At 40.9% G+C, this 515,780-nt stretch overlaps 8 protein-coding genes, 1 long non-coding RNA gene and 3 other non-coding genes across 28 annotated transcripts; 9 read left to right on the top strand and 3 right to left on the bottom strand.

Moving 5' to 3' along the window:
* The first annotated feature begins 31,967 nt into the window (after positions 1–31,967).
* On the top strand, positions 31,968–75,752 carry dclk2a (doublecortin-like kinase 2a). Of its 6 annotated transcripts, none has more exons than XM_026171375.1 (18): positions 31,969–33,010; positions 36,868–37,205; positions 54,337–54,466; positions 56,325–56,423; positions 56,752–56,802; positions 59,803–59,882; positions 61,944–62,031; positions 62,450–62,555; positions 63,259–63,316; positions 63,640–63,759; positions 63,853–63,999; positions 64,089–64,222; positions 64,522–64,599; positions 65,408–65,504; positions 67,341–67,421; positions 67,513–67,626; positions 72,011–72,023; positions 72,536–72,616. In XM_026171375.1, the coding sequence occupies exons 1-18, from the start codon at positions 32,605–32,607 to the stop codon at positions 72,550–72,552; spliced, it is 2,157 nt and encodes a 718-aa protein (XP_026027160.1). In that variant the 5' UTR covers positions 31,969–32,604; the 3' UTR covers positions 72,553–72,616. The 6 variants fall into 6 exon arrangements, with proteins under 6 accessions (XP_026027162.1, XP_026027160.1, XP_026027163.1 ...); XM_026171373.1 differs by lacking the exon at positions 72,011–72,023 and having other exon boundaries at positions 31,972–32,453; positions 32,560–33,010; positions 72,536–75,752; XM_026171377.1 differs by lacking the exons at positions 72,011–72,023; positions 72,536–72,616 and adding an exon at positions 68,082–68,297 and having other exon boundaries at positions 31,968–33,010.
* An 80-nt stretch (positions 75,753–75,832) lies between these two features.
* On the bottom strand, positions 75,833–252,634 carry lrba (LPS-responsive vesicle trafficking, beach and anchor containing). 8 transcript variants are annotated; one of them, XM_026171363.1, is made up of 57 exons: positions 251,677–252,634; positions 226,204–226,435; positions 224,661–224,761; positions 222,672–222,767; positions 220,847–220,968; positions 220,012–220,138; positions 219,203–219,322; positions 218,147–218,293; positions 216,469–216,666; positions 215,252–215,385; positions 214,636–214,744; positions 214,182–214,334; positions 213,733–213,901; positions 213,412–213,491; positions 212,998–213,060; positions 212,327–212,424; positions 212,034–212,126; positions 210,787–210,895; positions 210,393–210,474; positions 208,357–208,480; positions 208,052–208,244; positions 200,221–201,516; positions 199,857–200,053; positions 198,876–199,029; positions 198,172–198,352; positions 196,423–196,556; positions 195,749–195,856; positions 195,464–195,602; positions 194,421–194,760; positions 188,938–189,107; positions 187,003–187,087; positions 186,588–186,721; positions 185,834–185,895; positions 176,887–176,951; positions 174,628–174,736; positions 164,285–164,451; positions 150,609–150,733; positions 150,253–150,267; positions 145,780–145,923; positions 143,869–144,005; positions 125,706–125,823; positions 125,410–125,512; positions 123,805–123,920; positions 123,550–123,662; positions 117,826–117,966; positions 116,525–116,644; positions 112,878–113,030; positions 100,013–100,180; positions 94,568–94,657; positions 92,223–92,415; positions 90,853–90,918; positions 88,972–89,127; positions 86,955–87,122; positions 81,777–81,878; positions 81,188–81,384; positions 78,276–78,427; positions 75,833–77,135 (listed from the first exon to the last, which is right to left on the bottom strand). In XM_026171363.1, exons 1-57 carry the CDS (start codon positions 251,860–251,862, stop codon positions 77,045–77,047), a joined length of 8,745 nt encoding a protein of 2,914 aa, XP_026027148.1. In that variant the 5' UTR covers positions 251,863–252,634; the 3' UTR covers positions 75,833–77,044. The 8 variants fall into 8 exon arrangements, with proteins under 8 accessions (XP_026027148.1, XP_026027147.1, XP_026027146.1 ...); XM_026171362.1 differs by having other exon boundaries at positions 81,777–81,875; positions 195,464–195,605; XM_026171361.1 differs by having other exon boundaries at positions 195,464–195,605.
* On the top strand, positions 81,344–164,207 carry LOC113024369 (uncharacterized). The gene is made up of 3 exons (XR_003272650.1): positions 81,344–81,406; positions 128,488–128,550; positions 163,123–164,207. It is a non-coding gene; the product is annotated as an uncharacterized LOC113024369 (long non-coding RNA).
* mab21l2 (mab-21-like 2) lies at positions 140,889–142,649 on the top strand. The gene has a single exon (XM_026171379.1). The coding sequence runs from the start codon at positions 141,329–141,331 to the stop codon at positions 142,406–142,408; it is 1,080 nt and encodes a 359-aa protein (XP_026027164.1). The 5' UTR covers positions 140,889–141,328; the 3' UTR covers positions 142,409–142,649.
* A 4,367-nt stretch (positions 252,635–257,001) lies between the features above and the next one.
* On the top strand, positions 257,002–260,825 carry rps3a (ribosomal protein S3A). The gene is made up of 6 exons (XM_026171380.1): positions 257,002–257,099; positions 257,676–257,779; positions 258,137–258,324; positions 259,926–260,134; positions 260,276–260,385; positions 260,657–260,825. The coding sequence occupies exons 1-6, from the start codon at positions 257,038–257,040 to the stop codon at positions 260,782–260,784; spliced, it is 801 nt and encodes a 266-aa protein (XP_026027165.1). The 5' UTR covers positions 257,002–257,037; the 3' UTR covers positions 260,785–260,825.
* On the top strand, positions 257,985–258,058 carry LOC113024874 (small nucleolar RNA SNORD73). Its single transcript, XR_003272736.1, has one exon. It is a non-coding gene; the product is annotated as a small nucleolar RNA SNORD73 (small nucleolar RNA).
* LOC113024875 (small nucleolar RNA SNORD73) lies at positions 260,432–260,498 on the top strand. Its single transcript, XR_003272737.1, has one exon. It is a non-coding gene; the product is annotated as a small nucleolar RNA SNORD73 (small nucleolar RNA).
* Positions 260,826–261,277: 452 nt separating the features above from the next.
* Positions 261,278–276,905, bottom strand: sh3d19 (SH3 domain containing 19). 2 transcript variants are annotated; one of them, XM_026171371.1, is made up of 21 exons: positions 276,662–276,905; positions 270,779–270,821; positions 268,989–269,029; positions 268,743–268,779; positions 268,376–268,481; positions 267,928–268,084; positions 266,807–267,844; positions 266,116–266,229; positions 265,828–265,934; positions 265,648–265,688; positions 265,348–265,558; positions 265,188–265,256; positions 264,954–265,091; positions 264,783–264,834; positions 263,665–263,795; positions 263,515–263,579; positions 263,205–263,428; positions 262,385–262,437; positions 262,050–262,236; positions 261,650–261,753; positions 261,278–261,568 (listed from the first exon to the last, which is right to left on the bottom strand). In XM_026171371.1, the coding sequence occupies exons 1-21, from the start codon at positions 276,723–276,725 to the stop codon at positions 261,458–261,460; spliced, it is 3,093 nt and encodes a 1,030-aa protein (XP_026027156.1). In that variant the 5' UTR covers positions 276,726–276,905; the 3' UTR covers positions 261,278–261,457. The 2 variants fall into 2 exon arrangements, with proteins under 2 accessions (XP_026027156.1, XP_026027155.1); XM_026171370.1 differs by lacking the exon at positions 276,662–276,905 and adding an exon at positions 272,374–272,622.
* A 1,361-nt stretch (positions 276,906–278,266) lies between these two features.
* Positions 278,267–308,621, top strand: fhip1aa (FHF complex subunit HOOK interacting protein 1Aa). Of its 4 annotated transcripts, none has more exons than XM_026171381.1 (14): positions 278,267–278,575; positions 292,534–292,594; positions 293,105–293,169; positions 294,417–294,637; positions 299,083–299,763; positions 301,265–301,423; positions 301,552–301,638; positions 302,218–302,385; positions 302,637–302,716; positions 302,904–303,106; positions 304,403–305,407; positions 305,503–305,681; positions 305,833–305,953; positions 306,617–308,621. In XM_026171381.1, exons 4-14 carry the CDS (start codon positions 294,512–294,514, stop codon positions 306,814–306,816), a joined length of 3,009 nt encoding a protein of 1,002 aa, XP_026027166.1. In that variant the 5' UTR covers positions 278,267–278,575; positions 292,534–292,594; positions 293,105–293,169; positions 294,417–294,511; the 3' UTR covers positions 306,817–308,621. The 4 variants fall into 4 exon arrangements, with proteins under 4 accessions (XP_026027166.1, XP_026027168.1, XP_026027167.1 ...); XM_026171383.1 differs by having other exon boundaries at positions 278,267–278,551; XM_026171385.1 differs by lacking the exon at positions 278,267–278,575 and adding an exon at positions 286,729–286,761.
* A 438-nt stretch (positions 308,622–309,059) lies between these two features.
* gatb (glutamyl-tRNA(Gln) amidotransferase, subunit B) lies at positions 309,060–329,125 on the bottom strand. Its single transcript, XM_026171386.1, has 13 exons — positions 328,911–329,125; positions 325,398–325,551; positions 325,199–325,312; positions 320,477–320,675; positions 319,792–319,914; positions 319,567–319,680; positions 316,601–316,685; positions 316,044–316,088; positions 315,567–315,759; positions 315,229–315,362; positions 309,738–309,816; positions 309,477–309,611; positions 309,060–309,392 (listed from the first exon to the last, which is right to left on the bottom strand). Exons 1-13 carry the CDS (start codon positions 329,054–329,056, stop codon positions 309,267–309,269), a joined length of 1,647 nt encoding a protein of 548 aa, XP_026027171.1. The 5' UTR covers positions 329,057–329,125; the 3' UTR covers positions 309,060–309,266.
* trnam-cau (transfer RNA methionine (anticodon CAU)) lies at positions 328,488–328,559 on the top strand. The gene has a single exon. It is a non-coding gene; the product is annotated as a tRNA-Met (tRNA).
* A 66-nt stretch (positions 329,126–329,191) lies between the features above and the next one.
* dctpp1 (dCTP pyrophosphatase 1) lies at positions 329,192–330,505 on the top strand. Its single transcript, XM_026171387.1, has one exon. It carries the CDS (start codon positions 329,290–329,292, stop codon positions 329,773–329,775), a length of 486 nt encoding a protein of 161 aa, XP_026027172.1. The 5' UTR covers positions 329,192–329,289; the 3' UTR covers positions 329,776–330,505.
* The last annotated feature ends 185,275 nt before the right edge of the window (positions 330,506–515,780 follow it).

Raw genomic sequence — 515,780 nt, forward strand, 5'->3', positions numbered from 1 at the left:
GAACTGAAATAGTACCTTGAGCTCCTATCAACTGCTTGCTATAATCCAGTGTCAAAGGCTATGAAGGTGTTGTGAGTAAATTTTGTGATCATTTTAATCTAAGTACTATAGAAAATTAGGTTTTGCAGTCTTTAGTTCCTAGACACCTTCAAGGAGTCTGACCGAGTGAATAATTGGCAGGTGTTTTACTGACTATTGTTACAGTGTACCTCTTTTTGTTGCCTGTAGATGACTTTATTAGTTCAGACTCCAGACGTTTTTTGGGTATAGTGGAGTAATAAGTGAAATTCATATATTTTTCACCAATTAGGGTCAATTGGTGTGGGGCAAGCTAGCAATCTGTCACCTTTTTGGTTGCATTCAAGTGAGTCAGGAGTCACCATCACCCTCCTTCCTGATGCCTTTATTTAAAAAATGCTGTGGCAGACTTCCAGCACATTTATGACCAAATATAAGATGGACTCAGGTACACTGTGCCATTGGTAAAACAGGCCATTTAAGGTTTGAACGTCTCAACTCTTTAAATGTTAACAGCAATGGCTGTAAACCATTGCAAACTGTTGCCACAATACTTGTTGACATTTAGCATTTGATTTTATTGGTCTGAGGTTACTAAGATGGACAAGGAAATGCCTCCTTTTGAGACTGCCTGAGAAAACTGCTTGGCAAGTGGCCTGACATATGATACCTTATTTGTCAGTGAGGAAAAAAAAAGGAGCATACATAAGTCATGATTCAACTAAATCAAATGCCAACAAGGAGAGATCATTTGGCTGAACTGAGCATGATTTACTGATGTGCAGAATTTGATTAATAAGCTATCTGTTAATTAGACTAGGGGTAAAGTACACAGTATAGAGACTGATTGGCTTTCAGAAGGTGGGCAAGAGAATGACTGGACTGAGTTAATAATATTAATGATGTCAGTATTCAGATTTTTAGTGCGGAAAAGCAGACGTGATGTTTAAAGAATATATTGGTAATCTGAACACCCAGGATATCAGGCAGATGAATGATTTCAGATCTTCCTATTGAACTTACACCTAAGTTTCATTTGAATGTAAAAGCACTTTTAGCTACTGGCCCAATTTACTTTAATGTGTTAGGTAAAGTGGGCCACATTTCTGATGGATCCTCATATTAGAAATAATTGATATCGCTAATATATTTTATTATTGCGTGCTTTATTATTGCCTTCCTCATATTTTCTCTTCTAAGTATGTTTGCATATGGTGTGTGTTTGTGTGTGCTTAACTACATTTGTATGTGCATTGTATATATTCATGTTCAAAAACATTAAAAACAACCCTTTTTATTACTAAGAACACAGTTTTGTGTCTTGTATTTACCCCAGGATAAAGATTTTAATGCCTTTAAATCAAAGCAATTTAAAACATTTGTGTAACAAAATCCTACAGTTGATAGATATCTATAATTTAGCACATCTTTATACTAATAATGATAATAATCCACAAAAAAACCTCTCACAAGAAGTCCTGTTAACATTGAATATTTTATGCTGCGCAGGGATTTGATATTTTCAATTGATCAAACATTTGCATGTTTACATCTGGTACTGTCTTCATTATAAAGCCGTCATCTTCACTGTGTTGTGCATCCTCTGTCCCACTTTGACCTACAGGAGCATATTGCTACATGAATTATCTCTTTGATTGCCTGAGTAGGAGGAACATTTACAGTAACGAGGACCACGGGAACAGGATTTACCGTTCCATTTGCCCTCCAATGACATTACTTCAAGTAATGATGATGACAGACATAAAGTGGTCATGGTGGCACACAACAGATGAAACCGGCATGGATTTTGTGTTGTTCGCTGCTGCCCAACCAGGCCTTGCTTAACAAACCATTTAATCGCTTTCAATTAGACCATTACTATGTGACTCCTGTGATAAAATATTACAGCAAATTGCGTCAAACGCCTGCAACGCCGATTTAAATTGTATCCACAGTTTGCACTTCCTTGCTGAAATATTTGGGAGGAATATTCTTGGGAATGTCCCCCTCTGTACTATGTTGTTTTCAGCCTGTCACTCTCCATCTCCCGTGGAGGCATCATTCCTCATCTACTCTGTCATCCCAGCACATGTTCCATTTACCATGCATTAATCTCACTCAGCTTCACATTGCTCTCACTTGCCTGGTCCCTTGGGATACAACAACAGACAAGCATGCTCTGCTTGCCAAAATGCAATGCAGTTGCAGCACTGAACGTTAAACTAAGCAGGAACTTACTGCAGCAATCAGGATTTCATATCACTTCTAAATGGCATCCAAAAGTCAGTGCTACAATGTACTCTGTGTCCTGTGTAGCAGTGTCCCAGCAAAACCTTTATAGACTTGTCTCAGTGCTCCTGAGCTAACCTTTTGATAAGCCCTTGAGACAGTGTAAATTAAAGGCATTAAATCATGATTTGGTGTTGTGTGAGGGTGCTGATGGAGACATCCCCTTCACAGTCTAGTGGTCAAGGGGGGAGGTGTGCGGTGGTCAGTGCAGACAGGTCATCCCATAGCGGTGACTGATGGCTTTCATCAAGGGGCCCATGGGCTCACTGGGGAAAAGAACATGGAGAACGCTGCCAAAAGAGCTGATATTCATCTACCGGCAGCCCCACGGGGCAGGGAGAGGGAAGTCAGTAAAGACACAAGAACAAATCTGCATGCACTGTACAAACTAGTAGTGCCAGGCAAATGAAATGTGGAAATCAGGGCTAATCCTAAGTGTGATTTCAGCTGAGAAACATGTATTCCTACAACATGCCTCACAGCACTCCCTCACTGCTCTAATTCAATAGCAAATGGAGACATCCTCAGATTGAAATGAAGCCAATTAGCAGAGGCACAGCTGATTTTAAAGCACTGATTAGGGGAGATGTGTCGTGCTGGTTCTGGGATCTATTCCCTCACTGCGGACCTGCTTCAGCTTGGGCTACCATTAATATCCCATGAGGCACTGGGGCACGCTCCTGGCCAGCAGCCAGATTCCCAGTTATCTGTTTAAACAATTTTGCAGGCTATTTCAGGAAGAGGAAACTCGCTGCCCATGCCTCTCGGCGTTGTTATGGCAACAGCCCATTTAATCTTAAACGTAACATGGGGAGGTGACCCAGTACCCAAAGCTTGAGAAGTTGGATAATGTACGTTTAATAACATTTTACAATATTGCGTTAAGCTCATGACAGCAATGACATATAACCCCAAAACATGCGTTGCATATAGCTGGTTGTGGAAGATAGATTGTATTTTACAATACATGGCACCATGAGTAGCCAGCTACATGATCAAACTGTGGTCCAAGGTCATTTTTATTCATCGCAAATTACACTAATGCAAGTATTTTGCTGGCAGTCTGATAAAATAGAATTATATGGTCATTATGACAGAGCCCTGCTTGAGAGACTCTAATTTGAATTTGTTCGGTGCTGAAAATAATTGCTTATCTCTGTAACTGCTCCTAAATATAGGATCCCTTAATCCTTGGTAACTGCGTAATTGTCGCAGGATTGGAAATGCAGGCGGCACAGTATAGAAATGCATATGCATATTGTGATGTTAATGAATGGCACCTAGGTTAATAAGACTTTTCAAGCTCTGCAGCTCACAGCAGTATAAAAGTTACAGCAGTGAGAGGCTGGCTGTTATTGTTCATTATGTACACCCAACGTACTTCTGTAATTTTAATAAAAGAGAGTTGTTGTTGCTCTTCTGTAAATCTTGGATTTATAAGTATTGTTTTACATGAATCACGGGTCCCCCATTTCTGAAAATATGAGACTTTGCGCATGTTTGGTACTCCATCTGTACGTTTTCCTGCACGCCCACACTGAGTTTAGCATGTAGCTTACATGCCAGATGACATGCTTTGAATTTGAGCCTACAGTTGTCCTTGGGCACAGACGTGAAAGCCATGAATTGGCTTTGGCAGCTACATGCTGACACGGTCACAAGATCAACATCTGAACTATGCCGTACAGAAGTGTCATTAGTTTTGCTGCCGTTTTGTTCATAAACCAAAATCATGGTCTGGCTTGTGATCGGTGCAAGATGAAAGGACGACAAAATAAGCAGAATTCGTACAATCTGAGGGTATTATTTAACAGTTAGATTTCTCTAACTGTTAAAAAAACATTTCAGTTAAATCCAGAAATGTCAACCTCATGGTGATAGACCAAAGTCATTAGGCTGCACCCTCTGGAGTCCATAAATATTCAAAGCCAATCAACCAGATGTTGGAATTTTTCCAATCTCCACCAAACTGTACCACCGAGAGCACCTAAAATATTCGTACTGATAAGTAAACAGTTTAGAAAAACGAGGCACAACTGAAACGAACACATCAAACTAATAATGTCATGACGTGGCGCCCGTCTCTTGTTTCCTGTGAACATTTACAGGCACGCGCCGTTCTTCTCTGCTAGCGCATTTTGTCGTGTGATAATTGAGACCCCTGCTGCTGTAAATACTTTTGCGGTTGTCGTAATTGATGTGCATTTGATTTGTAGTCTCTTTGACCACTTTAGAGCTCCATTAGTTGCTTCACGCTGCTCAGAGAAGTCACATAAAAGTGGCATTTGTTAGACCTCTTTTAAAGGTGACCCATAATGCTAATCTTAAAATGACACACCGCTGCTGCTTGCTTTGCTTACGTGCTTGGCGATTGGGATTCAAAGTCCTTTTGCATTTGCTGCTGTCAATATTTGGTCCGGTCAATCCATCTAATTTAGGCTATCATGAATATTTCATGACAAGAGCTGAAAATTAAGACGCACAGTCGATAAATAAGAGGTAACTAAAGGCAAGCATCTTTTTCATATTCACTTAAAGATGTAGTTTAAAAGTGTCACGACGATACTGAGACTGACTGAAGAGGAAGATAGGTCTTTCAGATCATTTCAGTTTAATAGTCTGCACTGTGCCGGGACCTGAGGCGCTGCTTAGAGCTGTATACGTTCTAGGCTTTTGTCTGCAACTCATGTGAACACTCACACCTTACAAAAGCTATTAAAATGAACATGTCACTAATTAGCTCCCAGTGATTCACAACCTGCACACAACCACAGTTCAAACTTCTCAGTAATCAGCAAATATCTTTTAAAGCATCTTTTTTTTCCCTTTTTATAATGTAACAAAAGAATTTTGCATATTTAGACACTAATAGGTACTAATATTTACAATCGGATTTGGTAGGTTACTCATTTGAAACAGTATTGTGCTCTCTTCACCTTCAGCTGAGACACAACTTCACACAGCACCCTGCCGACAGGCACACGGGCCTTCCCCTCACTAGCGGCTGAACTACTAGAAGTTCACAGCTCGAATCGACACTTTTCATTTTGAGAGGTCAAAGAAGTGGAAAAAGTTGAGGGAATAAAGTCCTGGTATATTTTTTCCCACCTGGATACACCACAAGGTAATTAACATGTAATTACCACTCACAACCATAAGTGCTGGCAACAATCTGGGCCACTTACATAGGTGACATTATAGGCTCTACAAAGATTCAGCACAGAAATAAGCAAGTATACTGCTAGTGTCAATCACAAGCTTAGATAATTGCAAAGGCAAATCAAACTCTCAGATTCATCTGCTGTGGCACCTCCTATGGAAATAAGGGAACAGTGGAAAGCATCTTTATCCAGTAGTCACATTTTCTGTCTATTAAGTTATCATTAAAACAGTGGCTAGTGGCTATAATAATAAAAGTATAACATTAATATTTGGGCTAGGCAGCAAACGTTATCAGCCCTGCATCTGTAATTGTCTAAAACGTTTCATTAATTTAACAAGATTACACAATTATTTGTGTTTAAAAAATGTTTGTGTGTCTCTTAGAGTCTCAGATTGAAGCTGAGAAAAGCATACCAGCAACTAGACAAAAACAGTGGCAGCCTACTTTACCAACTCTGGTTGATTAGCAAAGAAAATATGATGCCAGGTCACCAGATGCACACCACTACCTCAGTTAACCTGAGAATATTGTTGACTTTTTTTGTTTTTTTGACACTACAGTCTTAACATTTTGGCATATATATATATGCCTTACAGTTATCGCTATCTATCTATCTATAAAAACTCTTTATTTGTTTACTTTTTACTGACACTATTGTTTGTATTCACAAGGGATCACCATAACTCCACATATTTATGTATATATGGGCAGAGTTTTACAGCAGATGCAAAGCCGAAGGGATTTGTATCTCCTCGCAAGATTGGATGAAGGATCATTTACTTATTAGGCAAATGTGTAACCCACCCCTATATTTTTTGCCCCACAGTATAAAAAAGTATTTTGCATTTTCCTGATTTCTGGTATCAAGCTTGTATTGTGATAACCCTGCTTCTAGCACAGCGTGATCTCTCCTGTTTACCATGACCCTGGCAGCTTTATTGCTTCACATTCGATGATCAACTTTTTTTCAAAATGTGTTGGTTAGATTTTTTTTTTTTTACATTTAATTAACATTAAATGTAATGTGGCGCTGAATATTATAGCAAACAAAATGAAAATGCGGAGACATTACAGTGCCAGAAATCTGAATCCATGCAGCTACCCAGATAGTACCAAGGAGTTTGAATTTCACTCTCACTAAAACTGATTACCAGCTGCCCACACATGCAGAGAAATACAGTAGCAGTAATACACACAACCACACACACACACAACGCACACATCCACGCGGGTATTGGGAACAAGAAGCTACCTTAGACGGAGGAATAGACAGAAAAACCTGGTGCATTTTTCATTTTTGAAACCAAATTCAAAATAAAGATTGGATTCAGAGGAGGTTTTAGTATTTCCTTTTTCTTATTTGCACTTTTCTTTTCCAAAGAAAAAGACAGTAATATAATCCTCAAAGGTTTGTTTTTTTTAAGGTGAACTAAGGCAAAAACAATGATCATAATCATGCATGCTTTAAGGGAAAGTGTTTGAGTCAATGCAATGTCATGTCCATGTTTCATGTGTGCATATACATACTGGGCTTCATGTGTTGGTTTGTGGGAACTGCATGCGTCTGTGCTGGTGGGCGGCAAATTCTTCATTTAAAGCCAGGAAGTCTGTGTGCCCACTAACATGATCGCTTCACAGGACATGCAAATCATACCTCCAAAGAGGCTTCTGAATCTCCATTTTGTCGTTTTTGTTTTTTTCTCCCCTTCCCTCCACTAATTGTGTCATTTTCGTCAAAATGCTAAGGTCACATTTTCAGTCCAACTACATTTTCAATAACTCAAAGCTTTTTGCACACTGGCAGCTGTTCAGTATTTGAAGCATGGTAATTTCTTCAGCTCCATTTTATTTTATGTGTTTTTTTTCCCCTCTTTGGATATGTTGGACAATTAAAAATAGGTTTGTACAAATAGAGGAAGGCAGTGAAGCTTTCTTGAGTACACCTACGATCTGCCGTTGTGTTTGGTAAAGTTTCCTTTTCCTAATGGAAATTATTCCTTCTTTCTTCCTCCATGCTCTCTGTGCTCCTACAGCTTCACTTGGGGGAGGGGAAAATATGTTTTTTTTTCTCCTGTGTTTTAATTTAGGCAGTGAGTTCAGCTTGGCTTTGCTTGATACTAAAGGGAACAGCTCTGCAAATTGACTCTTCCTTCACCTTCTCCTTGAAATCCCTCCCCTCTTGCCTGGGTGAGGACCTTTGTGTCTGTCCACACCAGTGAGCTGACTCATTCGTTTGGCATCGTGATGTGAAACTTTCTCAATTAAAAAACAACAACAATGCGTTTAATGAGCACCACGGGAGGACTAACAATTAGCCAATCGTAGCTGCAGGTGGGATTAATGCCATGGTCAAGGTGCGTTCTGCAAGTGGGGTGTTTGAAACAGACAGTCTCCTCCTGTTCCCAAGCACCCTCAAAGCATAGCTGCTGAATGACAAACAGAGGAACATGCTGAACTGTTTTTGTTGTTCCACTATTAAAACCCAGATAAAACCACTACGTTGGCATGGCTACTCATCGGTGTTGAATTAAACTGATTCAGGCGCATGTGGGCATATAGATCTAGTTAGATGGGGACTACTGAAACTGCTCTCTGCTGGAAATCTGTGTTGGAGTGGATCAAGTGTCAGAGTGAAGATGGAAGTGAATGCAATGACTTGACACTTTTGTCTCATATCGGGTTGCCTCCCTTGGGGCTATATCACTTGTCTAATCGGTACTTGTCATGCAATATGAGGGAAAAAAATCTGCATGAGGCTGTAGTCAAAACTAATTATTACATTTTCTTAACCTACTAATTTTGCACTACAGCACAAAGATAAGGTTCTGTTTTTCACATCACATGTGGATTTATAATGCCCTAGTTTGTGTCTGTAACATTAACATTTGCCTCTTTTAGCACATTTTCACTACAGGAATGAAAAAACAAAACAGGAAACAATGGTGAATCTAGCTGAGTAATGCCATTACACAAATAGCTCAAACACAGCAGCGTGTAGATGTAAAATCTGTGTGGTGTCAGACACCTCTCTGATCGTCTCCCTCATTTGATGATCAACTCTTATGTGTTACCCCTCGCCATCTGAGCGAGACCTTGAACCAACTCTCCCAATGACAGGAGGCCATCTCCATAATTACAGCACAGAGGACCTGCTACGCATCAAACTCACAGCACTTAGATTGTTAAAGCACATATGTCAGCTGTTGAATCTGACTCAGATCCAAGGCTTGCCAGTAATGAAATAGGGGGATGAGGGGTGAGTCAGCCACTGGCCTTTGTTAATTGCATGTCTCACATCATCCTGGCCAGGACAGTTAATTGGAAAAGATCAAGGGGATTTGCTGTGTTAATGAGCTTCCCGTGAACCCAAGTCATACTTTGGATACCAAAGGAGCCTTTACAACTTTTCATTTCTGGAGCAACGTGGTCATAGTCGACTACTGCCTCATCTCCTGTGTTTGGTAGCGTCAGCTCAGAGGGGAATAGATGGTCTATTATAAGCACAGCACCATTTAAGCAGATGTAATCAGTCATCCATTTCTATGTCCATGTCACTTTGCATTCAGCATGCATTACACTGTGCGCTTTCTTCTGCTGCATATTCATGTAAGCCTACTGAATGCAATACCAAAATAGAACAATTTTAAAAAGCAGGAAGAATATATGATCCACCACATCCTAATAATTCAGTATGCATATTCCTGTTGAATTAAGTAAAAAATACAGTTAGCCACACTGTGCAGTAAATTTCCTGCTAACAATGCTTTTACCATTAGTCTGTGCAGTTTTTGATCATGCCTCTGTCTCAATCTGCCTGCTCTGATATAGAAACCGCATAATAGATAATGATCTGTATGATTTTTGAGAAAGAAAAATGCTTACCTGGACCTAAATCATTATTTTTGCCATTTATTCTTGGCGTTGCCTGACGAGCAAAATGAGTCGTGCTACAAAACTTTTAGCAAAAAACAGATTATAGAAAAAATTCTAGTTCTAGATACCCAATGACTGTGTGTATATGCACTCACTGGGCACTTCATTAGTAATGCCAGATTGGACTCCTTTTCACTTTCAGAGCTGCCTTAATTCTTTGAGGCATAGATTCAAACAAGGTGCCGGAAACATTGCTCAGAGATTTTGGTTCACGTTGACATGATAGCAGCACAGAACCAGAGTTCAAGAAACCAGTAGGACCCAAACGCAGGACTTGGAAACAAAAGGGATAAACAAAAGAAGCAGCTCTATTAGCTGTAACACGCTTAAACATAAACATACAAGAATACAGAAACTGGGAACTAGGAACTAGAATTGAGGGAAAAGGTGATAATTAGGAGTAGCGAGGGAAACAAGGAGCTCAGGGAAACGCACAGCAAACGGGAAACCGCGACAAGGAACACAGGGACTTAATACACACACAGGATGATGAGAGGATGGGCAACAGGTGGGAACACAGCTGGAGGTAACACAGCCTAAAGAGACAGGAAGCAAAACTGAACACAATGCACACAGGACAAGAGACTGCCAAAATAAAACAACCGAGGCGCAGAATAACACACGTGGACTTGACACTAGGACAGGGAGAGGAGAGGGAAAGGGAACATTAAACAGAGACCAGAGACAAACATGGGGAGAAGAGTAAAAAAGCATGGGACGAGGATCACAGGGAGGCATTTTAACAGAAACCTAAAGAGTAGGTAACATAAGACCAGAAAATACACAAAATAATTAAACGTACCAAACCTAGAATATTACATAAGCCAGAACCAAAATTACAAAACAAATCTCCTTAGATACTAAGAAACCCAAAGTGTGCCAAAAAAAAAAAAATCCCCCACACCATTAAACCAGCAGCAGCCTGAATGGTTGATACATAACAAGATTCATGCTTTTATTTTGTTAACACCAAATTCTGGCCCAACCAGTTGTTGCAGCAGTAAAGCTGAGATTCATCACAGGAAGCACTTTTATTCTATTTTCTAATTTTTTGGTGAGCCTGTGTGAATTGTAGCCTCTGTTTCCTGTACGTAGCTGACAGGAGTGGCACTTTGTGCGGTCTTAAAGGATGCACATGATACTCTGCCTACTCTGGCTGTAGTGAGACGTTATCCGGGCTCAAGAACTGCTGCCCACTGGATATTTTCTTTTTCAGACCATCTTCTGTGAACCCTAGAGATGTTGGTGTGGGAAAATCCCAATAGGGCAGCAGTTTTAGAAATACTCACACCAGCTGGATGCTGGAAAACTTTCAAAGACTTTAATTTACACTTTTTAATTCATGACCTTTAGCAATTGAACTTTTCAGGATGTTACTGATGTTGATATTCAAACAGTGGTCTTGTAGGCTCAAGTTTAGTTACCACAGGCTGGTAAGTGTTCACTGTTCCCACTGGTCGCAGGCACAGGTCTGTTGTGGTTATTTTTTACAAGTGGAATTTGCAGGTAAGACTTCTCTGTTTTCCACAAACGTATATACTGGGAATGATTCACTTTTTCTCCACAGGCTCTGGTTTGTGAGTGAGAGTGGGTCAGGCAGGTTTGGCCAGAAGCAGGGAAGACAGGCACACCAGGACTGAATATGTGACAAAGAAGAACAGGTCAGGAAAGTACAGAGCACAAGTTCACAGGTTAGCAAGCAAACGAGGTATCAAACCCAGAAGACTCAAGTGCTCTGCCACACTGAATAATTTAACGAGGGGTATGTGAGAACCAGGAGGAGGAGAACCGGGGTTATATACAGCTGGAGATGATAGATGAAGATCAGGTGTGCCGGTGGGAACTAGGGCAGCCACACCTATGAGTTAATACTCATGCCCACACACATGCATATGACAAATGAGAGATCAGACGGAGGAGAACAGAAAGAAGGAAGGTCAGAACCGGGGGGGGGGGGCGTGTTGCTGAGTAGTGAAATATTCACAGAAAAACAAAAGTGAAGGATTGATAAAGTATTTCTGATTCTGATTCTCAGATCTCTGATAAAATAATTTGTATTAAGTAACCGTTAAGTAATTCTTCTTTATTACCTTGTAAATCATGCATGTACTTCATTTAAATCTTTTTAGTGTTTTTAGGCGACTCTTCACCTTCTTGTGCATTGCAAATACACATTTTAATAGTTTGGAGTTTAAATTTGTTTTTTGGTTTGTTAGCATCAGCTATATTTTTGACTATTTTGCTTCTTTTCCTCCCTTGTTTGATTCTTGCACCATCAGTGCAGGTTGTGTTTCCCTGTACACCACTGACTGTTAAGTTTTTTAGGAACGTTTCTTTGCACAAAAACGCAAAAAAAGTTGTAAAACTCGTCGTCAGGTAACTCAACCTCTGAATCCTCGTATAACACCTTTTGTGATAGAGGCTTATAGGGTGAGAAAATGTGTCAAGCGACAGCGCCAGATTTTAATAGTTATGTCTAATAAAATAATGTTTTATTATGGGAAGTCTTGTCTGGAGCACGACTCGTATTGCAGGCTATAAGTCAGGGTGTGTTTTAACCATTAGGATCAAGTCTCCAAACTTTTTCAAATAGTTCTAAAATACTGATCGAGTGTTTTTTACTCTACTCCACTGAGAGCTATTCATTTAAGACTACAGAGTTAAAACTCATCAATACAATATTTCTTTAAGTTTGTATTTTAGTGTTTATGATGGAGTTTAGTAATAAAACTCTACAGGTTTTCATCATTGCTCAGTGAAGAGCCAACATTACAGCGATGGTGAAGGCTGTATAACGTAAAAATAAATTATTCTTCAGTACTTTATTTGACTGTAACAGTTTTCTAACAATATCACTGGCAGATTTAAGTTAAACTAGCTAACCAAACTAAACCTGCTTATCGGTCTTTTAAAAAACTGCTGAATGTGATTAAAATGCAGCGAGCATCTTTGAGACAAGGTTTTACAACTCTAACCTCACTGAAGCGAGCCTAAAGCCTTCATGATGAGATGCAGGCTGTCTCTCTCTCACATATACACATGCACAAGATGACACATTATGAGCGTGAGCATCTTGCCATTGGCAGTGACAAAGAAGGTAGGTCTACAGTAAGAATCATGAAAGCTAGAATTCAATGTGATCTGAACGACTGATGAATATTCATAAGAAGGCTTTGCAGACTTTTTATTATGTGGTGCATTAAAATTGAAATGTCTATACTATGTAATCAGCCAAGCACATGGCAGAAACTCAACGTGTTTTGGCAAGAGAACCTGCTGAAGTTCAAATGAGCATTAGGACCACTTTAAGAAAAAAAAATATTATTGATCATTTTGAAAATAAAGGTGAAATTTCAAGATTAAAGTCGAAATTCTATTTTTGAGAAAAACGGTTGAAATGTGGCGACAACAGCTGTTGTTCCAAGGCAAACTGCCATGTTTGCTATACCCTCTACAAAGTGCCTCATGTAGATGAGCTAGTGAAACAAATTGATCACCCGTCTCGTGACACGATATACATCCTCTTTATTGCACGAGGGTGTAACCATCGATAACATCGCACCTGCCAACGATCTGTCTGTCCAGCAGCCATCTTTTCAGTGTCCTTCTACTCATCACCACATTGTGTTTATGAGCTAAAAGAGAAATCATTTCCTTCCTTTCATATCACTAACTCAGAGAGCACAGCAACCAAGCCAGACAGTCTTGAAACAACTGTAATCTTCACATCAGCTGATTTCCCCCTACACATCCAGCTGGTAGGTCTCATATAGGGTGTGTGTGAGTTATTCATCTTTTAGCTTTCTCACATCTGCTGTGCATTTACAGGATGCTTTGCAACCCACCTGCACCCTACCACTTCATTTTTCATGCTGTCTGATTGAATTACTGTCATATATGTTGTTATTGATTGTTGCTCTCCTGGGTCTTACTGCTTGCTTTCCACAAAATACAATTATTGCAGCTAGAGATAGAAAAATCTGTTTCTGACTGTAGTGGTTCTTGCTGACGTACGGTAAAGGTCAGAATATGAAGCTTGAGTGATTTCATGTGTGTACGGTGTTCAGCTTTTTGTGAAGCTCTGTCCATAAGTGAGCAAAAAAATAATGAGGGCCAATTCAAGACACCAAGGAATAGACAGTGGTCTGCAATACATATATACTACTACCATAGTATATTTAAAGTAATTTTAACAAATAATAACATTAGAGGTAAGAATGGCCTTTCACTTATGTTATTATTTAACCAGAATAAAATATAAAAAAGGCACCTAACTTAAGAATGTGTGTCAAGAAGCCATTCCTAAGGAAGGGAAATAGGAGGAAAACCCTGAGCTATGCCAAAGTACACAAGAATTTGACTGAAAATTACTGGCAACAGGTCTGATTTGAAAATTTGGTTAAACTGTGGTCATTATATGCGCTCAGTAGAGAGGTACAACTGTGAGTGTCAGACGTTTGTAAAACACAGTGGAGGCTCTGTCATGGTTTGGGGCTGTATTTCAGCCAGTGGTGTTGGAGACTAAATTATGGAAATCTGCAAAATTCTGTGAAAAATACCATCTGGAGGGAGTGTAATTGCTAAGAGCTTCATATTTCGGTGATCTCAAACACACACAGTGGAACATCACCAGTCATGGATTGGTCTTCCCAGAGCCCGGACCTCAAAATTGTTGAAGCAGTGCGGGATCATTTTGGCAGAGAACAGAAGAAAAGGCAGAAATATCTGAAGAAGAGCTTTGAAGGATCTCTAAGAAGCCCTGAGAGCTATTCCTGAAGACTGCTTAAAGAAATGTGATTCAACTCTTCCCACAGTAAACTTGCCCATAGACAGTCAGCAGCCACTGAGGAAAGACTGCTGGCGCAGATTGCGAACACAGTACTGTATTCCACTTGGTTCGGCAGCCCTGGGGGACGGTTGTAGTGGGGAACACAACACTAATGGAGCGCAGCACACAGGCTTGGACTCAGTCACACCATTCAGCCTCTCTGATTTGAAATATTCAAGCCGGCGCTCTTGTCTGTCTATTAATATTTACTTCAACAACTACTACATGCACTCTGCTCATGGGGCTTTGGGGAAGCATGCGACTTTTACTGTTGCTGGCTCGATTAAAAATGATTGAATAAATATACACATTAAATGCAATTCGTTTTTTATAGAGACGAGCCTTGAACAGTTTTGACTGTAATCTGCATGTTAACATTATTGCCAATCAATCACAATTACCCGGAGCCCAAAGAGCCAGCTTCATTTTTTTCAGCCAGTAGACCAGGGGTGTCAAACTCAAATACACAGTGGGCCAAAATTCAAAACTGGAACAAAGTTGCGGGCTAATGTTAATATTTATTGAAATATATTTATTCCTCCAGATATAAGAATGAATCTTTTCTTATGGACTCAAACACGTTTTGCTGAAAAACTGAATATGGAACAAGCAAAGCTTAATACTAAACAATATATATATTAGCTGTATAATACCAGTAGGCCAGCTCTGATAGTAATTTGGTATGGCTTTGCGGGCCAAATGTAATTAGGCTGCGGGCCAAATTTGGCCCACGGGCCAGAGTTTGACACCTATGCAGTAGACCAAGGCCACAAAATAATTTCTAAAAAACGGACAAGATGGAGCTTCACGTTGATCACGTCCATGTCAGTCGTTTCACGTCTACTTGTCAGCGACTTATTAGTAGAACTGTGACTTTGGAGCATCACAAATATGGTCTGACTTGCTAAAAATCATAAGACCACAGTTTTAAGCTGTTTTAACTCAGCCACTGTGAAAAATGGAGGCCACGGGTTACCTGGCAGCATTTTCGGACTGCCTTTTTCACTCCCATTATGCTGACATGGGTGACAGATGCCAGCTCTCCTGCCAAAGGCCGCATCATTCCTTGCACCCCCACCGCCTCCATTGCCTGCCATCTAGCCATTACTGCTGCTGAAAATGCAGCATACATGAATCACACTGCAGCTGTCACAGCTCTCTGGCCCCAGCCTAATTAAACAATTAGGGCATTTGGTTAACAATCAGTCATCGTCAAAGGACAAATGTAGGCTAAATGGAGTCAGTCATACGGCTGTGCAGAGAGTGAAAGGAAACAGGTATAGATGTATGACTGTAGGAAAAAAGAGGTCAGATGTGGGGGATTTTTTTTTCTTTTTTTAAAGAATCTGGCAAATTGAGTGATGCTTCTGCAGAGATCAAACTTAATGGCTGAGATTGAACAGGATATAAGCAATGTCAGGACTAAATCTTGAAGTATATGCCCACCACTGCTGCACCAGCAAGTTGCAAAAAAAATGAACAAGGTAACGCTGGACGGCAGGTTTTTTGCTTCGATGTGTTCATCTGTCTGTACAGCACCTACACTACATAAAAAAAAAAAAACATTTTCAAGTTGTTTAAAAGAGAAACTTATGAGAGCACTCAGAGGGCACATCTACACCAATGGCAATCTCCCCAGTTAGCCTGTGTTTTCAGTCACTGAAGCATTGCCAAAGTAAGCTAACTATGGTCTAATGGTGGTATTAATAGAAAGGTCATGAGGTGGCTAAAACCACTAGATTTCCCCCCTGTTAGGAGCACAAAGATAAAAACCAGACACAGACAGTTGCAACCATAAATAGTCCATGCTCCTTGGTAGAAGTGGTGAATAAATCCAATAGTGCCAACCTGCCATTTGACATTAAAAAAAACAAACCTGTTTACAGTTACTTGGTGTGACTGCAGTTAAAAACGGTTTACAAGAGTTTTGACCAGACTGTTGTTGTGAATACACAGCCTTGAATTCAGTGACCTGTGTCTCCCTCTGTGTAGGTCACCAGAGGTAGGGAGTGGGAGAGAATGAGAATGATGAGGGAGGCAGAGGCAAATATGAGGGTGTGGGAGGAAGGGGACCTGGAGAAAGAGAAGGAGAGAGATTTTTTACTGCAAACAGGCCGGAGGGATTTAATCACAGTAAAAGACGGAACTCTTATTGGGGGTATCAAAATTTTTTACAAGAGCAGCTGTGCCAAACTGTAGCACCACAACAGTGTCCCAGTCCAAAATAAATCTGCAGCCTGCTCTATATCAGCTTATGTCTCAAAAAAAGGTATTTCCTCATCATCAAGGTCAAAAATCACAATCTTTACATTTAAAGGTACCTTCGATCTTAAATGCTGGTTTGGGATATGGAGTACTCTGCCCGTGTCATTTACATGTAGCCTGTACACACTCGTTAAAATGTGGTGGTAAAAAGATCTGCAGTGATACATTTTGAAAGCTACACAGCCACCTCTGCACCATGACGACCTGGGAAGAAGACAGGCCACACATACAAAACACAAAACTCAAGGACACCATTCGCACAGTGGGAGAAGATGAAACCCTGCACATGAGGGAAGAAACTTACAGGCAGTGATGCCAAAGGTGCTGCAGGAAACTATATCCAAAAGGTGAGGAATAACTAAGTGAGGGACGGAGAAATCCTCACCTCATCATACTTTGGATAGTCGACAGATCACACGTTAAACAATTTTAAACAATTTTGGATTTTCGGCTAAAGAAACACAAAACTTTTCAGAGCATATTCTGGAGATGATCCATTAGGCCAATTTCTAAAAAGAGGTGATGTGACAAATTTTTTGCACCCTGTTTTTTGTTGTTGAGAGCTGGGAGGACCACAAATGAAATGACATGTTACACTATGTGATTATTTATTTAACAAAAACGGAACCAAAATTCAAAAGTAGTTGGTGGAAAATTAAGCACGTCCCCGTGATTCAGCAGCTCGTAGAGCAACGTTTAGGAGCAATAACTTGGAGTAATCATTTTTTGTATGACTTTATCAGTTTGTCACATCATTGTGGAGGAGTTTTGGCCCACTTTCCTTTATACTGTTGAGGTGTGTGGCCATTCTTTTATCCACAGCTCTCTTAAGGTCCCAGCATTTCAGTCAAGTTGAATCAGCCTTGCTGATATATTCATTTTAGAGACAAGAGGCATCCCTTCCAACTAGCCACACTTGTTCATTCGCTTTCTAATTGTACTTTCTCATTGAACTCACTAACATTTAACATGCTAACTGAAGTCTGCACAGTCTGACATGTGGCTGTTAGTTGGGTTTTTTGGGGGGTTTTTTTAGTTTCTTTGAGCATTGCACGGTCTGATCTTGGAGCGGATTTGCTGGGACCTCTACTCCTGCAAAGATTGGCATCTGTCTCAAATGTTTTCCTTTTGTGAATAATCTTTCTGATAGACTTCAAAATGTTTGGAAATGGTCTTGTAACCCTTCCCAGATGGGCAGCAACACTTTCTTCTCTAAGGTTATTGTGGATGTCTTTCTTCCTTGGCATTCTGCTAACCAAAAAACTCCCAGTAAGCAGAGACTTGTGCTTTTACAGAGGTGGTCACACTTGCTGATCATCAGTTCATGTGGAGCATTTGATTAGCAGGCCCTGGCTTCTAATACCCCTTAATTTCTTTGGAAGCAGTAAGGCTGTATGTAGTTTTTCATACACTGCTTCTGCATTTTGGCTCAGTTTTTTTTATTAAATACACACAGTGCAATATGTCATTTTTGTAGTTCATCTGAGGTTGTATTCATGTACAAATCTGCTAAGGATCATATTATTTTTCATTATGTCCTCATATGAAAAACCGCAGAATTAAAAGTGTAGTGGATCTACCACTACAGCTGACTCGGGTGAACAAACTCTGCAAATTGTGGTGTTATGGTCGTGTCATTTGAGCAACGTTAAATTGCACGGTACTTTCTGAAATGGTGTTATTGCTTCACAATTCCCATATTATGGCAAGCCACATTTTTAATAGTTAATTCAAACACTAACCCGAAGCTTCAAAACATGTGAGGTTCCAGGGCCAAAATGCAATGGACAGATATGAAATGAGCAACAGATGGCTGGAACCGATGAGGAGAGGAAAACAACACTATTGAGCTGAGCCGGAGAGGCATTTGGGCAGATTTCAGTGCTGCCGTCTCCATCATCATAAACCATTCATTTGTCTTGAAGAGAAGGGCTCCTCAAAAACAAGTGCCAATAACTGCTCATTACACAGAGATTTACCATGGATTATATATCCCCATACACTTGTACACTTCACAAACAATAAGGACCTCTTCTGACTTTGTTCAGCAGAGGATTTGATGCGGTGCTGTTCAACTGCACTCTATTATTTTTCCTGATTTCCTAAAAGAGGAAATCATATAAGCAGCAGCAGCAGAAGTAACTAACTTAGTCTTTCATTAAAAATAAAGGAAAGTAAATTTACAGACAGAAACTAGTCAGCGTAGCTGGAAGTAGCAACACCCCAAAGGAATTATCACCTGACTCTTTATTTCTCTTCATTTTCTCAGTATTCATTCGTGTATATAAGAAAATGATTGGGCCTCGGGTTCTGTATAGTGAAGTAAATTAAACTGAAGTGAATTAAACGCGCAGTCTCTTTAATGGACAGCACAGTCATTAAAAAGACTCTTTGTAAAAAAGAATTGTAATTGAAGTTTGTGGGGAAATGATCCTACGTTGCATCATATTTACGACAAAAGCAAACATTTACCTCATGGGTTCAAAGTTTCAATTGTTAGTTTCAAGTCTTCTCTAATGTCTAAAAATCATTTTAGAGTAAAACAGATAAGAATTATTATGGAGGTGATTTCTCAGTGAGATCCACCCTTCATTTGTTCAGCATTCAGATGTAGTAAAACACACTTTAAGAAGTCAGCTGTCAGTTTTCTGGTAAATATATTTTTTAATTCTCCAGGAAATCAGGTCAAGTTAGTCTGCTGACTTCTTCAGATTTTTTTTTTTTGTGTGTGTTAATCACAACAAAAACAAACATAGCCAATGGCTATGCAATGTGTTTCAACAAATGCCATTCCTCTTTTGCTTTCCACACAAACTACCACCTACCACCAAAGCTTGCTCAAGCGTAATTGGTCAATAGTACTTGAACCACGAGTGGACTGCAAACAGAAACTAAAAATCTTGCTTCTTGCCTGCACATTCGACTTATGCATATGCTGCTTAAAGAGATTCGTTTTCTCTGCCATCCCAGTTAATATCACCATATATGACAAATGCTCCTTGCCAGCTTGTTAGATAGAGAGCCAGTGCTAATCGTGTTGCCTTCCTATGTAACTGAGGTCACGTTTGGATTCAAATAACCAAGATGGAGACTGGATCATCCCTAGTATGGCCATCGTTTACATGCAGCTAACTAATTCGTTCATCATTAGTTGTTTCCAATCATCATCCAATCAGACAAGGTTAGCCAGTAAGTGGGGAACATGCACTGTTTCAGCAGTTGGTGGTGATCATCATAAGAGAAAAGAAATGCTTCAAATAAATACAAATTTGATGGTTAAAACACTCCCCATCAGCTTTGTAAAGTGATATGAGTAGCTGTGAAGAAGAAATGAAGAAATGGGAACTGATCCAATGCCAACTGGCCTAGCAAAGTTTCTGCAGTGAGTCACTTTAATATAAGAGAGGATCCTACTATGAAAAGCAAAGTTGTTTCAATTATTGTCCCAGTCAGCTGTTAACATTTACCAGGACACCGAAGTTGAAAGCAAGACGTGATATTTATTTTAAAAATCTGTCCTTTTCCTGCTGTGACCATTCTGAAAAAAGAGGGGGGGAGGATACATCCTGTGAGTATTGATGTTAAACTTCACCTATAGCAGAGGCGCACACGCAGAGCATATCTACTTCTACTGTAGTCCACTACTGTCATGTAAGGAGTGATTCACTGAGCAAAGCTTGCTTCGCTGGGAGCTTACGGTACAGACTATGAGGAGACCCGTTACCTAGCAACCACGCTGATTGTCTCATGCTCCAGGTGTAACTTCCACGAAGAAGGTAGCTCGATGTGAACCAAGTGGCTGCTATGCTATTTGAAACCCTGTTATTCGTGTGATTGAAGAAACAAAAGGAAACTGAACACACATTGTGTTTGTGCTCTTGAGGTTTCCAAAAAAAGAAAGAAAGAAAAAGAAAGAATGAGCTGGTGAGCTTCAAGGTTTAAGAGAGAATCTCATGAGCTGAGGCGGTTTTCCCTGTCACACTGACTCATCAATCAAGCTTCAGCCTTTCTCTCTCCCTCCACACTTTTCCGTTCTGTGATCAGTGTTATAATTAATCAAACAACACCACGCAGCACTCTAATTAATCTCACCGCTTACTGCAAGTCTTAAACCAGACGTCTTTGCAGCTGTCAATCATCTGCAGGTAGATCAACTTCAGGGGGCACCAGTGGAAATGATTTCATTTTTAATATGCTTCTGCAGGTTTGTCTGAAAGCATCAGTTTAATTGCACTCACAAGTCAAAGTCCCTGATTTATTTATTTTTAAACTCACAGACATAAAGACATTTTTTTAAATTTTTCATTCAGACAAGAAAAAAAATTGTCTCACAAATCATTTAGTTGGCTCCTCCATCTCCTTCTCTCCTCAACCGTTGCACATCCCAACTTGTATTTTAACAATATTTCTCCCTAAGTTACACAAATCAACATTTGTTCATCCTGCTGCCTTTCTTACCTTTTCTAAACAGGCTTTTGAAAACCTTTAATGATTGGCTGTGGCAGCAGACCCGTGCTACTTGTTGACGTCTCTGAATGATCAGCACGATAAAAAGTGACCGTGACTCTTCCAGGTGAAAAAGCAATTTAAGTCAGGATGGTAGCTATATATACCTGCCCATGCACATGCCATTCCAACAAAGCTGTGAACTGTTTGAAAATACTGCATGTAAAAATATATTGGACCATGCAGAGAATATCACTGGCATGTCTGCACTGACTTATAACACTTTTATAATCACAGCATAAACGCATGTTATTGCCTATAAATCTCCTTGATCTTTATATAACTTTCATTTTGTGTGTGTGTGTGTGAGACCAAGATCATCCATCTCAACCAAAACTGTTATCCAATCCTCAGTTATATATTTTGATACAATGAGTGCAGCGATGTTTTTGATTCAGTGGTTGATATTGCTTGAAATGGCTCCAGGTATGCTTTGGCCAAGAGTCTGTTCAACATTTTAGAGAAGTGGGTTCTAGACAGAACAACTCCAGGCTCCCAGGAGAGGTGAGAGAGAGAGAGAGAGAGAGAGAAATGGAGAGAGCTGTGCAGCAGTGAGGACGGTAGAGAGGCCGAGGCCTGGGAAACAGTGCCATCTATTGAATGTACTTCTCCTACCATATATGTTATAGCAGGAATGGTAAATCATTTGGAGCTGACAGCAAAGGTTTAATAGAGACGTTTCTTTCTCCGCTGAACATCTATATTTCCCTGCATGTCACCGATGCCAAGCACATAGTCAACTCAGTATTCAAAGACAAGCAATACTAAGAAGATGCACCTATTAAATCATATATATATCCTGCAAATATATAGACATTTAATCTATAGGAAAAACATCCATGTAGATGCCTTTTTAGGGTGATGCATTGTTAATTTTCAGGTTTTTTTGTGTTTTCTGAGGAGAATAATTGCCATTCATTCAATGATATATTAAACCTTTAAGGACATTAAGGGTATGTTCTCTTCTAGGCAGTATATATGGGTGTAGTGTATACAGTTTAGAACTATTCCACTATATTTAAAGACTGGTAAAATCTCTGTACACATCAGAGTGAAAGCCTGGCTCTGACCACAAAAAGTGTTTGACAGCTGAGAAATGTATGTTTTTTTATGCTGTTTAACACGGTGTATGTTTTTATAACATATTCTAACATATTCAGAATTTTTAATACTAAATTTAAATGTTTTTTATGCAAAATAAATATTTTGTATGATTGGATCTTTGTCTCAAAATCCCATCATCTGTTATGTACTTATGCACTGGTTTCTACTAATGGGTAACTAATAACAGGTGAAAGTACTATATATTCAAACCTCCTTGTACTTGTATAGTTATATGTAGTTTTCAGGTATAGTTATGCAATGGTTTTAGACTTAAAATGGTCCTTAAGGTGACTTTAAGTGTTATTTATTTGTCCAGAACAACAAAAATCTAGAGTATCAGCTAACCCCAGTTGCAACAATCACTGAGATGTAACCACCACTGAAGCAACACTGTATTAATATTTGATCATATTCAAATGTTGATTTGTAAATGAGTAATTTTAGGCTCTAAAAGAGTTAAATGGTGGTAAGAGTAGCAACAATGTGTAATAAGCACTCACCACACGCTGAAGTGAGTGGACCTTGTAAATTATCATTATGACACTTTATTCACCAACAGCTACTACTGCCTACTGTATTGTAAGCTTTACCAGGATCCTTTTAGCCCGACGAATGTATTTAACAGCAGTCATGCTCATGATAGCGTGAACCTACAGACTGGCTCTGACATCATAGAGGTCTGTAGGAGTTTGTGACAAGATCAGATGAGAAAGGACTTATTCACCAGCGCCGTGGTTGATATTCACAGTGAAAGACAACCGTCAATGCCCAACTGCTCACAATGCTAATTTCTGACACATCTCTGTGAATTTTATGCAAGATCTGTGGTGACATGCAGTGACCAGCGAAACCGCATCATAGTTCACGTTGGGTAATTGTTGCACGGAGGGTGGTAATAGCGGAGTTAATACTTGCGATGGAGTCATCTGTTTGTAACAGTTCACACACACTTATACGGTAGTTAAATGTACTATTTAAAGCTGTACGAATTATGACAGTTTTTTTCGTCATCCTGTGAAAAGCATCCGTGAGACTGGTCCTAGTTGTGTAGCATTTGAAACTGCAGACTGAAAAGATGATAAGAAACTGGGGTTTTTTTTCCATAGATATCAGCATTTATGCCTTTTATTGTTGCCAAATACAAAGCTTAAGAAATTTCACAAGTGTAGACATTTCTGCCTCCGTAGCTGCTTTAACACAAACATGGGGTATAATAAAGCTGATTGGCCAGTATGACAGATCAGTGCCGGTGTTTATAGTCCTTATGTCTTTGGAATGGTCCATGCAGCTTTTCACAATAGTGAGGCCAGAGGCCCGGTGATTTCTCTGGGGAGGAGCAGGATGTCTTGGATGAGATCAGGCCGGAGCAATGCCTCGCTCTGACATGTGTCAGCCTCGATTAGTTTTGACTGTTCAATGTGATGACCCCTTCAGCTGTAATCTACCAGTACCGGCTCTGACAGATTAACAGTGCTATTAATGTCTAGATGTTTTTTGCTCCTGCTGAGGATCTATTGATCAGAGGTGTGTTTTTCTTCAGTGGGAAACACTCAATGAGAGGGGAGTGTGTCATGTTAGGTCAAGGCCAGAACATGCAGTGGCACATAGTAGCATAGCAGTGTGGGGGTTTGAAGGTGGGCTGTTTTTTTTTTTAAATAGAATATTGTGTGGGTGAATATATACAGAGAGATGAGGAATACCTTCCTTGATACTTCAGCTCAATTATTGAGATTTTACTCCTTTAAATAAAGTGATAATTTTACAAATCAGGTCCAGTTTCCCTGCAGGGACTCGACTCTTTTCCATTCTGTTTTTTCCCCTCGTGGTAGAGATTTTTTCCCCCTCCTCCAGATACTCTCCGCTCTTGCTTAGAGCCTGAAAACTCATCTCTTCTACCTCATGTTGCTCTCACCTAACTGAATCATATCCCTTTTCTCTGAAACATATTATCTTCCTTCTCTACACCCTTGCAAATAAGATCCTTCTGCAGTCTCATTTGGTATTATTTTTATTTCAATTATCATTGCTTCTGTGTAAGAAAAAGAAAAAGAAAGAAGAAGAGCCATGGGAGAAATCTACCCTGACTCAAAAATTTCTAGTTGATGGCAGGTGTATGAATATGTTGCCCATTATTCTGATGTATCCATCAAAATCGTTCTCTGTCATCTTTTATAACATGAAATATAAGAAGGATATCATTGCAATGCTGAAAAAAGAGAGGTACAATGGAAGGTGTAAGACCCCCATCTTGTGGTCAGACCTATAAACTGCTGCCATAAAGAGAAAGTCTCCAAATACCATGTACATTTCTATTATACACTTTATTAACCATACCACATAAAAAATATCTGTTCTCTGGCCCGATGAGTCTTGATTTCTGCTGCAACATTCAGATGGTGGGTTCAGAATTTGATCTAAACAACATAAAAGCGTGAGTCTACCCTGCCTTGTATCAATGGCTCACGCTGCTGCTGTTGGTGCAAGGGTGTGGAGGATATTTTCGTGACACATTTGTGTCCCTTAGCACCAACTGAGCATTGTGTGAATGCTACAGACTACATGAGTGTTGTTGCTGACCATGTCCATCCCTTTATGATGACATCTACCTGTGATTGCTTCCAGCGGGATAACACACCACCTCTCAAACATCATATCATCTCAACTCAGTTTCTTGAACATGACAATGAGTTCAGAGTGTTCAAATGGCCTCCACAGCTGACAAATCTGCAGCAACTGTGTGAAGCTATCATGTCAATATGGATCAGAATGTCTGAGGAATGTCTCCAGCACCTTGTTGAATCTATGCTATAAAAAATTAAAGATGTTCTGAAGGCAAAATTGGGGGTGGGTGGGGGGGGTGGGGGTGTATTTTCACGTTGGCTTTTGGGATGCATGTTTCTTATTATATGATGTCTCTCACAGTTTTTTTTATAATTTCTTCTACTTTAATAAAATGTCATTGACGTTTCACGTTGGTAAAACATTTCACAGATCTTTATTTTAAGTTGGATTTTAAACAAAACGGCACCACAATGGTTTTGCCTTAATGTCTTGTATGACGATTGTGTCCTTCAGAATGACAATCACGGTATATCTGTAAGCGTGATTACACCTTGCAATCAAGTATCTACACTGTCTTATCAACTGCTCCTGCGCCCAGACACAGGCATCTAGCTGCTGCTCACTTACAGCAACAGCTGACCTGGCAGCAGTACTGTGTGTCTTACCTTTAACAGAATGTGAGAGAATTGGGTCATTGTGGGAAAACATGGGCCCTCAGAGTCACTGCTGCCAAATGGTGTAAAACCTGACGTGACCTGAGATAACTGAATTTGTTTTGGCTGCAAAAGAAGTGCTGGGTGCATTTCAGACAGTTACCAAAAACAGACCTGTAGCTGACCAATATTGTCCTTGTTTTCATGATGGGCTCTGTGTGTGTGTGTGAGTGTGAAAGCTGTGGTGTGGGCAAATTACCAGATAAATAAAAAGCCACTTGTCCTTTTACACCAGGAGATTAACTTGGTGAAATTACAGAAATAATTTATGACTCTCACATTTATTGTCCCCATAAAAACCTCCATGTGTCAAGGCTGAATTTTTTATTTCATGCTTGTGGCCCAAAGTGTGGACTTCGCATTAAGGTGACAGTTGTGGTTTTTACGACGCTGCTCATTAGCATGCAAATGTGGTATATGCTGCTTCATTTATTGTTCCACCACATGTCTACATTTTCAATAATATGGCAAACAATAAATGGAAATGTCTCATAGAAATGTGGATTTTGCAAGTTTTAATAGAATTTCACACTCATCCTTAACATCATCAATTTCTTTCTTTTTTCCTGTAAAATAAGACTAAACTGGCAAAACTGCTTATTGTAGCATAAGGTACGGCATGCCTGGGTATCGCTGGTAGCTGTGTTGTCACAGGCATCACCTCTTTGCAGGGTCTCCCGAGGCCCGTGGTCTTAGGTGAGGTTGAAAATAAGAACAATGTCTTGGAAAACTTATGCTAGACATGCCAATCACCTGCTACTAAAGTCAGGCATACCACAGTATGAAGGTGAGGTCATGATGCTACCACTGCATAGATGCACAGAAATGCACGGCCACTCCTTGTTTCTTAGGGAGGGATGGATACATGGAGTCCCAACCGGCCAGAGATTTTCTGGTGCTGGTCAAAGCTCTAATCCAGATTCCCACTAATCTACAACACTGATGAAAGAGCTAATCAAGCTAGCCTGGAGCTCTGCCAATTCAATGCCTTGTCACCAATTTTATTTGTGAATTTCACAAGCAGATCCTCTGGGTGCAGCGGAGAAGTAGGGTATGCCTGATTGGGTAACTTGAGACCCCTGGTTTGCCAGTGATCTCGTCCGTGACCTCGGCTTGGCTGAAGTCTAAAGTCCAATGCAAAACTGGTGCAGTTTGCAGCCAAGCGTGAGGAAACTGAAATTAGAGTCAGCACCCTCTGAATCCCTGATACTCTGCCACTGCCTTTGGTTTAGGAGGTCAGGCATAGAATTTCACATTCTTGTTCACAAGAGAGTGTCACGGGTGTGTGAGATCAGTAAGCGCTGGCAGGGATGGTCATATAGTTGAGGAGCGAAGAGGAGCTGCATGAAATCAGGATTTAATGAAACTCTGTTGGCTGTTCTCTCTTTTTTGAACATTTATATATGCTTATACATAATATACTGTATGCTGGTCACTTCAATTCACCGTGTCACTAATGTTCATTCACCAACATGATGATTACATCATGCTTAAAAGTCGTTCCGAGGTAAAACTGTTTGTATGACATATTTCCTGTGATTTTTTTATGCACAATTTATTCAGTAAAAAGTCATCAAAGCAAAATACACACAATATACAAAGTTGTCATTAAATGTTCAGTGTTGAACACTAGAGGGTGACAGAGTTATTTTCTCCTTCAGCTTCACTAGACTGGAATGGAAATCCTTTAACCTTCACATGATATTTTGGGTCAGGGTTTCCTGTTTTTAACTTTTCACATCAACATTTGACCTGAATTTTAACATGTTCAGTGTGTCTAAAGTTGTGATGTATAGTCTGACCCATATGTTTCACAGATCTGCCTCTCTCTCCATTAACCTTTGGCCCCAAAACCAAAACCGTTTTTATTGGCACATCAATCTGAAATTGTGTGAGTGTTGTAGCAGCTGCAGTGTAAATAACGCACAGAGTGCGGGTGAGTTTCCACATGGCTTTGATACAGTTGCTGTCATGATGTGGGCTCCCCAGGACCTATAGCACTTAAGAAATGTCACTGTGCTGAATTCAGTGTCAGTACAGTGTTACAGCCAAAGCGCCTTCATCTCTCTAAATGAATAGCTCTCAGTATGTTTATATGGCTTGTGGTTTGAACCTGAAACCAGAAGCGCTTTGTAACTGATCACACGCTTTGCTTTGCATTGTTTTGTTAAGACTGGATTGGTTTGCTAAGTGATTTTCATACAAATCCCTGTGTGAGAAATATCCCCCAAATCCCTTATAAACTTCACTGTATTAGCAGCTGGCCAGAAAGTATCGAAAGAACCGGTCAGGGGAGGATTAAGCTTTATTGTCAACCTAATTGTTATTTATATTTTAGATAAAGGGATTTTTGTCATTGAGGGATTTTATGCTTTGTCATTCTGTACAGGATTTCCCTCTGCCGGGTTGGTTCCTGCTTAACAACTTCCTCCAGAAAGGCTGCTCAAACAATGCATATCCAAAGCTGGCTTCTTATCTGAGATCTCACTAAAGTCCACGCATACTGGATGTATTTCAAGTTTTCATTCTTCGCATTCTTTTCCATCTTCATATTTGATGTGCTTTTCTGACTTCATGTGTCAAATAATTGTTGAGAAGTTGTTCATCAGCCTTAAGTTGACTTATACCAAAAGTTAGACTCATTCGTTTCTGTGGCACTGGCTTCAGGAATGAGGCTACAGTGTTTCAAAAGTGGGTTAACTGATCCCCAGCCTGTCCGTTGCAGCTCTGGTTGGCCTGGTTTTTTTTGACAAGCTGCACTGACAGTGTTTCCCAGGTCTGCGCTCTGCCAGGTTATGACGCAGGTGAGTGAGAGCCTGGATGGAAACGGTGGTGAGTTTCTCAGGAACCCACCAGGTGGTGAGTAAACCTGGCATTGCCAAGCGTAATCCAAGGTCACTATTTGGCAGGAATCAAAAGTCCAGCTTAGTATTTGGGACATTCTCCAACATAAACATCTATATGCCTGGCACACATATCCGTGTATTTTTTATGCATATGCGCCATATATATATATATATATATATATATATATATATATATATATATATATATATCCATCCATTCGCTTCCGCTTATCCTTTTCAGGGTCGCGGGGGGCGCTGGAGCCTATCCCAGCTGTCATAGGCCGAGAGGCAGGGTACACCCTGGACAGGTCGCCAGTCTGTCGCAGGGCCAACACACAGGGACAGACAACCATTTGCACTCACATTCATTCCCACATTCACACCTAGTGACAATTTGGATTATCCAATTAACCTATCCCCACAAGCTGCATGTCTTTGGACAATATATATATATATATATATATATATATATATATATATATATATATATATATATATATATATATATATATTAGGGGTGCAACGATACACAAAATTCGCGGTTCGGTTCGGTTCGATACTTTGGTGTCACGGTTCGATATTTTTTCGATACAAAAAAATGTTCATGCATTTTTAATTGGTCATTTATTAAAATTATAAATATATATTTTAACTCAAAAGTACAGTTTTTAAATTTAACCCTAACCCTTGTGCGTGTTTTTTATTTTGACAGCGAATGCGCACCTGCGGACCACTTATGTGCAGCCCTGGTTATTTAGCTCGTCATATTGCAGCCACAGAAATTCTTTTGTCCATGAAACCATAAAGCTGCACTTTCTTTTTGCCTTATAGTCTGATTTGTCATAACTTCTCCGTTTTGTGGTAAGCTTTTCTTTGGCTGTCACTTCTTCACCCTGACCTGTCTTATTTGGCTCAGCAGAACTAAAATATATATCCTGCTGCTTTTACACACGCACTCACATAAGCTCAGCGATTCTCTGCGCGATCAACCTCTCACATGTTTAAGCTGCGGGAGATTTCACTTGTCATGTTTGCATAGTAAGCTAACGATTAATAAGACGATGTCAGAGGAATTGGTGCACAAATTATCATCACTCACAGATCAGTGCTGTCGCTCTCTATACACAGTTCACACGATTGCAAAGTGAAAGCAAAAAAACAAGCGCAAATTCAATATGTCACATATTGACAGTGGCTCACCGATGCCAATGACATAATTACCCAGCTACATTTCCGAAAGAATGCAAAAGCATTGACATATATTTTTCCTACAATAGCCCGACGGGCAGGGAAGAGATAGATTTTGGTAGCTCGACTGAAAAAATCGCTAGCTCCGGGACGTCGGGCTAGCGATATTGCAAGCCCTGTATCTGATTGAGGAATCACTCATCTTTGGAAAAGAGAGTTTATTACAGAGAAATGGCTCTTTCCAAAATAAAAGCTATAATATCCGCTTCTTCTGGGCTATATTCTCAGCAGCATAAGGAGAATCATGTGCTAACAGCTGTCTAAATAACTCGGCTAAAGTTAGTAGCATGCTTGCTTTTTTTTGTCTGCTTCCACTTGTCTTTGCACTAGGATGATGTCGGCGTAAATGTGCAGTCATATTCGTTGTGTTCCCACTAGTGCTTTCAGGTTAATCTCGTTGAAATGACCTTAACGCCACAACACAGCAAATCTCCGTTAACGAGCTACCGCCGATCGCTCCGTGCATGGGGCTAGACGGCCAACACGTTAACGAGCTAACTGCGCTAACACACTAGTTCCCACCCATGTAATTGAGCATTGCATGGCACATTCAACATACTGTTTTACTTTAGTCCATGACTCGCTTACCTTCAGGGTCATACGTCACATGAAAACCAAAATAATTCCAAACGCCAGATCTGAATGAGAGTGGGGGAGGTCCATGTTAAAAGGAGAGCTTAACTTCTGTCTTGCTAGCTTGCCCTGCGCTCTTCCTTCTGACTATGCTGTCCGTGTTGAGCGCTCAGTGGATCTGGCTCGACAGTGCAGCCTAGGCGGAGTAGTCGAACACAGATTCACTGAGCGCTCAACACAGACAGCATCGTCAGAAGGAAAATTGATAAAATAAATTACAAATGTTGTATTGTTCGATACATATGCATACCGAACCGAAAGCACTGTATCGAACGGTTCAATATCGATACGAATATCGTTGCACCCCTAATATATATATATATATATATATATATATATATATTGTTTGTTTGTTTTTTGTTTTTTGTTTTTTTCCCTAAAGCAACATGACACATGTTTGAGTTGACTCATTTAGCAAATCTTCCTCTGTGAAACAGCTGCATTCAATCCACAAACTTCTCTTTGATATCCTCTTTTTTACATTCTGTAAATGTTAAAATGGCCAAATTCAACAAATGTTTGAATAAGAAGAATTCATTTTACATCATAGGGCTTTTCTCTGCTGTGGTTGGTAGAAGTTTCTAGTCTAATGTAGACTTAGAAGACTTTATTAGTCACACATTTGTCATACCAGGTTAGATCACCCTTTGCCCTCAGAACTGCCTTAATCCTTTTTAATGTAGATTCACCAAGGTGCTGGAAACATTCTTGTGCCAAGAAAACAGGGGTAGGGTTAGCGCCCCCCACCCCCACCCCAAAAAAAACAAAAAAACAAAACAAGGTAGGATAGATCCATGTGCTTATGTTACTCACACCAAATTCTAACCCTACCATCCAAATGTCACAAAAAGAAATAGACACTCATCGTATCACATTTTTCAAATCTTTGAATCTTTGAATGTTTTTTTTGTTTTGTTTTTTTATGTAGAGAATAATCTCACAACTTACAGAAACACCATTACAATACTAATGCCACACACAAAGTAGCTAAAGCAGGGCTGGGTGGAATCAGTGCTATTGTGCATTAACCAACAAGCTAAGTTTAGTGCCAAAAAGTGATTTGTGATATTTCTGTGTGTGTGTGTTTTTTTTTTATCTGCTTCTACTGGTCAACAGGATTTAAGAAGGGATTATATATACATTTATAATGAAGAAATTACCAGTTTTGCATTATTGCAGCTACTTTATAACCAATCCAGTCCTTTTTGGTCACTTAAAATATCTTTACAGAAGTATAATATTATGTTTCTTGCTATTTCTGCTCATGGCCAGATCTATCTTGAAAAAGACATTTTTTTTATACCAGATAAAAAAGCTGTGTAAAAGTCACTTTACAAAAAACAAACAAACAAACAAACAAACAAAAAACAACTGGTAGGAGCATCTACCTTGTGATAGTAATGTTCTTTGTGGCTCAATATCATATAATTCATGAAAGATCACTTTTTGGCACAACCGTATGCCATAACGACACAGCTCATGAGCGCTCCCTGTAAATGGTTTAATCGCTGTTATGTATCTAAGATAAAGCTTAGAAACCCCAAGTTTCTTCTTGAAAAAGAAAGAAAGAAAGAAATTATATTATATTATATTATATTATGCTATTGATTTCAGCCTTTAATAAAGTGTGTCAAACACATAATGAGCGAGAATGAGCAAATGTTAATTAATGGTATCATCTGATATATATGCTGCAATTTAAATACACAAGGTTGATATATGTCTTTGGGGTTAATTGTAAATTAAAGGTAATATATAAAATACATAACTGGCGATATGTTTTTGGTAGCTGTGCTGTACTGATCTCAGGCCAGCTAAGAATGTACTTTCTCGCTCTCCGGGGGAGGGCGTGTATCATTCTTACGGTTCCTCAGTCTGAGGTCATCTGGCCGGAATGTAAAACCTCAACTTCATTGTTCGGGTCTTGAATGCATGAACGGAACAATAGACAGCATTAGGACCCGGAGATGCGGAAGGCGTCCTCCTCCTCCGTCTCATTATCCATTGATTTGACAGCCTGCGCCGACGACCAGTTAGAGGAAAGGATGCGAGGAGGAGGCGGCTTCAGTGCGGCGTGCCGAACTTTTCTAACATTTCGTGGCTGTTTGTGAGATAACAGAGATCCACTACGATGTCTGTCAAGCACAGCTGCCGGTTTTTTGACACATTTTCAACCGGATATCTCATCTCGAGCTGACGTCTGGATTATTACTCCTGCTGTGTTTTGTTGACGGTTGATGAATCAGTTTAACGGATCGATCTGATAAGATTCAGCGGACTGAGAGGTCACATCCTGACTTTCTCTTTTTTCCCCTCTCATTTTGAAACTGTTGGTGCTGCTTAAGGTAGGCATAGCAGGCTTAAAGTGGAGACTGGAGACGCACACGTGTAGGCTGCCTTCTTCATTTGGCTCATCGATCCCTCATCTCTTTCTCTCTCTCTGTATAAAAGTTGGTTTCCTGTTTGGAGCAGCGTTCAGATAAAGTGAGAGACGACATGTCGCTAAGCAGAAGTATTGAATTTGAACACTTTGAGGAACGAGACAAGCCTCACCGGCCACCGAGGACCAATTCGGGCTCCGGGTCTCAATGTGGTTCTAGAGGTAACGGGCTGGTGCCAAGCCCCGCGCACAGTGCGCATTGTAGTTTCTACCGCACACGCACTCTCCAGTCCCTCACCTCCGAGAAAAAGGCCAGGAAGGTGCGCTTTTATCGCAATGGTGACAAGTATTTCAAAGGTTTGGTGTACGCCGTGTCTAACGACCGATTCAGATCCCTGGATGCCCTGCTCATGGAGCTCACACGGTCCCTGTCAGACAACGTCAACCTTCCGCAAGGAGTCCGGACGTTGTACACGCTGGATGGGGGCAGGAAGATCACCAGCCTGGATGAGTTAGTAGAGGGTAAGATCGATGATGGATGAAGCCTTCAACAATCACTTTGCGTGACCGCAAATGATGACAGGAGCTCAGTACTTGAGATTAGATCAACGGTGGCCTAATGTGCATCGACTCAGACATGCTGTTTATCGTTTAAAAGCTACTTTTTTTTTTGTCTTGAATATTGATTAAGTTGCCTGAAAACTTACAAAGCAAATTATATTTAGAGAGTTGGCTCCTTGCCCTGCTTTTACAACATAATTGGGAAAGTTCTGACTCTGTTCCAAATATCTGCTGCACTTAAACCCATTGGATGCAGTGCAGCGATATAGATTATCGCTGTATATGCACTGACGTAACCGCCCTAACATGTTTGACCCAGTGCCATACATGCACTCAAGCATACAGACCCCTCCTCAGTAATGCTCTGTTCTGCAAAATGTGCATCGCTGCCCACTGATCTCAGCTGGACTCAAGCTCCCAGCTAACGCCTACTTTATTTGTGAGCTTTTGTGGGCGTGAAAGTGCCCTGTGTTTCACTAAATACACCCCTGCCTGGAAATGAATGAATGGATAAGTGAGTAAGTGAGTGAACGTATGTATTTTGTTGGCTTCACTGGCATTTAAAATCTTTTGCAGTTGATTGAGCTCAGCCTTGGGGCTTGTAGGATAAAATTGCCCTCCCCCATCCCCTGTCTGTCCATTTTTTTCATAAGATAAACGTGAATACTACTACAAAAAGTGGTAACAACTGTTCCTGTAATCCTTCTATATGGAGAACTGTACTCATCTTGTCAAAGAGCCCCTAGACAAATTTGGTCACTCACTGCAGAAACGAATAGAATATACTCTCCTACCTACTCCTTCTTCCCTGTGCTGTTTACTCTGCAGGGAGAGTGGCCTCTCAGTAATAAGTTAATCTTCATGTTCACTGTCTGCACTGTGACCTGACTGCAGTCCTCTATTACTGCTCCTCACACTCACTTAGGATCCACTGACCTCTTACTGAAGTTATTAATCCTATTTTCATCTCACATCTTCCTAAATTTCAGTCTGTGCTGCACTCATTTGCTTTACTCTGTCCCTCCAGAGACTGGGGAAGATTTAGGCCAGTGCCTGATCTAAATTCTGTAGCAACAGTAGTTTAACAAACTGCACCAAGGTTGTTTTGGTGCACTGACTTCACCCCTCAGTGCTACTTCAGTAGCTCACATAACCAGTGATTTTATTTCAATGGGCAGTTCATCCAAAATGACTGTTCTGGTGGTGTATGCAGAAGAATTTTGGTATTAGGACAAGTGTTTGAATGTACGAGTGCCCACATAGTGGGGAAAATAAAGCAGGTCCTTTTGTGTTGTTTTTGCTGTAGTCAACCTTGTTATTACGGTTAAATAACCCCAAAATGAATACTTAAAGAATACTTCGTTCCATTTGGCCTCCATTGATTTGATTGTATTGCTTTTCTGTCTTTTTTTTTTCCTAATCTCACCAAATAGGGCCTATTATTCCAATAGGAACAAATATTCCATTTATGATTTGGTTTGAAGAGACAGGCCCTTTAAGGTGGGAATTTCAGGATATGATAATGCCCTGGGTCAATGGTAAGCATGTTTGTTGACTGCTTAATTTCTCCTTGAGCCGCTCAGATTGCAGGTGGGCCATATTGTCGATTTTTACACACCCATCTAATGGACAAAGAGAGCAAACATTACTGCACAGCTCAGCAGTCTGCATCCATTGATTGAGGCTTGCTGGGGCTCTTTTGTGTGAAAACCCAATCAGGCGCCATTCACATGTGCACCTCGTATGACTAGATGGGATTACAGAGCCAACCAGTCGACTCGAACTGCTGTGCTTGTGGAAAACAACCGCTATAGCCAATCCTGAAATGGGTTTAGAAGGAGCTTTGCAGGTTACAGTGGGTCTCCGTAGCATGCTGACAAAGGGAATTCTAGTCGGGGCAATAACAAGTTTGGGCACCAGAGGGTCTTTATTTGAACCTCATGGGGAAATTAAACCTTTTAATGGTCGGTGTTCAAATTGGCTTGTGATACTAAAGCATTTGAGCCTTAGGGAAAATATTTTGTATTTTACAGCAGAGAGAAATGGCTGAAAGAGTTTTAAATCATGACTTAGAAACAGTTCTTTACTGATAATACACACCTCTCATGACAGACGTGTGCTACATGTTTCTGTAAAATGTGACAATATGAACCCTTTAGGATGATAGAAACAATGTAAATGTAAAATGTAAAAACTCAAATTGACAGTTGAAATTCAAGTGTGAAGTAAAGGCCACAGTCTGATAAGGTTAAAGAAAGTTGATCTTTCTTTGTAACATTGTGAGTATAAATCGGAGAACCATGACCTCATACTTTTTGCAGTTATTATATCACTTTATTTCTTTGTGACAGCAACTCTGTTATCACAGTAATAACAGTGGCTGTTTATTGACGTCATGCTGGACTGGTGTCACCTCGTAAAAGTTGCTGGGCTGGTTAAACAGTCCGTCAGGCCTGTCCTCATCTGTTGTTCACACGAGGACAGCAGCCAGCGGCGGGTGGCTGGGGCTCCGATCACATCCCCGTGGGACGTCGGGGAATAGACCTGTCACCGCGCACCGTCTGAGGGCATGTCAGCGTTCTGTCATTTCCCTGCAGATGAACGGCAGCCTCGGTTATATATTTTGTTTCGGTGCTCAACCACAGCTCAGTCCCCTCCAGCTGTGGCCTAGCCTTTTAATTAGCCTTTGGTTAATTGCAGGCTTAATAAAACCTGGTATCCTGGGACGCGGTGTCTCAGTTGGCCTTTTTACGCTGAAGTTCAATTTGCTTGTTCTGACACAAATCCAGTAACCAAAATGTCAGTGTTGGGATTGATTTCTTATCAGCAGATGAACTGGTGAGAAAAATATGCTGAACATATCCTACAAATAAAAGTTTTCCTTTAAGTTTTGAACAAATACGTTTTTGTGGTATGTAAAGGATTACTCTTCCTGCTACTTAACTGGGATTCCCTGGACAGAGCCAGCCACTGTGGTTCTTATATTCATACACAGATGCAGCCATGAGTAATAATCTATTTCTCGGTTTCTTAGTATGTACATGCTGATTCCTAGTAACCCTGTAATTATCTAGTTTCCTAGAACAAGATTTCTTTCAAATAAAGCCGAATATCTCTCGTGAAGTTGAGCATGCAGTAAGTTGCTTCTGAGAGAGGCTTTGGTACTTGCAGACACTATTTGTCACTTTCCAGCTCTTACTCATATTTGGAACAGACCGGCAGCAGGGAAGCACAAATCCAGCACTTTCAAAACAATCTCCAGACATTCTTGATGTGGTTTTTGTTCACCCACCAAGCTCCCGTACTTATCACGACTTTCTTGTTAAGGAGAAACAGTTGCGTGCTGGGTGTTTAAACTGGAATGCTGGCTGATAAAGCAAAACGCTTTGCTTTGGAGGAAGGCCAATAAAGCAGCCCTGCAGCTGGAAGGGAGAGAGAAGAACAGCGTCACACTGTCAGTTCCTTGTTATTCACCATATGGGAGCAGTGTTTAGTAAGGCATGCTATGGTCGATGTTGTGCAACGTATGTGTCCTTTAGTGTGCAATTAATAGCAAAATAACCTCAGCCATTCTCTTTGGTAAATGTACACACAGATGTTTTTTTCCTTAAAGGTATGTGTTGATCCTAGCAAGAGCTTGCCACAGTTTCCTTATAATCCCAGAGTGATGCAGTAATGTTAATGTCAGGGTAATGATGAGGCCATCTCACCTGTTGCAGGACTTCCTCCCACTGATGACTTGAGTTCTTTACGTGGCTATTTGAGCTTTATGCGCCAGTGTTTAGCTTCTCTTTACAGCACCTCATTTCTTCCTGCAGGAGAGAGTTACGTGTGCGCCTCCAATGAACCCTTCCGACGTGTCGACTACACCAAGAACGTGAACCCCAACTGGTCAGTGGGCAGCAAGACCAGCACATCGCGCTCCCTCCCGTCTCTCTTCCCGCTGAAGAGTGAGCTGCAGAGGGAATCTAAGGACTTCATCAAACCCAAGTTAGTCACAGTCATCCGCAGCGGCGTCAAGCCCCGCAAGGCCGTTCGGATACTGCTCAATAAGAAAACTGCACACTCCTTCGAGCAGGTGCTCACCGACATCACAGACGCTATCAAGTTGGACTCTGGCGCAGTGAGGAGACTGTACACACTGGAAGGCAAGCAGGTAGGTCTGATGAATATCTATTTAACTTGCGCTACATCATGTTAAACTGCCTTTAACTGTGTGGACACCAGCTCCAGTAATTACTACACAAACTATGACCTGTTCTTGTTTTAGTTTGTGTGGTGATTTTATTTGCTACAGTTGCATAACTTAACAGCCAGAGCTAGTTAAACATATTGTTTTCAATGAGATGAAACTGGCTAATGTGCTTACGGGAACCAGATGGAGCAAAGCTGAGCTTATCTCTAAAAACCGCCGCGATTTATAGGTTTCAGCTGTGTCAGCAGTCCAGATAATTAAAGTCAGTTTAATCACCCATACATAATTCTACGCCCATATATTATTTCAACAAAGCAGTAATGGATACACTTTGGCTTTAAGGCCTTGTGCCATATCCATCAGTATGGTATCCCCACCTTGTGCTCTGGTTGTACCACATGAGACTATTTATGCTATAATGCTATCCATCTGGGGCACATGTTGAAATTCTGGTGTTCAGACATGAGGTGAGCTACAACACATGGTGGCCCCCGTGTAAAATATTTACGCTGACATCTCATCTGACCATGAACAAACTGTCATTCTCACAGAAAATATAAAAAGTACTAAATATAAAAAGTATTTGCAAGTTAACGGGGTAAGATAACGAGGTAACAAATGAGGCAATGCTAGGCAGAGGAGTATGATAAGAGTATTACACAGTGAATTTACCAATAATGAGAATATTGCACAGAGTTTCTGATCATTTGAAATATTGTACATGGCTGTGATTATTACACAGATTATTCATTGTTGTTATGATGCTGGACAAGAAGTTGTTCCCGAGTCTGTTCTTGTGATGTTTGTATTTTGTGATGCATGTTGGAAGAGTTCGTGTGAAATGTGCTCAGAGAACTAAGTCAAAGTATGTTTGTCACATGTAAGATGTTACATACATTTATAGAACACTCATCTTGTTGCATGATTCAGTGGATTTCAGGGTTGAAGTTAAGACAGAGAACCAGTCTTTGTACCTGACAATTTTCAGAGGAATGTGTTTGCTTGTAGTCTTTGTTAAGCCAGTTGACACTGACCTATGAAGCGCTATGATGTTGTTTGAAGAAGGACAGTGAGTATCTTCAGCATCTGTAAAGCACAGTGGAGAGACTCCGTCATGGTTTGGGGTTGCATTTCAGCTAGGGGTGTTGGAGAAAGGTACCATCAGATTTTGATCCACCATGCAGTACCATCTGGAAAGTGTTTAATTGGCAAGAGCTTCGTTTTTTAGTATCACAATGATTCCAAACAATCTGGCCGTCCAGTAAAAGCTTACGTGGATAGAAAAACACACAATGGAACACCAACAGTCATGGATCAGCCTCCTTCAGCCTGGAGCTCAACATTAATAAAGAACTGTGGGATCGTATTGATACAGAATAAAAGGCAGCTAACATCCAAAGACGAGCTTTGAATGTCCTTCAAGAAGCCTGGAGAACTATTCCTAAAAATTAAAGGATAGCTTGCTAAAAAAGTTCAGGGTGTGTTGCAGAATAAAGGTGTTCACACCAAATGTTGACTTTCAAGTTACTCACAATTGTACAAATTCTGTTTTTGCTATATATACTGTATTTCTCTTGTACTTACTGCACTTTTCCCCCATTTTCCTAGCAAAATTAAAAAAAAATTAGGAGGATAAAGATTTTTGTGAAATCCTGTATTTGGCCTATACTGGAATAGATTGATGCACATTTTAATCTAACAAATAATGTATCAACTCATGGTTTCATAAAATTAGTTTACTGGAATTAAGCATTTAGAAAGTGAAACCTTAATTACTGTAACTACTGAACTGATAGAGCTCTAGGAGTTTTGCATTTTTAGTGAAGCTAAACTGCATTTTATTTATTTTTAACGATCAGCTCCACTCACACAGGGATGTTGATTACAGAATTATGTCAAAGACTACAAAAATGTCAGCATGCTTTGTCCATTTTAGTACAAAATCACTAAATGAATTTCTTTGGTAACAGTTTAAGTTAAATTGAGCTTTAAAAGTGTTGGTGAGTGGGGAAAAAGAAAAATTTAACTGGGACTGAAAGTGTGACAACCAAACCAGCTGATGTTTGTTTTCTGTGAGCTGATGGGAATCTTTCTGGGCTGGACAGTCTGGACAAATTGACTCATGAGAATTGTGATCCTTATCACCTTTGACAGAGCAAGCAAAGCATCCTTTCTGTTAGGCCAGCACTGCACAGAAACACTGACTCGACAAGATTATATAATAGCATCCAGAACATTGCTGTATTTATTTACATTATTTTAGACTGAAGCCTCGCCTACCAAGCGAAAGCTCCCCAGTTTGACTCAGAGAGGAGCCACGTATCCCTTTGGGGTTGCATCAGGAAGGGGCATAAAAATCTTCCAAATCAGACATGCAGAGCTCCCTGTAGCGGATGCTCTCCAACTTAAATTCGAAGTTTCCCTCTTTAACAATGAAAAGTTTTTACAGGGATTTTTTTAAAAAAAGGGAAAAAAGCTTCTTCATATTTGAAAACTACTTTAAAGAATTCGGTTAGCAGACTTCCCACCTAACACAGATTCCATATGTGTGACATAAAGCCTTGATATGTCTACTTCCATCCCTTGAGAGATTCCAAGTAGACCAGCCATGCAAACCAGCTGTTTATTCCAGGCTTTTTAAGCTCCAGATCAGGAGAAGCAGATATGGAGCTTTATGGAGCTTCATTTGTGCACTTTAGAACTCATGATCAGTGTTGAGAGCTAATGCTTTCACCAATCATTTGAAATCACAAGAGGTGGGCAGAGTGTTCAAATGATTGCTCTACCCCAAACCATGCTGATACAGTTTGCCAGAATGAGGCACTGTGTTAAAGTCCACAATGTCTGTGTAAATGTAACTTGTGGTGGAAGTGGGTGAAACTGAAATTGCCGATGTCAGTGTTGTGGGAATGGCCCGTGTGTTCAGTGGTGCTTTAAACTGAACCGTAATGTCCCAATCTATATTTATTCTAAAGGAAAACATCAAAAACAGCACCCGCAAACACTGTCTGTACCAGCAAAACCTTTACTGGGTGGACAGAGATGATGATGGCGCTGTCACAGCTTGCACAGACTATACTTACTCAAAGGTGTTTTCAAGCCTGACATTTTAGTCATGCCCACAAGTGCACTGAATATGTCATGTGGTCAAAAGTAAAAATAACAATATAATTTAGCGTTGCTCTCACTCCGAGGGGAAAAAACCAAACGACACGTCAGTCGAATATATTATTTTATCAAACTGAAGATCAGTCGCAGCCCAACATTCACGGCAGTGATTCTAATAAATCACCGATTGGCTGACTGACTAGAAAAATCTTGTTTCCCCTTTAGGTTTTTATGTTTTTCAACCATAAATAAATCATTTGTAATAGTGACTCACAACATGTACTCTGTAAGTGTTTTGAGGTTATCCATTACAGATGACACATTACACAATTTATGTTGACAAGTGTGTCGTTTAGCTTCCTTAGATATTCACCGCAGGCGTCTTAATGATCACATTGCACCAGCCTGTGGATGCAGTAGTCTTTTTATTTAGCTTCCTTTAACAGATGGTTTCTGCTCTTTGGTGGAGTATAAATCCATCCATCTGGCAAGCGCTATATATAGACGAGTTAGGTCTTTTATTAAAAGTAATGTTGGTCAATTCAAAGTATTAAAACCTCCAAAGTTTGTGAGGTGCAAATATGCTATTTAGCTAATAAAATGTGGTGTTTCAGTCCCATTTATTAGTGGAAACACTGGAAATGTGTTTGTGCTGGAGCATTTGATTCTGTTTTAAAGTCATTGTTTCTTTAGTCTCTTTAAGGTTTTTCCATTGCTGTTCATTTTACTGCTGGTCTTAGTTCAGTTTTCTGACACACTGACTGTATGCAGTGAGTTGATTGCTCTAACCAGAATATTATCCAGATCATGTTGGTAATACTTGCTAGTTGGGTTTTCATAGTATTTCTCCTGGTCCTTGTGATTTCTTAGTTAACAGCTTTTATGATGATTTTCTGATAATGCCTACATCTCTCCTGGTTTGTGTACCACACAGCCTTTAAAGATTTGAATCGTCCTTGATCTGAGACTTTACAGTGGCCATTTCTTTTACACTATCTATCTATTGAAAGCCACATATCTAAAACTTCATCAGTAGAAGCTGTATTTGATTACTCTAAAGATGCATTCCAAAATGCCCAGTCCCATAAGTGTGATGGACGGATTAAAGAGTTATATTATTTTAATGCAGTCCAATTCAAGAGCATTGTAAGATACAGGCTTCTCGTGAATCCACAGTAGAAGGGTCACGGCTCTCACACAGAAACAGAAACTGAACAGTAGAACTCCCATAAAAGTTGGATTTACTGCAGCACCGTTTTAGGTTCAGTTCAGTTTAATTCAGTTTTATTTATATAGCATCAAATCCCTCGAGGCGCTTTATATCGTAAGGGAAAAACCCTACAATAATATGCGGTTGCCTAATAAACTGGCAACTGAATGTATATTAGTAGTTCATGTGAATATCTTTCTAGTCTGAACCCCATAGCCTCTATAAAAAGCACTTCTAAGGCTCCTTCCTCAGTCACTCACACACCCATAAACACACGCAAACACTCCGAATGCCTTCCAGCAGCAGCCGACCATCTGCTCCTCCAAAATCAAATCGGGGGTACCAGCCACCCGGTCTGCAGACTCCCACCCGCTGATGGACTCACACTCGCACAGAGCCCCCGCCCTGGCCACAACCGAATGATTAGACCTACAAGCTGGAAGGAAGGGTTACAGTGCAGCTGTCAGGTGTGTTTGAGGGCGTTTGTGTTCACGGATGTTTTTTCGTGAGTAAGGGGCCTTTCACAAAATGTCTCTGTCCACTCTCCCTCCTCGAGTCAAAGCTCCTCTTCAGACTGAATGTTAATTGTAGATCATGGTTATCAGGGCCAACAGAATCAGCTGCTGCTTTTGAAAGAAAACCCTGTTTTACATCTCAAAGCTGACCGGGCAGGCAGAAAATAAGATTTTCCTATTTTAATTGTCTAAACTGTCGAATCGATGCATTCATTAATTTTGGGCACAGTCCTGCAGTCCCTGAGTTTGCTTTTGTTGCGTGTAAATCATAGAGAACGTATTCAAGGGAGTTGTAGAAGAAGTAGCAAAGACAAATAAAAGTCCCTGTGACAAAATGAATGAATTGTAAACTAGAGCCTGATGCTGGACATCTTTGGGCTGATACACATTTTTAGGACTCAAACGTTGATAGATTCAGTATTCTTCATGTTCCTGAAGTATATATTGCATGTTTTGTGAGCTGTATTAAAAAGGAAAACACGATGGAGCGGTTAAATAAAGTGAAAGTTTTGTGCTTTTTGTTATTTATATGCATATATATGCCAATCATGGTTGCTCATATTATAGCCAAAGATTGAAATATAAAACAGAATTAGAAGCACAGGGCTTCGACTGTTCAAAATACTTTTCTTTCAACAGTCTCTACTACCTCTGGAGCTATGTGATGCAAGAAAGGACTGAGACGTGGTCATCTCAGGCACGCAGATCTTTAACTTTCCTGCCATGTTTTAACAAATTCGGCAGCAGCTTACTGCAAAGATGCCACTCAGCTCCACACCATCTGCTCAACTGGGATGCATACTTTGCTACATATCCTGCAGACAGAGTTTTTAAATAGCAGTAGTAGCCAAATTACTCCAAACCCCAAAGTTTTCATATCAGGACTAAGGACAAACACTATGCTGGGAGCCAACAGGAATGATTTAATTAATAGGCACTCTGCTGTCTCATGTGACGCTGGTTGCTAGTTTCTTTGTAATTTAACGGTAAAGGCAGAGAAGAAGACGACTGAATCGAAAGGCAAACGTGACCTGACCTGATCGCAGGCAGCAGACACAGCTGACCTGCACACAGAGAGCCGGTCACCTTTATGAGCTACACACAGAGAGCCAATCATGGGATGAAGTAAGTGTAAATATTAGCATTGCCAAAAACTAATACAGACCTCTTGTTGTACAGAGTTATGCTTACAGGCAGAAACTATTAAGGTAACTTCAGTCTGTTGCTGAGAAAGAGCTCAGAAAGGTAAGAAAAAGGGCTCATTATGCTGAGATGGTGTTAACCGCTGGCTGTCTTGGCTATACCCATTTCAAATGCTAAACTGTGAATAGTTAATGGAGCACAGAATGCTGTCTGATGTTATCGGCGCTATTGTGATTTTGAAAATCTAGGTCCAGTCCAGAGTTTCCCTGCCTTTCCCCGATGTAGCCTTAAACCCTTTGTGATCCTGACACATGATAAGTGAGGAAAGGCTGCCAGGGTGTGGTACAGCTATTAAAGCATTAGTGATCAATAGGTGAGAAATCCAATTTTTCCACAGGGGGAAAAAATCTTCTTTTGTTGTGAGCGAACAATCGATTACATTTTCTCTGTCATTTGCAAAGTTTCAGGGCAGATTCGGTGCCAGATTAGATTTTTTAAAAACAGAGGAGTGTGAAGTCACGACCATCTATTTTTAAAAGGTCTTAGTTCTTAAATTTGTTCAACATATTCTGAGATTTTCTTGACCACGCAAAATTCATTCTGTTATATCCAAACTATAATGTTCAAGCTGTATCTCTAAATGGCTAAGCAGATGGGCGACGGCAGCAGAAGACCACACTAGGTGCCATTCTTGTCAGCTAAGAAAGGGAAATTGAGGCTACAGTTCACACAGGTTAACCAAAACCTTGAGCCCCTTAATACCAGCCGAGCGTTATTTAAACACCACAGCCTACCTGAGTGTTGTTGCTGACCATGTCCATCCCTTTATGGCCACATGGCTGCTTCCAGCAGGGTAACGCACCATGTCACAAAGGTCAAATCATCTCAAACTGGTTTATTGAACATGACAGTGTTTCAATCCAATAACGCACATTTGGGTTGTGGTTGAACAGGAGACTCACATTATGGATGTCCAGCTGATAAACCTGCAGAATTGGTCTGATGCTTCTTAACATGGTACCAGCAAAGTGTACCTAATAAAGTGATCAGTGAGTGTATATCATTGAAATAGCCGTTGTGCTCTTGGTCTTACTGAAAGCAATATGTATGAAATTTTAATGAACAGTAATAAAAATAGCAATTTTATTTATATAGCACGTTTCATTGCATGTTGGCTCACGGTGCTTAACAAAGAAGACAAAATCAGATCAGCAGTGCCTAATGAGTGCAAGCCTGGGTGACTAAAGAGGTTCTGAGTCTGATTTTGAATACACACGCAGTTGATCTCAGATCAGCAGGCAGCTTGTTCCAGACCACAAAGACCACTTGGATCTGATTCTGGGTTAACAGTTAAAAGATTTGAACCTGATGACCTGTGAGGTCTGTCTGGGATATAGACGATGAGCAGGTTTGTCAACTAACAAAAAGGACTTTTTGTTTTGTACCTGGAGTCAATGATGTGATTTCAATCAGTGGAAAGATAACTGGAATCTGTGTTCTGTAATGATATATATGTATATATTTCCCTTTTCCATAATTCTCTGCCCGTGCACATGATAGAAATCCTAAAATGCATTTGCCTTTAATACTTCTTTTAATGATGTTTGTAGGATAACGGTTTGTCTGCTCGCTATTGAGAGACTGAAAACAGAACCTGACCTTTAGACTACTCAAATGCTCGTCTCTCTAAAATCTTTAAAGCTCCTGTCAGTCAGTACACACAGTAACCTGAGGAGCGGGGGGGAAATGGGAGCACTAGTAACTGGACAGTCTTATTTTCTTTACATGTTTGCACTAACTAATGGGATACAGAGGATCCCGAATCCATCCATAATAATCTAAAGATGCAGAAGATGGCTGATAGTTTTAAAAATCTATAAGAGCAACCACGAAGCAGAAATTCTATAAATTGATGGGTAAAAACTGGCTTCCTTAACTGTTAAGTGCATTAGGGCTCCAGCATTTTTCCAGCAGTGTGCATGACAACAACTGAAGGTCACTTGTAGCCCTTCAACTCCGCTGCAGTTTATCAGGGCACAAAGAATTTGATGTGATGCTGTGCAAGAGCAGCAGGCTCACAGTCTGGGACGTCTCCCAGCAGACTAAAACAAATCATGCACAACAGTTTTGTTTTTTTATCCCTACTGCACTCTTTCTTTCTTTTTAAATAACCGATGATGCCCTATGAGAAGGGAGTATACAGAAAAACTTCATTCCAACATCTGTTTCTGTATTTAACATTTGAAAGGATATTTCCCTGTTTATGTCAACAAAACACAAATCTGTGTATTTTTGTCAGTAAACAGACACGAATGATGCACAATTATTAATTTGTAATTCATAAATCTACAAAGGTGCAAAGTGTATGGGGGGAAAATAGAGCTATGCAAGAGGAGACACAAATTACTGTAATAAAAAAAGTAAACTAATCCAGCGTTATTGCTGCAGCTGTGCATTCAATTCATGCCAGTGCAACTTAATTTCTACACCCAGGAGCAATTATTAGTAAATGCAGTTCAGTACATTAGGAAGCAAAGGCAAAAAAAACAAAAAACTGGGGGAAATAAAATTAATAAAGTAAGAGGCGGTAAATAGGGGACAAATACTATGATGATTACTTTTTCCCAACAGGCAGATTCTACTGATATCTTGAAGGCAGCAATGAAAATGTACTTTTCCTTTCAGGCCCATTTCCCCCTTTATATCTTTCCAGAGCTTTGACAACAAAGATCGGGTTTCTGGTAACCAGCTGTTTTGGACATAAAAAGAAATATAGTTTCTCAACTGCAGCGCACTGCATAAAAATGTCAGTGTTGTCCTCAATATTGAGTTAAGAGTTCTTCCTTTGCGAAAATTGCTCACAACTTTCCAAGTAGTTGCTCCGTTTGTGCCACATATAGAAAGAGTGCATTCATGCACTGCTGTGTTTTTGGTGCATATACATATATGTGGTTACTGTGACACTGATGCACTTTGGCATCATCTCCAATGACATGGTCTTAATGATGATGGCCTCCTGTCCCCATTATCCCAGCAGCCCAGGTCTTGCCGTGCGGCACTACTATCTTGTGCCAGCAGTTAAAGGGTTTGCATTCATTAAGCTGTCCGAATTCTTCTCACCCTGTTGTCACATTGAAGGTGCTGATATCTTGTTGTTTGCACATTCTCCTTGCAAGACGGTGAAACTTGCTGCGGTTAGAGATAGATTAATAAGACTGCCTCCATCTCTGACTAGCTAGAGGCAAGGCCACACAAGGGTTTCATCTGGTTGTCAGGCTTGAGCTGTTGTCAGCACACAGTCTGGATTAAACACCGTCATTTGGGTCAACAGCCATGAAATTTGCATGCCCACCCATTGTTCTGTACTGTCATTAGCATACAGCACCATCTGACGCCAGTGCACTGACACCATCCAACCAGGAGTGCTCTCTGCTAGGCTCGACAATATGTTATTATTTGAATTATCCTTTTATTTGCCAAATCCTTACTAGAAAATCAGGCTATTCAAACTATATTGCTAGTAAATCTGATTTTTTTTTTTTTTTTGTCAGTTTAGTGGATTGCAGTCCTTTCATTGTGGAAGAGGGATACTTGTTCAGTTTGCTTTTTCAAAGTTGAATTTAAAGCAGTTTCCCCTCACAGAGTACAGACTATAGATTATTGGCACACTGAAAGCAGGCAGCTTCTTAATAAAACAGCATTTCAGTGGTTTTTCTGTGCATTTTGTTATGCTGCACTTGTGTTGTCTTCTAATTGACGATGTCTTAGCTGTTTGAATGTGTTTAGTTTCTCCGTGTGCGTCTTTAGTGGCCGTGCATTTTTGGTGTAAACCACACTAAGATGAGGATTCATTAAAATGTGCTCCAGTTTTTCATTTGGGGATTCATGTGCCAAGAATTGTATCGGCTTTCCTGTTTGCGAGTAGATTTGACTTGACTTTGAGTAAACAAAGCTGGCACTGATAGACAAGCACGAAGCTTTGGCAATAACTTAACAATAGTTTGGATACTTGGAATCAATCTTTGTTCCCAGCTTTCGTGACAACTTGTAGCACGGTCACTGCAGTTATGACACCAGAGTACCTGTTCTATGTTTCACGAGGACCGACTGAACAAGCGGGAAGACAAAAGGCTGCCAGACGACAGAGAGCCGGGGTGCTGGGTGGGGGTGGCGGGCGGGCTGTCAGCTGTGCAAAGCGTGTGGAGGCCATAGAGGGGGAGTGCATCCATTGTGTGTTGTGCGATTTCAACTGCTTGTTTTTGTTTTATTTGTGAAGCCTGGCCCTCGTCCATTCTTTGCAGCGGGCCGTTCGCTCCCCCAGCAGGAGCTGACATCATGATATGGTTAGGCATCATCACAAATCACAGTACACACTGTTTGTCTGCTCGAGTTTAATCACGCAAGGAGAGTCACAGCAAGTTTTAGCTGAGTTTAGCTGAGGACAGATCAGTTGTCCAAGTCAACCAGGCGACGGAAGTCTGTGCTTGTTCTTGATGTTCAAGTCTTTTCTTTCACTGGCTTAAGAGCGCTTGGAGCTTTTGGTGTTGTTAATATTTTGGGCCGGTCTAAATGTAGCACTCTTACTGATTTATTAAAACTCAGGATATGTTAACTGGCAACCAGCATCTCTTAGCCCCTCAGCAATTCTGAAGGGTAATCAGGAGGGGCTCCTTTGAACCTTTGTATTTGGATGTTTGTACAATGTTTCCATTTTACTTGCACAGCTCTTTTTGCATATAGAGAGTGGAGCACTAAGGTACATTTAGACAGCCTGAAGTTATGTGATTATGAGTCTCTTTGTGCAAATATCTCTTGGAAGAGAGGAAGACAGTAAGCCAGACAGCTGTGTAATGTGTGATAGGGCGAAATGTTGCAGGCTGCTGGAGTTCCTCTGATCTGCTCTACAAATGACTTCAGTGGGTACTGTGCTGCTTTTGTCTTTAAGTGTGAAATCTCTGCACACCTGAATGAGCGAAAAAGACTTCATAAAAACAATTAAGCACAACTCCCACACACTGTCTTTCTTTCTGCCTGTATATTTATTATGCTAGTACATGCCTATGTAAATATTAACAGGGTCAGATGAATAGATGAAATTTTGCTGCCAGTGGTTTTGATCTACTTGTTCTTTTTGAGGAATGATCATTGCAAATCAATACAAATGCATTCTGTGTGATTTAAATGCATTAAAGCTGTTCTGGCAGCATGTAGTGGCCCAACTCCTTAATACTTCACTTTGGTTTGGTTTCTTTTAACTTTCATTTGTCACCCAGCTGTATCACTTTTGGCGTGAGTTAATGATGGGCTTAGATTTCTCATCGCTCATTTCCACGCTGCTTGTGCTGCCTGTTACACGTGTCTGAGATTCACTGCTCTAATCCAGAGGAATTAAACTGTCTCAGGGAGCTGCCTCTGTCTGAGAGTTCAGTGTTAATAACCAGGCTGGCTTTAGCTCAGACATCCCCCTGACAAACTTAATGGGCATCTACTTATCAGCAAATTCTTAAGTAAGTAACACTCTAAGTGAGAATTTAAGCAAGGTCTGTGGGTAAATGAGGTTTACATATACGGATGGAGTAATTCTAGCTGTCGTTTTCCCTTTTTATGCTTTTTTTGCGTGTGTGTTTTGTTCATTGCTGATTTTCTATTTCAGTTGTTTTTGTTCTGTAAAAACAAGAGAAGACAATTCTCCCTCCTTGCTTTAAAACCCTTTTGAATGCCTTGAAAATCAAGACTGTTCGCTTGTTATTGTATTTGAATTATCCAAACATGTTAAGCCCTTGGCACGTATTTGTGCTGTTGCTGAGCTTACCCGGGCAGAAAATACAGCAGACAGGACGGAGGACAGACTGATGGTGAGGGTAAGAGAAGGTCAGACATTTGGGAGGAGGGGGAGTGTCCCATCTTGGAGGGTAAACCAAGTTTACCCTCAAGTCATGTCACCCAGCCAATACCGAACCCTGCAAACAGTTCACTTCACTGATTGGCCAAGACAGGCCCTACAGGACAGTGCTGGCAGTAGACGGCCATTGGCTGTTTATCCTGGCAGTGGCTGACAGGAGCAAAGGCAAACATGGTCGATGTAGTCTGACGTTTATGCTCTCCATTTCATGATTCCAACGTTTTCCTTGTGTTTGAGGAAATAATCCCATGTGTAAACATACTCAGCTTGTGAGTCCTGCTTTATAATGTGATATGAAATGTATTTAAGCTTTAATATTTAGCACTTTCACATTTCAGTGAGAAATTTCATTTATAAGAAACTTAAAAAATTCAACAGATAAGTAATGCTGACATCAGGCACTGCAGGAGACTCAGGCAGAGGAGGGAGCAGCTGATTGGATTAGTATGACTGTTTTTTTACTGTTGTCAGTAAATTGCCTGCTTTTCTGTCTCATCTTCAGGCCACTCTGTGCAGTTCTTTCATATGATTTATAACACCTGGGTCTTCTTAGAAGTGTGCTTTGGTAACGACATCCCGCTGTGATGTTACAGCATACGCACATCCTCATATCAGCCTCTGCATCACTGAAGCAAGCTGCTGGTTGACTTTAGTTTAAGCAATTTTGTGTTACTTTTGCTTCTAGTGGTCCCTTCTGTTAAACTGTGGAGATGTCCTGTAATTTTACATTTGTACACCACCACAGAGGACTTTAAAAACAATGAGTCAATATGCAGTCAATGTGCAGGTTGAATTAAATTTAAGGAGTTTATTAAATGTACTGCATTAACTGTTCAGAAATTAGGACCACTCGGACCACTCCCCCAAATCTGGACATGACCAAACACTTTCCTGCTTTGAGATGCTCTTCTAGGCGTTTACTGCCGCCACCTTCAGTTCTTGTGTCTTTGTGAGTCTTTGTGCGTTCAGTTTTGTCTTCATGCATGCTATGTTGGGTTGAGATCAGGTGAATGGCTTTACCATTGAAGAATATCACATTTCTTTGCCTTAAGAAGCTCTTAGGTTGCTTTTGCAGTATGCTTTGGGTTATCATCCATTTGCACTGTCAGATCAGTTTTGCAGTGTTTGGCTGAATCTGAGCAGAGAGTATGGCCTTGTGCACATCACAGTTCATCCTGGTACTTCTATCTAAATCTAGTGCCCTGGTTCCACTGGCAGTTATACGTGCCGTAACATTGCCTCTGCCATTTTTCACAGATGATGTGGTATGTTTCAGGTCATGAGCTGTTTCTCTCCCTCTCCATACTTTTCCTTCCCATCATGCTAGTAAAAGTTAATCTTGGTTTCACCTTTTCCAGAACTGTGCTGGGCTTTTTAAATGTTTTTGGACGAATGCTAATCTGGCCTTAACAACCTTGCAGTAAACCCTCTTTATTTCCATTCATGAAGGCGTTTCTTGATTGTAGGCTTTGAAAGTGATATTCCCTCAAGAGCATTGACTTAGCGAAGGAATTTAACTTTGCGAAGGAATTTTTGTTAACCAAGGAAATAATTCTTCAATCATCCACTTTAGCTGTCTTCTGGGATCTTCCAGGTCTCTGAATTCGCCAGTGCATGGCTTCTGTTTAAGCATGTTTTAGATTGTAGATCTGACCACTTCCTAAAGTTTTTGCTATCTCTCTGATTGGTTGATTTTGGTTTTTCAGCCTAATGATGGCCTCCTTTACTCGCAGTGACGTCTCTTTGGACCTCATAGTGAGAGTTCCATTAAAAACCACCAGATTGACGTTCAGCACTTCGAGTCAACTTCAGGTCTTTCATCTGCTTAGTTTATCATGGCACATTACAAGGGAACAGTTTTTCAGTGAATTGTCCAGTTACTTATGAACAACTGGTAATGGGAGGCAATGTATAAAAAAATACCTGTAAGTCCTAGAATACTTTTGTAAAACCTTGATATAAATCTAAAAGCCTGTATTTCAATCACTGTGCTGAAGAAAGATGATGGTGTGAAAGTAAAGTCAATGCAGGACTGCCTTAAACTTAAACTGGTTGAAAAAAAAAGAAGTTATTTTGAAGTCTGTGAGGAAAATTAACGGAGTTTTCAGTTAGTAAACATTCCTAATCTGATCTAATATGACTTCATTTTATAAATTATGGTCTGATTTATAATACACTAAGTGATATTATAGGTTGGCGTTGTGTAGTTTCTGACTCACATCATACAACGATGCACTGTCCAAATATTAAATAAACTGTTCTTTAATTGACTTTTCATGGTCTTTTATTTCATATAAAGTCAGTCACTTTTTAATAAATTGCAAATAAATAATAAATTTCTAAACTGCTTTCAATTTAAAAAAGAAAATCAATACAAACACAGAACACAACCTCCGTTGCTCTTTAACTTAAGTTCTTAACCACTTGACCTCTTCTTTTTTTTTTATGCCTGTTTAAAATGTATCCATACAGCCACAATTTGTCTCAATTCCCTTGCATTCCCCCCGGGCGTCACAGAGCAGCTGAAAAGTACTTTATCATAGGCCCCAGCAGTGCTAGCCTTGCAGAGTGCGTAGGGGTGAAAGCAAATGAGTGTGCAGCCACGAGCCTTTTCAACAGTGATGTATAATATTCCAGTCTGCCTTCTTCATAAATAAGCCCACTGCCTCAGAGGGCACATGGGACAAGTAGGTCTTGGGGCATTAAGGCACAGATTTCAATTTTAGATTGAAATTTTTAGGTTATTGTGATGTAATTTATCATCCACTCTCTTTGCACAAGTGAAAAAGAGGCATCATGTAATGTGAGGCTGTAGTTCTATATTGTGAAATGTGCTTATTGTTTGCATGCATGACATTTAAATGAGAACATTTATCTGTACCTCGTGTGTTTGAAGCTGCAGCCAGGAGATGGTTAGCTCCTGTCCACCAAGTAGAACCGCTGATTTTAATTGGCCAGTCTCAGTGAGCTGCCAACACGGAGCGAGGCAGCTATTTTACATCCGAAGTGCTGCAGTCACACAGCTGTACTACATAGTAAATGAAAATCACAATTTTATTATAACATGGTACAAAAGCTAGCCTTGTTTTGTTTTTTTATTATATTAGCTTGATGCAAGATGTTTATATTAATAAATATCACTCCAGCCACTCTCCTTACTCCGTTAAAGTTAAACTCTAAGACAATATTTAAATAATATCACAAGCTTCCAAGGGCACTGACATGTGTATCTTGTTTGCTTATGATATAACACGTGAATTAGTGAGGTAGAACAATTCTGTCAAGGTCATTTTAAGCTGAATAGCCTGTGATTAAAGAGTTTACTGGACTGTGCAACAGGTTTGAGTATGGTGAGAAAATTCACATGAACTGAGTCTCCACCACAGCGTTTCACAAAATGACAAACTGTTGTTATAAGCGGTCACTAAAGCCCTCTCGCTGCTGATGTCATCCCAGTTCGTGGCTCCCCTGCCAGAGGACGGTGCTCGCTGCTCACCTCAGCAGTCTGTGCTTTGCTGTCTCACGTTGTCCTTAAACAAATGACACAGCAAAAATGCAGCAAAGTGTCATCACTCATGATGTCTGCACACCGAAGGAAACAGCAGGGCATGAGGATCAAGGTCAGAGGTCAAGTGGAAACGTTATCCAATATCCTCATGCAGCAGAAGCGTGAGAGTTCGTAGTTCACCACAGTCCATTTTTGACACGCATCGGACGCTCCCTGGGGCGGGTGTTAACACCTGTGCTTACACTGCAGCACTGCTCCTCAGTTTTGCCAGTAAAAGAGGTCGTTGGTTGTCATAAAAGTTGAAAAGAAATTGCATTCACTATAAGAAAGTCACAGATACTGAATTTTTCATTCTGAACTCAGACTGTCTGATTGCAGACACGTTGTGCGTCTCACTTATTGCTAATACACGAGTAACTGAGTTTATGAATTTATGTCAAACACTATACTTTTCATCATTGTAAGTTTTTACTCCTCCTCCACTTCTAACTTATTTTATGTCAGCTTCCATCTCTGCTTTTTAAAAAAAAAAAAAATTTAACCCTCTTCAGTGGCCATTCTGCTTTTCTGCACCACCTGTTCCTCTGTCGGCCATCACACACACAAATACACTTTCCCCGCTGTGTCAACCCCTAATCTCCTCTAGAGGATCCATCTGCCCACAGTCTTTAGCCATGCAGTACCCCACCTCTTATTTGCAAAAGTGTGTGTCTGTGTGTGTGTGGACACAACTCACATGACTGCCAGCGAGTGGGCACACATGCATGCAGTGGTGGGAGGGATAATGAAGGGATATTTTGCTCCTTTATCTTCCTACTTGTCCACCTACAGCAACAGAGGGATTGTGTGTGTGTGTGTGTGTGTGTGTGTATGGGCACGACTCAGTGTAGCTTAAAAGTAGCTTCTGTTTCCGTCTCCAGGGGTGGGTGGTGGTGGGTGTAAAACAAAAAGTGCTCTGAGCTGCAGAGAAAATGACGACCACGGTGTGAGACAGAATAGAAGAAGGAAGAGAAATTACCCTGCGGCACAACCTCGAACTGTACTGCTTCCCTCTCAAGACTCTGCATTAACTCTGCAGTATTCTGGGTGTCAGGAGAGGTTCTGACCTTGTCGTGCTTGTTGGCCTGTTTTATTTAGCTGATTGCACAGTGTGTAGATCTAAAAGCACTGCAGTTAAACGTGTAGCTAAAACCTGTTCTGGTTTACTACTAAATTACTAAATACAATTACTACTAAACTTAGAGCTAATGAAGTTTCTGGAAATGGCACATTTGGCAGGATGAATTGGGAAATCCAGCTTGTTTTAAAAGGCATCTTGTATCTTTTACTGTAATAAATGTAATAAATCATTACTCATAACAGTTCTTAACTTCTTCTAGATTTGGATGAGTTCAGTTGATGCAAGACACAAACATTGTTCAGTCAGGGTCACGGCATTCAAAAGAGCGCTGTTATTTCCATCTGCTATTTATAATTGGCCTGTAGTTGTGTATATCTGGAAAGTGGCAGCAAGATCCATACAGAACAGAAAAGGTATTTAATACTCAGGCATAGTGTGAAAATGTGGGTTGCATAGTGGTTTGCAGTGGCGCAGGCTAAAGCAGATTAAATGGTGTGGAAATCAATACTTCAATGAGGATTTAGATCTGAAAAATGTGATATCCGCATTTTTCATCACTCCTTAATATTTACTGTTTTGTCTCCAGATTACTTGCCTGCAGGACTTCTTCGGAGATGATGATGTCTTCATAGCGTGCGGACCAGAGAAGTTTCGCTATGCCCAAGACGACTTTGTGCTGGATCACAGTGGTAAGGCTTCCACAGCCTTTACAACTGGTAGGCCTGACTAACACTAACCAAACATATGTCTGTATATATGTGTGTGTCATGTGTGTGCATGACATTCTTAACCCATTATTTGTTCTCCTGCACCTGCATGAAACACTCCTTCCTTTTGAAAAGTTGACATCAAGATATGCTGTGTGTTTTCCCGTGCAATGCCATATGTGATTTCTTGTTGATTGGAATTTTGAACATGGAAAACATATCAAATGAGAAAATGTATCATTTTAAGAAATGTAATGTCAAATGTTTTCAACTGGGGAAAGATCTGGACTGCAGGAGGCTGATTCAGCACCCCGGACTCTTCTACTATGAAGCTATGCTGTTGTAATAAATTAGCATTCGTTTTAGAATTATCTTGCTTAAATATGCAAGGTCCCTGAAAAAGGCATCATCTGGATGGGAGTGTTTGTTCATCTAAAAACTGTATATGACTTTTAACATGTTCAAGATACTAATTCCATAGGCCAGCAGTCAGGTTTTTGAACGGAGTCCTAAAAACAAGCTCGATGATTTCGTTCGCCTTTAAGCCAGAGGATGCAACATCCATGTTTTCAAAAAGAATTTCACATTTCAATTCATTGAACTGCTGAAAAGTTTACCACTTTGTCCAAGTCCATTTTAAATAAGCTTTGGCTGCTCTTTCACTTTTTACTTCTTCAGCATCCGGAGCATTTTTTCATGAAAATGTAAAATGTCTTAGTTTAAATATTTGGTATGCTTTCTATGTTCTGTTGTGAATAAAATATGGAGTTCAGAGATTTACAAATCATCACGTTCTGTTTTTTTTTTTTTTAAATTTACATGTTATACAGCCTCCCAGCTTTTGTCAAACTGGGTTTTCAATAAATTGAAAATGGTGTTGCATATTTTAAACACACATCCTTTTTGTCAAAAAGGGAAGAAGGTTGCATTCTTGTTTTTTATTTTATTTTATTTTAATTTTTGAATGGCATGTCCAGTCCATGTGTTTGTAAAAGTCCCACTTTAATGTTCTGTACTGTATGTGTTGTACATAAGTTAGGCACGTCTTGCATATTTCTGTATTTTATTATGCAGAAAGCTTTAGAGGATATGACCTGTATAATCAGCTCATGCATTCACTGTCATAGCTGCACATAACTTCAGCCAAGACTGAACAACCTCATGGGAAGAAGAGGAAGTTTAATTTAGTTGCAGTCCAAAATACTGACATCCTGTTTGATATTTGTGTTGTTTGGTCAGGTTGGCTTAACAACAGGGAGGCATATCCTGACACACTACACGTTAACTGATGGTGGTTTGCCTGTATGCAGTTATAGTTCAGAGCTTTTGTCCCACTTAGACTGCTGTGCTCCACTTGTAAGAATTAGGTCTTTGAAGGTACATAAAAAGGCACACTGCACTCTGCTGAGAGTACAGAAGATAGGTCCAGGACACACCATGTGACTGAGGAGAGGAAAGTGGGTAATCGGATGTAAGCAGGTTAGCTTTTAAGTCATGAAGCACAAATCAGTTTGGAAACTATATTTGTTGGTCCTGGAAAAAGATTTTGTTTAATATTTTATTTCATAGCTAGAACTGCTTTATTCCTCCAGGTTCTGCATCTGCTGATATACATTATGGGTCACACTGCACTCTGGATGATTTGAATGTATGTGTTGGACTGCAATAGAAATAGAGTGTACAAAATGATTATCTATTACTGCAGTCAGTTATGAAAGGCTGGTGTATAGCAGGTACTGATATGCACAAATCTGTAAACCTGTGCAGTTTTTCATGAACAAACAAGTTCTGTCCTGGTTCACAGACTCCAGGGAGTATCATTAGTGGTTTGAATGCTGTGGTGACTTTAACTGCGTTGTTTTCCCAGAATGCAGAGTGCTAAAGTCGTCATACAGCCGCTCTGCTACTCCAAACCGGACGGCTAAAAGCCCTGGAGTTTCACGGCGCAGCAAGTCCCCCAGTGCAGGTAGGAGGCACGTGTTGCACAATCATTTTAAAAATAATAGTCTATAAAAATGTGTGGTGATTCCCACCTCATACGTCTGCCATGCAGGCAAAGTCAGTTCTTGGCTTGCAAATTATTACAGCATATAGTATGTATGAAAATATTTCACACGTAAAAAAAAAAAAAATCCCATTCGACTAAAGCCAACATAAGACTGTAACAGGTTAGGCAATGATTATTTAGCAGCTTAAATGTAAACTGGCCATAGTTTCTGAGCAGATTGTGTGCAGTGTTGAGAGATGTTACATTAAGCTGAATGCTCTGCATTGTATTTTTTTCTGTTATGTAGCAAGGCGACCTGCCCACTTCTCCACCACGCAGTCCCCAGTCAAGTCCCCAGGTGAGCCTTAACATGCTGTGCTGTGAAATCTGTTGTGCTCACGTCTATGTTATAAAATGATTTTTGTTAGTTTGACATTTTATATAATTAGCAGTGACTCCAAATCTGCTGTCCCAACGTTTTCAGGGGTAATCTTCATATTTGTACAATAATATTTAACTTTTAAACCATTTTGATAACCATTTGGAGCTTTTACCGCAAAAGTGAAATGTCAAAGAGTAAAACACCTGATGTAGAATCTACCTGTTGAGTCGAAATTTATTAGAAAAAAGCTAAGCTTGATTCCCCCATAAATGATCCAGGATCATCCTGAGTGTTGCTCACAACTGCTTCATGTTTTATTACTCTGTTAGCAAGTGTTTTGTTGGCAGGTGAATAAACCCCAAGATCTGCTATGGTACTGTAGGAAGCATATCATAAAAAAATAAATGGATTAAAAAAACACCAAAATACAACAATCTGCAGATTTTTACTGACACCTCAGGTAGGTTTGTTTTCTTTGTGGACAAGCTGTGTTCAGCCGACCTGTAGCTCTGGGGTTAGTTACATCATTAGTTACACTTTGCTACTACTCTATTGGACCCTCTTTTGACTTCAGAGCTGCCTTAATTCTTTGTGGCATAGTTTCAATAAGTTGCTGGAAACATTCCTCAGAGATTTTGCTCCAGATTGACACGATAGCATCACATGGTTGCTACAGATTTGTTGGCTGTACCTACATGATGCCAATCTCTCATTCCACCACATTCCAAAGATGCTGTATTGAATTAAGGCTGCGGAGGTCATGTGACTACAGTGACTTCATTGTCGCGCTCAGGAAAACAGATTGAGATGATTTGAGTGTTGAGACATGGTGTGTTATCCTGCTAGAATCAGTATACCCTTTGAAAGAGGAGTACATTGTGCTGATAAAGGGGTGGACATGATCAGCAACAATACTCAGGTATGCTGTGGCATTTAAACAATGCTCAGTTGGTTCTAAGGGACCCACAGTGTGCCAAGAAAATATCCCCCACACTATTACACACCACCACAACCATGATGTATTTATACAGGTCAGGATCCATCACTGCATCCAAATGTTACAGCGGAAATCAAGATTCATCAGACCGGGCAATGTTTTTCCAACCTTTTATTGACCAATTTTGGTGAACAAGAGTGAATTGTAGCTTCACTTTCCTGTTCTTAGCTGACAGGCGTGGCACCCTGTATAATTCGGAATTACATAATCTGAATAATTACTGATTACTGAAGCTTCACCTTTACTCTATTCTTAAAATTGTCTACTCTTAGCATCACCCCATACTTGACATTCATATATGTTTTAATTTTACCTGTGAATGATGGTTAATGATAAACTAATCATTAGCAGCTTAACCATAGCATATGAATGGGGAGCCAAATCCAATATGACAACACATTTACAACCAAATGCAAAGACTGCAGTTATGTTAGGAAAAAATCAAACTGAGAATTCAAACTAGGGAGCAAACACAAAATTTTCTAAACTTAACAGACTTGACTGTTTTAGCTACTATTAGCTACTTTAGCTTGCTAAAACCAAGTCTATGAAATAAAGCAGTTTTCTTAACATTCAGTCTTCCACTAATTGGTCCTCTAGTGTTAAATGAAAATCAGAGCCAAAAATAGGAACACTGGTTTGTATTTCTTTCTATTTTTAGCACTGTTAGCTGTTTCCTCTGTAGCTCCTCAGATCTCAGATCAGTGTATTTAAACAAGACACATTTCTGTACTTTGACCCTCTTTCTCTCCCTCATTCTTCTGAGGCCAATGAGATGCATTGAACTCTACTCAACTACCTGTTAGAGAGCCAGCTGCTGCAGAGCCATGAACTGATAATACCGTGTCTGCACAGAAAGCTAAACATGAGTAGCACATTAGCACAGATACCCTACTACTCTCTTGACTGCTAGAAATGAACAACTGAAGAATGCTTCTGAAAGGAAACAGTTCTCGTCTGTGATAATTCAATTATAATCTAACTGAATAGCTGCAGATGAGATGCTGAGAAAATAGCTTGTTATCTACAGGCTAATGTCATGTTGTGTAAACTGCCTTCTGAGGCATTGATTTTGAAGTACCTTTAGGAAAAAACACTTTGAGTTTATAATTAAATTAAAAAGTTAAACTCTGAAATGTGAGTGCAAAGATGCAGCCTGTAGGCAGTGTGAAATGATTTTCCTCAGCTCGTCTGGGTTTATGCAGATGAATGACTGTGAGTTAAAGTTTGACGCATTATGGCTCTGTATTTGTGCCAGCAGCCGATAGAGAGCGAAGCAGAAATAGACTGTTCTTGAGAGAATGAATCACTCAAACAATAGAGGATTTCGTCCCTGCTGTGTGCTCTTGTTTTAAAGAGTGATAAAGTATATGCAAACGTGTGAAATCTAATGATAATTTTCAGGCAAATTTACAAAAAACTCACTTTTATGATCAATCAATACATTTTTTTTAATGTATTGTGTCTACATAAACCAAAGTGAACAGTAATAGGGGCATCAGCCTAGACTGCAATCTGCAATTCTGCAATCATTCGGCCTCGTTACCTGTAGTGAGAGTGCTTTCAGTGAAAGAATAATGGTATTTTTGTAGGTACTAAAAGTGTACCTACAAAAATGACCACACACCTCCCCCTCATGGGGAGAATCTGCAACCTGCTAAAAAAGAACTTGCAAATTTGTGAGTGAGTCACAGGGGGGGCTGTTTGACGATTCACTTTATTACCAAGTGCATAGTATGCTAGTGTGATACAGTTTGCATTGGATAACCACGGGTTATCTTTTAGCACTGGTATCACTGGCAGTTTTAAACATCTCAAAAGTATATATTGCTGCAAACATGTTTATTAAGTCACTGCCTGACTTATTGATGGATTCTCCTCAAAGCTGTGCATTACTCCTGAACTACAACTACTACGCTCTGAATGATGAACTCATAATCCCACTGACTCTTGCCCTGTTTTTCCTTCTCTCTGCACAGTAAATGGTATTTCAGCCCACAAGTCCACCAAGTCCTCTACTCCATCCCCTACCAGCCCTCGAACCACCCCCAGTTTTAAGGTAAGACTGTGTATCCAATGCATTTTATACAGTAACAAGATACCCACAGCTTGCTGCTGCACCAGAACCCACAGAGTCTCAGCGATTCTCTTTATACAGTGTACTGTGAATATATGCATGGGCTCACACTGACAGTCACTCGAGACACACACAATACTGCAAAAGAACACTGACAGACTTTGTTAAAGTTTAGTTCATAATGCTGCAGAATTTCTGGGCGTGTGTCACATTTGTGTTGACACTGACTCCTTCACTTCATCCTGGTTGAGACCAAACAAGCGCCTTTAGTGAAACTGTCTAGATAAGATGCAGATAAGCACAAATTTAAAACTGCTTTAAAGGTAAAGAAATGTTTACATCCAGTATATAATTTTATATATTTTTACAGCACTAACTCAAAATGTTGGTGATGCCTTGTAAAATGTAAATAATGCTAAAACACAAACCTCATAAACCCATATTACCATTAAAATAATAAAAAATTAGGTCACTTTAAATCTCAAAAAGAGTTGGGATAAGCCCTCTTCTTCTAACAGCAGGCGTAAAAATCTGTGATCTGAGGAGACCAGCTGCTGGACTGTTAGGAGAGGAATGTTTCCTTACAGGATTACATGTTTTCCAAAATGAACTTCAGATTTTGATTCACCTGACCCCAGAACAGTTTTCCAGGTCGCCCCAGTCCATTTTACATAAACTTTAGCCCAGAGAAAACAGCAGTGTTTCTGAGTCATATTCAGATATGGTGTCTCCTTTGCATGATAGAGCTTTAACTTGTGTTTGTGGATGGCACGGTGAACAGTTTCTCAGATGCTTTTTTCATTACCAGTCATGTGACTTACAGTAACCTAATTAGTTACAAAATGTTGCTTCCAGCCTTTTGTCGCCTCTGATCGAACTTTTTTCCAGACATGTTTATGCCATCAATTTCAAAATGAGTCACTATTTTTCGTGAAAGAGCAAAAAGTCTTAGTTTTTTCGCTTTCTTCGTTCTATTGAGAATACGATATCAGTTTATGGGGATTTTAAAATGATTGCATTCTGCTTTTATTTACATTTTACCTAAAAAATTTTAAATCTCTATATTCCAGCTGCATTTGCTAACATATAGCCGTCTTTCCTGCATTTTTCTGGCTCACTGGTACCCGTTAACCAGTGGATTAGCTTGAATACACTGATTTCAGTGTAGCTCTGCCTCTGAGACTTTAAATCCAAATTAGTGCTGCTAGTGGCGTTATTGCAAAGCTAGGGATAAGGCAAGGATGTACAACCTACATACCCTGAAATAGAATAAATCAGCATCAAATGAATTTATCAAGCCACTGACTGTCAGTCATGTTGTATGACTTGCAGGGTATGTCGTAGCTGCCTGATGTGTTTTCACTAGATTTTAAGATAATAATCTGCTTTATTGATGGATTCTCCTGTAAATCTGTGTTAGTCCCAGACTGTCATTTCTGAATGATCCAGCCAGCTGGCTAACCTCCTCCACCTTTGCACAGTTCCTCTGTGAGCCCAGAGTTATCCATCCACATTAGTTTGGCACCACTAAGTCAGATAAAGTCATTTATCAAAGTAAAAAGCTTTTTTATGTATCTACCTATAAAAGGGACCTTGACACTGTCCCACGTTCAACTTTGCTTCAGAGGGCTACCTAAAAATAGATCCTCACTGTAAGGTAATGCACATTATGGCTCAGTGCGGTATGTAAGCACTGCTGTGCATGATGGGGAGTGAACTTTTTCTGATCTTTAGTGCTGGTGGCATGCATTTATTGCTGACATTTCAGAAATGTAGACATAAGCTGCTGAAATGACTCTCTTAACAAATGAATGATTCATTTAAGTGGTCAAACTCAGACATCTGAAATCGTCTACATCTGAAAGAATATGAAAATGAATATGTCTCCTTTTATTGTAATCAAAGTCACTAACAAGCCAGTAATACATCAGCAGCGTTTTAACGACGATCATTATGTTTGTCGACACTGTTTGTTATTTTGCTGCCAGTTTGAGTATTGATGAGGCCGAGCTCTTATCTCTGTTGTTGTTTGTTGTCGCACAGATCCCTCCGTCACATCACCACTCTTCCCCAAATATAAATGGCTCGTTGAACAATCATCAGGAGCAAACCAATCAGCTGAGTCCAGAAGGTATGATCAGAGTAATTTTACACAGAGACTCTGCTGCTTAACTCAGTGTGACACCTGCTGGAGTTGCAACTACTAGAGTTTAGATTAGAAAATTAATCAGTTACACTTATAGACTATTTGAAGCCTGTAATTTAGAATGATTAAAATTTAACCCGGCAACACACTAAAGCAATCTTCCTTTAATTTTCCTAGATGACACCAAAACTGTTTTTGTGAGTAGACAAAGCCTTAAACAGAAAGTCTGTGCAAATAAAGAAAACTGATAACCACCAGCATGATACCTGTTACCTTTGACTTGGATTTGACTTTTTTTCAAGCCAGCTGAGGCAAAGAAAGCCTGGCTATGCTGCTAGATTTCAGCGTAGTTTTGTGTGCCTTTAAGACTTGCTTGTTTATAACCTTTGTCTCTCCTCGGCAGTTAATGGGAACCAGCACTCGCATGCCTCAAGCATCTGTGAAAAATACAAGATTGGCAAAGTCATCGGAGATGGCAACTTTGCTGTGGTCAAAGATTGTGTGGAGAGGTAAGTGAAACCCGTTCGATCAGACTGGAAATGTTGGCAGAAATCTGCAGTGAACGCACAGCAGTGTCCCTCCTCCCCGTGTGCAGCTTATTGAAGTATGTGTCACATTATGGTCACTGCCCAGTCAGGCCGTTTGAGTCCTGATGACAGGCATTGTGCAGACAGAAATATGTCATGGATTAAACCCAGGAGTGATTTCACTTCATTAGCCTTTTTAATCTCAGTCAACACACAGACAGGGAGGTTTAGGTGACAAAGAGGGGCCTGTTGAGTGTGTGTGTGTGTGTGTGTGTGTGTGTGTGTGTGTGTGTGTGTGTGTGTGTGTGTGTGTGTGTGTGTGTGTGTGTGTGTGTGTGTGTGTGTGTGTGCGTGTGTGCGCGCAAGATGTCTTGCACCTTTCTAGAAAGTACTTATGTGAACACACTGTAAACAAACAGTTTAGATTCTCAGTTTCTTACCAAAATACAGTGTATATGTCATTGAATAAACATTTGCCTGCGCCTGCACGGTTTCACAGCTCACACTCTGCATAACAAAGTTTATTTGCTACATCTAGAATTCCTCCCCTGTAACGATGTGACGCAGCGCTCCTGCAAAACCATAACCGAGCGTCTCCAGCGAGCACTTCATTTAAATTACAGACACTGCTGTAGCTTCACTGCTGCGTTCAGTGTTATCCCCTAATTGCACTGTTTCTGTTCAGGTCCACGGGGAAAGAGTTTGCCCTGAAGATTATCGACAAGACAAAGTGCAGCGGAAAGGTTTCACTTCTGTTCCTCTCTGCCTCCTCCTTTTATTCCTCCCTTTGCATGTGTCACTTTCAGTCAGACGTAAGCAGGCATCATATGTTGGTGCACTGCACGGTCACACCTGTGTGCCTCTGATGCTCAAAGCTCGATTAAGTGATATTGTTTATTCACACCCTTGTTCGCATTACCCTCATACTTTCACACACTTACACAATGACACACCAGGATTCGCTCATGTTTAACGCACAACTCAGATCTTTTATTATTAGCGCAACAACTGAGCGTAGACACCGGGGCGCTAGCCAACTCTGAGTGAGTGTGTGTGTGTTTCCTAGGAGCACCTCATAGAAAATGAAGTCGCTGTGCTCCGGAAGGTGAAACATCCCAACATCATCATGTTGATCGAGGAGGTGGACACTCCCTCTGAACTATACCTGGTTATGGAGCTGGTGAAGGTGCAGTAGAGGCTGAGGGGGGAGTGGGTGGCTGAGGGGAGAGGGGTCATTTCTCGTTTTGCTGTGTAAAACACAGTTGTCATATTTTCGCAGGGAGGCGATTTATTTGACGCCATCACCTCCTCGGCCAAATACACAGAGAGAGACGCCAGTATCATGGTGTACAACCTCGCCAGAGCGCTGAAGTACTTACACAGCTTGAACATCGTCCACAGAGACATTAAACCAGAGAATCTACTGGTATGCATTTACAAACATGCTGTGTTTTGGGGTGGGTCTTACAACAAATCCAGATCCTCTGTGGGCTTTAAATGAGTATTTCATTCTAGGTTTTTGAGTACCCAGATGGCACCAAATCACTGAAACTTGGAGACTTTGGCCTAGCTACAGTAGTCGAGGGCCCCTTGTATACTGTATGTGGCACTCCTACATATGTGGCTCCAGAAATCATCGCTGAGTCAGGGTAAGCTGGACGCTTTGACGCAATATGCTTTAGTATTGTGCTGTTGTAATCAGCTGACTGAAGATTAAAAAGAAAACTGTATTTTATACCAGTGTACAATACAGCATGACAAACTACGCATACAGTATGTGGCAGCAGGCACGTTTATGTGGTAATATGTACTGTTGTACCGTTACAGCAGATTAGAAACTTTCATTTGTCAAATGTCAAAATGTTTTTTCTGTATTTTTATGTCCAGAAAGAGTTTGCTTTAAACGATTTAGTCTTTTTCTGGCTCTGTTCTTACCCTCATTTCACAGTTATGGCCTGAAGGTGGATATCTGGGCCGCAGGTGTCATCACCTACATCCTCCTGTGTGGATTCCCTCCTTTTAGAAGGTACTCGGTTCACATAGTTCAGTAAACAAACATGTAGAGGGACGTGGTTTTCAGTTTTAAAGGTAGATACTATATCACAGGTGGATAACAGGTGATGCCATATATTGCTACCATACTTTTTTGCCTAGATTTAATGAGCGAGGATGCTGTTCAAGTTCATTTGGTGTCAATATATCAATGACAAGCTAGCCATGCCCTAAAATATGCTTTACTTTGTATTTACTTTTTATATGACACCCCAGCTTATTAAACTGAGATAGTGCAGTATTAAACTAGAAAGTGGAGATATAGATTGAGTCTATAAATTAAATAGGTCATAACCAGGCCAGAAGTCAGATTTTTCTATCTTCTTATTTTTCCACCCACAGGAGTCACCCCCTGCTGGCCATTAAAACGAGTGCAGCTTAACTTTGCAGTCCTGAAGGCTATGCCAGTCATTAATATACAGTCTATGACTTTGAGCAAAAAATTCAATCTTTTCTAAATTGTCAGCAGAAATTCAGCAACGTTGTCAGTTTGACTTTCATCACTGTCAGTTTGCTACATCTGTACGCTGTCGCTGATATTAGTCACTGTGCTAAGGATTTTGTAATTTGATTTACGTTAATGTGACCCATATGTCATCTCTAGCACTTCATGTTTATGGCAGTAGCCACAAATTGAAATTCAAAATGAAAGGATTTTATTATGCAAAGTACAATACAGATGGTTCAGTTTTTTCACAGTTTAGATGTATGTCACGTTTGCTGAGTAATGCATTATAAATTCTGAGTTGTTTTTCTGAGTGTGTGTTTCTCCTTCAATATAGTGAGAATAACCAGCAAGAGGACTTATTTGACCAAATCCTTCAAGGGCGACTGGACTTTCCCAGTCCTTACTGGGACAACATCACTGACTCAGCTAAGGTCAGGACCACTGATTTACAAAATTCATATATATTCATTAGATGACATTACTCTGGAGGGTTACGCTACCCACTCTGTTGTTTAATCCTTACCCTTCTCTCTACATTGGCTGCAAAAAGCCTGAAACAAGCCTCCAGCTTTTTTAGTTCAAGTATACAAGAGTAGAGACTCCTGTAATAGCTGCTTTCTGCTGAAGGACGCAGAAACCCCCTCAATTCTCTAAGTTAATGTCAAGTATTAAGGTGGCAGCCGGCACTCAGCGTGCAAGACCTAACTGCTAATTAAACACACTTGTGTTACAGTGGCTTTGTCGCTGTAGACATGAGCACAGTTATTGATGCCACACCATGAGGCAGCGTGGCGTAATGAAGCTGTAGATCTAAGAGAGCACGATTTCTCTGGAAACAATATATGCATACGTGACTTCCTGAGTGCACATGTGCACAAATGGTCATTATTTATATTTTAAAAAGTGGTTCTTTTAGGAACATGTTTATAATTTATTGCAATGCAGAAACCAGCTTTGCCAGGAATATACATTTCCAGTTTTTTTGTTGAGATAATAGTTTTTTTTTTCCTCCCAATAAAGCAGTTAAAACAGATAAACTGCTCCAGAAACAAATAGCATAAAGCTGTCAGTTATCACCATGCTTGGTTAGCATGGTGTATCCATAAATTGTATAAATGCATGAGACCGGTACAAATATATGCTAATAGTACATAAAATCCTGTAATTTACTTCTTGCACAGTATTTTAGTACAATTATCAGCACTCTAAGCAATATTAGTTGTCAAATAATGACAGAAAAATACTCAAAAGGCTACTAGCAAGAAGCTAACTAGCAGTCATCTAGGGTCAGCTGCCAACCCTTACTAACACTTAATTTTAAGATTTAAAAGTGTTTAAAGTGTGAGTAATATCAAGCACAGTTACTATGAAGGGGTAAAATAACTAGAGTGACCAAAACTGCTCTTTGCAACATGCTGTAGATCATGTTTCTGTTTGCTGTAAAGTTGCATATTTTGACATAGGAGTTTATGGAGATCGGTTCACTTTTTGAGCTAGCATCAAGGAGCTGTAGTTTATACTTGTTCCACACTTTAATTTTCAATTTAACTCAAAATCCACTTGATTAGTTCAAGCATACACCCACCTGATTCTGTGCATTGGTATTTATCAGATGGACTGAAATGCGACTATACATGGATGATTTTGGCCTGCAGGTAGTCAGTGTTGCCAACTCCTCAGTAAGGAAAATCGCTATTGGCTGTCCTAAAAGTCGCTAGAAGTCGCTACATGACGCCATCGCCTAATTTGCATAATTGGTCATGCTAATGTAATTGTAACCTATGTTGTAGGCGAGAAAAATAACATTGTGGAAGAGACATAAAGTGAGTAAAAAACGTCCTAAATGCATTTAGAATTTATTTAGAACTACAAATTAAATTTCTTTGACCCGAAATAGGCACTCTGGGGGAGTTGCTTTGTGTGTGTGTGTGTTTATAAGTAGTTTTAAACCTTGTGATCCCCAAAACAACATAACAATAAAAGAAGAACTGACTGCGTTACAGTCATGCGCGATTCATTTGCTAGTCGCTTTTTAGAAAAAAAGACGCTAAGGGGGTCTGAAAACTCGCTAAACATAGCGATAAAGTCGCTAAGTTGGCAACACTGCCCACGGGTTTGCTAGAACATCTTCATCGGTCACATATCAATTTGGCACTTATTTCTTGTTACACCGCCGCCTGGTGGCCAAAAACCCCCCGAAAAGACTTTAAGTCTAAAGGAAATTTATCTTTAAAGCTGAACTAATCTAGTGTTGTGAAATGTTGCAGGAGCTGATTGGAAAGATGCTGCAGGTCAACGCTGAGGCTCGATACACAGCACAAGATGTTCTCTCACATCCATGGGTCACGGTACTCTAACACAATCTGTATTAACACAGCCCGAGACTGTGGTTATTTGTTTCTGTGTGGATTTCAATATTGTGTGTTTGTGTGTGCCAAGGATGATGCAATCATGGAGAATAACATGAAGATGGAGGTGACAGGTAAACTGAAGACGCACTTCAACACCGCGCCAAAGCACAGCACCACCACAGCCGGGGTGTCAGTCATCATGGTAAGCACCTGGAACGAGACATGATTTGTTACATATTTCTGGAGGGTTTTTTTTTTCAATCCTGTAACTGTAATGAGATTACCTTTCAACGATCTCCTAAATCTAAATCAGCAATACTGATGTCTTGGTGTGGGTTTAGTTGTAAGTGACCCGGAGCCTGCAGTGGGATGAACATGTCAGGCCCTTTTCCAAGCATTTACTGCGTGATTGTGAATGTTTGACCCAAATACACAAGATTGCGCTCCTAACCAAACAAAGGTTTAGTTGACCACTGGGCCAAGAATTTCTGATCTCGTGTTCATCCAGGAAGACACGGATGAAGCCATAAGTCTTAAGACTTCAGAGACAGAAATACACAATTTATTCCCGTAGTATGGGCAGCTCTTCATCTTGTCTCTTTCAAGCCTCATTTACATCACTTCCTGTTGTACAGTTTGACTTCCTCTCCTCATCAGGTCACACCACCCATGAGCTGAGCACAGTCTCTTCAGTCTGTCTAAAGTGAAAGCAGGATGGTGGGGGTGGAGGAAGGAGAAGATGTCTTTGATTAGAAATTTGATTTGGCACTCCAAGCCTCATTCTGTTGTAAATCTCATTTGACAGTTTGAGGTGTAATTGCGGGCCCTGGCCTCGGCTCCTCCTCTTCCTCCTCCTCTCCACGCTCTTCCTCCACCCTCATCCTCACCCCTCCCTCACACCTGACCCAGGACCACAGGGGACGCCTGGAGCTGAGAGCTGGGTACACACTTCTTACCACCGCCCCTCTTAACTCCCGTCATCCTCTCCAGCTATCACCCTTCCGCTCGCACTCTTACTCCATCTACAACAACTCCCATCCCCACCCCCCAGTCTCCCTCCTCACCCTCCCGTCTCACCCTCCCTTTCCCTTCCTTCCTGCTTCATTCTCCGACCCCCTGTTCCACTTCTTGGGCTGCCAGCTGCAGTGACTGCACTCACTAACACTGTGTCCTGGATTTAACCCCCTGACTCTCTGCACATGTGTCACTCTGCTCCTTTTACTCACATTCAGCTCCTTTTGTGCTGGTCACAACGTTTATATAATATGATTAAAAAGAAAATGTTGGTTTGTCTTGGGGGTTTTTTTTGGAGGGGGGGGGGGTGTTGGATCATACTGTCACTGAGGTTTTAAAAGCATGTTTACACTGCTAGCGCAATGCAGTTTGCCTCCTTCTCTGTATTTATTATGTCAGTCATCACATTTGTCTTAAAGTCAACTTTCTGTAACTGCTGATCTAATAAATCAATGATTGGCTGCTTAGCAGTCATTCCCATTTTTGATAGTCTGGCGCCACCTTGAGGAAAAGCTTTGGAAGCACAAAGTTGTAGTTGCAGAGAAGGATTCAAAGTGTCTTTATGGCTTGGATGTAAGACTCCATTTGCGCATTTTAAAGAAATAGGGCCAGATTGTTCTGTGATGTCTTTGTTGTCTACAAATCCAACTTTTTAAAAACACCCAGTGATGTCTTATTAAATGGACGAGCACTTCTTTTAGCAAAGCTGCCGCAGAGAGGGACAATGATGCATTTGTTTAAAAGAAAAAGGGAATATTAACATTTTGCTATAGCATGGTAACTAATTATAGCATCCATGTTTAGAATAACACAAGTGTAGAATACGTTTGGCCCACTTGAATAAGTCGTCATTAGTTATACAGTTGTGTATATCATAATCATCTGGTCCCAGTCACATTACTGACCTCATGCAAATGAACCTAGTTAGTTCTAAAAGGCTCCTCTAGCTGTTTCTGTTTAGTAGCACTTACTTCTACAGGATTTTGTTACTACAATCTCAACTGTTTTCAGACACGTTGCTGGTAGAGCAGGGCGATATGGCCAAAAATATTTATCACGATATATATTTGAAAATTTGCGATAACGATATAACCGACGATATAATTGATGCGAGACAAAATACAACTCCACAACATTACTAGCGCAAAAAGACAACCTTCCATTTATTTTCACTTAAACAGGAAGCTGGTTTTTATGTACATTAAAGCTTTATAAAAATGTAACAGTGCAAATGCAAATTCCTTGCTGAAAGTTTAACCAAAAGGCATTTCCAGTAGAAATGGGCTGACATATCCTGAGCATAACCATGTATAATATCCACTGAAGTTAAAAAGAGGTGCTTTGCAACATTAAACTGCAGTGTGCAGTACGCATTTTTCGGACCATAAGGTGCACAGGATTATAAGGCACATTAAGCGAAACAAAGCAGTCAGATAAATCAAACTTTATTAAACTCATTCTTCTTGCTTCCTCCACTTCTGTACCATTGATTCATTAATGTTGAATTCTCTGGCAGCTGCTCTATTCCCATGTTGCTGCAGTATATTAATGACTAACCTCGTATTGTGGATGGATTATCTCAGTTGTTCTCCTGACTGAAGTTTGGTCCGTTTACAGCATCCTGCCATGCGATTGCATTTGTCTCTAACCATGAAGAACCTTCACGTTAACTTTTATAAGTGGAAAAGTGTTAGTGTTCGTCCTCCAGCTTCACTGTTTATGTTATGCTAACATAGCTGTGTCGCTAGCGATCACGTAGCACATCATTATATACCAGCTAGCCCAACTTCAGTAACCCTACAAACGCCACTGCTGTTTAGTTTCCTGTCTTCATTTATGTTGGAAGTGATAGCAGAGCTGTACGTTTGATTTTTTTCAGAAATCTCTCAGTCAGAACATGCAATATCATGCTTAGGTAACTAGCGAAACTAGCGAGCTAACTTCCGCTAGCTTCCTGCTAACTTCTAACTCCGTTAAATGTAATAACTTTTGTTTTCATGGATGCCTGGAAGTTAAACTTTATAGTTACACCTGGTAAAGCAGCAATGCTGATCGTTTTATTAAAGATGAAAGAATTTAGACAGTTTTTAACTCTAAGTGATGCTGCAGTGTTCGTTTGACCTGAAGTATACGGAGTTTAGGACCCAGATTACTCCCAGATTTAAGAGCATCTTAGTCCGACAAATACGACAATAACAACGGCCGCTTGCATGTTCTGCAAAAAAATGTGCTTTGTTGTGTATCTGACGGACAAACACCAAACCAGTTCCACATCACGGAAGTTGCATCATTTTTACAAACCAATTCTGGTTCATCTGTTTCACTCAACAATCGGCCATGTGCGTATGAAAACAAAGGCACTGCGCATGCGCGTTTTACTCCCATTCTATCGCGATATGTCATTTTCCTATCGTTGCCTAACATTATACCGGTATTACCGTGAACGGTATAATATGGCCCAGCCCTAGTTGCTGGCGTAAAATGCACGGAACGAGCAAAGTGTCTCAGTTTAAACATTTTTGTGTTCTCTTATGAGATTTGTAGGATTACATTATAATTTATGTTTTACATACCAACCCAACTTTTGAGGAATTGGGGTCATACAATATGCGCTGTTCCCTGCAAGTCTTTTTCCTAGTTTGATCTGGAACGTACGTCACAGCACGCCACGGTCAAAGTTCAACACTAAGCCAAAGTTGTAGAGCGGCGTGGAGCCGTCGTCACGTTGTATGTGAAGGGGCGTTTTATGCAAGCAGATATCTTTTTGAAATAATCCACTGTATCCGCCATTAAAAAACAAACAATAACAAAACTCACCTGCAAACTATATCCATCGTTTATATACAGTCTCTGTATGTACTCTTATTAAACTGCCTAATAGTGTTTTTATTAATCCGAACACTTAACTTCCAGCAATGCCTTTGGCCAAACGATTGACCGTTTATTTTCTCCAAAGGATTTAGTTTTCTATTTTGTACAGTTTCACTTGTTTGTCCAGATTATTCACTAAAAATCAAGCTATTTAATAATCATCAATTATTAACTCTTCTGTCACAATTTATCTATTATAACTTCCTGCTCAGAAAACTGTGCTCAGTTCTTTAACTTCCACATTTCACTCTGAGGTATGTGAGGTATGGGAGTCAGTGATCTCTCACCCACCAACAGACCTTAAACAACAGTTTATTGATTGAGTTATTTCACTGGGATTTGTTGACAGTGATAATAATTTAAAAAAAAGTCTGGAGTGATTACAGGCTTTTCTTTTAAAACTAAATCCACATTTAATCCACTCAGTCCTCTGATTGTTATGCAGCACTCGCTGACACTAACCCTTTTACAGAAGGTTTCACAGTTTGTTCCACGTCAGTCCTCTGAAGGAGCCTTTTGGTTGGGAGTAGTTTGACTTGAAACGGCGCAGCAGCACTGAGCTGGAACAACTGTCCACCGGCTGTCATGCTTGTTGTGTTGACTTTTCTTTGTGAAGCTGTGAGTAAGACTAGTCTCTGTCCCTTTTTTGCTTCTTCCCCACCTCCCCCGCCACCTTCCTGCTTTTCGTCCCTCTGATTTAGCTCCAAGGCAATGGTATGTACTAACACGATGCTACGCCTCGTCTGTTCTGCTGCTGAGATTCAGCAAAAGGGCAAGTGAGGAACGTTACATTTACTAGTTTTTGTCTTCAAAGTATTCTCAAGTATGTGTTATTTTGGTTGATTTATGTAAAAGTGAACCATTAGGCATCCGTACAAAGTAAAAGTTCCCTTTCTCATTTGCCCTTCGTCTGTACATAGAGTAGCACTTTGATGTGGTTTTCTTCCCGTTTGGGTCAGTCTTCTGTGCAAAGCGTACTTTCTTTTGGTGAACATCTTTCAGTTTTTTTGTGTCCATTTATTTCCATTAGCTTCTTTATTCATTCATTTTGTTTACTCACTAAAAGCTGGGTCAGTAGTTCTGAAAAAAAGAAAAACAAACACAGAAGGATTATTTATGCTAAATGAATATGATTTCCTGAGATCAACCCGCAGTATCTCTTTCTGTTCTGACTGATGTTGCTGGATGCACGCGCATCAAGCTGATGGTTTGTTTTGTTCCTCCAGAACACAGCGCTAGATAAGGAGACCCTTCAGCTCACGGCCCGTTGTTGTCCAGGGCCACAAGCGGTGCCATGTTCGCCCCTGTTGCATGGCACTGAAGTCCCATCTGCTCTTCCGGACCAGTCGGCGTCACCATTTGCCAAAGTACCCGAATCTAACGAGCTGGCTTCAACAGAAACCGCTAGGCCTGATACTACGTCCAAATCTGCACCTCCCCACTCCGATTCTCCGAATGACAGCCACACATTAGCTGCTAAGCTTGACCTGCCCACCTCTAATCTTTTAAGTTCACTTCAGTTTTCTCCTTCACCCTCTGTTGAAACTTGTCCCATCAACTCTTTGCTCATTTCTTCTCCACCACAAATAGAAACCTCCCCAACTGCTGCCCCCTGTTCGTCTTTAGAGTCTACCTCACCCTCGTGTCCTCCTGCTGTTCTCACATGCATAGCTCCCTCTGCACCCATCTCCCGTCCTTCCCCGGCATCTCTGATCGAGCTGACCACAAATGCTCCCTCTGCTTGTCCTACCAAACAAGCAGCATCTCAGCCTTCCTCACCCACTGTCTCCCCGATCCAGCCCGTTGTGTTATTCCCTCTCTCATCCCCAACAAAATGTGAGCCTTCCTCCCCCTCACCTATCCATCCAACCCTGTTTCCCTCTCCTCCTTCCACACCTCTGAGATCCACCACCCCGCCCTCTCCTTTTTGCCCTCCTTCTCCTATCCCTTTAACAGCCGAAGAACTTATGGAGAAGCTCTAAACACTCTTATCCCCACAAACAGAAACAGAAACCATAGGATGAAACATCTCAATTAGCATTTCCTGGTAGATGTAAACTGAGCCAGTGACCGCTGTGACCATGCCTTTTCCCCTCATATTCTTTTCCCGCTCATTTTATTAGACAAAGGATATGAGGCATTTTCTGTACTCTGTTGATTGTATATATGTTTTTATTTATTAATTGAGGATGTTGAAAGGGAATGAACTGAATATCGTTCTTCTGAGTGGTTTGTCTTTTGAATTCATACACTGCTTAGTCAGATTTCTTGTTTTAGCTTCCCATTTGGAATCCCCGGGGCCCCTTTTTAAAGGGTTGTTCAGTACAAACGCATAGCAAACTCCTAGAGAGGCTACTGTGTGTGATTCTGTATGCGTTTTTCAATCACTTCACCATATCGAAGTCCCAAATTTGCTAGACTGTCTACCTGTAGTAAAGTCATCCTGATGATAGTGGCCAATTGACAATTTCATGCATTGTGTCGACAAAGTAAAGGTGGTATCTGCCAAAGTAGCCCATGGCTAAGGAGTCAGAGAGTGTTTCAAACAGCTTTAGCTCCACGTATGTGTTTGAGTGTAAAATTGGGAATCATCAGATCTGTTAAATTTGAAAGAAATGGCTGTTCACACGCAATTTTGAAGCTACGTCTACAGTAACATCCAAATGACCTCTAGTGCAGCAGTTCCCCAAATATTGTGTTCTGCAATTCTTCCAAAAGTGAGAAATGCTGCAAAAATAGTCTTAGGAAAATTGCTGTTTTAAGATCAAAAGTTTCCTCTTCTGCTCATCTATCCTCTTTATCATTTTTCAACTCCTTAGATTTATTAGCCAATGTTAGTTATAAACAGAGTGCTGGTTACAATGTTTCTACTCACAGCAGCACCCTGGAACTGGAACTGTTTGGAAAAAGAAGCATAAAATCTAATTTGGGTTTTTTTTTGTGAGCACAAAGTATAATTCTACCCTTCATGATGGACTGGAGACAGACGTGTGATGGACATCTAAAAACAACTAGCTAAAGGTCATTGCATGTCCAGGCACTACTGAAGGAAAGTAATGTACTCCGTACGTGTATTTGAGTCATTAAAGTCTCTTTGTTTGAGTAGCCGACTGCAACTTTCACTCATACGCTTTATTTGTATGTATTGTGCTGAACTACAGCTGTGAGCACATGTAAAGAGAAGAAAGAGCCAACAGATGTTAAACCGAACTGCACGGTAACTTTTATTTAACCGAAACTCTCAATACAGACGTGACTGGTACTGTACAGGAAAAACATACTTGCTGGTATATTCTCTCCGGTCACCACATGTCATGAGCTATGCACACTCAATGGCCACTTTGTTAGGTACACCTGTTAAACTGCTGCAATTGACACTTTGTCAGGTTTGAGTCTTGATTTTCCAATGTAAACAACATGGCATGGATCCATCCTGCCCCGTGTGGTGGCGTAATGGTGTGGGGCTTTATAGTTTTATTATAGTTAACTAAAATTTTGAAAATTAATTCAAACAAAATTATATAGAAGGGATCTTTAGATTTAGTATTTGTTAGTCTGGTTAAAAAAAAATGTTATTACATCTTGCCTGATGTGGTATTAATGGACATATTTGAGACTCTGGATGCGAGTCAGCAGCTTAAAAATTATTATTATTTTTTTTTTTAAATGACGAGAAAAATATGCCCTCCATACTGAACAATAATAATTTAAAAAACTAAAACTAACACTGAAACTCATCAAAACTAAAGTAAAATGAAACATTTTCAAATGATAAAAGCTAAACTGAAGGTGGCGCAGTGGTTAGCACTGTTGCCTCACAGCAAGAAGGTCCCAAGTTTGATTCCAAAGGGCCCGGGCCTTTCTGTGTCTGTGGGGGATCTCTCCCAGTCCTCTGGCTTCCTCCCACAGTCCAAAGACATGCAGTTAGTGGTGTTAGGTTAATGATTCTTAAATTGGTGCCTGCAGGTGTGAATGTCCAACTAGTAAGGTGTACCTAAAAAAGTGTCCAGTGAGAGTAAAACCACAGGAATGATTATCCTGTTATGATTATTGAGTTTGGACTCGATCACAGGCCAACAGCTTACAGATTACCTTCATCAAAACCAGATCTCACTCTCTGCAGCGTAAAAACAAATAAAGTGACCTGTTTTGTCCTCGTTCTTAACTCCACAGCTGTTGTCAGCAGAGCCAAATCCTCCGCTGGTTTAGCAGTTTTTTCACTGCATGAATACCTTCTGTTCACAAATTCAAGTTGCTACATGGCCTAATTTTTCTCCTATGTACTGTATATGTAGTCAAAGTAGATTTTCATGCTTTAACAGTTTGTAAAGCAAAAACTGTATGAGAAGAGCAAATGTATCAGTGGTTTTTATGAGGCGCTGAGTGGTTGCTTTTAATGTCCCACTATTTTAGAGTGGTTCAGCAATAAAGACTTGAAATTAGTATTTGTTTTTGTGTTGGATGTGTGGGTTACCACTAGGGGGGGCTGAGTCACACCTTATAAAAGATACACCAAAGGACAATTCAGGTTATAAAATTCCATTTTATTGTCAGAACTCATCACACAAAAACACTCCAAACTGATTGGAAGAAAAAGATAAAAGTAGCTCCCGTGTTGCTGGAGATTCAAACCATTTTAGAAATGCAACTTTAAAGAAAGGAATGCTTCCTGAAAATCAAAGATATAAGAGGACGACTGTCTAAAGATCAAAAGAATGTGTGTGATTAGCATTTAAGTATTGAATCACATTGATCAATCATTCTGTGATGAAAAGAGAGGAAAAAAATGGAAATGGTAAGTCCCTCCCCCTCGCTGCTCCAGCTTTCACTGCTCATCTCACTGCTTTGGAGACTAGACTCAAAGTGGACTGTGCTGAGGTGGTATGAGCTGAATCCTCAGCTCTTGATTTTAGCAGGGGGGAAAATAAAACAAGATTCACTGCTTACTCAGTCATAAAGGATATAAATCTTAAAAGGAGCTGAAAGCAGATTTTAACATTACAGAGTAAGTTTTATGTTTTTGATGTTCAAAGTATTAAATAACGCAAAGAGGTTGCACTGATGTTTTATGAGTAGTGAGCCATGCACACAAACGTAATCTCTTAGCAAGTACGGAGGTACAGAGGGAGTAAAAATTTTAAATATGGAGGACTACATTTAAACATTTTATATATAGTTATTTATATAAATGTATATTCCCTCTTCAATATCTTCCTGTGCTTCATCTACTCAAACACTTTATATCTATGTGCTGTGTTGCCAAAACAGGAAAAGCATGTTAAAATGAATGACAGCTTCATATTTATTCACCACATACACGCCTACAGAAAAAAAATCATTCACCCTAAAGTACACAAATATTTGGATTTTTACGTCACAGAGAAATGATTCTCACCAACTTCCCACAAATCCCTCGTTTCTTATTTTGAGAAGAAAATAGACTCTTACAGCTAAAAATAGATTTGTTTTTAACCGTAAAGTAACGTAACCCCCACCCTAAGACTGGTATGAAAATTTTCTATCTGATCTACAAAATATAGCAATGCCCTTTTTAAAAATAGTTTGATTCTTTTGCAATAACAGGACATGTTGGGTTTTTTCCTTCTTTCGTTACATTCAGGATATCAGGATATAGACAGAATAGTGCTTTTGATAAGAGTTCACACTTGCAACAGTTTGGATTTCCCCCGCCCTCCCCTCAACTCTTGTCAGTCAAGTCGCTGCTGATTTCACCCTCAGTATCTGGTCTGGTACTCGTGATGCCACCTGTTGAAGTCGTTGTAGAAGAGGACGATGCTTCCCGACGCCATGCCGGTTATGATGCACCTGAGGAATGTTAGGGGGGAACATCATGAGGCCGTGAAGGTGAGCTTAATGGTTTGCCTGCTCTCTTGAAGTGGAGGAAATTTTAATTTTGTAAGTTTGCTCACTTCCAAAAACACACTTTCTAACTTTTTTAATGTTAATGAAGAGGAACAGAAAATCAACCAAAAATCTAGAAAGAGACGTTACACAAAAGTTATACATCATATTGAGTGAAATAAGTATTTGATCCTCTACAAACTAACCAGAACTCTGGTTCCTACAAATTACAATCAAGCCATCAATTACACATACTCCTGACTTTAACTAGTTATGTGTATGAAGCACACCTGTCCACAGAATCAATTTCTTCCATTAAAACCTCTCCACCACTGTGGGTGAGACCAAAGAGCTGTCAAAGGACGTCAGGGGCAAGATTGTAGACCTGCACAAGGCTACGTGGGCTACAAGACGCTTGGTGAGTAGGGGACAACGACTTGAAAACAGAAGAAATATGAAAACTCATGTGGAGTACAGCCCAAAGAACACCATCCTCACAGTTCAGCACAGAGGTGGACCCATAATGCTTTGGGGCTTAACAACTACTTCACTGTACTAAGGGACGACTGGATGGGGCCATGTACCATAAAATGTTTTAATCTCCTTCCCTCAGCCAGAACACTTCATGATGGGTTGTGAATGGGTCGTCCAGCATGACAATGCTAAACATATCGCTAAGACAACCAAGGAGTGGCTAAAGAAGAAACACATCAGGGTCATGGAGTAGTCAGCTGATTTTCAGACTTCAGTCCTTTAGAAAATCTCTGGAAGGATTTGAAACTTTGAGCTGCTAAGCAACAACAAAGAAACCCCCAAGAGACGTGTGACCAACCACAAGAAACATCCGACTGCTGCGATTGCCACCAAGAGGTTCTCCACTAAGTACTGAGTCATGTTTTGCTTGGAGATCAAATAGTTATTTTACTCAATGACATGCAAATCAATTTATAACTCTTATGCGATGTGTCTTTTCTAAAGTTTTGGTTAGTATTCTGTCTCTCTCCATTAAAACTAGAGACTGTTCGTTATTGTCCAAGTGAGCAAACTTCAAATAAATATAGCCACTGTTGTACATATGCATGATCTTTTGTTTGAGCGCGTTACCTTTGGTCATGTGACATGGCCATGGAGCGGATTCCTGCGTCACAGCCCGGATAGGTGAACAGCTGTTTGAGGTTGTGGACCTGCCAAACAGATACTACACCTCCATCGCCGCCTGTCAGCAGGTATTGGCCATCACGGCTGAGGAGCACAGCCTGTGAAAGATGATCAGAGAACTTCCTTCTTAACTCTTCGCTTCCATCATGCAAAATCAATTATTTACCAGCGTCATCTGTTAAGTGTCCCACAAAGGTCAAACTCAAAGGTTTTCAACTTGGTAGCGTGTGCATAAATTGCCTCTGAATAAGCCGCTGATCTGGGGGCAGTTTGTCTCTACCGTCAAAGCAAAGCTCGTACCGCGAGGTCGAGCGATCCGACAAAAAAAAATCTCAGGTCAGCGCCGCCATCCTGAGGGGTTTTTCTGCACACAGACCCCGACCCGCAACAAAGATGGCTCCCCACAGCGAGGCCCGGAGATTTACTAGTCTCATCTGCTTTTCCTGCAAACTGTAGCGGCCGAACGGGTCCCGCGGGATTCACATGTACACAAATCAAGTCGTGTGCTGGAGTCTATTAAGAGCGCAGCGCATAGTGGAAGCTGAAACTGAACGAGTCGGGAGCATCAATCAGCAAGTAACCGTAGCCGATGAAATGACGAGGCAGAATGTTAAGTTCTAAAAGCAGCAAATGACACTAATTTAGAGCTTTTTGTCCTCTGCGGTTTTTGTGACATGCTTTGCGGCGATTCAGCGGGAGACGCTTCAATCAGCAGCCGCATGTGTGTTGAATTGGGCTCGCATTAAACGGAAAACTGAAACCTAAACTTGAAGTTGGAACAAGTCATTTTCAGGAACTTGATTCGGTAAGGAAAACATAAATAACCCTTCAAGACCTGCAGCCTAATTAAGCAAAAATGTTTTGTATGTAAAGAGGGGGGGGGGGGGGAAAGCTTATTTCTCATTCAGGCACAAACTTGGATGTGAAGGCGCTCCCACACACAGCTACACAAAGCGTTGCGCAGTGATGCCCTGGATTCTCAGCTGGCCTTGAGAATCAATCCAAACTAATTGTCACGTTAGATCATCGTCATCGTGGCGCACGAGCGAGCGCAGCTCCGGGTTGATTTGTGTGCTGTGGGTCTGCTTTGTGTCCACAGCAATTGTCTTGTGTGTCAACATTCGGAGTTAATCTGACAGCGGCGATAAAGACGAGCGCTCATTTCAGTCTGAGCCATCAACCAAACCACCACCAACACAATAACAGGTACAGTGAGATGAAAGAGAGCAAAGTGCTCGGCGCAGTTTAGCCAAGTTGCCTAAAAGTTTGTGACCACAAGCAACATAATAACGTTCAACAGAGCAGCAGTAAAAGTAAAACTATTTATCAGTTCTTATGCTGTATTAATGCACTTGTGTATCTACTAATGGAGTCCATGACCTTACTGGAGCCCAGCAGGAGGCAGGGGAGCTGGCAGACATGTCAGCCTGGCCAGGTAGGAGGCTGCAGACAGACATTATAAATCAGTCCTTTGCCACTGGGCGGCCAAACAAGATGGCCGATGGCTCTGTGGGGGCTAAGATGGCTACCCGGGCTCGGATGACTAAAAAATGACTCCAGCAGAAACACATGCACTTTTAATGCCCATATTTCCTACTTCTTTCAAGGAACAGTGGGTGGATTCTGGGGCTGGAGAAGGTAAAAAGTTTAATTTATGGTGCCGTTAATCCTCCTGTTACACGGACGCAGGCAGCGAAAGAACTGCTGGAATGGTTACACTGCCTGAGTTATACTAGTACTTAAAAGAATGTAATCCATTCAGTATGGCTCCTGTCACCCGATTCTGCTATTAGACTAGGATGCCGACTGTTAGCCTGTCATCTAACCTCTGACTCCAGACCCCTATAAATTCACAGTGCATACACTCTCTCTCACAGTCTTCCTCTCCGTTTCTGAGTGTGTACTGCAGGCCAGGACAAACACTTATTTATACTGGAGCCCTACTGTGCAGACGCTCCAAGGGCTGAGAAGATTGATTCTGGTATGTACCAGAGTGTACAAAATACTGTTGGAGTCTCAGACCAGGAGGGTGAAGCAGAGAGGGTGAGGCAGGCGGAAGGGAGGGAGGGAGTTGAGACTCTTACAGCCTCACTCCAAGATATTAGGATTCTCCTAATGCCATCTGACACGACTGGAATTTACAGCAGCAGAGGAGAGCCGACAAGAACGCCAGTAGCTTGAACTGTTCCCAAGTTTCATCTTCAGAAAGAAACCAAAAAACTGAAGCTCAAAAACTGTCTGAAGGACGCTGTTAGTTTCTCTTAAAGACACAAAGATCCAGCATTAGTTTCACAGGGATTGTAATGCACTCCGTCAGTATTTGAGTATATTTGTGGCTTTGTGTGGGAGCGGGGCTGGTTGGCAGGTTAGGAGCCTGGGCACAAGAGCTTTCTTAATAGGAAACAGGCACGCGGCTGCCTGTCAGGGCTAGCTTACATTTCCCAGGCCAAACCGGACACATCGGGTCGGGAAACCAAAGGCAGTAGTCGCTATCTTATGTCACCCGAGCCACGAGGGAGGAAATGTGGGAAATGGGGAATGTGTCGTCCCGCGCTGCAGGGTAGTTAATGGTGTTGGTGTCCAGAGCTGACCACTCCTCTGGAATGTTTTCCGCCAGCGTCGCCAACGCAATTTGACCTGACAACAGAGCTCCGGATCAAAAGAGGCCTTTCCTCTGGTGTAATGCGGGTGAAAAGGAAAGAACAGATGTGAGGCTGTAAGTTTGTCCCGAGGCACAGCGACCTTTACCTCGCTCGCATCTAAAACCAAGACCGAGCTTTTAATCAGGGAGAGGACTTTCTATACTGATGCAGTGCAGACGCACACGTGCAGGCGCATGTGTGTGATCGTGTCCTCACCTTGACGCCGTCTTCCACTTCCATGTGCCTCAGCAGTTTGCCGTTGACACTGAAGAGGCAAAACTGTCCCTTGTCATAATAGATAACGCAGTGTCCCTCGGCGGAGGACTGGATGAGGCGAGGCCGGAGACAGCGCTCTGGTCCCTCCAGGGTCCGCAGCAGGTCCCCATTCATGGAATGGATCAGACAAGGACCCTCTATATACAGATGAGACAAGAGGTTAGAACAAATTAATCCGTAGCTTGATTTAAGCATAAATGACTTTTTAAAGTTTGTTTTTAGCTTATTCTTTTAATCTTCGGTGCAGCTGTACACCTATAGTAGAAATACTTATATCTTCTCTTTTCCGTCAGTTATTTAGAAAAAAATGACCTTCATATCTTGTTTATATAATTGCTGTTATTCCCATACATGTCTGTGCATCATCTCTGAAAAAACATCTGCTCATACACAGCTCACATACTCTGCAGGTGTTCCTAATATAGTGGCCACTGAGATTTGTCCTTTGTCTGCTCCTGTGCATTGTTAGTTTTAAATAGCAAGCAGCACAAGTGTAGCCTTACATTTTTACAGGGACAAACAGTCTCACCTTTGCAGCCGCTGATGACGAGACCCAACTCAGCACACACACTTGCACAAGTCACCTCGCAGTCGTGGCCTGTAAGGATGGCCCTCGGTGTGGTAAAGTCTGCTGGCAAAACACAAACAAAGCGAAGACAATCCTGGTATTACCATATGCAGTACTGCTTTATGGCCACTAGAAGGAGGTAAAGAAAAAATTTAAATTCTCCTTGATTGGTTTAGTCTTCTAACTGCAGTCACAGCTGAAGCTACAAAAATTTTCACTCCAAACTATTAAAAAATTTCTTTTTTAAAAAAGAGGCGGGCTTTCAAAAATAACCAAAAATAAAATTGCTAATTTCATCATCCTGGAGGGTGTTTTACATGTTATTTTATACGGATGCGCTGGGACTTGTTGCACAGTCTTTAAGCCTGCTTCTCCCCTCATTCACTCTCCCTTTCAAGCACTTGTCACCAAGGGCCTCCTCTTATGTTTAAAACCTTCTCCCCCTCGCTGCCTTCACTCGATCCAGATGTTTCTGCATTTGACAGAGAGAATGAGAGCCAGAAGGAAAAAAAGAGTGCGTTATGAAGTTTGTGTGATTTTGTTTTGGTTTGAGCTGTCAGGGTGAGCGACAAAACAAAATCGGCTGTTACTTCTCCATCTGTCTTCTGTCTGTAAGCACACGCATTGGCATAAATACGCTCATACGCACAGTTGCATCTTTGGACTGCATTTTTAAATATTGAGAGGTGGTCTTTCGCAACCTCAGCTCAAAAAGACAAGGACACTCACACACGCTTGAATTCCTAATAAAACTTTTCCAAAACTGTGCGCGCCAAAGCAATCGAGTATCAATTTAGCAACACAGAAAAGTGTAAGACAACATACCCATGTAGTAAATTATACTGAACATGCCTATTATTCACTTTTACTTTTAGTTATCAAATGCAATGTCATTTAAGACCTTTCCTTTGAAAAGTTGTTTCACACTGTAAGAAATTAATTGGAAACAACTACAACTAAAACTGAATGAATATAGGAGTTAATGTTAAAATGATATTTTGATCCAACTACAAGGTCACTTTGTTATCCCAGAAGATTTGTCTTCATATTTGACAAAAATAATTAAATTGTTTTCTAAGCTAAAAACGAAAATTAGGAAAAAACATTTTAGCAAACTGACACAAAAACACAAACTGAAATGTAAAAGTAACTGAAATGAAACTTTTCACTTTAAAAACTGACAAAAATACAAGTAAATAAAAAAAACACAGGCCAAATGTGTCAGTACATTAAACACGAGAAGGTGTTAGTGTGTGTGTTTGAGACATCTACATATGCTGTGGGCCAAGTGCTTGTATTGTAATACCAAATCTGAACTTCTTGATTGTGCCCCTGAGTAACAACCCTATATTCAAACTATTAAGAGATTACAAATAAATTAAAATAAACAATTATTCTAAAAAAAAAAAAACAACTGTTTCTGTTGAGATAATAACTGTTTTTGACTCCATTTTATTCTATTTTGTTCCTTATTTTAACTTGGTTTTGTATTGTCATGAACTATATTTTAATTTTTGTATAACTTGGTTTTATTTTATTGTATTTATTCATTTGATTCACAATGAAATAAAATAAAGACCAATTATAAAAGCAGAAAACTAAACCCATTAGTAAGGAAAGTTCAGCTGCATGCCGACACTGTGTTTGATTGATTAAGTTAGTGTGTTGTAGGGCTGGGCCATATTATACCGTTCACGGTAATACCGGTATAATGTTAGGCAACGATAGGAAAATGAAATATCGCAATAGAATGGGAGTAAAACGCGCATGCGCAGTGCCTTTGTTTTCATACGCACATGGCCGATTGTTGAGTGAAGCAGATGAACCAGAATTGGTTTGTAAAAATGGTGCAACTTCAGTGATGTGGAACTTATTTGGTGTTTGTCCGTCAGATACACGACAAAGCACATTTTTTTGCAGAACATGCAAGCGGCCGTCGTTATTGTCGTATTTGTCGGACTAAGATGCTCTTAAATCTGGGAGTAATCTGGGTCCTAAACTCCGTATGCTTCAGGTCAAACAACACTGCAGCATCACTGAGCGTTAAAAACTGTCTAAATTCTTTCATCTTTAATAAAACGATCAGCATTGCTGCTTTACCAGGTGTAACTATAAAGTTTAACTTCCAGGCATCCATGAAAACAAAAGTTATTACATTTAACGGAGTTAGAAGTTAGCAGGAAGCTAGCGGAAGTTAGCTCGCTAGTTTTGCTAGTTACCTAAGCATGATATTGCATGTTCTGACTGAGAGATTTCTGAAAAAAATCAAACGTACAGCTCTGCTATCACTTCCAACATAAATGAAGACAGGAAACTAAACAGCAGTGACGTTTGTAGGGTTACTGAAGTTGGGCTAGCTGGTATATAATGATGTGCTACGTGATCGCTAGCGACACAGCTATATTAGCATAACATAAACAGTGAAGCTGGAGGACGAACACTAACACTTTTCCACTTATAAAAGTTAACGTTAAGGTTCTTCATGGTTAGAGACAAATGCAATCGCATGGCAGGATGCTGTAAACGGACCAAACTTCAGTCAGGAGAACAACTGAGATAATCCATCCACAATACGAGGTTAGTCATTAATATACTGCAACATGGGAATAGAGCAGCTGCCAGAGAATTCAACATTAATGAATCAATGGTACAGAAGTGGAGGAAGCAAGAAGAATGAGTTTAATCAAGTTTGATTTATCTGACTGCTTTGTTTCACTTAATGTGCCTTATAATCCCGTGCACCTTATGGTCCGAAAAATGCGTACTGCACACTGCAGTTTAATGTTGCAAAGCACCTCTTTTTAACTTCAGTGGATATTATACATGGTTATGCTCAGGATATGTCAGCCCATTTCTACTGGAAATGCCTTTTGGTTAAACTTTCAGCAAGGAATTTGCATTTGCACTGTTACATTTTTATAAAGCTTTAATGTACATAAAAACCAGCTTCTTGTTTAAGTGAAAATAAATGGAAGGTTGTCTTTTTGCGCTAGTAATGTTGTGGAGTTGTATTTTGTCTCGCATCAATTATATCGTCGGTTATATCGTTATCGCAAATTTTCAAATATATATCGTGATAAATATTTTTGGCCATATCGCCCTGCTCTAGTGTGTTGTGTGTATAAATGAATGTAGACCAGGAAAAATAACTGAGGAAGTATTTAAAGCACTTAAAATGAAAAGGTGAAAGCCAGATTTGGCACAAATTACATAATACAAATATATAAACCAAATTAAACCACACTGCATTTGGATGCTAGTCGGATTTACACATGAGCCACGTGATCAACAGCTAAGAGTTTTTTAGAAGTAGGGACAGCTGGTTTTGCATTTATTGGCTCTATAGCATCTCTTACGGAGTAACAGTTCACGCCCAGAATATGAAATGTTGAAATGTTATGCGTCTTCAAGCAGTCTGTGTTTGTCTCATTAGATTCCTCGGAAAGATGGAATAAAGGGATGAGTATTCTTCCTCCTTCTATATCAATCATGGCACTGTAGAGGTTTTAAGGGTGGACGCACCCCCTTAGCTTGTCGTCCCCTCAGATTATGCACCTCAATACTTGGAGGAGCAAAAGCTATCTACCGCGGTGATCACAGTCTCATGATCCCTCACTTCAATAAGATTTAATATCTCTTTTCATATGTTTGTTTAAAATGAGGTGGATAAAATGCCAGTTCATGAAGTCTAATTAAAAATAATTTATGATGTAATTATTACACTGGCAGCTTCTTTGTTTCTTTGTGTTCAGTGTTTAAAAAGAAATTAATTTTTGGGCCTTAGGAGTGGCAGAAGTGAACCTACGTACATTTATTCTCTCATATGGTGCGTTCAAAACAAGAGGAAAAAACAGAAATACTGTAGTTACTGAGTAAATACCACACTCAGATGATTGCTGTTAGGTGCCCAGCAGATGGCGATAGCGTCTGTAAAATCTTTGCTGTGCACAACATGTGGCTGCAGCAGGAACAAAGTGGGGATAGGTCATTGTGTGCATGTGCATATCAGCCATTCAGATGTATTTGTGTCAAGCTTATGAAGTGAGTGGGATGCCCACAGAACATTATGCATGCAAAGGAATGTGTGTGTGTGTGCAGGCTTTAGCTTTAACGTGTGTCTGTGGGAGAGGAATAAAGAAAGGTCTGCTGTCTGTATGCATTTTGTTAGTACATGTATGTGTGTATGCGTGCGTGTGTGTGCAGCAGAAGTTCATGTCTGGGAGAGCTTTCTGCGGTCTGGGGCAATGGAGCATCACATTGTGGTGGTGATGGGATGAGATGACGACTGCTTTGTCTGTTCCTCTAGCTTCAGCTTGGTAACCAGGAGTTTAGACTGACACACAAGCACTTGCAAGGACATGTACAGCACATGCATGGAAACATATTCATATATTTGTTATTTGTAGAAAATGTGCAGCTAAAGCAGTATTTTAAACCACTGGTTATCCACTAAATATGTTTAAAAAAAAATCTTGTGTATTTCTGCTCTAAAATCCCGTGTATGGATGTGTTAGATGACCATCATCTGCACGATCATAAACCAATATGGCTTATTAACCAAATCGCAATTTGTCATAAATTTCATCCCACTTGTAATGGATCACTTATCAACATGTCCGCCAATCTAAGCTGACCAAATTAGCACCGAGGGGGCTAAGGACCGAGCAATGTGTGCGCCGTGCTTTGATCATGGCTAATGCCATATGTTATGGTAACGTAAGGGAGGCCCATGACATTTTTCACTTTTATCGACTAACGTGACCCCGTGGCCCTCGGATGGTGGTGAACTTTCATGCGCTGCCCGACGACCCCCAACATCACATTTAACGTCTCTAAGTGGCCCTCACTTTCACTCACATTAAAGACAGATTCTCACACACACTACACACCATATCTGGCTTCACAGAAATACACACGCACGCACGCAATCTCAGACACATTACCGAAAGCTGTTCCTGGTGCGACAGGGCTGCGAAATCCAATCTGTATGCAGGAGGCCTAGCTTGGTCAGACGAAACTAGTTGTTACTTTACAGAGGGAGGCCGTAAATCACACAGTCACATCTGTCTGCGAGAGAGAGAGCTCGGTGAAGAGCTGTGTGCGTGTGTGTGTGTGCACGCTCTCAGAAGGTGCACTTACTGCCTGGGCTCTCTCCAATGCTGCTATGCTTTCCGTTCCAGTACCACAGCAGCAGGGTGGCATCTCGCGAGCCCGACAGGACGTAGCAGTCGCCTCCGATGTACGACTCTGAGCGTGCCAGACACGTCACCACATCCCGATGTCCAAACACTATCTGGGTCAGTTTGCCTGCAAAAAGCGCACAAATTTTCAGGGATGTTCTTAGTAAATCAAAATTCATTCTTCTGTAAACATCAAAGGAATGAACTACTTAAAAATAGATTAAAACATCTCAACAATAAGGGAGATAGGGTTTTTTTGCATTGCAGTAGTCCTTTTGAACTTCCCACCATGCGTTTGTTGATCATCTGTCTGCTCAGTTAGTTGATCCACACAAGATCAGACTTCTACTAATTCCCAGACAAGAATAAATATTTGCTTCAGCTTTGTGTGTGCGCCTGTGCACATCCAGGGTGCTCTGTGTGTATATATAAAGAGGCTAATTGCTGTCAGATTCCCAGACCACAGCCCCACTGTCTAGCTGTCTAATACTCATTACGCTCCTCATAGTGTGACCTCTGCAGTCAAACAGTGGGTAGTTTGCAGCACATGACATTTCTGTCTGGGTGTCAGAATCGCTACCCGCGGGATAATTAAGTTGTATCTTGCTGAAAACGACGAGGATTATTATGAAACTTTCAAAGAAGAACAGAGACATCAAAGATGTAAAATGTTTGACATTTTTATAAACGCTGAAAATAAGTAATGACGGGTGCTGCAATAATGGCTACCACGCACCTCGTATTAAACTCTCACTCTCATGCTCACACGCATGTGTGCACACCGACAAATTAAACTCGGTGTGTGTGTGTGTGTCACTGTTTGAGGCTACGGGTTTTGTGGATGTGTACCAATCAATTCTTGTAATTGATAAAATCCCTCAGTTCTTTAACCTGGGGGATTTAGGGACCTCGGTGGCAGCTGTTGAGCGTGTGCGATTAAACTGTGTTCACGTTCCAGTCGCACACCCCGGTGGCAGTCGCACAATAGAGCTATCTCTGTGCTCCCATCCCTCCTTCCCTCCCTCCTCCATCAAAAGACACAGAGGGCCTGGCCTGTAGAAATTGAATCGCATGCCCGTTGTATAGATGTGTGTAGAGTACTGAATGAGGCTGAGGGTGTGGGGGGGAGCATTGAGGAGCGGGGTACAGAGATGAAGCTTCAGACAGTTTCATTTAGGACCCCTGACCTGATGGCATTTGTGTGTGCACGAGAGCGAGTGTATTGGATGTGTGTATGCAAGTAGCACTCAGGCTTTAGGTGGAAAAACAGTAAGTTAACCAGCAAAGCAGAAGCAAAAAACAAAAAACAATCAAAATCACACTGAATCAAAGAAACCTAAAAAAAAAAGCCATTTTTGTGCTGTATAATGCATTTTAGTGGTAAAAAAGGCTTTGACACTGCTGACGACACACAAAGTTTGAACTTGTGCAAAAGAATTAAAAAGGAAATGAAAAGAGCCCCACTGTGGCAAGAAGGAGTCTAAATGTATAGCAACCAAACGTAGGACACTTGCCACAACTACATGAAAGCAGATCACTGGGTCAGTGGCAAAATACATGCATGCCGTTTTATTTATTAGGTAATACTTGAATTCTAACAACTAATAGTAGTATTTCTATTGTGTTACATAACCTAATAGTTTTGAGGAAAACCACTAGTATTGAATTCATTGGTCTTTTCCGGACCACTAGTATGCCCAACCTGATGATGGTGCTAGAGGAAAGCCAAAGGAGTGTTATTCATTTTAAATTTCAATTTCATATGGCTTAATTTGTATCTAAATATGCTGTGAGCTTCCATACTGCCAAAAATATATATACACAAGAAGCTTAGTTAAAGCAAAAACATTACAGTGAGGATCTGATGTCAAAAAACAGCAAATGTGTGAAAGTCTTGGAGAGATTACAGGTATTTTAGTTTAGATACATTCACATTAGGCCAGTTGGATATTTGGTCTATTGTGGTGAAACGATACCTGTGTCAGTGGAGTAGACCCGGAAGCTCTTGTCCCAGAAACCACATAGAAGGATGAAGCGGTTCTCAGCCGTGATAACAAAACACTGCGAGCTGATCTGAATGCTCTGATCTAGCAGATCTGTGATCTGCCGACGGTGAAGACCCACGTTACTGGCTGGAAGGAGATGAGAGGAGATCAAAATAAACGGAGCAAAATAAAGATGTTTACATGTTGAAAATGCACAGATGTCCAGAGAAGTATGAAACCTGGAACGTGATCCGAGAAACCCTTTACTGTTTTATATCAACTACTTTCAAAGAGCTCACACTTCAGCGCACCTCCACTAAGGTTTCAGCGCTGGGGTGCAAAGAAGATTTGTGAGGGAAAACATAAAACATCCTAGGGGTTAAGTTTATAGGGACTTCACATTTTCTATGAGAGTCTAAGAGGCTGAGTAATATAGAGCGTGCAGTCTTCACAAAATATGTACCCCACTCAAGTACGAACAGACCCAGAAAATTCATCTTGGCTGTGTAATTAAGCCAAGTTGGTTAGAAGCAAATTTACCGACATTCTCATTTCCACGAGAGGCGTCTTTTTTCTTCTCTAGAAATATGTTCGGTGTGAAGGGTTTCTTATTTGATGGGGTCAAAAGCAATGGAGAACAGGTGTCAGAGAAGACTGTCTAGAGTGGAAATTGAGAAAGTCCAGTATATCTGCTATGAATAATATTTCAACCGATTTTTAACATTCCCCAAAGCCACAGATGGCTCCACGCTCATCCTCAATTTACTGTGTTTAGCTCAGGCTCCTCCTGGAATGCAAACAGTGTAAATATATTACTGACATGAAAAATCCCAGCTACCTCCCCTAAAACACACACGCACACTCCCAGCAACACCAAAATTCATTATTTAGCACATTATTTATTCTTTAGTGTTAGAAATGAGATATACAGTAAACACTTTGGAGGATAAATATACTCCAAAACCTGTGCATTCAGTGACAAATCACACATCTGCTGAAGCACAGAACAGCAACATGCACTGAATGTGTAAATACTGATGCACAGATAAGATTTCTTTTATTCTGCCTCTACAGAGGGAGCATTGAAGCAGAGAAATACAGCACAGTGCGTGCAGATAAAGATGAATATCTGGGGTTCAACCCTGGTTATTTTCAGTAGTCTTTGGAAGGGGAAAAAAAAAAAAAAAAAAAAAAAAAAAGAGTGTGAATATGGTCTGATGAGACTCAGAGAGACCACAACACCCAGAGAGAAAAAACAGCCCCCCTCGCAGATGTGTATGAGATTGCAGGAGGCTGCAGGAAAGTAACAGAGCTGGGAGCAGATAGAGGTGGCTCGTCTCTCCCTGCTCTCTGCCAGCGCATCCCATACATCACTGCAGCTCGGCACTCTTCTCCTGCTCATCAACAAGTCGTGAAGGATGAGAGGCGCCCATATTGTCCTGACAGCCGTCCGCCGTGCATTCTCAATCACACATTATTACCACATTCATATTCATTTCCATTGACACGCGTCCTTTCCCTCCGCTCAAATTAAACCAAAGAGGATGCAGAAAGGGAGGGAGGAAAGGGGACGATGGAGAGGGAGAAAGAGGGGGAGTTGATGATGAAATGCCGGCCTAGGCCACAGCTCATTGCATTCCAATTTGCATGCAAATGGTTTAGTGTGAGAGCAGGGCCTATATCATCACGAGTGAACTAGGGCAGAGGCTGAGAAACAACTCTAATCTACTGTCCAGGGACACAGCCCAACAGACTGCCATGAGTCACCAAGCAGCGCGATTTAGGCACAAATCCACACAAAACCCCATTTCATGCCCACACGAAGCCAACTCCCGTGTGTGGATTCTCTACCGGTCGTAAAGGACAGCGTACCTATTAGAGGGTCAATTTCCACAGGAAGTTGGTACTGCTGGTCCTGCACCGTTGAGCCCTGATGACCTGACAGAAGAAGAAGACAGAGTGGATTAATATTGCAATTGTCTGGCCTTGCGGAGTAGGTGCTGGGTTTGAGGTCATTATAACACGCTGAAAACTATAACCATAAAGTCAGAGGCTCAAGAGTCGCTCCACAAATTAGACATCAGTGCTGTCAAAAAGCTATCGAGGCCATTCGGAGCACAAAGTATTACAAAACTAATTAATTATCCTGACAAAGTCAACTATAACATATTCACAGCAAGTGATATTTAGTCTAATTAACTCATTTTAAACTGGATTAAGTCGTCATGCATATACCCATTATGTTTAGAAAACTTAGATTGTAGAGTGAGGTAACAATTTTACCCTTTTACCACAAGTTTAGCAAGTAATCTCTCACGATAGAGCTTTTTATGTATTGTTTTAGTGATTTCAATTATGTTTAGCTGATATAATCATTCATTTACTTTTAACCTGTGTATTTTTTGGGCAGTTTATCCTTTACATTTAGTTAAACTTTTTCAGGTTCACTCTATCCATTAATTAATTGTAATAGTTTAGCTAATTTATTCACCAATAACCTGATTTTGATTTTTTTTTAAGATTCACATGTAATTATCAGTATGAGTATTGTACACTTGTGTCACATCGGCTCTGAAATTAAAAAATAAAAGTAAAAAATGAAATGTGATACGATAGTGTGCACTGCTTTCAACACACTCATAATTTGTCATTTTATTTCATGCGTTTATTCTGAGATTTTAAAAGCAGTTTTGGCAACTTTGCTCTGCACATCATTTATTAAACAGACTCCAGTGGGTCCCTACAATTAATCCACTATTTCCAAGCAGGAAAAATTGCCCAATATGGCCAGCCTGTGGTATGCATGGATGATGTCTAATTCCAGTGAAATCTGATCAGTGTTCATCCTCGTAAACTTAGATATCAAATTTAATATTTCTTCTAGGGCAGGATGGACGTTGAGTAAATAAGGTTTTGTGTAGTAAGCGGCTGATGTATGGAGGTGGACGTGGGACCTAATGCTGGCTGCTACATGTGTCACATTTGATACTGCTATCTAGTAGACACAGTCAACTGTCTCCCAAATCAACGTCCATCCTACAGAGACGAGGCAGGTTGATCTTCTGATAAATTAGAAGCTAACGTATGGAGGAGAAATGAACAGAAGCAGCATGAAAATAATTATGTGAAAGCAAACTCAGTTCAATAACAAGGATCGTTTCTGTCTGCCTGAGATTTTATTTTTAGTCATCGCTTCAGCTCATTCGTTTCAATGCACATGTTCGTGGCTTCAAGTCTCTCACCTGTCAGGCCCTGCCACTTGTTGACCGCAAAGAGGCGGTTGGCGGTGACAGTGATGATGGCAGGTGACGTCAGACCTGCCTGGGTGTTGGCCGCTACGTGTGTCACAGGAGAGTTGGATGGGAACTTCAGTACCATGATAACATCCTGCTGCATCTGCTCCGTAAACATCAGAGGCGTCTGCAGGAGAAGATACTGTTCAGGGCCCCGGGACAGACGACGCGATGAAGGGGAGAGACGGGGAAATAGCCGAGGTGTGGCGCGACGGACGAAGAGCGAAACGCAAAGATGAAGGAAGCAGTTGGTGAAAACGGGGAGGAAAACAAAAACAGAGGGAGACGGAGGAAAGAGAAGGCCAGAGAGAACGTTAGGAGGCTTGAGGAGGATAGTGGTAAGCAGCAGCTAAGCAGCACAAAAAAGCTAGCAAAGAGTTCAGAAGAAGGCAAGAGTCTGCATTTGAAACAACGCTACAGTAAATGAGGAGAGAATCTCAGAACAACATTTAAGTTTTAACAGAGAAACTGAAGCAGCCGAAACAAATGTCTGTTGATTAATATTTCCCCTTCAGTGTGCACAGTAATGATATTATACATCATATATTAGACATTTTATAGAAGAAGGCAAAGACGCCATAGATTTCACAGGCTGACTACAGTGTGATGTCCAGTTTGTATTTGTGTTCTAAACTTTTCTTTTAAATGAGGAAGACTGAGCAGATGTAAAAGAAGAATTATTGTAAGAAAACACCAGATTATTAAAAAAAGAAAAGATCCTTGTGCATGTCGGCAGGGTAGAGAAGGATTCTTAAGTAAACTGCTATACTGTACATGCAGTGTGTGTATATATGCATGCACTGCATGTCTATACAGCATCTGTGTAAATGTTTTACTTTTTTTTTTTTTTAAGATTGCAACTGATCTGCATGCTTATCAACCAATCTGATGAACATAAGTCATTACATAGACTTTAAAATATATATGTCTAATAAAGAAACACCAAATTTCTCTGAGTTCAGGTTGTTGTTTTTTTTGTTTGTTTGGCTTCATTAAAAGCCCCCAAAATATGTTGAATTTACAGTAATAATAAAAAGAATATCCTTGCAAACAAGTAACTAATTTTAAAAACTTGTACTATCAGCTGACTAACAGACTATACAAAGACAGAAAATGACAGCAACTTGCTAGGTTGCACTAGATTTATTCTTGTAAAAGCTGAGCAAACGGCAGGAGAGACCATCTCTAAAACAGTCATAACAAAAAAGTAATTTCATTGACCTATCAGACTGTTTCCTCTGCTTAGACAGGCTCTACAGCCATTTATAGAGTGTTTGTACTAAGCAGCTCTAACAGAAAGCTATTTTCCTCCTTGTGTGTAAAGAAGAGGAACATCAGTGTTTAACATCAAGAACAGACCTGAGTAAATCCGGTGTGTCTGACAGCTAACCAGAAGCACTGACAGTATCATTACCACCAGCATGGGCAGATGCCGACACTCTGACAACACGCTCGCACGAAAGAGGATGGAGAGAAAGTAGAGAGCAAGATCCGTAAAAAGCAAAGAGAACAGCGTGTTCTGGAGCAATATGGAGCTGCGGGGAGGGAATTAAAGTGTTTGAAAAATGGTGCCTGAATATTATGTTTGAAAACTATGGTGCGGCGGTGTAAAAATAAAAACATTACACAGGAATTCACCCGTACAGTCGGGCGCTGGATTCAAAGCAATCGTCTGCATTCGTGTCTGTGTGCACGCGCACGCTGGGTGGTGGTCTACAGCCAGCTGTCAGCACCACAGGGACACCGCGCTAATAGGGACTCGTGGGGCCTCGGTCCATCACAGGCAGGCATGCTGACTAAACTCCTTGGCCCTTAAAGGGCCGTCACATCAAAACTTCCATTTGTTGTTGATCATCTTTTTTTTTTCTTTTTTTTTTCAGCTCAGGTGGAAAATCTGGCTCAGACCCAGGTTTCCAGCACGAAGCTGTGCTTTTCTCCAGAAATCTCTTTCTAAACGCACATGCACACAAATATTTGTGATCTCTCCCTTTCACACACACCTCACTAATGATGAGTGAGGGGATGCTTTCAAAACCAAGGCTATTTTCCCACAGTGGTAGATGGAGAAAGCGGACACAAGGTAAAGGAAACATGAAAAGAGGAAAATTAAACAGAACAGTTCGGGGGGCAGAAAGGTTTTTGCCGAGTGCTGACCAGAAATCAAAGACAAGAACTGGACAGGTAGAAGAACTGATGATCAGCTGTTTTCTGACCCACCAGAGCTTAACCTGGAGAATTAAAAGATACTGGAGTATATGCATTCATTTTTGAGATGATTGTCAGTGTCTACTCACCACTTGCATGGCCGAGCTTCGGGGCGGGTGTGGCTCGATTAGCAACTGGCAGGGGGTTTGTCCGAAACTCCTAATCTGAGACTCCACAGCCTGAGTGGGGAGGAATAAAAACACAGAAATGAAGAGAGATGTTAGAGGTTTTCCTCTCACTCAAACTATTCTTTGATAATTGTGTCCTGCGATCTATTTCAATGAAACAATAACGGCTCAGTTTCTAAGTGAAAAATGGTTATATTCCACTCCGCTGTGTGTGAAGGTCATATTATTATCTGATAAATGCTACAACAATCTAAGATTAATGTCTAAAAGAAAACAAAACAAAGAGGAACACAAAAGCCCATAGAGCTAGGGAAAAATGCGTGCACTTGTGCTCAAGCACACATGGACACGGTCTACATATAAACACACTTTTTCACAGTCTGACACTCACTCTCTCTCGCACACACATTTACACACAAACACCAATTTCTCCTCCGCAACCACACAGAATCAGAGGAGGGCTGGGCAGGCGGGCTTGTAGGCTTGGTTAGGTGGTGTTAATGAAGAGGTATAGGACCATAAATGTCACAGCAGACGCCGGCTGAGCAGCCTCTGGACATCATCACACAGCTCACTGTCAGGCCAGCTAGCACGAAGTGGGAACACGCCCACAGCACGGTATGGACAGATGAGGCTACGCTAAAGTGCTGCAACACATTTGCCCACGATACCGTTCTGTAGGTTGAAAAAAGCCAAACATTTTAATTATTGTTACATTTATTAGCCTTGTTATTAACCAAATTATTGCTTAAATGTATAATAATGTCCCCTCCCCAAGAGTTATCGCCACAGACGTTTACTGAACAACAAGGAGAAAACCTGGGGAAATTTCAGAAAATGAAACCAGCAAATGCTGCTTCATGCACGACTATAGGAAGATGGTTAAAACTGTAGATGGCGCATTTGTGTTAATTAATCTTATTAAGGGTCGCAAGTGCCTCATTTAGGAAACATTTTGAAAAGCAATCACAGCCAGATAACACACGCAAGCATTCAAAATTTGCATGTGCACAAAATCCTCTTAAAAAACAGAAAATGATGCAATTCAGTCTCAGCAGAAATGTATATAACAATAAGAAGCAGACAATAGTAAGCAAAAGCAGTCCTGTGAGACAAACTCGGTGTGATGGATAGTTTGTAACAGGGACAGGAAGAGGGAAAATGACCAACACAAAATTGTGACAGACCCGTCAGTATGTTGGTGTGCTCTGTGACTGGCTGTGTAGGAGTGACAGCTTGTGTGTGTAGGCTGAGACGTTTGAGTCGACTTGGCGCAGCCTGAGAATGAGCTCATGGTTGAGGCCTGCGTATGGTATTTCCATGAGAAAAAAAAACCAAAAAAAAGTTGGGAAATGAGTCTGCTCATACCCATTGTCTGAAACTAACCAGAAACCAGAGAGGCAAGTAGTGATTGTAACTGTCTATTACAAGGTTTCATCAGCCTCTTTAAGACCAAGAATCCAGCAACAAAAGCTCTACATCATGTTATTTTTATGTGAACACTGGTCTTTATACTTTTGTGCACTTTTAAGAAGCAATAAAATCTCAGGTTTCCTTCTTTTTTAGTCTACTTTTATACATTTACATCTGAATAAGAAGAAATTTACTCCAAAGCCTCTGAATAAGATGGTAATAATCCAGCGCTAGCTCATAAAATCCTTCGGCACAAACGCATGAGCAGTACTTCTTATGGGAGGCTAATTAAAATAGAAAAGAATTCATGGTTTTATTCATAAATTGCACAACAATGGTTGTGCTTGTTCATGAGACTGGAAGGGACAGTGTCCGTGTTAGAACAAGTGTCTGCGGTTTTGTGTTCAGGCCACAAGTGCATTTTCTACATGTGTGCAAGCATGCCAGATGTAAAAGGCGATGCTCCTGTTATGCAGTGATGTGTGATGTGCATTTATTAGCACTGGTCTGTAAGACTGGATTTAAAGGTCCGTCACAGTAAACTGATCAACACTGTGTAACACTATCATGACATTTCCCACCTCATCCACAGTTAGCCTCTTGGTGGGAGGACATGTGACATAACTGCATTATTCAAGGTCAAAATGCTGCCCATCTCTTTGACTACACAGGAAAGCATTTTGCGTAAGCTCAAAGCCACTCAACCTATCTTCATTAAGTGCGTATTTGACATTTATGAGGCTGTGGAAGGCTGGAAAGTGGCTGAGTCTAGGTCAGCATGTCCTATCCTGTATGCCAATGCAATGCTCAGGTGATTATATGAGGGGCCTTCCACAAGGCCAATCTCTTTTGGGAGCATTGGCCCATGTCTGATGAAGGTTTTCTGTATTCTATACATTTAAATGGCCGAGACGCCCTCGGCTCAGATGTCTCAGCCTGTCCTTTGATTTACTCAGTCGCTTGACACGATAGATCTCCATGTAAAACATGCTGCTTTATGCAAATCAACCCCCTCCTCCAAGGGAAAGAAAAAAAAGACCAATAGTTTTGTATTTCTCACAAGCAGGAAACTGGACAGATTGTATCATTGGTTTTAAACGTCCACCTTAAAATACTGAGACAACTCTATGCAGAGGAGGTCACATTGTCCAGTGAAAATAAACCAGCAGGTTTTATGCTTAGTGAGTGACTTTGGCTTACTGTCGAAGCAGGTTGACTCACGTGGGCATATATTTCTGCCGAATTACGCAAACGGCAAACAACTCAAGCGGGGCTCTGTGTTTTGTCGCTCGTGTGAGAGGTGGTGGGATTTTCCATAATCACATGCGAAAGAGGGGAAGCCCTGTACAACGATGAGAAGGCTACACAGGGCGCGTTTCTCTTTATACACCGAGAGGCAACACAGATGTGCATGCAAGCCATCTATGTGCACACGCGCACACACAGATGAAATTTGGGGTGGGAGAGGGGAAGCAGGAGGTAGTGCAGGAAGTAATCATGGTTTTGAAAAACACAGCACTGGTCTCCACAGCACTCACTAATCTGTGCTGAGATATTCCAAACTTTCTCCCGGAACAGAAAAGCACACATAAACACACAACCGTGTGCATTTATGCTGATGAGCACACATAAATATACAAAGGTATACACATACCAATGAATGAATGTATACATATGCATGCATATGTAGAAACACATCAAGGTATGAGCCACACAAATCTTGTACGTGTGTATTTGTGTGTGGGCTACAGGGAGAGTTAGCCTCTGTGAAGCAGCATGGCAGGAATACAGAAATCAGCGAAGCAAAAATACAGAACCCTCCAGCCCGGTCTACTGCATTTTCCCACCTAAATATACACACACAAAAACGTACATGCACACACATCTGTGAACCGCCCCCCTGACACTGAGCAGCCCCGGGGCCTGTCCTAATGCGGGCTTGTCTGGCCGAGACCACAGCTCAGACTGAAACAGTTGTCACTCAGTAATGGCATACTCTAGGGACACTTTCAGACCCCAAACCCTCAGTCCCAAAGCTCCTGCAGCCCTCAGCCACCCCCAGCGCCCAGCCATGACGAGCCCCAGGCCTGGAACTGTGTTTCCACCTTCTGCATAGACAGGGCACGTTTCCTTCCGCACAAACACAGTTGAAGGAGAGCCTTGGATTAGCTCACTGGGGTAATGCTTGTTTGGTTTATTTAACTAATTAAAGTGCTCAGGGAGTTTTCTCCCAGCAAACTGCAATCAAAGCATCAGCGAGAGAGCCCGCGAGGACGAAACAACAAGAAACTTTTTTTTCTCCCTCCTCGAGGCAGGCTAACTTTACAGCATTACAGATATGATGACTACTGACTTTTAACATGAGCTTCTGTACTACGCTGCCACTGTAGTCTTTCAAAACATCAATTAATAATTTTAATTAAACTACACCAATATTCATGACTACACCCTGTATTTTCCAGACATTTCACACAAAAGTTTGACCCAGTGCACCAATACAGAACACTTCAAGCTAGAGACAGTTACACTAATTTGTTTATAGTAAAATGCTAAATGTGGTACCAAAGCCACAGACAAATAAAAACCTCATTCAGAAGCATACAAATCCTAAGTATGCATCCTTAAAGTCAGCAGTCGAAGATGCTTTTTCAATGCCACTCAAATCACAAGCACCTCCCTCTGAGGCCTGTGTGTGTGTGTGTATGTTGGTAGATTATCAATCCCATTGTCACTGGAACAGCTTGGCAGAAATAGTGGAGGCACCAGTGATCCAATTTTCTGCTGTGTGTGTGTGTGTGTGTGTTAAACAGAAGAATGGGTAATGGGCTGAGAGTGGAAATGACCGGTGAACCCAGATAATGAATCTGCATGTCTGTGTATGTGTATGTGTGTGAGAGAGAGAGTGAATAAAGGCCAAAGCACATCTGGATGGGAATTGGGGTGAATGAGGTGATAAATCAAGGATCTACCCCTGGTGCCTGCGATGCTCCAGTCACTGAGCATGAAGGGCAGCAGTACAGTGGAGGCAAAGGGTGTTTGCCTGCTTAGTGTGTTCTGAACTTATCACCATTTATACGTTAGCACCATGGTGAGTCTCTCTTAAAAGTGAAAACGTGGCCTTTTCTTGACTGTTCTGTTCTTGTATTTAGGTGGGGCACCAAACAAACAAACAACGACAAAACTGTGAAGATGATCTGTTTGAACTTTAACTGAGATCCGCCTGCTCATTTTGTTTGCCCTTGTATTGGAGTTTTCTGTATGGATGTTTCCAGATCTCAGAAGTTGCCTACAAACAGCCACAACAACCAGTAATAAACACGAATAATCACTTAAAAGAAAGCCAACGCCTGGTTACTTTACTCTGGAGAGAAAAGAAATAGAATATGCACCCCTCTTGGCACTAAAATGCAGATGTCAAAAAGGCTGATGGGAGCAGGGTCAATTGACCCGCTGCTGGCTAGCTGCCTTTTACAGCAGATTGGTGAAGTTGTCAGGCTTGTTTGGCTGTGGGCAAGCTAGCTGTGTTTTTCTTTTCAACACTGTGTTTTGTCTGGTTGCTTTCGGGCAGGACAGTGTTGCTTGTGTGTGCAGCAGTACAAAGTGAGTGAACTGAATAATGAATGAAAGCCAAGGAGGCGGCTTAAAGGCGTTAAAGTGGAACACTTGGTGGAGTGCTTTCAAAAGGTATCACACAAAGGAAAAGGCTTCGCTCAGCAATACTGTGTGGCAGATTGTTAGCTTAGCTCTCCCATGCCACTCTACAAGCACTTTAACATGGCTAATGGCATCAAAACCTTCCTGACATACAGATGCAGAGGGTGGACATGTGCTTTTATAATATAGCCAGATTAAGCGTCCATCTGAGAGCACTGCTGCTCAGGAGTACTTACCTCTAATATGGAATTTTTCTCCTTACTCAGCATGGTCTGCGAAGGCAGTTAAATCAGCTACGTGTATTAAAATGTGTGTGTGTTGATGCACGCACTGTATCACCTCTCTGAGCATGGGGTCGTTGATCGAGCTGAGGTTGACTGCGCCTTCATAGGTCAGATAATAGAAAACATTGAGGGCTCTGGCGGCTTCGGGTCCCTGCTGCTTGTAGCCGAAGATCAAATCGATCCACTGGTGAAGCTGGCAGGACACAAACTCGCTCTCCAGTGCCTTTAAAAAGAGGTGAAGCCGGAGAGTTAGGTTTATCTAGGATGTCAACAGATGCAACAAAAGGCAACTCCCCTAACATCCCATTACTGAACAGCAGTTATTACTAATACCCCTCAAAGGTGAATTTCTCAGAGAAAGCGGAATATTCTTCTAATTGTTCCTCTGACAGAATCTGCCAATGATTTCTATAATGAGCAAAAAGCACAGTAAATCCATATCTGATCATAAGAGAGCATCAAGACATTAGAGGACTCTTGTAGTTCATTAGGGAGCCATTTCAGCTTCTGTCTTTGTTCTTTTCTCTGCTGGTCGTGAGCGGATAAGAGCACCGTGTTGCTCTCCTGCAGACGTCGTCATAACGCCACACATACAAGCCGTTTTCTCTCCTCATTAGCGGGCAAAGGAGGGAAAAAGCATTTATGGTTTCCTCATAAAAACCGACAATTGTGTTAATTTGTGTAAAGCTGCTGGCTCACAAAAGCCCTCTAAACACAACCAAATTAGAATGAGGCAGCCCTTGATTGTCATTGCTGCCTTGTGTCACATTAATTTGTGACAAAACATTAGCCTGCGCTACACTTAAATGGCAATTTATATCATTTAAATTTTTACTGCGGAGACCAGTGCATCCCTCACTTAAATGTGACTTTCTGACAGCTCATTCTGCATCTAATTCCTCCCCACTCTGTTAATTACGACTTTCAATCAGGGAGCCGAGCACACGTCTGAAGAGGAGAGTGTGCGCTTTAGGTGTGATGCTGGTTTTTAACGCTGCAGCTTGACTGACTAAATTTGTGATGCTGTCACGAATCTCATCATCCCAGCTGATGAGAACCTTAACAGTGAAACTGCATTTCGGTTCCCGGAGATGAAAAAAAAAAAAAAGATCAATAAACAAAGATATAAAATGTTTTTATGGCTTAATGCTGCAATAATCAAACGTAAGCAAAGTCTGATCATCGTGTGTTTTCATTTGATTTAGCATTGCGCACAGATTGTGTGACTGTATACATTTGTAAGCGACACATTACTGCCCCTGTATTCCCCAGATGCATTATGTATGTTTTATTTAAAATGTCCCTGTATATACAGTAACTTATGAACACATAACAGTTTTAAAATGTTTATTACCCTGTGAGTAAGATGGATAACCACGGAGGCAATCAATCACAACTCAAATACAATAAATTTGTACGAATCCTTCGATGCAACAAAGAGCTTAATGGGAGTTTGACTGATTTTGTCCTTATAAATAAATCTCTGGTTTATAGCTAAGGTGTATCCAGCTACAGCAATGAGAGCAAAAGTTAGAAAAAGCTGATTTGGCACAGGATATCTGATGAAATTCAAATTCCTGCTAAGTTGGTCTTTGAGGCTCAAAATGTTTCAAACAATACCCGACCCTACTTTAAAAAGTGCCGTCTCGTGCACAGCTTGTCACTGATGTAGCATTAAGCAGCATGTTCTGTAGCATTATGTATTTTTTTATTATTTATTTATTATTTTCACATGTGAGAACTGTTCTGAAAGCTGCAGATTCAACAGAACTAGCAGGCAGAGGGATCTGTGTATTCCCTACTGTCTATGATCACACTCAAAAAACAAATCTAACCGTTAGTCTTAAGATAAAACAGAACACCCCTGGTCTAGACTCCATGTCTGTCTGCCTCTCTGGCATCGCCATAGTCACATTATGTCATAGGGCAGCCCTTTTTATTAATGTTACATGATAAGCCAGAAAAATCCTCTTTATTCAAACTCCCTTTAATAGCAGAGGTTGAGTCGTGCGTGTATCGTGTGTGTGTTTGTGTGCGTGTGTGTGAGGGAGAGATCAGTTCATTATGCACTAGGATTGACCTTTGACAGGCCCTGCTCCCCTGTTTCTAAAACTAAAGCTGGGGCTGATGGGCATTTAATGTGCACCGCAATCAACTGTCATTCAGCAAAGGGAAACAAAGAGCAGCCGTGTTATTGCAGCTCCCTCTCCTGAGGCCCACCTTTATGGAAATCATTTGCATGATCCATTTGGAGAGGGTGAAACAGAGTAAGTGAGAATTTGTGTGCGCTCTGCTGGAATTGGAAGTGTGTATCTGTTTTTGTATTTGTTTGGTTTGTCAATGTCTCCCTGACTCAAGTCTGGATGTAGGAACTTAACCTCAGCAGATCAAGCTTAGAGATTCAAAGAGTATCTGCCTGCAGTAGAAAAGCCACGATCGTATCACGTCAAAGGTGTCGGGTGTGTAAATTGTACGCAATAGCAGTGGTATCAGGCAGATTAGGATTCAACTACTTTAATCTGCCCCTTTATCTAAACTCGGGATTTTACATCATGAGCCGACGTCAGAGAAAACATCTTAATAGAAGAAGCTTAGGGAAAGGTGCCATTGATCAGACTCCACTGAACAGAATGAAACCAACAACAAACTCATCCAACACTTAATAGTACAGCTATAGTACAGGGAGCCACACACACACACACACACACACACACACACGAAAAACACATGATAATTACACAAAGATCTAAATACAAAAGCAATCAAAATTTCTAAACCTCAGCACCAATAAAGCCTAAAATATTGAGTCATATTGAATTCAGTTGCAACAAATCAAATTCACAAATTCAGATCAGATTCACATCTGCCAAAAACACAAATGCTAAACCTTTAAACTCTAGAAACCAGTCAGTGACATCATCCTTAACATTCAATCTGCGAGGCACACCACTGCATTAGGCGACACTATGATTGACATGAGCCCAGTGCTTTATTTTGTTTTGGTTTTCTTGCTCTTCCTATAAAAACTTACACTCTGAGATCGAGAAGTCCCCATCACTGACATTGCTTAACTGTGTCACATTTAACAATGACAACTACTGCCAGCTACTTCAGTTAACCTTTTTCAAAATGTCATATTGGTGACTCATTTATTCACATTTTCGGATGGGAGGAGGGGAAGCAACAGAGTAAATACAATTTTTTCCCATTTGCCTTTTCACAATAATAAAATTATATACTCAGAAAATACCACACAATACTATGCAGGTACTCAATAAACCTAATTTCGATTTATAACGAGAAGATTACACCTAAGGAACATATTTATAATCCATCAAAGAAACCTAAGTGAAGTACAGAAATTAGGCATGTTCTGATAACTCATTAACAATGTGTCATGTGAGCAGCTGTGGAGACGTTTCCACATGTGGTGCCACACTGTGGAAACAGTTGAGCAGAAGGTTGAGGCAGATAGTAGATTCCTGAGGTGGGATCTGGTGCCACTTTAGGAGAACCAGGCAGGATTATTGATGGGCCAATTAGCAGCCAGTGTGTGTGTCATCCCCATCCACAGGGGACTCTCTGATAATTAATGAATAATTTAGCATGCCTTTATGTAAATGCTAGAAGGGGGTAGAAGTAACTGGAATCCCACATTCCTATTGTTACAGATTTGACAAAGTACACCTTCGAAGCACAGGGGAGGGTGGGGTGGGGGCAAGGGGGTCCCTTTTGTTGTGTGCTCTGATTTGTTTCCAACAGCAACAATAATTTGGAATATTCTCCTAAGGAGAAGAATGATACATTTACCCAAATCATTTTTCCCCATCAAAGCCGCCATGTATTCAAATGCATATAATTATATAGTCTTTGTGAACTGCATGCTTATTTTGCTTGTGTTCCAGCATGCCGCGCTGTGATGTGGATTCCAATGAAAATGTATCATAATGAACAAGTCTCGTCTGCGTGCAAGGCTCGGGTTACTTTAATCCCTTCCTTTGTGAAACATCTGTAGCTGGAGTGTAGACTTTAAGTTTAGAAAGAAAACCCAAAACGCTCAAAAAGAATGACAGTTTGACTACATGTCTGTCAATATGTTACTCTTTAGAGGGACCTGTACTCTAGACTGAGGATTTAAAGACATACAATCCTAATTTAAGACATCAGACAAGAAACACCAAGTGATTGCAATTAACCAGCTGGTGGACATTAAACTGGGGTTGCTTTGAGTCCTGAGAAGCAAAACTGAAAGCGTCTGATCTCGAGTCAGTAACCGGCCCACAGCCTCATCTTGAAAAGCTTTTTCTGCTCGCAGGTGGGAAATTTATTATCTTTATTTTAACCTCATGTGGGACCTCTTGTAGTGATTATCTTTGCTCTGCTTAAAAGGAAAACTGCGTGTCCATACTACAGGTTTACGCTGGGCCTATCTGTGAAGGTTCTGTGCCTCGCAGTGGTTTGCGGTTAGCTTTATGGTCTGGATTGAGCTGGATTTCACTTCAGTCTTAACGAGGTGACAGTGAACGCTTTCCTCCTTGCCTCACTGGTCCTTAAAAACCCTTTTAAGGACTTATGGAGAGCTGTCCGTAAGGATGTTAAAACATCACTTAACAAATCAATGCGCTCATTTGCATGCCAACGGTGATGCAAGTGTATGTTGCACGTGCGTGTGTCGCCGATGGTGTGGGTGTGTAATTAAAGGCACATGTTGTGTGCAGAGCTGTTGTCAGCGGCAGACTGTTTTCGTTCGTATTGATTACGGATGTATAAAACAAACACTTGTCAGATTTGGATACATTAAAATGACTGTTTCAGAACAAGCTGATTAAAAACATCCTGAAAACCACATTCAGTACGCTTGACAGTCAAACATCGTGTTTTCACGTTTAAAAATGATGATCCAAGGACACTGAATCGGTAGTCGGGACCAAGTTTTGTTTAGTCATATTCTTTTTGGGCATTTTATTAAATCAAATCATAAATCCGCCCATCAAATTTATATTTTAGACGACATCTCTAATGGAAACTGGCCTAGTAGTTTTACCTTAGTACAGCTTTATTATCTCACTTTTTGATTCTCTTTTCCTTCTCCAAGTTCAGCAGCCTGATTTCCTTCTCCCTCCCTTCTATTTGTTCTCCCACTTACCCCTTTCTTTTCCTCTACCAGTCATTTGATCCTAAGGATCAACTCCTCTGGAGTTTCCTTGCCCTGAGGTTGACAAGCACTCTGATTAAAGGGCTTATTAGCTTGCAGAAAATGAGAAGCTAATTGTCATTGTGAAGCACGCAGAGGAAGCCTGTAAACAGCTAGAAGAGAGGGGGCCCCCAACATAGAAAGGCAAGGGGGGCGTATGACGTAAGGAATGAGATCCTTAAAGCAGCCATGCAGCTAACGAACCATTTCCTTTATTCTCATATTCACACACACCAAGAAAAACCCAGATGGGCCGCGTGTGTTACTTCAGTCCAAAACCCCACCTCCTTTCCGGCTCAGCTAATTAGACAGGTCGCAACTGTGAGAGTTCTGGATATGGTTCAGTGGAGGAGGCACTCGTCGGCAAGTGGAACCTGAAACTCTAACCCTAATTCTCGGCTGCTCTCTCCTCCCATCCTTCTCATTATCTCCCGACCACTTAAAAAGCAAGAATATCATGTTAAGGGGTGAAAAGAAGCAGAATGAGTAGTGATTGGGAAAGTCGCCACAAAACAAACACATCATGGTGGATTTGATCCAACTTACAGCCCAGACAATGGAGTAAACACTACTGATTGGGTGGCACTGAATCCAAGTTAGATAACAATAAAACTGTGGTGTCTGCATCCATTTAGATTTAAGTTCATGCATGACTGTAAAAATGCAAACTAAACAATGATGCCTTAAAAAAATACATTATTATTACAATTGTTATTAAAACAACTGCTAACATTATTAGCATTATTATTATTATTACTACTACAACTGGCAAGAACCAAGAGAAGCTAAATCTTAAACACTGTTCACAAGCACCTGCGAAGGACATAACCATCTGTCCACCTCCACTCCAAAAGCCTAACAAGCTAGCAAATACTTCACCGGTGCCACAACGCAATGGGATCAAGTGAGCAAAAGCTAAGTCAACAGTAAGAGCTGATTACACACAGAAACGCTGAAGAGGGCTTCTGCTTCTGGATGAAAGAATATTTGGATAGCTGTTGAGAGAGGCATTATTGTCTCAGATGATTACAGAGTTGGCTGCAGGACTGTGTGGAGGTGTGGAGGCTTCTCAGCACAGATTGGAGATGATTAGGATGAATGGCTCAACTGATCAGCTTGAGTGTAGTTAGCCTTCAAGCAGAGGTTATTAGGGTGTGGGGTTATGTGGAGCTGCAGCTTGTTAGTGCGAGACTGTCTGCGTATGTACGTGACTAGCAGCTCCAAACCATAAATACATCCTCAAGGAAACCCATGGACTATGCTCATGAAATGTAGAAGGAATATGCATGAATTCAATGTGACACATTTTGCTTCATTTTCAGAAATATACCGTTACAAAACTAAATAAACACTCAGAAAATACCACAAGAACAAGAGTATACAGCAAAGCATCCCTGCTTTGCGCTAAATTCTAACAAAGTGTCCTAAAAAAAAACACCCTAAAATAAGATTGCATCCAATTTCCATCACACAATTTTATTCATGCAAGCCTTTGTTTTTGAATATGTCAGTCATCTTCTGGGGTCTTTGAATGTTTACACGGCATTTCCTGGGAACCTATACAACAGCTGTATGGCTATTTCCTTCTCGTATGGATAATATAAGTATGACAAAAACGTCTTAAAGAATTTATCTGCGTTCATGCTCCAAGAAACACACCCTTTGCCCCAACTCAAACGAATAAGTACAAGTGTTTCTTTAAATAAAGCCAGGATTACAAACACGGATATTCAGGAGTCTGAGATGCAGCACAGAATAATGCTGCAAAAAAAGTGCCTCAGTACACTTTGGCAGAAGTAAAATGAAAGCATGGAGGAGTGCAGGAAAGGGAGAAAGACAACATTAGTGAGTGAGTATGTCAGCAGGAGTAGATCATCCCATTTCTCAGGCTCTCATCGGGTCCGCCATTACGTCATCGAAAGGGAGGATAAACGAGGGGAGGGGGAGATGAGCAGGCAAGAGAGGGAGGCGAAGAAGAAGGGGGGACAGCTCGTAAAACACCGAGCACACAGTAAACATGTCTGCCCTTATGCATGACAATACCCCTTCAGTGAGCGCTGCCTGATATTAGCCAGATAACCTCCCTCTACCCCACGTGCTAGTTCCCATCCAGCAACAAGGCTTTCAGTGGAGACGCCAGGGGAATAGATTAGCACTAGGCTAACATGGCAAACTGTCTTCTATTACCGGGGGCCACTCTGGGATAGACGACGTTAAGGTTTTCACTCACTCAGTCATTCACAAGTGCACAAGTATTTCTTAGTGGTTAGTGGCTGGTCGCTGCAGTGGTTTACCTCAGCTCATGCATGGGTTCCTGTGGGGTTACTGTGAGAATAAGATGTGGAGGCTGGTGGGAACGGCATTATGCGAGTCCCAGCGGGTGTCTGATCAGAGAGTGCAGTACGGATGAGAGGTGAATGTAAACAGTCGTGATCTTTGACTTTGTGTAGCTGGTGGTCTGAGCTGGGGAGCGATCATGTCTGGCTGTGTGACTTGTGGGAAAAAATGCAAGACACATTTTTGTCTTCTGAGTCTACTCGCTTACATTTCGGATAGTTCCTACACAAATCACGCTTTACAGTAAACTTCCTAAAATCTTTATCCAAGTCTTTCAAACTATGTTGTCAACTTAAAAAAAAATCTTATGTATAAGATTTTCATGTCTTAATGTAATAACATGCCTGCTGAATAACGGGTTTCTTGATTGCATAGTTTTTTGCAAAGTGTTAATGGCTGTCAGCACATAAAGCTGACAAACTTCAGATTTCAAACAAGTTGAGAGTGCAAGGCTTGGGGGGTAAAGGTGATATGTCTCAAATAAATATGACATTTGTCTTTTAGCAGCCATGTAGATGTACCTCTGCGGGCAGGATTACTGTGATGACATCACAATAACAGCTGTATGGCCGAATGACAAAGTATGAAACACACTCACATCGCTGTCCACTGCAAACATCATAATTATGATTATATCAATATTTTCATTTTAACTGCAACAGAAGCAAAGCTAGAGTTATCCAGTGCTTGTAGAGGTTCATCTACCTGAGTCTAAATGCTGGAGCTTTTAAATGCACTGACATGGGAACAAAGGTCTTAAAATAAAAGCAAAGACATCACTGATAAACTCTTCAGTAATGGATAACAGAGTCACTCAAAGCTTGTTAGCACAATCTGACTGGACCATATACACACACTATATGTGCAACTGGTTAGCAACAGAGCTAAGCTCCAGAGGTTACTCTCAGACATCAGCAAACATTTATAATTCAAGAGAGCTAAGATGTATACTAGCAGCCGCAGACTAATGTGTGCGGCATGTGAGGATGACTTAGGTCATAATAATCCAACATTACAGGAATAATGCACTATTCTGCCTGGCAATGCAGAGAGAAGCCTCTTGACTTCAGATGTTTTCAGTTTAGCAAGTTTGCACTGAAATGATGATTATGTGTTTTGCATGAATGATTGATAGCATGTGTTTCAGTGCCCTGAGCACTCTAATGTGCTAGGGTCATATAATTACAACTTGTGGCTATAGAAGCTACTCTTTAGCAAAGCTTGCAAAGTGTTCCTTGAGATCTAAAGCAGCATATAGTACATAATGCGTTGTAGTGACATCACAGTCACACTGAAAATCCGAGTAGTTTCTTATATTATAGCACAGGAATAAACCGTGCACAGAAATTCAACAACATGACAGTTTCAGAGTTTCTGCATAGAGTAAGTAAATCAATGGGAGGCATAATGGTCGTCTTTGATGAGTTACACAAGGTTCTTTGGCATCCAACACCCACAGTGTCTTCTTGTGGCCAGCATTCTCTGTGGCATTGCTTCTGACCAATCACTCAGCTGCCTTTTCCCATTCACAAAGACGAAAGGCTCCCTCTTTCTGTGAGGCCAGTATAGCTGATGCCTCTGTCACTCCTTTGAGCGAGTTGACACTTTATAAGACGGAAAAGGCCAAAAGTAAAGCATGCCCGTCTCTCCCATGTGTGAGGTTTGCAGGTCTGTCAGCAGCGCAGCAAGAGCACAGATGAGTGAAAGAAGCCAAACAGCTGAAGCAGGGAGCAGCAAATAAGCACTGGAGAGTTTGGTTAAATGGCAACACGAGAAAAAAGTAACAAGAAGCCTCGGCAAGTGCATGTAATGGCAACCATGGAGTTAAATATGTCTGATTAGACAGCTTCACTTTTTTTTAATAATGAAACTATTATTGTGATTGTAACCATATTACATTTTAGGCACAAGCTGATTGGTGATTATAAAGATTTCATCCAACACCAATCTCTGTCTGCATTCGTATATTAGTTTAACATTGATCTATGCACAATAAAATAAAAAAACAGCAGTGTTTAGCTCAGTCTAGCATCACGATATACCCACAGCAGATGGCTGCTCTAACAGACTGTGGTTTAGCCCGCCCCATCTCAGTAGCTCCAGTGAAACTTGGAGCCATGACAGCAAAGGTAAACACTGATATGGAGACAAATAACAGTCAAATTTACACGAGCATGCACACAAGATCACCTGCTATCGCTCTAATGGTTAGCAGGCCTGAAAAGCGAGGTATGGTCGTACATAGTGGAATGTCAGAGCGGCTGACAGTGCCCAGAGAAATGTAGTTATCTGGTGGAGGAGGGATCAAGTTCTTAACCTCTCCTTCGACCCCCTGGTAAAAACAACAAGCAGCCCCTGATCTCCGTGGCATGCTGCCTCAAGACCCCTGTGTCTCCACAGGGATGCATGTGTGGATGTGTGATGGACCACGAAAAAGGGAGTGTGCCTTTACAAGAAAGCATTTAAGTATACTGTGTAGGCACTTCCCTTAAGCCGCGGAGGTGCTGCTCCGCCTCCTCCCCCAAAAATCCAACTATTCTTCAGACCTGTGGTTTTCAAGTGGAGCCTTCAGTGTTGTGTAAGACATTTGTTGAACAATAAACTGTCTAGGCATAAACTTGCAGTTAATCTGTTGCCATGCAACACACTTCCTGCTAAACATTAGCGATAACTTATGACACTTCTAAAGGAAAGCATTATGAACCCGGCTACAGTTTGATGGTAGGCTTATATCATCTTTTTTTTTTTTTTTACCCCCCCAACCAACCATGAAACTCTGAACAACAAAAACAAGCTGCCGATTTGCGGAGCAGCACAATCCTTTACTGTGAGAGGCTTTTAATGGCCTTTCCAGATTGGGCCCTAATTAGCTGTTAATCATCTAAGGCTCATAACCAGAGTGGAGACAGCAGGCCTGTGTGTGTTTGTAAGCGAGTGTGCATTTGCGTGTGTTTGCGTGTTCTCTCCTGCTGTCTATCCCTGTGTTGCAAAGCCATTAGCAGCAGACAAGCTAAAGAGAGCCAAACAGCCCATTAACTCCTTCACTCTTCCTCTCTCCTCTCTACCACGCTCATCTCTTTCCCAACAGTACCACAGTTGCCAGCTGACACCCTCTAATGCCAGCTATCTGTCATGACCAGAGACCTGTCCACCCACACATCCCTCCCTGAACCTTGGTGCTGTTTCTATGTGATCTGTAGCATACGACTGGGCCTCTTAAAATGGTAAAACTACAAAGACAAACTGCACTTCCACACTCACAATCCCAGCTTTTTTTATTATTTTAAGCGAAACCAACAGATTCCAGGAAGTGATTCAGTCCAAATAAATTAGAAAATTATACTTAAACTGACATTTGATAGCAAAGCTTTTATTCACAGTCCCTCTGGGATGAAACCTATTTTCCTAAGCTTATGTTTCTGTGCACCTACACCTGCCTGCTGGTTGTACATTGGATCAATATCTCAGTTTGGAGAAGGAGAGAGAGAAAAAGCAGAGCGAAATTTTACCAGTTTGAAAGCAGCATTACTAGTATGGCTGCAGACAAAATAGAGTCCAAATTGCATCTGCAGTGCCAAATGGAGCACAAAGGACAGAAGCAAGGGGGAAAAATGAAGAAGTAGAGGAGACCAGACTGGCACCGGTCCATGAGTCATTTGGTACCAGGCCGTGCGAGTGAGAGAGGGTGTGAAGTTCATGATTTTCAGGGTTTTCATTGGTTTTTAGCATTATTTTTTTTATCATTTTTATCGTTATCTCTGTTTCCCTAGATCTTTTCCCATGTGTTATGAATAAATCTTTTTTTTTTTTCCTCGTACCAGTACTTGCTTTATTTTATTTATCTGCGACTCCATGAAAATACTGTCGGACATAAAACTTTGCCAACTGTGGCGCAAAAAAGGTTGGGGACCGCTGTTGTAAGGCATGTATCTTGTAAGGCGCTACTACAGCACTGTGAACAAGCATTAGGCAACAGTGGTGAGGAAAAACTCCCTTTTAACAGGAAGTAACGTCTGACAGAACCTTTTAATTTAAGAAACTAAATAAAAACAATCCAAAACTTTTTAAACTTCACGCCATTAAAAAAAACAAACAGTTGGACTAGTGGTTCTGTTTTTTGTTTGTTTGTTTGTTTTTTTAATGCATAACAATTTCCCAAATATCTGTCAAATATAATCCTCATTTAGCACAAATGAAAACTCAACTTTTCCTCCCCGTGAGTATAAAACACTGCACAACAGCCTGCAACGCTGCCGCCACAACAAGCGTCCCTCTAGTACATCCACAGCGGGCTGCATGCTGACAGCCAAAAAGAGGGAAGTGTGTGATTAATGATAGCAGCATGGTCATATCAGCAGGCTAGCTAACAGACCCCCACCATAAGACTGCACAGGTCACAGAGCACACCCAGCATCATCAGCACCCATTACTACTGTGGGCACACATCACACATGGAGCTGCCACTGCTTTTACCCCAAATATGTAACTGAGAGCGAAAAGTGGCCTGCGCTAGGCTCCAGATTACATTGCGTTATAACCCACAGTTTAGTTTTCTTCTGTAATTGTGTTTATGCAGACAGACAGACAAAATTATGAATAAGCTTTATTTGTAAGGGGACAGCTGTCCTTTCACTGTCAGTATGAAGTTAAAATGTTTTAAAGATAAAAGGGCTAAAAGCATAAATGATAAGCAATTTCAGCAAAGCAGAAGAGAAAATGTTAACCCCCCATCTGAGGCTCCTAGATCTTCTAGCGCTGAGAAATCTGATCCAAAGTGTTACCTTAGTCTCCCAACAGTGTGTGTGCATGTTGTGTAAAGCACAGAAGAGAACATCTAGAGTATAATGAAAACACGGCAGCCACTCTGACAACATCTGACGTGAATATACACACAGAATATTTCTGCCTTTGGCCAGGCGGACCGGAAAGGGAGATCAGAAAGTGGATACTGCATAATTATTCTGCACAAAAACACAGTTGCAGTTGCACACACCGGCATGTTCCAGATGTGTATGAACAGAGCAGAGAGAGGGACCGTGAGGCTGCATGGGGATATTAGATGGGGCAGAGCTGGATCAATTTGCCGGCAAAGCAATCTGAAAGTTGGGACACGTGAGAGGAGGGGAGGCTCAGGTAACAGGAAGAACTGTGTGAAGGTCAGGAAATAACACTGTCTCTTTAAATTAGCATTTCCAGCTAAGCTTGGGGCTCAGATGGCCTGCGCCATGTGCCATATGAGGAAGAAAGAAAACAAGGCTATACATGAATGACGACACAAAAACTTTTTTTTCTTGCCTAGACTCTATGATGGCTTCAGTATATTTTTAATGCACACTTGCTTTAACCTGGATTATACATGGGACACAGCATTCAGGTGTACTTTTCTTACCAGTCGATTAATGCGCACAAACTCTTCTGGGGTTTTGGCCCAAGGTGGCAGATCAACATCAGAGACTACAGTGCCATCCTCCATCACTCCCAGGCTGTAATTGCTGGCGTTAACAAACATCTCAGGCAGATAGTAGAACTCTGGGATCAGCTCCTGAAAGGGTAAAGCACAGACACATAAATGAACACACACTGGTTATCGGGAGAAAAGGGGGGAGAAAAAAAAGCAGTTTGAGAATCTGCAACAGTTATCGGACATGATGCTGCAGCTGTAGAAAGCTCTGCATAATCACCAATGGAAATTTAGAATAACGGCAATGCTAGATCTGAACATGATGTCCAAGAAGATAAAGGGTATGTTCACCCCTGGGTCTGTGCCTCACAAAAGGTGGCCCTGAACCAGTTCAAATAATCAAGGTACCGCCCTCACATGTGAAACAGTGCTGTGTGGGTGTGAAAGGAAAGAAAGCAACTGGGCTGGTGCTTCTACAGATGTCAGGGAGTAAATAAGTAGAAGCTTTACCTCCCCCCCCAAAAAAAAGAGTGTAAAGTCCTGTGAGTCTTGATCAGCATAAATTTGATGAGTGTGGTTTTGCAGACTCCAAGTCAAACTGTGGGCTAAGGGAGGTGGACGGCCTCCCCAAATTAAAGCACATTATGTTACAACTCAAAAAGCCCTTTTGAAGTGTTGAGTAACTCTTTAAGAAGAACAAGAGCAGGGAAAATAAACACAACGAAGCAGCACTGCTTTTGTATATAGATAGAATTGCTGTATTGTTTTCTGAATGGCAGAATTATTTGTGGAAATTACATGACGCTGGTCTGTTGTAAAAAGCCTCTGAGTGCACTCGGCTGTGGTTTCTCCCTATTCTGATGCAATGATCATATTCTTTGTGTCTAAGAAAAGAAAAAAAAAAGGTTCACTTCTGATTTTCCCCTCTCTTCCACAACAACAAAGAAAAGTCAGCTAAATTCTCGTCTTACTATGATGATTTTATTTGGCTGTCACAAACAACACAGCATGTTTTCAATCTGCACGAGAGTGAAGAGAAATGCAAGTATGACAGGAGATGTAACCCTATATGTTTAGCCATTTGTCATTCTAAACAAAGCAGAACTTGCCACAGTGAGTATAAACATTAAGATTGTGTTTGAGCTTAAAAACATGTAGATAAATCAACAACGCTTCCCAGGCTTTAGCTGTTGTGTTATTGTTGTGGGTACGTCTCACAAACTTCGACACAATCAGGACACGGGAAGGTTCAGTTCTTGGCTGTGTCATGCAAATAAGGAAAGGAAAGTGGAGCGTGAAATATATGGTATTTTGCATTTTTCCCCAATAGACTGAAAAAAATGAAGGGAAAGCAAAGTGCCTTAAAGTGCATTCTGTCTTATGGTCAGCAGGGGGCAGTTGCAAAAAAAGTCAGATTATAAAGCATCTATGGAAAAATTACCCTTCATCCTATTTGACTGGGGAAAGCAGTAAACAGTTGACACATGCATTTATACTTTCAATCACTAATTTATATTCTTAGTGAATAAAACAGGATGATCATTTCCATATTACAGTCCTCATTAGAGTCCAAAAAGATGCTGTAAGATGAGTGTGATGATGGGCAAATTCTGATCTCAAGCCAATAAGACAGGACTTCACAAACCAGTGGGTGATGACTTGGTCCTAATTCAAATTTTTAATATACAGTCCATGTGCTCTATGAAGACTTGACAGGTTTTGTGTAACAAAATACATAATTATATGAACTATAACTATCTATAACTACATTCACCTGCATATACAGAAAACACTATAAAGAATCAATTATGGGCATTTCTAAGGGAATTTGGTGACAAACATGTTAATAACCTAGCATTAGAAATGAATGGCCTACCTTCAAAACTAAGTGGGGATTGGCTGACAGCTAACACTCAAAGCAAAAAAAACCAAAAAACTAAACTCGGAAGTCAAGAAGCATTTTGAAAAGATTCAATTCTTAGCATATGTAACATGATCTTTACAAATACAAGCAAATAATAACATTCCTCTTATCAAATTAGCTGCACAATATCTCCCCCTCTCATTAATGGGGTGAAAAGATCCAATCAAATGAGCAAGCAAACACACAGCTTTAAAACAACACGGCACTTCCTCACTTCTGAAATCTCTTCACTCCACAAAAGCTGACCTAAAACTAAAGGTCACCTTCTTAACGAGGCCTCCTGCTCACCCGGGTTCACCGGCTACAGCCTGCTGTAAATTTGAGCAGGAGAGAGCGGCACCCGTGCACGCACGCATGCACATACCCCAATGAAACCTTGAGGGCTTCGCTCCCCAACACTCAAGCCTGCCTTACATGGACCATTATGTGCAGTGGCCCTTTTGCTCCAGCCTGGTCAGAGGCCAGCCCCTCTGATCCCCAATCCTGTCCTGTCATGGGTCACTGGAAGGGGCTTTGGCCTCTGGGCTCTCCAGCTACACTTCCACTGTTGCTACTTCTAACCCCTCTTCTCTTGTGTCTCCCCCTTCTGATGCCTGTGGGCTGAGGCTAGGGGTCAGGGGATTGGGGGTGGCAGGTCATTCTAGCGTCACCCAGGCTAGAGACACATTGAATCTAGGTGTTGTAGCCCATTATCACCCCTTCTTTAACAGTGGCGTATGAAAACACAGGGGCTTTTTGCCCTCTGGCAGAGACAGAGGGTTGCCATCAATGGTCCCAATACTAAAGCTAAATGGTGTACTTACCCTACTGAATTGATACATCTCACTCCTAATTCCTCTACTGCTTAAAAGAGGAATTAAGCAATATGGATGCGACTGGACTGCATCCAGTTGGTTGCACACATTCATATTTTGAGCAAAAACAGAAAAAGGAGCATGAATGTGTGCATCCAACTGGATAAAGTCGACAGATTTTCATTCAAAATATGCTAAAAATTCAAGCTGAACATGGAAACAAACTGACGACGTCCAGATTTCCTCTTTGTTTTGATCTGAAGTTGAGCTCTCACAGTTTGATCCACATTGACAGGTTGAGACTAAGAGAGCAAACTAAGGCTGTTGTTGGGCTTTTGCAATCAAGCATTGGCCAGCTACACAGTAACACAATCCACATGTTTTATCAGAGGGATGCGGGAGGGGGGTAAACGCAATCAAGCGTCAAAACCCCCAACACCACTGCTGTTCCCCCATCCAGTGACCCAGTGCCGGGAGAGCAAGCAAAACTCAGCTTTGACAGAGAATGTCTGAGTGTAGTTGTAAATGTTTTAGGAGAGCAGTTAAAGTGTGCGCTGGGGGTTCGAAGGCGCTCGGTATGAGAATGACCTGTGCCGTTTCAGGGTAGATCCGTCGGCGCAGCAGAGTTTGGGGGCCCAGTGGGCAGGGATTCAAGTCCATGTTATAGCTGACTGAATCTGAGACAGACGGCTGGGACAGATGAGGATTAAACCAACGCTTTGATCAGAAGAGCAGGAAGCTATCATTGTGTAGGGACAATGATTGGTAGTGACTGGACATTACTCTTTTGAAACCCTCTCTTTTTTATGTGTGTTGGACTTGGATTTATTCTCCTGCAGCGCTCGGGACTTTATCGTCCAACTTCTATTATTTTTGTCCCCAGATCCATTGTGAGCATGCATAAGTATGAATGGTACCTTAACATCAGATGTGTCTCTCTGGCAGTTCCTCCAAGCCCTGGATACTGAGGAGAAGGTGCGGTCAGCATGGTCAAACTTTCCTCCTTGGAAGTTAAGGAAGAACGTGGTGAAGGGTTCCTGGAAATTATAAAGGTTATGGTTAAGAATATAAACTGGGGAGTCTACTCCTATAACTGAAACCACCCAATTGCTTTTTCTGCAATGAAAACATGGTTGTCAACATGTCTACAGTTTGAATACACTCTGTCAATATATTTGACCTAGAATTGACCCTTTCTGCACACCCTGTAACAAACTTAAAGCCAAAAATGAACAAGTAAAACAACAATATTCCCAGTGTGCTACTAAAATCAATGCACATGTGCTGCTGATGCATTTCTAATCACGTATAATCTTGTTAGGGCAGATCAATAGCCATCTCTCTGATGCACGGGCACACTGTGCTGTACCACAGCTATAAACTAATACTGTAAATAGATAATTAAGTCCAGCCTGAAATGACGCAAGCCTCATTTATTTAATCTTTTTAAATGCTGGGACAGTGAGCAAATTGATCTTGTAGTTTATACATCAGTGTAAAATCTTACAAAATACACAGTTACTACACAAACCCATTTTCATTTCATATTTAAGGTTAAGTTTGATCTTTAAGCGAGAGTTATAAATGAGTGCTTCTGGTAAAGTGGCTTTAGAGTAAGCTGGCTAATGATGTGCAGAGATCAATGAGGTAACTCTACTGGGAGTTACAGAGACAGTGAGCTACTGGGACAATAACAGCAGAAAACTGCACGTTGGAGAAACTTAGTAACCTCCCTCTCCCCAGAGTGTAGTATGGAAAGATTGATGGCATCCATTCAACAAAGGTACTACAAGAGAGCACTCTAGTGCAAAATATACACCACTAATGTGCTTCAAAAACAAACAAAATCACATTTCAGTACCTGTTATTAAAAAGAAAAACCTTGAGAATTTGCATCAAGGTGAAGGTCAGACCTTTAGGTGCACTGCTTTTGCTTTTCATTTATTATCACCCCATGCATGCATGCTATGCAATATTTAGCATGCATATACTCTTAATTTGATAAAATCCTAGGTCTAATTAAGAATACATTCATGACCTCTACATCATGAATGTACTGTTCATTAAAAAGAAGAATCCAATTTAAATACTGCGCTTAACTACACTTTTAAAGAGCAAGGTGAAATTCTTGCACAAGCATAATTATTTCATTATTTTCCAGAATTTATATTAAAAGTCACGAATGCTCCTAAACACTCCAAACGTGCACTGCACTTACAATACGTAGCAGCCACATCAGGGTGAAGCTCGAGGTGGAGTAGTGGGTGCCATAATGGAACTTCGGCACCTGATCATCCTCCCAGGTCTCATATCGTTCTGAAAAGAACGCTGCCCTCTTGGGGTTAAGAGCACCGATGGGCTATAAATATAAACAAACAAAAAATAGGTCAAACATGTTAAACAGCTAAACTGAAAAATAAATAAATACGACAAAACAGATATTAGGACACGATAGATGCGTGAAAGTAAAAAAAACACAAACCAAAAGCAGGGAGGCAGTACTGAATTTTACTGTGAATACAGGGACCACTCACTGCTGCATAATAGTTGCAAGGCGAATGAAGCTAATAACCATTGTGCTATCTCAAATGAATATTAGATGATGTTTTCCTTCAGACAGATCAATCCTTTCCCACAGAGTGCTTTTTAGAGGCTGTGAAACCGAGCCCCTGCAGCTGTAGTCTGTCAGAGAAAACTAATGTGCTCCAATGAAAGAGTGCCTACTCAGAATATCAATAGCAAGGCTGTGGGTTCCTTTAATTTTTACTTTTATTAATCTGTAACTAATACACTGGTCACCAGCCCTATTTATAGTCCAGGAAAAAAATGGTTAAATTGCATTAATTTTCCATTGCTCTTAAAAAAAAAAAAAAAGCCAATAACCCTGTGCAGCTCGCCTATTATTTAAATACTCATTTATAGAAATCACTTTCAGGCTGGTTCAATTTTTATTAGTCTTCTGCAGGCTGTGCCTCATTCCCTCGAACCGCTCCATCATCTTGCTCCCCCCCCCCCCCCACACACACACACACACACACACACACACAGCAGATCAATGGTAATGGAATGATGCCCTTTTGAGAATGGGGGCCTAGTAGGGTGTGGATCAATTGGATCTCTTTCATATCATAGGGTGCATGTCACAGCAAGACACATACAGGGCAGGTCTATGATATTGATCTGTGCAATGGCTACTGTTTTATGTGGGTGTAATGGTGCATGCTTGTGTACCTGTGTGTGTGTGTACTGGGAGTGATGCACACGGTCCTGCAGTTATTGCTGCTTTTTTTTTTTTGTTCAATGCATGCATTTTTTTGGTTATTTTGTAAATAGTGCTCCTGTGCGTATGTGCATTTACACAGCGAATTGCCTTGTGCCACAACACTGTGCAGATCTATGTTGACAGTGATACACTGTGGGCTTCCTCAGGGCCACTGGGGTGGGTGAGTACACACAGTGAATTATACATCACACCCATTGGCCTGATTTATAGCCCTAATAACAGTCGGCTCATTAAAAAAAGAAAAGGGAGAGGAGGCATATAAAAAAAAAAAAGAAAAGACTGAAAGTGCCACAGTGACAGGGAGAGAGGGAGAATTGTGTGTGAGGGCACGTGGGGGCTGTTGGTTTGCTCGAGCCCGACATTGTTTACTGCTGTAAATTACTGTGGGGCTAGCGCTCTCAGCTTACAGTAGCTACAACAAAGCGGCAGCGACGGTGCCGTACATCAGAGCAGAGCGGCCGGCGGTGCGCTGATGGAGCGCCTGCTGCTGCCCCATCACAGATTGACCCAATACGTCGTGGCAAAGAATAGCACTCTGATGAGCTCTCAGACAAATGAACCGATCACATACTTTTAACTAAAGGGTACACTACAGAAGAAAACTGAGCCAGAGTTTTCAGTAAAGATGGGGAAAATAATGCTGAATTAGTCTTAATCTGTTCTAAATCAAGAAGGCAGCTGCAGATGGTGTAACAGTGACATTTTAAAACTGCTATGGTGAGATGCATTTAAAAAAAAAAAAAATATATATATATATATATATATATATATATATATATATATATATATATATATATATATATATATATATATATATATATATATATATATATATATATATATATTATGTATGTTATCCTGCCTAAACTCTCCTCCTTACCCAAATAATCAGAGGTTTGGGAACTCAAATATTTAAAAAGTAATTTTTTATATGTAGGCATACCAAGCGAAAAACACTCCCTCAAGGAACAATAAGCACCTTCCTGAGAAACTATTATAAGAACATTACCTAGTGCTACGTTGCTTTTAAAACACTAATGGGTCACCGGTGATGAAGTATAATGGCTCACCGACGATTTGAGCATCAGTAGGGCTTTGAGTCATAAATCACAAGAGCCTTTTGAAGAGAGTGTTTATGTATAATGTCCTATTTAAACAGTGAAAATGGTGTGGAGGGCCTGGGGGGATAAACATATGGGGCGAGTACGATGAGATCAATACACCATTAGCTCATGTGTCTGTGAGCAGCACGTTATAGCACAAAGGTACACAAGATGCTCAGTAAGTCCTATTTTCTTGCTATGTAAATGCAGAGTACATATTAGATTAACAATTGTTTGAATTATTTGTTTCATTAAAAGCACAGTAAGAGTGGATTTATTTATTTACATATTTTTGCCTTTTATGAATAGATGAAGGCGTGCCTTTGCTGTAAGGACACCTTGTACGAACACTCAAGAAGTTCAAACAGATCAAATAACAATTTTCTTTTGTAAAAATCGCCCCAAAGATTAATTTTATCTGTTAAAATGTCAAATTTAGGTTTGGTTTTGTTATATAAAGCATCTTTATGAAGAACAAGTGGATTTTTGTGGGGAGATGTGCGACAGTATGCAGAGCTGGGGTGCAAAAAGGGGTGGAGGAATAAAAAAGAGGTGTTAAAACACTTGCAGTCAGATCAAGCGAGAGCTTATCGTGACTACAATGTTATCTCGGGGGTCGGCGTTTGATGTCAGGTTGAGGTTAGAGTTTATGATAAGAAAGTCCCTGGGGTCAGAATGGCTCTGGTAGCAAGGAACATAAATTCTGTGTGGCCTCTGTTGTGCTGGGAATGATGACAGTGTGTGACAAACACACACACACACACACACACGTTCATAGCAATTTGGCTTCTCAATGTCACTGGAGGCTTCGCAGATGACCTGTTTCTACAAGAGACAACCACCAACGTGACATTAGAGGGGGACAAGAGAGATTTGAAGGGTGAGGAAGAAAGAGAGCACGAGAGGAAAACAGAAGGAGACAAGAAAGAAAAACAATAGAGCGCAAACAAAAGAGGGGAAAATGGGAAAGTAAGCACAGTTTTGAATGGTGCACACACACACACACACACACACACACACACACACACACACACACACACACAGAGTGCAGAACTAGCTGAAGGTCACCAAATATTAGGTTGCAAAGAAAAGAAACGGGGAGCACAAATGATTGTAGGTGCAACATCGTGTGGTGGGGGTTTGATTTGAAGGGCTGCACAGAGCTGCTTTGCCCTTTTCCAGACACCGCAGTCTGGCACGGTCCAGTAGTCATACATTAATATCACACGCGTGTCAACAACATGAATAAAACAGATGTAATAAAGATTGGCTCTGCTCCCTCCCCTCCTTCTTGCTCTCTCTGCTTCCATTCTGTTCTTTAAAAAGAAAAAGGGTTAAAGGGATGGGAAATAATGTTGTTCTCCCTTTCTCACACTCTCTCCTCCTCTTTCTTTTGCTTTCTGATCGTCTTTCTGTTTCTCCTCCTTTTACCCAACTCTCCCATTCATTCAAGTCCCCGGGGTGGCGAGGCTTGACTGAGCACAGAGGCTGAGCTGTCCAAACTCCATGGCAGTGCAAAGGAGAAGAGAAGGAAGCAGAAATGAGCTAAGAAACCACGCGGGAAGGCTGCGTGGTTTTTGTGCCTGTGTGTGTATTGGTGGGGCAAATACAACTGTCACATTTCACCCTGTTGGGCAACATCAAGCAGGATAAACATAAGAATTATGCAGCTGCTTACAGTGGATAAAAACTACACTGGGAGGGATAAAAGCCGAGGACGGAGACACAGAGGAGCAGATTGAAAGTGAAAGCAGGACTGGAGAGAACCTAAGGGACAAGATGTTTGAATCTATGTGACAGGGAAGTGTGAAGGAATGAAAGTGTGAGGAGATGGTTCACTTGTGTTTCATAACTGTGGTATTTGTGCAGGACAATAGCGTTGCATCTGGATTATATTCTGCAGATATTTGTTCTTCCTTTCATTTCCAATGGTTGATGGCAGTTGATGGACTTTAATGAATGCTTGCATAAAGAAACAGCAATACTAGGCTTGCTGTCCCCTAAATAAATAAATAAATTTAAAATTGCTGCCATTACAGAATTTTCTTGCAAAACTAAACTAAATCTGCATTGTCCTTTTGAACATAACATGCAAAATGCCAGCAAGTCAAGTTGATGGTGGCTCAAAAAGTAGAGCCAGAAGGTCACTGGCTCTTCCTTTCTGTACCCAGCCAACACAGTGAACCCTAATTTCCACCCATGGATCCATCTGTGTATTAGTAACATATAACATGACGGTATAACATGTATACCGTCATGTTTGAACAGGACTGAGCGAAAATTATGAAGAGTTTTTGGAGAGTCTCCAAGAAATGCTAAAACACATTATTAGGGAAACTGGACTTCCTAGATCGTCTAATCTCACCCGAACCAATGCAGACTCTAATTTACTTACTTATCGTTTTATTCAAAGAGCGATATCTTTGAAAGAAGACCAATATGTTCCACTTTGTCTCATTAAAGGACTACCTCCACGTCTGCACCTGAACAAATGACCTCCAGCATACCTCTAAAAAGCATTTGCTCCAACAGATCCCCTGTCCATTAACACATGCTTTCTTTTGCTTCCATGGCTGATTTATTCAGTCATTTTCCTACCAGGAGCTTGACACTCGCTCAATCTTCCCACTCTAAAACTAATCCTGAGTCCTCCCACCGCTGGACTGTTCATCCACCGACGTTAGCTGACAAGCTAAGGGGTGTGCTCTTTTATTTTTTTGCCTTTTTCCATCTGAGTATGTACGTGTAAAAGCGAGGGAGTTAATGGGAGTAAATAATTGCGTGACTACCTACAATTATGGGGGAGAATCCTTTAGCGATGCGAGTGTGTGTATTTATGTGCCAGGGAGCATTTCAGGGCAGGTTTCATTGTTTTAAGCCCAATCACTCGATGCCTGGAGCTACCAGGGAGTATTACTTCACTTCCTGCTGTGTTGTGGAAGGTCAAACTTGAAAGAATTCAATTAGGAAACTTTGATTTATGGTCAGAAAATGATAGCTAAGCCACAAATTAGGAGCTGCAGACTGAGAAGATGAGGGGCTTACATATGTTTTAAATGCAGCAGGTCAAGATTGCCTGAACTAGCAAAAGTCAACAACTAATCATACAGATTAGATGTAATGAATACCACTTGCAGTTTTGGGAAATTTGTCACATTGTTACTCAAATTTCATATATCTGTGAGCTGATGAAAACTGTGCAAATCACTGCATATAGAATCACTTCATCAACATAGATAGCATGACGCTAGTAACATAAAAAGTTTCAAACTGCACTATTCTATCAATTCTTCTCAGACATCTGAAATACTTGGGTCGTTACATGGGAAAAATGCTCTGCACGTGTGGAATCCTAGCAATCAGCCACCGGTGATTAAAGAGCAGGTTCACTAAACTATGATCAATGGCAATTACAAAGCAACAAAATTGACTTTAGGAAGAATGCACACACAGTTATCTGTGTGTTAATGCCCCCCCCTACTTTTTCAGGGAATTAAGAAGAAAAAAGATCCATTATAGTGAAAACAGGGGAGAGGAGTCGTCTCCACGCTCTTACCTTAGACAGATCTCTAAAGTTGCTGGGCAGAGTGAGGTCAAGCTCCTCTGATTCATAGTTGGTGATGACCCATGGAAAGACTGGGTACTGGTTTAGGTCATTATAGGTACGGCCTGGAGGGGAGACAGCACGGGGGAGAGGGGCGACAAATATTGTTAAAAAAAAAAGTTAGCATCATAGACTGTTAAAATGTGCACAGCACCTCTGTGTTACACCCTGCAATAACATCACACAGGTGCTGAGCGGTGTCCTCACCAGAGATGGTGTTCAGAAACATCAGGTACTCAAAGTTGGATATTTCACGGCGCTGCCAGCGCTGAGTCATGTTGGATGCCTTGAACAGCTGCTTAGGTGTGGCCAGAGAGATGCGTCTATAAAAAGAAATGGAAAGCTCGATATTAAAATCTTTTGTAGCCGTTCAAATCACAAGAACAGCAGACTGCAAGAATAAAAAGCCCCAGGCTTTATTAGACTTTTGCAATCCAAATGTCATTTTATGAAAAATCTACCGAACTTACAGTCTTGCTAATTAAGAAGACAAATGCGCAATAAATTGGGTTGAATACACATATTTACGTGCATGTGTACACACACACAGGAGGCCCCAAAGAATGATGTATGCTGCAGGACAAAAACGAATGACCTCCAATCCAATTAAAACAAAAGAAAATGATGAAATTAATCAATGTCAATGTGTGAGATTATGGTCATTAGGCCTTGCCAAAGAAAAGAAAAGAAAAAGAATGTGAAAACATGACTTCCCAAACACAAGTGTACTTTGACACATTTTTTATATTGTCACCAAGCAATTCTGTACATCCTTTGAACTGCTTTAAATGACATTATAAATAAATATGGAGAAGTAAAGGAGAGAAAAGAAGGAATGCAAAACTGGAAAAATGGTTGAAAACAGAGGGATTAGATTAAATTATGAACATATATTGGACTTTTGCTTTAATTTGTGCATCTGTGTGTGTGCATAACTCTGGACATGAAGCTAAATTGTGCTGTGCTGGCTGTATGAGCTGACGTGCACCGGGTTGCCCTGAGCAGCCGTCCTCAGGTCGTAGAGGCAAGGTGGCCGGCAAACTAGTATGATTAATGAGCCGAGCACACACATTCACCTGCCCTAACCCTGTGTGTTATACACACAAACTCTCCTACACCCACACTAACTCATTACTGGATGCACTTCCTCACTCTACTTATCACACAGCCCTCACTGTTATGTTGCCACATGTCAAATTCTGTGATGCTTAATACCAAAAAGTTACAAAAAAATTAAAAATATCATCTTCTCAAAATACAACTCAAAAATCCCATCAGACGGGCTCTGGCACACCTCAGATTAAAAGAGCCAATCACAAATCTTTAATCTTATCCACATTTTTTCCCCTCAGATTGAATTTTTACCATCACCAAAGCGTCTTGAAAACTCTGTCTTGCTGTGAATTTTGTGCAAGATTTGTGCAAAACCAACACCATCGGCTCCAGCAATGCGTGCACACAGAGTGGGCATGATGTGAGAGAGGGCTGGGGGAAGGTGTGTGCCCTGCAGGCTTACAAGCAAGTATTTGCTTCACTCTGGTGGAAATAAATAAATGAACTGGACTATGTTTGTGTGAAGCCAATTATATCTGGGGGGAGCGGGGTAAGGAGTGGGAGGGAGATTAGTGGCCAACCCCATGTGTACATTTTTGAGAGAAACAAGAATAAAAACTATTTGAAATTTTAAAATATTTGCATAACACCACCATAGATGTTCCATAATCCTCTTCTGCTCCCCAGTTACCATTTTTAACCCCATGAGATTGTACTGCAACAGCAACAAACACAACAAAGCAATCGCGCACGTCTAACCTGGTCTGTGGAAGGCCAAAGTTCGTGCCCACGCCAACACGAGGAAGACTGTGAACCACCTTCTTTACCGTGGCTGCATCTGGGAAGTTGAACATGACTGCCGCTGCAGAGAGGCACAAAGCAACAAACAGTTATCAAGGATTATTTCTTAAAGATTAGAAATCACAATAATGACAACTTTTGATTGCCATTTCTCCACAATTATTCATTAAAAAAAAAAAAAAAAAAAAAAGTGTGTGTGTACTCAATAAGAAGGTGAAATGGTTAGGCATAGACAATTATGGGGGATGCCTTACTCCTGTTGGCCATGAAGACTTCCAAAGCAGTATTCTGCAGGAGGTAGCGTCTGGAAAAGACTGCACGAATCTCCGAGAACAGCCATTTTCCATGAAGACCTTCTGTGTAGGCTAGAATCTGGAAAACACGAAAGAGAAACCAGAGAGATGTGGATTCCAGTTAAATAATGAAAACAGAGCGTGCAATGGAAATTAAAATTAAAAATTAAAAGAAAAGGAAAAAAGAAGAAGAGAAGGGAAGAAGGAAGGCGAACAGACCAGAGGGCCGGGTTAGTTCATTTTTCACAGTGATGGCGTGACGGCTCGAAGAGCACGATTAATGTCTTATATTGATCAGCCTCAATGAAAAAGAGATTCCTTTAGCGAGAGAATGGGCGCTATTCAGCCGGACGCTGTGAGGGAAATGTTCTGTTCACTAAAAGATCATCTATTAAGCGACAGTTTGCTGTGACAAGAAGCTATTTTATGCAAAACATCTGATTACAACTGGTCTCTGCATTTCCTAGGAGGTAACTGACACGGAGGTCAGACGATATTATGTTACTAAGCTCCACATTTAAAAATGCTTCGATGAACTGAGCTTAATCTGTCCCCATGGAGACCGCGGTGGCTGTCAGAGTGACTTGTTCTGACGGCTGTCACAGCTCCTGACAGACCCGCATGCTTAGCCCTGCCCCTGTGATTTGTCCTCATACTAATCCAGCACTTAGGTTGGCTACTAACCTACTTAGCACTGCTTTGTTAACTAGGTTTTTATTTCAACCTCTGCTTTTGGTTTCAAAGGTGCCCGCTGTTATAAGGCAGAAAGGTAAAATGAGCACTTCATGTTGTTAAGATATGATTTTGCAGCATCTTATTAATCAAAGGTATTCAAATTTGAGCCGGCACGCTGGGCTTAGTGTTAAGCTGAAGGAGCTCATTAAAGGCAAGGGGACAGAGAAGAGGACCAGCTGAGGCCTTCAGCTAAGGAGCGCTTCCCTCGCTGTCTCTCTGAGGAATAAGACCTGCCTGCATCACAGACTCACTTCAAAGTCTCTGGAGTTCAATTAAATGTGGATTAGTGGCCTGGAGAAGCTAGCCAGCACCGCATCCTCCTGCCTCCCATCTCTCTCAAGGCAGCTTCAGATGATTTAACCAGTCACAGCCAGCCTAAAGCCAAACCCATTTCCAAGACTTTGTTTGTTTGTTGTAAATACAGTGTAACACAATATTAGCTCTTAAGTTCAATAACATCTTGATGATAAATTTTATAAAGAATTTTTTTTAAATCTTCAACATATTTAATTCAAAAAATAATTTTTTGGCATTGGGGAAAAAAAAATATGCTTTTTTCCCTATTTGTAAACTAACCAGCCTTACAAAATGAGCTGTCCTTACACTTTGGCTTTGATATTTATTATTATTATAAAGACAAACCATTGTATTCAGTCAGCTCTAGAGATGTTGGGCACAGATTTCATTACTTCCACCAACATTAAGTTTATTGTGCACCAGGTACAACGAACCAAAGAAGGAATGGCATGGTTTTAAAAATAAGCAGGAGCAGACAAAGAAAAGGGTAGCACCAAGGTTCAATCCCCAAAGAAAAAAACCTAAACATTTATTTTATTATCAAATTAGCACAAAGATAAGCTCAACGGAATCTTTAATGCATTTAAAACAGTGGATATACTATGCGTGCAGTATTCTCTGAGGCATGCTCATATTAAATCCAGGTCAACAATTGCACTTTCAGATTTGTTGGCTACTAATTCATCAGCAAAATGGGGACATAAGTTGTGATCACTTTTGCTAGCTGAGATGTTTAAATTTTGATGACAAACAAAATCTACTGGTTTTCATCGTTTCCTCTATTTACAAACGTGACAATAAGCTGATCATGTCGAAACACTACAGAAGGAAAGACATTTTTTTCTGTTCTTCCATCAGATCGGAAAAGAGAATCCAGTCTTCAGGTGTTTAATAAGTGAAAGCTTGAAGTATAACTATTCACAACTAAAGAGTGGTTTTACATAGATGCCCAGTGATAAACTAATGAAGCTGCCAACTCTCAGCTGATAGAAAGATATGACACAAGTGAAAGCACCCAGATATATTTCACTAGACTTATGGATCTCCTGGAACTCAGCTGTAAACAGCGTGCTGCTCTCCAAGATCATCATCCCGATCGGCAGCGCCCTCTCCCTTACAGATGAAAAAGCAGAGTGTGTGACAATGAGTATGACGAACTATCTGTGTCGTAATGCTCGAGCTGTTCTGGCCACATCTGGACAAATTACATTAGTGTGGAGGTTATTGTCCATGCTGGAGTTATGGGTGCATCAGCTTCATCTGTAATATATAGTAGTGGAAGCTTTAAAGAGACGGGAATGCTACAGTTACAGCACAAGGGAAAATAATAGAGATTTCAGACTATTGCAGTCTTGAATCGCAATTTAATTACACCATCTCTGGTTTACCATCTATTGAATGTCTGGTTTTAAAGTGATAATATTAATAATGAAACAATATATTATTATTGCGGCAGCAGCAAATTGATCGGGAGCTGATCGTTGACAGAAGCTGTTTCTTTGAGGTTTCATTTCAAGTGGAACGATATCCACGGGCACAGGTTTGGAGCACTCCGAGATCAATTTCACAGCGTCACGCGAGAGGACACAGCCAAACAGAAAACAAAAGAACCGGTCTTGATTGCATTGCCTTCTCTCCATCTTCCTTGTTCAACCTGTTTGTGCAGCGGGCTGCGGCTCATTTCTGAAGCACTGTCGTTTGTCTTTGTCAGATGCCCAAAAGACTGCGGAATGAAGAGGGACACATGAAGAGGGGTCGGGTGACTGTGGCTATGGTGTGTAACCCCACACACACACACACACACACACACACACACACACACAAAAAAAAAGCTGTCACCACTGAATCTCACAGACAGTCTGTGCCAGTGAATCCTCTTCATCACCCCTCACATCCACCCCTCTTACCAACCAGAGCATCTTTAGAAACAGAGGTAAAGCCAAACACAGGGATGCTATTGGGTTAAATTGAAACTGTACTGGATTAAAGAAGAGTTAAGAGAGCAGAGGAGCAACTATCAGCAACGTGGTTCAAGATAGATGAGGCTCTCAGCTGCCTTTGCAGTCAGGCCGGCTGAGTGGGTGTGTGTTTTTGGGCTGATAAGACCCTAGAGTTGAAGAGGAGAGAAGCCACTGCCAGCAACCAATGATCCTTATTTGTCATAACATGTGAAAAAATACAAATAAAATATCATTTGAATATCAATTGTGGTGTTTTAGGAAATAAAGGTTTCAGAATTGCACATAAACAGTGTTTGATGAATGGCGGAAGCATATTTGCATGTTCGGTTTAATCTACTATACATCCTCAAAGGGGAAAAAAGAGGTGATTGAAGTTCAATTTGTTGCCTCTTATTAAGTATTTCCACATGGGTGCCTCAGTTAAAGGATAATGGATGAGGGATTTATTATTACCTTTTGGTCAAATGAAGTGGTGTGGGAGATAAGGTGATGAAATTAATGAGCGGGAGGAAGAGAGGTGATCCATCAACATCAAAACGCAGACGAGGGACAAGCAATACTGCAAGAACTTGAATAGAATTCATAAAAAATGAAGAAAAAAATGTGCATGCAAACAAGGGAGGCTACAGATTCCTTAGATGTCTTAAAAAGACTTCCAAGTCCCATGCTGTTTGTGACTGTTTCCACTCGACTGACCACAGAATCAAGCAATCTGCAATAAACAGTTTCAGTGAACCGAGTCACTTGCAGCGAGTTTTTATTTATTTTTTCACTGCTGCATCAAATAAGAAAGAAAATGAAGAGAAACATAAATCGGCATTTGATGGCTTTTCCATACTCGTAGTATTTCTGCGTATGCACCTTGTAAGTTCAGTTATATTCCCCTCTACTCGGTTCTTTACCCTCCCTGTTCGCTTTAACCCCCGCCCCCTCCGACCAACACACACACACCTTTCTCTGTTCCACACTGGTAAACGAGGCCGTGTCACCCCCCATCAGTAAATGAGTTCATCGGACTAACGAGCAAGCAAAGGGCCCCGACACACTAACAAGGGTCTGTTGGCTGCATGTGCCTCTGGACCAATCAGGACCCTCATCAGCATTGACACAAAGCCTCCCCGAGCCCTCTGGAGCCAATTAAGACAGATTTTGCTTTTGAGATTGAGTGATAGCAAAAAAAAAAAAAAAAAAAAAAAAAAAGAGGAAGGGAGACTGATGGACCGAGAGTACCACAATGGAAAAAGAAAGAGCCACACAGATCCGCACAGTTTGAGTGTAAGGCTTCACGAAAACATGCACAAGCTTTAGTCGTGACTCACTGCAGGTTAAAACTGTGTTTTGCTTTGTTTTTGGCGAGTAGGTGTTTGCAGGTTGCATTTGGAATAAAGTAGGCAAAGCTTTTAAGAGGAAAGCAATGCTCAACACAGGAACGCTCGATCATGTGACCTTAAGAGCAGCCACATGACTCCTCTTTCACACTCCAGCAGTTGTCCTCAAGCCTTTGTGGCTTTGAAAGCAAGTGCCTTAACAAAATGCAAAAAACATGACTCTACCTCAACTTATCCATGTTCTCCACAGAATTTAAGAGAAAGTGCATCTGAATATGCAAATAATATAGAACACTTAGCTACTGAAGTAATCAAGAGTCAGTTTAACGAAACTAATGTTTCTTTGGGTTAAATTAATAGTATTATTTGACTGATTTCTATTCTTCGTATTTACCACAGAGGACAGAGTGGTATCAATCTTCCCATCTAAGCAAGTTAAGAGAATCCACATTTTTTCCACAAACTTAATAGGTATATTTAAAAAGGAGCAAATATATTATCCATTAAAACTAGAGAGCATCTAAAAGAAAGAGTGATATGAAAGTCAGTGTTGAATATTAGACATCCTGTCATCATGCTGCAGGAACAGCTAGCCCAAAACGAACTGATAATCCCAGTTGTTCTACAGCTGTGTAACTAGTGTAATGTGTAATCACTGGTCACACATAACGTTCTATTTGCCTTGAGGGGAGTAAAACAAACTACAAGGTCAGAAAAAAAATAAACACAGCTAAGAAGCTGTGCTGGAAAGTGAGAACTGAAGCAAAATAAACAGGCCCAGCTTGCAGCATGTGTAGGGTTATGAAGCCTAAAGACTCAAAGTATTCAACTCCAAACGTCACCCAGCAAGAGTTTGTGCTCCCTGAAAGAAAGTCCCCTTTGAAAGGATCTTTGGGGCCACTTAGTCTGAATTTAGCCTAATAAGGATTAACTCCCCCCTTTTTTCTGCCCTTTTCACTGTTTGCTAACAGGTTAGCCTTTTTTCTATCTTCGCCTGCTTGGCCTTTTTGAAGTGGGAGACAAAAAAAAAAAAAAAAAAAAAAAGAGTCTTGTGTAGATTTAGGGAAATGCTGCAGTGGTCTTGGGGTTAATTGGTGGTGAATTAAAGACTTCAGTGCATTAAATCATTAAAAATTCTACCTTGGGCATAAGCTATGAGGACAAAAGCCTTAGAAGTGCCCCAACATATAATAAGATACCAAAGTGGTATTAATTATCACTTACTGGCAGTAGCAGGTATATACATAACACAAGCCCCAACAGAAACTATAAGTCAAAGCCTTAGTAAATGACATATAAAGCCTTTAACACCAGGATTTTAGTAAATTACAGTTTTCCTTTAAGAATGGCAAAGAACATAAAATGGAAATTTTATGCTGATATATTGAACATCAGTGCTTCCTTTTCACTCCATCGCAGGCTGGACTGAGGCCACAAAGGGCTCAAAGGTGATGGGTAACAAAGGATGGATAAGTGAAGAGAAAAGGGCTGTGAAACTGGGTGCAACAAATACAGAATCTCTAGAGCATGTTATGAAAAAAGTCAAAGAAAATTAAGATAATTTACTAGAATTGTGTAACAAAGAAGTTCATATAGAATGCACACCTGCACTATGGCTAAATGTAAGGCCTTTCTGATATTGCTGAGCACCTGTTGACATGGACGGGACATGAAAGAGCTTCTATACACACCTGGATTTGTCAAGCCCATCAGTAAATGCTAGCACATCAGGGAAAGCTGGAAAAGAATGTATACGCTTTTCACTGACACTTGGAAAAATCAGGGAGACAGCCCGGAGCCTCCGCTAAAGCACAGGAGCTCTTTAGGACTAAATGCTGCTGGACCTCTGCTCTCCTATAAGCTGCCATAGCAAACATCAGACAGGTTAAGATCACCGACCGGCTCCCATCGCATTCTCCCCGCTTTCCTTCAGTCTCCCATTTTGCCATTTAATGAAGGATAGGCTTTTTTGGGGGTATGTGTGAGGCTTTGCTGAATAAATTCTTCTCTAATCCAGCTATTGTCAGCAGCTTAAGTGGGTGTAGGGTGAAAAGTACACCCCTCTTGGGGAATTTTGGGTGGGTTGTCCGAAAGGATAGATGAAGAAGAGAAAAGGCCTTTTTAGTGGAGAAAGAAAAATGTTGTGGAGAGTTAAAATATTTGTACGTGACTCAATTGGTGCTCCAAATTTATCAGTGACAAGCACTTTCAGCTACACTTGGAATGACAGAAACTGAATCAACAACCGTCTTCAATTACGTGTGCACACGGGGTGTTATCCCATTGCTGACTCAGAACACAGGGCATTAGACGCTAGTTTAAATACTGAAACTTGACTGTTCTAAGCCAACGCTTAAGCTAAGGTTTCTTCTTTGCATAACGAGCTCACAGGGTATCATAAGCTTCAATTACGAATAATACTCCAAGCACCTGATAAGCATAAAAAGCAGTTTCTGATCTGATCTGCATGCAGCGTGTTAATGGGCAGGTAGAGTAGAGCTAGGTCTGCAAGAGAACTGCTGAAAATGCATGTTAGCTTCATCTGCAAATAATGCACATATGAGCAGTAGCATCAAACAAAGGGGTGACCAGCAAAATAGCAACAAAGAGGAGAACCCCCCCCCCCAAAAAAAAAGTATAAGCGTTGCACAAACAAACTGACCCACTTAATCTACAAATATTAAGTCATGGTCCTTGAAGTTTCATACGTACAAGTTCAATTTTAAGTTAGCTTCAGCTTTTTATTCTACCATGGAGGCTGAAAAACGACGGGGATTGCTGATCTAACATGAACCACTGAAAAAAATCAAAGATCTGTGGTGTAAAACAAACATGTTTATTGATGAAGATGTCAAGTTAAAACCAAATCTGATTCACGATTAGGGTTTGATTTTATTCAACACTGTGTTTGAATTGTTTTGTATTGTTGCTATATTATATTCCACAAATCCACTTTACTCTTCCACTAGAAATGGAGTCTTGGATGAGTGAGTAATCTCCAGAGCATCCCTCTGGTTGTGCCGTTTAAACCACACTGAATAGGTCATTAACCATGATGAGAATAGAAGTACAAGAATTTAACATTCTGCTCTCTGGCACGCAAGATGTCTTTACACAGATTGTGCATCAGTGTTATGAGGTCGCACATATAAAGCAACCTGTTCTTGACTTTTTCGAAAATTAAAAACATGCGTTATGTTGATGTCAAGCAATTTTACCTTTGCATTTGTAAGGTAACCAAAAAAAATGGAGACTTAACATAAATAGCTACTTGCTTCTATGATCCATGGATCTCGTTTTAACTTTTGATATGCAGCAGAGAGCTTTCTGACAAACCGAGAGCACATTTACAATGCCAATTTCCAATCAGCATGGCTGGACATCGATCTTTCAATCAAAGCCGCGTGCCTCTCTGACCTCAACTGAATAGCAGAGGCTCGTGAGAACAGCAGGTACACAGGTGCTGATTGTAATATCAGTAGCCTACCAGGCAGACTGGCATCCATAAACAGGCCTATCCATCAGGCTGGTGCGTTGCCTTTGACGTGTGTGTCAGAGGCAGACGAAGGGAATAAATGATGGAGAGAGGGGATCAATCAAAGGAGGGGAGGGGGAGGCACCTGCCCCCTGACTGGTCCAGTCAAGCCCAGAGATGGAGCATGATGGAGGGGCTAGGCTCAGGTGCAAAAAAAAGGAGGGGGTAGCTCTTTGTCTGGAGATGCTTGGTTAAGTGTGAGCCAGGTCAAAATGGCCACAGTGGTCTGTGGATGTGTTAAGGTCCAAAGTCAGGTCACAAACAGAGAGAGGCTGAGCGTGTTTGTGAAGGAGGTTGTTTAGAGCGCCTGCCTGTGTGTGTGTGTGTGTACGTGTGTGCGTGTAAGCGCAAGGAGGCATTAGTCATCATTATGTGGTGAGATGAGACTGTCTAATGGTTCTTTACGTGATTACCTATGTGGCAATTGTCTTTCCCTGACCTGTCCTACCTGGTTACCATTTGCAGCACAGATGCATCGTCGGCCTGTTTTTCACAGGAGTCACGCTTTACATCGCATTGCAAGGGTTACAACAAAAACAACACAAAAATGCTTTGACTGTACTAAAGAAATTCAAAAAGCAAGCTGAATGATAAATAATTATTATGTGCAATATACCTGGATGTTTTAATTGGATTATAACACTGGTAGAAAAACGCTGAAAACAAGACTACAAATCTAGAAGCCACACAAGCTGCTCTGAAAAGGTTTTTTAGCAAAGCAGTGTTTAATTCTAATGTAAACATGCTAAAAACTATCATTTTAGTATGATGAGCATATAATGAGCGTAATTTAGCAATGAATGCTACTCTCACTACTCTCAAACCGACGTTTTGGACAGATTTTGGAGAGAAAGGGAAGCACACATTCTGATTGTGGCTCTGAGATTTCAAGTGCAGTTTCAAGTGCATTTTACCTGTCAACCTCAGAAACCACCAGCAAATAGAAAAACACTGCAAGAGCACAGAAAACACAGCAGAAGCTGAATAAAACAATGAAAGAAAAATAGTTTAACCTCCTAGGACCTGGCGTCCACATATGTGGACATCACATTTTGGGTTATGTAGACTAAAATACTCAATTTTGCTCTACCTGGGCCTGATATCCACTTACGAGGACATTATACTGCTACTGTTCTATCAAAATTTTAAACAAATATCCTCATATGTGGCTCTTATTTTTCTTAAAAATGCATGTCGTGGAAGAGTTCGGGTGTTAGGAGGTTAAAACTTAAAACTTTAAGTTATAAATATAAATGGTAAATGGCCTGTATTTATATAGCGCTTTACTAGTCCCTAAGAACCCCAAAGCGCTTTATAACATGAAAAATAAATCAAAGGAACAGGTTGGTGACACTAAAGGAAAGTCGAAGCATCACCAGAGTCATGAGGTTTAAACCTGATATGAATGTTTGTAAAATAAACAACACAAAAACCTGATGAGATATTTCAGTCTGGACCAGTGTTGGGCCAACAGTAAAATCAATACATCTAACAAAAGAAACAATAATCAGATAATGGCCAAAATCTCAAAGATGTCTAATAATAATTGCAGGTTTAATATATGCAAAGGGTCAGATTCTGAATGAAGGGTCGATGTCTCGATATGTCTACTGAAGACTTCAAGTTCATTAATCATCAGTGACATAGCCTTATTCAGCTGGATGTGAGGGACTGTACACAACAGTCCATGTGGTTGGAGACCCAGTATCAGCATGCAAGGGTGCTTCACCTCCTACTGGGCAAACAGAAATACAGTTCAGAAACCTTAATTTGGTGTTATCTCCTATAGTTGGCTTAAATAATTCCAGATTTCCCACATATGTATTTTTGTTGACAAGTTCCCAAATCTGTGCGGTAACTTGACTTAAATTGAGCATTTAGATTATTGGATTCCCCAATGATTGGATGATCCAAAGTGGGCTGGGAAGAAGGAGCCTGATTCTTGACAGTAAACTGGCCGTGGATGTTGGGAATTTAAAGACAGAGAAAATCATTTCACGCTTGTGAAATCTGTCTTTGTTAAGGAAACACTTCATGCCTTCCACCTACTGTAATTACTGCACCTGAGAACCGGGCAGAATGCAAAAGAGTGAAGGAAAGTGAAGGACTAGAAAGAGAAAGGTCAGCCTAACCCTTCGCTCTACTAGTCGTTGCCATAGTGTGGCTGAGCGATTTATTGACAATCTCAGGATGTGCTCCAACCAATAGAGTGGAACAGTATGAAGGAGAGACAGTGAGAGGCCAATATGAATGAGTGAAAGGATCTCTTTCCTTGGACTCATTGATAATGACATACCTGCTTGGGCTGTCCGTTAGTCCTATAGCACACACTACTTAGGCTCTAACTGGAAAATCAATAGGCTCCTCTCTCAGAGACCTCTGGCTGCCATGGCTCTTTGTGATTGGCAGCTCCAGCCAAAGGTCGTCCCTGGCGACCACGAGGGTTTGGTGGAGCAAGCAGCCGAGGGGGTGGAGGGGGGGTGATCCCTGCAGTCTGACACTTTGGGAGAGCTTAACGATATGGGACTGGTTGCTACATAACACACCAGGGTGGTTTTCCTTGACTGAATGGTCCTTCATTCAACTGCTTGAACCAACCCTGGGTAGCCGTCACCACCCCACTAATTAGAGTTACCAATGTCTTCTCAGTGGGGATTTTATTATTGCGTAGCGCAAGGCTGGACACTGACAAAACTATTGACAATCTTTCAAATGTTTTCCCATCTCTGTTTTTGTTTTTCTTTTGGAAGAAATATTTTGGAGACTTTGTGTGAAAATTTTAGGGGTATTTTTGTAGCAGTTTGCGTACAGATAAACTGATGACTTCATATGAGGCATATAAACCAAATGAATTCGAGTGAAGGTATTTTGACGTTTAATAATGTGCAATACTTTGTAAATCTGTCTGGTCCAGCGAGGGATTAATCGTTTACATCTCTGCCATCAATTTCTTTACAAATGCTGTGTCACAGTTCTGATTTCGTAAATATACCAAGTCACAGTACACAAGTTGATAACAATCCTCAATCTGGAAAAAATTTAAATTAAAATAAAAACAAAATCTCATCTTCAAGCACTTTAATGATCAATGGAAAGCATAAACATATTTCAATGTTTGCAGCTCCTGCAACGCCCCCTTCAGTATTTTCACCCTTTACTTTATTCAGCTGTTAACACTGCAAACTCCAAACACAGTACGATAGCATGGAGCACGCTCAAACTGCACTAGGAAGGGTTACAAACGCCATCCAATCAAGCTTTTGCAGATATTCCCTTTAACCAATCAGCTGGGGGGCAGAGCGGATTTCACTTCCTCATACATGCGATATTAGCAGTCTCCAGGAGAGGCTCTGCAACAATAACTCTGCATGCAATATTGATGGCTGGTGTCTAAACGCAGAGAGGGTGCTGTTAAACACACACATACACAGGCAAACGCACATCTGCTCTGCTCCGTGACTTCATCAGTTCTGCTATCTGCCGAGCAGATGCAGAGGCCTGCCAGGCAATTAGATGCCTGCGATGATTTTCTTTGAGCTCTCTATGGAGCTAGCAGCTGGCTCCATATGGGTACGGGAGACGGCAACAAAACGTGTGAACAAGAACATCAAAATTTACTCTCTCGGTTCACACGTGTGCGGATGTTACTCATGTGCAGTGTGTGTGTGTGTGTGTGTGTGTGTGTGTGTGTGTGTGTGTGTGTGTGTGTGTGTGTGTGTGTGTGTGTTGGGAGGCAATGAGTCACTTTCCCTGGACCTATCATGTTTCCAGAGAAATAAAGAGCAGAAAAAAAGGAATTACCTAAAACTGGCAGCAGTGCTACTACACCCCTCACTTCAAAGTACAAAGCAAGAAAGGAGATCAGTGTTAATGAGTGCAACTCGACTCTCAGTTTACTTTAGTACTGATTATTGAGACTAACTATTAAACAAGTAGATGAACCAAATAACCCAACTCTCACCTGATAAGGAACCAAATGTATCTTTGAGGCTTTGATACCAATTTTAAACTAAGGTATACAAATATTGTAGTTTATGCTATCTGGAAAGAGCCGATAATTGTGTGAAAATGGCAAACTCAAAGCAAGAACAGAGAGGGGGGGGATGCGTGTTTTTGTCTAGTTACTCATCAGCTGGCAGATATTTGTGCAGTCAGTTTTGCGCTTACTGTGGAGTCGCGCAGGCTTGGATCAAAGAGCTCTTTGACAGGATCTTCTCTACACTCAGAAATGAGAAAACCTTCAAGGAACACTGAATGTTTTCCAGAGATGTACAGAAAAACGTATGAGTGACTGAGTGGGGTAAATGAGGTACAAACAGTCGGCATTTGCCGTTCATATATATAACAGTATATATGAAAGAAACTATGAGGAGTGTTAAAAAAGCAAAGAAAATTCTAAAATCTCTGCTCCAACGTGTGCTGACTGCGTTTCTGTTTTCCAAACTTCGATGGACATGTAGTAAGCTGAAATATAATGACGCCCCTATTCTGACATATGGCTGACCTTTGCACTTTGGCTGAAAAAACGATTTTATTAATCCGACACGAGGTATCCATTCTATAATAAAAATGAACACAGTGGCTCAGGAACGCGTGGTGTGATAAGTGGGCCCGCAAAGATCCCTAGCGTCTATATAAAACTGTACGTTTGTGTCACCGTATATTTCATTAAACTAGGCTTAGCATCTCCTTCATAATATTTGGACACTTGCTCTCCAAGTAGAGCCGATTAATCTCTCCGGAGCTGCGAGCTTGATAATAAACAGTCATCCTGAAATCACACAGCCAGACATTTTTTCTCACTTATTTCATCTTTTACTAAATTCCAAAGCCACATTAGGATAACGGCTGCTTGAGGGAAGACCTGGCGAATATCAGTTTAGTATTTTTATCAGCAGTATTTCACAATAAATCTATGTTTGGAAGCCAAAATAAAATGTCACGACGCACCAGCAACACTTCCCCTTGAATGTTTTCTTGGTGAGGAAAGTTAATCCGACACTAAAACTCTGTGCTATTATCTATGGGGGTCGGGGTGGGGGGGTGGGTCCTGCTAGGTTATTATTAATAAAGATAAAAACTCACTCATAGAATTTAATGAAATTAAATGTAGGGGGGTTTTTAGCACTTATTGCTACACCTACATGAAGCAAAATGTGCTGTTTGCACAGGAGGCAAAAGCAGTATATCGTGTGTGTGTGTGTGTGTGTGTGTGTGTGTGTGTGTGTGTGTGTGTGTGTGTGTGTGTGTGTGTGTTTTAAACACATCTAGTTTGAGCTCAAATACTAAAAAAGGTCTCAAACATCTTTTACAATATAGCTAAAAAAAAATTACACATCATGACTAACTTCACACTTCTCAGAATTATCACCACTTGTGGGAAAACACAACATGATAAAGTCCAGAAAATGTGGCAACTGTGAAGGTTGGCTCATTAATCTGAGGCTTTTCTGAAATGTTTATGTCTTATTTCAGTATCATTTGCATAGTTTGGCCACTTCATATCAGCGGATGGCTCCTGGGAATCATTAATGAAGCAATATTCTGCCTTATCTATAATTTAGTAACAAGTGTCAAAAGTTTCCTTTATTTTTCTTATTTTTGTTTTTTACATTTCATTTGCAGGAAGCTTGGAGCAAACTCCATATTTGACTCTTTGAACAAAAATACAGCAACCTTGTTTTCTCTGCAGCCTTCAGGTTGCAGATGAAACGCACGACAGATTCTCTATTAATCGGTGGCAGCCACAGCAGAAGGCCTATTTGCCTCCTACCAACATTCACTCCGAGAAACACCTTCCACACGAAGCTTCAAAAACGATGCCTGATCGCCGCTTATTATTGATTTTATTTCAAGAAAATGAGGTTACAATAATCGACAGCAGTCTTTCAAAATTCTAGGCCTAATCTGAGATGCTTTGATCAAAATATATGTTTGCATAAAATTAATCCAAATATTTAAACTCATTTTTTAAAAGACCTGAAAGTCTCATCAAATGTTTCATTAAAATCTAATTTAAGACGCACTATTATCGCAATGTCGTTCTCTGGACGCGTGACGGGATAGAAAAGGACTAAATATTACATGTTGCTTAAACATGCCCTCACACCCCAGCCTCTCGTCTGTGAGAGGATGTAATGGCTTCTTTAGTTCTCCAACACGCGGTGACAAAGGGATGTCTACGCAAAGACCTCTAGTTAAATTATTCAGTATATGGTCAGGGTTCACGGCGATCAAGCCACGGGCGGTGTGTGAGGGAAGTGTGTTAGGGAAGACGCGCGCGCGCGCACACACACACACACACACACACACACGCTGAATAAGTTATTTAACTAGACACAATGTTGTGTACTGGCTGTGTAAAAGATGCTAAACCAATCCCAAAAATACATCACTTGATTAGTTAAACAGCTCATCAGGTTTAGGAAAAGTCGTTGGGGCCGTTTTGGTTTCGTTCGCGTCACTAAAGAGCTTCAGAGGGGAAGCTGCAGGTGCATTGGACACATTTATCCCAGCAAACAATACACCGACAAAACTGTGTCGATCGGAGATTAATCAGCAAGAAGAAAAACACACATAATAATTAATTAAAAGAAAATGACCCATGGATGTGATATTAAAAAAATCGATTTTCACAAAGTAAGGAGAATTGGGATTGATTTCAGATGAAGAGGGAATAAAAGAATTTTCACTTTTATTTCATAAAATAATACCAGCAGATCATACCTGGTGTTAGGTGTCTAATTCAAAACATGGAGAATACGCCCAAAATCCGCAAAACCCCGAGTATAAAAAAAAATTAAGTCAGCGATGATCAAGAGTTTTTTATGAAGAAAGTGGCGCAAAAGCCTATAGACGTTGCGATTACTGAGCCTTGGAAGTCGGAGTGGCATTTTTATTTTTTTAAGATAGAGAAAGAAACTTGTTAAATTAAACACTAGGAGAAATAGCGAGGCACTTATCTGCAGAATGCAAGTAGCTGTTAAGTTAAAGATTCAAAATCTCAATCCTCAAAATGCAGGAGAAGCTGCGCGTAAAGGAGCAGCACTTGTCGTGGAAAAAAAATGTTTTACTGTCGGCGCGGAGAGTTTACACCGGCATATGAAGTATAAACCTAAAGGTTTGTGTTTTCCTGTGTCGACTTGGGGAGCGCTGGACTGCATGCACCATGTGCCCAGATGCTGTCGAAGCGAACTGGAGCTCTCCTGCAGGACCGTCTGCCTCTGGCAGCTCTGATTGGCTGCCTGCACTGACAGCTCTGCACATGATTGCAGGAGGAGAAGCCCGACCCCCTTCACTCTTCTAAAGGAACCATTCATAAAGTACACAAATCCAGCTCAAAGCTGAGTGTGGACGAAAAGTGAGCGGGGGCACAGAGGAGAGAATAAGAGCAAGAAGAGATGAGTGGTCATACGCGGCGTTTTAGCCTTTAGCGTCTACAGTCCGGGAAACGGATGGTGACCTACAACCTGAATATGAATCTTCTTAGCTGTGCTGGAAGTGCTCATGTCTTGGACTGATATTTAGTAAGCTATTACGTTGCATCCCTATCCGTTTCCTCCTCCTCACACTGACGTCCATCCGCTGCAAAAGCAAGGAGAAAAAAAAAAAACTTTGATTACACATTTTTCCTGCACGGTGAGCGTTTGCCTCTGGCTTTACCGGTAAGCATTGGATCCGTCAAATTACTGCGACTCTCCGGTGTACAGCCCGGACCTCTGCCCGAACATGATTGCGACGCAGGCAAAGCTGGTTTACCAGCTTAACAAATATTACAACGACAGATGCCAAGCTCGCAAAGCGGCCATTGCGAAGACTATAAGGGAGGTTTGTAAAGTGGTGTCCGATGTCCTGAAAGAGGTGGAAGTGCAGGAACCCCGCTTCATCAGCTCCCTCAGTGAAATAGATGCGCGCTACGAGGGGATGGAGGTCATCTCCCCCAATGAGTTTGAGGTGGTGCTTTACCTTAACCAGATGGGGGTGTTCAACTTTGTGGATGACGGCTCCTTGCCCGGCTGCGCGGTGCTGAAGCTGAGCGATGGCCGCAAAAGGAGCATGTCGCTGTGGGTCGAGTTCATCACAGCCTCGGGCTACCTATCAGCCAGAAAGATCCGCTCAAGATTTCAGACTCTGGTGGCACAGGCCGTGGATAAATGCAGCTACCGTGACGTGGTAAAGATGGTCGCCGACACCAGCGAGGTCAAACTACGGATCAGGGAGAGGTACGTGGTGCAAATCACCCCCGCATTCAAGTGCACTGGGATTTGGCCTAGAAGTGCAGCTCAGTGGCCCATGCCCCACATCCCCTGGCCCGGCCCTAACAGGGTAGCAGAAGTGAAAGCCGAGGGCTTTAACCTGCTCTCCAAAGAGTGCTACTCGTTAACGGGGAAGCAGAGCTCCGCAGAGAGCGACGCCTGGGTCCTCCAGTTCAGCGAGGCCGAGAACAGGCTGCTAATGGGAGGCTGCAGGAAGAAGTGTCTGTCCATCCTCAAGACTCTGAGGGACCGTCACCTGGAGCTGCCGGGACAGCCCCTCAACAACTACCACATGAAGACCCTGCTGCTGTACGAGTGCGAGAAACACCCGAGAGAGACCGACTGGGACGAGTCTTGCCTCGGAGACCGACTCAATGGTATCCTGCTGCAACTCATATCCTGTCTGCAATGCCGCAGATGTCCCCACTACTTCTTGCCAAACTTGGACTTGTTTCAGGGAAAGCCTCACTCAGCCCTGGAGGTTGCTGCTAAGCAGACATGGAGACTAGCGAGGGAAATCCTCACCAACGCTAAAAGTTTGGACAAATTATAAACTGGTTGTCAAGACTGCAGCGAAGGACATTTTTGGGATAAAATTCAAAGACTATTCTTCAACCGAGTCTCCAAGAAATGTGAAAAGAAAATCAGCAAGAAAATAATGAAGCGAACAAACAAAACCCCCACTTTTGTTGAATAATAAATGGAGCAATTGGGCCCCTGCCGAGAGAAAGTGAAGGTACAGTTTCAAATAAATGTAATAAATTTTAGTTGTCTTCTTTAAATGTTTTCACAAAGTGAAGAAACTTTTATTTAAATATATGCACAAAACTCGTTAAGTGAAAGAAGAAAATGTAGCGTGCCAAGTTCATTTTTTTTCCATTATGTGACTTAAAGAAGAAATGTTAATAAAATGTTGCAAATTAAATTACAACTTGGCCTCGTGTTTGGACGTCTTTGGACAGCTGAGATGGCAACTTTGCAAATCTGTTTCACTTTAGCTTAAAAAAATAAATAAATCACAGGACAAAATTTAAGTTGATGAAACACAGGCAGAAAAAAGATTAATATGATTTAGCAATTTATTTATTTTTTTTACGTTTTTATTTTTAAAAGGCCCATTTTAGGCCATAAGTTATTGTAAGAGTGCCAAGCTCAACGGGATTGGATTTTTTTGGATTGTTGTTTTTTAAATGAATGTAAATCCAGGCTCTGGTGTTAATGTGTAGGTCTGGGAGCATCTGTGCTCTGTTTGGACAGTGGTACAAGCACAGGGCCTACAGCAGAGTGAGAAAAAAAAATCTAGTAATGAACTGATTTTACTATTTGAAACCTTTATTGCCATATTTATGGCATTCTCCATGTTTTCATCCACATATTTCTGATATAAAACAACACCCAACTAAATGTGGATTTTATTAAAATAACACTTAAATAAATATGATAATTTTACAGAGTCTTAGCCAACACCCACCATACACTGACAACAAACAGCCACCTGTAGGTCAGCACTCCTCTTACTGACCAATATTACTAAAACAAATTTAAATCATTTTTATTTTCAACTCAGAGCATAATTTAATGCAATTTCAACTTGTGTTTTTCTTATAGTGATGAAACAAATGCTGCACACTTACATGATACAATTGCTAAATTAGCTGTTATAACAATGTTCTACCAATAAAGATTATTTTTTAAATTAAACTTAAAAAACTTTCATGGGAAAATAAAATGAGTTTCATAGAATCCAGAAACCACTGTAAAGAGAAAATAAAACACAGACGCAGTTGGAATCCAACCTTATGGTAACTTCAACCGCGTCTCCTCTTTAGCAAATGTTTAGAAAAGCTTACAAATTAACTAAAAAAATATTTTATTAATTTTAAAACAAAGCGGACATAAAAACACACAAGCTTCTGTGTGACATTTAGATGCCAGCAGGGCCTATCGGAAATCCAAGCATATCTTCTGTAAGTGACCGTGAGAAACATGATCAATGGAGCTTGAGTCCCTTACCTTTGGATCGATGCTCTTGAAGCTGGGCTCCTCTTCATCCACCTCGAAGTAGAGCTCGGAGGCGGTGATGGACAGGGTGCCTTTTACCACCACAGCCGGAGCCACGAGCTGAGCGCTGGTGCTCATGTTTACTGGGCCTGGAGGACGGACAGAGACACAGGCCGGTCACAAAACGAGAACGTCAAACTGGGGGACCACTGAGCGCTAATGCGAAGCTGTAAAAAGGAAAATCAAAAGAATCCAACCTGATGGAAAAGTTAAAAACAAACCAGGGATCTGGTTAATTCGTGAAAGTTAATCATGGTAAACGGTAAAGATAACCTTAACGTCTGACCACTTTTAAAGCTGACGCACAATCGCGCAGTAACCAACTTCCACGGTATTACTTTTACAATAAAGCTGCCATGTTTTTAAAAAACAAAATGCTTCGGTTGTTTAAAATAATCAGCGTTTTATTGGCAAATTTAAGACAAAACCAACACACACGAAACAATAGAAGTTCACCAACACGTGTTTTTACTTTATGTAATAAAACGGTGTGGGGCAAAAAAAAAGCCGAAAACACTCAAAAAAATGACTGATTAAAATACTACTTTGCGTCACAACTGTCAAAACTGACTGTTCATCAGGATCCATTGATCGGTGGCTTCTGGGAGAAGCTGTATTTCATCTCTCATCAATCTTAATTTATGCCAGTATGACAATGAGAGCCTGGCTCAGGGGAGCTGTGGGTGGAAGCTCTGCCCGGCTCTGCGCATATGAGCCATTGTATTTGCAGATGTGCGCCGCGGAGCTGCGGGCTTGATTTCCCCGAGCACCCTCGCGCTCTCGCACACGGATGGAATAAACAGATATGTATATAGTCATCCCTTTGCCTGTCGTGAACCCCGTGAGTACTGACATGTTATCCGTGGGTTGAAATAACATTTTTTGTTCCGTTCACTCAAAGACATTCAATTACACCTGGAGCAGACAGCTGCTTAAGAGCACAGCTAAACCTCTCCCGACAACTTCTACGCACTTCTCGCGGGATAAATCACACGATTAGACAGGATTCAGTGTTTAATCCCATTGTCATCCAGATGCATTATTTTTATAGCACTCTAAGCCCAATTACTGCAGCTTAGTCTGCTGAGCGCTGTCGCTGCGCATAATATGCGGATTACACGGCAATAGGCCTATTAAATGAAGATTATTTAAATAACAGACATTAAAAAAAAAGGAGGTGGGGCAACATCGTGAACTGGAATCTCATTCTCATTCTGCAGCTGCAATAGCTGACCAGGCTCACATGGAGGGAATTTGAAGTTTTATCAAAAGGAAAAACTACCCTCCTTCAATCAGATAATACCTCATTTGAAAAGAGCTATCCTGGGGTAAGCTGCTACTGCCAGATAAAAAAATGTTTAGAGTTGCTGCTTGGGCCGGTGTGTGTGCCTGTGTGTGTACAGTATGTTTGTAAAGCAGACCTCCATTGGCAGAGGCAGGAAAGTTAAGATGCCATGGTGGCACTAGCACTCCAGTGTGCTATGAGAAAGTGATGTATGCTCATTAAAAAGCTGGTTTTCCTTTGTTTATAAAGGAGCTGTACACACAAATTACTCAAGTATGAATGTAAAAAGAAGCACAGCAATATAATAAAACACCAAGGTCATATTGGAAAATCACAGCCTGCTTTGGAAGATAAGGAAGACACTGTTTGGATTTGTTTCGTGTATAGATTCCTCGTATTCAATGCAGTAAATCAGAGTTGCACATGTAGCAAAAACTCAAACTACAGTGCCGCCATTTCTTTATTTGGTCTGAACTGCAGGGGGGAAAATTACAACACAGACACAAACACAAGCAGGGAGGTGGGGGAATGACCGAGGAGCAGGTATGGGAGGTGGCGAACACGAGCTGCTTCTTTACCTGTGACGTTCTCCAGGTCCTTGTCCTCTAGTGACGACAGAGTGTCATCATCTCCGTCGAGGGATGCCTCGCTCTCTGAGTTTTGATTTCCCAGAGCCTGGCTCCTGATGGACTGCTTGCCTTTGAGAATATCGTCCTCGGATGCTAGAGTGGGAAGCAGGAGGGGGAAAGAGCCATCTTATTTTGCATTTGAAGTAATTACAGCATAAAAGTCAAGGTTGTATTTCATACTGTAGATTGACACGACACGAATGCATCCGACTTTATTTTATGAGAGTTTAAGGACACAAAAGCTTTCACATCAAGTCGATTTAAAAAAAAAAAGAAAAAAAAAGAAATTGATGCACATTTTTAAAAAAGAAAAGAAAAGAAAAAACAGCTCTTATAAGCAATCCCCTTACACACAGTAAAAATAACAGTGGACTAGTTATTTGTATCCATTATCACACAGTGAAAATAAAAGTGTTTGTTTCTTTGTTAAAATCAATTAAAATCAATTGTCAACAGTCTTCTTCAAGATTCAACTCCAAGTAAAATCTTATATTTCATTTTCAGAACATAATTAATTTATGTTTTACAAAATGAAGAACAATCTGAGGCCTTTTAGTAAGATAAGGCAAGTTTTTTAATATGATCTGGATGTTATGTTTTTTGCTTTTTTTTCACTGAAGTGAGCATATGGTGTGTTTACCCTAATGCAACTATTTGCATTTGAGTCTTTACCTCGATGCAGCGGTTCAGTGCAGCGCTCACGTGCACTGCATTTTCAGACAGTCACAGCTACGAACAACACGAGACAAAACCCAAATGCAAACACAACCCTAACTGGATTTTTCCCCCATTTACCATGAAGCATAACAAACACAACTTCACACTCAGGCTTTTCAGACACATTTAAACAAAATGATGGTCACACACTTCCCGTTTTGATTTTAGCCGACACAACTTGAGATTCCAAATACATTATTTAAAAAGACAAAAAAATCTGCAAATCTGCAAACATTTACAGAGCCCCGTACTTCCCCAGCGGTGCATGGTAAAGATCCACAGACACAAGTTCACAACACAAAGACTGGCTGGCAAGTCTTCTACATTTGTAAACATAGCTGGCAATACAGAGAGTGCTTTCACTGCTTCTGTGCACGACTTTGTGTTCCAATCCAGCACTCAGCTGCAAGTAACCACGTTCAGTCCGGCGAGTCGCTGAACGCATATCCAGGGGATTTTTTGTCATCACCACCTGGGATTGCGGTGGAGATCAATTGCACTTCCTAAAAATGCACAGCCGTGCCGTGTAGCCGTACACTTTGAAACCGCTAGACGAGCGCGGCTAAAAAATCTCTTGTCATGGAAAATATGCAGCTCACTGATATTTAGAATGGCCTTCCTGTAATTAAGCCTCCCTGGAGGATTCTTTAGTTAGCAGCACTGAAATTACTACCAGCTCCCCTAATACGTACCACATGCCATTGTATTCGCACCAAGCAAGTGGACAGGGGACTTGTCAGAGGAGCTTAAAAACAGAAATGTATTTGAACTTCTATGCATTGCATGCTCAGCAATTATCCTCCCCCTCATATTAAGACGGCACTAGCGCACAGTATCAAGCCATGAAAACCTCAAACAGCTTATAAATAGCTCTTTAGTCTATTCGCTGAAGTACATGCAACACAAATAATGACAACTCAGCATATTGTGGGTGTGTGTGAGTCCATTAGGAGCTATTTTGGCTAAAGTTACATCACTTATCACCAGATACATAAAAGTGGACATAAGTGACAAGCTGTGTGCCAGCCTCCCAGTTCTTAAAGTAGGTAACCTTTTCTCTTTTTTGAATATGACGTGTGTGTGTGTGTGTGTGTGTGTGTGTGTGTGTGTGTGTGTGTGTGTGTGTGTGTGTGTGAGTGTGACAACAATATGAAATTAACTAAAATGAACTACAACTGTTCTAATACTTATGAAACAACTTCTCCACCCCCCCCCCCCCCCCACACACACACACACTTTCTTTTTTTAAGAACTTTAAGAAAAAGAAAAAAAAGAAAAGGGAATTAAAAAAAAAAAAAAAAGGAAAAGAAAAGGAATTAAAATAACACAACTTTAGCTTTAACATCACGGCTTTTACCATCTTGTTAATCACTGTAATGCTTTTAAATTATGCCGTGATTACAAGCTATGCGTGGAGCGGGAGTGCCACATTAAGAAAAAAATCCACGGCACTTCAACCTCATCACTCATCACGCAGGGAGCAGAAATGTACATAAATCCCAACTGGTTACACTCTTTCCAGGACCCCTTTTCCCTCGCTGAGAGGTTCAACTACCTGCTTATACAACACAAGGCATGCATGGTCGTGGCAATTAAATTGTCAGAATTAACAAATTTGTTTTTAACGGGAGCGTAGCCAGGAGTGTGGTCATGAGGCGAGTATTGATTACCAGAACAGAGACATTAGTCTTCAGGTATTTACTCTGCCACCTCTGGTACACGGGCCCGGGACCAGACCAAATCAATCCCTAGAAAAGATGGTTCTTTCCAGCTGTAAATACATAACAGCCTACTCAAGCCCTACTGGCAGCCACACACTCTCCTGTGGAAATCATCTTGGCACTGTATGAATGATAACAGTTGTCTATATCTTTAACACAGAAATGCTTTTTTTTTTTTGCACATATTTCCCCAATCTTAAGAGCAAAGCATGATTAATGGAAAATAAAATGCTTTTAGAATATATCAACAAGTAAAAACTGCATTTTTCCCCCTCGTTGCTTCCAATTTTCTGATTATGTGAGAGATGTGAAAAGCACTGCCACAGGTAGCTAGCAAATGAGGGTAAATTCAGGCTTGATCTTATGCTAAATATTTTCTTAGGGAGCGAGACTGCATTTTCCCTTCTGCATCTGATGAATATAATTACAGCCAGATATGACCTTTGTGCTCTGTTTGAAAACTCAGCCCTGCGTTCTCATCCCGAGCTGCACTTCCGTAACAAATGTCGGGTCGACTAAAACAAGACAAAAGGTTACATCAGAAAATGTATGCCGTCAGGCTTCACTGTCAAAGAGTTATTTTAATGATATATTCCCATAGTTTATCCAGGTAGTATACTCTCAGGAGGCAGCGCAGTCTTTCCAAAACTGGCCGCTGGCTATTTTTACACAGGCTTGACTTTGAAACTAAATATTGTTTGCAGGAATTTGTCTTCTTCCACCAGTGATGGATGTATAGAGCACATGAGCTGAAATTATTTTAGATATAGCAGAATACCAGACCGAATACCTGAATAACCAAAACATAAGGAACTCCTTCCATGTGAATGTCTTTTCCTCTACTAAAAAATGTTTTTTAAAAAGGCAACGATAGAGCATGAGTATGTCTGTTCTCTGCCGTTACTTAGCTGAAGGGAAAACACTGAGGAATTCAAACAGAAAGTAAAAATTTGGAGCATTGCTGCAGAGGAACAGCAACCAGCTGGACTCTGGCCTCGTTCCCCAGCTGCCTCCACACTGCAGCCATTACTGCAGAGCAGAGGTCTCCCAGGATCCGGGGTTCCCAAACATTTATTGCTTTTAGATCGTATTCTTATTGAATCCTGTCACACCTGCCATTTGTCTTTAAGAATGATAACGCATTTAAAGGGTAGTTTTGCAGGTGACACACCGAGGACATTTTTGGCTCGGAAATGTCCATCTTTCTATTCTTTTATTTTATTCTTTTTAGGAGAAGGCAATTGATTGTGCTGGTTAATCTTGATGTAAACGCCAGGGATGAGCTGGATACTTGCAAAAAATGAAGGATTATATGCACTTTTTCCTGCAGGAATGTGTGACTTAGACTCTGCTGTTAGCTGATAACTAATCTTGTAATCAGACAAAGATATGGGGGGGGGGGGTCTACATTATAGTGGTAAAGGAAAAAAGAAGTCAGTGTTGTTGGTGTTCACTGTCAGAACTGATTATCCCAGACCATGTAAAATTATCAGTAACTGAGGCCTTTCTTCAACTCCAATTTGCGTTTTTGCTAGCATTCTAATAAACTTGAAGGACCGGCACAATGTTTACTGTTAAATAATATTAGACATGACTTACACATATTAGTGACAAATTAATAGCAAAAGCCAAAGTCTTAGCACAGGAGGTTCTATTATATTTGGGGGGGTTTGCTGGCATTGCTGGGGTCTGTGTTCTCCTTTAGTGGGTTGAGTGATTGGACACAAAGTTGTTCTGACCGATCACCTTCATCCTGTGATCAAACACTTCTATCTTAATGGGTGTGGCTTCTTTTAAGGCTAGCAAAAAAAACAAACACCAAAACAAACAAGGACCTAATGGATGGTTTGATTAATATGAAAAATTATATACATTTAATTTCAACTCTAAAAATCTTCCTGAAATGAAAAGTTCAAATCCGACAGTGATCCTTCATTCGAAAGGTGAAAAAAAGAAAATATGAGGCTGAGTGAATGTTACTTACCACTTATATCAGCCACTGTTATGCAGCCAAGAAAAAAAAAGAATAAATAAAATTCAATACGTCATGTTATCCACAACATCTCAGTTAAACATGTTCTGAATAAAGCAAGCCAATACGAAGGCGGTAGTTCGGTTTTGCATAATGGGTGGCTGTGTATGAAATTACCTGTGTGTGAAATTCAAATGTGGGTGTTTTTCTTCTCCTCCGTTTTGTGGTACAATAAATCGTTTATTGCAGTGTGAGGACTAATTTTTATTGCCTTGTAGCTGGTGCTACCACCAAATGAGTAAGAAAGGCTGTGCTATGAACAGGCGGGGGAGTGGGGGGGGCACAAAAACCTGGTGGATGAGACTGACCATGTTCAGCCACAGCTTTGAGCGTAGCTTCTGAGTGACTGGATCCAAAGGGGTTCCTGACGCAACGACGTCGCCGTCTTAAATCGTCCTCCCAGTAGTCTAGGCGCCAGAAGTCCCTCGGCCTGCTGCAACGAGACAGAGGTAGCACATGTGTTAGCAATTACCAGCCAGCATGGTATAGCAACCCAGCATTAGCACTTGGTCCGAGCAAGCATACATAAAGCCAGCATTGTGTTTGGAGGGCTCCCCCCCACCAAACTCTTAGAATTTGTCTTTAAAAACATTCACTTACACACAAGCTGAAATCCCACATTATTGTATCCCTGCCCCTGACAATGAGGCTCTCCATCCCAGAAGCAAAGGTGCTCTCTTTTTTTAGTTTTATCCCCCTCTTTTGATTCGCTCTTTGGGAAGAGGAGCTGAGTAAGTGTGCGCCATCACAGTTCAAAGAGTAAACGACAGTGCGATCATTTTGCACACACTGTTGTGGCACGCACTTTCATTCCAGGCTCATCCCAAGCCCAGCAGGACACCTCTTGTCAGAGTTATAGCTAGCATGATACGGAAAGGCCATTACAAAAACTAGGATGGTTAGCATTACCAATATTAATCAATGTCTATGAGTTCAATATTTGTCCCCGAAGTACATCATCCTTTACCAGAACTGATCAGTAATTATTCTGCTCTCAAGGAAAGGAAAGTGTTAACTTTTAATGAGGACTGTGACGCAGGCTATATAAGAACTTCTATTTTTATTATTTAAAATATTAGTAAAATCAAGAGACTGAAGGCACAACAAAGCGTCGCAGCAGTCGTTTTGTTCTGTTTAGGTGCTTTTATTTCTCTTCTTTTTATTAGGAAATCAGTTCCTTTGGTAACTAGGCAGCAAGAAAAACTGTAACTGTTTAAATGTAATGATGAAAAACTCAGACTGGAGGAAAAAATAACATGTTGTTGGCTATTTAGTGAAACTAAATCCTAACTGACTCAAGTCAAATAGTCCTTTTTCTTGAACTAAATGTTTCAAAGGGGAAAAATTAGGAAGTATAGAAATTCTCATCTGGCATTACGCTGATGTCACTGAACTGAGTTTAGAGAGCTGCTTCGCCGTTAGTGAGGTAATGTAAATGTTTTCTCTGGTGTGTGAAAAATACGTCTTATTAATCAGCAGAATCCATCTGCTCTCATTACATTTACATGTTACATCTTTGACTATGTTGATCCTAGAAGCCAGTAAAACCAAGTCTACTTTAAGTCATCAGTGATGACAAAAAGCAATCCTTAAACATTACGAAGTAAAAATTTATAAAAACCTTTTGCTCATAAGAGGCTGAAGTGAATTGTGCGAAGGTTAAAGTTGTAGGAAGACACGGTTTATGGTTTGGCTACGACGGGAGAACCCCAGCATGCTTTATGCGATCTACTACTGAACGCCGCTCCGGCCGGGAGCTCCTCACAAATCTTCAGTCCAACACCAATGATCACACAGGGGCCTCTAAAAGGGAAAAGAGCTATACGCAAGAAAATAAATACAATTTCCAAGCAGGTCCTTTAAAACCCTGCACGCCCTAGCTAATGAAAACCACTGATTATTTGATTTATCTAGATTTTTTTTAAAAAGGGGAGGAAAAAAATCAGTCTCAAACGGCTGACAAGTGGACAGTGGCAGCTGTTCGGCATATATTTATAGTAGAGTAGATAGAAATAATGCATGAAAATGTTTAGCCATGAAACCAAAAACTGGAGAAAATGAATATTGATGTTGTATATTCAGAGCTGTGAATTGAAAGCGAGCGTGTGTGTGCTGAATGCAAGCTAGACCGACGCTGGGGACAGAGATCTGTGCAGGACCAGATTTCTCAGTGGTGACAAAGCCTGTGCTCTATGTTTGCATGTGATAGCCCCCGCACGCAAATGGCCACTTCATCATCCCGCCTGCAATTTCATTCATCTATGGAAATAATTATCAAGGTTGTGCAAGCGCCTCTGAATCGGGATGGGCTCGTCTCTCATCTCATGGAAGGTGGGGATCTGTCCAGTTCACACAATACACATTAATCCATCAGGAGGGGGAACCATTGCCTGGAGTAATTAGTTACGGCATGGAGCGGACTGCGTTTGCCACTCATATTCATCCAGGGCAGAGGCGACAGTGGAAGCCCTAATGATAGGCTGCTAGAAGAGGTGGACGTACGATGAAAGATACCTCGTCATCAATCCCCAATACGAGCGCCGCTATAACAAGAATGGAGATGTACAGCACTATGCAATCCCCCCCCCAACACAAGCTGAGTGTGTTTCCACAAAGATAATAAATTATTCAGGGCTCATCCATCCTCCTCTGGTATCCTTGGCAGAATTTACTGAAGCACCATTCTTCAAAATAACAACAATTAAAATAACAAAAGGGCTCACGTTGTGCTGTGGCTCGCGCCAACCACTTGTGTAATTAGTAATTAGTTCGGTCATAAAAAGGTGTCTGGAAGGCCCGCTCGTTAAGCCGGAAGTGAGCACCAGCAGCTGATCAAAGTGGGGGAGAATCAGAGGCCGTCTGCGTGCATGATTTCAAGTATGAGCAGTACTTTCATGCTGTATACACCAGTGCTTTCAAGCCGTACATGGGGCTGTGTGTTTGTGCGTTATGGAGGAAACGTTGAGCCATGCTAAGCTTTTCTAATGTGGACCACATTGGCTACTGCACAAGAATTTTATGCGAGGCTGTAAATTCTATTTACCTTCTTTTCTTTCTTTTTTCCTTTTTTTAAAAACATCTTTGGATGGAAGTTTACCAACACACAGAACAAATGGAGTGCAAGTTTCTCCTTTTGTGTAGCCCCGATTTTTCTCTCTAATCTGTAACAGAACAGCTACCCCTCCAATTTAATCAACTCAACACAAACCATCAACGCCACTGCGAGGAAATATTTTACTAGTTGGGCTCTTTAAGATTTCAGTTGTGCTACTTCTAATTCTCCATTTACATCAAAACAAAGGACGAGTCCAAGTAGATCTGGCACGGTTAGGTGACATAATAAATAAATGCTTTAATTGTGAGACGTATTCAGTCAGTATGAAGAGGTTGCATCAGGATTAATGAAATGCTTATTTGTGGGGGGGAAGTTTAGAAAAGTGGAGGGCTAAGTGAATTATATTACCTCTTCTACTATTAACTGTTCCCATGTATACACACACAAGTGGCGTCTACCCAAATAAAAATCAAGAATCAAAGTTATTTAAGGATCTCGATATGATGGCTGTTGAGTGAAATTACAATATTTAAACATGTTTTGAAAGAATTTGTCCATAAAAGGTCTATAACACTTATTCCCAGCTCAAATATTGTGATTTCAACCAAATACAAAGTGTTTTTTTCCCTTTTTATACATAACTTAACCCTTTAAGTCTGGATATCTTTTGTTTACTTTGTTTTATTGACTATTACACATGCATGCTTCACTAACCCATAATCCCCTTAGTGAGTAGGCAGAGTTTAATTAGGCAACATACAGTAACACACACACACACACACACACATATATATTTATATTTTTATACTGTTTATTTATTAGAAATTCTCTTCTTAAAAATTTTGCCCATGGAAAAAAAGTTTAATAAGATGTGCTGACACTTTCTGAATAGGACTGCATATGACTTTATGGTCCTTTTGATTTTATTGTACCAAAATCAAAATAAAGATTTAGATTTTGAATAATGCCCTCTCTATTAATAATCATAAACTACTGATATTTCTGGGTTTCTAAGTACCTATTTACTATTAATAAATGTGGCATTTAAACATGTTAATAGATTCTGTCTGCGAGTCCTTAAAGTCTGATAGTACAGTTAGCTCTGTGCCAGCATTCAGGATTTAAAGACAAGGAGAAATGAGGACTATTTTGGGGCTTTTTTGGGCTGCTATTTTCAGTTTTTGTTGTTGTTTTTTATTTTATTTTAAAATATGAAAATACAAAAAAAATAAATAATAATCATCCAACTGCCTTCCTGACGCTATTATGTTTTGCTTGATTTTAGCATTTTCTACATTTTAGGGGTGAACATGAATAAAGAGGCAGGAGAAATCTAGGTTCGCACAGGTTTCTATTAAAAACGGTATGTAAATGATAAAATGACCTTTACCACAGCGTGTGTGACACGCAGAGTGAATCTACTTTCATATATCACCACAAGCGACTGCACTTTGCCACAAACAGTCATTCATAACCTTTCTGCTAAATTCATTTGGATACAGTCAATGAGACCTGCATATGCACCGGAGATTTTCCTCCCTTGCTTATTTTATATTAATGCCAGTTCCTATTGGCAGCCCTCAAATTGCTCAAACATTGCTGCTATCCCCAAGATCATTTTGCTTTGATTTGCATAAACCATGTGTTTAGAAGAAACGGGAGAGAGCGAAGAAGATTGAGGATTTGTCATGTTGAGGACTGGTTGCTGGAGGACTGGCTCTTTGTCAAACGGTGGCAGCGATCGCCTCGACGGGCTCTCCAGACTCAAATTAAAATGAAACGGGGCCAAATACCTTCCCGCTGAAATTGTTTGGCATGATTAAGTCTTGCCGGAGTGATTTTCTACATGTGCATCAATGCCTATCCTTCCCGCTACAATGAGGTGTACAGGACACCATCTACATGTGTGGATGTTAATTTACCTCTGCTAATGTTGTTTACCAGATTCACCAGAGGTGATACCAGGGTCACAGACACAACGACATTTCCATCTCATCCCCTTAAATGACAGTGCACATGTAATCTTGCCTATCCTTACTATTAATCACAGTATAAAGTCATTTAATTTGTCTTTTTTTAATATAAGCTTAACCCAACATTACACGAGGGCCGTAATGAGAAAATTATTAAAACGTATCTAATTAAAGAATATTAATATGTTTAGAGAGGGAAAAAAAGAGGTAAAAGCCTTCAATGTGGGTGAATTCCTTACCTAACATCTATGAAAAGTCCCTGTATGTTCACTTGCTTTGCTTTTATCACCCTAGGGTTCACTCCCTAGCACACCAGAGCGCTCAAGCTCTCATTACTGGCACAACGTAAGCCGCTACCACTCCTTCCAATTAACTCCAATTCATCCAAGAGCTTTCAAAAAGTGATCTGATAAAAGAGAGCATGATATTGCATCTCTGCAACATCACCAGCTTGTGAGGATCAAAGCACTCCCATGGGTGGATGGCAAAAGGCTGCAGACTCCCCACAATGCAGTGCAGCCAAATGAAATAATGCAAATCAAGCCCTAATTACCATCAGCTTACTGTGAGGCTTCCAATTAGCAGCAATTACACTCAGAGTAAATTCACCAACAAAGGCTAGATGATTACACACTAATTATATCAGATTTCATGGGACGTAAAAGGAAAAGTGCTGGATTAGTAAAGCGGTAAATATTGACCAAAGACAGGATCGTTTACCGTGCTGTGAAAACATTTAAAGGAAACCCGTCCAGCTTCTGCTCCCAGCTTCAGCTCCTTTTTTTTTGCTGATAAGTATCATCTAAATATCAAATACATACTAAATAGCATCCGCAGACTTCCACTGTGACAGCAATGAAGTGGTACCATCTGTATTTTTGATGAAGAGTCACATTTTTCCTGCCATTTTGACAACATGCATTTAAGGCCATTTATCATCAGTACTGCTAGGTAATGAGGGCATCCACTGGACCGGAGTTGCATAATTCTGCCATTACTGTCCCATTGTAATAATCTTCTGACCTCTAGCTTTCAGAGCTGATCTTGAATGCTGTGACAAATCTGAACACGTACCCACATTTCTAACACCCGCTCCCCCAAAGAAAAACATAGGGGAGAAGCTCAAGGTCAGCTGAGATAGGAAGTCTGAGGAAAAGGGCTTTCCCCCCCCCAAAGGAGTCTGAAGGTCCCCATTCATAACACAAACTTGGGGTCATGTTTAACCTCGCACCTTGAACGATAAAACTAACTCAGGAGCCTGACATTAAAATAAAAAGCAGAGGACATTTGTGAAATATCAGTTTTAAAACTTTTCCTTTTAAAGCAACAAAACAAGGCAGGTGATTTCAAATTCTACAGGACAAAAAAGGAAAATTCTAAAATAATACATCAGTTTATTACGTTTAAATTACACCAAATTACAAACAATCTTTTGGGAAACTTAGTAGCAAATGTTCTCCTCTCTTTTCCACTCTATGTAGACAGTAGGTCTATTATGCTTTTTCCTTCAGTGCCCCAAAGAACCACTACAACACTCGACAACCTCATGTAGTGCTGTCGCCTATTCACGAGCACCTCCTCCCCTCTCTCCATCATATGGCTGCGTGCATTACACCACTGATAATCCAGAGTGTGTGCATGTGTGTGTCAAGTGCAGCAGTAACTATAATGACCCTGTTAGTTATCTCGATTTGGAGAAGGGAAAAAAATGCAATTAACATCAGCACGTGCACACATAAATTTACCCTTTACAAATACATATTTTATCATTTTTATCATATTGCAAAATAACAATTTATGGAAGAATTACAGTTTTAAATTAGATTATACAGGTTTATCAAAGTGGACTGAAGTGTTTGAGCCTGAATATGCTTCAGTAATAAGAAGTCCCTGAAGATACGGTTAGAGTCTTGTTTTTATTTTTTAACCACTGTTTTAAAAATTCAGCCCATTAATATTAGTATCAGCATTAATAACTAGAATTAACTCTAAACGTCGCCGAGCTTACCCGTCAAACTTATCCGGATTGAACTTGAACTCAGACACAGGGGCTGTGAAGTAAATCTACAAGTAAAGGCAATCCTTCGTCTTCACAATACTACCCTTTCTATAGGAGGGAACCTTGTTGTTTTATGTGTCGTTTTCTTCTCCTATAGCTGCACGACAAAGTGCTGGATTCTAAAGATAAAGGCAATTTTTTTTGGATGGGGGGGGGGAATGTTGAAAGTAGCAAAATAAATGACCTGCTGGTCCCATGGTGTAATTACAGTGGCTGGAAGCATACCAATCTATCAAGAGGAAGAAGGGGGGCTGACACGCTGCAAAGGGGTTAGTCAAAGGAGATAGCCTTTGACTAACTACTGGCCCCGGAACAATCGATACTCTGCAGATATTGCATCCAGGGAGAAAGGAGGGGAAAAGCCCTAAAAACTTCCCAAATGGCTTTTCATTCAGATATTGATCAGCACCCTTTTATCGTGACCTTGCTCCACCAAGGCCATATACTTTCTTAAGGTATATGAAACTCATAAATCTGATAGTTGCTACTGAATCCTGCCTGGCTGTGAGCAGCGAGGCAGGAAGCTAGGGGTGGTGTAATTGTTCTTTCTGGTATCGTGACCTTCTGTCATACTTCCAACTGGCAGTCCCGAACATTTCTAAGATACCGGGAAGTTAGAGAAAAGCAAGGACTTGAAGATAAAGTGATAAAGTGATGAAATTAGAGCGTGACATTGTGTCTGATGTCTGTGTATTTTATTGCAGAAATAGCTACTAAAGTTAGCATGCTAATTACCTTGCCTCGAGCAGTCTGATCTTATGATGCGACCAGAGTGGGTGACTGTAGCAGGCAGAGAAGCAGCAATGCTGCGCTGATAAACTGTATATAAAAGATGGGTCTGAAAAGTGAAATAAATATGGAAGTGCCTTAAACGTGAATACTTTTTCATGGCTAGCAAGGGGAGAGTTCAAAAGCTAGATTCAAGCAGTAAATATTACTTAGCTTTAAAGCGTCACTGGAAAAAAAGTGATGTTCATTGTTTAAATAAATACCTGATCCCCATTTGAGTTGAACCACAGATAAAGCATGCTTTACTGTGTGACTGAAAAGCTGATATCCTATATGGATCCTGGATGTGGCGAGCAAGATCTTCCCCCAAATTCTTCACATTAGTTTCAAAATAAAAGGAAGAAAACTGTGAAAAGGCTCCGATTCAGGCTTTGCAAACCAACACGTGACACCACAATGGCTACTTCCATCTTTTACATACAGCCTGTAGCAGAAATGCCTCTGGTGATGCGTCCCACTGCTGGAAATGCCTTGAAGTTTGAACTTGCAGCCTGCCTTTTATTATGTAGCCAACTGGATAGAAACAGTGTTAATATTTTTTTTCTAAGTTAGCCATTTGTGATAGGACATGAAGGACATGAAGGACATGTTTATTGCTTCTTTTTTTTTTAGCATTCATGGGCTGCACTGCGATTGTATTACCCACACACAACTTCAAGTGAGGTGCAAAGTTAATTGGTGTGTACAGGTGTACCTCTTATTCTCTCTCACCTGCACATTAAATGACATGCTAAGGAAAGCTGTGTCATAGGTGCATATACAGTATGCGGCCAGCTCAGACATGATGTGTAACCGCTACACTACATTTTTAAAAAAATAAATAAAACAATAATAATAAAAATAATTTAAATGATAATGATTAAAAATACCCATTTCGACCTAACCAATATCCTATTGTTGTCATTTTAAGTGATCTAAGTGTAGTTTTTTGAGCCTCGGTCTATACCGCCTCACTTAACCATGGTAACATATGGACATCATCAGCTGTTAATATGTTTCACCATGACATGTTGTTACTATTCCTTACAGGCCCAGCCACTGTAGTGTATATACAGTAGAGGTAAATGTTATCATTAAGGCTATATTCTAATTCATATCTATGAGCCAGACTGCATGGTAGGGCCTTCGTGGCACGTTATTTTATGTAACTGATGGAACGCATGTCTGTCAAACTTGAACAGCTTCCCCAGAGATTTAAGGAACATCATTTTTGTCCAAGTGCCAGACGCACGTCGCAGTCAGTGATTAATGAATTGGAGGTTTTTATGTTAAACCCGTTTAAGGACTTGGGTGCTGGAGACCGTCTGTGCGCTACAGAGCGTCTCGTTTACAGAGATGAACATAGCTGAAGGCAGCCTTGTATTGCTTCGCGTAGTATGTTTATGCTATATGTTTATGGCTGTATGAAGGCAGATGGATGACCACAACTCGAGCCCCAACTAATTGGTTTTGAAGGAGTCAGGACCTGGACTAAAGGAAACAACTGTCTCTGCCTCAGACGACATGGAAGCTACGCACCGCTACAGCTGCCAAAGCTCAGTACATTGGGTCATGTTTGTGTTTAGACTCCCGAGTATTTATAAGCAAACCAAAAGGCCATTAGCAGTTAAAAATTAGTAGCTAATTCTACACAAGGAAACGGTTTTTCCCTATATAAATCAACGCAGTCGTATTTTAGGGCTTATCCCATTTTAAATGAAATGTTAAAGCCAACCCGTTTTGGCTTTGGATTTAATAATAAATTTGGATTGCAAAACGTAATCCAACTGGAAATAGTTTTTAAAAATCACTCAATAAAGAATGATCTGTTTATTCTTTATCCAAACACAAAGCAAATCGGGGTGTCTGATAGATACACAGCTATGTACTCGCTCAACATTTAACATTCAGATTTGCAAAATCGATCATCTAAATGGCTCTGTGAAAGGATGGAAGGATGGTGTAGAGAAATGCCACCATCTTGTCTTTGTCTCCATCTAAACTTTTGATCCTCCTGTAACAGATCTCTCTCTCTCTCCAGTGCTTTGTTTCATCCTTCTCCTCATCTCGCTCTCTCTCCCCGTCTTCCTGCCCCTCTCGTGTCACGCATTTCCGAGAGTCAGTGTATTCTAAACTGTTATGCTCTTGTTTCCTATGGTTATAATCTCCAATGACATGCCAGAGTCCCATTTCCTTTTTCAGCCCTGCATCCACAGTACCAGTGCAGCCTTAATGTACAGTGTGTCCATAAAGCGAGCACGCAACGCAGTGCAGACACTGTGCAGACCTCAGCTTTAACACATGCATTACATTCAGTATTATGTATCATAATTGTGATTTAAGTCTGGAATGAAAGCGTACGAGTGGAGATTAATCTGGCTGTCGCAGCTTCTCATGCGGTCGTTTACTGAAATAAACAAATAAATAAAATGTGAACGTGAACGTTCTCACCGTAGTAACAGTAACTATGTGTCATAAGAATTTATTGTAATTCAGAGATTTGTATTCGGCATCTTATTTCAGTGCTTCTCAAGTAGACACTGCCAAAACAAACAAACAAAAAACACTGGTTATTCTGATTTCTCAGTTTTCCATTCTGACAACGTGACAAAAAGCATTCATCACATGTGGTGATTTTTGATTGGGCTACAGGAAATTTTGACCATCATCTGTGCTCAGAAAGTTAGTTAATTCAATCTAAAACTAGTTCGATCTCATTAAATTTAAAAAACAAGCAGCAGAGGTTTGTGGTCGTGAATGAAGGAGGACGACTAAATACTGTGCCTGTGCTCAAACAGCATTAACATAAGACACAATACTACTGCCCATACCATAACAGCTGAAGCAAAGCAAAACTGGAATAAATCCAATCATTTAACAACTGAAGTGGCATGCCAGTGTCTCCACGGCATTTTGTGCGTCTCATGTCATGATGTATCACTGCCTAAAAAGGAGGGAAAAAAGCTTTTCTGGGAATGTTAAGCTCCGGCCTCTTTCCCCTCAACAGTGCACTGGTGAAATGACGTAGCACAAGATAAAATAGTAATGCTAATATCAATAGTTTGTCCATTACAGGTCAGCTAACTGTCCACTGGAACAGTTACAAAGCTGTTGGTTTTCGATCTCACAAGGCCGATCAATACGGGGGCATACTGTTTCAATTTTGCCGGCATTGATTTTCTCTATAACACTCCAACCCTAAAGCATTCATCTTTCTGAAGGAAGGAAGATTTGATTTACTGAAGAAAAATTGGAGTGCACATCACAAAGATTTTTTGCCGGGCGGGAGTGTGACATGCCAAAAGATGGATGTCCCTTGGCTGGGAAGCCTCTAGCCTAAGGGCGTCCATTAGAGCAGCGGTGCTGCAGAAAATGAGCTGCTTATATGAGGAAGGAGGAGCAGAGGGAGAGGAGTCGGTGCTCAAGGTGTGTGTGTGTGTGTGTGTGTGTGTGTGTGTGTGTGTGTGTGTGTGTGTGTGTGTGTGTGTGTGTGTGTGTGTGTGTGTGTGTGTCTGGAGGGGCTCGCTGTAGGTGAGGATTTTTGAAGTAAAGTGGAAATAAAAGGATACCATTGCAAGCTTGCACGTGCAACTTGAATAATGTTTGCATTTGTCTCAGAGAGACTGGTGACATCAATAAACAACTGCTCTGGTTAAAAAAAAAAAAGTATGCACACTTCTTCTACATCACACAATCTTTTTCCAGCTGCAGCCACCTTCCTTTTACTTTCCCTGCTTCCAGCATCCAGAGTGAATTTCCATGGTACATTAGTCAGCCTATTAGAATGCAATAAAGAGAAGGTATGAGAGGGGAAAAAGAGGAGAGTAGTGTCTGTCCCCAGAGACCGCGAGTTGGCGTTCTCCATCATCTGCCCTCATCTCCCCTCTGTCTGTCGACTTTGTCTAGGTGTCATATACATGAAAGATGATTCCTGACCCAAATAAACACCACAGCAGGCTTGATGCTCGGTGGACCCAAGCTCCAAAAAGGAGGGGAAAAGTGGAGTGAGCAAAAAAAAGAAAAAAAAAGAAGGATATCTGACAGTTGTTTCATTTGTGATCATCTTGCTAGCTATTCATTTACTTTTTCCTCTCTTAAAAAGACAGCAGGCTGACATGTTGTACACCTGAGTCTCAAGGTGCTGGGACACAAATGCATGGATGAACAGGTAGTCAACCTATCTGTCTGACCGTGGATCTGTCTGTGTCTTGAAACTAGATGACAGACAAGGGCATAAAAAAAAGATAGACACCCTTTGTCTGGTGAAAGGATTCCTCCTCGGACACTCAGTGATACAACTGAAGTGGGTGTGAAACTAGAAAGAGCAAAAGGACAAAGAGTGAGGGAAAAGGGGACAAGGAACTACATGTGGTGAAAGACTGACAGAAAGACAGAACTGCAGACAGAGAAGAAGCAGAGGGGAATGGAAAAAGGAAAATCACCTAACACCTCTTTTCTCCAGAGGCCAGGGCGGCTGTAAGCTGGATATTAAGACACAAATTGCATTCAGGCAGGTCACACTGTGTCACAAGATATTAGATGCCTGCCGTGAGGAAACAACAATTCCCATCAGCTTGTGAGAAAATAATATTTTCATTTTCAGACCCTTTATTGAATGGAAACTTTGGGGAATACGGTTTTATGGCATGTGAGCAGGCAGCCTACAGTTTTTAACACCCATGCAACAAAAAGGACGCAATCATAGCTGCGTATTGTCTTTGTGTTCCTGGATTTCATTTTCACAGCTGGAAAAGAGGTTGCGGGTTTCACTGGGTGAATCCATCCTCCCCCCTTCCTTATTTACCATCAGGAATGATGCTGCACCACATGCTTTGTGTGTATATATGAAATTAAAAATAAAGAAGAAGAAAATCTTTTATTAGGAAGCCTGCAGGTATACAGGTGTGCAGAAGGGGTTTTTTGTTTGTTTTTCCCACATTCATCGTTTCCTTTTTTCTTTTTTTCAGAGATTTGCAGCACCAGATGTTTCTCCTATGCCCACATACCATCGGCTCTGGTGCGAAGCTGCACCACCTGACCTTCACAGTAATTGACCAAAAATATTGATGTAATGGCACAAGACTGATTGTGATTTATTAAAAGAGCGCTGCACTCCAAGGCTCAGTGCCAATGGCTCCCTGCGCCCATCGGCAGCCATTAGGAAAACCATCAATAGTACAGCGGCATAAAGCAGCGGTAATGGGGGACTTTTCTAGCCAGAGCTCGTAGAACACAATATCCATATTAAATGGCGCAGCCTTGTGTGAGTACACATAGAGACAAACAGAGAGAAAGAGAGAGAGAGCGCGATGGAAGGAGGGGAGAGAGGGAGATTGGATCAAGGCAGGAAAAATATGACAAATAATACACCATAACCTGATGCCGATATGAAACAGAAACAAATAGAAAAGGAAAACAAAGGCAGCGAGAGATAGACTCCTGATCCAACGGCAAACTAACCCTCGCCAGACGAGTCCCTGGAGACTTAGTGCAGCCTAACAAGCGTGAGCCAGCAGCCGTCTCTGGAGCTCGCCATTACACACTACCTGCACAAACAGCCATCATTAGGGAATAGCTGCATTGGACTGTGCTGCCTATTTGGCGAAACAAACACAGAGGATAAGGTTCCCTCTGTTCTTAATGGGAACTGAGCTGTTCAAATGGCTTTCATCTCTCCCCCCGAATCAATGCATCATTCAACCCGCGGCTGACATTTTCACCTTTGCAAATCTAATTTAATCAAAGTCATGAGTACTGGTGGCTGAGATTAAAGATAATGAGATTAAAACCATAATGGCGATTTGAATAATTTTCAAGCCCGACAACTGGATGCAATTGAAGGCATTTCTATGAAATTAAAGTAATAAGGTTGCTTCTTGATTCTTACGATTATACGGGCTTATCAAAAAGAAAACATAATGATGAGACAAAAAACACGTTCACGCACACACACACACTAAATAAAATAATGGATTAATAATGGACTAGCTAAAGCATACTGTGTGAATATAAGCGTGAGGGAGGGGGGAAATAAATAAAAACATTTTTATAATACGTCTAATCTGATCTTATTTGAAAGCGGAGCACAGCTCTGTTTGAGTCTTTACACAACCACAGTTTTTGTTTTACCTTATGGAAGAGCCGCCCCAGGCTCCATGTTTGTCAGTCAGGATGTTGACTATCTTCTGGATGAGCTGCGTGGCTGTCACATGGTCGCGGTACTTGGCCGCACGGATTAAGTGGTCGCACAGTTTCTCCTCATCACGTTTGTCTGCTGCGTACTGAGCACAGCTAGACTGGAAAAGAGAGGGAAAACAAACACACATACATTAATAACGATGCCCTAGCATAATCTATAAAGTGCACATCGCCAAAAAACCCCAAAACAAAACAAAAATCACACATGCATGTGCCACACATTACACCGTGCTCTTGTGTGTAAATAACACAAACAAAAACCACACAGATATGAGCACAATGGTGTTTTCACATACAGAAACTCTACTCTGACTAGAACCAAATGAAAAGCACAGGGGGTCATTTCTGCCCTCGTGTCATGTTGATTAATAACAGTGGACATGTATTTTCTAATGCCCTCCAGCACACCAAATCACACGATACCTACAATGCACAGGGAGGACATTTTTCTCTGTCTGAATTTGTTATCAGAACGGGCCTTTGAACTCGGCAGCGATGCTGAAACTAAAACACCTTCTGACAATAGGGGCTATAATTTGAAACAGTGTTTGGAGCTTTCGTAACCAATTTTTACAGCGTATTCAGGCTGCAATCGTGACTTACTGTGGCATGCATATTGATGATGAGAAGTCAAAAAACAAAGAAGAAGAAGAACATGGGCTTTGTATTGCATGATTAATCGCATAGTCTGGGTATGATATAGGACTGTTTATTATCGACCACCTTTAGATTAGCGTTAAACTGACTGACTAGTGCAGCAGTCATACAGTAACTATTAAACTCAAAAGCATGGCTGAACAAATACAACAAGCCCTCTCAAAGTTAAGGGTAAAGCGCTTTATAATGGGCCCTCCTCTTCAATTTCAAGCACAACATTTCATATCTGACAGAAAATCTATAGGTATAAATCACAGAGGGGCTTTTCTGTGGGCTGCTTAATTATCAATCTAAGTCTCTTTATGTGGAATTAAAGGGGGCCCTGACCTTCCTAGAACGATGACCTAGTCACTATACTTCATACAGAAAAGGGTGCCTTAAATCTGGGACAATCTGTGAGTCCCCAAATTTTCTACTTAGTTATATGCATTAAGCTCCTTGCAGGTTTCCATCATTTATACAGATAGCAAGTAGCAGGCCTGCAACGAGTCTACTTCTATCTGCTCCTGTGTGAGACATGTAAAGTCTGCAGTACTAATCAGCGGTGCTGGGTTCAAACTCATAACCATAAACAAACACTTCATCACCTGTGTGTTGAGCCTGCCCAAACACCCAAACCCTCCATGCTGTAATGGGCTTTGCTTCTATCCGAAGCCAAAGTCTGTGGGAGAACAGGCCAAGTTCACAGACTCGACCTTAAAATAACAACCAAAATTTTTTTTTAAAAAAAAGCTCAGCATGTAAGTAGCGCCATTAAAACCCAAACTTTGGTTTGCTTCTAAGTGGAAAAGACAAGTCACAGTTAATTCCAGGGGTCATACCGTTGATGTGAAGTCAGAGAATATGCCGGGGTATTATGAAGGACTTATTATGTTATGCTATTATGAAGGTTGGAGCGAATAAGTAAATCTCCCTGCTGGCACCACCTTGCTTTCCCTCGCATACAGGTCGCACTGACAGGATAGAGGACAGAAACTGAAGAGAGGCATTCAGAGGCATTTTAAAAACAGACTGTTCTTTCATTCCTTTCAAGGAATGCCAAAGAAACATAAGAAATAAATTAAAACTTTCTGTTTCCACTTTAGTTCATATCATGCCTCTTTGTGAGCCACTAAAGCAGTCAGTGTGATTATTTTTGATAAGAAAACACACTTTAAAAAAAAGAGAGAGGGAGACGAGGACATCCGAGTTAAAAATGCTCAGCTGGGGTTGAAATATGGGAGACTCTTCTCCGTTTGCCTGCTACTCAGACAGCCACCAGGGCACAACTTGCTGCCAGTGAGAGCGTTATGACTTGCGACATTGTAATCATGGGCAGCACCTTCCATTACACGGCCTGGCTGACAGGGTCGGGCCAACGTGGGTGCTGGCTCTGCCGGAGGGAGACAGCTTGGTTGAAGACGAAATGATAATGGCTGGCATTAATCGAGTCAATTACGCTGAGTCGTGTCTCCCGCAATTCATCTACAGTTCAAATAAATAACTAGGGATGTGTGTTGGAGTTTTGGGGAAGGAAATGGCCTAGCCAGACGTGACTGGAGGGTGAAAAGAACAACAATCATCTCTAAAAATCACACAATGGTGGAAAATAAGCAAGACGCACCTGCAGAGATGAAGCGTGAGAAAGAAAAAACAAAACAAAATCACATGAGTTTTAATCACAGCTGAAGCCGCGTTTATAACGAGAGAAAAACAAACACGCAAGCTTTCTGTGGCTGCTAAATGTTACAGAGGCTGCCAACAGATTGTGTTTGTGCCGTGTTGACTACAAATAATAAGCGGAGGTGGGGGGGGGGTGTTAGAAAACGAGGAGTAGACTTTCACATCTACACAGCAGCGTTGTACTAGTGTCAGCTTTATCTAAATGCTGTAGTTGTTAGATGATGCCTTGGCTCCCCTCCTTCTCTCCCTCTGTGGGTTGAGAGGGTTAACCAGTATAATAGGCCGGAGAATGGAGGCTCATTACAAGATATCAGCCCTATGTTTATCAATTAGAGTGACAGAGAAAGGTCTAGTGGTGTTGCCGTGCCACGGCGAGCCTTCAACACGCCGTCTGACAAAGCCAGGGTCTCGAGGTTCTGACGGAGAACAGGAGGAAGGAACAAAACCAGCAGAGATATTATTAAAGCGCTTGATTTGCAATCTCTTGACATTGGTGGCACGTCAGGGATACAAGTGCGCCAAGGCTGGGCCTATTGCTCTACGAGATTCTCCAATTTCTCACATCCGTCGACAAGCACTCCCAGAGGGTTTCATTTACGAACGGGCAGAGAAACTGTCCAGAGGAAGGCGAGACATCAGGCTTGTCCTTGTCTGGCATCAGAGAATGCAAATATACTACAAATAAATTCCTCCTGGAACACAATGGAGGTCTAGTGAGACAAGGGGATGAAATGAGAAAGGAGGGAGGGAGGGAGGGGGGCGGTTGCTAAACAAAAGTAGATGGCGAATCGGTCCACCACCACCACCAATTGGTTGCAGAGAGATTCTCTTGCACTTGATCTCTTGCCCTCGAGTTTTCAAATTGCAACATAAAATGTCACCAGGGGAATTCAGACAATAGGCAGGGGAAGAAACGAGTGAAAGGACGAGGAGGGGGAGAAAAATGAGGGCTTAAAAGTACAATGGCGAACAAAAGTCACCAAATGACAATGCCTGACAGCCACTTCAATTCTGAAATGATGCTCCTGTCATGCTGTGCTCCCAAGTATTGATTTTTTTGCTTCTTCTCTTGGAGCGCCAGAGGGAGAGAAAAAAAAAAAAAATCTAATCCAGTCGAAACAGATCCCTGCTACTGGCATCAGCCCACTGCTATAGCCACCATCAAGATTAACGCAGGCACAACACTTATCAAAGTATCTCTCTCCTCCTTTCTCCTCCCCCGGCTCCTCCCCTCACACTGATCTTTAATGGACTGGTCACCATGCTTGGCTGGCAGCCTCTTCATCTTTTCTTACCCAGAAACCACTTGTCTCTGCAAAAACCTCGCCCTCCTTTTGCCACATCAGTCTGCACGGCTGCCATCTCCTTGCGCGATAACTCCGGCACAGCTTCAAGGTCGTGCCACGTGAAAAATCATTCGTGTTAAAATGTCATCTGGAGATGAAAAATAGTCAAATGAAGGCAGGACGCAACCGGATGAAAAATTTGGTTGCACCTCTCCTGAATTTGCTGTTGCCCAGAAGTCAGGAAGGCAAGGTTTTAGTGGCACGGTGCTCAAGCTGCATGTAAAAGCAAATCTCCACCAAAAAAAACATAAAAATAAAAATAAAAATAAAAAAGAATTAAAGCAGCAAACAGACTCATTGTGAATAAAAACATCTAAAAAGCATACAGCAGTGACAGCGATGTGCTTTTATCCAGCATTACAAGCTCACCTTCAGCCATTAATAGGAACAAAAATATATATATAAATATCAGGAGAACATTCCTCCAGTGACTAAAGGGATGGTGTCGGAGTGAAACAAAGGAAAATGTGGAGTAAAGTCATATTTCGGGGTGAGGTGGTCAGTAATAATGATGGGAGCTGCGGAGGAGGTACCTGGGGACTTCATTATGTTGACAAGACAGCAGGACTGAGACTACTGTTCTCCTCTCTGTAACCCACTTCTCCTTTTCCATTTCTTGGCGTCTTAAGTGAAACAGTCAATGCTGTACTGTGTGTGTGTGTGTGTGTGTGTGTGTGTGTGTGTGTGTGTGTGTGTGTGTGTGTGTGTGGGACCAGAAGAAACACTAAAGTTTGTCAAGGTGTTGCGTGTTTTGACAATAACGTGATTATATGTTAGGAGCCTGCTGTCCAGGCTGGAGAGCTAGGTGCAGTTTCTCACTTTTCTTTTTAAAAATGTGCCCCTGTTCTCATGGTGGTGCGATACTATCGCACAAAGACACTTGTTTTGTTTTATTGGGTCCCCCCCCTCATTCTCTTTATAACAGATTTGCCTGTAATGAGACGCTCGGTAAACCAGCCCTGCTGACATACTACATTACAGCAGCGACAACTACATGACAGCAGGCTACAGTTGGTGGCAGCTATCAGTTTGAGTGCTGCGAATGTGGTGGTGAAAACAGCCTTTGGGAGTTACGGTTTCTGACTTTTTCCCCTGCGTGTGTGGTGGAGTATCCCCCACTCCCCACAGTGACGATTTATTAGGTATATGAGAAATAGAAAAATAAGGAAACTGCATTAGCACTCACTCTCGCCGGGCATTACTTGTATCACTCATAAGAAAACAGTAAAGTATTTTGCTCATTTTGTTTTGTTTGTACTTCTTAAATTTACTTCTAGAAATTTGCATTTCAGTAAAAACTAGAGCAAAGTGGCTTTTGTTATTTCTCCTGTTGAAGCCCATTTTAATAGACTTGACATAATTGTGTGTATAATTATTTTATTACTTTTTATTCATGTGGAAACGGAACATAAGTAATTATTTAGTAAAATTATTTTAAATGAGTAATGAAAAATATCAAGGGGGGAAAGTTTTTGATCACAGGTTGGTTTTGCTTCTCAAACAAAATACATACTTATTCATGAAGATGGCACATGTATTCAAATTGTTATGCCATTTAATTAATATATAACCTCACATTATATATAGCTCATTATTATCTCTTAGACATTCAGATCAATCTATTGGCCTTGAAAGGGAGGTCAAAGGTCAAATATGACATACTTTATATCTTTATGTGTTACTTTCTATAAGTTGGCAATAAACACCACTATAGTAAGAATAATAGTTTCTACATTTTAAGGCTTTTTTTGTCCATTTTCAACCAAAGAATTATTAAATGAACATTACAGACCTTGGTGAACGTGAGCCAAATTTTAATGGATTGTTAAGTCCGCTGACTCCAGTCTACATCTCTACAAAGTTTTTATCAGAATTCATTCAAAACCTTTCTGTTTACAGACAGAATGTCTCACATGCGAAAACTACCAAAAATATAACCACCTCAGCAGAGGTAGTAATAATCTAGGTTTGGCTTGATTTATTTCTTCTATCTTTTCAGATAACTAGCACCAGACAGGTATTGCAGACAAGTTTGTTCATTAGTTCATCAAGTAACCTCAAATTAAAAGTAAAGAATGACACAAAATCACCAGTTATGACAGCTAAGATTGTCTGAACAGTAAATCTGTTGACAGCTAACGTCAAGAGACATCGTTTAAGATACAGTCTTGAAACTTTGCAGGTGCTTGATTGGAAAGTCAGGGTCAAGTTTATTCTCCATTGATGGAGAAAACCAGCCATGCTGACATGACTCCCTCAACAAGGTTGTCTCTAAATAAAGAAGTTATAATTCTCATGCACTATAGAGTGGGAGAAAGACTTCTGCTAAAGCATTGCAATAGCCTTGCAAGAAAATTATATTGGCAGTCAATAAAATTTAGAGAAAGCAGAGATATCATTTCACTGTAAAATATTATTCCGGTCACAGATATTAAATCACTGGAGTGTAAAAGAAAACATAATTCATCAGACCAAGTCACATTCTTCCATTGCTATGTGGTCCACTTCTGATGCTAACGTTCCCAATGTGGGGCTTTCTGTGTTGGACAGGGGTCAGCACGAGCACTGACTGGTCTCCTGCTATGCAGCCCCATAAACAAGAACCTGATGCACTGTGATTTCTGACATCTGTCTGTCAGAACCAGCATCAACTTCCTCTTCAATTTGAGACACAGTAGCTCGTATGCTGGATCAAACCACACAGGCATCCTTCGCTCCCCACATGGATCAATCAGCCTTGGCTGCCCATGACCCTGTCAGTGGTTCCTCACCATTTCTTCCTTGGACCACTTTTGACAGATAATGACTGGTGCAGACTGGGAACACCCAACAAGAGCTGGAGTTTTAGCTATCACAGTTCGACCCTTGTGATGGTCAAACCCACAATTTTGTGCATATTGCCTGTTTTTAACATATCAGCACTGAAGACAAATGTTCACTTGCTTCCTAATATATATCTTACCCACCAGATAACCAGTGTCATTTACTTCACATGTTAGTTATATTAATGTTATGCCTGATCGGTGTATACTACATTAAAAAAAATTAACCTCGGTGATTCAGACTATTTTAACAGATGTTATCTGTAAAATGCATCCTTAGCCAGAGTTTCTCTGAGATGCTCAGCACAGTCTGACAGTTTGTGGTAAACGCTCATCCACAGACTACAGGTTTATGATAACAGAACATAATGAGCATCAGTTCAATGTTAATGTCATTAACATGGAGAGAAGGGCCAGATCGTTTTACAAGCTCAGCAGAGGGAAGACAGTGACACCAAGCACTAATTAGGCGCTATCGTCTGGCTTTCACTGGATCTCTCAAACAGTAAAATCAATTACTCCAGAGAGCAGCAGAGGATGAATCAAGAGGCTATATGTGGGGAAAAGGCAAGAAGCAAGAAGGAAGAGTAAGAATAGAAATGACTTGGGTGTTGCTCACTCTTCCCTATCTGAGCCTTCTTATCTGCCCTTCTGCCCCTGAGCCCACCACATTTCATCCCTAATGAACAGCCCCATAAAAAGAGGGAGTTCGATTTCTCGCTCTCCTTCTTTCCATCTCTCGGGCTTCCTCTCCTCCCAGCTCCCGTGGAAGATATCGGAGTCTATCATTTGCTGTGCTGGGCGGCAGCATCCGATCTGCAGATCTCCTTCACATTAAGGATCCTATTAGATAGAGAACCCTAAAAGGTAATTGGATTTCCCCCCTAGTTATCTTCATCTCTGTTTCACCCTAAGCCCGCTGTAATAACTTACTCTCAGGGCCAAAGATAACTCAATTCTGTCCCACAGAGAGCCAGAGAGAGTGTGAGTGAGAAAGAAAGAGGGACAGTGAGAGAGAAAAAGCATATGTTACGTCTCTGAGGCAAACGGGTATCTAAATCAAAACGCTCCTCTATCACTGCCTTCTCAACGATATGCAATCTGACAAGGAGTAAACATAAATTTGTGTTTTTATGGATCGAATTAATCTCATTGCTGGTGCCTTGGTTGAGATTTGCTGCTGCTGTTTAAAACAGAATTTCTCAGATGTAGCAGAGGATGGGGAGGGAATTGCTCTCTTTTTTTCCCCCTTCAGAAAACCTTATTTTGATACCTCAAATGACGCGCTGTGGGGGCCCATTTGGAGGTTTATTTCCTCACAAAACAATAACCAATCTGAAGTGTCACCGCAACACAATGCAGAGAAACAACCCTTTAAAAATCTGGGACATAACTGAAAATTATTTCACAACCCCCACCCCCCCCAAAAGGGTGGGGGTGGAGGGCCTTTCATTGGCCTGTTATTTTTATTGTGGCAGTGCAAAATGAAACCATTGGCTCCAGCAGGCTCAAGTAGAGCTTGTATAGAGGCAAAAATCAATACAGCAATATCAGAGCAAGACTTATCAGGGTTCGCTTCTTCTCAGAGGTCACCGTGGAGCAACTGCATTTAAGTGGGGAATTCAATTGTGAAGCATAGTTTGGGACAAGCTTTGCTGGGTATCTGATTAAGGACAGCTGGGAGGTTGCAAGGGAAGGTAAAGTTACAAATGACAACCCCAAAACACAGCTAGCTTTGCAGAGGGACCTACGTTTTCTTTGTTGCACGTAATATGGAAACAAAATCTATGAAAGTGAATGCTGACAAACCCACAATGCCCTAAAATGCAGAAAGAATTCAGTCTCCATACACGTAGCTACCCCTCACAGAAGCGTCTTGATAAACTCTGTCATAAAATCCATCATAGACTATTTAGTTTGTGTAGGTAACTACACAAATGACTTTATATTTATTAAGGCTTGAACTCAGTTCAACTGTTTATTCTTGCAATACTCCCTATTTCAGTACACATTTTAAAGGTTTTCAAAGCCCAGAAGCCTCAGCTGGAAGAGATGTAGAAATACAGAAAGAGAAAATAACAAGAAAACACAGCAAAAAAAAAAAAAAAAAAAAAAAAAAAAGAAAGATATTAGATTTGCAGACCCGAGGACAGCGAGTCTGTTCTTTGCTCAACATGCCAGGCTAGCAATCAGGACCTGTATGCTGGAGAAATGTAGAAGGGATAGGACATGGTTACAATAAGAGTACGTGGCCCACGGCCACAGCAGAAGGCTGAGGCAGCGCAGGATCATTTGGGGCCATCGTGTGCAAACTGACTGCCTGGTCTGTCGATTGGCCAGTCTAGCAACCTACTGTAAGATGCTTTTACTTGCCAAATGCCCAAACCTGCATAGACTGGAATAAAAACAAAAACTGCCGGTATTACCCTTGCAGAACTTAATCATACTCTAAGAGTCAGTGCTGATGATGATAAGGTCAAATCATGTCAAACAATACTGTGCAAATGACTGACACTTGGCACTGTATGAGCAGTACGGGTTCAGCCGAATAACATGACAATCACACAGGAAAGCAGTCTAGCCTGTGATTGCCATGTTTTGCTCTCTTCACTGTATAAATGCTCAAGTGCACGTGCTGTGCCTCCGCCCCTGTGATTGACTTTCTGCAGTCTTAAGGGATTCTACTTTACCCAAATGTAAGAAAGACCCTTCCTTGAACCTTAAAAAAAAAAAAAAAAAAAGAAAGCATCACATTTTACTGCCAAGTGGGGGCCAAGGCTTACACACAGTGAGCCCTTCAGGCCAGCACCTCTCAGGTCTGTCTGCAGCTTTTAGTGCTGGCAGGTTCCTGAGAAATGATGGTGGGAGGGATGGAAGAGAGGGGAGGATGCCATATTCCTGTCATTGGCAAAATACACCCCCAGTGGGAATATAATGGACAGGATCTCAGCAGGACAGGAAATGATTTTGGTGAGATCTAGAAAGAAGAGTCGGGGGAGTGAAGTGGAGTTGGACTCGCGAAGGGGCAGCGAGAGGTGCCTACGGGTCAGGACAGAGTTGGCCCGGCGGCTACATGTGAATGGCAACGTTTGTCCTGAGAGCTAGAAGGAGGAATAGGAGAAGTTAAGACACAGAGGCAAGTCCACCGTTACACTGAGATGTACAGGGATAAATTAACACTAAGCTGGGGCTAGCCAAACTGTATGTGCAAAGCAGTTAACACGTGCCTGAAACTACATCTGTATGTGTCTCTATGTTCCCAATTAGCCAGGGTTATGTTTGAAAAGTAAACATTTGTCTTCTAGATTTACTGTGACAGATTCTACAACTTTATGGTTTAAAGTAGCCACTGGATCAGCACCTTTCCCACCACTTTTACCGCTTGTTTGTTTTTATTCAACATATACACAGTCAGAGCATACCAATAACAAGTCAAGAATTCTTATCAAAGCAGTCAAAGCTGCTGAAATGGATAAAGTTGCCATGGGTCACACAGGGGGAAAGCCAGACTGATTTTGCAAACATCCTTCATCCTTATTAAAATATAATTAATGATATATTTTTGATTCCAATTCACTGAAAAAGCTGTCCTTGCATCTTTAAGATAAATTGTGGCAAACGATTTTAGTGTCTATGAAAACTTCCTGCGCCAGGCTGGTGAAAATCACAGTTTATATACATTTTCGTATTTTTTTTTTTATACTTTTTTTCTTCCGTAATAAAAATATTTTCAATGGGCATTTTGTGTTCATGCTTGTGTGTTTGCCTAAACTGCGCAGCATCTTACCTCAAATTCTGCATGTTTATGAATGTCTTCGGCCCTCTGTCGGCTGAGGATGAATTCAGCTTCGTTAGCCACACGAACCAGGTGGTCCTTCATGGTGTGACTCAGAAGCCTGAGGGCAGATGGGAGAGTGGCCATCAGTACACTGCAATACTGTGTAAGATTTATTCCTTCATTAACATAACAGCTTATAAGTCATTTAGCCTCAGACGCTTCGAAATTTCACAAAATCGAGAGCATCACTGTATTTAAAGCTTGTTTAAACCTACAGATAAACCCGCCATGTAATATCCATGAAATATTGAAAAGGAACCGTGCGAAATAAGCAGAAAATCTAATTTGAAAACCAACCCAAAGCACATTTGTCTTCTACCTGGGGTGCAGGTGTTAATTGATCTGTTAATGATATGCATCTGACAAGAGGGAGGATCTCTGCTTGTGTTGCTACATATGTAGTCTACCTCCTTCTTCTTATCAGTGTTGATGAAACATGCATGTTATGTGTGTGCGCGGGTCACAGAAACCTCTCCGCAGCCCCACAGGTCAGGACTGTGCAAAGTGGAACAATAACAGACCGGTGGACAGAGAGGAGAGGTGGGGGCAGGCTGGGACTGGCAGCGGGATGGCTGTAACCTAAGCCTCCAGTTTCAGCACAGTGCAGCAGGGGAGCGGAGGCACTGGGGCCTCTGTAACCTCCGAGTCCTTATTCCGGCCCCACTATCAATAACCTAACCACTGGCCCTTCTTTATACCGCACCAAGTTAATGATTGCACATGTGGTCAAATCCTGTTAAAATAGGGTTGTAAAATTCAATCGTATTAAGCACGTGCCACTTTAGAAGAACTTTTAAAATCTTGTTGGAAAGAAAATTCGGGAAAAAAGCAGTTTGGATGGACTGGTCATACCTGCATACCAGAAAATCCAGCAGAGCTGCACCAAATTATTTTCTTTACTGACAGAAAATGGTGTAAATCTTATAGGCAACTAGAATTAGGGGCTAACAAGTCAGGTTTTTACAGAAAAAAGATACATTTACTTACATTAACTGTTGTAAGTAGTGAAAACCAAACAATATACATCTCCATCTCATATAGTAACTGTACTTTTCAGGGTGTGAGCTGTATTATATATTAACCATGTCCAACTTCTGGGTGTTTTACATGAAAGGAGATACAAACTACACTGTAAGTAATTGACAGCTGAATAATAGAAAATCCATCATGTACATTGACATAATGAATATTAATTAATTATGCAAAAAAATTAGGATGTTAAAAGGAAAGATTAATCCACATCATAATATAGCCCGATCCCTGAAAAGTACAGCATACTCACAACGTAGGATGGTTTTCCACTTCTGAATCTATTTTCCCAAAGAAAAGTGTCACATACTTAAAACTTGGATGGATGGATACATAGATAACGTATTAAGAATATCAAGTATATTAAGCTTAAAATTATTATATGTCACAAACGCCAAAGTTGTTAATAGCTGAAGTACTTTTTGGGTTGACTGCGATTTGAGTGTATTTCTTATTTGTTTATCCTCCTATGAGTCTGTAATAAATAAAGATTGATTGAAAAATTATATTATATATTACATGTATCATAACAGCAAAGTCTGGAAAGTAATTTTCTAACACTTTCTTAGACAAACACGTCAAATGATAACATTGCTATCTCATTTGTGTTACTTGGGATTACCCTCTGCCAATTCTAAAAGCTGAGGATCAATAATAGAAAGTGTTGCTCTACCAACCTGAAACTGAGTGTGAATACTACAAAGGAGCCAGAGTAAGAAGGGCGACCTCTTATTAGCAAAATGAAGCTTCATATGTGGGAATAATTGAAAAACAGAGATGGTAGCCGACAGATAAAGGCTCAGGCAGAAAGGCCCGAGTGGCAAATTAAGAGCGATTTCCCAAGTGTTGCAGAGGAACCAGCACTCAGAGCTCCTATCACCTTCTACCTAAACCCTCTTTCTCTCCCCAAGTCCCACTGGGATAAGCAGGTATTGAATGGAGCCTTGAACGCAGCGGTCCTCCATCCTCACTCCCCTAAGTCCCTCTGCGCTTTTCAACCATTGATTGTTGTCTTGAACAGCCACCATATTGCACGGGCCTTGAGGATCTCGGGTGCCCGAGTGGAGGAGGGGTACGATGCGATCCGAGGAAGGTGAAATTGGAAAGTGGCTGATGAATGGAGGTTGGAGAGATAATTTAGTGCTGCTGCAAGAAGAGAGGCAGGTCGGAGTTACCTACCTGCCTTCGTTTACCAGCTCGATAAAGGCTAAGCCGGCATTCTTCTGGATGGAGTTCTGCCATTCCTGCAACACAAACATCAACATGTTACTGATGCAACTTTTTACAATAGTACAGAACTCTGTTGCTATACATTAGCAGCAGCAAGAGGCAAAAATGATACGTTTACAAGATAAGTGAGTTTTTCTTAGTCTGGGTCAAAGTGAATTTAGTTTGAACAAAAACAGTAGCTCCATGTAAAGCTTTTAATCCCTCTGACTTAGCTACTTCTTTACAGGCCCCTAATATCACATAAAACATGATCCAAAAAGGATTAAGAATTGCTTGGATTAGCGCCGGCTGCATAATATGCGAGCCCACCATTGCGCAGCAGTGAAAGAGCCGTGTTGAGAGTGCATTTATCACAAGTAAATACACACATTTCTTCCTCTCTTTGACTAGCGTTATGGTTCGAGGTGTCAGTCTAAACAATCCAACCGCAGCCGTGTGCGCCTTATATCCTCAACTTCGAAGGGACAACGAGAGAAGGGAAACTCGGCCGGTCATCGTCTCTCATGTTCTGTTCCACATTTCAACACCTTCAACGCAACCGTCAAAAGAATAATAAAGCAACAAGGTCACGGGGGGCTGTCTGAAGCTCACAGCGTTTCCCCCCCTTCTTCCTCTCAGGGGAGCTGGAGAAAAATGCACAAAAAAAATTCTCAGGTTGGAGACCTAAACCACCAAACTACTCTTACAAAAATCATTATTCAAAGCTTGGACTTCTTTTTTTCTTTGCATTCTTAATATTTTTGTTAACCAACATTAAAACTTGCCATCAGTTGACAAATGTTTAACAGTTACTACTGTGAGAATAACTGTGATCCACAATTTATTCAGACTTGGAGACACTTTTATTCCAAAGTAATCAAAACCACTAATTTTTATCATTTCCATTTAATCGTTTCACAGAGACACAGAACAGCTATGAAGTGAAAAACTTGCGTATAAGCCTAAACTCGGCTGTCATCATCTCTGGAGCTGATAGAGGAAATCGTGTGTTTACACAGAGACTAGCTTTTCAGTAACCCTTAGAGAGCCCGCAGGGACGTGAATATCAGCGCTGCGAGGAGGAAGGAAAGATCAGTTTACGAGAATTTCTAATACACATCCACACATATCTGTGGGTGCGTCGAGATTTTCTCACCTGTGCAATTTTTAAGCACAAGCCCATCAAAACTAATCACATGCCAGTCAAGAGTACCGTTCTTCTGAAACGCCTGTGCACCATCACTCTGTGCCCAAGTGCACGTCATATACAAAACAACCTTACACTTAACCTCAGTTCATAACTGCTTTTTGTCCTGCAGGACCATATTGGCATTGACCGTGTTTACAATACATTCCAAATACAAGAGGGCACAGAGGGAATACGAGTCTGGGCGAGGGAGTGGAAACAGCATTTCTGGGAGAGGGTTTTGTGGCTGAGGACTGCTTTGGAGGAAGCATGTCAGAGTAGCCTTGGGGCCTTCTAGCTGAAGCATTGACTGTAGTTGAAGGACATTAACCATGAGTGTTAGCCTGTGGCTGTGTGGATATTCTAAACTGATCCAGACTGTGCGAGCTGGATTTCAAATAAACACCACAGGAAGCAGGGCTGTAAATAGAGTCGTGCTCTGGAGAACCAGAAAAGCGGTGACATAAAATTTCCTTTATGCCTTTAAAGCCTTAAAGATTTTGATGCCAGACTCTAGAAAGTAAAAGATTATCCTGAAGTAATAAAGATTGGATCTGAATCTGTGGCCGGGATAAGCTCTGCGTCTAAATTAGGCTCGATGAAAAGCGTAGAGACCATTGGCATTTTGGGGGACATGGACAAAGGTGATAGCAAGACTAATGGTGTCATTATGGGCAAGAAATGGCTCCTCTAGTTGAATTAAAAAAGCAGTGACCCTGATCTGAGGGACATCTCCCAGTGACAAAAAGGAAACAGGGACAGGTCAGTGATAGAATATTGGATATTGGCTGCCCTGGTCAGCAGTGTCGCAGCTTTTATGGCTGCGATAGAGGCCGTGACCACATCGCTCCTGATGAGAGGATACAAGCAGCCATTTGTGACCTCTCACCTTTAACCTGACCTCCTAACAGATGATAGGACGCGCGAGAGAGGCAGCCGATCTTTGATCCCGACTTTAAAGCGATCGAAAGAGAGAGATCGTGCACACGTTTAATGCACTTTACCGGCATTTATGTTTTGCTATGCATGAATCTGTTCATGAAAATGCCTAATGTCTAAATCTCAAGTCAATAAGACAGCTCTGTTTGCTCTGCGTTCCATGATGATGGCATTGAGTCTAAACACACATGCCATGCACTTCCGTCATTACAGCTGATTATCCATAATCAACTTCTAAATATACCACTACCACTGGTGAGAAAACACAGACCTCCTGAGCAAAATCGCCTTTCAAACATCAGACTCGCCACAACACAAGGAAAACATTTTCCAACACCGAAGAAAGAACCGTCTCGGCTCTGTCGAAATAATAAATAAGTCAGTTGTGCTTTTCGGTGGCATCACTCATAATCACAAGTATTTGTTGATCTGAAAGGCTCGGGGAATACAACTTTAGATGAGACGGCAAGAGCATAAATCTGCATGTCATAAGTGGCAGAGCAGCAGAAGCTAAATTAAAGAGGCTAAAAGCTACTGATTTTTCCTCTCCCCCCTTTTACTCAAACGCCTCACTGTTTAATGTCTTTTTTTGCCACATTAACTGAACAGTGAGAGAAAAAAGTCAACCGATGCAAATAAAATGCACGCATTCAAAGAAAAAAACCCAAAAAAAACCAAAAACGTTTTGATCACTGGCATGCCGCTTGCAGGTGGCGGCAGCCAACTTTGTCACTCTGATTTGGACATTTGTGCGGAGAAAAAAAAAAAAAAAAGGGGGTGGGGGAGAGACAAGGAAACAAACTGAGATCTAAATGTTTATGAGAAGTGACCTGATGTTAACAATGACCAAAAGAAAGAGCCTGTGGATGCAGAAGTCAAAGCAAAAGAAAAAAGAAAAAAAGGCTCTAAAAATATACTGCTCTTTAACCTGATTAATACGGAAGCTCGGTAGTTTGTTATTAATGCTGCGTCTGCTGCGCTTGTGTGTATGAATAACTTAACACTGGTGTACATTTTCAACAATCCACATCTGCATGTTCAGATGCTATCTGCTTAAAGAAAAACAGACACTCGTGTTGGTGTTTGCGTGATCAAATTCACAACCCAAGGAATATTTACTGATGTCCAAATATTTATACTGCTCGGTCTCCGAGAGCTTCATGGGATCACACTGTCATGGCTATACTAACACAGAGTGAGAAAGCTAAGCCTAAAGCCCCCATACCCCAAACAGACAAATCAAAACATATGTTACAACCACTTGAACTCTGCACGAAAAGTAAATGTAAGGGGAATACATAAATATATACAGAGCATTTTATAAGCCAGTGGTATGTTATTTAAAAACTGACTTTTTCCTCTTTTTTCTTTTAAACTTATTCTGTAATATGATATGCAGTTCAGCTGGTGGATTTTAATGGTGTGAGGAGAAAAGGAATATTTAAAAACACCATATGCAGCCGTTTCAGGTCCAAATCAAACACATGTTGAAATGAAATCATCACCTCGTCCAAATGTAATTTTTATGACATTTCAGTGCAGTAACGCACAACATTTGTATAAATTTTCCAGAAAACAAAACATTAAAAAAGTTTTTTTCTAACTGACAATTTTGAGCAATCATTACAGGTTTATTCTTAACTACACTGACTGAAAAAGGGTTGTTTTTTATTCCCCAAAATGCTGGCTCCAAGCTGCTCTAACTGCAGCATAATCTAGGAGAAAATGAACAAAATGGCAATTCTTGGGCCTTTTATATGCCCCACTTCTTCTGAGGAAGCTCTGCGGTGTTGCAGGAAATGTTTTGTGGGATAGTACAGTAGCAGTTCACGGCCCATTGCACAAGGACTGCAGGATCAACCGGGACTGGCAATGGCAAACCAAGGACCGAAAAAGACACACATAAACAAAACACTGTTCCCCAAACAAACTTTGTTTCTGCACCACTAATTATTCAGGAAGCTAAATGCACAAAATAAATGGTAAATAAAGCTATAAAAAGAACTTTGTACGCACAAGGCGATTTGTGCGATCTCCAAGTTAAGGATTTGGGAATAACACAAGGTAAAGATTCCCACTTTAAAGCTAAATCATGCCAAATATTTGAACCTCTCCCGTCCCAGATCATAAACGAGGGCGAGTGAATTCCTACTGAAAATGTGCGCGAAGACGACGGGTCGTGATTTTAACAACCGGTTAGCTGAGAGAGGATAGCGAGGGGAAAAACAGAAGCGCATTCCAAGGTCTTATAACAAGGGACCTGACAGGTAAGAAAACACTGCATTAGGAGTGCCTGTCGGGAGGGGAGGGAAATTCATTTATATGAAAGAAAATTATGTTGCGTATAAATAACCGGCCATTCGTGCGACTTGAAGCCCAGTTCACAGTAAAATCCGCCTGGGAGCCAAATTAAAAGCCACTCAATATTTTTAGGAGTCTCCTGTCTGATTTTCTCCTCTCAGCTAGACTTCACTTCCTGTCAGGAAGCCCTCCTTGACCCTAAGCTCCTCCAACACAACGCACCCCGCTGCCCCCTTTGCGGCTGCATAGTTGGCAACGATGGGGAGTCTGCAGGATTAAGTGCCAGTTGGCGTTACTGTGTTTTCTCTAAGCCTCAAAGGTCGGTGAAACTTTCAAAGAATATGCAGCATGATATTGTCCTATGAACTAGAGAGCAATGGCAGGGACAGTGAGCCTCGTGGCACAGCTGTAAAGGGGCACTGGAGCAAAGCGTGGAGCGAGGGCCAGCAGAGAGGGAGGGAAAAAAATAACACTTTGATTTTCACTGATCTTGAACCTTGCGTGCCTCTTTAACAGCACGATGGGGTGCGGGTCTGACTGTGCCGAAAAACGATGGAGAAAGTATTTTTTTGTCCCTTGGTTTCATCACATTCCTCACTTTTCTCTCAGCTCCCCAAGTGGTTCATTCAACACGGCCTGCGTTTGATCCATCGCTTATGGGAGAGAAGAAGAAACAATGTTCACTGACAGAAATAAATGACTATTTGAGCAACTCAAACATGGGACCGGCTTTCACAAGCGTAACTTTTAAAACAAACCTGTTACATAAAATATAAAGTGGACAAAAGTAACCGTCAAGGCTTCAACTTCCCCGTTCCCTCGTTTCTCACATTATGCTATTGATTTTCATGAGCGTACACTCTCGAACTGTTCCCCGACTCCGTGGGTTTAAACTTCTGCGCCCAAGTAGCTCTCCACTTCTAACCTGGAGGTCAGAGGGTCAGAGGTCAGGAGCAGCCAAGTGTTTGGGGAAGTCAATGTCTTTCTCCCTGCAGACTGAAGGAGAGGTGCCCATCTGTTAAACAGGTTAACTTTGGTGAGACGGACTGGGAACATATGATGATGCACAGTCATTGGATTAGCGGGTTAACACCGATGTTATTGAATTACAATTTAAGGATTATCTGCATCAGCGGCCACGACGAAACGCTTTACTTAAATCAGAGATTGACAGGCGTCCGAGAAGTGTCAATCGGGACCAAAGTAGTGGATCAAATAACAAGAGTATAGAGGTGGTGGCTGCTAGCATGGCTAACCATATATATATCACAGATATATAGCTTTTGAAAGAATTTTGGATTCAGGAAATGGGACTTACAAAATCTAAAATCCATCATACGGGACATTTTTCAGTGTGTTTTTTCTTTTTCCCCACTGACACTGTTAAAGCTGCTTTTTCAGTGCTTTGTAAATTAGGCCCAGACCTCTGACAGCATAGCAGAGCCACCTGATGACCTCGTTTCAGTATTCAGTTTTCCCCTCTTTCTCCCTCTTCTGCACCCAGTCTTGACCATCATGAAAACGACACTCCACGAGCCCACAGCACACTCACTCTCCCTCCCTCTCTTCTTTCCACTCCATGTACAGGATGCATTTCTGATAAATGGCAAAAGGATGGATGGTCTGACAGAGGTGCCGGACAATAATGGCTGATCTACAGGACACAAATGCAGCTACTGAGAAGATTAATGAGCCCCTGCTCATCGTAGACTGTCCAGTATCCAATGAGATGATTTCTCAAAGCTCTCGACGGATGGCAGCAAGCACAAGGAAAAGCTCTCTCTCTCGTCCCAGTGCATTATTTATTAATCAGATATCTTTGGTAGAAGCGAGTTCAAAAACTGCACCGGGGAAGCGAAACGTTGACTGTGAGTACGACAAAAACGGGAAGACGAAAAAGTGCAAGACCTCGTGCTTAGTGTCTAGTATCAGTTAAGATTCATAGGTAATATATGTGAATTGTACCTATAAAGTTTCTGGATGCAGCTCACAAACAGCTGATAACTTCTGGCTATATTTAGTCACAATTATGATTTTAACTAAAGGCTTCAACATGGAAGTCCACAAGCCAATCGTTTGTGGTACAATGTTATATACATCTTTTATATACAGTTAGTTAAACAAAAACTAAGAGTGTAAAACAAAACAAAAAAAAAAATCTGACTCACTATTCGACTTTTTATACGTCAAAAATTAATCTCCCATATCCTCCCAAATACACAATAATGGGAAAGTGTCAGCTGTAAGCCTTTAAAGACAATAAATACTGAATAAATAAGAACACAATTGACAGTCAGCCTTTTTTTTTCCCTATATTGAGTAGTCCTCAGTAGTGGTTAAAGCCAGAGTTTATGATCATTAATCCTCACTTTGTATATTCAGCAGTGTGTGAAGATCAATATTACAGCTGAGAACAAGGGCAGTATGCCACCCCAACAGTTAATGTCTTATCAAAATGGTCCTTTAATTGGGAGCGCTGTTGTACTCGTCTCGAAAAGGGGTACCATCAAACAGCGGTTTACAATCCCCTCCTCAATGCCAAGCTGATGTGGCCGCCAATGCAACTTTCATAGGATCCCTGATTAAAAACTGCTCTGCAGTCCCCAGCCTCCTGACCCTTCACCCTGGCTCCACTCCATCTCAAAGCTTGGGAAATTAATTAAAATTTCACAGAGACGGTATCGCGTCACATCTCTGATGAAGGCATGGGGGTTGAGAGGGGAAAGAAAGAAAGAAAAAAAATCAATCAAAATCATCTCCATCTACTCGCTCCACTGGTTGACTCGAAGGCGGGGGGGGGGGGGGGGGGGGGGGGGGGGGGGGGGGTCACAAGATGGCCACAGAGGCACTTCCTGTAAAGACAATTGAGCGCTTCCTGTGCCAGAGGGCCCAACAAACTTTGCTAAATAACGTCATCAATCACGGCACTGGCCCACTCTCCCTGCCCCACAAGGGGAACCAACACACACATAATTATACATTGTAATTTAGCCCAGAGGAAAGTCTGTCCCTCTTTTCCTCTTTTCCCTTGTGAGAGGCAGTGCATTGGCCCTACCTTTCTAGGCCCCCCTCCTCTTCCCCTTTACACAACAATAAAATTACATTTGCATTAGCTGTAAGAGAATTTGGTTGGATGATTTATTGATGCAATCAACACTATGCTGTCCAATCCCTGGTCCTCCGACTGAAACAGTGTGTGTGTGTGTGTTTTGGAAATTGGGTGGGATAGCTTGGAGCTCAGAGAAAAAGAAGAAATAGCCTGGGCTAGGGACCAAAGAGGGGGAAGCGTGGCATGAGCTGTGCAGTGGAACAATCACCAAGATTCTGCCTTTGATTAGATTAGCATTAAACAACACCCTGACAGATATGACAAATAGGTGCATTAGAGCCTGTCATTCTTCTCTCTTTGGTTTTCTATCTAGCTTTCATTCCCGCTATTCCATCGTCCCTGGACATTACGGGGCTCACATTCCCTCCCTGAGTCCCACTAGCCCCAATTTATGCATGGCCACTGACATCCACACAGATGTGTGATCTGACTGTATTAGCTTTTTTTTTTTTTTTTTTTTTGAGAAGAAGTAAAGTGAACTATAGGAACTAAACAAACGTATGGAGGTTAAAGGGTGCAGGAACGAAACGACAGGAGCTATTTCTTTAGGAAATGAAGCTGATAAAAAAAAAAATACAGGCGAGTGGAGCAGTGAGAGGGGTGTCATTAATCAGATGTGCTTTTGTATTATTGGAAACCTTGTTTTTTTGTGTGCGTGTCGTTTTTTTTTATGAGGTTCTTTAAAAACGATAAAGATGCACACAAACACGGCCTGGGATGAGTTATTATCTGCTGTCCTTGTCACTGGCTGTGCATGTGAGGGCAACTTCTTGTTTATTTATTTCTGATGTACTATGAACATAAGTGTTTTTCAAGCAAAATACACAGACTAAATTCACCCTAAATGTAAAGCTCACCGTGTGCTGCATTTATGGTCTGCACATGGTAAAGCCCTTCAGTAGCTTTCTGTCTCTAAATACTAATCAGCTGTCCTGAAGTGATGTATTGACAACCCCGATCATTGATCTGCCCACGCCTGCTTATGATCCCTAAATTAGTATTCATGAATCCAGCAGCAGCTAAATAAACTTGGCAACAAAACACCCACAAGACAACAGAGAAGAGAGGGATAATCAATGCAAAGCACCATCAAATCTACATTATCCCTCCTCATCAGTTTGGCCCAGGCCACAAGGGCCCCGCTCAGGTCAAAAGGTGATGCGGACAGGTCGCCCACCCTTGACCCTCCAACCAATATTTGCGGCCAAATATACCTTCGCTCTGCCCTCACGAGGGGAAGGGTGAATATGGAAAGGTAGACAAGGTAGGGTGGGGGAGAGATAAGGCTCTGTGAATTTACTGCACTCAAGGTGAGGCTGATAAATCAGCCTGCTGGAAAAGCAGAGCGCAGGCCTGAGGAAAGATAAAGATGCCAGACTTGCCTGGGAACACAGAAGCATGACAAGCTCCACCACTGAGCTGCTGGACTTCATGCACACCAGACCTGGAGAAATATAAAGTAAAGGGAGTCAGACATAATGGCATATGAAACAAGAAAAAGTTTTGTGTTTGATTTTAAACAGCTTTCTGGATTTCTGTGACAGCACACGCTAACCATCAGGGATTACCTAACCTTGTGCCATCTGCAAGGGAGCGGATAGTATTGATGGGCCTAATGAGCCGACATGATGTTACTGTAAACTAATACATATTTGGGCCTTGTATTACAGGCCTGGCGTGGCTAGCATATGTCCCATTGATCCCTAATGGCAAGCCCTGGGCTTTTAGAGGGCAGGGGGCCGCTAGAGTGTCCAGAGTGCGCTTCAGCGGATGTTTCATGTGTCTCCGTGTTTCACAGAGACACATGTAACATCACATTCGTGCAAACACACATGCATGCACATACAGCCCCACCCTATTTTTTCCAGCCCCCCCTTACAGCTATCAATCAACTTTCCATTTTGTTTGGTGGCAGCAGACATCCCAAACACTGCTATTAGTGGCCTGGCCTCTGCCCTGGCCCCCTGGAAACCTTCAGCACGGCTACCGGCGCAGCGCGACTCATCACAATATTGGATTAACAATAGCCTGGACATATTGTTGCAATTAAATAAGAATCCCTGCATGGTTGAGGTTTGTGAGATGATCTAAAATGATGATGTGACTTCTAAGGAATTTCCATAATTTTCTACTCACTGGTGCCCTCAATAAGGAGCTCTTGTCCATGGCTGCCCAGCAGAGTGCGAGAGAGGAAAGGGGCAAAGTCCACAAAGATCTCCCTCAGTAGGGGAGCTGCCTTTTCAAGGGCATGCTCCAAACGCTCCGAGATACTAAAAAAAAACAAAACAGACAGCGGACGGAGTAATTTAACAGTAATTGGCCAAAAGGCTAAACAAACTCTTTGAAAACTCACAAAAGATGCTTTTAAAAATACACCGTCAGCAAAAATGTGTTTTTAATATGATGAAAAAAAATATGGAATAAAGACAAAAACAATAATCAGAGCATATGCATAAATAACTGATTGTGTAAGCGCATGTACATAAACAGCTGATTGTGCATGTGTGTGAGAAAAAGAGAGCGAGAGAAAGAGAGAGAGAAGATGAATCACCTCATATTGGGGGCTGTGTTCTGGGTCACAGGGGAGAGTGGGGGGACAGATGGCAGGCTAGTGCTGGCTGGAACCTGGCCGCCTGCTGCAGGGAGAAACCAAAGAACTCTGTTATTAGTCTGGATGTTGGACAAGAATGGGACACACACACACACACACACACACGCGCGCACAGCAATACATTATATGACCAAGGTCGCACCATAAACCTGTGAAGAAACATGCCTCTTATGAAATAATACAGAGGTCTCCATTCAAATGTATAGAATAGGTGGATTTATGGTTGAGTATGTGGGGGTACAAGTATCATTTTATAGTTAGATAGTGGATGATGTACTCTGAGCACAATACATCTCCCATAACAGTGTATAATTCATTGGGTTTGATGAGAAAAATCTTTCTATGTGAAAGGATGACAACACTTTATCTTCTGCTTCAGTTACACTTTAAAGATGAATTATTCGTAGATGGAAACAATATATGTTAGACAAAGGCTTAAATATGAAAGAAGTAACTCCATTCATTGTTATTATTCTATTTTCATGTTTTCTTGTTTCCCCTCATTAAGTCATTACATACCAATTTACCCCTCAGGGCTGCTTTTCTGACCGTTTCATTATACAACTAAAAGGTGCTTTACGACTTCATTCTGGAGACAGAGGCACATGAGGTACAAAGTCCGCGTGTGATTGATCTTGCAGTAAATTCACTTCCCTGTGGCTCATAAATAAGCTAATGCCCAGCTGAATATGGAGGAGGGGGATTCCTCTGGTGTTTCAGTGGGCTTGTTTTTCCAGCCAGGACAGTCTCCGTGCAGGGATAACTCTTCAGGAATGACACAGTGTAATGTGCACTGGAATGTGTGTTTGTGTGTGTGTGTGTGTGTGTGTGTGTGTGTGTGTGTTTGTGTGTGTGTGTGTGTGTGTGTGTGTGTGTGTAAGGTGTTAAACAGCGCCATGTGGATCTGGTGAGAGTATCCCTCTCAAGCTGAAGTAGCTCCTTCAAACAAAGAGGAGTAAATGAACGTCTCCATTAGTCCTCCCACTGCCCCACTAACACACACACACACACGCGCACACACACAGCATATTTACTCAACACTTCTCAGTGCCATCAAGCAGTCTGTGCATACAGCTAAGCTATAATTATTTACTAGCACACACACGCACCCAAAAGTCCTAAAACATAATCCACATACTCATGTCAAACCCTCCTCTCTTAAACACACAGACAAAAAAAAAACATTACACTTTTACACAGAAAGGGGACAAAAACTGCTGATTTATGTCACTTATGAATCAACTAAGATAGGTATGACTTTAATATATTGTTTTATTCAGTCACCATTCACCTTATTCCTTCTCCTACTGGAATTATTGTAATACTGGGATGTCCCAGTAGCCTGTTAGTTAAGACAAATGCCAAATAACTAATGTCTACGTTTGATTCCCCCCACTTGAATGGTCCCTTGATACATGAAACCCACCCTTTCCAAATGCACTCTATTGCATCTCTGTTACAGTTATGCATGTTCCAGTGTGATTAGTACAGTTTGTTTTCGGTTGTTTCTGCGTAATCCTGATGACTAACCCATTACATTTTTGTGTAGACTCGCATCATTTTCTGTGTAATTGCACGATGGGCCCTGGCACTGGCAGAGCACCGCCCTAAAATTGTCTCAAATGTTTTTATTTTTTTTCACATTCGATACTGCTTTAGCTTTTTAAATAATTGAATCAGTGTTACTCATGCTGTCCTCCAGCCTGAAGAAACTGGATTACACTGTGCAAACACCATTATTCCATCAGACATACAGAGAAGCACGATCTCTAAATAAATATTGACTTTCTCCTCAGCACACTCATCCACCCTGTGACTTAGCTGCCCTCGCTGCTCTGCCAATACTGCAGTCCGGTTTTGTGTTTGTGTGCTTACAGGCTGCAGAGTCTGCAGAGGTGCTCTGGGAGGCGTCGCTAGAAGATACCACAGAGACGCTATCGATAGGTGTCCCACCAGACACGGAGCCGGAGGCGGTTGCCAGGACGGGGGTGGAAGTGCCTGGAGATGGCATCACTCCTGCTTTCTTTGGTGCAACGATGACGCTTCTGTAGAGAGAAGAAAAAGCGCTTATTATCAAGACTCATAGATCAACTGGAAGAAAAAGCTGATGCTGCCAATTCACAGAACCCTTCATAAGATTTTTGCACACAGCATGACTAGAACAACACCACAACCTTCACTGACACAGAGTAGAGGAGTAATTATGAGCAATTTAAATAAGCAGAATAGTAGCCCACTGAATCTTACCATAAAACAGGACACCTGATGTAATGTCTCCATTTAAAAAACTGTTTTATTTGGACATTTCTACTTTTAATTAAATACATTTTTCTTTAGTCAACAATACTACTTTGAGAAAACTTGAAGAAACTACAGTTTGGCTACACTGAAATCAAGCTTCATCTAAAACATCCTTAAGTGTGCCGAAGTGCTTTCTATCTAACGTTCACCCTCTGATGAATGCACTGGGGTTAAGTATGTGAATACTACTGAATAGTTTTGCAGACTCTAACAGCCAGGAATCAAACCATCGACCCTCCAATTAGCAGATGATCTCTACCCCCTAAGCCATAGCCACCCGTTTTATTAGATGTCATCTTCTGCTTTATCACATAACACCAGCTGCATGTTATCTGATATTAATGCAACTTCTACTATGATGCCTGATATTTAGTCTACCAAAGCAGTACATTTATAATAATATACTTCTATAATATCTCAGTTATTCTAGAAAACCTTCTAAAAAAAAAATACAAATAAGTGATCTTTTTTTTTTTTTTTGCTCAAATTCAGGTTATTTCAAGGAAAGAAAAAAACATTTTGAAATGAAAAATGTCCTGATAGACTTGGCTCTTACATTGGCTTTGCCTTAAATAAGGTTTGCGTCCACACTTGATTTTAAAAATGACAACTTTAAGTTGTTTGTTCTAAAAATGTAAAACAATCAATGTATCCTTAGACACAAATCCTGACATTAATAAAAAACAACTGCCAAGCATCACAAAAAACACCTCACTGACAGCTAGATTAAATATGTACATTGAGTTTCTCTGTAACAATGATGCTGCCTGTTGAGAGGTCCCTCCTGTGGAGTAACAGGAAATGTTTCTCATAGTGATGTGGTACGAGTAAGTGGAGTTCAATTCTCATCCGGCGAACAGCAGATGCGAGGAGAGCAGCATGTAGATAAGCTGTCAGTTTAGACCAGGGCTCTGACAGACCAGCGGCCATATCAAAGAGAGCCTGGCCCTGCTTATCAGTGCTGACATAGGAGAAGCAGGGTCTAATCCCTGGCTACTGCTCCCCTCTCAGAAACACGACCCAATGCAGGTTTTAACAAGACATGCAAGAATACGTCAAATTTGAATATGCAATAAAAAGAAGAGGCCCAAACACAAGAGCTTGCAAACATTCCTGCACGTCCCCAGTTTCAGAGTGTGTATGTGCATTCTTTCCTGCACACACACCCACGAGGATAGTTGGCTCTCTGTACTGCAGACAGATACCTGGCTGCTGTGTCAAAGCATGCGCTCAGCTGATTTAAGGCAGCTGATCAGATCTATTGTTACTAAAAGTTACTGTAGCTGTTAAATCTTAACAGCTTTGAGGGAAAATAATAATAATAACTGTGTCAGGAATGCTCGACAGATGGAAGGTCCACTCAAGGTCCACGTGTTGCATAAAACCCGAAGTAGTGACAGAAGAGAATGAAATCAGTATTGATAGGCAAGAAGAGTGGAGATAAAAGTATCTGGTCATTTTTTTTCTGTTCAGATAGTGAGTGGACTGGACGGTGGTATCAAGAAGCAAGGGTGGCGCTGACATGAAGCACCCTGGGTGTCAAAAGCAGCAGAGACAGAAGGAGAGACACCCCTGCTGAGTGAAGGCTGAAAGTGTGCGTGGATGTTTTCAGAAATATTTTAATGCACACACATGAGTGTCCAAATAAATGCTCGAGTGCACGAGTGTGAAGAAGTCTGCCAGTGAGCATGTCTGCATATGTGTTTGGCCTTCCATCTGTTCCTCAGCAAAGGCTCAGTGAATTATTCAGCAGGTCATTAGCCACACTTATCATGAGTGGGCCGCCCCAGTCGATTAATCAGCCGTCAGCGGCCCCACTCAACCCGCAAACAGGAGCCCAGGGCAGAAAGTGTGTGTGTGTGTGTGTGGCTGAATTATTTAGAAGGTCTAACCTACTATGGCTAAGTGCAGCTATGACTCCAGTAAACTCTGCTATTTCAGGTAAAACAAGTGTGAGACCGAATAACAAATTGTCTCAAGTTGCATGTACATAAAAATACTCTTCTCTGGAGACTTTACCTCAGACTGACACGATGGAGAGAAGAGTGCACCCCAGCAAAGCTTTGATCATAGCTTTCACTATGTAACAACAACACTGACCGTACGCACACAAACACATTTGTACACATCTTCACCCTATGGAGCTGCGGCTGGCGGGAGTCGGTACCTTGATGTTATCTGTGATCTGTAAGTGTGAACAACATCAACTAAAGTGCCCACAAAAACAACTGCCTCATTAAACCAATGGAAGACACTGGTTTAAAAGGGGGTAAACCGTTCTTTGTTAATTATCCAAAACAGAGTGAAAGACACATGTTTACACACAGTAACCAAGGAAGCATAAAAAGCTATTATTAGCCGTAATAGGACCGCCGCTCACAAAGCCCATATCTTAACATCTTCAAGTAATCCTGGGTTTAAAGACAGAAGACCCGGGGAACTCCCTTGTCCTTTGTTTATATTATCAACTGAGTTTCTCTTGTGTTACTTGATGTTAAATAATCTATTAAAAATGGAGATGATCGAGAGCAACCATCTAAAACTACGGTATTAAATAGGAGCAAAAGAGCTCAGTCTTTATGTTTGTCAAACAAATATTAAAATAAAACATTAACAAATCTCAGTTGTGGTAACCAGACTGCATATTAGACCTCACTTTATCAATTTCAAGGTGTTATATACTTGCAGTTTTCATTGGTGGCTCAATTCTTTAGTAAATGATATATGAAAAATCTTTTCCCAGTTTAATTTCTACTGTCTTGTAATCACAACAATATTTGACAATTTTGTTAAAGCAATGTACTAAAAACAATGGCAGATATTTATCATTATGTCCTGATTCGGATATAATATGGATCTTTGCAATTAACACTAGCACATAAATGTGTGATTTTTATTATACCAGCTAAAGTGGGTTCAAGCTTCCTCAAGGTACATCACTGCAGGTGAACTCCAATGCAAAGCGACAACGTCTTTATTAACTGACTTTTCTAAAAAGGTAGGCCTTGACTGAGAGCTGCGCTCATGTCTGACACGCTTACCGCCAGCAGTACATTAACAACATTTAATCATCAACAAAACTCATCTGTACATCAGCTCTCACATGCATGCAAAGCCTGCTGCCAGGAATGCAAACAACCGCACCATGTATATCCCACTGTCTAACACTCACATATTCTGCCGAACCATGAAGTCTAAATCACAGACTCGTACAATGACACTGTTTAGTTCTGGTTAGTATCAGCAAATATTTGCAGACTGGCTGTCATAACAGGGGCATGGCTGAGAAATGCATGGGAGAAATCCAGCACGTCTCCACTAGTAAATAAATCTGCAGGGATACTTCACCCTCTGACCCGCCTCCAGTTTTTATCTGGGAGATCCCGGCTTTTTTCATACATTGGTCTCATAAATCCAACCCTCTGGGCAAGCAGAAAGTTGCCATGTTTTGGCAGGAGATGTCAGTGCAGAATGTCAGCTCTGGCTTGTACTCGTGTCCCTGGAAGACTTAGTGGTTAGCGGGAGATGCCGAGCAGTGATAAAGTCATTGCAACAGATAATAAACACCATTGGAACATATCTACATGTGTCGAGAGGTAATTGGTAAGGGTTGAGAGACAGCGGGGTGATAAAAAGCAGTAAACCGAGAATAAATATAGGCTTAAAACCAGAGGATGACATGAATGGGAGGGGTAGTTTTGACTCGGAGGCATCAAAATAACTTGGCACACTGACAGACAGTAGTGTGTGCAGGACACACTAAAAGCTGAAGTGACTGATCAATCAATAAAGCCAAACATTTGGTGGTATCCACTTTTTTAAAATTCTCTTCAGTCCCAATTAATTGTTATTGTTAATAATAATAATACTATCTAATATATAATCATACAATATAGACCAAAGAGTTCATTGATTTTTTTTCTGCTTAAAGAATAATTCTGGTGATTGAATATTGTGTGAATAATATGAATAAGATGCTGGTTTTCAGTTTAAAATAATATAAAAGTCTGGACTTGTTAACCTCCACCTGGATTTGATATTAATTTTTTTGTGCAGATGTGCAAGTGATTAATAAAAAGGTAACTGGGGTAAAGTCTACTGTCAGCGTGCCCTGCATGCAGAGGCTCCCATAACCAGCAAGTGAGCTGTTAGTCTACGTTCTCCAGCTCTCCTGACGTCCTCTCTTCCTACTGAGTGTGCTCAGCGGACAGGAGCCAGTCTAATCCCCCTGATATGAGGAGCGCCCTGAGACCTGACAAAGCATTCCTCAGATAAAGACACGCGATCACAGAGATGCCGTGGAATTCCCACAGTTGGGGGGCAGGCAGACTGACTGAGTGTGAGCGTGTTTGTGAGTGACAAAGAGAAAAATGTAGAAATGTTTTCTTTGGTGCGTGAGAACTTTTGACTTGACACGCTTCCCCGTGACGGCTTCCTTCTCCCACTTCTCCCATCTCTGTGCCTCTCCCTCTTTACCCTCCCCACCCCCGCCAAAATCGACCCGTTTGTAAAAGTCTATGTGCGAAACAGCGCTCCAAATGCAAACCAGACCAGTAACCATCCTCCCTCACCTGAGCCCGTCTGTGACTTCAGTACCCTGCTCTGCTTTTGAAGCCTTACTCCTGACTGTTCACCCCATACTGCTGGAGATAACGCAAATTATACACTTTTTTTTTTTTTTACTTTAAGAAAGGAGGGAACCCCTGATAACTGTTAAACAGGGACAGACAAAAGCTTTCCTCAAAGCTTTTTCTCCGTCTTAAAACAGTTCTTTGAAAGGAGGAAGTCTGCATGAGGTGAGGACCTTAGTAAAGAGAGAAGTCGTCACCAACAAAGACTCCTAGTCCAAAGGGGCTTTTGTTACTAAATGCTTTTCAAGATCCTCTAAAGCCCCCTCTAAGGAAATAAAACAAAGATGCATTCAAGGTTTAACTTTCAAAGGTCTCCCGCAGTCATGTTGGGAGTAAAATCCTGTGGAACTGTCAAATGCAAACGTTGAGACTATAAACACCATATGTGCTTTTTAAGTGTATGTCAATCCATGTTCACACCCTCACCTATCAAAAGAGCGGAACTGTGGCGATGGTTCTCTGGCCGCATCGCTCACACTTCCCAGGAACGCTGGCGGCAACAGGCTTGGATCCACCACGATATCATCAGTTGGAGCGCTCACCAGGCTGCGCAGAATGTCCTTCACATTTTTACCCTTTGAGTCAGCAGACATAGCAGGTCTGACCTCAGACGACAGCGTGGACAAGGCCTCTGAAATGGCATCGGGAGCGTGAGTTCCACCGGAGGATGACAGATCTGCGTCGCTTGCGGCAGTTGAGGTGTGGTCATCTCCGATGCCGGAATCATAGCGGCGCAGAGAGAAGCCGTTCTCTCCTTCTGTGCTACCTGAAACAGCAACACTATCTGTGAGGACATAAATAATAACAAATAAGAGTATCCAATTCCATCAGGGAAACCTGATTTACATATTTTTCTTCTGGACTGTCGTCTAGATTTGACCTGTTACTGAGATATTGGCTGCACAGCAGAAATGTCTCTTTTCTTAAAATTGACTGAGTTACATGGCACTTGTCTAATAATGCTTAATGTATCAAAAACAGAGGGCGGGGACAGAGGAATTATCATGGAACTATTTTTTTCTTTGTGGCATACACCCTGCTCAGGAGGTAGAGCACGTCATCTACAAATCAGAAGGTTGGGGATTCAATCCCTGCTTGGGCAAGATACTGAACTTCAGGTTCCTCCTGATGAATCAGTGTGAATGTGTGTGAGATTAGGTGATTTATTTACATGGCAAGTTACAATCACAATCAGGAGAAACGCACACCAAAACAATCTGCAGGTCAAATAAAAATACACAAACTTTAACAATTTTTCTTAAGATGATTAGCAGCTGTTTGTTTGTTTGTTTTATAGTCGAACACTATGCAGTACATGAACCCACTTATTAAAAAAAAAAAGAAAAAAAAGAAAAAAGGAAAAAGTCAGGATTCATAGATCCTTTTCAAGTTGTTGAAAACAACAACTTGCTTCATTCTGATGCACATAAATGCGTCAGATGATTTTTTTTCTTGAAGGTTCTGTATACCTGTACTCCTTGCAGACTGGGAGCGTTGAGGGTGTTTCTTGTCATTGTGGGGCTCCAGGATGTCACGGTACTTGGACACCATGAGGACTGAGATGAAGTAGACGACGGCAAGAGCCAGAAACTGAGCCTGCTTACCGTCCTCCTGAAACAAACAACACACTAAACAATCTGTACGTGCGTCCTCTTTGAAAAGCACCAGAGGTTAGAGGAGGCTAGAAAAGGTGATTTCATACACGTTATGAGTGCTGTGTACAGGCATGCGAACGTGTCTGCTGGACAACTCACAATGTCTCTGAAGACGACAGCCCTGAGGCGGTTTATGTCCATGTCCTGAAGCAGTCGGTCTAAATCTCTCACTGGAGACATGCCACCTGTCACAGCATCAACAGGACTCTGCATGCACGCATTAAAAATCAAGCAATTATCATGTGAAATGTATTATTATCTGCAAGGGAAGTGTAAACCGCACGTGCACGTTTACACCGTTCTGGGTGTTTATTAATCCTTCAAGGAGCAGGGTAAGGTTTAACAGCTTAGGGAAGCTATCCCTCCTGAGACCGTGTCCTTAACATAATGGCTTTTCTATAGAGCCACTGCATTATAAATGAGGTTTAACACCCGGTTCAGGGAAGAACAACATGACTTTTACTGGAAGTCACTGTATCAAATCAAAGGGGCAATGACAAAGGGCTTAGTCTAGTGTAACAAATAGCAACCTGTGTGGTAACATAATAAGATATGAGCTAATGCAATAACACTTGTGAACAGGACAAAGGGCAAAGCGCCTTCTGGTTGCCTACTGAGGACAGGAGAAGGACAAAAATGTGCGTTATACAAAAGATAATCAGCACAAACGTGGGAACCGGTCACTGAAAAGTATGATGTTATTTTGCGTTTGATGGTAGAGGAATTTAAAACAGCAGAAAATGTAAGTTAAGGTGATCATTTCAAGTACTTGCCTGCGCAGATGCAGACTTGGCTGTTCCAAGCAAAGTGCCTTGCATGGCTGTGTAGCTGCGGGCTGAGCTGTCTGCGCCGTTCTTAAACTGGGCTTGCTGACACTCCAGACAGTTTCTCACTGCAATAGCACACACTAGGGAGGGACGGAGAAAGAGATCTTATGTGACATCATACAAATAAAATCATTGTCGGGGGGATGTGAACACAAAATTTTAAGTCTTTGTATTTACAAGCCTCCGAACACAACAAAAGAGCGCGTAAAACTGAGCCGCGAGCGGAGCGAGCAGAGACAAAAACAGCAGAGAAAAAGCGGGGCCGTGACAAGGTCAGTGCTCTGGCCAACTCTGGCAGCATCGTTCACTCTTCCCTGCTCCACCTCTCCTCCCAAGGTCATAGTGCAAGGGTGTGCTCTTGAATCACATCCACTGTGTGCAGCTCCCATAACAAATGACACTGCCGGGTGTGCACATGCTGAGTAGGCAGCGCGATACACCCTTCAACGGACAAAAAAAAGACGAAAAAAAAGGAAAGAAAACCTCGTTGTCCGACAACTTTAGGTGGGTTGAGAACTGGCACACTTAACATTTGTAATTTAATGTATTGCTCCTCTTTGGACCCCTCCCAACCCCCACTGCTCAGAGCGTGACAACTGACAAATGTTAACTCTGAGGCATTTAGATTACGAAGGAGGGAATTATTCCGTCTGGAAATGGGCTCGCTTTTTCCATTAGGACCACTCTTTCATACGACCATTTATAAAAGGAAGAAAAAAAGAGAGGAGAGGGAGGGGCGGAGACGCTAAAACCTTGTTACAGTTTTCCAAAATCAGATTAGGTGCCAGCAATGGGGAGCGCATACCTCATCAAATATTCATTTCATAGCGGCTGCTTTCTAAAACTGAACCTGTGCTATGGTGGCATCGTTTTCCTGTAAAACACACACAGCAGCAGCAGCGACATCAGAGGGAACAAGCGTTTTTAGATAACAAGTCGGCCTCTTGACAGCCGTTTTGTTTGTGGGCTGGACTGTGTTTAAAAGCAGAAACAGATACCTGAATGTGCAGCATTAAATATCCAAAGAAAATTCAATAATTTTTTTATAGCTTAAGTACAAAGTATACTGTACTACTTTCATTTTTAATCTGTGCATGCTGCGTTGATAAGGTGTGCTGCAAAAGAAAAAAAAATTAAATGAATAATGTAAGATTTTCAATATCTTTTATTCAGTGATTGTGAGGCTGGGCTTTTGATGCTGTCAGGGGAAACTTTAATAGCCTGGAACAGAAGGCAGACAAAGGCCTCGGGCTACGCAGCAGTACAGTACAGCCAAGGCCATTATGAACAATTCACTATATCATGCGAGCAGCCATTTTAAAGTGTTGCCATGCAGGAGGGTTATAATAACAAGATAAGAGAGGGCTGATATGAGCGGGGTGAACGAGGCGAGGGGGATCCGAGTGGGAGCTGGAGCTGAAGATTGAGAGGAAGAATACAGAAGAGAGGGTCAAAAACACTGTAGGGAGCCATGACTGGGGCTAATACAGCAGGCTGCTGCCAGCTGATGTAAGGTGGATCAATGAGCGGGAGGGGGATGAGGGGTGGGGTTAGTAAAAGGATGAAACAGAAGTGGGAAATTCACTTGAAAGCCAGCTACACATGTAAAAACTCAGCAAGACAGAAAAAAAGCAGAGGACCAAACAAGAGAAATAAAGCTAGTTAGAAGCTCAGGAATAATGACAAGGTGCATACCGAGGCGAAGGCACTGTCGGAGGATGCCTCCTGATGACATGTTTTTCTCAGCTTCTATCTCTGTGAAGTTGAGCGAGCTGGCAAAAATAAGAACATCCACAAGGTTGACGAGGCGCTGCAAGAAGGTGACCGAAGCCTCCACTGACAAGCCATGGGAGGGCTCGATGTTTTCTAGCTCATGCTGAAAGTCGAGAGAGAAAGAGGAAAAAATATATAAATAATAAAAGTAATAATGAGGAAACCTCTCTAAACATTTTCTCTCAAAAGTAACATTACAGTCAGGTTTTACCCTGGTCAGAAGCCTCGACTTATGTTGAATAACCAGTGATTTATCACAGTTAGTAAGTTGTTACATACGTAACGTGTGCAGCACTGAAAATACATCAAGGCATGTGAAAATGCAATTTTTCACATTCAGGTTGAAATCTGGTTACAGAGCGCACACAACTGAATGTAAATCAATTATAATGGAAGTGAACCCGCTCCTTAGACCGGTCAGGTCATTGGCAGAAGCAAAGAATGGTGCAAGAGAGCGGCTGTCACTGAGGTCAGACAGGACTAAAACAAACTAACGTTGTTAGGAAGCAGCTAACTGTAGTCTAATGTGATTGGGGAAAGGTCAATGTGGATGGATAACTTCCTGTGACCGGAGCCACAGCCACACAAATACAAACGTAAAATCACACGTGCAGCAAAGGACTCACGGAGGAAGATGTAGCAGCTGAGAGCAGAGGTAAAATGCCTCCGCAAGCCATGACGAGATTGTCCACCACCTGGGATATGAGGTGTATGCTGTTGTGGACAAACACCACATTCTCGCTGCTGTTTACAAAGTCCAGAATCGTCTTTGTGGAGTGACTAAAAGGCAAAAGACAAGAAGATGGTTTTAGTTATTGCAATGAAGTATTAACCTCCTAGGACCTGCCGTCCACATATGTGGACATCACATTTTGGGTTATTTAGACCAAAATACTCAATTTTGCTCTACATGGGCCTGATATCCACTTACGAGGACATTATACTGCCACTGTTCTATCAAAGTTTTAAACAAATGTTGCTCACATTTTTCTTAAAAAAAAAAAAAAAGGTAAAAAAAAAAAAAAAAAAAAATCTGGTAATTCTTTGTTTTTACATTCATCGGGCCCCAATGTGACCAAATATCAAAGAGAAATTAAAAATGCATGTCGTGGAAGAGTTCGGGTCTTAGGACGTTAAGGCTCCTCTAAATTCACCTCAAGCCACACTCACACAGCGTAAAGCTATGTGGCTTCTTCTTCTTTTATTTAGACACTTACTTTAATATCTGGTCCCATTGCACAGTTCTAATGCACTTTTCTAGCTCAGGATCTGTTACAAACCAATTTCGACAAAGAATGACTGAAAAACTCACTTATTTGCTCAACAATTTGATAAGATTACACCATTCTGACAATTACAGATTTAGAGTTACATTGTTTTTAAAAGCCTGCTAACTCGTAATTTTCTGAACAAGACAGTAAACCAGCATTTTTTGCACTTTCCAGTCTTTATGCTAAATTGAGTCAATCACAACCTAACCAAACAAAAAAAAAACAAAAAAACCCATAAAACTTCTGCATGTTCCTCAAAAAATCTTTAGTTGATAAATCCGTGTTTCTGTTTATTGAAGCATTAATAAAATCAGAGCCCGCGGACTGTCGTCCTACCTTCTCCACATCTGGACATCTGTCTCAATCGAGAAGAGCAGGTCAGCGAGGAGACGCTGGTGCATGTGGGACCAGCGGAATTCTGGGATGCGAAACATGGTGGAGCGAGGTGCAGGGGTGCTGCTGTCTGTTGGCTGGCCTGAAGAACTTCCTGTGGCTGTTGATGCAGCAGCTGCTGACTGACCTTGGCTTGTTTCCTACAGAAATATGGAAGCCAAACGTCATACGTTTTAATGTGACACGAACCTTTGAGAAAACACTTTGAAACTTAAACGCTCAATTTTGTGTAACACCTAAACTATAATAAACTATTATAACAACTGAGTAACACATAAGCGCTAAAAAAAGGGGGTGGATTGCATACTGTTGCAGAGGTCTCCTTCAGTTCAAGTTTCTCGGTGTCTAAGGCCACATTGGATACGTCCAGTCTGGCAATTTTGATTTCTTTGGTTTTGCTGACAGACTCTGCACCCTTCTGAGTGTCGGAGCTGGTAGAGGTGGTGGTGGTGCTACTGTCAGCGGCACCAGATGGGGTTTCTTCTCCAGTGGCACCGCTGGTCTCTGATGGCTGGACATCTGCAGTGGAGTCTGATGCCGCTGTAACCTCCTGGGCTGTAGATGGCGGTGTGGTGTCTGAGGGCTGCTGGCTTGTAGTTTCAGCTATGGAGGAAGACTGTTCATCATCAGCTTTTTCTTTAGGTGCTTCTGTGACACTTTTCTCAGGTATTTCAGCTGGAGGAGTCTGGCTTTCCACACAAGGCGTCTGTTTCACTTCACTTTCCTGTGTCTCAACTTTTTCTTCTTCCTTATTCAGCTCCTGTTCTTCACCCCCATCTCTTCGTTCGTCTTCGTCCTTCTTCACTTCCCCACCTTCCTCTCCGGTGGCAGCAGAAGCATAAGAGGACTCCTCTTGGCTGTCATCAGCATCGCTAGGATGGACCTGGTCGCTAACAGATGACACGTCAACCAGGTCCTCATTGAGGACCGAAGCTCCACCGAGCACGCTGTTTTCTCGCTCTGAAGCTGCTGGCGGTTCAGCCTCTGCTTCATTTAAAGAGTCTTCTGTCATTGACTTTGACGAGTCACCTTTGTTCTGTTCACTTTCAGATTTTTCATCATCTGTTACAGGTGCCTGTGCATCATCGCTACCAGATGGTGCAGAGACTTTACCCTCGTCCACCGCTTTTGTGTCAGCCGTTTCATGTTGTGCAGTTTTTCCAGTAGAAGTCTGTGCTTTCTCTTTGTTGACGTCTTCACTCGACTGCTCTGTAGCACCTTTTTGTGTCTCCTCTCTGACACCCGAGTTATCTCTGGTAGACTCCTCCACCAGCTGCTGTTGCTCTTGTTCTTCGTCTTTGGCCCCGGCCAGGATGTTGGACACAGTGATGGATGCCTGTCCCCTTTCATCATCAACCTCCAGCAGACTGGAAGTAATGGTGGAACTGGATGCTGAATCAGGGGATTTCTGGGACAGCTTGTCCACAGTCAGCTCAATGACAGTGGAGGGAGCGGTTTCCTCTGCAGGTGGCCCATTAACACATTCCATAGTCTCAGAGCTTTGGCTGACACCAGAGATGGAGCGAATCGTGCCGGTGGACTCTTGATGCTGGTACTGACGGAACATACGGGACAGATTCTCTTTGTGTTGCTCAAAGGTGACCTGCAAACACAAAACATGTGATGTTAGAAAAACTAATGTCGTACTGTTCACACACTTTATCAGTCTGCTCCGTTTGCCTAGTTTGATGATAAAAACTGGTTCATTGGCTTATTACAGTCCATCCACTGATGATTCTGTGTGAATAAGGAAATAAGCAGGCCAATATAACACACACTAAAATGTTTAAAGCAAAATATGTATTAATATGCACATGTCAGTGATGCCATTACTAATAAGAATGATGATGAGCCTATTTAGCACTGAAATTATCCAGTGAGATCTGTTCCTCAATAAGCAACCAAAAACTGCAGGTCATCAGATATTCATGTCTAGCTAGCCACAAAGAGAGCCAATCCCCACTCTGCTAAAACAACAACTACTTAGTTTGTCTTGATGCATGGTCAATCATCCAGGTAAGTAAATCTCCAAAGATGGAGAAACCTTTGGAGTCAGCTGAGACTGAAGAAGTCACTGATGAGTAACGAAACATTTCTCCCACAGAAAACGCTACGTCCAGATGAACAGTATCAACTTTTGGAGAACAACTACTTAGTTTTTTTGACAAATAAAAAAAAAGTTACTTTACTTTACACCTCATAGTTATCTCACACACAGCATGGCTTGCACCAAAGTTAACTGTACAAATGAGCCCCATGTAAGAAATGCGCTCCAGTCCAGGTGATTGAAACTGCAGTATTTTATTTGCATCGTACTTCTCACTAATTAGCAGCTAACCTGATATCACTTCCCTTTCACCCAAATATGCTAAATGAACTGGGCCTCATTATATTGCTTTTCTATTCTACTTGAGCACTCAGAGCACTTTATACAACATGTTTCATTCACACAAGCTCTTTTTGTGCATTTAACATTCACACTCAGATGAAGCCATTGGGAGCAAACTGGGGTTCTGTATCTTGCCCAAGGATACTCTGGCATATAGACTGTAGCAGCCAGAGATCAAATCACCGGCCTTCCGATTAGTCGATAATGTGCTTCTGAGCCACAGCCACACTTTTAGTTACCTAAATTTGGTTGCTTTTAGCCCAAAAACGCCAACACAGCTGCAGCCAAAGTGTTTGGAGACTTCAAATCAGGCATTTTACATGGATTTAAACATTTTATTTATTTATTTTTTTTAAAAAGGGAGGGGGGGATACTTCTGTAAAAGAATTTAGAAACATCTGTCCTATAGGAAATCTAAACATCTCAGTAAGTCTGGAAAAAAACGTAAATTAACATAAAAACCATCCAGCCACTTATCCACTGTATCCATTTTCTGCTTATTTCCTCGTGTCCCAACAAACAGCAAACCCCAAAATTATGGAAGCACGATATCCTCAAACTGCCTGTTTGTTGTGTGCTTCTTATAATATTTGAAAACTGGGACCATTTGTGGCTAACTGTGGCATATTTAAAACTTTCTCTCTCCCTCTCTTACATGCAGCTGCCCACGGCCTATTAACCTCTATCAGTCTTCTTACCATCTGATATAGGTATACTAGACTGCTAGTCTATAACGACAATAGTCTGCAGTGGCATTTGAGGAAGAGCCCATCCATGTAAGCAGTCATAGATTAGCGGTAGACACTATTAGTGTGTGTCTCCTAGCTGCGCTGAGTGCGTGTCCAGCATCGGCAAATCCTCCCACGCCTAATTTAAGACCCTGCATTAATCACTGGGATTGGAGGACAGAAAGTCAAAGATGGGTTGTAGGTGGAGGGGGGGGTCTGCTGTGTGAGTGAAACTAGACCCACTTTGCTGCTTTTTTACCTGAGGCTATTTGGATAGGAGGAGAGAGAAAGAGAGAGAGTGAGATCTAAACAAAGAAAATGGGAACGCTGGAGATGAAAAGGAAGGAAAAAAAATAAGAAATTGCAAAAGGAGAAAGAGAGTCATTGAGAGTGGAAGAAAGGGAAGGGGGAGAAAGAAGCTGATTATTTGTAATTAATTAGGCGTTATTGTTCTAAATTAGCCTGCTACATGGGTGCTCATTAATCTTCTGTAGTGGGAAGCAGTGATTGGTAATCCATAGCTGTTTTCTGAGTGCACAGCCTGTTCTAAATGCACCAGCAGTCTGCCTTTCTTTCTTCCTTCCTCCCGCTTTCCCACTGATCACACAGCAAGACCTTCTACCCCATTAGTTTGAGCTTAATTTGACATTTAGCATTTTTAGCAATTAAAAGGCTGCATTCAGAGTGCACCGCTATGGAAATTATGTAGGCAAGCAGCTCAGCACATAACGTCATAGATTCAGGATGCAGTCTGTACATTAAGATGATGTATGCCGGCCTTAAATGGGGCTCTGTAACAGATCCAGTTACCATTAGACAGAGGTAGTATATGTCTCTGTGGTTTTTGAAAGAGCGTTTAGCTTCGCTACAAAATATAGAAACTGCCTTGGGTGGCTAGGACATCAGCGCTGATCTAATCTAATTTCATTCTATTCCAAGACTCGGTCTGGCCTCAGTGGGTTATGGAAAAATGCTATGGTAATGTACAAAAACATGGTGGGCTTTTCTAATGTGACAGGTAACATGGAATTAAGTGGATGCAGCACAGCCAGATCCTAGAAAAAGATCTGAAATGCCTCAAGACTCGAACACAAACAAAACCCAACTTGGACAACTTTGTGTTTTTTGTACACAATAATACTTGGACATTTTCTTTATTATTACTATTTAAATATTATTAACTGCACTTCTAAAAAAGAAAGGAAATTTTTGCAGTTTTCACAAGTTCTGAATAAAAACGACAACCTGTTACAGTAATAGAGCGGCGCAAAGCGCTGATCTTGAGAGGACCCCCATGGTAGGAGCTTGGGAGTCCCCATTTAGATTGGCGATAGATAGATAGTGACCACAAAACAAGGGGGAAATGGAGAGGGCAGCGTGGCTGTAATCCGATTTGCTAAATGCAATTCCTTCTCCAAAATCAATGTCATCTGCTACTGCAAGTCTCCATGCAGTTTTTCTCCTATTCACAGTACTTTCTTTTCTCACTTCTTGTTAAAACTTTTCTTAGTTTTGTCCTGCCTTGCTGATCGAGGCTAATGCAGATAGGCTTCATTTTTATTTTTTATTACAACCATAAAAAGACAAGCTTGTAGAAAGATCCTTCCATAGCGTGCACTAACTTGCACTAAAAGTCAGAAAAACACTTTGGATCTCCACCATTTGGTTATCATTAATTTCATACAATATATATCTTGTAATATGTAATATTTTAAATATATGAATGCTGGAAATGTGCAAAATGTTAACTATGATAACCTCGACAACACTTGATGCGCAGCTCTTTATCTAGCATTGGATCCTCACTTTCTTCCTTTGTCCAGTCGTCACTGGATCGCTCTCTAAACTCTTTGCCAAGAACAACAGCTTGAGTCAAGTGTGTGTGTGTCTTAATAATCTTAATAATCCCAGAAGGCAAAGACTGTTTTGCTGAACTACTATTCCTGTGATGTTTAGCACCCCATGACAAACTCAAACAGACTAAATTATTACACTTGGGGTTTGAGCGAAGAATTTTAATACCTTAATGTGTATTAAATTATGTCAGAGATATCTTTGCTCCTCTCTGCTTATCGCCATCTTTGTGGTGAAAAGTCTGGCAGGTGATGACGATAGCCAGCAGTGGAAGTGTGAAGGGCATCGGGACCTTCACGCCCCGATCTCTCCCTTTCGGAGAACTCCTCGTTCTCAAACTGATTTGTGTGCAGAGACGGACGAGGGGCACCTTGGGTGGGTTATGTGGGCAGAGAGTGGGAGGGCTGTTGTGTCACCGTGCCCACCTGCAGAAACATCTGTCTACTTAGAGACACTCGTGCAGATACACTAATGATTGATGTGAATAAATGCACATATGAACACACAAACACACATGTGTGTGTGGGGAAACTATACACACAGCAACTTAATGCAAATAGTTTTTTCTTATATCGTCTCCTCAAACTCTAAATATGAAAATTAGAATATCAGCAGGTATACAATATTTGTAGCTACCTTTGTTAGTAAGCATTGTATCTCTAATGTCTGCAAATAAAAGGGGAATGTATATACTACTGCTAAATAAGGTAACACAAAGTCATCTCTTTGACTTCCTATGGAGCAGCTGTGCTGTCGGCAAACTCGCCAATATGTCAAAAGTAGCCATAAGTCATTAAATGTCTATTGAAACCATCAAGAAAAAGAATATTAATAAGCAGCACTGGCACAAATAGCACAGTAACAATATCTGTCCCTAGTGATGAGGTGTCTAGCATGTAAATGAATGATATCACAAAAAAAGACAATTTATTTTATCTACAAACCACCTTTTATTTTTTTTTAACTGCATAAAAGAATTTTTGGTGTCCTACAAACTGGTTCTAGACAGCCCCAAAGGAACCTCATGTTTATCATTTTATCGTGCAGCCAAAAGAGTGACAAGATATGTGTAAAAATTCAACAGACTCTGTGCTTTTACTGTACACAGTGATCATTCACCCAAACACCCACTCTGAGCCAGGAAAAACCCACAAATTTAACACAAGAACAAAAAAGGTAAAAAGCAGACATGCTGCTGCTCATCCCACTCCATCAGCCAGAAATCTGAACAGCCAACACTCAGATCACAGATACGACACTTACATTAAAAAAATAATTTTTAAAAACAAAACTTTTATAGCTAGACAGAAATTCCTGTGTATTAGAGCCTGTAAACGATAATAAAACTCTGTGTGTAATGTCTAATATTTTTTAAAGCCATCCTGCATCAATAGAAAAAGTAGTTTCAGTGCGAGTCACAGACAACTTTTCAGACCGTGCTCAGCTTCAAGTACAGCATCACTCTACAAATCAAACTGATAATTTTACCGTGTTTTACACAAGGCAAACTCAATCATAAAAAGTCTTTGTAAAGAGGAGGTGTGCAAGTATGTGTGAATGCATATATGCGCTTATCAAGAGGCTCCCGGTGGGCTGGTTGTATTTATGAGGCCTTGTTTCTCTGATTGTTCACGCGCAGCTCCCATGAATATTCAATGTGATCAGAGAGAAGGGCTTGCTAGAACTCGAGAGAGAAGGAGGGCAAAAAGAAAATGTGCCTGGTAACTCACAACAGACGCACGCGTGTGCACGGACGCACGCACAAACGCACTACAATCGCGCGTGCAAACACAGCCCTGCAGCAGTGGGAGGAGATAGCAACAGTGACAAACAGCTTTGGTGCTACAAAGGTGGCAGGAAATCTATCAAACGGGACAATAAAATTGCAATTGAGTTTCTTTAGCTTTTTTTATAGCAGATGCATGCATCTTGGTGGGACCTGCTGCAAGTTCGATTCAGAGGCAGTCCCCGGCCCTCTGTGTATTTGTGTGTGTGTGTGTCACATTGTGTGTGTGTGTGTCACATTGTACAAGTGCATGGGTTTATTCACGCACTGTAAGGGTGAAATTCAGCAGGAACAACTGTAACTTCAGTCAAGAAGAAACAGCATTAATCTTGCTGCAATTACACCACATTGTGGGGGGAAGAAAAAAAATAGAGTTTATCCCTATTGTACAAAAAAACAAAACAGCTAAAATAATAGCATTAGTATTTTTCACGCTCCCCAGCAGTCTATTTCTTTTTGAAATATCTCAAGACACTCAAGCTTGCAGCAGCATCTGCTGTTGTGCATACGCGTGTTACCTTTTCAGAATTTCACTGACACTCTTCTACAATATGCTGACCAATATTTTCTTCTTCTTGAGTCCTTATCATTGTGCTTCAGTGTTCAGATGTGTGGGAGTTTTAAAACACCCCACATCCAACACACACAGCAGCCTACATGCCGCTGATCTCCCTGGCAGTCTTTCTGTGCCCCCTGTTGGATGAAACCTGTCACGGCACTCAAGGCTACAGTGAAGCGTCTCATATCACGAGCACTTCTTTAACTCAACTTTCAATCTGCCAGGCTTAAAAACCCCCCAGACCACAATCTGACACCAGCCTCAATTACTTCACTGCTCTGGAACAGAGGAGCGCAATATGATATCAACACTGAATTTCTAAAGCAGTATTTTGAATTCAGGTTTTGGAAATAAAACGTGCCAGAAGTTTATTTTTATCTGTGTGATGTGAAAGAAAGAGACGCTATACATAAACACAGAGAGGGAAGGCTGAAGGGATTCTTTCCAATTGGTTTATACTGAAACTAGCTTTTAAATTACAATCACTATATAGCTTCCATAGCTTTATCTGATGGGCACCGGGACGCAAGGTTCAATTACCCCACTCGCCTCTGCTGAAAGTAACCGGGCGAGATGATAATGCTGCGTGATCATTGCTTTCTGTTTGGCAGGAATTGAAAAGGAGGAAGAGGCTTGTGGTTACAGTCATGTTGTGAGTGTTCAAGGCTGACGATACTTCAGCAAGACGGTGAGTGTGTTTGCTACAGAAAGATAATGGTAAGATGTTAAAAAGAAAAACAGACGAGGAAATGGAAGAAGTTTGTAGAGAAGGATAAACAAAGCTGTGTGTGAGCTCTGTGTGCGGGGATATAATGAGCTGACCTTGGAGTGCGTGATGGACAGGGTGTCCACCCAGACTCGCCAGCCGCCCCACTCATACTTGATGGCGTGGTAGAGCAGGATGCGGAAGATGGCGTACACCATCTCTGTGATTTTCTGCTCCTCGTTGTTTTGCGGGTTGATGAAGCACAGAGAGAGCATCCACTCCTGCCACACCGAGCACTGCAGCAGGCTCCTGAAAACAAACGGCAGCAAATGAGGAGGTGGCGAATCCCACGGGCGCCTAAACGCAGCGTGCACTGACGTGTGATGTACTTCTCTATCCTTTGAATCGGTCCGATTCTTACCTGCGGTTCTCTCGGCTGTTATTGAACAGTTTGATCATGTCTGACAGAAAGACCCTGCGCACCTCCATGCTCTCTTGAGAGGGGGGAGAGTTCTTCAGCAGAGCAGCTATTACCTTCAGAATCTCTGGAAGAGGGAAAAAAACCCACTCTGTTTACAGTCTGAGATAAAAATGCTTTATGGAGTTAAAGAAAAAAAAAAAAGGCACCAGTGCTGGAAAATATCAAAAATACTGCATCTGCTTTGTGCATTTTGTAATGTAATACATAACAGCCAAGCAGTATTTTCAAGGCTTATAAAATAACATTTGAATTTGGAAACAGCCAGCATCGTGTTTGGATATACAAAAAGGATTGGTCGCAGGAGGGGAAACCGAGCAAATCAACAGCTATATCATACATTGGTTTCAACATGTGCAAATCATTGTGTCACAAACTATCTGAACTTGCAGCTGTGCACACCTGAAAATCTGCGCCCGTGGTAAGAAAAACAGAACAGAGGAGAATAAAAAGCCCAGAGCCATTGATCTTTATCATACTGTAATGGCTTTGGTATTGTTTCAAATGAGAGCGCCAGAGTCACAGGCCCTTCTGAAATGCTTGGCTTCGGTTAAACCAAAGAGACTGACTGTTTAGATGAATTATCTAGACAATGTCAGTGTCCATTTGCTCTGAGTAGAGAGACGGTAGGGCTTGGATTTCACTCGTCTCTTCAGACCTTGGCGCTAACCGATGCCCCCTTGCCCCGGCAGACAGTTGTGTTGTTTCTACGCCTTAGTCACTCAAATTATGAGTCGCTGAACCTTTACCGCCAGAAAATTACCCCAGCATGTACCGGGAATGAGGATGGAGGGATGGCGTGTTCCTTTCTTTCTTTTTTTTTCCTTCTTTTTTCCATTTGCTCTTGGTTCTTTTCCCTCGAGTTAATTTGAGGGAAACGGTACTTCCTCGGTTTGTTTGATTGGCTCTGACGTTACTAAAGACTGCAATCAGGGGGCCATTTTGGGAGTTTGTCACAGATTAAATCAAGAGAATACACGGCAAAGGAGAAACAGACCACCAGTCTATGTTCCATACAATATGCTCGCAAACCCATACAAGGTTCCTATGATATATACCGCCTGTCCGGGATGGTTGGGCAGGAGAGATTTTAACGCAATAAAGGCCTGGGATAATCAATGTGTGACTACACAAAGACCTTGTCAGATTAAGTCTGGCTGGATGTAAACCTTGCTTGTGTTTGGACTTCAGACTGATTAAAGCTTCTTTTTTTTAGCTGCATATGCATCTATGAAAGCACCAGTATGAAAGAGAGTGGGATGTTTTCTTTTCTTGCTTGAAATGAACACTTAAGATTTCAACAGAGGGAAAGATTTGGTGAGTTGACGTAAAATTCGAGGTAAGTAACAGCCTAAAGAAAATAATAATAAAAGTGACCAAAGCCACCATCCTGGGCTGTGTTTATCCCACCTATAATTAAATATACAAATGTGAAGCAAACAGAAAATGGCCAAGTAATAATAGTTATCAGCTATGCAAATATTTTTCATTTTAACATTCATTGAAAATAGCAAAAATTATATAAAAGTTAATTATTGTACAATTAAAGAAAACAAGAAAAATTTAATTTAAGAAAAAAAAACATTAAAAATCCAAACTCACCATTAATTAAACCTAAATGCATTAAAAAAAACAATTATAACCTGAATAAATTATTATCATGTCACTACATTTATCTTTCCTTTATATGTAAAATAATCCCCGTGAAAAACAACGCCGAGGCTCAATAAAACCAGCAGACGAGTGTATATTTGTCACAAAGTGTTTGCACCATCCTCGTGTAAGGTTTACATCTGAGGTTCAGGAGTCTGAAAATACGCTCCGGCTGCAAAATTTATGTCGTTCATTTGTTTGACGGTATATAGCGATCGCACGGTTCCACGGGGAATATCCTCCTGCGGCACAGAGCCGTAGGTATGTAGAGGGTATGCTGCGGCAGATGATTTAAGGGAGCGGTGCGGCGCGGAGGAGGCACTTACGTGGGTTGAGAATCTTCACAGTGGAGTCGGGGTCCGGATGCTGTTTATGGATCACTTGAGTGCAGATCTGCTCCGTAAGAATCTATCGGGGGATTCAAGTCATAAATGTCCACATAAGTCTTAAGGATAACAGAGAAACAAAGCACAGGGATATCTGCATGCTTCTAAATTATTTCACAAATCAAATTTCTGTTTGTGGTCAACCTAATGTGTTATTGCATTTTCAAGTACAAACAACTGAGACAGATTAGATAATAAGGCACAAATTCAGCATATTGGGGGGGAAAAAATGGGCCATGTGGCTGAACACAGAGGTTATTAGTGTGTGTTTTGTTAATAGAAAGCTTTCACTCTGCAAGCACGAGCCTCGAGGGTGAATGGGCAGCATACAGACCTCAAAAAGCACATTGTACATTGTCATGGTGAAGTGGCTGGAGTGAAGCATCAGGCGTTCGGTGAGCAGGGAGAACAGGCCATGACTTAGCATGACCTCTGCTTTCCTCCTGATTGAAATGATAAAGAGGTCAAAGGTCGGTCAGCAGTCGTCAGTATTTGCTTAAACAATTGTTATTTTGGAAAACATGATAAACCAAACCTATATCTGTTTGCAGAAACACACAAGCAGAATCTCAATTTTAAAATCAATATTAAAATCAATGGTGAACAAAACTCTTTACACTATAAGGAATAACAAAAGCAAATCTGGAGTGTGTGATAGCTCAAATGTTAATAAAAAAAAAAAAAACGGAGCCGTGTTAAGATAAAAAAAATCTTTACACGCCTCTGTTTGAAATCTGCAGCGGTACAAATCAGCTGTGCTCTTGCTAACATTTGACAAGGAGGAAATGAAAAAGAGAATCCCCGCTGACGAAGCCTGGGTTTTTGCTTTCTTTGTTGCTTTCATCTCTAATCATTCATCAGCCCCACTTTTACTTTTGTATCATAGCCTCGAAAACTGAACTACTTGCAGATGTGCACATGTGGATTTCAAGGCTTAAAACTGCTGCAAAGACGATGGTTAGAGTTGTTTCTCTAACTCCTATATCAATACAAGCTGCACAGTATCAATGGTGATTATTAGCCAAAACATTAGAATTTCATTAAGTAAATTTATATTAAGTATCATCACCCAAAATGGCAATACTGACATGCTAAATTCTTATTTTACTAAGTTATTTTAGTGTGTTCTGTCAGCATGTGGGCTAATACAAATTAAATGTTAACAAGAATCCTTTTAAAAATGAGTTTTAGCTATAATACAGTTAAAATCAGGATAATGAGAAAATGCACTGAATTTTTAGAATATAAAGAACTAACAAAACTGTTAAGAAAATATCCAGTAAGCATCTAAATAAAACTCTTAAATTAACAAAGTTAAGGACTTTTTTCCTCTCGTTTGCAAAATTTTTGAAGAGCCCTTTTCCCCCCTTTTTATTTTACAGTGCAGTGCAGAGAAAAACAGCACGTGGTTAGAGACAGCAGATCCAGCTTGTATGCAGTGATAGTGCAGAGTCTACTCTATTAAAAAAAAAAAAAAAAAAAAAAAAAAAAATTCTGCCAGTGTTGGCTTTCTGTTGTTTCGTCACTTAAAAGTAAAAAATGTGTTCTTGTATGAACAAAGACTTCTAATAAAGTACTTACTTTGGTGACAAGTGTTTCAGAAAGTAGCCCAAAACTTTGAGTGCTTGGACTCTTATTCCCTCATTTTTGGCAGCCAAAAGCTTGTAAATCACACTGTGGGACGAAAAACAGAAAACAGTTAACAGTTAAGCGTTAACAAAAAGAAACGCATATTTATACATTAAAAGCTTTTTTAATGAATACATGCATATTCAATTCTTATATCTTAGGGCTGAAACTAAGAAATTCAACTGGAACCATTCACACCGTTTGTAAAGGAGCTCATGAATATGGATATAAAAGTCGATCTTTACCGAATCCCATTCCGCTGGTCAAAGGCCTGAATCATGGATCCAGGATGCTCAGACATGAGAGCGACCAGCAGCTGCAGCACATCCATGAGATTGTCGTCCTGAGGAACATAAAGGAAGGAGACTGAAGCTATTGTAGTATTAAAAAAGGACAGTGGGAAACGAGCCAGCTTTATCAATGATATCTAAATTATGAGGGGCTTACAGTGAACTGTGTATTTTAATCTAAGCTAAAAGCAAATATATGTCTAGTCACTAATTGATATTTATATTTCTGCCTTGTACAGCAGTGGCAGTAGCAGCAATAATACATGGAATACATCACAAGCGTCTGAACTAAAGAATTACAACATACAGGCTGTGCAATGTATGGCTGCTGCATGATGGTGGCTTTTCCAGACAGTGCTGTAAACACCACTTAGGTTCACTGCGTTACTGACTGATCTGAATGATTCATTTGCTATGCATCACTTCACTGTAAACAACCCCACTTCTGTCAGGACCTCAAACTGGCAGACTTGGAAGAATAACAAGAACCAGTAATGCAGCGTTTAGAAGCAGGAAGTGTTTGCTCATGCTCTCCACATCACATGGTGAGACACACTAAATGCAGTGTAGCGGTACTGTGTTGCCATCTGGTGGTGAGGTCTCTCTCTCTGTCGGTCTATGCCTACCTCATGCATGGTTAGGAGGTAGCTGAGGATACTCTGTAGCTCATCTTCCTTCACTCCATGATCCTAAAATGCAAAATGCGCAGATTGTTTTAACAACGCAAAACTGGAAAAAGAGGTGACTAAGAAACAACATTTTTAACCCCGTAAACCCTAAAAATGCAAAGCACAGATTATAATGATGAAACCTTTAATGATATCGAAATCCCACATACTGTAATAAAATATTTGAACCCTGCAAAGCCAAGTGTAATGTATGCATTACAATATAATGAAAAAAAAAAAGTCCGATATAGCAAATATAATACATTTATTTACCAACAGACAGATCAAAGGTTAAAGGTTCTAATCATCCTAAGGACAAGAGAAGTGCATGCTGAGTTACAACACATGCCTGAGGAAGAGGCATGAGCTTACCTTCATTATGAGCTGCTTGACAAACAGCAGCAGAAAGGCTCGCAAAGAGAGTATCTCCTTCTGATTTGGCCTTGGACCTTCTGAAAACCCAAAGAGTTCAATGGCTGTTTAGCGTGGTTAACAAAAGAAAGGCATGAAACTACAAGATGATCCATTTTATTTTGTAAAAGTTCTATATCACTTGAAAGGACTTGCATACAGTGTGAGTGTGCTTGTATGTGTGAATCTGTGTTTTTGTGCACATGTGCATGTGAAAGTTTAATCAGGGGTGTGATTATGTCGTAATTGCTGCATATTTTTGCATTTTGTGTGTAGGCTCACCTAGGCCTTTGGGTACGATTCCACTGCGGTCCTGAGGGTTGACAACCCAGTAGTAGAATTTTAGTGTATGCATGATCTGAAGCACAGTGCCCACCCTGCGAACAGCGTTGTAAATGGTCACTGTGCTGATGAACTCTGTTGCCAGGTAGGTGTAGAGTGTCAACTGCACCTGCACAGGTTATAAAAGCAAATGAAATTTAAATGTGCATGGACTCAGGGCTGAGTCCTGTTTTACTGTGTCCTTGCTTTTTGTTCCTTTGAGAGGCAGCTGGATGCTTGGAAAGCTACTAAGGGTTTAACTGAGACATTCTGGTTTTAATGGCAGTTACAGGTGGAGGGATAACCTTGAACTAGGGCAAAAGCACAGAGGGGCAAATTTGTGTGCAGTACAAATTCATTTCTACATCTTTTTAAACATAACCAAAAAATAATGTAGCCCTGTGTGTTACCTTGGCAGGGGCATGGATCCAGATGGCAGGGTTGAACAGAATGTGGTCACACAGCTGCTTGAGCAGCAAGATCCCATTCTGCAAGTTGCTAAGGTATCTGGAAAAGGCCAGTACAATGTCCAGGACAGGCCTCGTCACATGCACCTTGGAAGACTGGCGCAGAGAGAGAGACAAGAAGGCACAAAGTGACACAAATGGAGGTGAGGGAGGAAAAAAAATCCATAAGAAGTACAACAGTAAAGAGACGGCAAAGTGATGAAGGGAAATAGTCTGCCTAACAGACTCATAAGAGTGACTTCCAAGCAAAGCCAAAGGAAGAGTATAGTAAGTGTAAATGTGTGCCTGTGTTAGTGTATTAGCATTGGAGATGAATGAATATTAGGGTTACAGCTGTGCTGGGATCATTACCAGGACAGGAAAACTGTCTTCTTGTCAGTTAAGCCAGTTTACTCACCTTTTCCAAAGTATAGCCAATGACGAGGAAGCCTTTGCAGGCCAAGACCTGCTCTTGCATAGCCACTGAGTTCTTCAAGAGCTCCATCACAAAGGACAGCAAAGTGCAGCTAAGAGCCACAGACAGAAAGACAAACAGTGACAAAGAGAAGGACAGACTACAAGTCAGACAGTGACAGTCTATGTAAGCTGCTGACAAAGCCCAGACTGTCAAGAACACATCATACAGGAAATGTGATTGAATGAGGTTGTGTGTCTCCTTTGTGCTGGGGTAACAGTTTCAACCTAGCATCACCTTGAGGACTGCAAAAACATCCACAATGCAATTTAGAAGTAATAAACAAAGCAACGCATGTATTGAACTAAACATTTAGTAAGGATGAAATAATCTGAGAGTAAACTTTTAATTTAACAAGCAGCGTACACTATTTAGACCATTCAATTCTAGAGTCGTTGAGAAATAATAGTACAAATTGATTCACTGTTACTCTGCACGTAACAGCCCTAATAAAACACCATATGTGTTACAACCTGAGTGGTCTTAATGACAAATGAACAAAAGCCTGCTGATTATTCACTGCTCGGCTTACTACTGTAGTGCACGTAAGTGGAGTTACCAGACAGAGGTGTCCAGCTCGTTGCTGGAAGGCTGGCAGTAATCCAGCTGTGCAAACAGTGGGAAGAGGACCTGCACACCACCGATAGAGTGTATGCCGCTCTGGACTGAGTGAGTCACCACAGCTTTCACATCCTACAGAAACACACACACATATAGCCACGTTACACATGTAATCAGAATCGCACAGGGTCACACAGATGTTCTTTTCTTCTGATAATTACAGGGATATGTAACTACTTTGGGGGTTTTATTGCCACAGCATAACATAAGAGCCCTCATTTGAATCTTTGACTGTTGCTGCCTGCTTATCTCCTAACCTCAAACCATAGTTTTGATATTTCCTCTTATTTACTGTAATGTTTTATAATATTTCCCCCAAAATTTATATGGATGTTGCTCAGTGTTTGAGAGGGTAGACACAACTAGTGGATGAGAAAAACAAACTGAAAAAAGTGAGAATTTTTCCCGCCTTCTTCTATAGGATTGGAATTTTTGAGCATGGAATACCAAAGCTGCAAATATAGGTCACACATTCGTTCATATTTCACACAGAGTGTGTTTGTGTGGTGGAGGGAGCGTATGTTTATGTGGCGGCAAAGGCCTCCCCCACAGAGGAAACAAAGTACTTTCTTTGATGAGAGGGCATGAGAGAAAAACTCAATTAGCGCCCGAGAGGAGAAAACTCAACATGATTGAAGAAACAGTTTTACACGTGTGGTGCACATTTCTCTGAGCATATTTGTGGGTACGTACATGACTATGGCAGAATTTGGAAAATGTCCATGCACTAACACCATATACAGCTACAGAAGAAAAATGCACAACTACTCAAATGTAGTTCCAAGCTAAATCTCCCAGAGAAAGCCAATTTTATAATTAGAGCACCAGGATGGCATTTTTCAGCAGCTGCAGCAGTCTGTCTGGCTGGCTCAACACATTCGCTCCTCTGCCCTAATGAGGCTATTAAAATGAAAAGATGCCAACTGGGCCACTTTCATTACCGTGTGGGAAGAAAGAGAGTAAAGAGTGGTACATATGGAACAGTGGGAGGGAAGGAGCAGGTGTACAGGTGCTGAATGAATTTAGGCAGTGAAACTGCTTTAATGTTGGTGCTGTATGGTGGCTTAAGGTTAAAGCAATGCTATAAATACCAACTCCAATGGATGGCTCTAATATGATAGACGCACTAAGTGTTAACTGTGAGGGTGTAATTACCTGCAGCATGAGCGCATGGGGTGAGTGGACGAAAATGGAGACATTGTCCTTTGGGGAGGACTCGAGGCAGAGCTGGGCGTCTGTGGCTCGGGGATTGTAAGTGAAGGCAATACTAGAAGACAGCTTGCCGTCATACAGTAAGGTCTTATGATGCTCAGCGAACAACAAGTCACTCTCAGCCTTGTACTTGAATGTGCCCTGAGCAAGAAGACAAAGAAAAGGGCAAAAAGTGTTTAGTAAAAAATTACATTAGACAGTCTCTGCATCGTTCTCTTAAGTGTCTTTCTGCAACCCTGGTAACCAAACAAAAAGGCCAGTTACAAATACTGAGTCAATTCAATCATCTGCAAATGAAACAATACTTCAAACACAAGACATTGCATGTTTAAACAGAGAGATCTTGCTTTTGAAAGACTATATGCCTATTTTTAATTTGATCCCAGTTGTGGAGTCTTAAAAACAGACCTGTTGGAGCATGAACTAATTAGGTTCATTAGTAAAGACTGAGACAGATCCACTGCTCAAAGATTGCAAGGACAACAAGACGCACTCAGAGCACAAACATCCATGAGCAGCTCACTCACTGGTCAGCTCTTACTTTTAAGGGAATAATACTGTAGTTTGTATTCATTCAGCTACCTTCTTTCTTCTTTTTAAAACATACTTTATGTCCAGGTAGTACATTTGACGTGATATTTTAAATCTTTATACATACATGCATACTGCAAGACATACCACACTGAGGATAATAGTAAGAACCATTGTTTATAAGTTTTAAGGCTTTTAGTCCATTTTCAACCAATAAATTATTTAATTGACCTTGAAGACCTTAGTGAATGTAAGCCAAACTGTAATGAATTATTGACATGACCTCACTCTACACCCCGATAAAATTTTATCAGACTATTATTTAAATCTTTTCGAGCTATCGTGTTTACAGACACATGCATGTAACCCCTACCAAAAGCATAACCTCCCAGAGGTAACTAGCTCATCAATATAAATGAATGTTTCTTAACTTGTATACCAAAGTATTTTTAGATTACAACACATTAAAGGACTTTGATAATATATTGAAATCTCTGTAAGCATCTATGATTACTGGCTATGATCCAAAAAACACCACTGCTGTTCATTTAATATGGACTTGGATGATTTTTCTAAATGTGAAATTCTTCTTGGAAACCATGGATGTTGCGCCCTGTTGTGGCCACCCAGCTTGTTATCATTATGCAGTTAAAAAGCAAGCATAGCTCCAAAAATAAGATTTCAGGTGTTGCCTCCAGTGCAGAGCTGCCACCCACTGAAAACATTTTACACACGAGGAAATGAAAAACATGACGCAGGGATGTCATAGAATCCAAGAAAGTAAAGTAAACAACCTGCAAAGGTACTAAAATTGCCCTTCTTAATTCCTGAATGTTTAAAATGTTGACAAAAGCAGAGAAGTCATGCCAGTATATATTTTTTCCTCTCTAAGATGCTCATTATTATAACCAATCATGTTACTGAACTTTTTACAATTAATCTAATTAGTAGCAAAAATGTTCCTCTAGAGTTGCACATGTCCAAACTTTTTTGAGATTTTTCAAAAAAATAGTAACACGTGTCAGTTTAAACATTTGATATTCTTTTCTATGTTCTGCTGTAAATAAAATACAGTTTCATGCTTTCCAACCTGGTAGCCCGGACCCAGCTGATAGATAGCAAGGATCTGAGCAGCGCTGAGAGCTTCTCCAAACAGGTACACTGCCCCCATCTGTCCGCAGAACACACGGTTGATATCTGCCGTCTCAGACGATCCCAGGAAACACTTGTCAAATGTCTGCAAAGGGAGGAAGCAGGAAGGGAGGAAGGAATTACGAGAGCACCAAAAGGAAAAAACAAAAATAGACAAAAGGAGAAAAACAAAAGGGGTACGATGCGAGGAAGGAAATAAGGGGTGATGACAGATGGGGGTGGGTAAACAAAACCAAAAAGGGAAAGAAAAAAAAAAATCAAGAGAGAACAGCAGGGAAAGACACACTGATGTTAACGCTAGCTTTAAAGCAGAAATATTAAGAATGATAAGATCACGTCTCCTTCAAGAAGCCAATTTGCTTTCTGCCACAGCTACAGGATTACATTACACTGTGATGGCACAATAATTCCAAACATAATGTAATGTTACAATCTTTTATCTCAGCATGACAGAAAGCAATCCTGTGGACTGTGACAGAGTTCTGAAGTGTGAAGTGAACACGGCCATCATTTAATCATTTTACACTGCATTTTCCATGCTTCACAGATGGAGGGCAAGGAAAGCCCTCTGAAAGCAAGGACTGTGAATGGATGTGCGTAAAATCAGGCAAGATAGTCGGGGTGTTATTTGTTTGGTTTTGAGTGACAAAACTGATATTTAAACAGAAAACCTGTTAGAGCGCCTATATGTCTAACCCCCACATGCTACAATCAATGCCTACATTTTACCAAAGGGTTCATGTAATAAGTAATAATGATTTGCAAACACAGAAATGGCTTATTTAAGTGAATACTTAAATGCATTTTAGCAAAAAACTAAATAGCACTACATGAAAAGCAAAACATTTCTCCCCAAATCTCACACTCTTCCTTTAATTCTCTGTGAATCTGTGCAGACATTAAATATTACAGGAGCTGTTAGTAGCACCAACTCCTGTCCTGTTTTTGAGAAAAAGAGAAAAAACAAACATACTATTAAACTGTTGCTACTTACGTCACTGGTGTTGACAAACCAGGCAATGTCTCCAAAGGAAGCCAGTTCACCGTTCACAAAGCAGGCGATTTCACTGTTTTTCCAGCGGTTGTAGATATGAACTAGAGTCACCATGTACCACTGCAACGACCAGAACAAGCACACTTTCACACAATGGAAGTGCATCAATCAGACCAACACACGCACACACACATGTTATCAGCAAGTCGGTGTCCTCTATCACTGTAATTCAGTCACGTTTCATGACTCACTGCCCTCAGCTATGATCCCACCTTCTGCTTAATGTTTGCTTCTAGTTTTACTTCAGCTTTGCAACCAGTGAAATAATAATAAATAGTTCATTATGTGAGAGAACAAGCATTATAACCATGTAAAAATCAACTAAAATGAGTCCTCTTGGGGTTTGGTGAAGTAAGAGGACTCCTTCAAGCTCCAGGGGGAAAAAAACAAAAAACACCAGAAACTTTCAAATTGCTCGCAGACTGCGGTTTCTGAAACTAACAGTTTTCAATGCATGCTTTGTGTGGAAGGAACAGAGCCCTGGATAATCCTTCTCTCCCACTGCCCTCCTTCCTCCATCTTCTAGTTTTGCTTCTCCCCAGAGTCAGGTAAGATGTGGCAGCTCATTTTTAAAGGAAGGGCTAGATTTATCGTGTGTGCAAATATGTATTTGGGTGTATAGAGGTGACTGATTATGTGTGCGCTGACATATGATTTCTGTGATCTATTTACAAGGATTTGCCTTTTCATGTGTTTGAATATTTGGGTACAAAACACTGTATTTAGCTTCGTTTTCGTTCCTTTCGTACCTTCTGCGGTTTGAAGTCATACTTTACACAGTGCTGGAATCCTTTCCCCTTCGATTTTAATGAGGTCACTATCAAACAGCCGCCCACAAAGTGTGCCGAGTAACCCATGCCTTTGCTGGTACGGAAACTGAAACAAAACGAAGGGGAAATACAAACATGTAACTTTACTTTGGAAATGATGCTGCACAGTTTCATACCAACTACTGTACCTTTTAGTGGCAGCGTGAATTACAGTTTTAAAAAAACATTAAAAAAACATTTTCAAGGGAATTTTTAAAGCATAAAAAAAAACAATCATTTCTGATCCTCACTAAGTCTTCCCATCCTTCTCAGTGTCCCAGAGAGATGGGGCCCCTTCATGTGATTTAGTGAATATCTCTCTTGTTAAAAGGGCACCAGACTGAAGGGGGGAGTTTTTATTAAGGATTCTCTCAAACAGCTCGTTGGCTGCCCGGTTTGCTTACCGTTTTCACAGCGGCTTAAGCAGACCCCTGCTGAATAAATGAGATTTTGGCAGAAATGAATGTTGGTTGAAAATAAAATGTTCAGAGGGTTTGTTTTACTTGTTCCTCAGAGATTAAACAAAGTATGATGACACGGGGAAAAACAACCTTTGAGGCTGGAGGGAGTGGGTTTCAAAATAAATCATCTTGGTGGGAAAATTGACACGCTCACCTTTCGTGCAGTTTTCTTTGTGTCTAAACTATGTCCTAAAGGCGAAGTTGGCACTCCTGCGTTCCATTTGTGCCACGTTCAAACAAAATTAACATTTAAATGGCAAAGAGCAAAGGTTTATGTTCACTCCTTAATGTTTCGAAAATTCTCGTGTACCTACCAGTACAGGTAAGGCTTGTCTTTGTCTACATTGATGTTGTTGAGTGGATCCATGCGGATCCACGTGTGGAATGTAAACCCATTCTGATATGGCCATTTTGCTATGGGGGGCAGAGCTATTGCCTGTTATGGGAAAACAAACAGAAGAAAAAACAAAAAGCATCAGACACTGTGATGTAGGATCCCAACTGTGGAATGAAATGAGCCTTCAAATATTAATTAACACTGTTCAGTAGTGCAGTAGGTCAGTCTGAAACCCCACAAAAACAAAACAAGAGTGAAGAACAGCTGGAAAACATTTACTCTAAATCACATTCCTGTCTTACTGTTTCATTAGCAGAGGTATGTGCACTGTACACAGCACGCTGTAGAAAAGCACAGACACGTAATAGCAGCATTTAGGTGAAAAAGAAAAAAATGAAACCACAGCTCACAAGGCGGCGTGCTGCATCTGTACATGTGTCATCATCTCAGCAGAGGGTTACACACACACAAGCAGGAAACCACACACAAACATGCAGTATGTTAAAGGTGTGAGTAGACTAATGAAGTACCGAGGAACAGATTTAAACACATCTATGTGCATTAGACATAATGAAAGGTTCGTTTAGCTTCATGTTTTAATTTAGCCTGCGTCCATGTATTTAAAAACACTGATTATGACGCATTTAGCTCCAAAGTTTAGTAGCGATTATCAATCGAGGAACAACTGTGACATATTCAAATATGAGAGAGAGAAAAAACTCCCAAGGTGATCGCATTGACGTGCCACAAAATATCTTGTGGCAGGAAGAGGGGGGAAAAAAACAGCAATGCAATTTTTCATGTATGTGGTAATGATGCAAAAAGCAATGCTTCTATAAACAATGCTTTTGTAAAGTTTCAGTGTAATAGAAACTAAAGCTGGAGCGTGCCACTCACAGCCAAAGTAGATTATAATAATTAGGCAGATAACTGACTAGATTCAGTTGATTTGGTTTTTCTTTTTCCAAGTCTGTTAATTTTTCTGTAGCTGTCACAATCGACAATCCTGTAATATGCACCAAGGGTGTGTTATGATGTGTCATCTTTAAAATAAAAACCTACTAAAAGATGTTAAGCAGAGACAAATAAGGCACTGTGCAGCCTGCCTTTCCATGATACCAACTGCTAAACGAGGAGGCTTCCACTAAACTAATGTGCAGCCAAGTTACAAACGGTATTTGAATATTTCAAAGCTCACTATGCATGACCTTTGCTTCATTAATGCGTTTCATGCAAACATCAGAAAGCATGGTATTAGCATCAAACCACATGAGATTATGCTCCAACATTACTACACACTTCACAAGATTTAGCAGGAATGAATTAGCTTTGGAGCCCTGGGAGGGGCCTGATGCTTAATAGCAGATCAGAAAATATATAATATAAAAAATATAAGTAGTATGAAAAATAAAAAGCATGTGTAATGCAGTCAATAAGAGAAAAATTACACACAAGACTAAACAGTTGGCTTAATGGAAAACAGGTGAAAAAGCAAAGTCCTTCATTTCATCCCAACACTGGTGTAAAATATTTCTCAATGGTGGTGGGAACAAAGGATTTTTCACAAATTTTAGAGTGCACTCATTGTTCCTAAATTCCACTTGAACACTTCTCATGCATTATATTCCTCCTCGGAGGCTTTGCTTGTTTTTTTTCCTCTTGTATCTGTGGTTACCTCAGTTGGGTTCATGATTTCACATCTTTAATCATTAATTTAGTGTTTCATATAAAAGCCACTGATAGTGCACACGGACAAAACTACAAACTGTATTGTGTTTACAGTTGTGGCATTATATACTCACAGCTGCATTTTTTCCTGGAAAGCTGAAGAAGGAGTCGGGACCGCTCCTGTGAGCCATGTACTTTAGCACTGACAAAAGCTTCACTGCGTGACGAGGCTGAGGAGAAAACACAGACACATGGGTGTTACTTAAGGCAGCTGATATACTATCAATGTTCAAACAAGCATACACACACAAATATGCACACACTGGTTTTAAACCTGCTCTTCACACATGCAGGCTCCTTCTGCTTGTTCTAAATCTAACTCAAAAACTGCAAAGACTGACATCCTGACAGATTTCCTCATATTTTCTCAACCCTGTGCACGGCACAGTACGCCTATTTAAAATACAATGAATCGCCAAGAGTATTCACTCACCCATCCAAATCACTGAATTCAGGTGTTACAAACCCAGGAACTCAGCCACAAAGTAGCAGGCCACATAAAATCACTGAGTGGGGTCAGCAGATGCTGAGGTGCAGAAAATGACAACTTTTTGCAGAGTCAATCACTACTGACCTCCAAATTTCATGTGGCCTTCAGATGAGCTCAAGAACAGCCTGCAGAGAGCTTCATGGAATAGGTTTTCACGGGCGAGCAGCTGAATCCAAACCTTACATCATCAAGAGCAATGCAGAGTGCCAGGTGTCGGATGCAGCAGTGTAAAGTAGGGTGCCACTGGACTCTAGAGGAGTGACAAATCACCCTTCTCTGTCTGGCAATCCAATGGATGAATCTGGGTTTGGTGGTTGAAAGGAGAACAGTACTTGTCTGACTATATTGTGCAAAGTGTAAAGTTTGGTGGAGGGGATTATTTTGTGAGGGTGTTCTTCAGGAGTTAGGCTCGGCCCCTTAGTTCCAGTGAAAGGAACTCTTAATGCTTCAGGATACCAAGATATTTTGGACAATTTCATACTCCCAGTTTGGGGATGACCCCTTCTGTACCAAGATGACTACGCACCAGTGCACAAAGCAAGGCCCATAAAGACATGGATGAGCGAGTTTGGTGTGGAAGAATTTGCACAGAGTCCTGATCTCAACCTGATAGAACACCTTTGGGAAAAAAAAAAAAAAAAAAAGAGCTGAGACTGCAAGGCTGGTGTTCCTGTCCAAAGTAAGTGTCTGACATCACAAATGCACTTCTAAAAGAACAGTCAGAATTTCCCATAAATCCTCTTAAACCTCATGGAAAACCCTTGGAGAAGAGTTGAAGCTGTTATAGCTGCAAAGGGTGGACCGACATCATATTAAATCCTATGGATTAAGAATGTTGCCTCACTCAAGTTCATGTGCGCATGAAACAAGTGAATACTTTTGGCAATATAGTCTGTGTTGTATAAATACAAATATGACTGAGTGTTTTTACAAAAGGAAAAGAAAAGAAAGTCATGTTTTACTAGCACAACACAAGCTCCCATGGTCTATCCGGCTCCAGATATTCATAAAGGGAAAAAATGGAGCAGTAGCAAAAGCTGCTTGACAGGGGGAAGTGTGAGGTGAAATTTACAGGCATAAAATCAACTTGGCCCATTTCCTTCACTTGATTAGTGTCAGTGATTAATGGGTTACTCTTCTTCTCTTCCTCGCTTCATCTGTCATCCTTTCTGTGCTACTGATTCTCCCTGGATGAAGCAACTTATCTTCTGTACATGTATCATAAATCTTAATTTCATTGTGGGTATACCTGTGTGCAGCTGCTCAGACAGGATTTATTGTAGAAAATCTTCCCCAACTGTGTAAATAATAAGTGTGTTGGCTCGCACGGTCACGATGTGAAAAAAAGCAACCTAAATTTGGACTGTGTGTGTACTCTCAAGAAGCAGCTAATATCAATAATCTAGAGGTGCAAAGACCAGTGAACAGGAGTCATCTGGTTTCACATGATCTATATTTTCTGTGTGATGAGGGCATTGCCTGTGGGATGGCAGCAGTTTAGGTGTTGCTAGAACATTGCTCATGCGGGCCCCAGACAACCAAGACAGATCACCGTGGCGAGCCTCTGACTCACCCACTGGCCTCGCTCCCCTTGCAACTTGCTGAAGAAAAGCTTCAGCTCTTTAACTGTGATGCTGTAGCTGGCAAGTACACCCAGCATGTCCACCAGCAGGTCTGCAAGGACACACGTACACAAAGAGGACAGAAAAACACAGGCGTTAAACATGGCAGGTTAAAAACAGGCTGACAAGATATAATACAACCTTATTTCCAAAACAGTTCAGCAAACGTGTAAAATGTAACAAATAAATAAATAAATAAATAAATAAATGCAGTGATTTCCAAGTCTCACACTCACATGTTATTCTCAATAGGACATAGAAACCTTATCAAGTGTTTGGACTGAGATGTTGAACTAAATCCTATATCAGACAAGAATAAGGGATTCCTCTTCCAAACGTCCTGCAGCTAGTGTCCTCAGTTCCCACACGTTTACAAACTACTGTTAAAAGAAAAGAGGATGCTACACAGTGGTAAACATGACCTTGTTCCAACTTTTTTGAGACATATTGCTGCCATCAAATCCAAAAGTACCTCATTTTTGTCTTAACATGATACATTTTCTGAGTTTAAATAATCGATGTTCTCTTCTAAATAAAATATGGTTTTCTTAGATTTGAGGTTCATTGCATTCCGTTTTACTGTACATTTTACACAGCATCCTAGCTGTTTTGGAAGTATTACAGTAAGAATTACAGTGTAGCGAACGCTTCGAGCAGCTAAATAACTAAAAACGGAGACCTAAAATAGACAGGATGCTCCGGGAGAGTCCCAGCTTCTGTGCAGTCTCTTATTAGCCATTATTAATAATGAGCCTAGTGACAGATAAGACTAGTGTGCATTTTATGGAAGTTAACCGTTTAATATGATTCACTTCTTCCAGCATAAAGATGAACGGCAGTAACATCTGAGAGGATGTTTTCTACATAATATTAAAGTCTTGCTGTTCAATTCTGTACTACATGGTTTCATTTTGGTTTTTAGTAAAGGGGATTGCAGATCTCTTTAACTTAACTAATACTGCATTCACACTAAAGTAAATGTTATTATAATCATTACTTTTAGCTGCCTAGTTACTACTGGGCTATATCACCCTTGCTTGACTGCATACATGCTCCAGGCCAGAGCTGTTCTAGCTGGCAAAGGTTCACTGAACCATACACTGCAGGACTAGTTCATACTAATTTCCAGATGGGCATCAGACAAATTAGACTTAGACTTAAGGAGGCTGTGCAGGACAACTGAATCCTCACTCAGCATAATATGTGAGGATGAAATTATGATATTTTGGACAAAAAACTGTAGTGATCAATTCACATGTGGAGTTGGAATTTATCATTTAGCCAGCTCTCCTTCCTTACAGAGGTCACAGTAAAGGCTTAGCAACAAAACATCTCTTCTCCAGATGGGGAAGATTCATTGTTTTGTTAAGCAAACATCTGCAGCCTTTGCAGCTGAATAGCATGCTGCAACTGCTACACAAGCCAATTGCCTTTAACCTTTAAAAACTCATGGAAAGACAAAGACTTGTTTCAATGAAGGACTGTTTTCAGCACCTGCGATCATGCTGTCAATGGTGGATATACGCTGGAGCACAAGCTGAATGAGCCCCACTTCAGTGCACGCCTGCAGGTTGCGGACACTCTTCTTGAGGATGGCGGTGAAAATGCTCCAGATCTCAGCCTGACAGTTGGGCTCACACTTGTCCAACAGCTCGACCATGCACACAATGCTCTCCGGTTCCTGGATGATGAAGTTCATCTCCAGGTCAAACTGGCCGCCGACCAGCTGGAAGACAGAGAGAAAAACAAGTGAGGGTGGATGAGGAGGAGAGAGTTCCTTCCTTTTCTTTCATAAGCAGAGAACAGAAACATTCCTAAGTGTGGGTCCACACTCCTAAACAGATCATTAGTCAGGCATTAGAGATGATGCCAGAGGATTAAAGGTCAACAGAGAATCTCTGTAAGTCTGTGGTGTCTACAGCTAACCTTCTGACACTGCAATTATTCAAGAGCAAAAACTATTGACCTAGTAATAGTTCGTTAATGAACTTCGGTTCTGTAAATGCCAAAATGCTAAGAGCATTGTGGAGTGTGTGTGCATCATAGTGATACTGCATCAATACACACACACACCTGGGATCTGTGTGTGTGTGTGTGTGTGTGTGTGTGTGTGTGTGTGTGTGTGTGTGTGTGTGTGTGTGGGAATACTACGAACAGGAGGCTCACCTCATGCACTACCATCCTGAGCTAATGTTCGGTGGGCTAACTTACTTTAAATCAACTCAACCCAAAAAACTATTCAACACTGTGACACAGTTGGCTTGATATTACTACCTACTAATTCAGAGCAAGCTAAGGGCTCAGTCACATGAGTAAAAATAGGATTTATATATGTAGACAGCAACAGATATGCGATTTTTGATGATTTATTAGAAACAGATTGCATAGGATTGCCAACTTGACCCCATTCAATCGCAGATTAATAACAGAGTACTCTGTATTACGGCAACATTTATGGCAGGTTTTAGTCTCAGTTTTGGCATCACGGATCATCTCATTTTGCAGCACAAAAAACATAAAAACCAACTTGGACAAAAGCTAATTTTAAAGGGTTTAAAAATGTCAGAAATAGTTGTGTTTAACTTTGCAAACTGCAAATTATGTCCTCAGAGTGAAAAGCATGTTTAGAGGTCTTCTATTCCTGTAGGAGGTCCTGAAATACTAACAGCATCCGACAGAGCCTGGCAGACACAAACTCGGGCTGAGATTAATTTCCCGTTCTGATCAAGTTCAAGAGAAACAATAGCATTTGTATAAACCACATCCTGCCATATATGCACAGCTTTCTACACAACATAACACACAACCCCAAGCTCTATTCCTTTCTCCATGAAAGAAACTAATTACAGTATTAGTCAACCTCAGCAGCGATCTCCAGCTAACGCTTATTCAGGCGGTGGTGAGGTAGATTGCTTGTCTTATTGCAAAGAAATAATGTTCTTTGTGTCCAGGGAAAAAATCTACGAGCCATAAATGTCATGATTTGTCACTCCTTAATAGTTGTGATGACATTTTTATTATTGAACCCTGCCTAATAGAAAAAGATAAAGAAAATAACAACACGGATGTCAAATTAATAATGTGAGGAAGGCTGTCATGTTTAGAATCAAGGAGGTGTGACTAGACAAAAACAAAAAGATTGCCGTACCACCATTAGACCAGCTCAGTGTGAAAACAGTGTGATTTGGTGCAGGGATCAGAAACTGTACTATTAAAATGAGAGAGGGGAGATTTACTCTGCAAATGTGTATCTGAGCAGAAGATAGAGGAGGAGGGGTAACACAGCTGCCCCTGCTGCTGCTGCAATATCTTTAAAGATGTGGAATAAATAATAGCGCTGAGACGCAGCTCTCCCATCGTCCTTTTGCCCTCCCCTCACATATAATCCATTTATTCTTTATGTCACCATTAAGCCTGGGAAGATATCCTTTACCTTTTGATAGAATCAGATACACGATGCATTTTTCCTATCATCCCTTTGCACACAGCCTCAGATGAAACATAATGTAAAAAATATGTTTTGGTACTAACATATTGTTCCAAAATTCACAACTACTGCAAATGCAAACAACTTTGTATCTAAACATATGAAATGCCCGCATTTAGCTTTTGTCAAAAAAACACTTGTAACTTTTAACACATAAATAAACTGTAGAAAATAGTTATTTTATCACTATATATCATATTTATATGAATATTATTTTACAAAGAAAACATAAACCAGAACATCAGTGATGGAGTCGCTCATCTGACTCACAATCCATCATCATTTACTGGTTGCTGCACGAAAAAAAAAAAAAGACAACCATGGCCTTAAACTTAAGCTCGCTTTGGCTGAAGACTCATTGAGTGATCACACATTTATCCTTTTTTTTACAAATCAACACCACAAACCAAATTTTGTTATTCAGTTTTAATTAGTTACATTCAAATGTCTCAAAGCCTCGAGATTGTTTTAGCTCACTATGTCCATGGACAGACATAAAATAAAAGTAACAACATATTTTTTACCACATATGGATTATTCACACCTTTCATCAGGCAAACAGCTAAAAGATTTAAAAAAAAAAATCATCAGTCTGCAAGTATGAATGCAGCACAACTAAACTTTCTATGCATCTGTTCAAATGAATACCAAGCTACCTCTTATAGAAACAAATGGAAGAAAGTGTGGACAAAATGACCAGCATCTCTTCTGTTTCCTTTTTAAAAACCATAAATCGTGCACACCTTTTCTAACTTGGTGGATGCCCATATGTACCATCATGTCATATAAACAACTGATTTATGAGCATCACATTGTAAGCTAGTCATCCATCCATTAGAGTCAACTGACCAACAGATGACAAGAGTGGAAGCACAAGGATGGAGACCACACTGCAGTTGCACACTCTTGAAGCTAACAGGGCTGCTTTTAAATCTGATTTTCCACTTCCTATAATCAGAAAGGTGTCCAAGTCCAAGAAGACTTAAGCAATTACAATAAGTGGTTGTGTGGAAGTGTCCCCATCTCCTCGACAAAGAGGAATCCCCTTGTGGTCCTAATACTAAAATTAAAGTGAAACGATTCTGTAGACAGATAAAAATTACTGGGCTGATGTTGACTACAAAAATGCATTTTTCTGCTTTTGTTTTGTGATAACAAACATCTTGTTTGTCTACCAGGAAATGTTTATGATGCTTACAATATTTAAACTCCCTAAAACATTCAAACCAATGATTTACATTGTTCTTTCTGGGGAACAGGTAAAAAGCTGGCATAGCCTGAACTTCCTTTTTAGTCAGAAGCTACCATAATCGCCAGTGTCTTTTGGAAGCTAGACACCAGATCCCTGGATGGGTAACCTAGCCTGGCTGTACTCCCCTGAGGCCTGCCTGAATTAATCATGGCTGAGCAGCCAAGCAGCCACTGGGCTGTAACACAAAGCACAAACAGGCTGCTCTGGTCTCCATGGAGAACAACACCGGAGGAGAGCTGTTCTAAATGTTACACAGAACCAGTGTTCGTACATCAGATCCAAGAGGATTATGAATTTTAATGAAACTGAAGGCTGACAGCCAAAAAAAAAAAGGATATCAGGATTAGCAGGAATCAGAATTGTAAAAGTTATAGTTTAAAAGTTAATAGTTTTGTAAATGTTTCATTTCATGTGTTTAATATATTTTCAAACTCTATCAATATTCCTTTGCTATTGTAGAAAAATCATTTTCTATCATAAATGCCACTTTTTTAAAATCCAGAATATCACCTTAAACTAATAAAAATCACCAAAATATTGAGATTAAAAAAGGAAGAAGAGGTGGTCATATAAGACTCTTCCAAAGGGGGGGGACCCATCACAACCTCCTACTGACCCTTACTGCAAATAAAGACGATACATACAGTGGGGCAAAAAAGTATTTAGTCAGCCACCGATTGTGCAAGTTCCCCCACTTAAAATGATGACAGAGGTCAGTAATTTGCAGCAGAGGTACACTTCAACTGTGAGAGACAGAATGTGAAGAAAAAAAATCTATGAATTCACATGGTAGGATTTGTAAAGAATTTATTCCTAAATCAGGGTGGAAAATAAGTATTTGGTCACCTCAAACAAGGAAAATCTCTGGCTCTCACAGACCTGTAACGTCTTCTGTAAGAAGCTTTTCTGTCCCCCACTCGTTACCTGTATGAATGGCACCTGTTTGAACTCATCATCTGTATAAAAGACACCTGTCCACAGCCTCAAACAGTCAGACTCCAAACTCCGCCATGGCCAAGACCAAAGAGCTTTGGAAGGACACCAGGAAAAGTATTGTAGACCTGCACCAGACTGGGAAGAGTGAATCTACAATAGGCAAGCAGCTTGGTGTGAAAAAATCAACTGTGGGAGCAATCATCAGAAAATGGAAGACATACAAGACCACTGATAATCTCCCTCGATCTGGGGCTCCACGCAAGATCTCATCCCGTGGGGTCAAAATGATCATGAGAACGGTGAGCAAAGATCCCAGAACCACACGGGGGGACTTGGTGAATGACCTGCAGAGAGCTGGGACCAAAGTAACAAAGGTCACCATCAGTAACACACTACAACGGCAGGGAATCAAATCCCGCAGTGCCAGACGTGTTCCGCTGCTGAAGCCAGTGCATGTCCAGGCCCGTCTGAAGTTTGCCAGAGAGCACATGGATGATACAGCAGAGGATTGGGAGAATGTCATGTGGTCAGATGAAACCAAAGTAGAACTTTTTGGTATAAACTCAACTCGTCGTGTTTGGAGGAAGAAGAATACTGAGTTGCATCCCAAGAACACCATACCTACTGTGAAGCATGGGGGTGGAAACATCATGCTATGGGGCTGTTTTTCTGCCAAGGGGACAGGACGACTGATCCGTGTTAAGGACAGAATGAATGGGGCCATGTATCGTGAGATTTTGAGCCAAAACCTCCTTCCATCAGTGAGAACTTTGAAGATGAAACGAGGCTGGGTCTTCCAACATGACAATGATCCAAAACACACCGCCCGGGCAACAAAGGAGTGGCTCCGTAAGAAGCATTTGAAAGTCCTGGAGTGGCCTAGCCAGTCTCCAGACCTCAACCCCATAGAAAATCTGTGGCGGGAGTTGAAAGTCCGTGTTGCTCGGCGACAGCCCCAAAACACCACTGCTCTCGAGAAGATCTGCATGGAGGAATGGGCCAAAATACCAGCTACTGTGTGTGCGCAAACCTGGTAAAGACCTATAGTAAACGTTTGACCTCTGTAATTGCCAACAAAGGTTATGTTACAAAGTATTGAGTTGTATTTTTGTTATTGACCAAATACTTATTTTCCACCCTGATTTACAAATAAATTCTTTACAAATCCTACCATGTGGATTCATGGATTTTTTTTTTCACATTCTGTCTCTCACAGTTGAAGTGTACCTCTGGTGCAAATTACTGACCTCTGTCATCATTTTAAGTGGGGGAACTTGCACAATCGGTGGCTGACTAAATACTTTTTTGCCCCACTATATGGGTCAGAAAATGCATTACATTTACTGGTTCTTGATTTCGCAATCTTTTCACAATCCCTTTAAATTCAGTTAGCAAGAAATTGAGACTGAGCCTGAGGTCTGAGCTAAACAAAACGAATTTGTGAATCATTACAGGTAGCCATGTGATGCTGACGATGAGAAAAAGCAACAAATGATGACCATTTTGTACCACAGGGGAGGAAATTACCCGGCTAAAAGTAATAGGCACAAACAGTGATGTTGCCAAGTCATAGCTGCAGGGTGACGAGCCCCTCCATTGTGTCTGTGCATGACTATATCCATGCTCATGTTAATCCTTCATTTCTTGTGAAAGTTCAATTAAATTCTATGACTGAAAATGTTTGAATATAAAAAGAGTTGCATGGCTAAGATCAGAGAAAACAGAAAAAAAATTCCCAGACATTTATATGCTCATATCTAGCATCTCTGTAGATTGTCAGAGGGCTTGCATCCAGCTTTGAATTGCTTTGAACGGTCAGAACACGCACGCCCCATCTATCACTTGTTATTATCTGCCAGTTTTGATGCATAAGCTCTTAAGGACAAGCCTAGAGAGAGTGAGACCTGATCGGTATGACATTTGATTGATTCCACTGTGCAGCTAGCAGTCTAAGTACATCCCTAAATCTCATGTGTTGCAATACCTCACTACCAGAAAAAAAACATGTAAATGACTCAAGGCCAAGTTCAATTTGTCCTTTACAAGAGCACTAAATGCCAGATTGTTTTCAATCCATTTTAATGTAAATCAAGTCCAAATAAATAAATAAATAAATAAAATACTCAAATGGGCTGTCAAGAGTGACCGTGCTTTCACCACACACACACACACACACACACACACACACACACACACACACACACACACACACGGCCTACTTTTTCAACAGCTCTCTTAAGTGGATCTATTTTAACAAGCTATCTTGTCAAACCAAATGTAGTTTAGCTTATTCTTCCATGAGAGCCCCCCACTGCATGACCCAAAACAAAGCATCTATCAAAGTGACCCGAAACATGATTCGTGATATGACAACATCTTATAATCTGGCGCTCTTCACTGCTGATAAACACTCACATTTCAAACATATTGATGTGAGATGTTGAAATAGCTCCAGCAGATAAGGAGGTCAACCAAATAATCTGTCCCACTCAAATCCCTCTAGCGCTAGCAGTGATACGATGGAATGGGCTTCTGATGGAGGAGATGAGGCGAAATAGTGAGCCGAGGTCTTTGAAGGGGCTTGTGATACAAATTTTGGACACAGCAAATTTTAATTAATATTATCAAGCCCTGTGACCTATGACTCTTCCAGCTTGCTTAAAAAAAACAAACAAAAAAACCAAGTCAAAACCAACTGTTGGTAACCACTTCATCACGCAAATCTTGGTCATATTAATTCACCAGCTGTTTGTCAGCTAGAAATAGAAAATGAAGGAATACACAACCCAAAGGTGTTCTATTGAATACAGGTCTGCAGACTGTGGAGTACAGTGAACTTGCTTTCATGTTCAATTAAGCAGTTGAATATGAGCTGAGCTTTGTGACATGGTGTATTATCCTGGTGGAAGCAGCCATCAGAAGATGAGTACCCTGGGGATGAATAGATGAACAGCAACAATACTCAAGTAGGCTGTGGTGTTTAAACAATTGGTAACAGTTGCTAATAAGGGCCTAAAGTTGCCAAGAAAACATCCACCACACTGTTATACCACCACCACCAGCCTAAACCATTGACACAAGGCAGGATGATCTAGTTATTGATACCATTAATACAAAACTCTGAGCCTACAATTTGAAATCAAGACTCATCAGAGCAGGCAATGCTTTCCCTCCCAATCTTCTATTGTCCAATTATGGCGAGACCATGCAAACCGTAGCCTCAGTTATCAGCTGACAGAAGTGACACCTGGTTTGACCATTCTCCTCTGACACAACATGCCCAACAATTTTAAATCAAGAGAACTGCTGTCACTGAATATTTTTCTCTAGACAACTTGTTGTCTTACAACTTAGAGAAGGTTATCTGAGTAAATCCCATCAGTACCACCGTGCCAAACAACCATGCCCTAATCAAAGTCATTCTGATGCTTGCTTTAAACTTCAGCAGCTCATCTTGACTGTGTCTACATGGCTAAATCAAACTAATAAAGTGGCCTGTGAGTGTATCTTGAAAGCAAAACCAGAGTTTGATGACAGCTGACAAAGTCACTGAATATTATCATTTGGCATTTCACATTATTGATAAGACCCAGCAAAAATCAGTTTTCTATAAAATCAAACTTTGCTGCTCAACATTCATGATCCAGGTGTCAGACATCAGACCCTCCCACCCCCACAATCCTGAGTTGGATAAATGGTTAAGAAAATTGATGTATGGATGGATGTTTACATTTATCTCCACTCATAATTATACTACAGCACATCCAAGTAAAAATGCACTGAATTGTACTAGTTTCACCATGCTGTAATAAGGCTTGTTATTACAGCTTCAGTATTGGAAAAGCTATTCACATACCACCCCATCAATATTCTGCCTTGTGCATGAGCCTGCCACTTTGCATTTTCTAAAACAGAAGTGGAGAGCAAAGTGGTGAAAATTATGCATGCAATGACCATGAAAACGGCGGTCCAATGATCACAGTGCAACATAACCTTTTAAAGTGGCTCACTCCATTCATCTTGTATGACAATTTGTTTTTCAAAATGTAATACATTGTTTTCCCGAGCCACAATGCTACCTTCAATACCATATGAGACGAACATGATGAGAGGCAGAGTGGAGAGGGAGGAGGGAGATATTTTAATAGCTGGATTTCTAAGAATATCTTCAGAAGTGCAGTCTGCCAAGCTTTTGTTTTTAACAACGGCTGGCATTCATTTTTACACTACAATAGGAGTGATGATGTCTTGGCTGTAGTTTGATTAACACATGATTTCTTTTGTTGCATCATTTATTTATCTAAGAACAGATTTACACAACATGCAGATGGAGTATAACGCACATGAACCTGCAGAGTTTTTGGATTATTTCATGCAATCACACAGCATTTATTTTTACTAAAACTATGTGCACACTGTGAAGGAATAAATGAAGCAGAAACTAAGACAAGAAAAGGGAACCCAAGCCTTAATTAGGATCATTACATCTGATTTAATAGACTGCAGATGAAATGTTGCTTTTACATATTTTACCTGCCGAGATTGTAAGGTGTGTGAAAGGTGGGTCCACAAAAAGCAAATCAACATTCCTGTATGAAACACTTTGTGCCATCGTCCTTTAAAAGATGCCACAAAAGATCTGATAAACTGCCATCAATTCTCATCAAAATATACTACCTGCCTCGAAATAGCCTACATGGAGGGGCGTGACTATGATCTGTAGTAGCTCTTTTCCACATTTGCACAGAAAGATAAATATAAGCACTTCAGTGATACTGTGAGAAGCTGGATTTTGACCTTTTCTCCTATTAAGCAAATACTCGTACACATCACATGAGTTGGTGAGCTATTCAAGTCCCCTGTTTAATGCTTGCACTATCTGGCAATCGAGTTCGAGTTGCAGGGTGGCTGCTATTGTCAACAAAAGGAAAAGGCTTGTCAGGAAATAGTCCTCATTAGTAATCAGACTTCTTGGTTTGGAGCAATCTCTTAGTTTTCATGGACAGCTCTGACCAACTAAACTCCTTTTGCTTCAGGAATAGATGTTCAACATCACAACAATAAAATCCTGCTTTGTACATCACATTTTAGGGGGAAAAATCCTTACATGGCTTCTGTTTGGAGCGGGTTATTGAGCTAATTCTGGGGGATAGGTGTTCTCTGCTACTGTGATGTGACTTCCATAAAAGCAGACATGGAAAGAATGATTCGATCAAACAAAGAAAGTCAAAGTGTAGCAGCTTTGCTTGTGGTTTTAGTTTGAATAGCAGCCGTACAATAAGTTAAAAATAGCAGCTACAGGGCTGAAGAAGGAAAGAGATAAACATTAGTCATTACAGAGGAATTCCAGCCCGTTTTGATACATGGGGTGAAATCAAAATTTAAACACAAAGAATCCTCCATTAATACATCTCTTTAACGGAAAAGGTGGGCTGTAAAGGTTTCCTTATAAACAAAATACTGATTTTTTCCTCATTCACTGAGGTACCAAAATGTACCACACTTCAGACTAAAAACATAACTGTACTTTATTGTGCTTGAATAACAAAGCACACTTTTCCAATCACAGGTTTTTTGGTTTTTTTAAACACCTTCAAATCTGTTTTTTATGAACGTCCCATCAAAATAAAATTATATTTTCCAGCACTTTTGTACACAGATTGGGGAGCTTTGGAAACTTTAGATTTTTGAGTACCTTTGTAAGTGGCAAATTGAAGGTTAACATAACATGTCAATTTAAGCCTAAGAGCTCATAGTCATAGTAGTACAGTTACTGTATTGCAGCCACAGGCATATATTACCACCGAAGCAGCTTTTTTATTTAGATTTTATTTATTGCAAGCTCCTGAATGTGACACCAACCTGCTAACCTAAGAAATTTGTACTCTGGTACAAAGTTATAATGACAGCAGCTCTAGTATTGTGCATTTTGCTTTGTTATGTGAAAGAATATTAATGCAGCTTGATCCCAAATGCAAAGAATGGGCTATATGATCCATATCATTTCTGTTTGACCTTTAAAAAACAACAACAAACAAACAAAAAAAAAAAACAAAAAAAACACAACAGATGTAAACAGATCCAGAATTCAAATTCTGTTCAAAAAGTTACTGGAAGGTTTTATCACCGTTTGAAATCTGGGAAATCCCACATGGGGAGGCAGGAAACAGTCTGCACCCTCCAGCATATCCCAACAAAGTTGCTCTACTCTAACGGACTTCCTGTAGTTTCCTCTGCATATCATAAAATTCTAGTCAACAAAGACCATGCATGAAGGCCACAGAAAATGGCACGATGCACATTTACCTGCAAGTAAATCATTACCCAAGTGTGATTTAGTATTTCCATCCTGATGTAGAAGCACTCTTTTAGTATAGGAACTCAACAACTGTTTTGAAAGCCGTACGTTGTATTTGTATATGTGGTATTATGATTGAGTAGTAGTAAAGTAAACGTGAATTGTGGGGATAAACATTCAAAATCCTAAGTGCCAGCATGGCCTTTAAAAGCAAGAGAGCTACATTTGTGTCAAGTCAACTCAAATTTATTTATTTTGAAGCACATTTAAAAAACAAAAACAAGATTAAAATTACATTAAAAAAGTAGAACAACAGATGAAAAAAAATGTCTATCCATGTTTAATGTATAGACATTTGCCTCTGGGAATCCAAAGCTAACTGCTGAACCTTGATGACTTGAGTGCAGCTCAATAAAACAAAGTGATGTAAGATGTCAAACTGATAACCCCAGTGCGGTACCAGCATGAATACCCTCGACCTTTTAACATTTATTTCAGTGGTTTGAGAGCAGGTGCTGCCTTTCCGATCGTCCTATAGACCTTTGATGGCATCGCTCGACGTCTCAGCAGTCATCGTTTATGGGTTACTGCATCATTCTTCTGACATCTCAGAGAAAACTGTTTGATTTGGATTAAAGGCAGGGTGACTAACTTCATATTCATTGCTGCCCTCTTCCTTTTCCAGCAATAAAGTGAGAAAAAAAAGCAAAAGCAAAATTATTTACTCTTTAATTCTGGCAGAACTACTGGGAGAGTCCTCCCTCAGCCTTTCACCTAAATAAGTCGTTCAATAGAAGCTATGTGCACTCCACCTTTTCTAACAGTTTATAATACTACTCCCTGCCTACAGAGCCTAGAACATAAAGAAAACTAATCAAAAATCTAGACTTTATTTTCCAACATAGAACATGCAGTGATCAAAAGCTTCATAAAGGTTTTATATCCATCTAGAAAAAGAGAAACAAAATGCTGCGATGCCCCAAAATCCAGATCTCAACCAGCCTGAAATGCTGAACCTTAAAAGAGCTGTGCATCAACTAATGCCCACAAACCTCAATGAACTGAAGAAACACTGTAAGGAAGAGTGGGCGAAAGTTCCTCCACACAGAAGGTCACACAGGAAGTTATTAATCAGATGCTGATAAATGTGCTTCTACAAGCTGTTGAATCATGGGGTGTACTTAGTTTTTGCCCCCATACGCTGCATCTGCATTTTGGTTTAGTTTGTTTTAAATCAATTATGACATGGCGTAATATGTCATGTGTTGTTCTTCTTCAAAAGTTGTATTTAGAAAACCTAAAACTGAAAAGGGATTTACTTTCCTTTTCACTGTAGAGCTGTGTGAACTTGACCTTTTGTTTTTGGGGTATAATTGAATTCTTTCTTCTGCTTTCGAATGGCCAAAATGTGTTTTGTTAGGTCACAGAGAACTTGATCTTCTCCTCCAAAATCAAATCGTTTCATTATGACGGTAAAGTAAACATTTGTGGAAAAAAGTTTGAGGAACGTCCTCCAGATCAGACTTATCACCCTGTGAAAATATTTGATGAATTGTGAAATAAAAATTATGACCAAGTTGACCCAGATCTATTTAGCAGCTTGTGATGTGTCGAATAAGAGTCCAAAACCTTTTCAAAACTAGAGTGTTTTCAAAGAGCTGATTGATGTGGTGAATAACACCCTGTTGAATCTTTCTAAAACATGCTGCTGGCTTCACATTTAAGATGGACATTGAAAAAAATAAAAAATTTATACAATTTTAATATTTTTCTTTTTGAAGTCTAAATCGCAGCAAAAAAAATAAAAAATTTCTGGCACAACTTCACCTGCTTCCAAGGTGCATGGAGAGGATGAAAGAATTCACAAAGTAGGAACTCCAGCAACACTTGAGGGAAGATTAACAACTTAAATAATTGACCAACGCGTTTCGGCTTGTGGCCTTCATCAGGGTCATAGTAAAACATTGTAAAAAAATTGCTTAAATACAAGACAGGAAACAGAAAAAGATTCAAATTAACCAGTCAAAACTTCATAGATAGGTCAGCTGACACATAATAGGTAGGTATTGGTTAATTGGCTAAGTCACGCCCAAGTAAATACCAGACTAGATCATTACTGATTATTCACATTTTGCTCAATGTTCAAGCCTTTTTGAAAATGGGGTTGTACAATAACCAGATTCATACAAGTTTCAATGTAACGCCTCCAAATTTTCAGTTAGTGCAGCCGCTTTGACTCCAGCAACCTACGCATTGTGGGTTAGCATGTAGGTATGCAATCACAAGGGTGCAATTTTGCTGGTAAAGTGAGCTTTAACTCAAAACACAATTTCAACACACTGGTTTGAATACACAAGTATTACCTGGGTATTCTACACGTTAATACTTTGATCAGTAAAATAACCGGATAAGTAAAGTCTGAGGGAAAGCAGATGATCCCTTATGAAGGGTAGAATCATTCAATCATGCCCTTTACTAATGCAGAGGAACACGCCTCTAGTTACAGAGCGGCTTCAACTAGAGGAAGTGAATATATCACCAGTGTGTCTGTCTGAAGTGAAGCTGAATATCATTAATTATACTAACACTTTACCATAAAGCTATGAACACTGTAAAGTGTCAAGAGTGTCAAGAAACCATCTGTTCTGTGCTTCTAAAACTACTGCACATAACAGACTTCAGGTTTCAATGTAGAAAACCTTTCTGAATCAGAATGACAGCTGACTTGGTCTGAATACAACAGTCAAGCAGCTGACACTGGGACACTTCTCCCCCCTTTCTTAGTTTTCAGCCTAGTCTGTTGCATTTACTCATGTAAAATATTAAGACATGCACTTTATCAACTTGATCTCAGATAGCTTCTGATAAATGTCTCTAAATATTTGCATAGAGTGCAGTAAAACTAAATTAATTTGAGCAATTTGCAAAGCAGTTTACAAAAGGTCAGGGAAAAAAGTTTAGTATTAATCTCTTATAACACTTTTACTGAAAAACAGTTATTGCTGTATGATGCAATTTCAATAGAAATAAAAAAAGTAACTTCTCATGCAATGCTGTGTCATACAAAACAGTTTGCCACATTTTCCACATTCTTAAGTCTATCACAGATATCCAAGGGCAGTTCATTTTCACATTATCTAAGGTTTACCTAAATTGCTAATCAACCTGCCCAAAAGCAAAGGAAAAGGTAGACAGCAATGCTATGAAACACTAGAAAGAGAAAAAGCAAGAAAGAACATTTAGACATTAACATTTACATTACTTTCCCTTTAAATCTTTGCTCACACTATATTATGTTGTATCCAGCACATATTATGTTTTAACATTCACAACCCATCTAAGCATCTAGCACTGAAACTTGACTATCTGCCAAATAGTACTGCAATATCATCACTGTGAAAAGAAAGGTTAACACTGCTTGGCCAGAAGCTATAGCGTTCAAACATGTCATTTTAACTAGAACTTCAAGGTGCCAGCATTCAAAAAAAGCACATGCTTTTCACATAACAATGCTTAATATAATAGTTAATTATCTCAGGTAGGTGCAACTCCTAGCTGGTCAATGTACAACTTTATTTTAACAACAGCTGACCTGAGCTGTTGTTAAGTCCACTATCATAATTGTCCTTCAAGTGATTCCACTATTGTTACCATAAATGCTGGAACCAATAAAAATGATGAGTAGCCATTTTATCTTTATATCTCCTGAAGTCAATTGTTGATAGTCCTGCAGTCTCAATGCATAAAACACTTAATACTGTTACCCCTCTGAAAAAGAAAGCTATGACTCAGGAGGCCAGTCCCATGGTTCAATTCACACTTTAAAGCATCAAAGCATTTATAAAGAATTTCAGCCAGTCTGGGAAGATAAGCTAGAAGTGCACATTACTCACTGTTATTGGAAGGAAACAAAAAAAAACAACATTTTTTAACAGGCCGAGACAGTCATAGTAACTCAGTTCAGCCTTTCATTGATTTAGCTGTCAGGACTGAGTCTTTCCAAACTGTCACAGATGTATCATCAAATGGAGCCGCTTTAGAATAAGACCAGATTTAGACTGTTTCTCTGTGAGTTAGCATTAACAATAAGTTGATTTAGACCATAAACGGGCCCCAAATGGATTTGACAAATCTTGAAGACATACCTTGCAGACAATACCTGATTGGAACTGAGATTACTCCAGCAATGACCCAAGGCATAGCTTCAAACTATGCAAGAACTATTCAGACAAATGCAATAAAATGCTACTCTGTCTGTCCATGTATCATAACGTATCATACCTCACAGCTACTGAGATGTTTGTTACATAAGGAGTACCTGTCAAACTGAGTGAAAGGCCTCATGAAGCATGTGGGGTAAAGTCTCCAAATAACCTCTGCAAGTTACCAGCTAGAATGTCAAAAGAATCTGGGTGTACTCTGCATCTCTGATCACCAGCGTTTCTTCACTGGCTCTCAGTTTAAAAAAATAAATAAATTAAAAAAAATTAAAAAAAAAATCACAAATAGCATTTAAAATCCTTTTCCTCATGTACATAGACTTTAATGAACAAGCTTGATAATATCTTAAGCTGATTCCACACATGAACTGAGAAAACTGTCAGAGGAATTGTCCAAAGCTCTCTCAGATGTAGGACACAGCAGGAGATAGTTCACATCAGCCATGCCCTCAGTACTGGAAATACTCTGTTTGGTTCAAGCGAGGGTGCTGCTGGGTAGCGTGATCATGAGAAAGGACACAAGACAACAGACGAACTAGGAAGTTTGTCGGTCAGAGACTGTTGAACATCCAGTCAAACCATGTCAGATGTTTTACATCCTGACATGTTTTTCCACTGGGTAATCTCTATAATACTATAATGCATGAAAACAGCTTTAAAGACTTATCATAATATCATCCTAGTAGAGCTCTTTGTAGTATAGTGCAGACTTCAAGAGTATCCAAATTAGGACGGCAGGCAAAGCTATCAGGATCCTGTGTTGTGGACAGACACCCTGCTCTACTTTAAACAAGCGGCCCAAAACTTCTCTTCGGGGCAAAAATTGCATAAAGATTAAATGAAACTTAAATGAAGTGACCCTAGCCATTTACTTAACGGTACAGTATTAATCTGTGTGCAAGAAAATACAAATGATAGCGGGCATAATTACCCCTGTGGCTCTTGGGCAGTTTTATTATCAGCTTGTTGGTGTTTGAGAGCCTTCAACAGCGCCTGTTCCCAGTTTCCGCCATCATAACCATTAGCATCTTGACAAAATGCCTTTGTGAGCTGGCACAGTTACAGGCGAAACAATAAGTAGAGATGTAGGCCAAGTAGTAGGCTACACTACCCTGACCCTGTTTCTTAAAAGCAGGCAGTCACTGCAACAACCGCAAATGGCGAGAAATCTATGAGCAGTTAATCTTTTACTATTTGTTCAGCATTCTACATTTAAAAGCAAACCTAAACCAGAACAGTTTGGAGAATGGTACAAGTGACTCAGGTTTGAGTGAAAGAACAACACTCAAAGAATATTAATTTAACAGAAGTTGCAGGAAGACAAAAACCATTAATCAAAAATAATCAAATTAATAACGCAAGTTTTTCTTTTGGTTTCCTGGAATGTTTGTTCTCTGACAATAATTGGAAACTTTAAAACTAACTTTCAATTAAAAAACATATGCGATTACATCTAGACTACTGTGTGTGCAACAAGACTTTAAGTTGGATGTGTTGCCTGCTTGATAAATGTATTCTAGCCACACTTTGCCAATTGTCCATACGAGCTGATTAGTTTACAAATAAACTTGCAGAATGTAGTAATTCTAATAATTGGAATTGTGCTCACTGAAGTAAAACTTGTATAAACAATAAAGCTAATTGGTTATTCACTGCTGTGTGTTACAAGTCTACATTTGGTGGTCGCCTGAAATCTAAGTTTGCTCACTTACAAAGAAATGAACAGTCTCTAATTTTTTGGTAGTTTCATTTTAATACACAGAGAGAATATCAACCAAAAATCCAGAAACAAACCCCACATTTCATTAAAATTAAATATTGCTTTTAGTGTCATTGAGTAGAATGAGTATTTGATACCCTACCAACCAGAATTTTGACTCCCACAGATTGTTTGTGGGCACACAAATTACAATGAATCAATTACAGATACTCCCAACTTCAACTAGTTGTGTGTATATAACACACGCGTCCACAGAATCAATTTCTTCCATTACAACTTCTCCACCACCATAGGTGAGACCAAAGAGCTGTCAAAGGATGTCAGGAACAAGATTATAGACCTGCACAAGGCTACATGTGCTAAAAGACCATCTGCAAGAAGCTTGGTGAGAAAGTGACAATGCTGGTGTGAATATTTGGAAAGGGAAGAAATATAACGCACTTAGAAACGCAGTCTCCAACAACACCATTAGCAACACACTATACAATAAGGTCCAACCGTTCAAGAAAGAACTTGTACAGGTCCAACTTAAGTTTCCCAGTGAACATCTAAATGATTCAGAGAAGGCTTGGGAGAAAGTGCTGTGTCCAGATAAAAATCAAGCTATTTGGCATCAACTCAACCTGTCGTGTTTGACGGAAGAGAAATGCTGAGTATGACCCAAAGAACACCATCCCTACAGTCAAGCATGGAGGTGGAAGCATTATGCTTTGGGGCTGTTTTTCTTCTAACGATACATGAAAACTTGAAGGTACATAAAGGGCAGGGATATGTAATGTAAAACCTTAGACTTCCTGCCCTCAGCCAGAACACTGAAGATGACTCATGGATTGGTCATCCAACATGGCAGTAACCTGAAACATGCCACTAAGGCAACAAAGGAGTGGCTAAAGAAGAAGGACATTAAGGTCATGGACTGGGTCACTCAAGTACATGTATTGCTTGAGGATCAAATACTTTTTTCACTCAATGACATTTAAATGAATTTATAACTTTTCTGTAATATGTTTTCTTTTTTTCCTGGACTTTTGTTTGATATTTTCTCTCTCTGCATTAAAAGGAAACTATCAGAAAAAATAGAGACTGGCTTTTCTTTGTAAGTGAGCAAGCATACAAATTCAGCAGGGAACAAAGTAATTATTTTCCCCACTGTACTCCAGAGGTAGTTACCACTAAACTGTCATGTGGAACAAGTTTCCCTAACCACACTCCTGAAGTAGGATGTGACACCAGGCAACTGTTCCCACCCAGTGCTTATCAACGCTCCCATTAAATCTTTTTAAAGCAAAAACAGGAAAAACAAAGCACACTTCTCAGAGATATTTCATGTAACTACAGTGTCCCAAAATACTATATCTCAAGCTTTTAACGGTCTCTAAATTCTTGTTATGCAAGACATTATATCTCTCCGATGACACGCATCTCTTTCAAACCCTGTTAAATCCTGAGGCCATCTGCCTATTTGTCAACAAACAGCAGACAATGAGGCATGATGGGTGCATTATCTGACCTGCTCCAGGGCTAAATAAAGACACTGCATAAAGAAGGAGAAAACAGGCATTCCAGTTGTGGCTTTTTAAACCCACTTACACCTATAGCTCATCCAGACCAGCTAATCCTGTTTACCCTCAAGAAAACTCACTGTGGTGATTTCACTGTTATTTCTATGAAAAAGACATGACTGCCAAAATGGTGCAACGAACACAAATGCCCTCTTTTGTTTAGGGAAACAAAAAGACCATTTACGGAAACAATGAGCACTGAATATTATTCTGAAAATAAAATAAACAGACAGTCATGCTGACAGTCAACAGTCCTATACCACTTCGGACTACCTTCAGATACAGTGATGCAAGAAGAAAGAGGTGTGACCCTGAAATTGGGCTGATGCGACAGATAATTGAGAGAAGCAGATAGCATTTCATTCATGTGTCAGATTAAAGGGCTCTTTGTTACTGCCAGAGAGGGCAAAGCATGCCTGGAGAGAGCACAAGCATCGCCCTCACTCTTACAGCTTTTGTGCCAGACTGCTTGCAAATGAAGGGAGAATGTGTGTGTGCTTGTGGGCAACATATGCACACAAGCAGTGAATTATGAAAAAGAAAAAAAGAAAAAAGACTCAAGTGTTCATATTAACACTTGTCTACCATCTTGGGGATTATCTTATTGCAACCATCGCTAGTTTCTAGTCAGGGCAAAAATAGCCTGTATCTGCTGATAAGAATAAAGCTACTAAACTCAATTTCACAGTTTTAAAGCGTGACACATAATAATTCCACAGAACAACTACTTTTCGGGATTTATTCCTGCACTGGGAAGTAATAAGGGTCCCAGGCAGCCTATTTAAAGAAATAAAAAGGGAAGATGCAAGTTTAGAACAATTAATTTCACTTATGACAGCCTATCTCAAAGGAGGATCCTCTGTGTCAACATCAGTCCCACAGATGATAAAGTGGGCAACAAGGCACTATCAAACACAAACTGCACATGCTCAGAAGCACAAAGACAAAGAAAGAGACCTTAAAATATCACTGAAGAAACAGAATAAAACTGATTTGCCTCGTTGACACAACTAGAAATACAGAATGCCTGGAAAACAGTAGCCTCGTAGAAGGGAAATTAAATGCAAGTAGATATCATAAAAAAGGATAAAGACATGCCCAAAAAGAGGCCATCTAAGCTATAGCTACAGCTAAATACAGATTTAATACATAGTGTTGCAGCAGGTAGTTCAAATACAGTGGCTCAAGACAAACTGAAGCACATGGACAGACAAATTCCAACACTCCACATTTTAACATTTGAAAAAATGAAATGAGAAACGTCAACTTTATGAATGAAATTATGATTTTACTATACGCCATCTTCCAGAAAGCCCTGTAGCATAACAAGATCACTTTGGTTAATGAAGCCCTGTGGCACAGACTGCATTTTCAGATACATGAATAAACCTATCCCATATTTAATAAATCATAACTAAATAGAAACATCACAGAGTTTTATTTGTGGCTTCTTCTGCTACGAGCCTTCAGGCTGTAGTTCTTTGTGATAAACACAAATACTTTGATGTGATGCATCATTTTCATAAAGGAAATCAAAACTAACACTTAAATGATCATAGCCAGTGTATTCATATAGTTGTGGGCTGCATAGCTGTCTGCCATCGGCTCTATGACCTTGTATTCAGGTAATGCCGCCGTTACATTCCACCCATCTCCTGTGTCACCTAACAGAGGAGCCATGATTCCAGCTCAGCCTGGCTCCTCTTCACAGAGCGTCACATTAGTCAGTGCTTTATTGGGACTAGGAGATTACCTACCCTATGTAAGGCAGCGGTATACCTCTTTCATTCTCTTATATTGGGATAACCGCAAGAGCCCCGACGTCCCACTGCTTCATTTTAAAGTGCCCATGTATTAACAGTATTTACACCCTCTGAGATGTCCATTAAACACAATAAACCCTAATGAAGGAATACTGATGTTGCCTAATTGCAGCCTTTTATTTCCTCATTTATTTCTATCCTATGTAGCAACATGTAATTATGTGTGATTATGCATTACAAGGCTGTCTTTGCAAATCTACAATAAAGTCTGCTAACTAAAAGAGAATTACATCAGCAGACAGATACAGACAGTAACGTTTATTACTGGCTCAACTGAGAATTAACACCCCAGTCTGCAGCTCTTTCCAGCTTTCAGCACACTGTTTCAGTTAGCCAGAACAAAAACAAAACAGTGGCACTTCCTCTAAAGCTGTGGGCAGCCACTTAAAGCACAAGGGCGCAAACAAACCGATTCTACACTACCTGCCTTAAAAAGGGGGGAAACAAGTGTAAACGAGTGACTACTAGACAAAGTCAAACATTTACTCAAGCCCAAGAGACCCACACATTTTCCCCCTCAAAAGTTGGCATGGGGTTAAAACACCAGTGACCATTGGACTTAACATTTTGACAGAAAGCCAGATATCAATATCTCAGACTTGCTAAATGTTGAACTTTGTTCACCAATTCATCTGTGTTTCAAGAAGTGCCATGTATAATCTGTAATCTAGTGGGATGCAAACTGTAACTCAGCTTCCCTTTGTCCTAACCAGTGTGGTTTGGGGATTGTTTGGTTTTTTAAGCCCACTGATTGGCCAATAGAGCAGGCTGTAACACTTTGGCAATAATTAGTTTCACTTCGTTTTAAAGAAATATTCATTACTTTTGTTTTAATAGTTAAAAGGTTAGAAAACATTATTTAAAAAAAAAAAAAAAAAAAGCTCAACTATCAATTTGTGTGGCCTGTTGTCATAATGTGCACAAATCATGTTGTACACCCAATAACATCTTGACACAAGTGCTTTCAGTTTCTCTGGCTCCATTCAGGGTGGGTGCTGCTATGCTTTAGACATGCAAAACAAACAACAACAACAACAACAACAACAACAACTACAAAAAACGTGGACACCTGTTGAACCATTATGAACATGTATTTATTTATTTCCCACTTAAAAATATAAATGGCTTCTCAGTAGACCCGCTGCTCAGATGCCTTGATGAAATAAGGACTTGGATGGCTTTGAACTTTTTACATTTTAATGAACAGAAAACAGAAGTGATGGTTTTTGGTGGCGCTTCTGAGGCCACTATTATGGATCTTGGTTCACTGGCACAGTATGTTAAACCAGTCATCACTAATCTGGGAGTTAAAATAGAGGCAAATCTTAAACTTGAAAGCCAGGTCAGAGCTGTTGTAAGATCTAGCTTTTTTCATTTGAGGGAATTAGCCAAAATAAAGCCTATCTTATCGAAACAGCATTTTCAGACAGTAATCCATGCCTTTGTTACTTCTAGGCTGGATTATTGTAACGCACTTTATTTTGGGATTAGTGATGCGTCCATTAGGCGCCTGCAGGTTGTGCAAAATGCTGCAGCACGTCTTTTAACTGGAACAAAAAAGTTTGAGCACATTACCCCTATTTTAATTTCACTCCACTGGCTACCTGTACATTTTAGGATTGTTTTTAAAATTCTCTTATTTGCTTTTAAATCTCTTAATGGCCTGGCCCCCCCTACCTCTCGGAGCTACTACAACCATATACACCTGCCCGTTCCCTTAGGTCCGCCAATCAGCAGCTCCTTAAGGTACCGAAAACTAAGTATAAATTTAAAGGTGATCGTGCTTTTGCTGTAGCTGCTCCAAAGTTGTGGAATGATCTGCCCTTGCATGTTAGGCAGGCCTCTTCTGTCTCTGAATTTAAAAGTCTTCTTAAAACATATTTATTCGCTGAAGCCTTTGGCATTGATTAGAGGGGTTGACTCAATTTGTTTTAACATGTTTTAATTTATTGTATCTATTTATTTTATCGTATCTCATTTTAATTTTCTTTACGTATGCTATTAACATGTACAGCACTTTGTGAAACCCTGGTTTTATGTTAAAGTGCTTTAGAAATAAAGTTGGTATGGTATGTATGATCAAGAGTAATAAGCACATAAAGACATAGTAAAAAGAAAGTATGCCATCTTTCAGGTCTGTGTCTTTATATATCAGGATATAACAAAAAAAATTCTGTTCCTTAGTGGGTCCGCTAAAGAACAGAGCTACTATTTAATTCCTGCTAATCACTGATAACTGATAACCTCTATAAAAGCAGATGTTTTGGTAGTTTGTTGGTCTGGAGCATTCAGCTGTGTGTTATCACAATGCCAAGGAGCAAAGACATCCACAGTGATCTCAGAGAAGAAGAATTGTTGCTGCCCATCAACCTGCAAAGTCTAATAAGGCCATTTCCAAATGATATGAAGTAATTCTGCAATGGGAAATATTATTGACAAGTACAAAACATTCAAGACTGTTTCCAGTGTTCCCGGGAATAGAAATCCCAGTAAATTGACCCCAAGGTCAAACATTATGCTGCTTTTGGTTTCTACCTTATTCAGAAGGGGTAGCAACAGCAGGTAGCGCTGCATATTTAAGTTAACAGTTTAAATCCCAGAAAGTTGATTCTGTTTTAGTGGGAGGGAAGTCTCATCAATCAAGTTTCCTGACATCTTCACTCCCAGCTGAACATCAAGTCCAAGTGTGACTGGGAATATGATCCCAAACACAGCCTCAGATCTACAAGCAGAATGGCTGAAAAAGAAAACAATCAAGGTGCTACAATGTCCCAGTCAAAGTCCAGACCTCAACGCAATGGAAATGCTGCAGCAGGACTTTTAAAAGAGCTGTGTATAAACAAATGCCTGCAAAACTCAATGAACTGAAGCAACGCTGTAAAGAATAGAGGGACAAAATTCCTCCACAGTGATGTGAGAGACTGAAAGTCATACAGAGAATCATTACTTCAAGTTATTGCTGCTAAATATGATTGTACAAGCTACTCAGCTCTTTATTCACCGCTAAGCATTTTGACTTAGCTTTTGTTAAATAAATAATGACGTGGTGAAATGTGTCGAGTCTTGTTGTTCATCAGAGGTTGTATTTAAATTATTTTAAAACCTGGTAAGAACCAGATGATTTTTTAACTACGTCTCAATACATAAAAACTTAGAATTCCCATATTCTTTCTTTACCATAAGTGTGAAAGCCACTGCAGAGGTAATCCGTTTGAAGCGAAAATATGCCTTTTTTTGCACATTGTTCCTCTGGCTGTGTGCAAACTTGTGTATTTGATGCAGACTCTGGAAAAATAAAAACTTGCCATACTCAGATCCAAGAAAATAAAGAAACAAAACATGTTTATGCTGTGAAATTCATCCCTTGTATTACACCAGTGCTGCTTTAAACAGATTGAATTTGTTAGCCAAGACAGGTCCAATGAGCCATGACAGGGCAAGACTTCATAGGACCAAAATATAAAAAAAAAAAAAACTGTCTCTGAATACAGATATTGTACTCTGCCACACAGATTACGGTTTGTTTGTTTGTTTTTTTTTCCTTTCCTCTATTTAAAAGTAAACTTGAATACCGGATTATGTATCAACAGTTCAGCTGTTGCACTGACAAAAGTTCAGCTCTCTATTCTCTGGCCTGCTCATCTTTACTTTCACTTTTAACTGACAGCTATATACCCCTTGAACCTTGTATCGAGATAGCGTGAAGCAGATCGACCAACTGGGGGGGGGGGACAAAACAGCGTAACACTCAGACTGTGACTGTGTGAAGCAAACTCTTCTTTGCCCCCATCTATAGCAAATTCCTGACTCCAGGCACAAACAGGGCCGGCACATGAGCCCGTTTTTCTAAAAACAACTGAATAGTGGCGTTTATAACCCAAGCCCACGTGCTGCGAGTCATCACAACCACTGCTGATGAGTTGTGACACAGAGAGACAATACTCTTGGGGAAACCATGTAGTATTTAATCAATGTAGGGCTCTGGCAGATACTACCAAAGAGAAAACTATGACCACTGTGATAAATCAGACTATCATGTGGAAAGCTGTAGAATGTTGTAAGCATAATGAAATGCACAGCACCTCCTGAAAAATGACACTGTCCATGATAAAAATGCAGTCCAGAAGAGCTGCAGTGAGACAGAGGAGCCTGTACAGATCATATTTGTACAATGATGGCTTTCTCAGCTTAAAGGGGAAAAAAAAAAAAAACACACACACACAAAAAAACAATTGTACATATAGTCACTGGAAGCTGCTACTAAAAACAATACTTCCCCGTGATACTGCATTTACATTGTCTGCTTTTCCAGTCAGCGGTCCTCGCTTGCAATCACATGTCTGTCTAAAATTAATAATAGCAACAGACAGACAAGACTGGACACAAAAAATAAAGAAATAAATGAGGAAAAAGCGAAAAAAAAAAAGCTTTGCTTTTGCAGCATCCTGGTGACACTACAAACATGTCCAATCAAAGTAGGTCAGTGTAACATGGGTCAGTATAAGAGTGGAAAGACAAGTTAACTGATCGCTTTTTGTCTGAAAGGCATTTAATCATCATCTGCTTTGTTAATCAATTCACCGCTTAGTTTTTCTTCTTGGTTAAATGAAGTTTTCAGGCTCTCAGCTGTGCTGATATTTAGCTGATGGGATAGTTTGTGTTTAGTAGTGCTTACAAATATTTCGCCATGAGTCAGACATCTACTTGCAGTTCATTAGCCTCCTCTGTGGGGGTTGGCGTTGGGAGTAAACTATACTATATGACTATAGGCGAGCCTCCCCTATCTAAAGGATTCCATTGTTGTACCACTGTGACAAAGCAGTTTTGCAGGTTCTACCTTCACGTCTCCTCCCTCTCCCTTCCTCCCACACCTCACCAGTGAAAGCTGCAGTTGAGCATGCTCCCATTCATCACGGTAAGTTTCCTTGTTACTGGTAGTTTCATTCATTCTCATGCAGACACCGCAAAGTCACTTTGTGAAAAGCTTTGAGGCAGGCGAGGGCTATCAGTACTGCAGACAGGCCAAGCTGGGGTACATGCTTTAAGGTGGCCAACAGGTAACAGACAGATAAGGCACCCAGTATGACTGACCTGGATATGTCACACACTCTCTCACACACACACACACACAAAAAAGCACTGACTGATTTGCTGCTGCCGCAGTATTTTCTCTGCCACGATTATTCTCACATTGGTCATCATGTCATGTTCAATAACAACCTTAGCAACATGTTTTTAACACTGATAATTACATGTGTACATGCAGGGGCCCAATAAGACAACAGAACAATGCAGCATAAGAAACTGTATGACATGCATGTCTAAATAATGAGAACCTGCTCTGATGAGCCCAATCACTCCAGCTATCTGTAAACAACAAACCAACAATATACCATTTAATTTACAGGGCCACATGGATAATAAGGGTTCATTAGAGAGAGAGGTCCTATAGCTGTGACTCACTGCAGTTTCCAGTGTAGGCTGCTTGCCTTTAAGTCAATATGGCCACACTTAGTAGAAAGTATCGATTTTGTCAGTGCTGACAGACGATCAACGCCTTTCTTTTATGCAAATATGGGTGTAAGCCAGACTTTCCCAAAGATTCACAGCCAGTACCACAGCGTGACAGTGCTATCTATGGCCTATTCTGAGCCCCATAATCAGCTTACCAGGTTGAACACCGTCTCCACAATGTCTCGGTTGGAAACTTCCCCAACTTCCACCAGGCCGGTGAGCACGGCGAATTTCATTCTTATCCCCCTGATAGGCACTCCGGGGTTGAGCCCCACGGCGCCAGGTCGCCCGTCCTTCCCTTCACCTGGCGGTGCAGCGCCCGCTGTCTCCTCGCTAGCCATTGCTAAGGAAGCGGACGGGACAGGTGGCGTTCACAGGTAAGGCACCTGTTCACCTCCAATGGTGACAGTGGAGCCGATGTCAGAAGAGGGAAATAAGGGGGAGGGGGGTTTATCTCCCCTTCAGCTGAGTTGTTGACAGTCTATAGGCACATAAGCAAGACGTTTCCCTCCCATCCAAAAACAGCCTCGAAAGTGGGTAAAAAAAAACAAAAAACGAGAGAATTTGATGACCGCTGACACCGCGAGGCTGGAAATGTCAGTGCTCCTCTCCACGGTGAACTACTCCTCTGCCCTGTAACTTGATGCCACACGGAGGGTTTTACACTGTTAAAAGCCGTGGAAAGTGTGGTGCAGGTAACAAGGGGAGAAGCAGGTGAAGAAGAGTTCGCCCTTTTACCTGTGTCCTCCCGTGCTCCTGTGCACAAACGGCAAGCGAGGATACTTTAATATCTCCGCACAGCAGTGGAAGTTGCTATTGTCACTGAGTCCACTCACTTGACAGGTAGCGCTTGGCATAATAATAAAAAAAACTCAAACTGAATGGAAGCAAGTCCGCCAACAGCTCCGGAGAAAGCCGACAAAGAGCTGAGGTCCGCTCGGTGACCCCCTCCTCCTCCTCGGGAAACTCCGCACACTTGGCTAAATGGCAACGTTGACCCAGCTGCGCTGCATTTGCTTCCTGATCTACCCCGGTAGCTTCAGCTCGTCACCGCCATGACAGTATAGCCCTTGAGTGAGTGGCGCATGCGCAGTACACAACTGGGGACTGTTAAGCTCAGTGGCAGGTGTGCAGCTCAGGTGGTTTTCTAGCTCCGTGCACAGGGACTGCGTTCAAATCAACAGCGTGTGAACTGAGTTACTGCGAAACGTTAACGGTTTGAGCCCTGCCGCTTAGAAGTCCTCTCTAAACAGGCTCCACACAACAAAACTCGCGATTTCACAGTCTCTCTACACGCACACCACATCATTAACATCAGTAACACAAGGAGGCAAAATAAAATGCACAACAGTAGTCCGCTAACCTCAGCGAGAGAGCTACATTATCACCGTTTAAGCAATGCCAGCTAAAATTAATGTGGGACTATAAGCTTGGAAATTTTGCGTCTGAGCTGTGTCTGTCGCACAGTATGCATATTTACACATTACAGGTTATTGAAAGTGTCTTTGTTCCGTTTTCGGGAAAAGCAGCTTGCTACCCTAACCTCAGGACAATGCACATGTCACGTGAACCCAATGTAAACTACAATGCTGAAGGGAGGACGTATAATAGTAAGCAGATAATGCTGCACTTTAATATTTCAAAAAGTTACACAGACCATGGGGCTGTTTATGATAATCCAGGTTTGACTGTATGCTGTGTATCAGCATGCATATAAACCTCAGGGGGATATATTTCAAATACTGCACTTGAAATGTGGCTTTATTTTGAACATGTTAAAAACATAAGGAAAAGAATAATCACAATGTATAACTTTACATGTTGAAAAGGGAGCAGAAATAAGTCTAATTCTATTAAATCCCACCCCCTTTCCACAAATAGTAACAACAATCATAATTTTTTTCTTCCTGTTTATGCCCTCTCCTAGAGATAGAGAGAAAAAGCAATTAAAATAAGGTAGAGTGTACAAGACAAGTGCCTGCTACATACACACAGAAAAGTAGTAACTGTAACACAAGCACCAACAAATCATGTTCTGAGTGTAGGAGTCTTAATTTAGAAATCTTATGTACAAACTGTCAATGTAAATCACACATCATATAATGGATAAAAAGAGGATGTTATAGCTTAAACTAACACAACAAACAAAATGAAAAGGCAAACAGGAAATACATGCAGAACAACGTTTTTGTAGGGCACAACAGCGCACACTGACAGATGTGTGCATCCCGCGGCGCTGAAAACCAAACATTAAAGCAAAGTGACGGCTCTGCTTTGCTTGCCTTTTCAAATCACCGCCACAACCATAACCCCTGACACCTGAGGGGTTTTTTTTGCACGGCTGAGGAGAAGAGACAAAACTCTAATCAGACACAATCAAAGCAGTCGAAGTCAAATAATGCCCATATTTGATACTATCTGTCTTCCCATCTCTGTTCTTTCTAGTGACTTCACATTGGCTCTGTGGGATGGATGTGCAGCCATGAGTGTTGCCACAGAGGCAGCTGGCGTCACCGTTCCCGCTGACCTCCCAGTAAAGTGTAGCTGAGCCCTCAGGGACCCTGGGAGTCATGGAAGCCAGCAGCACCACCCATGAGATGCAGGCCTTGTCTCTGATTTAATGACCTCAAATCAGCAGTCTTGTTCACTGAGCCCAAAGACTTTCTTAAATACGACCTTCAAAAAGAAGAAGAAAAAAGAACAGAAAAAGAGCAGAGAAAGCTTTTACTGACCTTTAAACTGAACTGTGCCTTCTTATTCTCCTGCAGGCTTTATGCAGCTAATGAGTGGACAAGTTTGTGACACAGCGCCACCGTAATCGTCTCTTTCTCCCCTCTTGCTGCCATCCTGTTGGAAGCTCTTATTATCTCAGAAGAAGATTATAACATCTGCAAATGATTTAGTGTCAGAGATTGCAATTAAACTGATGAGCCCTTGTTAAGAGCTCAGAGTGTGTCAGAGCAACTCTTTGAAAAATATCTTTTTAAACCATCTTTAAAGCAAAGATGACTAAAGTAATGACGGCAAATGTAATAAGCTTCTCATCCGAACCACAAATGTAAAGTTGTTGCTCATGCAAACAATACAGCAGAGGCTGTAGATCAGGGTTGTCAAAGTCATCACGGGCCACATACAACCCTACTTTGATCTCAAGCGGAACAGATCAGCGAAACTCTTCTTTCTGTCTATCTGAATTTAACTGCACATTTAATCCCCGACATATCTCAATATAAGAAAAAGAAGTGCAATTTCAACAGTAGCTCTCACTTTTCTTTACATGATAAAGAAATGCCGCTGTTGTAAATGAACAAACCCATCAGCGCCACTCTTTAGACTTAAACTGTAAGAAATTAATATGTAAAATTACAGAAATGAGTCTGGTAGCTCATTGATAAAACTGCCCTGTAATTATAAAGCAGAAAGTTACTGTCAATTCACAGAAAAATGACCTGTTTTATTTATTTATTTATATTGGACACTTTATAAAAAACTAATAAAACAACCTTGTAATTTCTATAGTAGTGAAAAAAACGTGAACAGGTGAATTGTATCAGTAGATGGGAAAATGTATGGAGTATGTTGGAGTTTTTGCTGGACTGATTTTTACCCCTGGGCCTTATGTTTGACACACCTGCTGTAGATGAAATAAAGGCAAAAAATGTCAACATAAATCAGATTTTGAATGAGAAGACACAATAAACAGCTGCCACGTCCTTCAAATAATTTTTGAAAACATCTGTGGCACTAGGAGCTGGATTTGTCAAAGTACTAATAACCTTGCTGGCATATTAGGAAGAATTAAGGAGCAAGACTTTACATAAAACAACACCTTTTTACCTGTTTACCTGGTTTACATTTGTCAATATTGGTATATGAAAGATGAAGTCCACTAACGTGTTTACTTTGTGTCCTCCATCAGGAATCAACATCTTCCACAGAATAATATGACCTTCATACAGGTGGAAGATTACAGGACTATTGTATTAGGCTTTGTGGGTAAGTGGATAAATAACCTCCGAAGTGTATTTTCCCAACAGACAAAATTCTTCCCTTTGTTACAGTAATAATGTTGGTGGAAAACAGGCAACACGCCTATTTTACCTGTTTGCACACCTTGAGACTAGTTCATCCTGTTCAGAGATGTGGAAGAACTTGTCTCCCAGTTAAAAAAAATTGGTGTGGATCACTTTTTGCTAGAACAAATGACACAAATTACTAAATACGAAAATGTTGTACTATTGCCTTTCAGCATTTGACAAATTTTACTTTGAAAACTGTTGTTCCCTATGGCTGTAGTTAGTTATAAATTATTGTTGAGCTTTTTTTTTTCCAGCTTCCATTTATTTAAAAAGATTACTTAAAAAATGTAGGTTTTGTCTTTGTTACTTTGTCCTCTTTGGCCCTTCCACTGTTTTTGCGCTGTGGTCTTCTATAATCTGCCAGTAATCAAATACTTTTAGCAGGCCAGGCTATTTTATGTTGTTGTATTTGCATATCAGCCTTTAATACTAAAATGATTGTGGTTTCTATATGATTTTTATTTTATTGTTTTTTATTCTTATTTGTTTCCTTATCGTTGTAGTGGTGGACCGTCAAACTGATTCGCCATTTCTGGGATAAAAAAAAAAGTTTCCTGAATGTGGAATCTGAAATCTTTTCAAGCTTGATTAGACTACCCGTGGTTTAAACTAATAGAATTAAATGGGATGACCAGATCCCAACAAACTAAATGTAGGGCAAACACTGTGTTTGCGTGGGGCAAAGTGGGACAGGTTGACAATGCTGAATTTTATTTCACTGTTATTTCAGCCGCTGTTCTGCCTGGTAACAGTTTTTGGCTTTCAGCTGTATATGTCAATAGACTGATATACCTTTTTTGAGGCATGTCTGACATTTTGGGCAATTTTTTAACCAATCATGACTAATAAAACTGCTACTTCACACTCCTGTGTGAAGCTAAAAAATAAACAAGCTCAGTTTGTCAGTATATACTATGACTTCATTGTCTTTGTAGTTGTTTCTGTCATATTCAGCAGAATCTGCAAAGCTTGTGACTTTTTGATTTGGTTACTGTTCCCTGATGAGTATGGCATTAGAGATGCTGACCTGACTATAATTTTAAAAAAAGCCTTGCCTTCACATGCTTTAACTTTAACTCTTTATTATACACATTTGGTAAAAACGGTCTCTTTGAAAAAGCATGTCCTGCAGAACCGATCAAAGTGTGGGACACTGTCTGAAGATGTGGGAGAAGGGCACAGGGGATAAAAATGCTGCGCATTGCCACATAAAGCGGAACGTCTGCTCACCTTATTGTTGCTGATTTCAAAACTCTATTTTTTAATGTAGTTTGTTAGTTTTTTACGAGCGTGTTAGACTGTGCTTTCACCGGCAGAGGGAGACAAATGAAACTGCAAAAACACTCGCGAGATGAGACAAATCTCACGAACCCCGAGCCGTCTCTTTAATTCTCGCGGGATTTCCGAGTTCCTCCTCTTTCACTCCCTGTAGCCAACATGGCAGTCGGCAAGAATAAGAGGCTGACCAAAGGCGGCAAAAAGGGTGCCAAAAAGAAGATGTAAGTTGGACATTCAGACATTGTTGTGTGAACAACACTTCGCTTTTTTCGTTGGTGTCATTTTGGTGTGAAATGGGTGAAGGATGAAGCCGATTTTAGGTGGATGTTAAGCGGCCAGTGCTAGTGTCGGCACCGCCGGCCCCAGTGGCGCTGAGCTGTAGCATGATGTCTCCTTTCATGCTCTTAGACTTTATGTAGTTAAAGTTGATTTTATTATGTGCGAGCAGCTCATTTGGAGTATCACCAGCACAGTAAGGGAAAGCTCAAGTAATTTGGTTGCTAGCTAGCGCCTGCAATCTTATATGCTAAAGGCTACTGAATGTTAGCTTAACTGTAGGCGAGCTTGTCTGGCAACATGGCAGTCGGATCCTACGGCTAAGAGTTAATGTATCTAACTTATAACACCATGTGGTGCAGACAATCAGTACGACCGAGCTAGTCCGTTAGGAAATCGTGAAATCGATTAGAGTAGTGGTTATTCCACGGTGTTTGCTAATCTGAGCAGTGTCCTTTCTCGTACTGGTATTCAAGCATGGCTGAGATGATTGTGAATTAATACTTTCTACTCTCCTGCAGTGTGGACCCTTTCTCCAAGAAGGACTGGTATGATGTCAAGGCACCAGCCATGTTCAACATCCGCAATCTTGGCAAGACCTTGGTCACCAGGACTCAGGGAACCAGTAAGTCTGCATTGTGCGAAGGCTGTTGTGGCTGTTGTGTGTGTTGTATGCTAATGTTGCTTTCTGTAAAGAACAGAAGTGTCATTCTTTGATTCAGTGAAACTCTGGCAGTAGTAGTAAAGATCAGCTTTAGAATTGTGTAGGTGATGCATTGTTTTCTAATGCTGTCCATAATTATCTGAGAGTATCCTTGGCGTACAGTGGGAATGTGTGATGACAAACTGTTTCGGTCCCAAATGAGGGGCCTGATTACTTACGAGATCAACTGCCTTTCCCATTATCAGTACTTCAGCTTCCAGAGACTTCTCGTTACCTTTCAACCCTTTAACCTTTTTTCGTACCTCTTGTACCACACAGGAATCGCCTCAGATGGTCTGAAGGGACGTGTGTTTGAAGTGAGCCTCGCTGATCTCCAGAATGATGAGGTGGCCTTCCGCAAGTTCAAGCTCATCACTGAGGATGTTCAGGGCAAGAACTGCCTCACCAACTTCCACGGCATGGACCTGACCCGTGACAAGATGTGCTCCATGGTCAAGAAGTGGCAGGTGATGGTCACATTTTTCACCAGTGGTGCCAGATAGCTGATGATGTCACTTATGCCAATGTGTTTGTTGAGATTTGGCTACAGGGCTACACTATGTATGGTCTTGGTGTGAACATTCAGGTTTGTATACGGTATATTTACGCTGCAGTGTAAATATTGGGACTCAACACATTAGAAGGAAAAGAAAGACTTATGAGAAATGTCTTCCATGACCAGTATAAAGGGGGAAGTAATCCAATGTAATGTGGTATGTTTTAAAGCTTTTTAGATATACTTCTTTAATATACTGTCTTTTAAAAAATAATAATTACAAAACAGGAGCTTTGAGAAGTCAATATAATCACCAATGCTGCTTGGCGATGGAGAATTCTGAGTACTGGCATCCTCACAGGGCTTTTTGTCAGTGCCCCTCATGCTCTGCTGGGAGAGTGCACAGTTGATGTTTGTGCGAAGCTCTTTCACACATGCGATATGGGTTGCTGAGGATACTGGGAGCTTATTTTTGCAATAAGCCTCCACCTTTCCACAGCATTGTGTGTGCTGTTCGTGCTGTTCTTGTTTCAGAAGTGAGTGAAGCCTGTGCTGATGGATCCCTTCATTGTTTGTTAATGACATGAAGTTAATTCTGGTCAGTGGCTTAAATGTTGGGCCTATGAGATGTGTCGGCAGTTAAAATTATCTGAAGTGGTCAACCACTACAGTAGTAAGCTGGTGAGTGCAAGCAATGGGCCATCGCTAGTTAAGTCCATTCACAAAACCCTGTTTGCGTAAACATAAATTCAGGTTCACAGCGGGGTTTCATCCAGTCCCAGAGGCAGAGTGCACTCTAGAACTCAGTCTATCAAAGGACTAACATGTTGTTTGACTTTTGCTTGCACGAAATTAAAATGATAAATCATGTTAAGACGTAAGTGCGTACAGTCATCTGATCTGTAAATTGTATTTATTTTTTGGCCCGAGACAGCGGTTATTAAAGTGTTGGGTCTTCTCAGCAGGCGCTGGTAAAATATTTTGGATTTGAGTGTGTTGGTCATATATTCATAATTTTGTAGTGTTGTTTACAGCAATGGTAGCAGCAAAGTCTGAGTGCACCAATGCTCTTTGAAACGCAAGCAACAAAGTGTCATTTCATGTTCCCATTCAAAAATCAAAGGCCACTTTATTAGATACACCTGGGATATCTAGTGTGTTCAGCTATTTGTTATACTTTCAAGCTTGTCAATGTTGTATATTGGACTATTACATCTGAGATTTCCCAACATTTTATCCGCTCAGATGGCATACATGTGGACAGCGAGCAGTAGAATCATAGACTGTTGTAGAACAAAACTGGAAATGTAGAAGCTTTCTAAATGTAGAATATGTGGCAGAGTTGTCGCATTAGACTTCACAGCTATACCTAGTTCCTTGGCAGACAAGTGTACACCTCAAACCATTTACTAGTGACTCCAGATTAACAAAACTTTCAAGTTGGGTTTTAATGCATTTTGGTTCGGAAAAAGAAACGTGAGAAGCACATTGAAGGAACACGAGCAGAAAAAGTTTGTTACAGACCGATGCGTTTTAAGGCGGCACTGTTAATGTCATCATTTTTCTGCTCAGACCATGATTGAGGCCCATGTGGATGTGAAGACCACCGATGGCTACCTTCTGCGTCTTTTCTGTGTGGGTTTCACAAAGAAGCGTGCTAATCAGATCAGAAAGACCTCCTACGCCCAGCACCAACAGGTCCGCCAAATCCGCAAGAAGATGATGGAGATCATGACACGTGAGGTTCAGACCAATGACCTGAAGGAAGTGGTCAACAAGTTGTAAGTCTCATGTTTCTGACTAAAGCACAGATGGCATTATTAATTTAAGATTGAGCTAATTATATCTCTGAGTGCACTCAGGTTTTGTGTGTGTCGCAATTGATGGTTTTAAATGAATGCGTTTGCTTTTTCGTATTCCAGGATCCCTGACAGTGTTGGCAAGGACATCGAGAAGGCATGCCAGTCCATTTACCCTCTGCACGATGTGTACGTTCGCAAGGTCAAGATGCTTAAGAAGCCCAAGTTCGAGTGTAAGTAATGCATGTTAGTATTTACAGTGTTTCTTTTGTTTGTGGGAACAAAAGATGACAATGTTTCGGTCCCATATGATCACCTGATTACCTAATTGAGATCAGCTGATGTTCCCTTGCAACATGCTAGTTGACAAGCAGACATTCTTGGTTTAATTGAATGAAATGTTACAACTATGTCTTTGCCATTACATATGTATGACAAACTGTCCTTTGCAAGTTGTCAGTAATGGTTTGATCAGTCAGTTAAATTCCCTGTCCTCCCTTGCAGTGGGCAAGCTGATGGAGCTCCATGGTGAGGGTGGTGCTGCTGGTGCTGCAAAGGCTTCCGGTGATGACACTGGAGCTAAGGTGGAGAGGGCTGATGGCTATGAGCCCCCCATTCAGGAGACAGTGTAAAAACACCCTGATTTGAATAAAAAATGTAAATGACCAACAAACTGTCCTGTTTCTCTTTGTCAGTAAAGTAATGCAGTCGTTCAGTCAGTGCATGTAAGGAGGGGATAAAATGCTACAAAATCCAGCACTCTCGAAGGAACTAGTCACCAGATAAAAGGTGGATGCTGCAGAATTAGCAGTGCATTAGGTCTTGTTTGTATAAAAGGTAACTGACCTGAATTCAATTTATTCTTCAGTGTAGAAGATGCCTGTGTTTCCAGTATCTGTGGTAAAACTCTTGCAGTATGCACAGGTCCTGTTAAATCACATTACTGAAGCTTACTAAAATTATAGCAGTAATATTCCCCCCCAAAATGGTGTGATTTAATTTCATCTCAGTAAAGAACACTTTGAAAGTGAAATTCATTTGTAATGGGAAGAAAATAAAACCACTAGATGGTGCTAGTGTACATCTGGTCAAATCGAAAATGCTTACCAAGAAACCAACATAATCCACCATTTGTAATATTTTTATTGATTATTCAGTAAACATTTTTCAAGTGGACTTAAAGTTGGATTACTTGTAGGTAAAATACTGCATTCAACTTAGTTCAGGCTTCTGCTGCTGTGAACAAGTCACTGGAGCTTCAGGTCATCCAGCTGTGCTTTGCACCGAGCAAAAGTCCATGTGGCTTTAATCCAGTACTTGCACGTAGTTTTTAGGAACCAAGGCCCGTTTGCCCCTCAGGTCCCCTAAAAACCATTCATCATCTATGGACTCGAGATTGGTTACAATATCCCCAACCTGTAAAAGAAGAGGAAATGTGGTTTTACATGTAATGAGGAATTTATTGTTTACTCATGTAAGATGGAATCACATCAGTACCCGCAGGGAGAGCTCCTCATCACAGGTTGATGCGAAGCTGTACAGAGCCCTGGCTCTCCCGCCTCCAGCAGCTCCATTCTCCTGGTTATTAAACGGCTGCTGGCCTGTAAAGGGCAAGATTTGAAGGAACACTTGCAAATCAGATCTCATTGAGCATGATCCTATACTCTTGTTTCTTGAACTTTTAGAACAGTGTATTTAGTGGATGCATGTGATCAACAGTGAAGCTTTGGGGGCAAACATTGCTTCTCACTGTGTCATGCTACAGAGCAGCATGACATAAAAAGCGAGGTCTTTGTCCATCTTCTCACACCTGATTTTCTCTACCAAAAACACACAGTATAAAAACACGGGCGTTTCAAAACGAAACTCTTCAGCTCAAATGTTAATGACATCACACCTGTGGTGCTTTCCGCATAATTCCTGGGGAAGAGGCCCTCCCTGCCGTTGAGCCTGCCACAGCTCCACTCAGCATCCATGTGCTTGGTGACGAGGATACAGTCGCCCTGTTGAAAGGACAGCTCTTCCTCTGTCCTCCCTGCATAATCATACAGAGCCACCACCCACTCCACGTCAGAGTGAGACGCCTACAAAAAAAGAGCAAAATACACAAATGTTCAGTGCACCTGCGGAAAACTTAACTATAACAAAACTATTATATATTTTGCTCAAAACACAGGGTCAAATTGCATGACCAACATTGTCTGGATTTATTATCGTGCTTGTGTTGGTTACCTGAGCAGGTTTGCCAGCCTCAGGGTGCATGCTTGGAGAAGCGGCAGCCATCCCTGTGTGAACAAAATTAAATCAAGGAACAAACAGAAAATTCTGTGGCCACATTTTGTGACAGTCCTCAATAATGTATTTGTGTGCTATTAATAATTCAATATTGCTGCCATTGAGGAGACTGGTGTCAGCCTTTTTGTATTATTTCTTTTACTGAGCAGGAGTTTGCATTATTCATGTGAATGCTTTGCTTTAACTTTTCAACTTTTTTCCTCAATTTATAGTATTTAAAGCACAGGTGTCAAACTCCAGGCCTTGAGGGCCAGTGTCCTGCAGGTTTTAGATGCGTCCTTGATCCAACACAGCTGATTTAAATGGCTAAATTACCTCCTCAACATGTCTTGAAGTTCTCCAGAGGCCTGGTAATGAACTAATCATTTGATTCAGGTGTGTTGACCCAGGGTGAGATCTAAAACCTGCAGGACACCGGGCCCTCAAGGCCTGGAGTTCGACACCCCTGATTTCAAAAGTATTTGTAGGACAACAATGCACTACTCGTAACCTCTGATCTGTAATTCTAAACTCCTGTCTATGGCTGGGCTTTTGTAAACAATTACTTAATTAAAGTCAAACACAAGTGCAAATTCTTGACATGCCACAGAGAGTATGTACCAGCCAGCATGAAGTAAAGACGCTCATAAAAGCTCTTCAGTGAAAGATACAAAACGTCGGCATGTTGTAGTGTGGATATTCACACAGATAAATGTATGTATGTACAGTTTAAAAGTCAGCACATAGTGAGCGTCTGAGTGTCTTCAGAAAATCTTACCGGGCAGTGCGACCTTCTTACTGGGTTTCTGACTCGGGGGTGGAGGCAGATCTTCAATGACGTCTACAAAGTTAAGGGGGAAGATGCCAGTGTGGCCGCCGATCTGTCCCCGTGCCCAGTCCTGTCCCATATACTCCTTCAGCTGGATCACATCACCCTCAGAGAACGACAGCTCATCACTGTGCTCCCCTTCAAAGTCGAACCTCGCCATACACCTGGGACCACTTTAAGGGTATATTAAACATCCAGTTAGCCCATCATGCTGGTTTGTAAAGGCTGATCCAAACATTTTATGCTGCAAAGACAGTACCTGACTTTTGCGGGTGTTGGTGGCGGCTTTGGTTTCCTTTCTGGGAGGGGTTTTGGTGAATCCAACTAATCAAAAAGAAAACAAAAGTTAAAAGCATTTGCCTTGCTTTTTGATTGTCACTAAATAGGTGAAGAATGCACTGAAACCTACCAGGACTTTGACATGATTGATGGGAAAGAAACCAGTAGATCCCCTACAGGTGCCCATGTACCACTCGCTGTCCACCTTCTCCACCATGGTCACAATATCTCCCGCTCTCAGACTCAGCTCTCCGGGGCCCTCTGAGGACCAAACACTTCACAATCAATCATTCAGTGCAAACAATCAAATACAACAAATACATCTACACTTACAGGCCACTTCATTAGGTACACCCGTTCAACTGTTTGTTAATGCTGATGGCTGATCAGCTGATCACATGGTGGTAACCCAGTGAATTTAAGTATATAGACATGGTCATGCTTAAGTTTAAAGCATGGCACACTGGCACACTTTGGGCCCCTTAGTGCCATCAAAGATATTTGATGGTTTCTTGAATGTGAATTAGTTCACTGTACTCAAATGACCTCCACCTGTGATATGTGGTATAGCAGGAGTTCTGCATCGTGGATGTGCAAATCTGCAGTTGTCTATCAGGAATGTTTCCGGCACCGTGTTGAATCTATGCCATGAATAATTAATACAGGCCAAACTGGTACTAGCAAGGTGTACCCAATAAAGTGGCCATCAGTGTCTATGATTCTTTTCAGACAATATGCATTTTATCAGCAGGAGAGGTTGTTGTTTAGAGTGTTCACTGTAGCACGGACACAAAGAGGCCAGCAGAAATAAGAAACTATTTGTTATTTAGGGAGCATTAGAGGTAGATCTAGGCGTGGTTGTCAATTTTGGACTGACCTCCTTTCTATTGCATTTCTTTTCTGGAAAACAAGCTAGTCTTGGTCAAAGTTAACGCTAATTCTTACTAGTTAGCCCCCATTATCTTGTGCCATATAAACCATCACCTCCTGACTTCACCAGAAAGAATTGTCTCCAAAGATTAAAAGAAAAAAAAAAGTGCATATGCATTTCTAAATTTAGTGGGAGGCCCTTGGGTTAGCCCCCTGTCTACAGAGATTACACTATACTAACCTCCCTCCCCTCTTGACTGGAAACCTATAATTGTATTTGTCCTCTTAATTAAAATGCCACAACAAATCCAGACAAAGAACAGCCTGAAATGTCAAAAATATTCTATTAAACAGTTATTCAAGAAACCGATGCTTCACCTGGATCGAAGTCATGTACGACCTGCACCTTTAGCCCAGTTTGGTCAGAATCCTGCACAAAAAGGAACAAAGACTTTAAAGTATAACACATCAGGACAGACTGGTAACAACAGCATCAACGGATCAGGTGGCAAAAAACATTCACTGACTCATAATAAAAGGCTGAGTCACCTGTGGTGAAGATTCATCCGAGGAAAGGGGAGTTATAATCTTCATGCAGGACTTGTGGACTTTTCCTCTAGTTTGTCCAACTTGGCACTCCAATTCATTGTGATTAATTTCTCTGAGCAGCAGCAGCACTTCGTTTTTCTATTGAAAGGCCAACAGTACACAAAGGACTTAATGATGTGCTTAACAATGATGAGCTGCAGGCCACATATGTGCTGGTAAAACTAGTTTGGTCACCTGGAATGACAGCTCTCTTGAACTACTCCCTTTGTAGTCAAAGCTTGCAATCCCATGGGGAAGCTGCAACTAGTAGGAGAAAGAAAAAAATAATATTATCAAGCCCTCACTAAGCCGTTGTAGAAACAAGCCTGGAGTTTTTATGCATGCAGTCTCTCACAGTGTATTTGTTGTAGAGGCGGTGGCCTGGGTTGGGCCTTGGGGGTAAGACGAGTTCTTTCCTGTGGGGCTTCTCTGGCTGGAGTTTAGGTGAAGCGTCCCATGACAGCGACTGAGAGCGACCTGTGGCTTTGAAGCTTTGGGGAGGCCTTCCCGGGGCTATTTTGGCAGCAGGTGGGCGAGGTGGGAGGCTTTTGTTCACACTTGGCTTCCTGAAGTGCAAAATTGTGCACAACTTGAGCGGGACATACTCAAAGTGTCCTACAGTTTGATATCTGATTGTTTTCCCCCCTGCACTTACCGAGGTGGCAGAGATGGCATTGGCATAGCACTGAAAGGCTCCTGGAAAAAGAAGCAGGGCAAAAGATGTGAAGCACAACTAGCTGAAGCTCAACAGCAGGCAGCGGGTTTAGGAGGCAAGAGTTTCATCAGAAGATGCACTTTAATGAGGTTTAAGGCTTTCCTGTGATCCAAATCATACCTGGAGGGACAAGCTGGACTGCAGGCTTTTTTTGTGGTTCATTGAGTTGTTTAGTGAGCCCACGGGGTTCTGAATTGGAAGAGGAGGAGGATCATCCCAGGAGGAATCTGACATTAAAAAAAAAAGGCATACTGAGCAGCAGTGCTTCATGTGTACAGGATAAATAAAGTGAAGGTAGGTAAGAGTTCAGTGCGCAGTTACCACATGCTGCATACATGTCAGATAAACACATCAGTGTTTTGACATAAATCAAACATCAGTCAATCGCTTAAGGCTTACTGAACCTACCTGAACTGGTTTTGCTGGGGACCCTGATGGTGGTTGGTCGTTTCGGCAGGCTTGGCACGGTGACGGAGCCTCCATTGATGTTAGAGTTACGCGGCGGTTTAAATGGCATCGGATCTGAGCAATGAGACACCTCATGAGTGTACAGCTTTGCTTTTGTGTTGCACCAACCTAACTCAGGACCTCCGGTGTACATTAATGTCATAAAAGTCAAGCAGAACGTTGTTGTTATTTGCAATCGAGATGAGAAGAGCTTAAGGTTTACTTAAAGGGAGCATTTGGCATTGTAGGAAATAAGGCTGGGGGGGAAACTGTGCATTCGCATTTCTTAGCCATTCCTCCAGTCACTACATAGTTTTGTGCAGCATCTCTGACCACGATGTAACCAAACAACCATTCATTAGGTTTCTTTAAATGTCAAATATCTGCCAGTGACACCAATCAAAGATTCTGCTCTCTTTTCTCAGCTTCTTATGGTTGTCACTTAAACACCAGTAAGATCTTTGCAGGCAAGATAACCTTCTTAACCACAATTTATAGGATTTCTTCTTACATTAATAAAGTCAAATAAAGGATTTTTATATGAAAGCAGATTGAAAAACCCAAAACAAAACAGTAGGTCAATTAACACAGAAACTGGAGATGAAAAACGTAAACACGTGCTTTTGGAGCAGTGCATTTTATTTGCACTTACTTATTGGAGTCTCCACATACTCTTTCTCTCTGACCACGGAGGCCGAGTTGTGGTTGTTTATATTCAGATTGGGTTTGAGTGGTTCCTTCACCGGAGGTATAGGTGGAAAAGGTGAATATTCAGGTGGAAAAGGTGAAGATTCTTCCTCATACACCTGACTGATTCTGGTCAGCGGAGAGCGTGATATTTGTGACATTGCCCCCTTGCTGTGTAAAGCCTCCAGTTCCTCCCTTATTGATAGACCTGCGGGTTTCTCAGGAGGCTGAGGTCTGGGGGCTGTCATAGCGTTTTTAAAGATGTTTGCCCCCGATATGTTTTGACTGTCATCGTCTATACTCGGGGTAAACGGAGGTTTGAGAGCTACAAAAGGTTTAGCAGCAACCGGAGGTCTAATGGATGGCTTCCTGGCAGGAAGCTGCGGTTTGCTAGATTCATTCCCATTTCCGTCCTCGCCGGTAGCCTGGCTCTCAAAGGCCTGGATCGTGGCCCGGATGCTACGTTGATTGTTGCTGCCGCTCATCTCGTCAGGAGCATCTTCACTTTGCGAGGATTCGTCGGCTTGATCAGTGATGCCACCGCCCTGCTCGCACTCGTTATCTGCACCGAAAACCTCCAACAACTCCTTTAAATACTTATTTGAGTGGAACTCCTGGTTATCAGATTGAATATCCCCAAAACTTTCACAGATTTCAACCAAAGTCTGAACTTTAGCCTCCTCTTCGGGTGCTTGCTTAAGGGATTTCGTGCGAGGGCGTGGAACGGGACGTTGGCTGCGATTGGAGTTTGAAGGTGAAAGAGTGGCGTCACCAGGTTCAGGGGCAACAGAAGGATGGTTTACGGGAATGTTCCAGTGGACAGTTACAGATCGGACGCACGTGTGCGTGGAGTCTTGCTGTCGAAGTTGCTTTCCATCAGAGCCAGGATCACTTTGGTCCTCAGCGTTTGTGAGCGCTGCAGTATTTGTCACAACCTTCTCTGCTGCTTTTCTGTCTGCTTGTTTCGGCAGCAAGGGCCTGGGTGGCTTTTGTGGCTTTGTACCTGGAAACATGAAGAACCACGGTGTTTAGAGTCAAACCTGCTATGAATGCTCAGCAGACAGTAACGATCCTTTTATGCCTCACCAGCAGGTCTTTTCTCCGCTAACGGTGGAGTGTCACCACGCTGTGTGACGGCAGCGGTAGGGTCAGCCTGTGTGGCGCTTGTGGCTGTGCAGCTGCTCCGGCGGGGGGCTGGAGTGGGCTTTACAGTGTGTTCCTCCCCAGTCTTCTCTTTGATCACCTGGTCATTGGATGGTGGGAGTGGAGTCATTAAAAGAGAGATTTTCCCACATTTTCTCAGTTGCTATGACATTTCTGTGTCGTGTATCTAGAATAATAGAATTATTGAACTTTCTACTATTGTTATTATGACTCTTTTCATTAGGCATGCTTTCATAGGTTGATCCAGGCATGTTTGGACCCAACATTTGAACCTTTCAGTCAAAGCATTTGAGTCTGCGTGCCTGTGTTGTTGTTTGTTTGTTTTTTTAAATAGGTAACACTGAGACACTGTGGCTCAGGTCAAACCTACCTGGGACACAGAGCCTGGCTGAGGAGGAGGAGAAACCACCGAGGATCCTGTGAACCAGGTGTTACTTGTCAGAGGCTCTGCTGCTACAAAAGTGATCTGTGGTCGCCTGGAAGACAAATCGCCATAGCACCATGAGGACCCCCCCTCCATGAAACCACCCCCCCGACAAAAACACATCTACACACCCACTTCTCATTTATCTTTAATGCAGTTTATTTACTGATGATTACTTTTTAGATTCGTTAGCAAAAGCACAGTTCTCTGAACCACATGGCACAAATCAGATATTTGGTTTCATTAAGCTTTTAAGAAGCAAACAATACAGGCGAGATGTAAAGAGTAGGAGGATGGGAACATTTTACTGTACCTCCTGTCTCTGTTGTTGCTCTGAGAGTTTGTTCTCGCTAAAGGAAGAAAGAAAAAAAAAGTAACATGAACTTTGTCACCATTGCACTGTAAGATGTCTGTTCAAGTTAATCATACTACAGATATATTTCTCTCTTAAAAAAAAAAAGCCTGCTGACTCATTACACTTCCACATGAAAAACGTGTGAAGAAACACACCGTAAAAGGCTCTAAACGCTTCTCAGAAGGCCGGTTTAGGCAAACTTACTTCGTTTGATAGCAGCTCGTATTGAGGAGAGAGGTCCTGGACTGAAAAGAGCAGAACAAGAGTCTTGTTTATCATCAACAGCAGGGTCATACTTTTGCAGTGACACCATGGTTAAACAGAAATCTCGTCACTCTTCATTTTAACAATCCTTGCAGTGTAACTCCATGCAGCTCCTCCTTATTGTTGATGATCCAAAAATAGATTGACAATAAGGCAGAGATGAATTGCTTAAATATTTTATAGATGTAAATGATAAAAATGTAAGCCGGCAGATGGCAGACTATATTGGATTATTATGGTTAAGGGAAGAGTAAGGTGGTTTACATCAGGTAAAAAGACAAAAATATTTTATATAAGCAGAAAAAAAAAATGTGCTGAAATACATTGAAATAAGTTCTTAGAAATTTCTTAGAGTCCAGAGTTAATTATGCAATTCACATTTCTTAGACTGGGCTGTCTGAAACGAGTCGTTTCATTTCCTTACTTCTGATTGGCTACCTCTCTCAAACGGACGGTTTAAGCAGCAGGTGGGCAGCAATTCTGCTTAAATACAGACTTATTTGCCTCAGACAGCAGCATTAAATGACATCATAGAGATCCAACAGTAGGAAAAAAAACACTGCTGGATGCAAGTGCTACTTCTCAGCCTCCAATAGACAGTACACACCATGGTATCAAAGTCAATGTCGCCTTGAGTTATTAGATTCAAAAGGTATTCGGAATACTTGACCTCTGACCTTGAGGTCAAGGCCACTGGGATTCAAACTTGTCGGAGATTTTCAGTAGATGAAAATCCAAGGTGACTTCCTTCTTGAGTTATCGCATTCACAAGATTTTCAGAAAACTTGACCTCTGACTTTGACATTGTGATCAAAGTCACTGGGATTCAAAATTGTCCACTTATGATATCCTGCTGGTATCTTACTCCATCAGTATTTTACAGCTGAGGGGTAAAAACTGTCTGAATCCAAATGTTCAGCACAGGTTGAAGCTTTTAAAAACACTGACCACATTTATGAAACTTTATATGCTTAAAAAAAATGCATCCACTTTTACAACCACACACAAATAAAAGGCAAAGAATAATAAGTTTCCGCCTTATAGGACAAGAGTAGTATCCCAACAAACACCGTTCATTAATCTGTTTGAACACATCGGGCTAACAAAACCAGGAATCCCAATAAACAGGACAATTTCCTCTTTTGTAACTCTTTTACAAAATACAGGAGGCGAATGTATTGACATCTTCCGTTTGTTTCACTTTCAAACATTCTTTCCTTTTGATCGCAGCACTCTTTGTGCTGGTTGAAAACTATAGAGGTTGAACTAACGTGACAGGGAATTTTCCCTGCTCGTTAAGACCCGAGTCCTGGATCTAAACTATCTGACAAAAGCCCAACAATCCTCCTTTCCTTGTGCTGGGCGGTTAATTTAATTGACTGCTTGAGTTGGAACCACATGGACTTAATAGGTCACAAACAAATCCACGATGCATGAAAGCTTTAAATAACTGGACAGATTTTCAGCTCTACACACATTTGTCTTCTTAACATGTGTAAACACCAAGTGAAAAAAGCAGCACGGTGTCTACTCGTCATTGTGTTGACCTCCTGTCTGTCAGCGAGGATAGATCACCGCATTGTTTGGTCCATTCACAACCTCACCATCAGCATATCTGGCTGTTAAAGGGGACAGAGCCCTGCTTCCAGCTACAGCTGAAGTTTGGTGAAACTGAACAGCTGTAGCTGGATCGAACATACAAAACTTCAGCTCGGCATGAAATCAAATACCTGGAATGCAAATGTTCTTGGTTCTTGGTTCTTTCAGCACCATCTGCAGAGGAAAACAGAGAGAAACAGGTTTTATAAGTGACAATGAATGACGTATGTTAAAAGTTAGATGTATCATGATTGATCATTTTTAGTGCAGTGACTGAGATACTACAGGTCAAGTAACCAGAAGCAATGGCTGCTTTCACTGAATCCAGAAACAAGCTATGTTAACATGACCTTCTGATCGATCATGTCCAATTAACTTAAATCTTTCTGAAAAAACTTGTTATAATGATTGTTATGAAATTTCAACCTTATACGTCAGATTTTTTTTTCAAGAGATATTTTTGAAAAATGGTCCATTGGCTCACTACCAGCATGAGTCAGTGTTTGGACATGAATATTTCAAACATTACTAAAGATAAAAGCCTGAGAATTTCACTGGCCTTTCTTATCATCAAAAGGAATCAGGATCTAATTTAGTACAGATACATCAAAAAATGTCTTAGTATTGGTCAGTTAAAATATTAAAAAAAACAAAAACAAATAAATGAAGCGGTTGTGTAAAGTCACATTTGAGCGCTTACTTAGAAAAAAAGCTTCACATATCAAAAGACAACCAGTGATAATTTCTGAATGGTACAAAGTTGAATTTTACAATGATGCAATTAAACCTGTAGAATACTTTAAGTTCAATACTTAGTCACAACTATGATATAAATGTTATTATCAGATAGTCCTTTGGGTAGAGTAGGTCTTGAAAATGAAAAAATATGCATATAATTAACAAAATTAGTTTCTCTTTTATAATTAGAGTACCATCTGGAAACGATCTACTGATATTTTTGTGGTACAACTTGTTATACTTGCTCAATCCAACTTGAAGTTTGAATGAAAATGGCACTTTCTTCGTTTTTGCGACCAAAAATTTGACATTGAAAAGGATTCTGCACATTTTATTTTGTATTATTGCAAAATACAACTATATTCATTCAGAAATCTTTTACAATATCAGTTTGAAAACAAAACAAAACAAAAAAAACAAGACAAACTTTTACTGTGAGTTCAAATACAAGACGTCACAGGACTGCTTGATTATTTTTCTTCAAATTTTAACTAGTCAATAATTGGACATTTTTAGACGTTGCTCTCCCAAGTTACAGATCCTTATTGACTCTGATGGCAAGGAAGGTCAGAGAAAATCTCATCTTTAATAGCCTTTCAGTCATCCATATGTAAACATTGAAGTTTGGGGAAAAAAAGTATTTGATAGATAAAATTTCACAGCAACGATTAAATGTCCAAACCATAAAATCTGTAAGCGAATCAGAGACGGTTGAGCCGTAGGTGCAAGTTGATTTGAGATAGAATGATCTTTCTAAAACATGAGCTGGTCCTACTGGTAAAGCAACTTACTGAGGATCAGAATGAGGATAAAAATGCACAAAAGAAGCAGCAGGTGAAGATGGGAGTTTTTAAAAAGGCAACTAAATATGACATCACGGTCCACGCCAAAGGTCTGAGCCATTGTTTTATAAGACACAAACCCCAGACTCTCCCACTGCTTCCAGACAGTGCTGTGTGAACTAGAAATACAAGAACTGAAACCATACCAGCAGGGTGGACAGAAACATGTTGATGAACCAGTTTGGCTAAAATGAACTGGTTTCCTTCAGGAAGCACCATAAACATACGTATAGTTATTTCCTGGACTAATGTGGTCCATGACCTGATCTCTAGGTTTTTACAAACCTAAAGCAGATTTCCAGCATTTATCAGCACAAGCTAAAGAGTAAATTCAGTCATTTAAACTAAAGTCATTTGTCCTTGAAGTTTAATGAAGGCAAGCAGGCAGAGACAGAGGAGGCATTGTTTTTAATGCCTCAAACCTGACGCCCTGACCTAGTTGTTCATGACACGCACCTGTCACACCTGTTACTTGTTATCTGTTTAAGCTATAGTGCTGCTTCCTCAATTTACGCAGCATGTGAGAACACAGCTTCTGTACTTTCACTTGATGACACAGACATTTTTAAGTGGCTACATGATGACACTTTTACACTTAATAAAATGTCAACACTTCATAACAGAAGTCACATAAGTGACACAAAAGCACACCTGCCTGGTCATCTGTATCACTAGAAGTGACACCATGTGCTGACAGCCTTACCTGAGAGAAATTAAAGGAAAAGACATGAAGCGTTCAGCATCCAAAAGGTTATTTCCAATCAATATTTTCTCTCCTGGTCCACCGAGCGTCCCTCTGAACGTGCCAGTGAAGCTGAAGCAAGCAGTCGCACACCCACAGGCAAGAGCAAAAAAAAGAGGGACGGCCGATAATGTCTCAGTGTTTACTCGGCCAATCTGATGAAGTGGAATGTGGTCAATCAGGAAGTGGAGGTTTTCAGTGTAACACTGCACCATATTAATCTTTTACTTGTGAAGTCACAGAAATGTTCACGCGACTCTGTCATCCATACTGTAGGTGACGCGGGTCTACAGCCGTTAAATAATGAACTTCAGCAGCTTTGAATTTACATTTACTCTCTCACCAGGTCAGCATTTATTTCAGGCTTAAACAGTTAACTGTTATATTTCCAGTGCAATATAGAACCTGGCTCTTGAGTATTTGCTTAAAATGTTGAATTAACTAAAGGATTTTAAAAAGAAAATTAAAAATATGATGATAAATGGAAGATCTATTTTAAAAAAAAGATTTCTCAGAGCACCTGAAGAGCACTCATTCAAAGCACTTCAAATATGAGTCCTTGAGTAAATCCAAGTAAGCTAAATGGACTGGTACTTATATATTGCACCTTTCTACTCAGGTGAGCACTCAAAGCACTTTCTACTACTAATCTCATTCATCCAGTCATACGCACACTCATTCAGCACTTTTATCTATGCCTAAGTACTTTCTAGCGTTCACACCCTCACACAGATTTATCATGTGGCAACTCAGGGCAGCTGGAGGAGTCAGGATGAGTTCACTGATCTTCTGATTGATAGACCTGCTGGTCTACTAGCTGAGCAACCAAAAACCCATAGCTCTAATATGAAGATAAAGTAACCAGCAGTGCTGTGTGATACTGCACGATTTGGCATTGATCTGATATCAAGTCAATGCAGGGCCCGTATTGCCAATACTGATATGAAAATTTCTTTATATATTTTAAAACTGGGCTTTTCTGGAGACCTGGAATGTAAATGTGCCTTTTCTCTAGAGCACAGTCAGCTTCTGCTGTTTAAATCTCTTATAGGCTATAAATAAAATAGACATGACAGTCAAAACTAAAAGATTCAGATATTTTCTGAGTTTGCAGGTTTGAGATGTGTTTTTTCATTTTTTTAAATACAAATCGTTGGGCTTTGTTTCTATCTTAGAGGATAGAAACAAAGTATCTGGTTACACTTTAAGTAATCATGTAAGCCAGCTGTTTGTGTTCACAGATTCAGGCTTATAGGAATGCAAACGGTACATGTTTTCAAGTTCTTTGAAAGAGAAAGTGAGTTTGAAATATCTGAAAGGTACCAAAGTGAATCCATTTCTCTGTCTGTTGGTGTGAAAAAGAAAGTGATGCAGGCTGATACATTTCGCATGGTTTAAAGTATAAACTCTAAAGCTGAATGCACTTCTAAATGTACTGAATGTAGTTCTGGTTTAATGGATGTCAAAAACCTCCCTATTAGTCATAATTGGCCTCTGCACCAATAACAGCACTGCGGTTTTGTCTTGGTTAAGCTCACCTGTGCGTGAGACGTTAGGCATGAATACCTCACACACACAGAGGTGTGACAAATTAACTGAAACTCTTAACTGATCATGCCTCCCCGTCGCACAGAGATGGACTGATTGTCAAACAACGTGAATCATATGAGTCGCCAGATCTCAGTCCAACAGAATGGCTGTGGGAAGTTTGAGACAGACAGAGCTCTCCGCTATCATGTTCAAAACTTCAAATAAGGGAATGAATGAATTAGGTTTCATCCCTCTAGTAGAACTGCAGTGATATAGGGAATCAACAAGGCATAAATGAGATTTTTCCAGAGTCCTGTGGAGGTTTTGCAAAGTGAACACTGATTTTTGATCCCACCATAACCAGCAGCAAATGCCAGAAACGACAGATTATATCAGCTGGTGAAGGCACACTAGTTTGAATAAGCTTCAGGCAATCTTGTACCATACTTAAACATCATGAAGGTGACTTCAGGCCAAGAACTACCTCATTGTGGTAGGTGAAGAGAACAACAGCAATTAAGCTTATAAAGAGATAACATTTATTTTAAGCAGAATTGGGTTCAGCTTATTCTAAATCAGTCCCTATTTCCCGTGTGGCACCCTGGGAAAATGGATTGACCACACATGCATCAGATGGCTGTTAAGGTATATTGATAAGGGCCAAAGTGGAAGAATAACCAACACACTGACCAATGAAGCAACAGGATCATCCCAAATAGAGAAACTGAAACATGTGTTGCACCTGTGAGTAACAATAGAGGCTTTCTTTAAGAGAATTATTTACCATTAGAGATTCACTGACATCAGAAAGCAGCTAAAGTCAGCAGGAAAGGTTTCCCCTTCACAGCCATACTCTCCCTCGAACACATGCTGACGTTACTCAGCACAAGTGGCAGCAGTCACAGAGCAGCTGGTGAAACGAGCACCAAATGGAGAACAATCTGCCTTCAAGTGTCACGCTTCACCAGCATGAGTTAAGAGAGCAGTCAGTTCGATAAGCAAATTTGCTCCCTATCCTGTACAGGTCATCAAGAACATGCTGAAGCTCCTTTGGGAGGGAAAAGATTCTAAAGTGTGACTAAGGTCAAAATCCAGGAAGTGCTGCTGCTAACTGTTGAAAACACATTTGCCTTCACTCTAAAAACAAGAGAGCTTAAAGCTGCCAAATGACGATGTCACGAGTGAATAACACAATGTCAGCAGCAGTGTCCGGGAAGATTAGATGGTGTCGATGCAAATGAGTGATTCACAGTGCAAACTTCCCGAAGTAGTATCTGAAGTGGGTCAGACGATTTTCTGTTATTATCACAAGTTCTGTCAATTACATACCACAACGTGTTCATCACACAGCAGCCTGCCTGTTCAGACACTGACAGGAATTTCCATGCAAACAGCTGGTGGAGTCAGGTTGTGGTATGAGAGGGTCTGACACTGCTGGGTTTGACATGGGGTGGGGTTGCTTGCTAGAAAAAACAAAGATTACTTGGGGTAAAACTATCTTGGTACTTAACTGTTGTGGGCAAGCCGGGGCTAAAATGAAGAGCAGCAAATTATGAGTACAGAAGAGGGTGGGAATTTTCTATAATCACAAACTGGATGATTAAAATCCACAGCGCTGTGTGATTATAAGAAACGGAGAAACTGATGTAAATGGCACTTCAGTCAGAGCGTTATTAAATAAAGTAATGGTTTGCTTCCACGCAGAAAATCAGAGCATTACAACAGCCTGCTGCTTTATACTGTGTTCAGATTTCTGAAGCAACATCAAAACATAGTTATTAAAAATCCTTCTGCATTTGCCCAAATTAACCCTAACACCGGTCTCTCAATCCTGCCAGATGGCAAGATCCTGCAGGTCCAAGAGAGGTTTGCACACCTTTTATACATTTCTAGGATTTCTAGGGATCATTCCTCTCTCTCAGTTTCTGTGTTTATATTAGAATAAAACGCTGACTCCTGAACTGTGAGCTTTAAGCAACAGGTTTTATGAATGGAGCATCGTCCCCCGCTTAGCAATGAAGATTTTTCACATTATTTGCTGTTCACATTGCGTTTCTACATGATTTCGTCAATGTTGCAAGTGTTCACACTTGAACCAAGATTCAGCTTTTTCCTAAAAAACGCGCTCTGCAGATAAATCAAAGCCTGATACACCACCATACCCGATGCCTGGCTTGTGCGCTCCCCTTCGTTCTCCTCCTCCTCCTCACGCCTGGATTCTGCCATATTGGTATGAAACGATGTGGAAATTTAAAAAACAGATTTAAAAAAAGAAAAAAAAAAGTTAGATCTTGTGAGCAGCTGGCCACTCAGTCATCTGTGAGCATAACACGACGACGCAGTCGGATGTTGTCCTGTCCACTAGAAGTTTCACCGAGTCCTGCCCCGCTGTGGACAGACAGAGGTGACGACATCCAGTGACCGGACCCCCCGGCAGGAGTCGTTACTGTCGATGTTTGTACGCGGCTTTTTTTTTAAACATTATTATTTTATGTCTAATATCTACGTTTATATTGATAAATACCGAGCCGTCAACAGTAATCTTTAGCCTTTATTCTGACTTCATATCACTAATGATAGATACGTGTCGCATTTACGGGTCAACAAGTCAACAATATGATCAATTAGAAAAAGAAAAAAGAGGAAAAAAAGAAAAAGAAAAAACCCTGAAAAAACAAACAAACAAAACTTCAGATGATAAAATAGATACCACCACAACAACTTCATCCAAGGCTCTTGTTGATGGATCCCTCCTCCTTGGATATTTTGTATTGCTGAGACAGATTTTTATTTTTTCGTTTCAAATTTGTATAAATCTTTATTTAGAAAATGTCACCGTCAACCAATGAGATTGATGTAAGCTGAAAGTTCCGGGTGTGTCGACAGTCACATGTATCCCGATCCTTTTCACATTCAACATTAATCTTCACCATTAACCACCCTGTATTAATTTACACAGCTTTAATATTCATACGAACCTCCAGTAAGTCAGAACTACACCTACGACCTGCTGCTATAATAACTCTTGACGGTCGTTGACACGTTTCCTTTGAAAGGCTACTCTGGGGAGATGTAATTCATCTGTCTTGCCACCAGATGCCGCTACAGGCTTGCTCATCTTTATAACCATAAACTAAAAAAACCCAAAAACGTCCCTCACTGTCATGGCCAAATCTGTCAAAATATGCCCGATAAAAGTCCCCCTATAAGACTCAATGTAACTACCGGAAATCATGGACAGTTAGATACGTTTGCATCTAACTTCTTAAATTACGACTTGGGCTAAATATATCTTTCAATCAAGCATAAATGGAGGTTGTGTCTCTTCTATAACTCTACAGTATAATTTCATGCTGGAAATCACAATGATTATGATCCCGCTGGAGATATGGGTGGAGTTAGACATGCTGAGGCCCAGATTTATACACAACTTGGAAAGTCGGGGAAGAGTAAACCGTTGTACAGCACCTATTCTTAGCCTGCTTGATCTCAAACCCACACTCTAATCTCGACTTCAGATCTAAATTCTCAAAAATAAATAAGGCGAACTTTTCCCAGATCAGCTCAATTTGGCAGATCTTCTTATGCAGGACGAAAATGATCGAGAGGTTGTGTGCGTCCGAGTGGGACAGTTCAGAAAAAGGTAATAGTTAAAAAAGTACTTACATCTGACACCATTAATTTACAGACTATTATGGCTCCCTGCTTTACAGAATTTACAGGGTGCTAAACGCCGCTAATCATATCGTCACGTGGTTATTTCCCAAAAGGTATTACAAAAAAATGAGAAACACCTCTTCAGTGGACATGACCACTTGGTATTGTGGGAGGAGCGATCAGAAGAGGATCAGTGTGGGCTCACCTCCACTGTGTGCGCCACGGACCAGGTTAAGGATTTTGGTTACGTTTAGGTTGTCTCTGTGTACTATTTCTAAAGTGGGACGTTGTGGAGCTGTGGAAAACGCGGACATTTATTGCGGGGGCTCAGAGAGCGAGTGCGTGTCTGTGGTTGGAAACCTGCTGCTGATCGTCACTGTGCGCTCTTAACCAAGGTGGGGATCTTTACGAGTCCGACGGTAAGAAAAAGACGGGAAAGGCCAGCTCGGCAGGCAACACTTGGCAGTGGTAGTTTGACTTGTATGTTAAGTTTTGCTTGCTTGTTTTTACAGCTCCAGACTCTGTGACTAACATGTGCGGGTGGGTAGGCGGGTGGAAGGGTTGGGTATCTCCAAACTGCGGGGTGTTTTCCTTTGGGTTTACCGGGGGGAGATACCCAGGATCACGGCGACAAGTTTGCATCCCTGTGACGTTAGAGAAGTGAAAACCTAAACTCTGTTTTGCCTCGTTTCCTCTTTGACTACTTCTGCCCGACCGTAGAAAACAAAGTAGACCCACCCTATGTCTAATCTTAGTTCTGTACACCAATAAAAAAACAGCCAATGCTTCATAAAAAATGTTCGCGGATCTGGTTACATAATAACGCAGAATCTTCAGGACGAGACAAATATTGTATCCACGTGCTGCTGCTGTTATTGTCATTGTTATAAACTTTATGTTACGCTCTCTATCGCCTTTCAGCCTGCTCTTTTCTGAGCTTTGAACTCAGGTATCCACTCCCAGGCAGGACGCAGTGTGCGGGTGTTGAGTTACCTGCAAACATCATGAATTTTTCATGTGTGTCATTCCTGTGCAGGTATCCTATTCTACCCGCTAAATCACTGTTTTGTTTTGTAGGGTTTTCCACAATCACCTGATGCAAACTGCGCTTCTGAGCGTCGATTTAGGCAATGAACAGATGGCGGTCATGAGTTACTACAACCTCTGTAGTTTATTAGTTGACGTTTTATCTCAAGGTAGAGGTCACCATATTTTAGTGCAGCATATCAAATCATTAATAAATATTTGAAACAACGCGACAGCGAGACTAGATCTCTTGATATGAGCTTTAAGGGATTCACTACAACTTTCAAACAAAGTCATGGTTTTCTCACTTGTGTGTTGAAATGTTTTTTTTTTTTTTTACTACCAAAGAAGACATTTTTTTAAAGGAATTTATGACGGGACAAAATGCATGGAGCTGCAAAACAGACGATTATGCATGTTTAATCCCATAAACCCCACTAATACGTATAAATGGAAAGCTGTGCAGGTTGCTTTAAGTCCAGCCTGTGCTTGTGCAAATTAAAATGAGCCTAATTTTGATAATCAATAACATGTATAGCTGGCTGATACCTTTTAAAAAACGTATGTTAAAAATTTGGAAGTGGTAGGTACTCATTTATGTGTCCATATTCATGCAAGCGGTTCAGTAAAATGACGAAGAGAAGGCTATGATCCACATTTTAATGTTTTTCCTCCTTTAGAAAAATCGGTGTATAGATTATATATACATATGTACATATTTTACAACTAGAGAATAGAATGAGGATTACAAATAGTCCTCATAGTCTATGTTTGTCCTCTATCTCCTCCTAGATGAGTGAACTAATCTTGATGAAAGTGCCAGTATCTTTATATATTTTGCTTAGTCACTGAAAACAATTAAACAGCTGTCAAAAAAATTGTAGATAAAAGACAAAATCATTTATTGTCAGTATGCGAACTGCTTAATCGACTAATTGTTTGACTGCTACAGTATACAAGTACATTTTCTCCCTAAGTGTTGCGTGCGTGTGAACATAAGGCACTGAAAAGATATAAATCTGTTTGTGCACTTGGTGTTTTTAGGCAATCCTGTTATCAATGGTTCACTTTTTATCACTTCAGATCTGACAAATTGAGGTCACTCACACGTCCCTCGCACAGTAAACCGTGTTATCACGTGACTGAAATGCCAGCTTGGGCTATGTGATTTCTGGCAAACTGCTTGATCTTTATTTTAGGACCAGTGTCCTCTTCAGATGTCTGCATGTCATTGTCAGATGTGGCTACTGTGGTGGCTGAACTGGTCTTCAATGGATCTAGTTTAAAGGCATCCCAGCACACAAGCAGTGACCTAAAACCACACTCTGGTCACAGCTGGACTTCTGTGCATGGATGGCATTTAAGCACATCAGGGCTTCTCTGCAGAATCGTCTCTTTAGAGATATTCAGTGAGAACTGTTCATTTAAAAACAAAAACAAAAACTGGATGGAGCCACTGTGATGTCAGCTGGCGATGAAGCCTTGTGCTGAGCATTTTGGATGCTGCAATCTTGCCTTTTCGAAACCAGACATCATGAGTCGGGTGTGGATCTGAGTAGGAAACAGAGGAGCTCATACCGTAGTGATTTGTCAATCACAAGATGGTCCCACTGGATGGTTTTGCAAATTTTGAAGGAGGGCATAGACTTTGTATTTTTAACAGTATTTTCCTATGTAATGTTGAAACTACACTTCTTTGTTCTTATATTAAAACACATGAGGGACTCGATACGTTGTTAAACTTCTTTACGCTGGAAGAAAGGGGAGTTTTACTGGTCCGGCACACATGCAGCCCACAGAGGTCAAAGTGGGCTGCACGTGTGACGTAATGTAAAATGAGTTTGACCTGGCTGGTCTGCCGTATTTGCTCAGGCTTGTTTTTAAAATGCCTCAACTGCAGAGGATGTAAAAATGTGAGGTTGTTATGGTGTCAGGTAATTTGAAAGTTTAGCAAAACTTCTGTAATTCGAGGCAGTTTTACAGACTCTCTTGTTTAACGCAGTCTACTGTCTGTTGTTTATAAGTGCTTATGAGCTGTGGTGGGCCTGCCTCCTACTTTCTCTCTCATCTCTCACATCATTTTAAACTGGAGTAGATTAAACATGCAGCAAGAGTGCAAGTGAAGTTTAAACCTTATGAAGAGTTGAGAGCAGTTTCTGAGGCATGAGAGGAACGTACAGTTAATCAGTCATCTGTACGATTACTGCTGATGTTCAGAGGGGGAGCTCAAGCAGTCCAACAATGTGTTTGGCTAAGATCAATGCTCAGACCTGCTTCCAGGGCCTTTACACACACAGGATCTACTGCAGCATGCTAGACACTGAAAGCTGGTCATGCTGATGTGATTTACATGCACAGCTTCAGGTCACAAGTTTTTGATTTGCTTTACCTTACTTATTTGTGCCTATCTGTTGTTACTCGGTCTGAAAATACTTGACAAGACATAAAGCTGTGAGAAATCTAAACACATCAGTAGGTGATTCTGTGTGTTTTCCCACTTTGCCCTCCATAAACAAGCCAGCTCAGTTGTCCCGTGGTTGGGATTAGCTCCACCTTCCCCTCTTGTGTCTCGTGACCCCGAGAGGTGACAAATATACTAAACTGACCAGTAGGGCTGCTCGATTATGGCAAAAATGATAATCACGATTATTTTCACTGAAATTGAGATCACGATTATTTGACGATATTTATTTAACCCTTTAAGATCTACCATAGAACCAAGTCCGCCAGAGCTTATAATATTTTTTTTACATGCTGTAGTGCCATTTGTGGGAGCATTTCAAGTTGCTATACATCAATACAACTGTTATAGCCCATATTTTAAAAATGTGTATGTATTAAGTCCATAGTAACTACATTAATTGCAAAAAAGTGCAATAAACTACAAAAAAATTGAAAATCGTTTTTGTTTTTTTTACATATATTTCTACTTGGAGAAATTTAAGAGGCTTATCCCTCAAAACTTTAAATACAAAAAAGTTGCAAAAAATAGTTTACAACAACAGGAAATTTATTTTGAGTGTCTTCATAGTTTTATTTTTGGAGATACAGCAATTTTTATATACACTGCAGGAAAAACAAAAAAACAATCCTATGATGCAAATTTGCAAAGAATGTGCATGTGCATCAAAATAAACTATTTCCAGCAGTGCAATTTGAGTTCTAAGGCCTACAAGTAAAAAACTACATTTTCCGCGAAAATTACGTCACTTGTGATAGTTCGTTGACGTCTTTTTCAATGTGGGAAGTGTTAAGAACAGCTGATCGGATCGGCAAAGCCTGTTTCTGGAATATTATGTTTTTGTTCCTGCAAGCGCTTTTTATGCAATTTTTGCAAAGCTATATGTGGAAGGAAACCGTGACCTAGGACAAGCTGATGGCATAAGATGTAAGTACAACTCCTCTGGTTTCATATGGAAAAAAATTTATTGTGCTAGCTTAGCGGTTCAGGTTCTACAGGGATTTAAAAATAGTTATACAAAACGAGCATGCTGCTCTGACCGGCTTTAAAGGGTTAACAATAACAATGTATTGAATAATGACTTTAAAAAATAATATAAAATAGTGTGCAAATACTGATAACAGTGCAAATGTTTGCAATAAAAGAAATAAATGAAAAATGTAAACTTTGCAGTGTTGCTCTGTGGTGCAGCTACGACACCATAGCAAAGTTTACACACTGTGTCTACTTGATCCACGTCTGACTCCGCGAACCCATAATGTTTCCACACCACTGAAGTTTTTTTTTTTTTTACCTCTCTTTTCAACCAATGGCAGTCCACTCCTCTCCAAATAACTTCTGCTTAGCTTTCCGAGCTTCCCTCGGGTCCTCTTAATTGTTGTGACGCGTGTTCGAAATGCAGAGCAGTGCGCTTGATTTGCCACACGGAGCAGCGCGAGAGTAAAGCATGAGGGAGGGGCTAATAATCGGCTCAGTCATTTTTAATGATCGTTGAAAGCCCAGATCGTAATCGTGATTAAAATTCGATTAATTGAGCAGCCCTACTGACCAGCAATGGCAGCAGTTAATCTGAGCCTGTTTTTGTTTGGAAGTTGGGTGAGGGTGTTAGTTTGTCATGAATGGAAATGCAACATATAGAGTACAATAGAGAGCTAAATTAACGGCTTAAGCGCATGTAATAAGATGCTGGGCAGGAGGTTTAGGTTGGGATAACTTGGCTGTAAATGCTTCCTTAGGTTTTAAGTTGAGCGTTTTCATTTTCCACTTTATTTTCAACTCCCTCTTAGTCTGATGTATCCTCATCATAAAACTGATTTCTATTACTTCAATTATGATCATTGTTGGTCCCGTTTGTTTGCTAGGCCTAATTCTACTGAGAGAACTCCAACAGACTCTGTAGTGTCGTGACTGTGCTGTGAAATGAATACACTGTCACTCAATCTGGTTGAACCACTTATGTTGTCCTACAATGAACTGGAAGAAGGTTGTTTTTTTTTCTTTTTTTTTCTATCAAGTCAGCAGTTTGTACTCTGATAACATGAAGAGTTATTGTGCAGGTGTAGAGGCTAGTATTTACTACTCTGATAAACAGTTCCCAGGGTATACTGTCTTGTTTTGCATCTGTTTTGCTTTGAAAATTATGTACAAAAAAAAAAAAATTTGTATAGGACGAGTGCTCGGGTGCTTTAAGGCCAATGTTTTTTTTTTCTTTGACTGAATGTGTTTGTAAGGAAAAGAAAAGTGAAGTGTACAAGACTGAAAATTAAAAAGAAAAGTTCTGCTGCTAGCTGTGAATTATTTATTTATTTGCATAAGCTCCTTTTTTTTATTTTTACAAGAACTTTTCATCTTCTTGGTTAATTATGTCAGTTTGGTGCTGTAGCTCTCTCTCGTCTATCTGATAAACATCTCTGAACTTCACAAGAAGCCTCATATCTTCTTCCTTCTTCCATCCCACATGCAAACATGTCTGCTTTATCAGCAAGGGAGATGCGATGCAAACGAGCTCCAGAGGAAGCAGGAGGAGAGCAGAGATAGGATATACCCACACAAAATGCCCTGTTATCGCTGACAGTCGCCTATTGTAGCGTGAGGACAGGCTAAAGTCTCCCCTGCCAATATGAATGAAGGAATGATGTCACACATGCAATGCGGTAATTTAACTTGTGAAGATCAGAGGAAGGGCGGGGGAGGAAGGTAGAGAGGACATGTTTTCTGTACCATTTTTATAAATTTGGGACCTTTAATTACACAGGCTATATAAAAACCAGTCCATTTACCGTTCTGTGAAGAGAACTAACAGAATAGGCAAAAATTCTCATAAACAAAGCTTAAATAATTAAAGGTACACAATTAAACTGCTAATGTGAAATAAGGATACTGTTAGGAAACACTTCCAGAACCTTGTAAGTAAGCTAGCAAATGCTAACACTGAGATTTATAATTGTGATTTACGTGTTGGCTAAAAATTTTTTTTTAGATTTTATTTAATTTTTTTCTACAGAGTCCAATACAATATTGTCAGACTTTTATCTGTAAGAGTTTTTGAGTGTAACTCATAGAATATGATACTATCAAGTCTACATGATTGTATCATATTGCTCTATTGTTATTGTTTCCCTCAGTAACAATGGTATCGCAGTGTAGCAAGACTCAAATATGCATCATCGTCTACAACAAATCACAGCGTTTGTTCAAAAGAAGCAGAAATAAAATTCTCATTAAAAAAAAAAGAAGAAAAAAAAAGAAGAAGCAAAAAGCAGAATGAAATATCTACTGGTTGCCCTGTGGACTAGCTGAGTCCCATTATGTCATTTAAAGTAATTATAATATTTGTGTAAATCTAATGAATTAGCACCCCAATTTTGAATTGTTAATCGGGATCATTAAAAAATCATTTGTTTGCATGTTTTGATAAATATTTTAAGATGTATTGAAGTTAGGTAAAGGATGACCGCATTCAGGTAAAGGATGACTTCATGCTTCATATCAGCAGCAGGAACTTATCTACCTCTGATGTAAAAAGCTTTTTCAAGCTTTATCGCTTAAGAGTAGACTAAGAGAGTCACAAGACATTGGATAACGTTGATTAAAAGTTGGTTTCTGTGTGTTCTGGTCAGTCTTTCTTAGTTTTATCCCCTTTGTATAATGAACTTGGTTATTTTAAGTGGCATATTTTTTTTTCTTTCAGGCTTTATGTATTGCCTTTTAAAACTGATTTTTTTTCTTCTTCTTTTCCTCTCCTCCTTTTGCTTCCTTCAAGCTAAACTGAGAATCTGCCTTTGAGCACGTTGATGAATCATTTTGCATATAATGGCAAATCGAGCCATTAGCCGTTGTGTGCATGTGAAAATCCACAGGCATGGAGCGAAGTTATCTGCTTACATAAGCTAGTTACCGTCATTACTGAACACATAGTGGCCTAAGAAACAGCATTTCAGTGAATGAAGCAACATATACATGATATAAAAATGTTTTTGTTTGAAGAAAGGTAGCTTTTTACAAAAGTGTTAGCGTGCTATCTGTCTACTTTTCTCAATAGTTTCTAAGCACTGTTCATTTTAGTCAAAGGAAGAGAAGTATTATTTGGATAGGGAACTCTTTTACTGCAATATAGTACTGCTACAAGTACTATATTATACTATATTAAATTAACATTTAGAAAAACTGTAGAGTGGAATGTTGCAGCTAAGCTAATTTAGCATTAGCAAATGCTAAATGAATCACATCTGGCCTGTAGTGTTTACATCTGACAGAATTCACACACATGTAATTTTAGGGGTGAAATATTTGTGCACTAATCACCTAATCATGTTGAAATTTCGTTTTGGCTGGTTAGATATTTTCACAGAAATGTTTTTGCTGCTCGTTAGATATTTTATACCTTTGTTATTGGTATGTGCTGATTTCAAAATGAGGTATTATTGGGTGGTTTGAGATGCTACTTGTGCCTTAACCTCTGTTAAAGTTAAGCTAGTTACAGCTGCTGCTTTCACTTTTTATTTTTTTGTCGAACAACGACTGAAATGAACATAAAAAAATGTAATAATATTATTAATAATATGTAATTTAAGCTTTACTTTAGTATGACACCTGTAAACATGATGAACTGGCACAGTGGTCAGCATCTGGATAATAACATTGGCTTTTCTTCCTCCCTGCTGTGCTGCTGATTGAATTAGTGAGGAGTATTAACACTCAGACCAGACACTACATTACCCTTCAGCGGTTTCACCTACAGCTCTAAATATTTCAGCAGCTGCTATCACTTTAATGGGGCTGTTGGTCTCTGGGTTGCTATGGTTGCTGCGAGTTTCTTCTCTTTAAACAGCACCTTTAAGTTGATGGAAACATTGAAACTCTCCTTTGAATGCTGCACCTTTTAATAAAAGGTAGGTTTAGAAAAGAAGCATAATAAGTTGTATTTTTTTTTTCATGCTCAGCTGATCAAAGCTCCTGTTTAGCGAGAAATATGATCGTTACGCTGAGTTAAAGGTGTGTCCTGCCCTTCAGGTATTTGCACAGGACACACCTTTGTGTATGAAACCTTCTGGGATTGCAGTCGGCTGACAATGCCGAAACCAGATCAGAAAAGAAGAAATGACAAAAGGCCTAGAGGTGAACATTTCTTTCATTTTTACATCATGTTTGATCCTATCTGTTCCCATCAGTCTTTATTTCACTTTGATTCATCAGAAACTAATCTCTTTTTGGTGTTTACCTTTGGAGTGCTGCTCTTTAAGCTTTAGAAATTATGGATGTCTAGTGTGCCGCTGTGTCGTGATAATAAGTAATTACTTAAACTTGTGCAACCATTTGCAGCTGGCACTGTGACAGAGGTGTGATGCAATGCTGTTGCTAAAATGGGATCTTGAATGTTTTCTAATAACATGTTTGTAATGATGCACTGATTCTTATGTTGATGTAGAGGACATGAATTTGCAGCAGGCCCTAAATGCTGCCAGGACCATTTTTAGAAATGATGCACAGCAAGTGTAAAGTAACCCCGCAGAGCTTTGAGTAATGGTGCACTGTACCTGTGAAATTAGTGGGGGGGGAAAAACAGGGCCATTTATGTTGGCTTTGTCACAGCTTTGGATTTGATTTTTTCATTTTCAGTTTTTAATTGAGCATTTTTAATTCAGTGTGGGTGTTAGTTTTCAGTGTGTTGAACATCTAGGATCTGCAGCAAGAAATAGAGACGACCACTAGGATATGAAACTGAGCAAAAGTCTGGAGCCACCACCACCCTCATCCAACGTTTTATTCTGCATTTCAGGGTCCCGGGCAGCTGAAGCCCATCCCAGTGTCATAGAGCTAAGGTACAACCTGGACAGGGTGCCAGTCGGTCGCAGAGTTAACACAGACATGGACAACCATTCACATCTACGTTCAATTTAGAATCACTAATTTACCAAACTGTGGGACGAAGGTGGAGTACCCAGAGAGAACCCACGCAGACATGGGGAGAACATACAAACGCCACACAGAAAGACCCCAGACAGTTTTTTTGATTTATCCAGATATGCTTTTACTCCACTGATAGTGTGTTTGGAATCTTTACCTACTGAAAAATTAACCCTTTGCCAATTGGATGGTACCAATGGTGGATCAAAATCTGATCCCCAGTACGGAGAACTGTTTTTTTCTAGAGAACCACTTCCCAGTAGTTCAATTCCTTGGAATTGTTAGTCTGCTTGTTTATATCCGTCCTGCTTATTGATTCCAGTCGCACTTGCGCTACAATCAGCTGATTTCAGTTTGTGTGCTGGAAGAGGTAAATGGTGGCACAGTCTGCAACGTGGATATGGAAACAAAAGAATGAGAGCACTTTGGCAATGTGCAAACTGCATCCAGAACAGAAACAATCTTATTATGCTGCTAACACAACTTCGGCTCTTTGCAAGCACCTGTGCAGATAGCATCCTAACATTTAAACTAGCCAAGAACTTAGAGTGATGATAAAACTGAGTGAATGCTGATCTCAACCCAGCAGCCAAACCCTGATTTTCAGCTGGTGACAAAGTCAGTGATGAGCAGTCAGGCTGCAGCCTCCATATCTGCCTGTTCATGTTTCTAAAATAGACTCACTGTGGCGATCGCTTTGAAGTCTCTTTGTGTGTTTTTTCATCTTTGTTTTGTGCTGTTGGCTTCGTGTTCATACCTAAATACTAAGGGAAAGATCATATGAATTACTTTTTCTGGGAGTAATTAAGCAACATACTGCATTACTTTAAATGTAATTAGTGGGTAAATAACTCCAAAAAGCACAAAGATTTGACCACGCAATTAAATTGCACGAATGTAATGTCTTTGATGTGCTGCTTAGCGATGGTAGGCACTCCCAAAGCAGAGCCAATGGGATTGGAATTGCTGAAATGCAGTCCCAACCATGACACAGCATCCACTGTGTTTTATAGATGGCTGTAGACACTCTTCGCTGTACCTCTCTCGTGACCACCTCTGTATATAATGGTGTAGATTTGATGCGAAAAATCCATTTGGATTCATTAATAGAGAACACCTGCTATCACTGATTCTCAGTGCAGTTCTTGTGTAATTGGCATACCTGCCTTTTCTCCTTGTTCATCTCTCAGGTTTGGTGTCAGGTCTTTGCAGGATGTTTTACAGTTTCTTTCTTAAGGACATGAATTTGACATGCTGTCCATGTGCTGTAGGGTTTTTTTTCTCTTGTTGTTCATCATCTACTTTTCCAGCCCAGTCTTTGGTATTTTTAAAGATTCAGCTAAAGAAAGGGGAACGAATCATACTTTCCTGCGGCAGGCTGCTAGTAGCAAAGTACCTAAAGCTACAATTTAAAGTTGGCTCTTTGCTGAGATGTCTGTTATGCTCAGACACAGCGCTAATTATGCCTAAATAGTTCATAGATCAGTGTTAACTGGCATAAAAAAATACCTAAGCAAAAAATAACAAAAAACATTCCTCTGTGGTGTGGTCAGGTCCAGGGACTAGACTGAAATACAATCATCGAAAGACCTTCAGAAAGCCCAGAGTCCCATTGCTCAAGAGCACTTTAAAAAGTGACCAAGATGTCTGGCTCCTTTGAAGCAAAGTATAAAAGTAAAATGAGGGGTGGCTCAAAAATTTTGCACAGGGCTGTAGGAAAAAGAAGGTAGCATCCCAGTCTTTCTGTCTTATTATGTTTGTTACTCTGATGTGGAAGCAACAAATATGTGTAATTATCAAATTACTGTAATTGGATAGTTGCTGGAGAAACTCTTTCAGAAGCAGCTCACAGATTCACACAGACAAAAGATGTTTTCAGCAGCCTGTATTTTAAACCTTTTCATGACTCTACTGTATTTCAGGTTATTTTGAGCAAGTAGAGCAGTGACTTATGGGTAAGAGTGGTCTGTCTCTCTTTGTGCGACAGCAGGTACTGTAAATGAGACCTGTAAATGTAGGTCACGATTTTCCATAACAGGCCTAGAACTGGATTTCTTCAAAAAGCACATTTTAATTCTTAGAAATAAGTGGCTTTGTTCTCATGCTGTGTCGGACGCTCGTTGGATTGTTGGGGTATTAGTTGAGTAGAAAGCGCTGGGGCATAGTCTCCTTTCTGTTGCTGGGCCCAAATCCTGACCTATTTGGCTATTAATAGGTCAAGAAACCTGCTGTACTGAATGGAGATTTGAGAGGTAGTTGTTGCAGGTGTATTGTTGTCTAGGAGCAGCTAATCACTGCTTGAGCTAATCTTGAAACTTGTACCCCCTGACAAAAGAACAAGTGATTCTGAAACGGGAGCTTTTGATATTATCCTGTGTATCAAAAACTGATGGCTGTTTCGACATGGAAACCTGGAGGAAATACAGCTGAAAATTCAGTTGAGAGGCAGTGATGCTGACACACGAGTGAACCTGGCAGTGTGATGTGGACCAGACGGCATTGCAGGAAGGCGAGACGATAGACAGGGTGCAGAAAAAATGTAAACAAACTAATCCAGAAATCCTAACAAACAATGTATAATACAATACTTTAATCTCTAAAATAATCCCATGCTCATACAGGTATTTTTTTTTCCTATTGTAGGATCAGTTTGTTAACATTAATCTGCTCTTAGACTTAAACTGCAACAGTTAAGTTAGGTGACATATCTAAAGAGTCAGCTGTTACATGACTCATTTTTTCATATAAAAAGAGCTTGAGAGGGTTACTGATCTTATAGAGAATTTAAAAAAGTGAAGGAAATTACTTACTGGTTTACTTTCAGCTGTTTAGCTGATATCCACTTGTGAAACTGGATGGGATGAGAAAGGTGTGGATCTGACTGAGAGATTGAGTGGCAGTGCATATCCCTGATTTATCTTCTTTAGATAGATAGTTACATTTATGTCCCATGACGTGAGTATACACATGCAGTAAAACAATCAGTTCAAGATAAGACATTAGCACGCAATATACACACTTTCACTCTCCTTGCATAGTAACGTTGGTAAAAAATAATTTGAATAGTAATTGTGTTGCTCATGTTCAGAAATGTGATGGTTTGAAGAAAAAAAGATACTTTGGACCTTTTTTGTGTACAAGGGTGACAACAGTGCAGTGCAGATGGTAGTCATTTAAGGGAGGAGGCAAGTGGATGCCTTAGAAAATGAACTTCATGCTGTACTAAAGGAAACTTGATAGCAGAGTCGAGAACAAAACCTCTGCTGGAACATATTTATTGAGATCGCTGATGAGGGAGCCTTGGGTCAACCTGAGAAGCTGCCCCTTGCTGGTCATTTGAAAACAATGCTGGTTTGCCCACTGGCTTCACTTTTCAGGGCCACTTTGTATACAGTCTGTTGGATAGCCTGATGTTGCTTCACTATACTGTGTCCCATGGTTATCTATTGTTGTTTATTTATCTCAGATTGTGGCCAGACTACTTTTACACTACCTCAAATATATTTCTAAATATATATTACTGTTTAATGGATATACTGGACAAAGTGCGTTGACTATGGAGTTACCAGGTAGAAGAAAAGGAGGAAGACCACGCAGAAGATCCATGGATGGAGTGAAGAAGGACATGCAGGTGGTGTGTGTTAAAGAGATGGTCCGCTGTGTTGGCCCCTAAAAGGAGCAGCTGAAAGCAGAAGAATCGAATACACTGACATGTGTTATAAGTCAGAATCCACCATGTGTTGCCCAGCCCACTCAGCTGATTCACTTGTTTTAAATGAATCATTTTGTGTAACAAAGATTTATGCCCGCACCTTCACCCTCACTTAAAATGGAATTAATCCCTCTTGATCTTTTCAGGAGGTGTGATTACACAGCACTGTTATCACACCAGTTATAAATCATTAAATCATAGCAACCATTCTTGATTCAACTTCTACAGTCAGCACCTCGCGCCTGTTTGACCAAGCTGCCAACCCGCGTCCTAATATCTGCTGTTAGGCCATAAATAGGAAAACGAAGGCAAATTTGGAGCAGCTGTGAGCTGCATGTAGTTTAATAATTAATCACAAGGCTGGCAATTCAATTTGTAAGCACCTCCTGTCCACAGGTTGAAGAGCTCTGAACAAAACTGCTCCCCGTGTTATTCTTATGTAGACATGTTATGTGGCTTTAAACAGAGTGCAGATGGACAGTTTGTATAATGTACTGCTGGGATTGAGCCAAAGATGAGTCAACAAACGCTTGGATTGGTGTTTTTCTAAGAACTCGTGCATGTACCACACACACACGCACACACCTGTCTCCGTCCGACTGTTGCTGTATACACGACGTCACGCTTTAGGAAAGTCTTGCCCACTTTCCAAGAAAGACACATTTCTGAATTGCATCTGCTCAGAATTTCAACGTGGATTGAAGGCAGCGTGCAGCTTTTGTGGTTTGTGTTACAGTGTACACAACTACAAGTTGGACCCTGAGACTTTTAAGGCTGCTGTCTCAAGTGACATGTTTTACATGATGGGCCGTGCTGGTGCCAGAGAGGGCAGCTGGCCTCTCGCAGCTCAGGACGGCTGCTGTGCAGTGTCACATCACAAACTGGAAAGGACAATCGTGTTATTCTTCTGTGAATTATGAATCTTATAGGAATATTAAGTGCTGCCATACAGTATACGTAATCTTAGTCTTCTTGTGTGCACTGCTGGAATTTGTACTTGTATGTCCTCATTTTTCTGTAGACTTTCACTCAGCTTGTTTTTTTTTTCCTTTTCACTCCCTCCCACTTCTGCTTTTCCTTCCCTTCTCTTCCCTCGCTCCCTCCCTGTAACCACCTCCTCTTCATCTCCATCCAACTGGTGCTCGGAGCAGCTTACTCATGTCCAGTCACTTCCCACCATGCCTCGCCTCTCACACAGGCGCTTCCTGCTCCTCTCTGGACATATTTTCATATTTCTCTCTGTCTCTCTTTTTGTTTTTTTTGTGCAACAGGAGCAGAATGAGGTCCTTGTCTGCTTAGCGACCTGTGCCAGTTGAAGATGATTCACGTGAGGTAAGAAATCCTGCCAGCACGCTCGCTCCACGCTGCTTTCACATTCCTTCTTGAGAATCTAACCGGCCTGCAGTCACTCGTAACTGAAAGCAGATGGCTGAAAAGTTTTGCCTGGCAAAGTGAGCCTAACGTGTATGGGTGGCGGAGATGTTTCTGTGTGGTATTGGGGCAAAGTGACGGGTGGGCGGGGGTGGTGAGCTCTGATTCGTCAGGAGATGTGTTTAGGGGCTGGGGACTAGAAGCCGTAAATTGGGGCCCCATGTTGTGCAGCTGCTGTGTGTTTTACAGTTGGTCCCCTGTGGTGACGGTTTCCATATCGCCCTCCGTATTGGGACTGCCTGACTTGGTCCCATCATTGTGTTAGTATTCACAGACAAACGCTCTTTGTCATGTCATTGTGTAGTGCTGGAAAGTTTGCTTGTAGCCAGGCTAGTGGTTGGGTTGTAGGGGTGGCTCTGTCAGTCTGCTGGTTCGTATTGAAGTATCTTAACAACCTGTATGTTTTCCCAGTAATGAATCCTAAAGATCTCCCAACACAACTTGTCAACTCAAGTGGACACATATCAGCTCAACAGGTAAAACATCAAACCTTAATAGTGGCTCACTGGCTTTGGGACTTTATCTTTAATATAAAACATTAAAACTGTTCTAGTTTTTAATGTTTAACAAAACATTAAGGCAGATCTACAGTTTTAAAAAACAAATCTGAGCTCCCATGAGCTGCTGGGCTTCTCATACACAGGTAAAAAGCCTGTCGCATTTATGTTAATAGTTAAGTAATGCTATTGCTGTTGATATATATTAAGTATAATTAGTTTATCCAGGTTCATCCGGTAAAACTGATTTCTAGTTGAAAGTACTCTCCACGGCTTGGGCTGTGGACCTTTTGTTTGATTGTTGGTATCTGTCGGCACACACAGGAAAGGGATCCGTATTACATCCTGATGTTCTTTCTTGTGAAGCAAAGGCCTGCACAGTACCTGGAAGCGTGTCACAGGGAACTGTGTGGCAGGGAACTCGTATTGTTTTGGTTATATGGCAGCTCACATGTTTCTGTTTCGAAAAGCCCTACTCTCATTCTGTTCAGTTTTGGCTGTATGAATCTTTCCATGAACATGCTTTCCAAGGGAAACAACAAACTAGTTCCTTTCTTACGGGGGAAAAAGATTGAGTCTCTTCCAGATTTTTTATGGTGCCAGTGTGAGTGTTGGAACTGCTGTGCGAAGCTGCCCTCAGGCTAAAATAATATATGTTCTTCATCCAAACAAGCGGTGTGAAGAGTGCTTTCATACATTTTGTAATATTTCTGATCCAGAAGTAAAAGCGGGACATGCAATTAATCACGTGTGATCTACAGAACTAACATTGTCCTGTATTTTATTTAAATCTTTTTACCCTCCTTGATCCCCACACTCAGCCATAGCAGACACACCCAATTGCTGCTCGCCTTCTGATGTCACAAAATATTTCTGTAATGAGAGTGATGTCCAGGGGCCTGCAGGAATCCAATGGGGGCGTATGATATATTCCAAAAGCGATTTGACAGCTCGGTGTGAAGCGCAGAGTTGCTGCAGGAGACGGTAAAGTCTAACTTGAAGCAGCTTCTCTTTCTCTCCTCGACTGACTCCTCTGACTTGGCTTGTTATTGTTCTCTCTCCTGCATGCTTGTCATAGCTCCTAGCTGGCCATGCAGAAGCAAAGAGGGGTTGCAGTCTGCAGCAATCACCAGCCGTATCATTGTGCTGCTATCCTATGAAGCAAACTTTTTTTTGGCTTTGTGTATGATGTCATTTTGTGTTTCCTCTTTTATTTGACTCCTCAGGTCTCCTGTGATCATCTCTCTTTCTCTGGTTTTGGTAACGCCCAGTGAGCAGCCAGGAAAGCCCTCCCTGTCCTGCCTATGACATGGTTTAACCCATGTGCGATCCGGTCACCATGATGGCCTCTGTGGTTGCCAGTGGAAACCGTGATGGACAGTCTCTGGTCTTGAAAGGGGTGGACCCAGAGACCTGCATGATTGTGTTCAAGAACCACTGGGCTCAGGTAAAACACCAGCGCCAAGCTAACAGTCTCAGAACTGTGAATTCTCCAGCCAGCTTAGTTTTTCACACTAGAAGCAAAGAATCTGGATCTCTTAACTTCCGAAGTATTCACCTGATATCCTCTAAAAAGGTTAAACAAACATGTTCACAAACAAAAATGTGGTTAAAAAGCACCCATTTTCCATTTTCCTTGGAAACGATAATGCGGCATAAGACTTTTGTACAGTAGAATATAACGAAACCCTTGTGAAGTGAATATATTAAAATCTTGTAAATAAAGATGCACATTCTATTTAGTTCCTTCCTCAAAACCTGATGGCAAAAAATGACTCATGTAGTCCCCCTATAACAGTAAACTGCAGTGTGAGCAGGGCCAGTGGAATCTTGGCGGTAAAAGGCTGACGGTCTCAGACTTCTGGTTCTTTCCAGCAGCTTGTGTCCCTGTTCACTCCCCTGCAGGACATGGCAGCCTGTTAATCCCACTCCTCCCACACAGAGATGAACAAACTCTGCACACATTAACATGGGGCAGGGGGACACTGAATAATGAGGACATAGAGGAGCATAATGGTAACTGCCATCTACATTTATGGTTGTCAATGTGATGACTGACCCGAATTTATCAAAATCAAGCAGAATCCCACTTTTGGTTTCATTAGTGTTAAAACTATGCAAGTTTAAAGACATTGTGTTAAACTCTAATCTAAATATGTGGCAGATGGCTGCCCCTTCCTGAGCATGGTTCTGGTTTCTTCCTGTTAAAAGGGAGTTTTTCCTTCCCACTGTCACCAAAGCGCTTGTTCACAGGGGTTTGTGTAATTGTTGGGGTTTTCTGTTTTCTTTGTATTATTGTATGGGCTTGATCTTAGAATAAAGTGCCCGAGGCAACTGTTGTTGTGATTTGGTACTATATCTGTCTGTCTGTCTGTCTGTCTGTCTGTCTGTCTATGATGCAACAATACTCGTATCAGTATTGAACCGTTTGATACAGTGCTTTCGGTTCGGTATGCATGTGTCTCGAACAATACAAAATTTTTAAATTTATTTTATCAACTTTTCTTCTGAAGATGTTGTCTGTGTTGAGAGCTCAGTGGATCTGCGTTCGACTACTCCGCCTAGGGTGCACTGTCAAGTGCAGATCCACTGAGCGCAGCACAAGCTAGCAAGACAGAAGTTAAGCTGGTTGCAACATGGCAACTGCCTCAACACTACCCGAAATTGAACCTCCCCCACCCTCATTCAGATCTGGCGTTTGGAACTATTTTATTTTTCATGTGAAGCATGACCCTGATGGTAAGCTCGTCATGGACAAAAGTAAAACAGTATGTCAGATAGTGATGGGCAGATGAAGCCCCATGAAGCACTGAAGCTTTTCATCCAATTGGTTCACCCCAACGCGAAGCTTCATGAAGCTTCATTTGCTCTAGCAGGACACCTACTGGACGTAAAAATAATAGCTGGCATGAATTTGAAGAGTGTGGCATTTTGCACACAGCCTGTAAATGTCAACAACAAAAGGAGTGTGTAAAACACCTATAGTGTAGTGATGGCATTATACTGTGTATATTTATGCTGGCAGTATGGAAAATGATTATTTGCGGCAAAGTTCGAACCGCTTCATGAACCAGTCACGTGGTACAGCCGGGCAGCGAGGCTTCGGACGTCATCATTTTCAGCTCCTCCCATTAATGAAGCAAGCCTCGATACGCGCTTCGCGGAAACGCCCCCTCCATTACTCGACACACGCTCCGAAGCCTCGATACAGAACGTCCCATCACTAATGTCAGATGTGCCACGCAATGCTCAATTACATTGGTGGGAACTGGTGCGTTAGCGCAGTTAGCTCGTTAACGTGTTGACGTCGTCCAGCCCCACACACGGGGCGATCCGCGGTAACTTGTTAACGGAGATTTGAGGCGTTAACGTCATTTTAACGAGATTAACGCTGACAGCACTAGTGGGAACACAATGAATATGACTGCACATTTACGCCGACATCATCCTAGTGCAGACCTTACCAAAGTGTGGGGCCCGCCCCCTAGGGGGGCGCAGAGCCATTGCGGGGGGGCGGCGGTATGAAAAGGGTGAAAAAACCCCCAAAACGCTTGGACACTGCTAGCACGGGGCGCCCACGCAAAGCAGGAGATGAAGCATAGCTGAATATGTTTCCAAACCAACTTCATTCTAAGCCAAAGACTAGAAAATATGGTGAAGCATATCTTCCCTTTAGTTTCACCTGCACAAGTGCTGAGGTAGGTCTCCCCTGTAGAATTGGTTTTCCCTTGGTCGGGAGCACGCACTGGGCTCTTCAAATCACGGACAAACAGTATCCCACATTCTTGATTTTTAGTTCACAAACACTTCTCATAATGACTAACTACTCCTGACATTTTAGAGATGTTAGCTCTTTATACAGCTCTTTATTATGTGAGTGGTTGTATAACTAATGTGCCAATGTGAAACATCTGGGGATTTAGTGATGATAAACCGTTTAATGATGTACAAGACATTCAAAGCATTTAAAATTTTGCACAATTGTAGATTTTACACTTTTCAACTTGTCACACAAATGGGATATTTTTAATAACAACTGTAACTGTGAAATAAACACGATCAGTCTGTTGCAGCTAATACTAAGCAATGTCAACAGACACCTCATGAGTCATGTGGCCGTCTTTGCTAGCTGTCTGCTCAGCTTCATATTTTTCATCCCCATCTTGACAGTAGCCGTAATCAAAAACTCTGGGCTCGGATTAAAGTTCGATTTGCTTCAGGCAGCACAAATCCACCTCACACAGAGTTTTGTTTTCATTCTTACTTAATCTCTAGCCTGATAAGAATGCTCTTGACTTGTTTCAGCTCAGAAAACAGTGAACACGCTGTAAGTAATGACCTTGTCTTTGTGTGAGAAGCTCTGGCTGTTTCAGAGTTGAAGATTAGCTTTAGGTTCATTTGCTGGCTCTTATCAGCTTCTCTCCAGGCGTCACGGAGCTGTGTGTTGCGTCACGTTAAGTGATCTGTCAGTTGCTGGCAACAGTCTTTAACTGTAGTCTGTGTGTAGTGTGGGCAGCGTGTTTATGGGGATCCTGTAAAGGTCTCTGATTCATTTTAGTCGTCAAGAAAATCTGGCAGTTTTGTCTGAATTTGCTATGACATTTGACTTTTCCTTCCTCACTGGCGTTTGCAGTCTTGATTTTTCATAATTGAGTACAGTGAAGATCTGTCTTTAAACCATGAATGTTATTCTGAATGATTCAATGTGTCCATTGCTCTGTCTGATGGTTAACTGAAGTTACTGTCACAGACACAGTGAGGCACTGGGGGCTGGCAATATGATACTACTGTCATTTGAGGATCCTCCCATATCTATGGCACTATTATGCCAGCATCCATAGCATAACAATGACTGACTGCTCTTGGGAAATATTTGACATTGATCCAGCCTGAGCCTACTTCTTCGTCACATTTTAAAAGGCCCCTGTATCTCTCATGTTCCAGCTTAATATGTAAAATAATGCCACCAATCAGCATCGTTGGGCAAATCCTGAAAAACAACAACAAAAAACACTGTGAATACTGACCCCTTTTGGAACCGACCATAACGTCACCAGTGTAAGGTGGTTCATGATCATGGTTCCATTCTTCCAGCTGTTCAGTTTGGGAAAATCTTATCCCCTGCCTCCTTCCTGTTACTTCAGAATTGGAAGGAGAGCCTGAGCTGGACTGATCCCTGTGGCTTGTTCCACTGAGCTCAGGCTGGGATTACAGACTCTGTTCTCTTGCTGCCATTAGCCATGCCCAGTTATCTCATACACAGACTGTTATTGTCATGGCAGCAGCGTCAGCTTGGGGACACTGGCTCCATTATTGTGACACTGGTTTCTACACAGCAGACACACACACACGGGAGGGACTGGATACACAAAGGACTGTATTATTCTGTGCAACCAAAGTGAGTTTATTCATACAGTGCTGCTTGTCCCCACTCCACTTCTGTTGAAACTGAACCTGTCAGGAATAAGGAAGTGATTGTACCTATTTGTATTGCATACAGTCCCACTTCCAAAAAAGTTTGGACACTGTGTAAAGTGTAAATAAGAACAGAATGCAATGATTTGCAAATCTCACAAACCCATATTTTATTCCCATAAGAACATAGAAAACGTCTGAGAAGTTTAAACTGAGGCAATTTAGTATTTCATTAAAAACAATTACACAGTTTCCCCCACAAAGTAGGGTCTGTTTGTCTGTTAGCAATCCAGCATGTGTGGTTTTCATGGCATCGTATTGTAATAAAAGCATCATAAAACGCCAACATTTCAGATCTAACCTCTTATACCACAGAGGTTAGATCAAAGATAACAGGAGTTTATCTGTATGACAGACACTTTCTTGGGTGACGTAAAAGTCTAAGATCTCATATCATCCTCTTCTCTTGTACTGTAGGTAGTGAAGATCCTTGAAAAGCATGATCCCCTGCGCAGCAGCTCCGCCCTGTCCTCCCTCAGTGTCATCAACCTCACCGCCGGCTCTAGCGGCAGCTCTCGTTTCGGCCCCATCCCTGGAGACGAGGCAAACGCGGTGCAGAATTATGTGGAGCACATGCTGTTCCTGCTGATGGAGGAGGAGAGCGGTCAGGCCGGAGCCATGGGCCCCATCCTGGAGTTTGTGGTGATGGAGAACGTGATGGAGCGTCTGTTTGTGTGGAGCCTCCGTCGAGAGTTCACGGACGACATGAAGCTGGAGCAGCTGAAAATGTACGAGATGCTGGTGGGCCAGGCGCGCCAGCCTCTGCTGCACCACAAGCCCATCCTGCGGCCTCTCATGATGCTGCTGTCCTCCTGTTCGAGCACCACTGCGCCTGCGGTCGAAGCCGAGCTGGTGTTGCTGCTCAACCAGCTGTGCTACGTCCTGGCGAAGGACCCTTCAATTCTGGAGCTGTTTTTCCACACGAGCGAGGATCAGGGAGCCACCAACTTCCTCATCTTCTCCCTGCTCATCCCTTTTATTCACAGAGAGGGCACGGTGGGCCAGCAAGCCAGAGATGCCTTACTGCTCATCATGTCTTTGTCTGCTGAGAATGAGCGAGTGGCCAAACACATCGCAGAGAACACCTTCTTCTGTCCGGTCAGTCCCAAATGGAAGCTCAGCGGCTCACTTTCCGTAAAATTCAAAAGGAATCGTTTTGTCCTAAATACTAAATAATCCCACTCACGCACTAACATTGGCAGCATTGTTCCCTGACATTTCTGTGTCTGGGTGTCATAATTAGTCAGAGAGCAGATGGTGATTAATTCATGGGCTCGCTTAAAAAAGCAAAAAAACAAACAAACCCCAAAACAAGGGTAAATAAAAATCTGGCACCAAATGTGTGGCATTTATAAGATTACAGCACAGCTGCAAGATAATCCCATGTAAATAACGTCATTAATTCACGGCTGCAGACAGTGCTTTCAAAATGAGGTTTGAATGCAGACAGAATTTAATTGGTTCCACTGGCGTCTACAAGAAGGGCACAGCGGAATAATGCTGCAGAGGAACGTGTACAATACTACAATACTAATAATGTCACTCATCTTACACTTTAATTTGGTTGCGCTGGTATAGCCTGTGTTGCATTTGTAAAGCAGTTCTTGGTACTTACAATGCAGGCATGCCCAGTTAAAGACCCCTGGGCACAAATATGCGATGGGCACGCGCCAACTTGATTTGATGATTACACGTTTTTTGCTTCTTAAGTAATTAGACAGATCATATGGGAATGTGTGCCTGTGGAGAGCAGGGTACCTTACACTGCGCCCATGATATATGTTTTTATGATCCAAAAAAGTTTAAGAGAATCAAAATCTGGTATTATTTTTTCTTTTTTTTTTATTTGGTGCTTGGGTGGGCCCTCAACTGTGTCTGAGGCCTGTGGACATATGCCCAGAATGCCTGGATAATCTGGCCCAGAACACAAGGATTTCAAAATAAGATGGAATCTTATTTTGAAATTAAAGCATTAGTCACGTTGCATCTCAAATACTGCTAAAGGTCTCCGAGCTGAGCTGATCCATAGGAGGCATAAATCTGTGCAAGGAGAAAGCAGCAGGCTGATATGTAGACTGCTGCATCCGCTTATATTTGCATTACAAGTTACAAAGCAGAGGCCAAGAAGTGATTTACACCAGTGTTTTAGCTTTGTAGTAAAACACAGTAATAAATCTGCTGAAGCTTAAGGTAAAACTGACAGCAGAGGAGGTGTGTGTGTGTCTGCATCTGCTATATGGTACGCTACCTCGTTAATGTTTAATGAAGTTTATAACATTCTCTCTGTAATCAATTTATGGCAGATGATTTTTAATAGACTTCTTATATTACATGATGCATGTATGTGCAACACAGTGTGCTTTTTCCTATGTTCAGGTAAATGGGCCGTTATAATGTAGCTGTACTTACCTCATGCATGAGAGTAATGGGAATGTCATTATTTTAAACAATTTGTCTCAATGATTCAATTAAAGAAAATTAATTACCCAAAATTAAAAGTAAATTATACTTAGAACCACAAATTTGAATTATATTTTGGTTCTGGAGGAAACTTTATATGAACGGTGCATAGATTAAATATAAAAACCTCATTTGGCAGGTGCTGGCCACAGGGTTGAGCGGCCTGTATTCATCTCTGCCCACCAAGCTGGAGGTCCCCAATGAAGAGTGGCACTGCCTGCACAAAGAGGACTGGCTTCAGATGCCATCACTCATCCAGTTTCTCAACTCACTGGAATTCTGCAACGCTGTTATTCAGGTGAAGACGTGAGCCGCACGATAAAAGCTCTGCCTCATGAAAAATGCATTCACGTGTGATAAATGGCTGCAACCTCCTGCCTGGCTACACGCTTGACTGACATGCTCCTTGATATTGACTGCTCCCAGGTGGCCCACCCTGATATCAGAGACCAGCTGGTTAGTTACATCTACAATGGTTTCCTTGTGCCTGTCCTTGCACCAGCACTCCACAAGGTTAGCAGTAGCACAATTTCTCTTCACCTGGGTAAAAGGAAGTACTTGCCATTTTGCTGTTTCATTTCCCAATTACAGAAAGCGGTTATTCTGCAGGACGACGCGGTGTGTCAACAAAAACATACAAGCATAAACACTCCAAAAATGACTCTTATTTCTTCCCCTCTACCCAAGAAATTAATTGAGCTGATAGCTATCACCGTCACTGTCATCCATTAAATATGAGCTTGCATCAGAAAATCCATGAACTGGGCTGTGTCTAAAGGTAAAAAGGACACTAGTTAGGTTAAACTATCAAGAGAGAGAGTTGGAAGAAAGTGTAAGACGACCCATATTCTAGGCTATTTAATGTATAGTCAAGGACATCATATTTAATTCTATATAATGCAATGATTTGTTTAGTTCTTTTATAATGAGGCAATACCGCACGCAATAATTAAATTACCTAATTACCTAATTTCCCTCGCTTAAATGAATCCTTAATTCAGTACTGCTACGATACAGAATCAGGTTTTAATATTTGATCATTTATTGTGGCACTCACACAATCTCTGCTGACTGATTCCTGCGTGTGTACAGGTGACCCTGGAGGAGGTGATGACCACCACAGCTTACCTGGACCTCTTCCTGCGAAGTGTAACCGAGCCAGCACTGCTGCAGACCTTCCTCTCCTTCATCCTCCTCCACCGTCACGAGAACGTCCACGTCTTGGATACTCTAGTCAGCCGCATCAACACACCTTTCCAGGTAACCCAGCACACAGCTAAGGGAACGAGTTTTGCCATGCAGCACATAGAGCATGGCTCAGGTTTAATAAGCCAGGAACAGGTTTTACAAATGGTCCCAGATGCTCTTTCTACTGTTACAGGAAACATATGTGATTGTTTAACCAGTTCTCCTATATTGTGAAATTTATTGTGCAAATATCTTCAGGACTGAATAAATTAGTGTTTAAAATTTGCTCTGTTGTGTCTCTCTGACTTGATTAAACTCTACAGTTGGGGATTGTGTCCTTGGCACTCTTCCGCACTCTCATTGGTTTATACTGTGAAGATGTGATGCTGCAGCTCGTATTAAGGTGAGCGGCCCGCACGCTGACACGTCCCACTCGTGGTAACATGCTGCATCTAATTGCTTTACATTACGATGAGCTTTTACTCGCAACCTCCCGCTGTTACCATCTGCCCGCTGTCCCCTCCTCACCATTCTCTGCCTACAGCCACACGTTGGCTTTCCTGACATCTCCCTCTCATATGCCTCCCCAGGTACCTGATCCCCTGTAATCACATGATGCTGAGTCAGAGACGTGTAGTGAGGGAGCGGGACTGCTATTCGGCCTCAGCAGCGAAAATCCTGGCGTTAACGCCATCCTGCTGCTCTCCCGATCGCAGCCCGCCGCCACTCCGGCAGCTGGACCCCATTCTGTTTTCCAAGGGCGGAGAGACTCCTGACAATTCGGGAAACACAGGTAACAAATAGAACAATCGAGTATTACTTTTGCAGGTTTTTTGCAGGTTTTTTTTGTGTTTATAGTAAAATGTATGGCCACAGTGACTTTGGTATGATGAAGTCTTTCGTCCAGCATGTTTACCGCCTTCCTGAAGCCTAAATTATTAATTTTGCATTAACTACACTGCAGTTAATTCTGCGTTTTCAGGCGGTTGAATAAGTTGGTTGTGTTGCTTTTTGGCATATTTCCAAACATCAAATGATGATCTGCTTCAAGGGAGAAGCTCTTCGCCTCCTGCTGTGCCAGACATTTGATTGTTGTTTAGACGGTCTGTTATCTGTTGTTGCTCCGTTTTATTTTAATTAATTATTTAATTTTTATGTTTTTTTACTGATCCAAGCTAAACCTAGGGAAGTTCATGCAGTGCACTGCAGGGAACATCTGTGATTGGCTCATGCAGGCAGATCCTCACACAGCGACTTGCTTTTGCTTGCTGTTTAATATTAAGAAAATTCAATCAACTGCTCAGCCCTAACCTGATGGTGTAAAACAGTTCTTTTCTATTTGAAAAGCTTGATTCTTTTTGCTTACTATGTTAAAATGCACACTGTTAACTGTATTTAACGTTACAGAACAAAAATAATAAATTAACTGTTAACACCTTTTCTTTTCCCAAGGAAAGATTAATAGACAGTGTCTGTTGTCATGGCAACAACAAACTTTAAATACATGTAATACCTTAAAAATTATTAAATGCTCTCGGATCTTTCCACATATATTATATTCCTGAGAGACATGGATAAGTATCCATATCTGTCAATACCCAAGTAGAAAAGCATGGTCAAGTACTCCAGTTATTCCAGTTGGTTAGTTAGTCTAACTGGCTGAATAATGGGCTCAAATCAACTCACTCAGTCAGGTAACTGAAACGTTGGATATTATAACCTAATAACATGTCAGAAAATTTGGCATAAATGGTGAAAAAAAAAAATCCTTTAATGTGGTGGTTGAGGAACTAAAATGAAAATGGGATAATTTATTAATGGAACGTTTCCCAAATCTGTTCAGACATATGGCGCACTGTAAGGTGTAGATCTGCATTTAATTGGGAAACCAACATGTAACGGGGCTGATTGTGAGTATTTTATCAAATTGCGAGATCTCCCGCTGTTTCGATGCATTACATCACTTTACCCCCTGTAGTTACATGTCAAACTCATTAGTTGTGCTCTGTGTGAGTGCTGTGCTGAGGCACACCAGCTTTTATCAACAGTTCTTATCTGTTTTTTTCTTTCTTTCTTTTTTTTAAATCAGAGGAAGAAATGAGTTTCTCTGAAGAAAATGATGGCTCAGGAAACTCCTGCACCATCGGGTCAGAAATCTACCTGGATGTCAGTTATCTTCATTACCTCTACGACGCCCGTCTGAGCATCAGCAGCTGCATACGTGCCTGCCGGGTGTGGTCAGCCCCGTACGATGGCGAGGACCCACCTCCTGAGAAATACCAGCCGGGCGTCCTCGAAGAGCCGGGGCTAACGAGTCGGCACCCCCAGATCGCTCTCAAGAAAGCTCAACATCCCTTTGCATCGCAAGCAGGATCCTGCGTGCTGCCGGGTACAGACCCGCTTCCTGTCAACCAGCTGGAGCTGGAGTGGGACGACAGTTACGACGCGTGCCCCGTGCAGACCGCCGATGCTCCGGCAGAGAGCAGACCTCCCCCTCCGCCTCCTGCTGAGCCCCCGAAGCACATCCAGGAGATGAGGAGAACAGCACGAATGTTGGTTAAAGGCTCATACATCGAGGAGAACGACTTCCAGGATGACGTCATGGTGTACGATCTCATCGCAAAGAAAGACTCCGGCGATGTCGAGCGCACCAGTAAACCCAGTAGCTCGCAAACGGAAGAAACCAAGCCAGGCTCAGCTGACATTCCCCTCAAAAATGGGCTCAATCTAACACTTCCAGGCTCTGCGATCGTTGATAATAGCAGGAATAGCTTGGACGCAAAGGCTAATGGTCAGACGGATTGCAACGCCAACCTCCAAAACACGACTGCTGTAGCGTTGGGTGACGATCTCTTGGCTCAGTATGAAGAGCTCATTCGCACTTTGGACCCCGAAGCAGGTGGAAAACAGGTCAAAGCTGACAGAGAGGTGAAGAAGCCCATCACGCCTGTGGAGGTGGTGGAGGAGGACGAGATGGATTTCGCCTCCTTCTCTGCTGAAACGCCAGAGCCAGAGAAACTGCATTCACCATTTGGGACAATCAACAGGTTTCGCAGCGGGAGTGCGACTAAAAACCATTCACTACCTTTTACAGGTGAGCTGAGGAATATCTTAGCTCTGTAGGAGTCTCATCATTTGTTCAAAAATGAATTTGGAAAGAATTTTTATTTTGAACCTCCTTCCCTGCAGGTCCATTCATCAGCGTGCTTTTATCTCGTCTGGAGAACATGCTATCCAACTCGCTTCATGTCAACCTGTTGCTGACGGGTATCTTGGCCCAGTTAGCTGCTTACCCTCAGCCTCTGCTGCGCTCCTTCCTCCTCAACACCAACTTGGTTTTTCAGCCGACTGTTCGCTCTCTTTACCAGGTAACCCCTCAAGTTTTGAGGTCTTAGTTGGGGGATTTGGAAATACTTGGCACTTTTAGTTTTAAGTCGCTTGTCTTTATCTGAGCCTTAATCATATCACCTCTGTAAATGGTGCACATGCAAATCATGTTGCTTTTGCTTTGTGTTTTAGGTACTAGCCATTGTAAAGAACCAGATAGAGGAGCTGGCTGCCAGCAAGAAGGACTTTACAGAGCTGATCACTGCTGCCCAACACTGTCTAATGGCTCGGGAGCCCTCGTTCATAGAAACAGGTGACAACAGCTCAGATTCTCCTTTTCTGTTTTAGCTCTTATTGAAATCTGCACATGGCTCTATAACAGTATGAAAAATCAAGTATCTATTTATATATGTATATATCTCTTTGATTATACTGTGAGAACCCATAAGCTACCCTGCTAGCCCTGACAGGAATAGTTTGTTTGTAAAAGCTTTCTGGGAAGTATTTTGGTAGATTCCAGATGGTTAGTAAGGCAGATTGCATTAGATTTACTGTTTATTATTCCTGAGCCTTACCAGCATGGTGTTAAATATGGTTCAAGGCAACATCGGCATTCCTGATTGGTTGTTTTTGGGCTCCTGTTTGGTACCAGAATAAATCTAACTGCCTGTGCTGAGTTCTTTAAGTTGTGTGTCTTTGGAGTTGAGCTGCTTTCTCTTTCTAGCCCTGAAGCTTTAGCCGGGGTTTTGAACTATATTCCCTGTAGGTTCAGAGCTGAGCAGGCTTGAAAAACTGTTGTCAGAAGAAAGGAATTTTAAAGGGAATTATTTAGACGAGCAGAGCGTAGTATTTAGAAATCAGGAAACGGAAATATGTTTAGAGAATATCTTTGAATCCAGACTTTTGCATGTACAGTATGTCAGCGTATTCACGTGGTTGTTAGTCGGTGCAACTCATTCAATCTTTATCCTCACAGACAAAAGCGGCGGCAGCAGCAGTTCCAACCACCACGAGGGGGGAAGGATCCTAAAGAATTCACCCCCACCAAAACCCAAAGCTATCTCCCTGGAGCGGACCGAGGTCTTCGCTACCATCCTCTTCACTGAGTTCCTTAAAGAACTGGCTGCAATTGCACAAGAGCACTCCATCTTATCTTACATTCCTATGGAAGAGTAATTGTGTCCCATTAGGCCTCCGTCAAGAGTCCAGCCTAACTAGGAAAGATTATAAAAAGAGTCTCTTTTGATATTTATGTCCTTTTTGGGCAGCGCTTGATAGAAACCTTTTTAGATCCAGTGATTTTTATACAACTACTTTTTAAAAATATAGAGTATTTATTTTCCAAGCAAAAGAAAAACTTCATGAACTTTTTAAATGTATTCATTCCACTTCTGGAAAGAATTTGGCAGCCAAGGAGGATTTCTAAACTTTGACCAGTTTGTTGCCTTTCACCAGCCGAAATGTTCATGACTAAGGCTCCAGCTCCACCACTAACCAAAGACTGTAGACATTTAAAGAATTAAAGCAGTCATCAGCCCTTATTTGAACCGTCTGGGTCCTGACCTCAACCCGAATGTCTTCTACAACCAGCTCCATCCACAGTACGACATCCGCTGCTCAGTGTGGTACTCGATATTACTCAGGTGGCCTTTCAGAAGTGTTGCGTCTATGGATCACTGCAAGGTGCAGTGCTGGCAACTTCACAGAAACGCACCCAAACTTTGTTCTTATGCAACTGTTGTGACACTTAATTCTTTGGCGAAAATATGTCTTCACGAAGGGGCGTTTCCACAAAATCATCGTGTTAGATTTAGATTTTGTTTCCTTCCCTGTTGATTCACGACGGTACCTCAGGAGATTTTCTTAAACAGCTGTAGGTGAAACGATGCACTAGATTTCCACACTTGTGGCCTCTGCGCCTTTCCATATCTGCGAAAAACCGACAAACCAGGTTCAGCAGTGACGTATTTAACTGTCTGCCTTACCTTTATGATGCCTCATAATGTACATATTGTATGTTCTGGTGACAATCAAGAATAATTAAGTTCAGCATGTTTCGTAACGGGATCGGGGTATTTAAGCTCTTTTTTTCTGTTGCCATTTTTTTTCTTGATGAGGTTAGTTGCTTTTTTTGTTTGTTTTTAAGCGTGCGGTCCTTCGTCTGCTGAGGGTGTTGTGTTAGCTGTGATCAGTTTGAAATTTCAATCATAGTTCTGCATCTGTTGAAAATCAGTTTGGATTGTGTTGAAGGTAGCCTGCTTTGAATTGCCTTTAATTTAGTCTGCACGTGGTTATCAGTATAAGGAGATGCTATGAGATATACATATATATTTTGTTACAAAGCATGCTTCTTCTGAATGAACCTTCCAACATAGAAATACTTGCAAATTGTTGTCTAAGTTATGATTTCACTTCACAATGTTGCCTGATTTGTGAAGGAGTTAAACAAGAGCAATATGAAACTTTGCCGCATGAGCTGAAAATGTAGTTGTTGTTTTTTTGATTGAGCAGAGGAATGTGTGAACTACACCGAGTAGGTCAATGGTCTTATCTAGAAGTTGAGCTGAGAAGGTTGGATTTTACTTTTAGGTTTAAATCTGAAACATGAAACTTTGTGTTTCATTTTAAATTGTTTGATTCCTACTTGATACAAATACGTTTATTTTTTCTTTACAAAACGGCTCGAAATCTACAAGTCAAAGCCATTTTCAGGACCGCTGAATAGGTCTTTATGAATGTTGCAGAGCACTTTATCAGCCTTCTAATACCACAGTGCCACTCACTGTCTAACACCTCTGTGGCACGACTGCAGTTGATCAACCAATTTCAGTAGATTTATCTTCCAAAGACTCATCTGATACGACTTTTGATCTGTTTTGTGTTCAAGATTTAACCAGGCTGCTGTTCACTGTTGTCTCAGATACAAAGGAATGCCTCTGTTAATAGTAATAATAATAATAATTAAAAATCTTGAACTTGAAGTGTGTGTGTGCTGAGTAAACATTTTCCATTTCCAAGCAGTGACTAAGACAACCACCAGAGGGAGCTCTCAGACTGGGATCCTTCCTGGATTCTTGAGCTGGCAGGTTTTCTCAGCTCCTCTCAATAAGCCAGCGAATGTCATGTCAGCAGTTTCATCTTCTGCCTCACAAATGACCATAATGGCCAACATAGCAATAGCCAAATGGGACATTAAGTTATATGGAACGAATTAAACTGAATTACACACATTCGCTTTAAGGGAAATAATACTTAAGATCAGCTTTTCAGCCATCCCTGATGGCCATGACTACTAGATTTAAATAAAAGAACTGCACATAAAAGCCACCTTGACTATCTTATCACCATGAGTGGACATCCTAAGAAAGATTCGAAATTCTGTTTGTTCACTGGCAAAACAAACTGAACGGCAATGCACCTCCGCTACAGACAGTCACAGTCTGAAAACTTTATTACTTCTCAAACATATAAATACAGACGAGAATAGATTTCAATATTTACAAAATGTCAAAGTCAAAAATAAGAATAGGGGCCTGATTTTTCCATTAGGCCAAAATAGTTTTTATTTTTCTAACATGTCTTATTGTCAGACTGATGCAGTTGCGTCTCACACTACAGTGCGATCTTCACGAGGTCTTCTTCTGTAGAATCGCCCTCACCAGAACTGGATCAGCTCTTCCTTTGGTCTCTTTCTGAACCAGACCCATCAACTTGTTCAGAACTTTTTTGTTCCCGCTTCTGATCGCGTGAACCTGCAGAGAGGCACACAGAGGGATTTTTGGACATGTTTTTGAGATGTTTCACTCGTGATTACACGCGACATTGTGAGCCCTGACCTCATCTGGATGCGAGTCCACCACCTTCTGGCAGATGATGTGCAGCTGTGCGGTGTCACTAACAAGCCCCAAGTCCTGCTCTTGGGTGATCTGCAGGGCTGTCTTGCCTGGTGACCTCCACATCTCCTGGAACACCTAAGAACACGGAGAAACCCGTGAAACGCAGGTGAGAAGCAGAATACAAACAAGCGGTAGCTGGGTTGCGTGTGTTGAATGACAGACCGAAAGGGGATAATTGCATTGTCTGTGTAGCTGACTGACCTGCTTGGCAACTGAAGAGGAGATGTGTCCTGTTTCCTGGAGCTCCAGCAGCTCCGCCAGGGCAGAAGGAGAGATTGGGCTAAAATCAAATTAAAGCGGTAATTTTAATCACACTTTAATAGATGGACTTGAATTTGTGATATAAATGGTAGAAGAGATGGGAAGAGGATTGCACCGAAAGGACAAAAGAATCAATCAACATTTGTGATTTGCCTGCGATGTTTTGTCTTTTCCTTGCCTCCGTGTTTATTCCATAGGCCAGCCGTTCCCAAAGTGGGCTTCATGGAGCACCAGAGGTCTACGATCCATGACCGACACATCCGAAAAATAGTTTTCTGCATCAATAAAAACGTACCCTTATATTGTGTGCATTACTTGCACCAACAAAAACTCTGATATGTTTGTGACACATCATCTCCACCTGTCATGAGATCACCCATTTTTCCTCAGGGGGCAACGAACCGTTGCTGCTGTTGCTGCATATGCAGCTATGCGACTGACAAGCACGGCGAAATATTCGACTCAGTCCACACTGCGAGCACAAACCAGTGACACTGAAATATATATGCAGGGTTTTCTGGAGCACAGCAATAGTAAAATGTATGATCGTTAGAAAAAGTATTCGTCGTTATAAACAAGGGCAGTGATTGTTAACCGCCACACGTTTTTGGTTTAATAGCAAAATAAAAAAGAAAGCTAAAATGGATTATGAAACTCCCAAGCTGTCCGTCAGCCTCAGAGACATCTGTAAGACAACTGCTGCACTGCAATCAACTGAATAAAAAGCAGAGATTTTTAAATAGCTTGAAGTGATGAGATGAGATAGCCTTTATTTGTCAGTTGCAGGTCTTTTGCCCACAACCGAGATGACAGACCTTGCCGACCGTACATATAATACACAAACATCACATTGGGGAGACAGGTCAGGCTAGGTAGCGAGGAAAAAAACATCGAAATGTGTAACACAAAAGGATAATACAGGAATGCACAGATATCAACACACCATAGCACAATAAACGCAGACAAGCAACATGGGAAAGAGTTCCAGTGTGTACATCTGATCTGGGACTGATCTTCGACTGCGCCTCCAGCTGACCCGATGTCCACATCAGAGGGGAGGTAAGCGTTGGAGGTGGTGTTGGATCCGGGGTAGGGAGGGTGATGCGTCAGTGAGTGCTTATCCGTATCAGTATGTGTTTGCGTGTCCATAGTTCAGCTGAGACAGTGTCCTTCGCCCTGCCAGGCTAAGTAAACAGTCTTCCAGCCAACCCAGGTGGCCTTGTAAGGGAATGGGAAGGAACAGACTCAACACAGTCGTTATCAGGGAGTTTTTGTTTGGCTCCAGCCTTGAGCCCACAGCTGGTGCAGAAGGGGTAGCCGGATTATGATGGTAATTTTTCTTTTTGCAACAACTCATGAGAATTTCAAAGCTGTTCTTTAACACTCCAACACTGGTTTCTCAATCTCCCGTTGGAGAACCGCGAGTTTCTCCATGATGTTATTAACCTTCAGTTTTGTGGTGTTGTCATTCTTTTGCTCAAAGAGCAGATTCTGAGACCTCACGACCGCAGTCAGCTGTTCCAAGATGTAATCCAACGTCCGCTCAGAGGTGTTGTTCGGAACCCTGTTACCATGGTTCCGAATAGGTAGATATCTTCAGCGTCCTCGATCGACAGTCCCGCCAGGCACACGATCCTCCATGTCTGCCACCCGTCCATCGTGTATCCGGCAGGGAAAGTCCCTCCAGGGCACTCGGGCTCTCCCGAGCCAGGACTTCTCGTTGAGAAAAGGGTGTCAATAGCATTCAGAGACCAGTTGATCAAATCCATAATTCTCTTTAGGTTTTAGAAACAGACTGTGAGAGTGTGTTCCAGGGAAAAGTAATACAAAAAACACGAGACTAGACAAGGACATGAGAACTAAGCAGGGAAGATAAGGGAGAGGAGAAGGAGAAAAAGTGCGTCCGCCTCCTCCGAGAGCAAAAAAAAAAAAAGTGTCTTGCACAAATGGTCAAAATAATTATAAAGTAATGAATACATCTCTGAAAATGTTACAGGCAATATTATAGTGAATTAGTTAAAGTTAAGAATCAACACCTGTGGGAACCCCTCGTGTTTTTTAGTAACAAAAATTATGAATAACTGTTTAAAATTGCAGTGAAGTGATTAACACATTCACTTTACACACCAATCAGGGAGAGAAAGCACAAACCTAGCCTCAGGGCATCTCGAGCTAGTCTGCTCCAAGTGCTGATCTCAAGCCTGGAGGGTTGCATCAGGAAGGGCATCGTGGGTAAAACCTATGGCAGATCAAATAAGTGGATCCGTCTGCTGTGGGAAGAGATTGGGCTAAGATGCTACATGGAGCAAAATGAGCCGTGCCTTCTAGGTCTCTCATTCCACGAGAAAGCACAGGTGACTGGTGCCGCCTATTGGGAGCCTTGACTCTGTTTACTACCCATGTCATTTATGAAATGCAATAATCCTGGAGTGGATTTTATATACATATATATATATATTTTTTTTTTCCACTGTAGACGGATTAATACTTCTGTCCAAAGTATCAGGTAGTGTTATCATTTCATATATCCAGCAGGGCTAATATTCACATCATCGCCTCATCTTGTAATATTTCTTTTCAGCTTGTGAGGACAACTGATCAGGATATAAATATACATGAGCGCACTGAACGTATCGGCAAGATCAAATACTCAGGAAGGCACTAAGCTTTTGTGTCTCCTGTCGCTGTTTCCCCATCACCCAAGGCCAAGACAAACTACAAAGAGAACGTGAAAAGGACAGCAGCAGGTTTTTGACAAGCATTCGAGTTAGGAATAAGAAAACAGCCGAGTCCAGTGGACTGAAGATGAAAAAGAAAACATCTGATAATAGACCGCCTGTGAGCAAGAAAACTCTCCTTGTGAGCAATGAAGTCGATTCTTCAGAATCCAGAAAATGATGTTAAACTAGATGATAATTCAGAGGATGAAGGGTGAGAGTGGTAGCACAGCTGAAAAGTTGACAGAAATCAAAGAATGAACAGATGAGATGAAAAGAATAATAAGGTGTGAATATTCTGTTAAAATAGAGAGCTAAAGGTAATGCAATAAATAGTTGATACATCCAGAGTCTGCCACTTCGAGCTGCTTCTTCTTCTCTTTTTTGATAGAATTATGCAAACTTAATGAAAGAAACCTGAATATTTCACGACAACTCAATTGAAAAACCTTTTTGTAACAACAGAAGCTTCAGCTTCAGATTTAAGTTCAGCAATAATCTCCCCATATGAATTAGGTGGTTCACATAAAGGGATACTTTTGCTCATCCAGCTGTTGGGGACAAAACCCCCCCCAAAAAGGAAGCTGGGATCGAAATAGGGGACCCTCATTATATTTTTTTTCACATCTTCATATTTTTAACATTACCATCATGTGGGCCTGGTGAGACATTTCACAATTCTGTCATCATGCTGTCGCCATCCTGCCACAAATATGCCACTTAGTTTCACTCACAGGCAGCCCCCAGCAGTTTCCCTGGTGGGTGGGAGGGGGGGTTCTGGGAGAGCGACATGTCTGAGCTGGATGAGCTCTTAATGACATGTCTGGAGTTTCACTTCTCTAGCTGTCCCACCAATATGCTTCCCAATTTCTCATTTCATTAATCCAAGTCAATGGCTTAGAGCCAGAGGAGCGAGAGGAAATGCGGGCAGGCCTGACAGGGCAGCAGAGGTCATGCATCAGACATTACTGTAACACTTGGAGAACTTTTATTTGCTAACCAACTTCCGGTTATTTCCTCCCTAGCTCCGAAGACTCAAAATATTCCTCCAAGTACTTATATGACTCAGTTTCTAAACCGCTTGCCACTCTTTGTTTTTCTTCAACCCTCCTCCTTTCAACCAAAGCCAGTGCAACGTTACGCATAAATAAACACGAGCTTCTTTGGAGTTTATTCGCACACAAATGCTTCACAACAGTCTGGCAACGGCAGATAAAGCAAAGCTCACACAGCATCTATGCTGACGTCAGTCCATTACTTAAACTTCATGTGTTGTGTAATGACTCCGGCCTTTAATGAGTTCAAAGAAATGATCATTGTGCTCCATTGCTAATCTCAGTTGGACCAACAGCTCAGACGCCTTTGACCACCCTCATTTTTCTTTTAGCTGCAGTAATTATTGAACTGCCACTGTAGGAAAATTGCTAGACTGAAAGCGCTGAAATTAGTGTCGGACATTTAGCGTCACACAGTGCCATAAACAGAAACGGTGGGAGACAACAGGTGTTATTTATTCATAGCTGGTGGCCTGAAATGTACCTTTGTCTGTGTGTGCGCGTGTGTTTTTTTCCTTTAATGTTTCAAGTGTAAAAGGTACCATGGCAACTCTTTTCATACCAAATCAAAATCTCTTTAATGTCAAGAGTGTTTTAGAAGATCTTCAAGCTAACAGGCTTTCTTATTTAGGGAGAGATCAAGCCTTCAAAAAGCAATTCTCCAAAAAGCTTTCTCACTGACAGAATTAATGAATATCCCAGCTTGCTGTTGTATAGTTATGGATGAGAGTTATTTATGTATCTAAAGCTGTAGTGCTCTCCCTTTCAGATAAACATAAAAAAGCCATCATTCAGAACACTCCACCGCAAAGATAACATCTTTTTTTGGGGGGGCTGAAAGGTCATTAATCCAGTGCAAATCACCTAGGGTGTAACTAGTTCAATAACTTTGGCTTTAGTGGCATCAGTCAAAAGTCTGCATCAGCAGTTCGTTTGTTTTTTTCTGAACAACTGCACTGCTGTTAGGATCAGCTGTTTGACTTGAGCCTTACAATGATCAGCTTATTCAAAGCTATGTGTTTATCAGTTGATGAGTTACTTCCTATCACACACACACACACACGCACACACATTTCCCTAGCCGCTTACCCTAACCATCAAAAATGAATGCCTAACCTAATTGTAACCCTGACACTAAAACCACATTTTGAGCCTGAATAATGCCTTCAAACTCGTGAGGACAGGCACTTTTGTCCTCCTAAGTGACTGCTGGTCCCCACAAATATAGTAACGTTCCAATTTCGGGTCCCCACAAAGATGTCTAGTGGAATTTATTTGTAACACAGAATCAATTTCTTTCATCTCAATGCATTGCAAACATTCAGAATATTCTTATTTTTTCTTTACATGAGTTTCCTGACACTCAAAATCCAGTTTATTTCTTTTATTTAGTAGTTTTCAGTCTGAAACAGACTGGGTGCTTCAGGGTCTAATGAAAAGGTGGAACAGAAAGAACTGGTTCACTCATTCAGTCACAGGAAGAACGTGGAAATCCCAAACAGCCAACTAGGAGGTTCAAAAAAAGGGACTTTGCTACTGTGAGGCAACAGTGCTAACCACTGCACCACCATGCCACCCATGAGACCCCAAGTCTTTACCTGGCGGTTAGATAAATGCTCATCCTGGAACTTGGAGCATGTTTATGTGTCTGTGTCTCACCTTTGGCACACACTCATGTCTTGCTGTTTGAGGTGACCCAGCAGCTCATTTGTTACCCAGCCAATCACCTTCCTTGGCTCCTTCTTGGTTGCCTTTAACACAGCCTCAAAGTAGTCCACCAACCCATCTTCATTCTACATTGACATAAAAAAGTGATTCCTTCACAAACATATAATCTAATTAGAATCAAACAAGCAGAGCTCATCAGTATACAACTACATCCTGTTAAAGTCCAGCAAGCTACACAAGTAAGACCTGATCAACTGGCTTTTAAAGGAAAGAACTACCCTTCCTCCCACTGGCTGGTTTCACCCAGTTTCTCCCACTCAGAAACTCACCACCAGAGTGAAGCTGTGCTCAGGTAGGATGCCGTACGTTTGCACCAGCCTGTCTCTTTTGACACTTGGTAGCTCTGGCAGCCCTTCCTTTATCTTCTGCACCACTACCACCTGGCACGCATCAATGCCAGTGGGCAGTGATGCATCATCCTCATACAGAATCAGAGGGGGCAGGTTGGGCTCTGGCATAAACCTGAAAAAGGCAGGAGGGGTGAGTGAAAACAGGGAACAATGTTTTATCAGCAGTACGGGTAAGTTTGGGGAAAAAAAGGTCGTCTTGTGCTGTCACTTGGCCACCTGATCATTCGACTCCATCAGCCTTGAACCTGTCAATCATTCCCCTACCTAAACTACAACACATTCTTCGTCTGTTCACACTTTAGGTGAGGTCTGTTTAGCTACCTGTCAATCTCCAGACCCCAGTAAGAGGATCTTTCTCTGATTTTATAAACACTTACAATATGAACTTACACTCACCTGTAATCCTGAAGACCCTCTTTGTCCCTCATAGGTAGAGTCTCCCTACAAGACAAGGTGGCAGTATCAGAAATGATAGCTCAATATGTTTGTTTCTCTTGATGAGAAGATCAAACAAACATGAAAATACTCAAAACAAAGAATGAACATATGTGTGGGGATCCCTTTCAGTGAGCCTGCTTTTCTTCAAACTAGTGGCATCAGATCTGTGACCACTTTCACAGGAATGAGAAGAAAGATCCACAGGTCATCACCCCACACTGTTTAGCATGCTTCACCATGTACCTCGGATATACAAGACCTCATGGGAGGGAGGTACCAGAGGATGATCAAGGCCTCAGCTGCCTTATTCTGTGAGCTCATAAGCTTGTGAGTAGCACATAGCTCACAGATAACACAGAACGACGGCAGCATCCAAATGGCTCTATTCATCATCATTACCATGATGGTTTGTCCTCAGCAAAGCTCACGACTAATGAAGCAGGCAGAGATCCCAGTCACAGGGTGCTGTAGCAGTTACATCTTGGCATGAAGACGCTGCTTTTTCATCCTCTTACCCTGATTTGGAATCATACGCCCGGGTCTCGTTTTGCACCGTCCCTCCTCTCTGCAGGACATCAATCTGTCTCTGGATCTCATAGTCTGATGAATATCAAGGAGAACATGAACACAAATACAGAACCGCAAATATAATTTGGTGCTAAATGCCAAACACCTGCTGTTATACGCCGGTGATCGTTGACTCTCTGAGTGCTGCCACATTATAACTCTGATAAACAGCCTTTTGTTTTCCCTGTGACTTTTAAATATCAGTTCAGCCGCAGAGTAAATGTGAAACAACTTAATTGATAAATAACTGAAGCACAGCGCTGCTATATGCCAAAACGCACTTCCAAAACCTGCATCTCAAGTACTGAAATTTTCTGAGACTACTAGCTTGTTTGAAGTGAAGCTCAGTTAAAAATCAGCAAAGTTATAGCTGACACAAAATCTATGAACAGCTGCAAGAAGTCAGTTAATCATCACATGCTGCTATCACGCAGCTAATTGTTTGTGAATAGCTGTCAGTCCAAAAAACGTACGCTTCACAAGTTACTGTCAGTTTCAACTATACTTCCTGTCTTAATGCCTCTACATGAATCCAGCAATTTTGCTTTTACTAAACTGGGTCTATTTCTAGGCACTGACATAGTAAAAATATGATGGTTATGTCACACTACGCATGCTTTTTCTTTGCTTTTCTATAGCTATCAAATGAAAAAGAGGAATGTATAAAGCCTCATGAAAGGGAAATATTGGAGTCAAAGTAACGAGATTTATTCCTTCCAAGGTAACCAGACTGATTGGAGACTTCGGGAAGTTAGGGGTTCAACCAAGTAATAATCTGGTACAAGTATTTAGTTCATGGATTTGATTAATAAATGCAGCATGACAATTATGTTTTCATAGAGCTGCTAGTCAGATTAAAAATGACAAAAGTTAAAACTTTTTATCCCAACTTTGCTTCTTTCAGCTGCTCCATTTAGGGGTCAGCAGAGGGAACCATCTGCCTCCATCTCACTCTCTTTCTGGCAGCTTCCTCTGACACGCCAACCCTATGCATGTCATCCTTCATGACCTCAATGAATCTTCTCTGTGGTCTTCCTCTTTCCCTCTTGCCTGGTTGATGTCTTCAACATCCCCTATCCATTATATCCACTTTCTCAACCTTGCCTCTCTAACCTTGTCTCCAGACTGATCAACCTGATGTACTCATTTCTAATCCCGGCGGCTCTGGTCACTCCTAATGACAAATAAACATCTTCAACTCTACCATCTCCAGCTCGGCCTCTTGTCTTTTTGTCAGTGCCACCATCTCCCTCTCACTGCCATTTCATAAACTTTGCCTTTCACTCTTGCTGCTATCCTTGGGTCCAAAAATCACCTCTCTTGTGTACCGTCCTTTGCTTTGGATGGTTGACCCAACATATTTAAACTCTTCTACCTTTACTCCTTGCAGCTTTGTGTTACCTCTGCCCCCTTCTCACTCACGCGCACATGTATTCTCTTTTGCTTCTACTGACTTTCATTGCTCTGCTCCCCAGAGCACACCTTCACCTCTCCAGCCTCTCTTCCACTTGCAATGTTGTCTGCAAACATCATAGTCCACAGAGTCTCCTGCCTGATCTCATCTGCCAACCTGTCCATCAACACTGCAAACAAGAAGGGGCTCAGAGTAGACTTACCTCAATCTTGAACCCATCAGTCACTCCTACTGCACACCTCACCACTCTGTACTCATAAATGTCCTGTACCACCCTCAGTTTTCTGCCATTCCTGAGTTCCTCATGCACTTCCACAGCTCTTCTCTTGGCATCCTATCTTATGCTTTCTCTAGGTCCACAAAGACCTCAGTGCAACTCCTTCTGACCTTCTCCATCCTTCTCCATAAACCTGCTCAAAGCAAACATATCATCTGTAGAGCCCTTTCTGTGCATGAAGCCATACTGCTGCTCACTGATCGTCACCTCACTTCTTAGCCTTCCTTCAATAACTCTTTCCTATAACTTCATGGTATGGCTCATCAAGTTATCCCTTTTTGGTGACTAAAGCTCTGCACATCACCCTTGTTCTTGAAAATTGGTATCAGTGTGCTTCTTCCTCATTCCTCAAGCATCCTCTCGTTCCCCAGCACTGTGTTAATCAGTCTGAATAAAAAGTGCATTGTTCTCTCTCCTAAACATCTCTGTACCTCCAAAACTATCTGTACAAAGTTCTTGGATGCTGCCTCTTAATTCTCTTATTCATCTTTGGCAAATGAAAAACTGTCTAGATTGTATTCCTCCACCAAGCATGGGTGAAGTTTGCACCCACGCTATTTTATTATGATCAAGGGAACATTCAGCAAATGTTTAATATTTGTGACACAGGGATGTAAAAATAGAAGTGATTTTACTTGATTGATTGATTGTAAAGGAAATGTAAGTGTAAAAATTTGAGAGTCAGCTTCCAAGTTTTGGATTTTTGGCTAATAAAGCCAATCTATAGAACATCTGCTACATATGTCATGTCAATAGTTCAGCAACTTAATAACTGTCCTAAAAAGCCGTTCACGCAATCTGAAGAAGAAAACACTGACAGCTTGTTCATTTTACCTCCGCTTTTAATACAAGAGCCATAATCAAAGTACAGCAGCACTGTGGAGAGCATAGTAACCAACTGTGAAGTATTACAATAGAATAGCTGCACTACAGCGTGTGTCAAAATCAGCTCAACATATCGTAGGCACAAGACATCTTGACCTGGACAATATTACCACAAGCTGGTAGATGCAGCTACCACAAAACGCAAAACTCTGAAACACCATTTCATCTGAACATGACCTGTTTAAATGTCAACTAAAAAAGGACTAAAATGTGTGAGCAATCATGCGTGCAGTTAAGACCCTTTCAGATAAAGTAAATTCAAAAAATAAATGAATAAATGCCTGAGGCGCTTTCTGCTATCCTTGCTACTGAGTCTCAAACTTTTTATCGGTGCTTACCTATAGCTCTGGCAAGGTATCGAATGCTGTTGATGTTCTTCACCTCTGTCCTGACGCCCAGTGGCTCTCCAGGTCTGTGCACCGAGACATTGGCATCCACTCTCAGCTGCCCCTCTGAGCAAAAAGAGGTAAATAGATGCACGCGGAGAGAGTTAAGTTTAGGTTTAGAAGTGTGGCAGCTTGGAAGCACGAGAGAAGGAGAGAGACAGAGAGTGATTTCCATACCAGACATGTTGCCTTGACAGGTGCCTAGAGCTTGCAGGATGAGCTGCAGCTCTCTGACAGCTGCAGCAGCCTCCTCTCCACAGCTCATGTCTGGCTCCATCACCAGCTCCATCAGACCTACACCTGAAGACAGCAACGTTTCACATCTCAAGGGTCTGAAGCTCAGTGATAAACCCTTGCTTTGTTGATTAACCTAATATTAGTTTTTAAAAATCAAAACATTATCACTGGAATTCTATGACTTTTCCAGCTGCTGCTGCTGTCTGTCAATCATAAAAACATCTTCTTAAAAATAGTTTAATTTCTTAATCAAAAGATGGTTTAGGAAAGTCAACTGCCAAACACCTGCTGCTACACGCTGGCAGCCCTCAGGCCTCTGACACATTATAACTCTGAGGTTTTTCTTCCAGTGACTTTTAAATACCAGTTCAGTGGCGGAGTAAACAGCTAATCAATGAGTAGTAAATACGCAGTAAATACAGTATTTGCCGGTGTCCATTTTTTAGCTGAAGTTCTTGATAAAAAAATAAATCAAGCAAAGACCGGTTTAGCTCAGTGACGGCTTTTAAATGGCATCAGGAGAATCACAGGAATAAGCTGCCACTATTGGATGTACAAGACATGAGCAGGACTGATTTATCATTGATTTTTTTCCATTGAGCAGACTCTTCCTCTGTATTGCTACCTGCTCTGTTGAGGTCTATGAGTGTCTGGCTGCGGACGTCATCGTGGAGACTCTTGCCGCTGTCCTGTTCCAGCTGAATCTGTTTGATGGTCACATTTTGTCTCATCACCTGGTTCCTCTTTTTCCCTCCAAGGAGGCTGTAAGTAAGCACGCCATCTACTGCGATTGGCAAACGTTGTTGAGTGATCTGGTATCCAGCCTAAAACAAGAAAATACAATACAAAAAAATTCAATAAAAAAATAGAACCTGAAAACATGCCCCAACTTACTACGTGATTAAAAGACATGTCCTATAATTATTATGTTAGCTGCTATGTGAATTAAAGTATAGTGAAATATATGAGTGCTGGATAGCTGGTTGGTTGAAGACTGGTTTGTTAAATGCCAATATGGCCCACATATCTCTGAGGAATGTTTCCGGCACCTTGTTGAACTGGTGCCATGAAGAATTAAAGCAGCTCTAAAGGCAAAAAAGGGTCCAATCCAGTACTAGCAAGGCATACCTAATAAATTGTCAGTGAGTGTATATGTGTTTAAAATAGGAATTTCATCTCCTCTTTAACTGAATGAAGAAATGATCCTTCACTTTGTTTAACCAATACATCCTTTTAATTATAGAAGAAAGACTGTTTCGTGAAGTCTTGCAGTAGAGTTTTTGCAGCGTCATGGCTGCGTGTAAAGGTCTGGCGGGGAGCGTCAGTTAGACACGGCGATTGGCTTGGCTGTCATAATGCAGGAGGAGCTGGCATTTCACTCAAGGTTTCTGCTCACAAAAGCACAATATTTCATGAGCTCCTCTATTCCTACAAGAACCTGCTGCCCCGAGTATTAATTTCGACGTTACCACGGCAACCACATCACAAGACCTAAACATTAATCACACTTATGCTAAGGAGACTGAGGACGTGGGAGAAGAGATTGGGGGGGCTGTTAGTCACCGGCTTTTTGTACAATGCGCCTGATCGACACAATCAATCACCTCCACAACTCCTCCTTTTAAAAGAAACAGGAAGAAAACAACACAAGATTCCTGGGGATGTTCTTTTTCAACTTCTGCTCCTCTTGGTGGATTTGATCTGTAAATCTGCAAGATTTTGTGACTACCGTTGCAGCTCATCAGAAATCCCCCCCTTTCCCACTTAATCCTTTCACGAGTTTTGTCTCTGGTCATTGAAAATGACAATTTCTGCAGGTGAAAGTGCAACCAACTACTGACATTAGGGAGCATCTGAATAAGTGGAGACCATTTACATTTCCTGCATAATAAATCAGCTGCTTTTTGGATGAGCCATGTTTGCTGTTAACAGCATCCTTGTACCCACATTAAGCTTTCGCAATTACTCTGTGACAGAACACGGAGCCCTAATGAGCGCTTCCTGAGACTCGTACAGATGCATGTCTGCTCACACGCCGTTTCAAGCAGGATCAAACGCGCACACACACACACTTTCAACTCTTTTCCACATTGTGAGCCCCTGAGTCATTTTCTGACTCATTCCAAAGTCTAAACAAACAAGACTCAGTCGGTCGTCTAATTCCTCACCCCTGCACACCGATGTTTTTCCTCGGCTACCCCGCCGAGGTCACAAAGACATTTCATTTCTCTCATTAAACACAAGTCAAAGCTTCAATGGCCAGGCCATGTCTGTTTATTTGGAAACTTAATATCTCAAGGAAATTGTAATTATTTAGATGAGCGTGGAGCTGCTGAGGCATGTTATTAAAGGGCTGTTAAAAACTTTATATATGTGCCTTGCCTGCCATTTCAATTCAATGAAGGAATGCTGCTCGGACAGCGGCATTAATCATTTAATGAGCAACTGTGGTGTTTTACAAAATGCAATCAGGGATTTCTACTGGAACATATCAATAATGTACAATGCAATTTACAAATGTATTTTTCAAGGGCGGGATAATTTCTCCCTCGATCCTGTTCCACGTTTGGTTTTTACGAGCACAGACTGCACTCAAACTTTTGGTCGAATGTGAAGAATATTCCATCATCTGCATAATTAAAGCCATTCTGACTCTGAGATTATCAAGCTGCTTCACTGAGACAGACCACCCTCTTTAAGCAGCTGTGAGAGTAATGGAAACTAAGTGATTATAAAGCAGACTACACTAGGTATTTAAAACATCAATAAGGCTTTGGGATAAAACCTACTGGCACGAGTTCTCAAAAGAAAAATAATAATCTTAATCCTGCCGTGTGTGTTGAGGATGAATCCAAAGGAGATGATGTAAAGTTCTACAAACATGCAAGGAAGCGAGAGGAGCCCAACAATAATCCCCGCGCTTCTGGAGGGGATTTTGCTGGAAGATTGATGAACTTTGAGAGGAGACAATGTATCATTTACAACAGTGAAAATGTGCACTGCTGCCACAAAATCAGTAATTCCCCTAAAATTAAACGGGAGAACGTCAATCTGTAAAGATCTGCATATAATGGATGTTCTTCATCATGCTTATGCAGTCACATCTGCTCACAATAAAGTCAAGTTAGATGAGAAAGTAAATAAATAAAACCACCAGCTAAAGTTTTTTGTTTTTTGCTTGCTACTTCAAGAAAGTACTCTCCATAATGAACTTCTTTGAGCAGTTTCATTGAAATATGGTACACTCCAAAGAAAATGAAACTTTTATTTAGTCCATAATTACCCTCTTCATTACTTTGCCCAAAGCTCTGTTAGCAAAATGTCTTACCAGGGCTGGCTACACTTTGAAAACAAACTTGAAAAGTAAAATTCTCTTACACCTTTCTTTTGAGAAATTTCTAGATTTATTAGCAGGAGGTCTCTGTTGGCTAAGTCACTGTAGAGCTCCCATGACATTTTGTCTGTTCCACCCAAGCCTTAAAATGTCATTTATAATGGCAGTAAAATTACCCCAGGGCTACTGAAGGGTTGAGAAACCTTTCCATGCAAGCACTCCATTACAGAAAGCAAAGTGAATATGACTTGGGCAAGACAGTTTAATGGAAATATCACCGTTAAAGAGGGTTTTTTGGGAGGTTGGGGTATCTCTTCCAGTATTGCTACTATTCAGCTTATACATCCTGCCGTTAGATATTTAAATACTGCATGCCCTGCCCCCCTGTGACCTACTCCTGTGGGGGCCATGCCTGCTGGGGACGTTTAGCAATCCTCCTTACCTTCTTTCATGTTCTCTCTTACATGTCCTGTTTTTTTTTTTTAAATTTTAAATAATATGTTTAATTTAACATTCACTTATTAGTTTTTCTTCTCTCACTTCAAGATAAAAAGTTTTTTTTTCTCTGTTTTTCTATTTATGCATGAATTTGCATGTTGATACACACCACAGCATATAGACATTCAGCAGCCAACTACAACATTAGAGCCTGCAGTCACAAAGGCCTTGTCACTTTTGTTTTCTTCTTTTCCCATTCGGTGCATTTTTCTTTTCTTTTTTAAAGCCAATCCCCAGTGATTTAAAAAGTGCAGATGAGATGAGAATTAGCACATCCAAGTCTGAGTGCGTATTCCAGGTCATGGAGCAATTACTGCACCAAGTGAAGGGAGTTTAAGCATCTTGGGGTCTTAAAAGCTAAATTAGGAGTGTGTTTGCTTTGCAGCGGGATGCTGTTTGGCAACACCTTTGAAAGTCCTGGTTACTGAATTGCATCTCTTGGCTGCATTTGTGGTGTTGATCTCTACTGGCATGTTTTAAATGCAATTTTCTGACCACCAGTTTTGGTGGGTCAAAATCTAGTAACTTTTGTATTATGCTTAGCAGGTATCTGTGGTTCTGTTTGTGAGATGCTTAGCACTCTACTCTCTCCTTCGAATATGGGCTTCAAACCAGCAACATGATATGATGCTAACAAAATCTCCAAGCAGAGCTTCAGAAACCTATGGCTGACATCACAATGGCTTTGTCCATTTTTTTTCTTTACATACACTCTATGAGTTTAGCACACACTCGAACTTTACACTGCTACAAGTTTTGGTTTGGCTGGATCTGTTCTGCTGCTTTAAAAGGGGGCATTCAACAGTAACCATATGGATAGTTTCAATTAAGAGTGCGATAGCCAACATTACAAAACACAAACATCCACTTTAAGAAAATGGCCGGCAGCCAATATCCAAATAGAGCCCATTATTGGTTAATGACTGGAGATCATTCAGCCTCTGCTCACCCAACTATTTTACTTTCACTATTTAATTTACAATTTATAATATTAGCTCACAGTTAATATGATAAGTTGTGAATCTGTGCAGTTCCATCCAGTTACTTTAAGTTTGGTTTTTCCAATTCTGATAATGACTGAAATTAAGTAAATAAAAGAGAGAAAGCACAAACTTAACAGCATGGAGGAGGCAATGACCTGTGGATAATAAAAAAATTGAAGTGAACTGAAGGAAATGAGCTGGCAAGTTAAAAGCACTGGTCATTTTCAGTGTTATTTTTCTGTGTATGTGAGGAAAACACTGCCTTTTTGCTTTTTGCTTCTTCTGCAAGACTTGCTCACCATTTAAATTAGAGCTCACGGCTGGGAGAGTTCACCGGAACAGTTGTGATGGAAAGGCGGGAAGCAGACGAGCACAGCTTGCATAAAAGTCAAAGCAAGGAAGCAGCGTGGAGGATGATAATGAGTCCTGTCTCTTAGATAACCCCTGTCTCCTGTGCTATCACTCTCCTTCCCACCGATCCATAGATGCTGCACAGAAAGTGACAACCGAGGACAGGAAAACGAGAACTTACAGGGAGGTCAGCGTAAAAGTAGTGTTTCCTGTCAAAAAGCGACTTCCTATTTACGGCGCAGTTAAGAGCCAGTCCTGTCATCACCGCTGCTTCGACGCAGCGCTTGTTCAGGACCTGGGGACACACGGGGACATTATGGGGACAGATGATCTAAGAATGACAGGTTACGTTTATTCTAATCACATGAAGCATAACTTACAGGTAATGTGCCGGGTAAGGATGCATCGAAGAATGACACCAGGGAATTCGGAGGAGCCGAGAAGCGAACCGGAGCGCCAGAGAACAGCTTGGTACTGGAGTTAATCTGAGCATGAATTTCCAAACCCACCACGCCGACCAGCTGCTGGGGAGCACTGAGACACGCGGTACAGAAACAAAAAACATGAAAGAAAATTCAACTACACAGGTGGGCTGTATTTGTGTACTATGGCAAAGGAAAATACAATCTGGCTTTGAGGTGTTAAGGAAATGAGCAAATTTCGTGCGGGTTATGGGTTTGAAGTGTGTTTAGATGCCTACAATTACACTTTATAATTGGCAGCGCTTTTGATGTACACTGTTTTCTCACAAAGGAAGCAAAAGCACAAAAGAAGTAGAAGAAGAAGAAAAAGAAGATGTTTTTGTCCTTTTCCAAAGAGTTTGCAAGGACATCTTCCCATATGGCTCTGAAACTACGTTCAGACACTGGGACCTTTCACCTTGAAAGGCCTTATTCTGTCAGTTCATATTCTGCTTTAATAAATTCTGCATTCAATAATGTATGCAGAAACCTGTGTTTTGTTTTGTTTACAGCCCAGAGGCTGGGCTTGGAGACTATAACTTAACTTAAGCCCTAAAAACTTTATTCTGACCTACTATGTGGCCGACAGGAGCAAATGCAGGTAGGCTGCAAATGACACAACTTTATGAAACTACACTTTCTCAGTTCATTAATAAAAACTTGAAAAACGCCATAACAGACTCAAAGATGAATGAACTGCACAGCATGAGTCAAAACAGCTGTTCAGTTTCTGGCTTTGCTTTTGAAAAGTTAGTGTTTCCACTTCTGGTCCCACTTACAGTTTCTTGGTAGTGTCGTGGTGTCCTGACAATATGAAAGTTAAGCTCACTTTCAGGCACTGAGGATTTTTTTTTTTTAACAATCATCTAAATGAAATATAATCCTAACAGAGAGAGTAAATAATAATCTTCTTTAGAGCTGTTCGATATAACGATATATATCGGATGATGATATAAAAACATCTATCGTTTCATTTTACGCTATCGTTTGTTTGGTGGTGTGGCAAAATAAACTGTTTACGGCAATATTTTTTCATCGTTCTGATGGTCACTGTAGTGGCTATATTAATTTCTTAAAGTTCTCTCTTTCTCTTATATTTAATATAACCACACTACGGACGGACATAACACCTTCGCGTGTCCGCTTGTTTATGTTCCACATAAACCTTTCACAATAAAGCTCAAGATCCTGTTGAGACTTTTCAAAATAAACTGAATCACGTGAAAGAGCAGATTATTTACGGATGAGAAGTAAAAAAAAAAAAAAAAAAGCCGCTTTTTGCTTGTATCTAGATACAAGCAAAAAGAATTGCAGCCACAGTTATATCTGTGACCACTGAGAAAAACTAGTAGGAAAGCTTAGTGTCTGCAACAGATGTTCTACTCAGGTGCCACTTTGATGTTCAATTCAATTCAATTCAATTCAGTTTTGCTTATGTAGTGCCAAACCACAACCACAATTGCCTTAAGGTGCTTATACTAAAGTAAAGACCCTATAATAATACAGTAGTTATTTAAATTGCATTATGTTGTAGCCTTGATTTAATATCCTAAAGGAGTATGACTGGTACATAGTGGACTGATATTGTGTAGTTTCTCTCAGCTGAAACATGCACGCAATCCTAAAGCACTCTTCAGAGAGGAAAAGCTTAAAATGTCTGTCTGCATTAATCTGTTTAACTCGTGGCATCCTGTTATTCAGACACAGACTGCATTTGATGTATGATACACTGCACGACAGTAACATGATTTCTGCCACAGATGTAAGAGGCTTGGTGAGCATCCTGAATGAAAGGCTCCATATTGTCTTATTCTGTCTCCGTGTAATCTTTCACATTGCACCACACGTTGACGTCATCTGTTATTACAGTGTTCTAACGGCATCCTGTGACCATGGCAGATGGATAGCTTGTCTCTTCGAGTGACTCTATGGACAAAAGCACAGAGACTGCTGTCTGTACTGTTGCCTTAACCCTTTGAAAAGCTAAATAAAACTGATAAAGACAACATCGCCTTAGCAAAAGGCACCCCCTGGTATCACCAGGTCTCTAAATGTCCTCCTTCATTACACCCATGAATTTTCTCTGTAGTCTCCCTCCATATTCAACATCCTTTATCTAATATGGACACACAATGTGTGTTTTTTCCTTAGCTGCTCTATAGATTTCACATGAAACAGAGTAAAAAGAAAAATAACTAATTTTAAATTGGGCTAGAAGCATAAAGCCACATGAAACTGAACTACTTAAGTAGAATAAAAGTAACATGACTTTTTTTTTTTTTTTTGCTCCAAGGCAACCGGTTGAGTATCCAGGAAGTAGTAAAAATCTGGTACATAACCATACCTAAACTGAAACTATGATGGTAGTTTTTTAACAAACCTTTTTAACAAATTCACAACAACCCTCAGCATGTCCTCCTCTACCTCCATGAATCTTCTCTGTTGCCGTGCCTGGCAGCTCCATCTTTAACATCCTTTGTCCATTGTATCCACTATCTTGGCCACTCTGTACACATCTAAACCACCTTGGCCTTGACTCTGAAACGTTGTCTCCAAAATGGTAAAACTTGAACTGTCACTATGATGAACTTATTTCTAATACAGTCCGTTCTGGTTACTCACAAAGGAAATCTAAACACCTCCAGCTCAGCTTCCTGTCTTTTTGTCAATGACACCATCTTCAAACCATACATCCCACTACCATCTTGCTGCTATCCTTGTGTCATAAATCCCTTCTTGACACTAATCTCCGCTGCTCCACCCTGCCTGCACTTTTTTCTTCACCTCTTTTGAGCGTTGTCCTTTGCTTTGGTTGACCCCAACTTCTTTACCTCTGCTTCCTGCAGCTTTACTGTTGCACCTGCTGTACCTCTCTTCCATGCACACGTTCTATCTTGCTTCTACTGATTTTCATCCATTATTATTCCTCATCTATCTTAGGTCAAGCCCTAAGAAAATCTTTGCACCGTTAGCTCAGCCACTAGATTTGTATCACCTTCATAACTCCACAGCAGAGTGGCGCAGCGGAAGCGTGCTGGGCCCATAACCCAGAGGTCGATGGATCGAAACCATCCTCTGCTAACTGTTTTTAACCGAGCCACAAGATAAAGCTTATACTCCAAATGCCGTTTAAAAGACTAATAAACGTATATTAAGCTGTTCGACCACATGAATGCATAATGTTCAGGGCGTATTTTGTTGATGAAATCGCGAATCATGTCGCATACGCAGTAATGTTCTTTTGTCTGCAGTGTTTTTTACCAGGCTGACAAGTGGAGGCTGCCGTTAATGACTTTTCTCACCCGGCTGCTGTTAATAAGAAGACCCTAAAGAGGTATTATTATAGCTCAACACCAAGGCAACATGCAGGTTAACCTGCAGGTCAGAGACGATAAACACACGCACACACAATAACTCAGCACCCTTTCTTACCTTCGTGCCCTCTGCGGGAGTTGAGCGTGGCACTGTGGGCTTGTGGTGCTCACGGCCCTAACTGCGTACGAAGCCTTTGGACGCAAGGCTGATATTTGTTTTATATTATTGAGCAGCTCACTTGCTGCAACACAGGAGGCAGCCATGTTGGTGTCGCTGCTCTGACAAACACGGGAATTGTAGTTATTTTAAGTAGCAGTTAGTATATAGGCCTACGCCGCTAGCTGAGGTTTAAAACTACAAACCCCAGCATTGTGTATTTTCCAGCTTCCGAGTAAAGAGGCATCATTTCCGGTTTGAGAACTGGCGGGACTTCTTCACTGGATAGGAGAGAGGCGGGTTGTTTACAAGCCTCGGAGTTTGTTTAAACACACAGAAAATGATGGCAACAAACGGAAAAGACGCGTGTGGGGTCAATGAAGAGGCGCACACAGCTGCGGTAAACGGAGATTGTGCAGAGGCGTCGCCGCAGTCGAAGCGGCCGCAGAGGTTCACCTTCAGCTCCGAGCCCTCCATCGAGGATATTAGGCGCATGCAGGCCGATTTTACGGACGAGCGAGACTGGAACCAGTTTCACCAGCCCCGCAACCTTCTGCTGGCCATGGTCGGGGAGGTGGGCGAGGTGGCAGAGCTCTTCCAGTGGAAGGGAGAGGTAGCCGAGGGCCTGCCGGACTGGACCGAGACCGAGCGGGAGCAGCTGGCGCACGAGCTCAGCGACGTGTTGATCTACCTCGTGGAGCTGGCCGAGAAGTGTCGCGTGGATCTCCCACAAGCGGTGCTCCGTAAAATGGCTCTAAACCGTCTGAAATACCCCGCCAGCAAAGTGCAGGGGTCAGCCAAGAAGTACACGGAGTATAAAGACTGATGGACGAGGGGGAGAGCACTGGTGGAGTGTGTTTGCTGGACCTGCTGCTGTTTAATAAAGACCCACAAACGCTGCACAATCACAGCTCGGTTTAAATGACATTTTCTGGGTTTACATGTTAGGAAACCACGAAAACCTTCAACTGTTGTGTTATCTGGGAGTTATCCGAACTCAAGGAATATGTTGGCTTTTACTGAAGTTCACTTTTAAGTCCTGAGTTTTAGTCTGACCTTAGCTGTGCCTCTGTTAGTTTAAGGTGGGACTGTTGCGCATCGCCTTTCGGGGGTTTATTTGTCACTAAACATTTTAAGTTATTTAGATTGGCTCCAGTGTCAGCACGGAGTGGAGTGTTGATCAGTGCCAAACTGGCAGTCTCGTCTCTTTTTTCCATCCAAATGTATCAGCATATTTTTCAAATTTGGATGTTTTTATCATTTTGTCATAAGTAAAAGTTGAGTCCGAGTCATGTTTTCACTCAGCAGTTTTGTGTTTTAAAGGATGAAACTGGATTAGTAATCTGTTAACCAGCCTGCAGTTGATTAAGCAGTCTTGTACCTTAATCGATGTTTTGATTTCAGTCACATGTCAGGTCATCTTGCTGTCCACTTTATTTGCTGATTCAATAATGTCTTATTATTCATGAAAAGGCAAGTTACGTCCATAAATCAGGACATTTGTATTTGGGCTGTAATAAAGAGCAGTTACAATCCATCCTTTTTTTTTCTTTTACAAGTTCTTTCTAAGACACTATAATCACGTGGAAGTGTCCCACACTCACATGAAAACGAAAGGTTAAGTGAAGTAAGGATGAAAGGATCCTGTATTTGAAATTGTGTATATATAGCACTGTGCAAAAGTCTTGAGCCACCTTTAATTTTTTTTTTAAAAATTCTGTTAAAACATAAATGTATATGGAAATTCAGCATATAAGACAAAAGCAGTTTGTATAATTCTGCCAATCTTAATGTCCATATTTGGTATGATCGTCTATTTTTCAGCACAGTCTAAACTTATTTAGGCAGCTTTCTTGTCATTTCTTTAAGTAGTCTTCAGAAATAGTTCTCCAGGTATCTTCAGGACATTTAAAGCTCTTCTTTGAATGTTGTCTGGGTTCTGGTAAGACCTTTCCATGCGATATGTGTGTTTTTCTATCCAGATATGCTTTTACTACACTGACATTGTGTTTGGGATCATTTTTATGCTAAAAAATGAAGCTGTTGCCAATGAGATACTTTCCAGGTGTATCACATAGTAAATCAAAATCTTATGATACTTTTCTGCGCTCATATTTACATCAATTTTGACAACATCCTCTACACCACTGGCTGCAACCCCAAACCATGACAGCCTAAACTGTGTTTTATAGATGGCTTTTTTTTGGTAAACAATGTTGTTAAAGGCTAAACCTACTAAATCTAAACCAAATGAAAGACTAAAAATTGCAAAAATTATGACAGCAATAAATCACCACTTCCCTTTTCTGAAGTGCTTTTTTATTTAGTGTACATTTGGCTAAATGGATTTACAGTTTTACCTCTTGTTCACCTATTCATGCTTCTCCATGCTGGTAGTTTAGTTGTTTTGTCTAATTTAAATCAGCATTTTTTTCAAGAATCGGTGTGAAAAGTGAATCTCTTGCTATATTTCTGCATGCAAAGATTTTAAAAGTAAAATGCATTTGGATGCTCAAGTGAGGCATTTAGCGTAACGCTGAAGCGTCTGATTTTCTTTGTTTGATGTGCTCCGAGATGCAAACATTGCCATCAGCTGTGTATACTGGCGTTCAGCTGGAAGAATGAGTCATCCACAGGCTGCAAAGGAGAACAGCCATGTATCAATAAGATGCTGCTGTATGCGAGCTGAGCCTCACTTCAAAGTAAACAGCTTTATTTGCAGCGTCTATGATATAGCTTTCCACTTTTAAAAAATAGGCAGTTGCTCATATCTGGTGGTATGCATTTGATATGAAAACTCCTCTCTTCTTAATGTTATTTGCGCATACAACTTCTTTATTTGAAGTGAAGGATTATATAGAAGAAAAAGAAGCAAGTGTTGTGTTTGTTTCTGCGTTAATCAAATGAAGCGCAGAGCTACCCTAATTTGTTGTACATCATCCATAATTCCCACACTAGTGCGAGTTTTGTTCCTCGGCTGAAAGTGAAATCCGTTTTCGTTTCATCCAAAACAACAGGCAGAGCAGACAGCAGACGTATGTGCTGCACAGGGAACATCATTGCACAACAGCAGTTTGCTCTTAAATGGATGATCGTGACACTTTGTAGGTGCTATCGCAATATTCACCGTCTAGATGAATGCCAGGCAGGTAGCAAGCTGCAATTACAGCTGTCTCAGGAGGGTTAAATGTAGCCATTTTAAGCCTACCCCCTGTTCTACCTGCAGGCTTCTGGTGTGCTGTTTCTCTGAGACCACCTCGGGACAGATTTAGTAAGAAATCTTTACTTTAAGAAGCCTTGTTGGCTGTGAACAGAGTGGAACAGAATGTGAGGCTTCCCACATTAGTGTTCACCATCAAATTATGGTATATGTGAGATGCCTGTTTCTGAATATCCTGATCAAAGAGCTATTCTTAAATTAACATTCACTTGTTTTTCTAATCTTGTGGGAATCACTCACACTTTTTAATTAAATCTCTTAAATAAGTCAATGTCTGTAAAATATAAGGAATAGCACGTATAACACTTGTCTTTATGTTTCTACCCCTCAGGACTTAATCTTCTGCCAGCATGTATTCACTGCAGTGTGTAGTGGCCAATATTAGCAAACTCTATGGACTGACATTATTAAGTTAATTTACTTGCAGCCACAATGCCTACTGCTTGGCAGAAAACTATGCACACACTGGCTTTAGGATTTTACAGTTGGGTGGTGGCTTTTGATACTTTCCAGGAAGCAGAAGGTCTTTTATTTTAGAGCCACGTGTACCCACACAGAAAAGTAACAGGAAAAAAAACTAATTGTAAATGTTTACAGCCTAAATGTATTGTGTAGGATATCTACTGAGACTTATACAGTATTTCTTATACTATAGTATAAGATATACTGTTTATATACTGTAAGTTTCCTGATCTTAGATGACAGGAGTGACACCTGGTGTAATCTTCTGCTGCTATAGCCCATCTGCTTCAGGGTTCTATTCATTGTATGCTCAGTAATGTTCTCCTGCGTACCTTGATTATAAGTGTGAACCACTTAGAAGAAAAGAACACATGCACAACTAGAATACACTGCATAGATGCATCCATGTTCCTTCAACGTCCATCCACTTGCCAGGCAGAACCCTGAACCGAGCCACTGACTGAATACCAGTCGGCACTGTGTTATAGTTCACACCTCATAATTTTGGAGAAAAATATCTGTGTCTGTGTAAAATATTTAACATAATTCGCTTATGAAAGCCTGCTGTGCCGCATATGGACCGTAATCTTCCAGAGCTTTCTGCATGTTAAATATTTGTTGGAACCCAAAACAAATGAGCACCATAGCAAATTAAAATACTAACGTTTCTTCATAAGTTGTCATATGTAAATGTTTTATAAGTTTTTTTTAGCACCCATGCTTTAAAGGCTGCAGTAATTGGAATAGCCTAGAAATCCCAAAAATCCTTGTAAGTCCTTAAGACCTTAAGTACACTTAAGAACTAATATGTAATGGTGGATTCCATTGACTGTTGATAAGCGTACTTCATGTACCCTCTACCTGCTGTTTGATGGAAGCTGTATTTTTAAAGCCAAAGTGGGCAAATGGCTTGGAAATGCTACAAATACATCAAAGTTCTCCGGGAGCACAAACCATCTCACAAGTGTCACAGCAAATTACACGCTTGCAGGCAGGGTTTGTATGCTTGGACTGCTCCGAACCACACAACAATAACAGGCCCACAAACTGTATCGACGTCTCTGTTTGTTGCTGCATTTGTCAATATGTTGTATTTCTTTGACTTAAAAGTGGGAAATGAATGTACACCTGTTATCTTGCGGTGCAGACCCGTGTCCTTCTGTGTGCTTATACGCCACTCTTTAAAAACTTTATAATTGTTGCTTGAAAGCAAGCTGGGGGGAGGATTTTTGTACCCTTGTTTCTTCATATTTTTTTTAGAAAGAAATCAGATGGTTCCTATGGTGCTGTGCCTTGTTTGAAGACAGCACTGGGGGCATAATTACATTTAAGACTTTTGATGACTTAAATCTTAGATTTTCTTCGTCTTGTTAACAGCTCAGCAGATACCATCGCGCCTGCAGTCGCTTGTTGTGAGTTTCAAAGAAGTGTGGGACATCTAGTTGTTCATGCTCAAACAGATAAGCTTTCAAAGAGACATTTACTTGAGTGAACATATTTATTTTTTTGTGTGAAAAGGCTTTGGTTTCTCGCTTTCTTTGTGGCCACTTCCTCCTCCTTTTCACTATCTGAGTCTCTCACACACACAGGCGCTCTTTTATCCTGTCATAGAGACAGCAGTGGGAGCTGTCAGATCTCACACAGTGAGGTTATCCAGCAGCAGGGGTTCACATCACATCCCATACACATGTACACGCAGATGCACACGTACAGAAGCACACAGAGACTCTTTCTGTAACCATCGCTAATGGATAGCCACGATTTCTTCCTTTTTGTGTGCTTTAGCCACAGACAATCATGTCCTGAATACCCCAAACGGATCCATTCTGAGCATTGACTCCTTGGCACTTTCCTTCCTTTTCATCCAGACCAAGCAGCTGAGCCAATGCAGCAATGGAACAAGTCAAATTTCCTGCCAACAATTAAACATTTATATGAGTGCCTTGGTGGTTTTACGGTCAAATCTATCTTTATTGTCTGCATGGTGGCATTTGGTTCCAGGCTGTTGCTTATTGTAGACTGCTAAAATATTGCACTACCTCTTTCTAATTTATACATTGTATAAATTATATACACACATGCATATATGGTGCACAATTTACCTACCTTAATACCTGTCATTTCAGACCAGCTTTGAGACCAAGAGAAGAGAAAACCCTTTAGGCAGCCTTTTCAAATATGCCTCCTTTTAGTGGTTGATGATTACTTTATTATTAATTAACTTTGTTATATTATTACAGCCTTGGCTTACTTAGACACTTTGGGAACAGAGCAGTCTTTATTGTTATTAGTAACATTTGTGCTTTTGCTCATATGACTAGTCCAAATATCTTACTTTACCTTATGATAAAGTTTCTTTGAAAGTAAGCCAAAGCATTCAGGTGCAGCCATCAAGTCTGAGTAAAACTGCGACTGAAGATCAAAGTTCTCTGGACACATATAAAATACATCATTTGTGTATATTCATCAGTTTTTAAATCTAAAGGAAAAGAGCACTGAAATGGGGAAGAAAGATCACAGTGTATGGAGATATGTGTTAAAAGGGAGTAATTCACATTTTTTTTCCCTGCAACATAGGCCTGAATGGACACTTACCTTGACTTTTGACACAGAGAGGTGATGATTTGCATGATTTTTCTCTCCACACTCCACACATTTAACCAAATCCAGCAGGTAAACATGGCATGTCTGTGTGCTTGCATGGCATAAGGGTGGAGTGGTTTGCATGTTCTCCTTCAGACTGTGTGGGCTCCGTCCGGTTAGTCTGGCTCCCTCCCACAGTCCAAAGACATGCACATTAGTTTAACTAATGGATTCAGTGCAATCTGAATGTGACTCGCTAAAATGTGACTTGAGGGGTTAGTATAGAAACTATCTACACCCTCACTTATCTTAACTGCACTACTGTATAGCTCTGTGTAAATAATCATTCTGTACATTCGATAATTTTTAATCCTACAACTGTTTATAACTTGCATAGTTCCCACTTCTGTATAGCTGTATATCTCAGATTTCTGTAAAGTTATTTATTTCATATTCTGTATAGTTTTTCATATTTATATCCTGTTCATAGCCTGTACATAGCTTGTACTCACGACAGCCTGTACATACTTATAGTTATAGAATATTCACAACATACTTCATACCGTGTACATTATAACATACTATAATAGACCCATTTCTGTAATATACTTACATATCTATACTATTGCTAATATATATTGTAATATATCTATATCACTAAAACACTTCTGGATGGATGCAAACTGCATTTCGTTGCCCTGTACCTGTGCATGTGCAATGACAATAAAGTTGAATTCTATTCTATTCTATTCTATTCTATTCTATTCTATTCTAGTATGACTAGAAAAGCCCCATATACATGCAAGTACATTAAATTGACAGTTTTTCATATTACATTTGGAGAAACAGCACAGTTCCAGTTCCAGAGTTTATACTAGAGCCCAGTCTGGTTGGCCAGTCTTTGTATATGGTGTCCTGTATTTGCTGATATAAACATTATTTTTTAAAATATACGGATCATAAGGCAAATAAAGATGCATGGGCCGGCTAGCGCTCAGCCTGAAATGCAGACACCACTTCTACCCTCCCTCTGCTCTTTCAGTATTTCATAAGCCCGGCCTCCACCTGTAGGCTCTGATTCTCCTGTGGTGGAGTTTATCACTGTCACTCGCCAGTCTCCTCTGTGCTGAGCTCGGCGTTTGCTTGCAGGGAGTGTCTGTCTCAGACACCAAATAAACTCATTACTACTCCGCATCCATTTAACAACACATCAATTCCAGATGCAGGTGGCTGACTGAATTCCCTTTGCTTATTTGCTGCGCACTACTGTATCATACTTATGTATTTAACTGCATTCAGTTGTTCAGTCGAAACACTGACTCCACTCCAGGCCTCCCATGACCCGTGGTGATCTGCTTTATTGTTTTGCAGTAGACACTCTGGCTCATTTCTATGGTCTGTTGTCTTGTATGGTTCAATGTAGTTCATATGCATAAACAAATTGCCTTCTTGAGGCAAAATATAATGCAAAATGGGCTGCACTGAGCTCAACTAGAACTAATAAACAATTGAATGAACTTTATTTACAGGGCAGTTTCTGACTATGCCATTTAGAGATGTGATGCAGATGACGCCTGCTTTTTCCTTTGGTAATGAGTCTCAGTGTAAAGTGAGGAAACTGTCCTGTCTAGCAGTGAGCGGTAACTGAAATGATGGTGATGGTGAGAGACAGTTTTGTGGCAGGTTTTGGTAAAACCTCCTGTTTATTTAAATCGAGTTCTCCAAAGCTCGGAAAATGGGACGACTAGCGAAGTGTGAAACTGATGAGTTAATGCTGTTGATTTTAATGTGCGATTGTGCAAACTCGTTGTGAGAAGTGCTGCCGCCAGCACGCAGGTTTTAACAGACTTGATTGCCACTATCAACCCAGACAAGTGCAGCCCGACAAGCTGTTCAGCGTTCCTCGACAGTGTGGTGATGAGCTACCGCCACAAAATAAAGCAGTTTCTCTGCTTGACAGTTCTCCATCCTCACAGCTCTTTTCCATCTGAATTGATTAAAAAAATGCTTTAATGATTAACTACATACCTCGGCTCTCTGCATGAGGCTCAAGCCTGAAGACCAATTGTGGTTGTATCTGGTGCTCACAGTAGGTAATGGTTAATCTGTTATGCTAATATTATTGCAGAATTTATGCCGAGTACACCAGAGAGACCCTTCTTGGATTCACATTCATCTTTCAAAAATGAAAAAGAGAGAGAGAGAGAGAATGGATGAAGCAACCAGATGGTCTGTGGTTCTATGAAAACGTCTATTTTTGTCTACAGCTGGGTCATGAAATCCCAGAGAGCTCACCAAGGTGGTGAAGCTGCATTTCTACTGACAGAAACATTGGTATCTCTGCTCCTTTTGTCATCTTCTCATCTTTGGCTGTGTCAGGTAGACATGGATCCAAAAAAAAAAACAGAAAAAAGAGGATCAATGCATCACTTTATCTGTATGTAGTACAAATAAAACAGGCTGACTAAGTACAGAGTTTCGTGAAACTAAGGCCTAAGAATTTGACACAGCTGAAACTTAAACAGCGAATAAAAGTGAAGCGTTATCCTCACAAAGATTTAAAGGTTTTGTTGCAGAGCTACAGCACCGGATTGCATTAGGTTGCACAGGTATTGCTGGTATTATGGCAAACCCCTGTAGATAGTTGACATTGTAATTTGCAGCAGGTGCCTAATGGTATGAAACCATAACTGTAAAACATCTGACAGATGTATCTGGTGAGTGGTTAATAACAGGAATGATCAAAGAGCGACAGAACAGGCACAGACTCCATTCACATAATGGCCACGGGGAGCCAAGTGCAACAAGGCTAATGTGTGACAGTGAGAGGCAGGAAGATTGTCTTTTGATTGAGCCGTGCGGCCTTAAAAAACACTCCGGCCTAGCTCACATGCAGCGCTATTCAAACTATACAGTTTTTTATGTGGAGTAAAGGATGTAAAAGAGCACTCAGTGTGAATGTGACACACACACACACACACACACACACACACACACACACACACACACACACACACACACACTGAAGAATATATCAATCTCTTCAATGCATTTATTGTAATATGAAGAGTAAAATAATATGATTCTTCTTTTGCCTTTAACCTTGAGTTACATTAACAAGGACACACAAGATATAAAAATTTCTTGAGCCACACCTAATTTCTTTGTTTTGCTAGGGAAATGGGAAACAGATGCAGTGTAATTTGGCATACTTCAGCCTCTCCTTCTTGTTTCCTTTCCTTAAGGATGGCTGTCCAGAAGCCACTTTAATATGACAAGAGGCAAAATACAAAGAATCAAGGGGTGGTTCAAGACTTTTGCACAACATTGTGTCTAAAAATCATCTGTCTCTTGGTAATTTCTTTTATCTTTGTTACTTTGCCCGTGGCTTTCAGAGTAGTCGATGTCTTCCTGCTGAGAATTGAAGTTTATGTGTAAGTTCAATAATGAAGATCTGTAATCGCTCATCTACCAGTTTTCTGGGTGTTTAGTCATCCAACTTATAATTTCCCACGCTGTCAAACTCAATACTGACATCATTACTCTTGTCCAGTCATTTTCTGGCCTGCCCTCTCCAACCCAATCAGTCTATGGCCTCTGTGCTTTGAATCTCACCTCACCCTGTTCACTCAGTCAAGCCTCCATCTTTATCTTCACCACCACTATTGCTTCTACAGTCTGGGAGGGTGGGGGCTTCAGTTCTAATGCTTTGATGTTCAGGTTTTTCAAATGATCTCTCCTTTTTGAACTTTCATTCGAAATTTTGGCTCAAACAGACCGACATTGTGGTTTAAAGTAAATGATACTTAAGGTGATGAGATTGGTGTATTTACTGGAGAATGCTTTTATTTACTGGTTTGGTAATCTTGTTAGATCAACATCACCAGTCCAAATTACTTTTTGTGGGACTGACTTCAAATAGCGCTAATATTCAAAATAATGGTAAACAACATGGGGGTTTGTGGATATACGCTGTCGACAGGTTTTGGTAAACAGCAGAGGGTTGACCTACAGTGTAGTACTTTAGGCTTTGGCTACAAAGATAAATCTTAATAGAGTTTTGCCAATTTACTTTTAGAATTTGCTGACAAAAAGTAAAATACAGACAGGGAGAGGTGGTGCCAGGGCAAATCTGGCTTGACATGCATCTTCGATTTACATCCGGTCTGCCATCTGTCACCCTATTCCTGATTTCCTGGCATGTCCCAACCCCGGCATTCTCAGCTCGACTGCTCCTAGAGGCCCTGCGTAGGAGTGATAGACAGTTACTGGTGACACCCTAAATCAGCCATAAATTCTGATCAAAGTGCCGCATTGTTGGGCTGAAATTGGAGTTGGGCTGGCTGCTGCAAGCTCAGTATGAGGGAAGTTTCTGTCCCTGTCTGGTCTCATTTTGAGCCCGGGATTTTGAATGATTCATCATAAGGACTGTGGAAAAGACGAGGAAAAAGTTCAAATAAGGAGTGACAAATTCTCGGTTCAGACGTTTCTACCAGAGGGCGCTGAGAGGTGTTGTTATTCAAATGCAGAGCTTAAATCTTTGAACGCTCGATGGCAGTCATTTCTGTTCTGCCTAGATTTTCCAGTTCCTGCTTTTCAGTTTTCTTTTCCTTGCCCAGCATGAATCAGAAATAAGCACCTGACTTTTTATTTCACAGCCTGCAGTTTGAAAAAAAAACAACAACCCTCACACTTCTGAACTGAAGTCGCATACAGTCACTTCCATAAACCAAAGGAGAAAAGTGGCAGTGAAATTAAAGCTAAGCAGCCTGCATTATGATCCTGCGCTCCTTACAATGTCCTCTGTTTCTAAGGACTGAGTGAAGATACACGATACTCTCTGAATGGCATCCAAAGCTATCTTGGCTGTTGCTATGTTGGACTGTTGCTATGGAGTAGGGAGTCTTCCACCCTCTCCTTGAGATGGACAGCTGAAGCCTCACCACAGGGAGGAGCCCTTTCTCTCTCTTCCTCCTCTGTGATCTTTCCGGAGAAGTCCAGTCTGAGGTAGTCAGTTGGGGGGTGGGGTGGGTGTTCCTTCAAGGCGATAAAAATAAAACGGTGACTCACACATACAAAGACAGGAGGAAACTGACCAAGTTCAAGAAGCGACTCATGTATGCAAGTTTTGTAGTAATGCAGCAGATATTCACAGCAGCTCCCGACAGGTCGGGGCTGTTAATGCAGCACGGCTGGATCTTTATTCCTCAGCTTTGTGAATGTTAAAATCTCCCCACGCCTTAGTTTATACATTTTAAATTGCTTCAAGCCACAGAGAGAATATCATTAAGCTTTTAATTTTATGCAGATGTTTGAAGTACTGAAGGAACAACAACAAAAGTTTGGTTGGATGGGTGCTCAGGAGCTCGTACTGTCAAACATAGGGCAGCTGAAGCTTTTTACAATAATATATTAACAAGACTTCCTTCTCTGGATGTTAAAAGAAAGAGTTAAATTATTATTCCGTTTCCTCTGGACAGCTGTTTTTAAAGAGAATTATTCTTTTAATGATCTTGAGTGTGATATATTGAAAATTGCATATAAATATCAGTTAAGGTGTTGGGGGGGTCACACAGTGTGAAATGGAAGTCGCAGCAACAATGTGCAGACTGACTTATGGAAACTGCCTTTTTACGATACCAGGCTGGTGTCTCTAAGGGACATTCACCAAGTGGGTAGTGTGCAGTTTGTGAAATTGTCCCAAAATGTAATCTTTTGATTCATGTTTTTTACTTTTGTGTGCACGGATATAAAAACTCCATTACATACAGTACTGTGACAAGTCCACAAGTCCACTTACGGAACCTTCTGTTAGCACCGGCATGCCACAGGTCATTCGCAAAAGAGAGGCATTAGATTCCATCGTGGGAGCGTAATTTAGGCGTTCATTTGTTTTATTTCTACACTTAAGTTTTGTCGCTCACAAACAGCTTTGCAATACTGCATGAATGCCATTCTTTGTGTGTCATTCCAAGCCACAAATTAAACAAAGTATTGCATCAATTTTGCCTTTTAAAATTAACGCGTGAAATACATAAATAGCAAACACATGACAAGCAAAATGTGCTTGAAAGTGGTATAATGTGTTTTTCCCCTTCTGTGATCATATTGTTTTGCTTATTTTGCATATCCTCTTTGCAGGTGTTACAGCAAAACAACAAACTGTAGGAGTATGCATTTTATAATCATCTTTAACTTGTACTACAGCATAATGCAAAAGTCTTGAGCCACCGCTTATTTTATATTTTATTAAGAAAATGGGAAATAATTGTAGGCATTTATTTAAACATATGCTAATATATGTGGAAATACAGTATATAAGGCAAAAACAGAATTCTTACAATTGCAACAACCTTGAAAATGAAAATTTGGTATGAATACCGTTATTCTTCTCTCCTAGCTTTCTGCTCATTTCTTTGAGTAGTCTTCAGGAATGGTTCTCCAGGCTTTTCAATCAAAGCTCTTCTTTGGATGTTCACTGTCTTTTGTTCTGTTCTCTGTCAAGATGATTCCACACTATCAATAATGTTGAGGTCCAGGCTCTGATCCATGACTGATGGTGTACTATTGTGTGTTTTTCTATCCAGGTATGTTTTTACTGCACTGGCAGTGTGTTTGGGATCATTGTCATACTGAAGAATTCATCTGTTTTGTGTGTGTGCGCGCGCATGTGTGTTTTTCTGCATTGATAAATTCACAAATTTTGACCAGATCTCCAACACCTATGGATGAGATGCAGCCCTAAACCATGACAGAGCCTCCACTGTGTTTTCCAGACGACTGTAGACTCACTGTTGTACCTCTCTCCTGATCTCTCCCGTGCTGCGATTTTCACAGTGCAGTTTTTATGTAATTTGGGATACCATAACCGCTTCTCCTCCTGTCTCCCTTCCTTAAGAATTACTCCTTGATACTTCTTCCACTGAGACCATTTCTGATGAAGCTTCGGTGAACAGCAGCTGGATTAACTGAAGGGTCTCAGGTCCTGTGTCAGTTCTTTGCTGGATGTTTTCTATTTCTTAAGGACATTTCTTGTGTTTCCTGAAGTTTTTTCTAAAGACACTCTGCGCACTGTGCTCAAAGATGTCAGATTTTTAGCTCTTTGGGAAACACCTCGTTGGTGAAACAAATACATTTTCATGACTAACAAATTTTCTCATCTTTGACTATTTAAATAAATTTAACTAAAGAAATGGTAACAAATGACGTATACGTCCTAGGCAACACTGTATCATACGGAACCTCAGTGCAGTATGGGTGTGTAGCCACAAACTGCGTAAAGGAGTACAGTACCAACTTATGCGCTAAACCTTTCATACACTGTCAGACTCTTTATGGATGGCAAAAATTAAATCGGATTTAAAAAGCACATGTTTTTCCTTGTTCCACACTGAAGCCCTGCATGATTTTGTGTAAGCTGCGGCCTACATAACCTCCAACCACTAGCCTAAAGCAAAGGTTGCGCGAAGGCGAGAGGTCAGTGAGCTCACCTCTGTCCAACTCCACATCACAGATAGATTTTTAAATTTCCCATAAATAAATGAGTTGAACAGCTATCTCTCAAAGGTAATGCTGCATACTTCCAAAATGATATACATAACTGTTTCTCAGCCTAAAGAGCAACTCAGTTCGACATGCAAGACAGACAGGTTGCATCCTGAGTCGTGCCCGCAGTTCAGTAAACGCATAAGAAGCTGTATAATGTTCCAGGAAAAGATTGTGGATTTGATTAAATAATTTAAGCATGTTCATGTTACTTAAAGGCCCTTTAGACTTTTTCACTACTTCACCAAGATTATAACGTTTGTCCGTGCTCAGAGAACCTACAAAGAGCCATGGAGAGCCTTAGTATTGCTTTAGTTTCCACAAGCAAAGCCTGGAGACAAACTGATTAAAACCAGGCTGTCAGAATCATAGATATAGTCATTAAAGATGTTTCCTAATGATATTATAAATATATAATCCAGGTGCTCTCAAAGGTAATCTGAGTTTGTAGGACTGTGTAGAATAAATGATTAATCAAAAAGATTAGACCAAAATCCAAGATGCAGATTATATTTTACCCACCTGCTTCGTTGAAGGCCTTCTGAATCCCAGAAGAGCTTCTATATACGTAAGCTAATATCCCAAACTATTTCAGTATATGTTTAAACAGGAAAAACAGCATATCACTGAATTAAGCAGGTGTTCTTTTTAGCGTCGTCCCTCCACGGAGATGTGAAATCAGAGAACCCACTGAGAGGAAGCTGCTGCTGTGCTCAAAGATCAGGCCTGTAGGGACACATTTAGCATTCCGACGTTCCTACCTGGGGCAGCTGTTTTTGACTGAGACCAGTCCTATAAGCCGCGCCAGCTGCTGCGGTATCCTTCTGGAGCGAAACCAGCATCATCATGGCAGCCCTACACGCTTCACGTGAAATCGGCGGAAACTATCCACACCTGATTTCACTGTTGCTCTGCTGCCAATCCTCACAACGAAAACTGGCACCGAGCATGTTTGGAGCCAGCAGTGTCTCCAAAGATTCCCCAACACCAACTGTTGTTTTTAGCCCAAATTGCTGCTTACTCAAAGAGAAAATTTAAGATCAAACCTGAGCAAGTTTGGTGAATTTAGTTTGAGCTCCTGTTTTAGGTCCTCGTACAACACCTGGCATCCCCAAGTAGCAGAGTTTGCTCTTAACCCCTGCTGCGTGGGTGTTTGAATTCTTGATCACTCTCAGAGCAGCAGCTGTGGCTGATGCTCTTTGTATGAATACCACCCGCTTGTGTTCCACGAAGCAGGGCCAGAATACAGATGAGCCCTACTTAGAGCTGCAAACACCTCCCTTTTAGTCCCCCCATGATAATGTGCGCTTCCCCGTAGCAAAAGACACACCTGCTAATCTGTGTTTACACACAAAAATACAGGCTCAGTATTACCGATACCGATACCGATATATGTAACTTATAAAGGCAGTGTGAAATTACTTCTAAGATCAATTTGCAAATTCTAAACAGATTTTAATTACCAGTAGATCACAAAACACACCTTTCAGCTTTTTAGGTATTTTGAAACTGGGTTTTATTTAGACCTGGAGTGTAAACGTTTAAATGTGCTATAGGCTGTAAATAAAATAGATTTGACAATCAACACAAAAAGGTTCAGGTATGTTTTTATAGTGCACGTATATATTTTTATTTCCCCCCAAAATAATTAATTAAACACAATTCAGTGGGCTGCATACTGAACATAGAGGGCATAAAGTGTCGAGCCTATTGTGCTAATATCGATCAAATACCAATACCAGCGTTGGTATCGATACTTTTACTCTCTTTTACTTGTTTTTCCTCTCTGGTCATTGCCTCTCTGCCCTCCCTTCTCTCCATGGTTCCCTGGTGGTCTCTCTGTCTCTTACCCCCCACCACTCACGCAGCGACAGGCTAAATCTTGGAGCAGCTTCCTCAAGTTGGACTTTAGAAGGGGTCATCAGATCTCTCACTGCGTTTTCACTGGCAGGCCATCGCTCAGTGCCACCGCAGGGAAAACCGGCAACTGCTAATACCTCACACCGACACAACACCTCCCCCTCTTCAATCCACCACAGCTACTCCAAGTTTTATTTGAAAAGTGAACTTTAAATAGCGAGCGAGATGACTGAAACAAAGTTATTGTACTGTACTTGGAGAGGGAACCACAAAACCCTTTATGGCTCAGTTGTACCGTACTCCAGAGTAAACTTCCAGCTAGCTCACTGCATCACCCACAAGTGCACATTATCTCTGCCAGAGTGAGGTTGGTATTGTTGCCCACTCGATGTTGTAACATTTTATTTTAACCACGCCATAACAGTTCACAAGTGGTGTATTAACAGACCATAAATACGCAAGACGAGGCAAGGCAGCTTTATGTATACAGGCAATTCACAGAGCTACATATTCAAATATAAAAAAAGAAGTACAGCGAGAACAGTTTAAAAGCAGTAAGATAGAAAGTGATTTTAAATTTTGAATTGAATTAAAATGAGGTAAAACACAACAGCAAGCACATAAATGTATATATATATTTGGAGCCTGTGCAGAAGGCAGCTTGGTCACTAGAAGCTGATTGTGTGCTTTGTGTCAGCCCCAGCCTCCCTGATTATCTGAGGTCCAGCAGAATTTAAGAGTTCAGAAATGTAATTGTGGTTTGATTTGAAGACAAATCGAAGCATTTGAAAACTAACTGGATGTCAGGGTTTTAAGAATGTCTCGCTACATCGTTCTGCATGAGCTGTAATTGCAAAAGTTTCAAGAAAAGAGTTGTAGTCCAGCTGGCTAAAAAAGAAAGCAAGAATCATGTTTTCCAAGTTCCAAATGTTTCATTCAGGTAATTTTAAAATCTGATTTCACAGCTGATATTACATGAATGCTAAAACTATTATCCGAAAGTTCACAATGGAACTGATATTTTAAGACAAGCAGACACTTTGAAAAAAGATCCAATCAATGACTCGTGTTGAACCCCACAACAGTGGTCAGTTTTAAGGTGGGGTAATTAAAGGCAGGACAAAATACGTTGCATTGGTTAGGAATGTTCCTCACAGCAACACTGGCTCCACTGGCTGGTTCAGGATTTTCTGCGTGGCATGTGGATGTTCTCCCTGTATCTGTGTTGGTCCTCTCCAGGCCCTCCAGCTTCCTCCCACAGTCAAACACTTCATGTTTGGTTAATTGGTGTTTCTAAATTGACAGGTGTGAATGCTAGCGTGCATGGTCGTCTGTCTTGTTGTATCAGCCTCATGATGGACTGACGACCTGTCTAGAGTGTGTCCTGCCTCTCACCCTATGACAATTGGATTAGTGCCTTTTTTAGCCCCCCTGTGACCCTGAATTGGATGAGTAGATGAAAATGGATGGATGGATTGATGGAGCTGCAGTTTTGAGCTCCTCTTTATATTGTTTCCCATAAATGTACGGTTCCCATTATTAAAGAAATAAAAGTACAGAAAAACATGTGCACACGTGCATTCAAATGCATTTCAGAGCTTTGAATTTTAACATTTCTTTTTAAATTAGCAGACAGTAAACCTTGCAGAAGCTACCTTCCACTGGCCCGTGAAATTCTGCATTGACACGGTTGTCCTGAAGTGCCAGCCACAGAGTCTGGCAGAGCAGCCGAGCAGCCTGTTCATCTGTTTTTACAGCCAAACATGGCGGCTCATATATTATACATGTTTCATGTGGTATGGGGCAATGCACTGCCACAGATAATGGGGAGGCATGGTGCTCAACACACACGTGGAACCTGCAGTGTACATAAAGCCCAGTCATTATTAATGCCCCCGGATAGCTATGATAGGTGCATGCAGCACATCACACTTCCCGGTGAGCAGAGCTGAATGGATTGTAGGGCCTGACAGAGGCTATATTGGGCGTGATTACCTAGAGCTAAATCATGTTCTCCACAAGACTCTGATGAAAATTTCCTCTGCTGCAAATTGGTGCATGATATTTCCACAGTTTTTGCTTTCACTTTTCCAAAAAGTAAAGTATTGTAGTAATTTAAACCAAGAGTGAAAATACACTGTCTCTGGACACTGAGTTGTGTTCCCATGCCTTCATTTTCATTATATTCCTGTTTTCTCCATATATTATGAGACATGAGTGTATTTTCAGGATGTGCTGGGGCTTCGTAACTGTTTATTTGTCTATTTATTCATTCACGTTAGAGCCCTCTGGCTCATTAGTGATGTTTTAAAGGGGAGCTTTTCAAAAATAAAAACCATGTCTCAGCTCTGAAAAAGAGTATTTCAAGGCAGTAGTGGGTTTTTTTTGTTTCTTTTTTCATTTCGATCTGGCTTCATTACGTCTCCAAATGGGTTTTCATACTGTATTAGACAATAAAACATTTGAAGTTGCAATCAGCGATTTGATTATTGTGCAATGGGACTGAGGGAACAGATTTGACAGAGAAGCTTGTAGGCATAGTTGCACACAAACATATCTCTGCAAATCTCTCTCTGTTGTGCAATCTTCTTCTTCTTCTTCTTCTTTGGGAAACCAAAAATACATTTTACAGACCTTTTACCAATGCATTGCCAAAATGCTGGGCAGTCTTTTGTTTATTAATGGGTGCTGCCAAAGCCACTGCTTTTTTGTCCTCCACCCTCCCTCTTCAACCCACTCAAGACTCTTATGGCAGGGGGTGGTATGTTGGCCAAAGCAGACGGCCCTGCATCTATAGGTGGGGATAAATCAAGCCTCCGCTGGCTCTTAAATCACCCTAGTTTAATATACTTTGTCTGTTTTACTGTGTTTAGGAGCAGGCCTGGTAAGCCCACTGAGGAAAGAGAAGAAAGGAATGCGGGTCTGGTTTAGCTTGGACTAGCTCCAAGTGACCAAGTCCAACTCTCCACAACACAGCTCAGCCTCCAGGATGGCTTCTCTGGAGAGCTGGTTATGAGATGTCTAATTACTACACATAATCATTGTCACTTCTTTGTCTTTTACCTCCTGTCCTAATAATTTCTCAAAGGGCAGAGGACAGAGCAGAGGAAGGGAGCACTGAGACAAAGGTGACTACAAAAGAAGTGGGCAGAAAGATGAATGCACTTTTAAAGAATGGCTGTGACAAGTGTGTGCGCAACAGAATAAAATAACCAGATGAGAGTAAAGAACAAAGAAGGAAATGGTCCAAAGCCTGTTTGCTGGCTGATCCACTTACATATCACCAAAAGAGGCGAAGGCCCTCTATTCAGGACATGCCACCAAGTGGGCTGTTCCCACAGCTAAACACAAGCACAGCCGGGGGTACCACGGAGGCAGAAGTGGGGAGTCTTTTCTCTCCCTGAAAAGGAAATTTCCCTGAGACTAAGAGTACCTGTACATTTTTAAATCAGTGTTTCCGACCATTTCTCAGTGCCACCTTTTAATGACTCTTACAAGCTTTTGTTTGATATAATAAAATAGTGCTTGTCCATCTTCCTTAGAAAACAGAGTTTAAACACACCATTCTCACTGGCTCTTTCATCTTTTGCAGGGAATAAAAACTACTGCATGCAGTTACGCTCATGGCTACTTTATTGGGTATACAATGCTGGTTAACAAATGTCCAATCAGCCAATCACGTGGGAGCAACTTAATGCAGTTAGCCATGTAGACAAGTTCAAACTGAGCATCAGAATGAGGAAGAAAGGGGATTTAAGTGACTGCAAATGTGGCGTGGGCTGAGTATCTCAGAAACTGCTGATCAGCTGGGATTTTAATATAAAACCATCTTTAGTGTTCACACAGAATGGTCTTAAAACAAGGTAACATGCAGTGAGCAGCAGTTCAAAGGTTAAAGGAAAACTGCTGGACTGCTTTGAACCACTTGCAGAAGAGCATCTCTGAATGCACATCATGCTGAACCTTGAAGCAGATGGGCTACAGCAGCAGAAGACCACACCAGGTCCCACTGCTGTCAGCTAAGACCTGGAAACCGAGGCCACGGTTTGCACAGGCTCACTGAAATGTTGATAACAGAAGACTGGAAACGACCAGAAGACTGGTCTGAACTGAAGAAGCTTCTCGGATGAGAGGTGAAACGTCTTCAAGCAACTTAAAGAAGTCCAGACACTTTTCTTTCCAAGCTCCTTAGGTCTGATGAGTCGACTTTTTCTGCGTAACACATATCATAGTGGCCTAACGATAACTACTTTTAAACTTTATCCAGAGTACATTTAAAAATACATATTTTTAGTATTTTTTCAGTGGTCATTCCTTGCTACACACACACTGATATGATGTATCACCAGTAAATGAATGCAGAGGGATTCATAGATCTCCATTAGGTTATTACTTTTTTCTGTCTGTCAAGCTGTACCTGATTTACTAAAATGTTATTGTGTTTATTAATCAAAATATGGACGTGAAGTTTTCTGTGTGTCACACTTACCAGACTTCAGGCGTTTCAGGCAAAAGGAGAGTATTTCATAGGTCTTTTACTAAAGTTAAAGATCTATGTAGCTCCTCTGGAATTAATTTAGTTCATTTTGGTTATGCAATAAATAATATAGTTGAGAGTATAACTGTGTGAATGAGAAGTCAGGGATAGAGAACGCTCGTCTGAGAAAAGGAAATTAGATGTAAAATACTATAAAGTGGCAAAAATGAGAGAATCTTTAGTTTCTTGAAGTGTCATATTTCCTTTCTGTCTGTCAGGGTAGCGAGACGGAGTGGAACTGCAATTTCACAGGACTCCTTTTTGAACTCACTGGGGCCAAATATCCATTCTCTGTTATACGTTGTTCAAAAACTCCTCAGGAAGTCACAGTGCTTTCTAAAAGGCCACAGTCCTCTTTATCTAGTTTGATAAATGTCGCCTGGGCTGATGTACAGTATGTTGCTCATATCAGACACTGGATCAGTATCAAGGAATCAAGGAAAATATTAATGTTAATCTAGACATTGTGAATATTGTGACACTTGTTATTTTAACGTGATTGATAGGACCACTCTGATCACAGTCTTTGCTAGGTGATGTTTGCATTTGGAGCATTTGGTATTGGCAAGCTTAACAGACTTTAGATTGTTAAGCTTTTCAGTAATTTATGCTGCATCATTTCATATCAACATCAGCTCTACCCATTACATCAAAATGATTTAGGCACCCATGACCATCTCTTTATTCCTTGGATCACTTTTGGTATGTACTGATCACTGCATACATAAAACAACTTGAATTCCAGTCGGGTATTTGAAATGGATCTGAACTGTGGGCATAATGAATGTTATTTACTTCACCTGTCGGTGGTTTTAACATTGTGTCTGATTGCTGATCAGTGGAAAGCCTCTTTTGCATTTTTCCAACACTACAGGCATCTGTAAGAGGAAAACAAAACTAGAGGATAAAGCATATTTCATATTATTTCTGCAGTGTTGATTTTATTTTAGCTTATGTGGATTCTACAGCTGTAACAAAGCTCCACGTTGAGGAACAAATGCTGTTTTCCCCCCGCCGCTAGAGAGGTAAATGAATGTCACAGACAGAGCAGTGAAAGCCAGACACCTGTGGCTCTCAAACTGACTAAAAGGATTCCTCAAGGGATTTGAGAGGATTCTGATTTGATAAGCAGGTTAAGAACCAGAAAACTTTGCATAATTAGCACGAGATGGACCAAAGGTGCCTTGAAAACGAGTTAGTAGGACTTAGCACTATACATGCGTGGTTATTTTTGTCAGTATTTTCCAGTGTCCTATATTTTTTGTGCCCCAAATAACGTGCAACGCGCAGAGTTAAGTTTGTGAGTTCTGACACTGCAGCATTTCCACAGTGTATGTGGATGTTTTTCGTCGCCATCTGTAATGCGATCTGTGAGAGAGTCGCCGTCACTAACAAGGCCATAACACTTCGATTTACTAGAGATAGGAGGAGCTTGACCTTGGTATTTTCTGTGAGGTGCTCTTGGGTGGTTTTTTGATGAGAAGCAGGTGATTGTGACCCACAGGTTAGCTGCTATGAGAGATTGGACTTGTATTCTGATACCGACTGCCAGTGTTTAAGATGTCATGCTGGGATTCATGTTTTCCAAAGGGAGTCGGGGGAATGAAACGAGATGAAAACAGCAGGGAGAGGTGAGGAGTGTCCTGAAGTGGTTGTTACCGAACTACTGCATGGTTGCAATTTTGGGGGACCTACATGAGATTTCTTACACAGTATTTCAGCTGTATAAAGCACATCCAGTCCCTCAGCAACTTCTAGATTGCATGATACAAAGAAGTTTGGGACAAACACCAAACACTCCTAAGGTTTCTATATCACTATTGACTAGTAATTTTGGGTCATTGCTAGTATTGCAGGCATTCAGCTAAAGTGACCTACTCTGAAAAGACACGAGTACATTCAAAAACACATAACATGAGCGTATGGGAGCAACATTTGCTTCACAAAATGAGTTTTTTTCCACAAAGATTGTTTGTTTGCAACATCCACATCCAGCTGGTGTTCAGTTGGCAAGTATAAAAGTTTTCAGATAGTTTAGAAAGGCATACTCCTGTGCAGAGTCTCATGGTGAGCCACGAATAACTCCAAACTCTCATTAGATGTCCATCCATCCTTCCATTTGCTTCCGCTTATCCTTTTTCAGGGTCGCGGGGGGCGCTGAAAGCCTATCCCAGCTGTCATAGGGCAAGAGGCAGGGTACAGGGTAATTTAGACTTTTCAATTAACCTATCCCCACAAAGTCTCATTAGTCTCATTAGATGTCTATAATGAAAGTATTCCACAAACACTGTTACTGAACTATGGCATGATATAGCAATTTGTGAGGTTTCTAGTGTGTTCAGAAGCACACGAGCCTCCAAAATTGTGTGATAGAGCTCATTTGGAACCACCAGAGCGCTTCCTAGAGATCCCCCTGTGTCGTCAAACTCCAAAAAGAGCTAGGAGTGCCTTGGTGGAAGTGGTGACAAGAGGCACATCAAGCTTTCTAAAATAGCTTCAGAGGCTGGTTGTCTATAGAGACTGGAGAACATTTCTTAGTCAGGACTTTAAAGGCCCCAGGCCGCCGCAAAAGTTGGTTCACTCGCCCCCGCAGAATTGTCTCAAGGTTGTTTTAGACTTCTGCTGGAAATTTACGTCAATTTATGCAGTAGCCAGAAACTTCTTTTATCCCTACTCAGCAACCTTCCACACCATTCAAGTCGTTGTTGTATCAGCCCGACGTGTCGTTACATTTCTCGGTGAGGTGCTCGTCAGGTTAAGTAGAAGGTTGCGGTTAGAGTTAAAATGGGGTTATGGCACAAGTTACAATGTAGATCTGAGGCAGAAATATAATGACTCAGTATTCTCCTGAACGACAGGTGTTGCCACCTAGACAACAGAAGTCCTGATATAGGAAGAGAAAAATGTCTCTGAGCTTCTGTACTGGAACATCATTAAAACTGTGGAAAAACAACAACATAATTGTACACTTGTGTTTTCAACTTGCCGAAGTGCAGCAAAGATTGCGACACATGATGTGATGTCAAAATCAGCGCACAACACCCGTGACAGGCGGCGCACGGTGAGCATAAAAACACCCTGAGGATGACCAGAAAGAAAACAGAAAGTTTTGTAAGTTAAAGTAAGTTAAGGATTCATCACAGCTTGTTTTGGTGTTTTCTTTACAGATTTTAGAGAAGAGAGAGAACTCTGAAGAGTTCTGCTCTTCACCCACGACTTCCAATCCTACATCACATGGTGGTGGTAGTATCTGGACACTGGTTGGACGTGAAGGAAGGATGAATGCAGCAAAAGCGCAACAATGAGTTGAAACAAGAAGCATAGACAGCACTGAAGTGGCTTCAGGACAAGTGTTTGACAGTAGTTGAGTCGGGCAGCCAAAGCCCAGCGTTAAATCAGATCTCCAAGGAAGAATAAAAGTGCCCAAATCCAGTTGTGCAACGCCTGTGGAGATTTAAGAAGACAAAGTTGTACCTCGTGCCTATGGGACAAAACATTGAATACATGATTTGAACACCTTTGAAAATAGTGAAAATGAGACTTTTTTCTTCTTCTTCTGTGGCTCTCGTATGTATTTGATGAATAAATTGATTCACCTCCCAAGTCGTGCTTCTTTGTGGAACTAGCGCTTCCTTTTTCTGTGTTTTCCAGCAGCCTTTTTCTTTTTTGCGCTTAAAGTATAAGTGTACCCTTAAATTGGAGTAAATCGTGTTATATTAGAGAGACTTTTATGTAGATTCTTCATAGAAAATAACAACTGCGTGAGGTGCAGCACAAAGTGTTAGAGATCATTTACCTTACTTGACATCAAACCTCTTATGTGCACAGTGTAAAAACCAGTGCTTAAACGATATATTGTGTAGCCTTTAGCCAAACCTTTCATATATGTCTGTGCAGTCGCTTGGTGAAAGGATCACTTAAATGTCAAACGTTTGTACGTGAAAAAAAGAAAGAAAATCTGTGGCACCTAAAGAGCAGAGACATTTGTTGTCCTGTGCTCAAATTAGCAGAAAAAATAAAAAGCCACCGGTGTAACGCATAATAGCTGAAGGATACGCCATGAGAATAGCTTGTGTTAAAGGAGAAACACTGAAGACAACAGCAGGGCAGGGAGCACAGGCCCTGGGATGGGAAAAAACAAAACGGATCTATTCTATAGAAGTGTGCACGCACATGTACACACTTCTATTCCCACATCTCGCCTCTTCTTTTTTTCCTCATGTTCCAAAATAGTAATTAGTACAGAATCAAACTGGCGCCCGAACACAAAAACACAGAAACATGGAATCCGAGGCTTTTGGGGGCAGCTGCCTTTTCAACAGTAAGCATATGGCAGACACCCCTTTTTGTCATGCTACACACTCGGCTGAGGATTGCTCCTGCCCACCCTCCTTTCCCATCCCCTCGCTTCCTCTGCTTTTCATCAAATTAGCTTAGAATAGTTTCCCGCTGTAACTTTTCACTTGGACCAAATATGTCAAAATCAGTCAGCGGTGAGTATGTGGTGGGAGTGTGTTAGCAGAAGATGGGCAGGTATCGGTTTTATTGGAGTGTGGCACCCGGCAAGACTGCTGAGCCGACACCGTTTTGGAGATCGAGAAAGATGCTCCTGCTCTCTCTCTCTCTCTCTCTCTCTCTCTCTCTCTCTCTCTCTCTCTCTCTCTCACACACACACACACACACACACTTTATTTTTTTCATTCCCCTTGGCCTCTACGATCGGGGAATGTTAATGAGTGGAGCCAGCCTTCAAACTGAGCTCTGTGCCATATGGACTGGCTGCAGGAGTGGCACTAATCCTACTGACGAATTTAACTCAGAAACACATGCACGTGCCACACACACACACACACACACACACACACACACACACACACACACACACACACACACACACACACACACACACACACACACACACACACACACACACACACACTTGCAGCCACATGTAGTTAGATCTAAAACCAAAAGAAGTATTGGACTACTTGACGTTTGTCCAAATACCAATATGGGTTTGTTAACATTAAACACTGCTTTACAGTAAGGTTTTCTTACAATAGCCAGCATACGGTCTGCAGTATATGTGAGCTGTGTTTTGTGCTTCCAGTTTGAAACTTCACATACACATATGCACACATCAATAATCAAGAGAAAAGTTTGCAATGTAAACTCACGTAACTTTTTAGGGTTAGTGAACTTCGAATCAAAGTGAATGTGGGCTTTTTCATGAAAGGCAGAAAGCATGTCCTGTATAAATAATAGAAATTTGCGCACAACATTCGAATTTTTAAGTCCTTAGTTTCTTTTTTAGCGCATCTCCTCCTCGTCTTTCTTCTCCTTCCCAGTTTCTCTGTCAAAGACTTTACGGCTTGGCGGGAGGTAGGTTTCGCCTTTAGCGGAAGCCAAACTCACACACTCCAAACACTTGTTCACACTGAGCCTTTGTGTGACTCACTCGGCATGACGTCTACAGACCTTAATGTGTTGTTTCCATTGTGATCTAGCTCTCATGTATAGTCAAGAGGTTCTTTGGTAGAAATCTCAAATTGCTGCTTAAAAAAGACTGCGGGGAGAAGACGTATGTTTTATCATTGTATGTATCATATATTTTTATTCCCTATGTTTGCTTGGATTGCACTTGTGTGCTTGTATAAATCCATGATTTCTTAACAGATTTGACACACTAGATCTTGTATGCTAGATACTCAAACTTTAAAACACTGCAACAGCTGATGTCAAGAAATTGAAACGAACAGCTTTTTCATGTTAACAGTTCCCCCGAGACCACTGAAAATTCATGAAAGCTTGAGGCTTATTCATCTATCTGAGAAACATGCATGCGGTTTGTCTAATTAATTCAGTAGACCTGGAAAAAAAATGCTTAAAAGATGTATAATTAGGAATTTCACCCCAAATAATTGAACATTAAAATATATTTACAAAGGTAAGGCAGGCATAGCTGCACAAAAACTGTGTGGGGTCTAGCTATGCCAAGACTTCATAATATCAAAACATGGAGTACATTCAGCTATCACTGCTAAAAAGCCAACACCACTAGGGCTGGGCTATATCATACCGTTCACAGTAATACCGGTGTAATTTTAGGGCAACAATAGGAAAATGAAGTATCACGATAGAATATGGGTAAAACGCGCGTGCTCAGTGCCTATGTTTACATACGCACATGGCAGCGACGCAGAATGAGAAGAGCGAAAGCAGATCGTTGAATGAAACGGATGAACCAGAACTGGTTTGTAAAAATGCTGCAACTTCAGTGGTGTGGAACTGGTTTAGCTTTCGTCCGTCAGATACACAACAAAGCAGTATTTTTGGTAGTGCATGCTAGCGGCCGTCGTTATTACCGTGTATTTTGGAAAATACGGCACACTTAAAATCAATCCTTTGATTTTTCTGAAAATCGACAGTGCCCCTTATAATCCCGTGTGCCTTATGTATGAATTCCGGTTGTGTTTACTGACCTCGAAACGATTTTATGTCGTACACGGCGCTCGAAAATCTGTCAAATGTTTTAGTACGACTTTGCTAAACTACAAACCCGCACCGCTTGATTGATTGTCGGAGCATTACGGCAGGCGCCTCGCAGAGTGATACGTACTTCAACATAATATTACCGTATTGTGTGTGTATAACCTCTTTTTAAGTTTTGTGGATATTATACATGGTTATGCTGAGGATATGTCGGCCAATTTCCACTGGAAATGCCTTTTGGTTAAACTGTCAGCAAGGAATTTGCATTTTCACTGTTACATTTTTATATAACTTTAATGCACATAAAAAACAGCTGCTTGTTTAAGTGAAAATACATTGATGGGGTTTTTTGCACTAATAAAGTTGAGGAGTTGTAAAGTATTTTGTCTAGTGTCAATTATATTGTCAGTTATATCGTTATCGCAAATTTTCAAATGTATATCGTGATAAATATTTTTGGTCATATCGCCCTGCTCTAAGCACCACACCCCATTTTTCACTGTAAACACAGAAGACTCTCTATTGAACCCAGGAGCACTTCATGTGCATTTTGTCCTTTATTTAGCGAACAGAGAACGCTCTGCATTGTTACCGAGTTATTACAGGTAATTTGTGTATTATCAGAAAAGGATTGCATATAATTGTCAACAACAAACTGAGCAGAATGACTCTGTCTTACTTTTTTTTTTATTGTTGTCTTGTCAGCAATAAAGTTGCTGCTGAAGACAACAACTGGCATGAATGGTTGCAGACTTCAAACCAACCATTTCCAAGGCGACAAAGATACAAATTCAATGCCCAGAGTCACATTATTTTTGGTAGTGCGGTGGTCTCCATCAACTGTTTTCTCCATCAACTAAAGGAATAAAATTACTTTATTTTTTAAATCTAATGAAGAATTAAAGATCAACAAACAGGCAGTTTGTTGATCTTTAAACGCATTAGTTCAAATTCTTCACTCATTATGTGCAGGGTTGCGCACATACAGTAGATCAGACTGTGTCATGTTTTATTAAAATTCCCCTTCGTATTAACCAGTGTTTATCAAGCACATAGTGGGAAAAGGCATCCACAGTCGAGTAAAATGAAAAAAAGAGTGAAATACATGCTAATGCAATCAGCACAAGTAAAGTTTAAAGCTGATCATTAGAGACTACTGCTGCTGTTGCCAGTTGAAACAAATGTGCTGAGCTCTAATCAAGCTTTCATCCTGATGTAACAGGTTACACACAGCTGGGGAATACACTGCAACATTTCTGCAAGTCAAATTTCTAAAAACTGCAAAAATATGCAAAACTGTGAGCAAGGATTTTCCCCTTTGAGATTCCATAATTAATTCTACTTTTCTCATTTCTGTTTTAAGTTGTCAAGATATTTTGTCACTTAATTACACAGCAAGGCTATTTTTTTTGTACACTTCCCGATTTTTAAATGCACGTCACTGCAGCTGCACAGGTCTGGCTTCTTTCTTGTATTTTGGTTGTGCTTTTTACTCTTTGGGGAGAATTCACAGATCTCCGTGGTAAGGGCAGCTCTCACAAACCAGCTGCTGACATTGGAAAAGACCTTTTGCAGTAGCATCACGTCATGTTACATTGTGCAATTTTAAGTTGATGAGGCATCGTCTCTATGCTGCTTTTCAGTCCATACACATTTTAGCTGTGCTATGGATCTCGAGTGACACTGTCAGTCCGTCTTTCAGTTGGCTGGTCCACTGATTCGGTCGTGACTTTTCCTAAACTTTTCTTCCAGCTCCACGGCTGCATAGAGTTTTCATACATCCTGAAATGTATTCCAACATCTACTGAAGAGATTTCCCAAAATTAGTAAATTCCTTGATCCTCAAAAATGAACCCTGGTTACATTTGATCCTCTCACCTCTTCTCTGTACCACCATCAGGTCTACATTTGTTATGTTGAGTGAAATATCTCAACAAATATTGGCGGATTTGCCATTAAAATTTTTTAGTCTTTTTAATGCTTTAATACCTGTATAACCAATTCCATACATACATACATGCTACTTATTCAGGTCCAGTTCACAGGGGCAGGGTCCTAATCACAGATGCCCAGACCTCCCTCACCATAGCCACCTCCTTGAGCTTTTCAGAGCGGGACACCAAGACCTTTCCAAACCAGCTGAGCGATGTGGTCTATACAGTATGTCCTGCATCTGTCCCGGGGCCTCATCTAACCTACATGATTCCCAGCAGATGCTCAGACAGTCTCAGATCCATTCTCCCTTCATTTGTGGACAAGACCCCAGGACACCTAAACTCCTCCACTTCGGGCAGCAGCTTTTTCCTGACCTAGAGTGAAAAATTTCAGACTGAGAACCGTGGTCTCAGAATTTAGGTGCTAATACTCATCCTAACAATTCACATTTACTGATATTTGCTATTTATTCTTTATTATTTAACTGTTAGCATGTTTTTAAATCACTGAGCTGTTTCTCAAAAATGTGTACTTCCATATTTACACTTTCTGCTTTGAGTCATTTTGTCTACAGACAAAAATGGCTCATTGTGACAAGAAAGTGAGTGCTGAACTTTGTGAAAATCTCAGCCTTAATGGTCACCATTTTGCTGCATAGTTTCGAAGCAGGGACTGCAACTGTGTACAAAATGTGCCACTGTAAAGTCTGTGGATGTAGCATGCTCCTTTTATTTCCTGGTGGCAGGAAAAAGTAACAAGTAAGAAAAAATTCATTTGAATTGTGTTTCAGTGCAAATACAGAGTCAAAGGTGACAAAGGTGGACCTGATTTGTCCTTTTTATTCGCTTCTTTTATTTAGACTAATCGGGCCTAACCTTCACCTGACCGTGGTGATAGCACTTATATTATATCAGCTGGCATTGGCCCAAGACATACAAGCTTGCATTAAATTATTTATTGTCAGATTTATCGTCAGTATCCTCACTCAAAACCCTGACACGTACCTTGTTTATGTCACTGCTGCTCCTCCACTGCAGCCTTTACCTCTTCTGATTTTTCCTCCGTGTCCACACACCCCAGAGGGTCTTTATTTTTCAGCTGATTCCCTCTGGTGGCTTTTACTGCATGTTAGCTTTTCTGTGCCGTGTATCTGTATTGTCATTCAGTACTGCCATAGCTGGTAGGTCCTCCAGGAATGTAAGTCTACTGCCCAATCAGACTGTCTATGTTTGCTGTGTTTCTTTTGTCGGTGGTGCTACTAAAGGAGAATAAGAATATTAGTAATGCATCTTGCAGAAATGTGAAGGCTTGTGTAGAAGTTTGGTATAGGTGGCGATATATAAGCACTGCATGCTCAAAGTGCGGGGTAGTCACCTGTGCAATCAGCAACATCAAAAGCCCAGCATGCAGAGAAACCCGGCGACAGGCCCGCAAGGAGCTCGGCTGCAGTTTAGCAGATGTGGGTAGATCAAGGTAAAGTTCCCGGAGCGCACTGCTGTTTACAACGCTTCCCAAACATGATCACTATCTGTAGTTCCATCAAGCATGTGATCCAGGTCACCTGGATGATGGTGCATGATGCGCAAACACATGCTGATGCTTCCCAGAACATCCCTAACAGAGTATATATGTCTCCGTCTCCTGGTTTCCTATTGATTATTTATTTATTTTGCACAATTCCTTAGTCTCGGTTAAGCCTGCAAATATGATAAGCACAAAATTTGAGTGGCTGGTTCACTTGAAATTGCTTTTTGTTGTATATCCGTCCCAATCCTAAATATGTTTTATTTTTACTATTAAAGAAGACTAGAAAATACATACATTTGCAATACAAGATTAAGCATTTTAACTTAAAGCTTAAACAAACAAGTTTAATTTAACAATACGGTTATTAACCAAAATGCATTGTTTGTACCCTTAAGCTGTAGCAGCAAAATTTGTTTATCAGCTTGCAGTTGCCATTTTCCCTCATGGAGAGTTGTTGATAGGATACTGCATAAATATCTACTGAGAGAAAAGCAAAACTCAGTCTACGAGGAACAGATAGAATTTTTAATCTTCACATTTATTCAATATCTGTTGACTAATGAATTTATCAAGCACTCTCCACTAAGTTCTATATACATACATACATACATATATATATATATATCTATATCTATATACATATATATAGATATAGATATATATATATATATATGTATATAGATATATATATCTATATACATATATATAGATATATGTATATATACATAAATATATATCTATATGTATATATACACACATGTACATATATGGACAGCACCAGGCCCTGACATGGTTCACGCCTACTGGCTGAAGAAGCTGACTGCACTCCACGAGCGTCTGGCAGCACAAATGAACCAACTGCTAGTTGATGAGAGACACCCGGAATGGCTAATCGAAGGCCGGACAGTCCTGATCCTCAAGGACCCCCAGAAGGGACCGGTCCCATCCAACTACCGACCAATAACCTGCCTCAGCACCACGTGGAAGCTCTTATCAGGCATCATAGCGGCTAAGATGAACAGGCACATAGGTCAATACATGAGTGGGGCACAGAAAGGGATGGGCAAGAATACCAGAGGCGCAAAACACCAGCTACTGGCAGACCAAGCAGTCAGCCGAGACTGCAGGACCAGACTGACCAACCTGTGCACTGCCTGGAGTAATTACAAGAAGGCCTATGACTCAATGCCCCACACCTGGATCCTGGAATGCCTAGAACTATATAAGATCAACAGGACCCTGAGAGCCTTCATCAGGAACTCAATGGGGATGTGGCGGACAACACTGGAGGCCAACCTCAAGCCCATAGCACAAGTCACCATCAAGTGCGGGATCTACCAAGGAGATGCTCTGTCCCCACTGCTGTTCTGCATAGGCCTTAACCCAGACTGGCTACGGATACCGACTACGGAATAGAGCAGTTGTCAGCCACCTCCTGTACATGGATGACATCAAGCTGTATGCCAAGAGTGAACAAGACACCGATTCACTGATCCACACCACCAGGATATACAGCAATGACATCAGAATGTCGTTCGGACTGGAGAAGTGTAGTCAGATGATAACAAAGCGAGGGAAGGTAGTCAGAACTGAGGGGATTGAACTACCAGAAGGCAACATTGCAGACATAGAGGACAGTTACAAGTACCTGGGGATCCCGCAGGCGAATGGGAACCATGAAGAGGCCGCTAGAAAAGCTGCAACCACCAAGTACCTGCAGAGGGTCAGTCAAGTCCTGAGGAGTCAGCTGAATGGTAAGAACAAGATCCGGGCCATCAACACGTACGCCCTGCCTGTGATCAGGTACCCTGCTGGGGTAATAGGCTGGCCAAAGGAGGAGATAGAAGCCACTGACATAAAGACAAGAAAGCTCCTTACCATGCATGGAGGGTTTCACCCCAAGTCCAGCACCCTGAGGCTGTACGCTAAGCGGAAGGAAGGGGGCCAGGGACTGGTGAGTGTCAGCACCACAGTCCAGGATGAGACAAGGAACATCCAAGAATACATTGGGAGGATGGCCCCAACTGACCGAGTGCTCAGTGAATACCTCAGGCAGCAGAAACCCAAGAAAGAGGAGGGAGACGAGGAACCATCATGGAAGGACAGGCCCCTGCACGGTATGTACCACCGGCAGATAGAGGGGGTGGCTGATATCCAGAAATCCTACCAGTGGCTGGACAAAGCTGGACTGAAAGACAGCACAGAGGCACTAATCGTGGCAGCACAAGAACAAGCTCTGAGCACAAGATCCATAGAGGCTGGGGTCTATCACACCAGGCAAGACCCCAGGTGCAGGCTGTGTAAAGATGCCCCAGAGACAATCCAGCACATAACAGCAGGGTGCAAGATGCTATCAGGCAAGGCATACATGGAACGCCATAACCAAGTGGCCGGCATAGTGTACAGGAACATCTGTGCCGAGTATAACCTGGAAGTCCCGGGGTCAAAATGGGAGATGCTCCCAAGGGTGATGGAGAATGACCGAGCTAAGATCCTGTGGGACTTCCAGATACAGATGGACAAAATGGTGGTGGCTAACCAATCGGACATAGTGGTGGTAGACAAACAGAAGAAGACGGCCGTAGTGATCGATGTAGCGGTTCTGAATGACAGCAACATCAGGAAGAAGGAACACGAGAAGCTGGAGAAATACCAAGGGCTCAGAGAAGAGCTCGAGAGGATGCGGAGGGTGAAGGTAACGGTGGTCCCCGTGGTAATCGGAGCACTAGGTGCGGTGACTCCCAAGCTAGGCGAGTGTCTCCAGCAGATCCACGGGAAGAGCGCAGTCCTGGGAACAGCTAAGATACTGCGCAGGACCCTCAAGCTCCCAGGCCTCTGGTAGAGGACCCGAGCTTGAAGGATTGACCGCCCACAGGGGCGAGTGGGGAATTTTTATTTTTTAAAATAAAACTCTTATATATGCGCATAAGAGTGCTTACTGGCAGCTGTTTTACAAGTGAAAGACAAGGGGAGAGTTGGCATGGAGGCAAAATTTGATAAGGAAAAACACATTAGAGGAGTTGAAAATTGAAATTAGAGATAAAGAGAATCAAGGGAGAGGACAGTATTGAAGTGAAGCCTGATTGACTTGGGGAGATGCACTGGCACACGACGTGGAAAACAAAGGATGAAGGAAAGACAGAGAGAGAATGACAGGAGTAAGATTATGTTCTCTGTGGCTGTCACACAGTCCGGCAGAGATGCTCAGACACAGGCAGAGGCTGTGCACCCATAATTCAGTCTGATTTAGGGCTGCGATAGAGCGCGTAAGGATAAGAAGCAGTATAATTTGCAGGAAGGTGTGACCAGACTGGATAAGAAGGATAGTCGTGTGTAGCAGCGCATCCCTCTCATTCTGTTCCTCAAATCAAAGTCTTTTCAGTGCACCTCTGTTGCATTCAGTGCTGTCCAGTCAATTTCACTTTCACACATCAGTACTTTCTTCTCAGTATATTCTGACCTAATTGCAGACAAATTGTATTGTGTGTGTTTTAGTCCTTTGATGGACGGACAGCCTGTCCAAGGTAGTAATAATAATAATGATTATTATTATTATTATTATTATAAACTTTTATTTCCCTTTCAAAACAAAAACAAAAAAATGTTAGTAAAAAAAATACACCTGAGAAAAAAAGGCTTCAGGCACCCAGAAAAAAACTGAAGCTACAGAAGAAGTTAAGACAAGAGATCAATGGATGTAAACAGTGGTTTTAAAAAGTTGGTGCAAAAATGTATTGCAAAGCAATTAAATATATATGATGGAGCTCCAGCAACAAAAAAGAAATAAAAAGACAGAGTTAAAAATGTGACTGAAATACTCTACACCCCCCAGTACTACCTTGTAACTCCTTCCCCTCACCCCCAACCAGTCACAGCAGATAACTGCCCCTCCCTGAGCCTGGTTCTGACAGTTTCTTGTTGGAAAAAGGAGTTTTTGCTTCCCACTGTCAACAAAGTGCTTGCTCAAAGGTCATATGATTGTTGTATTTCCTGCTGTCCACTTTATTTGGTAGGGTTCCATTTCCTGTGCAAACATTTTCAAAACCCTCAATGTCCACGATCATCTTCACATCACCTATTTATCTGTTTCAGTTTAGGCCTCAGTTACGCAGGCCTAAACCGAAACAACCACTGATCTTGAGGGGAAAATGTCTACAGGGAGTGCAGAATTATTAGGCAAATGAGTATTTTGTCCACATCACCCTCTTCATGCATGTTGTCTTACTCCAAGCTTTATAGGCTCGAAAGCCTACTACCAATTAAGCATATTAGGTGATGTGCATCCCTGTAATGAGAAGGGGTGTGGTCTAATGACATCAACACCCTATATCAGGTGTGCATAATTATTAGGCAACGTCCTTTCCTTTGGCAAAATGGGTCAAAAGAAGGACTTGACAGGCTCAGAAAAGTCAAAAATAGTGAGATATCTTGCAGAGGGATGCAGCAGTCTCAAAATTGCAAAGCTTTGAAGCGTGATCATCGAACAATCAAGCGTTTCATTCAAAATAGTCAACAGGGTCGCAAGAAGCGTGTGGAAAAACCAAGGCGCCAAATAACTGGCCATGAACTGAGAAAAGTCAAGCGTGCAGCTGCCAAGATGCCACTTGCCACCAGTTTGGCCATATTTCAGAGCTGCAACATCACTGGAGTGCCCAAAAACACAAGGTGTGCAATACTCAGAGACATGGCCAAGGTAAGAAAGGCTGAAAGACGACCACCACTGAACAAGACACACAAGCTGAAACGTCAAGACTGGGCCAAGAAATATCTCAAGACTGGTTTTTCTAAGGTTTTATGGACTGATGAAATGAGAGTGAGTCTTGATGGGCCAGATGGATGGGCCCGTGGCTGGATTGGTAAAGGGCAGAGAGCTCCAGTCCGACTCAGACGCCAGCAAGGTGGAGGTGGAGTACTGGTTTGGGCTGGTATCATCAAAGATGAGCTTGTGGGGCCTTTTTCGGGTTGAGGATGGAGTCAAGCTCAACTCCCAGTCCTACTGCCAGTTTCTGGAAGACACCTTTTTCAAGCAGTGGTACAGGAAGAAGTCTGCATCCTTCAAGAAAAACATGATTTTCATGCAGGACAATGCTCCATCACACGCGTCCAAGTACTCCACAGCGTGGCTGGCAAGAAAGGGTATAAAAGAAGAAAAACTAATGACATGGCCTCCTTGTTCACCTGATCTGAACCCCATTGAGAACCTGTGGTCCATCATCAAATGTGAGATTTACAAGGAGGGAAAACAGTACACCTCTCTGAACAGTGTCTGGGAGGCTGTGGTTGCTGCTGCACGCAATGTTGATGGTGAACAGATCAAAACACTGACAGAATCCATGGATGGCAGGCTTTTGAGTATCCTTGCAAAGAAAGGTGGCTATATTGGTCGCTGATTTGTTTTTGTTTTGTTTTTGAATGTCAGAAATGTATATTTGTGAATGTGGAGATGATATATTGGTTTCACTGGTAAAAATAAATAATTGAAATGGGTATATATTTGTTTGTTGTTAAGTTGCCTAATAATTATGCACAGTAATAGTCACCTGCACACACAGATATCCCCCTAAAATAGCTAAAACTAAAAACAAACTAAAAACTACTTCCAAAAACATTCAGCTTTGATATTAATGAGTTTTTTGGGTTCATTGAAAACATGGATGTTGTTCAATAATACAATTATTCCTCAAAAATACAACTTGCCTAATAATTCTGCACTCCGTATATTCCCCAACTGTCTGGTGGATCGCTGCTGGAGGTCACTAAAGCTGCATTCATGCAGGACTGCAGACCAGTCAGTGACCTTCAGCAACTGCCAGTCGCTTTGCAATTGCTTGCAGCAGTTTGCATGACAGCCTCCGACTTGTTTCTATATCCTACTCGTAACTACTCATCACCTGGTAGTGAAACTGTGCGATGGTCTTGAAGTTCAACTTAGTTGTGCCAAACATTTACTTTGAAGGTGACGCGTCTCTCTGTACAGCTTACGTAAAAATGCAAAACGGCCAGACAACTTGGTGTCTTTCATGCAAACTACGGTTGACCATAGCAATCAACTAAAGCAGTCACATGGAGGCTTCTGGAGCACACACGACTTCCCCCAGTGTCAGCCAGCAGCCTCCAGATACTCACAAACAGTCGGGGAATAGAAATGTTTCATGTCTCCCTTGATATCTAACAGATATAAATACAACTTCATTAGAGATTTATAAATAATATTCATTTCAGTCAAACATATAATAATTCCCATTCACCCCCAAGAAGAGATACTCAAGAGATACTCCCAGCTATAACTGAAGATGTGATAATGTGAAAAATATCTCACAAAAACCAAACCAAATAATTAAAAAAACCAAAGTTAATTAGTCTGCCCTGAAAAAATGCACTCTCAGATATTTTCATCCACTAAACATGCAAGGCTGGTCGGACTAACTTAATAAAAAAAAAAGGGGAAAAAGGACATCAGGAAACTGTAATAGCAGCAATCACTGTTTCTCCATGTGCAGTGGATTTAGGTCTCAGACAAACTTCCCCTCACATAATGTAGTGTGGCTACACATGAACCAAATTCCCGCTCAAAATGAGATCAGCATCTTCCAACCTGGCATCCACCCCACACACCTTTCACAACTTCTCTGCCAATCCATGTGCAGCAAACGGAAAACCAGCAGGTGCTGCTGGTTAAAGTAACCTTGACAAAGATCTCAGGCCATAACAAGCTGATTAGGGCTTTGGCTTTTGTGCAGCTGCATGTGTATCTGCATCATGTGTCTGCTTAGAGCACATTTTCCTGCGAACATCAAAACCACTTGTTGCATTTTAAACATATTTTTTATTCTCTAATTGGTGCACCTCTATTCTTAAATTCTCCTTTTTCCTCACATGATAAACTTCCACTGGCCTGACTGACAGTCAGTGCTCCGCTACAGTAATAGCTGCTTGTTCAAGGATGGGACACGGCATTAAACTTGTCAGCACATATTAGGATGTCGGACAGATGAGTAGGAAAGAGCATTCTGCTTCTTTGCCCCCTCATCTTAATAGCGGCCATCTCCTGCTTGGCATGTCCCCAGACAGACAACTCATTTCATCTCACCATTAATTCTGAACTGCCAGGGTGACATTGTGTCTATCATGGCAGCTTTATGTAAAACATGATCCAGTGTGTCGTGAGTCCTTATGCAAAAATGTGCTCAGGTTTGCCGCGATGAAGCCACTTGGCAACAATAATCTGATACATAATAAAAGTAATGCTAAAGAAGTATGCAACCACTGATTTTAATGAAGTAAATAAGAAATGGTAAACAAATGATAAATCACCAGTCAGAGTGGTGACAGTGTTGTGAGACAGTGGGAAAACAGTAGGTGGAATCATATATTTACCTATGTATTTCATCTTGCACTGCACCGCTCAGGAGCACTGTCTAGCTGTCCAGTGGGGCTCATACCCTCCTGTTTTATAGATGCCTCCCTCTGCTTTCAGTTAACATGGTATCAGCACCTGGTCTCTAAGAATTCATTAGTGAGGACCTCAATCATACAGCCGAGCTTACCAAAGGGACAGGCAGAGAGGGACCAATCAATTTGGAGGCATGCAGGCGCAGGTGGAATTATCTGCCAGTGTGTGTGTGTTTGTGTGTTGCTGTATTCTGTGGTGGGCTGAACAAGGTGGTAGAAGGAGATTGAACGCTTTGGGTGGGTCAGTGGAAAGGAAGTCAAGGCGACCGTGCCTACTGTGGGGAACAACAACGGGATGCTCTGAGACAAAATGCTGAAGTTTAGCTCAAAGTGTGTAAGACGATGATCCAACACACGCAGACACGATGGTGTGGGTGTTATAGCTTTATTGAAACTTTACTCTAAGACAAACACACAGTAAATACAGCAACTGTAATCAAAGTGCAGCAATCCAGTTTATTTCAGTTGGATTTAAACTGGTGTAGCTCTGTTGGGGAGGCGTTTCTGAGATTGCTGCATTATTCCTCGCTTACTGCCATAGCGAACCCTTCCTGATGTAATGAACTTCTTTCTTTTTTAAATTTTTTAATAAGCCAAATGTGTGAGACTCAAACTACACCGCTTATTAGTTCAGAACTGTTGGAAAGCTTTCTAATGAGAGAAACGTGGCTCTAAATCACAGCTGTTTATATGATTGTTTTACAGATTTTTTTTTCCAAATGTGCTGGTAAATATTTGATGGACTGACTCTTCAGATTCTACAAAGTTCATGACAGTAGAATTAGAAAAAGACAGAACAAGCGGCGGAAATGGGCTTCTTCCACAGGGTGGCTGGACTCTCCCTTAGAGAGGGGTGAGATGTTCAGCCATCCGGGAGGGGCTCAGAGTAGAGCCGCTGCTCCTCCACATTGAAAGGAGCCAGTTGACGTGGTCTGGGTATCTGATAAGCATGCCTCCTGGGGGTCTCCTGAATGAGGTGTTCCTGGCATGGCCCTCCAGAGGAGGCCCCGGGGAAAACCCAGAACACGCTGGAGAGATTATATTTCTCAGCTGGTCTGGGATTGCCTTGGTGTTTCCCTGGATAAGCTGAACGAGGTGGCTTTGAAGAGGGAAGTCTGGGCCTCTTTGCTTAGGCTGCTGCCCCTGCAACCCGGCCCCGGATAAGCGGAAGAAGATAGATGGATGTATGGATGAACAAGTATAGCATATTTGGAAGGCTTGCCAGGAGAAAGTCTTATCTGTAAAAAGAAGGTGGCAGCAGAGCTTAAGGTAACAAAACTGCATCTGAACAAACCCCCAGACATCTGGAACAAAGTCCTTCGGACAGATAAGACCAAAGTGGAGAAGATTTGGTCAAAATGCAAAGCGCATGGTGAAGAAAACCAAACGCAACATTTGAGCACAAATACCTCACACCAACTGTTGAGCATGGTGGAGGAGAGGTGATGATTTGGGTTTGTGTTGCAACCACGGGGCTTGAGTACAAGCAATGGTTCAGTAGAAGTACTTTTTGCCCTCTCAAATGTAGCCTATAAGTATGAAAATAAGTGAAAGTACTGCAGACATTGGCTGAAAAAATGCAATGAATAACTCTTTACTGCTGTTTTCATTTAGAAACAAATATATTTACAAGCAGAAGATGCCTTTTCACAGGATATACCCAAGTGTATATCCTCAGCTCAGCTAACATTTAAGATTTAATCAACATCCTGAGTAATAACAGCAACGCTGCCCTTTTAAGCTCCGGCTTGAAGATGTTGATGATCAGTATCTGTTTTTCAGGAAGCATCATATGCAACATCTTTCACTCTCCCCTGACATTAAAATCTTTAAAACAAATGTCCATGTGTGCATGCAATCTGACAGCCTGTGAATAGATAGACAGAGCCACAGAGAGACACACTGAATTCACAACCTCAGATCTAATCTGGCGCTTGACGTGAAAATATATGACTCCACGTATTTTGTATATCGTTTGATTCATATGTTTTGGCTGACCCAAGACCTTTATCCCTCCCCCTCGGTGTCATATCTCATTACTCCCAGGCTCCTTAGCAAAGGGAAAATGGTACTGGCTTTGCCGCCCTGCAGAGAGAATGCGCATGAAAATGTCATTCCCAATGAGATCTTAATTAACACACTCAACCATAATGAGATTGCAGCAGCCAACACGGTGATTCGTGAAGAATCACTTTACTATTTAAATGTAGAATGTGCTAAAGCATTTAAGAAGTATCTTCTCATCCAAAAGACATGTCAGGTCTTGCTATAATAATTTGTGCAGGGAAATCACGGGGCGGTTACCATATTTCTTTTTATGTGTGCCTGCCGGTTGTGTTGGAAGCAGGCAAGAGCCATCATTTGACAGCTGTTGGGTCTCATTCACTCACCACTTTGGAAAAGTCACGATCTGGGCTTGTTAATACATTTGCACGTTAATGTTTGCATTTATACCTGGATTCATAAAAATGGCCCTCCTCTTAAACCAAACCGGTCACCTCTTTTTTCATCCACCTTCTTAGGAATTCAGCAAGGCAGGAAAGATTGATGTCCAGGAGTGTTGCAGGACTGATTTGTATCCTTTTCCATGGCAAATGGATGGATTCCGCATCGCCCCGAGTCATTTAGCATCAGGCAGCCTATTGTGCCGTTCATCGCGCGCAATCAATCAAACGTACTGTATAGATTCTAAATTATAAATTGAAGCAATTCTCATCAAGCGCTGGCCATTAGTGGTAGAAACAGAAAATGTATTTCTTTCGCTGACAATAATGCCGCAGTTATACGCAAGATAGAGACACATAAAGCTCTCAGTACTTAATACAAACAGGGCAGCCTATAAATATATTATTTGTCACTTCTGTTCTGTGGGGCACCCTCATTAAGTGTTTTATTCAGCCACACCAATTACAGCAGACAGCCCAGTTGGGGAACCTACTGCTAATGAAGCTCAGTCATAATCTACACCGTCTGCATCAGTTATCAGGAAAGTTTTAATTTCCTCCCTGCCTATTTCCTTCAAACTTCCTCAGCCGTTTTACTGACATGTTGAGAGGGATAAAAAATGTCTTTGTTTCCAGTGTTTGAAAACAAATAAATAGCTCTCGTGGCTTGTTCTTGGATGCATTAAGACACAGACAAAATGACAAAGCGGCTCAGAGAGCGTAATTTACGACGAGGAAGGGGAGCAAGACAAGGATGCATAGTTATTGTTTATGGTTTGATTTTCAATATTTCCAGGGTACAGCGTATTCCGTGGCCTATGGCTTTAGAGCACGCTTCACAGTCTGAGAGAAAAACTAATAAAGGCTAGCTTTATGTCCTGTGAAATTAAATTCAACTTATAGCCATAGATTTTTTTTTTGTCCTTTTATTTCTTTGCCATCCCACCTCCCAAAATAAACACATCATTATGCACCTTTGGATTTCTCTGTCTGCTCTGCATATTTTGTTTGATGATGTATCCAGCGCCCTAAGAACAGAGCAGTTAACATTATAGCCCAGTAGTAGTTTGCTGATGTATGGGTACACAACAGAACCCTTGTAGGAATGCTGGGGCGGTAACATATTTCTTGTACCCCTGCCGTTGTTAGAGTCATCCTAAGCTATGGAAGAAACTAATCACACGGACGTCCCTGTGGTCCAACAAACAGCCCCCAGCAGCTCTCACTATTGCTGCGTCTCTCTGCTTCTGGCACCGACTCCTTCCCGTTCTCTCCTTCACTACAGAGGACTTGTTTTTTCATGGATCCTTGTAACCAGAAAATTGGCCAAAGACCTGAGCCATAATAGGCCCAGATGCTCTGGTCACGTGTATCATAGATGTGTATTTCTGAGACTAGATATTGAATGTGAGCAGTTCAAGAAGTAAATACAAGCACTGGGCTTGTGATCATAAATTGCTGGAGTGTCGTGCTCCTGCCAGAGCTGGTGCTTCATATCTGTTTTGGTCAACAGCACATTTGATCTAATTATTCTTAGATCTTTGTTGGCTTGAGTCTGACTGCCTGCTTGTAGGATCAGGTCTCTTTGGTTAATTGACTTCATTATGCACACTGAAGATTTCACAGGCCCGTTAACGTGGTCTCAAGATTTTAAATCAGCTTGGACCTCTGCAATGCACTGTGCAAAGTTACCATGAGTATTTCTTAGTAAAAGACGGTGAGAAGTATTTTTTGCACAGTTAAAATGAAAAAAATAAGAAAAAAGAAAATCAAGGACAAGCTGTGCTTACCAGCCACTTTGTTAGGTACACCTGCTCAATTGCTCCTTAACACAAATTCCTAATAAGCCAATCGTGTCTAAAACTCATTGGATTTACACATGTAGACGTGGTCAAGACGATGTGCTGAAGTTCAAACTGAGCAACAGAATAGAGAAGAAAGGTGATTTAAGTGACTTTGAATGTGGCATGGTTGTTGGTGTCAGATGAGCTGATCTGAGTATTTTGGAAACTTATGGAGTACGGGACAGGCAAAAAAAAAAAAAAAAAAAAAAAAGGAAACTTATGGAGTACTATGATTTCACACAGAAGCGTCTCATTGGTTTACCAAGAATGGTCTGAAAAACAGAGAGCAACTGGGTGAGCAGAAGACCACACTGGCTGCCTCTCCTGCCTGGTAAGAACAGGAAACTGACGCTACAGCTCACACAGGCTCAGCAAAATTAGACAACAGAAAATTGGAAAAAGTCACCTGCTCTGATGAGTTTCCATTTCTGCTATGACATTCAGATGGTAGTTGAATTTTGGCACAGTGTTTATGACCATATCCTTGGTATTTCTGCATTGCAGTTTTTTGTTAGTAGTCATCTGAATGGCTACATTAAATCACAGATGCATCTGTGATTTAATAATGGCAACAGCACAGATTACAGCTGAAGCACTAATGTGATGTGCGACTAAATCGCGTTTTACACTAACCCAACACATCTTGGTGCGGCGCGTAGGTGCTGTGACAAGTAAATTGAGCAATCTTTTAGTAAAAAATGACAATTCAGTGTCAAATAACAAAACTGAAGACAACAAACAGGAAATTTACCCGCGCGATTGCCTTCTCCTTTCTCCCTCTTCTCTGAGTTGTGATCCGATGTGTAATTCCTAAGACAACATTGTGTTAAACAGCTTTTAGAGAACAAAAGCCGGCGCAAGGTCTCTGTGGTGATAACACTCCAGAGGTGATACCTTACCATTGCTTACATCTCACCTTTGAAGTTGACCAAATGTAATGAATAATGCATAATATTCCCGCACCTTCCAAAGACAATATTACCTCTAGCAAACTTCTGCCTCTGAGCTCTTCCCAGAGGACAGGTGGGAGAAGTTTTCTTTCCTAAATGTAGCAGTGTACATAAGGCAAACACTATTATTTTTGGAAACTCGTCTCGTGTAACCCTGACTTCCGAGGATCAAAGTTTTTCCCCTTTGAATTTGAGCAGTTTTAACCTGCGCTCTCTGCGGGCCCGAGCTAATCCTCGCAAGAAACTCTTGAAACTTCTCTGATTGCATTGCTCTCGCAAGATGCTCGACAAAAACAATTCTCAGAGCAAAGGAAACACGGTGATCAAGCGCGCTGTCACACTAGTACTCAGGAGTCAGGGGCATGTGACTGCCTGTGAGAGGTGAGCGCTTCATGTCACGAGCTCGTGCAGTATTTCACCACAGACTACAGAACTTTATGGCGCCGCCGTCTTCCTCTGTGCTCAGAAATAAAGCCTGCATGATCATCGCTGTGGGGGGAGGTAAAAAACATGATTCATCCTATCTCTGCAGCACAACTAATTACAGCTTTGCTTGGCACGCTGATGTGGAAATGTCACACCATCAATCAGTTTTAAAGACACAGACGTGATTGAAAATCTGTTTATTTCTTGGCCCGTTCTTGCTGTTTCGCATGGAAATTGGAGAGCTATTCGACATCAGTCCCGTTGCATCATTACTACAATTCCGTTTATGCCCCTCTGACACTATTAATAACTGAGCGTTTGTTTACCCAGCTCATCTAAACATCACAGTTAACAAGCATTTTTCCTGTGATGTTGAAATTTGTTGTCCTTCATGCCTAATTCCAGCGCCTTTGATAGAAGACACCATTAGCACTGTCATTATGGCCCTCTCAGTGTGAAGTGGGCAAGTATCTGTGCTCGTGTGTGTGTGTGTGTACCCACCGAGGTATGTGTGTGTTGTGGTGTGTACTGCCAGTCTGGCCATGCTTGTCTGCAATTACTCCCCTCAGTGGAAACATTAAAATCTACTGCCATGGAAAGATGCCATGGCTGAGACATTCATGCCCGTCCGCACATACTACAAAGACCCTGGAGTGGGCTGGATTCGCCACATATGCATGTTCCCTCCATCGGCTGAGAGGCAGAGCAGATGCCAAGACGGGAATTACTACTCCAGTCGGAACAAGCGGTGCAAGAATTCTGGGTGCAGTAAAGGCATGACTGCAGCTTTGGCTTATTGCAGCCTTGTCAGTTTGTGTATTCAGGGATGTGCCAGTTTAAAAGCCCTTCAGATAAGAAGCACATGGGAGATTAGCTTCGAGATGAAACAGGCTGTAGATATTCAAATGCTGTTGTCTCTTCGCCACAGAGGGTCAATTTAAGATGCTCGATTCTGCAGAAAGAAGGAAAACAAATGAGATGTCACCGCGTTAACTGTCAGCTAATGCAATGATGTCTCATCTGTTTGTATTACTGCGCTTCAAATTTGATTTTCATCTTGTCTCATTTTTTTCCCCTTCCAGTCTCTGCATTCACTTTAGAGAGTAAAGAGTTATAAATGACTACAATGCTGTCTTTTTGTTTGGTTTTTTTGATTTACTTGATCCAAAGCTGCCCCAAAGAAAGCCAATTTCCAGTCCTGCGTATCTCAAAAATGTGTAAACACATTAATTTTAAAATGTTCTTTCTGCCTGTCGCTCAAGGCTGGACCTTTATGTATCACACCTGAGTGATATTTGCGAGTTTGCTGCAGGTCTATGGATATAAGATTGCTCCAATGAAAAATTTTGGATTGCACTTGTCTGCCGTCTAGCAAAACTCTTGTAAAGCCCTGAAACTATTTTTCCGCCAATTAGTTGATGGACAGAATAATAAAAGTGCCCCGTGGAGTAAACACAGCAGTTACGTTTGAGTGTTTGTCACATAAATGCACTGAGTGTATTCTTAAAATGTAAACAAATGTGCTGAATTAAAAGTTATTTTGAATGAATTTTACATTCTGCGTTGTTCACAGATGCGTTTGGTAGCATGCATCTTCTCTCATTCCTGCTCTCCAGGCTTTCTAAAGATCTATAAAAATTGTTCTTTGGATACTGGCTGCTTTTTACACTCGTTTTCAATTCAGTCCTCATACAATACCATTTTCAGAGGAATGTTTTTGTTCGCTAAGCCACTTAACACTGACCTATGAATCAGTCAAGCATTAAAAATTCACCTAACTCAAGGAATAAACCAGTCTTATGTGCGAACACACAACTTACAATTAATTCACTAGTATTTTTAGGCACTTTGTTGCTAGCAGCTTGATACATTATTTATTTAGGGAAAGATAACACCGTTTGACAGAAACACAACAGTATTTTTGCACCATTAAGACAACAATTCCCAAAACGCTATTGTTGTCGCATCTTGGCATGCTGTGCAGTGTGTCACTTCTTAGGTTTTTGGCACCAGCAGGAAAAAGAAGGACAAGGTGGCCCCTCTAAATGCTGATGATGCTGACTATAAGTTTAGAGTTCCATTTTTAATTGACTATTATACACTGTATAAGCATTGCACTTTAAAGATTCCTTGTTAAACAATATCTTAACATCTTGCTTTTTGAAAAAGGAAAAAAATTAATTTATTTTAATATTTTTAACATAATGGTGATTGGAGGGGTCAAACATATTCTAAAAATGCCACTGACCACCTTTTCAGGATTACAGCCTTCTCCCACTGATTTGTTTACGATTGTTTGAGATCTCCTATGTCTCTGTAACAACCAATGAGCTGTTATTACAACCAGCAGGTACTTTTTGAAGAAGAATATTCATGGGATTAAATGGAAGGATTTAATGGGAAACATTGACTCAAGGCTAAAGGTGACATTCGAAGCTAAAATCTGCAGTATGCATATTTACATACTGCAGTGTTTACAATGTGTTTGTCAGCACGCAATCTTCTTTCATCCTACTTTGGGCAAAGTGCTGTTATACAAAAAACAAAGTAGAAAAACAAAAAAACACAGAGAATAATCAATACGATTACCATGAGACTAGACACCGATAGGCAGTGTCTTCTTCACCTTGTCAAGCGGACACTGCTGACAGCTGAAGTATCTGATGTTCAACGCTTTGAGGAGTTTTGAGAGGTCAGTAAAGCTCCCCTGACTGAACCAGTGAGGAACAGTGGCCACCTATTTTATCAACTCTGGTTGATCAGCAATGAAATATAGTGTCACCAGGAGCGCAGAATTCCCTCATCGGGGCTCTAGAGTGCGACCAATTTGGTCGCAAATGCGACTCTGATTGGACTAAACCAATCAGAGATAGTAAGGGGCGGGACCTCTCTAATTGGCCGTGGTCCAGTTGAAAGTGCAGGTGGAAGTGGGAGGTGAGTAGCTTGAATAAAGCGATTCTGATGCGTCCGGTCCGCGCTGTGTTTACGTCTTTTTGTGCTGATTCTGAGCTGCAGGTTTCACCGAGCCAGCAGCAAACGAAGCAGCAAACGAAGCAGCAAACTGCGCTTCACATTTGATCAATGTCGTCATGAATTTTGCTGTTTTGCTTCCACGACTATTAAAATCACACTTCATGAACAGCTAGCTCTCTCTCTATATCTCTCTGTACTTCAAGAACAGTTTCCCGTCTCCAATCTCTGTTTTCTGTGTTATTCATTCACTTATTACCCACCAGTCTACCGTTGTTTACAGCTGTGGCTGCTGTCTTTTTCTTTTCTTTTTCTTTTTTTCACTTAAATGACCTCGGACAAGAAAGCCCATTTTTTCTGTTGTTCAATACTGAAGAAATTTAAACTTTATATGCAGAACATTGTAGAATATTTTTAAGGTTATCTGCTATAAAAAGCCAGACCAGGAAAATCTCCTTCATGTTTTTCTGTGTTTTATTCTCAGTTACTTTCACACAAAGGCATCTGCTGTGATGTTCACAATTCTGAAGAAGTCTGTACTGATAAATGATCAGAATTATAATATTTCTGACTGTCTGAGGCTAAGTTGAATCGAATCGGGACTTTGAAAACCAGAATCGAATGGATTATAGAAATCAGTGATGATACCCAGCCCTAGTGAGCAGCCTAGGCACGACAGACGTGGATGTAGCTGTAATAGGAAAAGAACTATTGCTAACTTTTCTGTTAAGTTAAGGCCTGATCCCTCTGAAATTCATAGCCAGTGCTCTGACACGGTGTCATCAATCTTTGAATGCTGAAAAAGCACAGTGTATCCAGAAAAACACTTTATATTATATCAATTATTATAAAAGTTAGGCGTACGCCCATGGCAAAAAGTTAGTCTAGAGCCCTGCTCATATTTTTCCACAACCTAAAAATATTTTTAATAAGATCAAAGAAATCCTTTAAATCAGACTATAGCCTCAAGTCAATTACTCTTGTGGTCAGTTAACCCTTGTGTGGTGTTCGTATTTTTGTTACTCAGCCAGTGTTCATGGGTCTGGTGGACCCGCTAGAGTTTTGGCTTTCCAAATTAACACTATCAAACAATTTTATGTTAAATTACTCAACAGATGTTTACTTCATCCCAATTACAAGCCATATGAACAGCAAACATGGTTAATTTTTTTCCCTTTACCTTTGTTAGATCACATTTATGAATTAATGTGCTTCTCGTTTTTTGTTTTTTTTTTATAAAATGTTATAAAAAAAATAAATCAGTTATAATCAAGTGGAGTGAGTGGAAAGACACAACACATTTACACATGAAGCAATATGTTTCACAACTAAATGGGATCAGCTGCTCATCAATGGTGACATTAGGCCCAGGGCTGCAAAACAGGGGAGGTGGTGCACACACTTATCCCACACTGTCCTGATGGCAGCTAGCTTGTCTCTCTGCCGTCGAGCTGGTCTGTCGTCTCGGTTATCAAAACGGATAATCCTGGAAATTTTGTGGAAGTTTTCCAGAGACACTGATGCACGGAAAGCTTCGTGCCGGTTTCTGCATCCCACAGGGATTCTGTGGATTCCCCTTTGGACCTGAAAACTCCTGCAAGGATAAGAACCCCAAAGTAGGCCTTTGGGGTTCTTAGATGAATTTGGTCCATCTCCTTCCACCTCTCTCCAAAAACACACCTTCCTTCTAGATTACTGCAATCCAGAATAATTTTCTGGATGGAATCTGGGATGAAAAGCTCAAATGAAGCCTTGATGTCCTGCACATGAGTAACTGTCAGCCTTTTATTTTTCCTAAATTTGTGAACAATGATGAGTAATTTTATTGACAGATACAATGGGCTGAAGTCACTACAGTACACAGTTTCTCCCCTCTGCTGAACTGAGCATTGTCTATTACATGCATTAGAAAAAGATGTTGCTTACATAAAGACGAGCAGGCAGATTTACGTCGGTTTATATGAACTGCTGGTCTCCCTCACAATCTAAAAGCCAGAGTAAAGGATTCTTGCTGTTTCTTTTATGGTTTGCCGATAAAACACAGGCTCTTTAAAGCAGAGGGAGCGTTTAAAGCGACAGTGATTGCTTGCATGGTTTTATGTTTGCCTTTTTGTGTTTATGGTGGCTACGTGTGCTTTCTAACCCTGTCCTGAACAATTTGCTGTTTTCCAAATCAGTTACGCAGTCTATCAGCAATGTATGCCCACTTTGATGAAACACTCTCAGTTTCAATTTATGTTTTCCTGCAGTCCTCCCTCAGAGGCATGAGAGGGAAACAAGTTCTCAGGTCTGAGGTGTAATTTCTGCTGAGCGGTGCCACGACACAGAACCCCATATTCACTCCCGTGTTACATTAATGATGACACTCTGATCCTGATGTACTCAGAGGATGAAGTTTTTTTTACTTACAGTGTGCAGATGTATTTCGCCTTTATCTCCATACATACTTAATAAAAGCAAGATGAATGCACAGACAGTCGCACAGCTGTCACAAACACATAACATATGTCTTCCACATTTTGTCATTCTGCTCATTACTGCTCACTGCAAGAACAGATGTGCCACAGTTAAGGAAAGCAGTGGTGAAGAAAGTAGTGGCAAATATTATTATTTTGTGTGTGTTTGGACTGCCCTTAATGAAAAGAAGTCACTTTATTATAACTTTATAATAACAAAAAATGTTTAATTTCTGCATATCAAAACTACTAATGTCCTCAAAATTAAATACTAAATACAATTCTTAAACAATTTTGTGTGATCTCATTTCATTTCATTTCATTTCATTTTTATTTATTTCACACTTGGTACTACAAATCAAACAAAACAACCACATCTTCTGTCAACAAAACACAACAACCATGTGTGAAAAGGAGCAGGAAGAAGAAAATATTCTTATTAAACCCTGCCCCCTATCTACCATCGAACTTATATCACCGGTGGGCACCAAAAATCAGGTGCCCACCGGTGATCTGGTGCTATGTGTAATAAATCAGTAGTTACTGTTTTGTACTGTACAGTAATTAGAATAGAGCTGATTAGAAATGACTCATGAAGTAAGTGGAGAGTTAGACCTCCTGGATCCTTATGAATTGATCATTGCTTAATCACCTGGAGAGCACATGGAGACGCCCCCCACAGAACGGTCCCACTGTGCTGCCTTTGTTGGAGAGCTTTATCATTTGGAGATGGGCGTCGGATCTCATTGTGATACAGGACCAACACAGAAAGAAAACCAACCAAACACTCACATCTAAACCCGGCCAATTAAGACTTAATCTAACAAGCACTGTGGGTGGAAGAGGCGGTAAGAACACGCGTAACGCCACACAGAAAAGCTCCAGCCATCCAGGAAGTTCACAGCAGGAATTATCTTGCTGTGAGGTGATGTATTGCTAGCCCCCAATGCCCTATCAGATAAATCAGTTAATAAAGGACTAATGTCCAATTAATAATTTAAATTGGCCGCCATTAAAAAGGTAAAAAGATAATTTTGATGCTATCAGCACTGACCCCTTTAGCAATTTAAGGATTCAGTTTATGCACACTTGAGAACACACATCATTTGAGGAGTCGATACAGCAGTTACAGCCTCAGTGACTGTGCTAGACATAAACGTGGGCTGATCCAAACAAGCCAGGGAAAATCTGAACCTCCGTGTTTGCAGCCCACATTTATATCAATCAAGTTGCACAGCTGCTCTCACAGTTGACATATTCACATCAATTTTGTGCAACAACTACCCAAGATAAACTCCTTTGTATGAAGTGTGCAGCAAATGGATGGTACTTTTTGTATAGAAGCACATTTGGCTTCAGCAGATTACCAATAAAACCTTTGCCCGGGTCTCTTCTGGGCTTTGGTGTAATGTTGTTCTTGTTTGTCTTGTGACTGGCAGAGCTGATGCTATTACACAGCACAGATTTCCCAATAAATATAATGAAACTGTTTATGTCAAAGAAAGGGCGGAAAGACAAGAAAGAGCTGCAGGAAAGCCATTATTTACAACTAAATTATGTGACGGTAGCATCCTTAAATGCCACTACATATTTGACTAGTTTTTGAAACAACACCTACAGTACTTGATTTCCGACGGGCAGACAAAAGCAGGCTCTTGGTCGGGTCCTAGGGGCATCGCTCAAATCACTAGATATCCCTGTTAGAGTTTTCAATTCGCAGCACAGTCTGATAAACTTTCATTTCCGACCTATCTCAGTGTCTGAAATGGACAGTAAGACTGTAGGCAATGTGCTCTGTATGATGATGGCACCTACAGACACGCTTGTATTTTGTAGTTAAATTTAAAGGGTATATTTTAACCCAAACAGTTGTTTTGGTGCTTAAATCTGAGCAACAAAAAAAACAAAATTAAATTAAAGTGTAAAAACAAATGGGAACCCATACTGTTATCTTTTGGTTTGTAAGTGACATTAATTTTTATTCACTTTTTCCATTTCATTTGGGTCTCATTTAATAAGCCTTTCAGGTCAGCCACAATGAAGTGGCAAACCTGGGTGTGGTGGGGCGTGGTCTGCGGTGCCGTGCAGGGAGGGCGGACGCACCTGCACGGCATCCTTAATCACGCCCGCCTAGTTAAAAACACAGGGACTCAGGGGTTGGTGTGTTGTGGTGTGACAAATATTGAATAAAATGGTTCAAACCTATGATCCCTGGACCCGCCGTGTGCCGTGTCTCATTCACACCACACTGGGTTTATCTGTAAAACACAATATTATTTTCCAGTAAATAACATAATAATAATAATAATAATAATAATAATAATAATAAATTTTATTTATGAGCGCCTTTCAAGTCACCCAAGGACACTTTACAATAGGATAAAACACTTAGTAAAACAATGGCAGAATAAGAACAATAAAATAAAGCACAAGATAAAATGAACAAACAGTGGATTCACAGTGAATATGCAGATTTGAACAGATGAGTTTTGAGTTGGGATTTAAACTGGGGGAGAGAACCAATATTTCTTATTTCAGGGGGCAGAGAGTTCCACAGCCTGGGAGCAGAGCAGCTGAAAGCTCTGCTTCCCATGGTGGTGAGGCGGAAGGAAGGTACAGTAAGCTGGACAGAAGAAGAAGAACGAAGTGAACGGGCAGAACAAGTGGTGGTTAACAGGTCAGAAAGGTAAGAAGGAGCGAGGTTATGAATGGCCTTGAAGGTGAGCAGAAGAAGTTTGAAAATTATCCGGAATTTCACAGGGAGCCAGTGAAGTTCCTGAAGAACAGGGGTGATGTGCTGGTAGGAGGGGGTTCTGGTGATAATGCGAGCAGCAGAGTTCTGAACCAGTTGAAGCTTATGGAGGGATTTTTGGGGGAGACCATGCAGAAGAGAATTGCAGTAGTCAATACGGGAGGTAACAAGACTATGTACAAGAATGGACGTAGACTGGGTGGAAAGAGAAGGAAGCAATCTGTTAATGTTACGTAGATGGAAGTAGGCAGAACGGGTGAGGTTATTGATGTGTGATTTATAAGAAAGTGTACTGTCTAGGATGACACCAAGGCTCTTAACCTGAGGAGAAGGGAAAACTGTGGAGTTATCGATGGTAAGTGAGAAATGGTTTGCCTTCAAAAGGTTGGATTTGGTGCCAATAAGGAGGATCTCAGTTTTATCCTCATTGAGCTTTAGAAAATTAGAGGTAAACCAGGATTTTAACTCGGATAGACATTCTGTAAGGGAAGAAGGTGGGAGGGAGGAATCAGGTTTGCAAGAGATATATAACTGGGTGTCATCAGCAAAACAGTGAAACTGAAGATCAAATTTGCGGAAGATGGTACCTAGAGGGAGGATGTATATTATAAAGAGAAGAGGGCCTAAAACTGAGCCTTGGGGTACACCAGAGGTGACGGGGAATAGGCGAGAGCGGAATGATCTTAGTTGAATAAACTGGGAACGGTCGAGGAGATATGATTGAAACCAGGCGAGGGGTGTGTCAGAGATGCCGAGAGAGGAAAGTCTGCTTAGAAGGTCAGAGTGAGAAATGGTGTCAAAGGCAGAGCTCAGATCTAAAAGGACGAGAATGGTGAGAAGACCAGAGTCAGCTCCGATTAAGAGATCGTTAGTGACTTTAAGTAGAGCAGTTTCGGTACTGTGACATGAGCGAAAACCAGATTGAAATCTCTCATAGATGTTATTATTAACCAGGTGTAAATGAAGTTGAGCTGCAACCACTTTTTCGAGTATCTTAGAAATGAAGGGTAGATTGGAAATCGGACGGAGGTTGTTAAAGTTGTTAGGATCTAAAGAAGGTTTTTTCAGTATAGGAGTGACTAGAGCAGTCTTCAATAAGGAGGGAACGATACCGGTGGTGAGAGAAGAGTGAATGATAGCACAGATGAGTGGGAGTAAAGAAGAGAGGCAGGATTTCACAAGCCCCGTGGGCATGGGGTCAAGATGACATGTGGCAGGCTTTGATTTACATATTAACTCGGAAATATCAGATAAATCAGGAAGATGAAAAGTGGAAAACGGCTCAAAAAGGAGAAAAGGTTCTGGAGAGGGAGTAGACACAACATTCGATCTGAGTTGCTGGTGGATGTTATCGATTTTCGTAGTCCAGAACAGCATCAAGGAGTTGCATGTTTCAGAGGAATAGAAGTGCGGTGGTAAAGCGTTGGGGGGTTGAATTAGTTTGTTGAAAACTGAAAACAGAGTCCTAGCATTACCCTCATAAGAACTGATAATACCAGAGTAGAAGCTTTGTTTGGCCTTGTTAATGGAGTCTTTATACTGAAGTACATGGTATTTATTGTCATGGTCCGGAGTCTGCGACTCCGTGTTTATGTTTAGTCTATTAGTATTCTGTGGTTTTGGTTACCTTGGGTGTTTGTATTCTTCTGTTCATGTTCCTATGTTCTGTGTCCCCCAGTCTGTGTTTAGTTGGTGTGTTATGTCATTGCGTGTATGTGTTTCCTGTTTTATTGTGAAGGTCTGCGTCTTATGTGAGTGTTTTCAGTTTGCCTCCCTAGTCTCGTCACGATAATCACTCCCAGCTGTGTTCCCCACCTGCGTGTAATCTCCCTGTGTTCTCTGGGTGTATTTAAGTTGTGTCTTCTGTCATGGTAGTTGCTGGGTCGTCTGTGTTATTTCCCTTCCACCCTTCTGTGTTGATTCTCTGGTCATTCTCCCTGCATGTCACGTTCGTATTCCGGTTAGTGTTTTATTTAGTTTTCCCAGTTTAGAGTTTTCACCGTTCTGTTCCTCGCCACCCTGTCTGTTGTACCTTTTAGTTGCCAATAAACTCACCCTCCACTTCAGCAGCCTGCAGTTTGGATCCATTATTATTCACACGGCTTGCCCCGGCAAACCGTGACAGTACGACCCAGCCACAACATGGATCCAGCAGACTTGCCCGGGGAGAGGGATCTGATGCAAGTCCAACGCCTGGTCGACTGGATAACCCACACCTCGAATACGAGAGCAAGGATCGTTGGGATAAATGGTATCGAGGCGATCCTCAACAGAAATCCCTATCTCCGCCAGGTCAGAGGATGTTTGGACTTATTGGCCAACTTGTATGAAGCCCGGGAGGCGGGGCAAGCTCGGGAACTGTCGGACTGGGTCCTGCAGCAACAAACTACAGCCACCCCGGAGCAGCCGCGTCTGCCTAACCTATCGGATGCGGTTTTTCCAGGCCCGTCGGAGCCCTCTGCGGGGAGGAAACGCCGATCGCGCCGCGGGTGCGCCACCCCACAGCCGGACGTTCGGACTTCTAATTCGCCGGCTGTGGTGAGTGAGGACTCTGTGTCTGTTCCAGACTTTGTGACTGTTCATTCAGGGGCTGTGTTTTGTGTGGCGGATGTCAACATGAGCTGCTTATCGCCTGTCCAGCCTCTCTCAGCTCAGTTAGCTACCCCGCAGCCATTCTCAGCTCAGTTAGCTCCCCGGCAGCCACTTTCAGCTCAGTCTCCAGTGTCACTTTCAGCTCAGTCTCCAGTGTCACTCTCAGCTCAGTCTCCTGTGCCTCCTTCAGCTCAGTCTCCTGTGCCTCCTTCAGCTCAGTCTCCCGTGCCTCCTTCAGCTCAGTCTCCCGTGCCTCCTTCAGCTCAGTCTCCCGTGCCTCCTTCAGTCCAGTCTCCCGTGTCCCCTTCAGTTCAGTCTCCAGTGTCCCCTTCAGTTCAGTCTCCAGTGTCACTCTCAGCTCAGTCTCCCGTGCCTCCTTCAGCTCAGTCTCCCGTGCCTCCTTCAGCTCAGTCTCCCGTGCCCCCTTCAGTTCAGTCTCCAGTGCCCCCTTCAGTTCAGTCTCCAGTGCCCCCCTCAGTTCAGTCTCCAGTGCCCCCCTCAGTTCAGTCTCCAGTGTCACCCTCAGTTCAGTCTCCAGTGCCGCCTGTAGCGCAGGCCCCAGTAGCTCCAGTGCCGCCTGTAGCGCAGGCCCCAGTAGCTCCAGTGCCGCCTGTAGCGCAGGCCCCAGTAGCTCCAGTGTCCCCGCTACCTGTAGCTCTGGCTCCAGCAGTACCGGTTCCACTCATTCACTCCATGCAAGGGAGAAAATTAAAGGTCTAGTCAGGGAGTTTCTCGCGCTTTAGCTGCTTCAGGCACCGTTCTGCACTCCAGGGCTTCCCCAGAGGCTAGGTCTCAGTCCCCAGCTGATTCTGAACCCCTGAAGATTAAGCAGCCCTCAGAGAACAACTCCGTGTCAGTGCTGTCTGAGCAGGGCCAGTGCTCAGCACAGCACCCATTGCCTTCATGTCTGCCAGAGGACTCCATGCCTGCTGGCTTTGTGATGGCTTCTGCTGGAGGGTCCAAGGGGCCTGTCCAGCCTTCGTCTCGTGTCTCCGCTGGAGGGTCCGAGGGACCGCTCCGGCCTTTGTTTCCTGTTTCCGCTGGAGGGTCCAAGGGACCGCTCTGGCCTTTGTTTCCTGTTTCCGCTGGAGGGTCCAAGGGACCGCTCCGGCCTTTGTCTCCAGTCTCCGCTGGGGGGCCTGAGGAGCCCGTCCAGCCTCATGCCACGTCAGCTGGAGGGCCCGAGGAGCCCGTCCAGCCTCATGCCTCGTCGGCTGGAGGGCCCGAGGGGCCCGTTCAGCCACCTGCTGCAGCTTCATCATCATCCTCGCCTGCTGCAGCTTCATCATCATCCTCACCGGCTGCAGCATCATCATCATCATCCTCGCCTGCTGCAGCATCATCATCATCCTCACTGGCTGCAGCATCATCATCAGCCTCCTCTGGTCCAGCCTCGGAGCCTTCAGCCTCGTCTGGTCCAGCCTCGGAGCCTTCAGCCTCGTCTGGTCCAGCTTCATCCGAGTCTTCATCCTCGCCTGGTCCAGCTTCAGAGCCTTCAGCCTCGCCTGGTCCAGCTTCAGAGCCTTCATCCTCGCCTGGTCCAGCTTCATCCGAGTCTTCATCCTCGCCTGGTCCAGCCTCTGCAGCCTCGCCTGGTCCGGATCACCATCGCCTGAGTGGCCGCCGTTGCCTTCCGCACGGCCGGCCCCCGGACCGCCATCGCCTGAGTGGCCGCCGTTGCCTTCCGCACGGCCGGCCCCCGGACCAGCGATGTCGTCGCCGCCGTTGCCGTCCGCACGGCCGGCCTCCCGAACTGTATCCACGTCGCCGCCGTTGCCGTCCGCACGGTCGGCCCCCTGAACTCTTTTTGTCTTGGACTCCTGTGCTGTCGGCCTCCTGGCCGGCCCCCTGAACTCTTCTGTTTTGGACTCCTGTGCTGGCCGGCCCCCTGACCTCTTCTGTTTTGGACTCTGTTTTCCTGTGCTCTGGTGTGCTTTTCTTTTGGTTTTGGACTCGTGTTTTTGTTTTTCTTTTTGTCTTTTGACCTTCTGGTGCTCCTGTTTTGTTTTGCCCCGAGCCCTCCGTCCTGGACCCCCGCCGCCCGCCCTGGTCGGGTTGTTTTCTGTTTTTTCTGGCTGTTTTTTTTGTTGGGCTGTCTGGGGCCAGCCTTTGAGGGGGGGGTCCTGTCATGGTCCGGAGTCTGCGACTCCGTGTTTATGTTTAGTCTATTAGTATTCTGTGGTTTTGGTTACCTTGGGTGTTTGTATTCTTCTGTTCATGTTCCTATGTTCTGTGTCCCCCAGTCTGTGTTTAGTTGGTGTGTTATGTCATTGCGTGTATGTGTTTCCTGTTTTATTGTGAAGGTCTGCGTCTTATGTGAGTGTTTTCAGTTTGCCTCCCTAGTCTCGTCACGATAATCACTCCCAGCTGTGTTCCCCACCTGCGTGTAATCTCCCTGTGTTCTCTGGGTGTATTTAAGTTGTGTCTTCTGTCATGGTAGTTGCTGGGTCGTCTGTGTTATTTCCCTTCCACCCTTCTGTGTTGATTCTCTGGTCATTCTCCCTGCATGTCACGTTCGTATTCCGGTTAGTGTTTTATTTAGTTTTCCCAGTTTAGAGTTTTCACCGTTCTGTTCCTCGCCACCCTGTCTGTTGTACCTTTTAGTTGCCAATAAACTCACCCTCCACTTCAGCAGCCTGCAGTTTGGATCCATTATTATTCACACGGCTTGCCCCGGCAAACCGTGACATTTATAGATTTCTGAATCAACAGTTAAACCAGATTTCTTATATTTACGCTCTAGCTGCCGAGCTTTGGCCTTCAGAGCTCGGAGGTCAGAGGTAAACCAGGGAGCAGAGCGAGTGAAGGAAACAGAGTGGGTTTTTACAGGAGCCAGAGAATCAAGGACAGTGCGTAGACAATTATTATAATATAACAACAAATCATCAGGAGTAGAATAGAAGTCCGGAATCTGAACATTGTCCAAACTGGTAGTGAGAATGTCCATATCAATGTTCTTGATGTTGCGGAACGAGATGAGACGGGTTGGCTTGGTAGAAGAGCAGCAGAGAGTGAGGTTAAATGAAAGGAGGAAGTGGTCAGTTATGGGGATTTCAGTAGCAGAAAGATTCAAGGGAGTAAGACCAGAACAGCAGACCAAGTCCAGGGTGTGTCCTTTAGAGTGAGTGGGGAAGTCGATAAATTGTTTAAATTCATAACTTTGTATGAGCTTCTGTTGATATGAAGTTGGGCCTACTGATGATGTTCACAAAGGATTTGGTTGTAATCATCAACTATAAATTGTCATAAAATATGATTTATTTGATATATGAATGCAACGACCCTCAAAATTACGTTTCTGTATTATTAATTTTCATCTAAGCTAATACTTGCAGCAGTACTTTTTTTTCATATCAGTATGTTCTGTGTTGACTTTGACCATAGTGTCCTTAACAGTGCATAACTTCAGTGATGCAACAGTAAAGATAAATATTACTTTACCATACTTAATTTAATATAACTTCTACATATTTAATGCAAATGGTACTGGTGCAGGCATGAGGATAAATGTGTGTTACAGACCTGGGGGTTGAGTTTTGTGCAGCATGTTGCAGGCTGTAGTGTACGTAAGAGCTTATACCAAATATGTTCAAATTAAAAACACCATGATATTTTTTACGCAATAATATTAATGATGATACATGATTTTAAAAGCACAAATAAACAAACATTCATTAAACTTCTAGTTATTACCTTTATTTATTTTCAATGAAATTTTACTCTTTTCATATGGAACAACTGTCTCTTCCATTATCCCAAGATAATATCCAGATTGATAATTTTACAAATTTCTCAAAATAAAAGGACTTCACATGGTTAAAATGTCACACTTGGTAACTGAATCGACCAGTATGTAGTCTCCTTAAAAGGCATTTTGAAACAAAAATTATATTTGATATATTTTATTTCAATTATTTCATTTTGTTTTTATTAATTGTGAATACTTCAAAATTTCACGATAAAATTGCAAAAACAACTATTAAACTGGCATATAAATGTAATTTTGTTTAAGTTTTAGCCTGTTTGACCTGTTTATTTTTAATCGATTGAACTGATTCTACATAAAAGACGCATGTAACCACAACCTAGCCGTTAATATTATAAAGCCTCACCTTGTTATCACATTGGCTCATCTGATAAGTTTGATGTACTAAATTATCAGACAATGCTAACAAAGATAGTTAGCAAGGTGCTCTATAACTGTTGCTGGAATATGTAAATGAAACACACACTAAAATTAGTGAAGAGACTTCTTGATGGGTCTGTTAGCACACTTGAGCTAATTAATTGCATTTCAAATGCTCCAAAAGGCACGAACACCACAAGTAAAGTGTAGAGATACATTTCAGCTAGCATCTAAGCTAGCAACCATCACTTAAAATGGCCACGCCTTTAATCTTTTATAACTTCAAGCAGAGCTGTGGGCCATGCTTTGAATGTTGAGTGTCTGTTAGTGCATGTGTGTGTGTGTGTGCTTGTGGCATGATCCAACAGAGGTCTATCTAGTGCATTACATCTACCAAACTGCAATATGTAATAACTACCAGACCCCTGCATAAAAGAAAAATTAGCTGAACAGATCTGCACTGCTGAGAAAAAAGTCATGCGGGATATCTGAACATTTTCACAGCATAGATATGGCATTAATTAAACCTCTGCTCTGTGAGTGGGTGCACATATCAAGCACACACTGGTGAGTACATTTTTTATGAAACCACAAAAAAACTGTCTGTCTTGCACACACAGCATTTAAAACTTACAATAAGCCCATTTGTGCACAGCTGACTATAACCTACCCAATATCCACAATGTTTTACCGGGCCCAAAAGCCATCATGCAACATAGTCAAGTACCATTTTGCAGCAAAGGTAATAAAGTGAATTACTACTTAATGTTATCATTAAGTAGTAATTCATGTTACCCTCATATTGGTACACGGTTAAATCCTAATCTAAATGTGACTCGCTGCTCAGAGGTTTTGGCGATAAATTCCCTCATAAGCAGCACAGAGATCCAAAGTATTCAAAAATATCTGTGAGGTTATTCATCAGGGAAAGGTTTGTGAGTTTCTTTGGTGTCCTTGTGGACCATGTTTTCAATTTCAGCAAGTTGGAGAGTCATTACTGGGATGAGGCCTCTTATCTTGGTTAAGATAGGAGCGATTCAATGGAGTGGAGCTCCCACTTTGTGCTCTTTTTATGAGCTGTTATTTAACAAAACACAAGGGAAAAATTGGAAATTTGTTTTTGTTCCATTGTAATAGCTTTTTACAGCTGTGACAGATATTAGCTGGTAACTCATTTTGAAAGACAAAGCATTTATAGCTACATCATTTGTCCATGATGCTTAGCTATTTAAGGGAAAATAATCATTGATAGTTATCATTTATTACAACTTTTCATGCAAATCATGCATCCTTTAGATAAAATGACAACAAGAATATTGTAGCAGTCATTTTAATAATTTTTATATTCTGTGTCTGGGTTTTTTTGCATTTGGTAGGGGGTGCTGTGAAGTCTGTTGTTTGTAACACCCCCAGCTTCTCTGACTTTCAGCTTTGATCTAGTTACATAAAAATTCAGCTGCATGAAGAGGAAAATTATACCTTTTGTCATATACCGTAAGCATACTGTTTTTTTAACATTTGTAGTTTGATTTTGGAATCTGTGGATTTACTTGGTTTTGAACTCAGCCTCAAGTGGTAAATTGAGGAACTGCAGAATATAAAAAGACTGGATGGGAGATGATAAGATAAAGATTCTTTTTAAGTGTAATAAATGCAAATTCACTCTAATAGAGTCGAAAAAACAAAAATACAGAGCTAGAGATGAGCACAGTAGGTGCTCTTAGAACAAGGGAAGAAAGCTAAAACTCATCAGGTCTGCAGTGCATCATTTCTTAGACAGTCATTGTGGAAAGGGGCTAACAGATGGATTAAGCAGATCTAGGCCTTCGATAAACCCTAGATTAAAGAAAAATTAGTTTCATACAGATTCTGTATAATAACAAAAGATGCCAATATGTTACACATTAACACAAAAGGTAAGTAAATGTGTGCGTGTTTGTTTCTGTGTGCAGCACGTGGGCACAGAGCAGTAGTGATGGGTTCATAATCATATTTCGTGCAGACAGGAAATGTTAATATTCAATATTTTTGATTCACCGTCTAAGGCCTGGAAACATGAGTATGCAATACAGTTGGCTTGGAAATGCCTGCTGCTCTGTCATTCCAACAACCAGCAATGAGTAGAAGATGAAAAGATTCATCACAGCAGAGATGGCTTCCGGAGAATGAGATGAGATGAGAACGGGAACGGTGTCATTTCCTATCTCCCAGAGAAATACACAAAGTGAAGATGAATTGTTGCTGCTGGTAGCCAGTAGTGCACCAGCACAGGCTGGCGCTGAACCTGGCACGGCTCCACCGGTCTGAGAGTACTACGATCTTTTTCCGGCTTCTTTAATTAAAGACGCATTACTCCCCTGATGTCTCCAACTGCACAAAGCGCGAGCTCAGACAAACTGAAGGTTAGCGAGCCTTAGATGTTTTCTGTCTAAGGCTCTGTGCGTCTTAGCAGGTCATGTAGTCCCATGAGTTCTACCCCATGTTTCACTGTGGGCTAAACAGAATTCAGAGAGGAATATTTACAAATCTCGAAGGCCAAGTTTGCATTTCTTAAGTTTGGTGTCTTTTTTTTTTTTTGCAAGATCACAGTAAATCACACATGAAGGCTTCAGGCGTCAACAACAGAAAGAAGTAATGCTCATTGCTTTTCTGTTTGTTCTGCATCCATTTGTGCCTAATGCAACACAGAAGGAGCCAGTTTTTTTTAAATATAATGAACTGAGAGCAGTGTACTCCTAGTGATTTGTTTTTGTATTTTAGAAATGAAAAGATAAATTTCGCATGAATCAGGCCGGATGGTGGAAGGTGCCCCCTGGTCTGCTCCCTTCGCCAAGGCATTCCTAAAATATTTAATTTCCATGCATGCATGTCTTTGAGAGGATTGTGGTTAGCTGCATTTATAAAGCTAAAGCCATAATAATTACTTTACTAATTTGCAGCATTTGTGCTAAACCGATAAGACAGCCTCTTTCATGGGATTCAGAGTCTGCCATCAATAATGCGAGTGCTTGGGGTAAAAGTGATTTAAAGCCCATTTCACACTTGGCTTCAAAAAGAGAGTGATGGCTGGGCATTCTCAGATCCACACAGCTGCCATCATGACACATCCTTTCCACAAGCTGTGCATTTAATGCCAACAAACAAACTTGAAGCTAGACGGAGTGTCTCTCTCAAAAGTTCTCTCTGCTATTCTGTGTCTGTGATCGTCTGTGTTAAAATGAAAGTGGAATCGGAAATGTCAGCAGCTGTATATTGTAGCCAATCTCTATCAGCTAATTGGTGGATATTTCATTTGCCTCCAGAGGGTTTTTTTAGTAGCTGTTCCCGAGTGCCAACATCTGAGTAAAGGTGTTTAAATGTCAGACTGAATTTAGGAACACAAAGTCATCTCGATCACCATCTTTATCAGTTTTTATATATTGTTTTTATATATACTTATAAATCTATTGATTTTCAGAGAGTCAACGTCAGAACGTCATATATATATATATATATACACATTAGGGGTACAACAATACTTGTATCGATATTGAACCGTTCGATACAGTGCTTTCGGTTCGGTACGCATATGTATCGAACAATACAAAATTTTAAATTTATTTTATCAACTTTTCTTCTGACGATGCTGTCTGTGTTGAGCGCTCAGTGGATCTGCGCTCGAGAGTGCAGCCTAGGCGGAGTAGTCAAACGCAGATTCACTGAGCGCAGGGCAAGCTAGCGAGACAGAAGTTAAGCTCTCGTTGCAACATGGCAAATTTAACCTCCCCCACCCTCATTCAGATCTGGCCTTTGGAGCTATCTTGGTTTTCATGTGAAGCATGACCCTGATGGTAAGCTTGTCATGGACAAAAGTAAAACAGTATGTTGGATGTGCCACGCAATGCTCAATTACATGGTGGGAACTAGTGCATTAGCACAGTTTGCTCGTTAACGTGTTAGCCGTCCAGCCCCACGCACGGGGCGATCCGCGGTAGCTCGTTAACGGAGATTTGCCGTGTTGTGGCGTTAACGTCATTTCAGATTAACACTGACAGCACTAGTGGGAACACAACGAATATGACTGCATATTTACTCCGACATCATCCTAGTGCAAAGACAAGTGGAAGCAGACAAAAACAAAAAGCACGCATGCTACAAACTTTACCTGAGTCATTTAGACAGCCGTTAGCACATGATTCTCCTTATGGGGACCTGATATGTTTAATATGCTGCTGAGAATATAGCCCAGAAGAAGGGTATAGTATAGCTTTTATTTTGGATTTGGATTATTATATTCTGTAATACACTCTCTTTTCCAAAGATGAGTGATTTCTCCATCAGATAGATTTATTTTTTTATTACTTTGTTGTTTCAGCAACATTAAATTTAAAAACTGTACTTTTGAGTTAAAATATATATTTATAATTTTAATAAATGACAAATTAAAAAGGCATGAACATTTTTTTTGTATCGAAAAAATATCGAACCGTGACACCAAAGTATCGACCCGAACCGAACCGTGAATTTTGTGTATCGTTGCACCCCTTATATATATATATATATATATATATATATATATATATATATATATATATATATAGATATCTATCTCTCTCTCTCTCTCTCTCTCTCTCTCTCTCTCTCTCTCTCTCTCTCTCTCTCATATATATATATATCTCAGGTGGAGCATAGGGTTCATCTAGATGCTGCCATGATCCTGTTGGCCCAGTATTCTTAGTTTTCATGTATTTTTGTATTTTGTTCCTTATTTAGGCCATGCTTCCTGGGTTGCCCTGTTACGTTGTTCCTTATGTGTTTTCCCCTTGTGACTCTTACTCCCTGTGTGTCCCTCTGTGTATTTGTGAGCCCTCGTCTCTCCTTGTGTTTTATTCCATGTTTTCCCCAGCCCGTTATGTCTGTGTTCTCCCTGTGCTCTCTCTCCTCCTGTCTGAACCTCTGTGTACTTCCTGTTTTACTTTGACAGTCTCCCGTCAGTGTTACATTTACTCCTGCCGTGTCTTGTTATGATTATCAGTGTCACCTGTGTTCCCCGTGTGTTCCCACTTCCCTCGTTAACCCTCTGTGTATTTATGTCTGCATCTCCCTCAGTTCGGTGTCGCGTTCTCCCTCATGCTGTGTGTGATTCTCCCCGTGTCTCCTGGTATGCATTATAATTAGCTTTTTCCAGTTTAGTTTTGTATTGCTTGTGTTCTATTTTCCCAGCAATAAAGCTGTGTTTTTGAGTTCAAGTTCTGTCCCCGTGAGTTTGTGTTTGGGTCCAATCCCTGCCTGCCTTATCACAAACTATTCCACCATGTAACCCTAAAATCTGTCTAGCAGCTGATGTGTAGGGTGTATAGAAGGACACAAGACATACGACAGCCGTCAGATCCCAACAATCTGACCGCAAATATCATCAGCATATTGAAGTTAGACAGTAAACGTGTCACATGAGTAAATGTGTTGGGTTTTTTGCAATGTTGGGTATTGCAGTAATGCAGGATTCATACATTGAGACATCTTTCTTACTCCCATTAATTGTTGCACACTGACAGAGTTCAGTGTTGTAAAGTACAGAAATTAGAAAAAGGAGAAAAAAGAAACTCAGTGAAGGTGATTTGTACTGACTGCACTTGTGTTCATTGTGGACCGATTTTAGTAATTTGACTAGAAATGTTAAACACTACAAATCTATCGGCTCACTTTAAATAAAATATCCTAATTGCTTGCATGCGTCTTGCATTGTGGGCTCTGAAAGGAAATCAAAATGCAGATTTAATGAGGTCAGCCTCAAAAATATTACATTCAAGGACTGGATTTACTAACACTGTGCACCAGCGCAAAACAGTAGCCTTAAAAGGCTAGTATTGGGATGTAATGAAGAGGTTTAGTGTCAGTTCTGGGACTGAAAGGTGGGGACACGGCACAAAACTTTGGGAGGAGAATATTTAAATGAATAACTACACACTTTATAAATTATAAATGACTTATAACTTATACCTTATACATCATTTATAGCTCCATACTCTGGGGTTAAAGTAGACCAGAATGGCATTTTTGGTGGCGAAGCCCATAAGTTGAGATTGCAGTATTACAACACCTAGATACAGAATCAGAGGGAGCGTAAACAGAATAACAAAGAGGCAGGGAATTTAAAATGCAATGTTTCTAACAGCTCAATAAATCTTAGCAAACACACAGTTTCTGTGCAGTTTGCCACTCAGAGTGTCTGCTATCTAAAGGTACAGCTCATTGCCTTGTACTTGTGACATGTGCAATGACAATGAAGTTGAATTCTATTCTATTCTATTCTATTTTCCTGTTTAGGTGCAAAGGCAAGGTCCGTCACAGTGAGGGCAACAGGAAATAGAGCTTTAAAAAGAAAGAGAGCTTTAAAAGGGTATACAGTCTTTTATTAGCATTGTTTTATTATATCAATATCAGTTAGCTTACAAAAGAACTACTTTTTACTTTTCCGCTTTGAATACATTTCAGTGTACTTTATAACTAAAGAAAAAGACGTAAAGAAGGCTGAATGTCTGTACGTTTGCTACCTCTGGTTCCCTCATCGGGTGTACTTGTTTCTGGGCCACTAATTTGCTACACTTCGTTATAATAAATGGTAATCATTGAAATGAACTGACTGCAGCTTTGCATATAGAGTAGCACGTTGCTTGAGCACCCAAAGAAATTTAGTTTCCACAGGGACATTATTTGCAAACGCACCGCCACGCTAATTTTCCTGTGACAACTGAATTTTTAATCATTTAAGCTAACTGTGTGAATATCTTATTTTCTCTCTTGGAAAAACAAGTGTCAGAGCATTGTAACACTTGTTGGGGACTTCTGGTAGGAGCAAAGGCTAGATAGAAAATTATCGACAACTTCTTAGACCACTAACTCATGTCACGTTGTCTATGATGTTGATCCTTAATGCTCGCAATACTTTGTTACAAATCTTTGTGGTTACTTCAGATTAGATTCTAAAATAAACAAACAAACTGAAGGTAAAGTTTGGACATAGTGGGTATATTGGACAAAGAATGTTGAAATGAGGAAAACACAGAAGATTTGTGGATGTAAGGAGGATGGTGTCACAGATGTAAGGGACAGGGTGAGATGGAGGCAGATGATCCGCTCTGGTGACCCCTAATGGGAACACCCAAAAGAAGAAGAAAATGATTCTAAAACAAATGTGTGAAATGTGTTCATTCTTTTTTGTGAAAACTGCAGGGACTCTGATTAAAGTTGTTCCAGACATGTCTCACAAGTCAACAGCCAACTTTCTTTTAAGCGGGACTAAGCTCTTATCTGAATGAATGGGGAGATCGCTCTAATTTCACTGGTCACTGGGACTTGACAACTGCATATATAAAATCACAACTCAGGTCTGATAAGAAAGACCTGAAGGACCCTCAATGTCATACGTTAACACACAAGATATGCATTTTTTTTTCAGCTGTGAGGGATGTAACTTAAACCACAATGTTTTTCGTCTTATCCAAGTTAGGCGCCTAAACTTGCAGCCCAAATTTAAATGATCAAGTTATCAAGAAATTAAAAAAGGAGTAAAACCAAAATTAAAGTGTAAGCAACCACGTAGTGGCTGATAAACTTACTCCATTTCAACTTTTAACCCTACATTAGAGAAAAAACTAAATTAGATACCCCAACCCAGGCGCAAACACATGGCGACAGTGGGAAGGAAAAACTCTTTTTAACAGGAAGGAAGGTCTCAGAAGAAGAAAACTGTTGGATAATGGTAGTACTGTATTACCGAATCTTTCCACGTCTTGCGACTCTTTCGCTATTCATGGACTAATACTTGTATATCCCTTTTCTATTTTCTTTTAGCATTCAGAGCACTTTCTCCTTCAGACAATCAACTTTAACCTAAGGTTCACACACTCACATAACTGCATTGGGGGCAATTTTGGGTTCAGTATCTTGCCCAAGGATACACTGAGAAAATAGGGAATCAAACCACTGACTTTCTGATTAGTCTGCTCTACATATGAGCCACAGCCACTTTATTGTATTAAAGTGCGAATCATTGTGTGACTGAAACTACAAATGGACAAATGACAGAAAACATGAGGAAGTGAATGATGTGTCTGAATAAATGTACATGTTCTTATTGCCTTTAGCCAACAAGCCAGTGGGTCAGTGACTTTATTAACAGACTCATGGTACTCTGTGGAACACTGAATGCTGATGATCAACACAGAGCTCTGCTGATTAAAGTCCCATTCCCTCAGTCTAAGCACTAATTATCTAGACTGACATGCTTCTATAGCCCCTCTCTAAGCTGAGAGGTCTTGGCACTCACTCTGTCCGCTATCCCTCTGTCCTCTTGGGTAATGCACATAGGCACGTAATAGATATTCACCATGCAGCCAAGTCATGTAGACAGCAGTTTTAACAGCTTGATGTGATTTCTGCACAACAATACTTATGTTTCAGAGGTATGAAGTCTAAAAAGATTGCAGTGGCCACCATAAATTATAGGATTTTGTGTGTGTTCATGTGTGATGCTAGGGCTGCTGCTAGCCTGCATTATTAGGGTGGACTTAGAAAGAGGTAGGCATAGTTGTGGTCTGTGTTCTCCTCTCTGAGATACACGACGCCTGACAAAAAAGCACAATATGAAAAAATACAGACACAAGGACAGGTTATGCATTTGAATGTGCAATTTTATCACAAGCACTAGGGCCATGCACGTGCAATCTGCCCCATCAGGGTTCATTCTGGTTTAGAGTTTGGCATCAGAGCCCTTGTTTAAGAAACACGGTTGCAATCCCCACACTTTAACTGGCTGGCTAATCTTACTTTTTTCCATAGCAGGCCTGTGTGGAACTGCTACCATTGCAGTTGTATATGATGTCTCCTCTCCTCTGTGCTTGTGCTCTGGGCCTAATTAGTCGTCTACAAATTAGGTTCTCACCAATTTGCAGAATCTCTAACTAATAAATTACTTAATTTTTGCGCTACTTTGTGGGGCCTCTCAACACTAACATGTTTTAGCATCTTTTACATTTTTTGTTTCTATTTGTTTCATCAAGTGGAAGAGGATCTTTACAGCAAAAACTCCCACTTTAGGCTACCTTCCCATTAGAGAACAGACCGGCAGTTACTGCTACCAGCTGGTGAGCACAGTTGCACATTTAGCAATCAAAGAGGCGGAAATTCCTCCTATAAAAGGACATGGAATATTGGATTTTGTGTGTTGTATGCAAAGAAAACTTCAAACCATTGTAATGTGAGACTAAATACAGATTCAAATTGGAAGAAGTGTGTGGAGTTTCAGCTCCTCAGTGGGCAAATCCTTTATTATGTCTTTAGAAATTAAGCAGATAAAAGGCCTGGAGTTGATTTGAGGTGTGGTGCTTGCATTTGGAAGATTTTGCTGTGAACAGACAACATGTGGTCAAAGGAGCTCTCCATGCAGGTGAAACAAGTCATCCTTTCTACTAAATACTGGATGTCTGATAGACGTGCAGACCATGTCTATATTGGGTCAGTTGGTCCATGACCAATTCTCGATAAACTTGGTCCACATTTTGGATGTCCAACCATGACTAGAGATGGGTACCGGTATCCGGTGCCATTATGGCACCAGTTCTGACATAAACGATAGTAACCAGACCGAAAAGCAGCGCACATTTCGGTGCTTTATTTCAGTGCTTTTTTTTCCTGACATGTCATACACTTTGGATTCTAGCCAATCATTTTACCTTTCCAAGGATAGTAGGCGGGTACGTACATAGAGCAGAGCTACAGATTAAAAATGCCCAAGGGAAGCAGTCAAAAGTTTGGCTGTACTTCACAGCAAAAGATGCAAACTCAGCAGCCTGCAACAAGTGCTTTAAGATGATACTGTGCAAAGGAGGTAACACCTCGAATCTGATGAATTACCTGGCGACGCACAGCGTTTTGTTAAAAGCCGAGAAATGCTTTTCATGTGGTTGTCTTCTTGTTTGATGGCAGATACCCCCTTCACCCTGGCCAAAAAGGCTAAAATTACCAAAAAAAAAAGTGGAAAACAGCTAAACACAAGCGGTTTTTGGACAAAGTTTATGTTCTCCATTCTTTAAGCACCGGTTTGAGCACCGGATTGAGCACCGTTTAAGCACCGGCACCGTTTCAAAAGCACCGGTTTGGTACTGGTATCGGATAAAGCCTAAACGATACCCATCCCTAACCATGACCCAACCTGGACGTTAATATGATGTTTAACATTTGAACTTTGGAGTGGGCAAATTTTTTTTATGTTTATGACAGGTGCAGGGAATTTACATGATTAATAAATTGAATTTTCCCCCCAAATATCAACATTGTTGTTATCATCTTCATACATATGGATTATTTATAAACAAACACAATTTATTATATTTTAGGCTATTGATTTATTCAGTACTTTTTCTTTTTGCAAATGAACATTTTATTTTCAGTTATTCATTTAACTTGTCAAATTATTTTTGAGTCCCTAAAATGAAGGGGTTGTGTTAAAAAAAATGCTTTAATTCCTCATATTTTATGCAATATTTTTGTTCTGCCCATTGAATTAAAGCTGAAAGTCTGCACTTCAACTGCATCTGCGTTGTTTCATTTAAAATTAATTGGGGTAATGTATAGAACCAAATTTAGGAAAAAGTTACGGACCTAACTTAAGACTGTTTAGATTAAAAATAGAAAGGTCAGATAGACAATGAACCTTACTTTAAAACACAGGTGTTGAAACAAAAACACAATGAAAGACAATTGAATATATTTGTCATGGTCCCAGGTCATAGCATGTGGCCCAGTTGTTAAAAATGTGTGATCAGGATGAAAATAATCCAGTTTTGTTTATCTAGTTTTTAACTTCCACAGATGATGTATTCTAGCTCACTTTTGTCCTGGTTGTTCAGAAAAGGACTGGATAGGATCACTCTTATCCAGGTACAGACTTTTAAGGATTACCAAAATAGGATTACCAGTACAGAATCCCTCTCTTAGAATTTTGAGGTGAAAAATAAATGTAATCTGTTTGGAATAAGGCTGTAAGTGCTGTGAATACTTTCTGCATGGACTGTAATTAATATTGCATGCAGGGTTATGAATATTCTCAAGTAATAAAGTAAACACATAAAATAATAAAACATTTTTGGACATAATGATGAGAACATCATGTAGTACAGCAAACGTGGGGTAATGTTAAGTGCTTTTATTTCAGTTTAATTAATATTCAGTCCACTGACCTGTCTGACTAATAAACATCAACAAAATTTACATTATTTACAGAAACAATGTGGACATTTTTAAGGCATCCTGAAATCATCTACACTGAGTAATGTCAAAGAAGAGAAAAATGAAAAGTGTTTCGAATTCTTCAGATGTGCTTTAAGGAACTGGATTTCAAGTCGCTTTAGTGTGCTGCATAAATATAAGTTTTCCTGTAAGTAATCCTGTCTTTCCTTTGAACAAACAGATTTTAGGATTAGATCCTATCAGTTTAGATGAATCCTGCCAGATTACTCAGAACAACTGAGCACTGAGTTTTGAGCACTTAAAAAACCCACTGAGTTACTGTTTAACATTCTGTTTGGTTCATACATTTATTGTTACATTTTTCATTTTCATGTTCCTACTCAGTATCTCTGTTAGGATTCTTTAAGTGTGGCAACTTGTTTCCTAGAGTTTCATTAGTTACTTCCTGTTTTATTTTGGTGAGTCCTTTATTACATGTGCTTTGTTTTTAGTTTTACTTCTCCTGTCTCTTTATTCTTAATTTTTTGCAGTTAGTTTCTTGCCATCCAGCTGTTTCTGTTCCCTCTCCTGAACACTCACTGTGTTCCTGTGTCTAAATATATATACCCCTGTGTAAGGTGGACTTCCACACACACAATGGTTGTGCTCACAGATTTCCGTTTTTATTATAAAGTGCACATATAACGACCCACAGTCTGTTCGGCGCTCTCCCCTCATGCATGCTGGTCTCTTGCTTCACTATAAGGGAAAAGAGACTGTCATCAGTTCAAAAGCCACCAGCCGTGGTCTCATCTGCCTCCCCGGCACCGCCCCCTTGAGCTCACAGCACCACCCCTCCCCTATAGCTGAGCCAGGGACCACACCTCCTCCACACCCTAGCTTTGTCCCAATTCAGGGTCTGCATCCTTCGGAGGACGCAGCCCACGTAGACCGCAAAGGCCGGGTCCTCCTAAGGATGCAGATCCTGAATTGGGACACAGCTCCTGTCTTTCAGTTGAGCCTTCTTGTGAGTTACCTGGATTTGGATACTTTTATTTTGGTGTCTTTGTGCCTCTGTTTTGGGGCATCTTCCTTTTTGTTATTGAAATCTGCCTCTCAGCATCTTGGTTTTCGCTTCAGTGCGCTTCACAACTTGAAAATATTTCCGTTAAATTTATGATAAGCCAGTGTTTTATTTTTTAACAATTATTATACTAACAATTATTTGGTTAACAGATAAGTCTGGCAGTTACTTTCTTAATTAACTGATTTATCATGTTTTCAAAGTGAACATTTATTATTAAGTTCACGTTCATGTATGACAAGGACAAATTCTCGTATTTAAAATACCATAGTTCAAAAGATCCTTCATTCAAATGGTTGATTTTTCTGTTACTCAGTTATTCAATTAGCTGATTAATGTCCAAAAGTAAGGTTTTCAGCATGTGTGGCTTTTCTTAAGTGGCTGTAGCCAACTAAATAAATAAGATGTTTTGGTACCTATCGCTTTTTAAAACCATCTTTGTGGAAAAATAAAACTAACCAAATGATTTGATCTGTAAAATATAGCCTCAGTTGGAAAGACACGTGAGATTAGATAAGGGACTGTCCAAGCGGGAATCAACAGCAGACATCAACCTGGGATGTTAATTGAATGACCTCACAAATGCAATACTCAGGTCCATCAGTGTCTGGGCTGCCCTGAGCTATGTCAGGCAGACATGATATCACATCTTCAGGCTGTGTTAGAACCCACACAAAGCATTCTGACTTTATCTTACCTGTAAAGCAATAATAACTTCCAGGATTTTAGTTATAGGAGCAACAGACCATCTGTGCTTATATCAAATAGATGATCACAGAGACCTTCAAGGAAGAGACAAGCAAAAAGACTGTCTTTCTGTAATTAGATTATGTTTACTCGGGCTGATTAAGTTTGGTTCCTGCAGGCATCAGTCTTGTTGTACGTCTTGTAGCTCAGACTTGTTTTTCCTCAGCTTCTCAGGCAGTACTATACCGCACCGTGTAACTAGTGTCTGTGGAGACACCATCCTCTAAGATAAAAGAAAGTTTATTCTTCATCTCCTTGAACCAGAGTTTCCCCCTGATGGAAAATATGTGAGCCTTTGAAGGTGAATGTTTCATCAGACAATAAGATGAAAGGGCGTCAGGCCCAATGGCAGAAATGAGCTGATATTCCTGGACATGTCAGAATCTGTTACAGGTTGAAAGGACACAGAGACACTTCCTAATCCGGTTAGACATCCATTATTCCCTCGCGGGGACATGGCACCGACACAAAGGAAGAAATCACCGTGTAAGCTTGATGATTTGTAGCTTGTTTTGAAAAGCACTAAATAAATAAATGTATTATTAATTAGAGGAGCTTGTCTTTGGTGGTGTAGGAGTGTGCAGTGTGAGTTAGCAGGGGTATAGGCATCTATACCATCTAAAATGCACAGTCTTTCCATTTAAATGGGGCCTACTGGAATCTGTAAGCAATCTGTAAGAATTAACTGGTTCAATGAAGTATCCAATACAAATATGAATGTGAATTAGCTGAAATATGCCAGTAAACACTTACTCGTGCTTTAATCGGCATTTGTTGCCTAAATAAAACATCGTCTTTCAGCTGCTCCTGTCAGTAGTCACCAGGGCACATCATCCGTTTCCATCTCTTCCTGATCTCTGCATCGTCCTGCTGACCAATAGGGTTATCAGTAATCTGGGCCTTGACCAATCCGGTATAGAGATCCAATTTATGATCGGCATATTTTGCTTGGGTTTAAAACTGGATGCTCTTCTTGACACAACTCCTCATTTATCCAGACTTGGCACAGAATTATCGAGCCTGTGCATGAGCCCCCAGTGGCTGTTTTATTATTATATCTTACTGCATTACCTAAATAAAACAGTATTATATAATAATCCTTTTCCCCTAAACATAAATACAGATAATGTATGTAATGAGACATTATATTGGTCTGGCATTCAGTTCTATGAACATAAACAGAAGAAAAATATTGTATAAAATAAAAAGGAAAACTTTAAACTCCTCATCCTCAAGTCCCTCTCAGCTGCATTTCCTCTGCATCACTGCTGGACAAGAGGCTGGTATATGCTTCATCTCATTAAAAACAGCCAACGCTGTCATTTATTCAGCAAATGTTAGGAGGGCTCAGGACATATACTGCACCAAGGGATAGAAATAATGAGTATGGTAAGAAGAAAATGTGTTAGCGCATGTGAATCTGCGCATCCTGCAGTTAATGCTGAAAAATGTGGCTGAGGATAAGAGTGGGCTTTCCTGTTTTTTTCCACTTGATGCTGCATCTAGCTTTTGATGACAATCCTAATTAGAACAGCAACAGGTGATTATTTTCTTTTGATATGTTTGAATCAATAAGTTCACTCCCAAAACCTCAAACTTTGTAGAAAAATGGCCAATAGAATTTTTCCTCTTGCCCAAAAACCGTGATTTAGAGCCACAAATAGATGGTAAGAGATGCTAGAGATGAGTTTTGTATTATCAACTACTACATGAGATGGTTTAAAATACAGCACAGACTTCCTGTTCACCATTACTATAGAGAGAAATAACAATTTATATGATTGGATATGACATATCCCCTAATCACTGTTGAGCTGGTAATGCTTCAAACATATACTGCTGACATGAACAACTCTAAATATATACATAATGAGGTACTGATTAGATCATTACATGATAATATCCAGAGAATTAGAATCTGGCAGCATGTAGTACATGTGGACTCACCTTCATTATAGCTGAGTGCAAGGACAGAGCCCCATTGTGCGCAGATGCCCCATTTGTTGACTGAAGGCTGTTTCTTTTATTGTTTGTATGTTTAAACTGGTTAGTTTGAAACAAAAAAAAAAAACATTTTCTGCTTCTTCAGAGTTCTAGAAAATGGCAAATGCAAGTCATATATTTACACTTCATTTAGATGTTTACTCTCTAGTATATCCTTAAACAATTATCCAGCTTGTTTTTGGGGCTCATTTATGCTTGCTGCTTTTATCACAGCTGCCTGCAGCCAGGTTGGAGACATGAGTGTATGACAGTGTTGCTCTTTAAAGATAATCCACATAGAGGGGGAGATGTTGCAAAAAATTTCTTTGCTGTCTTTTTAACCTCTTCCAAATGAGTGCTGATCATTCAGAAACTGCAATGAGCCTACTACACCTTCAAGCGTCAGGATGTATGTATCCCTACATTGCTAATGTTGTCTGCGTGATATTTGGTGCTGACCAGCAGTCAATTTGTCAGTCACACTGGAATAAAACTAGAACAGCAATCTGCTTGTGACCAGTAAAAGTTTGCAACACCCTCGATCACTGGGTGACCACTGCTGTATAATTTGACAACATGTTGCAATCAGTCCAAGTCTGTGACACATTTCTTTGCATTTGGAGGCTCGACTCAACTGGTTAAATTCCTTCATAAAAGAAAGGTAGCTGAGCTTACTGTCGTCCCGCAGTTACATCGCCTACTGCAGTAGATATTTCTGTTTCAAATCTATGAAGTCCTGGCTGAACTCTGAATGGAAGCAGTTAATGTGAATTTCTGTGTATGCAGACAGCAATGGATTTGCGATTTTTGCTGATTTATCACAGTTGATCAGTTAATATAATTGCTAGCTTGACCCCATGCAGTAGCAATCTGATAGCAAACTGTGTCCAGCTTATTATTATAAGCGCACCAAAGATACTCTGAAGACAACAATTGCATGCGAGTGGTTGCACACCTGTCCTCAATCTTTGAAACAACAATTTCAAAGGACATGAGTGTGCAAGTTCATTGCACACAGTCACAGTAGTTTTGGTCATGAGGTGGTCTCCAACCATTGTTTCCCCTATTGTGATTGTAGAATAAAGTGGAATTTGGCAGGTGAGGGAAACATAAGATACAGGGAAGCAATGCAGCAGAAATGAAGTCACGAAATCATTTGTATTTAGTCTTAGAATGTATTTATGTATGCAGACTGTGAACAGGTAAGCTTTTTATAGGTTTTAACCAAATGCAATCTACAGTTCATGAGCAGCTGTTACATAAACCATCAGGGCTTTGTTCCAACCCCTGGCCAATATAAATCTAGAATTACAGTGGAATTTGGCAAGTCAAACTAAACAGCATCATCTGCCTAAATGTAAATACATGAGCACTACTCTTAAATTAACCTGAAAACCCAAAAAAGTTTTTCACTAATTATCATTAACTGTGCTTTTAAAGACATTCTGCTATACAAAATGACTTCAGCAAAACACCATGTTGAGATTCTTTAAACAGTTTTCTCTCCTGTCCTCCCTTTTTAAATGTCTCCCCATCTCTGAGGGTGATGTTATCACATATTAACATCTTTATTCCAGCAAAAAACTAAACAAACAAAAAACTTCCACTGTATCTTTGGTTAGCAGACAAATTACGATCCAAACTACACAGAAACAGCTTATGGTGTAGGTGGGATGGTGGGGTGACTTTGCCTTCTGACTTGTTGAGATCTCCATGGCATCAACTGGGAGCAAGGCCAGGGTCCCACTGTTCTGGGTCATTACAGACCACTTTAACCCCTGGTCTATGCAACAGGTGAAGTTTTAAGGTCATTCCAAAATGATGTGCTAAAACACAAAGTCACATAAAGTCACATAATTGTCTTTACTAGGTGCACAGTTCACACTAAATAGATTCTAATAACGCATAAAAATTTGTATTAGAGCAACTTTAAACTCACCAAATAAGCACAAATTGTACAGACATAACTTAAGAAAGATGAATCCAGCCTAAAAACGATTGTTTTCTCTCGTCCAGTAGTCCTGTTGCTGCCTTTGTCTGATGTTCACACGAATCTGGCGCTCAATTCAGAAAAGCCAAAACTTAAATGCAAGCTATTCATCATAGCAAAACCAAAGAAATGACACTTCTATTGATTCTCAAAGAAAACTTTAAGTCATAATATTCCTTTTGAAGACATGCGGAATATTCAATACACAAAATCCAAAAAATTTAAGAGAAAAATGTTTTCTCTACAAAGTGTGCTCTGTAAACTTTTGTCCTTCACTAATTTGAAGCCTATTTTTCTGTTCAAATGTGAAGGCCATCAGACAAAATTTCCATCCAAAATTTTAAATTGTTTTCTAATGAAATATGAATCATCTCATTCTGCTCACAGAAAAAGAATTTCCTCAGACCTCTAAGTACACTATAGTCGCAGACATGTACCTTGACAGTTCTTTTACTGTATCAACTAAAGTGTAAGCTGCTGTGATGGAATACGCCAGTGATATAACAAAACCTGTTGGAAAATTGGAAGGTCATGAAGAACTGATATTGAACAAGCACAAGGTCTGGATCGCTCAATAATTCCTTTAGATAAAACTCTAAATGTATAAATATTTATATCTTTATTTCTGGTCCCTCTGCTTTCTAAAAAAATATGAAACCCGCTCTGAACCCCTGGCCAACACCATCACCGTAGAGGAAATATATCAGAAGAACAGGCGTGCTTTCTCTGAACCAGCAATCATAACACAGTGAAATATGTTGGCTCCAGGGCCAAGGGCCAAATTAAATTTTTTCTTACCTCTGATCATTTAATTAATTCACCTGGCACTATGCTCTGTGCTTTGGGTTTTTTTTTCCCTTCCGCCTCTTGTGTATGTCTTATTTTGTTTTTCTTGTTCATCTGTGAGGAAATGCATCTCCATTTGTTTTGTGTGATTGAGGAGGATGATGCAGGTGAGTCAGTGCAGCCTTCGGTTAAAGCGGGACTCTAGCACAGCTGGTATGCCGCTCACCCATAATGAATGAACGTGACAAGATCTGAGAGTGAAATGTTTTGTCATGTGCCAGACCCCGAGAGGCACTTTGAGGAAGGGGCAATTTAAAGATATCCATGTGCCTCTGTAATTGTTGAGGGATATTAAGAACACTTCAAATCACTGACAGTTACACAGTCAGCCCCCCACAACACTTACCCTCTGTCTTCCCTGTGTGAGTAATGTGAGATAGTGACTCACAGGTTATAATCAGAGATAGCTGGCACCCTCTTTCAGTGGACCAGAAGCAATCAGAAGTGTTGCCAAACTCTAAGAGGCCAAGAACTCAACTAATTTTGATCCTTTGCAAACAGCAGTAATGGGGCACAAAGCCTTTTACAGCAAAGGGCATATCTTCTTTCAGTAAGCAAAGAAGTAGGTGATAAACATAAGAGCAGTGGTGCCCATCTCAAGGAAGAGAACTTGACATGATAGATTCAGTGAGTAGAACTTTGGATCATTTCTTCAAGTACACAGAAGAGTTAAATGTACAATAAATGCTGTGGTAGCTTCCTCATTCTGTTAACATTTAAAACTTCACAAGTGCCTGACCAGACATAATTTTTCATTATTGTTCCTAAAACATGTAAACACCAAACAATGCCACAACATTACAAAAATGATTGTCAGTCTCTCACATCATTGTGGAGGAATTGTGGCTTGCTCGTCTTTAAATTGTTGCTTCAGTTCATTGAGGTCTGCATGCATTTGTTTATGCATCATTATGAGGTCTGGACTTTGACTGTAGTCCAAATCATCAGCTCCACCACCACCATGCTTGACTGCTGGTATGAGGTGTGTGACCTCATATGTTATATTTGGTTATCTGCAGTGTTATGCATTAATACCAAACATCTCCCCTTGCTGTTAAAGTTGTTCTTAAAGTCTTTTTCATTTGTTCAGATGCATCTTTGCAATCCTAAGCTGTGCTGCAGAGCCTGAGATGTAGCTTTTGGGTTTGGGGTTGCTGTTTTTCTGAGCATCGCACAATTTCACTGTTGAGTGAATTTGCTAGGACCTCCACTGGTGAAATGATTGCCAAATGAGTTGAATGTTTTCCACTTGTGAATAATCTTTCCACTCATAATGGACTTTGAATTATTTGGAAATGGCCGCACAACTCTTCCAAGATTAATGGGTAAAAACAAATGTTTTTCTAAGGTCATTGCTGATATCATTCCTCTCTACTGTTACTGTCTTACATATCTGAATGCTCCAGACAAGCAAACTGCCAAAAACTTCTGGTTTTGTAGAGATGCTCACACTTGATGATCAAATAATCAGCTGGAGTTGTGTTACGGTGGGCTGTGTGGCAGACAAGGGTTTCAAAGAACAGAACCATGAATAATACTAAATCAAAGAACATAAATAAAACCAGAAAAGCATTCAAAGCAAATCCAACAAGACAAAAATAAATAAATCAGGCCCGCCGTGTGGCCAGCAACAGCGATGAAACAGTTCAGGTGGCCGACTGGGAGGTGGCTCCGCCAGGGCTGCCCATTGTCACCGATTCTGTTCATAATTTTTATGGACAGGATTTCTAGGTGCAGCCAAATGGCGGAGGGCTTTCACTTAGGTGGCCTCAGAATGTCATCGCTGCTTTTCGCGGATGATGTGGTTCTATTGGCTTCATCGGGTGATGGCCTCCAGCTCGCACTGGAACGGTTCGCAGCAGAGTGTGAAGCAGCGGGAATGAAGATCAGCACCTCCAAATCTGAGGCCATGGTTCTCAGCCGGAAAAGGGTGGAGTGCCCACTCCGGGTTGGGGATGAGTTCCTGCCCCAAGTGGAGGAGTTCAAGTATCTCGGGGTCTTGTTCGCGAGTGATGGGAGAAGGGAGCCGGAGATCGACAGAGGGATTGGTGCTGCGGCCACAGTGATGCAAACGCAGTGATGCAAACGCAGTGATGCGGACGCTGCACCAGTCCGTCGTGGTGAAGAGAGAGCCGAGCGTAAAAGCAAAGCTCTCAATTTACCGGTCGATCTACCCCCCTACCCTCACCTATGGCCACCTATGGATGGAGTTCAGGAACAAAACCTCGGCTCTCTCCTCCTCTGGGGAGACATAATCAGCCGGCATGATCATGGATCAGGAGCTGGCTGGCCCAGAAACACAAAACTGACTGTTATTAAGTACCTGAGTTGTAGAGACGGCCAGCTCCTCATCCTCCAACTACATTCTGAGGCAGAGGAGGAGTAGTCTAAACATGGTGAGGTGGACATGCTCACCCGCTACTGCGGTGGTGGCGATGTCTACAACGTGAACATGCTTTCCCACTGCTGCGGTGGCGACTTGGACATGGACGTGCTGAAGGACATCATGAGAAGCGCCAGTTCCCGGGCCTGCAGCACCTCTTTTAACCTCTGTTACAGTGCTGATTACTGCAGATGAGTCTGTGAACTGGAGGAGGCGGGGATTCTTCCTCAGAAGAGCTATGGCCGTGTTGACCATAATTTCAATGCTTCCTAGATCGGGAGCCTTGAGAGTGTGTATGAAGATCTTGTGGAGTAATTTCCTTGCAACACTCGAGCAAGGCTGAGTCCGATGGGTCCATAACCTGGTCGCGTTTTTCTGTCATGGTGGGTTGTGTTGCAGGCAAGGGTAAGACCCAAATGCAGGGAACAGAGGGAGCAAGAGATACAACGGATTAAGAGATATTTAATATTTAATATGGGACTCTCCATCATTTGACCTTAGAACCGAAGAAGCTTCTCGGATGAGAGGTGAAACGTCTTCAAGCAACTTAAAGAAGTCCAGACGCTTTTCTTTCCAAGCTCCTTAGACTACAATGACCTGGATGACTGAGAACCTTCACAGACAGTAAGCATGCACACAACAGGACTAGAGTCCTGTGAAAACTTGTTCATGGTTTGAGTCAGGATTTTATGTCTGAAATAGGTGGACTGTGGCTCAAGCAAATCAGCTTTCTTTCTGACATGCTGTGAAATGTGTAGCAATCTACAGTGCCCCCTGCATACCTGGAAAGGTGGTTCTCAGCTTTGATAGCAGTCTGAGCCATAGCGCAGAGGGGGAAAAAAACAAAACTACCAAATCCCCCCTGCAGTTTCTCAACTATCTGCTCTCTTCAGGCATCCAATATTTCACAAGACGGTGAAAGTAAATTGCTAAAGGTGGATACACTGGTACAGGCAACAGTGGCAAGAGGTGTGGACAGTATAGATATGCAACATGAGGTGAAAAGGTGGAAAATCCCCAAACGGCTCATGAAAAATTCCCCATCTGTATACTCTCAGCCCAGAATAAATCTCAGCAATTTCTGTCACTTTTATGACTTTTTCCCCCCCATACTTTTAAGTAATTTGCATTTTCATCTCTTGCAAGGATTCTACATTGTGGGATCAAAGTCCCACTTTAACTCATTAGTGGTTAAGATGGAAAATTAAATTCCCAGCACTCCTATATATAGCTATCCACAATAACCGCAATTAGCAAACGGTAAAAAGGCCAACACAGAAATAATTGCTCAGTTTGATTTATATATATACTCTTCTACTGAAATGTGAGTCAGAAGACGATAGAATTCTATTTGTATTCAATTAATTCTGCATGTCTTGCACTCATTCCTATGCAGCCTCCACATAGCTGTCAAAACCCCGGTGCTCAAAATAGCACTCAAACTATTTGCCTGTCACCCAACAGCTCACATCTGTGAAACTATAAAATTAAAACTAAACACAAACTCTTCGCTGTCACGTGCTACACTTACTTTGTACCATAGCTCAACTTCATCCATTGTGTGCATGCTGGGATTCAGAACATGCATCTTTTTTCTTCTTCTGTTACCTACACTCAAAGGATCTTTGCTCCTAATATTTGTTTCTCTACTAGTAACAGCGCACTATGCTTCTCATTGGATGCAGATCAAATCACACATAAGCACATCCTGTTTATACCAATAAATATGCCATTGTGAGTTTTACCATTACAATTAAATCAGTTTTCAAATATCTCTGAGAGAATCAAATTTGAAAAACAGCATTGATCTGTGTTCATATGACAGTCTCAGTTCGGCTGAGGCTCTTTCTCCATTAATCTCCAAGGATGAAAATCTCCTTGTGCAGCTGTCGCGTTCATGCAATGTATCAGTGTTGGCGTTTAGTCACGCTTTTAAGTATATCTCCTCAATCTCTCCTCAATATCTGGATTGTGTATTAGAAACCATTTGCATCAAATAGTAATCGGTAATTTGAATTTGAAATCCTTCTTACACACAGGGTCTTTAATAATCAGGCTCTATCTTTTTTAAAGACCTGCTGTTGTGATTTGGCACGATATAAATAAATAATGAGTTGAACTTACATTTAATGAGTTGCGCTTTCCCAGACAACTTAAATATTATAGGAAAAAAACTGTTTTGCTGAGCTAGACTACACTGAACCTGTGTCTACGCTGAAGCAGCCTCTCTGACAGTGTCCTTTGGTAGTATATAGTGTAAGCCTGAAGGCAGATTAATTTAAAAATCTGACCTGCTCTAACTTAATATTGTGAAATGAGAACCAGCAGGTCTCACCTGGCCTGCAGGTTCTACATCTCCACAAGCATCTAGGAACATTTCAGTGAAAGTATTAACTGACCTTGTATTTGAAATCTACATGATCATCTTTCTTGACAATATGCTGTTGGCTAGCTGGCTCAAGTTGAAGCAAATTATCTCCCCAAAAATGTTGAATAACTTAAAAGAAACATGTAGAGCAAGAGCAATTCTTGTACTTGACATCACAGAAACTGTACTCGGTCTTAAAGAACATCGCTCCAGTTTTAAAGTCATTACTCTCACAGTGAAGAATAAACAGAAAGCCACTGCGGAAAGTGAAAATTACCTAAAGCTTACAATACCAGAATTATGAAGATTATACTGAGCAAAGGCATTACTTAGCTTGTTTCTGTTTTTATGTGTGCTTTAGCATTTTGAGAGTGGTTGATGTCGTTTTCTCACATAAAAAAATGTATTTCTAACAGAACTTTATTTTCTATACTTCAGGAAAGTTTGTTAAGGAGGAAGAGTAGGAGTCAGAACTAAGCAGGAGTCAGTGATAACAGTTATGACATTGATTTATTCAGACACAACATGAAAGAAGAACCTGCGTTTGAGCTGGGTTGTAATGCAGCTTGCAGAGGCAGCGCCAGCTAAAGGCAGGCTAAAGCTACCTAAAAATGAAGCCATGTTTGAGGTGTGCCAACTGAATGCATAGTAAGGTATCATATGAGCCTTTAGTTGATGTGGGCTGGCTAAGATTTGTTATTATCAGATCTCCCAGAATTGCAAGTTGAAGTTAATTACAGTAAGTTAAATTTATTTAATCTCAAAATTTTGTTTTTGGTTTTTTTCTTCTATGTTGTTCAATGAGCAGCTGTTTTTTTTATAAGTTAGTTTGGCTCACTACTTACTAAAGCTCTGCAACACAGTGAGAACATAAAAGCACACTAATAAAAACGTGTCTACCAAAGTGATTTGTTTCAATGATGATTGACTTTGCAAGTTGTATTAAATAAGCAGTTAAATTAATTTGCCATGTACACATGTATATGCGTTATTTTCAAGCTAATTTATATTGTTTGTAGATTATAATGTTTGTGTTTGAAATGCTGTTTGTCTTCCGTTACTCACAGTTTCTGCCTACATATGAAAAAATAAGTATTAGAGGAGAACGGAGATAATGGTTGCTTCAGTGAGGATGCAAGAGTGCATTTCTCTGTTACCTAGGAAACTACAACACAGCTAACAGCACTTTTCATTCACAGAGTGGATAGGTGCTCATGTGGAGGTCAGTCATGATTATCACTTTATCTGATTTTAGTGTTACAGTAGTTACTTTACTTTTCACACATCTACACTATTAAGAGAAAAGAAGAGACTGTTGGAAATTTAAATATCCATCCTGTGTGGCGTTTGCAGCCTGGAGATAAAACATACAAGACAATGTCTCAGACCTCTAAAGATGTTGCAGTTTCGAGTTATATAAGAGCACAGCTAACACAATCACAAACTAAGACCGACAAACCTGCCTCTTCTTTTGGAAAATGACTTTCATATGATTTTTCTATATTGTTTAAAATGTTTTGGGCTTTTATATCTTTTAAAATTGAAGGACATAGGTAAGAAAATTAAAAGCTGTTTTTGCATTTCATTTACATCAAATATACAGGAGTATATTTTCACTTACTAATCCTGTTCTCATGCTGTCCTACCATGGAAGCACAGCATGAGTAGAGGTCTCTTTTTTTCTTCTTGTACTTTCCCATTCTAGTGTACATTTCAGTGTTTTTCTGTAACGCTACTGATCTCTGACTTGTATCCCCATGTAATGTCTGTGTTGTGTGTGTAAGGTCGGGGGGGGTCCCATTTCACTGCAGGGCAACCTGCATGTGGCAAATAAAGCTTTGATTGATTGATTGATTGATTGATTGAAAATGAAACACGTCTAATTAAATATTTCATTACAACCAAATAACTTACAACATGGCACACAGTGAGTAGTTGACTGAGACACAGCAATGCAGAACTGACAGGCTGCACGCTTCGCTTTAACAGACAAAAACCAAAACAAACAGCAACAGCATGTATTTATCATAGTAGTATTATGTTCATATGTATTATATTAGTTCATATTAGTAGCATTTTTCAATAAATAGTACATTAAAGGAAACTGGAGGAAAAATAACCAATTAATATTCAACATAGCCATGTCATGATCCTGGGTTTTGTAACCTTGCATTTTCTGTTTGATATTTTCCATTTGAATTTGTTGTAGTTTTTAAATATTACATTTGCTTGGGTTAGGTTTTCATTCAGATTTTTTATTCATCATTTTCTTTGTCATTCTCAGGTTTTCTGGCCTTTGTATGTTCCCCAGGCCTAGTCTGTGTTTCTGTCATATCTTCCGTGTTTAGTCAGTTTTGTCTTTGTGCTTACTTTGGCCTGTCAGGTTTATGTGTTAGTCTCAGTCTTGCTTTGCTTCCCTCTTGCTCGTTGATTGATTCTGTTCACCTGTGCCTTGTTTTCCCCAGCTGTATCTCTTTCCCTGACTACCTCATGTCTATTGAAGTCCTCAGTTTTCTTCTGTTCTCTGTCACATCGTTGTCATTCCCTCCTCGTGTGTGCCCTGTTTTTGCTGCAAGCTCTAGTTTAAGTTCAGGCTGTGTTTCTTGTCGTTTTGTATTTTGTTTCCTGAGCTCCAGCAGCTTTTTAAGTTCTGTTAAGCCTGTCTGCCAATTCCTGCATTTTGGGTAAACTCTCTGCCAGCCACACACCTTCCCATGACAAGCCAGGCTTTCTTTGCATTTGCTGGCTCAACAAAATCTTCTCACCTGTAGACAACTCACTATTTCACGTTGGTCCCTACTGTCCTCATGTGCATACCACACACTGGGCCTTATTCCTGTGCATGCACACTGTTTAGTATAAAGCCGAGCTTTTCAACAAGATACTGTCACAAAAGGGCTGCTATGATCGATCCAGCCAACTACTCCCACCTCTAATCGAAGGACAGGTTGTAAGATCTCAGACCCCACAGGGTTATGATTGCAGGTGTTGTGAAAGAGCTGTGTAAAGAGCCTCGATCTTACTTCATTCATTCTGGTGGGAAGACGTACAGGAGAAATTGCAGACACATAGACCTACACAGACACAGCTGAGCCTGCTGCTGCTCAAAAAGTCACTGATCAAAAATACAGTGAGCTTGAATCTGTGGATCAAAGTAATGATATAGTCCAGTTTAAGATCATCACACTGAATTTTATTTCTTGTGCTGTGATTATTCTAAGTTTCTCTTGTGTATAAGGATCCACCAATTTTGTCAGTCACATGAAGCATTCACTGAAGAAAGGGGATGTAGACAACTCAATGTTTCATGCTATTCTCTGTTGTCCTAATGTGCACACTGGTTCTTATTCCTGCGCATGCATATTACTGCTGGGTTTAACAGGTTCGACTTTATGCTAAAGACTCACATTCTGTATGTTACCTGGCAGTTAATAAACCACATTCAAGCAATGCTGTTTGTTCTTTTTTTAATAATTGTGAACATCCAACAGCACCTCAGATCATGTGTTGTGTGTAATTCTAAAAATATGGATTTTTAATGCATTTTTGTCCGAGTGTTTGTTTGCCTAACAAGGACAGGGACGCTGTTTAATTTTTGCTTCATATTGATGATCAGTTCTTTTTGCCACAACTTTTTCCAAGTCATGTGCATGCTTAAATCTAAGCTCACCACTCCATAGAAACAGCAGATAAGATAGTCATTATATGTTTTGGGTTAATTTGTGTTTCAAATGTCTTTATTACGAAGACTGATCCTGCGTTTAGGGATCATTTGTAGCATAGGTGGGAGGACACAAGACTATTAGATCAGAAAGTGTTAATATTATAAATATAGTCTATGATATCATTAGGAAAACACTAAAATCATTCCACTACAGAAAGCAGAAAATCCCTTCTTCATCTCTCTTCACTGTTGAATCATATGGCCACAACTAAATTATCTCCTTTGAGAACTAGCAGACATCAATGCGACACGCATGTTAGTCAAGGTCAGCCTGGCCCCAGTCTTTATATTCTTTCAAGTGATAATTTGTGAAATTACTGCTAAGATGCACAGTAAAAGAACATGACATTAGCTATGACATTAGTGAAAAGAACTTTATTGAATTAGCATTTCGAAAGAGAGATATTCCATTTTCCCCTGTACTTTTGAACCAGTACTTAGATGAGCTGCATCTTAAGAATTAAAACCACTGGCTTGAAAATGTAGTTATACAGTGGAACCCCGACTTACGAATACCCCATTTAACGGAAAATTCAAGTTACGAAGGCACTTAATGGCAATATTTCTGCCCGTGTTACGGCAAAATGCCCAAGTAACGAAATCCGCTGGCACTGATTGGCTGAGCCCAGAATGCCTACAATGCCCACACTGCCTTCCGAATCATGTGACAACCCCCTTGGCATTCGTGGTTGCGCTTCGCTGTTCCACTTGAACGACGTATTGCTGTTGCAGTTAGCAATTAGCCTATAGCCTATCGTTCGCTCAAAAGGCGCGATGGGTGCTTCGACTTATCCTCGGGAACGAAATAATTTCGTAAGTCGGGGTTCCACTGTACTCTTTAATTTTTGAGGTAAGTGACATGTCCCTGTGGTTCTACAAAAACAAAAGTTAAAAACATGGCACATCAGAGCTGATGTTGGGTCATGATCTCGTTCTCATTCTTTACCACAGGTCAGGGTGGAACATAAATCAATAGCTTTGCTTTCATGCTCTGCTCTCTCTTTACTGCAACAGCGCCCACATTACTTTTTTATTTTTTTATTTATTTATTTTTTTTATTTTTTATTTTTTTGCCTGTCCCGTTTGGCTCTTTTGCCATCAGAATTATTGTCTAAAGGCAAAGAAAGATGCACAACGGATTTACTTTACCAAATTGACCATCCCAGCCTTGCCGTAATGGTCCATTTGATTCACCTTTTATTGTTTATTTTATTTTCACTTACTGAATACGGGACAGACTTGACTGGGGGAAAGAAGGGGAGAAAGAAAGAGGGAAAGAGAAAAAGCTGAGAAGAGGGACGGGGGAGAAGGGCAAAAAACAAACAAACAACAGAATAAGCAGACAAAAAAAATGCATATATCAATCACCTGGATCACCTGCTGAGAAAGAAAAAAGAAAACAAGCAGAAGAGAACAAGAGTAATAGAATAAACAGCATCACAATGATATATGGGAATATGACAGTAAATACTAAATATTAAACATTATTGTGCAGCACATAAGATCAACAGAACACAGTGTGCTTTGAGGTAGGAGCCAAAAAGGGTGTAGTTTGTGGGTGTGATCACCCGTGTGTACACCTGTGAGCATGGACGCGCTTGTTTTTTTTTGTTTTTAAAGGTTCCTTCATGTAATGATCTGCTAGAGGGTGTGGGGGGGCCACAGCCCCGTCCTCCAGGGCATGAAGCAGGTATGGAGGCGATCAAAACTCCAGACATCCAGAGGCCCCCAGAACACAAGAGACCAAGGAAGACCAACAGAGGGGCAGCCGCGCCACTGTCCCAGAAAGAGCTGAGGAGAGTCCCAGATGAGGGCTCACTCAGCAGCCGCGGAGCAGAAGCCAGGGGGAGTTGCAGTGACGCGCCCGTGAGCTCCACCGGCAACCAGCCGTGCCTGAGTGACCGAGCCCCAGGCCGAGAGGCCGGGGGCACCCCACCTCCGAAGTGGCCCGAGCGAGCCCCAGGCTCCAGGCCCCGATAAGCGGCCGCCAAGGAGTGAGCCGGTGTGTACCTGGACGCCCACCCCCGGACACAAAGAACCACCAACGCACCGATACCTGAGGGAGTCCACCACTGGCAGGGGAAGTGGTGGTAGGGGGAGATAGGCCTCCAAACCTTGGAGGGCCTGAGATGTCCCCAGAGAGGTGGCGCCTGACACCCAACCTGACATATAGACACAGACATACAGGCACACACAGACACAAACATCCATTCCCACCCTCATGCTCTCATATGCACTTACTCCACACTCACCTAACGTGGAGACAGACATAAAGAGACGCTGTACACACGATCACACTCCCCAAGCGTACTCTACAAACCGGGTCTAGGTACCCTTGCCCCTGGAGGGGGAACTGCACCCAGACCCAGGTGGTGTTACCCTTTTCCCTGCGGTGGGGGGAGGCAGACCGCCCCGACTCCGCAGCAGCAGGGAGGCCCCACACTCCAGACCGCAGTCGGACGGCCAACTCCTCCTCCTAGCCCCCCCACTCCAGCAGGTCGCTGAGAACGGGGGTGAGAGAAGACTCCAAACCTTTTTGAGGTAAGTGACATGTCCCTGTGGTTCTACAAAAACAAAAGTTAAAAACATGGCACATCAGAGCTGATGTTGGGTCATGATCTCGTTCTCATTCTTTACCACAGGTCAGGGTGGAACATAAATCAATAGCTTTGCTTTCATGCTCTGCTCTCTCTTTACTGCAACAGCGCCCACATTACTGCAGATGCTGCACCAGCCTGTTTATCAGTATCCTGTTCTACTTGCCCTAAACTTGTGAATATGACCCCAAAATACTTAAACTTTGCACCTTGGGACAGCAGCTTGTGCCTGACCTTTGAGTGCACTCTATCCCTCTCCAGCTGACAATCATGGCTTTAGAATTTAAGGTGCAGATTCTAATCTCATCCACTTCACACTGCCAGAAACTGCAACACTGCAAGCCGCAGGTCAAGTTTCAAATTAAGACAACAGCGCAATATCATCTGCAAAAAATTGAGGCCAGACCCTGAGAATATCAAACACTTCATCCTCCACACTTCGGATGCACCTGCAAATTCTGTCCATTAATATTGTAAAAATCAGTGAAAAGGGAAGCTCTGCAGGACACCCGCAACCACTGGGAGCTACTCTGACTTAATGTGATATGAGCCAAGCCCTCACTATGGCTGTAGAGGGACCAGATATGACTAAAAACAACTAAAGCTAAAGATGAGTATTTTGTAGTCAGTCTTTGTGGCATCTGGCATCATGTTGTTAATGAGTCTAGCCTAAGTGTGGTCACATTCACTGCACACTGTGCTTCTCTTTTCCTGCTGTGTACACTCTGGAAGTGATGTGCACATCACTTTAAAACTAATGTTTGCCTCAATGTTATTCTCTACTCTCATTGATAGTGTATACCCATGGACCTATTAGTTATTCTACAGCTTTCCTTGATTTCATGCCCTTTTTTTCCCCTTTCTGAGGAAAAGTAGATTAGGAAAAAGAAAAAGTTGTTTTTTTTTAGTATGCAAACATACTCATAGCAAGCTTCTGTGTTTTGGATCTAATTCTAGTTTTTCTTTTTGTCTTCTCATCCGTTTTCTGATTGTCTCTGTGTTTAACGACTTTCATGTATGCCTCTTTCCCACCCAATATCTCACCCACAAAAATTACAGTTCATTTTTTTTCAGTATTTACCCTGTACCCAGTTTAATCCTATGGATTCCAGTTCCTTGTTTTTGGGGATTTCTGACTTTTCTCCCTTTTGATATTTTGTTTTCAGTGACACTAAAAGTTCACTTTTGCTAAACATCCACCCTCCAGTCTCCAACATTTGGGTCGTCAAATGTATTCTGACATGCAAAATAAGTTGCTAATGTTGAGCTGCTTATATAAAATATAGGCATAAACTTAACATAGAGAATTCCTTACAAAAACACTATACTTCTGACTCCAAAAGTTTCAGCATTGAATATTTTGTGCTTAAATTATTCCTGTCATGCACACATGAATCACTGTTATAATTTTAGTGAAGGAGAAGCCAGAAGGAAGAGGACAGGTAGTCCGCCATTAGGACATGTTTTCTGAAGTCTGAAATTTGTGTAATTGCTAGTTTTCTAATCACAAAATAATGTTGCCTGTGCTCCTTCTTGAGTCAGACTCAGTAACATAGTTGAGATGAGCATGAGTCATTAGAATCATCCTGAACTGTGAAGTTTACAAGAATGTAGGAAATGAAGTGTTACGTGCCTAAAACAATAAACTTTTCTTAACTTCTAGGAAAGTGACTGCACCTAGCAAAGAGAATGAAGAATACTCTTGACATTTAACCTGGTAATAAATACATTAGAAAAGACATTCCCAAAGTCAAAAGTGCTGTGGCCCACTTTAAAAACAGGAGATCACATGAGGCCCATCCAATCTTAAATCCTCCCTTTAATCAAAATAGGAGCAAAATTTATGTATTTACTAGAAAATTGTATTATGAAAAAAACAAAACAAAATACAAGGCTGCTGGACTATAAAATGTAGGTCAGAGTAATGAGTAATATTAAAAACTAGCCATCTCCTATAACCAGTTTTAATTCACATTTTATGTAAATAAACAAATTTAGAGAGGTAGGGTGCACATTTTTGAGAATCACTGCATTAGAGGGTTACCTAGGCAACCAGAGCCTTGAATGCCTTCAAGTCGATGAGCGAGTTGCTTTCAGTGTGGACAGAGCTTTAGCATAGTTCAAATGACCCAAACACAACAGCTAAACAGACATTTCTGCACAAACATCTCTATTTGCAACACATAAACTACAGTCTGCTATAGTCAGAAGAAGAAGAAAGCATAAGCTGTTTTGAACTTTTCTAAGGTAGTTTAATTTACACCTACATGAACTGACTGCACTGCAAGAGGCCTCTGAAGAACCCTGAGCTGAGTGGACCATGACAAAAAAATCAGCTTGCTGAAAGAGAACCTATGTGCAGCAAGCTGGACGAGAACAAGGTGACAACGGACAAGCTTAACAAAGCAGGGGATGAGGAGAAAAAAAAATAAACTACAGGAGGAAGGAAGGAATTCAAAATGCAAAGAAGGTATCTAAAAATATAAAGAAGAAATTGGTGGAAGTCCCACAAGCACTAGAAGAGGTGAAAGGGAGAAAGAGGAAGCACAAAAGGAAACTACAAATGTGAAATTGTTCTAAGTCCAGAAAAACTAGTAAGAGGACAAGATCAAATTTATGGAAATAAAGACAAAAAAGTACTTAAACAGCTGAAAAATGCAAGAAAATAATGCAAATGAGATTCTGAAAAAGGAAGTAAACGAGGCAAAGACGGAGCTAAATGAAATGAAGAAGGCAAAAGAGCAGGAGAAGAAATCCAAGAACAGGAATTTCATTCAGAGCTGGTTCCAAAAGAGACTGATGGTTCAGCTCAGGCTAAGCAATAGTTTCCTCCCCACTTGCTCCACTTTTTATCCATCTTCTCCACTCTACCTTTAGTCCACTTCTTCTTTCTCCCTCATACTCATCCTCCCCATCCACCTTTCCTTCATCGCCCCCCTACCTTTTACTTCATCTACTCCAACCTCATTCCACTTCTCTTTGTTTTTCTCCACCTCTATTTCTTCAGCTAACTTAATAAGTCAGTCAATAATTCTGCATGTGCGACGATGCTATGATGCTTCCCATTGTGGTTGCTCTATAAAAACTGTTTGAGTCCAATACCAGAAAAAAACCCAACTTTAATGCCATTGATCAGTTCAGTTAAATAGGAATTTATCTATGTCATATATCTAAACAAGTTTTACTCTGACTGCACTGTAATCCCTAAACCTGACCATTATCTGATTTTGGTTGTGATATTCTTAAGGTAGCTGCATTAAAATTCACAAGTACTTGAATTCAAGCACATTTTTTCCCTCTTTCCAAATAACAGTCACAGTCCCGTGCACAGACGGTTCAGATTTGAGTCGTATGAGTGCCAAGTCAGTGAAAGATTTTCAGCCCTAAAGCCACTGAGCTGCTCTGTTTGCTCCAAAACCAATTTGTCCTAAAACTGTGGAGCTTCTGCTTTTAGTTGATGCCGATCCACAGGAAGCATTTCATACTCACCATGGATGTTTAATAAAAATGCCTCGCTATAAAGCAAGAGACACATTCACAACCAAAAAAAAGTGGGATTTAGAATAGGGATTTAAAAAAAAGCAGGTTCATAAAACCGTATGATGAGCTGGCTAAAAACGTGATGGACAAGGTGCTTTCCTTAAATTTATTCCGGTTTGCCAGTAAAAGGTAACTTTTCCTAAGCTTGTTCAGTCACAAATGAAAGTAAAGGAGTGTGATCATCCATGTAGGGAGCCTTCCTCGCAGGAGCTGATGGAATCTTATCTTCAGTAGCTTCCTGACTGTTGCTGCTCGGATAACAGGACTCCTGGCAGTGCCCTTAGATAACTGCTGCCACAGAGCATGTGCTCTGCCAAATAACATAAAGCAGAATCAAAGCAGCTCACAACATTCGCACCACCGGCTGCATGTCTATACACATTAGTGACGGCTGAGGGAAGTAGATATAAAAGAGATAGCGGCATGCAGACGAAGACGGAGGAAGGAGGCAAAGTGTGAAAACAATAAGGGCTCTATTTTCAGAGGGTAACTGGGTCAGTAAAGTGGTGTTCTTATCAGTTATTTTCCTCTGCCTGTGCGTGAGACACTACAATGACTAGTAAAATATCGAATAATAATAATATTGCTATAATGATTGTAGCGTATGTTCCCTAACTCCCCCGTAAATACGTTAATCTGGATGAAACAGGGTTATCAACATCTGTGTAGCTTTTGGGTACACATTATGTATTTTATGAGTAGTAGCTGTAGTAGCTCTCAAAACTAACGTATGTTCCTGTGCATTTTTAATTGTCCTTTTCATATATATTTTATGTGTAGTAGCTGAGTTCAAATGGCAACATTACGTGTACGTTACTTTGAAAAGTGGCGCAGGACCTTTCGTGTATGTAATGCTGTCTTGTAGGAAAATTTCCCCTCATAGTAAATAGACAAAGTGAGTAAAATGTTACTGTGTCATTGAGCTTCTTTCTCAGACGGATCATGTGTAATATGAACATCCAATGCTGTAACACTGTAGATATTACAGCAAATAACAAATAGTCTAATTAATTATTTCGTTAATTATTTCACAGATTTTTTTTTAAGGGTAGGTAATCATGAGAGCTCCCATCTGAATTAGTGACGAAGCCAATAGCAGGACGCTATCATCTTATTCAAAGTTAGTATTTTCACTGCAAATCTTGTTCTTTGTGTTTATACACATGTCGTTTCCTGGCTGAGTTGCAGCTGAGTTACAGGAAGACAAAAAGCTGTCCAGTGTAAAAGTTTTGAATCAGGTACTAATGTTATGAATTAGATTCAGATGTGAAGTTATCTCTATACACACATAAAGATCAGTTGCCTTGGAAGGAAAAAAGATATTCAATACATTTAGCAACTAACTTGAATCAGTCTAAATCAGCAGCATGACCACCTGTTCTGTTTGTCTGACCTTGTCCATTGTTTTGGCCGATCGTCTCTGCACAGGCAGAACTCCAAAGCTGCATCGTCATTTTATTACTAACAGAGCTGACAGTGATTGGCAGGCTTGTCCAATTACAGCTGCAACTGGCTGACACCAGTGCAGGTCAACAAGTTTTCATTTTTGGACAACAGTTGTCAAATAGTCCAAATGATTCATGACCATGATCAACAAGCTTACCATTGAAAGCTGTTACTGTCCAGGTCAACACGAGTCTGTAAATAATGCATCGGGGGGACTGATATAATTTGTGTTATGAACCAATTTGTTTTTTTGCATATCAAAATAAAACCACAGAGATTTCCTCCCTGTGGTCAACACTAAGATATTGGGAGAGGAAGTGTGCGTGAACTGATTTGTAAGTCTTTGGGATACTGGCCTGAAAGAACTCTGACATTCAACCCAAGCATGGCAGAAGAGTGACAGTGATAAGTAGAGTTGCTTCTAACAATCAACAGCGACCACCCTGTGACTGGTTTGCAGCTGAGACAGGTGTGTCTCATGCAGGTGCCTTTTTAATAGCAAATGTACAAAGAAATGTATCTGAAGCTATAGTACTGTGCAAAACTTCTTGACTAGCCCCTCATTTCTTTAGTTGAATCTATGGAAAACGTCATAAAATAATATTTTCTTATCTATTAGCTGAAGCATGGTGGGGATGTTAAAAACACAGAGGAAACTGGACAAGTGGAGGAGACTTAAAACACTATCAGTAAATCAAGTTATATCCTGAAATTCATGCCCTTGAAAATTAAAGAAAATTTCTAGCAAAGTCCTGACACAGGACCATCTACTGTTCACTTAAGTCTCATCAGAAATGGTCACAGTGGATCGGCAGCTGTCAAGAAGACAGAAAACGGCTGAAGTATCCCAAATTACACGGGAACTGAACTGAAAATCAATGCCAACGGGTCTGATGGAGTAAAATGGTAAATGGTAAATGGCCTGCATTTGTATAGCGCTTTTCTAGTCCATAGGACCCCAAAGCGCTTTACACTACATTCAGTCATTCACCCATTCACGCACACATTCACACACTGGCGATGGCAAGCTACATTGTAGCCACAGCTGCCCTGGGGCGCACTGACAGAGGCGAGGCTGCCGGACACAGGCGCCACCGGGCCCTCTGACCCGGGAGTGATGAATCCAAATGTGGAATTTTTGGTTTCAATTTTTGTTTCCGCATGAACAGAGGAGGTCAGGAGAGGTACAACAGTGAGTGTCTACAGCATTCTGTAAAACAAGGTGGAGGCTCTGTTATAGTTTTAGACCTCATTTCTGTCTGTGGTCTTGGAGAGCTTGCTGATGCTAAATCAGTTTGATCTAGGGGAAGTCTTTGATTGGTAACAGCTCCAATGATCCCAAACACACTGGCTGTGCAGAAGAAAGAAAAGCATAACTGGATAGACAAACACATAGTTGAACACTATCAGTCATGGATTGGTCTCTTCAGAGCCTGGACCTCAACATTATTGAAGCAGTGATGGATCATCTTGACGGAGAACAGAAGAAAAGGCAGAAACATCAGAAGAAGAGCTTTGAATGTCCTTTAAGAAGCCTGGAGAACTATTCCTGAAGACTACTTAAAGAAATTAGAAGAAATGGTTCATTAAGGTGCTCATACTAGTGATTTTCCAGCCTATTAGAATTATACAAACTCAGTTTTGAGTGTGTGTTCGTCTTATGTTAGTCACTCTCATCGTGGCTTTTTCTCACCTCCTAACAGAAGTGAAATGATTTTGATATTCTAATATTAATGTTTCAGTTCTTTTGATTTTGATTGAATTTTGACAAGAATAAATTAACAGTAAATTGTTGTGATGACCTTCAAAACCTCTCGTCCCATGTTAGTGACTGATATGAGCAAAAATCATTTTTGCATTTATTTCCTATTAGCTGCAGCCTCGTCACCGAAACAATTAGTCAGACACTGTGAAAACCACCGGTGCATCCTGTCTGTGTGTATGAGTCTGGGAACATCTGAGTGCGTTCCTGCTCATGCACATGCGCTTATTGGATATTCCTTAATGAGAACGGTGTTTTTGTCCTTAACAGGTCAGCAAAGCCATGAATAGAATACAGAAGTGCGTCAGCTTCAAGCTTAATGGAGTAGAAATAAACAAACCACTCTGATGCGTTCAGGTTAGCAGCATTTGGAGGCTCTTCAGTGCTGAGTAATAAGTGCAAAAAGGCTGGAAGAGATAGAAAGACAACATTAATTAATATCTCACTAAAATGGCACCAGTATGGATTTCTAGCTGCACAGTTTCACTCTGAGTCATTGGTGAATATGTCCTCTATGCCAAAACATTCTGCAAAAGCCATTCATTAGTAAATTGGAAATCTATTTGCGACAAGTAATTAGTCGTGTTTCTTCACACTAAATCTCAATCATTCGAAATCTGTTGTGATCCAAATTCTGAAAGATGGCAATATTAATCTTGTAATAGCTTGCACCAGAAGTAAGCAGCAAATCACCAAAATACCCCAAACAAGTTCAACAAGGCGAGCAATGCAGTCATTTCAAATGACAATGATACAGTGAAACAATGACAATGATAAGCAGCATCAGATGGACAAAGAAGCACTCAGAGGTGTTGAACGCTTGTGTTAGAGCCCAGTCTTCATTTCTAAATGAATCTGTAGCCTGAAAAAAGAAGCTTTATAGTCCTGTTTTTGTTAAAAGCCCTGCAGCCTTATTTTGCACCAGACAGAAGAACAAACTCTGACTGGGGTCTGAGTAAAACCTATGAGTAGCAGAGAAAATGAGTAGTGAGTACAAAATGAGTATTGATACTGCTATTAAAGCCTAAAGGACAAACAAGATTTAATTCGGAGACGTTCGTCAGCTGCAGAGAACTGAGCCCCTTTGGCCCTGATCAGTGAAACAGGTGTTACTTTGTCTTAGCCATGTTATAAATGGCTAACAAAGTCTGTCAGCCTTCAAAGATTATCCCGTGTTGTCATGCTAGAATTCGGATCTCACAAAACAAAATCAGCTGCCTGTGTCTGTTGTTTATTTAGAATTATTCAGGAGAATTAGTCGTATTAGTTCACCGGCTAGAACTTAAGTATTCGAGGGATTTAGGGGCTACTGTCAGCGAGGAATAATATCAGAGCACTTGCAACAGTTGCAAGTATCAAAAAACATCTGGTACAATTCACTTACATCAACAAATGAAAAAAGATCGCATCAATTATTCACAAATTACAGACATTTGTATTCACAGGCTGAAAAGTAATGTACTGAGAAACTCTTGGGTTGATATTGCAGAATGTTTTGGGTCATTATCCATGTACGCTGTGAAGATTTGCAGTATTTGAGTAGAGTACAGCCCTGTGGACTTCAGAATTCATCCTGCTTTTTCTATCAGCAGTCACAATATAGCTTTTTGATTATTCTTTTTGATACACCCTGTATTAAAGGCACTTTTATTGTCTTCTGTGGTCTTTCAGCCCTTTTGGTGTTGACCAGATTGTTGATTTGGTCAATCCTAAAGTTTTTGCTGTCTCTCTGGCAGGTTTATTTTGGTTCTTCAGCCTAATGATGGACTCCTTCACTTGCATCAACATCTGTTTGATTTCCATCTGCTTAATTTGTCATAAAATGAAGAGGGAACAAGTCTCACCTGGTCATTAAATGTACGTCAGTCACACATCTAATTACATCCAAGCTTATAAAAATGGAGGATATTCCTAAACTGTTTAAACCCCTTGAGTTAAAGCTGAAGTTTGCACTTCAATGAGGCAAAGAAATCATATTGTTTTGTAAATGGAGCATAACAGAAAGGCATCATCACACAACTTTGAATCTTTCTGCTTAAGGCTGATGTAGTGGGTTACTTTATTGTAATAATGTTAGAAAATAATTAACAGACAGCTTGGTGAAGCAGTTTGTATGATTAGTATCAGCCAAATGGGCTTCTGCGCTTAATTATCTGTCTCTGTAAATAGGTATATGTTAAAATGTTAAAGTGTTACACAGATTTTAGAAACAAAGCTGCGATGGATTGTGGAGCCTGTGCATAAGCAAAGGAGTTATTTATCTAATGTGTTTAGAGCTGTATAGGGTTATCTATAGCATACTGGTATCATTTGCTCATGATTTAATGAAGGTAAACACTGTGGAGAGTTGTGTTTAATGACACTGCACTCTGACCTGGCTCTTCTCAAATTGGAGCTTGCAGATTTATCAGTGCAGCTGTCCAGCTATCTTCAGCTGGCTGCTGGAAATTAATGAACTTAGGGAAATACTTTTCATAAAGTAAGAAGCAGCTGTGGATAACGGATGCTATAAGAAGGAATTTATATTTATTTATTTGTGAATGCACACATTTTGCCTGAAGCACATAAAATATTTTAAAAATGTATTTAGATACATCTCATTGCTGAGAAGTTTTAATTAAAACTTCTTTACTTGCCGTTTATAAGTTAGGTTAGATGGTATATATTTTGTGGAAGATAAGTTCTTTTTAAATGTGCAAAACACTTCTTTTTCAGCACATCTAATAAAATAGGAATACCTTCAGACAGCTGTGTGTACTGTCAGGAAAATAACCATGGCCTACATCGGATTTGGTATCATATTTTTGTTGTTGAAGAAATTGATGCTTTGTTACTTTTTGGTTTGACTTTAAGACCTACACTGTTCCACCTATTGCCAAATGCACTACTGCTTGGTCTCTTGGTCTTTTTTTTAACTGTGTGCTAGGTTTTACTTACAGATTTTCCATTTCTTGGTCACATAAATCTAACCAAAATCAACAAAAACTCGAAATTTCTTTCTTTTCTTTTTTTAAATCAGTGGTTCCCCAGCTATTTCATCTTTTAGGTCTCCACTATTTTGCTGTAACTTACTGACAGGCTAATTTCCCCTCTCTTCTCTCTGTTTCACAGTTCATACTGTGTATACACTGTATATGAAAATGTTTTGTATGCCGGCTCCAAACCTGGGGAAACATTGTTTTTGACAAAATGTTAAAACAATGATAAATATAATAAATATCGCCTTGTGTTTATTTTAGTAAATGAAGATGCAGGAGTTTAACATTGCTAAAATATATATTTTCCAAAACCTGTAACAGATTCTACCCTTCTCGTGACCTCATCTTGTTAGTAATCTACCTTTTCATATCGTTGCGCTATGTGACTGTGTTTGTGTTTTCTCTTTTTTTTTTTTAAATCTTTCCCCGCTGGCTCTCCTTGATTTGAATGATGTCAAGTATTTTCACCACTTGACTTTGCTACCAAGAGTCAAGCAGTAACTAATCTCTGGAAACAGATATCTGCATGTGAAAATAAAGACTAAGCTTTCTGGTTTCTGCAAGCTTTGGTTACGTTAAAGTACAAAAATCACTTGAGTGTAAAAGAAGGGCCTAGGTTTAACATTTGTCACTCCCTGATTGGCCTTGTATCACATGACCATATGCCCAGCCCGTCCCTGCTGGTGCTTTATTGGTGCACAAATATGCACAACTGGGTGATTTTTCTGTGCAGTCACAAAATTGAGTGCATTGGTGGACAGGTTTACTGGACACACATTATTTGTTGATTTCTATTTTTACTTTTAGGATTTTTTTTCACTGCATGGAGTATAGTTCTTGATGACCCAGATGAAGTCCACAGGTCAAAACACGTTAGAAATACAGCTGTTCTTTATACCACAAATATAACTGCAGATGAAACTTCCTTAGTTGTAAAAAAATTGCCCATTGCAACATTAAAAATTCAACTCATCCAGCAATTTACCTTGATCCAGAACTCTCTGTCATCCAAAATGAGATTAGACGGAAATATGGTGTTGCTTCAATAATGTCTGTTTCTTTGAGTCTGTGAGCCACCAAGACGAGGAAAAGTTTGAACACAGCTCCTCAATGCTGACGGATGACTGCAATAAATAAGCTCATTTGAAATAATCACCATGCTCCCTCTTGTCGCCTCAAACACCTCGTTGGACAGATAAATTGCTTGCTTGTTTGTTCTGTTTACCACAGCTCCTTATTCTTCGCTAATAATGTCAGCTGTTTCTTTGATTTTCACGCTACTGTGGTATCTAACAAAAACACGGGCAGCAATCACACCACTTCTCCTGCCCGGACAGTTGCTTGGACTTCCTTGGCTCGGTTGGACACTAAGTTCAAGACATTAAAGATTAAGACACTTGTGTTAGAAGACCTATTTCAGAGCTTTATGGAGTCTCCATGTGTCATGGTTCTGGGTTGGTGACCCACTGTTCTGTTGTTTGGACTTTTCAATCTTGTTAAATTCATTTTGAGTTTGAGAATTGAGCCTATTTCTGGATGTTATTATGTTGGGTTTTCTTGATCCCAGTCATGTCTCGGTTTTCTGTCTCCCTTAACTGTTCCCATTCTTCATGTTCCATCCTTGTCTCCCCATGTTTGTTTATCCTGGTGATGTGCTTGCGTGTCCTTGTTTGAGTCTTGGTGTGCGTGCTACTTCCTGTTTTGTCAGTCCCTCGTCTCATGTGCATTGTTTTCAGTTTTGCGTCTCCTGTCTTGCTATTTGCAAATTTGTTCCTGCAGTGTTCCCATGTGTTTCCACTTTCCTGATCATTCCTCTGTATTTCTCCCTTTTACCCGGTCCTTTGGTTTCCCACTGTTTAGCTTCCCAGTTTAGGTTTGTCTATCGACCTAAATAAACAGCACATCGCCAGTTAACCCCTGTGTCCACACGTCTGCATTTAGGTCCCCTCCTCTGCTCTGCAGACTATGACAACCATGTACGAATGATTAAAATGATGGAGGTATTTTCCTAGTGTAGCTAGAAAAAAAGGCTTCCAGTTACTGCTTTATTTGGCAACTAAGAGCTGTATTTAATATTGATTGTTACTTATTTTTTGAGGGATATTCAACTTAGGAATATCCAAGTCAGTAGGATAGGAGATGCTGGGATCTGGGAAAGAGATCCAAAACAATGGTGCTTCACTATGTGCACTCCATATCTCCCTCTTGTGCAACTTTATAACCACAGTAGTAAAAGGCTCATTGTCCTGTTTTAATGGCGAAGCACACAATGGCCTTGCACTTCGATTTTCTAATAAGCAGACGTTTGTTCTTGTCCTTTTAGATTCACAGTTGACAATAACATTACCTGTTACTCGAGTAATGTTACTTGTTTCACCGTGCACACTCTGCAGGGTGCAGCACAGAGATTTTACCTAGCAGTCCTTTATTACGTCATGTAGATACAAAAAAAAGTTTATGAAAAATATTCTCTAGGGACACTGTGTCTCTAACTTTAAGTCTAATGAGGGCTGCAATTCCCTTGATAATTGTCAACACACAATTAAAGCTAATAAATTGATGTTCTTTTAACCTTTTGCAATTCTGCACCCATTTGCCCCCTATTAACAGTTTGAAGCAGGTTTGTGTGGATACTTACCCGTGACAGGTAAATACCAAGAATTTTTAACTTGCTTCAACCAATGGAAACGTAACAAACAATTACCGTGGTTGCAATAAAGGAAGGAATATGAGAGATCTAATGAAACTGCAAATCTTACATCATTAAATTCACTTCATGTAAATTACATATTGTTGGCCGTTTTAATTTTTGCTGTGAAACCTCAGAGCTGAAGACGCCACATCGAAACTTGTAAAACACAATATTGTAAAGGCAACTTCAGTTTCTTTAACTTATTAGGTCTAAAACTGCTGTGTATTTATAATCCCAGTATCAAAAATTAGGATGCTGTTTAAAATGTAAAACAGAATATAATGATTAGCAAATCTTATAAACCCATACTCATATTTTTAATATAAGGGGAGGAAAAGAATCACTTCATGTCCGAATGATGTCTCATATGAAAGGAGAGAAATCACATTTGCTGTGGTACATTTTAACTGATATCTGGTTTTAGATTTTACTGGAAAAGCACTGCTTGCCTTGCTTGCTCTGACAGAACCTCAATGTTGAAATTACACCACATTTTAGAGATACATTTTGCAGATTGGTGAACCCCTAAATTGCAGGTTTTATACCCAGTAATTTTACCAATTTACCAGTCTTCCTCAATTAGGTTTTTACAACTTAAATCAGTTTTTACCTGAAAGTACTGCAGAACGGCTCTGGTTACTATGGCTTTCATCTGTTTAGTCCTCCTTTTATTTCCAATTACATTTCACAGAGAAAGTCACAGCTTTCTGTCAGGCTGGTGGTGTAGTGACAATTGTGTATGGTGTAGCTGCATGACAGTAGCTGTTGAAGACTGGAGTTGGATAGTCTAGTTGACTTGCCACACGTATCCCCATTACTTTGCTCCACATTTGTAACTATTTCTGACCAGTATATCATATTTAACCATCTAAACCATGGTATATGTTGACTGCATTACTGGTAAGATTAGATATTGCAGTTGTTTCCTCATTTCTGTGAAAGAGGAGTGGATAACTTAGCTGGCTGGGTAAATCCTTTTGGAGGGTGAGTATAAATCCCCAGGTCTTCTCAGGCCCCCAGAGAAGAGGCGATAGCAGAGACTTCAACGGTCAGATGCAGAGACAAGAGGCTAAGGATTAAAGTTGATATTTTCTCTCTTAGTCAGACTAAGTGGGTTTCTAGTAATTTGTTGTCTGCAGGTAACTAGGATTTTTAATATGCACGTAATAAAATACACTAAAGTCTAGAAATACATTTAAGTATTGCACAATCTCACGATGAGTCACAAAATAATGCTAATAATCCACATTATGACAAGTGCTTTAAAAATAGCACTTAAACATTTTACCCCTTTTACTTTTGTTGCTGTTCTGTTTGCTTTTCCATCTTCTAAATCAACCCCAAACTCCAGAATTTGCCTGATATTCCTGTGAGATTGCAACAAGTTTACACAAAACAACTGTTCGTGTTAGCTTCATGATCTTTATTCCACGAGTTAGCATCAGGTCTGTTTGCCTCTCCAGGGCCTCCTCTCAGGGTCATAAATGAATATGATCAATGTGCTCACACAGCAAAAGGTTAACACTTCTCTAGAAGAAAACTTACTGAGGAATACAATCTAAAAGTTGGAGATGAACTTTTAGTCGGTCTAATGACATATCTGCCAAGTCCCAAAAGGCCATGAAACTTCCATCTTTATCCTTCACTACAGAGAGCTCTATTTACTATCCAAGTGATACATGTCTATTGACCTATGCAGTCATTCAGTCTGAAAGAGGGCTGCATTGCTTCTTGATGCATGCATTTTTAAAGGTAAGTGATAAAAGTAATTGAATTGGAGCACTGTCGACCAGCACTGCTGCTATAATTGACTTGCTATACCTCAGACCAAAAATGGCTTGTACAATACAGTGATGCAATTTAAAATCCATCTCAGTTTAGTCAGTGAGAAATCAAACCAGGTGAGGGTATTATGTTTGTGCATACAGCATCTGTTCTGTACAAAGTTTTGCTTCATATTGAATGAGATAACCGCTGATATAGCCCACGAAGGATCTTAGTCAGCATGCATTAAAAGGCACATTAAGTAGGTAAGTTAAGACAAAAGCAGTTGTGAAATTGAGAATTTCTTTCTGGAATATTCTCAAAGGTTTATCTGCCCCTTAAACTTTTACAAGGTTGCTCCTCATGACCTTTTTTAAACAGAAAGATTATTGACACTGAGAAAAACTTGTGAAACCATTTTTTTTTTTAGATTCAGCAGAAAGTTAGTATAATTAATTAATACCCTAAAAATTAAATACATTTTTGTTTTTTAAATTAAAAAGTTAACCTAAAAATATAAATTCTATCATGGATTGGAAAGATTAAATATATATAAAACTTTGCACTGCATTCTCTTAAAATCTGTTAAATGTTAAACATTTAAACATTTAAATGTTTAACATTTAAATGTTTAAATGTTAAACATTTAAATGACTGTCATGAATTTGATTATTCATGACAGTGAATAGAAATATTGTGACTCTTTCTTCGCTGTTCACTTGAATTAAAATTTTGCAGCAGCTCAGAACGTGTTAAACTCCTTTAATGTAGCTGTAAAACACTTTAAGAGGAGGGAGAGCTAATAGTTGGCAGAAATGTTACATTGGGGCAGTTTATAGACATGTTAAGTCAGAACATTACTGCAATTAAAGTCAACATTAAATGAGGCTAACCACGTGCTGTTTAATATTGTGCAGGGTTTGCCCGTTTTTACTTTTGCCTGGTTCTTTTTCTGAGTCTTGTTTTTTGTTTCTTTTTTTTACACAAAATAAATTTTCTTAAAATACCGAGCCAGTACTGCCAGGAGCTGCAGTTCTTCAAGTGGCCACTGGGGCAGCAAATTGGTCAAATGGTCATTAACACTGTCACGTTTTAATGTCCAGTTTTACAAAAGAAAACGCATGCTTACAGTATAACTTGATATGTATATTGTTTGTTTGCTTATCAGGGAAATCTATTCATTAATATCAGTTATTAAAATTGTAGGTTTATACTGTTGTAAATACTTTTATAAATGAAATACTAATATCTTATCACCAGTCACATGGCATCAACATGGCAGACCTGCTAAACCTGTTTAAACTCAAGCTGAGCATCAGAAAGGTCATTTCAGTGACTTTGAAGGTGGGATGGTTGTTGGTTCCAGATGGGCTGGTCTGAATATTTCAGAGACTTCTGGTCTGCTGGGGTTTTCCCCACATAACCATCTCTAGGCTTTGCAGAGAATGATCTGGAAAAGAGAAAACATCCAGTGAGTGGTCGTTCTCTGGATAACAGAAGACTGATGAGTCCTGATTTCTGGCTTGACATTCAAATGGTAAAGTCAGAATTTGACGTAAATGAAAATCTGTAAGGAATATTTTCATCATTCCTCTGTATTACAAAGAAATGAGGCAGTTCTTAAGGCAAAAGGCTGTCCAATTTTGTACTATCAAGGTGTAACTAATTAATTGGCAAGTGATTGCATGCTTGGCAGATTATTTGATATTTGATGGCATGTCGACTGCTTATCAGTATACAATATTATCTGATACTGTAATCACTTTCACTACAATGAGCATCTACTTTAAGCTCTAATAAATTCTGAAAAGGCGTAAACAAATATACTGGCTATATAGTGTCTACAACTTTTAGCTGGACTCTTGTGCCTGCCAGTATAAATGCTACTCAAATATACATTGTATTTGCTGAAAGTGGTGATCCTGTCCTGTGACAAAATCCTAACCTTCACCTAAGCACAGTGCTGAAAATATAAAATGATTTTGTAAACACGATGAAGCACCACGGGACATTTGGGGATTTTATCCTGCTTTGCGTTTGCACTGACCTTCAGTGTCCTTTGGTCAGGCTCACTGTTGTCCGTTAGCAGCCTCAGAGAACACACAGTGTGTCGCCGGAGAGAAACACTGATCTTCTGCATGAGCAGAGATGGTTATGCAATGGTCTCACCACAGCAGGTGCAACACACTGACAGTGGCGTGTTGTGAGAAGTGAGGAGGGAGAGGCGGACAGCCAGGGCTATTTTTAAAACCACTATCAGAGCCATCAATAAGGCTGAGGCGGAAGCAGCATTATTCTGCAAGACTGCTGACTTTTAGAGGGGCTCCTTGAGCTTCTCTTTGCCATGCTGTAGCTTCAAAAGCAAGCTTGTATGGTGGAAGTAAAAATGCATATAGATGAATATTTGAAAAGAAGTGTACTTGGATTGAAAGAGACATGCGGAGCCAAAGCTATCTGCAATACTTTTAAGTTTCAAGTGGCACCTTGAAGAGAAGGATAAGATGATCTAGCTTTAATGCTGTGCTGCAGACATGTTTTTTTCTTTTTAGATGCCACATAATAATATGCGTGGATCATTTGTTCCAGATGTAATGTCTCCCCAGAAGGATGATCTGGTATATTAACCCAATCAAGCATCTGTATATGCTGCACTAGATCCAACACACTGCTGTAGCCAAAAGCAAATCCAGCATCCCACTGAGCTGCAAGTAAAACCTTTACTTTTGGACATCAGGGTAGTTTTTGCACTCGTGTGACATGACTAAACATCCAGCATCAAGTTTCATTATTAGTTAGTCAGTTGGGTGCATCTCTGCATCACTGGCTTCTCCATCTGAGCCTGGCTTTAGTTGATATAACCTCTGTTACCTTATGCACCACGAGCAGGCAGCTGTAGCTAAGCACCCACTATTTTGCATCCAGGGCTGAATTCAATTAACTGCCCAACTGTAAAATGAGCATTTGGGGAAATAAAGCATACAACAAGGAGACAAAGAACGAGGGGCATTACTGCGGATGATGTGTTTGTTATGATTTGCCGGAGCAAAGCAACAGGATGTGTTAAGGGTGAGATGTGAAAAACCAGAGAACCACATAATCAAGTCCAGATGAGAATAAAAATATCCCCCGCTCGAAAATGATGATGGGTCAGTGGGTCTTGGCAAGAGTGTTTGTAGCTTAATGAGAATTTTCTGTTTCATGAGGATATGCAGAAGAAATGCCAAAGAAAAAGAACAATGTTTTCCACCAAAATAAATTAATCTACAAAAAACAGAATTATGCACATTTCTAGTGATTATAAAATTATAAAATTAGTACATGCCTTTGCAATGGCACTTCAGTGTTGTCCAAACTCACTAGATTGGATTACTGAAATAAATAAATTTAAAAAAGAGTTTGGAGTTATTGTATGGAAAGTACAGGTCCCTCATTAGGTATGGCAGAGGCACCCAGAGTATTTTTCTGATCGGAAAGCTTAAGCCAATGTAGGAGTTGCTTAAACAGACAGTTACAAAAATACTTCCCATTCGATAGAGGTCCATGGGAAAACAAACTCTGCTGACACTTTCTGGATCAGTTTATGGCTGTGGTGGGGAACTCCAGGCCTCAAGGCCCGGTGTCCTGCAGATTTTAGATCTCACCCTGGGTTTAGCCATTTAAATCAGCTGTGTTGGATCAAGGACACATCTTGAGGCCTGGAGTTCCCCCACCCCTGGTTTATGGGCTTAGACGCTCATTTTGTGTCGTATTGAACAACAACAAAAAAAATGAAATCTGTTTTTCTAATCTTGGTCATATTATGTTTCAAAAGGAAGGATTATCTGTAGTATGAAACTGGCTAATGAGTTCTCAATCAGAAGTGATTAGCCAAATAGCTACAACCACCCTAAATGGGTAGAGCAGGCCATCTAGTAATTGGAAGGTTGGTGGTTCAATCTCTGGCTGCTCCGGTCTGCATGCCAAAGTATCCTTGGACAAAATACTCAACCCCCAGTTCTTCACGATATGTTCATCGAAGTGTGAATGTTAGATTGAAAGCACTTAGGTGTAGAAAAAGTACTTGTGTGAGTGGGTGAGTGAGGCACCCCGAATGAATGTTGGGTGAACGAATGCTCAGGCAGAGTAGAAACATGCTATATAAGAACCAGTCTATTTACCAGTGAGCGCACAGTTAGACCCAGCCATCTTCAAATCCTTAAAACAGGAAAAACAGTCCTGCCCATCCCGTCCGTGGTGTCACACAAATTTCTGGACATTTGCACTGCAAGTCTTCAGAGAGCATTTTTTAGCTGCTCTTTGCTGAAGTGCTTGTGTTGCTCTGTGTCTCTATACCCCAAAGGTGTTATAATGGATTCAACTCAGGCGTACTTTGCCAGGACACAGTTTTATTTTTTTTTTTCTTCTCTAAAAACCCCCGACGTTTTTTCCACCACGCTTTGCAAGACTTAACTTTGTCTTGTCTATAACGATGGCTTGTTGTAAACCTCAGATTCCCAGAGTGATTGATCTTTCAATATCTTTTTGAAAAACCAGTTATAGATTTTTCCTTTCCTCTGGAAATTCTTTTCCCCTTGGAGTCATGAGGCACACATGCAGACAGCCAGGACTCAAAGTCAGAAAGTTCTTGAGTCCACAATACAATTTATTGCCCTGTTCATGTAGTTAGACTGACTGGAAAACCACAGCTATACTTTAAGTCAGTGGTTGCTAGGCCCCCCTTTGTTTTACAAGAAAAATGTTCGCGCCCACTCCCGCGAGCACACGCGCACGCACACACACACACATCCTCCAACCACACACGCCCATATTTTGCTCCATCGCAGTTTATTTCACTCCTCAAACATTTGGTAAACAATTAAGCAAATAGAAGTAATCTGCAATAAATTACAGGTAGTAATAAAATAAACTACTAACTCTGTTACGCTACGTGCACACCTACACGGGTATTTTTGAAAACGCAGCTGTTTCGTCCACACGTAAACGACGTTTCGAATCACCGAAAACTGAGATTTTTTTGTGTTTACGTGTGGACGAGGAATACAGAGTTCGTCACGCAACATCAAAGGTATGTGCCTTTTTCCACGTCATGCTGTGCGCCACGTTATTGTTTACATGAGATGAATTGCAGAATGGCAGATAGAGACAAAATACTGTTAATCTGACTATCTTCAGTTTTTACACGCTTACATACACACGCAGTTGTCCTTCCATTTAGAAAGGCTGAGGCGTCACGATGTGATTATTTTACGTGTAGTTGTTTTTTTCCTGTGTAATAATATTCAAAATTGCTATCGCTGTAACTTTACTGTATAAAGAGCTAACATCTCCAAAATGTCAGGAGTAGTTAGTCATTACAAGAAGTGCTTGTGAACTAAAAATCAAGAATGTGGGATGCTGTTCGTCCGTGATTTGAAGAGTCCAGCGCTGCTCCCAACGAAGGGAAAACCTTGGCACTGGTGCAGGTGAAGCCAAAGGGAAGATATGCTTCACCATATTTTCTAGTCTTTGGCTTAGAATGAAGTTGGTTTGGAAACATATTCAGCGATGCTTCATCTCCTGCTTTGCGTTTTTGTGGGCGCCCCGTGCTAGCAGTGTCCAAGCGTTTGGTTTTTTTCCCCTTCTCATACCCCCCCTCCCCCATAGGGGGCGGGCCCCACACTTTGGGAAGCTCTGCTTTAACTTAATATCAAAGGAGTTCTAACTTTTTTTGTCCGTGATTACAGACAAATTCACTTTTGCTGTCTTCATTTTCAAAGTGATCTCTACCTTTAATTTGCTCATAGGAGGAAATAACATACATGTCAACTTGCAGTATTGAATTGTATGACTTTTGCAACATGCCTTGAATGTATTCAGTTCTGTTGTATACCCTACACACAAAAAGACACAAGATGATCTTGACCTGATTTGCTGAAATTAAGTATTGTTTACTTTTTTCTATATTTCATACTGTAAGTAACAACACTTTCACCAATTTGTATGAAGCTTACTTTTACCAATTGTTAAGCCTTCAGTGAGCGTGAAAGTGTCACAGTTAAGGTTCAAAAGTTTATTATTAATTAGCTTCAATATTTTCTATTAATTAATAAATGACCTGATAAGTCAGTAGAAAGTCAGACATTAATTAAACAGACCTATCAGCATTTCCTAAAGTGTGTTTAATTTAAAAAAAAATTAAATTAGTTGTTTCTTGATCAATTAATCAACTAAACTTGCAGCTCTAACCTGTTTCCATCCCTGCTGCAGGGGTGGAGAGTCTTTTAATCCACGTTTATAATCCAACATCAGACAGTTTAAACACTCAGAGCAACCCCACAGCTATTAATTAAAGGACACACCTTGGAGACAGTAAATAAGCTCTGTACTGACAGTGCAAGTGAAGTGCATTACGACTGTAGGAAGCAGCTGACAGCATCTGTGGCTGCAGGTGCTTCTCTTCTTGTATCTTTCAGCAGGTTTCATCTTGTAAAGAAGTAATGAAACCGAGTGAAGTCATTTGGAGAAAAGCTGTTGATAGTAACACTGAGAGCAGCGACTGCAACATGATTCCTCTGAGGCTCCTGGTGACACAAGCTGGGGACACTTGTACAGGATGCTCATGAGAAAAAAATGCACTGAGAAATCGAAACTGTTTTTCTCTTCTTTTTTTCTTGCTATCCAGACTTGTTTGCGTCTTCCTCTCCTAAACCTTAAGAGTTTTGGAAAGACAACCAACTATGAGCTTTTCATTGTAACCCCATGGGATGATAATACCTCTATTTTGTCTGAACACTTCAGAAAATCTAAAAATCTCCCTCCCTTTCACCCCTCTTGGTTCTCCCCACCTCTCTCTCTCCTCTCTTATCTGTCTTATTGCCCTCATGGTTGACCAAAAGAAAATCTCCCACTGCCAGAGGAACCATCCTAGCTTGTCCCAAAGCAATTACAAGCCTGGCTATTTCTTACCCTCAGCTAAACATATTGCAGACTGATATTGCATGACTTCCTTCTCCTACCACTTCTACCCAAAGATAACAGAGGAAAGTACACTCATACTGCAGTGAAATTGTCTGGGGAACTTCTCAAAGACATCGCCTCTGAAGTTAAGCCTGTGGAAAAACCACCCTTTGATTGCAGTCTGAAATTAAGTTCCCTAACTGGCAGCCTTTGTGGAAAATGTGGGGAAAAAGCTGGTAGCTTTCCATTTTGCTTTCACATCTATAGTAACTGAGTCACTTTTGCATATGAGCTGGTAATTAGACCAGATTAGATTAATAAGTTTATGTCACTACTAGATCTCACAACAGTTTTCCTAATAACCTCATCAGAATTATCACGTCACTATGCACCATCAGCTGCAGGAACCATGTTCATTGTCCAGAAGTCAAAGTAGGCCAGGAAATACACATCTGCCTGGATTTAAAGAAGCGCTCAGCATCTTGGGTTATCGCCATTTCTTTTTTTCGCCCTGATTTTCTCCAAAAACTGTTATCTTTTTCAAGACCTGCACCTCCAGATCCCAGAATATTTGTTGAGAGAGCCAGAAACATGACTCTAACCCAAAAGCCTGCTCAATAGCAATTAGTGCCATGCTGGTGAGCACAGTGGACGTAGCTTTTAGCAGATTTAGCAGCTAAAGAGCCAGATATTTTTCAGGAGGAAGAAAAAAGAATTTTTACAACAAGGATCTTGTGCTTACATTGATCAGCTGGTCAGAAATATAGCTAACTACTATAGACCTACTATAGACCTCATTAGCTTGACAATACAACATAATTTAGGTTATATGCTAGTTTAAAATGTTGGCCACAGCAGTAAAATGACATTTTGACTAAATTGCAAAACGTCATTCATGTCATTTTATTAACTTGCACACAAAAGATTTAATAAACAACAAAATTCAGAAATTATTTTTTTCTAATGTAGTTTGTATTTTTCTTTTTTTGTGTGCAGAGGACCATACTAGTGACACTCCTGTAAACTAAGAACAAGATAGCAAGATTCACCAAAACTAGATAGATGATTGGAAGATCATAATTGCCCCCCCCCCCCCAGGATTGTCCAAATTCAGTGGGCCGGGTTCTCCGAAAGCCAGGTAGGCCGTACATGAGCGACTATGACGGTCTAGCCTTCAGAATTACGACACAAGCTCTCTCGGTGGAGTGAAACTCTGCCATCTGCTCCTTGCTATCTAAATATAACCAGACGCTGGCGTAAATTCTCGACCATCTCACACTTCTGTTTAATCAGTTTTCTGTTTGACGTTTATTCAGATGTGTGAAAACTATAACTTTAATCTCAGCCAAACCAATTTTTGAACAAATAAAACACTGAAAAAAGTCAAACAATAACATTTTTAGGTTATCTAAGTGACTTATATATCATGTTTAACCTGAGTAGTTAAAGACCGTGGGGGATGTGCCGGGAGTTTGCTGTTCTCGCTGCCACAGCTACTTCCTCGCCTGAAAATATGTTAAAAGTTTATTTTGCGACTCAGAGTAATAAGAGTAATATTAAAACCAAGTAGCTGCCGCCATTGTTGGAAACTGGAATTGGCTGGGCCGCGCTATGAATTCTGGGATATGGTTTTTCATTTTTGTTGTCCGGGTGGAAAATCAGGAGAAATTCGGGAAGATGGTGGCTCCGGAAAAATCGGGAGGGTTGGCATGTATGCGGTCTCTTTAGCACCAATAGAGGATTATTTAAATTCCACAGTCTACCTGAGTATTGTTGCTGATCATGTCCATTCCTTTATGACGACACTGCACTGATCTTCTGATGGCTGCATCCAACAGGATAATGTGCCATGTCACAAAGCTCAAATCATCCTAAACATTCTTGAACATAACTGTGAACTTACTCTACTCAAATAGTCTCTGTAGTCACCAGATCTCAGTCTAATAGAGCAACATTCGAGAAGTGGTGGAGCGTGAGATTTGCATCATCATCACCTGTGTGATGCTATCATGTCAACATGACAGAAATCCTCTGAGGAATGTCTCCAGCACCTTGTTGAATCAATGCTATGAAGAAATGAGGTACTTCAAAAGGAAAACCCTGTACTAGTATCTATTAAACTGTCTGCTGTGTGTGTTTTCCTGCAGTGCTTTAATCTGTCCACACAGATTGAAGAAATGCTCCCAAGTAAATCACAGCAGTCATCATCTCCCTCTCAACTTTAATTCATGCCAACTGCTTAAAGCATGAAGATCCAGCACAATCTTTGACATGTGAGCGTATGATACGAGTTACACCTGACAGCTTGTCATTTTTAACTATCCCTGCATGCAGAATGCACGAAATAGCAGCAGAAGTGTATGTGTGTGCTAATAAATTATTATATTGATAATGAGTTGGCGAGTTAGGGTGAAACAGGCACCCCTTTTAATGATAAAGTTAAGATCTGGAGGTAAGCAGTTATTCTGATTTTGATTTGAGGACAGTGGTGCAACTCGAGGGGACACAGAAAACTGTTCTTCATGTCATATTCCCCTGAAGGCCAGATACCGTGCCAAATTTGCAGCTCCTTACTTGATGATCTTGTCATGTTTAAATATTGCTATTAGGCAACCTTATATCAAAGCTTTGGCAGATGTGCCATGCCAGAGAAGTTCAATATCCCAAGTTTAAAATGGTTTATTTCACAGTAACAGAGAAGTTGAGATATATTGGAAAGTGGAAAAACAGGTTTCTGTCTCTTTCCCGCTGTATATTGCAAACTGCATATCAAATTCACATAAGGTCAGATGATGCCACCCTTTTTCATTCTCTCAGCGGCTAAACAAAACCGCTGTTTTTCTCCTGTTTCTCGCTACTAGGTGCCGACTTATTGTTCAGGATGACAGTTTTTTCCCTGGAGGCGAGCAGGTCAGCCGCTGTGCCAAGCCTGAGAGGAAGAAAATGAAGGTGACAGGATGGTGATGAGGAGGCCCGAAGCGTTACCTGCAAACGCTGTGCCCCGGAGTGCTCCACTCTGCCAGTCGGTAATGAACCTGTGAGGCTCAGCTCCTCTCACCTGTCACCCAGTCATTCTTTACCCACTGCATTTTCACCCCAGAGAAAGACAGAAACAGGTGAAAAACACATACGCACACTGTTCAGTATTCAGCATTAACATCAGATGGGCTGTTTGTTTGCAGACAACATATTGTATATGCTCCCCGAGTCAGGCCGGCTGATTACGTGAAGCACACGGATTTAAGACATAAGCAGGAGAAATATGGAGAGAGTCAAAAGTACAAAACAGCCGGGTGGAAGAGAAGTGAAGTGAGAAAGCAGTGGAGGGAACAACAGAAATGGGAAAATATATATATTTTTTTAAGTGCATGTGTGAGTAGACAGAGGTAGAGGAGATGTGTATGTGCATACGAGGGAGAGTGTGTCCTCTACAATGCCGCGCAGAAGACCGGGTCTCTCTTTGTGTTCTTCCTCAATCCCTCAAACCCACTGATGGAGAACACAACCTCAATATGTAAGCTGAGAGAGGATTTTCGTTGCCACTCTATCGCTCCAGCTCAATATTCTCTCTCTCGCTCTCTCAGGTCACTTTTTGGGCAGCCATAAAAAAAAAAAAAAAACTTTGAATAATTCCTCAGAGCAGCAAAGAAATGGGAGTTATTTCTGGTGTGCAGGCTTTTGGTAGAAAAGAAAAATATTCTCTTCATTTTCTTGCACAAATAATCTGAAGCGACTTACAGTTGGAGCTTTTCCAGGGCCTGTAAGGACATGAGGTCTCCCTGTTGAGTCATCAGTACTGAAAATGAGCATCTGTGCTAGAAAATATCTGTTTCTTTCATAAAAAGCCAAAGATACAAGCCTGTGCATACAGATATGAAGAGCTATGACTGCCAACCAGCATCTCTCTCTCCCCCAGTCTAATAGCTGAATGAAATAGGTTGGTAGTTGTTGCCTTCAAATCTGACCCCTCTGAACTTTTTCTGATCCTGTGCACCTATTAGTGGTAGTGCAAAGTTTTAAATCGCTTTTATAAAATAATTAATATGACCTTGCACCATTTTATTAGCAATAGCAAGTAGCAGAGGCTGGCTGCAACAGCACCATAGACTCCTGTCACAGAATGGAGAAATATAGAGTTAAAATAAAGCAGATACGGCACAAAAATAATTACGATATGGATGAATGAATTATGATTGGGCTGCTGTTTTGTCGATATATCCACTTCATCTCAGCTAAATGATTAAAATTCCCATGCCCACGATGAGTGTTTGCAAAGCTCTGATCACAGCTGTATACGGGTCTTGACAAAATCTTGACACTAATGCAATCATGACACTGATGGCATTTTAACATAATTTCACTTATTTGTAAAATAATCCCATGTGGCCAGTTATAACTCTGCACTATAGCTAATCATTACATAGAGGTCCTGATCTAAAAAGTTTCAAACCGAACTCTCAGTAAATTGTACTCTCTTTGCCAAAAAAAAGTTAAGGAGCAGCACAGAAAATGCCAAAAACGGTAAACAGGTGGCTAATAGAGATTGTGTCGGTGCTTCCCATAGCTAGAGTCGCTCCAATGGGCAGTGTGCCAGCAGCAGGTCTAAGCACCTGCCAGAAAGTTTAACACACAACCAAATATAAGAATAGAAGAGCCACAAATCCTGGTTTGATGATGATAGCTAGGCTGATTTGGCTGAAGGGAAACTAAAAGTTAGTTATTACGATTATCCAGTATTAACAACTTTACAGTGTTATTTTTATGACTTTCAGATTGAACCAAATAAGAGCAGCAGGTGACTGTCCAGCACCTGCAGCAGTGTGATGATGTTGAAATACTTTTGAAAAGTGTCTTTAATTAATCATTCCTACACTCATGACATTACATTTATGAATCTCGATGACAAAACACATACATATCCATAACATACTAAAATTCAAAACTCACTTTACTTTTTTTTTTTTTCACATTCTTCTGGCAAATCTTGCAAAAAAGTGATCTGTTCATTTAATCACAAATCCAGACATACTAAACAGATTTGATGACATATGATTGTATAAATATGCTTTATAGATTTATATGTTTTATCTATGTTTTCAGACTATGTCACTTTGTATTATGGGGCTTAACAGGTTAACTGCCTTAAATTCATTAAGTAAATCTCTTAAAAAATCTGGTAAACTTTTTAAAAAATTAAAGTAAGAGCATGTCAAGAGGTTTCTGCCTATTTGCATTTCTTTCCTTTTTTTGTTCAGTGCTGTCCTGTTCCCTTCACCACAGCTTGCTGTGCTGCATGGGGTACTACAATCAGTCAAAGAAGCAGTATAAATGTATGATTTTTTTATGTGTTTCAGGGAGGAGAAAAATGGCTGGCTCAAGTGAGCAATCTTACACTGATTTTCTTTTTTAAAAAAAGGTGAAGTAATCATATCAAAACACTACATTTGTGCTTTTCACAAAGATCATAGGAGTGGTAAGATTAATGTTTGATATACTGAAAAAAAAATGCACACGTAGGCTTGGATGAGAAATTGAGGTGCGGTCCTTCTTTCCCAAGTTGCACTGTGGAAGCTTCTACTGCTGTAAATGTTTATTGAATAGGCTCTAACGGTGGCTCGTACTCTGAATGGATAGCTTCATTTCACCACCGACTCTACAGTCACACTGTCCAGTGTTACATTTAACGCCCACCATGGAGCAAAAATTACCATTTAAAGCTTCTCTTCTCTCTGCAACACTGGATACGAGTGCTTTAGGAGAACTAAATGTAAAATCAATAGGCTATTTATGGTTATTGTTGTGTGCTGCTAATAATATCCCAGCCTAATCTGTTAAGCAATATCAGCTTTTAAATGTACTAAAGTCTTAACTTTTAAAGCCATATATTCGGCTGAAACTGTAGCACACTCTAGCACAGCAGTAGCCTAAACGACTAAATGCAGTCAATCCACAAATCGATGGATGATGTCGTTGGCTGCCACCGTCTTTTATATATACGTTTTGGTTTATTGTCAGCGTCTGCACCAAAAGGACTTCACACACTTAGGATTTCAGCCTAAATTTCTCTTGTGTACTGCAAAACCAAATCTTAATAACTTTAAGATTTTGAGCCAACTGTGTTTACATTGTAACTTTTTTATAACATCTTATATATTATATTAATAATGCAGCTAACGCTCAAGAGACAGCAGCATATTGAGGAACACTGACTGTATTAAAAGAAAGCTATACTGTTTGCAGCTTGTTACTTCTTTTTCTTTTCTGTCCTTTTAACCTCATCTTGTAAATGAGATCTCACCACCTATGAAATAAGTATGTAATAGAATAGAAACTGCAGCGTCTGGACCAGATAATCTATTTTTCCACATTTTCCTTCCTTTCATCCTCTTGTATTTTAACACCAGACTCTCATATTTGTTGTTTTAGTATCAATGTCTGCTTCAAGCCACATTATTTTATCAGCATGGTTGCTCCCGGCAGCACTTTCACCCGCAGTGAAGCAATTGATGAAGAAGGACCGTGCACAGAAAGCAACTTTTGGCTCGGCTAGAAATACCCGCCTTTCCATAAAACATTTTGCTCAGACAAAGTAAAATGGAAAATAAATTAGCAAACGCTCTGAGATGCAAAATATGACTGGGGGGTGATTTAGTTTTGTCTGCAGAACAGTCCAGTTCACTGTTGGTGTGATTTAGCACAGCACTATATCTGATATTCCATCAACTCACGTAATTGAAACGTATTCTAATTAAAACATTAGTCATCAATCAAAGGTAATCCACCCAACTGTAAGATTGATGAAATACTATGGTGGTATATTAGTGTCTTTCACTGAGGTTGGGTTTTGTAAATAACGCTACACTGTTATAATAATTTGGATAAAAATTTAATTTAAAGCGGTCCGTCTCTCCCTCGTCGACACTTATGCGTGCTCGTCTCTGCAATGCAAAGGTGCTGTTTATCTGTTGTGACCACTTTATTAACAGCAAACGCAGCATCCATAGCAGTGACATGAACCCCAGCTCAGGGCCTCCGTGTCTTCTCTTGGCATTATGTGGCACTAAAATGGAAAACAATACATGCATTGGGAGCTGGGCCAGGCAGCAGGCTCACTGGAACCAAAGGTCTTTGTCTTTCAATAAATCAGTGGAGGCAATAGCAGGGATGATTGTGTAGGCTGGCAGCCATAGAGGAGCTATTACTTATCCCCCTGTCAGGGTACTGGTTCCAGTCATTGTGCTCAGGCCAGCAGCGGGTCACACAGGACAAGCTTAGATATATATATAAAATATAAGATCCTCCAGCAAATGTGCAAGAGGATGTTATACATGCATCCTTCTACAGAATAAAACTGGCCAGTAACACTATGAACTGGTGTGAGTTTTCTTGAGTGTCACCAGTTTGCTGCAGTTCCTCCTGACCTTATAAGGCCACAGCTAATCTGCAGTCAGGCTTCAGTGTCATTAGTCCTTTCATTTGCCACTCTTCTTGCCGCTCATACGCTCGCTTATCCATCAGCGACTGTCGAACAAATCCGTAGTTGATTTGCAATCATGATGCCATTATGGGACTGTATTGGTGTGATTAAAATTTAATATTCCTCTGCTGCACAAGGCTGCAAGTAGTTTGTTCATTCCCTTGTGCGCTGACAGCAGAAAAGCCTGGAGGCTGCGTAGTTGCACCCTTGGCTGAAAAGAAGTAAAGAAATCACAAGAGAGAGGAAATTAATGATGGGGCAGACTTGGGAAGAATATGGTGTATTAACCTATATGTAGGGCAATTACTTTGCAGTATCGTTGCCTCTTGTGCTCCCTCCATTTGGACTGCACTCAGTGAGAAGCTGCACTGTGAGACTTGGAAGTCAAGGTCATTTCTTCTGTATCACAGTGATTCAAGGCCAATAAATCCAAACACCCAGAGAGTATCAGCTCTGAACAAAGAAGCAGAACAGGATTTGTTTTTCTTCTTACTGATTTTCAAGACATACTCCACTAACATTAACAACTATACTTAAAGTATAGCACTCAGTGGTATTTTTTAAGTATAAGTGGTGTAATATCAGTGTCTGAGTTACCAGTTAAGTATTATTTTATTCTGTACAAGCACAGCACTTGAATTTATAATTATTTCTGTAACGATGTGTGTAACAGTTATTTGCTAAACAAAATTCAAAGTACTTGTGAATGACTATTTGATTTTTTTAAATCAGTAGTCATCCATTTATTCAAGGTTTTGACATGCATCATGTGTTTATTATATTATTAGATAAGTGAATGGACAGAAGTGACTCAGTAGCACTAGAGTAAGAACAAGACAGACACCTTAAACTCTGAGCAACCACTTTGATGTTAAGTTGACTGCACAAGTCAACTGGTGGCAGGCAACTTGTTTCTAAACAATCACAATCCAACTCAGAGTGATTATGATCGTTCTCAGACAGCTTCACAAATAATAACTAACAGACAGATTGACTCAAACTCATCTTCAACGTGTCACTCTGCAAGTGGGGACTCAACTCAACTGGTTATATTCTGGCTATATTCTAATATATTAGTGAGGTTGCTGAGTGCTTATCATGTCATGTTGCAGGTAAATCACTGCCATGCAGCGACTCTGTCACAAACTCTGAAGGAATTTCTCTTTCAAATCTAGATTCATTGTAGTGAATGTGAGTAGTTAATGTGAATTTCCATTGCACGTGAATGTCTGTGCAACAGTTAGCAATCAAGTTTTGCTAATTTATCATAGTTAATCGTCAAATTGCAGAAACATTGCACCTGCATCTGCCAACTTGACAGCAACCAACTGCAAGTGCTTGCAGACCTGGTTGCAAAGGTAAGACAATCACAATCATAATTCTGTATCCATAACTATGGCATAAGAGAGACAGTCTGGGATCTTGTTATGATAAATTGAAAATAGAACAAATCAACAAGCAGACTGACTGAATTTATTCCCAATACATGGTAAAAAAAAAAAAAAAAAAAAAAAAAGCGATTTCAAGAACCCACAAGCATAACTGAACTTGTGGATTAGTGGATTTAAAGTAGAGCTGCAGGGTGCTGCAGAGTTATAAATATGCCAAACACAGATCCAGTAACTCATTTGAAAACTGGGAGTAACTATCCATCATCCAGCAGAGTTACGGTCTTTCAGTTCTAATACTGAGACAACAAAATAAAGTGCAATAAAAAGTTCTTGCAAAGAGTCATCAGTTGCATTGAAGCACCACAATATTACTAAGTAAGAGAACTAAGAATAGGTTCTGTTATCAACTCTTATCATATCCATCAAAACAAAAACAACACTACTCTGGAGGATCTATAACACAATATATTACAAAATTGCTGATCCAGATCAAAATTCACCCTGAGGAGACAAAGTGGGATTTCCTGCAATTCCTCTTCATTACTTCTGGAGCTCAGTTTGTTTTTGTCTGTACTTCAAAAATCCCTGTGTCCCTATAAAAGGTATTAAAAAAAGAAAAAAAAGGAACTAATTTCTTAATATTTTTAGATTTGTTTCTAAGGAGCCAAACCTATTTTTTTATGTTTAATAAAAAGTTGTTTTGTCTTTCTGTGGTTTTCTTTGGACAGTGGCACCTAAAAAGGCACCTAAATCAAAGGATGAATCAGTGCTGTGACTATACATAACAGACAACTTGGAAAACGAACTCATTTAAAATTGTATCTTTAGCCACCTGTTACAAAAACACATTGTTCGTTATCTTTCAGCTAAAGAAATGGGAACAGAGTTTGACAGGCATAAAATAGTGTTTTTGCACCAAGGAGCTAGTAGCCAAAAACGTGGCATATCTCGCCACAGTGTGCAGGATTTCCTGAAATTTCTTTTTGGGAAATTGGACAAGTGGAGGATAAAAGAAGAAGTGGCAGGTGAACAGTATCTGAAAGTCATGAAGAAATAAAAAAAATTACCAAAGACCTGACTCAAAACCCGAGAGATGCACCTGGGACTTCAGTTGATCCATCTACTGTTCACTGAAGCCTCATCAGAAACGGTTCCAGTGTAAGGGTGGGTCTCAAGAAGCTATAAGGAAGAGGACAAAAGGCTGAGGTATACCAAATTACACGCTGAAAATCCGGGGCAACAGATCTGATGGAGTGATGGATCGAAAAATGTGAAATTGTTTGTATGGAGGAGGTCAAGAAAAAGGTAGAATAATGAATGTCTACAGACATCTGTAAAACACCGTGGAGGCTCTCTCGTGATTTAGGGCTGCATTTTAGCCAAGATGTGTTGGGAATCTTGTCATGGATTGATGGAATTATAAAAACAGAAAAGAAGCATCAAGTTTTGATCCACCATGTAATAATATCTAGTTTTTCAGTATGACAGTGATCCTTAACATACTGCCAGTGCAGTAAAAGCATATCTGAATAGAAAACCACATAGTGAAACACTATCAGTCATGGATTGGCCTCCCCAGAGCCCGGACCTCAACATTATTAGAACAGTGTGAGATCATCTTGACCGAGAATGAAACAAAAAGCAGAAACATCCAAAGGAGAGTTTTGATTGTATTTCAGGAAGCCTGGAGAACTATTCCTGAAGACTGCTGAAAGAAATGAGAAGAAGCATACTGTGTTGAAGAATAAAGGTGGTCCCACCAATTATTGATATTAAGAAATGATTTGAGTTGATAAGCCTGATAACAACTGGTAATGGCCTGTATTGTATTGCGCTTTACTTAGTCCCTATGGACCCCAAAGCGCTTTACGCTACATTCAGTCATCCACCCATTCACACACTGGTGATGGCAAGCTACATTGTAGCCACAGCTGCCCTGGGGCGCACTGACAGAGACATGGCTGCCGGACACTGGCGCCACCGGGCCCTGGTCAGTGGTGGTAACAATACCAAAAATTATGAAAATGCTGGTGTGATGCAAAAGATGTTGGGGACTGCAGTTTGTGCATTTCCTCCATTTTGACCCCCCCCCCCCCCAAAAAAAAAAAAAAAAAAAACGAAACTGGGATCCAGTCACTGAAATATTATTCCCTGTTGTGCACTACTGATTAAAATACCACAGGGTGGCATTAATAATGTAGAAGAGAAATTATGCTTTTATTTTTGTAGCAAACAATCTTTTTACCCTCCGAATAAGCTCCAAAATGTATAAAAACACTCTTATGTGCAGAAAATTTTTAAATTCGATTTGTTATTAATTCCAATTCAAACTGTTTTCCTGCATCGAGTCTCCGGATATGTGATCAGCACAAAGTTATAAAAGCTTAGCAAGTGTGTCCTGGACACCTACAGTACATGATACCAAAATAAATCAATCAATTACAAACTCATAGAGCCTTGACAGGTCTAATGACTACAAATTAGTCTGATCAGAGCAAATATATCCACATGATATGGATGAACTGAACAAGATTTTATCAGGAAGTTGGATAATATTTTAATTTACTAAATGACAATCACTTTGATCTATTAAGGGGAAAAAACATGTAAGAGATGATACAGTATTGCTGGAAAATCTGGAACACGGTCCTGTTTATCCCATAAACTACAGGCTGACTGTTTCACTTCTGAAATTAAGATTTCAGTAGTGGAGGAAATTTAAAAACGGGGACAGTGCGACTTACTAACTGTGCTCAATGACACGCTCAGATCGCTTCTTTTCTTCTTCAGGTGTTGCATGAATCTTTCACTGCCTCCTCATACTTTCTCAGGGGAACCAGGATTGAAGTGTAAGCCGGCTTTGCTTTACCTCTGCCGTCTGTGGCAGTTTCGAGACGCAGCCTTCGTAATTTGTGGCATGTTCTCCTCCCACACAACACGCCGAGACTTCACCTTGACTTTTAAAAGGGACGATCAGCTCGGCGAACTGACAGCAGACAGTCGGTCCTTCGCTGCAGTGAGGATGGAGATCAATGGTGAGACTAATGATGCTGTGCGTTAACAAACTTTGGGAATCCAAGAAGGACTGAAGAAATAGATGATAAAAATAAAAGTGTCACAAAAAAGACACACAAAAAGTAAATAGAAAACATGTTACGTAATATAATATATGCACAGGCAGCCTAAATATGTAGACAAACTTACTGCAAGTACTGCTCTCTGTATTGAGGATGTTTTTAATGGTTGTTAAAGCCCAAATTAAGATACATTTTACTGCTGCAGCATACAGTATTTTTTGCTTTGTTTTGGCCGACAGTGTGCTTACAGCTTTGTTATGGCAGTTTAGGGATAGCAGTAATGGAGGGCCATTTCAATGGGAACATGCTTGAAACAAGCCTCATGGTGTCCGCAGTCATTTTCTATCACGCTCCTGTGGCTGATTTGTACCTTATTTGTTCCAAAACCTTATGCAAATGCTTCCCAGAAGAGTGAAGGTTGTTACAGAAACAGTACCACAGTTAGCTGTTGGAACAAAGCAAACAAAAATAAGCTTTAATGCTGAAGTCAATTTTTAAAAAAAAATGACAAAGTGCCCCCAAAAATAAAACAAACACAACGTCCAAAAACATAAGGAGGAGAAATACACAGGAACGCAGCAGGAGTTTACACTAAACTTAGCTGACAATAAGCAGACAATGCAACAATGGAGAAATGGAAGACAGGACTATATGCACACACTGAGCACTTTTTGGGAATTGGAAACAGAAGAAGAACAAGTCACAAGTGACAACAATCAAAACAATCACAAAGTAGAAATTAAACACTAAAGCAAGGCACAAGAGACCAATAACTACCAAAGTAACACAGTAAAAAGCAAAAGACGCCGAATGTACATAACATAACAAAAGGAATGAACAGGAGAGTCCAGCATAGAGATGGCTGCCAGTGATAGTGGGAGACGCTCTGAAGGCAGACCAAGTGGTCAGCAGTGGAGGCCAGACTCCACAGGAGAGGGTGCTGGAGGTGACCCTGACAGAACAGGCTATGGCAGAGGTTCCCAAAGTGGGGAGGGCCCCCTGGGGGGGCAGAGAGCCATTGCAGGGGGGCGTGGTATGAATTTAAAAAAAGAATGCTTGGACACTGCTAGCATAATGGACAGGTTTTTGATGGGGCTCCCACACAAAGAAGAAGTGAAGCATCGCCCAATATGTTTCCAAACCAGTTTCCTTCCAAGCCAAGAAAATATAATGAAGCCTATTTTGCCTTTGGCTTCACCTACACAAGTGCCAAGCTAGGTCCCCCCGACAGGATTTGTTTCCCCTGCCTCGGGAGCATGCGCTGGGCTCTCCAAATCACGGACAAACAGCATCCCAAAGTTGAAAAATGTATTGATAGCAATGTTGAATATTATTACAGAGGTAAAAAACAACTACACTTAAAATAATCACACCGTGATGCCTCTGCCTTTCTAAATGGAAGGACAGTAACTGCGTGTGTATATGTAAGTGTGTAAAAACTACAGATAGTCAGGTTAACAGTAAGAGTATTTTGAATCTTTCTGCCATTGTAGAAATTCATCTCATGTAAACAATAACGTGGCGCACAGCGTGACGGGAAAAAGGCACACATCTTTAACGTTGCGTGATGAACACCGTATTCCTCGTCCACACGTAAACGCAAAAACTGAGTTTTTGAAAATCTCCAACCTGACAGATTTACATAAATACCCATTTAGGTGTGGACGTAGCGTAAAAGAGTTAGTAGTTTATTTATATTTGACTATTATTAACTGTTATTTACTGATTTATTTGTATTTGTTTAATTGTTTACTAAAGCTTTAAGGTGTGGAATAACTGCAATGAAGTTTGAAAACAAAATATGGGTGCGTGTGGTTGGAGGATGTGTTTGTGTGGGGGCGTAGATTGGGGGGGGGGGGGGCACAAAGATATGCTTGTAAAACTACGGGAGGCCTAGCAACAAAAGTTTGGTAACGACTGGGTTATGGTGAGACGTCTGGTGATCCTAGGTCAGAAACTGAGGGGGTGGTCAGGAGCAGCACCAGTTGGGATGTCAAGTGGCTGTGGCCTCTGTGGCAGAGACTGCGCTGACCAGAGCTTTTAAGTGGTTTCAATTACTGGGCTAATTAGGAACAGTCTTGTACACTCTTACCTCATTTTTGAAGGTTTGAATGGCAGCGTCTGCTGGGTCTGCTGGTTGGTGTGAATTATTGTTGGCACAAGAAACTCCCTAACATATAGGTGTGTCGTTAAACTGTAATGAATATATTAAGATAAAGTTCTTGTCAAATTAGAGCTTTTGGCTTTAATTTGCTTTATTTATTAATTATTCATACGTAATTGAACAAGCACTTTAACCTACAATAGGCCTATAAAATGTATGATTAAAACAAGTTCAGTGAAAATATAACAAAACTGGTGTACTGATAAAACTAAAAATGAAAGACTGGTGAAACCCCTGTTATTGAATTGTCTACTGATGTCACTCGATTCAAGGAGCACGGATGAGGAGGTGAGGAATGACAAGCTTACTTGCTCATACTCACACACTCATAGACATTCGTAGACGGCCCGACAGGTGACGGGTGAGATCAAAGCCTGAGCAGCTGGTGGTCTCCTTCCTCTGGAGACGGACAGATGGCGTGCCATTAATTAAACAGAAACCACTGTGGGCTCAGCCCACCTGAGATTAAGTGTCTCCCTGCTGAACTTAAATAGAGATTTCTGTGGAGAAACTGAGGATCTCTCCCTCTCTTCTCTCTCTTTCTGTCACTTACACACACGTCATGTCTCCATCACTTCATATGAAATTGCATTTTCCAAAGTCTAGTACTTCACCTTCACTAATCTTAACTCAATTTGACCCTAACTTTGAATCAATTATTCATTCCAAAATGTGATTATTTACTTTACAAGAACTTGCTTTTTGCCCTCAAAATGGACTGGGTTCCTTATAGCATAAATATGTAACCATATACCTTCACAACATGAGTAAATAAAACTAATAAAAGGGCATTAAAGAGCACCAAAGATGTTAAGTGTTTTATCCAGTTGTGAAGCATATTAACCTCTTGCCATTCAGGCAGCATGAGTGAAAAGCTAGAAAATTTAAACAGCTATGCCAAGAATGACTTAACTGATAGCCAAATAAATTAAATGATTTTGTTAATGCTGTATCGCAGTGTTAGTGTGAAATACTAAATACGCTTGAACGCAATCCAAGCCCCAAAGTAATGATTATTTTGGATTCCCAAGAGACATTTTAATATCTATCTTTGAAATTATGTGCTCTTAAAATTTTATAGTCAGCCCCCACAGTGTGTTTGATCATCTGTCTCAGCCAATGAGGTGTGCGTGTGTGCGTGTGGCTTTCAGCTACAAGTAGTAGAACCAATTTTGGGAATACAGGTAATATATTAAAGGGCACAATAAAAACATGCATACAGATGGCTTAGAGTAACATAATGTATGAGCATTCTGCTTTGTAAAGGCCAGGTTGTACTTCACTTTGCTTCTCCTTCATTTTTATTTGCAACAACATTAAAATAATTGGACAGGTAAGTGTCTGACTTGACTTCAACGTTCATTAACTTATGAAGCAAAACTGTGCAGATATTCCCAGCACACTGTGCTCATACGTGACACACACACAGTGCATATGCAGGGGGAGTAAAAGTAACATGCTCTACACCCGTTACATAAACCACTATAACTGTAATTTCACAGAAATAATCACATTATAGGAAATTCAAACCCAAAATTCAAGTAATGATATTTAATATGAGTGTACCGGGATTCACTAAAAAAAGAGACAAAAAATAGATCCAACTGTGCTGCCCTTTATTACAGATTCAAGCATGAACACTGATCACTTGTTGTTTCTGTTTTCTGTTTCTCCCTGTATCCCAGTAGAAGCACTTAGTGTGCTCAGGATGAAATATTTATCTCTTTAACCAGCACTGCTGGTAAACTCTCCATGCTGCATATCATGAGTCTCACATCTCCCCATAATCCACCTGTAGACTATATTATAAAGGGTAATGCTTTACAGAAGAACACATCAAGTAGGAATTTAAGGTTAGGCATGCAACAGTGTGCCTTGTTCTGGCCACAGCATTTTCTGTGAAGTGCACTGTGCTGTAACACTTTGTGAAAGGAGTCTGATATGGGTCAGTGAGTCAGGATATGCTGGATTTTACCGCCAGTGAGACTGGTGTTTTTGCCACTGTTACTCTCTGTTAGCCGCTGTTACAGCGGTGAATGAATAAGCATGTTTTTGCCAATTTTCCTAGCGGGAGGAAGGGGGCATTGTCTCTTTCCTTTGCATTTTCATTTCTTTGGTCAAGGGGAGTCTTTCTCCTACGATAAAATTAACCTTCATAACTTGAGTCTGAAGGTCCAAGCACAAATTAAAATTTGCCCCCACAGCACACCTCCACAGGACTTATTTTCTGCTCCATCTTGGGTGGTGTGGCCTTTCTGGGGGTTTTTGTTAAAGAAATCCACACTGCAACTTAAAACAAAACGAAAAAACACAACAGAGGTCTTTCTGGGGAGACAATAACGTGACAGACCAGCTGCGAAAACAACAAGCTAATGGCAAACATGCATCTACATTGTTATATGAATCATATGAATCATGCATATACAAACTTTACATGAATTTCGCACTGTGATCCTTTGTGTGTTTTGGTTTCTGTCACTTCCAAAGCGTTGCAGCGTTTTTCTGGTTGCTGGTATTTTCTTGAGCTGCAGTGCGTTTGACCTCTTGGGGACGTCGTATTATCCTGCAATTCCCTGACAATTAAGAATTAAGACAAATAAGGTTTTCATGCTGATAGATGGAAATAGTGTGGGTAAATAGAAAAAGGACGTATCAGGTTTAGTTACTTTCATTCATTAAATTAATGCTTTGCCACAAGAACCACAATTCTAGCATCTTCTGATATCCATAGGGCATTTTTAACAGGCTGTATATTTTATGTAATATTATAATGAGTTAGTACGTTATGTAAATAATTCACCGCCAGCATAGGAAGTTCTTTTAGTTTTATGTAATGGTATCTGAAAGTACCTTTTTAAACCTGGGTCATATTTGTTGAGTCACTGCTATAGTTAGCATCCTGTGACTACCACTTGCCACGCTGTTCTGTCGTGTCAGTAGATGCTACAAACTATCAGCAGCTGCCTTGCTGGAAGAGAAAGCTGCAGTAAGCCCCCACCACCACCACCACCACCTGCCCGGGAGCTCCTGCGGTGGATTCCCCACAGGCTGAGCCGGCTGACGTCGCCCTCGGTTACCTCACGGAGCCTGTCTCCTCGTGTCAGCTCAGAGCTGTGCATCCCGGCTTGAATGCTTCACCCCTGGATTTCCAATAAGAGGAAGGCTGTGTGTGTCTGTGTGTGTGTGTCTGTGTGTCAGGTGTCTAGTCTCCTTTCAGGTAGTAAACAGTATTTCAAGTGGTTTTCTCAGTGTGATGTTTTTGTCATTACAAAGAATGTGCCAGGTATATTAATATTTGAAGACATTTATTATATAGCAAGGTAAGTCACTGCTTATATTGTAGCTCAGAGTGAGAAATACCTTTGGTATAATGTTTGAATGTCTGGGAAAGAATCATTTGTTATTTGCCCTAAAATCCCCTGTTGAATCCCATCAAGTCAGTCAGTCAGTGTTTTGAACTGCCTGGATCACGCTGAAAACACTTCAAAATAAAATCATCTCTTTCAGCTGAGCAAAGAGGGAAAGAAAGACAGGCAGAGAACGCACACCAGCAGCGAACCAGCAAGAAATTAACTTTTAAAATGCACAGTAATTAGTTCTGCTGATCTAGACTCCCCGTGGCCTGGGCTTGGCCAGCCGCACACGTCGATTTCTGTCAAAAGATGTGGCCAGAGCTCCCACAGGCCGCGTGGCTGAACGCTTCTGTTCTTGTCATTGCCATCACATCACAAGTGTCCCCTCAGTCCCTGTCCAATTAGAAGCCGCTGTGGACTCAAACTTTGCACAGTCATGTTGCAGAACCTGTGGCAGGACGTGGTGGGGAAGAAGAATGCAACTTAATTTGTTACTGAATTAAAGTTTTCTGACAGATTTGACAGAAAATCCTCCAATGTTTGAGGATGATTATGAATTCTGCCAGCAGAATATTTTCTCTTTTAAAAAGTCACAAATTACCTAGCATAACAGGTATGTTTGAGCAAGCAGTGCACACCTCCTAAAGCTTTTCCAATTAAAATAAAATTTTACATGAATTATTTAAAATGTTTGTCCTGCAGTCTGACCAAATATTAACAAAGAAATCAAACCTAATTGGAGTTAACAGCATATGCTGCATTTACAATTAGTTGTCAGATAAAATAACAAGGTGCTTTTCTTTACTTTAAGCTTCAGTCACACAGCGACGTCCTGGCCTCCCTGCCACAAGGGAAAAATAACCTCTTTGTAATTGCTCTGGTCTCTCACAGATTGCTGCAGTCACCTGTAGTTTACAGTCACCTGCAAGCTACAGGCAAATACCCCTAGTGGTAGTGAAACTTGTAATAGTTGCACCTTTTTGAAACACCTTATCACTGAAATCAGTGAAACCAACATGATTCAAAAGGTGCAACTTTTGTTTTCATCTCTCTCCACAGTTTCACGGCCACTTAGCATGTAGTTAGAAAGGGTTTGCAAACAAATCAGCATCTAGCAATTAAAGGAATGGCAAGAAGGCTTTTGGTGCAGCGCTTTATAACCCTTTTCAACCATTTTTACCTATCAATAGCCAGCAACTACTCACGACTGGTCCAGAAATACTCATGTCATGCCACAAAGGTCTGACAATGAGAGCAGTTATTGCTTCCAGCTACAGCTCTGTCCTCTCTCATGGTTATTTTATAGGGTTTTTCACGTGATCTCAGGATGTTGGTCCAGTCAGTGCTTTGTTGTGTTGACAACGTGGCGTTGCCAGTTTTTGGGTTTTTTCAGTCTAATTTTCCAGGACTGGTTTTGGATTCCGGGAGAAACTTGAATCCGACAGCCCATTCATGGTTGGTTCATAGTCTTCTTCTTCTTTTGTTTGTTTTAGCCGAGGCTCTCATCTCTTTCTGCTTCCTTTCTATATTTCCATTATTAAAAGCTTCTTGAATGGCAGGAACAGTGTGGCATCTTATATGTTGGGTTTTTCTGAGTCATAAATTTAGGAACTGTAACATATGGTATTAAGTTTTACATTTAACGCTAAATTTTAGAAGAATTTCAGAAGACTTTCCCGGTCCTACTTACAGTCATTTAGAGGTACCTTTTTTGTATTAAAACTGTGAATTAAAAATGTATTTAAGAGAAATGATAAATGTGTATCTGGACAGATATTCTTCAGCTAAAAATGTGTATTTGTATAGTAATTGTATGCTTACTTAAATTTAGAACTATACAGACAAACTATGTGCTGACTTAAAATTGCCAGTTTATTAGATATATCAGCAGACACTAAGGAATAATCGGTTTTATCAGTTCCTTTCAAGATATGTTTTTGAAAACTTGTGCTACTGTAGCCGTTGAAAATAGTGCAGCCACATAGCTACTAAAAGGGCAAAAATCAATCAGACAAGGCAGGAAAGATCTAAAATAATCCTACATTTTGTACATTTTGTGAATAAACACAGAACTGTAGACATAAGTCAGACCTAGAGGGCAAACTCCCTCCAATGGCATGACCTTTCATGTTATGACTCAGTCATTCACATTCCAGTGCTAAATGTCACCAAATGCCACATCAAGTATTCCAGCTTGTCAAGTCACAGGCTGAGATGTGAAATATGATTAAAGAGCAATAAAGGCCTGATGTGTTATTGCACAATCTTTTTTGGAGTCAGCCTACCTGCTGCAGTCAACGGCATTAAGAGCAAAATTGTCACGTTGCTTGAAACTAAAACTGTGGTTTAGCCAATTAGGGCCCCCGTGATGCTGAGAGCTGTGGGGAGATGTTTAAAGAATCAATAGCTAGTTAATTTCATGCAGGGCACAGAGCGTGGAGCCAAGCCTGGCGATTATGTTTGAGAACACTGAAGTAAATAAGAGTGTTTACCCGTGTATTTATACATCTCAAAAAAACAGATTCCTGGCTGGGAACACAGTGGCATTATACACGCTTAATTGAAAGACTTGACAAATAGGCTGTCCGCATTCACCGGCTTAGCATTGATTCAGAGCGAACGGGAACAGGACCGAAGCTTTACTGCAAAACAGACCATTTTCAAGAGAAAAGTCTTAAGTTGAGAGTGAGAGTCTTGCAGCCTATTCGCAGTCTCCTCAGGCTTGCTGTTGCAGTCTCTTGATGAGACCTTGGCTCAGATGAGCCTCAGATGTTTTCACACTCCGTGATCAGCCAAGAATCTCAAGTGGTCATGAAACACGTTTTGATTGACGTTGTTTTGTCACTCAATCACTTTGCATTTAAACCTCAAAACAAGGAGGAGAGGCTTGTTGGGTAAGCTGAAAAGAACCTGGGTGTTAAAAAGTAGGACGAGAGCATTTAAAGACTACAAATGCTAACCTAGAGTGATAGTGAGGTGGGGGAGTCCGTTTCTTTGTTCTTTGCCCACTTTGTGGCAACTTGTGAGTTTCTTATCAGTATTATTTGATTAGCACAGCTTCCTTTTGTTAATTTGGCTGGTTAGTCAAGGACACGAGCTTCGCTTAATCGTCTAGTAGGGGTCGAATGAAGAAGAGAAAAAGAACTAAATCCCTCTCTAAATCCAGCTAACCAGCCAAATCATCAGCAAAGTTTTCCCCACAGCATTAAAAGTGTCTGCAAATCAAGTTTCAAATGTGAGTTTCTCAGAGAAACTAACACAGCTCCACAGAGACCAAATATGTGGAGTCTGAGCTGCCAGAACATAGATTTCCACATCCTTCATCCATCAAGGAACAAAAAGTTTCAAACTTGAAAAATGTTTCCCCGCTGGAAATAGCTCAGGGGTTTCAAAGCATTATAAGCAGGCGTGTGAAGGTAAAATGTGGCCTTGGTCCTTAATGGGAAATTAAAACATTAAATTGTGTGTTACCTTGAGAGGTCACCCTGAGAGGTCATTTCATCACAATGATAAAATGTGGCCAAATAAATAACTTTTAGTTCGATATTTTTTTTATTATTGCAATTAGGTTCAAGAAACAAACCAGCGTTACTCTTTGTGTCTGTCTGAAAATGTGAAACTTTCCTGAATTTAAGAAAAAGATTTATTTCCAAAAGCAGCAGGATGCTAAAGTTTTAACAAATATTAGTGAAGGTGACTAAATGGGACTTTAAACATGAGGAAGAAGAAAAGCAGAAGAGCTTTAAAGCTGCACGGTGGCTAATGCCAGCATGGGGGTGAATCTAAAGTGCTAGAGTCTGAGGCGCCTGGACTTCTTTAAGGTCCGACTCCAACTATCAGCCACATATAATGGGGAATTTCAGTTCAGCTGTAGTAGTGCATAGGCAGTCTGTGGGAGACTTCAGACTGCTCACAGTCAGTGTCAGAACTATGTGGTACAGCTGGTCTGTGGGCCACTCTTGCTTGTGCTGTTGCTGGCCTGACAGCCAGCCGTGGAGAAGGTCAAAGTTCCAACATACAAAGAGCTAAAATGAAACTGAGAGACAAAAATAATGAAAACTGTCCACTGCAGTCTGTGCTTTTTATACTGCTGTCTGTTTTTTGATTGGGTTTTTTGTGCTTCTCCCATTCTAGGTGAACTCCATTGTCGCTCCCTTCCCTGTTTCAGTCAAATATCAACCAACCAGTGATCCACATGAAGCACCATACATTTGAGATTTATGGTGGTTGTAAACCCCTCTCCATAGGCAAATAGCTTCACAAATGGACACAACTGCACTATCATAAATTAAGCATAACATAGCCCTAGGTTGCAGTTTAACCACCATTCACACCTCAGCCCATGTGACCTGGACAACTTTGAAGATGGTAGGGTGGCGAAACAACTCACGAACATGTCTAGACATGTCCTGGTGTGTTGGGATTAATGCAAAGATAGCAGCCCCTACAGCTAAACAGCTGGGAATCTTCATTAGCTTTTCAAACTAAAGAAACCTTTAGGAAGTGAGGTGAAAAGTTTTTTTTTCTGAATGCCTGAGAACCTACACAGACTACTTTATACATGTGGAGGATGTATTTAAAAGTGAATCGATCAGTTAAGCTGTAATGAAGTAACATGCCAAGTGTCTGGGCAAACTGAATCTGTAACATTCGGCCCATGGTCATAGTTCAACCTGGTTTCCAAACAGTTTGTGATTTAGTCCACAAATTTTCAAACATGTTTTTGTGTTCGTCAATAACTTTTCATCAGTCCACTCTCATGCACTAATAAAAAGGAAAAGGTAAACATTTAAAGGCTGGAGGGGCGGCTTTGCACATGTTAATGCATATTTGGTGGCTTCACTGGTAGAGCCATCCACTGAATTGTTAACAAGGAAACAGTGTTTGTTCATACAGGACTGCTCACAGCTAGCAGTCGTAAAGTACTTTGGAGAAAATAACATTTCAAAATCAGATACAAGAATATAAACACACATTCTCTGGTTGACTGGTCCTCACTGGTGGTGTCATGCAGGATGGTTCGTTGGTATCATTTTATCTTTAAATCTATTTGTGGTTGACTCCTCTCTTATTTATCAGAGTACATGTTACACAAACAGTTTAGTCGTTGTCTACGGTCTCAGGATGTCATTACATTCACTGATCTATCGGTTCATACGGAAGCTCGGAAAGAAGGCGTTCTCCTTTTCTGCCCCATCTTTAAGCCCCTCAATTGATTTCACTTGCAGACTTTAAAATAATTATTTTGTGAAATCATCACTGGGAACAATCCTAGATATTTAGGGATCATTTATAGTTGTCATTTTAATATATTTATCTGAAACAGGCAGCACGGTGGCACGGTGGTTAGCACTGTTGCCGCACAGCAAGAAGGTCCTGAGTTCAATTCCAACATCAGGCCGGGGTCTTTCTGTGTGGAGTTTGCATGTTCTCCCCGTGTTTGCGTGGGTTCCCTCCGGGTACTCCGGCTTCCTCCCACCGTCCAAAGACATGCAGCTTGAGGGGATAGGTTAATTGGAAAATCCAAATTGCCACTAGGTGTGAATGTGCGAGTGAATGTGAGTGCGAATGGTTGTCTGTCCCTGTGTGTTGGCCCTGCGACAGACTGGCGACCTGTCCAGGGTGTACCCCGCCTCTCGCCCTATGACAGCTGGGATAGGCTCCAGCGCCCCCCGCAACCCTGAAAAGGATAAGCGGAAGCGAATGGATGGATGGATGGATTATCTGAAACAGGGTGTTCTTGTGAATGAGCCAGTGTATTTCAAGAGGAGTACCTGCATAGATAAAGGTTCTCCGAACTCTGTAACTCTGCTTCTTGCACCAACCGCCCTCACAGAGCCTGTTGGTGTGTTCTGGGTCACTAACCAATTGAAAAACTAATAATAGTCTCTTTAAGTCAGAAAGGAGACGGTGCATCACAGATTTAGGAATAACATTGTTGCACATCCTCCTCCATCCTTCTCCACACATGACTTTTCAGCTTTTGGAACCGAAAAAGTCAAGTTTAGACTTGTCAGGCTAAAGAACAGATTCTTGGTGGTGGGAAATGCCCCGAATGAGAAAGGATGGCGGCTGTGTTTGCCTCTGCCTCTGCTGGTATTGCTGTCTCTTTTGAGTTGTCCTCCTCCCTTTGTTTTATTGATTCAGAGGCGGCTTTTAAAAAACAGCTAAAGACCTCCTATTTAAACAGCCATTAAAGTAATTCTGTGTCTGACCTTGCATTGTTCATGTTTTGTTGCATTTGTTTTTTTCTCTTGGTATCAGGCACTTTGTGACCTTGTCTGTGAAAGCTGCTTTATAGATAATCTTTACCTGCCTACTTTTGTATTTCGTGCCACAAGCGTTTCACTTCTTCTCACTGGGAGCATTTTCTTTGCAGCAATTCCCAAGTGTTGACGATGAGAGGGAAGCACTGATTTGGAATGAACAGTTGATAACTCTAATGTATTCATCCCCTGCAGTAGAGGCAACTCTTGGTCTCTTCTTCCTTGAAAGAGTTTTATGGTTTTTACGACTGCTCTTGAAGAAACTTTCAAAGTTCAAAGGACTGACTCATCTCCAAGTCCTGAAGTAATGATGTTTCTCTACATTTATCCAAGCGATCTTTTGTATAAATGACTGCAGTAGTCAAGTAGAGGTCTTTGCTGTGTTTCCACTACCTCGACACAACAGATGATTGCCCCAACAAGTGAAAAGTATTCCAGGTTTCGAACTTTTTGATGTATAGAGAATAACTACTCATTCTACTAATTTCACTTTATTTTTTCCTATGTTCAAACTTTTGATTATAATGAAATATTTTCACCATTCAGAGAAGAAAAGGTCAGTCCACTAACATAGTTAAGTTATTAGCAACAATTCTGGTAACTGGTTAATACTTTTAACTCATAATTTTCCAAATAAAAGTAGAAGAAGACAATAATCGCTGGGTTACGCTCGTCAAATATGAAAGTTTGCTGCTGTTCTTTGCCTTATATGACTTTATTAATGGTGCTCATTTTCTCTCAGGTTCTGTCCTCGGGTCCCTAATGGCTGTGTGTGCATGTGTGCATGCATGTGTGTTCAGAAATGTCAACCAGGAGGCTGTATGAAAATCATATCCGGCTGTAATTATGAAAAATGGCAGCGTGCTCATCCTGAAGTGAGGCATCATTACAGGCTCGAATCTGTGAGACAGAGCGAGATGAGAGACTAAGCAGAAAAGGGACAGACAGGAGGGGGTTGGGGCGGAGGGGGGGGGGGGACCGAGGTAAATGTGCATCCATTATGTGAAGAGCATGGTGTATTAGTCGCTGCGGCTTAGGTGCCGGTCATTATGTTTCCATCCACTCGGAAAATATAGGGCTAAACACTCGACGACCAAAGCGAAGCTGCATTAGACGTTGCAATACTCACAATACAAACTGGTGCAGAAAACAAAGAAACTGAATGAAAACATGTTACATTACTCGATGTGTCGATGTCGGGTCTGCTAACAGTGATGACAGGCGTGTGGGTTGGATAATGAAGGGCCGGTACCGTTGCCATTTAAGCCTGTCTTAAAAACAGCCGTGTGCCTGTGTGATCTTTAAAAATAGGTCTTATTAGCTGTAATCGTTCATCCTGTTCATGTTGGCCTTTAAGAGGTCACCTTTTAAAAGTGTTGGGAGACAAGATCTACTATCCTCCATCTTTTTGAGGACAAAATAAAAGAGAATTTCAGTTTTTTGGGAAAAAATATAAAGCCTCATATTATCTCCAGCTTTTCAGATTAGTCAGTCAAATGGACATCTCCCAAAGTTGCAGCCATTCTGCTCTAAAATTCCCTCTTTGTGTTAAAGATCCTCCACAGCAGCTCAGCAGGGACGTGCTATCCGTGGAAAAACAAAGAGGGCCTTTTTTTTTGTTATGTACAAGCGATGTTCTAAAAGTTTTCATAATGTTGAAATTTGCTTTGGGGATCTGTTGGGCGCAAAAGGCAGGCAGGTAGGTGGTTTATTCAGCCGAAGCAGCACAAAGCTTCTTTTTTTTTCTGGGGGTTTTTTTCTGAAGGTTGAAGATGTGTCTCAGATTTTCAGCTGAGATTTATGTCTGCTTCCTTAAACCAAAGCAAACCACATACTCAGAGCAAATGTGCAGAAATGACATGGCAGTGCTTAAAATTTTAATTGAGCATTTTATATAATCACTCCTTCAGCTTCTTTATAATGTAAGAAAATATCATTTAGTTAAAGTTAAAACAGGACATGCTGATCTGAGTGCAGTGTCATTTTTGCAGGCTGACCTGGAAAAATGTGCCTTTATTAATGGACGTGCCACATGCTGCCACAGACACTCTTATTAAGCACAGCACAGGATGGTTATGACTAAGGATTTTACTGCATTGTACTACAATCACTCAGAGCAAATATGTAACTTTGCTCGATATTATTTGATTTATAAAACTTTAACGTCAGATGAACTTTTCATTATGAATACATTTCTTAGAGGCAAAGAAACAGATTTTGCAGTTTCACTAGAAGCAAATAAAAGTATACAGTGATATTATACATATTATACAGTAAACTACAATACAATAACCCTCCACTATAATTTTGCCTTACAGTTTATGGTTAGTTGTTGAAGTACTGAAAATATGATAGCCTGTTATTTTGTTACTCCCCATTCTTAAGCAAAACAAAGCTATAAGACATACTAATCATATAGTATGAAGCTAAAGGCTGTAGCTAAATTTGGAGCTGAGAACCAGACTGTTTAATCCTCTCCTTACAGATGGACAGGCAGATGCATCAGTTAACATGTTAAATGTTTGTTCATAAGACGACAATGTTTAAAAGAAGACTGAAAAATTATGGCTTGTTTGAGGGGTTTTCAAATAGACAGCCTCTTCGTTCTATAAAAAACATGGTAGCACAGCTTAGGTTAAATAATACCTGAAGCTACACGACTTCTGGAACAATGTCCTTTAGAGCTGTTTCTATTAGAACTATTATTTTTAGATTTTCTAACTTTGTAATGTATTTTATTGTTCAATGTAGTTAGTGTTCTTACAGTGTTTGTATGTGTTTTCACAGAGATTAAAGTATTTTGATCCTGATTTGGACGAAAAAAGACAGAGAAAAAAGTGGAGATTGTTTGGCCATAATGCACATACACATAAAACATCAAGTATCAAACACGGCGGCGGAGGAGTGATGATTTTGGCTTGTTTTGCAGTTACAGGACGTGGTCCAGTCCAAGTCCAGACCTAAACCTCAGTGAAATCCTGGGACCTTAAATGAGCTGTGCAGAAAAGAGTTGACCAAAAAGTCCTCCACAATGATCTGAGCTACTGATAAAGTCATCCCAAAAGTATTAGTTCTCTTATTGCTGCTAAAAGACAAGCTATTGAAACCGGGGGACTTACTTTCTCTTTCCACATAACTGTAGATAGAAAAAGAAAGAAATCCATCCCCGTCCATCAGAAACATCATTATCTCAAGGTCATTTTCCACTGTTGAAATAAATTGCTTTCATATTATTAGAACATCATCACTTTCTCTATTTGGAAAATTCTTCATAACATATTAATGATCATTTTTCAAATCGCCCATTATTTTCTTAATACCAAATTAGGTTTTATAACTCGCTATTAACTGCAGTGAATGAATTATCCTGGAGAGAACTGTCACATACAGCAAAATTTGTCAGCCAAGGAAAAGCTCCAGAAAAAAACGAGATATTTTCCACCCAAAGTTTGAGATCTTATATGCACGAAAAGCTTGCTTGTACTCGGTGCCCTGGTAGATCTATTTGAATCACAAATAACATCATAAATTTACAGAGCACAAGGAGCCAGGGACACACAATGAACCATTGACTGGGAGCTAAAATCCCTGAGACGACATTTGCATCTCAATAAAAAGCCCTTGCATAGCAGGTTAAGGCCTCCATCTATCTCAGCATGCAAAACATCAAATCATAGGAAATTGTTAACAAATAATGTGTTGACTGGGACAGTAATTATAGAGACATATGCTCATAAACAATACACAGCATGTAGCATATGTGCATTGATATGTGTTTATTTCCTTTCTATGAAATTTCTCACATCTCCGGTTTAAAAAGAAAAGTTTTACTTGCCTAATTGACACTGAATAAATCTAAGAATGCTGAAATAGAAAACAATAAATGCAGTGATGTGAGAGCATGGATTGCTCTCTGCACACTGATAAAACTCTGGTGGAGGCATAAACATTAACAGGAGGTGTTATTCCTGTGTGTCTTCTGGTGTTATGAACACAGTTATATCATCATTGCAAGTTTTTTGGTTTGTGGCCAGTAAGGAGGACATACACGAACAGCATTTAGTCCAAAACAGAGCTGCTAGATGTGTCTGCATCACATTAATACTGACAAAACGTAGCCACAAACCATCCTTGTTCCCTATCTAGACGAAAGCTCGTCCTTGATGGGGAACAAACATCCTCTCTGGTATCGCGGTATTATTTTTAGCCGAGCTTAGATGCAGCAGCCAGATAAAACAGAACTGTACTTGAAATGCTTCCATCACATTATTTGTAGACGTTTACATTTACATGTCTTGTCATCCGTGTTGTGACTGGAGGTTTTTCATCAGCTCGGGTGCTTAAAAGCGGCAGAGCAGCTGCTAACGGACTTTTCCATTCAAGGTTAGGGATGGAGATTAATTCAAAGTCCTCTTTCACTCACAAGGTTGTTGTTTCTCACTGAGTGGAATCGGTTACAAAGACATTGCTGCACTAAGAACTTCCTGATTGCTTTGCTTGAAAGCAGATTGCCACACTTGTCTTTTTCATGTAGTTCTGCAAATACTTGCCAACTATTAGCGGAGCGTAAGTAAAGCTTGAAAAGTGCGACCTTTTGAAAGATGCTGGCCACAGCGCCGAGGCACAACACTGAAAACGGGATTTCTATATTTCTGGTTTGTCGAATAACCAAAACAGCAGACAACTTAACACCACATGGTAAGAGAGGTCCTGTGTCTGCAAAACCTCAGTAATGTCAAATGCTGTTGTCTGTTAATTTTTTTGTTCAATGGAAAATTTCCCGACAAAAAGGAAGGATTTTCATGTTATTCTTTAGAAGTAAAATGATGGTAATTAATTACAATATTGCAGAACACAGGAGAAACATTTTAATTGACATTATTGTCTATTTCATTGGTTGTATCAAACACAATCAACCACATCTGTTGCATTATAAATTCTATCATCGACTTGTGGGATTTTAACATGCCTGCGCATGTCTCAGCTTTGTTTTTCTGTGTTATAATTTGTTTGTTATTAGAGACATCTGCCAGACTAAGAACTTATGCAAACTACCGCTTTTTACGACTTACGCTCAGAGACGGCCAGCTTTAGTCGATTGAGCTGGTTTCTGTTTAAGAGCACAAGAAGTTAAAAAGCGATGGCCAACTTTAATCTAGGCATTCACAAAAGGATGGGATCAAACAGTTCAATTAGTGGCTGACAATGAAATCCACAAGTAAAAGAAAATATTGTGTTCTTGTCAATCTTATTTGCTGGGTGTCTTTTTCTTCTTGTTTAGGCCATTTTGACCGCCTTTTCAAAGACAAAACTTTTAACTGCATTTTCTCTCACAGCTTGTTTTTGGGCCACAAACATCTCTTTTTCCTCCTGACAGGGTGTTTTCTTCTCAGACAGCAGCCAGCGTTTAGTTTCCCTTCATACAAAAACAGCCTAGCTTTGACATCAAACCAGGTGTTGCACCTCTTGTGTTCTTACGCTTGGTTTTGTGTTCAGCTTTCTGGCAGGTCACTAGTGCTTACACCTGCTGCTGGCACACTGCCCATTGGAGCTACTCTCTCGCTATGGCAAGCACCAACACAATCACTATTAACCTGTTTACTGTTGTTGGCGCTTTCTATTCTGCTTCTTAACTTCTTTTTGGCAGAGAGAAGTAAAATTTGCTAAGAGTTTGGTTTGAGATTGTTTTAGCAGTATTTCTAGTGAGCTTTTAGCTATAGTGCTATAGCATGCATCTTTAATGACTTTAAAAAAACATGTGTTGGTTGCACAAGTTTGGATTTATTTTGGATTTTCTGTAAACCACAGGGTCAAATATATAGATTCACTCACATAAAGCAAGGCCTATTAACTTCTTGCTGCTGATCATTATGGACTACTGCTGTGACTTTCTCTTTGCCAACATTAAAAGGATTTATTTGACAGCACTCACTTGACCAATACTCAGAACAATGGGAAAGTCCAAGGAAGATGGAAGAATACAAGCCGGAAAGGTCTCTTGGACTCATTTCTAAACAACTGCAAGATCAGTTTAAACAATTGTATGCAAGTACAAATTATTTGGACGTGTCACCACTTTGCCACCAGGGCTCAAGCCTTGAAACTGGAAACAGCTGGAGCGCCAATGTTGCTGTTCACAGTGAACCAAGTTTAACATTGCCATGCACTGAGAGGGTGCTGACCAAGAAATAAGACCCTGCACCAAAATCAAAACATTCAAGCTCAACTGAAATGTTCTGCTGCCCACGCAGACAAGCTAAATGCCTTCTGGAGAAAGTTTTATAGTCGGATGAGACAAAGATTGAGCTATTTGGCAACAATGACAAGAGGTGTGTTTAGAGGAGGTTTCCAAACCTGAGAACATTGTACCAGCTGTCAAGCATGGTGGTGGTAGCCTCATGCTGCGAGGCTGGTTTGCTGCTACATTTCACAAAGTCGATAATGAAGAACGAGGACTACCTCCAAATTCTTCGGCTTTACCTCAAATCGATAAGTCGACGGCTGAAACGTGAACATAGTTGGTTGTTTCAACAGGATGACAATCTGAAAGTCATATTAAAACTGAAAGCAGGCTAACATTAAACTTCTGGAAGGGCCTTCCCACAGCTCCGACCTCCTGCTTTAAAGACGTTTCTCTGTCAGGAAACCAACCAGTTTAAATCTACCAGTTCTGCCCGAATGGTCAAATACGGCTACCAATAGTGTCTGCTCGAGGTGCAACTTGAGAAGGTATACTGAAACAAAAATTAGTGGAGGTGTGTGTATATATTTGAGCCTGTATGTACAATTTTGATCCTTTGTGAATTAGTGAAATCAAAATAAAATCAAACCTGTGCACACAAGTCTTATTTTTTAAAGTGATTGAAGATGTATGCTGTTCAATCCTTTCACCCTAGAAACAAACAAATTCAAAGAAATCATTAAGAGCACAAATTCACCATACCAGTCATTCTTGACTAGTATAACACAGTGTATATTATCTTGTGATTCCAACTGTATTTAACATTATAAGGTTGTAAACAAAAGGAAAATAATGCTCGGTGCATATCAACCCAGGCACAGTAAGTCAGAGTCAGACAGGATAATCACAAAGTACCAGAGCAGCATCTCATCATATTCTCCTGAGTGGATGGCTGTGCAGCAATAAGATAATATGTGTGAAGACGTGTAGCCAGCTCCCTCTCTCAAAGGAAACAGTGAGCACATGCTGCAGGGGTTTCATTTCAATGCCTGCCACCAGCATTGATTTAAGGCCCGGCATCAGCAGAAGCCTCATTTAGGAAAGTCATCTGTCTCGCCTGCCTGGGCCTGCTAAAAGGTTATTTAGCTGCCCAGTGCTTAGAAGCAATGGGTAGAGGCTAAAGAAGAGCGCAGTTGTTGTGCGCTCGTTTTGGCTATTGATTGTTATGACCTGTTTGTGCTGACCTGTTTTACGGTGCGTCCACAGCTGGTGTCAGAAGAGAAGCAGGATTGACCCAGGGTGCGAAGGCTTACAGGGCTTAATTTGGACGGTCGCCGTTAAATGGTAAACAAGTTTACCAGCACAGCTAAAGCTCCCAAATGAACACATTATGTGTCATTGTTACAGCTGCTCTGTCCTGTACTTGTGTACATTACCTCTGGCCTCAGACCTGGTTGCAAAATACTGTTAGTGGGCACAGTTTGTGGGTCGGTGACAATGAAATCAAACCTGCCAAGCTCAATGAGATGGCATGTCTTTGGGGAGTGATGCACTGTGTATTATTCATCACAAATTTTTCCAGCTTGTATATCCCCAAAATCAAAAAAGTGATGTTTTTACATATTAGAAATGTTAGTGAGCTTTGGAGGTTGTGGGATAATATTTTTCACTTTTTAGTGAGAGCACAGACAGGAAACTTGTCATTATTGTCTTGAACGGTTTAAAACAAAGCAAGTCAGCATATTTCTGTAGCACAAATCCAAGTCCAAAATGTTGATTTAAGCAGTTACTGCAAGAACAAATTTAATAGAAGCTGATGACTTCATGTGATTACACTGTGAGTGGTATTCTCTTCTATTAGTGGAATAAAAATAATTTTGGTTAGTCACAATATAAAAATGAAGCTGCTTTTTACAGAATTGTCTGGCAGCACGTGTCATAAAGTGAATAATGATGATTGTAGATATGCAAAATAACTGAGGGAAGGCACAACTTTATCTTCAAAGGATACCTTTGCTGGGAGTGCTGGAAGTGTAGACACTTTAAGCTACAGTTTTTTGGAATAATTGGATAGTTTCAGGGGTTCTGATTTATGTTATGTTAAATGACTTGGTGTAGGAAATTCATTACACATAAATAAAGTTAAAAAGCTTCCCACCTGACCAGCACAGAAGCCTGAAAAGAAACATCAGGGAGAAAGATTCACCTTTATGTGAATTATGCAAAATTGACTCTGTCACAAGTTTTCTCAAAAACAGTATTTAGGGGTATTTATAGACACTTTAAAACTGCTCGAGTTAGGCTCTTCAAATATTTTAGGGTAAAAATGTGTGGCTGTGACTCAGATGATCTAGGTTGCTCCTGATGTAGCCATTACGGGGTAAGTGTGCGTGAAATGTTAGAAAACACTCAGGCATAGATTCAGTTCAGTTGATTAAAGGGGCGATTTATACTATGAGGTGAAGACCCTACAATAATATAGAGAGAGAATTAGACGACACCCTATAAGCAAGCACTTGGCGACAGCGGGAAGGAAAAACTCCCTTTTAACAGGAAGAAATCTCTGACAAAACCAGGCTGAGGGATGGAGACAGAACATAAGACATACTTTGGAAGAGAGCATAAATAAATGTACAATCCAGGTCTAAAATACATGAGAAGCTGAAAGGTTTGTTTTATTTTGTCAAATCATTATTGTGCAAAGATAAAATTACAGTCGTCTTAAAAATATGTACAGAATTTGCAAATTAATGATGTTTCATCTCATAAATCATGACACAGTCCTCTCACATTCATAAGCTGCCTTTATAGGTTAAAAGTATCAGTATTGGCAATATTGGTCCTGTATTTACTTGGTATCAGATCAATACCAAAAATCACACAGCACTATCTGGTACTATGGCTGTATGAATATGAACTCTCAGGAGTGTTGCTCAAGTTCACATAAAATGATGGATAATTGAAAACATTTGGATGACATAATTTGTCACGTAGGGACTCATACTTTGTTTACATTGTCTCATGTAAAAAGCACATAAAATCATCTTCTCATCTTGATCAGAAAACCCTTCTTGCTGCATCATGCGGTAGCATGAATCTAATTAAAATGTCTTCCGACTCGTACGTAAATGTGAGTTTCCGAAAGTTATATTGGCAAAATGAGAGTGAACGCCATCTAAATTTCAGATTTATTATTAACAGAAACTTCCTCTTTCCACAAAAGCTCATTTGGATTTGGTATATGGTGTCATATCTGGGGAATATCACTCTGAAGATAGATGAAAATGTGTTTTTTTTCCCCCCCTTCATATTCATGCTTTAATATCTGTGAATCCAGGTGTCTGTGGTCAGGTGGCAAGCATTTGATGAACTGACATGGGATGGCCCTTTCTAAATGAATCCTTAAATCAATATTTGAAAGAACGGTACAAAAATGAACCAGGTTATGTACACGGGTTTAACTCGGCATATCTTGGCACACAACATTACATAATTGTGCATAACAAATTTCCCATTAATCAATGAAACTTTGATCTACACATAGAAAACGCCTCACCAACACTAAACATTGACATTACATATCAATGAATATAAAAGAAATGCCAATAATTTGTCTATCTAATCTCTGAGAGGCCACTCACAGAGTACATCCCCCATGACGACTGCCCTGCTGTGCGAATTCAGAGAGGGTGATATGGCTCTGCACCAAGAATTAATGGGTTCTTCTTTCGCCTGCGCTCCTCCTTTCCAAGTTTTATGAAATCCAGCTCGGTAGTTTTTTGTTATCAGGCTGACAGACAAACAGAGAATCCCAGCTATCGTCTTGAAGGAGGAACAATTAGCATGCAGCTGAGTTACAGCTGCTCTCCTGGGATCGCTTGCCACCTCTTTGTGGAACTGAATGATGAGCTTCTGCATAGTTACAGTATTAAAATATTAGTCTGATTGCATTACAGTCAGAATTTGGAACAGGGCATTGTTTTTGGCATAGAAGCTGGCCTTGAAAGCTCCACCTGTTATTTAAGCTACCACAGAGTATTAAGAAGTAAAATGCAAGGCCCCTGTAGAGCTGGTGTGGTTTGTAATTCAAGCAGTTTGTGGTAACGACCCGCTACGCCTTGCCCGAACAGCGATAGATTCTAATCAAAATCTAATCCGTCCCCCAGCATCCTGAAGGAGCAGGTGTACATTAATCTGTTAGTAAAAATTAAGCCTCTTTTTAAAGCTGTGCTGTGTTTATCTTTTAATTAAAACCTGATAAATACTTTACTACATAAATATCACGCATGCAGGGCATATGTGCTTCAATTACTGAACCTGTGTGCCGTTGTTTATCGGGGATAAGAGGTGTCCTGTTATAGTAAGATTCCTGCGAAGAATAGATTGAAGAGGCTTTTCTGATTTAAGAGGCTCTGTGTCTGCATGGGCACTGAATGTGTTTGCACATGCTCGGTGTTTTGATACAGTGGTTTCTTTGTGCTTCTTCTAGGCCAGCAAGTCCATCAATGATGCATGTATACAATGTCAATAGCTTGATGAATACAGTGCCTGTCTGACGATGGGAGGCTTCTTTCGAGCAGCTAATCACTTACTCTTCTGAATATAAAAAGGATAATATGATAGAATACCAAAATGCATGAAGCGTACTAAAAGCACAGCAATGTGCTAGTTTACTTTATTGAGTCTCCTGTTTAATCGTAGCATAGTATATTGATGAACCTGATGTACACATTACTTCATGTGCTTTATTTATTAAAACATTGTTAAAGATAAAAATCTACTTTAAGTTAAATAAAGTACTATATAAGAGGAGAATGAGGTAAATGACATCGTTCAGTTTCTAGTTTTTGTGTAATAAAACACACCTCAGCCTTTTGTCTCTGTTTCCCCTCCTAAAAAATGGCTTTAAGGCAGCCACCCATCCACTGAGACCATTTCTGAGGAGGCTTTATTGAACAGTAGATGGATCAATTGAAGCGCCAGGTGCATCTCTCAGGTCCTGCGTCAGGTCTTTGCTGGATTTCTTTCCCTATTTCTTAAGGACATGACTTTCAGATAATGTCCATCTGTTGCAGATAATTTTTTCAGGTCTGCTGTTACTTCTTTTGTCTACCAACTGTCAAATTTCCTCACATTTTTGAAGGACACACTGCACACCATGTTGTGATATGCCAAGGTATTTGCTAATAGCTCTTTGGGAGCTTAAAGGAGCAAAAATACTATTGTATGCCTGTTAAACTGGGTAATCTTTTGCATTTTTGGTTGCTTCAGTTGCAGAAATGGGAATAAATGAGATGTGCTTTGTTTGATGGGTTGCTAGTAATAAAGTATCTAAAGATACTTTAAAAACCTTGATTTCTGAAGGTCTTTCAATCATTCATTCAAAATGAGCAATAGATTAGTCACGATTTGCGAAGGCAGATCGTGTGGAGATGAGAGAATGAGGACCCAAACGCAGACACAGATACAGGGGAAGGTTTTAACTGAAGGTGAGCCTTTATTTGGTGGCTGTATAGAAACACTTTAAAGCAACAAACGAAAGGAAGTGAAAACACCAACAAAATCTAAACTGGGGAAAAGCTAAACAAATAACACGAGGAACATAGAAAACAACGCAAAACCTGACACTGGGAACGAGGAACCTGAGACATAGAAACACAGAGGAAACGCAGGGGATGATGAGGAGAGAAAATGCAGATAAACCGATGAGGAACAGAGGAAAACACACACTTTGTACACATACAAACAAACAGGCAGGCAACACAGCTGAACATAATCAGACCTGACGAGACAAAGAGGAAGAAAACCTCAAAACACTGAATGTGGGACGCGAGACTCTCCAAAGTAAAACAGGAAACAACACGAACATAGAAACCAGGAACACTAGACACAACACAATGACCACAAGGGAGGCACACAGACAAAATCTAGGGGCTGGAAAATCACCAAGGTACTAAAGAAAAACGAGGGGAAACTAGAAATACAAAAGATAAAGCCATGAAAAACCACTAAATCACAGAACTATAAGAAAAGAAAACATAAACACGCAGTCAAAAGCCTCCGGACCGTGACAAGATTTTTTTTTTAAATTAAACTTTAAAAAAGTGGGTAAAAAAGTAAATAACTAATAACTACTAATCATACTTCTAGTTCTCTGAATTATTACCCTTCTTAAATCTCCACTGCAAATTCATCTTCATCTTCCAGAGTAGTTTCCTCACATTATCATCAAACACACATATACATGTAGCATTCATGGTTAAATCAGTGACTGTGCCGTGGCCAGTCCCCGAGGCAGTCAAACAACATCAAACCAAAACAGTCCCATCACCAAGCTCCACAGGTAGCATGACTTTCTTCTCACATGCAGAATATGTTTACTGTTACTGTGGCCAAACAACTCCATCTTTGATTTTTCTGTCCAGAGGACATTATTTCAAAAGGCCTCATCTTTACCTTTGTTTTCATGGCAAACTGCAGTTTGGCTGAAACGCTCTTCATCAGACAGCAAAGCCTTTTTCCTGGCATGCCATCAGATCATATTTGCGTAACCTGTGTTTTTACCCCTTGATGGAAATTTGGAAAGTATAACTTCATATCTGTTGCCACACTCAGAGGCATCCAAAACATTTTTTTTGTCTTTGATTTTTCCTGGAGGGCTTTAAAGCCTCTTTAGTTGAAGCATGCATTTCAATACTGGGAACAACGAGCACACATGTGAGAGGTTCCACCTGTCCCTCCCTAAAGAGACTGGGTGCCTGATATCAGACAGGACTGTCAACTCATTAAACTGTGTTTCCATCTTCTGTCTCACATTGATTTCTTTCTGGGAAGGGACTCGATTTCCTCCTAACCAGTCCCCGGAGACCGAAAATCTGGCATTATTTTTAGTTGACGCTGATAAAAATCCATGCAAGGAGGCTGGTTTTGTAGAGACAGAAAAGAAGGACAGACTAAAAATGTTTGCCTGTACATGCCTGTCCTCTACTTTCTTCGGCTTGACAGCACCGTTAGTCCGGCCCATTGCTGACTGGCTATTCATTAGCCCTCCAGCAGCACTCATCGGACTGAGAGCCTTTTCACTTTAGAAGCCATTGTTTCATGTCAGGGTGAATGCAGTTTGTAAAGTGGGGAAATTCAAAGGTCTGTCTGTTGACAAAATCATCTGCATCTAATCTGGAAGCCGTTATTTCATGGATCTGACAGATGTGATAATTAAGGAGTTTCCATGTGACTGGTCTTTTTTCCTATTAACTTCACCGAAATGTAAAAAAAAACAAAAAACTTCAAAATCTTAATTATGCTCTATAAATACACATTCTTTGCAAGCTGTTAACCGGTCAGCAATTTCAAAGTGTCAGACAGAAATGCTTCGCGTGTCGTTTACATACCATTAACTGTAACCCTGTTTCATCCTGAAGCCAGCACTGCCGGTAGGGGCTGACTTTTTATTCTATCACAGCCCTGTTTTGGAGGCAGATGTGGCTTGTGGTGACTAAGCCGTAACCTGTGGCTGCCACTGATCGATCTTGGTTTAATGAGTTTAGCGTGGCAGTTGTGGGAGTCAGATGAGAAAAAAGAGGTTGTAACCAAAGCTGTCCGTCTTTATTTGCAAAACTCTTGTTCCAGAAGAAAACTAAAAGCAAAAGAGAAGGTCACTGAAAACAAGAGATAGATTTGTGCATGAAAACCAACAGGAACACTTTGAGTTTGGCTCATTAGCTCTTGTGAGACCAGTGTTTCCCAAACCAACGAACGTTTTATAGTTCCAGCACTTGCTCAGTAAGATAAAGTGTAAGTTGAACAGCCATCATTAAGAATATGTGAGAAAATACTTAGACGGCATGAAGTTTCGAACATTAAACTGTAAAAAGAATTGGAAGCACTCTAACGATATTAGATGGGAAATTTACAGTGGATCTGGAAGTAGTTCACAATTAAAGTACCGGGGGAATAAATGAATTGGGCATGAAATTGTTCTGCAGTATATTAAAAGAATTGCTTTCAACTTGGACGGCACCTTGGTTTTTTTTTTTTGATACACTCTAAGATATGAAGTAATGGTGTGTTACACTTTTGCTGCAGCAGAGAGGAAGTGGAAATGAGCGAGGGAGGAGTAACCGGAAACAAAGAAGGGAAAAATACATCATCTGCTGTGAGAAGGAAACTCATTAAGAAAGGAGGGACGTGTGTCAGGATTAGATGTCAATGGCTCTTATGATTTGTAGTGCTGATTTTCTGTTGCACCAGCTCTGATGGAAAACATTTAGCTTTTTTCTCACCTCAGTTTGGAGCCTTTGAAAAGACTAAGAATTATGTTTAGCACAATGCTTAGTTTTATTTACTTTATTATTTATTCTAAATCCAAATCATTCTTATCCTGTAAACATATAAAAACTAAAAACACCAATTATAATGATATTCTGTGTAATAATAAGTGACTGCCATGAGAAGGAATAGGTCCAGGTGTGATCTAATAAACAAAGTACATCTATATAATGATACAAGACATAAATGCTGACACTTCTGAGAACACATGAGGGCAGGTTAACAGACACTGAGACAAAGGTATTAGGGAAACTGGTGTTTAAAAAAGAAATGTATGAGGTAATCAATGAAAATGAAAACACCAGGGTAACAAGGCACAGCTGAAACTAAGGCTACGTTCACACTGCAGGTCTTAATGCTCAATTTTTTTGATCAAATCCGATTTTTTTTTTTGTCTGCTTGTTCACACTACAAATAAAATGTAACAGCGAACGCGCTCTAGTGTGAACGCTCAAAGTGGCCGGCATGCGCAAAAGAAGACGTCACACACAACGCGCTCTGTTTAGACCCAGAGCAAACAATATTGTTTGACTGATGGCCCTTAATATAAAGACTTCGGACTTTATGTTTCCCAATTTTTGCTTTAAGTTATAAAGGTATTTTGTTATTTACATGTGGTCTAATAATTATCCTTTTAAATTAAATTTTTAAATCCCCCAATGTTTGTAAAGTAATTAGAAGACTGAAATAATTTTTTGGGGAAAAAAAGTTTACATTTTTTAGATATCACATGTCCACTGCAGAGGACATTGGAAGACCGAACGTGTAAAAATGAACTTTGATGGCAAACATTTGCTTCAACTCTTCACCAAGGAGAAGTTTGAACTCAAGGAACTGTAGTGGTTTCTTCCCCCAAAACTGCAAGTCACTGCTATACTGAAGCCACGAGTTGGTGATTGCCAGATCAAAAAGTAGAAAACTGCACATACTGTCAATTTCTGAGTGTGAGAGACCATCCTGTAGAAACTCAACATTCAATATGGTCCACGTCACCTATATTGGTAGTGTACTCAGCAATTGCCAGTGGACTTGGCACATGGACAAACCTTTTGTTTTTCTTAAACCATCTTGTGCGTCTGTCCTGAGGTTGATTGCCATAGGCAGAGGATGCCATGACAACTGTCCAACCACTTAATGACAGCAAGTTCAGGTCTGAGTACCATCCCTGATGCTCCTCCTTCTTTCTTCGTCAAGGGCTTATTCCCTATGATCTTCTTCATCAGACAACTCAAGATCTGAGTTTCCCTCATCAAACTGCAATAAATCTCTTTCTGCTTCTAAAAAGGACTCCTTTTCTGGTCATTTAAAAAAACAGAACAAAATGGAAGAAATGACTACAAATGTCCACTACGGAGGACATTTTTTTAAACACTTCAATACTATACTAAAATGAAGTTAGAATTAAGCATACTATGTTTTAATGTGTTATTAAGAGACTTATTTAAAATATGCTAACAACATTTATAGCTAAAAATTGCTCAATAAGAAGTTTTATGCATTTACTTTTCTTCTTCCCATAAAATGTGCTTGCAGCGATGGCTGCCATGTTCCTTAATGAAAAAACTAAAGTTCCCAAAGCTCCACCCCTTCACATTTGGTATCATTGGAAAGCCCTAAATGTCCTCTGTAGATACCAAAAGGAGGCAATTCTATAGTATGCAGTGCATGGGAGATATTCAGGTTTAGAAAGGTGCTCTACAGAGGACAAATTTGCATTGCTGGTAGTCAGGAGGATATTGAGATAATCCATCCCACTTCACAGGTGTGCCACATCAGGATGCTGATCTGACATCATGAGTAGTGCACAGGTGTACCTCAGACTGCCCACAACAAAAGGCCACCCTGGAATGTGCAGTTTTGTCTCACAGCAAAATGCCACAGATGCCACAAGCAATGAGGGAGCGTGCAATTGGCATGCTGACAGCAGGAATGTCAACCAGATCTGTCGCTCGTGCATTGAATGTTCATTTCTCAACCATAAGCCGTCTCCACAGGCGTTTCAGAGAATATGGCAGCACATCCAACCGGCCTCACAACCGCAGACCTCGTGTAACCACACCAGCCCAGGACCTCCACATCCAGCAGGTTCACCTCCAAGATCGTCTGAGACCAGCCACCCAGACAGCTGCTGGAACAATTGGTTTGCACAACCAAACAATTTCTGCACAAACTGTCAGAAACCGTCTCAGGGACGCTCAACTGCATGCCCGTCGTCCTCATCGGGGTCTTGACCTGACTCCAGCTCGTCGCCGTAACAGACTTGTGTGGGCAAATGCTCACATTCGATGGCGTCTGGCACGTTGGAGAGGTGTGCGCTTCACGGATGAATCATGGTTCACATTGTTCAGGGCAGATGGCAGCTGAGAATGTCCCAGTTCTTGCATGGCCAGCATACTCACCGGACATGTCACCCATTGAGCATGTTCGGGATGTGCTTGACCGGCGTATACGACAGCGTGTACCAGTTCCCACGAATATCCAACAACCTCGCACAGCCATTGAAGTGGAGTGGACCAACATTCCACAGGCCACAATTGACAATCTGATAGACTCCATGCGACGATGTGTTGCACTGCATGAGGCAAATGGTGGTCACACCAGATACTGACCGGTTCTGGGTCCCCAGACCCCCAATAGCGCAAAAAACTGCACATTCCAGGGTGGCCTTTTGTTGTGGGCAGTCTGAGGTACACCTGTGCACTACTCATGATGTCAGATCAGCATCCTGATGTGGCACACCTGTGAGGTGGGATGGATTATCTCAATATAGCAGATGTGCCCACTACCACAGATTTGGACTGATTTGTGACCACTGTTTGGGAGGGATGGTTATATTGTGTATCTGGAATGAATTTTAGGTCTCTACGTCCATCCCATGGGGAATGGGAGCAGTAACAAAGGTGTTGCGTTTATATTTTTGTTGAGTGTAGTTAACAACACTAAACCGTAAGTGTTGTTGCCATTGCACATTGCACTTTTTTGATGAAAAATCTAGGTTGTTTTATCAGGCTTTTATTATGTTATCTTGGTGAGTGTATGTGATGTGTTGGTTGTCTGTTTGTTTGTTTGTACGGACATACTGCAAATCAATTTCCCGTTAGGGACAATAAAGTTACCATTGACCATTGAGATTTCTGTCAGAATCTGCAGATTATGCAGTATAAATAAAATGTTAACGTTTCTCCAACGTTGTCTTCCCAACAGTTTCACTAACATCTACACTGGATGTCCAGGAAGCGTTCACGATGTCTTCACGGGCGCTTCTTCGGCGCTGATAATTGGCGTTTGTCTTGTGTCGGTGACGTAAAAGATGGATTTAATGCGACATGACCGTTCAAACAGCAGTCGCTTTCTAAAACATCAGATACGTATCGGATTCAGTACCACATATGATGGTGACCGACAGATCGGATTTGAAAATATCAGATTTATGCTGTTCACACTGTCATACCATGATCGGATATGGGTCGCATAGGGTCAAAAAAGTCAGATTTGATGCGTTTTCGCCTGCAGTGTGAACGTAGCCTAGGATTGGCATCTGTCATTTGTTTACTATTAACTTTATTTTGTGATGTGATGACATAACTCTGTTTTTCTTGTTTTCTTCATTCTTTGTCTTTGTTTATTCCTTCTTGTGCATCTGTCTTTATGTCTCGCTCTTTCTTTTCCACCTATTCAGCCTTTTCTACAGAAGTCAGGGGAGGTGGAGCGTAATGAGGGGTCTGTGGAGTTGCTCTTCCTCTAATCTGTGGAGGGAGGGTCTGCAGAGGAGTCTGCTCCACTGATGAGCGTTATTGACATGTACTGTGAAACTCAAAACCCTCTGCTGACAGGGGTTTTGTTTTCCTGCTAGATATAAAACAAAGAGCATTTTTGTTATAAAAATTGTTAATGTCAAGAACATCCTAAAAATATTCTTTGTTGTTATTGCAGATGTTATAGTGACAAACTGAAATGTTGAGATTTCAATTAAACAAAGATATTGCAAGACTGTGCAAAGGTCTTGAGGCACTCCTATTTTTTTTTCTAAGGAGTCTAAGGAGACTATTTTATTTTTTTAAATGGTCTTGAGTTCTCCAGACTTTCTTAAGGTCTTTGAGCATTTTTCTTTCGACACTGGCTGCTTTTTCACTCATTTTCAGTCTAGTCCTTGTAGGTGACTATTTTCAGAGGAATTCTTCCCCTTTTTCTTTGAGCCACTTAACACTGATGCAAGCATTTTTTTTTTTTTTTAAATGCACCTAACAATGAACGAAAGTGGTGTGTGCGGACTGCAAATTACGAAAACACCAGCAATAAGAAAAACGGTGCAAAAACACACAAAACACAATGGAAATAGGAAAACCGGAAACATGAAAAAAGAAAACAGAAATAGAACAAACAAAAATGGAAATAGGAAAAAACAGATTTCCAAAAGCACAAGGGAAGTGTGTTTCTGAGTAGACAATAACCGGATGGACCAGTTGCAGGAATGAAAATATGATAAGAATTATACTGGGAGACACTTAAAAGAAGTGGAGGATCTATTGATTTTGTGGGGAAAGAGAAGATGAGAGGTAAGTGTGTTAGCCTGACTATTAGCCTAAAAATCCATCACCAGTATTAAATGAATCATGAGATTAAAACACACTTACCTAGCATGTTTTGGTTCCTGCAACTGGTCCGTCGGGTTATAGTCTCCCCAGAAACACTTCCCTTGTGCTTTTGGAAATCAGTTTTTTTCCTATTTCCTTTCTCTTTTCATAGAGTCGGCTTCTTTTTTATTATTCATTTTTTAGCATGGCAATGCAACTGCTAACACACAGCAGAGCACCTACAGTCTGGGAGTGGACTCCTCAGAGTCTGAACTTCTACATTACTGAAAGGATCATCTTTGCAGAGAAGAGAACAAAAAGCAGCCAACATCCAGAGAAGAGCTTTGAATGTCTTTCAAGAAGCCTGGAGAACTATTCCTGAATGCTAACAAAAGAAATGACAAGCTGCCTAAGAGAGCTTAGTATTGAATATTAAAGCTGGTCATACCAAATATTGACTTTCAAGCTTGTTAGAACTGCACAAACTCTGTTTTTCCCTTATAAACTATGTTTAAATGTCTATGTTTGTTTCAATAAAATGCTGCATCTATTTCCTATTTTCTTAGAATAGAATATAAAGGGATGAGACTACCTCTGTTTAATTAAAAGAAATAGGAAGAGTGTTAAAAAACAAAAACAATAATGTGCCATGTTTCTGGGGGCTAGTGTCCTTATCCTCGCTTTTCTGTTTTTGCTCCTCTAACTCTCTCGCTCTCTACCTCTAGTGCTCTGCTTTTCTCACCACCTACTCTTTCACAGTGGCTGGTTGGAGGTCTTGAGAGGCGTGCCTCCCAGCAGTTGCAGCGGGGGTGTTTGCCCACCTGTTTCCCAGCCTCTCATCACCACCACAGTATTCAGAGCAGGCTTTCCTTCTCCAATGTAGCTGGATTTTTTTTTCAGTATGGCACCATGGTGGTAAGCACTGTTGCCTCACAGCGATAAGATCCTGGGTTCAAATCCACTGTCTGTGTCTTTCTGTGTGGATTCTGCATGTTATCCCCTAGTTAGGTTCTCTCCAGGTACTCCAGCTTCCTTCCACAGGTTAATTGGTCAACCTGTCCAGGGTGTATACAGCTTCTCACCTTTTGGTACCTGGAGCAGGCTCCAGTACCCCTTATTGAATTTGATAAGTAAATGTTTTGGAAAGCAAAACCTAATACCAATTCAATTCAGTTTTATTTATATAGCTCACAACAACAGTCGCCTCAAGACACTTTATATTGTAAAGTAGACTCTTCAATAATACATACAGAGAAAAAACCCAACAATCATATGACCCCCTATGAGCAAGCACTTTGGCGACAGTGGGAAAGAAAAACTCCCTTCTAACAGGAAGAAACCTCTGGCAGAACAATTATCTGCTTAGTGATTCGTGGAAATAATAAGTTCAATAGACTGATCCAAATAGTCAGAGATCAGGGAAGTACTTTTTAAAAAGTAATTTAAAAAACATTTTGTGATGCAGCGGGGAGAATATTTTTCCACCCAAAGAGTTTGGGGCATTTTTTCCATTTCTTCCTTTTCTAAACATATTTGTAAGTTTTTCTTTTTCTTCTTAGTTACATTTTTATCAGATAGTTCATCCTGCATATTGACCACTGATGACGCTCACTTCAAAGTCTTTACTGAGGACAGAAGGTTCAGAAAGAAGCAGAGGGATCGGGCTCAGGCAAAGCCTAAAAACGAAGCAATCAAAACACTAAGAAACTGAGACGGAATTATCAACAATGTGGTTGAGAACTAACACTAAACACACGGCTTAATTACACAGGGGAGTCAAGTAGACGCACACTTTGGGTGGAGCAGGTAATCACACAGGAGAGAGACACAAGATGGTGGTTTTAAAACAGAGGAGAAGAGTAAGTAAAAAAATTACACAAGTGTCTGACGGACCAGAGATTGCTAGGATGGGCTTGGTGGAAGACTCGGATGACGGCTGGCTTCAGAATGTCTCTGTCCTCCCAGTATACAACCCTTCAACGTCAAACAGCCGGGAAACTCTTCGGGCCGCCATCAATAACCCAACCAGGCAGTAGGGGTTTGGAACCACTGGACTTTGAGTGGTTTTACCTCTCCACCTTTCCACATGGAAAGTAGGATGGAGGTGCGTGGAACTGAAGAGCTCAAGCATCACAGGAACAGGATGGATGACTTTGGAGATGGGAACGAGACCCACAAATCGAATCCACCTGAAAAGGCAGATCCTTTGTGCGAGCCAGATCCCGTGGCCACTTTTGTAGGCAGGTGCTTGAATGTACTGAAGGTTCCTTGTGTAGAGTTTCATAAGAAAGATCCCACCAGCATGCAGCCAAGTGCAGTGGCAATGACAAACCAATGCCTGCGTTGAAGGGACACTGACTTTTTCCTCTAGATCTAGGGAGACGGGAGCTTATCTGCTTCCCTGGAAACGTCAGGGGTCTCAATAATACCCTTTTTTTACTCTTCCTAGTTATTGTGAAGTAGAGATAACTTTGTAATACAGCGTGTTTTTCAAAGCTTTCCCTTTCCTGGAAATACAGGTGTTTGGCTTAGTGGCAGGGATGCAATCATAACAATAAGCAGCACAATTGTGGGCCAAGATTTAATCATCATCTGCTACAACAAATGCTTCCTTCTGCAAAACAACACACAGGTGTGTGTTCGGCGTGCAGACACTTGTGCTTTCTTAAACACACAATGAAATTAATGATGCCGGCCCTCTTACCGGGGCCTCATGTGTTTAAATTGACCATCAATGTGGAAGCGGGTTTCCCTCAACAGATGGCTCATGCAGAGGTTCAGACAGATTCATTTGTTCCCCTAAACAAAGTTGTCGCCATCAACCGCCAGACTGCTGACACCAGACCCCTATTAGTGTAGTTTAGTGGTCTGGGCGGGAGACTGAACGTGAACTGACGCAGCAAAACGAGGCGAAAGTACATCCATCTGTTCTGCCCCCCTTGCGCTACAGTGAGCGGCTCCATCTATCCTTTCATCCATCCACCATGCTTTCAATTACTTATGAGACATTAGCTCTGTATGTAATTAATTGGTGCTGTTAATAGTGGATGCATCAAGTTAATGATTGTTAATTAAGGAGATGTTTTGGTGTTGTTGATTAGGCCTACGGGGCACATATCTGTTGTGGTTTATGTAAACCGTCAAGGCCCCTTTTGTCTGCGTTTAATGAGCTAAGTCATGGTTCGGGCTGCCATACTGCAGGTAATACAGCACGAGGGGCTGTTTAATCTGGCAGCAACAGCTCCGATCGGTGTGTATGCTGGAAGTGTTCGATGACGACCAGGACAAAGGAGATAATTCCCTGTCATGCGGCTTCAAAACAAGTGGAACAGACGATTAATTTCATAAACATCTGACAAACCCTGTGATGTCTGCTCGCTGCGGTGAACGTCTCCATTCTTTTTTCTTTTTTTTTTCACCCCAGTCAGCGTGATCGCTCTGAACTTTAGTAATGGACGGCCAAACAAAATATTCCACAAACACACAATGATCACTGTATTTCTCTTTCTTGTGTCTCCGGGGACAAATTGTCATTCTCTTGCCACAGATCAAAGACTCCTGTCAAGTACAGTCACTTCCACAGAGGATCTCTTTAACCTTTCTAATCTCGTAGCACAGGGAAGCATAAATCAAGGACCGACTCGTATCCGAGAAGAGGCGAGGCATCAATTAAGCTGGTTTACATGAGATTAATGATTTCACATCCTCAGGTCTGTTTAGCTTAGAGTGTTCTGTTTTCCTTGGGCTCATCGGAGAAGCTGGATCATAGAGTAAGCTGTGGGCTTTTCATCTGTGTCTCTGTGCTGTAGCTCGGTGCTCGCCTGCCTTTTTTTTCTTATTTTTTTTCCATCCCAGTGCAGCAGCAGCAGTAGAAGTAGCAGCCTGTATGAGGACAGTTGGTGCATATCAATCAGGACGCAGGGCGCTTTCTGATGAAGACTCCATCCTTCTGTGTCTTGCTATTGTTACATGCAGATGCACCACGGGGCTAAATGAGAGAATTTAGAGGCTGGTGTTGCTTTTACAAATAGACCGTAGGGAAGGAAGTGTACTGTAATTTTAGATGATAATAGCACTGTCAGCATGTGTGGGAGTAAAGTATTAGGGTTAGCTGGTGCAAAAGGCACCATCTTGTTGGTAAATGATGGTTTTGGATGGCGGCGTGGTTGTGGCCGGGAACAGTCAGCAGTTTCCAAAATGTTCTGTGGTGTTGGTCTGTGGAAGTGGATGCCTCAACTTCCACCACACCCTCGCGTGTGTGTGTCTGTGTCTGCTGGTCTGTGTGCCTTTTTAGCATCTGAGGAGCATCAATGTTTAACTCAAAGAGTGATGTTTTAAAAGCAAAAGCACATTTCTGTGAGCTCCGCTTTCATACTTGAATATCTGCTTCTTGAATTATGCACCTGAGCCTCTAAAATGAGAGCTTATTTTGATCTACTTGCTGCGAGGGGACTCGAGGTGCCGTCTGTGCCAGCATGGCGGCGACTGTTTGTGCCCTAAGTGGTGGCCGTGGTGGGAAACCTTTCCACTGCTTTTGTGTCTGCGTGCGTCATTCAGAGCTCTGCATCATTCATGCTGCACCTCAAATGAGAGCCTTCTCTGGCTAAATAAAGGCTACTGAGTCTTATGCAACCAAAGTCCAAGTGTGCAATAACAGTACACTGAGTAGAAAGAAGAGACACAACTTGCTGCCGTCGCTCTGAAAATATCACAAGGGCGTCTCGCTGACAAGTTTCACGTAGTTACAGGGTGATTTAACTCTTGCTTGTTCACAGGCACAGCTGTTTCTAAGTATATATTCATAATGTTCAGAAACTAAAATTAAAATTTCCACACAAGGCCTTTGCTAAACAAGTCCTGAAGCTCTGCTCGTCTTTATCTACAGACGAAAGAGCAGTTTTGTTAGTTGGAATCATCGTCACCAAGCTGGTGCCAGTGTTACTGCTGAGAAGCTAATGCTAAATTAGCGGCTAATGGGTCGTTGAACAACAAATGTAGCTGCAGGATCCTGGTTTAATGTGTTAATTTAGTGAAAGAGATAAATGAGGGGTAGCGGGCAGCAAAACCTGACCAGATCACACAGACAACAATTATAGCGCTTAACAAGATAAAAAGGCCAAGAAACAGAAATTGAGTATAAACAGGCTGCCTGGTAAATCCATGACATTTTGTGTACACGCTGGGAAAATGGGCTTGAGGAAAGAAATGTTATGAGAGAATACTGCCTTGCATATTTTCCTTTTCACGTCAAACTCCATTTAGCTTTGATTCTTAACATTATTTTTGTGGTAAATGTATGATGTTCTTTATGTGTGTTACATGACAGCTCTACTTAGCAAGGTTTTTATGTTAAATATTAAGCTCTCCAATTATTATTTTTTATTTCACAATAAACACCTCTTTTTTTTCTTTTTTGCTAATAAGCATAGAGCAGATGGATAAACTTAGCTACAAGCCGGAGAACACTGCGCAGGAGTTTCCATCAGAGCTAAAAAGAGGTTTAACAGGAGTTACATTTATCAATTGCCCAGACAAGTCCACATCTAAGCTCTTTGTCTGCTGAATTTAATGATTTATACTTCTGCAGTGAATCTGCATAGAGCATGTAACGTGGTCAGCATTTGTATTTATGTGGGAAAAGTTTTTAAAGAACCTTTAGTTACATTTCTGGAGAGGGGATTACCGTATACGTTACAATGTAGATTACAGTTTAGGTTGTGGTGTAGATTAGGGTGTTGGTTGCGAAGTAGGTGACAGCGTAGATTACAGTGTATGTTACAAAAATCACTGATGCAAAACCCCAGTTTAACGTGGCTGCGTTTGAATAGTGGATCGCCGTTAACGCGGGTCTCCCCATGCGAGGGGCTGCACGACGTGAACCGCGTTAACTCGCTAATGGAGATTTGCCAAGCTAATGCGGTTATGGCGTTAACGTCATTTTAACGAGTTTAACGCTGACAGCTCTAAATTAATCATATTCCTGTAGCCATGTTTATCCCTGCTGTAAACGGAGACTAAGACTGACTTGCTTTTAGAACCAGTCTCAAGTGGCTAATCAGGAACCTGCAGGTTTGAGCACAATTCATTTTTTAGCCCCTGGAGTTTTTGCGTGAACGTGAACAAATGTATATGTAAATGTTATATTTACAGCTTGCTCAGCTGCCCCGAACAGGTTAAACTAGTAAAATAAATGCCCCTTGAATATAGTTTAGAGTCAAGATTAGATTTTGACCAATAAAGTCAGCACAGATCTCACAGAATCGGCTTAGCTACATCACCAGTTAAGTTTTGTGTACTACTTCCAAGCTTTTTCAGTGTTTTTTTACAGTCCAACTACTTTTTGAGCTCCCTCCCTACAAGAAAGATCCCTTCAAAATACCAATTTACTGTGACTTTAAACTGTCACTTTAATCCACTATCTCATTGTTGACAGACTTTTTCTCCAGGCTTTGTTTTCCTCCTGCTTTGCTTTTCCCTTTCCCTCATCCACTTACAGTATTTTTCGACATAACCTCACATGCACTTGAATCAGAGCAATTGCCCGCCTCCTCTGCTGTAATAACAATGGTTAAGACAGAAAACAAGCCCTTTCCCTCTTGCTGTCTTTCAGTTACGGGATCAAAGATAGCTTGAGAAGATGTGGATGGGAGCATATCTGACAACGCCATGCACATAAAGGCCGAACTAACAGCTCTGCATGGTTACCGCTCGCTGTTATCTCATGAGGGGAGAGCAGCTCTAAGAACTTTAGTAGGTCCAGGAAAACTCTGTGCACCAAAAAACAGCCTGATGACCTCTCAACTCTTGGAATGGGTTGCTGTCACCTGGGTGGTAATTACCTGCCAATCAGGGCAGTAGATGGACCTGCAAAGAAGATCGGGTCCAGTCACCGGGATAGAAAGAGGAAGAAAAAAATAGGAGAAAGACAGAGAGGCTCATAATGAGGCCTGTGAAACAGACACAGCTGTCAGAAACAGAGACAGTCGGGCTAGAAACACATACCGTTGTTCCTCATCCATGGATGCCAATTTGGGGGCTTTTATCTGGGGACACCATTGTGTTCCATTTTAGGGCTCTGATACTGTACGTTTGCTATTGTATAAGGCAAACTGCAAAAGGGATACAGCAGTCCTGCCTGCCATCGAGCAGATGATTAGAAAGAAAAGGGGAATACAGGAACAAAGACCGAAAAACTAGGCTATTTCTTGAAATAATGTTTTGCCACCAGAAGACTATTTTGGAAATATTGGAGGATATAATGAACAGCTATAGATAATTCATTGATTTCACAGTTTTATTTTTGCTGTATTTTCAGAAACATTTGCCGCTGCACATTTTGTTCTTCTTTTGAATTCATTATTTAGACCTGACCATCAATATTGCATCGGCCACAGTTCCTGGAGCGCTGATCTCGACTGCACATCAACTTTGACTTTCAGGCACTGTCGCTGAGGTTGTGTGGGCTCATGTAGAGCTTGGAAGCTCTCTCTAGTATATTTTAAAACCAAGTTTGGTGGTACAAATGGTGCATGTAAGTCAGAAAACAAAGGGTCTCAAACCACTTATCAGTGTTGCAAAGTAGTATAATTCATGCTATGTGTTACTTGTAACAAACAATAATTGGAGACTGATTTTTATGCCAGTAGTTATTGTTAACTTGTGCAGGGAACATGGGATCTTGTTGGCTTTGGAACAGAGGGGGGATCTGGACTGTTGGCGTCTTCAAAGCTACATCCAGGGGATAAAAAAACGCAATAAGGTGGAGTCAGTCTGCAGGGTCAAGTTGTTAATTACATAGAATCTACTTGTGATAATACAACAATGAACTATGAAAATCTGTTTCTCATACATAGAAATTCCCGTTAAGCATAAATTCTTACATTCAGACTCCAGCCAGAACTCCATAGATCTGAAAAAGAACTTCACAAATATTGATGTAGCCACTGCAGGAAGGTGATTTCACTGCAAAATGATGTAGGTCTTCAGCAACTTTGGTTTTACATAGGAATATAACCACAATAAAACCAGTTGTATTGACTCAACCAGCTGAGTCCAGTGGAGTTAACAATCCAGGATGCTCAGGATTTGAGAAACAGATCCATGACTGAACAGGATTAAGCAGGACTTTGAAAATGTCCCATTGACGGTTTCCTTAATCTTCTGTGTGTAATAGTTTAAGGTAAACTGTGGAAAAAGCCATGCCGCACAACATCCATCAGCAAAAAGGTGCAATGCTGGGGCTGATCTGCCAGACGTTGGCTCTTGAACAAGTTCGATTGGTGATTTTTGTTGATAATGGATTGCACAGAGGCAAAAGTTAAGCCAGGTTTAGCTGCTTTTTGCCAGAGTTTGCTGTATTTAGGCACATCACTCACTTTTGTTCTTCTTTTTTCTTTCCGCTTCTTCTTTTCTAATGGGCTTGTTTTCTTCTCCTTTATTTTTCTGATTTTTGCAAATGTCACCGTGAACTCAGATTCGGTCTACAAGGACTCAAAGCTGTGCCTCTGTGAATTCCCCTCGTGCTCCAGGGCCTGCTGGTTGACTTTTTGGGCCCTTTCACGACACATTCTGTAAGTCAGCGATTCTGCGGGCTTTCCTGTGGGAAGTACTCACAATTAACAGCGCTCTAAAACAGTGACATTTCACTCGGGCACTGATCATGAATGTCACATCAGATTCAGTCAGCGCTTAGGGCTTTGACTGGACACTGGAACGCCTTCACTGAGAATGGAATAAGGGGCGCCATTTTTTCCCCCCCATGACCTCTTATTGTGGTGGAAAGAACTGCCTCATCTCTGCAGCCTTGAAGGAGGGCTTGCAGGTAGCAGGTGGAAGCGTGAGGATCAGTGGCCTGTGACGGACTGTGGCAGAAGTTGCAAGCAAAAGAGACCGAAAGGTTTTGGAGGCACCACACACATCAGACCGAATCCAAAAGAGGAGTAATGACACAAGGGGAACAGGAAGGCTGGAAGCATAAGCACTGATTAAATTTATTTCTGTGCTGCAAATGAATAATTTCTCACCAGTGTTACAATAGCTGAAGGCAATAACACTGGAGAAAATCAGCAACAGCGAGGCTCGTTTCACCTCCCAGTTAATCACTCATCATTGTAAAATCCCCGAGACCGGTGGCCACTAGTTTAAGCAAATATCACATAACAACACGTCAGCAATGTTTTTGATCCTCATCAAATATCCACCAGGGTGGTAAGAGGCCATGTTTAATTCATAGTTTTTGTGAAGTGAAGTGTTAGAACAGTGCTCCAAATTGCTCCGAACATGGGCAGGCAACATGAGACGATGAAAACCTCACTAATTGTCATTTCCTTTGTTTAAAGTTTATGATTTTCTTGCAGAAGCCCGGCCTTGTGAGGGATGACAGCACTTCATTTCAGGCTGTTGGGGCTGTTTTGATCTTCTCACTCTGTCACTGCCATTTCTGTCCTCCGCTTTGTTATCGTCTATCTCATTATGACCGCTGTTCCTCCTTCCTTGTTCTGCTTGGCTTGCTGGCTGACAAGCTCAGCGTAATGGAGATGGGTAGGAAAGGCTCCAAACGTCGCCCCCGAGCACAGAGATATGAAAGAAAAAACTGAATGGCTGTTAGAGTTATGGTAATAGATTCATTTGGACTTATGATAGTTTGAGCTGGCTGCTTCCCTCTACTCTCTTTTTCTTGTAGTTTTTTTTTTTCTTATTTCTCATCCTCTCTGGCAGGATGCCAACAGGATATTGGGGATGGAGATGAGCAATGACTCACCGTGATTTGGAAGATGTACAAGAAAACACTGTGAATCCATGTTGCCTCACTTTGGGATCTGTGTCGCTGCTTTTATAAGAAAGAAAAGGTCCAGCGAGCTGATGTGCACTGAAGCAGGAAATAATACTGTAACTATACGACTAAGCTGTGTTCACAGCAATGAGCCATTGAGTTTTTGAAGAACTCGTACACACAGGAGAGGATCCCGTGCATACAGCAGAATGACTGGTGTGTCTCGTTAGGGCTTTAACATGTGAGTCTGCACCACCCTTGTCCGAGAAAGGTTGTTCTCAGTCAAAAAAAAAAAGCCCACAGTAATCTCCTGCACTTCTTCCCCTTCTTTTCTTGCTTCCCTTCGCTTAACACACAGGGGTGAGGATTTTTTGATGAGCTTTCGCTTGCTGCAGTCCGTCTCATACACACATGTGCAGCTGCTGCAAAGTGTTTACATTATAGATCGGCAGAGGGGGGAAAACAGCAGCCGTAGATACCTGGAGGTGATCATTGGGAAATTAATTTGAGGCGACACAGGCGAGTGGCAATTGATTGTTTACCTCCTGTGTTGCTGTGATGCCCGAAGGAAGGCAGCTCGCCTTCATCTGGAGCACCTCTACAATAAAAAGAAACACAGACACACATATACATACATATATGTATGCACACACACACACCTCAAAGCTACAGCACCAGCATGAGACATGTGAGGAATACCAACAGAGCCTTGCTGGAGCTCGAGGGGAAAATAAAAGAATCCAGGCTGACATACTACTTTCATTACACTGAGGATTGTAGAACTCATGTTTCTGTGCAGGAAGACTAAGTTGACAGCAAAAGAAAAAAGAAAAAAAGAAGTGAACTCTGCCGTTTGTAGTGATTGGTAATTTAACAGGTATCTGGCCTCGGATCTTTCACCATTTTTCTAGGAGGACTGCATAAAATAGACTGCTCATTACATGTGTCCGCGGCTTTGAAAATAAGTGCTGAATTAACATTACGAGCCGTGTTTATGGATCTTTGATTAATGATGCTCCTCCCCGGCCGTCTGCTCCCTAATGCAATATGTATGCATTGTTTTTCCTGCGGTTTCCTCTGTGACTCTGAATGGACTCCAACTAATTACATGTGCAGCAAAATGAAAAACACAAACTGCTTTTGCGCTTTCAATTTGCATCAATTCAGGCTTTAATGTCACTTCATTTGAAGCCTGATAAAAATTAAAAAACCTCCTCATGAAGATCTGTTTCCACGGGGGGAGGTGTGCACGCGTGTGAAGATTCAAATGCCTGCGTCTTCGCTTTGTTCCGGGAGACATGCTCGATGTGGAACCGGAGTCAAGCCGGAGTGCTGCAGCGGAGCTCGGCTGAACCTCATTATAACTTTTCAATTAGAGGTTGATTGAAGTCTGGGGCAACTACAGACTCAGAAACTCTCCAACCAATGGGAGCCTTTTTAATCATTCCCTTTGGTTCAAGGGGAAGCTATAAATGAGAGACAGTAATGAATGGTACTGCACTGCAACAGAAAAGGGGAGTGCTAAATTTGTGTTTTTGTTGAGGAAGTTAATGTTTTTGATCAATAGAAGCTGCCTCGGTTTGAAGCAACCGAAAATGTGAACAATGTCATTCATACGCACGTTAAAAAAAAGAATCTCTTACTGTACAAATGCGAAGATGTGATGAAACATCCTGCTTTTTATTCATTTGGGAGACACGAGCTGCAGCGGCAGCATCATCGTCTATCTATTCCCCTGATGCCATCTGCTCTGCGCCTGCCTCATAACTGTCAGAATAATTCGATAGAGCCTTTCAGAGACGAGGCAAAAAAAAAAGGGTGGCCGTGGGTATCACAGGCTCCTGTCCTAATCTGATTGGCCACCCCCTGGTGCTCCACCACCCATCCTCCTCCACCCAGTCAGCATTCCTTCCTTTCTGCTGCTTTGTAAGGAAGTTATAAAACAAAAATGTTGAGAAACAGTATTTCTTGGATGGGAGGTCAATTTCACCCATCTGTCAAAATACCTTTGAAGAGCTGGAGTTCAGTCTGACTGAACTCTCTGCAGAGTGCCCAATTTAAACGAAATGGGGAGACTGTGGTCTATAGTCTGCAGGGTTGGCTGGTTGGTTTGTTAATATGTGCTCCTTCAGCCAATAGGATGGGGCACTCTCACTGATGGGACAATTGCCAGTTTGCTTTTGTACGAAATTTGGACTTAGTGGAGATTTCAGCTGTAGGGCTGTGCGATACTGCACACATTGACACCAAGTATCGACACAGGGCCAGTAATGCCAATACTGATATTTTTAACCGATAAAAGCAGCTCGTGTATGGGAGAGCAGTGTGTCATGAGATGAGTCATTTGCAAATTCAGATTTTAAGTTATTTTTAATATAACTTGTTTTTTTTGGAAACCTGGAGTGTAAATGTGCCAGCTTCTGTTGTTTAAATGTGCTACAGGCTATAAATAAAAAAAGATGTGACAGTCAACACAAAAAGATTCAGATATTTTTCACAGTGCATGTTTGGGGTATGTTTTTTAATTAAACAAAGTATTTCATACAGTTCTGTGAGCTACATACTGAACTAAGAAGACAGAAACAAAGTATTGCTCCTATGGCACCAATATCATAATAAGTTATCAATATTTAAATTGATAACTTATTAACTGTCTACCATGGTTTCTCGATTAAAGAAGTTGCCTTTTATCTAATAAAAAAGCAGCAGCTGCAGTTATTTCTTCTTCTCTCATCGAAATGCAAAAATTATATCACTTTTTGTTTATCATTGCTCAGTTCCTGTGCTGAGTCACCATTTGATATGTTTCTGTCTTCCCATGAATATTGGCAAGTGCCCAGCCTGTGGAGCAGTTATGTTATTCCTTTATTTTTGTCTTTATTTGTTTTCACAAAAAAAAAAAAAAATCATAAGAAGCCAATTCTGGGTCGTGTGCTAGACAGGAGCGAAGATTGTGTTTGTGCGACCAAAAGTGTTGGATGTTCTCCCTCAGATGCTTTGGGACATTAGAGAGGAGCTATGCAGTGAAAGTCTCAAGTTTTTTTTTTTTTAAAAAAAGGCGGAGCACGCTCCTGGTCTCGCTTCCCACCTGAGGCGCTGCCTGCAGGCTCGGAGTCGGTGTACTCTTCACCTGGAAGCTACTCTGCTGTTGCTCAAAGCTAAAACTCAGCTCTCACTTTCAACAGTGATCCTTGACACCAAATTTGGGTCAACCTCGAACAGAAGTTCATGTTCGCTCCCTGCATAGGTTCAAGGTCCGTGACGAAATAACTGAATTCACCCAGTGCAAGTGGTCATAATGGGAGCAATCTAAATGTTAGGGGCTGCACTGGAATCTGTCATGGACATACCAGAGATGATGCTGAATGGTTTTCATAGGCTGATTCATCTTTAAAATGCCGAGGGCTCACATTAACCAAAGTAATGAGAGTATGAGCAACAAAAACTCAGGTTTCATGCTGGTTTAAGTCTTGGTTTGACTAGTAGGAGTAGTAGGAGTAACCCTTGAAGCTCTTTTCTGAACCTAGTGGTTTCTGTCATATTTTAGGCCTTTTTGAGTCTTCATTGAGTACAGAGGAGGTCATCAGATGTCATCTTAATGAGGGAAAGAGTTAAACACTTAACTTTTTTTTCTACGTTTGGCTCTGCGTGATGTCAGTGAGAGGGGATATGCTTAATATGGTCATCTCAGGCACACAGAACCCCACCCACCTGCCGTTGTGTTTGTAGGGGGCAGCCAATCAGAAGTAAGCAAGCCTAAAAGGAGACGTGGAGATGAGCTACAACAGTGGACTGAAAATCTGAGAAAATTAATTAAATAAGAATATTATAAACAATGACTCATGCGAGGCCACTGCAGTGGAGCGTCAGATGTGCATAATAGTTCCCTTTTAACATTTCAGTGTCAAATAACTAGGTTAAAAGATTTCATACGCTAGAAAGCATTTTACTTATAATTAATGTAAGGTATGTGACAGACTCAGGTGACCATGGCTGGTTTAGGTCATCTAGAGATAACACTGACAGGTTTTTCCCTGCTATCATTGGGTACAGTTTCAATCAACTAGAATTTTCTTTTACTCACTACAGCCCTAGTGTCAAAGTTTGCAGTGAAGCGAGGGAACTCTTTTTTTCGTTGTTGGAGGTAAAGAGACACAAAATTACCAAAAACCAGATTAACAAAACAACAAATTGTTAGCCACCAGATGTGAAATTGTTCCAGAGTGATGCACAACACTACAGTCCTGCACCGAAAAGCTTGTCTGCTTTTTGACAAAAAAACTAAACAAAATTCAAGTAAAACTTATGCGAAACAGCAAAACAGCCGAAATCAGGACATCGTTCTGCTGCTCCTCTGATTCTGACAAGATACAGTATGTTTGGTGATGTCAACTCATCTCGTGTGCTGGCAGATCGTCTCATCCCACTCACCGCCTGACTGACATCCCTCTGTACTGCTTCCTGTCTCTTAGGTAAGTGGCAGGCGACGCTGAGAAATCTAACACGTTTTAAGGACGAATGTTTTGCCATTAGTGTGGGTGTTTTTGTCTTTCCTGTTCCTTTCACACTAATGGGCCTCCTCTGCCTTCCTCCCCGCCCTCCCCTCGTGTGAACGAGTCGTCCTCCGGTGCAGTTGGTGTAAGAGCCGGGCTCAGACAGCACAAGCCTGCCAACAGTCTGCTGCAGATTCCACCAATCCCTCTTCACAGTCGTCTTATCCCGGGCCTCATTATCCCAAGGCTCTGGCAGTCACCAGCTGCACAGAAAACATCCACAGAATCTGCTCTGAACAGGCCCGCAGCATCTATATTGTGTGTTGAGCAAACCAGTCACATACATCTCAGTCCACTGGGGGGAGTCCCTTATGGACTCCTTCGTTCAGTGGGATTTGGAGGAGTCCTCCCTGAGAAAGAAGAGAGCCTATTTCTGTAAAACACCAGCATCGCACTCATGCGCTCATTTGCTGTTTCTATGGTGAAGCCACTTTCTTTATTTCTCTCACCCTCATTTCAAACATTAATCTTCACATTTCATATTTAGGAGCTTTGATCAGTTTTGTGTGCTGCACATCATCATGCAAGTTGTTTCACACAGCCGGGGGCTACCATCATTATTATCAATCAAAGTACAGTGCATTGCATTACAAAGCGCCAGCAACCAGCCGCACTTTTCTTAATTATACATCACATGCAGAGTCCTGCAGGCTTCAAAAGGTGAGAACGAGAGTTTGGACAGTGTACCGTGCGCTCTTTGTAAGTGGACTCGAGCACCAAGGTGTTTCCTTGAAAGTGTTTGAGGGCATCCGGCTTCCGATGAAGTCTTTATATTCTGCTCCCTCAGACGCCCTCGCCCTGCTCTCTGTTCTCACGCTTTACACCCGCCTGTGTGTTTGCCGTCTCTCTCTTTTCTCATTCGCCCCTTTGAAGTCGGGCTTTCTCGACAGTCTGAGCTTTCCAGCACTTGTCATTAGGAGCAATGCTCCCCCTTCCTCCCCTTCGTGCACGTCTCATTTCACCCAGCGGTGGATGGGTGGGGGGGGGTTATAGTCTCACCTAGCGACAAGCTGGGGGTGGGGTGGTGGGGAAAAAAGTGAAAACAGCACAGTCGTCTTCTTCATTAGTGCCTAATTACATTTCCTGCTTATAGACAGAGACTGCTCCTTTGATGTAAAACTAATTAATTGAGATTTCTAAAAAAAAAAAGAAAAGAAAGAAAATACAGTAGAGGGATTAGCAGAAGCACCGTAGTTATTAAGGTTGTGATTATCTGGTCTCTAAAATAGTATTTTAACAATTTAGGTGATTAGACAAAACCAGAACAATGAGAATCAATGGTGATTACAGAGCGTTTCGGGCGATGTCAGCCTCTGAACCTATATAACACTGCTTGAGAGATCCATCACATGCAACAGACTGACAGAAAACCATTTGGTAGCAGAACTAATGTAGCAGATCCCACAAGTACAATGACTGCAGGTCACAGCGAGGTCAGAGAGGGATGAGATAATTTACTGCCCTACCGGTGATCATAAAGTCATCATAACAAACTGTTAAGCTGAGCATTAAGGTTTGACCTTGACCAAATAATTTTTATTCCACATACTACTGAAGTGTATTCTGGCTCTTTTCACCACATCTCGCCCACTTCAACAGCAGTTTCGAGTTTGACCTGAAGTTGGATTTATACAAGGGGGTTCTATAAGGGTTAACAGCAGAGCTTCAAAGCTTGACATCCAAATCACACCCTGTGGTGGCGCCAGTCCATCTTCTTCAGTATTACAGCGTTTCCTCCAATCACACTTTTTACTTTAAAAAATGCACTTTCAGGCTCCCTTTTTCAACTTCAATAAACTGCTGTAGCTGACACCCCGCAGCAGTAATCATACATGTATATTCAGCCTGAAAGAGGGTTGTGCAAGGTTTATGCATTTGGCATGGTGGTGGAAAATAATTTAAATATTTGAACATCCTGACGTATCGTTGTGATGTAATGGTTTTCTTGTTAATCTAAATGCTTTTCTCCTGCAAACGAGCATCTGCTGCACATAATTTTTTTTTTTATGTAGTGAAATCATTGGGAGCAAAACAGCTGCACTTGGGAGTCCAGCATCACTGAAAATGTTGCTAAAATAATATTTTTCTCTGTAGCTTAGATTCTTGGAAATAATCAGAAAGCAGCAATTTCAAAAATTCTGGCTATCTGATGATTTGCAGGAAAGACCACTATTATTTCCTGGCGTCCAGCGTACCGATTAGATGGGGTGTTTCATCCACTGGCCATTGTTTGTGGATACATTGTTTTAAAACAAATGGAAAGAGAGAGCCAATGCTTTCAAGACTGCATTTCATCAATTCCTCTTTTGCTCTTCTCAGGGACTGTTTTGCTACATGTTATCTGCCTGCTCAGGACTGACTGGTCAATACTACACTGCAGCATTCACTTCTGTTCAGTTTTATTTATGTAGCACCAGTTCACAACAACAGTCACAAGGTGTCACAAGGTACAGACCTTAAAAACTTTACCTTATTAGAGAGAAAACATCAACACAAACTTGGCTACAGTGGGGAAAGAAGAACTCCTTTTTAACAGGAAGAAACCTTCAGCAGAAACATGATCAAGGAGGTGCAGCCATCTGTTTGAACTAGTTGGGGGTAGAGAGCAAAAAGAAAGACAGAGAAAGAGAAAATAGAGCGACAAAGACAAAAAAAAAAAGTACGGAAGAGAGAAGACAAAAAGTTAATGATAGGCAATAGTGGCAGTGAAAAGATGTGGGTGGAGAAGAAACACTTGGAAGTTCCTCAGCTGCCTGAACCTAGGAGCACAAGTAAGGCTACATCCACACTAGTCTGGATAGATTTGAAAACTGCGTTTTCGTCAAAAAAAGCTCCGCGTCCACACTAGCGTTTTCAGTCGTTTTCACAGAGTTGAGCGTCCACATTGAAACGGCCGAAAACGCTTACGTTCCAGTACTGCACATGCATGAAACGCAAAAATATTCGACCGACCTCATTTAGTCTGCCGCTTATTTACTTTCTGGCTCTTTGAAACATCACAGCAAAATGAAAAGCACCGAGTTTTTTAAATGGACTAACAATGAGGTGGAGTTGTTGCTGCAAGTAACACAAAAGTACAAAGTTTCAAAAGAGAGTGAGAATTAAAAAATTTGAAGAAAAGTTATCTGGAACATGTACAGACTGATATTAATCTTTAATAGGGCCATCAAAATTCAGAGCAAACAAAACAAATGCTGTATAATGCCCTCGCTATTGTAGTTTAATTGGTCAAATGACTGCATCACATGACTAACATGCGCCATCGTTTTAGAAAGTCTGCATTTTTGCTGTCCACACTGCGACACTAAAGCACCGTTTCCAAATGTATGCATTTTCAAGAGCATTTTCAAAACGCTGCGTTTTCCATCAGCGAAAACACCGTCTAAGGCTACGTCCACACGTGCACGGGTATTTTTGAAAAAAGAGATTTTCCGTTTTTGCTTTTTTTAAAATCCCGTCCACACTTAAACGGAAAAACGAAGGAAAACGCTGCTAAGAACATGCCAAAGCAAAAGTTGGCGATATATTCCTAACTGTGTAGAAATGTTGGCCAATCAGAAGTCTAGAAGCCTGGGCGGGAAAGAGTAAACAAAGATGGCGCATAGAAGCAGAACTGAGTCCTATGTGTGGCGGGACAGAAACTGTTGTATATGTAAGCAAGTGAACTGTAGAGAGTAAAATTAACAGTAACAGTATTTTGTCTAGGTCCGTCATTGTAGAAATCCATTTCACCGAAACAATAACGTGGCGCACAGTGTGACATCAAAAATGGCGCACACCTTTGACGCTGCGTTTTCTCCGTTTTCCTGGTCCTTGTCGAAAATCTCCACCCTGGCAGGAGTTTTTAAAAATCTCAGTTTTCAGTGACCGAAAACGCCGAAAGGTGCAAACACATAGAGAAATCTGTGTTTTCAAAAATACCCGTGTACGTGTGGACGTAGCCTCAGTGTGGACGGGAGGCCAAAAGGGAGAGAAAACGATGCGTTTTCAAACAAAAACACATTAGTGTGGACATAGCCGATGGTTCCAGGTAATGTGATCCAGCACTACCTATCCGGTTGTTAAGTCTGACGTCACTAGACGTGTCTGGGCCTAAACTCCGCTGCAGGTCCATATATCAAACGAGCACTATGGCATTACTGAGAGTTGAAAAACTGTCTAAAGTCTTTCATCTTTAATAAAATGATCAGCGTTCTGCTCTACTAGGTGTAACAATTGAGTTTAACATCCAGGCATCCATGAAAATGGAATTTGTGACATTTAACGGAGTTAGAAGTTAGCAGGAAGTTAGCTCGCTAGCTTCTATCTAAATACAATATAGCATGTCCTGACTGCGGGGTTTTGGAAACAAATTAAAACGTACAGCTCTGTTATCACTTCCAGCATAAATGAAGACAGAAAACTAAACAGCAGTGATGTTTGTAGGGTTACTGAAGTTTGGCTAGCTGGTATATAATGATGTGCTACGTGACCGCTAGCAACACAGCTATGTTAGCATAATATAAACAAGCTAACTTTTTTTCCACTGATAAAAGTTAACGTGAGTGTTCTCGGTGGTCAGGAACAAATGTAATCGCATGCCAGGATGCTGTAAAAGGACCAAACTTCAGCCAGGAGAACAACTGAGATAATCCATCCACAATACGAGGTTAGTCATTCCTATACTGCTGCATGGGCTGGGCTGTAGTTACATTCTAAGGTTTTAAAAACTGAGCTTAAATAAATGATTAGCGGTAATAAAAGCCGAGGGAGGTCAACAGTGATCACTGACTGTTTTAGGAGCTTTTTGAGATCAAATAGAAGAAAATACATAACATTAAACATGTTAACAACACAAAAGCCATATTAAACGCAGACTACTTTAGACCCGGAAGTAGGATTCGTCACGTCATCACTTAACGACTGGATAAGCTTTATTAAAAGGAGCACTTGAAGCCCTATCTTAAAGGAAAAGAGAGTTTCTTCCTCCTGAATTCAAACAAAGACCTTCTACCATGGTAGAGGGACCTGGAAACTGAAAGCTCTGCCTCCCTTTCTTCTTTTAGAAAGTCTAGGAACCACAAGTGCAGTCTAAGAGCAAAGAGCTCTGTTGGGATAATATGGTACAATGAGTGCTTTAGGATGTGACAGGGCCTGATTGTTTAAGACTTTGTATGTGAGGAGAAGGATTTTCAATTCAATTCTGGTATTTAACAGGGAGCCAATGAAGAGAAACTAATACAGGGGAAATATGATCTGTACTTCTATTCACTGGAGGCTTTTTAGGGAACATTCAGAACAACCTGATAATAATGAATTACTTTAGGTATCCTAGAAGACAGGATGTTTCTAATTTTAACAATACTGTGCAGTTGAGAGAAGGGATGTTAAGGACATATCAGTGGCAACCCGCCAGGACAAGCAAGGCAAGCAGTGCTTACTTCTCATAGTCCTCGCTGTCTCTGAAGGCATGTCTATCCACCGTCTCCCCTCAACACTGACTGAAGCTGAGGGGCCAGTAGCTTGTTTTATGTGTCTTCTGGATAAGCCAGTGGTCTGAGACTGTAAACTCATGGGAGAACAATGTGTGAGATAAGCTGCCGCTGGTCTGCTTTCACTGTCTGACAAGCAAGTGAACAAGCTTCAGTGCTTTAGCATCATAAGAGATGAGTTTTGTGTTGTAGCCACCATGGGTCAACATGTGTGACGTGTAGGAGATGGAGTGAAAAAATAGTGGATAACTTACATTAGCAAGGAAACTGTAACCATGATGGCGAGGGGATAGCAGCTCTGATTATGTCCATAAAACAAGACAACAAATTAATATTGTAATTTTCTCCATAGATATTGACAGTAAATGTCACATGCTGATCAATCTTTTAAACTCAGCAAATTTTTTGGTATTAATATTTTAATACACTGCAAAAATTCAAGATGTAGCCCTGCATTTCTGACCTTAAGAAGAACTGATTTTTTTATTTTTCAAATATCCTAACAGGACAGCTGCTGCTAACATATACTTTACAGAATATGATGCTGGACATTAAGCAGTATATAAAGTTTTTAAAATGAGCTCAGTCTTAAACATATACAGCTATCTATTGCATCTATTTAACACTGATAGAGGGTTTTTTTCAGCAGATGAATTATTTTTACTTTTGATACTTAATGCACAATTTTCCATTAATATATTTTTTGGAAACAATGATGATGTTTTCATGGTATTTTATTGGTTCTTACCCTAAAGGTATAGTTTAAAAGTTCCTCCACCGCTAGTCATTTTCAATTAATTGTAAATAATTTTTGGTAATATTTTAATTTTTGAAAGATATTTATTTAACTATAGTAGTAGCAGTAAAATTTTACATAAGAAGATCACTGGTAACCTTCACTGGTGCTCTTTCTGTGCTATGATGAACTCTAAATCCCGATTGGTTTTCTGAATCCTGATTTATAACAACTTGTCCTTCCCATTTGCTACCAGTAGAAGTGACTCAAAGATGCTGCTTCTAGTCCATGAATCTCTTAATTGCCTGGAGCCAGATTACATGTCTGACATGCTTTCAATTTATCAACCCAACAGCTTTCTCAGGTCACTAGACAGATGTCTCCTTCAAATTCCCAGACCTCATTCTAAATCTGGCGATAGAGATCAGTGTTTATGCACCCAAAGCACAGAACAGCCTGCGCGCTTGTTTGAACCTTGCAAAAACACTATCTTTACCTAATTACCGTTTTACATATCTTTTTACTGGGAGTTGTCCTTGTCTGTCTATTTATTTGGACACTTTTCATTGTTTTTCTGACACCTCTGAAAGCCCTTTGCACTACTTCTGTATATGATTGTATTTGTCAAATTAACACCAACGTGTGCACAGACTTACTCAAAGCTGCTGTGACCTCTAACGGGATAATTCTCATGTTATTACACTGCAACACCTAACAGCAGCCAAATGCAGGGTTGTATTGGTCCCAAGTTGGATGAAAGCATTTTCTCCTGAGGAAAAGTGTGATCACGATGAAAGCCTAACAACATGGCAGTCTCGGGAATCACTGCTGCGCGATATTTTGCAGATGGTGAGTATAATTAGTGTCCTGGTATTAAAGGCACTTCCAGTAATGGTTCCTTCCTGCTCTCACTTGCTCAGGGTAGCATTTAACCCAGATAAAAGTTTAATTTCTTTCAATTATTTCACTCATAGTTGCAAGATTTGTACATCTTGCTTGGGTACCGGGTGGCACTGTCCACTGAATAATCATGCTGATTTATTGAGACTGGATTTAAATAACTAATGGGCATGCCAGCTGTATCTAAAGTGTGCAGATGTGTGCACTTGTGACAAAAACTTGATCGATCCCCTAGACACACAACAAGCAGCAGGGAAATAAAAATGCCTTGCCGAAGCTGCTTGTGGTTTGCTACTCAGAAGTCATCCAGCAGTAAAGAGCTGAGAAAGGTTCAGCTTAATGGCAGTTTCCTCTAACAATCTGGTGACACCCATTTGCACCTGTGCTTTAACTTTTCTGGAAAAGAGGCACAGATGTTTTCTGCTGCAGCTCAGCTTAGTTAGTTAAAAAGAAAACTAAAAAAAGACTTTAGGGAACGAAGTACGATCCAGTCTTCAGTCAGTGGTTTCATAATTCACCGATATGACTGTAGCATTAAGCACATGGACATTTGGAGACACTGATGTGGGCTGAAAGTTTGTCCTTTTGCAGTCTGCATGCCAGTGTGTATCTACCAAAAGTAACTTTTCATTAGTGTTTGTGTTTTTAGGTCCTTTTTTTTAGGCCTCCATGTACCAGCTTCTCCTGGACCTATTATCCACTGGGAACAGAGGTGCTTCTGCCTTGGTGACTCTTCAGATCCAGATCAAACTTCAACATGTTTGAAAGCCAAACAGTAGTTTGAATAACAGTCGGGGTTATTTCCTTGGGAAAATGAGCACATGGCCCTATCATCTGTAAATGTGTTGTGGTAATCAGCTTTGGTCCAGATGTTTATCACACTGGTGAAAGAGAAATACTACAAATATTGCAAAGCTGACAGGAGGTTGAGGATCACATGTGGTGCCAGTAGCAGGATCCTTCAATCACGAGTCACATGATTTCACATGTCAGGCTTGTTTGGAAACTAATAATTATGACCCAAAGTGTCTGTCAACATGTCACAGTTTGCATGCTTCAAACAGTACTTCCTGTTCCTGACCTGAATTCTCACTGCAGATGTTCATGCATGTGTTCTGTACAATGAGCGAATTTTACCATAATTTCATGAGCTCATTTATTCCACCTACAAATATTTAGATACCCCGACATAGTAACAGCTGTGATGGACTGCAGTCCCACTTGATTAGCCTGAATGACTTCATACTCAGCACCGGCTCATGGACTGTTAAAAGGAACAGACTTATCTCTGTGGTCCAACTATCCTGCCACTCTGTTATACCTGGCAGCAACCTGTGTTCACTCCCAACTCTGCTGTTGCTCATTCACAAACTGCTCGCCTCACATTGTGATGCACTCCGTACCCTTTAGGTATTCTCCAACATGCCAGTCCGACAGAGGTCAACATGACATATACACAATGTGATTACAGTTAAAAGTGCTCCAGTGGTGGCCACTCTTGTGGAATGTGTAACTGAAGTAACCAAGGACACATTGGTCCAGTTTGACCAAGTCCACATTTGCTTAGGTTCCCTCAGAGACTGGGAACTGTTGGTCTTTGAAGGATCATGGGGGAAATCTCCAAACAGTGTAATAGTAAAATAGCATGGGAGTGATTGTACATGGTATATAAGTAACAGAGGTCATACAGATGCCAGAGCATGCCTTGACATCTCTTTGTGGGCTGTGTATGTTCTTCCTGGGCCTGCGTGGGTCCTCCAGCTTCCTCTCACAATCCAAAGATGTGCTTTTTAGTTGATTGGTGAACCTAAATCGGCCATTTATGTGAGGTAGATAACTTATTTGAAGTATATAGTTAAAGTGCAACTTGTAGTTGAAAGTGCTTTGGGCACCTGAGATGCAATTTCAGTGAGCGTGGGAAAAAGCATGCACACCATTGCTTTGAATGCACAGACTAATATGCAATAAGTATTTGTAAGTGTTAAATACTGTTGAATTAATGTTGATAATTATAGTGGTAGAGTTTTTTATGATATGGTGATATCATGATTTGATATGATTGGTCTGGGTCACCATACCGTAAAATATGAACAGTGTCTAAGGGTTAATACATGATGAGAATGGGTGGGAGGGCAGGTGGGACAGTGGCCTCAGTTTTCTGATAAACGAGTGTGAATCCACCCACCCATTATTAACAATTTCTTCAATTACTGGAAATAAAGACTCAGTTCGTGGTAAACTGCACAGGTCCTTAAAACGGTTAAAAATGTTTTCAGCCCGGGACACACGCATTTTCAGAATTGTGCAGGAGGTCAGGGCATCGGGGATTCGAGCTCTGTTGAGTCATAAGCGTGCTCCAGAAGGGTTTGTCATGCCTGAGCTCTGCCTGCGGCACTCTCCTGCTCCGGAGCTGTCAGCAGCAGCGTCTCCCTGCCAAGCCACAGCGGGCAGAGGCAGGCGCATGAAAGCACCCGCTCCAACCTCCACGCACACAAACAGACGCACATAAGTGCTTAAACCGGGAGGGGGAAAAAAAGAGTGTAAATAAAACTCTATTCGTCTGACATCAAAATCCGCTAAATCCTTGAAACTTCTGTTCCATATTCATGCAAACATAATAAATCTATCTCGCCGATGCTCACGCGCTCTGTCCTCTGTTGCAGAAAATTGACCATATAATTAGCACTTGGGGTGAATTTGCTTACTCATCTCCTCTGCAGATAAATGAGAGCACACACCGTTGCACACCTTGTGCTCATCAGTTACCCGAGTGAGACAGGTGGTGCTGGATAGTCAGCGTGTGTGCCCTCTCCATAGCAGTATGTGCTGGCATCCTCCCCTGCCACACTTTCGCCGCCTACGCACACGAGCGTTGCAGATGGGCCCTGGTGTAGCGTGAATGCTCCTTCGCAGTCCTCCGTGCAAGGAAAACACACAGTCACTTGCTCACCTTTAAATCTTACGAAGTCAAGGTCAGTAGCACAGAGGTCATTTGCAGAATCTACTGGTCAGTTAACCCATTAGTGAAATGACGCAAATGTGATTCATGTTTGCTGACCGTTAAGTAATTAAAGTCATTCATCAAATCAACATTTACAGCTTCCTAGATGAGAGGAGTGGCAGGTTTTCCTTTGTATTATTTTGGTATTTTGGGTCCTAACCATTTTAAATATTTTATGAAAGATGCAAAAAATAAAATTTAATTGATTTTGACAGTAATCAGTGACAGCTCTTCATTGTTTAAAAGCATCATTTTAACATGTGTAATTGAGCGATGGCTTGTACTCAAACTAGAGCTACCTGTTATTATAAGAGTGTAACACAAGCGTGTTAAATGTTGGTGACATGCCTCTCAAATTTCCCCTTTTAATAGTTTGGATAGGTTTAACTGTTTTTTTGCCGCAGTACATTTTTTTCAGCGTATTACCACAAATTGTGTTAAATGTTAATTTTTTAAACAAATGTGATTCTCATTTACCTGTAAAGTACAAATGCAGATAGTGTGGATAAACCTTGTCAGGAATGGCCAAGGTATCTTCACGACTAGTGTCGCAAAACGAGCCGTACGGCCATGACAGCTAGGGTCGTGGATGTTGAGGCACATAGTGGGTCTGGAGTCCTGATCTCAACCTGACAAAACACCTTTGGGATAAATTAGAGTGCAATCTGTGAGCCACGCCTTCTCGTCCAAAATCAGTGTCTGACCTCACAATTGCTGGTCATAAATTCTCAGAGCAGCACGGTGGTTAGCACTGTTGCCGCACAGCAAGAAGGTCCTGAGTTCAATTTTCATTCTTGATTACAGAAAACCTTATTTTATAATTGCAGAATATTCTGGCCAGAACTGTTTCTGTAATTTCAGAGTGGTGCTGAAAGATTTCTTCCATCTGCAACAGCATAATTTCTTTATGTAGAAAAGCTGAGATGTACTGTTGAAATTGCACCTTCCTTCTCTTATATGAAGAATAATGAATAGTGAGAATAATGAAAACAGAGGTAAACTAATGAGGACAAGGCAGACAAACAAAGGGAAAGATCAGAGGCCTGCACTACAAAACAGGCAACTTCACTAGACTTCTTCCAGTTTTTGATTGGTCAGAGGCCGCTAACGTTACCGCTGCACGGTAGCTTGATTGATGCACCCCAGGTTAACTTATTGACTTGATAACAACCTTTGCGTGACGGCTTATCCTGCCGTTGTGAGGGCAAATGAAGTCAGATAACTGAAATGTATCCTGGTGCTGAACCTGCTTCGAGCAAGACACACGAGAAAGTAACCTTCAAAGTAAAACTAATAACTAACACTGAGGAAGGAAAACTAAGACAAAACAAGATGACAGAGACAGCAGGACAAAGTAGAAAAGAGAAACTTGGAACAAACCTTAAAAAAAAAAAAAATCTAACAGGCAAAACAGAACAAATACATTACAAAATGCCAGGCCAGTGACACACCAAGGTGCCCCGAGGGGATGGCCCTGAACTGCTCTGTGTAGGGGGCTAGAAAAGAAACACTGAATCACTGATAGTGTAATGACATCCTGACATCTCCTTCCTCGGGCAGTTTGCTACCAATTGACACAGTAACTCATGCGGCCTTGAACACTGATGACTGCCATGCCCCCTCATGATTAACACATGACTAACACATGACCTCAGTGACCCTCAGGCAGTGATGGAAGGGGTGGTCGGATCCTTAAGTTAAGCATCAAAAGGAAAAAACAAGAAAACAAAAGTTTAAAGCAGAATTAGGACTACAAATCAGACCACCGTCTATCCACCTGAGAAGGTCATTTTTATCTTCTATCAGAAGCCACAGATATTAGAAAACACCACTGTATAGAGCTTTTGACCTGTAATAATGGATTATAAAGTGGAAGTTGATCATTTGAGTGTGTAAAGACAAAGAAAATACTGACAAAGACCTTTAACAATATACTGTTAACTGGCCAAGAACAAAGTTATGTAACAAGAAGTGTAATGCATTACTTTCTGCAGGGAATAAATAACGCCATGTTTTTTAAGCTAACAGTTATATGTTTGAGAGTAACAAGCCCAAAACTGGTGTGAAATAAGTGTTGCATGTGGTTTTGACTTTGTCATCGGATAAAACAGAAGTTTTTCCATAATTTGAAATAACAATGTGTCGATACGAATGACGCCTGTAGTTTTGCCTCAGACTGACAGGGTCTTGATACTGAATTAGCGGCAGCCAGGCATGAAAACCATCAGGGCAATCAAAGAGCCGCAGCAGATCTGATCTGCCTCGTATTCACCTGGGTCTTATTAACCATGCCGGATTTTAAAAAGAGAGGAGAAAGCCAAAAAAAGGTGAGTGAATATTTCTGCTTCCGTCTCTCTCAAACAGGATTTTTGTGCTCAAGAATGCCTCTGACACATCTCATTAAGAAACACAAGATGTGATTTGGTGCACTGCTGAGCTGTGATTAAACACAGGAATCCATTCAAATTGCCAATTTTGCCAATGACAAATCTGGCATTTCAATAGGGCTTTCAAGAACTTACCGCTTCCCCTTCAAAACCGCTAAGTTTTGAAGAAGGTCAGAGGTGTCGAGCTCATACAAAAACCCGCGCTTGGAGCCAGAGTAACAGGGAACGGGTGTACCTGCTGACCTCCCTGCCTTAAACGTACGTGCTTATCCAGAGGGCAAGCATCAAGATTGATGGCAGACATCAGCATCAGCTCCCTTAAGGAGACAAGGGTGTTGCAGATCTACCTATAGGTTTATGGATCATTGGTGAGCTCAAGTACTGTAACTCCATTCAGCATCATCCGCTGACAACAGGTTATGGTGATTAAGTACTCCTTTATCAGTTCTCAGCCTACAACAAAGTTCAAAATAGGATTAAGCACAGAAGTGGAACGCTACCACTGCTCATGCTACGGCCCTTTGAGAATCTGCTGGCAATGAGGAGAGCCACGATGCTGCAGGGCAGGATTACCGAACAAAGAGATGGAGGGATATGGAATGAGGTGCGAGAGCCCCTCTCCACCTCTTCTATCGCAACATCCCGACCCTTAAACGCTCAGCAGGGGAGAATCCTTCGCTCGTTTCCATCTCTCATGTCGGCGGCGTGTTGTTTGTCGTTGGATGAGTTAGTGCTGAGGGCAACGGCAGACGTGCTTCTTTTGAGTGGTGAGAGCACAGAGAGGGGTGTTCATTCATCAAGAGGAAGTGCAGTGCAATCGAGGCAGTAAGTGTAAAGCAGATAAATGGCTAATAACCTCAAGGAACGAGATGATTCATCACTTCCTAAAATTAAGTTCATTAAAGGACTGCCTGTGGAGATACATCAGCGTCTGCTCTTAAAGACAATCTTGTTTGTTACAGTATGTGAACCGTGAAACATTTTCTCCAAGAAAAATACGTTTTTGAAAAGACAGAAAAATCTGCATTGCAACACAGCTACGACTAATGTTTTCTTATTAAAATGTTAATTACTTTGGCAGTGATGTTCTTGACATTTTAGAAATAGATATATTAAATTATTGCCTTTAAAATGCAGCATGGAAATAAGAATCTTAAATAAAAGATGTCGCTGTGCTTTCTGCCAAAATACAAGCTGGATCAGGCTGAGATCAGGTGACTTGAGTCGACCATCGCAGAACATTTCCCCAAAGCTCCCGAGTTCTTTCACAGTGTGTCTCTGGTTCACCTGCCAGAGTCTGAGCAGAAAGTAAGGATCTGTGCACTTCAGAGTTAACCTGACTTTCTCATCAGGATGCCCCAGTAACCTGCTGGCAACCAGACATGCCCATTACATCACGCTGCCTCCTCTGGCTGTTTCAACTGATGATCTGTGCTTTGGATCACGAACCATTACAAGCGTCCTTCATACAGTCTCTTTTAGTCTTCTCGCCTTTCCATTAATGAGATCATCATTTTCCATCTTGTGGTGAAACCTCTCTTTAGGCTAAAATGATGAGTAAGTGTCCTTCCTGGAGATTGTTCTTCACATAGCTGTTTGCTGGGAAGGGTTTTTCAGTAGCACTTTATAATAATGTCACACTACTAAGGTATTAGTAGTCAGTCATTTACAAATACAGTTGTGCTCATCTGTTGCGTTCATACCATGTGCAACTGTCATCTCTACTGTATCACTGATAGTAATAATCATAATCATAATATATCCGTTTTTTAAATGGCATAATAAGGTGGAGTAATGGTATAAATGATGAATTAAGGACTTACTAATACTTTAATAATGCTTAATAGTGTAACATAAAGTGCAGCTTTTCCTTACCATGGAAAGGATCCTGTGATCATGCACCAGTTTTTGTTTGATGTTTATGTTGCTGAGCTCATAAGCTACACTTGAAACCAGCTCTGGACTTTTACCTTCCTAAACTTTGAAGAAATAATTAAAGGGGAAAAAATCATCTCTGTTCAATTTCCTTTTGAAAAGTATGGTGCCAAATCTTCCTCAAGATTTCCTCAGATTTGATTTGGTCTTGTTCTTTCCAACAAATTCAATATGTTTTGGTAAGTGACCAAAATAAAAATTTGAAATAGGATCATCTGTCTATAGAAACAGGATGATGTCTCTATTCAAGCAAACCCAGCAAGCCGTTCTTTGAGCCCCCCTCCTATTTCCTTTGCTATGTATTTCTTGATTGTCTCCCAGAAGGCAAACACAAGTATGATAGGCATACAGAAAGGGGCAGGTGCATCTCAGAGCCTCATATCTTCATACCGAGAGTTTTTAATATCATCTTGAAATTTGTGGATGTCAGGAAATAAAAAGAATCTTACTGTTCCAGCCTTCATAAAAGAATCATTTTAAGGAGTCTGATAATCTCGTTTCCTCATTTATCTGGAGCAGAACTGTAGCTCGGAGAGACGGAGACAGAAAGAGACACAGCGAGGGAGACGGAAGGTTTTGCTTTAGATTATTTATGTACTTCTATTGGGCTGCTAATATTCAGAAAATAACTTACTGGGTGTTACATTTAGGGGGTGGGAGGAGCTCTAATGCCAGGACTCCAGTCCTTTTACCTGACCAATTTCAGAGGAACGTCTTAATGTTTGTTAAACCACTTAACACAGACTGATGAAGTATTCTAGCATTGAAAAAAAGGCTCCTCAAGAGATTATCTAACGTATCATCAGAAATTGTCTCAGTGGAAGGGTTGTTGTCAAGAAGTAAACAGGAACTGGATTGAAAATCTGTGTCAATTTTGTGAATTTGTGAATTATGAACACAGAAAAGTATTCTCAGATTTTGATCCACCTTCTGAAGAGTGTCTGATTGGCAACGACTTCATTTTCAGCAATGATCCCAAATACACTGCCAACAGTCTAGTATATTGTTGGAAAATTATAAGAAAATCCATTAAAATAAAATGTGGATAATGTGAAGTTTTTAACAATTTGTTTGCATTTGGTGCAACCTTGACGAGGTTTTCACCAAAACTAAATGAGCTCGAGCTTTTATTGGCATCTACTGTTACATAAAATTTCAAAAATGATATCCTGAAAACTCTGGACATTAGACTGCTAACAGACACAAACAGAACAGGTTCCTCCCTTTGGAGGGGGAGAATATTTTTTCTAGCAAAACTAAATAAATGAGGGGTGGCTCAAGACTTCTTCACAGTGCAATACCGTTTGAGATATAACAAAATGTAACTAAAGTCTAAAGTTCTCTTTGCTCTACCTAAAATGCCTGGATATAGACTCAATAGAAATTTCTACAGTTGGTTTGACTTGTTAAGGGAAGGAATTAAGGGGGGGGGGGGGGGGGTGCATGATTGGCATTCTGCCATTCATCAATACACTCCTACTTTTTGCATCTCACACCTTTGTAGGCGTGGACTCACTCCAGACTCCATCACTGGCCCAGAACCATTCCTGACAGTGTATCGTTTCCTAACTCAATACCAGCTGTAGCCTGTAGTGCAATAACAATCCTTAAATTGAAATCAACAGCATCCTCATCTCACACACAATGGATCACGGATGTCAGGTCTACCTCAAGCTGAGAAACTTACGCTCGAGTGAACATTGATCTGCCTTTGCTTTACACTGAAAATTTCTAAGCTGCATCAACAAATTCTCCATTATTTCGAGAACTAATTTTTTTCAGATTAAATTTAGAAAGCAATCAAAGAGAACTTTAAGTTCATGATTAGCGTATCGACTCTTACAAATGTAATACAATATCTAGTTGGGGCATCTTGTCCTGTTTATTTGATTGTAAGTACACTCTGAACTCCTTAATAAAAGGCTCAACTCAAAGTTGTAGCAGGACCGTTTTGTTTGTAATCCTTTCTTCAACCTTCAGATTCACAACATGCAATATTAAAGTCAGTTGGCTCTGCTGCGATGACCCTGATATTTCAAACACTTTTTGGTCAAAATGACCTGACTTTCATATCCAGGGTGATCACTGGTAGAGAGATCTGGATCTAAGCCCGGGTCCCAGGAACCAAACAGGAGGTTTCAGTGGAAGTTCAGGGTTTCAAAGCCTGAAAGCGGTGTATCTGGTCAGCTGGTTGAAGCAGAGTTCTCCCATGATTGCCATTTTCCACAAACACGGCACTGCATTGGTGTTTTCGGTCATCGCAACACAATAGTTACTCGCCACATCCCACCTCTGAAACTTTCTCTTCCACAAAATCAAATTAGAATTGAAATGTTGCAAATTTAGCAAAGTGGAAGAGATCCAGCATGCCTTGCAAATGCACAAGCACACGGGACTCTAATGGGACAGACGAGAACTGCACAACCAGACGTCCCTAAAGGCGATCAAATTAAATGTACCCCACCCCGATCCCACTTCTCATATTTGGTGCTCTTTTGCAGGCTTGAAACCCTGCAGGAAGCTACTGGATTTCCTAACCATGTGCCGATTCTGTTGTTTGAAAATGCGTTTTCAGCAGCCGTTTAAAACATAGGTTACCTTCTCCTTTCAATCGTTATTCAGGCTGTGGTTCACCTTGCTGACTATATATTCGACTGTGTGTTTGTATGTACACTTATCTACTGGATGTTTAACCCACACTGTGCATCACTTTGCAGCTGTGTGTTTCAGTTTCAGTTAAAACAAACCTGACAGACTGTTCTCAGTGTAAAGTGCACTCGCTCACTGATACATGAATAACAATAGGCAACAATGTGTCACTCAGGTTGTTTACTGTTCTCCAGAGCAGAGGGGCTGCTTGCACGCCACACAAGTGGATCCTGGAAACAAACTGCGCATAACGTGACCTTTTCAGTCGAAGTGGAAACGCCCCTCATGTCCATTCATGTGAGGATGAACAGCCCTCACTGCTTCCTCACAATGCTGTTTATACTCCGAGTGGACACCGAGCTCTGAGGCCGGGCCAGACACGAACTATTGCTAGGCAACAGGCGGGAGGGAATCTGGAGCACAGCTAGACTGCAACTGCTGCCACACGAGCTGTACGGACTCATGACAGATAACGTTTTTTTTGGGGGGGGTGGGCATCAAGTGGGTCACGTTTAAATCGCTCCCCAGCCGCCATTCACGGTCTCTTATATAGAGGAGAGAGCAGAGCAGAATGAACGCAACATGCGAAGCTAAACTGCATGAATTATCTTCACAGGCTGAAAAATAATTAAAGACTAAACAGAAAACAAATAGCTCATTAGTATTTTTGAGCTGCAACACAACACTTTGATAAAATTACACTTAGTGGAAGTGTGAATAAGTGTTTTGTCTAACACTTCAGGTTATCTGGATTCAGTTCCTTTTGAATATGTTACATAAAAAGGCTCCTAAAAAAAGGCGACATAACAAAAAGAAATCTGAGTAATCCTGCTGTTTAGAAATGCTCAACGTAAAACTGGATTTACAAGAAATTTAAGGCAGATAATCATGGGACACTTGGGCCACATTTCTACATTTGGGCCCATTGGGTGTTCGGTTGCAGGCTGACTGCAAGCAAACTGCTGCCGATTCATTTTCTGTCAGCTGCTCACCACTGGGAACTGCAACCAGTGCATATACAGGTAATACTGATGTACCAAAAGAACAGAACTGGCATTAGTCTTTATAACGCCTGTCAACAAATCCCCAGAGAAAAAAAAATGATTGTACTACCACTGAGGCCAAAGCCATACAGCTTCCTCCTCTGAGGAGATCCTTCACTGTCCAAAAACTATTTAAAAACACAACAAGAGTTGTCATGTTGTTAAGCTGGCAGGCACGTTGCTTCATCACAGTGAACTGGTTTTTTTTTCACCCTCCATATAGTCAAACCCTCTGAGATTTCGCTTCTGCTTGAGTGCTTCTGTCTGAGGAGAATTTCTGTTTTTAAAAATCAAACCATTTTCATTTTCTGTAGGAAAGAGTAGTGATGAGGTCAAGTAGCTCATGGTGCAGAGCTAAAAGGGTGAATGGTAGCACCAAGGGAGGGGGCAGCAGCCACCTCTCAAAATTTGCTGCACCAGGCAACTTGGCATAGTTTTTTCTGTGTTGTGCCACCCCAGTATTTTTAGTGGCCCCCGTTTGAAAAAAAATTCTGCAGGCACTCCTGGGTGAATGGCAAATAAAACATGACAGACAAAAAGTGGAAACGTGTTGGAAATGCAGAATTAAAAGTTTGACTAGTGAATTAAATTAAGGGGCTGTTAGTGCGTTCAGTCATTTCGTGGGATTTCTTGATAATGTGACTTCAACAATAAACAGGACAAATGGGAACTGCTGCTGAGCTGGAGATGCAATCGGATGAGCACCATGCACAATCAGGAAGTTTAGTGACTAAGGTCTAACTTTATATTACTTATTGATACTGCTAAAAATCCTTGAAGGTCATTTCGTTGTCCAGTTCTTCTGGATGGCATGAAGATATCCTGATCGCCCTCTAGAAGTCCTTTTATGAACCTTGAGTGTTTATGATTTTAATACATACCTGAAAATCTTGCTTCACACTGAGAATTATTACTGTTTGGTATAATAGCCAAACACAAAGTTGGGTGCCGAGGAGCATGCTTGTTACACTGACATAACCTTATGGCTTAAACATGACTGTGCACTGGTCCTCTGGAGTGCCTGTGGATGATTTTGAGGACTGTCATCTACATGTCTGTAGCTTCTTGCGATCAAACAACCAGTCAGTGGCCGCCTCCTTCCTCCGTTATTGAAAGAAAAGTACTGGCAGTGTCCTCAGCCTCCTATAGGAGCTGCACCCGTGGTAAAAATGTAAAAACCCTAAGTGATTTTTCATTAAAGCTGAACACTGACCTTGACTTTGAATTCAAAGTCAGAGATTTAAACTCATCTGAGGTTTAGTAGATTCCCCTATTGTTATCAATTTGAAAATAATGTTACGCTAACTTTTCGTGTTCACAAACATGGATCCACACCCCGCGCTCACCTGCCGGAGCGACAAATTATAATGGCGGAATGAAAAATGCCCTTAGCTGCTCTTTTCATCAGCAACTGGACATAAAGTCACTACTGAAAATCTCGCATTAGTCCACAGATTTGTCTCTCTGATACTTTGATTTTATTTTCTGGGAAATGGGACAAATTGAAAAGTTATTGTTTGAAAACTGCGCAGGACGTCACATGAAAGCGTGCGCATTTTAAGTGGTCAGAATGGGACTTCCAGGGAGTACACAGGAAGTAGCAGGAGTGCTGGAAATGGTGCAGAGCGACATAAGAAGCCCATCTTGAAGGGGAGACTAAACTGAAGTCAGATATCTGTTTTTGTGAAGGTGCTCTGATCACACCGTCGACAAAACTAGAAGACTAAGACTGCGCTGTGATTAATATTTAAAATTATTCCCTTGTGGATGTAATTACCAAATAATTTGCTTTATTGAACACATAAGATGCCTTCATACAGGTAACAAAAACAGACAACTGTCAGCTTGAAATGAAAAAAGAAAAACCCACATTTTATTGCACTTAAGTTATAAGAAAATAAAATTCTAAGTGAATCAAACAAATACACAATCCCTTTAAGGTTTTTTCTGTCCGTTTTCTTTTTTGCCAGGCAGTTTACATGAACTGGAAAAAAACAAAGAAAAAAAGAAATAAAAACACCTGCAACAAATCTGATTTCTCAAACCAGATCATAAATTAAAATCAGAGGGAGAAAACAACAAGAGGAGATAGAGCAAGATTGTTTTCTTTTTTTTTTTAATATACAGTGTTATACCACTTTCACAGTTCAGCTTGAGTTGTGACTCTTGGAGATTGGGACGGTTTTTGTTTGGCTACAATGTTTCTGTTCATGTTTTGTTGCCTTTGTGGGATTTTTTTGTTTTGTTAAAATTTCTCCCCCCATGACGACCCGCGAGGCCGTCTGGGTGATTTCGACTGTGACACATGTAACACTAAGACTCCCGGCAGCTCCGCCTGTCAGTTGATGCTTGTGATGGTCTCCTCTGTTGCTTCAGACATCTTTGAACGGAACAACAATCACACGCACGGATATGGACAGTTCTTTCATTCACCTGTTAAAAATCGATACATCTGCTAGGATTTTTTTTTATTTTTTATATTTTCGCTTTTTTTGTCTTTGCCAGTCTGAACAGCATTTGTACATTTCCCCAAAGAACAGGCCGAAAGAGCTTTGTCCCAAGGAATGTGTTTACAAGTTGCCCATTAACACGCTAAACACACGCACTCATGCACACGCACGCACGCACGCCAACAGTGTACATCCCCTTGTTTCCTCTCTGCGGGCGCTCCCCGCCGGTATCTGTCGGACACGCTCCCTCCTCTCGGCCTCGTAGAGGCACGTTTGGCTCAAGTTTCAGTGGCAAAAACAAAACAGAAAATAAAAAGCTGGATGTTACCTTTTTTTCTCATATTTTGTTTCTGTAAGTCCAAACATAGAGTTCAATTTGGAATTTTGCCTGGGACTAAAACGTCACAGCAAGTAAAAGTTCCATCTCTCTCTTTCTTTTTCCCCATTCATCTAGCAGCATAAATACAGTTTGGCCACTGGGGGGGAAAACGGTAGAGGGGAAGGGAGGGGGACGAGTGGGGTTCAGGGGGGCATTAATCCACAGCGCCTAGAGCAAAGGACCTTTTCTTCTTCTCGTCACAGCACTGGCATTGAGGAAACCACCCCAGCTAGACTCTGGAAAAATCTGGACAGCATTGATGTTCATGTGGAGACGGCGCTCCGAACCCAGGTATGTAGAAAACAGAAAGGAAGAACCAGGAAGAAAGGAAGAAAACAAATCAAAACAAAATAAACCCTTGTGACAAAGATGGCAAACCTAAACAGGGCAGGTTTCTAATACTGGGATTTGTTGCTGTTGGCAACAGTGAGAAAAGGCGGAAAAAACAAAACCTTTCATATGATAAACCAAAGAGGTGTTGAAATTCACAGTTGTGTTTGTGTGCGGTATTTTAAAGAAATCA

The sequence above is a fragment of the Astatotilapia calliptera genome, chromosome 6 (genome assembly GCF_900246225.1).
Source record: "Astatotilapia calliptera chromosome 6, fAstCal1.2, whole genome shotgun sequence".
In the NCBI taxonomy this organism is placed as follows: Eukaryota; Metazoa; Chordata; class Actinopteri; order Cichliformes; family Cichlidae; genus Astatotilapia; species Astatotilapia calliptera.

Excerpts from the sequence above, each read along its gene's own strand:
- dclk2a (XM_026171372.1), top strand. The coding sequence starts at position 32,605 with ATGTCGCTAAGCAGAAGTATTGAATTTGAACACTTTGAGGAACGAGAC. Across the intron at positions 54,467-56,324 it reads TTCCACAGCCTTTACAACTG|AATGCAGAGTGCTAAAGTCG; the intron begins GTAGGCCTGACT and ends TTGTTTTCCCAG. Across the intron at positions 64,223-64,521 it reads GAAATCATCGCTGAGTCAGG|TTATGGCCTGAAGGTGGATA; the intron begins GTAAGCTGGACG and ends CTCATTTCACAG.
- mab21l2 (XM_026171379.1), top strand. The coding sequence starts at position 141,329 with ATGATTGCGACGCAGGCAAAGCTGGTTTACCAGCTTAACAAATATTAC.
- lrba (XM_026171361.1), bottom strand. The coding sequence starts at position 251,862 with ATGGCTAGCGAGGAGACAGCGGGCGCTGCACCGCCAGGTGAAGGGAAG. Across the intron at positions 226,436-251,676 it reads TGGAGACGGTGTTCAACCTG|CTGGTCGGCGGCCAGTTTGA; the intron begins GTAAGCTGATTA and ends TCTGTCTTCCAG. Across the intron at positions 200,054-200,220 it reads TGAAGGAGACCTCTGCAACA|GAAACAAGCCAAGGTCAGTC; the intron begins GTATGCAATCCA and ends ATATTTCTGTAG.
- rps3a (XM_026171380.1), top strand. The coding sequence starts at position 257,038 with ATGGCAGTCGGCAAGAATAAGAGGCTGACCAAAGGCGGCAAAAAGGGT. Across the intron at positions 257,780-258,136 it reads CACCAGGACTCAGGGAACCA|GAATCGCCTCAGATGGTCTG; the intron begins GTAAGTCTGCAT and ends TGTACCACACAG. Across the intron at positions 260,135-260,275 it reads AAGGAAGTGGTCAACAAGTT|GATCCCTGACAGTGTTGGCA; the intron begins GTAAGTCTCATG and ends TTCGTATTCCAG.
- sh3d19 (XM_026171370.1), bottom strand. The coding sequence starts at position 272,452 with ATGTTTATGGTGCTTCCTGAAGGAAACCAGTTCATTTTAGCCAAACTG. Across the intron at positions 268,085-268,375 it reads AGCCAGGCTCTGTGTCCCAG|GTGATCAAAGAGAAGACTGG; the intron begins GTAGGTTTGACC and ends TCCAATGACCAG. Across the intron at positions 263,580-263,664 it reads TCAATCATGTCAAAGTCCTG|TTGGATTCACCAAAACCCCT; the intron begins GTAGGTTTCAGT and ends CTTTTTGATTAG.
- fhip1aa (XM_026171381.1), top strand. The coding sequence starts at position 294,512 with ATGTGCGATCCGGTCACCATGATGGCCTCTGTGGTTGCCAGTGGAAAC. Across the intron at positions 305,682-305,832 it reads CTGTTCGCTCTCTTTACCAG|GTACTAGCCATTGTAAAGAA; the intron begins GTAACCCCTCAA and ends TTTGTGTTTTAG. Across the intron at positions 305,954-306,616 it reads GCCCTCGTTCATAGAAACAG|ACAAAAGCGGCGGCAGCAGC; the intron begins GTGACAACAGCT and ends TTATCCTCACAG.
- gatb (XM_026171386.1), bottom strand. The coding sequence starts at position 329,056 with ATGGCTGCCTCCTGTGTTGCAGCAAGTGAGCTGCTCAATAATATAAAA. Across the intron at positions 319,681-319,791 it reads CTGTCAAGGCAACATGTCTG|AGGGGCAGCTGAGAGTGGAT; the intron begins GTATGGAAATCA and ends CTTTTTGCTCAG. Across the intron at positions 309,393-309,476 it reads TGGACTCGCATCCAGATGAG|GTTCACGCGATCAGAAGCGG; the intron begins GTCAGGGCTCAC and ends GCCTCTCTGCAG.
- dctpp1 (XM_026171387.1), top strand. The coding sequence starts at position 329,290 with ATGATGGCAACAAACGGAAAAGACGCGTGTGGGGTCAATGAAGAGGCG.